This window comes from Corvus hawaiiensis, chromosome 3 (genome assembly GCF_020740725.1).
Source record: "Corvus hawaiiensis isolate bCorHaw1 chromosome 3, bCorHaw1.pri.cur, whole genome shotgun sequence".
NCBI lineage: Eukaryota > Metazoa > Chordata > Aves > Passeriformes > Corvidae > Corvus > Corvus hawaiiensis.
In genome coordinates, this window is record NC_063215.1 from 83,740,665 (window position 1) to 84,224,198 (window position 483,534).

The window sequence follows — 483,534 nt, forward strand, 5'->3', positions numbered from 1 at the left end:
GGCAGCTGCACCAGGGAATTTCTAGGTTGTGTTTGAACTGGAAGGTGTAACTTAATTTGGCTCATTTCTTCCTTTATATCAGCCTCCCACATTATTTTCAAGAGTTACAGCGAATAGCTTATGATGGGCAATTTCTCGGTGAACTTGAGAATCTAAATCACTAAATGTATCTAAATCACTAAATCCCAACTAATCCTGTCACTACAGTGAGTTACACGTAGCAAAAAGCTTAATTGGTATAAATGTGAAAAGGATGGGGGACAGACTTCCTCATTCTCTTTCAAAGCTTTTAGTATTAATACTTTAAAAAACAACCCGTTTGTATTTTCCACAGTTTGTTTCTGCCCACACCCCCCCTCCTTTCCCCACTCTTCGCAGAGACCACCAGCAACATTAAGCCCATTAAAAGCTCTGCTCCACTGCAGATGCTATAAAGTGGGAAGGACCAACAAGTCTGTGCACTGCAGATACCAGAGACTGAAATCCATCAAGTAACTGGCTTTACCCCTCACTCCCACAGGGCAATGCAGGGAGGCAAAAGCAGTTTTTATTTCTACAGGTAGCTTAAAATAGCTGTAAAATCTCACAGTATAGTAATTATGATGCTAAAACAACTCACAAAACCCCCCCTAAAACCGAATTCAATTTATTCACCTGATGGCACAGCACAGAAGGTGGCAGAAATACTAAAGTGTATCTCCCTGTTTTTCAGTACTTCTTTCCTACAGCCCCTCTGAAACAGCTTTCATATTCATAGAAAGCTCAAAAAGTGAATAACAAGAAGGGTTTTCTTCCCTTCTTTTCTCAGATCCAGGGTTCATTGCAATTACTTGTGACAATGCAGGGTAATAACCATTTCAGTCAAAGTGTGACTAGCAAGTTGCTGATATTGCTTAAAACGTTTTACTTCTGAAATTACCATGACTCCACTCACTCTAAGGATCATTAGAATGAGTACTGCCACAGGGAGCTTCAGAGAATTGTCCCTGTTACATATGCAGTGTACTGAAACACAGGAGAATTAAGTGAAGTGCTTAAGACCACATAGGAAATTCGTGGAAGAGCAGACAATTAAAGTAAACTCTCCCACGTTCCAGTTTTGTGTTCTTACCACTTCATCAACTCTTCCTCCCAGCTACTTCAAACCGTGTCACAGAACAGCCTTTTTCAGCCACAGCCATTTTCTTCTCTGGCCATATAAAAAAAATTACTGAGCCAATTAGTGAAAAAAGGATTTTGTTCAGAGGCAGGAATGAAGATTTGAGGAAAATAAAATGGAAAAGAATATAAGGATTATAAAAAAGCCAAACCTGGAAAGAAAGTGGTTTTCTATTTAACAGTGTGGTTCTGAACAATAGCCAGAAAAAAAAAATTAACCTGCCCTGTCTCTGTCCTGCTAAACCATATTCAAATTCATGATTGTGATGGTAAGTGTTCTGTGATGGTTAATGCCACAGCGTGCAGCCTTTTTACCTTAAGAAACTTGCTCATATTTGAATGGTATTGAAATCACAAGGCAGTCTCAGCAGCGCTGCTTCTACTGAAAACTTTCTACAAGTCTCTTTAGGGTTTCCATGATGCTTTTGTTCAGGGATCCCAAAGTTTTCAATCCCTCATACTGCATATATCTACTTAATGAATATCAGCAAGTTTAGATTCTTACAACTTTTTTGGGAGTGCTCAGGATAGCAATTACTTTGAACTACTTCTGAGGGTACCATAGGACACACTGTGAAGTCTCTTCTATGCTGGACTGTAGGCAAAACAATTTCAGGCTCAGTCCTAAAGGACACTGCTTGATCTCCTGGGAGCAGAACATTTGATTCACAGTTTTGGGGTTTCATTACTGAAACTGTAGGTGTCTTTACAGACGACTCTTGGCTGTTCTGTTCAGCTTTGAGAGACCTGGTCATGTTTGTGGTCAAAGGACCAAAAGGGAGAATATTTGCCTCCCTGGCTGCTCTGTACTGGGAAATTGTAGCCATGAAAGATCCCAGCACAAATTTGAACAAAGTGCCAGACTGAGCTGGCAGTGTGGGTGGGCTGTGCAAGGCTTGCTGTGCATTGCAAAATTCAGCTAATTCACTGAAAATATTGTTTCATCATCCTACTGCATGACTTGATTGGGATGGTTCCTTTTAATGGGGCTGTTTTATAATATATGAGTCACTTATTGCTAATGGCCATCTACTTTGCCTTTGTAGGTAAATCACAGGCTATTACCCAGTGAATTGACTCAGAAAAGTAAGGCTCTATTTTTAGAAAAATACAAGAGACAGTACACACCAAAACACCCCCCAAAAAGCATTGCGTAATTTTCTGTGCCTTCAACTAAGGGAAAGCTTTCAGTAACACAAAAATTGAAATGAAAATAGGGTTATTAAAGTCATTTTGAGGGATGCCAAGAACATTTGAAATGATTTTCATCTTTCACATTTGCAGACAGTGATGACAACATCCACTCCATGGTCAAAACATTTCTGTGCCTCACAAGAACTTCATTTCTGCCGGGAGGCAGAATCTGGTGACTGCGGCTTCTTTCCACATCGCTTTGTTTCCTCCCTCTTGGCACAGTGATAGGTATTGTGTGAAGCCCAGCAGAGCTGCGAGATTGTGGCTTGATTAGGATTCTCAGCAGGGCCCCCCCCCCCCTTCTGCTCAGAATCGTTATTTTCCTGGTACTTAACAGAGCAAGAGCAGCAAGGGTTAGATGGTGAAACACAAAGTAACTACAGACAGCCTGAGCCTCTTTTTCTGATGATGGAAATTGCCACTATATTTTGTGTTCCCACAAGTTTGTGGTCTGTTGATACCATTTGTTTTAATAGATGTAAATAGCAACCAGCTACCATGGCTATGATGATATCAAGTACTAAAAATACACTAAAAGGGCATTTGCAGTTTGTCCTGCATACTAGAAAGGAAATTCATCCATTGAATAAAATTGATTCCTTAAGATCACCACAAAATTTATAAGAATATAAAAATATCTTTAAAGAAAGTCTTCAAAGCTGTGTGAAATCAAAGAGACTATGAACAAAAGAATACTCATTTATCTTCCCTAATCTGTGTTGTCCTAGTGGGGACTGGGAACAGACAAAAGATCATAAAATAGAATTTTTAAGCTCTGATCCTGCTCTTCTTCCTGCTACGTGACCTTGTACAAACCACTTAAATTGCTCCTAAGGAGTCCTACAAAGAATTTAACAGTATTTCAATCCTTAGTCTCTTTTCCTCCCTGATGTCATTAAACTATTCCACATCTTTTTTCTGTTTCTGTAAAATCTGATGAAAAAAACCCCATCACTGATAGATATCTTTATCAGAAATATTTTTTATTCTTTTCCAGTATAAAATTACCATAGTTGATCTAAGATCTTTGCTACATTATTTCTGCAGCCCTTTTGCCCATAAGATACTTTGTCTTTACCTTTGTGTAACACTGAGAAGTTCTTCCCCCTTATTTAATTTACCAACTTCTACATAAATCTTCAGATCTTTGAAAAGTTACTAGAAACCTCAGTATGTATTTTTTCTTTATAACTTTTTTCAAACACACTCTTTTCTATTATTTATGGTGGGTCTTTTGAAGCAGCCTTGATGGTAGATTCTGATATTTTGTCTTGCAGAAACTGACTGTATGGATCCTTAGTGATTCAAGTGTTCCACTCCCTTTTTTCTGCAAGTCCCTTCTAGAGTGCACTGAATTCAACTGCCTCAGGAAAAGTAGTGTGAAAATATTCTCGCTGCTCTCATAGCCTCAGAGCCTATCTATCATTTCATTACGAATTCTGGCAGAAGAGCTGCACAAGCACGAAGATTCTCAGCATCATGTAGCAAGATGCACGTTCTCTCTGGCAAAAAGCATCAATTCCTATTTCAGGAAAAGAAACAGAGGGCTTAATGCTGCATTTCTCTAATAAAAAGACAAGAAAGAAAACTGATGAATAGCTCCTAGATAAAGTTAAAAAGAACCAATACCAGCACCTCTAGTTTTAGGTGTATGGTTTATGTGGAAGGAACATCTCACCTTGCTCAACTTCTACCGCTTCTGGTTCTTCACCACTTCTGATGAAACCACCACCTTCTTGTGCAAGGCTGCCAGCTCAGGAGAACAGAATGAATCCTGGCCAGCTTAAGGGATGCACTGTTGGAAACACAGCATGGGCACTGCTTCCATGCATTGCAAACAGCAACTGTGGAATCTGGACGTGTTACGGCAAAACCAGTCAGGTTTTCTCATTGTAGTACTTGGCACATGGCACTTTCTTAAAGAACATTTAGCTCTCACTCTGAAAGTTGTTTTTGGTAACAGCTTTGAAGTTGATCAGTCTATGAAAGCACAATAGTGTGGCTTAAACTCATTTTCAGTGCCAGGCAATGAAATGGGACACCATCATTAACTGGCACTTGACAGAAGTGTTACTGGAAACTTCCCAGCAGCCTAACAAATGAGTGTTACATCAGGGGCCCAACTTGGCTAAAGATGACACATTGCTAGACAGTTCCTTGGCAAAAAGCAGAGAGAGAGAGCTGATGGATCTGATGTCATGTGAAGATGGATTCAAACTTGTTTTCAAGAAAGAGCAGCTTAACAATTTTAGATTAATGGAGGACTTTGGTCTATTGGACATGTCTTAGAAATTTTGGGTGTGCTTCAGTGCTGTCTCTATATTTTCTATTTTAGCCTGTTTGCCATATTAAAAAAAAATCAGGATGAACCCAAGTGTACACCTTTGGCTGAAATTCACTGGTATCAATTCAGTAACAGCTGACACAAAGCAACTGTGAAACAGCATGCATCTACTCCCCACCATCATTTTCTTCAGGAGATGACCACAACTTTTGGACATCACTGAAATCAGTAAACCCTAGGCTCATGTTATGACAAACAATAATTACTGTGACAATTCAAAATAATACAAATCACAAATGATAAAAAGGAGCCTTAAAACACCAAAGTTTAGAAAATTCATTTTTAAAAAACGACTTCATCGTTAAATATTTTAGGCTTCCTTGGGTAGCTATTTTAGAGAAAAATATTTAGATTATTTCATTAAGACCCATGGATGTCAGCATGCAGTCTTTTAAACACCAGCTGTTTAAGAGTAGTGCAAGAATCAGTGGAAGTTCTGCAATCACTGCTATACACTGGTGACCCAGCGAGTCATCCAGAGTTTTTATTGCAATAGTAGTTGTAATTGCTATTTCAGTTTTGCCTGTGGCCTCATTGCTGATTTCTAAATCTTAATATTGAATTTCAGAGTCTAAGGTGGAAGAGGAAAGGGATGCAGGATCCCTATTCTAACAGAAGAATTCTGGATCCCTGTCAGGAAAGAAGATACTGTGGACAAGAAAGTGAGAAGAATCAGAAGGACAGTGATAGAAAATACTGTATAGCCTGGAGAAGAGATGATTTCTCTGAGGAGGTTACTAAGATGCTCCCTCACAGCAGTGTGTGTCAGGAGGACGTGAGACAACAAATTGAAAGAGAGATGATACAGGGTATAAAGAAGAACTTTTTCACCCTGAGGACAGCCAGGCAGAAGAATATGCCCAGGGAGTTTGTGCAGTCTCCATCCTCGGAGGGTTTCAAGACCCAACTGGATAAAGCCCTGAGCAATAATTGGTCTGATCTCAGTTGACCTTGCCTTGAGCAGAAGTTTGGACTAGAGACTTTCTGAGGTCCCTTCCTAACTCAATTCCTAACACTTATGGTCCTGTGAATGATAGAACATGTGCTATTAAATACTGGGAAAGAAATGGTAAAGTGGGAAGGAGACAGAACGAATAAAAATGGGTGGAGAAGTGTCACAGTGTGAAGCTCTTGGCATACTCCTGTTCTGATCAAGAGGCTTCTGGGTTGGATTGACTTGCAACTGTGGGGTTTTATTTATTTAATGGAGTTCAGAGAGCAGAATGTCTTGTGATCACTATGCAGGTCACCCATCAATTACTAGGAATTCTGAAACTCGCCATCTGTCAATTTGCTTTCACAATGATGCAGTAAGGCAACTTTTTAGTACTTGAAACCCACCTGTCTGGTGGCACCAGGCTCTGTGAGGAAGCTGGGTTTTTGTTTAACTATTGAAACAAAGACAAATCAGCCAGGAAAACTACAGCAACAACCAGACCAAACCTTACATGTTTTATCCTCATTTTCCATTCTGGTTTGGGCTTGACCATGAAATTCTTGTTGGAGGTACTGCTCATTTACTTGAATTTCACAGAAAATCATCTCGGTCTTTTCTGACATTTAGAAATCACAGTACCCAAAAAAGGTCATGTATTTTCTTTGGGACAATTTTTTTTTTTTTTTTTTGCTACAGTATGTAAATTACAAGCTTGGGTGACTTTCAAAGACAGTTTTTTGCTCCTTTTCCTAAAGAAAGCTTAAGATAAATTTGTTACAAATAACTTTGATTCCTTTCAGATGTTCTTGGTTTTACATTACAGTACAAAGTAGGCAAAGAGGTCTCCTTAGGAGGGTAACATCCCTTTAGGTTATTGAATGGAACAGTACCCAGTCACACAAGAATCTGGACTTCCAATGTTTACTTGATAGTTCAAACTTGCCCTTTACTACCAAGAACCCTAAACAAGAGTTTCCCTTCCTACTGCTTGTCACCAGGGCTACTATGCATTTTCCATGTATGAAAGCAAAGAGAATGGAAAAGAAAATTAAAACACAGGCTGTGTCTAGATCACAAACTTCTGCTGGCATATCTGGGCTGTGGAATATCCACTTCCTTGCACTGTCTTGAGAAGAAGCCTGTGGTATAGGGCAGCTATGCTACAGCACAGTGCCTTTCTTGGTGTAGTGTGGGCTGTTTGGGGTGAGGGTGTTAATTAGGGTGTTAGATTTTTTTGTCAGCATAATGCTGAATCTACATAAAAAGCCTTGTTGGCTTTTTCTTTATCACAAGAATCTCTTTGCAAGAATTATGCTCAAAGAATAAACAGGAAGGTGGGGGTTTCTAGGAGAGTGCTGCAAGTGATTAAGTGGCCCAACTTCTCTGAAGGTACACTAGCAGCCTGAAATCCAGTCCTATTTTATGAAAATATTTTTAACTACTGTCAAGTATGGAACCATTCCCTGAATTTTCGTACCAATTACAAATGTTTTTAAGCCAGCACAGTATGTTTCCCCTCCTGCCAAGCAGAACAGCCATAAAGACAGTGGCAGGGAAGGAAACAGAATAAATAAAAAGTTATACACAAAAGGCTTTAAAATGCACCAAGTGTGTGTGTGAAGGGGAAGCCTTTTTCCACTGTTTTCTTCCTCCTGAAACAATCTTAGCTGTTGCTTGGTATTATTTTACCTCAAACACTCAGACAAGAGTAATAACTGTTCAAATCCACTATTTCTTCTCGCTTTGATTTACCTGTCTGTAAATCCTAACCCCTCAGGTCACCCAGGTGGAAGCAATGTCACCAGTTCTCCGAAGAGAACAGAACACATAGGAAGGCCAACATCAGGCCTACCCACACACTCTTTGGAGTTCCAAGGCAAAGCAAATTTTGTTCTGTTGGTAGCTGCAAATTTGATAATGTACTATACCCCATGCAAATGATTTGCACTGACAGAATTGTCACACGAAGCAAGAATTTGCACCATCAGCTTTTCGTAAAGGAATGCCAACAGAAATTGGATCCAGATTCAAGTCCTCACTTGCAACTGAGGAGTGAGCAGCTCAGAGCGGGAGCTCGGCAGCCTGTGCACGTGTGCCCTTTCTGCTCCCTCAAATCCTGAGAGACTTTGCAGGTGTGGTACCTTGGCATAGCTTGGGAAGGCTGAAGAGATCCTCCAAGTTACAAGTGTAGGGTATCTGAGTTACACAGAATGTCTGGCTGCTCATTCTTCAGCGGGTACGTGCTGGTAAAGTGCTGCCCAACCTCCTCATGACCTTGTAGGCAGTTCTGCTGATGCTAGTGAGTCTTTGCACCAGGAATATAGCACAAAGAGAACATACCAGGATTTGGGCCACTGATTTGAAACTGAAATACTTATTAAAAACTGCTTTGACTTTAAATAGCTTTATTGTTTAAAATAAAATAATTATTTTAAAATAGTTTTAATTAAATGAACCTAGAAGGTGTGGATCTTTGATCTCCATGTCTGATATACTTTTGAATAAATAGATCTATAAATACCTCTCAATCTTTTTGGTGATGAAGTGCACAAAAGTTAAAAATATTTTTTTTAAGCTGAAATCAACAGTTGTCTCTTTAGGAATAAACTTAATATTCTGAAACACTCAATGCAAAGTTACAGAAACCCAAAATATATTCTAACTACATAGTCACTATAAATACATACTTTAACTGAATGCATGCTTTTTAATTATTCTGCAAGTAAATTGCCAAAAAAGAAAATTAAGCTTCTCTTTAAAAGAAAAACTAAATAAATAAACAAACAAACAAACCCAGAATTCAAATAATAAACTGAACCAGCCAGTAACACTTTAAAATACAGAAGTGTCTTTCCCTTTCTCCTTTAGAGTAGCCCAGCATTATGATACTCTGAGGACAACAAACAAACAAAGAACCCCCAAACTACTGTTCTCAAGTTTCATTCTAAAAGCAAAAGTTTTCATTAATTTGGGCATTTAAAACTTGCTAGTTTAATATAAAGCTGCACATGAGGCTCCCTAGGGTATAAATGAACTAAGCCTCCACAGTGAAAACCAAAAGAGAAATCATACATGCAGTTTATTCCAGAAAAAACATGATTTTAACTTTTGCTTTAAAAACCCGTTAAGTGTAACAGTGCATTAGGAACAATCAAGCTCACTAGAGGGACAATTTGCTTGCAAATGTCAGAAAGCATGATCTTTAATGTTATAATTCTGAGCAGTATCTCAAAGATTTCACTTCATAGCATTTTACAAAATAATATCCTAAACCTGAACGCACTGCATCATACAAGGTTAGTAAGCAGGAAATCACAGAGTGGAGTGAAGTGGACCCCTCGAAAATGCTGTTTCCTGAGGTGTAAAGGAATTGTTTCACACTCACACCATCAGCAGGGCTGGACCATTGTGCTCTGTACAAGAACAGCTGCCACATCTTGACCAGAGTGTGGCCCAAAGGCCTGTGTATCTAATTCTCACCTTCACTGTCCTGTCAGTGTTTCTCTCACCACCACACAGGGAGGGCTGAGCACCAAGTGATAGAAATACCCATTTAAAATGGCTCTTTGTACTGATCTAAATTTGTAAAGCTGATAGAGAAAGAACAGATTTTACAATACAGGTCTCAGAACTGCAGGGCAAATAGATGCAAATGTGCTTTATCAGCTGGAACAAGTGCCCTGGACTACTAAGGTGCTGTGGATCTGCAGTGAACCTCTGAATCTCTTCTGTTGGATCAGTCCCACTTTACGTAACTTTCACTCATTGTCAGAGGCTGCAGCCACACAGTTCTGTGATCCTGTGCACTCATTTGGGATGAATCAGACATGAGCCCTAATTCCAATAAATATTCATAGATAAAGGCAAGGATCATTGTTCCCCATTTATGGAGGAGAAATTGAGGCACAAAGTGATTACTCCAAGTCAGTCACATAGCTGGAGAAAAACCCAGTTAGCCCCACACCTGCTACCAGGTGCTTTAAGATTGGCCAAAGCCACTTGATTATTTGAGTAATTTACTAAACATCTTTTGTTTCTGTGTTTAGTGAGACCAGTGATTTCTTTTTTAACCTTCCATTTCTAGAACAACCCACATGATACTGAGAGTAAAGGTCCAAGAAATTTAGTGAAATCTGCCAGCAGATTTATCCCATTCATGATATTCACTGTAAGCTATAAGATACAAGGTCAGCCTGGTAATCACCAAATGAGGGCTCCTTGAATGCCACTGCATTCTTCTCACTCCACCCCAATAATTACATGGCTCACCAGGAGAAATAAAATGGATAAAACCAGTAAGACTAAAAAAAAAAAAAGTTTCCATAAAACAGAGACTTATTGCATGATAGCTGGAGGCAACACCTTTGCACAAACAGCTGTAAATTAAAGCTGTCCTTTTACTAAGCTTCCAGAGATTGCTTACACGATGTGTGGCAATGGGAGAGAATATAGAAGACAGTTAATTTTCTTCCTTCTTCGCTTGCTCAAGTGGATAAAAAGCTACTTGCCTACTCTCAAAAGGATGAAGATAATAACTTTTTATGCTCCCATACCACGCTGCTACAGTTGTGAACAGATGTGAACATTTTGCCACCTGATTGCTAAACTAAAATTTTCTTGATTTCTAAGTAAATGTGAAAGTATATTGTCAAATACACATCACCTGCAGGTGGCAAGTGTTAGAGAACTTGAAATCACAATTTTGTTCTACCCTCTCCAGTAACCACTGGTGAGCTCTCAACGTGCTGTCTCCACTCCTTCCAGCTATGAGAAGGCTATCCAGTGTTTAAGTTCTTCCACACGCTGCAGTATCTGTGTATAATAGAAATCCATGTTGGCTGCAAAATCAGTACACACAGGGGATTCCATGTCACCAAAGGTGCAGTACAGTGCAGTTCCTCCAATGCTAAGGAAAACAGTTGCTATGCACAGCAGGATCAGCAAAATACAGGAGCCACCAGACACTTCATCTGTAAATAAGAGCAGAAAAGGTGAAAAAGAATGCTATACAAAGCAATACAAATGCATGTGAGAAAACCTGAGATGGGTTTTTATCATGAATGGGTCAGGAGGTAAACACACTTAATAATGCTCACCATATCGAAGTGACCACAATACATGAGAGGAATTTTGTTTCTCAGTCTTGTCAGAAACTTAAATAATTATACTGCTTCATTTCTGCAGTCTGTGTACCTGTCCCTGGTGAGATCACTTGTGGAGTCATTCCACACTGAAGCAAAATAAGCTTACCTGTGAGAATGTCCCACAGCCAAAGCCTTCCTTCATAGAATAGTTGAAATGAAACAAAGGCTTTGAAACTAAACCAAATGGAAACGTTCTTGCTTCATTTGTAATGACACTGGCTGCACTACAATGAACTGCTTGTGTTTACTCTCACATTTTAAGTACAGAGACAAAACCTTCAGAGTAGGCTAATGTGAGGGGTTATTCTACATTTCAGTTATTCTCTACTAATTCTTTGCAGGATTGTTTATTCCAAAGTAGGAGTAATACAGAGGTTGCAGAGGTGCTGCTACATCCTCATAACCTCACCTGTCCTTGCTAATCTGTATGCACAAACAACATCTGCATCTTCTGTCAGACTGGCGTGGCTCTAAGAAAATTTCTATACTCCCTTCACTCTATACCAGGGAGAAGAAATGGGTTAAAAAGAAACATTCAAGTGATTTTTTATGTGTGTTTGAAATCAGATTTAAAGTAGTAATAATAATAATATTGTTATTATTATAAAACAACTTTGCTTTTGGATCAGTAAATCCTTGGGGAAAAACCATAGAAAAAACTCTAACTGGAATTTTAAATAAAACATGAATACTTTTAACATAATTTCAAGAAAAAGATGTGATAGGGTCTCTTTTAGGCTGCTAATGCACTTTTCAGCACTAATTTATACCATTTAGTGGCTGGCATACACAGTAGCTAGCACTTTCTGTATCATTAACAACTAAAAGTATTTTTCTTAATATCTCTTCAGTTTGAATAATAGAGATCTTAAACTCCAAAAAAAAGCATAACAAAATAACATTGTACTTCTCATGAGGCTATTTAGCCCATCAAAAAGACAGTAAGGTGTAAAGCTGGATTTAATGACAGCTAGCAAATACGTATGGATGTTAAATTATAAAGCAAGGTTAAAATCTGACATCTCCACTCCCATGGCCTACTAGAAAGGGTTGGAAATGTACCCATGGACAAAGCACAACAGACTTGTTTCTTTTGCATCCCTCTACCTAAATGGATTTAGGGAGAAAGCCTACACCACCCACCTCTAAGCAATGAACATTAATGAAAGGCTTTCAATTATCTGTCACTTGTATATCATTCATCTAGAGGAAAAAAGCAGTGACTTCATTCTCAACCAACCTTTAAAAAAGAAGTGTGCTTATTGTATCTTTCTGTACTCTTGTTACGCAAACCTGGTACAGATTAACAATCTTTGTTCAATCACCTTTACTTATTAAGTTTTAAAAAACCAAGAGAGTATGTTCAATAAATGCCTGCTTTGCTGCTGTGAACAAAAAGATTGACAATATTTGCACCCCAAGAGGGCAACCTATGAATTAACAGCTTTAAACTACCTTGATCCAATGTGTCTTCCATTTCTTGGAATCTTACTCTTCTCTTTGTTTGCTTTTGCTGGACTTGAGCAATTGTTTTTCCATCTCTGTCATCTCTCTTCTTTAGTATAGACACCAATCCTTCCACTGGGGCAATCTATCAGGAAAGTCAGTGAGTGGCACAAGAGATGTTAAATAGAGCTCATGCTTCGATTTCTCACAGTGACTCAGGGAGGACACAAGCTAAACAGTTAATAAATGGTTTCCAGTCTACTTTTCTTAAACATTGCAGCACTTGTGAAAGCTCCTTCTTGAAGACATGAAGTCCTGAACACACAGGACAGCTGCAGGGTCATTCTGCTGCTTATTGACACTGCTTGTCCTTAATTGTTATCAAAGTTAAATACACACACATTTACTGCTTGGATTGTACTTTGTGTTCCTTTGTAAGCTCCCATGGGCTGGGGCAGTGGTGAGGCAGATTTGTGTCAAAATCACTATGATCAGAGGGCAGTAAGAAGTCAATGACACACTGCTGCTGCCTCTCCAAAGATATAATCCTGCAGAGACCATCAAATACTTACTGTGAGATTAATTTTCCAGCACTGCAATTGGTTCCCCTGGGGGGACAAGCAGCTACAGCAGGGCTACAAAACCAAAGAGAGGGAACACCAGGGAAAAAGAAAGCTCCAGTGCTCTGGATAGATTCCAGCTCCACATTTTAATAAGCTCTCTGGATACAGCAGCAGCTCAAAAATCCTTCCCTACAGGCTGGTCACCCAAACAGCTTGCACAAACAGAAATATGGTCAACAAGTCAATAAAGTACACCTTCTCTTTTCTTTGCTATAGCATTTGGATTAGTTGCAATAATATAAGCTAAGCCATACTGGGATGGCTGAGCAGTCTGTAACTTCCTAGTTATTAATGAAATGAAAGTAGGTGAAGTATCAGGAGAAAAATGCTTTCCTAAGCAAGTAGTTCCTGGTGTGCTAGAAATAAACAGAAATTAAAATAGAAAGTATGTTTAGACATGCCCTTTTTTTTACCTTGTGAGCATCCTTGCCTCAAAAAAACTCATGATTATTTCTCCCTAGATCTTAGTAGGACTTTTAAAAACTAACTCTATAGATCAGCAGTAGCATTTGTTAAATTGAAAAGTAATATGTACACATTTGTGCTACAGATAAAACATATCACATTTACAACTGAGTTTGTAACTCATCTATTAGACAACCCCAAATGCCTCTAATTTTCACAAAAACTCAAAACCCCCCAGCTTTCCAAGTAATACTGTAGTTGCAGACAAGTGACCGCTTAAGTCTATTGATAACATAAGTTAGAGACCACTCATAAAAACTTGTTTGCATTGCAGTTCCAAGAGCTGTAGATAACCAAAAAACAAACAACTTCATAACTTATGTCCTTAAGCTTGCCTCATGCCACGAGCTTATATAATGCATCGATGCATGCTGTAGTCAGAGAGACGGTGCACTGCACACAGCCAGAGACAGGCACAATCCAATAGGCACTGGAGCAGCCTTGGCCTTTGCAACATTTAACTGAGAAATGTGGCAATTACACTTGCAGGTCTCTGGTCTGGCAGTATTTTATAGCTCTTGAATGGACAAAAAATGTTCCCCTGCACAGCTCAGAGCTGGGCACTGTGGGTGTATGCCTACAGTCTAATAACTTCTCCAAAATCACAACTGAGAGGATAAAGTTGATCTCTGCCACGTTACCACTTTTGATACTCACTTTTCCTTCTGATTATCTGCTCAAGAGCTTGAATGGATTATTTAATGAAACAATGCAAGGAATTGCTTGGAAAGTAGTGAAAGGGTGGAGGCAGTGGAAATGAATTAAGTCAACATCCACAGGACCAGTAGTTGGCACAAATGACCCAGAAATAATAGTCTGCAAGTGTCTCATCACAACAGACGAGTGCACTGAGGTGAAGCTTCTACTGGTAATGTTAAACTGGCCTTGCAAAACTGCCACGAAAATTTAACAGGCCAGCAGAAAAATCAACACTTATGTTTCCTTGTTGTGACAAGGAAGGGGGATTATGTAGGAGCGCTTTAATTTGACTTATTTATTTGGAAGGGTGGAGATGAAATGATATCCTTTAGAAAAGTAGATTATTTTAAGCTTCTGCTTACAGCATTGCTTTCATAAAAGAGGATCAATAGCTCCTCCCACACCACCCACACAGCAGACTGGCTGCTGCCTAGAATGCTTATTCCCAAATGGCTTGGACTGCACAAGGTGGCAATGTCACCCAGAGATGGCAGGGCATTCCTACCAGTCTGCCCGCAGATTAGATGTGGTGGTCTGTTCTGCAAGTTGTCATTCCAACCTGAGGCACTTCATTGTTGCTGTTGGCTCTTGGTCATTTCTGAATGACTGTGTCACAAACTCAGGTCTTCTCCAAGCTTAAAACCAGAGGGCTATCCTTGACAGGATTATGTGGAAATGTGTTTCAGTAATTACAGTTACATAAAAGGCTTTGTGGAGGAAAGTCTTGCTACAATGAGGCTCATTTACTTTCCCTGTCAGCCTACATGGCTACATTTCAGAATTTATTTTAAATGTATAAAGAACTAATTTGACACAGCACAGGTTTCTCTATTCTGAACATCCTCTTTTGCTTAAAAAGCAAGTGCTTTTGATTTTGCAATAAAATCAGTGTGGCTAGTGTTACTCCCCTACCCCAACAAAAGCCACAAACTGTACTTTGAAAAATGGCCCCTTTACATGACATGTAACTCATACCTAGAATAGAATCATAGACTATGCTGAGTTGGAAGGGACCCACAAGGATCATTGAAGTCCAGCTCAGCCCTGCACAGGACAGCCCAAGAGTCACACTGTGTGCCCAAGTGCATTGTCCAAGCGCTTCTTGAGCTCTGTCAGGCTGGTGCTGTGACCACTTCCCTGGGGAGCCTGTTCCAGTGCCCAGCCACCCTCTGGGTGAAGAACCTTTTCCTGATATCCAACCTAAACTTCTCCTGATTCAGCTCCATGCCATGACTATACTTCATCTTCCATACTTCATCTGCCTTTGAATTTCACGAGTTATGCAGTTAAGGTTTTTTGTCTTTGTCTGCAATATACAAAGTGATTATATTAGATCCACCTTCCACTAATTAAACATCCAAGGAGAAGGACTTAGCTGCCATACAAGACAAAGTTTTACATGCCAGTCTTCAGGAGGCAGGAGGAATTAAAAAAGGCAGAATATATTATTTAAATAAGTTAACGAGGGAACTGTACTTAATACAGTTGACCACAAGTCAAGCAGAGGGTTGAGTTGAACCACTGAAAAATACAGGCTTGCACCAGACTGCTCTGCAAATGGCTCTTACATGAAAGAGGACCCTATTGAAACATCAGATATTTTTTTAATTCTAAGATGGATAATTAACAAAAGATGGTCTTAGAGCATCTATGTAACTGAGCTTACTCAGTCAGCTCTGCTGGCCTTCACAAAATCTTTTGACTGGAGCCTTTATAATCACTGTACAGGAACTGAAAGTGGCATGCAGATGTGTGGTGGCATTTTCAAACAGGCAAAAAAGAAAGCAGCAATGACTGTTGGTTAATTGAAACTCTGTTAAATAAAGTTTTTCTCTTTTCCCCACCATTAGCCAAAAGCAAATCTGCTTCAATGAAAGCTTTTACACTTTTCAGATAAATTTTAATAATCAGGTTGCAAAATCAGAAAAAATAAACTTAAACTCAAATTACCTGTCTCTTCTATGTTTAAAACAGCATTTGCTAATAAAATATCAAAAAGCTTCTTACACTATGCTTATTTTCAACAAACATTATGTGTGTGTATATATATATATATAAACATACTGGACAAAACTATGTAAATAAGGCCTTGTACTTCAAGTTCTTAGAGAAAACAGATTGAACTTGACAATTAGAATTAATTGTCCCATAGAGACATAAATAACAACCCCAAGATGAAGGCACTACAAACTGGGAACTAGGAAGAAGAGCTCATTATATGAAGTGTTTTGGTCTGAATGCAGAGAACCACTCAAGAAGTTTCATTTGTGTATTCTTCTGTGGGCTGTATTCCTTATTCAGTTACTTGGCAAAGAACTATAATTTTATTACAAGCAATACCAGATTTTTTAAAGCAGTAATCCACAAAATGACAAAACACAAGACTGCCCTGTGTTGCAATAAAAGCAGCAGACAAATCCCTTTGCTAATAAAATACATTAGATATGTGAGTAATTTGAGTTTGAAAAGGAGCTAGCTTAGCAGATTCAGTATTCATACCACAGCTACAGACAGTAACTATTTTTCCTGCTGATAACACTTGCCATGCAAGTACCTGAGCTCCTTGATACAGCAACAAATCCCCCAGATACGGTGTAAGCACTTCACATGGAAGCACAGTTCTTGCAAACTCAAAGCTACAGGACCCAAGCCAGACAAGAGAACAGGGGATCCAAAACATTGGCTCCAAACCTAGTACAGATAGGTGGAGACTTCATTTCATGGTATACAAACTGCCATCCAAAAACTTTGTTTTGGTAGACAGTCTCACTATCTTTGCTTTCTAAAAAGAATTTTCCAATTACAATTTTCTAATAAGGAAGAACTTTAAGATTTTACTCACTTCCCTGGCACTCACATAAAAAGTTTATGCTATAACCTTTTATTTTATATGGCAAAATAGAACTTTACTGAGGTTAAAATTTGTTTTGCCAGTGGTGTGTCATTTCATTCTCATAGAAATGATAGCAAAGATATTTAAGAAGAGCTATATACTTCTGATATCTGTTGCTGCCAACTGCTGACTGTGCTTCAAAGCTCTTTGTTAGCTGTATGAATCTTGTTTCTATAAAATGACTGTGGTTTTCCATCATTTGCATGATGTTGTACGCGGTTTGTAGTAGTGAAGAAATACTCAGTATAAGGGCCTGTACAATATGGAAACTACTATTTCAGTTTTGCAATTATTTAAATCCACAGTCAGAATCTGGTGAATTTTCACTCCTGTAATTAGTTATTGTAAATTATAAACTAAAAGAAAGTGACAAAGTATCTAAATTAGAAAACTACATGAGATGATTCTTGGATCTCAATATGGAGCCAAGCAAAACTTCCTAACTGTAAATACATACACAGGTATCCACCCTTCCCCATTTTCAATAAATTATTATTACATGCCAATTGAAGAGCATTAATGAAATTTTGTCTTACCATATGGGTTTTGTGCCCAGGTTATTTCAAAATTATCTTTACTTCCACCTTCCGTTCTAATTTGTTTGTGGCAGTTTTGTAAATACTCACTCCATGACAAGTTTTATCGCAGTCAAATTGATTATTCTTTTCTTTTTTACTGCCATGTTGGTACATTTCATGTGATTAATTTCATTTCAGTCATGTGGTTACCAATGTATTTTCTAAATAACTCATTAACAACCACTGTATGAGAACACTGTTATCTTCTTAGGTTGCCATAGCCTGAACAATGCAATTTCAAAGCCTTCAAGAGGACAAGAAAGGAAGAAGTGCTACAGCTGGGTGCAAAGATCGGCCTTCTTGTCAAAACTTCAGTGCAATCTTATTTTAGCACTAAAACAGAACAAGAACAACGCTGCTTTCTCAGGGGTGCCAAACTCTTCCAAATATGTCTTCCAAGAAAGCTGTAGGTGTTCACCCCTTCTGAAAACCAACCCCTAGGCTACTGATGGGTGGTAAGATTAATTGGAAAAACATAATATAAGTATATAGTGAAACATTATAAGCTGGTGTGCTTAACTCACCCTGCTGCACCTAGAAATTTCATGTATTGCGAAACAACCCCAGATGCTGCATATTACAAATTTTAATTGGTACTGACATTAATCCTTCTTCTCTTCTCCCATTTAAGCCCCTTGACTCACACAAAACTCAGGCCTCTTGCTAAAAATGATTTAAGTGGCCTCTCACCAACGCAGCCAACATTATGCCTTATATGGCCAGAAAAAGTTCTACGGAAAAATTCAAGGTACTTTTTCCTCTGCAGAGACTCAACTCTGCCATCAGAGTACTGGCAGTCCCAGCATCAGGAGAGCAAACCAGAGTTGAAATTAGATGCCCTGTAAAGCATCATCATCAGTCACAGGGACAATCAACACAAGCATAATTTTTCTAACAGTATCAATATGCTGCTTCCTATCCCATCCTCTGAAACACAAATGACATAAACACAGCTTTTTAAAAATAGACGCTATTGGATTAATTTAGGCCTTATCTATGTGAAACAGAACAGTACTCCTCTGCTAAAATGCTGAACTTTCAGTGGGCTCAAAATAAATTTAATACCGAGGGATGATACTTAAATTTCTCTTCTGTTATACGTGTATACAGGCTTAGCACAGACTGTCAGCAAAACACTCTTTTTCAAAACCACCCTCTAAGTGAACACAAGCCAACGGATTTAGCTGAAAATTTGGGATACATGTATTAACATGTATGTGCACTTCCACATCTGCTTGTGTACAGCTTTGTGCACATGGCTGTCAGTCCTGGTATGTGGCATGCTTCCTGAGAGCCCACAAAAAGACAAGAAGCATGATCTTGGAAAGGACGTAAGAAACTGTTTAGGTGGGGAGAAAACCCAAAACGCTCTATTTTCAGCTCTGGAGACTTTACCAAACATGTAATAACATCAGCATCGATCTGCAATATTTAGTTCCCTGCTTGGCCACTGTCCCTGAGCAATTGTGGGGGTTCTTGGTCTCTGTGCAATTAGCTTGATCTATAGAGAAGTACTGTAACTTTATTGCCAAGGGATAGTCTATTGTTAAATACCTTAAAACTGGAGAAGAACTAAGAAGATATCTTTATACAAGTCTTCCCCCTTCACCATCTGAAATAACATCATTTCACAATAAACTCATTTTTTCATTAAAAAAAAAAAGCTCTTAAGGTCCCATGGATGCAAATGCAGCAAAACCAGAAGACAAATAAAGCAAAGATGTCATCATTACACTCTCCAAAGAAGTCCCAAAGCAATAAATCTTCTCTATTTTCAGAAGAGCAATTTAGTTTATGAAGCACTCACCCTCGTTACAGGCCTATCAGCAGTGCTTAACAAAGGTGGGTTCAGGGTTAGAAGCTCTTTAGCTTGGGTTGAACAACAGATCTGCTTAAACTTGACAAAATTAGAAGCCCATTCATTCATAATAAGAATTTATACATATGTAGTTCTCACTTATATGGAATACGCACAAAAAAGCAAACTTTGTTCTATGCATAGAAATGAACGATGGTGCATCATAGGCATTATGTAGATCTCTGACACAAAATTTGATTTATAGGAATTGTGAGAACATCTCTTAACAGCCTCTGTCAGAATAAAAAAAAATTAAACTCCCCAGGTATCACACTTATATATAAGATCAATCTAATTTTTAGAAACACAGTGCACTGCTAGTCAAGAAGGAGAAAGAGGCAAAATGAAATTTTTTATGAGTAACTCAGAACAACTAAATAAGTATAGATTTCAATTTGAAAAAGTGATACATAAAGGAATATTTAACACTTTTTGAAGTTGTCAATATCTAAAATATTTTAACTGAGATAAACATGAAAGATTTTATAGGATTCACAACATTTACCTCAGTAATCTCTATCCTTCTTGTAAGTTCATCAAGAGAAGAAAAGCTGTCATCTAGTGATAAAGCTTCCAGGGAGTTGTAAGACGCTCGTTCAGGTGAAATATCTGGAACAGTGTCAAAGTCCTCTTGGTTTGCTAAGTTTGCAGATTCTTCAGTGTCTATTATGTTACCATTCAAAAATCTGAGAAATAAATCTTCTTGTTCTTCATTACTGACCCTCTCCTCCTGTCCTGCTGCTCTCTGTATTTCCTCACACACTCGTGAATGGGCAGTATTCTCATGCTCAGACACTTTATTACACCCAGAGCATTCATCTGATGCAGTTCTGTGCCATGAAGACTTTTCATCATCATCATCAGGCTCTATCTGTTGCTGCTTTACATCACTGTTTCCAAGCTGGTCACTAGCAATTTCTGAAGACCCAGCAGCATGTTTTGATCTGAGCAGACTTCTATCAGCTGGCACATCTTTATCAGAAGGAACCAAATTAGTAGGTATATAATCAGCATCTGTTAAATCCAAAGCATCTACCATTGGCTCAAGAGGGAGTTTCACTCCAGGCTCCCCAGCCCCTTCTGTTTTCACTGCATCCTTGGAGAGCTGTGTTTCCCTCAGCCGCAGACTGTTCTCTTTACCGGCATCCCCAGATGATAAACAGCCTGAAGAAGGCCTGCCCACTGTCCCTGTGGACTGGGTGTGTGGCTTCAATGTTGATTCAGCACTGCAGTGCTGCTCCTCCATGTGGTCCTTTCCTGTAGCTACCCGAAGACTCGCTGCCTCTGTCTGTCCCTCAGTTTTGTTTTCACCTGGGCAAACAGTGCTCAGCTGTTTATCTTCTTTCTTTGGTCCAGCGCCAGGATAAGTTTCAGTACCTAAGTGCAATAGGAAAAGCAGTTCCAGAGTTTTTAAATGATTCAAAGCATCAGCCCAGGGGGGAAAGAGTATACTGTGATTTGATAACATTGTAACCTAATGCTTCAAAATGCACTCCCATAAAGGGCAGGTATTTTATGCTCCAGTGAGGATAACTTTTGTTAGTAGTCTCTGACTCCTGATTCAGGAAAAAAAAAAAGTATTTGCACACATTTTTGCAGGCAAAGCACATGATTTAGTGTCCTTCTGAAAAAAGTTGCTCCCAATATGTGAGTATTTTTCTGAACAGTCACTTTTCTTCTAATGGATATTTTACGTGAGTCATCTCATAGAGGCCTGGAGTTCAGGCAAATGCATTTAATTACAGAAAGCTGTATCTTGATGCCAGTGTATCTCTCACATAGGGAGATATTTGCATTTCCTTTAAAGAAGCTGAAATCATACTAATTTAATAAATTTTAAATTCACAGATCACTAGCTCCTTTGGTTAACACTAAATTAAATAGAAATTACATTTCCCATAAATGGACAGCATAAAAATATGTTGCTTTTTGGATCAGTATGTTAATTTACATATTAAAAATGCAATTTGATGCAACTTATTTCTGTATTCATATTTACAATATATATGAAAATTATATTTTCTTATCTGAAATTTCAGAGATGCACAAGGAGTTCTACATAGGCTGTGAATTCACCTACTATTGGCATGATCTGCTGATGAAGGACTAGATGGTTAGCTCAAATCGTCTAGAAAATTATTAGATATTAACCATTACAAGAAACTCGAAGTCAAGACTCTTGTTTTTAGGCTTATGAAGAGAGAAAGGGACTGTTAATTTAAATATCAAAGTAAGCTAGCAATGACAGAAACTGCCTTTTATTCCATACTTAAATAAAAACTAAGTTAAGACTATGTTAAAATAGGACTACTGTTGCAGTAATAGTAATAACCTCAAACAACAAATTAATAACTTTAAACACTAATGTGCATTTTTTGGTCATAGTGAAGAGCAGAAAGGTCTTATGAATAGATTAATGAAGATATCAAACAATGCCCTTTTTAACTGAGCTCTCACAAGAATGACTGAAGATGTCTATGCCAATTTCATCCTTCCTCACCTGTTAAAACCCCACTTAATATGTGAGCAATTTCCCAAACTTGTTACATGAAATAGTAACATTTCTTAAAATAAACGTTTGCATTAATTCACTGTACTGGACAATTTTATTAAATTCCAAACTACCCCCCTTTTAATGGATAATGAAATTCAAGGTAGCACGGAAAAGACAGACTTGAAAATTGAAAAAAAATATTCAAGCAAATCAAAATATGGAAAAAGTATCAGAAAGACATTAACAGAAGGCAAGAGTACAAGGAACCTAACTTCTGTAAAACACTGAAAGAAGAAATAGGTGTGAGACAGGGACTTTTTAAAAATTAGACACAGATGAGTAGATAGCTCAAGGGATTTGTAACAAGATACTGAGCCCTTCACATACAGGTCATGAGTTCAAACACAGCCTGGATTATTGGTACAAGATTTTGTTACCATCTGTCAATTTTTCCTAGTGGATACATCCACATTACAACAGGCATCTTTGTTGGCGGCCCCAACTGCAACAAAGATTAAATGGAATTGGAAATTAAATCAGATTCTTTACGGTGAAAGGTGTCCCCTGAGTTCAGGACATTGTTGCTCAGAAAGTAATAAATGATCCTAGCACTGTTATCTAACCACAGATGTACAAGAACTGGGATGCAGTGATCATACACATCAAGTTTTCAGCAGTGTTCAATATTTACAACTACTTCAGACAACCCATGCCCACTAAAGACTGAAGGCAAGCTAAGACAAATACTTGAAGACTTAATTAGAAAAGATGCCTTTGCCTATACTAAGTTAACTGAAGACATACCCACCAGGGGAAGCAATTTTTACGTGACTGACAGGTACAACAAAGTGTCTACCGAAAATTTTTTAGCAGCAAAAGCATTTATGGTCATTTAAAAAAATGATTCTTTTTTTTCCCCCCCCCAACAGAGTTGCATTAGAATCAACACGTGCTTTGTTCATCACAGAAACCCGTAGGCACCACTTGGTCCTGTTAATCCAAGACAGCCTAGCAGACAGAGTACTGATCTACAGTAATCTACTAATGGAGAATTCACACTTCCCCATCTTTTTCCTTTTTCCCAATTAAAAACAAATCCCATAGGACCTAAAACAAAACAGGGCATAAAGAATTCCTCCCCACCTTGGAAACAGGTCTGTATGTACACACTGCAAATTTATGCTAAGGGTTTTGTTAAATTCAGTATTTCACTAGAAAAGTCTTCATGAAATACATTAATTTATCTTTAGTTAATGCTAAGGCTATTAAGGCTTTCAGTCAGAAACTGAAGAAATTCATGGGTAAAGGATGTAACAAATCTCATGTTTTAATATACACACACACATAGCTTTAAGGGCCAAATTCTCTGTTGGTAGATTCAGAGTGAAAATCTGCCAGAAAGTAAAATGCAATAGAACAGACCATTCACAACGCTTGCTCAGAAGGGCAGAAAACTAATTTAGGTACTGTCCCAGGAATCCTGACTGGATGACTTCTTATGAAGCTGCTTCTTGGTTGCTGTATCCCCAGGAGAGAGGAATTGTGAATTCTTAGGATCAATTGCCTATAGAGGCTCAAACAATGCTCCCATATACCTTCAGCAGATCAATGGAGTAATTTTTGCTTTAGATTAGCAGGGAAGTTTGATTTCACTTCAAAGATGCTACTATAGTGCAGTGCAACAACCTCTACAATATAATATAGATATTGCTACAATTCATTTTATATATTCTTACTGATAATTGCTACATACATTCTTATTTAATATGAATCCATATGAAGGCCAGTTCTCAAAACTCTTGAGAGTTTCCTTTTCCTGTCTTACTGTAAGTCAGACTTCTACTACTAGCAGCTAAATGAGTTAAGTTGCTCTTCCTGTGGTTTGGCAGATACATATATAAGAAAAGTAATAGTTTACACATTTACTTCTCATTTTTCATTTAATTTTTCTTTTTTTTTTGTAGACAAAAAACCCACCCAAAAAGCAGAAGTCAAGCATTCTAAGTTTTCAGTGAGAAGGCCCATGCATTTAGGCTACTGTTGAAAAGGTTAAATATTAGGAACTGTAAGTTTATTATAATACAGGATTCTGCTTGGGTTGAGGCAAAATCAAGAGGCAGCCCCAAATGGTCATATTGCTTCTAGTCCTGAGCTGGATCACTAGGGCACAGCTTGTTACCTGAATGTTATTTCAGATTATGAATCACCTTTGTCAAATTTCTGTACTGGTTGATACTGATGCCTTCCCTACCCAAATCCTTCTAACTGCAACAAAACCCATTCATCCCCATGCTACTGATGCATTGACACTGAGGGGCAGCAGCAGCTAATGACCACATGCTGCCTGAACAGCTGCTCATGCTTGTCAGGGAGAGAATTCATTGCTTCCTCAACAATGCACTAATCTTGTGAAAAGCATCTTTTGCAAATCTCAACCATTTAAACTTGGGTTAGGGTGGAAATATTCCTATCTTTGTATTGAAAGTACTTAGCACTACTGAAAAATTCTCAGCAGAACTGCTTTTTATTGGATGACATAGCTTTATTAATTTACCAACATTTCACAGGAACCCAAAGATTTTGACGAAACTTTGACAAGATTTACATTAAGAGAAAGGCATGAAAAAATCCATTTACACCATTAATTCCTTGCACATTAAGTCAAGATGTTGTACTAAAGTATTTCGACATTGAAACAGAATGCTCCTGAATTTAGAACATTCAAATGTTCAGAAATTCTGCTCCAGAAAGCTTTTGTTCCCACTTGGAATAAAATCAGAGGAAAAATTGTAATAATCTAATTTTTTCCCATGGGAAATTCCAACCATCCAAAAATAAAAAGCACTGTGTTCTTTTGATCTGCTTTCTGAGCTGTAGAACATGTTTGTTTCATGTTTCTAATGTTTTATATTTAGTCAGGTCACAAGAATAAAGGTGGACAAAAAGCAGTATAGGGGTCATGGCAAAAGAGGATGGATATAAGGAGGACCCACACATGTAGAGAACTGTGACTCTGTGTCTTCATTAATTTCTGATTCTCCTGAACATCCTGGCTGATACACACTTGTAGGATAGTTTAGGTTGAAAGGGACTAAGATCACTTAGGCCAGTTCTCATCTTATGAGGAATTTAGCTGTTTTTGAGGAAAGGTACTCAGGCCAATTTTGGCAACTGGAACATGGCAAAAAACCTGAAACTTTTTGCTCAGAGAGAGGAAAGATAAAGCACAGCCTGGTTGTCTACCAATATTCTTTCCCACTCTGTCTCCATTTTAACAATTCATTAATTTTTAAATGTTTCATAAGAACCCAAAGATTCTAACAAATTACTCTAACGAAATGGCCACTGCCCCAAGGCAGAAGAAGGAAAATGAGGCTGACATAAAAGGACGCACTGAAAACAATTAACTGAATGATTTTCTCTTCAAGACCCCCCAAAGACTTCATAGCTTACTGTGTTGTTTCAGAAAAATGCATCTCAAAATCAGCACACTGCATGTAACTTAAAATTGTTACTAATGCTCAATTGCCACACCTCAGAACGTTTGTCATCAGGCTGATTACCTCGTATGTATTTGTATATATGCAAATTATGCATCTTATCTCTAGTTTTACAGAATTTTGTAGCTTATGTAAGCTGCTATAAATGCATGCACATTTAAGTCTTTTTTTGATGGAGGCTAAAGTTACTTCACAATTCTGAATATCAATGACTAATTAAAACTGCATTATTTACCCATTGTGCTGAGAAAAAAAAATTTCATCCATTTGTGCATCTGCAGAAATCCAACAAATGCTGTAGCTTCAAATGGAATAGCTTCATTGTATATATAGGAATATGTCATTACAGTGTAATATTTAAAACAAATTATGCACATATACATACATACACAAATACCTGATTTAAAAGCAGTAGCTTCTCTTTCCTTTAAGTTTCTGGATTCCATTAACTGAGACAAACAACTGCTTTCCCATGTATTTTCTGCGGCTACTAGCTGTAAAATATGATAGTATTGCCTGTAATTTTTGCAATTAAACAGGAATGCTGTGACTTTTTGAGACATTCAAACTTCAAAAAGCTTCTAAACTTGAAAAATTTTATCTAATATTTAAAATATATTTATTGCCAAATTTTGACAAAGCAGAATTCAATTAAACGGCTGCTTACCTTACGTTTGGATGCCTGTGGCCTGCAGCAATAAAGGAAAAAAGAATAAATTAAACAACCTAGTGGCAACATTCTTCATAATAAATGTAATTGAAATCTTAGAAACCTTTGCTCTGCTCTAAAATTAGCATAGAACTTTTCTTCCATTGAAAGTGTCAGCCTGCTAGCATACTTTCAAGCACAAATCTGTACTTGCATGAATATCATCAGAAGACCAATTAGCCCTAGCATTGTTCCACCTAATTGGGAAAGCAGTTGGAAGAAAATTTACTGCAACATATCAAGCAATGTAAATTCCTGTAAAAGGTTATGCTCAGAAGAAACTCTATCAACTTTAAAAGTCATGTAAGGACTTGATATCTACTACTATTTAAAATACTGATCACTATAAGAGAGATTGAGGAATGACACACCCCCCACAAAAATCTATTTCACTCTCCACAGACTGGGACATTTTCTGGGTTCTGTAAGGTACAGCAGCTCTCACTGACTCCATTCAGATTCACAGGTGAATCAACACTGCTCACAGTCAGTGTAGACTTTGCCAGCTGGATAGAGATTCGTGCACAGTGTGATTTATCACACACAATCTGTCTTGCAGTTTTTCATACAGCAATGAAGGTAATATGTGGAGCATTTTATTTAAAGCTACTGAAAAAAAACTGGAGAGACAAGGGAAAGGTACTGATGTCCATATTCTCTAACAAAAACTTCAAAAAGTTACACTGACTTTTAAATTTTACCATTTAAACTTCAAATAAAGGACACTCAAAACTATCTTTAAAGAGCAAACATGCCCAATATGTTGCTGTAAACCTTGAGTATAAGAAAACATTACATTACTTTCAATTACAAAAGCAAGATGCTCACATTTTCCAAGACCTGCATGTGATTCATTAAAAAATAAAATGTTAATTTTAATTAAAAAGTAAATTGAGTTTAAAACTTAGGGAAAAAACCCTATATGAAACAATAAACGCAAATAGGCTTTTGCCCAGGGAGTTCGAAAGAGTAATAATATTAAATACAGAGCACTAATCATGGCAAATAAACACAAGCCTCAATTTTTATCAAATTGCAGGGTTTCTCAGAACAGGGAATGGTATTTTGTAACTGAAATGAAGGAGTAAGCAGAGTTACTCTCAACAAGGTGACAATCCAGGTGACAACAGGGAGGCGCTGCTCGTTGCAGCATACAAATCACAACAGACTTGAGTGTCAGTCTTTCTGTGAGCTGGCAAGGTCATGTGCAGGCAAATGTAGGCTGAGGCAGCCCTCAGGCACTCAGTGCAATCTCGAGCAGCAGCACACTGCAGGTGCAAACCTGCAGCCACGGTGCTGGACCTGCCCCCTCTTCCTGTGGGAATGCTGGAATACTTTTCCAGGGGCTCCCTCCCAAAGGCATTCAGAATACAAATAAACAATTCCCACCTGGATTGTGGCAGTCAGCAGGGGTGTTTTCAAACTTTGGTACTATCACTCAGAAGAAAAAAATCTGATAGCCACATCATACTCATTATGAACAACAGGAGCATTTTGGCTTTTGTGACATGCAGGTTGACTAAGCCAATGCAAATGTACTACAAAAAGTTCTCTCTCCCCATCTCATTGAGAGCATCTCTCCTGTCACAGTCAGGCCTTTTTTCAGCCTTTCAACGTGGTTAGTTTCCTTATAGCTGTTGGCTGATCATTTTTCAGTGGCAGCTTGTATAATTTTTTCCATCTGTCCCTTAAAATCAATGTCTGGACAGTAGGACATTCACCCATGAAAGAACAGATCTTCTCCTCCTCCTTCCTGATGGCTACAATCCCATATGTGTTACTACCCAGAAAAGCACCCTAGGCACTGCCCACAAGTTTGCTATACTGTGATATACTGATTCAGGAGGCTGATGGATCAGGCAAAGCAGCTATGAACTGAGATTTCATTGTTCAGAATACTGTCCTGCCAGGGAAGTACAGAATCACTGCTTCATGTTAATGCAACCCGTAAGAAATTAATAGATATAAAGCATTAAGGAATTGTCCTAAAATGTGGAAGTTTGGGAATAAAATCCTATAGGGTAGGTATGGGTGCTGAAGTCTGAGATGCTGGGCACTTGCATTTCAAAACAATGATTAAACCAGTAGGTATTAGACATGAACACCATCATAAGTTCTACAGTCTCTCTTGTCCTAAATTAACACTATTCAGTTTTCCCTTGGTTGAAATAACAAAACTCAAAACTCCAGTTCTGGAAAACTGATGATTTGCTAAAAACAGTTCAGATCTACTCTTCATACATTCCTCAAACAATATTAAAACAATGTGAAAACTGATGGCAACGAAAATATTTTAGTTACATGTGAGAAAGAACCACCACTTTATAACCAAATTCAAGTCAGCGGGATGCAACTTTTATTTTGACAGTGACTATTTTAAAACACCCATACTGGCAAGGAGACAACAGCTGCAGTAACATATTAGTTTGAAAAGTAATAATACTTTCTTATACTCACTGTTGATGTGAAGAGCAAACTCTAGTAAGCTTTTCCAGTTCTTGGCCACTCAGTTCTTTATCTGAATTCCTCAGTGTTGTCACTGGACTGGGAACTGCTGTTTTCCATTTTCTTTCTAAATTAAATCAAAATAATTTTTACTCAAGATATTATAAAAGTAGCATTTGCTTCATATAAAAAAAACTAGGTGAAACTAATTAATGGAGAAATATTGACAACTTTTCTGTGTATGTTCTACAGTCTTGTTTCAGACTATGCAGAACAGCATCCTATTCTTTTGGAACATACTTTATTTTCATCACATCAGACTCACCAATCCTAACCCAAAAATAAGCTCAAAACAACTGTGGATCAAAGTCTTGATTAGCAGAATAAAGAATTACAAACAATTTGCACCTTTACAATTAAAAGTGTGCAAACAAATCCAAAGCAGGAATACTCTTCTTGTAACAAGCTCAGAGAAATTCTGATATAAATGCTGCTTTTGCTATGTAAGTTTTTTAGCCTGGCAATATGCATAACTATTATTTAGAAATGCAAACTAAAGTAAGTTTTTCTCCTACCATATTAGTTTAGCTGGTACTCACCCCACTGTTCCTGTATGGAAGAAAGATTTGCAAGCAGCTGCTCATGATACAGTCGTTCAAGCTGAATGAACTTCATCGCCTTCTCATCTGAATGGAAGGTTAAAGGCAAATGCACACATATGTGGACATGGTATGACATTTATAATTGGCACCATGTTTGAAAGGGAAGTAATTATACACTTGAAATTTGAAATAAGTGAATCAAAACGAATAATGGCTAGCATCCAGATTTCTGTGCAAGAAAGAAAAAAAACGAGCAGACATGAAAATGGTAGGCAAGAAGTCAAGTAAGTTGAGAAACATTAAAAAAATGAAAATCCTATTCTTTTCAGCAGCTACCTCTTCCCACATGCCTTGAGCACAACAAAAGATTTTTCTAGAAAAGAAATGACTGCAATATTATTATTGATAACTTTACCAAAAAAATGAAATCTCTGGGAAATGAAAAGCAAAACAATGACACAAATACCAGCAGTATCTCTCAAGAAATACAAATATGTGCCAATAACCACGACTAACTGAAAATATGGCTCCTTTCTACTGACTGGCTGGAGACAGTATTAAAACAAGTTCTCCAACTTAAACTTTTGAAAAATACCTGCCCCCCTTTCGACCATTGTATACAACACTGTTGGAATGCTGAGTTTACCTTTTGTCTTCCTGAAGATTCTGCTCACTTTTCTTCTACATGAAGAACTCTTTCCCCTTGCTTAGGGTTATCAGTATATGTACAAAGGTACACTGATAGTCACATATTTTACATCAGTCAGGATAATTCTAGTTCCACCAAGCCTGAGTTGTTAGTTGTGCTGTTTAAAGCTGTTTTACCAGCTATTTGACATGTAATTCTACAATACAATGAGGATAAAAGTACAGTGAATGAGGTTCTTAGTGAAACAGAAAAACCACTTTCCATTATTCATACTAATTAAAACACTGGAGTAATTATTACAAAAACACAACAAGTACTTGTTATTCTTGTTAGCCTCATGCAACAGCATGGCTTATGAATAACAATATTAATGGAAAGAGTATTCCCTGTCTTCAGGAAATCTGTTATTAGAAACAGAATTACAGATCACAGAGAGAGCCTTAGAGGATCACAGCAACAAACCCCGAATTATTGTTAATATGAGGTTCCCCACTGGATGAATTAAAATGTCTGTCATGGATAATTAATACAGTGCAACATGATCAAGTAAGTTCTTTATTAACCTCAGGAAACTGATGGCTGGAGGTACAGTGGAGATATCCTTCATAAATATGTATTATATAGTGGTGTTGAATTCCACACATCAGGTATACATTGCATTAAAAAAATATTTCCTTTGATCACCTTTAAATACAGTGCCTTTCAATTAAAGCAACTTCAATGAAAGAGGAACTGTTTCTACCATGCTGCTTAAATTTTAAATTTACTGTATTTCCCCCTGCACTATAATTCACTACAGAATTTTTCCATGCCTTTAATTTGCGCTGTGCATTTTGGATTTTCTGATGGACACTTCTGAATTAGGATGACCAAAGCAAAATGAAGTATTCTAAGATAGTGATGGATATTTTATTTTATAGATTGCTTTTATAATGTTGAAACAGTTAGTTCTCTGGTTTTATCTACAGGCTAATATAATTTTTCTATGTTTCTTATGCCTTGTTATTTAGCCTACTAAACAATAACAATTGCCTATTTGCTATGTTTTGTTTGTAATGAATCACATAATAAAGACATAATCTGTATGCACAAATTCTGTAATACATGGTGCATCTTAGTGAATCACATATACCTTAAGGGCTTACCACTGGCCTCTTCTTTTATTAATCTGATCATTTTCCCTTTAAAGCAAAGAGGAAATCCCAGTCCACCTTTTCTAAAATTATAACTTAACTTTAAGGTTTAATATTATTATTCTCTCACACAATTACTGAAATATATCAGAGTAATTATCAGCACTTCAACTATTACAAGTTTTTGACCAAACTTACTTGCATTATCTAGGAACAAATCAAAATAAACTGAACTATTAAACTGTTCCCAGAAGCAATTACCCATATTTTCCTAAAACAATTTCTCAGATTACCTTGATATGATTTTGACTAATTAGCATTCATCAAATACCCTTTTGCTATTGTTTGCAGGTTGCTGATCTCAGCTCTGTGTGTTTGGTATTTTTATTCCAATCTAGACATTTGTAGTATATACTCTAATCAACTGTTGTGACAATTCCATCATTACTAGTACCCTTTTTGATATAATACATGTCCTAATCTCTAAATTGGACATATTCCCAGTTACTAATACTTAGAATAGAAGTTATCCTATAAAAACAAAAGGTTCTTTGAAAATATTTTCTTCCTTGTTTATGCTCAGCTAGTAATGATTGCATCAGTACAGCTGTTGGAAATGAATTTATCACTTAATTCACATTCCAGTTGCTTGATTAAGGAGGATTTCCTAGCATATTGTGTATTCACTCATGGGTAAATTATGGTTGTTCACTTCTTTCTAACCCTGACCCACAACATGTTAACAGTAAAGCATTTGCCTTTTATATTTTATCACGCCACAATATTTTAATAATGTGCAACAATTTCTGCAAGTAAAAGGATACATTCCTCCTCTTGAAAATAGGTCTCAGCTATCTGCAAAAGTGAAAAAAAAATTAAGAATCTATAATTTTAATGACATGTAGGATGTAATGTAAACTTTTTATCATAGCTTTAAACATCTGGTTTGCAGGTTCCTATTTAGTCTGGGTAAAATAGGTATGTCCAAACAAAATACATGTATTCCTATTCTAGGAAAAATATTTTAAAAGAGTATCAAACACCAAAGAAATATTAAGTCCTCTCACAAAAAATGGATTTACCCAAATCTTAGTTGGGTTTTATGTTGCTACGACAATAAAAATTATTTCAGAAACATTTTTAGTTATCCTAATAGAAAGCTTTAAAATGACCTAGAACAGAAGTACTGTTTTTACTGGTACAAGTTCAAGAGTTTGAATTCTGTGCCTGACCAATATTTCCTTATGTTTGATCAAATTAAGATCATTGCTGTGCTCTCCTGAGTATTACATTGCAACGCGTTAAAACAGACATGGAGGTTTCCTGACTGATGAGAAAAGAACAGTCTTTTGTCTCCCTGTAGACAAAAAATATTTGAGAATTGCAACAATAACTTACTTGTGCTTGTTACAAAACTGTGCAGGCTTTCCTAGAAAGCTGAGGAAACTGACATCTTTGTTTGTAAATGCAATGAAATACAAAAAATATAAACCTCAGAATTATTCCACAGAGCTCTATACTATCATTGACCTTTACAAGCAGCAACTAATCAGTCCTCAGGGACAGCGAATTTTGGCAGCCTTCCTATTTGCCATGCATGGTGAGGCAAGGGCAGAGCTGCAAAATGTGTCCAGGAACTGCAGGTACCCTGATACCAGAACATTCAGGTTGAGGCACCTCATAGATGATACCCCAGTGACTTCTGCGGGAGCACACTAAAATTCAGTCTCAAAATCTTTGGGACATATCAATTTAAGTAGTCATAATATGGAGGGCTTAGATAAGCACTTCTGTAAAAGTCTAAAGATGATTGCTCAAAAAAGACAGCAGCTTGATAGAGGAGTCTAGATTACTGTTGGGGTTTTAGTTTAGTCTTAGGTTTTTTTCCTGTTAAAGGAATTTTCTCCCATATGCATGTTGCTAGGGGACAAATAGCTGTACTTAAGAAAGACAAAAAGGGGAGTGGGGCGGGCCTGGCTACTCCTTTGTCTACACCTGGGTGTGGGGGCAGTTCGCTCTGAGCGTCCGGAGAGAGAAGCTGCAGAGAAAGGAGCTGCTGCTTCTTTCTTTTTGGCCGTTCTTTCTTCCTGCTGGAAGCAACGCCGGGACCCCAAAAGCCGCTTTCCCTGCCCTGCTGGAGACCGAGCTGTGGCTGCCCTGCCCCGCTGCTGCTTCGAGCTTTCGCTACGCTGTAGCCCTGCTCGCCCTGCCTGCCTGGGCCTCCGTGGTTTTTTCCCATCTGGATACATCTCGTCTGCCACCCGGGATTTGCGTTCGTCCCTGCCATTCCAGCCTGCCGTTTCAGCCTGCTGTTCCTGAGAGTCCGGGATCGGCTGCCCAGCGGTTTGTGAAGCCTTTGTTCCATCCCTTCCCGGGATCCCAGGGCACCAGAGCCGCGGGTTTCCCGAGCTCGCTCCGGAGCGCCCCCTGCAGCCGCGGGGGAACCATCGCACCTGCCCTGCTCACCGGGAGCCGCCAGCGCCCCTGCCGGCTGCGAGCGGAACTGCACCCGAGGGGAAAGGGCCCGACAGCCGAGAAGGCTGGGACTGGGTTTGTGATTGCTGTTACTGCCAGAGTTATTGTTGTTTTGTTTGACTGGTTATATACATATATATATATAGTAAAGAACTGTTATTCCTATTTCCCACATCTTCGCCTAAAGGCTCTTGATTTCAAAATATAATAACTTGGAGGGAAAAGGGGTTATATCTGCCACTTCAAGGGGGGCCTCTGCCTTCCTTAGCAGACACCTGTCTTTCAAAACCGAGACAATTACAAACTGTATTTCCTGGCTCTCAGCCTTACTACTAACCACTAGACCATTCTGAGCCCAGTACCTTCGAAAAACAATGAGTAAGTGACTTTTAAGGTTCTTTATCTGCCTATTTTGTCTGCTGTCCACAATAGCCTCCTAAGGATTTCCGGAGCTGTCAAATCTCTACCTATGTTTTATATAAAAATACTTCTTAAATTCTGTAACAAGTCCTAAACAAATCAAATTAATCCCATTCAAGACAGGAAAAAAAACTACATCCTATTTTAATTAAAAGTTGACTCTTAGAACAGCCCCTATTATCCCACAGGCTCTATTATCAATACTGACTTCCCACAAACACCACGGATTGTTACTACTCCAGAACATCTGACAGAGCTCTTGATTTTACGTTGAATTTTGTCATAGAGAATAGAAAGAGAATGTGATAGAAGACTTTTATTTACTAGACTTGGTTTAATGTTACTGTTAGGCTGTATTAGTGATCTGAAATAAAAGAGACTGAAGGTGACAGATTAATTCACTCAAAAGGGAAAAAAGTTCTTAATAGACTACAGGAATGCTAAACTTAAAATCTTTCCCTCTCCCGTCACCAATTAAAAAAAAAGGTTATGATCCTCATAAGTTCCATTAGCTTTCTTTCAAACACTCCATTCAAAATACTTGATAATTTTTAGGAAAAACGAGATAGTGTTTGAACACATTTCATTCTGAATATGCAGATTCTGTTCTCAGTTCTGCCACAGTTCCTGTATGACTTTCAAAAGGTTCTTCCCCTTAGGGTTTGGCTTCCTCATCTGAAAAGCAATAGATTTCACCTCCATCATGTGCAATGGATCTCCCTGATGTTTGTAAAGCATTTTAAGTTTTTGCCCTACCTTGTTTTCCAAAAATGACCTTTGTACTGGCTCATGAACAACCACTGAATTTGATGTGGCTAAAAGTACAAATTGTTAACCCTAAAGCTAAGCTTCTCGTAAGTTAAGGAAAAGTATCTTCCCTTGAGCATAGATTAGAAAAAATAATTTAAAATTCTCTGTTAAATGTAGATTATCTATAATATGCAATCCTAAAGAGAAACGTCTTTCTCCCATAAAACCACTTATTTGTGTCAAAGAGAAGAAGAATGCAGGACTGTCATTGCAGTTTAGAAGTTTAAAATATTAAAACCATCCAGTTTTCCAAAATAAAGACAATGCAGCTAAGTCAAATCAGACAGCTATAGTTTCTACATATGGCCCACATTAGGTATCACAGCCAAGCAAAAGGTCTTCTAGTCTGCTGTTAGTCTGATACAACTGAACTATAAATTACTACTATCAAGTTCTATCTACATATTTGTTCTGCATCATCACCTCCAGAAAAAAAATCAACATACTGGCCAGTTTGTAAGAAAGATTGCTTTTCAAACCACAGTTTTTCCTTTGGTCTTGCAGGTGTGGCAGCTGTGCTTATATAAAGGTATACACTAAGAAACCTTGAATGCTAACATTAATGCATAAAATTTATGCTAGAAAGAAGTCTGTAACAGTAAAAACAATTCCAGATTTAAAATGTTATTTAGGTATCTGTTGTCCTGTAAATATACCAGTGTCTTACAAACCTTATTCAAGGTATATTAAAGAGTGATTTTCCAAAATCTTCCTGCCAAACGAATTTCCCATTTGGGGAATTAGAAACCCATCCTTAAGAGTTTCCTTTAACTACAGAATGTACAAGGCAATTTATAATTTAACAAATATTAGAAGATCTTAGAGGAGATATTTGCCTTGACCATCTGTTGTGCATCAAAATATCCTGTCCAGATATGAGTATTGGCACAAACTGCATTTATGCATATTTTTCCTAATGAATAAAGGTCTCAAATAAAAATAAAATTGGGTGCAGCACCCCAAAATCACAGAAAGTACCTGATGGAGACACAGAGGCAGTATCTTTGAATCCATCTGCTCAACCTCTTCACGGAGCAAAGAGAAAAGAGACTGCAACGTTTGCTTTTGTTCTTTTGGATGAAAGTTTTCCTTTACTTCAACAGCACCTTCAGCCTGCACAAAATCTGCATCTGTAATAAAAGTATTTTCCTCCTGGATTGCTGTGGTTCCCACCGTAGAAACTCCTTTAAAAAGGACAAATACTAACATTAGGATTAAAAAAAAATACATCAAGTTGCTTTTTTTAGGAAATTTCAATATGAACGTTATGAATAAAATCATAGTATAATACTGGCCTTGTCAAAATTAGTTGTGACAGGTCTGTCTCACTGTCAGCTCACCTACCTGACAGAACACAGTAACATACATCAGATATATGTCTATACTTTTAACTGGGACCCTGCTTTTACTTACGGGGGAAAAAAAAATCAAAACACTTAGACTGAAAGCGTTCCACAAAGTTACTAGTAAGAGACCAGGATGACCTAAAAGTTGTTGAGAATGCAGTTTTGCTCAAAAAGGGCAAATAGCAGGTAGGTGAGGATAGTGTGAATGAGATTCTCAGTTTGCCTCTTTGCTCCTGCCAAAGACCTCATATAAGAAGGTGTCCTGGGGGTGGAGAGACAAGGAAGGAAGGACAATTTGACCAGTTATTGTTCTTCAGATGATAACACAGTGACTCCTCACAGTAACAACAGGATCTTAAAGGACAGAAAGAAGCAGATGATGACAGTGTGAGATTTGATTGTAGGAGAGAGATGTCTAAGGGGGCTGTCCTGCTGAGTGAAAAGGAAGATCCCTCTAGATAGCTGGATTGTTTGAGAGTCCAGGGAATGAGCCAGTAGTGCTGATCTATGTTGGTAACAATGACACAAGGATGTGTAAACTGAATTTTAGATTTCAGAACTTGCTAAACAGAAAACTAGGTTCTCAATTTTACAATCTCAATCTACATTTCCTGGCAGTTTCCTGTTGTCTCCACTTTTATAGAAGTCAAAAAAAGTCAGGCATTCAAGAATAATGCAAAACATAACAGTGTAAGAACATTACATGAAAAAAACTTTCTGGGTGCAAATCCCACATCTTATTGTTAGAAATTCAAAACCTGTTGTGTATTTTGATCATGAATATGATAGTTATGAGAAAATGTTAAATGAGATTAAGGAAGAAGTGTAGAGTAGTAGTACTGACAGCAGTAGTGGGAGAAATCAACTACCCATATACTGACTGGATCGGTTTCTAACAAAGATCACAGAATAAAAGCAATAAATTACAGCTTCCTACAAAACACAGTCTTAGGAGCAACCAGAAAACTACAGCTGATTCCAACAGTTAATAAACTTATTTTTTTTTTCTCCATAAAACATTGAATTTGACACACTTGCATAAGACTGAACTTTAAAAAAATCCCATAATTATTTAAAACGATTTAGAGAATTAGGCCACAGAAATGTGCACAATAAACTCCAATAAACTCAAGTTATGATGAGTATTGTTCCCCAGCTACACCCATCTCCTGAAGACCATGTTATCATTTGAAAGACAGAAAAGTGAGGGCACTGTTTCAAGTACCTTTGTGTCCTCAGCTTGGGCACTCGGTTTCAGACCCCCCCACCGTGTTCATGGCCCCTGAAACTCAATAGTGATGATTCAGGTTTAGGATTTAGGGCCCAAGAAAGGTTTAAGATTTAGGGGCTAAGAAAATAGATTGTCCATGGAAGGCTCCACCATTTTACTATTGATTATTTTAAACTCTTTATTAAATAAACTATCCAGTTCAGGAGTACTAAATCTCTGTGGGTGGCTATTTTCACAGGGCTTACTGCCAGAAAAAACATGGGTGTAACTTAACATTGCTTTTTCAATATTAATGCACATCTCTGATTTTCTGGTATTTATTTGGGCTTCCTGTGGGCCAAAAGCAACAGGAGACATAACTAGATGCAAGATGCAAAGCAGGAAATACTTCTAGAGATGGAATTAAGGCTGTCTTTAAAAATACAGCTTCCTGTTTAGCACATTATCATGAAACCAGAAAAGAGGGTCCTCATGTTCTGGCAAACCTTTTCTCTCAGAAAAACAACCACAGAAACCAAATGTCACTTCAAACTGCACTTTATTAAGCAGTTAATAATCACCTGTCATATCAAAACATGAACATGGACTGCAACATGCTCAACAGCAACTATCATGAAAAACCTTAATTTTAATGTTATCATGATATTGTTGCTAACATGTCCTTTATAAATTGCATTCTTATTCCTACATATAGTTGAGCTGTCACTCAGAATCAAATTCTGCCCTGAAATTTCTTCTCTGATTCCAAAAGAAAGGCCTTATAGTTATTTGGGTTAATTCAACCTTGTTTGATTTTCAACACAAGATAATACTTGTATTTTAGTAGCACTACAATAAAGAGCTTTTATTGTAACACTTAGTAATGCTATTTCATCATAAAGATGTGATGGGCTAGGATCCCTGTTTATTTTTTTCTCTCCATTCTTGAAAACAGCACACAATACTACTTTTTCCAGGAATCAATCTTACTGTCCAAAGCAGGTAATTTTTTTTCCTAACTAGATACTGGTATCTTACATATATTTCTGACTTTTTAATAAGGAAGGAGTAAGTTTTTTCACTTTATAAAGCAATGATACTTACTCCACCCTAGAATGGAACCAAAGCCTTTATGAAAATGTATGTGGAAAGACACAGAAGACATCAGTGGCCAGGGCACTCAGTAGGCCCATGGCAAAGAGCCGGATTCAAGTTTTTCTTCTGCCAGGCTCACAAATGTTTCAGCTGACACCTTCTATGCCCAGCTGGGTGTGCCAATGTTTCCCAAGACATGGAGAGAAGCAAACTTTCTCTCAATTTCCGAAACAGTTCACAGAAGCAGCCCCAAGTTTGCCTAAAACCTATCAAATTTTGACACACTTCGTGAATAAAACCCCACATTTTTCAGTGCGTCTCAGGTTTTTTTTCTTCTTTGTCTGTACTGCAAGTATATGAAATGAAGATGCTCTTGCTACCTGCCTGAGAATGAATCAGAGGTGCAAGTATGAGGGATTTGCTATCAAAATAAAATTATGGATGTTGCCCTCAGTTTTTTATGTGAATTTGAATTTTCATACTCAGTAGCACTAGCTTAACACACCAGGAACAGAAGTTTCTAGTACAGAAAACATATGGCAATATCTTTTTTTAAACATCCTTTGGTACTCAATACCAAATGAAAGCTGTTTCAGACTGATTCATTCAGGAACTATTGAGGAAAAAAGAAAAAAGACCAGCAAGTATTTAAAACCCATTCATTTTTAAAAGAGCTCTTGAGACAAAAGTGTTGGTGGTAAAGATATAACTTTAACTGAGCAAGCCCAAAATCTTGTTTTGTTTGGCACAGAACCCTAAGTAACGTAACATTACTTGAATTTTCACATAATCTATCTTATATTAATATATTTTATTTGCTTCAACACCAAATCCATCCCAAACACTCCACTTTCTTCCTTCTTCCACCTTCAAGCTGCTTTAAGAAATAAGTGGAATAATTTACAGAAAAAGCATATTTTGCAGAATTACCTTGGGCAGAAAAGATTGAGTGCAGGTTACCATGCTATACCATGTTAAGGAATCCTATAATGATTTTACAACATGAAGTTACCAGTTATGCCAGGACTGACCTTTTGAAAAAAGATGAACTCATTTTCAGAGAACGTGGATAATCTGAAGTCCATATTTACAAAAATATATTGAAACAGATTAAATATAATGAATCACTATGTCTACCACACTTAAAGTTAGTACAATTAATTACAAGGAATAACATTATGAATAATCACCAAAGTTTAAATTCTTCAGTTGAAATGTACATCAATTCTTTGGTTAACAGTCCTCTCTAACCAGACATAATCATAGTACATTCAAAACTACGATGAGTATACAAATAGAATGTGAGAAAAAATTGGGCTCTAGAAGCTATAGACTTGTCAATCCACTCTAATAAGTCTCCTGCAGCATCACGAGGGCTAAAAGGAGGTGCTTTTTCAAACAATAAATAGATGAAATCCTGGAACTACTTACTCCAGGGCACCAAAATGGATGCAAAAAGCAACTGTAAGTCAGGTGACAAATTCACTCTAAAGTATTACAGTCTATCAGTTTCCACTTGGGAAAGTCCTGAGATTACTGCAGATGGCAAGCAGAACATGGAAGCAAATGACTACATGTTTGCCTTGTCCTTATACTCTCACCTACAAATACTCTGTTGGCCTCTGTCAGGGGAAGCATTTGGACCTGATGGATCTTCAACTAGATACAGTGATTCTTAATCTTGCATTTCAGTCTACTGATAGCAGAAGCTAGGATCATTTTAGCTTCAACACCTTCCGAGCATATACAGACAGATAATAATCAAACTTATAACTGTTTATTCTTTACAAACAACTATTTAGAGGGTTTCAAACACATTGCAAGTGTGAGTACTTGCTTCTTCTTCTGAAGTAAAAACATGTTGAGAGTGAAAGACTGGCGTCTCTAATGATCACCAATATTCTGCTGAGTCGCAAGTAAACAAAAATGATTAAAATGTAATTTTCCATATTCCTCATAAATTGCTTTAGTCACTTGCAAGAAGAGGAATATGAACAATAAGCTTTTTAAGTCAAATGTCATTTTTTCTAGAATGGCAACATTTAACAGTAATCCTAACAGGTGTGCTTATAGGGAAAAAGATTCATAAATCTCTTCCTCAGTTATGAATCCAAGTAACTCATCCATGATTTCTCAACAGTTTAAAATAATTTTTTTAAAAAAATCACAACATACATGCCATGCAAGTATTTAGTTTGATATTCCAGCTTGCTTGTGTAGTGCTCTGCTGTCACCCACTCAGGAATCTTCCACTCTAGTTTGATTATTCTCTCCTTTAACTCTGAGTTGGTATAAAGACAAGAAAGCTAGTTTGGATCTTTAATGTAGAGGGTGTAATGAGATATTCAGGAATCATTTAAAATAGCTAGTGCTGGAAATTAAATGGAAGATTGCCACTAAAATAATGACATTTGCAACATCAAGATATTGTGACACAGTCAGCTGCATTTTGTGAAAACAGAAGAATCATCAACTGAGAGTACTGAAAAAGCTAAATGTATATTTTTCTTTTCTAGATTTTGCCTATTTGTACAAGATATGGAATGCAAGGCTTCCTTCCTTTCCTGTCTTCACCTATTCTATAATCCCTTAAAATCATAATCAGTTTTCAAATTAGGTCACAAAAGACTTGCCATTTATGAGGAAAACTGTATTTTAAAATTATTTATTTTAAAATGCATGGAATAAAAGCACACGTGAATCAGCTGTGCTTTCAAAGAAAGCTATGCATGAAACATACTGATTTTAATTAATATATACAGCACTATGACACATAAGCTTTAGGATGTATGGCAAAAACCTAATATAACCCATCATGTTACAGTAAATCCTACTCCTTCAAAAAGGGATGAAGGATCTCAAAAAAGAACATGCAATAAACATTAACATTTTCCTTATCCAACTCATATCCAAAAGATCTAAAGAAAAAGTAACATTGAAAATTGGTAAGAACACATTTTTTAAATTTGTCACCCAAAACACACAACCTAGGACGATCTGGTAAGCTTTGAAAAATGTAAGTAAATTTTACAACAGCAGGCCAAGATCAAACTATGTGGTACTCATAACAAGATTCCAAATCTTGACATGAGATCAAGACACCAAAATCTTGCACTCAACCATGATGTTCAAATGAACAAAACCATAATGCCAGAATTTCTGTCTATTTTGATTTGGAAGCCAGCCCCATTTCCATACTGACACTGTGTACCTCCCCCTACCTGCGTTTATTTGATGTGTTACATTTGCTACATAGCCACTGTTTAAATACAGAAGGTGAAAACATTTAGAGTTGAATCTGATTGAAGACTATTAGGAGTTCTGGAAAAAAAAAGTAAACAAACCAAAAAGCTGCCAAACCTTTAGTGAAATGCTAAAAATAATTAGTACAACAACTAAATTATATTTCTTATTAATTCACAGACCTAAACTACAGTGTTACTTCTGAAGTAAACAGAACAAAAAAAATGTAAATGAAGTACCTTTAGATTTTTTACTGGAGCTTCTTTTGCTTCTTGGACTTCTTTTTCCACCTGGCTGTTTTTCTGTAATGGGCTTTTCCTCCAGCTGAGGGTCCATATGGACATTTACAGATCTTCTCTCAGTCTCACCTTCCTTACAGCTTGGGATCCAGTCTCCACTGTCCATATTCTCATTATTATTGATGTTATCCTGTTCACCTTTATCCTGTCGTCCCATAGCAATGCTACTACTGGTCAGAACTTCATTCCCATCACTGTCAAGTTGATTTTCATTTTCATCAGCTGAAGGAATCAAATGAGATACCAAACTTTCTACCCTATAGTTAGCAGGAACACTGTCCTTTGAGTCTATTTGCAGATCATTTGGTGAAAAGTCTCTGTCATCCATTAGAGCGTTACTTGTTGAACCACTTAATCTCCTTCCAGATATTTTTAGACCTAAAATATAAAACGGAACAAAGCATTTATAATATGCATACTATAATGGATAAATAATGCTAATGCCAGCCAATAAAGATTCACATTAGCCAAGTGATACAGCTTTTCTGTATGGGGAATTTCTTTCATTCATTGACCCATTTAAAGTCTTGAAGCCAGGGATATTTACATACAAAAAAAATCTAGAAAGTTATTTTTTTATCCAATTATAATTGTTCCAGTTACCTGAGCAAAAGCACAGCTGATCTTTACAGCAGTGCTCCCAGTGTTACAGCTGAGGAAATGAGAAAAACAAAAAGATAAACAGAAGCCACCCCATGTCCCCCTCCCCCCCCCCCCTTTAAATCCATGGCTAAAACAAAAGCATTGTTGTCACATAAGATCATAGTTTGCCTGAAATAAAAATAAACCAGGGAGGAATAAAAGTAGAACAACCCTTAATTCTGTCAGTGATAGCATCAGATCAAACTTGCAGATAGATTAACTGTGTTATAAGAATTAGATGGAAGTAGAACCTGCTTACTGACTCAATTGTCACATTATTTTCAAGAAAACATTCAACATGTCTTCAGTATACAACAGAAGCAGATGGTTTGTTGATAAAAAACCTAATCCCCCACCTACCCTCAGCAGGAGTCAATTTTCCCTTTTTGTGAAGATGCAACTCCAATCAATGCTGCAATTAGACACATTCATGGGAACAAAGAGTAACTTAACAGAAGACCTACATGTTACAGGATCATTATTGTATCTGCTCCTATCTTTAGCCTTTAGAAGCACGGCAATACTGCTGTTCAATTTAGCAACAATATACCTGAAATACAGCTCCATTATGTACATCTCACTAGATTTAGTTCACGTTTTAAATAGTGCAGCCAAGAATCAGCAAGCACTCTTGTATTACAGAAGAGCTTAGGTAAGCCTCCTACAGCAGCTACCTATACTTTCCTTCAAATGAAAATACGTTTTAGGCTACCTGTTTTCAACAGGCTTTCTTAACTCTTGGCATACACAAGTTGAGTAAATTAAATACACACTTGCTAAATATGCAAGATAATCTTTCATTTTAGTTGCTAGAAGAATTAAAATTGCAGACAAATGGAAAAAAAAATCAAAAGAATATGTAGGCTTTCCTTCATACACAGAAACATATTTCTGGTAAAGATTACTGAAGAGATTTTCCCCAAATCATTCCTTCATAAACTTTGTACCTGCAAAAAGGACTGAGGAAAAAAAAGAAAATAAAAAGAAAAGATCACTCCTGCTTTAGGGATAAGAAGGAGGATTTAGGGAGCTACAGGCTGCTCTGCCTCACCTCAGTCCTTGGAAGGTAATACAGCAAGTTAGCCCAGAAAGCATTTTCAAATACATGAAGGATAAGAAGGTCACCAGGAGCAGTCAGCATGGATTTATGATGGGTAAGTGGTGCTTCTACAAAGAGCTGACTTGCTCAACAGAGGAAAGGGGATGCGATTCCCTGTGACTGTGGTGAGGCTTTTCACACTGTCTCCAATAATATGCTCACAGACAACCATACAAAGCACAGGCCTGATTAAATAGACAGTGAGGAGTTCCAGAGAAGCACACAGAGGGCAACAAGCCACCACTAGCTGGGCAACACAAAAACAAAAGCCAGCACCACCCAGGACAACTCCATCTCTGCTTCCAACCTGAAGAACTTGCTAACCACTTCCAGCCATACCAGTCTAACAAAAATTACAGCCTACCCTAAAACATACAAGCAGCACCAGGGAAGGGTTAGACTGGACATTAGGAAGCATTTCTTTACTAAGGGTGTGGTCAAACACTGGAACAGGCTTCCTAGAGAGGCGGTCAATGCCCCAAGCCTGTCTATGAGGCACTTGGACAATGCTCTTTACAACATACTTTAACTTTCGGTCAGACCTGAGTTGCTCAGGTATTTGGACTAGGTGATAACTGTAGGTCCCTTCCAATGGAAATATTCTATCCCAGACTAGAAGAATAATGCATTATACATTAGAGATGTAAGTTGCATTTTCCTTTGGCAGCCACATTAGATGATAATCGGTTTTCCTTGAACACCAGAAAGACAAAGGGAACTCTAGAGGAGATACTGAGAAGTTACCTGGAGAATGCATCTGTTCACTAGATGGATGCTCCTTAATCAAGCCATTTTCTCTCAAAGAAAGTTAAACACAAAACAAAAGGTTAAGGGGAGAACAAAACTTTAATCAGACCAGAAAGAATCAGAACTAGAAGGTATTGTGATAGACACCCACACTACAGTTATGTTGATTTATTGATAACTGTTCTAAAGCACTAAAAAAATAATCCCAAACATGACGTTGTATTTGAAAGGTTCAGATTTTACTCTTTCTGCCATATGAAATAATAACTACTGCTGCTTTCCCTAGCTCATCGATCAAATGATGCATCAAAAGAGGTTGAAGTAAATTGCCCAAACCCAATACGGAATTAGTTTTAACAGCAATAATTAAAAACCAGGATGTCCTACCACCACTGTCTTGCTTCTGTCCGTAGAAAACAGTTTATCCTTTCAACAGCCAGCAAAGGGAAAGAGAAATATGAATGCATTTGAACAAGGCATTTCCTATTTGATTGTGAAAAATGAGAAAAGATGCTTGTGACAAGTGATATTTTCTGTAGAGGAAGCTAACATTCTGATGGAAAATGTTAACTCACTTCCTCTGAACATTTGGCTAAAATGATAGTCTGTTTCTAGCTGAGAAGCTGGAGAGCACAACATTTCTTGGTTTATTGCCTGAAACTCAGTATTTCTCCAAATAAAAGTAGCCCTGAAAATCTATTCCTTTCTACAACCCTTAGGACTCCTTAGAGAATGAAAATCCAAAAAGAGCTAGTTCAAAGAATTTAGAACAGGCTTGCCCTTGATCTTTTAAATGGATTTCCCCTCCCACCCAGATGAAACTTTTTACCTTCTTCATTTTTCAGTGCTGCTATTTGCAGTTTCTTTTGAGTTCACCAAGGCACTAGGCAGGTATCAAAGTGAATCTAAATCCTGTGAGAATGAACTCTAGCTCTGTCTAAAAACACACATAGAAACACTTATTTATAAACAAAAATGGAATTTAAATCCCTCATGATTTAAACTATATTTAAAAGGCCATTAACCTGCAGTTCCTGTATTTACTGTTTTGCCACTAAATTGAATCGTAAACACAAACAACATGTTTAAAAACAATGTTTGTTTCTTCATAGGCCCATCTGTCCTCCCTTCACTGGTTGCTCAAAATTGAAATAAAAACTAACACTGAACAGAACTGTGCTGACCTTTGTTAAAAGGTACCAGTGAATAAATGTGCTTCAGTTGCCACACAGATTCATACAGTTGGCACATGTTATCATGGAGATTATAGCACAAATGAAAAATAAAATGGAAAATATTTGCCAAGTGGCTAAAAGACAAAGTCTGTATTGAAGAAATTAGTTGCATGCTTGTTTGCTTTAGGACAAACAGTATGTACATTAGAGAAATGGCCCTCACTTGTATTTTAGGTCAAATTCAGTTTTAAAAGGCCCATGCTCATCAGTGTTCTCTATCATGTACTTCATACAACTTAATAGAATTTTGACAACTTTTTCAGTTGCTCGCTTTTTTCCATCTATCCTTACTATGGAAATATAACCTTAAATACAGCTGTTTGGACTGTGTTTTTTGAATTTAAAAAAAAAAAATGTAGTAAGAAAGTAAGTAAAAAAGTTTCATCTGACCTGGCACAGATGAAATTTGAAGAGGACATTAAAACAAAACCAAACCACAAACACCACCAGCCCCCCTAAACCCTCATACTAACACAGCTCCTTCATCCTGGACAGCTGGGGGTGGTTTGTGAATGTTTCCTGAACATACAGTGTAGTATTTCATTTACTGATCTTGGACATATCTTACAGAACAATCAAGATCATAACATTGTTTCTTCTAACATTCAAAAAGTTACATCAAATTGGTTTTTTATTCCATTTGATTACCTTCATATAGCTCCTATGCCAAAGACATTATTTTCCCTCTCTCATTCTCATGCCATTTAATTATTCGGCGTTAATTTCTTTTAATTCTTTGAAAGTCAGCTTCCCCACTCTATTACCCACACTGCTCTATTCAAAGTGAATGGGCATTTCAGATGGTTCCCAGTGTTGCTTCTATGCGATATTTTCATTAACTTCGATGATAAACCATAATAGCTGTATAAAGTCTGCAGTTAAAAGCAGTTATAAGCATTTTTGACGATTTAATTAAAAATTAATTATAGCAATAAGCACTCCAAAAGGAATAACATAAAATTCACTGAGATAAACAGAATATCCCCAACCTTTTGGAATGAATAAAGCACATCTATATGCAATAGGAATTAACCAGTTTGTTATGATGAAAACCATCTCAAAGAGATACCAAATAGAAAACTGACCATGAGTCCAAGCTTTCTTCTTCTCCCAAGATATAATACAGCAAGTGTTACATGCACAAGAGAATTCATTATGTCCTGCCAGGCACTAATCAATTACAATCGGGGGCGGGGGGGGGGGGCGGTGGTGTGCGCAATATACGCAGAACAAAATGTACAAAAGATAACCTGGATCCCAGCAAGGTAAAAAGGTAAGAGTTTTAGAAAGGAAGGGACAGCACTACATTTGGCAACAGCAATTTGGTCTAGAAAAGGTTGCTATGTAAACAACCAAACAGGCTGTCTAGAGATGTTGTGGAATCCCCATCGTTTTAAAGAAGAAATTCAGCACGTCTCAGGTTTAAGGACAGGTGAAAAGTAGACACTACCTAGTAATAAAGGAATTTAATTTTCTTTATTGTTGCTGGGGTTTTATAATCTTCTTTCACTGCCCCCCCCCCCCCTTTTTTTTTTTTACTTAAATACAAGCAGCTTTACAAGTTCTAGAGGAAAAACAAGATCAAACTGATTCCATGAAAATGAAACAAGTATTTTGAAAAACCGGTATGTTTACAGAGTTGGTGTTTCTACCATTAGAACAAAAAAAGGAAAATTGTAGAAACACTAAAATTTAAAGAATGACTAAACCTAACCCACATATTTCTTAAGAAGAATAAATCTGTTGATCTTTCTGATAGCTGGTGTGAAGATACTATAATGTAAATATTGTCTTGTAATGCCTCTCTTCATACTGACAAATAATCGTCCACAAATTAATAAAAACCAATGTGAAAACTGTCATGGCCATACACAATCAAAACACATACTGCAAATTCTTCTTACTGCCCATTAACATCCACATAGAAGGAAAAAGATTGATCTCATTTTATGAATATTTATATTTAATACCAAAATGAAGATTCCAGTGATGGGGGGAAACTCTAAATGACACAGTATCTACATGTCACTATGTAAAAACTACATATAACATAGCATTTCGAGTCCATTAGCTTGCAAGAAAAAGGACAATGTCTACTGTGCTGTTACAGGAGATAATAAACAAAAAAGTCCATATGTTCTTTAGAGAAGTTCAAATGCAACTTCTCTACAACAGTTTGCTTCTTCATCTAATGTGGAAGCCAAGATATTTTATCACCAGAGTGCCCTTGCCTCGCCACAACCAAGAAAAGTTGCTGAAGTTACCATCACAGAATTTGCTATAGAAAGAAAGAGACAGCAGACAAAGGTGGTAGGCAACTCATGTAGCTGTAATCTCACAAAGCCAGACCAATTCCAGCTAGCAGAATTATGCACTGCATTGTGTTTTATATGAAATACAACGGTTGGAATGCTGCTGATTCTAAAGAAAGGGGAATAAAGATATTTGTATGTATGCTTTCATTACCTAACCTGACACCTCTGCAGAAAAAAAATCCATGCTGTTGTGCTGTCTTATAGCATGGACTCACTAGTAGTTTATCACTTCAAAAGATAGACTTATGTCCCTTTACTAGACAGCCTCACCATGAGAGAATCTCATTAACATCCTCCTGACTGTTCAGTTTGCCCTGTTTGGCTTTGAAAAAAATGTACTAGGGGGGTAAAAATATCTTTCTATGTGCTTTCTGCTTCTGTGTCAGATACACAGATTAAGAGGTCTATTTATTCAAATGTGTTAAGTCTGCTGTCCTTCAAGAAGTATTCAGACGCAGGAGTGGTTTATCTAATTTCATTGAATTTACAAAAATGTCTGAGCATGAACACTTTGGTGCTTTGGCACTTTCTGACACTGAAGTGACACTTCTCAAGTGGCAGCGGCATTTAAAGGCGCAGCGATCTTCACATCTATAAACAGCAGGAATAGTGAGGTTTAAAGAGGAAGTTCCACATGCTATTTTCAACTTCTACGCTTCCTAGTCATACTGCTGATTCACAGTTTTAATAAACAATGATAAACATACTGCCAGGCATAATCTACTATTCCACATTTAACATTACTTTAAAAATATGTTTCAGTCAGCAGCCAAATATAAGAAGTTTGTCTGGGAACAAATAGTAGCTTTTAGTAGAACACATGACAGTTCTGTCAAAAACTTCACACAAACAACTTCTTTATCAGCACTCAAAATACACAATGATGAGTCCCCCAAGTGTCTGAAAAGTTTTGGGTCTCAAGCTTCACTAGAACAAATCTGACTGAATGTTACAAGAACAAAAAGCAACCTCACCATTCTATGTGTTCCTTTTTTTTTTTTCTTGTCTGCACCAAAACACCAGAACGTATATTGGGTGTATATGTATACATGTATATGGTAGAAAGGCAGTAGACCAGACTGCTTCAGGAGAATGGAGAACTCTCATCACTGCAGCTCTTTTATAAACAGTCTAGACAAATGCTGGTCAGGAATAACCTATGAGTAACTGGTCTTGCCTTGGGATGCATGAACCTCCTTTTAAGTCTTATGAGAAGCAGTAATTTGCCTTTTTTGATTTTTTAATTTTCCTTCTAATTGAAGAACTCCCAGATTTTTGTAACACTTCAGAACATGTGCACAAGTTTGATTACAAAGCATAACAAAATGAAAAGCTTCCTACTAGACAAATTTATGCATCTTTTCTAGGATAGGTACATTTTCCTTACAGGAAAAAAAAAAGTCCTGCAAATCCACAGACTATATTTATGAGAATTAATCAGCTCAACTCACTTTTATCCAAATCTTTATTTTCCAAGGACCTGATAAAGCTGTCAGATCCTACCATCTCATAAGAGAGGTTGCTAAAAAAAATACAATAATAAAAAATCTCTCATGATCTCAGGTAACAGTTTTCAACATATATGAAAAAGCAGAGATGACAGAACAGATCCCTTGAAATGAAGATGCAAGAAGAATGATCAATTATCTAAAAGTTGCCCAACTGAAGAAAGAAGAGCATTCAAGATTTTCTGAGAATTAGATTTCATAGTGAGACTGAACTTCATATTTTTTATATATTGATGAGGGACAAGCAAGTTTTATAGCCCTCATCAACACACAGAAAATTAGTATTGTAAAAATATTCATTGAGGTCCTAAATCATATCAAGGCCAGAAGCAAACACAAATAGAATGGAAAGCTGTCCATAAAAGTTATGAAACAATTCTCCATAAGTATTACATACTTGAGGTCCCTCTGTTATCAAGCCTGCAGGTCCAACCAGAAGGTTAATTAAGAACAGAGCTAATTGTTAGAGCTTCAATAATTGCCATCATTAGAAAATCAGAATATCCAGCAGCTCTACTAAATTCTTGCATCAATTTGCTTTATATTTCCTAAAGGAAGGATGGTCTAGTTTCTACATTATTCAGTGTCAGACACAAATGAATGAGATCAAATCCCTTCTTTGCTCTGAACCTCCTCTATGAAGTCAGTCACACTGTTACATCATCTGTATTGCATTTCTTAACCACAAAGTACTGCTATATTTCACAGGGATGTATCAAAGATGAATACAATAAAAGATTGTGAAATAAATATTTTGGTAAAGGGGACCATACAAGGACTGTAAGGAGGTACAATACATTTGATTTGGTCTTTTTTTGGCCCTTAAAGGCCTGAGCAAGAACTCAATCATATATGAACTATAAGAAACCTATGTTAAGCAAATTACAACCCCCAAAAATTAATCACTGGTGTAACTTGGCTGAAGTTAATGAAGCTGCAACCACTTAAACCCAGTGGTGAATTTAGCCTTGAGTGCTGTTTCAACTCCGCCCCTTCCAACAGGAAGTTATCACAGTAAATTCATTTCAGCTCTAATTGTGTAAATAGATATTGGCCATATGAGCTGTCTCTAACAATTTACATGTATTTTTGACTAATAGATCTTTGAGAGGTTTTCTGAAGCACACAGTTACCAGTTTCTCCATGTAGAATTTGAATGCTTGCAATACCTGAGCCTGTAAACAGAGATCTAATTTGTTTCAGATCATCTTTTCAAAAAACTATTATCAAGGCCACTTTAAGAGGTTTCCATTTAAAAAGGATCTTTCCATTACAAAATCATAACTATCACAAACATTAACAAAAACTCAGTACTCTAAGGTAGTAAAAACTAACTTAACTTAAAACCCAGAGTAAGATTGTTTCAATTGATACCATGACAGAAGAAATTTAACAGCTCACAGAGACACTGAATGACTGTTATTTCTCCTGGTGTTAATGATGTCATATTTCAGTATTAAAATAGTAGACTTCAACAGTCTTCCAGGAGAAAAAGAGAAGTCCAGGTAAGAAACTAAGCAGCTCCCAAAACAACATGGAATAAAGAGTAATTTTATATGCCAACTCTTCCTAGGATCAAATCCTCCTAGGATCAAATGTGTAAGCTCTGCACTGTGTATGTCACTTTATAAAATAAACACATGAGTCAGTGAAAATGCCAAAATATTACTGAACAACTGACAAACTTGTAATTTCAGGACAAGATGCACCCCAATTTGTTTATTTTACCAAACTGGGTCAACTGTAACACCGTAACAACAGAATGAACAACTCCTGAGCTGTGATGCAGGTCCAGATGTAATGTTGGTCTAAAGTGATAAGATCATCATGCCCTCACTTAGAGGCTAAAAGCACACAAAATTCCAGGTTATAACCATTAAGAAAAAACCTCCAAAGTGCACATTATGAATTTCCATATTATTTCAGTAACATATTCACCAAGTGAACTTAAAAATCTTCCTAACATGCTCATATTATTAAGATAAAATGAATACCAGGATTAGTTTTAGGTTCTTTCTTTTCTTTAACCTAAATTTATTCTGAATTAATCTGAATTTGCCCTGCAGTGTAATATTAATGTTCCAAACAAAAATCCCAAGAAAATTAATTGCATGGACACAGAAAAGCAGTGCTAAAGCTCACATTCTAAGGCCATGCATTAGCAATTCACTTGGGACAGGTGGAGCAGCGCATTGGAACAACAGTGGAAAAAACTTCATGCTCCTAAGCAACTCCGTTCCTAAAAAGCAAGCATGCAACACAGTAGATTTGTCTACAGAAATCTCTGGCACTAACAGCATTTCACCTGTACACTTTCCTTATCAGTTAACCACACAAAGACATCATAGTTATATTGTAAGTAGATTAATAAGAAAAAAACAAAAAAAAAATCTTAGTGCAACAGGCTCTTGAGCAAGACAACATTTCAAAAGCCCTCTGAATAAAGACTTATAATGAGACCAACACACAAACACATGCTGAGTGAATTTAAGTCAGCAGAACACGCTCACCAGAATTCAGTGAAGAGAAATTCTGAGAGAAATAAACAGAAAAAGCGTCTATTAGAATGTTTTCACTCCTGCCCACAAAGTCTTAATAGTGCTTTTCTTTGCATGCACACAAAAAATATTTGCAGTAAATTTAGTGCTGATGAAAGATGCCAGATTGATAGCCCTAGGGACTGAGTTTCTCTGTACACACAGAGTGAGAAAGTTTGTAACCCTGCCAAAATGCCTTATAATACACAGCTTATGCAACCATCTTCACACTACAAAACCCTTCCCCTCTCCACTGAAAATGTTAAAAATATTTCTTAGTGTTCTTTAGAAGGGAAATAAAACATGGACACTGTAGTTAGCATCAGTAGGGACAGAATTCAAGGCATCAGATCATTTAAAAAATGTTTATTTTTGTTCTGAATGGCTCTTTTGTCAGCTGTGAACTTTGCTGCAGTGTTCGTAAGGCTGCAAAGTCAATCTGCACCTGGTATGAAAAAGTTTTCCTATTAAACAGCATGGTATTGCATAACAAAAATAGTGAAGGAGTGGTTTAACTTTTTTAATCAAATAAGCTTATTCTAGCATACATGACCATACACCTAGTGCTCAGAAACTATCTCAGAGAACTGACTTCATAGTTTCACTTAATTGGTACCTACGCAGTCACTCTCCAGTGATCTGCACAATTGATCTACCAGATTTTTAATGGACAGGAACTCCCTATTAATCAGGTTTTCAGTGCTAGTGGAATCTGCATTGTCACATGGAGCAGGCGAGCGTCCAAGGAACCTTGGATTCTAGTTTCCCTTGCTACTAATAGCTTGGCCAAACAGCAGAACTCCCCCACTCCCTAACCACTGTCCCCCATCCAAATGTCAAGCCATTTTTAATTGTCAACAGAGGACACATAGGAAAGCAGTAAGCTAAGGTTTATAGACCATAACAGCTCCAAATACAAAATCGCTGACCTCTTTGTAAAGGCTGCCTTTCACTTCAAAGGAAGATGTCTAACACAACCCACAGGTTGCAAACTCACTGGCCTCAAACCAGATTGTGGCATAGGATTAAATGCTACTTCAGTTCTTGGGAGATTTCCTTTGTGCCATGTATGGGCTTGGAGTGGGGGACAGCGATGGCTAGAAAATATGACAAAAGAATGAGGCTACTCTCTGAAAGATTTTAAAATAAAATTCTTCCTAGAGACTCTTTTCCTGAGCATGCACTGTTTAGAGCACTTTTGAAGAAATCTCTTACTCCTCCTACTATTTCCCTTGGTCACCAACCAAAGCATTACAATAAAATTGTTCAAGTATGCTTAATAAAATAAGTGAAAACAATAATTCTGTGGCATCCTGCATCTCAGCAAAGCAGAGATGTTTCTGCCAACTCAAGCATGTAGCAGGTTATTTTATTTTCACATTACTGAAGCAAGTAAGCTTAAGTGATTCTTTCAGCTCTTTTGTAAGAGCTTCTTTCATTTCTGTTGAAAGCTTTTTCTAAAATTCACATTAGAGGAGGTATTTGGTAACATGTAAACTTTTCAAACTTAATCTGTATTCTGAGTCTTTAGAGAAAACTCTAATGATAAGTATCCACTAGGAGGACAAGGAAAAAATACGATCATGCAAACTTCCTTTCACATACTCATCAGATTATTTTTGTGCAAGATGGAAATTCTGTCAAATTTGTACATAAAATGAAGTATAGGCATAAGAGTTTGAAAACCTGAGACCAAGATCTAGGTACTTCTGCAATTTGCACCCTTACTTAGAAACGATTGTCAATATTTACTATGGCTTAAGTGGTTAATACATAGAAAAATAACATTAAAAGGCTAATGCTTTAATATTAACTTGAAAAATAAGCTTTAAATTGAGCCAAATAAAGGTAAATGCAAAAGGTCTTTAGAACCATTGAAAAAAACCCCATCAAGTCTCTTTACTGACTTTTTGACCCCCACAACTAATGAGCTCTTTTGGTTCAAGCATAGCCTGGAATCCAATCAAGCAGGTAACCTTTTTGATTCTCTCTGATTTATTTCAGGAAACAATAATTAGGAGGAAACAATTTCAGAGCACTCAACAATGCACATAAATTACAAAGACATAAGGCTCTATGAGGTAAGACTGTAAATTCAAATATTTGCATGTGGCGATAGCTGGATTAAACTAGAAAACACACACCACAATCAGCCATTAATGTAAAAATAATTGTTCAAATGTCCCTGCAATACACTTCAATATAATAAACAATTTTCTACATTGTAATTTCTAAAGTAAAAATATGTACAAAACTTACCATTTTCCTAAGGTTTCAACAGTTTGTCAAAGGTAATGACCAGGTCATAAAGAGGTAGTCCTTTAAGCATGAAAGATTCAGCATATATCTGGCAGTTCTAGTAGGGGGGAAAAAAACAAACCATGAGTTTAGCCCATAGAGACCTGTGGTTCAATCCAGGCAAGCACTTAACTAAAATAAATAAAAACATGAAGAAAAGTGTATAATTTCTAGTATATGAAGACTTGTCAGGGCATTTTGTCATTTGGCTTTTATTAGCAAACACTCCTTTGAATAATCTCAGTTGCTCTGAGCAGCCCATTCAAAGATGACCCTAGCACTCCTGAGTTCTCCAACTGACAACAAAAATTTCCAAAATTCATTAATTAAGCTTAAAACTATACCTAACCTTTCTGTGGCTATAGCCGTCAGTAAACATTTGATAAAGAATGCTGAATTAGGATATTACTAAATATTTGCTCTAAGAAAATCAAGTTCTGCTTGATGTTCTAAAAGCCCTATAAATTACTGAATTATCAGCCTAATTAGTAAGAGAGGGGAAAAGCTATTATAACATAAAGTCCAGTTTAAAAATGGATTGAGGTCTATCCCATCATCCAACTGAACAATCTGTCCATTTCCCTTAAGGCACAGGGAAAATTTTTATAGCACTCAGTGTGAAAAAGCAGAGTTATTTAAAAATAAATTGCAGATACGAAGAACTTCTGCATTTGCTAAGGCACTTTTCTAAATTCAGCCCAGCCCCTCTTCATGCCTCGGGCAGGTCCCCCAAGAAAAGAACAACAAAGCCACAATTTTCTATCCCAATTTCTGTTTTAGAGAGATATACCGAACAAAATGACGTTGTTTAGTAAGTAGGTAAGTATTAATTTCTCACTTCACAAGCAGAGAAACAAGGTACAAGAAATAAAGCAATTTGCAGAAAATCATACAGAAAACCTACTTCTGAACCATTAATTTGAAGACCAGTTGTGCCCTGTGATTTCCAGATCTCTCTTGCCTTCTGCACAAACTAGACAAGGAGCAAGGAAACACGTTTGGGAGGATTCTCTCTCCCTTCCCCCATCACACTGCGGCCACTCACCTGCCACTGACAGGCATTCACACAGTATCCCTGAAGGATGAACTCCAGTTTGGCAGAACTTGAAAACGTTTTGAAGATGGTCTTAAAGTTATTTCTCTTTCAGGCACTGGAGACGTTGCCGGAAAGACAACGTCACTGCTACCGAAAATTACGGGTTCAACCTAAACCGTAATTGCAACAAGGTATCGAGCAGAGAGAAGCCGGCAAGCACCGATGCCGGAGATCCACCGGAGCAAGATCCTGCACCTGCCGAGGGCGGCAGGGCGATACAAACAACCGAGTCCCGAAGTGACTATTTAGCTGCAGACGCGGAGATCAAAGACTCTCGTGAAACACCCAGGCAAACCTCAAACTAAATACGTAGCTCCTGGGACTTCACCGACACACGGAGCACACATCGCTGCACGGCCGCCCGAGCCGCCGCTCGCCCCAGCCCTCCCCGTACTCCGCTCCGGGGGCGCCGCGCCGGGGGCAGGAGCCGCAGCGCCGGCACTTGCTCACCCCGGCCGAGGCGCGCAGCCCGCCCGGCACCGGCACCTTCCCGCCGCCCGCCCGGCGGCCCTAGCCCGCCCCTGGAGCGCCCAGTGGCGGCCGACACAAGCAGAAGGCGGCGGCGGTGTGCGGCACCGGGAAAAGCATCTCACCTTCCCCTCCTCCTCCCCCTAAGGATAAGCCGCTGTCAGCTCACCTCAGCTCCGCGGCGGCTCGGGCGGCCGGGACCCGCCAGCCGGCATGGCGCGGAGGCGCGGGGGCCGGTGCTGCCGCAGGCTGCCGGCGGTGCGGGGCGGGCACCATAGAGAGGGCGGGCGGCGGGAGGAGAGCCCTCCGACGGCGGAGCGGAAGCGCGCTGGAGAGGCCGGGCAGAGCAGGAAGTGACGGCCCGGTTGCCGCGGCGCTCACGCTGCCGGAGCTGGGAGCGCGGCGCGGGCGGCGCGGCGATGCTGGCGGGCCGGGCCCCGCTGGGCGCCGCGGGCTGCGGCCGCCTCCTGGCAGCGGGGCTGCGGGCGCTGCTCTGCGGGCTGTCGCCGTGCTGGGTGACGGCAGGGCGGCAGTACCCGGCCCTGCGGGTAGCGGAGCCGGCGAAGGAGAAGCGGCTGGTGCGTAAGGAGCAGCGGAGCAGCCTCGTGGTCCGCCGCTTCATCGCCTGCCCGCAGCTGGCGCGCACCGTGTGGCGCTGCCTGCAGCGCGGAGCCGGCCCCGGCCCCCAGCCCCTCCTGCTCGAGTTCGCGCCTGGTGAGCTGCCCCGAGGCTCCAGCGCGCCCCAGTGACCTTGGGCGGTCAGTCCGAGCTGCCGCCCTCGCCACCGGCGGTGCTGGCACCTCGGCCCCGCGAAGGGCTGGGGCTGCTGTGGGGAGGGGCCGGGGCCCTGCTTCTCCCGGGATTTCGGGCGGGGGTGGCAGCTGCGTTGCGTTCCGGTGCTGCCCCGGCCGGAATCCCGGCTTGGGGCTGTCCCGGACCCGCTCCCCGGCACCTTCCCAGGAAATCTGGGTGTGGGCAGCGGGGTGTGCCTGGGGGGTCCATTTATGCAGAGCTTGGGGAATGAATGAGGGTGCAGTCTGGAGGCTTGAGTCACTCGTGATAAAACTTTCCCGTAGAGTGACCAGAGATGTAGTTTTCTGTCAGGTAATACTGTAATTTTGTAGGCGAATTTTATCAGTGAAAACACACCCAAGATTATGGGCTATAGTAAGTCCTCTTCAGTTACCTAATGGTTTGGAGGTTTTATATGTTTATGTTATATGCAGAATGTTTTTTAAAGATAATGAGGGTAAGATTTCACGGTATGTTTCAGTTGGCAGAAGAAAAAGTAGTAGAAATATTTGACATGTTATCTCCAGTGCTGCTGAGTATCTAATTGTAATGCTATGCTTAGTGTAATTCAGTGAGCAATCTCACGCAGGCTGCCTGTAAATCATTTCTCTAACTCTTGTTTTGAAGTGTATTTAAACAAACACAAGCTGTCTCCTGCTGAAGGTGGTATGTCCAAAGTGTTGTGTTGGGAAAATCACTAAAGGAAATCACTTAGAAACAAAAATGCACTTTTTAATTTTTTTTCTTTTTTTAAAATTTTTCTACTTCAGGTCCTGGGATTTTGACTCGAACTCTGCTTGATGCAGGTTTTAGAGTGGTAGCTCTGGAAAGTAACTCAGATTTTCTTACAGACTTAAAGGTATACTTTTGATTCAGTTGCACGTTTCTAAAACGTAGTTAAAGGGAAAATGAGAAATTAACTTAAATTGTTGTGTAATTATTGGATCAAAAAGGAATTAGGCAGTGATTGTTACTTGCAACATGTGAAATAATGCCTACTAACAGTAAGTAGGTTGGTATTGTACATTGCAAATGCAGAGTATTTTTTAATTAATTGATTTGGCATTTTGTGTATGTAGGAATTCAAGTTCATACATAGTCTTCCTATGCATAAATAAAATTTCATGCATAAATTTGAAACTAATCTGAGTCATTGTTGATGTTTATGTTTAAGCAAGAGTTCTGTATGAAGCTTTAAGAAATCTGTAAAAATAGTCTTAGTTATTCTGATTATCTCACAGTGTTGTTTAATCTGTTTTCCTGCAATTGACACTTACATGTGTTGTCCTCTCCTGCTCTCCTGGGCTTTGCATGGATTCAGAGGGGGTCAGACACAGAGCTGCAGAAGTTGCTGTAGAAGGTTTGCATTACATTGCTGGTTTGGAACCAATGACTCTCACGTGACTTAAAATATGTATAAAAGGCATTGTCTCCACAGATATGAAGAATTCTAGTTTTAAATTGTTAAAATAAGTGGTTTGCTTAGTGGAGTATAGTTGTTTGTTTGTTTTAAAACGTTGTAGAACATCGTACTCTTTCAAGAATGTGGTTTAAAGCTCAAGTTGAATAGCACAAAAAAATGTCAAAATGCCCTGTACAGGGAAGGGGCAGTTATTTTATCAGCTGAAAGAAAGAAGCTATTCTTTTTATCAGCTGTAAGAAGCAGCTCTGAGGTTTGACTTCTGTTGACTGGGTAACAATTTTAGGTAGTGCTTGAATGCATTTTTTGTTTGGGTTGGGTGTTTTGCAAAACCAGTTACTATATCCAGATTTGTTCAACTAAAGTTATTTTTATTCAGTCCCTAGAGAATAGCCTGGATGGGCAGTTAAAGGTGATTCACGGTGACTTCTTCAGAATGGATCCTTTGACAAAGGGAACATTGAAACCACCTGCTGTGTCTTCTGACAAACTTTTTGAAACCATGGGTGTAGTAGCAGTTCCTTGGAGGGCAGGTATATGTTTATGATCCCACATGTTACAAACGCGTGTTTGAAGGGTGCATAGGCAGTTTGGCAACATCTTTGGGATTTGCTTGAGGTGTATGTTCTGTTTAATACACGTGCTGGATTAATGGATACTGTTTTCTACATTTCAGCTTTACTTAAGACTCGTGATAGCTTCAGGAAAACCCTCTGTGGCAATATCAAATAATTAAGTATTTGCTTGTCTGTTAAAGGTTTAGTCTAATGCAAGCTGGGCTTAGCTTTGACTAAGGCTTGAATTGTCTTAATTCTTGAACAACATGAGGTCACAGACTTTCTTCTCTTAATTGTTTGTAGTTTAGACATTAGAATTAATGAGAATGTCTAATACGTAGTGCAGAATTTTAAAGATACTTTTACACACTGTTGAAACAGATGTTCCTTTGAAAATTTTTGGAATTGTACCGCAACAATTGGAAAGAAACAGACTTTGGAGACTTCTTTTCGCCATGTATGAATGCAGTTCCATATACAGATACGGAAGAATAGAACTCAACCTCTTTATAAGTGAAAAAGAGTATACGGTACGTGCAAGGCATTTTACAGGTAATGAAGGTGTAGTGCTTCACAGAACACAAACCCATTTATATTGTATACTTAATGTTTTTGATAATGAATTTTTTTTTTTACCAGAATTTTAAAGTATTGTCAGTTTCGTACTTGTTCACTTTATGCAGTGATAGCATTGTTAAGAAACATTCTGTTGTCATATAACCACAGATTTTATAAATGTGAAGACTGGTCCTTGAGAAGCATATGCAGCAACAGACTAGCTGCTTTCCATTGTAAATTGTGAGGTGATTAAATTCTGTACCATGCTTTTGCAACAAGTTTGTTTACTGGTTGCAGGTAATAGTTAACGAAGACTGAATTCAAAACTCAAAAACACAAGTGAGGATACCAAGTCCCTAAATACCAATACAGTGAGATGCACTTGTCCTCTTGAGTTGTTTTGTATGCAGTACTGAAAAGAACTGAGGAAAAATATAATGATTTGCACTCCTTTTTATTAATGCTCTGTACACTAAGGTGCAGAGCCCTTTCTGGATTACATGTTCCTAATTTATGCTGTCCCAAAGCTCTGGAACTGTACTTATACTTCAAGGATGCCTTTTTTCCTCCTCCGTGAAACTGGGAGGTTTCTTACAGAGCCGTAAACCATAAACCTTTAATTACTTGAAGCAGACAAGGACTTCCAGGTCTCCTTACACAACTTGTGTTGTGTCTAACACCCCACTGTAAAAATTAAACATCTTAAGCATATTCTTCTGTGAAATGACAGGTTTGACACCACTGAAATATCCACTTGTATGGTATGTATTTAATGGTCAGATTTTTTACTAAATACAGGGCAGCCTATTCATTTAATGCAGTCCCTGTTTCATGTTTGGTTTTTTAGCTTTTCTGGTTATAATAACTATAATGTGAACCCTGTTAAATGAGAGTTGTGTAGTAAAAGGTATTGGAACCTTCTTTTACTGGGCATTGTTGGCTCCTTTTTGTTGGTTGTTTTGGCTTTTTATCATATGACAAGGCTGTGTAAATCTATTACAAGAAGTTAAATCTCCCTGCTACAATTTACTTCTTTCCTTGCTGTTTTTGGGAATAATCACAAGCTTTTTTTCTTGCCCTAAGAGTTGTTTGATTTGTAGTATTGATCAGGATGATGCAAGTTGCTTAATGCTCAGCGAGGTCACCTGATGTTTTACTTACTCTGCTTGTGTGTCTTCTTGGGAATCTTATTTTATCAGTGCAAGCTGGTAACTCTCCCAAAGCTACAGTTTTTATATGAAATCTGATCCTTATTCCTCTTCTGTGTGAAACTTTTCTGCCTTAAAAGGGAACAGAAAATATGTGCTGGAGATTCATGCATAGTTCAGTTATCCAAATAACTGCTGTGAAGAAATACATCAAATATTACAATGTCTTCTAGTCCTGTCTTCTGACAAGATATACTAACATAGCACACAGCATGTATTTGAGTCAGTGTGTAACTTTACCTTGGAATTTTAGACTTAACTGAATTTATTAGTGTTTTATATATATTTGTGGATTTTGCTTAGATAAAGACACAGTCTTGGTTTTGTGCAACAAAAATGCTTAGTCTTTGCCATTTTTTTAGATATTAACAGCAAAGCCTGGGAAGTCAAAGATTTATCAAGCACTTACTGTACTTGCACAACTAGGTTATGAAATTGAACTGCTGCATAAGGTAAGAGTTTTGTACCAGCTGGTATGGCCTAATGCTATGGACATGCATTTAGAAAAGGGTTTATAGTGGTTTACCATTGTAAACTAATTGGAAGCTAGTCTAATGTTTAAATCATTTGGAGAACTGTTGAAAACTTTGGTAAAAAGCCAAAACAGGTTTTGTGTAAAACTTTTTCAATTAAGCAACACTGATATTCACTATGATGTCAGTGTTTTCTCTGCAAGCCACTGTACTCCAAAACATTTATTCTCGGAATCTGGTAGATAAAAAAGAGATATTTAGACACCAGATATATCTTTTCCATTCTGCTAGTGGTTGTGTGAAACTAGAAGTCTGCCTTTCCAATCTGTCATAGTCTGCTCTTCGTTATATCATGTGAATTTTGCCATCATGTATGCTTTGGATTTCCTAAGATGTGTTCAGTAGAAATTTTTTTGAGTCTTGGTGCTTTAATGCATACCTGCTTCTCCTACTAGTCAGTACATTCTTACCTTGTGAAACATGCTATGGTTTAGTTTTAATTTTAATTTAGTTTTAATTTTTTTTATGTTGTCCCCCCACTTCCCCATGAGCACATGGCCATCAGCGTTCAGTTAGTTTATGCTTTTCAGATTTATCTTTGTGCTCTGTTTTTCTAGGAACCTACCTTCATAGTTTAAATGCTTTGCTAATCTAAAATTAGGTTTCACTGTCTTTTGTCTTCCAAATACCTTATACTACAAGGTATATATTAAGGTAGATATTAAGAAGTTGAAGAAGAGTACTTTTTGAAGGTGGTCATCTGACTAACCGGGATGAAGTAAAAGTGGAGGCATTTGATGTCTCTTTTGCCTCAGTCTTTAATAATACTGATAGACCTTGGGCTGCCTGGTCCCCTGAGCCAAGGACCATGAGTATGGGAACAGTGACTTTCCATTTATGGAGGCTGAAACTGTAAGGGACCAGCTGTATCAGCTGAATGTTGTCAAGTCCATGGGGCCTGATGGAATTCATCCCAGAGTACCTGAGGAGCTAGTGAAGTTATGGCAGGACCTCTCTCAATCAGGTACCAAAGGTCTTGGGAGTCTGGGGAGGACCCTGCTGACTGAAGCTGGCCAATGTTATTCCACATGCCCCACAAAGAAGGATGTGAGGGAAGATCCAGTGAACTACAGACTTTTTAGTCTAACCTCAGTACCTGCAAACATTATGGAGTACCAAATTCTACTGGGTACTATTAAAGTAATTTGAAGAACAATGTAAAATCAGGCACAATTAACAGGGGTTCACAAAGGAAAGTCTCATTTAACTCATCTGACACCTTCCTATGATAAGGTCACCTGCTCAGTGGATGAAGGGAAGATGGTAGATGCAATTTTTCTGCATTCTGGGGAGGCTTTTGATACTGCCCCTCACAGCATCTCTCTGGAGAAGCTGTCCAGCTGTGGGGTGAGCGGGTTCAGGGTGTGCTGGGTGAAGAACTGGCTGAAGGCAGAGCTCAGAGGGCTGTACTGATTGGGGCTACACCTGGCTGGCCACTGGTCACCTGGGGCTGCTGGCTGGCAGCAGCTCAGTCTGAGTCAGCAGGGTGTGCCCTGGCAGCCAGGAGGGCAAACTGCATCCTGGGGTGCCTCAAAAAGGCATCATCAGCCAGTCAGAAAAGGTGATTGTCCCACTGAATTCAGCATTGGTGCAGCCTCACCTTGAATACTTGGGCAGTTCTGGGCCCCACAATTTTAAGAAGGATGTGGAGGTCCTTGAATGCACCCAGAGGACAGCAAAGCCAGTGAAAAGACCAGAAGGAATGTCCCATGAGGAGCAGCTGAGGGCTTTGGGCTTGTCTAGTTTGGAGCAAAGGAGGCTGAGGGGTGATCTCACTGCTCTCCACAGCTTCCTGGGGAGGGGAGAGGGAGGTGCTGAGCTCTTCTGCTTGGTATCCAGTGATAGGAAACATGGGAATGGTTCAAAGCTGTGCCAAGGGAGATTTAGACTGGACATTTGCAAGCATTTCTTTGCTGAGAGGGTGGTGGAACATTGGAACAGGCTTCCTAGAGAGGTCGTTGGTGCCCCAAGCCTGTGAGCATTTAAGAGACCATTTGGACAATGCCCTTTATAACATGCTTTAACTTGGCCAGCCCTGAAGTGCTCAGGCAGTTGGACTAGATAGTCACTGTAGGTACCTTCCAACTGAAATAGTCTATCCATTCTAACAAAACACTTTATTTAATTCCATAATATATTTGCTTCCTCCCATAGGAACCTTGGTCATCATTTGCAACTAATTTGAAAAATGGGGGACTGGCAGTACCAAAAACTGTGGTAAGATTGTTGTGTACAGTTCTCTTCTTCTGAAGATGCAGCTAAATTACTTCTAATTAAAGGATAAAGTAACTTTATAGCAGCATTTACAGATGTATTTTTTAGCAACTTTTCTAATTAAAATTTAAGGCAGCATGTAGATTCATCAGAAGTGAAGAATTGCTATTAGCTTAGAAACTGAAATAAACTAGTGTCTTTATTGTCTGTGATGGAAAAATTATAGTGAATATATAGCATAAAGGAATATGAATAGGTAAAGTATTTTTCAGAGAAAGTTACTGATGGTCACATCTACCTGCTTGAACAAAACACAGTTAATAGCACAATCAGTATGCTGCTGTTTTGATTAAAATAGTTATTCACATGTCTATTGTAGATTTCGTGCGCAAGTTAATTGTGGAAAAGCATGAGTCTCAAAACTTAAATCTGAGAAGTGCAAGAATACATTGTGTAAAGTTACTTACTTCTCTTTTAGAGAAGTAATGATGTTCCTTTGTATAATAAAAGAACATCCCTATTTAATACTGATAATATAAAAGCATGTTTACTTAATATTTTTAAGTTTCATGCTCCCCAGTAAACTGTTGTGGTACTATATTGAGTGTAGTTTGCAATGTTTCTGTAATATATGACTGGGTGTGCCTTATATGCTTAATTGTGTTACCGAAAAGCCATGTAGAGAGGCCCATCAGGTCTCAACATGCAAGATGTACTAGGACAGCTTTAGAAGTACAAATATCAGATCTATTGGACAATATATCTATTGCTGCCAATACAGAAGTACATTTGTTTCAGTTGAAGACTCTACTTTGTCCCAGGTTAATAAAATCATCATGTTGTAATAGTGTCTTAGTGTTACACTCACATAATTCCATCTTATATGTAACAGCAGATAGTTGACCTGATACCTTGCATAGGAATACTATAGGCCATATAATATCTTGAAAACTCACATCAAGCCAGTATTGTCTACTTCAACTAAGAAAGTCCAGTTTAAAACATAGAAATAAACCTCAAGTGATAGTATGTTTCTTTTGTTTTCTATTTCCTTTTCTGTTGGAGGCACAGGGAGGTGAAGCCTCATCTTCCAATGAAATCATCTTGTTAAGACTTTTAATAAGAAATGTTGCTGGTGGCAACATAACTTTTAGCTTAAGATAGATACTGTCTTAAAAAGTGATTTTTTTTCAGTGACTTTGTTTTTCTTGCAGCAGGTGCCAAATGACCATTTATGTTTGGTACGACTGACTCCTCAGCAAAATCTGTTTACAGGAGGCTTGAAGCCCTCAAATGCATCTACCTTTATTTTCATGGTGAAACAGTCTTTTGCTAAACCTAAGTCTAAACTTACTGATAGATTAAAGTAAGTAAGAAAGAATTACAGTTTTTATACTTTGGGGAAATACGTGAAAATATTTAAATATGCTCCCAACGCAGTATTTATTTGCAGATGAAATACAGCCTTTAAAAAAACTAATTAATTAATTCTTAATTAATCGTGAACATGTAGAATAGAAGATTTAATTTGTGCAACCCACAATACAGTATTTTGGGGACTGTTCCTGGCAGGAAGGTTGACAAGTATTTAGAATGTATATGTGCAGTAATTCCTGTACCTCCAATGGAGCTTAAGTCATGTATCTGCAAGAAGTTTTCACTTATTTTACAGATACAAGAATAAAGCCACCAAGCATTTTGCAGTAACAGGAATTAAAAGCTGATTAAATTAAAAGAGATTCAGCTTATAGCAGACATCAAAGTCACACTAATGAAAAGAAGCTGAAGGTTATAGAAGGTGGAATGGGGATGTCCTCAAATGGCTGTTATCTAATTAAAAAATAAGGCTTTACACTTTACCAATTATGCAACTTTCTTTAATACTGGTTTTGGTATTACACTGGAGCTATTTGCTTTCCTTTATGATCAGTAGATTTCTGTTTTCCAGAAATGGGAAGTGTTCACAGTCTGGAAAGCATTGGCTTCTTGCTGATGAAGATAATGAATATGAAAGTTAATTTCCAGAAAGGGGGAAAAAATAAGCTACTATATTCCAGTAACTCTCTTAGCAAAGAGAAGTGCAAAGAGCCTTAATGGATTTCTTTCTTAAAGCTCAGTGGTACCTCATCTCCACTTGATCCTTCAGCCAGGAAGTTGAAGGCTTCTAATATGCATCTTCTGTGTATTTATTCAGTCTTTTCCTGTCTGGGAAATAGTTAATGTATGTGCACATTTATAAAAGTATAGCTTTCATAGCTAAGATGTAGATGAGAGGAGGGCAGATACATCTGTTTATATATAGAAGAAAATACCTGGGAGGTGTAAGTCACTAGTTCATGCTATACTGAGTTACCTTCTTCACGACTGCCTTGGCTTTAATTTCTCCAGCACTGAAACACCCTTTTTACGTTGTAATGCCTGTTACTGACTTAGGCATTTGGGATGGATGAGGGAGGGAGAACACCTATCCTGTAATGAAGAGGTTTGTGTGGTTTGGTATTGTGCTGGGGGGCTTTATTTGCTATTTGTGTGTTTTAATAGCAGACGTTTCTTCCTGCTTGCAGTATGGATTGAAAATAACTTGTGTTGCAAGAAGAGGTTAGCTTCTTCTAGAAGCTTTGAAAGAGTGAAGTGGACCTTCAGATAATGTTTCCTGCTTTTTAATTTTTCACAGAAAGAAATGCTCCATTATGATTTTGTTTGTTTGTTTCAGTTCATGGAGCTTGGACAATAGCGACACGTTACTGAAAGCACTAGAAATTCCCAAAAATGCTGCAATGTGTAACTTGTATCCAGAAGACTATAAGCGTCTTTTCGAGGCTTTGCAAAACTCTGATATGTTCGCTGAAACCTTGTTCCATGATGAAGTCTTGGCAAGTACAAGGATCATGAACTTATAAATTTAAAGCTTTTGGAGGATCACCTTTTCTTCTGGAAGATTACTTTGATAAAAAAATGATTTAAATAAAATCGGAGATACCATTAGCTAGATGATTTCCTGTCCAAACAGGAAAAATTTAGCAAGTAACAAGAGCCCTTCTACATAGGATGAAAGTAATGAATTCACGGTTATTTGTTCACAATCCTATTTGGAATGGACAAGCTTTGCAACTTTTGCAGGAGCTTAGTAGCTTGTGTTACTTTTGGATGTACACTTCAATGCAACTTTTTGTTACACTGTTGCTCTATATTTACAACATTTGAAAAAAATTAACAGACCAAGTAACAATTATTTGTCTGGTTTGTATTTTAGTGCTTAATGATTTGAGTGCCCTTTTGACAGATGCACAAAATACAAAGGTCTTTACAACCAGTGTCTGCTACATTGTCTGCTTTTCTAAATTTGCAGCATAAAGTCAACATAATGCTAATAAATTAATAGTGGTGTGTTAATAGAAGAGAAGGTAATGACAGGGTGATAAAGCATTAACTGAGAGTTGCTTAAAATAAAGATTGTGTTATCCCTGAGGAAAACTTGTAGCAGTTATTTCTTTTGAAAATAATGGGGCAACCTCTACTAGTTGATAACACAATACACAGACACCCACATCTGTATAGGGATTTATTTTAGGTCTGAAAGTCACCAGATATTCAGTGCTGTATAAATGGTTTTGAAAAAATAAAATCATCTTACTTGAAACCTTTGCCAGTATCTTTCTTTAATGTGTAATACACGTACAAAAAATTACTCAAAACCATATGCTATTAAAATTCTGGTTTTAGCTGTAATACTCCATAAGGCAACCTGTTCCTAATTTCTCTTTCTGTCGTGCCATGTAACTGTTTTGTTGTTGTTCAACAATGCTGAGAGGTTGTACTGTTTTTGTGTTCTGTATGGTATCCTCTGGGAAGAGCTGTGGCAAAAAATACACTTCTTTAGCAAAGCACCAGTTTATAAAATGCCATTTTGGTGAAGGCCGAGCTATTTTCAGGCTGTGGATAACAGTAGTGTCCAAAACAATGCAAACAGAGACTTGTATTTCTTAAGCTTAGTGTGAGGTACAGATGTGATAAGCATTCATCTCTGTCTTCCTCCAGCAGTTCTGGCTACAGATGAAAAATTGGCTTTGAGCAGCCTCAGCTCACTCTGCTAGCTGAACTGCAGCTCTCTCTCGAAGCTGCTGCTAAGCTTTTCTAATGTTATGATGAAACTCCTGGAAAGGCTGAGGCTTAATTTGCAGTCTGTCTCAGAGCCTTGCTGGTGTTCTGGTGTAGGTTGTCAAGATTTGAGGCTTCATTCCTGTTTACATCTGACTATTCCAAAGCCAGTCATTGTAAATTGACAATGAATGGCAAACTTGCATTAATGGAAGCAATTCCACCTTTTTCAGTCTCATTGATGATAACTGTTTTATCTACTGGTCTACGAGACTGCTGTGTCTCTGGGACTTTGTGTCCCCTCACACCCTGAATCAAAACTCCTTGCTCTTGTAGCAAGATGTCTTATACATCCAACATACCAGGAGAAGTATTCAATACATGAAATGTAAGAGCACCATGCCTAAATAAATTTCTTCAACTTCGTGCTGATAACATTTCAAACATGAACTGAAAAAAAAGAAAATTGTTTTCTTTTGATGCTGTTGGAAAGCAGCATTTAATGAGCCAATGCAGAGACTTAACAGCAGGAGTCTGTAAGTGGAAGGAATATTGCATAACAGGAGACTTGAAATGAGATTTAATGCTCACCAGAAATGCACCGTTAAGGCTAAGTGTAAGCAATGTTTAGCCCTGATCGCAAATGTGAAATGGAGAGAGAAATGCCTGCCATTATAAAAATGAGTTTTATTATTCATGGAAAAGATGGAAAAAAAATGAAAATTACTGCTGGGTGTGAATAAATACTCAGGGAGTGAAAATTAAGTAGGTCTATGTATTTGATTAATTGGTGCTATCCACTCAGAAATTCCTACTGTTGCAGGATTATAGCTTTTGTAAGATAATGTTGAATGTAAACTTTCACTTCACTTTCAAATTTTAAATTGTATATAAAGGCTTCTCCTACATTTCTGTTATGATTTTTAGCCAATGCTGCACTACTTGTCTTCTTTTCCTTTGCATAACTGCATTTTTTTTTACTTCAAGACTGATTTAATACATGAACCTCTGAAATACGAACCACATGTGACGCACCATCCAGTAGAACACTTTTAGGTGTTGCTCCCACTCTTCCAATTTCTTTGAGGAGCTGCCCAAAAATGGCTTTTGGCATTCCATATTAAAGCACCAGTATATCATACTTTGCATATTGATTGTAACTTTAGAGACGTTAAATCTTTTCCAATGTGCCTCATGATTTGTGCCATCTGTCTGGGAACGAAAATTATGACTGTGCTAGCAATTGCCTAAGCTTTTCCTACTTACCTATATTAAAATCATAACAAACAGAAACAGAAACTTGATCCAGTTAATGAGAACTTTTGCCACTGGGAATTACTGGGTCAGTTCAGTTGAATTCTATAGTCAGTTCACTTTAGATCTAGAAGAAGGGTTTGTGACCTTGCAGTAATTAACACAGTAAGTGCTGTGATAAGAGGTTGTTAAGGTGGAATGTGTCTGTACTGGCTACTAAACCTGTTCAGCACTGGACATTTTAATAATTAGAGCTCAGCCTTGCAGGCTAATGATAATGTTGATGAAAATACCAGCATAAAACTTGAGAAACAGATTATGTTGTTAGTTTAAGATGTGCAAATGTGATAGGGAGAAACAGAGGCTTCCTGAGAAGCATGCTGAATTAATTGTTTTGTCAGCCTGAACACAATCTGTGCGGCTGCAGATTGAAAACTCCAACCTGAGCTTTGTATGACTTTAATTAGCAAAGCCATACCTTTCTTCTGTAAACACTGAGAAAATGGAAATAACAAGTAACTTTTCTAGAAAGGACAAGTCAGTGGGAGATGTTTATTCACTCACATATCCTTGTTTAACAGCTATTCCATCTTTCCTTGTGTAGGCTGTTTAACTTGTCACTGCTGAAAATAGGCAAACTGACTGTCCCCAGCTGATAGAACACAACATGCAGCAAGCACATGAAGCCCAAGGGAAATTAGGGGTAGTTAAGATACACCATGAAACAGTCGATTACTCATAATGTAAGTCTTTTAACCACTGATGTAGTTGATCCTATTGATATGACCCCAAATAGACAAACGTAAGCTTGCTTCTGATGTTTGAAGGAAATGTGTTTGAGGCAGGGAAGATACAAATAAAAGTAGAAAGGTTTTGTAAATTTCCCAGTAAAAAATCAACAGATAAAATCTATGTTACTGTGTGTGAAATTCATTATGAATTTGTGCTTAAAATGCTTCTGCAGGGATTTTTAATTTAACATTCTAGAATCAGTTTTTCACTACCACATTGAAAGTGAAGAGACATCCTCAAAAGATATGTGTTCATAGAAGATTTGTCTGTACTTGCAAGTTTTCAACTAACTATTTAATAGCTATTCTTGCTGTTAGTGACACAGGTTTTGTACAATCCAAAATTTAACATTTTGTATTTTAAGCCATATTTTGATTCCACAAAAAATCCATTTTGTGCTGTGTTGTTTGGAATGGTTATTGCACATTTATGAGTAAGGAGCAGAATTTGAATTATTTTATTACTGCAGTTGTTTCTCTAAATTCATGTTGTAAAACATGCTGTCTTGAGATAGAAGAGCTGAAGCTCCACTGCGGTGTCTCCCGGCAGTAAGGACGTATGACTAATTCAGCAGCATTGGCCACAATTAAGTGATACTTCCTACAAAACTGCCTGCATTACACTCCTTGACAGCTGCTTCCAGAATGTGTCATGCATTTCAAACAGCTGTTGAGAAGTCTGACCTGTTTAGTTTAGTGTATGACTTGGTCATATAAAAACACCACACAGATAACAGGGATTAAATTCAACTAAATACAGTCATGGGCTAAATAATCACTTAGTGGAATATATAGCCCTAGCATCATTATGCTTTTGAGAAAATTCAGACTGATGATTCCAAAAACATCCAAGTTGGGCATTCCATTGATCACCATTGCTCAGACTGTTGAATGGCCCTCCTAAACAGATTCATCCCTAACCTGTAGGTGTATATATCCAGAATCAGTTCTCTAGGCCCTTCATACAGATGTCCAAATATCCAACACTGCACGCATTAAAATGTTTAATACTGTGTTTGAAAGCTTATTTATACAGAAAATCTCCATTACTACAATTACATTTTCCTATCACTTGACATGCAATGTCAGCTAAAAGCCAGTTTTGGGCTTCTGTGGCTTATTTACTATACAGCTTATGCCAAGCTGATGGAAGTCCCTTTTTTCATACTTCAGATTTTCCTGGAGTAGCTGGGTTCTTCAAGGTTGTGATTTTTATTTTGTGTATCAGTGAGACAGAAGACTGTCATTCCCTCAGATGTGTTTTTGTACTTTGCAAGGTGGTTGTGTTACTGGACATATAAGTGAAAAAACCTGACAAGAAAAATGGAGAAAATAATGAAAATTGCATCTGGTATTTTTTATTTATATTAGCTCTTCCCCAAGTGCACTTTTTGCAGTTCATGGGTAGGCTTTTAGGTTCATGTTTTTTGTTTGATCATTAATTTCTTAAATTTAGCCACTCATAGAGATAGATGTTAACTTCTCTTATTACTGGGCTTGTTTTTGGTACAGGTTTTGGGTGATGCCTACTTAGAAACTCAATAAAACAGCATAGACAGGGAAATGCAGAATATTTAATAGGTGAAGAAGTAAAGCTACAGGCCAAATACAGAGGTAATTGCCTAATATTTTAATAACTGTTAAGGTTAATTCTTAAGAATCTCACAGTATCACAGTAATTTAACACATTTTAAAAATTTGCTAGAAGAGCTAAAGATAAGCATAGTAACATGCATAATGATTTCACTAACAGCTAGATTGCTGTCAGTTCTTTTGGTAATGAATTACATCATTGCAGCATTTAAGCAAATGTCAAAATATATTTTTCTGTGAGAATCCTCTGGCTTGAGGTACCTTGGTTCTTCCTAATAGCAGTATTTTAGATATGCATATTACCATTCCTGATTATCTTGTTGTAACTTGGATGAAACAATTGCAGACTGAAATAATCAGTACTGAGAACAAAACTGAGTGGGTTTTTTTGCAATGCAAAGCAGCTTGGCAGAACTTGTAGGTCTCAGTGTTCTTTGACAGCACGAGTCAACACTCCTTTCCAAAACACAAGCCCTACCTCCCTCTACAGATGGGATAAGGAAAACCAGATACAGTCTGCAGTTCAGGACATTTAGCCTGCATCACGTGTATAATCTCATAAATGAATGGAAGTTATGCAAACCCGTACAGAATGCACTTATCTCATGGGCTTTGAGCACCACAATTTCAGATTAATGCTTAATCCTGCAAGTGTTTTGCTTTTTCCATTGTCATTTATCTGGACCCTCTAACTCGAGATTCTGACAAAAAGTAATCTAGCGTATGGGGTGCATTCTCAGTGAGAAACACTGTCAGATCTTAGGTGCCCAGCAGCTACTGGCCCAGTCATACTGCTTTGTATCCAGATCACAGTGAGATCCAGAAATACATCCAGATGCCAGCTCATAATGTCCTACTTTGGGATGTTTTTTTGACAGAATCATTATCATATCTTTTCCTTTGTAAACCAAACTGTTTAATATTTTGTGTATAAATACCCGAAGTGAGGGTACCAGGAGGATGGAGCCAGGCTGTGCTTGGTGGTGCCCAGCAATAGGACAGGAGACAATAGGCAGAAACTGATGCACAGGAAGTTCCACCTGAACATGAACTTCTTTACTGTTCAGTGACTGAGCACTGGAACAGATTGTCCGGAAAGGCTGTGGAGTCTCCCTGACTGGAGATATTCAAGATCCCTCTGGATGCAGTCCTGTGCAATGTGCTCTGGGATGCCCCTGCTTGGGCAGGGAGGTTCCACCAGATGACCCACTGAGGTTCCTTCTTGTTAACCCGACTCATTCTGGGATTCTGTGATATATATTAGCTGTCTCTTCAGGCAGAGGGTCACCCTGTGCCCACGCCGCTCAGCGCGGCTGTGCTGTGCTCGCCCAGGACACGCGTGTGCCCCAAACCCGGGCTCCATCCCGCGGGCCCAGCTCCCGCCCGCCGCGGGGACCCCCGAGCCCTGCCCTGAGTTAGGATGGCGGCGGCAGCGCCCGGTCACGTGGCGGCGGGGGGCGGCCCGCGCTCTCCTCTCCCGGCGGCGGCGCGCGCGGCAGGATGGAGCCGGCGGCGCTGGAGCGGTTCCACAGCCCGGGCAAGGGCAACGGCCTCCGCTCCCGCCGGAGGGTGCGGCCCGGAGAGCTGCTCTACCGCGACGTGCCCTTCGCCTACGTGCTCACCAAGCAGCAGCTGGGCAGCGTGTGCGAGCGCTGCCTGCGCAGGTACCGGCCGGAACGCAGCCGCGCGGCCGCCGCCAGCGCCGCCCCTTCCGCCGGGGCGGGGCCGCGCTGTGCCTGCGGGCTGGGGGTCTGTGCCCGGAGAGGAGCCGGCTGCGCCGGGGGCCTGGCTTGGAGAGGAGCTGGCTGTGCCGGCCGGGGTGGGGTCGGCTTGGGTTCGTGTTCCGGAGAAGAGCCGGCTGTGCCCGGTCTCGGCGGCTGTGTGCTGCCAGGGCTGAGGTTCGAGGCTTGCCGCTTCCTGCCGCTCTTTTTAACTGGGGGCTTTTTTTTTTTTAAATGGCTGTTTTGAAGATGTCGCCTTTTCCCGGGCGCGGGGAGTTCCTGGGGAGGTTTCCCGGGCAGGCAGGAGGCGGCAGAGCCGGCGTGGCTCGGTGCGGTGCCGCTGCTCCGCGGCGTTTTCCCGCCGGGCCGGCGATGGCGGGAGGCTCCAGCCTCCGCTCGGGTGCTCCCAAGTCCGGCGGGGGCAAAAGGGAGCCGTGCCCTGGGCATTCGCAGAGCTGAGGAGGCACCAGCCTTCATGAAATAGGCAGCGGGCCGTGCTTGAGTTTCCTGTCGCCGGCCCGGGTTTATCCCGTGTAAGGAGCACGTGGTTTTGAGACGTGGCTTAGGTGGATGCCTACCTTCCTCCCGCAAATCGTTACAAGTGGAAACCGACAAACACATAGTAACTTTCTGTGTTTGTTTAAAAGGAAACAAACAAAACTGTTTTCTGACCTTGAGCAGTTTGCCAGCAAGCTGGATTGTGATGGAGCTGTTTGAAGAACATCTGTATATTAATATCTGAAATATACTGCTAGATAAGCCAAACCCCTGTATAATTGCCAAGACATGAAGAAGAGAGACAGGAGAAAATTCGATACTGCCAACTTTTCTTTTTTAGGTTTTTGCTTTGGTTTGATTTTTGTTTGGGTTGGTTTTTTTGGGGGGGGTGGGCAAGAGAGTTATTTTGAAAATATTTGAAGTTTTGTTTGTTGAAACAATCCAGGTGATTTGCTTCAGTAGTTTACAGGGCATCTCAGCTTCTGTGTAAAGATACGAGAATGTGATCCTCATTTAATCAAAGAAAAATTTGTCAATGTATCCCAGCCAATGCTTGCATCTTACTTCAGCACATTGAAAAAAAATCCCAACCAAAGCAAAAACCCAACAAAAGCTCCTCAAACCACCCCCTACCCCCCCCCCCCCCCCCCCCAAAAAAAAAAAAAAACCCCCACCAAACTCAAAAGATTTCTGGCTGTTTTATCTGTGAAGTCTGACTTGTGACATCAGAATCCTGTGGGGTGGTGACTGAACATTTTCCACTTGAAGTCGTGAGAGAGAGACTTCAGAAGACAGGCTGAGTGCAGCAACAGGTGGAATAAAAGTAAATCTGAGGTGTTCGGATGTAGATGTGTAACCAGGGCATGTTTTGTTGGGAAAAATAATGGTGTTACCAACTTGTTTATCATGAGAGGTTATTAATTCGTGTTTCTTTTTTTTCCCCCTAAATAGTGATAGCAGTTTAATTAAGTAAATAAGGAAGTAAAAAATATTTTTCCACCAGTCCGTCTTCCTTTGCAAAATGTGCTGTGGCTAGACAGAGTTTATAGATCAAGACTGTCCAAGCTGACATTCATCTAATTAAAGGAGATATATATACATCCATACAGAGAGCTCAAGTTTTTTTTTTTTTTCCTTTGGTAATGTATAGAAATTAATCAAATGGTGAAGTACTGCTAAACTATGATGTGAAATAGAACTGTTTCATCAATCTGTTTTGATCTGGTTGAATCTGTTGTGGTCATTGTTCAAAGTGAGGTATCAGAAAAACATTACTGCTCATTTCCAGGACTACAGATAAAACTCACGTTGTCCACTGGTTTTCCTGTTTTTCACTCTGATCTTTAGGTGGCAGTACAGGAACACAAATTTTAAAAAAGTCTAGTTCTTAACATTGATTTAGTGTTTTAGCAATTCTTTTATATATGTAGTTAATGTTTGAGGCTTTACACTGTGACGTGTAATTCTATACTTTTTTTTGTCTCTTGGCTTGTAGTAGTGAATGTTGTTTGATGCAGTTTCAGGCTGTATGAGAAGTGCTGGGTGAGCCAGAAGATGGGTAATGAAGTGCAGAGTATCTTCCTTATGGACTGCCTGCTGAGAGGCAGCATGGTCTTGCCAGAATTTGGGGTCACAGGCTTGTGATGGTGCTGACTTACTCTATGACCTTGGCCAAATTCCTACAGGAATGGTCTGATGTACCAAAGCAGGGGAAGGTTGGCTGTTGTCAGTTTGCTGCTCTGTTTCAGAGAGGAAAGCTCAGATAGTGCAGTAGTTCTGCTTAGTCTTGCCTCAATTAAAGTGACTATTATTGTGGATTTAAAGTGCTGAATTATTTATATACAAGGACAAATATATATATATATATATATGTATTTATGTACACATAATGCATCTAATGGTAGAAAGATTAACAACCCATCCTTATCTTACTGGGCTGTTGGTACTGTTTTTATAGTGACAATAATTTTTTTGTCAGTGTTGTTAGGTCTACATTGTAGACAGATGGCAGATTTTTGTAATTGTCTCCCCTTTTGTGATTTCTTCTTATTCAAACAGAACCCTGTATTTTCTAATGAAGAGGTTCATGTTTTTTATACAAGGCTGGGCTAAAATACTCTGCTCTAGATGGTTTAGTATGATAGTGTAGCTGTTTGAATGGTATTCTGTTAGCAATTATAAAAAATACTGTCCTGAAATAGGATACATAATAAAGATTTGCTCTGAAGTACGAATTTTGATGAAGAAGAGTGCTGACAGTGTGTATTTCTATGGAAGCAGTGTCTTGGGAGAACGTGATGTGTTGCATGATGGTACGTTTTTTGTGAGAGTATCTGTAGTGTTCAGGTCAGTCATCTGGAAACATGCTGGTTTTACTTTTATGGAAGTCTGACAAAATTTGAATGGCCAGCATCTTTTGCCAACAATTTCCTGGGGAAAGCCACAGAAAAGATTATTCTTCTCTTACTAATTAAAGGTTTTCTGTATGGCTTCCTTCATGCTTTAATACCTCTTTAATGTTCATCTGACTTTCAGATTTTGAATTGAGAATATCCCCAGCCTGTTACAGATTGGGAATCAAAATGAAGTGAAAGTCAGTTTTTGTGGGGTATGCCCAGCCCCTGCCCTGGAGGGAGGCCTGCTGAGATAAGGAGATTGCTTAACCTCCCAGCAGAACTCCCCCTGGAAAGGCAGCCACTTTCAGTTATGGTGAGAAGAAGACAGATCCAGAATCCTCTGGGAGACCCTATGCAGATCCTTTGTAACCCACTGGCCTTTACCCTCTGACACCCACTCCCTGTATCCCTATAAGATCTAGCCCTCTGCCCCTGTGAGAGCAGAGAGAGCTTGTCCCTGGCTTCCCTTTGCTGGGTATGGACTAATAAAGCTGCCCCGTGCAGAACTGCTATGCGGGTCTCTCGTCTCTCTCCTCCTGGTCTGGCCTGGAGACTGCCCTGCAGAGCAAAGAGCTGAAATCACGAGCTGACAATCACTAAAGAGCTGACAGCTTCTCTGCAAGGGCGCTCTGGGTACAGCTGAGGGAAGACACTGGGCCTCGGGAAGATGATTCCTCACGGGACCATCTCTCTGGACCGGTCACTGCTTCCTGGGTCAGAGTTACTGACCCCACACCAGCTGCATCAAGTTATACCTTTGATGTTTGCTTTTCACAAAACATTGCTGTGATGCCTTGTAGTTACAAGAACCCACTGCAAGAAAGTTTAAGTCCTGGTTGATACTTAGCAGCAAGCAAAGTTTCTAGAATCCGAGTCTCAGAAAAAGTAGAAAAAAGAGGTAACACCATCCTACTTCAAAATGCTATACCACTTCTGCCTTTAAGGGAAATGAATATATGAGAATAAGTAATGAACAATATTATGTATGGACTATGAAATAAAAGGCATTAGCGTTTCTTGTTTGGGTAAGGTCAGAGGTTCAGACTCTGGAAGTGGATTAACAGGAAGTATGAATGTATTTTTGAATGACTACAAGTTTTCGAAACATGTTTAGAAAGGGGAAAAGCATTGAAGAGCATTAAAACTAGGAGTGGTGATAGACAACGTTAGAAGTGACAGCAAACATTATTGGAGTACGGGAAATATAACCAAAAATTGCCTGAATAGTTGGGTAATTACAAGGTACTAAACACAGGCCAGCAATTGTGTGCTCCTTGCTCTATTTTAGCTGATTTAAAAATAGCTAAGTGGAAATACCTTTACATTCAGAACTGTGCATTCAGTCCTGTGTCTTCAGCATTGACACACTCCTAAATTGGCTGCTTTGTTATTGTTATTACTACTGTTATGACTACTGCTACTAATACAACATTGTGTCACTGTTATCATCATCATCACCATGCAAGTTGGCATACCATTGTTAAAGTATGGAATGCCTAAGATAATGACAGCCTGAAGGTACAAAAATACCGTTAATTTTTAACCATGGTGTGGAATTTTTTAAGTAGAGAGAAGCAGGGTTTGATTCAGAAAGAGAAGGACAAGGGAGGTGGTTGTGATTGCGTGATCCTTCCTACCACTTCGACCCTGGCTTGAAGCTGTGTGGTTCTGCCTGAGGACAACTAGTTGTTAACTGTTCAAGTGTACCCCTTTCACACTGCAGCAGAGAGGTCAAGAGAGGAGAGGAGCTCATTATTTTGGCTCTGTAGGAATGGGAGTTTCTCCACGAAGGTTCAGTCATTCACCAGTAAAGCTAAGATGCTTCCTTAAGCACCAAAGAGAGTGTCTCTCTTAGCACAGCATCCAAGTTCTGCTGCTTCCAGCTTTGCTGGGTGATTAGGTGCAAGCTAATGGACTCTCTTTCATTACATGATGTTTAGCATGTATGAGACTTCCAGTGATGCACAAGGCTATAAAATCTAGACTGCCTCCTCATTTATATCTGAAAAATACTTCTGTTGCTGGTTATTACAGAAATAGCTTTAAATTTATGCTAGTTTCTTGAAAACATCCTGTTTTGTCGCTCTAGGTGTTCCTAATATACTTATATTTTGTTCTACAGGGGTTCTAAAGTGTGGAAAACTAATATTTGATGATGCATTCTTTAACTTTTCATCAATTCTCAAATGAAGATAGTTAAGTATTATAGTTCTTTAGATATGTTTTATGGTTTGCTTGTATGAAAAGGTGTTTTGGGTTTTTCCCCTCCTGTGGAATACTGCATTTCCATGGTTGTTTATAGAATGGAACAACAACATTTAAAAAATTCCTTAAATGTATGTAAGAACATAATTCTTAGACTTACCACACAAGTGAATAAAGTTGGTCAGCATGATTTGGTGCCATGTCAATAAGTCAACAAGGTTTTTTAGATGTGAGAAGTATGGCGTGTTTCATGTCCCTTCAGTGACAGGCAAAATTCTAGAAAGAGTTCCAGTAGTTTTCAAGATGCAGAACCTCTTATGGAGTAGAGGAATATAAAAAAAACTTATTAGTGTTAATTACAGTGTGAGTATTAGGAGCAGGTATGTTTTTGTACTTTGGGGGTAGGATGATCCTGGGAATGATATGCTCTAACTTGATGGAGCATTCTGACAGTTAGCAGTGAAATTGCAGCGCTGTCTCTTGATGTACCTGACGTGTAAAGTAAGAGCAATGCATGTGAAATAAAATTGTATGTGAGACAGGAGCTATACAAAGTATAATTTGAGGTTCCATGTACATTTCTGAGAGTGTTTCCCAAGACTTGAGAAAGCAAACACCACCACCACCACCAGCAGCAGTAATGTTTCTCTCTGAAGCTGAATGACAGCCTGAAGAAAGGCAGCTTTTTCCTAAGAAGAGACTCTTCCCCCCCATCTCAATTTACTCCCATAGTGTTGAAGCAACTTTATGAAAAGCAGTAGAGAAATGCTTTTTTTCTGCCCTCATGCCAGCGGGACCCATAGAAGTGGCTTTCAGGCTGCTGTCCCATGCTGCCAGGAAAGTCCTCTGTGAGAGAGAGTGAAAACATAGACTGTGCTTTCCTGCGGCATCTCATCCAGAGAAGGTCTGTACCAGAAATTACAGTCTCCATCTCCCATTCCTTCTGTTTGGAGTCAGGTTGAAGGTGGGGAGGAAGGAAGCTCTGGCATTCAGGATAGCATTCATACGAAGTTGTCCTGGCCTGCCTGCCTATTTGGTTTACTTTGCTCTCAGCACCCTTTTTTTGTGTGGTCAGGAGTTTCATGTGTTGCTGTTAGGAATATCCCTTGGTAGGTGTTTTTGACTGACTGTTTATTCATCTTGGAGGCTTGTTTTGAGAGTGTAATTCAGGTTCTGTTAGCTGGAAACCCTTCTTTTCATTGCATAGTAGTTTGGTCTTCAATTTGTGCCTCCTCACTGCTTTGGATACCTTGGGCTTGCTTTAGGTAATATATGGTCACTGCTAATCTCCTTCCCTTCCTCCCCTGCCTTGTGGCCTCAAAACTGTTGTTCTTGTCTGCTGCTGCCAACCTGACTCTGCTCCTGTAAATAACAGGAGAAATAGAAAAGGGAGAGGCATTGTTAAAAATAAATTCTCCCAGGTCAAGAGTTTTTATTGCCATGCCTGTCATTTATGGAAAATGAAAATTTTAGACATGCTTTAAAGGGCCCTAAAGCTATTACTGTGTTGGGATTTTGTGTATACAATTTTCATGCTTATACTGCTCTGTAATTTGAAAGTTATTATATCAAAATTGTTGTCCTGTCAAGCTGTGACTGACCATTTAAATTGTAGTCATCTTGTCGATTTTACTCAATTTAGGTTTTACTGTGTATCTGCAATCCACACCTGATACTGTATTTCTGTTCTGCATGGTGCAGTACCTAATATTACCATTTAAAATTATTAATATACTCTGCATAAATACTCTTTGCTTGCAGTTATTGATAAAACAATGAAAATAAGTTTGTGGATTGGATTGTCTTTAGTATGCATTCCCTTAGGTTGAACTGTAATTGTGCAAGTACAAAATTATAATCAGCACTAAGAGGGAAAACATCAGTGATTAAAATATGGTAACCTCTAGCTAATGTAATGACACAATTAGTTCCAGATATTTCCCAAAGAAAGTTTTTAATTATGTGTAAGTTGCTCAAAGTTTTGTACTGCATTAGGAAATTATTGTTTAAATTCTTTAAGAATTGTTACTGATATCTTGTCCATAGGTACTGGAATTCTTGGATTGTTAGTGGTTGCTTCCATTGTGGCTGTACTCAAAAGCCACTCTGTGCTTTTGCCTGTATGGTGTATGGAATGATGCAGTTTTCCCTTGAAGAATCTTCTTGTCTTCAGAGCCAGTTGCTACAGCTGTTTTGAATTATCCAAAATTAGAGGGGTGAGGCTGATAGAATTTTCTGCATGTCTCTCTACCCCACCCGTTCATATTTTGAAGTTATGGATCTGCATGACAACTTACCTGATGTGCTGGCTAGGAGCTGCTGAAAGGGCAGGCATTCTTCTCTCCTGAGTCCTTGCTCTCCTTCCTGCATGCACCTTCTGCTTCTCATTTGGCACTTTGCTGCTTATGTGACCTATGATACACTGGTGCAGAGAAATAAACTGGCAGAAAACATGCTTTACCAAAATAAAGAAGTCTTAGTGCCCTTGAATCAGCTTAATGCTGGGGGAAGAGAGCTGAAGTGGCCATTGAACAGGGGTCAAGGTCTGATGGTCAGGGCTGTGCTGTCTGGTAGTAGCTGGCCTTTAGTCTGCTGCAGCTAAAAATGAAACTGTACGAGGGACAGTTAGGGGAATTTCTGAGCTCTTACCGATATCTTTAGGACAAGTAGGGCTTTCAGGTGTGCAGGATTGACTGGATTGTTAGTGTTGAGGACAATTTTTTCTGCCTTGTAGTCCAGTCTAGTTCCGTGAGACCCCACCCTCATTTCTTTACCAAGTCATATTTCAGTCATATTTTACTTCCTCAGAAGCATCTCCTAGCTTCAGTTTAGCAGAAGAAACATTGCAGACATTTGCAGTTGTTTCTTACCACCTTTGACTGAAGTCTTGGTAACATGGGAGTGTCTCAACTTTTCTGATTTCATTTTTGAAACGGATTTTACTTATTTTGGGATCTGTGCTTATCAATCACAATTCTCACAGTGCCTCTGTGGCTGAATGGGAGATTTTATTTAGAGGCCAAGTTGAAGTTTTGAATCATTTCCAAGGGTGTCCTATGACTCTAGGGTCAGTGTCAAGCGACACAATTTGTTGAACACCAGTAATCTTGTGCTAACTCAAGCTGCAATCCCCTATTCATGCAATATTTAGCTTTCCTGTTTATCATCATAACTGCTAGCTGCCTTCAGCTCAGGGTTTGCTTTGCTATTAATTTCATTGGTTAAGCTTAAGTGAAATTACAGACTGATTTTTTTAAAGTATCTTCTTGGCCTCTGAGTACCTGATCCTGCTGTCAGTAGGTAGGAAATACAATTTTGGCTTGACTCAGGGTGGGCTTGCCCTTGGGTGTTCGTGTAGTGTTTGTGTGCTTCCTGTGTCATCAGGTTTAAGCATTCAAAGGAAAAAAAGCCAGCAAGTGTGTTGAGCACTACTTATGAGGGTGTGATTAGGAGTGGGTATGATCTCAGAATCACAGAAGATATAGAAGTGCAGAAAAGGAGTAAAAGATCATCACTGAGTTAAAAGAGGAAATGAAAACGGTCTTATCAACTGTAAACCCCTTCTTACAATTCACCCAAATATGGCTCATTCATACAATCTAACTGAAATATCTCATTCAACTGCTCAGAGTGTGCACTGGTGACCTGAAAAGACAACTTCTGTGGTGATGGCATTCTTGGTAGTGGGAAGGAGCATGGTAGAATAGGGAGAAAAAAGTGGAGATGTTTGGTGAAGCATGGTCCTCAGGGAGGAGGGGTTTGTCTCAGGAAATACTGAGCATGAAATAAACTGTCTGTGTTTCCTAGGGTAAAATACTTGTTCAGTGTATTTTGTACTTCTTGGGCAGAAACTTGTTTTTATTTATTAGTCAAGAAGAGCTTGAAAGCAGCTCACTTTAACATAAAGGTTCAAACTGGAGTGCTGTCTTGGTGTTTATTTATTTTTTTTTTTCCCTGTTGTGTTGTTTTAAGTACTACTCCTCCCTGGTACGATAAACTATGACACCTCTTCTTCCAGCTGTGGCCTGACTGCTGTTTTCCATCACAGAAATAGAGCCTGCTACTCCTTCTGAGATAAGTGGTGTACCAAGGGAGACTTGCTGTGTATAAAAGTATATCTCATAAATTTTATCTCCTCCATTTCTATGCACCCTGTGTGTGAGAAATAATTTCCACTTTGCAGATCATTGTGTTTGAAATCTTTACTGAATATTGTATAGGATGAGAAAATTTATGCCAGGCTAGTACACTATGGTTTAATTTCCTCTGAAAAAAAAGTTAAGATTTTTTTTTGATCAAACTCTGGATACATATATTTAAGCATTGAGTGAATGTTGGTGTGGGTTTGTACTTCATGTAGCTGGCTTTGATTTCTGTGGTGTATTGACTCCAAGTCCTTCAGCTGTTGAAAGTATCTTAGTCCAGATTTCTGAAAAAGCAAAAACAGATTGAAAGATTTAAAAGAAAAATTGAAGTGGGACCGAAAACCACTTCAGATTTATGGTCATAAGCATCTATGTTGTTTTAACAAATGAGACTGGCTACTCAGCTATTTATGAATTTTATCCACTTGTCATATTAAAAGAGTAATAGTAGTTGATATTCCTGCACAACAGATGGAATAGCAATGGAAACAATTTCTTGAAATACTGTATGAAACTCAACATGTGGTGATTGATTTATCTGAAGTCTTTGCCCCAGGAAAAAGAGGCTTTGCAGCAATCCACACAAGATATGTATGATATCAGGTATAAAACAGATACAGCAATGAAATGTATTTTATCATCAGTAAGATCTTGTACAGTATTATGTTGGGTCTTTTTTTGTTTGTTTGTTTTAGTTTTGGTTTTGTTCCACAAAATAAGCACATCATACTTATGTAAGTAAGTATCTCTTACTCTAAAAATGTCCCTTTCTGTGGCTAAGTAAGTAGGTGACTATGCTGATGAGCACTAAAAAGAGTGACAGGAATAAAAATAGCAGTTATAGAAGCTCTTAGTTAGCAACCCAGTTGCTGAAAGAAGTTAATCTTGCCACTCCTAATGGATACCTAATATTTTATTAGACATGTAGTCAGCCTATGTATTGCTTATATGTGGGTTTTGCCGCCAATTAATAGCGTTTGCTGCTTTGGCAGTCATTTTGATTGAATTGCACTGACTGTTTTATGTGATTATTGCTTTATTCTGTGTTCTGATAAGTTAAAACTACTTAAATTCAGTTTTTAATGAAACTCCATAAGGAGTGCAGGCTTGCTGAGCGTTGTATGCAAAAGAATTATGCAAAAAGACCCCTCTAAAGACTCTGAAAATTTGTTGTGGGGTTGTTTTATTGGATTCACCTTTCTACTGGAAAGTGTACTGACAGGAGAATCCTGTTGCATGTATATAAAATATGACACAGGTTGGATTCATTCGTGCTGAGTTAATGCCCCCTATGGAATTTAGGATAAAAAATAAATGAATGTGTGGAATGTGGTATGTGTGTGCCGAATTACATATTCAACTAATTTTTCATTGTTTGGGGAGTTACTGGATTTTTCAAGATTTTATTTTGATGGTGTTTGTTTTATTCAGTATTTCGGGCAGCATTTACCTTTCTGCTGCTGTTGGCTGCATTTCTAGAAATACCCTTTGCAATAATACACATCACATTACTTGTGTTTACAACCCACTTGTAAGGACTGGTTATCATTTTTCTCCTTTCTCCTTCATGGACAGTCTTTGAGCACAATTTGGAGGAAGGGAGTCAATAGAATCAAAGAATCACCTCTTTTTTTGATGTCTTGCTCATGTATAAAACTGAAGATATTGTCAGCTGATGTGTATATTTTAATGCATGTATGAGGAGTGTGGCAGATGAAGGATAACCTTGTAGTTCAGATACATAATTGGAGGATTACAGCTCTTCTTTTGTCTGTTAAATTTAATGAGGTCTTTCCTTGATTATCTGTTTGAGAGGGGTTTGAGGTTTATTGCACTCACCCATATATTTAGAAGTTGTTGATAGCATGTCAAATAAAAATATTTTAATTATATGTTTGTATATCACCTTCAGGGCAATATTTGACCTTAACCCACTTGAAAATCCTAAAAAGTGCTTATAGGCACCAGAAAGCCTATCTGCTGTAAATTTACCAGTACCGCTAGGAAACTATCCAACACCAACAAGTTTGTGTGTATACTTGGAATTAACACAGCTTTTTAAAATTGGTAAAATACATCCTAATTCTGCCAGAGCTGAAAGCTCTGCCATGCAAAACTTTGTGGTCCTTGCAATTTGCTGGATGATATGATTGTTCCTTTCGGTTTCAAAAGCTGTGAAAATTGCTTGTCCTTGGCAAAAAAAAAAAAAAAGTTTGTGTGGAAAAAAAATGCAGCTTAACTGATATCATAGAAGGAACAGTAAAGAGGCCAGTGGAATGGGAAATACAACAGACTAAAGAAAATGTCAGTGGGAAAAATTCTTTACTTGAAATGGACTCAGGAGACATAACCTGGAGAGCTGCTCTTAGCAGAAGGGATATTAAATATTTCTGGGAAAAACTGATCATAAGGGAAGAGCACGGCAGTTTTTTAAAGTACTGGTCAGGTATGGATGATATTGTGGTATAAATCAATTACCAAAGCAAAGAAAGAATTTAGCAGATGGAAGCTAAAGTTAACAATGTATTTATGGTTTAAAAAGCAATGAAAAATGCTTTCCAATTTTTGTGTAAAAATTTCAGAGATACTTGGAAAGGTGAGACCTGAAGTCCTATTTTTCCCTGGAAAGTTACATGGCTATGGCCCTCTGTGTGACTCATGGGAACAAAATACAGGACTAGGAAGGGATTTGTAATTTCTGTAAAAGATTTGAATTTCCAGAAGTTGCAAAGCATCCTACAGAGAGGGTAGAAATGGTTCAAATAGACAAGATTTTTTTTAAATTTAAAAGATCTCTATGAACCTGTAGGCAAACTGGTGTGGCGGAAACTGGATTTTGAATAGAAATTTGTGTCTTTGTATTTGGTCAGGAGGGCTGTGAGATGAAAGCACCAATGCGAGGCATGTAACTAGAGGGCCTGGGGCTGTTTGCAACATGGCATCAGGGTGGTTATGCTTCCTGGTGGCAGAAAATCACATAAGGCATCACAGTCTGTGCCAATGAACATGGATATTACCTGCAATTCTGAATATCCTGTTTCAAAGTTGGTTTTAGCTTCTTATCTTGTTTCTGAGTCTCAGGAGGAGTTGATCTATTAAAGGACATATTTTGTCTTTGAACACGTGGCTCTCAGCAATGTCAGTGTTTGGTGTGCACAGAATACAGTGATGTTTGGCTTTCTGTTGTGGGGAGCTGATGTAGGGCTCTGGTCACTTCTGCAGTTTTCCTTCCCTTAATCTGCTTTGAAGCAGATGAAATTTACATTACAGATAATTTACAGAACTCCCAAGTGCTTCAGAAATTATTATGGAGCCAAAGATCTTGTCCTTAGAGATTGCCTTGGAAGTTGTGACTTTGGGAATATGTCTGTTCAGAACTACAGTACTGTAGACCTATTAATTTTTAATTTTCATATCTTCTTAACCTCCCCCCGTGGCGTCTTATAAGCTATATGTGTCAGTACACATACTTTTTTATGACCCTTGTAGCTAGGGTTGCTTGTGAAGTACATATTTGGTACTTGTTCATATGGGCGTTGATAATAAAATTAATTTTCACTAAAAAGTACTTTACTAATAGCTGTTTGTTATTAATTGAAAGGCTATGCTTAATTTTCTTCTTATAGCACATAAGGATTCAGAATCAGCTTTAAAAACTGCATTTGTTGGAACATCTCAATGTCGATCCATTTTATAGCTGGAAGGGAATGGCATTTTTAAATATTCATTTTATTTTCCTGATATAAAGTCACCTGCACTGTGTGTGTTTGGCTCCCTTTTGCTGTAAATTCTTTGAGGCATGAAATAGCTTGCCAGTTGTCTCTTATGCTCAGAAGTTAATGAATGGTTATCAGTTTATTGCAGATAATAACTTGGCTACAAACCGCAATGCATGCTTAAGCTCATTGTGTAGAATTTTTGCCTTAAGACAATGTTTAATCAGTGGTTGTAGGTTTAAGAATGTCATTCCAGGCTGTGCTTTCTCCCAGGACTCCACAAGAGAAACCTTCTCCTATCCTGCCACCCTGGCCCATTCTGCGAGTGGAACTTTTCTCGGCTTTGAAATGCTTCCAGTTTTGCCACAAACTTACAGTAGCTTTTAATAGAGCAGATGTTTTGTCGCTATCTTGTAGTGAGTCCTTAGTATTCATTCTGACTGGTGAAAATGAGTGACCTCCAGTTTTTCCTAGGCTTGTACCTATGAAATAAAGTTTGTCCTTGACATGTGTATCTCTTGTTTACTGATGTTGGGGATGTGAGTTCACAATAAGGAAGAATAAAATCTGCGTGGACTCACCCCTGCAGTTATCTCCTATTAGAATAAAGGCAGAAAAAGGTTTTAATTATATGATTCCTAGAATTGGTAATTTCCATAAATGCTTTTTTTTTTTGTTCAGGTGTGTTTTCTTTTTATGCATATGGGTGCTTCTTATGCAATAAAAAATTCTGGATTAATTTTAATTGGAAGAATTATGTTCTCTTAAACTTACCTCATAGCTGAAATAAAAAATTATGTTTTAACAGTCTTTCAAAAAATTAGTTCTTAATTTTGCAAAGTTATTTCCCAATCAATTTTAGATTAAATTAATTACAAAAACCCATTCATTCCTTCTTCTTGATTTTTGTTTTAAAGTTACTGAGGTTATATTTGACAAATAAATATGGTGTACATTGAGGAAGCAAGTTTTTACTAAGGCAGTCCAGTTACTGCTGGCACTCTGTGCAAGGTAGTGTCGTGGTGGTAGGCCGTTGAATAGACCTCTTAATGAGACTTACCACAAAGCTTTGTACAGTATTGGCTTCAATATCAGGCTTTTGGAGCAACCTTTCTAATAGAAGTCATATCTTTTCCTATTTTAAAAATGTCATAGCAGTTACTGGAAAAACATTAAAGACATTAAAAACATTTGGACTCGCTTCTTCTTGTGTCTTACTAGTTTTTCACCTTTTGCATGATTGTGTGTTGACAAAGCCTCATTGACAGAAAGTTGACTCTGAAATGTGTTCAGTCAGCATAAACATTGTATGTTAATGTGACTGTAGTTCCTATAGAACTGTCCACGAGGAGCGATGTTTTCCAACTGCTCAGCCTAGTTCCTTAGCCTGTTTCAGCAGTGGACATTACTTCGAAGCAAATGCCCCTTCTCCTCATGCTCAAAGACTGTAAACTGCTTAATTATACTGTGGGGTTGGGGGATGTCAGTGCAGCTGCTGCTCTTGTGCTTTGCATTAAACCCCCCAAAGTGGTATTTAGGTGGTGCTGTGATAGGTGCTGCTGGGTGCTCCGTGTGGAGGTCAGGTACTCCACGTTGTTTTTGGATTACCTGCTTCAAGCAGAGCCTGGCCCTGTCTTCAGGAACTGTGGTGTCCTTTCACCACTTGAATTCAACTGTTGGGGTTTCACCAATGACCAACGCCCTCTGTGGCTTGTTTTTTGGGGGCCTCCACAGTAAAAATGTCTTGGTAGGGAGGGCTGATGTGTCCTGGTTTGTCGTGTAAACAAAGTTGTTTCCCAATAAGATGAAGATTTTTTTCCAGGATGTTGTTGTGAAGAGAAGCTGTATCTGGTGAACACAGGTAGTAGCAGCCTAGGGAATGAACATTCAAGAGGATTAATGTAGTTTGAAGAAGTGAATGGACATGATTGGAACTTAAAAATATGCCTGGAGAAAGCCTCACTTACAATAACCTTAATTCTAGGAAAAAAGCAACAATTACCCAGAAATAAAATTGCTTTTCTATGTCATGCAGAAGCACTATTCTGTTTACGCTTTCTTTTTTAACCTAATCGACAATTTTAAGTTGCATTTGACTAACATCCTTCCTAAACTCACTTTAAATACTCAACATTTAAAAAGCTAATTTCTCTCAAAAGTCTTAGTAGTGTGATCAGGTTTTTTAATTGCATGCTCAGTTTCACTGAAAAAATGATCATTGAAAAGATCAGTGCCAGACACAGAAATAGTGTTTAGTTAGGCTGTAAGACTTAGACAACTTCATCTTTCTTGACAGATGTTGAATTTCTCTGTGTAGATAAGTTTAAAATTTAAAAAAAAAAAGGAAAAATTACAAGTGAAGCTTGTCTACCCACTTCCAAAATGGCCAGCAGTGAGAAAAGCAAGTTAAACCCACCAAAATGAAATTAACTGTGGCTTCATGATACTTTGGTTTTGTTTTCTAGGTGGCCAAAGTACACTTGTGTACCTCTTCCCAACAGAATAGGAGCTGGTGCTCTTCAACACTAATTTTAGTTGATGTCTTCCACGTGCTTCAGCTAATATGAAATTTGAAATTATGCTATTTTAAAGATATTTTGCAGTTGCAATCAGATTTCTTAGTGAGAGTTAGGTTTGTAGCTTTCTATTCTCTGTGGACACAAGGTCTGACCTTAGGAGGTGTTTAGGTGTATCCACTCCGGTTTGAAGGGATTAGACATTGGACATAAGGTACAGGAGATGGGTCGTCTTGTAGCATTGAGCTGTTTCATTTCATTTCTGACCTAATCAGTGTTTGAACTCAAGTTTCAGGAAATGAATGCTTACTCTTGCCATTTCATTTCTATAAGATGCTGTGATGAATTAGAAAATTATACTTCAAGAGTACATGAGAACTTGGAACATCTGTTACAGTACTAGTGCAATGTGCATTTCACATGCCTGGCACAAGAAAAATAAATCCTTTAGATCTCCATATATTTTGGAGTTCCTTTTTTGTTTAACCCCTTCAACATTTTTCTTTTCCCTCTTAAATTCTTCCTCTCTTATTTGCAGAAGACCTAAAAGTAAGCCTGAAGCATTTTTCAGGACTGTAGGATTTTTAAACAATTAATTTGCTAAAGTTACTTCTGATTAAAAATTGAACTGTGGATTTTGATTTTACTTAGAAAATCAAGTTTGAATTTTGAAGCCTGATTTATGTACAGGAAGATCTCTTTGTTAGGGTTTTTTTTTTTTTTTCCTCCTGATTTTGTGAACTATATAACATTTTTGATACAAAATGTTGGTCCCTTTTGGTACCAAAAGATATTGGACTGTTTCTCTGAATGTTGGTATATTAAATATCCTAATGCTGAGAAGTTTTCAGTAATAGAAGAGATGATTTATATCTTCAGATGTGCCCCCATTTTTTTTCATTACCAGTAGCAAGTGAAGATTTTGATGAATTGTCTTTGTTACTATTGATGCAGTTGTACTTAAGTATCTTTGTTCCTTCCTCATGGTTGATCCCATCTTATGACAGTGGATGGCTGACATTTTTCTGGAGGTTAGCTCTGCAGGATTACTCAAAAAACCCAACCCCACTGGAAAAGGAGAAGAAATTCCAAAACAGTAAGTTGAGGAGGAGTCCAATCACACTGATCATATAAGATGGGGTCAATTCCTTGTGTTCAGACACACTGGCTTTTATCTGCAGATTCTCTCCCAGATGTAAACATACCTTCAATGCTCATGGTTATTTTTCTGGCAGATGAGGAAGCATGGTCAGCACTGAAATGCAAAATTGTCTTCTAATGATAGATCTGTTTTATTGGGAATATTTTAGCAGAATATGAGCAATGAATATGGGCCACTCTGTGACTGCAAAATGCTCAGTTACTGAGGTTTTAAATCGGGAACCAGTCACTTATAGTGCTGAAATGTTTAAAACTTAGCTATCATCTAAAGCTCTGTACCTATCTGAGAAAGAATTGTTTCCTTGGTCTGGCTATTGATGCTTGATGCATTTGTTGATTACTCTGCTAGCTAAGAAATGAATTTACCAATGAGAAACAAAACGACTACAAAGAACTGAAATTATGAAGGATGAGTTAGGCTCTGGAAAAGCAGTGCAGATTCTACTTACCCCCTCCACCCCAACCCCATCTGGAATATATGATATAGGATATAAAATTTACGTACTCTGTTGCTATATGAAATAAATAACAAGTAACCTGTGGCTAGAAAAAAAAGAAATTGTGGATTCTATTAAGTAAAAATTAGGTAATAGTCTTGCATGTTCAGTTGTAATAGGCTGTGTACAAAATCTGTGTGAGCTGTGGTTGCTATGAATAACTGAGTATGTTTCACATAATTCATCTCTATGTGATCCCTTTGGTGATTGTAGAATTTTCTGTGAAATGGTTTTGGTTGCTCAGAATTAATTTAAAGCATACAGAGTAGAGCAGAACAGTTATATGATCATGTGACACTTGTGTGAGGAAAGATTGATTTGATAAAAAAAGACTTTGCCAGCTGTTTTTCTTTCTGCTCACAGATCTCTTATATATGTATGGATTTTAAGGGAGTTGAATGTTGCAGGAGTTCTGTCTTAACTTATGCCAGAGTCAATTCAGTGCCAGTTCCAGTTAAAAGATGTTCTTTCTTCATGATTGTCATACATACCAGATGAAAAAAAAAATTGTTCATATGCCATAGAGAAGGACAGAGCTTTTATTTAGCTTTAGCTTTGCAATTCAGGACTATTTTCCTTAGACTAATTTGCATCATGTATTCTTCAGCTGTTCTGTGAAAAAACAAATGATAAAAAAAAAAGGGTAACAATTCTGGTGAGGGACATCTGTTGCTAACTAGTAAAATATAAGGGGGAGAGTGATTTCAGCTGTAATTATTTACATTCTGTAAGTGTAGGGGAACCTAGGTTAAAATAATGCAAGAGCAATTGCTTTGATGAGCAAAATGAAATATGTTTTTAAAAGAGAATGTGCCTGGCATCTTAATGTAATGTTTGTTTGGGGTGGGGCAGGAGTCCCTAGAAGGGTGAGCTCAAGAACTGAAAGCTGAGGGGAACCACATGATACTGCTGCTGTTGCCTCTGCAGAGGATAGTTGAACTTGTTTTCTGATTATTGGGAGAATGGACCAATTTTAGTAAGCAATGGGATGTTACCCCGTGTGGAGCTGTCATAATGTCCCCTCTAACATGATACCTAGGTCACATGCTGTTTAAAAAAACCCCCAAAACTTAATACAAAATAGAACCAAAAATGCAGAATACATTACTTACCTCCTGCTGTACTAAGCATCCTTCTACTTCCTGCGTCCTTTAAAGGTGTTCCTTAAAGATGCACAAATCTCCCTCCCCACCCCACTAATATCTTGATTGGAAGTTGCAGGACTGCAGTGTGTCCTTCAGCCATGTGCCATTCCACTGTGCTGCGTTATTTCAGGATTGACAGGGGAAAGCTAATTCTGCTGCTTGTCTTTCAGAACAGTGTGAACATTGCATGTCTTGGCTCACTGCACCAATTTCCAGTTGCTTGTAATTGCATCCAGAAATGTTTGTGAATTAAAGCAGTTGATGAAGTAAAGGTAGACTCTGCATACCAAACCTTCCCCTCTGCAGCCTGGCTGGAGTATCCTGAAATAATAGGAAGTTTCAGCTGGCCCTCAGGATGGGAAAAAATGCATTGCAGTAGATTGTTGCAGAAATGACACAAAGGAAATGGATGCAGGGAGGTCTAAGGAGCCCTTTTTTGTTGGCTGGTAACTAACTGGAGCTAAAGAACTGGGTACATGCGTTGTGGCTGGGACTTTGCAGCCTGGCAGTAACTGGTGGCCCAAGGGTAGGGTAAGATTGACAGCTCACTCATTCTGTTGCCTGTTCCCGTCAGGTGCAATGTGGTTAAAAGCCTCAAGTTTTCCTCTTTTATCCAGAAATATTGTCTTGCTGATACTAAAAAAGAAACAGAGCAAACTGTGCTTTTTTCCTTCTTAATTAGTATATGAGCCTTGGAGGTTACTTCTATTAGATGTTGGATGTGGGCTCCATCTTATGCAAATCGTCCTGGGTCTGTTTGTTAAATTGTGTTTATTTTACAAATTCCTTAGCTTTTTGTGATGTTGCATGGATCCCATTTTCCCAAGAGTCCATTATGAATTTTAATGGTAATTTTTTACATGACTTTTTGTGGTAGTTCATGCATGTCTTGTTTTAGACACAGTAGAATTATTATCTAAGCTGATGCTACGGTTGTCCTCTCCTACAGAACAATCCAAATCAATGACAATAAATGCAAATTTATTCAAAGATTATGGGGAGTCCTCCAAGATGTGTTTATAGCTGCAAGTCGTCTGTGTTAATAGTCCATCACATGCAGTGTTTCTACTGATCTCAACAATGGGAACTGCCCCATTAGAGGGGACAATTTTGATTTCTTCAAAACCCTGTGAGAAGTGAACTGTTAGTTTCTTGTGTACCTGTTATGAATGAGTAAGTGGGCTGCCTCAGGAGAAACCTGCAGGGTATTGTTTTGGCGAGAGGTCAGCAGTGGGGCTATGCTGTTCATTGGGTGCCAGCAGTGCAGCACTTAAACCAGCTTTCGGGTGCTCTGCAGGGCACAGAGTAGTGACAAATACCTGGACTATGGCTTCCAATTACTCTTTGGTATTGGGTTTATGTAACAAACAATAAAAAATAAAGGTTGGTATTGGAACCCGGTCTTTTGGGGATCCATCCCGTTGGATTATTTAGTGAAGAGAGATGGGACTATTGCAGTTAGACACGATTTATTACTTCAAATAACAAACAAGGCATCAGTCTCAGAGGCGTGAGATTTAGTAACAAGTTGCCATAACAAAGAATAGTCACAAGTTTCAAAGTTACTTGGCAATTTGTAACTTTCTAATCCAATAGGCACTTAAAATGAAATTTTGTTTTGACTTTACGACCTATCACCCGTGGTGCTTCTCACTGCAGTGCGGCTGTGTCGTAACCAGTGGCTGGTTAAGTCACGTCCACCCAGAGGTTTCTTTTACAACATCTAAATTCTTAACCTATAAAATCACATTATTATACTTAAAACCCTTCACCATAACACCCATTTACTTATAACTATAGAAACATAGGTTTGTGATTCTCTTGCTTAAGGTCTATAAACCTCTGTCAATTATGCCAGACTTAGTTTGTTCCAGGGTTGTAAATCAAGCCCACCACTAACTGCAGAAGATTTACTCCTCTGTTTCCCACAGGTTGGGTTTCAAGCTTTGTTACCTTTGTTGAGTTAGGTATTTGTTAGAAGTCTACTTCTGAGCAAAGCCAGTAACTTTTAAATGCATACAGATATATGTGTGCATTTTCAGATTTGTTCAAAATTTGGAATGTTTTAGAAACCAAAGAAAAGAATAACTGGTAGAAATGAACTTTAGATCTATGCCTAAGGTATGGATCTTGAGCCTGAAAACTGGATTGGTTTGGTTCCAAAAGACAAAGGGTGAAGTAGTTTTGGTAGAATAAAACTCAGATATTAACTAGTGTGGACTGACTGATATTGTGTACTATGCCAAGAATAACATTTCTTTTAAAGTTGTTTGTCAGGTGTTCATGCAGTGATGCAGCCTCTGTGGTGCTAATCACCAGGCTGGGTATCTGTGGCCCTTATAGCACTGTCTGGTGGCTGACAAGGTTTGGAATCCCATGAGTATTTCCTGATTTAGAAAGGGTGGCTTTAGTGTCCCAGAGCAAACGTTGTATCCAAACATTAGAATTTCTTTTCTTGTGCAACTGATACTTTAAATATAGTATTTCATTTTAAAAAAACTAGACTTGAGACTGTTTGTCTGTGAAAAGTCATCTGTGATAACAAATGAAGACATTTTCAAGAGTGTACTTACAATAGTAGGAAAAAAAAAGATAATTCTGTTTCAAGTTAAGTACATTATTCCTGGGTAATATATTTAGTGTTGGGCAATAAATTTATTCAGATTAAGTATTCTTAATTTCTTTCATTAAGAAAAATGTCTTTGTGAGAACATAATGATTGATGTGGTCATTCTTCCTCTGAAGCAGGATTTTTTCCTTAAAAAGCAGATTTAAACTTGTGATCAGTCTTTAGAGTATGGAAAGTACAATAATGACTGTGAGTTATTTGGACAGACTCTTTCTAGGCATCCCACAGCTGCTGCCATCATTGTGTAAGCTCTTCCAAATAAGTGGATAAAATTCCAAGATTCATAGGCAGTCTGAATTATTTATATATTCTTTTAAAGATTGTAATGTTTGTCATATGCAAACACTGTGTAGTTTTTCTGCCGTATGGCTTTAGTGTATTTTTAGGGGGTGTATTTTATTTTTTATTTTGATAAAAGTAGTAAGTTTTGCACAGATATTAAATATTTTCTGTGACAGAGGCTTGTATTTCATAAGTGGAATCAATAAATATTCTCTGCGGGGCAAATTTAAAGTGAGAATCCAAGTTGTATTTTTGTTTGTTTGTTTTTTAATATATGGCAGATATCTGCTGCAGGCATTTTTTTAAGACTGGTCTATTCATGATACTTAAAATGATTTGAAGATATGCAAAAATGCAAGTTTTTTTCTACTGTTACTGTTTTGATCTTACTCCCAATTGGTCTCAGGAACTGTACACTACATGAATTTGAATTCATGCCAGCATAGGGGCTTTAATAAATACTTCCTTACTTAGGGCCTTCATACTTTTATTTAGACTTTGAAAGGTTTTTTTTTCCTAGATATTTTTCTTGTTAGGCTATGGCTTGCTTGTTGGTTAAGTTTGTAGAAGGAAATACAATGACATTATGTGAAGGTGGATTCTGCCAGGCTCAGGATGGGCTAAGCCCCTCTGCTCAGGGTTTTGCAGAGCTGTTAGGTACACAATTTGAAATTGCTGAGATGGAGCATTAAGTGGAGAAATTTGCCTGGAGGGACGTGTTTGCTTTAGTTTGAGTGGGGTGGCACAGCACGCCAGCCAACAGTGTAATGGACCATGTGTGCTGCAGTTTGCTGGGATGGATGGGGCGTGGAGCTCGCGGGGGCGACATGTGAGTGCCTGTACAGATCACTTTTCCTGAGGGAGAGCAAGAGTAGAGGAGTTTGTTGTGCAAAAAAGTATTTCAAGAAGAGGACTTTCTGTGTATGTGGCTGAAGAATGGTAACCAGCTGATCTGGTCACATCCAAGATATTTTCTTGGCATTTAAACAGCTGCATGCCACTGGAGGAAGACTAAATGTTGAATTCTTTGGGTGGGTAGGCTTATGGTCATATAGGTACCGCGCATTTTGGCTGCAAAACTGTAAGGTTTGTTCTTAAAGAAAAACTTGCTGTAAATGTGTGGCTTTCTGACAACCAGTATGTATTTATCTGAATTTAACTTTTGCTGTCTTTAGTCCAAGTTTTAGATCAATTTGATTTAGACAGATACGTTCTGGATTCATGAAGCTACAGTGAAACAAGCTTGATTGAGAGATGCATCCTGACTTTAGTGGTCAGGATAATGGCAGTAAAGATAGTTACATGGTTAATGAGCTGTGTGGATTTTTATATAATCTCAGGGAGATATTGGTTGCTCTCTGGTTAAAATTAGGATGTAGCTAACATATCTAATGGAAGGATTTATCCATTTGAAACAAACCATCAGAGGGGTTCTGCTGTTAAGATAGTGAAGTCGGCCTACGCAAGGCTCTGTTCTCAGTATCAGTTCTGCTGTATTTGCAAGTTTTCTAATCTCTGCATTGTAGGTACATCATTCCTGTGGTTGGGACTGTTCAAATTGTTCCCTTCAGTTTCTACATTGGCAGCTTAACTTTTCCAGAGCTTCTGTGTTGGTATCTAGTTCAAGTGTTTAAAGTATCTTACTCCTTGAAATCTGGCTGTCTTTGCATAGCTTCAAATTGCTTCCAAAGTGCATTTAAACTAGCAGTGGTTAAATGTTTTTGGTTTTGATGGAGTCTGCTTATCTCTTGCATTTTGTGTTATATTGCCCTTCTGTTTCCCATATGTGTAAACATTCCTGAGAACGGTCCCTTCCTAACTTCTATGACCTTCATCAGAACCTCCTGAACTTTTAGTATGGCTATGTTCAATCATTCTCTTATTTCCATGAAACTGATAGCTGAGGTGTTTCTTGCTTTCATTGTCCCGTGTATTAGAGTATGACGTTTGTCTAATTAAATTTATCTGCTTTTCTTCTGTACGTATGTACTTCTCATCATTTGATAATTATTTTCAGAAGATTTTATTAGAACTTTCATAATTATGAGAGCAACTTCTATACATAAAACTCCTTGGATTGTTCTTTATAGGAACATTTAAACTGTAGACATTCAGGAGTAAAATAAAAATAATGAAAAAGAAATACCTAAAATTCTGTTAGTGCCTTTGTTGTACCAGTGTTCCATGTTAGGAAGATTTTAGGTTGTTGGTCAGTTTTAATGTCTTAAAAATATAAGCTGAGCTGAGGAGTTGAACAGTGCTAAATATTTATAGCAGAGGAAAGTCAATAACTTTTCCTAATGAAGGATTATGGGCTCTTTGAGGTTTCCAAGTCTATGAAAAAGGGCTAACACAGATATTTAAACTTGCTAATAAATAGCATATGCTTTCTCAATAAATCAATCCGTTTTGCTCCTACTAGGAACTTTTAAAATCTGTAAGAGTAATGCTTCTTGTGGTGAGTAAATTTTGGAGCTATTACATTTGCATGTTATATTAGTTGTTTATGATTTTTTTTTTGTGAATTATGATACTTTTTGAAAGACCAATATTTAGACAAAGTTCTTTTGCCTTTCCCCTCTCCTTTGTTCCTGAAGCTTTTCCAGTTTTTAAACTAACAATTTAAAAAATATATATATATATATTTTAAAATTTGTAGTATAGAATGGGATGCAGTTGACTTTTTTTTTAATAAGAGCCATCTCGTAGCCTCATCTATTTTATATTCTATTGACTAAAACAAAATGCTTATACATAAATCAGTATCTCTGCTCTTGATTATTGTGGGCAGTGATGCAGGGACCAATTCTAATAGAATTTGCAGGGAAGAAGTCAATTGCGTTTCGACAGGGGTCATCTAGGATCCATAAACTCCCACGGGGCAGTTATCAAAGATGTAACTGTGTGCAATGGAGCAGAACAGAGCTAATGCCTTTTACTTACTGATTCTTGATTGAACAATTAGTTTGACAGTGGTCACCATGCACTTTGCCCTTATTAGATAGGTTTGATAATACAAACAATCTTATAAGACATTTATAAGCTTCAAGGTGATTTTGAGTTCACAGGTAATTCTCCCAAAGCGGTGCTTAGGTATCAATTACCAGAGATTTTACTTTTGCCTTCCTGGGTTTAACTCATACTCAATGTGTTTGTTCTTGATACTGTCACTGCTTTATAAAACCCAACATTTATTGGTTTGCCAACTCCCATTTTAAATCTTTGTTTTAATTGGTTAGTTGGGCTACTGCCACATGGCCCCTAGAAAAAGGAGAATGAAGAAACTTACTATTCATATTGATGCCTGTGAGTGTGTTTATTTTTGAACAAAAATTACCCTATGATTGACTCATTTTTGGTAAGCAGAGGAAAAAAGAAATTCAGGTTATAATTAACAAGCATATCCCTTAAAGTAATATCTCTTGTATTTTTTTTAATGGTTAAAAATAATTGGCAATTTATTTTGGGGGCATTTGCCTTAGCTATTTATGACTGCAATTAATATTTACTAATTATAATACTTTCATGATGAGAACATTACTGTAGTAATAATCCTTATGGCAAAAATAGCATACAACACATAGCTTTTATTCTGTACAGCATAAACCTCATTGAACTCATTCACTCTCAATTTACAAGTGGTATAATAAAAATGTGTCATCTCATTCAGTGTCTGTGTTTTGAACCAATATTATATTGTCTGTTTCGTGTTTAGATAGGGAAACAGGCAGGAAAACTAGAAGTTGTGCACCATTTTCAATGGGTGCTTTAACAGATTGCCTTATAAATTGGTTTATAGCTTTTACATATGTGAAGTATTTCTGGCCAAGCGTGGTTAGACAGTATATATTTGAGAGATTCCAGTACGCACATATGTTTAAATATTGAATATTTAAAGATATTCAGTGAAACAAAGTAACTTTAGTCAGATCCACATCTGGATATATGTTCAAATAATAATTTTCCTTCTTTTTGGGGTAGGAATGTAATTATTTTGATACAGTTCTTACATTGCAGCTGAGTGCTTAATTTAGTTGCATTCAAAACTCACTTTAGTGATTATCAAAGTGAAACCAAACCTCTGCAGAACAAAAATAGGCTGTCAGGACAACCTGTTTCATAGTTAAGGCATCTGAACCATAATTCTCCCACCATAATTCTCCCACACTTCTGAATCCTGGCCGTGAGGAGGACATTGCTTGCAAACACTGAGGTGTGTGTGAGCACACAGACAGAGGGGAAAGATGTTGGAATTGTGAGCACAATAAAAAGCCAAACACCCTTTCAAAACCACAGGGGTGAAGGTCAGTGCTTCTGCCTGTGACCAGTTTCTGTCTGTTCACTGAGCAGCCACAGAAGGGCTGGCAATATTTTGCTGCACCAGGATGGTGCTGCTCCCCTCCCTTTCTCTTTCCTTTCTGTGTGCCCACCCCCTTTATATGGAGGTGCCCTTAGGTCTCATCTGTGACCTCTGTGCAAGCTGGTGCCCCTTCACACTGGTCTCCTTTGCACTGTGGAACATCCCATTTCGTGGCACCTTTTGGAAAGCTTTTAGATACCCAGTGCTACTTAGAGGGTGTTTTCAGACATGGTGACAAACACACCCTTGAAATGAGCAGTGTAGGAAGCAGTAGAAGTTATTTTTATATATACCAGGGTTTTTGAAGACATGATTTTTTTCCCCCAAATTTTAAGGTAAGAGTGGCAGAGTATCTGAAAAATTAGAGAAGATGTAGTGTAACAGTGTGTGAAATGAATTCTTCTCTATTATTACAGCTTTGTCTGTTATAGGGGACATTTTTGATTCCTGGGTCATTGTAAATCATTGGATACAAATGGAATAATGTGGAAATGGCAGTGATATGTATAACAATTTTCTGTCCCTGTGATCTTAAATTTCAATTGTTTTTATATTTTATTATTAGTCATTTTGCTGCTAGATTAAGGTTATCTTTGAGAACTCTTGCATTTAACCCTCCATGCATAAGCAGTAAATACCAAGTTTTCTACTTGACGAGAGCAAAGAAATTTTACTGTAGATTAATTCTTGTTATCATTCATAGCAAATGGTTGAATGCTGACCCAGAATCTATGATAATAAGGTAATCTGTTTCCATTTGCAATAGGCTTTTATTATTCATTCCTTGTAAACCATTTAGGAAGGAGTATGGGCTAACATTGATTAGTCTGTAATTAGTGCTCGCAGGCAGTATGGTTGGAGCCATGTCGGAGGGGAAAATTAATCAGTTATTAAAAATTGCATGACTTGTGTAGGGGAACTAAAGTGCAGACTCCAAAGTGTATTAAATTGCATGTTCATCATCTACCTAAATGCTACTGTGAGTTCTCCAACTGCTTTATGTGTAACTGTTCCTCCAAGTGAGGCAGGAGTATCGTGCATTTTATTCATAACAGATTGAACATGAGGCAATTATCAGTAAGCCATTTGATGGTGAAGCTTATTCCCCAAGTCAGGAAGCTAGAAACAGGTATTCTGTAACAGATTGGGAAAAGGCTTTTCAAAATGACCACATCATCTGTGCCGATGCGCAGTGCAGCATCTGTGCAACCTTCAGGCAGTCATTTATATACATTAGTGAGAGCATCAGTCTTTGTGTGACTCCTGTGGGGCATGCAAACACAGCTCAACTGTTATTTTGCTGGAAGATTTTCTTGCCAAATTTTATTAAAGTACATTGTGGGGTAACATACAAATGGAGATGAGATGAAATGCCTAAAAAGCCTCTCTGCAAGTCTGCTTTACTATTGTGACTTGTGTTTATTCTAGAGTTTGTCTTCCTTAAGTATCAAACCTTCACAGGTTAGCTACAGTTATCTTTCTTTAGAGCAGTTCCCTGTGTAGCACTAAATTTAGTCAAGCTGCCTAACGTGTAATGCCAGTGCCACTGCCAAAAGTATCCCGGTGTTTGAGCTTGTTGAAGCCTCCAGCTCATAAAAGAATTTTGTGGCAGCAGTGACTGGTTGCAAGAGAAATTTGGGGTGCTCCAAATAGTGCCTATGGAAGAGGGAGAGGCAGCATGTCCTTGGCAAGCAGGGTGCATGTGTCCACCTGTGCAGTTGTGTGCATTTCTTGTGGTATTTGCTCACTAAACAGTGGTGGAAAGGCAGAGGGCTGAAGGTGGTGTTGCTCTGAGTCTAGCCACATTGCCTTTCTCTGCAAATCCTGGTCTGCTGCCAGTGTGGGTGATAACAGCTGTGGCTCTTCCTCTAAATTACTGCCCTGGGCTCTTTTGAACTTGGGTTTTTTAAAGTTGCATGGTTATCTTGTCTGCCTCCTTATTCCTTGCATTCTGCTTGATGCTTTTACCTTGTTTCCTATTTCATTCTTTGTTTTGTTGCTCTCCAAACAAATAAAAGTTAAATTCCTCCTGTAATGAGAGTTCAGAATTGATACTGATGCCACAGTACTTAAAAATTTTCAAGGATTTATGACAGTGATCCAATAGCTCTTCCTGCTGTGTGGAAAATAGCCAGTTGCATAGAACTCAAAACAATGAGGTGAGTGAAATTCATTGATACCTGTTCATTTAGAGGTTCAACTGAACCTGCAAGTGATCAGCTGCAGGGGAGAAAATAAAGAATTCCCCCTCAGCCCCTGCAAAGTGAGGGATGGAGGAGGCTTTGGGCAGAAAACTGTCCTTCATAATTGCAAGTATTGTATCAGAAAATATAATCTTTAATGTGAAAATATAGGTTTTCAGGTTGCATCTTGTATTAGAGCCATCACTGAGATTTGAGCATCTATAGTTAAGGATATGTTTGTCCTCTTGTTACTGTAAATAGATACTGTCTTACAATTATGTATTGTAATAAAGATTTGTATAATTATAGTTTGTCTTCATAGTTTTGTATCTTGAATGTGGAAAAAACATTGATTCAGACAAATTGTCCAACAGGTCAGTGATCATTGCAAGGTGTTGTGTGTGTAGTGGAATATCAAAGTCAATTATGGATATTCTGTATCTATTAACCTGTATAACCTTTCCTTTCCTTTTTTGGTATGATGAGTGGAGGAATCTCTGTCACAAACTCACAAAGTTATTGCATATGGATGTCCCATTCTCTTTCAGATGGATTTGCTAAATTGTTTCACCAGATGAAGAACTGCTTTATTTTTTTAACAGTATTTGTGTAGTTATTGAATGAATAGGTAATTGCAAGCACTTTGAGTTTGTGTGCAAAAAAATTATGTAATTTCTGGCATTTATAGATACTGATTCAGTTGGATTAAATATGTATACTGATTTTTTTTTTTTTATAGTGAGGATTAGTTGTACTTTTAGTTACTACTTTTTCTATCCATTTGCCCCCAACAATACAATTCTTGAATGTGTGGATATAGAGAAGGAATATTTTTCTTCTGCTTCTTCTTTTGATTTTTTTGGTGGTAGTTTGTGTGTGCTTTTTTTTTCCCCTCCTTTTTTTGTGGTTTATTTTTTTTGTTTGTTTGTGTTTTTTTTTCTTTTATTGTATGGAAACAGATTGTGAAAATGTGTCATGTGTACTTGGTAATGTTCGTTTAGAGTCTTCAGACAGTTTGAAAGAACTGGATTTTCAGGTGGTGCATATATGACCTATGCCTATTGATGCTATATAATGACCTCTTCCAGTAGCTCTCCCAAAGAGGGATCTGCTCTGTCCCTCTGTTCTCTATATTTGCTCCTGGATCCCAGGAGCTGGAGTGTCAGTGTCTCCTAGATGTCACCAAAAGGAACTGGTGACCCAACTCATGTTGCTAGCTGCGCACCAGTACAAATAAATGGCTCGGACTCATCATAGAGAGATGAATACATGGATGTATAGCAAGACCAGTGAAGTTGATGATTGTGGGATTTTCATTGGCACTTAACCTTATCAGCCTCTGAAGTCAGCCCTGCTTCAGTTAGGAGGTGGGACATGGTGGCTTTTACAGGTTTCACAAAACCTAACTGGTTTTATGGTTCTGTGATTTCTATGCTGAGTTGTGGTGTAAGCATTTCTCCACAGCTGCATGCTGCTTTCTCCTTGGAGGTACGAGGGGTCCTGAGAATGGTCCCCAGAAAACTTGGTTGGAATTGAAAATCTTTAGCAATCTCCCCTTAGACTGGTCTAATCTATACTTGCTTTTCCCTCATTCCCTTTGTTTTCCTAGTCCCTGAACCAGACATGCCTGTAGCTTTGGTGTTTATTGACAAATATGTCAGTGAGTCTTACATTTGGAGAATGGACTAATTTCTGGCTATCATTATGTAGGTGGTTTACTTATAAATAATGATCACTTAAACAGCTTTCCATTAGTGCTGAAATTTTTTAAAAGACTTTTTTTCCCAAGGTCAGGTTTTGGGGTATTTTTGTTACAAAATATACAACTGAATGTGTCTCTGTGCTGCAGAGTGACTGACTGGAGAGTACTGCAGGTGCCTGAAGGTTTAGATGTGCTGGGTTGACTGCTGGTTTCAGCTGGGTCATAGCACAAGGGCTGCAACTCATAATTACCCCATTTTCCCCAGCTAACACCATCAGAAAGTGGGGATTTTTTGCATTGTATTAGTGCATAGTTGATCTACTCTGGTCTGAACTGAAACCTAGAGGTTGTGCTCCCAGTGTCAATGCTTATTTACTTTTTCACTGGTCAGAGGAGAGCAGTTTTTGCTGGAAGAAACCGACCTAGCTGTGTAACTTGTTTTTCTCCTACTGCATCCATCCAGCAGTAGCATAGTTGGTGAAACCTTTGTCAAAGACTTCAGTGGTTCAGTAGCAATCCATTGCTGAGCAAAGTGATGGCATTCTGCTCTGTAGGTCGGGGCTTTTGGACTCAGAAATCAGCAGTGGAGAAAACACCGGTTCCAATTCCCAGAGTAGGTAGTTTTCCTCCTTTCATTTACGTAGTTGCCTTTAATCCGGTATTTTTATCTGCAGCTTTCCACTCATCCAACAAATGTGTTTTCCACTAGAAAATGCTAATGTGTGAATGTTTTTGATATATACATCCTAAGTATGCTTTCATAAGCAAAATTTTTCTTATCTTAGAAAATGTGCTTGAACAGTTTAAATCCAATAAGTATTTGGGAAATTAATTGGTTTGTTCAAGTTATAACTAGGAGAGTTGTTGTATTTTTTTGGTAATTACACAGAATGAGAAAATTTTAAGAGTAGGAGAGATCAAGAGATCCTAGAACAAGTAATTCCTTTTTCAAACCACATGACATGAATTCAATACAAAAATGGTCATAAACTGATTTTTTGGTTTATGTTTTTATAAAAATTCCAGTTACACATTATAGGGATTATAGGATGGTAGGATGCTTTATTCTGTCAGCTTCTCTGTTTGCAATTAGTTTAGGCTATACTGAATATGTTATTTTAATACTCCAGAAATTAAATATTATGAGGTACTTAATTGAGGATTTCATTTTTCTTGCCAGCATTCTAAAATATCAGCACTTTAAAAGAAAAATTTAATTTTCTTTTCAAAATCAACATCCCTGTGAAAATAAAAGCACCTTCTAAGGCCATGTACAACTGTTAATAAATTGATAGTCTATTTTTATCCTTAGCTAACAGAGTCTAGATCTCAATGACTTTTTTTTTCTCAGATGTATTTTTTTTTGTATGTGGTGGCGCTATTAAGAATATAAAAATTTCACTCTAAGAGAGAGTTGTAGCATGTTCTTCTGGTGTCCTAAAACAACTGTTTTGGTACTGCCTAGTTTATATTAATCCATCTGATATTTTCATAGGATTTATACTTTGGTTTGGGGTTATGTGTTTATATATATTTAGTTTTAGCAGAGGACCACATATTTTTTTTTTTTTGGCAACATCGTTAATCGTTCAGAAGACTTTTATCCCCAAATCCCTTCGTTTTCCAGACAGACTTAGAACATCTGTTTGTAATTCTGTCTTGGAGATTGCCAACGCAAATTAGTCTTGGAAGCTCACTTCACATTTTAGCTTAAAATGTTCACAGACATTTTCAAGGTTCGCGAGTTTTACAAGAACAATTAATATCAAATATGCTCTAATCCAGGTTTCCACCCAAGTTTCTTAAAAGTCATTATGAGTATGAACCTGGCAGTTCCCCTTTCCAGTCAGGTAGGTTAATGAATTTCTGCTGTCTCTTGTTGGTTGAGTCACTGCTGCTGCTCACCTTACCCATAGTTTAGGATGAAGAATGTAGAAAAATAGTGTAAGATGGTTGTGTGTGTGATTCATCCATTAGTCCTTGCCTTATCATGTTTGGGTTTTGCCTTTTGTTTTTGGTTTTTTTGGCCAAAAAACGGAACTTCTGGAATTTTTTTTGTTTGTTTTAAAATGAAGGGTGTGGTCAGAGCCTTAGGGATTTTTTTTAATCTCTTGAAGAAGGGCTCATCTTCAACAGTGCAAAGACCTGGTATCATGCTGGGAACTTTTTATCCAATTAGTTGAAAAAGTAGCATTATATCAAGTACAAAATCATGGCCCTGGTTCAAGAAATTATTCTTTGCCAGTGTCTTCCATAATATGCTCCCAATTTAAAGTGGCTTAGTTAGATACATATATCTATATGTTTGTATTCAATAACATAAATGAAAGCTTTTCAGTTTTGTGAATATTTCTGTTGTAAAGAAATTCTACAAAATCTGGGGGTTACTGATGTGAAGATAACCACATTTTATTAATTGCCATGTAAACAGCATGCACTTAGCCTGTCTTCAGTAACACTGGTGCACAGCAGAGGGGATGCCACAACTCAACCCTGCTGAGTGAGGGTGTTCCAGGACAGCAGAAATACCTATATAACAGCAGACTGAAAATTCAATCTGCTTTAAGGAAGAAAACAATAATTATTTTGAAGTAAGAATACAGCCTAATTAAAATATATAATTTCTCTAATTGACTGTTCTGAACAAACATATATTCTTTAATCATAACCTGTTCAATGTGAAAGCCATCATACCAGTAGAATATGCACTACATGCCATTTTCAAAATACAGTTTACTTTTAAGTTAAATTACCCAAATCAGTGTGGATCACCTATGAGTTAGATTTTTGACTTGAAATCTGAGTGGTTCCTTGATTGAATGGAATTTTGTTCCATGGTTTGGAGCTGTGGAGAAATCTCGTCATCCTCAAAGTTGAATTTTGCCATGGTAAAAGGAAGTGCATTGTGCTGGATTAAAGGTATTCTTCACCTTTTTGTTATTAGTTTTATCATTCCTGTATTGGAATGTTTTTATCCTTTTTGTTTTGTATTAGCAGAGTACTGCATATACAAGCAGCACTTATAAATGCATAAGTGCTGGTATTTGTCAGACAAATATTTTTGTAGTGGAACTTGTTTTTGTGTTTGAGCTGTGTTCCCTTTTACTTCTTTGTGATCTCTTTTTCAAATGGTGTATTCAGGTTTTGAGAACTGCACCAAAAGGAGAAGTGGTTTCATATGGAATTCTTACATTCAGCTAAAATTGTAGGTGTAATTTGGGTTCTTTTAGCTGTTTAATAATCTATGTGAAATGAATCAGAGGCTTTAATCCACTTGCTAGCTGGGATATACCCCCAGTTATTCACAGCCAGTGTCTTGATTAAAATGAAGCAAACCAAAAATCCCTAAACCCAAAACCACCTGCATCTCCTACTGTTTATGCTCACAATTCAACTTCGCTTTTTTGGTCAGACATTAAAAAATTACCTTCTTGACCAAATATGTCCTGCACAGCCTTAGGAAGCAGAGTGGCAGAGATTGGGTGTTTTCCTGTCAGTTTGCAAGTTGCTTGGTCTTGCACCTGTCCTGTGGAGGAACATTTTCTCTGCGTCTCTCATGTATAGCTAACACATATTGATGCTTTCATAAGAAATACTCAAATCACTTTTAACTTAAGTACCTGTTGCAGTCACGTAACAACAGTGTGGACTGAGCATAAGCTACTTAAAGCTGTTGGCATGCTGCAATATGTTTGAGTCAAGCACGCACAAGAGAAGAACATCTGTCTCTCCCTCCATTTATAATGACAAAGTAACCAATTTGGATGTAAAGTTTGACTGGAGACCAGAATTCAAACAGTAAAATAAGCTAAATGTGGGGTTTATGTAGATCCTTCTGATACTGTACTCGCCTTTCTAATGTGCACAAATCACTTGTGGGTACCAACAGAGCTATTGAAGGGGGCGGGTGCCCAAGGTGGTGAGGAAGCTCTTCTGAGTTTCACTGTGTTACTGCAGGAGTGGCGGTGATGTTCAGAAAAGGTGATGAATTAGAGTGTAACATTTTTAGGACATACAGGAGGAAATAACACATATGAGATGAAAAATCAGAATAGGAATAAAATGCCAATAGAGGTAGTATATGTATAGATGAAAACATATTCATGTATATGCATGCACTTAAAAAACTTTTTATTTTACAATCATGATGTAGGTGAAATTTTTATAAAACAGTGTGGTTGCAATGGATCATTTCTTCCCGCAAGCTTTTTCAGCTCCTTGATTTGAGGCATGGTTGGCTTTAGAAATTACCAAAGGCTCATTTTTCTCAAACATGTACTGCAGGCATTTCTTTTATTCCACAGAGCAGAGCATTGCTTTTGATTATTTAGCTTCTACTGATACCTATAAGCCATATCAGCACTGACATACATTAACAAAATTTCCAGCTCTCTCCCAGCAATTGCCTATCACAATAAACCTTCCCTTTCTTCCTTTGCAAATAAGGAATAACATATTCCTCATTTTCTTGTGCTGTGTTCTGCAGAGTCTCATCTATGCTTGTTGAACTGGAACAAATAATCTGATTTCACTCATGACCCATTGCTAAAGCTATGGTATAATGATTAAAGGCTCATATTTCTTGGCCATGGAGAAAATGCAATTTAATTGAAGACTTATAAGGATGTAAAAGTAGTACCTTCTGGAACATAAGCCCCAATTTTAACTAGATAATTGTGCAAAATCCATGGCCAATCCATATCAATTTGTGATTTTCCTTATTAGTTTTAACCTCCTTGCTGGGGCTGTGCCTATTTGAAGCTTCTTCAATACCGGTGGCAATTTTTGAAATGAAAATGTGTGCACTGATGTATTGTCATTGGGACAGATCGGCAGGAAGGTAAACAGCAATCTCTTCTCTTGTGACAGATATTATGGCTTGGCAGCTCCTCTTCTTCTAACATTTGCTATGGAATGTTGTATGAGAAACATGAGAACCAGTAGCTAAGTGTGGGGAAGTAATGCCATGTGTTGAAATTCCCATGACTTAGTTAAAAAATAGGTTTTTTGATTAAAATAATAGCTTCAGATTTTAAAAAAGCACTTGGTTGTTTCTTATGTTGATACAACATCGTTATTATATTGCCTGATAAAATGAGCTTGAAATGGAGAAGGTTTCACTTAACAATACACGGGAATTTTTATTAAAAATGTAAGATGGAACAAAAGTAGTTCAAGTTTTATCTTAGTTTCTACAGTTCCACAAGAATTTATTAAAACTTTTTTGCAAGTATTATCTGTGCTTCCTCTCAAAAATAGTTTCAGGGAGACACTAAATTATTTTGACACTTCCGTAGTTTGAATAGGTCTCTTTTGTGAAGGTATTGACTGTAGTTAGAAATGTTGCAATATTAATTACAGAACCAGTTTGTGAGAGAGGGCTGTCATTTACAGGCATGCCTGAGCATGTGTGTGCATATCTTCAAGCATGTCAGTTAGTGAGATGGAAATTTTCAGGATTACTCCTGGGGTTTGATGCCTTTCTGGTCAAACTGTTAATTCTTTGGCAGGAAAAGTTGTACTGAAGCTAGCGATGACATGGGGCTCTAAAATACATTATGGAATTGGGTCAGTTTCTTTAAAAAGACCTTTTTGCTGGAAATGGGCAAATTTTAAAACTTTGAAGAATGCATAGGTTTTGCATACTGAAAAATTCTGTAGAATGGGTGGGAAGTAGACTTAGGCAAATTAACACTACTGCTCACAGATGTTGAATTATAACTAATTTTTTTTCCCTGAAAATATATGGGTGTCACTATAGTTAGAGGCATCTCTTTTGAGAATTTTTTTGCTTCTCTACTGAAAAAAAAGGGAAAAGGGAAACTTGGATAACTCCTCTTTGAAACTGAAGAAACATCTATTACGCTTCTAGCCATCGGGTGTCACCAGAGTACAGAGAGTAAGTATTAGATGATGTGGAACTGATTTATGGCTTCCCTTGGTTGTTTATTTTGGACTGGGAAGGCTCCAGCCCTCCAGAGGCTTTCTGAGATCAGTAGTCTCAGCATCTTGGCCAGTTTCATCATGTCCGTGACTCTCTTAAACTCAGAATATTGAGCACAAAATGGGTTCAGCACCTTGTCCTGCATCTGTAGGGGCATTGACACCACTGAAGCAGGGGAGGAAGCAAACAAAAGGTGAATGAATATCACCACACACTTCAACCTTGGTACTTCTCTGCCTGTTAGAGGGGTGTACTTGGCAGAGGCCTTGAAGACAACTTGTGCCCCACCGCACTCATTCTGCTGGGAATTGCTAATTAGTTCACTGTACCTCATTTGATCCCTGCTGTTGGCTGGTGGTGCCCTGCCAGGTGTGTGGGGCGTGGCCTCTGCTCTGTCAGGTGCCTTTTGGGCAGCCCTGGGCACTGCCTGGGCTTTGCTGCAAACACTGCACCTGCAGTGGCTCAGCTGAGTTTGAGGGTGTTTGCAGGAGTTTCAGTACAAACAAGTTCATTGAAGTGCAGGAGAACCTTAGAAACACCTTTGAGAACAAGATGAGGCTCCTGTGAGTCTTTCAGGACTTTATGCTTTGAGATGTGAAAAGTTTAGTAAGTACATTTTTTAATAGTAAGACTTCTTCCAGGCAATGTGGCATTATAATTGCACTTTAGGGCAGTTGTAAAGCTTGACTACAAGTTTTAGCTATTATATGTATAGTCCTGCTTGAAGGTCTTGCTTTCCATCAGTAATGGTGCAATGCAGCTGCCTAAAAATAACAATTTGGTTTTAACTGCCTTATAGGAGTCAATAGTAAATGTGTGTGTGTGTGTGTATATATATATATGTTCTGCATTTTCTGAATAATTTCTATGTAGCATTGCTGTTCCTATGCTAATATGAAATACCTTCATTCTTACTGGTGAACATTTCCAAAATTAAGCTTTAGTGTGGGACCCATGGAATCCACCTTTCAGTGATGCATAAAGGGGGCACACAGAAGGGAAGACATCCCTTCTGAACTGACATCCAGAATCTGTTGGAAAAAGAAGTGAGAGGTGTGACATAAGATATTTTATTTAAGCACTTGATAGGAAGAAACTTTGTAAAATGTTTTCAGATCAATGCTTGGAAGTGCCACTCTGATGTGAAATGAAAATTGCCGGAAGGAGTGTAAAGTGAAAAATGATTTGGGCCTGATGGGGAAAAAAATAAGACTTCTTGGAGATAAAAAACAATGCCTTTGTAATCTAGAAAAGGGGAAAGAGATTCTTAAATGGGAAAGGTGTTGAAATAGAGTAAATTAGAGAAAAAATAGGAACCGTGACAAACCAAAATGCCTGCAAAGATGGAGATAATGAAATGACAGGAAAAGAACTGATAAAATCCAGCCGAATTGAAGAAAAATGTGATGGAATATGTCAGTTAATGCTAATTTAAAAGACTGTCCATCCAACTAGACTGAGAGAGAACTGGTTAGGCAGCTGTTTGTGAATTTATTACAGGTGTTTATAGATTTGCTAGAGGTGATCCTTCTTCAAGTTTCCCCAGTGTCTCACAGTTGTGTAGAATAGTTTTGGAGATCAAACAGTGGTACTCTCAGGAACAGTCTACATTTCTAAGAGGTTAAGATGGACTCGATATCAGAAATGCTTTTGTCTGGGGGGAACTTAGGTGCATTTAAAGTGCATCCCAAGTGAAACAGGTATAGCAGAAAACTGTCCTGCTCTGGAGGGCTGGATCAAAGTGGGTAGCAGAATTACTGATGTCAAGAAAATTTTCACATTCTTCTAATGCAAAAGTCTTCAGTGGGATTTTATGAGTTCATGACAAGACCACTTCAGATGTCTTGCAATACCTCACAGTATCAGATTACACCTGAGCAGGGGGAAACAAGCTGTTTCTCTGCCCTTTCTGCTGTTTGATAGAAGCACATTTTTCCTGAGTTTTACTCCTGTTTTCTTTGTAGGTTCTTCAGCTTGTGAGTAAGCAGAACTGACTATTCTGCTCCAGTCACCTGCATTTGAATCTTAACTTGTGAGTGATCTGACCATAAGGGCTAAGCAGGTTGAAAATGAACAGTTCACTTATGTAAACCTTTCCCAATTCTAAATCTACAGGGCAAAAAGCACTGGAATTTATTTTGAGCCTACCCATATTACTGTGTCTGTCAAAGTTTTTTGCCTGAAATATTTTATTTTTTTGTTCATCACTTTCAAAATGTATTCCATAGGGAATGAAAGGACTTTTGGGCATAGACGTTCATATTTGGAAAAAGAAATGCAAGTAAATAGGCATTGCACGACCTCTAAAAAATGCTTATGCTGAAAATATAAATGTGGTCAAGAAAGGAAAGGAGCTAAGAAAGAAAAAAACTCATGAAGATATTCTTCTCTGAGAAGGTCAGAGGGGTTTGTATTTCATTGAAAATGATACATCCATATGATCCCGGAGGTAATACTAGCAGGATGTAAATATTTACATCAGTATGATATTTTAGAGGAACAGCTTTGTTTTGGTGGAACATTGACCTATGGGTTGAAGAAAAAACTACTTAGATATACAGTAGATTAATGAACAAATTAATCATTTTTATAGGGAAAAGTGAAAGATGGGATGTTTTATTATACTTGGCTTCATTGGGTTTTAACCACATGTTCCAGAAAGGAGCATTTAAAAATATTGCCTGTAGCTTTTATTTCCAGGTTTCTAAGTTATAGATATGAATGACCTTTTCATATTTTGAAATGTAATCTTGGTCTTCCACAGCATTTGGCTTTCTTCTTTGATTGAAATCCAAAGGTGGAATGAATGTACAGTGTGACTGAAAATAACCTGTTTAAGCCTGAAATTGCTGGAGGTGTGTTGGCATGCCCACTGCAGGGAAACCCTGGGGATGGCCTTGATTTGAGGGCAGTTGTGTCAAAGTAGCTTTGCAGGGCAAGGAGACGGCAGAGGCAGTTTGTAGTGGTTACCTAATGCTCTTGCAGCCAACTTCTGCTGTGGTTCTGTTTCAGTGCTCTCAGTGGGGGACAGCTGTGAGTTTTGCTGAGGGGATAATTGCAGTATTTTCACACTGGTGGTGTTTTGTTCATTGTGCACATTGATGAAGTGTGTGTGTTTGTACATACACCGTATACGTGCTTACAAAATGTAAAAGGTATTTTATTCCAAAGCCAGTCTGTCTTCTAGAACAAAACCCCACCATTTTGGGATATGCTGAGTGCTTCTCCTGAACAAGTTAAAGGGCCTTGTACTACCGAAATTCCTTCTAAGGTAAATCTTTTGGTTTTCAGTGGAGAGATTTTCTTGTGTTTTCTTGTGTAGGTTAGGATGAGAGGTAAATGTTGAATGAAGAAGTAGAATTCAAAGGTAAGATTAAATTTCATGCCTACTTGTGGGCCGTATTTTTTTTGGTATTTCTTCTTATATGTTCCTTCACTAATTTTATTGGAAAGCACCGCATCTGAAGCTTTTCATCATTTGCCAGCTTGGTGGAGAGGGGTATAATTCTTTCTTGGTTGTATCAGAGTAAATACTACACTTCTAGTGTCTCTACTTTCAAAAAGTCAATATAGTTTTTTATTTTTTCAGTTTAATCATGGGAGCATCCTCTCTTTGTGGCTCTAGATAACTTTTCAGTTACAGTAAGGGATCTCTCACCATTCTGAGTGTTGGATGTTTAAAAAAAAATCAATCTTTTCCAAACTAGTGCAAAGAAGTTTTGAAAAATAAACACTTTCTTATCCAAATTTGGCAATACTTCAATCACTGCGTGTACACAAAGACCAGTTTCTACATAGAAGTAAATGAAAATCTAGTTTTTGGATGTCTTTTTATTGTTTTTCTCCGCCCTTGACTTTGGCTCCTGCAACCTCCAAAAGAAGAAAAAGCTAAAATTCCAATTTAAATTGTCAGAAAAGGTTATATTGCAATGAAGAAATGACTGTAGGCCCTTAGAAGTTTTACTTAGAATATGTTTTTCACAGTTTGCAGACCAGGTATTCTTCAGAAGAAAAAGTAAGGGGCAGAAAAGAATGATGAGTATTTTAACACACAAAACCAGAGAAAAAATAAGATCCAGAATGTCTTGTCAGCTAAAGTTGTATGACCCATACATCTGTTGAGTGTATAATTTAAGACCAAATACAGACAGTACATATGTACAAAATATTTGTAAGATCTGAACAGAACTGATGCCCATTCTAAGCAGAAGGATAATCTTTCTCTTCATCCATTTGAATTCTAATTTTTTCTTGTAGAATGCATGCAGAAATGTTTCAGGGTGTTAAGTAGATGTCTGGGTATAAGAAGAGTTACAGAAAATAACATGCAAATGGGCATTTGGGGTTACAAGTATGACTTCAGAAGTCAAGATTTAAGTTATGGGGAATCATCCTGAGTGCCAGATTTTTCTTTCTGCTAGTAAGTGGTGTCCTTTAGAGTGCAAATTGTCTTAACTAACCTTTCATCATAGAGTAGGTGCTTTGTTCATGTATTCTCTCTTTTTGTTGTTCTTTTTTTTTTTTTTTTTTTAATCTGGACAATGCCATATCACTTCTGTAGAATGTTCAGATATGAAGTGGATGATAATTTTATGTGGAAATAAAGTAGGTGTGCTTTACTTATATAAAAGGTCTTAGTTCTCACTTGAGTAAGTGACCGATCATTGATGGTTAGCTGTAGTTGCTATCTTTTAACTCTAATTCTACCTGCCAGAAAGCTACTTCCCAGTGCTGCTCTTAGGTTAAAAAATATTGATTCATGTACTTAACAAAATGAAGCATGCAAGTGGAGAATATGTGAGATTTTTTTCACATGGAATTCAAAGGCTTCTTACCTGGTGTACTCCTGTTTGCCCAGATCCAGTGTGGGACCTGAGAGCTGGGTACAGAATAACCTTAGGACAGAAAAGCCTGGCAGCCTTAGTTCAGATGAGGCCCATCGGGGTTCTGGAAGATGTCTTCTCCTCTACCAGCTCATTGGAGAACACAGAGCAGATCCAGGGTCTTGGCAAAGGAGAAGGGGAAGCCATGAGCCTGCCAAGCTGTCCCAAGTTGGCACCCAGGGCATCAGAGGGGCTGGGAACCCCTGCTGTGGGCATGGCTCGCTGGCTGCAGAGCTGTTGCTTGCCAAGGGCTTGGATTTGGGATGTTGCAGGTGCGTATGCCCCAGCATTGTGCTGCCTGGCCCTCAGCACTGTTCATCCTTGTCTCCAGAGCCATCTTCCCCACAGTGCCTGGTGCCCACGTGAGTCAGCAGTGGGGTAACAGCTGGGAACCAACTGTGTTGCTACGCCTCATTATTGGGAGGGAGGTATGGAGAGAAAGCTATAATTGCATTTAACATAACCCCTGTGCTCTCAAATCTCCCAAATATAAGATGACTGTTTGCTATTCACAACTTTATTTTTATTATTAGGAGACAGAGGCATATTAGTTAAAATGATGAATGACTTGCTTGCTTATTGTAGGTATTGATTGCTTTCACTTTGTGACAAGTCTGAAATGCACACACTTGAGAAAATCCAAGCAGACTTTATGCACTTGACAGGTTTGACTGAATCGCAAAGGTCTAAGAATTTGTTCAGGAAATTAGTTCAACTTGACATGCATTGGAAAGAGCTGCTCTTTTCATTCATGTATACAGGGCAGGATTATTAGCTGAAAAATAATATCAACAACAAAAATGCAGTAGGAGATTTGTGTGAGATAGTCCTGTTTTCCTGCAAGATGTGGCAGAAGCAGAGGTGTGAATAAACTACATAGAAAGGCATGTTGTACACAGTCTGGTAATCAAGTGTTCTGTTATATATGACACTTACCTTGTGAGTAGGGCTGAAAGTCAAGTGCCTGCAATCAGCAGAGAAGTGTAGATGCATTTCCATTATAAATTAAGTAGTCTAATTGTATTTGGTTGACTTTTGTTGTGGTATTTGAAATTGTATTAGGCCATTTCCTGGCAAGCAGAAGTATTATGTGTTGTTTTTAAAAGGACACGTATTTTTTAAGTTATGAGAGTGCAGGTGTGGCTCTGATAGGACCTGATAGTCCAGGCAAACCCTTGTCAATCTCTTCACCTGCTTCTTAAGATTTTAAACATATTAAAAAACAAAACAAAACAAAATTTGCTGGGGAGGGTGTGCCCACTGGAGCAATTCCAGTTGAGCTGTCTTACTAGTTTTTTCCCTGTCTCATAGGTTTTCTTTTGTTTTCTGTCCATATCAATCTCTTGGAAATTCCTCTGCCAACCTCTACATTTGAGGTTTTTTTTTTGCCTTCTCAGTATACATTGGGAGAGCTAGTTCTATGAATGGTGTTTGTAGACTATAACGATGAAAAGATTTAGCAATAACCAAATTCCTTGGAGGAAAGATTCTTAACCTGACTGTAATACCATGCTAGAGGTCAACTGACAACCCCTGCTTACTTTACTCATGTGGGTTTTGGTTTCGATTTTTGTTGTTGTTTTTGTACAGGCTAAGATGCTCACTTGTGCTTGTTTTTAAGGTGTTGTGGTCATTTGCAAAATCTTGTTTACACTGTGTTGGAAAATTAAGAATTTATTTTTAATTACTGCATATTTCCTTTTTTGTTGCAGCAGAGACTTTTTTAGAGATTAAAGTATTACTGAACCCATTAGATCAAATTTTGTGCATTTTCTCATCCATGAAATTAGTCACATTAGGTGAAATGCAGTAGGTACCTTGTAAGGAACTTGATACTATCTCCAGGTAAAGTTTACAGGTAATAAGAAATGCATGGGAGTATCTCACAGTGACTTTAAAATTCCTTTAATAAAACCTATGACATCAATAAAATATTGAGAAGGACAGAAATAAACCAGGGAAATTGCCTTCTTAAAATGTTCTAAAACACACAAGTCCTCTGTATATGAATACATGAATCTGAATATAAAGGATTTAAGAGTTAGTGTTTTAGATAATGCTGTGTTACACTTAGTATGCCATGTAGCAAGATCCAGAGATGCTATAAATAGAAAGGAATTTTTTTAGTCCAGGAGGGCGAAGAAGGATTGGAAGAGAAAGCAATGACTTAATTAGCAGCTTTACTATTCAGCTCTCTGACAGGCATTCCACATCTATTTGTCATTCAAAGAAACATCAAAGATGAATGGATAATTCATTCATTAAATGGCACCAGGAAGGAGTCACCTTATTCAAATAACCTGACTGATAGTGTCAGTTTGACAAAAATTCCAATTTTGAGTGGTGATCCTTAGATTTATGTGTGTGTATGAGTTTGTTACTGCAGTGTTAACCCTTAGGGACAAAGGATACAAAGGAAATAGCCCTGTAAAGTATCGAAACTTCCTGGGATGCTGAGGGAGTTTGATGCTTTATGGAGACACCTCTACTAGTTGTGTTACAAAAGAAAGATTGAATATGTGTCGGTGACTTGACACTAATGATTCCAGTAAGTCCTGGCGTCTCTTGGAAAATTACCAAGAGGTCTACCAAGGCAAGGTATGCTTGCAGTGTGTTAGGGTTATTGGATCTAGCCTTCTTGTGGAAGAATGTGAAAACTGTAGGAAAAACTCCTCCGATTGTTGTGGGTATTCATTCATTTAAATTCAGGTTCCAAAAAGTTTTAATTACTCTGCTTTGGAAATCGGCGCCTTACCTGTTGCTGCTGGGACTATGTGGTACTTCAGTGTGTTTGGGACTAAAATTGCACGTGCTCCATTATCAAACTCTGAGTTCATTGTTGTGTTTTAATAAATAACATGTAGAACAAACAAAGTCTGCCTTCAAAATGTTTTTGCTCAGTTGTTCTGTAGTAGGGTGAGCGCTTAGACATTCAACTAATACTGTGTAACAATAAAGAGAATTTTCATAGAGGCTGCTGGCAAGAGTGTAGAATACTGAATACAAAGGAGGTATCTAGAGAAAGAGAGGCCAAAAGGTCCTTAGTGACCATCTCGAGGGCTGTGGCTGTGCCTATGGGGAGCTGAAGAGCAAACCAAAGTTCTACCTGCTTGGCTTTCTTTTGTTGTTGTAGGTTACTCTGACATGAGCTTCTAACCTAAATATCTTCCTCTGTCAGAATGTGGTTAAGGTTGTGTCTTTGCTCAACCTTGAAGATGAAGCAGGTCTCCCCAGCTGGGAAAATGAAGATTTCACACTTGTTTCTAACTCTGAGTCATCCTCAGGCATTGCGCCTTAAAATCAAAAACCTATTGTGCATGTATAAGATTTTAGATTCTGTTTATAGAAATCCAACAGTTGCTAGTATTTTCTGTCTCCAGGACTGGCTTTTCAGATAGGAATATAAAGAATGCTGTAGGAGAACAGGTACTTATATCTGAAATGTTTATAAATTGTTTTTTCCTCCTGGTAGTTAGCATGAATACCTACAAAATATTGTGTGACAAAATAGGGATTTTTATGCAGTACAAATGAAAATATTTTTACTTGATTGTAACAATCTGTTCATAATGCTCTTCTCAGTCTTTGACCAATTCAGCTAAGTGCCCCAAATGCCTAAAAGAGTCCTAAGATAATGTATCAGCTCTTATTTTTAATAATTCAAACATAGTAGAACTTTGATATATCAGCAAAATATATCACTTGCAGGACTTGAGGGAAAGGAGAAGTTGGTTTGTGCTAGAGGATTCTCCGTGGTATTTCTGATGTTGTGCCCCGCTGCTCTTCAGTTTTGATGTCACAGCTGAAATAAGTGGGCTAGGATGTTTATCCAGAAGTTCTAGATCGAAGTTTGTGTGCATGTTGGTTCTGTCTGGTTTGCATGTGGCCTTTGGATATTGTTCTACCTTTTTCAAGTCACCCATAGAAATTAAAATTTGGGAAGAACTGAGTGGTGTAAGTAAAAGAAGAAATACAGGTCATGTTGCAAAGCAGTTGGTCTGGGAATCTGACTATATGGTATGCAGCCTCCAGATTGCTGACAACAGCAGTGGAGTTTTCTTTTGTGACAGCAGAGACAACAAATTACATCTTTTAATCGCATCAGTTGGGAGTGCAAGTGAAAAGAGCACACCTGGTACTGATGTGCAGACACTGGGGATCTTGCAAAGTAAAGCCCTTCATCTGATCATTTAAACTTGCCCCTTCAGTTTGAAATGGGCTGGTTTAGACAGTTATCTCCCAATTAAATTGGAAAGCTGAATTAATCTGTATAATGAGATTTGAGGCAGCTAAATGTAAAACACAAAGCAACACAAAGACACCATTACTAAAATTACCTTTAGAGGGGGTCAGTGGCATGACTGACCCCTCTTTCCTTGCCTTGTAGAAGGATGGAGAAGGGGCTTTGGAGGAATAACTCCTGGTGACAGTTTGTTGGGTGTGAGCTGTGTTCAGCCGTGTGCAGCTCACAAGGGAATAGTGTCCCCCAGTGAGCTGCCTGTGCTTCACTGTGGTCATAGGGGTGGCCAGGGGGAAGTCTGAGGGAAAGTAGTGAGGGTTGTGCTGTCCACAGAGCCCAGATAATTGTTGTGTCTGTAATGGAAGTCACCTGCCTTCAGTTTTAACAACAAAAACCATATACTGTTTTCTCAGCCTAATGAATGACCATAACTCACATAAGCAGCCTTGCATATTAAGAAATGAAAGTGAACACTGTGCAGTGTTACCAGAACAATGTATCATGTTCAGTATCTTCTACAGGAAAATGAGAGGGAAGGGAAGCCTCAAAATCTGTCTCATTTCTACTCACCTGAAGTAAATATCTTTACTTATATATTTGGGGTGCAAGATTTGCTCTGTGTGTGCTTTCACGTTTAATGCTTACTTACTGTCTAAAAATGTACAGAACTTCAGTGCCATTTTCTTAAGTCATATAACTAAATTAAGACAGTATCAGAAAGCAGTACTACAGTCAGGAGGTGCTTTTAACCTTTGGCTTGTGATGTGTAGGTGTGAGTTCTCCTTTTAGTTTTCATTGGATTTTTATACTTTCCCCATGAATTTTTGTTTTGTTCTCATTGTCCACTGGACAGAAGTGTTTTCTTAGAATAGAAATTTTTGCTGACATGTCAACTTTGGACTCTGTTATAAAGATAAAATTTGATGTCACAGCCACAGGTTCACAGCAAGGTCTTATTTAAGACAGATAGTCATGCTTGCTTGCTTAAGACAAGACTCAGATAGTAAATAGATTACCTAGCTGTATTGCATAGCTCTAATTATGATGTTATCTACAAAATCAATTTCCTCAGAGTTACAGCTACATGACAAAAGCAGATTTGATAACTTTCCTGTTTATCCAAAGTGGCTCCAGAGGTGCTGAGTGACACAAGTAAAGGGTTGTGACTATAGCTTTGAACATAACTATGTACAATTTCTTCTTGCATTACAGTGCATTTTAGACTATTCTTGTTTTTAAGATATTTTTTGTGACTTGGAATATTTGGAAATTGTTAGTTAGGTAAGAAGGATAAATACGAAACTTCATCTGTATTTATAACCCTTTCTTTTTTTTTTTTCTAAGCAGGAATGAAAATCTGCACAGGTGCTCTCAGTGCAAGGTTGCTAAATACTGTGGTAGATCTTGTCAGGTAAGATAAAAAATAACAGCTATAAAGGGTTTAAGAAAATAGGTATTTGAATACTTTTTTTACAGGATCTCCATGCATTTTGCATGTTGTCATATCTCCATACTGCAATTCATTTGTAGTTTTTGGACAGGGTGGGTAAACATGCTGCCTTGTTTTATTTGAGTGTTTTTATAACTACAAATGTAAGATTCTGACTAGTACAAAAGACAAAATGAAGTTGAAATGTGTGGTGTTTGACTGTGCTTGGTGAGAGGGGGAGGAATAATTCTTAAGCTTCATTGTCTGTAGACTGAAAGCTCAAAGCCAATTTTGCAGTAAAAGAATTTGTATTTCAAGCGTACTTTTTATAATGGTAAATTCTATATTCCAGTTTTTTAAGAGGAAATAAGGGTCAAGAGTGTGTTGAGAAGAGGAGGCCTTAAGGAAAACTGCATCTCTGAGGAGTTTTTCAAGAAGAAAAGTGGTGCATGGCAGGAGGACAAGGGACAACAGGCTTAGGTTGAAAGACCAGAGGCTCATGTGGGATACAAGGAAAAGCTCTTGACAGCCAAGAGGTGGAACAGGCTGGACACGGTGTTTGTGTGATCTGTGTGTTTGAGGGTTTGGAGACCCAACTGGATAAATCTCTGAGCTGGGTCTGACCCCAGAGCTGACCCTGCTTCGCAGCTAGAGATCTCCATAGATCCATTCAACGTGACTTATCCTGTGATTCTATCCTACAAAATAGTTCTCAAAGGTGTTCAGGCCTAAAATCTTAACTTTTATATTTGACTTGTTTTGTCACTTCGGCATGTGTGCAGCAATTGGCAGGACTTTGTAAGGTATAACAAATATGCAAAGCATAAATGACTGGGCTGAACAGAGCAGAGAAGCAGGCACCTGAGGTTTGAACCTTAGCACCTGTGGTTTGAACCTTGAAGATTGCCTTATAGAACACTTGAAGTTTGCAATGGTTCCTCATAGTTTTGCATTATGATTTCTTTTTTTGGTGGGAGGGTGAAGGTTGGTAGTGGTTGTTTTTTTGGGGTGGGGGCGTTTTTAAATTTTTTTTTTTCTTTTCCTACATAGAGCAAATTGAAGAAAATAAACTAGAAAAAATACACTAGTAGTGATAGTCTATAAAATGGAAATGAATTTAACTTTTTAAGTTAAGTCTTTGACATTCCAATGATCATGGAATGAAAGCATCATAGAATGGTTTGGGTTGGAAGGGACCTTAGAAATCATCTTGTTCTATGGGCAGACACCTTCCACTAGATCAGATTGCTCAAAGCATTGCTCAAAGCATGCCATTCGACCTGGCATTGAACACTTCCAGGGATGGGGCATCCACAGCTTCTCTGGACAACCTATTCTAGTGCCTCACTACCCTCACAGTAAAGAAGTTCTTCCTAATGTCTAAGCCAAGTGTACTCTCAGTTTGAAGCCATTATCCCTTGTCCTATCACTACATGCCCTTGTAAACAGTCCCTCACCAGCTCTTTTGTAGGCCCCCCCTTAGGTACTGGAAGGCTGCTGCAAGGTCTCTCAGCCTGTCTCCATAGGAGAGGTGCTGCAGCTCTCTGGTCATCTTTGTGCCCCCCTCTGGACTCGCCCCAACAGGCCCCATGGTCTTATGTTGGGGGACCCAGTGCTGGACGTAGTGCTCCAGGTGGGGTCTCACCAGAGCAGAGCACAGGGGCAGAATTCCCTTCCTTGCCCTGCTGGCCACACTGCTTTGGATGCAGCTCAGGATACAATTGGCTTTCTGGGCTGTGAGTGCATGTTGCTGGGTCATGTTGAGCTTCTTGTCAACCAACACCCCCAAGTGTTTCTCCTCAGGGCTGAGCTTGTCACATATCATGTGCTTCTGTAAATAATTCTGCTTTAGAATAATCTGTAGTGTTCTCAAGATGCCACAAATCTCTCCTTTTGGGGATTAAAACACATGGAGAGGGAAAAGAGGAAGATATGTCATTTTGATTCATCGAATGGCAAATGTGTGCAACGTGCATTAGGTGCTTACTGTAGCATCAATAATAATGCCACAGGTAGATTTATTATGGGAGATCATAAGGAAAACATGGCTGTAAAGGCTATGAAAGACCAGAGTACTTGCAAGGTAAGTTTGAAACAAATCTCTTCTAGAAGAGTCATTGGTAAAGCTTCTGTTGGCAGATCTCTAATGAGAAATGAGACTGTGCTGGCACTGACCTGCATGATCAAATCTGCAAGGTGTAAGGCAATAACTTGTTCCAATTTAGATGTAGAGACAATGGAGGTAGAAACTGGAGCTTCCTCTTTGAGAAGCACAATTGTGTGAACATTCTTCAAGGACTCGTAAGGGATAGCCTGAAGCCATCTTGAGTATCTTTGCTTTGTGCTTCCAGCTCTGGGGTTCACATGCTTGAAGCCATCTGTAGTTGTAGGTGTGAATTTCAGTGACACAGGCTACTGCTGCTAAAAGTAATCTGCACTTAACATGCTGTGTATTTGCAGTTACATAATTTCTTGAACTGTTAATATAAATAAATTAATATTGAATTAATGTCTGTAATATCCTGTGATATTAGGTAGCGATAGAGAATAACAGAAAAAAAAAATTATTTTGTAGTCAATGCAGTGAATTCATTGGGGTTGATGACTAGAAACGGATGATCCAGATAAAACTGAGACCAGCCAGATGTCTTTCCTCTTGAGGACTGTCCTCTGATTCCTATTTATTCTAATAAGCCAGCTAAACTGTTGTGCTGCTCTGGTTTTATAGCAGGTGTTAGGAAAGCTAAACCAAATGCTTTGTGCCCTACTTAGCCTCTGTAGCTTAAGTGCAATTCGTTAATATGTGCACTTCTAATTGAACTAATTGGTCAACAAATAAACAGCAGGGTATTGTTGAAACAGCAGTTTGCACATTTAAAAAAGTGAATATTGGCAAAGCAGGACTATTTTGGTTTTATAAATACAGATAACTTTGAAATCCAAATTATGCAGTTGAATTTGCAGTTTACACTTAGCTGCAGAATGATTTGATTATTTTTAGATGTATGATCCTGCAACTCAAAACACTTAGGCTTAAAACCTGTTACTTTTCTGGAGTTTTGTAATAAATACATTAAATGAAATCAGAATTAATATAAAAATCTAACTTAAAAAAAAATTAATCTCAGTAGGTGTACTAGAATAAAGGTGGATTTTGTGAAAGAAACTTCAAAGCAAATGCAGCAGGGGATTTCTATTTCAGAGTGCACCAAAAAGAGCTATTTTTAAAGCTGCAAATATCTTGTTAACATCTTCATTTGTTTTAAAATGTCAAGTGGTACAAAAAGCTATCTTCAGGCTAACATTAAAGAGAAGAAACAGTCTTTGGAAATGTCTCTCTTTTTGGGAATTGAAGTGAGAATAGTTGTCCTTTAAGGGAAAATGTGTATGTAGAGGCAGTAGTCCTGAAAAAATTCTATATACAAGTCAGAATATCCAGTTTTTACAAATCTCCATAATGTCTATATTGAAGATTATGAGTGAGTTGTTCCAAATTTCAAAAATTCCCATTATTTTTCTTTTTCAGGCCAGTTGAAGCAAGCTGTTTGCGCTTTTACCACTTTACTTTAAAAAATATTAGAAATGTGGAACTGGAACTTATGACAAGAGATCCTTTGGAGTGACCTTTTTCAACTGAATTCTAATTTCAGGATCGAGTCCATATAGGCTTTTTGCTTGTAATTTTTTTTCCTTTCAGTCAGACCTCGTTGGTTTTTGACCCTATTTGGCATTCCCCTGTTGAAGCCCTGTTGTAGCCCCTTTCCCACTTGTTGATGCCTAATTTCATGGGTTACCTGCCTTCCAGCAATGTTATGTTGGTTGGGTGTCTCTCCAAAGGTAGTTATCATGTCTGCTGCTCCTCATAATCACTTTTGTGATGTTTATTGATTATGGTGCATCCCACAGATTGGGGAACAATGATATATATGAGAATCCCTGAAAAATGGAAGAGTAATTTCAAGAGTGGCATTATCAAACATTATTGAAATAATGTAATAAAATGTCATAATTAAAAAAAAGACATTCAGTAAAAATTCAAACAATCTTTCGGAAATTACAGATTATTTGCTTTTAACAGATCAAAACCTTCCAATGGAAAAATACCTGCTTTGATTTTTTTTTTTTTTTTTTTTTTTTTGTTAATCAGCTCTGGTCTTTAACAGCTTTTTATTAGCACATTCATCTGTAGGAAGCATTCATTTTTTTTGATCTTGCATTGAAGACAAGGGAAACCTTTGTTTCATCAGCACTGGTTTAGGATCTTTTGTAGATTCAGGCTCTGTGGGGAGACAGCAATAGCATACATCTGTGAAAGAATGGATGTGCACTGGCAAAATCTCTCAGCTGAAAATATGCAAGATATTGCAGGCATTTGTGAGGGGTCTTTGCCCGTGACCTGAGCCAGCAGGAGGTGATCCTGGGCCTGGGCTCTCCAGGGAGTCATTGGAGCTGGTGTGGTGCTGGTGCAGCCGGCAGACTCTCAACCTGCCACCAGTAAAGGGCTCTGTGCTGCGCCATCTCTGAAGCCATATGGGTGCTGACCATTTTCACTTGGGTAAAGCCTGAGGGTTTGCACTTGGGATACACTGAGATTGAATGAGATACCATGCTTTGGGAGGAGATAAATGGAAGGATATTCTTTCCAAGTTTCTAAGTGTAGTGAAGCCTGGAGGAGGAGGGTTTTGTATTGCCCGGCACTGTTCACTTGCCTTTTTTGCCTCCTTCTATCAGTGTTAATTTCTAACAGGGGAAAAAGAAATAGTTGCAAAATTGGAGGACCTTCCTTGGCATGGAGGACAAGGGTCATACCAGGTGGCCATGTCTCTGCACTGCAGTGTTTATACTTGTGCCGGATATAGAATATAAAACGTTGACTGAAAGCCAGGATACACAGAATTAAGAAAAACCTCCCACAAAGAAATGTGGGACTAACATAAACCCAGCCAATAAGTATTGTTAGAGACTGACTTTAAAATTAGATCTCTCCAGGGTCACTAATCTTTGTTCTCACATTATCCTGTAATTTGTATCCATGCTGTATTGGTAGTAAGAAAAAATATTGTTGAATTTAATTTTATTTAATGCATTTGGAGCTTTCCTCTCTCTCCCTAACCAGTTGGGAATAAGTGACTGGCAGTCCCCATTCCAGCGCCTTCTGCAGAGGAATCAGAGTGATTCCTTTTTGGCATTGGTTTTGGCCAAAGTGCTGTTTCATGGAAGCCACATGTTTGAACTATTCTTATCACATGGGAATGCTCTCAAAGAAATATGGCATATGATGCTATGTGGTACAGCATATTTCATCTCGTTAGGGCTTTATTGGTTGGGTAAGTTATTAATCATTTTGATATCACCTCTAACATGCTTAAAATTCTGTGCAACATTTATGTAGAGGAAAAAATTTGACAGATAAAGGCTTACTCCTAGGAACATTTTTAGTTTAAGTTGGATAAAAATGCCAATAGAACTATATTACACAGAATGATGTCTGGACATTTACAAGCATGACCTTGTTTTTTCTAGACAAGGATAATTCTATTCAGCACTAAATACTTAACTTTTATTTGTCAGACAGCATGTGACAGTAACTGTATTTGGATTAATGCCTTCTTGGTGTCATTTTTTCCCCTTACAGAGTTATGGGTAAAAGAAATGAAATCACAAATCTCTCATGTATCTGAAAGAAATAAAAAGTTCAGTTTATTTATTATGTGCATGCCACAGGGGAAAAAAAATCCTAAATTAAATAGAATAAATGCTACTGGCGCTGAAACCTAGTTACCTGAAACAATTCCTTCACTTAAATTCAGCTTAAGAATAAATCGTGTGATTGCCTTTGGAATCTTTCTAACTTGCATGTCAGCATCTCCAGGTCTGATGTGCCCTTACACATTGCTCTGCCATTTTCTGGTTTTTTTTAATTGCTGAACATGTACTTAACATTAGACAATCATTTTCTCTGTGGCACTCACCTCACAGGAGCTGTTTTTCTGAGTTTCCCTTACTGCATATTTGTGACAAAATGTCACCCTTCAGAAGCCCTTGGTTCTGAGTACTTGTCATTGTAGCAAATTTTTGTTGTGCCCTTTTCTTTTAATTTGCTTTTAAAACTATTTGAAACAGCTGTGTGGCTTCAAACATAAACTGTGAATATGCAAATAAAATGTGTAAATATGTAGTACATTAATGAGATGGACTTAGAGTTTTTTTATATTATAAACAGAATTTTGTGCTTGTAGAACAGAAGACAAGAAAAAAAGTGATCAGAAATTGTTTCTTCCAACATGTTTCTTTAGCTGAAGACTCATTCTTGCGCCTCTCCTGCACTAATCTTGGGGCAGCAATGAATGGTAGAGGAAAAAAGAGACATAATTCAATGTATAGCAGCTTTCCTTTATCTTGTCATCCTGACTCTCCTCGGCAGTCTCTCCCTGCTATTCTAATCAAAGTGGCCCATGAAAGAAAAATGGCAGGTTTGGGTAATATATGAAACTAAAATATTGTTGGTTCTGTCTTCAGTTTTGGTTTCAGTGACCACTCCTGGTCTGAACTGTGAAAAATATCACCACCAGTCCTCCCAGCTGTGGGCATTGACCCCTCATCAGCTCAGGGATGTTTGGGGACAGTTTTTGCAGCACTGAAAACTTGACCATTGCATTAGAGCAGCTGCATTTAGTGAAATGAATGGACTCTGAAGGCCTCTGCAGTCTTGATTGCTGAGTGAACACATGCCTAGGGTTTTGTGTATGTTAGTTAGCATCCTTTCTGGTCCTCTCCAATCTCGTGAAGTAAGCAGCTGCATACTGTTGCTGCTTCATGCCACAACAAATGAGAACCAGTGCACATTGCTTTGAGCATATTTGTGTGCATATATAGCTATAGATAACTATATGTATAAAATATGTGTGTATGTACATAAAAAAATAGGATACAGGTTATGTAAAATAAAATGCTCTTTATTTTCTTTTTCTTCCTTTTAAAAAAATCCTGATAGAAAGAAGCTTGGCTGGACCACAAGCAGGAATGCGGGTGTCTTAAGAGCATTGAGCCCAATTTTCCTCCAGACTCTGTCAGACTTGCTGGCAGGATTGTTTTTAAACTAGTAAGTGACATTCTTTTAAATTGATTCAGTGCAGCAGATTCTGAGAAATGCTTTCTTACTCTACATTTTTAATGTAATTATGAGCTACAAGGCTGAAGTGACTGACAATGCTGAAAAAAATTGGACTGCAAATTACATTACAAGTTAACTGATTAATTTGCAGAAGTGCTGAAAGGATCAAGAGATACCAAAATGGACATAATTAAGCTCAAGGGACACGTTTATTGACTTTCTTTTCTTATGTCTATGTGGTAGCATTCTGAGCTTATTCCTGCCTGGAAGGAAAACGCAGGGAGACACTGCTTTCCCTTTAATACTCCTGAAGTTATTGGTGCTTTTCTATTCACTTAATGGAAGCCTCATTCAGTGTTGTTTGAATGAGTGGTAAGGACAGAAGCACTGGTAGCTAGACTTTTCTTTAGAGGGCATAATGCCATGCTGTCCATGTTGGGTTCTCTTAATCTCAATTACTTTTTAAAATATTTTTCTAAACTCTCTTGGAAGTCCCGGGTGTTTGATATTCCCATGGTTGGATTACTTTATATGGACTAAATTTTCTGTTAGTTTAAGCAGCTTATGGATGTGTGGGATTGTAAATCAAAAGGGATTTGCTCATTTTTTTGCTGAACCTGCTGTGATGCTGTCTGTGTTGGATAAAAGTGTGGACATTTGTTGTGGACTGAGGTGATAAAATATGATTTCACATTTATTTTATACATGGTTGGGAAGAGTTTGTGCATGATAGTTTTTAAAAGGCAAATATGTACCTAGTAATAATGTGCATTAATTATAGTCACATGAACTCTGAAACTACAAACCCTCATAAACTGATTTCAATTATACTCTGAAAGGCCAAAGTTACTAAAGGTAAGCTTCCCAAGTGTTAAAAAAATTAAAATTAGTAGAAAGTGTTATAGCAACAAAAAAATTTAGGTTTTTAGGGTAGTTTATGGAAAGTCCTGGACTTATGTTGATGCTGTTGGCCTTACCTAATTGTCTTATGGGTTTGTCACATGGAATAATCAATCTTATAGAGTGTTTTCAAGACAAAGCATGCTATGTAAGTGTCAATTATCTGTTTTTCTCTACAGCTCAGACAATCAGTATGCCCTTCTGAGAGACTCTACTCTTTTTCTGATCTTCAGTCGAGTAAGTAATTGCCAGCCAGATTTCAGGAAATACTTCCAAGGTCTGCTTTACGAAAGGGCCATCTCATTTTCTTGCAGCTTGCCTTCTGAAGGTTTGCTCTGTAGAGTAACAGAATCAAAGACAAAAGCCTCTGTGGGAAAGAACAGTTATTTGAAAGATAAAAGGAAAAACATGTCTGTTGTCTTGAAGCAAAACTTTCACCTGACGTTTTGCTTTAATATTTTTATTTTCTCGTTGTACAATGCACATCTTGCCTGCTCATTTTTTAATTTACCCAGTGTCTGCCATACTACGTACAGTGTCAGTATTTTTACATACATATACAAAAATACATATATTTTTATGCTGAAGTTTTACTTTTTTAGTACTTATGTGCTATTGCATAAAGCTTCAAAATAACTTCCAGAAATAGGAACAAAAGTTAAATTTAAAAAGGTTATGTTTATATTTTTCTTCTACATGACTTTTCAATAGAGAAAAAAGGTGAAATTGTGCAGTTATTACTTTTGGGGCTTCACAAGTTTCAACTGCTTGGGTAGAAAAAGATGCTCATTACAATCTCTCAGTAGAGCAAATATTGAAATAGAAAATATTTTTTCCATGTTTTGTGGCATCTTGAAGACTTAGAAAGGAAGAAATACATCCTTGGTTCATTTTTGCATCTTGTTTAGAGGGATTTTCTGGAGAGTAATGTGAATATTTTGATTACCTCAATGTTTTTTAGTATTATTGAGAGTTTTGGCTAAAAACCAACTTGATCTATTGGTGTAGTTAGTTAGAAATGAAACCCACGTAAACATAAAAAATGCAATACATAGTATTAATTTTACTTCTGAACACCCTGACATTCTGCTGCCTTCTCCCAAACTGCAAGGGCAAAGACCTTAATAAGGCAGCAGATTAAAGTAGCTAGAAGGAATACATTTCAATTATTTAAAATGTAGTGATTTTCTGCAATGGATATTCTCAAATCGTGTAACAAACATTTATGGAGAACAGATGCTTCAAATTAAGCTAAAATGATGAAGACTATGGACTTTTTTGCTTCATGACACTGCTGGGATGCAAGGAAAAAAAATATTTATTGTACCAATGGCTGATTGCAGAGTGGCCCAGGAGGAACTGGAGGGAAGAGTCTCCCTTTACAAATTAAATACTGATCACTTGTACAGCAGTTGTCTCTAGTGCAGGCAAAGATTTTTTTGTAACTGATCATTCCGTACAAACTGGGGCTCCTCAGTACCCTTCAGGAGATGATCTCAGCTTTCCTAGACTTGACTGAATACAAGGGGAATAGTGTGATAAGTTGTCTGGAGAGAAGCTTGGTGCTGAGCATATGGATAAACGGTACAAAAATCTGTAGAGTGGCCAGAAGCTTCTGCTAAAATTCTCATTCTGAAGGAAATGGTGATATGGCCTGTGATACAGATGGGATCGCCATCCTCTCATGATACAGAAACAACTGGTCCATAGCCAGGTAGCTTAGGAGAAGGCAAATGACAGATCCACATTTAGTGTTTCATCTGTATTTACTCTGAGTTTTAATAACAATTCCTGTGGAATCTTCTTAACTCCACAGCACCAAGTGTTTAGGACATTAGCACATTAACTGAAGCTGATGCTTAACAGACTACAGTACAAATGGTCTATGCATAATCTTATGTAAAGGTTTTTACTTGTGTTGTTTTCCTGGCTTCCTTGTTATAGAGTGAATAGATGGTCTCTATGATTTTGGGGTTAAAATAATCCAAAAGTGTTTTGGGTTGGTGTGAGAACTTGTAGTAGCTGTGATGCTTTTTGCTGCCTCTGTATGCTTCAAAAGTTCCTGTTATTTCATAACAATTTCCCCATTTCCTGCACAATTTTATGAATGGTGTTGATGAAGTTTTTGGTTTTTTCTGTACTTAGTGGAATCTATACAAAAGTCAGAAATGCATTTTTATTAGAGGCCTAAATATATAGGAGAAAAGATTTCTTTGAAGGGAATCACATGAACAGAATTCAGGCTGTAATCTGAAGCAAAAACATTCTCAAGAAGCTTCTTTGTAATAGTAGATAATGTTTCAACACTAATCAGAAATGTGACAGAATTCTAATTGATACTCCTTTCATCTTTTTTAGGTTTTGGTGTTTTTTTCCCCCGCTTGGGATTTCAAAATATTTTATTTCAAAATTGTTAATGTCACTATGCTGTCCTAGTTTGCTTTACACAATTACTTTTCAACATTACTTTATACTGTTGGTTTATTTTTAGTGTGGGAGATATATAAACTGAATAGAAGCATATAAAGTTTTATATACTTACTGAATAATTATCTGCTTAAATATGTGATACATGAAAAACCCACAAAGCATGTGGAGGCATCCAGCCCTTTATAAAGTTCTTTTCCAATCTCCATAGTTCCTTGAAATTCCTTTGTATACCCTGAATTATTCCTTTATATACCTCACATTAAGTAGGAGGGGTATCTCTGAGCATTATTACTTTTGCTAGTTCTCATTTATCTTAAGACAATTCCTTCCTTCCTTAGTTCTCTGGGCTCTCTGTACGTTAAAGTAATTCAGAAGTAGTCTTTGTTTTTACCTGCCAAGACTCAGTGTTCAGAAAATAGTTTGTTTGCTGTACTATGGGGCAGATATTTTGCTACTTTACTTGTACAAGTATCAAAGTTGCATCATTAAATCCCCATGCCTTATTTAGAAAACTTTCCATAGGCCTTTTATAGAATTTTTTCTCCCCCACCAGGTTTCTTAAACAATTGAAAAAATTTTCTTAAAAACAGAAAATGAAGACATTCACAAATTTAATTTCATTTTTCTTTTGGCCTTCTTTTCTTATGTGCTTTGGAAACGAGGTCTTGATCGTTTTCTATTAAGGTTCCCATGGGACTTTTTTCTGGATCACTAGCTCTGATGTCCTGGACAGATTCCAGTGTGGATAATTGCATTCTGCTCCCATCTCTGTCAGTTCTCCCTGAAGTTCCAGTTGGTTTTGGTATTCATGTTCACATCTGTCCTAAGCTTCAGTGTCCATTTATAACATGCTTCCTATATAATTTCTCTTCTTTAGTCTAGGGTTGTTTTATTTGCCAATAGTGAAACAAACCATGCCTTCCTCTCTTTGTTATAATACATTTTGCCATATGTTATAGATAGTTTAAGGTAAATCACATGTTGTCTTGAAAAATTACATTTGAAGGAAAAAGCTTTTTTGATTTCAAAGGAATATTATGTAAGAAATGCAAGTGTGTGTTTATGGTTTTTCTTTTATATTTTTTAAACTTGATTCAGTCACCTAAAAGTTTGCTGCTTCTCTTGAAGACACAGTCCTCATAGATATTATACGTTTCTATAGAAGAGATTTTCAATACGTTGTGAAAAACATACATGTCTGGACTTCTAACATTTATATTCATTCATGCTTGCAAAATCACCTGCAAACATCCACATTGTTAATTTCACATGAGTAGTGCTGTGGGCAGCTATAGATGTTTATAATAAAATAACAATTCACCATTATGCAGAGATAAAATTGATTCACAGTGCATAATAAATCTCTGCCTTTTGTTATAGACTGGTGCTTGAATACGTTCGGCTTCACATTCTTCATTTTGTACTAACTGGTAGGAAAAAGAAAATGTGAAGCAGGTAATCAGGCAGTGAACTTACTAGGGCAGCAGCAGTTTTACTTTCCATGTTATCAGAGACCTGATGCATGCATAATCACATAGTGAGAAAATCAGGCACGGTGATTCTATCTGCTTCAAGATTTCTATCTGTAAAACATGAATAGTGGTGCTTTATAAGAAAGTGATATTTACTTCATATTCTTTCATATTCATTGTTTACCAGTTGCTCTGTATGAAACTCCTTTTGTTTATAAATACTTTTCTGTTTCATCTGCTAGCATAAAGTGTTTCTGACACATCTGTACAGTATGAAAGTATGTACTGCTGCTTAAAATTCCAAGCATTTTTCTAATGTGGTTAATGTTACAAACCCAGATGCCTAATTTTTGTGTGTATTGTCTTACATCTGCTTACACATCTGCTTTATCTATTGGCTTTTGATCTTTAACTTGCTATCGTATTCATATGATTTGGCAGTAGCAACCTGATAAACTCTACTGTGTGTTGATAGGTAACTGTCACAAAAAATGAGAAATGTCTGCCCTCTGTCAAAATTGCCCTCTGTCAAGATTAATTTTGGGACTGGAAATGTCTAGACTGTATGGCTGCCATTGGACATTTTCAAAATGTTGGTGAAATGTGTTTATGACATGGTCTACTTTTTTTCCCTTTCCCCATAAGACACTGAACGGTTAAGTGAAGAAATGAAAGATGGCCTCAGGCAGCTTGCGCAGACTTTGCAACTGTATTTGAAAACTGAGATCCAGGATGAGTCTCAATTGCCACCTGCAATTGACTTTTTTCAGATCTTCACAAAAGTAAGTGTTAAAATCTGGTTGCTTGACAACTCATAAATTATCCTTTCCTCATGTTCGCAATTTATTTCTGCGTGGGAGTTCAGTAGATACATTCAGAGTGTGATATATGACAAAGTGAATTCAAACTATTTTTTTTAAATTCAGTCAGTATTTAAGCAGAAGTATAACTTTTCTATAATTGCAACACTTCAGAATTAAAGCAGTAGCCAGAGGATATTTCTTTTCTTTTTTTAGAATTGTCATGTTAAAGCTGTTGGGTGAAAAAAAAGCAAGGAAGTTCAAATATAATTGAGTCAATCAACCTAAAATTTTTTTACAGTAATAAAGGGCATATAACATCACTCTTCAGCCTAGAATTTTTCTGCAAAGTGATATATATTTGCAGATATGCTCCCATGCTATTTTGTCATTTAGTAGTATATGCTAATGTTTGTGGTAGTACTGTATCCCACAAGCTGCTTTTTCCAGAGGCGTTGCAGATTATTTATTCTGAAAGACTACATGTAAAGTATTTAAAGTTAGTTTCCACAGTATGTAAAATGTTTGTTGTGTTACTAACTAAGTATTGTTGGCTTTTAGTGTAGATATTTTATTCCATTCAATTCGGGAAGCTAAATTCAAACAATGCTAGCAGAAATATTTTATATGAAGAGTACTCATAGTTTTAACTCCATTTAATTTCTTTGATTCCTAATTGATTGATAAATTCTACCTTAAGATTTATCTTAAGTTATTTATGTTTTGGTTGTTTTAGTAAGTGTATTCTTATGAAGTAAGCCAAACTATAACATTTCTTTTTCTTCTGATATAAATAAAAGAGTGAGCCTCTTTGAGAGAAATGAAATAAAAATGCTATAAATTTTTTTTTTTTAACATTTAAAAAAAATCTGTTTGCAAAGTTATGGAACCTTCTTTTTTGCTGTGGACAGGAGTAGGAACAATATAATCAACTGTGTTGCTTTTCTGTACTTTTTTTTTAGTGGTGATTAGACTGCTGTGATGTAAAGCTGTAATTTTACCTGAGAAACCACTCAGTCTGAAATAGACCCAGTCAAAAGGTTGTATAGATAAAACCCATTATGTAGTACCTCGTCTCCACTGAAGCTGTTTTACTGTCTCTGTTGGCGTGCTGGTTTGGCCTGAACTTTGTCAGATGCATTTCACTTGAAAGATGCACCTTGTGTTATCGGGTGTAGAGGCTTTGTGCAGCTGAAGATAAAACTGGTTATCAGAAGATGATCACTGCCTACTCAGTTTGAACTGAGTTGCAGCTTGTAAGAAATTCTTTCCGAATGTTGTTGCCTTCTATGTAATAAGCAAGCTTAAGATGGAGACTGGCCGTGGTGGCTTTACAGAAACAGCGTGATGATTACTAAACACATTGGAACACTGGTGAAGAAAATAGAGAAGGCTTTTACATTTTTTATGTACACACATGCACAAGTATGTGCACATATGTGCACCTCCTCTTCCCTCCCATGTATTTTACCAAGGTGATGTAAGTGGCAATCAAAGGCAGAGTGAAAGCCAAGACTTCCCAGCTCCGTATCTTGTTAACTGGAGAACTGGGAATGCTCCTGTTAATGACAACATTTGCTCCACTATGGCTTTGATATCACACAGATATTTTAAACTTGATGTATTCTGCATGTTGACTGTGAATTTTCCCCCACCCTATTGAAAAGGACTGAGTTTTTAAGTTATTGTTCTTTGGTTTGGGGTTTTTTTTGTCCATTAAAGCAGGGCTCATTTCCTTGTTTTGCTCATTCTATTTAGTCTGTGTGGTAGTCTGCCCTGAGAAAATGGAGAGCAAATGACATCTACCTGTCATGTGTACACATACTTGATATCATTAATACTAAAAAGAGCTGGCAGAAGGGATAGGAGAGTCTGACTGGACAGGTGAGTGGTTGGGAAAAAGAGCTGTCAACAGCCCTGTGCTTTACATGAGTAAGATTAGTATCTCGTTCAGAGTTCAGTCAAGCACAACTGTCAAGCTTTTTGTAAGACCTTGTTGTCACTGTCTAATTTTCCATGTGGCATTTTACAGCCTTCCCAATTTGGTTGTCAAACGAGTGTGTTATGAAGTGTGATATTGTATTAAAATATTAATTTGGTATGCCCCCATCCCTAGTGAGGTAGCAGCAGACATTTTCTGCCATTCCCACAGAATGTTTTTTGGAAGCTAAACTGGATGTCCATGCAATATTTTTTTAATTTTTTTTTTTGTTTTGTTTTGTTTAAGCTGAATAGGGGTGCTTATTTTCAGCAGGTAAAATTTAAGACTTTGGAACTGTAAAGTCTCTGATAAGACTTTTGCAGTCTCTTCTCTGTAGTATAACTCTAAAGAAGACCAGCTGTGATGACTTCCCTGCGTGGTCATAGAATAAAGAAATACTACAGATACATGACTTCAAGATGTAATCTTGTTTTCCCAACTGCTTCCAACATTCCTTTCAAGTTCAGTAGGTGCTTATTCGAACATTGAACTTTTTTGGATCGGTTCTTTCATTGCGTGCCGCAAAAAGATCCAGTCAGAGGTCTTTTTTTATTCTGTTTGATGCTGGATCCTCAAGAAGGAAAATAAACAGACTGTCAGACAAAAGAGAAAAATTATCCTGCAGTGAGGTGACTAAATTCCAGATGGTTCTTGGAAAATCTCCAACCTAATTTAGGTCAAAAGAGCTTCTCAGAAGCTCTTTTAAACAGTCCTCCTTCTCTGTTGTCCACTGCTCTTGTCTTTGTGAAAATTAATTACAGTTTTATTCACTTGCCTGTGTTGCTTAATAGGCAGAGAATGCCCCCGAATGCACATTTGTAGAAACTGCCCATTGAAAATCAAGACAATTTTGCCATTTCTTTCCATGGGAGCAGAATTTCACCCCAATGTATTTTTAGTTTGCATGAGACCTGTGGAAAATTCCAGCTGTACTGGATGGGGAGGTGTTTCAGAAGGGTTATGTACCTTTCTTTCTGACAGTGTTGCCCTGTCCTAGTTGCCCTGTCCAGTACTAGACAATTTGCTTTTGTATCAACTGTCCTTTGAGCCGGAGTTGAATTTTCTCATTTTTGTTATCTGATCACTTTTTGGAAGCTTCAGTTTATTTAACATGCCATTTATCAAGGTTGTGACTGTTTTAAAATTCTGATCCTCAGTATTAAACAGAATTATCTACAGCTAATTACGTGGTAAGGCTTTAACTCCACTGAGACATTTTCTAATGTCAAGATAAATTTTTGACAGCGTGGTTTTATGGTTTAATGATGTTTCCATAACCTTGAGATAAAATCAGTCCTTGCTTTTTATTCTTCAGCTTTTACTTACATGTGTGAGGAGGTGGCCTGGAGTCCTTTGAGACATTTAATGGATGCGGGATAAAGAATTAAATTTTTTGTATACATTTATGGTTCTTTTTATACCAGCAGACAGAACCATGTGAACCACTTTAAGAGATTGAATAAACTCTGTACCTGCCATGTTGACTGTGAAACTGTGACTCTACTGACGGGAATCAGGCCTAAGATGACTTCTTTTAGATGAAATGTAGGCTTGGCATTTTACATAGAATTGCAACTACTCACACTGTGTCAGAATTGATGTTTTGATGAAACTGTTGATAAACTTTTTGGGAAAGGATGCTGGATTGAAGATTTTAGGGAACCCCATAGAGCAGAGATGATACATAACTCCTGAAGTAAGAGTCTTTTTCTAATTTTTCTGTTGTGCAGAATTTCTCTTTCTGGACAGTATTTTAACCACACATGGGGTGATAGGGACTAGACAAAGGATTTTTGGCTTTCTGAATTTTTCAATCTTTCCTGCAGTTCCAATCTTGACAGCTTTTTGTTATGAACAGATTCTGCTTTGAAAATAGATGTGCTGCTTGCTTTCAGTTCACTGGAGAGGTCACACACCTGTATATGTGGGAGGTGAGTTGTCTTCTTTATGCAGGTGGTGGATGTGCTGCTCACCACCCTCCTCTCAGGTGCTGTTCTACTCATTCCTTTTCAGGTCAGTTTAGAATGGACACAGATTGAAGAGCAAAAACAGGTCTGAATGACTGTAGAGCTGTAAGTCTAGGATAGTACAAACGGAAGTATCTGTATGTGTTAGAAATACGTGCAACTTTTATATGTCAGATTAACTTCTTTTCGTCTCACTTTTTTGAAGTTTGTGAAAATGACATTAAAGTGAAGAAGAGATACAAGTTTGATGCTGTAGGCCAGTCTCTGTGCCCACAAATAGTTTTAACCAAAAGACCAGTTGTCCATTTACGCTGTTGTTGTAGTTGATTTTGTTTTTAACTTCAGAAGAAGTAAGGAGGTTCTATAAAGTGCAGAGGTACATCCCTCAAGAGCCAGTGTCCTAGTCTCTTTAAAATCCTTTGTTCATTTCTCCTATCAAAACTTGGATATATTTTACTTGTTCTTTTAACTTTTCTGTACTTACTTTTTATTCCACTCAATGCTTTGAAAGAATTTCTTTTCAACATAAAAGGTATTAGTACCAATTAAAAAGAAATCTCACTGTTAAAAGGGTTTTAGTATGTATTTACATAGGCAGAAGAGAACTAGGAGCTGAGCAGTGTCTCTTGGCCTTTGTAAAGTCTGAATACTGAATTATGGTAATATATTTATGTGTTGTTTTAGGTGCAAGTTGAAGGAGATACTAAATGATATGACTGATAAAGTAAGTTTGATCTTCATGTTGCTCCTTCAGATCTTATAGGCATCAGAGAGCGTGTGTTCTCTGAGAAGACCTTGGAATACAAGATACAGCTGCCTGGTCAAGATATTCTTCAGTAATGCCTTCAGTAGGTTACTCTTATTTAGGATTCACTGCTTAACTTAGTAATTCATGTAATTAGGTAAATTAAAATTGATTTGTATCAAGAAAGTCAAAAGAAATACTAGGATAAAGTTATGAGCAGGTTAAGAGTTGTTAAAGACATACAGGTGAAGATTGCTTTCTGATGCTAGGCTTGCTAATCTAATTAACTCTGGATGCACTTGTTCAGTTTCCCAATGATTGGGAGGCTGTGAGTTTTTTCTCCTGGAGACAGGAAAAAAAACCAAGTGCATGCTTAATCCATCAGTGTTCTTTGTGTAATTCAAAGCTAATGTACATTGCTGCCTTGTCTAATGGTAATTTGAAGACCAATACTGACAAATTTATTTTTAGTCACCGCCTAGGAAACTATTTTGCAAAAACCTTTTTATTTTGATTGTTCTTTTTTATTATAAATGCCAAAGTCTTATAACTTCCAGGAATTATTATACCTGAAACAACATTGGTTAGTCTTAGGTGCTCAATATACATTTATGCTTGTTAATCTTAACTCTTTTTGTTTTAGAGTAGTAGGAATATGTTCTTGCTCATCAAACTATATCAGAACTTTCTTCTCTGACTATTGCCATCTGTAAGTCTACTGCATGACATTTGTGATTATCTTTTTACCTACATTGCTATTGATTTAGTATTTCTGTTGATAAAGTTTTGTTTCGTGGGAATATGGACATGGTGTGTCCTCTCTCCTGTACTCTATGTGTGTGGTTTTAACCTGTTGAAAGCTTCACACTTACAGCTGTGAAGAACTGAGTTGCAATCATCAGAAATATTGTGTCACTGCCACTATAATTTCAGGAGAATTTTTCAGTACTCTCTTTCCGGTGTATGTCTGAACATAACAGAAATCATTCTGATGGACCTTCATATTTGTACTGAGCAAACATGAATGATCACTTGCCTAACATGTATTGTTGATTCTGGGTTGCTGTCTTACCTAGTGAGAGGGTTTTTTTGTTTTGTGGTGGGTTTTTTTGTTTGTTTTCTTTTTTTTTTTTTAATTTTTTAGTGTAGGACTGGAAAGGACCCAGGTGGCCAGGACTTAATTACCATTATTTTTCCTAATTCTGCTCAGACCATATCCACAAAAGACACTGTTTAAAAAGCCAGTGGTGTCTGATGTGATATACATCAGTCTGTTTTCTGACACCGTTATGGAAGTGAACTGGAAGCAGTAATAATAAAAAGCTTTAGTGGTTGTATCAATTGGAATACATGCAAAAAAATGTGTGGAGTGAGGCACCTTTTACATTTAGGAAAAGCCAGCATGAAGCAAGGTCATGGAGATGTTTCATAAAGATCTGAGTAGTAAATGAAAACCATTTACATCCTCTATCAGCAATTTTAAGAGCCTCTAATTGAGGAGGATAACTGCTTGTAGTGCTGTTGGCAGCAAAGTGTTCTATCCTTGTCTTTAGGATGACCTGCACTGGGGTTGCTTAAAGCATTTTTTGTTTGTTTGTTTTGGCTGGGGCAGAGCTAGAATTTTGTGTGGAAGGATTATTAATCAGCTCTGAGACTTGTTCAACATGTTTTATAGATGAAAAGGCAAAAAGCTCTTTTCCTTCCAGAATGACATTGCAGTAGATTGATAGTTGAAAAATACCACGCTCTTGGAATATAGGATGGGGAGCCATGTATTTGTGGTGGTGTTGTTGACTTGCTATATTCTGAGCTGCTTCAGAATCTCTCCGAAAATGAGTATAACATCTGTCTAAGGTATGCTGTAAAGCTAAATAGCTGTTACAGTTTAAGTATCAATTGAGGGTGCAACAAGTGCTGTCTCATGTAGGCATTTCAGTGGGTGTCAATTAAATTATACCTACCTACATAAAATTCAGTCCTCAAAAGTGTGTTCTCTCCCTATTCCTCAATATATATCTTTTTGCTTTAACTGTAATTGTGGTGTGCCATGTTCTATTTCATTAAAACTACTCCTAAGTTTGTTGTAGAAATAAGGTGGAAAAAGAAACAATTAGGCCATGATACTGACTCAATAGCATAATCGAATTGATCCTGTGTTTCAGTATGGATGAGCAGCTGTCACAACGTGGTTGTAGCATTGATGCGCTGCAGGCTGGCGTGAGATCGCTTAGTTTGTGCCATAGCAACCCGAGCTGAGAAAGGCTGTCTTAAATAGTACATGTCCTATTTAAGTCATGATAGTACATGACAGTGCTTATGGATATTCTGCAATAGTGGCTGGCAGCAGATCCTGCAAGCAAGGTGCAAGAGCTCTGCTATTGACAACCAGGATGATTTGTCACAGCTTTCCTGCTTGCCTCTCCCTACACGCCTACACTGGAAGTTCCCATGCTGTCCCCAGGTAACTTAGATGTAGATTGACTGGCAGAGTCAGATCTGGGAATATTTCTTTTAGGAGATCATCTAATTTGCCTTAGTGATTTAATTTTTTCTCCCCCTTTCCTCCTGATTATGTAAATATTGACTAGACTTTTTTCATGCCTATAATCACAAATAAATTGTATTTATTCTTACAGATCCTTTGAAACTTTCTGTGCTGGTTATGGGCTTTTTGAAATTTTAAATGTGTTCATTCAAATGTGCCCCTAATGTCATAGCTACTGCAGATAATGGATTTGAACTTATCTCCCTTCTGAATTTAAAGTAATTGTGGGCTGTTATTAAAGTTTTTATAATCACTTTTGGAAATCTGGAAGTATTTTTCTAGTTTAAAATAGAAATTTGCAGTAATAAAGCTTTCTTCCTTCTCCCATTCCACAAGAATATTCTTCATTCTATCAACAAACCTCGTGCTTTGCCTGTACTCACAAATATAAAATTCATCTTCTTTCTTCTTCCATTAACATCAAGGCCAAGGTTTCATTCAGCTTTCAGAGGAAAGTGGTTTGGACACGCACTCTTTGATGGGTATTTTTATGCATCACAAGGTCATGGAAGTCAGAGTTATCTACACTCATGTAAATAGATGGGATGTGGTGATGTGTGGCTACTAGTCAAGATAGAAATGGTGAAGTGCTTACCTACTGCTTTATCAACATTCATTCAGTGTTGTGGGTGAAAATTACTGTGCCTGTTTGGCCCTCTTCCTCTTCTTGGAAGATAGTGAAGAAGGGCGAATACATTGTTGTCTGTGACATCAGTGCTTTCTGCTATGCAGAAATTATGTAGACTAAGTAATGCTGACATGTTTCTCACTTTGTAGTAATTTCAGCCTTTAAGCTCATTCTCAAAAAAATCTGTATTTGAAACAGCAACTTGCACAGTGTGCATTTGTGCTCTCTAATCTTCTGAAAGAGTCACGTTTACTTTTATACTTTATGAGTATGAGGTAAAATTCTATGATCTGGCTGATAGTGAGAAGCTGTTGCAACAGCATAGAATTGCTTGTTTTGCTCTTAAGCTTCCAACTTTTTCTTTGTATTTTTATGTGTTTGGGGTTTTTTTAACCTGCGTCAATATCCATCATCCTGGTGATAAATTAAATGGCATAAATTTGAACCAAGCATCTCTCTAAATGAGAGATTTCATTTGCCTAGGTTTTATAATTAATGATGCATGTATTGACTATTTTTTTGTGTATTAAAAAGTGAAGTACAGTCCATAGTTTTATAAAAAATTATGTAGTAGCTGAAGAAGCAGCTTGTGAGAATATGATAATGTTGGAATTTTCCTAGTGGATTTGGACCAATGACAGATATGAGTCCAACATAATTTGCTGCCTTAGTTATACAAGATCATTATGTTTTTCATTCCATAGCAATTTTTTCTTCATTAAATTATCCTTTCAGGCATATCAGTTGGATTGTAATTTTTAATTTAAGTTCCAGTTTATTTGTTTGGAAAGCCACAGTTCTGAAAAGCTCCAGTGGTAAAGCTTAGTGGTAAAGCAGTACTTCACCAGTTTGCCCCCATTCTGTCAGTTTACTGAGGCCCAAAATTTGTACGGTTGCCTGGATGATGTACCCAGGCTGACTCCAGAGCCAAGTGATGGCAGGAGTGACCAAGAGGAGGATTCAGCTTGTTGTCTTAATGTCCTTGTACCTGTTAGTTAAATCAGGAATAAGTGCATTTAACCATCTCGTATAAAAGGAATATGCTTGAGATGAATTTACAGTGGCTGCTGAGAACCACAGCAAGAATTGTACTATCATCTTCAGCATGAGTGGACCACAAGGTATAAAAAAGAAAAGCAATTTGGGTTAATTGTCTCAGCTGTGGTTTTGAAAAATATCTTTTTCTGGTTAACTTTAACTTTACACAGTTACCTAAAAAACTTCTTGGCTTAATGAAGACGTTAATGGATGTGCTTCCTATACATTATTGAACTGTCTTTGTAATATCTTGTCATGGCTGAAATTAGAGAATATAAGAACCTGTAAACAAAAAGTACTCAGTAACAGCAGGATGTTGTGCAACATTAATGGTTCTTATTTGCAAGCTTGCATCTTCTTGGAAGCAGCTGAATTTCGGTAGAGTTCTGACATCTCACTGTGGCCCTGGCTGTTGCTGGTGGTATCAGTAGAAAATACATCATAGTGCATGCTCTTGAGTCAGGGCTAAAAGTGAATCTGTGTCTGGCTCCAAGACCTGAGAGATCACAAATCTCCATAACCACACAAATTGTGTAAATACAGGAAAACACTGCCAAATAAAAAGAGATGTGTCTGGTAGCTTTGTATTCTGGAAGAAACTATCATCCATTGGTACAGATCTGCTGGGGAAGCAAACTGAAAGAGCTGGAGTATCCACAGCAGCAAGAGATTTTTGACCATGAAATAGCCTATTGTTTGGGAGAAGAGTAAGCATCTGCTTTCCAGGCATGGTGCTGCCAGCTATATTTCTTTGAGGGTTTTATCTTCAAATCAAGGAATTGCACTAGAGAAAAGAGAATAAATAAATTTTATGCTGGCAAACCTGTCCATGATATAAGCAAACCAAGCAGCCCAGTTTAGTAGCTCCAAAATGGTATGATTTCTAGTAACTCTTTTACTACTAAGTGTTGTAGATTCACAAGAAATTAAATTTGAAAATTAATTTTCTGATAATTTAATTTCTAGATGAGATGGGTGAGAGAAATGTGAAGACTCATAAGAAAGGCACAGAAAGAGAAAAACAAGCCTGCTTAGTAGGGCATGGTGTTTTCCAGTTAAGCCTGAGACAACATTTGAGCACCATTGTTTGTTGCCAGAGCATGTCTTGTTTTTTTGGAATGAGCATACAGGTATTTGTAGAAATTTAAGTGAATGTGCCTAAGTGTGAGAAATGGAGGCGATGAGAGGCTGGTGAGTTCCTACTCATTTGTGTAGTTCATCATATTCTATATTAATTTTTTGCTAGCATTAACCTGAACACATAAGGGGAAGTGAGAAGCTGTGAATATATGTCACTATATGCTTTTAATTGTGCTGTCTTGCTGATACCCCCTTGACTGGAGTTCTGTTGTCAGTGTGCAGTTTGAGGAGGTTTCTCTGGACCCCATTTTTGCATTGCTGTGGCAGAGGGGAGAAATGGTGCATAGGCAGGAATAAGATGAAGCTTGTTGCATCCAGCTTGTTGGATCGAACAAGCATATAATAACAGTAATATGTATTTATCTGCTGCCTTCTCCTGAACTGTTTGACTCCAGACTTCTCACAGTCAGCTTTCCAAGATGGGAAGGTAGGAGTGTGTTACATGCTGTCATTCAGTGGCAATTGATATTTAGTTGAGATAGCATTAAGTAGGGAATGCTTGATTGTCTGATGATAATTCTGTAATTAGTATTCTTAGTGATTAGAAATCTCCTTGGGTCTCATGAAATTATTTATTTTCATGTAGCAATAAGAATTAAGGTGTGTATCTGCAGCTTGGCAAGTTTTCTCCCGGTGTCTCATCTTTCCGGTCGGTAGCTGTTGTATGTCTTCTGCTGTTTCAGTGGAGATATGTTAGTTGTCTTAGTTCTTTATGGCAGAAAAAGAAACAACTCTTTTAGACCAAAAAATTTGCTTACTTGTTATGGTGCTACTAATAAAAGCACTCAGCAAATGAGAAGCTCTGAGTCCCACTTTTTAGAATCAAAATTGCACAGAGAATTTGGAGGACCTTCAAGAGGTAGGGCAGGTGGCTATTCTAGCTCATGAAAGCAAATGATGTTGATTAAATACAGGTAATGATCGATTGTGGAATTTAGAATAGTGAGGCAAAGTGACTTTGATTTATTGTTCCAAATAAAGCTGAGTTCTGAGAAAAAAAGATACAGTAAAAGATCTGGCCATGGGATCCTACAATGTTCACTTGATCTTTTTGGAAACTAACTAGCTTTGTTTAAATAGTCAATTTTGCTCTTCTCTCAGTAACACTGATTTTATAACTGGGTCTAAATGGAAAGGAAACCAACAGATTTTTATATCCAGAATGCCTGAAAGATTTTTAAGGCTGAAAGATAATTTTGCATTGTGATGGTGATCTACTGTTCTGGTTGAGATTGCAGATCTGTACTGAGATCATGTGCCCAGGCATATATGTGCTGTTTGACTTGGGTATCCATTCTGACCCTGTGACCTTGTGCTCAATCTTGTGTGTTAAGATCCTAGTAAATTGAGAGTCTCATCCTTGATTTAATGGGATTTGGGACAAGATGTGAATATACTCATTGCTTCTTAAGAGCAAACAGGGAACAAAACTTGAATTCTTCCCACACTGATTTGTTGCCAGAAGCTGCCTGCATTCACTCACATGTCATTCTGTCTTGGTAAGTCAATCTGCCTCCACTTATCTGCCTTAGCTCTTCTGTGTTCTGGGCGATGTTGTATTTGAATTATGTTCAGCACAGTGTATGTGAAATGTACACCATGGAATGATTGTTAGCACTAGCAGCATTGCACATGCTGTTCTGCTATAGGTTAGGAAGAATTAATTAGCACTGCTATTATTAAAGTGTTACTAATTAATGTTACACTGTAGTCATATGCTGTAAAAAGTTTTCAATAATCTGTTCAATAAGCTGTTTCACATATGTAACAGACATATGTTGTTATGCAAAAAAAAGGTAACTGAAATCAGGATTGCTTCGGGTTTTACTTGATGTAGATGCATTTTCTGGAGAAAATGAAACTGAAGTCTTACAGATCACACAAGGCCTGTGTACGTGTAGGTTCTACAGAACAGAATACGTGAGTCTATGATCTTTGAATCCCTAAGAGAAGACCTTTAATGAAGCTTGACTTTATGCCAGAACGCTCTGAAATGAGTTTGAAAATATTATTGATGTGTTTGTTATATGTTAAGGCACTCAGCTTCATAAAGGAATGCTAGAGAACTTTGGAAGTTAGGATGAAAACTACTTTAGAAGTATTTCCTATGAAAACACCCTTGATCTCTGATGCTTCCATATGGCTGTGACAAATGTTTCTGCTCCTTTATTCAAACTGGCAGGGAATCTGTAATTAAAGTATAGAAAGATGCACTAGAAAAAAAAAAAGCAAACCACCACGTCTTCCTTTTGAGAATTCAACTGGATTTCCTAGCTATAGGGATATTTTTATTTGTAGAAAAGTAAGACATGCCTGGAAATGCAGAAGGCTGCTTTGATGCTCTCTTGAGACATCTGTCCTTGATTAGCTGCTTGAATCAGTGTTGTTGTGTGTTTGTGCCTCATTGCCAGGGAAGCCATCACTGATAACTTCTTTTGAGAAAGAAAAAGCAGCAGATGAAAATGTATTCATTTGCTGCTTCATTCTGAGTTTGAAATGTTCCCCAAATTAACTCTTACACATTTCATTTTTTGAGGGCTTTGTGGTTTTGTGACTGAATAATTGGGAAATAAATTTGAAGACTTATATGTAAAAGCATAAGGGATGGAAAAGACACTTAAAAAAACGTTGAGCTAGGGTTCATCCATTCACAACTATCATGTGATATAAAAGATACCCTGTAAACAGCATTTGATTATGCAGTTATTTGTATTAATGGGCTTAACCCAGAAAGACTTTTTTTGGATGTATTCCTAGTAGTTGGTAAGTTAAAAGAAGCAATTACCTTTTATATCTTCTAATGTGAGACAAACTCTTTGTCTGATGTCGAGTAGTTTAAATTTCAACAGCTGTTGCCAACAGCGTACCTGTCTAAGCTAAATAGCTTTTGGATTGCACCAAAGTACTTCGAATAAAATTCTTTTAATAATGAGTGCTTTTGGGAATTTCTGAAACTCCCTTAATTGTAAGGAACTGTCAGTGCCTAGACTGAAAAAGATTGTTAAATTCAAATACAAAAAAAACAACCCAAGCCATTTTATTTTTTACTTATTTCCAAGCAAATGGAGAATTGAAATTTAATCAGTCAGTGACAGTGAAATAAATAATTAAGTTTTTTGAAGTAATTTTTATAGTTTTCCAGTGGTTGTGTCTTATACACATGTAGAGACAAGGCTAGGATAACAATACTGAGATTCTTTGAGTGGTGCATTTATTACAGAGGAATTCCTAAGGACTTTAAATCAGTGTTGGTTTTCCTCCTAACCAAAATGCACCATCTTCCCAGAAAAGAGGGAGAGCCATTGCAATACTTAAAACTTCATAAACAGCTTTAGTATTGCTGTTCTTTTAGGAAAGGTGTGTCTTTCGCTTTGGATCTCAATGACTTTCTCATTGGTCTGTCCAAATGAGTCTGGTAATGCCGTGCTTGCAGAACTGCATCCTGTGAAAATTGCTGGCTGCAGGAAAGCATTGTTGCAAGCAGAACAGGTCTGTAGGCAGGGGTATTTTCTACAGGCTGGGAAGGTTTGAAGAGAGCAGAAGATGCAATCCAAAGGTTATTTGAACGTGGATTTTTTTATAGGATGCCAAAAAAAAAAAAAAAAAAAAAAAAAGAAGGCATTTCACCACAGTGTTTATTTTCTCTTCTTGCAGTGTAACTGGATTAACAGATAATCCATACTGTAAATAATATTAGTGTTATTTGTAACTGCTTTCTGCATTTTGGGTAATGCTACTCTATGTGTGTCATGAAACCAGTATATGGAGATAAAACAAGAATATAAGAGGTAATCAGTTTATTTTAACCATGATTTTCTATCAGCCTGCTGCTTTTGTGAAGACAGTAGTTATATTTGGACATGACATGACGTAGAAATTTTCAGCAAAATCCCTCATGAATTTTATGGTTGCGGTGGAGTTATTTCTGCCCTTTAAAAAGTGTGTTGTTACAGAAGTGACATAAGACTTAATGGGACTCTTCTTTCTTATAATTTAAAATGTATCATTGCCTTTGGTGGAAGCTGAGCTAGAAAACAGGAATGCTGATCATGTGTGACATGATCTAGGATTGAATTTCTCACGTTTTTATTCCTTTTGGCGTTCAGTATTTATCTGAAATTTCTTTTTTTTTAGTATTAGAAAACACAGGGAAGAATAATCTCAATACTTCTTTATTATGACTGGTATTTCTGTGTAGGCTCAGCTTTGTTAGGAAAACCAGTTGTGACTGCTGGGTAATTATAGGGTTGGGATTGCCCTTGGAAAGCCAGATGCAGTAGGTTACTGTGCATGAATTAAAAGCTGGCAGACTTTTTGGCTTTCTTTAAAGGGATGTTGTTGTTGATAGTGACTTTTTTATTTTGATAGATTAGTTTCCAGACTCATTTATCTTTATTAAAAAGGGGCTATATCAAGCTTTTGCGGGCCAATTTGGACTGTTTTGAATAACATGCCTGGTGTTTAAAAGTGGTCTTCAGAAACTGCTTTGTTAATGGAGGTTCTATTTGTTCCTGTTCTCTTACTAAACGGTTTGAAAAGGGTGGAACTAGTTCACATCAAAGCTCTGGTTTCTCTAACAGCCTGTTAGCATCAAATAAATTAATCTGAACTAGGTTAGTATATTGTGATCTAATCATATTAATGCAATGATTTTCTTCTTTTAAAAATACTGTTATAATTTAAAAGATTGGCATTTCCTGAACCTTGAACCTGAAAAAATAAGCTCTCGTATGTTTGACTCAACCCCTTTTATTTTCCTTTCTGTTTAAATACAGAAAATAGTAACTATTCTTATTCTTCTTAACTATTCTCAAGAAACTGCTTGACATGCCTGGAGAAAAGAAGCAAGAAAGGCTGAAGTAAGGGCTTGGGTAGCCCTTTCGTATTCTCCCAATTAGAATTTCCTATTCTCCCAATTCAGATAGGGAGATACCAGATCAATGAGAAAAGGGCCAGACTTTTGGCTACAGTGGCATTTTATGTAGCATATCACAGTAAACAAGCTTTGGATCTTATGGCAAATGGTTTTAATGAAGCCCTTTATAAAAGGAGTAAAACACGTAATGTTTTAAATTTGGAGATTTTCCCTGGTTTTGTTGCTATACCAAACAGACCAAGAGATTTATGAGATTCTGAAATGCTATAGAACATTTTTAATAACTTAAAAATATTCTTGATTGGCATGATACAGAATAAACGGCAACTCATCCTTGTGGCTGAAGCCTGATCCTCACTTTCCCTGTTGTGGACAAAAGGATGCAGGAAAAGGGGAGGAGGAGGAGTATAACAGGACAAGTAAAAGTTTTCATTTGGTGACTTATTTATTTTTGGTCCATATGCATTGGATCAAATATGCTGGGTAGCTACAGACAAGTTACGAGTTGGCAGGTTTGCCTTGACAGCTGTTACCTTGGACTTGGGAATATTCTCCCTCATCAGTGGTACCATCTGGCTGCTCTGACATGATATTTCTACTTCATCAGTCTTTGGTAAGTGGGGTGGAGCTGTGGGAGCCGTTTCATCCTGTGTTTCTAATGCTGTGTTGCTGTAGTGCTGTTATGTGTTGGAAGTCAGAGATCAAAATGTAAGGCCTGAGGGGAGAAGATAACATCAGATTTGTCATGTCTTAGACTTGCGTGACTGCTGGTCTGCTGATTTGAAAATAAAGTCAGTGTCAGTTTTAAAATGAATACAGCCTTTGGCTCAGGAAATTCCTAAGGCAGAGGTTGGTGGGTACTGAGATGGATGTATTGGTGGAAAGATCCCCCTCTCTCTGTGTATTTACTACCCGTTTTCACAAAGAATCTGGTGTGGGGTGGTCAGAAACATGTTACTGTGGTTGCGCATCCACATTTGTGTAGACCTGGAATAGCTGTCCTTAAATGATGATTTGTTAATCCTGTTTATCAAAAGTAACCTGGTGATCTGTGATCCTACCTCTGGAATTCCTCATGTCAACTCGCCTTCATGAGAATAAGAATTAAAAGTCCCCAACAGAGTAAAATTAACTCTTATGTGTTTCAAATGCATAGAAATCTTTTACCTAGATGACATTATTAAACTGGATGGATATTAAATTGTGTACGAAATTGTAGCGATCACTGTAAGTCTTTATCCTTATAATACACACTGCTCATTTTTGTATGTTCATATGCACTCTCCATACCATGTGAAAATCATTTAACTGGTGTAAATACAGGTAGCTTTGCTGATTCCAATGGAGAACATTGGGCAGTGCAGCTCTACGCTGCTTTCCAGAACCAAAGTATAATGGTCGCTAGCAAGGGGGCAGCTGATTTATAACATAGATTTTATGGTCAATAGGTGGAAATTATCTGTATTTGATTTTTATGTGGGAAAGTGAACAAATAAATTACTTTTGTCCTTTCATAGGGATGATGTACATGCCTGCTACATTAAGAAGGTGTTTAGATGAGAATATAGAGCTGTTGGCTAAAATATTAGCAGTTATTGTTATATTTATAAACAAAGGAATAAAACACAGCACCAGTCTGTATCTTTGCTGTTCTTTTTTAGTATATTTAATACAAAAAAAAAAGTGTTGTGGGAGTTTGTTTGTTTGGGGTTTTTTTGGTTATTTTTATTATTTGCTTTTCTTTTTTTCACCATTTTTGCTTATCTTTTTCTCACCATAAAGATGACGTTCAATCAGTATTTAAAAAGAAAAGATTTAGCATGCACCAGTTATTTTCCACTTTGTCCTGATGATAATGTTACTGTCAAATACAAAATATTCTCAATAAAGATAATATATGGGCAAAAATCAAACGTTACCAAATCAGTCTTAACTGATTTAGTGTGTAGAAAAGGTGGCACAGGGGAGACCTGAGCAGCATGTCGGTCTCTTCCGAGTAACAGGTGGTAGGACAAGAGGAAATGGCCTCAAGTTGTGTAAAGGGAGGGTTAGGTTGGATATTAAGAATTTTTTTTCATGGAAAGAGTTGTCAAGCATTAGAACAGGCTGCCCAGGGAAGTGCTGGAGTCACCATCCCTGGAGGTGTTTAAACAATGTGTAAATGTGGCACTTAGGAACCTGCTTTATTGGCGGCCTTGGCAGTGTTAGGTTTATGGTTGGACTTGATTTTAAACGTCTTTTCCAGCCTAAATGATCCTGTGATTCTATGACCTTGTAGAAAATAGATCCTTCCTAAACTAATTATAGAATCTTATTGATGGGTTTACATGTTTGGTGGAGAAAGATAATACTGCTATTAAACCAAGTTTTATCTTTCTGCTCATGTAAATTAAGCATAAAGTAGATCACATGCTAACTAAAAGCCTTGCAGAATTTTACGGTTATCATAGCATTCATTGAAAATGAGAATATTCCCTGTACGTGCTTTTTTGATGTCTGACTCACAGGAGTAGATTCTTGACCTTGTGCTATTTAACACTTTAGTAAGAGTCTTTGCAGCCGATGATGACTTTATACATTTCCCTGAGCACTAACAAAAGACTAGGCTAAACTAAAGCTGCTTGGTAAGACATTGGGATGAACCCAGACTTTTTATTTCAATACAGACAATATTTATTCCATTGTATTGTTACCCTGTGAATTGTAATGCTGTCCACGTTATTAATTGTTGTCTTCCCTGATGGGGGAGACATGTAGATTTTTGCCAGGAGGAAAAAGGAGGTGAATGGGACTTCATGCTTCTCAGTCTCCAGATGGGTGTTTATTAATTCTTATCTAAGGAGTACAAGCCACTGGCATGGCCTAGACATAGCACAGAGCAGAGAATGCAGCAAGAAGACGACTTGTCAAGATCTCACAGCCTTTTTAAAGGTAAATTACCCAATGAAAGCTTAAAATGCAAGATATTTTCACTTTTTTACCAGTGTCCAACAAGTTCCTAAATCATGTAGACAGGAACTGCGGAATTCTTTATCCAATCATCCCAAACCACTATTGCTGCAAAATATGGAGTTAGTGAAGAAGGAGAAAGAAGCTTTTAACTACAACTTATCCTCCATTTTGAGGGTTTCTACTTCTATCTATTTACTATGCAAATAGACCTAAAAACTCTAAATTTTTCATCCTGTGATAATCTCACATGGTATTCTATTACCTAATTCACACCATTGTAGATTCAAATTCTTCCCAGAGGCTAGGCAAATTTTCCCATTGACAAAGATCAAAAACAGTAGTGTCCAGGGGGGTAAAACCTTTCAAAACAGGCAGAGAAATATCCTCTGCATCCTAGGTTCCCACAGAATTGCATCTTCATTTGGCCAAAACCACGTATTCTTGCTGTAAGAGAAATTGTTTATGGGCTTAGAGTGACAAACTTACAGGGATTTTTAAAAATCAGGACTAAAGTCTTTATTATTCTGTTTCTGTGGTGAAAGAGAGCTGATATATTTTCATTTATTTAAAAGTTGAAGAAAACAAAAGGAATTATTTAAACCTATCAGTGTGTAGAAAACATTGTCTTCTGTTTTAAAAGCTAGTATGGCAGACAGTATTTTTCTCCCTCCATCCGACAGATTACCACAGTAGTGTACCTTACTACAGTTGAATGTTTTCATTATGCTTGGATGACCTCTCATGTGTCTGTCGTTATTTGAGTTTGACAATGCTTTTGTTACTTTTCTCTATAAAAAGGACATAGAGGTCAGAAGCCGTATGCTACTCACTCTGAAGCTGAAATTTTAACTTAAGAGTTTCTTCAGAAAGATTTGGGAACATTGTACTCTCTTGACAATTCTTTACCAAAATGTCACATGTGCCATAGCAGAAGTAGCTGAGACACACTCCTTCTTAAGCTGTTGTCTAGGATTTAAAGATTTTAGTTTAGGTACTGGTGAGAGGAGCGGCTACTGATGAGAAGCAAAGGTGTGGGGGGTGTGTGTGTACTTTTATCCAACTTTTTCACCATCATGGCATGTATTCCTGGTGGAAGAGCAGGAGATGGTGGTCTCATACAGTGGAGAATTGCAAACAAACATTTCTGTGGGGTTTATAGTCATAGAAATACTATGGATGGTCTTGATCTAGACATGGGTTTTACAATGACATTAACATTTTATTAAAAAGATTTTTCCCCGTGCACAATTTCATTGTACCCCTTCAGATAGGACTAGCTTGTTACTTACTTGCATGACTAGAGAAAGGTGGTGTCTCTACAATGTTTTATTTGGAATGAAGTCAAATGTTCACTTCCAGTAAGTAAAAACAGCTAAAATGCTTCAAAATATTTAAGTAACTTATTTTCCAGTTATCATGGTAGCAAATCTTGGATTTATGCAAATGTAAGCCTTTTGTATTAGGAAGTCACAAAACTGATTGATAAAAATATATTCAGTAATTATACAAAAGCTTATTTAAAACTTGCAAATCTTGGCCTCATAGAAGGAAGTAAATATGCAGAATTTTTTGGTAGACTTGAGACTTTCAGAGGGAGATACAGCATGTTAAAAAATACAGTATCCTCATTTTTTTGTGGCTTACTGAGAGAATTTATGCTGAGGTCATATTTGGACATAAGTAATCTTTTGATGTTCTTCCTGATAATCAAATTGTCTGAGAAAATTCTTTGTGTTATCATAAATCTATGTCTGTGCAGTCATTTTATACAGGTGATTTTAAAAAGTAGATTTTTGACCTGATAGAAATGGAAATGTTTCTTCGAAGTGAGAAGGAAACTTCAGTGTGGAATATATGAGATTATTATCTTTAAAATCTAACAGGCAACAATTGTGGCCACTTCTTGAAAAATAAGCTACATCTTCATGTCACATCCCAAGGAAAATCTTGACGTTCTCACTCAGTGATGCTTAACCAATTTTCATAATAAGCCCTGCAGCCTGCATTCCCTCCCATGTGAGGAGAAAAAATGCAAGCTTGATCTGTTAAAGTTGGCAGGCTCTGCCTTCTGCTGGGGAGTGAGCTCTGGAATCAAGGATTTTTTAATAGAAAACACCTGATCATTTATGCTTTTTCTTTAAAGATTATTAAGTAGAGTATTAGCTGGATGTTTGCTGGTAAACAAATGGTACCTTGTGTAGAGCTTTAAACAGTAACTGCCATCTGAAAAACAATATATAGCTGGAGGCCAATTTACAGGCAAGCTCTATTATTTTGCCAGCATATAGCAAAGTTAAACAAGCAGCTGCTTTCTGCTCTGCTTTCAGCTTTTAGCTGGCCTTGTGTGGTCTGGCTGGATTATGTTACAGTAATCTGTTCCTGATGTGACAGTCTTTGGTAAACATGGCAATGAACATAACTGGAACTGTCTTTTCTTACATATTTCATTAGAGGAACAGAAGAGACAAACAAGTAGTGCTTACAACTTATGACTCTCCATTTGAATAGGAGGATCTCAAGAATTAATGAGACCCTTGGGTGTGATCTTGTATGAAAAGAAATGCAGTTTAGTTCTTCCCTGGAACAGTTGTGTACACTTTTATCACTTGATTGAAACTTAGGCTTTTTCTGGGGATTTCTCTTTAAAATTTACTTATGAGTTTTTGTAAAAGACTCCCAGGAGGGAAAGGTTCTGTCCTGTTAGATTCTGTCCATTTCACCAGCTCAGTAACAGGGCCAATATTCTCTGCATTGATTTCAGGTGGCCACTGCTCCTACTAAGTTTGCCTTCATAGAAGCCGTGGCACTGTGTCTTGATTGCTCTACCTCAGAGCAAGGCTCCATACTCTTACTACAATAATTTTGTTAGTACTGGCAAGCTAAAGTATTGAACTAATCCCCTACTGTTCTGATTGATTTCCACAATTTTCTGGCATTAGCTCAGTTTTGCCTCAGCAGCCTTAGCCATCTGCATCTGGTCCAGCTTCTGGCTGCATTCATGCAGGGGGTCGGTAGCTCCAGTGAAAGATGTACGTCTGATTCATGTGCTTCGAGACTGAAGAAATGATTGCAACCCTCAGTTCTTCCACAAGTCAGTCTGACAGAACAAAGGGTTATATATCAGTGTAACTAAACTATGCCTGACCAAAATTCCTTTCAAACATACTAGTTATGTCTTTTTATTGAACTGAAGAGTGGCCATAAAATCTTTGCACTGTCCTCTTGGGGAGAAGGAATCCAATTTTCTGTAGCTAGCTCATGGGAATTTCCAAGAACAAATTCATTCACCCTCTGCTGGAAACTGTTTATATATCAACAGTTTTTTCTTTTATGGTTTCCACTATTTAATGTTTATTTTGGAGTGTTGATGCGTTGTATGGATGCAGGTCAATTCAGCCTGTCCTTCTGAATTAGTGACTGCAAATGCTCCCATATTGGTATTCTTCCTTAAGTTCCTCAAATCCCCATAAGACATGACTGTTTTTGTGTGTATTATGAAAGTATGTTTTGTACATTTTTGTGACACATTATGGAGTTTTGCTTTTGTTGCCTAAACTACAGAGGGTAACCTCTCCCTGCCTCAGATTTTCTGGTGAAAGAGTGCTCTAATAAATTATGTTTTAGGAGGTAGGGTGTGAAGAATTGTGAGTACATAAAATGTGGTCAGAAGTCACAAAAAAAGAGCTGAAGGACAAAAATGATTAATATGCCAGTTTATACTTGCTGTGAGAGTTAGCCAAGTATTTCAAGTTTTGAGTTACGACAAGGTTCTACTGTGCTGATCACATGCTTACTAATGGGTTTTCTTGCACTGCTTGATTACAGATTACGGAGATGAAACTTGATGCTGAAAATGGGAAATACTGAGCTAGCCTTACTTCTCCAGGATACTATTCCTTTAAATCAAGGCAGAGTAGAGTGCTGGCTGTACATTATGTAGATGCATAGACCCCAGTACGTGAGGCATTTTATGAAAGACCAATGCCAGGTACTTCCTATCCTTTAACTACCACTTTCAACACTACTAAGTGAAGAGCTAACAGTTTGCTATTTGTAGTCACTTGAAATGAGCTTGTGCACCTCTTTAATGAAACATGAAGCTATTTCATTAAGAAACATCAAATCAAATTATAATATTGTAGCTGTTGGACGTACAGTCCTTACAGTTATGGATTTACAACTTGTCTAAACCATAACATTTCTGCTTAGTAGATCTGGTCACATAGGAATGCTGCTTAATTTTTTTTTTATTGTATTTGAGGGAAGTCCTGTACAACAACTTTATATAAAACATATGATGTAATAACTTCATAACCTTATCCTAACCCCTGTACATCTGTAAAGGTACTGCCTGTAAAGGAGGCACAGTTTGTGTCCAAATGCTCTGTGTATACATAGTATATGTAGCTCTCTCCTCAAATACTTGCAAATGGGAAACAATAAATAAAAGGAGATAGATAGTGTGAACACTATAAATGATAAAATGATATTTCTTAACTTTTCTTGAAGAGAGTGTTTTCCATTGGGAACTTTCACTTGAGTATAAACAATTTCCCCCTCCACTAGGAAATCTGAAAATGGTACAAATGTGATCACAAAAATAAGATAAAAAAGACCCAAAGATAAAAAAAATCCCAAAAATACCTTTCTCCCAACGTTTGTAATTCTCATGAAACATTTGCTGATTAAATATTTTCCATTTTATTCATTTTTTTCCTCTGTGTATATTTGTTTATGAAGGAAGACAATATGTATTTAATCACAGATCACATATTGTATCAAATATCTGATGTTTATAGTCATAAATAAAAATGCAGGACTGTCTTTTTATACTTTTGTGTACTATCCATCAACATCACTTAGTAACATTTAAATGATTTTTTAAATATATGAGTCAATGTAAATGCATTTGATGGGAAGGCACATGGGAAAATATGGTATAATTGAGAAGCAGCTTATGATGGATGTCAAGAAAAGAATTAGAATGATAATAGCTTGAATTTTTGCTACCTCAGCAAAATAAATTGGTTCTGTAACTTTGAGGTCCTTGGGTGGTATATTTAAATTAAACAATTGAAGAAAGAAAAGCAAACTTTGAAAGTGAAGTAGATGCAACACTGATGCTGTATTTGAATATCTTACAGGTTTCTTAAAGGAAATTATATTTGTGATCAGGATGAGTGAACTTTTTTGGTTAAAAAAGGAGAAAATGAAGGTTCTATACATTTTCCAAACTATTCAAAACTCACTTAAAATGCTGAAATAATTCCCTTATCTTTACCATCTCCTCCCTTTGGCAGAGACTTCTTTCATCTGCATTTGACTCCTTAAAGAGAGAGGTAAAATAAGACCCTTTCCCCCCAAGCTGTTGCTTCAGTCTTCCTTACCTTTTAGCATTTTTGTTCCATTCTCTAAAAGAAGCTCCAGACCCATGCCAGCTTCTTTACAGATGTTATTATTTTATTTCTAATTGTTTATTTTCCCATATTCTCATTTCTTTTCTTGTTGGTGCTTCAGAAAATGTGTTGTTGCCAAAATTTGGTATTCTGAAGCATGAAATAGGGCCTGTTATGTAAGAACAGGAGAAAAGTGACATTTCTATGGGAAAAATAGTCTATTGAAGTCAGTCCTTGGTAAACAATTGAAAGAATGTGTTCTCCCTGCCATTAAAATTGTTTCTATTACAAGAAAAGTAATCCTTGAGCTGTCTGAATTCACTTATTTCCTCTCATGAATCAAATGTATACTTCTATATTTCTAGTCTATTACAATCTATACTTGCTGTATTGATTTGTGTGTTTCTAGCAAACAAGATCAATGATTTTGATATAGCAGAGACAGCACATCACAGTCCACAATCATATTTCTAAATCTCAAACAATGTAGTGAAACTCTGTTAAAAAGCACATTTTCAATTAGATTTCTAATGCATTCACATAAGAAAAGAATATGAAGAGGTTTCAGGTGAAAGCAGATATTGTAAAAAGTGCCAGTCAGCTACCAAAAGAATATAATTAAACATTAGATCACTATCCAAAAATAATATCAGAGCAGAATTGACAATTATCTTGTTACAGGACTAAACCAGCTTTTGCTCACAAGGGATTAATTATCACTGTATGTTTCCATATGAACCTGTACTCAAATCACCATTGTGGCTGTCACTTCAACTTTGGTTTTAAGTCTTTTTTTAATAGGTGACTGTACAGTCATGAAGTACTGAAAGTTTGCTGAAGTTTGTAATGGAAAAATTACTTAATGTTTATTCTGCTGGTAAATTTGACTCTTAAGGACCCCACCACATATTGGACTGTTGCCCTGTACTGTGTTTGTGCTGTTAAACAAACATCTGGCCTGGCTGTTGGCCTGACTGTTGGCTTGGCTGTTGAGGTTGTGTACCTGATTAGCAGTACAGTATATTTGTATCTGAGTTCTTATTACACTGTGAATTTTTGAATCATAGGTTTAGTAAGGCCAGGCTGATGAGAGACAAGGTGTTAACTGGTGGATTTTCTGTGCCTGAACCCCAGCTACCTATGCCACAAATGGAAATGAGTAGAAGAGTGGTGGTGCTGTACTAAACTGAGCTAGCTGTGAAACATTGCTGATAGGGAAACCTAATTCTCCAAAGGTTGGGGGGGTATGTATGTTTGTGTGGGTGTTGCTAGTATCAGCCAGTGGGAATGTCTCATCTTCCACTTGCAGGGCTGCAAGAGCCTAGAGAGAGTTAAGGGGGAGATGAGACACAGCCAAGACTGGCCTACAGGACTGAGCTGGAATCATCCACCTCTTCTGACCATAAAGCTGTAGGGGCAAACTGTATCTGAATGCATGAGTCCATGACTGTGTGAGTCAGACTGAACTGTGGAGACTGTTGATTTCCCTGTCTTGCCATCCTTAACCACATAGTAGCATCTTTTTTTGCCACAGCATTAGCACTCAAATGACTGAAAAGAGAAGGATGAGTCAGGGTCTAAAGCCAATCCAGAGAAAGTGAGTCTCATCTGTGTGAGATGGAAAAGCAGGTCATAGAATTTAGAAGTCCCAAAGTCTGTGAAAGCAATACATAAAAAAGTAGGCTCGAAGGTGGCATCAAAATTATAAGCCCAGGCATAGCTGTATCTTGGTGATTCAGAATTCCTGTTGTGTTTATTTTTAGCATATATGTTTTTTAGTGCTTTCTGCTATAATTAATTTGTGAGTGATCTTTCAGTAAATTAACTGATCTCCCATGTTTCACTTTGATATAATAGAGGGTTCTTTGTGCTTTTAAAATCATTCATCAAGTATCCTACATTATGAAAAACAAAGGATTTCAAGATCTGATTCTAAGTATCTCTTGGTAAAAGTCTTATTGACCATACTGATATTTCTGGATGAAGTATAGTGGCCCAGTTGTTGAGAATTCATTCTTCCTACTTCAGATTCCTTTAAATGAAATGCACTTATCAGCAATTCTGAAGTGGTATGAAAAAGCTGATACTTGCTGTAGAGTAACTAGTATTTGAGTTGCTTTTTGGCTGGCGAAAGCCAAGGGAATTTTTTGAAAGTTAGGGAAAATATGTTAAGCTTTATTGTGCTTTATTGCATGGAATATTCATGGAGCAATTTAAGGTAAGACTGATGAAGTAGAAGGTTGTTTAAGCAAGACTTTTTGGTCCTATCCTCAATGTGCGTTATGGAGCATTTGAATTGCAGATACTTCCACTTATAACAAGAAATTAAATTTAGATTTAGACATAATAAAATTATTAGTAAAAATTATTTAGGCCAGTTTTTTTCATCAGGTGGCAAGAGGTTAGTTTCTTTTTCTCTTCCCCATCCTCCTTTTTGTCAGTAACCAAAAATTGTAAGGAAACAAAAGTCTTGTAAGCAAATTCATGTGTGGTAATGATTACGAAGAATAATACATGTAGAGACTGTATAGTCTGTGTGTTTGCCTAGGGCCTTTGTTGTCAGAGCACCATCATATGCCAGCTATAGTAATGAGTGCTGGCAAACATTTATGTTGATGGTTTGTTCTGATTTTTTTAAAATTTTATTTCAGTATGATGTAGCTGAAAGAAAATGAAAATGCTGGCTACCTTCCTTCTTGAGTAGAGCAGTTTGTCAGCTGAGTACATCTGGCCTTTGACAGGCATGCTTGTATTTGATTACCTACTGAAGATGTAGTGCAGGCGCACACAAGTTGGATAAACATGCTGAGGGGCAGTTTCCTTACCTCCCATGAAGAATATTCATCTTAACTTGTTTTATGTAGAATTAAACTCATGTAGTTTCTGTTAGAAGGAACTTTTACTAAGTCGTCAAGTATTTATGTGAATTGACATGCTATACTTTAGGCAAAAAAATATTTTATGATTTAATATGTTGTGTTAATGAATATACACAATAAAGCAGTGTTTTCTAAGATGCTGCATCTTAAAAGAAATTGGAGGCTTATTCTTTCATGTGTGTTTTACCTGCAGATGATGCAATTACTCTGTGTAAGTCTACTCAGAGAGGAGAGCTAGAGAGCATGAAGTGTTTAGTGAGAGATTCACTGACCTTCACCCCCAGACTGCTTACATGAACAATGTCTACAATGGGACACAAGAAAGTCTTTGCTTAACCAATACACTTCAGCAAAATATATCTGCAATATTTTTCTTTAACATTCCTCATTATGGCAGCCATGAGAGGTTTATATTGCTGCATCAGCTGGTTCTCTGTTCTTCTTTTAGTTGCCATGATTTGGGTTGTTTTTTCTTTTTAAATGCAAGAAGATGCATAGCTAAAACATGATGATTTACCTGCTGAATATTTTAAATGTAGCAAAGAGATTTAAATAAGATTTGACAATTTGACTTATGATGTATAGTAGAGAGAAGAGAAAAATGTTTTAAGGGGACTGGACTGCTCAGAAACATTCAGAGAGCTCTGCAAATCAATGCTGAGAGTGATGGACTCATATATCAACCATGACTCTGCACTAGCTAGAAAGTAATGAGAACTTCAGTAATTTGGCTCTGCTATGGTCGAATGCTGCTTCTGGGTGAAATTTCATGAGCGTGTTAGAAGTGAGACCAGGTCACTTCTGCCTTAGCAGACAGGTAATTTTAAAAATAGTGGTACTTGCCCTGGAAATAAAACCTGGGTGAACAGCAAACTATAGCTGTACAAGTATATGAATGTCAGTGTATGCATTACACTCCAGCCATTTATTTTCCCCCTTTCTATAGTGTTTTTGAGTTGTCATTTCCCTATCAGGTAGATTTGAGGGGAAAATCTGTAAATAAAGAGATTAAAAAATGTATTCACAGGTAAATTATGAGAGACCACTGTGCTTTGTATTACAGGAAATTGGGATAATCCACTCTGTGGGAGATGTTAAAAAAGGAGAAAGAAAACAAAAGGGAAAACCAACCCTTTAGTATGTTTACTTTTTCTGGTACTACTTTCTTCATACCCCCCTTACATTAAAAAGTGGCAGTACTTGCTCTTCTTTTAGCTGGAATGGGAAACTTTGCTATAGCCTGATATATTTTAAAGTAAAGAAGGGCTGTTCTTTTGATATCAAAAGGGGAAAACCTCAGATGTGGACTGGGAAGCTTTCTTCCTGAGAATAGTTTTAGATTTCCTTCGATCTAAGAAATCTTCTAGTGTAGTAGTACACTACCATCATATTCTGATAACGTTAGAGTGACTTTCAAGAAAGTATTTTTATTGTTTACCAAAACAGATCAGAATCAAATGAAATTTGTATGGTGATGACAGTTCATCAGAGAGCCTCTGGAAGCCTTATGGAGGAAGAGGATTGACTGCTGTTAATACACAAACAATGTTTAACTCATAATTTCCTAGCTTTTATGTTGCTTTCCAAGTCATGCTGTTATTTACAGAAGTCAGAGGTTTGTCCAAAGACAAGCTCTATTTTTGAAAATTGTCAGAAAGTTCCATTGAGATGGAGAATCACTTGGGTGAATAATAGGAGGTATGTTGTTGTTCCCCTCTGCCCCATATTCAAAGCATCTTTCTCTGGTTTCCAAGCTATATCTTGTTCTTTTGCGTTACAATTACTGCTATCAGATATCCAGATGGCTGTAAGAAGTCACAGAGTGGGTTTTTCCACTTTTTCCTGAGCTAAAAAGTAATAAGGCTTCTTTCCATACCTCCATACATGCATTTATTTAAAGTTCTGCTAGAGTAATCCATGTCTGTCCCCTCCATGGATTGCTACTGCAGTCTGGGATCATCTCAAGCACAGTAGGAAGATGAATTTTGTCTGTGAAGTTTAGAAATAGTCAAATTTCTGAATTAAAAAAACCCCAATCCAACAAGGTTTTTCAATCCAATTTAAAAGTAGTTTACGCTTTTCTATAAAACTGCACCTTACAATTATTTTTGAAACATTATCTCAGCATTTAAAAATTATATTTTCAAGTGTTATTCATGTATTTGTTGTTTTTCCCATGATAACATTAAATTTTAAATATGCAATGATAAAAAAAGTTTCAATACAGCATGAACAGATGGCACTTCAGTATTGAAATGACCTTTGGATTGAAAAATACATTTTTATACAAGAACTTTCTGACTTTCTCTTAGCTTTGAAAATAGTCCATGCAAGAGAGTCTGTTACAGTAGAGTTTGCACTGGTCCATGAAGAGATCTGGTTTAAGGCTACTGCCTTAAATCTTCAACTAAAAATGTGTAGCAGGGTGAAATCACATTTCTTGAAGTCTTATCTTCCTTGCTGCCTCTCTGTGTGATACACATGGTGAATATGGGCAGGATCTAGTCTGAACACGTCCCAGTACCAGGAGGGTAAGTGGGGGAGTCCTTGAGCATTGAGCTCCAGAATGACTGAAGTTCTATTGTTTCCAGGAACATCACAGTCTCTTGTCTAACTGATAAGCTCTTCCAGTAAAAGAATTGCAGAATAGTGATCATCATCCTGGAAAATGCCTGATTAGATGCTCTGTCCTGTAGAGTAGAACAAGTAGAGGGGGAGGGAGGAGATGTTTTGCCTTTGTTGCTCAGTCATTTTGATTTTCAGTATTCAGGTGGCATCTTCATGCTGGAGTGATAGACATGTTAGAAAAATGCACCAGTGGGACTTTGCCCCATTTCGGCCAAAATACAGAGGTAATTAATGGTGTAAGGAGTAAATGCCACTCTGTCAGACAACTGTTCAGCACACTAAATTAAAACATTAGTCGCTTCTTTGGACATGAATAGCCATTGCAGAGGAAGCTGTTGGGCTTTGACAGCTTGGATGAAGAAGATTGTTAAAAGTCCTGAACAAGAATTTGAAATGAGGAATATGGAATATATTACCAGAATTATTCTTTCCAGGAAGCGATACTTTACATTCCGTCTTAAAATTGATTTTAAAGTTAAGATGTCTTAGGTATGAGAAATTTACTTTACCTTTTACTTTTCAGAATCAATCCTCTTAAATTCATTAGTTTTCCATATGTTGTTTGTAGGGCATCATTTTGTGATAACTGTATGCTCTATTTGTAATATTTGTTAGTTGTTCTTGAGGGGCACATGGGCTTGTTAGTGCCCAAAACAGTAAATACAGTTACCTGAATGGGGGGGATTGTCTAGGGAGGGTTGGGTTTCATGTGCCAGGATTTTCTGCCTTGCAGGTTTTTTTTCTTTCTAGTTAGATATTGTTCTACAGATTTTTCAGCTGAGAAGTATATTAAGAACTATTTGGACCAGGCCTTCTATAATAATCAAAATCATTAAGGTTGAAAGAGACTTTTAGGCATTAAGTCCAGCTGTCCACCTAGCACTGCCACTGTACCTCTTATACCACTAAACCATCACCCAGTGCCACATCCAGATGCCTCTTGCACACCTCCAAGGATGGTGACTCTACTGTAGTCCTGGGCAATCTATTCCAATGCCTCACCACCCTAACAGTGAAAAATATTTTTCTAGCATGTAATCTGAATCTCCCCTATCTCAGCTGAAGGCCATTTCCTCTGGTCCTCTCACTGCAGGCACTGTAGAAGAAATTGGCCCCCACCTCAGTACAGCCTCTTTTCAGGGAGTTGTAGAGAGCGATGAGATCCCGCCTGAGCCTCCTCTTCTAGAGACTAAGCAAACCCAGCTCCCTCAGGTGTTCCTCATAAGACATGTTTTCTAGTCCTTTCACAAGCCTTCTTGCTCTTTGCTGGACATGCTCCAGCACCTCAAAGACTTTTTTAAATTGAAGGGCCCAGAACTGAACACAGCACTCAAGGTATGGCGTCCCCAGTGCCTAGTCCTGGTGGCCTCACCAGTGCCATTTTCCTGATGCTGCTGCCACACTATTCCTGATGCAGGCCAGGATTCCATAGACCTTGGCCACCTGGGCCGCAAAACTGAGCCCTGGGGAGCATCGCTAGTGACCGGCCCCAAACTGGATTTGGCTCCATTCACCACAACTCTCTGGGCCTGGCTATCCAGCCAGTTTTTTACTCATCTAATAGTCTTCCCAAGCCATGAGCAGCCAGTTCATCTAGTAGGATGCTGTGGGAAATGTTGTCAAATGCTTTACAGAAGTCTAGATAGACCACTTCCACAGCCTTCCCCTCATTTGCTAAGTGTGTCACTTTTTCATAGAAGGAGGTCAGGTTGGTCAAACAGGACCTTCCATTTGTAAATCCATATTGGCTGGGCTTGATCCCCTGTTTGTCCTGCGTATGTAATGGCACTCAGGACGATCTCTTCCATAACCTTGCCTGGAACTGAGGTTAGGTTGATGGGCTTGTAGTGCCATGGATCATCCTTCTGATGCTAACAATGCTTCATTAATAATTTGCTTGACCTTACTACTATGACACTCCTGTTACCAACAGAAGCTGCCTGGATAAGTTAAAAACTGGTGAGGGATTTCATCCATCCTGGTACCAAGCTTATTTTTAACCAATAAGTGCCCAACCTTGAAAATTAAATTAAAGGGTCATATTGCATGCCTCTTCACTGCTATCTGTGGAAGAAGCTGTACCATCCAACTGTTGCTCATTGCACATGGAAGCCTGTATTGGTGCTGCCGGTGGCGCTGGACTGCAGATTTTCTGTGGGTGTGGGTGGCCTCCAGAAAGGGAGGTGATATCCAGCCCAGAGGAGCACTCCTCGTCCTTGATACTGTTAGTACACTTCCCAGTGGTTAATTTATCATGAGCCAGTGCCTTGCTGACCTCTACAGAGAGCTAATATGATGTGCTTTTTAGGTTTTAGTGACAGATGGATGCCACTTCCCACAATCCTGTTCAGTCACCTGTGGTAAAACTAAGTGTGTCAAGCCAAAACTAAATGTGAGTGAGGCTGCGCTAAGGCGTGTGGGGGAAAGAGCTGACCTATTCCCATTTGTTTTCTTTTAAGAAACACTGGTGAGGTCTGAAAGATTGCTACTTGTCAGGATTCTATCTTCTGTTTCATCAGTTTGCAGTGGTTTGATTTCCAGTCCCTCATGTTTTGTGACAGGCTTGTAAGAAACGAATGCTGCTGCTGCGACTGCTCAGAAAGAAAAACGGGAAGGGATGTTACCTAGAATTATATTACCAACCTGCTTTCATGTAAGGACCCCATTCCATTGCTTACAGCTTTTATATTTCACCATACGCTTTGCTTTTTAATCAGACCATACCTAATTCAGTTTTGGGGGTTTGTTTATTTTATTCTGCCTTACTGCAGAAGATGATTAATGAACAATATTTTTTTCTTTTAACCTGCTGTGTATGCAGTGCTGCATGCCACTGCAGCTTGTCTCTTTTCTATCCACTGGATGCCTGCTTTATATATATATTTTTTTTTTTTTGGTTTTATTTTCCCCCTAGTATAAACCTATTTGGCTTGCTGATACCTCCCAGGAATATTTAACCTCTCAAAAAGTTTGTGCATAAAATACATATGCAGATGTTTGTGTATGTTTTAAATTAGATGTCTAGAGTATTTAGTATTCAGAAACAATAGTTTGTTTTGGGCATATGAAATTTAATTATAAGGCAGATTGTACTTGTCTTCAAAAATAGGGTACAAGACAAAAATCTAATGCATTTCTTTTCTTCTACAATAACTGTTGCAGTAAAAATTCAAATTCATAAAGTATTTGTCACACAAACAACTGAAGTTATAATTCATAAATTAGAACAAGAATAAATTCCAAACAGCCTCTTGGCAAATGCAACAAAAAGCAAAATGATCTAGCTCTGTAATGGGGAGTCTGTTGCCCTCTGAGACAAGCCTGAGAAGAGATAACGTGCATATGGGACTGATATGGAGGTCACGTAAGGAGGAATCTTTTAATTTAATTAAAAGCATAATTAATCCTAGAGACATTGTGTAACCCTCTATGGTTGGATTTTATGGGCTTGCAGTGTTTGCAAGCCAAAAAGTAAATATATTTTTGACATTTAAAGATGAGAAAGTATCACCTTTTTTTTTTGCCAAGAAACTTATCTGATGGTGAAAGAATTAGTGAAATATTAAATGTCAATTTGCTGGCAAACATAAAATAGGCAATGCAAACCTTTGCCTCTTACAGAAAAGATAATGATAAAACTAGCTTTTTTCCACACTGACTTTTCTGATAAGTTCTGCCTCTAGGATTTTTCATAGTAGACTGTTACATGCCATTGTACTTGTTTATGTTGCTTTTCAATGGCCAGAAAAGCTAAGGCATTAAGCATGCATTTTAAAACAAAGCGATACATTAAGAATTTAACAAAATAATGTTTGCATTATGATACTGCCTTCCATTTTCTGAGAACCAGCTGAACAATATAATATATTTAACTCCATTTTAACAGAAACAGTTGCCTATGATGAAGTGAAATTCCTTTTGCTTGAAGAATCTTCATTTTATCAACAGCTAATGAGCCTCGGCTGCACTTCCCAAGCTGAGAAGAGAGAAGGGATTTGTTGTTTCACATGGCTGGAACACCTTAGCTCCTGTTGTGCTACTGGTTCAGCATTTCTTGTAATTGGTCTGATAGCAAAGGGTCATCTGTTATGAAGCTGCTGTTCATCACCTCTGTCTTGCTAGAATGACATCAATTTATCTATCTGTCATAAAGTTACTGGACCAGCAGTCTGAGACATTGATGGCTTATTTCAATATATAGTCATCCTGAGATGTAATGCATTTTACTTCCTGAATTTTTCAGATTCAGGAATTGAAATAATTATTAGCAAAATTGGGATGGTGCACACATTTTGTAGTCTGTAACTTTTTAGAAGTGGCATCTACATACTTTGCTATAATGAATGGCATAAAGTGTTTTTTTCAAATTCTAGCATTGCACTCTGATTCCTCAGAAAAGCATAAATTTTCTTGAAATTATCAACGGAAATTGCTAGTTATCAAGAGTAATTTACCAGGATTATAAGAAAGGCTGGATTCCTGAGTCTTTCTAGCACAGCATCTTTAACTTGTTAGTGTGACTCCACAGTAACATTAGCCTTTTGGCAAGTCATGAATGTTAAGCCTGATTTCCTGGTATGGGGTGAATGTACTAAAGGAAGGAAAAAGTTCCTCTTGGGTCCTGAACTGATAGAACTGGGTGGCCTCTTCTCTTCCCCCACATCATGTCATGTGCTTTTCTAACTCAAAGAAATTATTCTAAGGTTCTTAGGTCAACGTAAATACGTGTTTTTCTTCTGCATTGCCCCTTTTCAGGATTTCCTGACCACTTGTTCTGAGTTTTTGCGTTTAAAACTTTTATTCTGTGTCCAAGTATAATCTGATATTAAAAATCATGGACATTCTCCATGGGTTACAGTAACCAGGGCTATTGCAGGCTCCTCAATTGCTATTTACACCATGTAACAATTTACAAGAAATGAAGCTATAGTGTAGTTAAGTCAGTTCATCGTTCTTCTATTTTGGGCAATGTTGAAAGTGTATGTAAGAGGTTGCAAAGCCTGGATAGCTAAAGCAGACCATTGGATTTATAAAAATTGACACGTACACTTGCATAATCCTGTGTATAAAATATGTCAGGAGGAGAAAGATAGATAGAACACAGCAGAACAAGAAGCATAATGATTTCCTTCTAAGTACCAAGAAGTGTGTAGCTAAAGAGGGGCTGCTTGGTGATGCCAACGTTTCTTCTCTTTCCTCTGTCTCTGTAGGGTCAGTTGACATTTGCTCCTGCATGCCTACTAGTTATATTCCACTTAATCACTCTTTTCTTCACTAATTAAGCAGGAAGAGGAGGAGCTCCCTCAGGTGTAGGAAAGAGAAAGCAATCAGGAGCTGTGCTTTGCTTTTCTTTTAAGAGAGGTAGGAGCATGGCCTCTTCCGGTAGCTGTTGATTTCACAATTATTTTCACACAGAAGAAATACAGATTAGTTACACCAACATAACTATAATTTCTTTTCTTTCAAAGGAGTCCACAGTGACACAGAACTAGATGTTTCCCCTGTATATTTTGACAAACCCAAGTATAAAGTATTATGGCACAGGCTTAGAAGTGAGCTAAACTCAGGAAAGAATTGCAAAAATAAATTGTTTTATTTTTTAACTTGCCTTTTGCTCTTCTGGTATTTTTTTTTGGAATCTGCCTATAGTGGTCTTTAGCTGGCCTTCCTCAGGTCCCTTTTCCCACTTCTTCATTCTCACCCCGTATCTTGGGACTTGAAAATGAGTCTGTGTATTCAACATGCCACAAAGCTAGTATACACATTTCCGTGTCAGAGAAGAGTTTGGAAGAAAATAAGGAATGACTGTTGTGTTATAAAATGGAACTGGGAATTTTGCAGAGCAAAGCAATTTCAGTACAAAGGAAGATTGCAGGTGTCACGTTTACTGAGGTGCTGCAGCCCTGTCTGGTCTTTGAACAGACTGTATGATCTACAATATTTTTAAACATTTAGTGTATTGCTGCAAGAATTATTATTTTAAGGTCAGGCAGCAAAGCAGGAGGAGAGCACACTGAAGTGAAGACCAGTAACAGAGAGCCAGACAAAGAGAGAAGGATTTGAGTAAGTATTTGAAGAGGTTGCTTCCCAGGTAGAAAGGAGATCATTTAAAATATAAGTGACAGTTGTAGGGGAAACACAAACTAGCAAGTGGGCTAAGGAGAGCAAATGAAAAGCAGAGCGTAGAGTGCAAAAAATGGGTAGTAAGAGGAGCTACTCATGTTGTGATTGAAGGCGTTAGAAAATAAAAGACAGGAAATAAGATACTAGATGAAGTGGGAACACTGGGAAGGTGGCAAGAACTGAGGTGATATATGCTGTAGCTCCAACAAGAGAGGTAGTAAATATAGGAGAGATGTTCCCTGCTGGTTTCACATGGAAGTGGTAGGATTGCTTAGTAGATTTCTGTTAGGCCATCCTTCTCCAAAACACTTACTCAATTTCCTTCCTATGTAGTGTGTGTTCAGTCAGCATGGTTTGAGTTATAAAATCTCAATGCCTTAATGTGTTTAGAAATGTCATTTCAAATCTTTAAAAAATCTATTTGAAAGCTGAGAAAAGTTTAAAGCTAAAAAGCGCATTTTTGAGTGCAAAAATTAACTTTGCGTGTAAAATACGTTAGGAGAGCCATTTTTTACATCCCTGTGCTTTCTTTGAGCTTCATCTTTGTTCTGCCTTTATGAATTCAGATCCCTCGTGTCCTTTCCTCCTTCCTCTGTTTGGCATGCCTCTTGATTGTTTCACAATTTATCTTTGCTGCCCAGGGAGTCCAACTGTCTGGGCTAGTGGCTTTATCCCGCCTTTGTGTCAAGGTCAAAATCTTTTAATTTTACAGGTAGAGTGAGTACCGTGACCCCAGGGACTTCTGCTGTATATTTAAATGCTGTCAGTGTTCTCAGAATGACAGTGTCTGAGGTTTTATGTATGTCAGCTGCTTTATTGGGGTCTTTGGTGATATTTTGTCTAATTTCTCTTGGCAAGCATATAGGTATTTTCTTGTTAACACTAAAAGCCCATGGCAATAAAAATTCTTAGATAAAAAAAGAGGCTTAACAACATTCTTATTATAATTAAATTGAAAAGTATATTTACAGAAGGTAAAAACAATTTTGGCAACATAATAGAGGTAAGTTTGCCTTACTACAGTTTCTGCATCATATCTTTAGTCGATAGTCATGCTAAGGATGTCTTTCATATATTTCCATTCTTGGAAAAGCCATTGCAATAGGGAAGAATTTGAATTACATTTTGCATCTACAGGCTTTGGGATTTTTAACAAGAGATTGAGTTTCCTTTTGTCCATTTTTTGCTGGTATAGAGTACTTAGACTTTCTGATTGGATCTGCCTGTCTTTCAGGTGTCGTAGGAATATAAACTGAAACATGTGATCTCTCGTGTGTTTTCAGTATTGCTTGGATCTTAAAAATGGTCCTGATCAGTATGGATTCACTGAAACAATTGCAGTAGCTTCTTTGCACAAATATATCAACATATTTCTAGGTGTTCAAAAATTACAAGGTAAGTGAATTAAGGAAGGTGATATGAAAATCCAGTTACTCCAAAAGCGACAAATACAATTTCAGTTGCACATAGGAGTTGAGAAACTAATGTGTATTTGTAGCAAAACTAGAAGATGGTTCAGCTCTAACAAATTGGTACTGAAATCTTTTATTCTGATATTCCTTCCAAGTCTTTTAAGTTTGGTTTCTGGTGAATAATTTTTAGACACATCAAACATTTTATTGTTGCTTTAAGGTGTAGAAGTGTTACAGTAACCCGACAAAATAATTACAAGATTTCTTTTCCCTTATGGGCAAAAGAAAATATTTCTGTCAGCCCCCAACATTTTTGAGATATTATTGGCTAAATATTTTACTTCTTCCCCCTTCCAATCTCCTGATTCTTTCAAAAAGAAAAACAAAAAAACCAACCAACCAACAACAGCAACAACGCCCAAATCTGACAATCTGCTTTGAAGATGTTAGCTAAAACAGATGACGGATATGGAAGAATAATGAGCCTCTGAGAACAGCTCTAACTTCAAGGGCCTCAGATCTATAGTTGCTGAGAACCTTTTCCTTTATCCATTACCAAACTATTCTTTTTCTATTAAGCAGAAGAAAAGAAAACCTACAGATTTCTTAAAATTTTGTCATCTTGTTGGTATGCTTGTTTGAACTGCAAGAAAGCGCTTACTTACTCATTACATGCAGTTTAAAAATCTACATTAGTGATTTATATGTGCAGTTGACTGAATATTTTGAAAGGCTGCCCTCAAATTTGCATTCTTTCTTCTGATAGTCCTGTGACTAACAAACTGATGTACTTGTGAAAGCTAAACAAACTTCCACAGGCAGAAATTATGAATTCACAGATCAGCCTTTTCCATTAGAAAGAAAACAAGAGAAACCCCACCCAAAACCTGATTCTCTTATTAGATTTGGTCTGTTAAAGACTTAATTTTTGGTATTGAAATGAGATGTGGCAGTCATTGTGCCAGGTCAACACTGGAAACTGTAATTCTGAGAAAGGTGAAAAAGACTTTTTGAAACAGAATCTGTCGACATCCATAAAACCCCCAAATCCGGATACCTTGTTCAGTTGAGTAGCTGTGTTGACTTTTTTAAAGAATGTGGCATATTGTTTCTAGTCAAAAATGTTTTTGTCTGCTCATTTTGCAGTAAGATAGATTACCCATGCTGTATGTGCAAATTGTGGTTGTACTCAGTGGTCCAGGCATATGGACATTTGTGTTGACTAAGCTATTTTAACAACTCTTATCAACTCTGTCAGCAAAGCAGTTACACATTTTAATGTGGTAGTATTCCAAGTTTCTCAGCATTCATCTACCTTTCTTATCATCTCTAAAGAAGGCTGCTGCAGTTTTTGAAGAATCATTATTTATTCATCTTAATTTAGGAAATTGCCTTATCTGAAACTGAGCTGAAGTCCACATATAAATAAGCAGCACCCAGACTGTAAAGAAAACCAGATGCAGTGGGCCTCCTACACTTCTAATGGCCTCCAAACATGTGGTCTAGTACTTCTGGCTAAATGCACATCACAGATTAGGCTTTCACCTCTGCTGTGAACAAGTAAATACCATTTCTAGAACAAAACATTGAATTTCAGTTACCAATTCTGTATGATCGCTGCATTTTATATATATTCAGAAGTAGAGACAGAGGCATAGTTTATTAAGAAACTATGTTTAAGATACACAGTTTGCAAGTAGTGCTCTTCTAAATGTATAGTGAAGAGTGCTCTACTTGCTTTGTCTTTGTTTAAAACAACCTTATTTGACTGAAATTTCCTTGACACCCTAAGCAAAATACCCCTTCTGAAGAGATGAGCATTTTGGTACAGTGTTTTGCTGGCAGCTTTGAATGTACTCCTGTAAAGCTGTCAGGGGCCGTGTGCGAGGCTCTGAGACCAGCGCTGTTAGCATGGAAGTGAACCTGAGCTGTTCCCTGGGTAGGGTTGGTTACCTGGGACTCAGTGCCAAGGCAGCCCTGGCTTCTGAGTCAGAATATGGGCAACCTAAGCTTGAGTTTGCTTTCAGGACAGTTTATCCTTTTGAGGAATAAGGCTGATCTATTCCAGCCAGGTGCTTAAGCTCAGATACAACTGAGTGAATAGGCAAGACGACTTGCCTTCTCAGCTAACCAGCTGAAATACCATTTCCTCGTCATAAGCAGAATTATTGTGCTTATCAAATTCAGCTCAGTGCCTTTTTATATGTGCCTATGACCCTATGTATGTATTTAGTCTTGAACGTTTTTTAAAATTTGTGAGTGATTAATAGAAGATGCAAAATGACAAAGCAGAGATGAAATATGACAGTTTTTACTGTTGAATTATTTGAGTTTTTTTGTGTCTTTAAAATGTTTCTGTTTAAGTTATTATTATTGACTCCTTCAGTATTTTGCATATATTGCTCAGATGCAAAAACTGAGGCAGAAATTTATCTGCCGAGTATATTGAAAAATCAATAATGAATGCTAGAATTCTTGCTGACTCATCTCTTACTTGTTGGGTTACTCTGTTTTTAATTGTTTTCTTGTTCAAGGTTTTAACCTGGAATTGAGTTTTGGTGCAGGAGATTTTTTTTTAACCGTGTATTTCGAATTATGCATTCCCTCTGCTTTTGTTTTTTTTTTTTTTCTTCAGCTGCAGTAGTTTACTTTAGAGTGTTCTTCACTCATTTTCTTGTAGCATACTACATACAGTTCCACTTGAATGCTTAGAAGTATATTATATTTGCCTTGTTGAAATGAGGTTGATACATGGCTGGGAGAAATTTACACCTGGTAAGTGACAGCAGCAAGTTTGTATTACACAATTTAAAAAGGTCATAGGTCATTTGGTCACTATTCTCCATTAGTTTGGATTACAATATTGCAAAAAACCCAAACCCCTAGGATATGCATGAAAGGCATGTGCTTCTTTGTACAATCCCTAAAAGAATTTTTTTATACAGCCTAGTCTAGTCAAGGGGCAGTTCTTGGATCATGTCCCTTCATCAAAACAGAATGTAAATCTGAACCTCTTTGATGTTCTCAGTACTTCTGCACAGTTTGCAAACAAATGATAAATTTTGTCTGGAGCAATTTGCAAAGTGGGGGATGGGAATAGATGTTTAGCCAGAAAAAATTATTAGGGTTTTTTTTTTCCTTTTCTTTAAATAGTTATATTTGAAGCTTTGTTTTGATTTCAGTTTGGTAGGAAGGGAGGAAATAGATGTACATAATCATTGCCAGCTATGGGGGACATATGTCCTGTGGACATAGGGAGCACCTCAATTCCATACCTGAAGTAATGTTTTTGCCACTTTTTAGGATGTTTCTCTTCTGACTAAAAAACGTAGGCTTTTTTTTCCTGTGTGTAGACTAATACATACCCTTGATAGCATTTGTATCCATCTTAAAAATAAAAAAATTAAAATAATAAAAAAATTCCTCATTTACAGTAAGATTTTTAGATCATCCTGATAATTACATCCTATTATTCCCTTATATGAAGATGTACTAATTCACTGTTGTCAATCTTAATATTTTTAAATGCTAAATAAAAGGTAGTATTTCAGAATGTCCAAACCCATGTCATTACCTAAAGATAGCAACAAAAGTATGAAGAGTTTTTTTAAAACTAATTTACAGTGTTGTGACCATATTTTGTAGTCTCTGTCTGGGAGTGCTGTAAATGCCTGGGCAATTGTTGCATATCAGGACTGCTGATCTTGCTTTACCTAGAATACATGCATGTTCACAAATGCCACTTCATCACTCCCAGCTCTCCAGATGTTTCAGATAGGTTCTTGAAGTTTTTTATAATTATATTTTCCACACATGTGCATGTGACACTCAAACATGTGAAGAACAGTTTGCTTATCATTACTGGGGAGATGTGTGCACGTGTCTAGAATAATGTACTCTGAGTCTGGAGGGATAAATCTTCTCCTGTTTCTAGTTTTCCCAAAAACATCTTTGGAGAATTTTAGTTTGTACTGTCTATTAAATTAAACTTCATCCTCCATCTTGCTGTTTTCAATATTTTCTTTCCAAGCATATACAGCTTTGCATGCTACAACTTCAATTGTTTGAGAGGACTGAACTATTGAATGAGGGAAATAGATGGAGTTCTTTTTGAAAGGATCAAGAAAAAACAGGTACTCTAAAAAGTAGGGTGGATTTTGACCCTATTTTCCCAATGCAGTTAATTCAATGTTTTCAGTTTCATTTTGCTGTTAGGCCACTCTCTAGTTATTCTGTCCTAAAAAAACCCCCAAAAAACCACATTACTTTCTAGCGCTTCTCTTCTGTAACTTACTTCCTTTTTCTTTTTTTGTGATCTTTATTTTCAAGTCACATTTGATTTTGGCTTGGTTTCCTCAGGGAATATGATATGTAGGTGAGAAGGAAAGAGACCCCTTAGTGCCTTCACTAAGGAAATGGCCGCCACAATATAGTAATGGACACAAGATAATAGAGGCAGGTAGATGTGAATGACAACCAAGGAGACCAGGCTTTGTGAGTTCTGCTGTTTGTGAATTCAGTCTGCGTCAAGAATTTTCAGTGCAAAAACAGATATGAAGCACACACAAAATTTGTCCTGTTTGTTTCGTCATGGTGACGATGTTAATTATGGACATATAGAATGAATTAGCTGCCATTTATTTTCATTTATTTTAGAAAAGGACAAACCTATATACACATACATGTGTGCATGTGAGAAGAGACCTTCTGTTAGCTGGGACTCCCTTTTCTGTCCATCCCAGGACAGCGATATAGCAATAAAGGAAATTTGGCAGAATTAGTAATGGGGGAGAAGTGCAATCAGATCATATAACAGAAGCACTTTCAAGACCTGTAGGAAAATATGACAGTGCTTTTTCAACTTTTGCATGACCTTTCTCCTGATGAATGGTTTCATTTGCATGAGATGCTGAAGCTTGGGCCAAGCCCAGAAAATCTACTTTCCCTTCAAATTTATATTTCTGAGAAAATTCAGCCATGGGATCCATGTTGGGGGGATTTTATTACTCCAAATCATCTTCATATTTGCATTCTCTGGGAAAAAATAACCTTATAGAGAGAAAAAAGTCTCCAAGAAAACCATCAGTTTCAACACTCTCTGTTAACAGTATAGTAAACCCCAAAAAAGTCAAGTATTTAAACCCTCAATTAATGCAACTTCAAAAATGTGTGACTATATTAATATTTTAAATTTTTTTTTGTGACATAATTTTGTTAAGAAGAGTTTTTATGTTTTTAAGGTGGGAGAGAAAATGTTATTTCGTGCACAGGCTTGCTGACTAGCCACATAATCTGTCTTCTTTCATTTTTCCTCCCCATACTCTCATTGCTTCGTTCTGGGTCATTTCAGAAACTAATTTTTTGAGTTCCTTGTGTTACAGAGATTTGTAAACGAAAATGTATTAGCACACTTTTGGGTACCATTAAAAAACTGTTTCCATCTTTAGAAATCTTTTTAAATATCCAGGTGTTTTCGACAACTACAAATCCTGCCAGCAGGGGTCAGTTTAGTACCAATGGAAATTGAAATGGCAGTACTGCACACTTGAGCTAGAACAAATGTGAAGCTCGTATAATCAGACTACAAATAAACTGTGTGTATAACTTGGTAGAGAGTGACTAAACCAATTTTTGCTGTTCCTACTGGATTTGAGTCCTTTCTTAAAAGTCAATGAATGAATAACCATTTCTGGAGTTTTGCTGATTTCCCACAATATTTTCAGTATTTTGTCCTTTAAGAGTATGTGAATGGTGTATTTGACACTTTGCAAAAAAAGTGAATCTTCATTACAAAAAAAAAAAAAAAAAAAGCATAGAAACAATAGGATATGAAAAAAGGACTGATTTCTGTGATGTCTCACATTTAAACTGAAAAATTTGAACCTTAGGTAGGTACATGAAAGTCTTCAGGTCAAGTTCTTCAAAGGCAGGAGTACTGGTATATGCATAGAGCTTACACATCACCTGAACCTTCACATCCCTCCCACCTTCCTTCCTCCCATAAAGAAGCCTGCATTGACTTCTTTAGAACCACTGGTGAGCTCTTGAATTCCTAGTGTTTGCCTGAGATCATTCATTAAGGTAAACGTGTCTAACATACAAAATAGAAAGCAGGAGGAGGAGAAAATAGGGGGGAAAAAAAAGTGTCTGATATAGAGAGTTACTGTGAACTTTATATTTTTTGTGCAGTTGCTTTTTTCTGCAGGTATCTGGCCTTGTCCTCTGTTTGCAGTCTTTGCCATTTTGATGTGTGTAGCATTTATAGAAGAACTACCTAGGTACATCCAGTTTCAGATTCTTGCATTCCAGGAAAAGGTAAATGACAGCATATATCTTTTAGAAAGGTTTAACTCTCTTGTTAGTTCAGTAGTGACACCTGTAGAAATTCTTAGTTTGCGTTTGATCACTCACAAGTAGAGTTCAAATTAAGTCAAATACCTACTTCTAATGATATAATTGATGTAATGTAATGAGGTACATGAGGCTAGGGTTACAAAGAGCTGTTTTTTAAGTGAGGTATAAATATAATAGGAAACATAACATTGAGAACATTCAAAAATTCAGTTCTTTATTCAAATTTGTTGCCCAGTCAAGACTGAAATAACATATTTCAAGATTGAAAGACTGGAATGACATCATGTTATTGGAAAATTTTATGACTGTTTGTAGCAGCAGCAGCAAATATAACAGTTTTTAATTTGTCTTGATTTATTTTTAATCTCCTTTTCTTTGAAAACTGTATCCTCTTCCGACTTATTTCTGTTCTTCCAATTCCACTCTACCACATTCTGCATATTAGGTAACTGAAGTGGGTATGACTTTATGGATTATTAAAATTAAAATTCAGGGCAAGGACCCATCTTCTGTTTTTATTTATCCTCATTTCTTAGAGATTTTCTGTGATGATTTTGACTTTGGTATCTAAAGCTGGGTCAAGATTCCCCAAAATATTGGGGCTTCAGGTACAAACATTAGACACTTCTGTCCATGTTTACCTTTCTCAAAGGTCTTAGTGACTTGGCCATCTTTTCTCTGGAGAGAGGTCATGAGTTAGAATACAGTTTTATTCACTGTGCTTTTAAATACTTAAAAGGGAAACATTTTCCTATTAGAATATAATAGTCTTTTAAATGATCTTGTGTGAAGTTTGATACAGCAAGGAATAAAATAATTATGAACATCTGGGGACAAACTGTATTTCCTTTTAAAACCTACTCTGTCAATTATGCACCTGTTGGCTGACTTTCTGTTACAAAGTTAGCTTTGGCCAACTGGTGAAAAATTGCTGGTTGCAAGATTGCTAATGCTTGCAGAATGTTACAAGTGTTGAGTCCCATTTTCCTTCCTCAATTAGAGAGTAGGTGTGGTGATAAATCTTAGTTCAAAAAGCAGCTGGGAGCTGTCTTTCTCAGTTGTCCCTTTTGAGCTGCCACAATTCAAAGTTCTTTGCCTCTTTTATGTGATCCCATGTGTTTACCTGTCTGCGTTGCCACCTGTGGTTTTTTTCCCCAGACAGACAACAAAACAATACTTCTCTTACCAGTCTAGTTCCCCTGAGATGGATATACGAGTCTTGGACACAGATTATAAGTCATTATTCTTTCTAGTCAGTTGAACCCTTGAACACAAAAAATTGAGCTGACTTCTGCTCTTCCTTAGTATTTTATCACTTCCTTCTTCAGTTATGCTCTTGCACTCTCTTAAATACACTGGGCACCAGCCTTTCAATGTCTGTCCTCACATACTGTGTCCTCATCTTTGCTTAAGTCTTAGAAACAGGATTGCTTGCTCAGAACTATTTGTGGTTCTCCATTTCATCCTCCACAAAGGACAAAGTCTTTCTTTTCTCAACTGCTAGTCTTCCTTTGAAAAAGTAGGAGTTTCTTCCCATGAAGACTATTTAGATTCTCTTTACTTAGAGAATATTATGAGACTCTTGACCTAGTATGTTTTTGATTTTAAAAGTCCCAGCAACAACATTTCTGGAGAAATGTCTCTTGTACTTCTGTTCATGGACCCAAAATGGGCCTGGGTCTCCCAGTATTGTGTGCTAGGGTGTTAGAGGAGGACTGCTATGTTTTCTGCAGAGGGGAAGTGGGAAGGAGCACCAAAACTGAAAATTCTTCAATTCCTGCTGCAAACCCTGCTATTACCTTCAATGTCTTGTCAATTAGTACAAAACCTAGGATGCTTCAATCAATACTCTATTGCAGGGCTTTTATCTTTGCAGAACCTGGATCAGGCTTATAGTGTCGTGCTTGCAGGATGTGGAAAATGGCTCACGAGGATAATATTGGCAAAACTCTCCATGATATGGAAGTAATTTGCTATAATCATCAGGTTTTCAGATGCAATCACTTGATAATTGCATACTTTGAGGCTAGTGAAATATAGTAACAAAGAACCACTACGTCTGTAAGTGGAAATGTTGCTTTAAAATGTATATAAGCCCCCAGTGCATAAATGCCCCAGAGGATGAGAGGTGGCAGGTGGGAATTTCTCCTGTTTGTTTTGAAATCAGGTCTAATAAAGTAGGTGGTCTGAGAAACCAGACACCTGCAAAGGACTCTGATGGTCAGAGGATTCTCTGAAGTTTGGTGTTTCAGTGCAAACCGTGACAAGGAAACACTTCTATGTGAAGGTATCTAGGATAGTGACAGGGTCCCCAAATTTATACTGATGGGTAAAAGAAGTGTTGCACAAGAAAACAGAATACACTATTATGCAATATTAAAAAGCCCCATGTTCCCAACAACCATTACACACCCTGACGCCTTTGCAACTGAAAGATGGCTTATTTCAGGTAACTGATTCCAGCATCTGCCAATGACTGAGGCAGAAGCTGGTCTGTGCTTGTGTAAATCAGAGGGCCCACAAGGCAGCGATAACAATGTATGAATTTTGTGGCTATTGAAGTTTCATTTCTCAATCTTCATCAGTTGTATTTTGGCCAGAAGCCAGGGAATTCATCTTAATAGGGAGCCGAGAAAACAATGATCTAGTGTGGGTAAGATTCTTAGTACATAGAGAATGTTTGTCTTGTCGAAATTATGCAGCATGAGCTTCCCTCAAAAATGCAGAGGAAAACTAGCAAGCAAGAATGACAGTATTTTCCATCTCATTGCTCAATATTTTCAAATAGTCCTTCATACAAGAATAGGACAAAATATGTGCGAAATGACCCCGTGTGGGTAGAGCAATGGTGTTGAATATTGACATTCAATTATGTCCATAGCCTGTCCCATGAAATAAACTTCAGCAATTCCTGCTCAAGGGGAGGACAACACAAACATTAGAAGGCATGCTGGGTAGGAGAGCATCTAGAAACAATGCAGATGGATGCTTGGAAACAGTGGGTTTCAGATATGATTTTCAGCAGTTCTGATCTGTGATTGGCAGGTTTTGTTAAGAAAGCATCCTGACTTTTGAATTCATCTTCTCTAAAACAAAGCAACATATATGGACCCTCAGAATTCAGAAGTAATCTTGATTAACTCTATTGACATAACTTCCAGAGAGCAGTTCACTCTTCATTTCAGAGCAGGTATGGTCTCAAGAGGAGCCAGGAATTCAGTGTGGTCGTGAGGTTTTCAGCTGTGATTTCAGTCAAGAAAGAGGGAGGACAGAGCCCGATTTCTTCTCTGTCAAGACCAGTGGCAGGACCCAAGGGAATGGCCTGAGGTTGTGCCAGGGGAGGTTTAGGGTGGATATTAGAAAAAGGTTCTTCACCCAGAGGGTGGTCAGGCACTGGGACAGGCTCCCCAAGGAAGTGGTCACAGCACCAGCCTGACAGAGCTCAAGAAGCATTTGGACAATACTCTTGAGCACATGGGGTGACTCTTGGGGATGGTGCTGTGCAGGGCCAGGAGCTGGACTCGATCTATGTGGGTCCCTTCCAACTCAGCTTATTCTGTGATTCCGTGAGTCAGAGAAGCTTGTTTTTTCACTAAGGTCAAGCTAAAGGTGGGCAAAAATAGGTTCTCAGGAAGTTTATCTAATGGCTGAAGACATTCAGCATGCATTTTTGACATTATATTAAGAATATTTTTGGACCTAATGGTTTAAGCAGCTGTATTTTCTCCCTTGCTCTGCAGAACCAAATCTATCTGTATCATCTGTAGTACAATCTTTTGTTATGACTTCTGATGCTCTTTAAGCAACCTTAGTGAAATACGTAGAAGTAAAATGATTAGACTTGGCTTTCCTCTCCAGTTTAAGATGATGTCTAAACTAGTGATTTAAATTTGGTGCTTTTAAAATGAAATAAAATTTACTATCTGTGCATTCTGCATGCCAGCCCATATAATTCAGAAGTGTAGCTGGAAGTGAGACAGAAGTGATAGTATCTTGTGCAGCAAACTGTCTTGTGCAGCAGTGACAAAAGTGATCCTGACACACTGTACAACCTTTGGGGTAAAGTCCTTATTGAAAGAAAAAGCCTTTATAGAAATCTGTGCTTTGAATAGCTTTTTGCCCTCTGAAGAGTATATTTATTTCTCTCCCTGCTAAACTGGTAAGAAGAAAGACTTCATTAATATGAAGCTGTACATGTGATGTGTTCTTCTTGGCTTTAGTTTCTCATTTTGCCCTTAATGTTATTAAACAATTAGTTTTATAGTAGTTTTATTTCTAAGGCAAGAACAAGGTGTTCTCAGTTTTTCTTTGTGTATGTAAAACATGCAGTGGTGAAAAAGTATAGACACTATGGGAAAGGATGACATTTCTTTGTGCTGGAGGAATATTCTAAATTGCATTAGAGGAGGTCTTCAGAAGAAAATCAATAGGACACTGTTTTCTTGCTAGGGATAATTTGGATTACCTTATGTTTTTCAGCATTTGCCCATATTTCCTACAAAGATAAACAAAGCAAAGTCAAATCTGTCTTAGGCCAGTGTCACTATGCTGATTATATAAATTTGTTATTTCTAGTATTAGATTAAATTAATAGGAAAAATCCACTGGCTTGTTCTGTTCTCAGAACAAGCTCTACCCAGCTATATGAATATGTGAGGAGAGAAGAGATACAAGCTCATAAAAATGAATATAAATATAACATATATAATAAATAGTAATAATAATAACAATATAATCTACTATTCTCTATGCAGCAGCATTTGCAGACTAGAGACAGATCAAAGGGGTTGCTAGAAAAAATGACCTGTATGCTGGTTAATAAGAAAACAGACTAAAGCATTATTGATCCAGTAAACTGAAGGCTTTTTAGTTCATTCTTATCTCTCTCTGCTCTATGCCTGTTCATAGGTTTTCCAAGTATAAGCACTAGAGAATACTGAATTTCTTTTCCTTTTGAATTCTTTCTGAACTATTACATTAAGATCATCATTGTCATTGAGAAAAATCTGAAGGTGCCAGCTTTTCCTTCTCTAGTAATTTTATTAAAAAAAGAAAAAGCACAGAATTTGTTCAATTTGGCTAAAAATTGGTTTAGGTAAACTAGTAAAAAATCTTACTTGAACACATCTGGACTTGTTTAAGGTTGACATGAGCTAAATCAGTATGTATACAAGTAGTATACAACTACATTGTACTGCTTTTATTCAGATCAAGTTATTTTTCCTTCAGTTTAGCAAATAATTTTAATACTAATTTCAAACTGGTGTATTTGGATGCTGATGGTGTACAGAAGCCTGGATTCAACTCTTCTATTGAAGTTTAATTCACTAGATAGGTATGTCAAGTAATGAAGCTGTCTTCATTTTCTCATGATGTTTTTGAAGCTGAAATATCAAATTGAGTTTCGTCTTAAAAAGGAAGGAAAAGAAAAAAACCTCAGCCAGCAATGAATGTCAAACCTCACTGAGTTGTTTCAAGCTGTGAGAGTGTAAGGGTTTAGACACGTGAACAAAGTAGGTGTTGTTAACTGCTCTGTGGTAGCTGTCCATAAACATACTCCAGCACTTCAAGGTAAAACACTGTTAATGAGCTCCTATGCCTAAACTGCATAGTAGTGAGAGTGTGCAGACTGTTTTTTCCAGAACAAACTGATGCCCTTTCAACTTCATCTCTGGTCACTTAGCTTTGTAGTGCCATCTCTAATAAACATTTTTAAAAGTGTTTGTGCTTTGAAAGAATGAAACAGATAAAATAACTAGCTGTTCTGAAATTTGTGAAGGCATTTTGAAGAAACTGTTACTTCTGCTAAAGGTAGGAAATTGGATTTTTTGGCATCTCTTCCTTTGCTTTCTACCTGTAAGCTGTTGGAGGCCCTGCAGAGGCATGGAAATGGGTGTCTGAATCATAGCAAGAGCCAATTAATTTAGGTATGGGAACCATCTACAGCAGTCACCAAATTTCAAGGGTAATCCACTCTAGCCACATTGTTAGAAGAATAGATAAGTGCTTAATAGGCAGATTTCTGGACTTATTTTCACAAGCAGTTGATTTGAGGAAGATTAACCTGTCTCCTATAAATTAACTTGGAATCATAATGGTATTACTGACAAATGCCAGAGTATCCATTCCTGCTTTGAAATATGTTAAAATTTTTTCACTTACTTTTTGGTGGAAGTGAGTTTTAAACACATAACTTGGGAAGAATATTTGATTTATCCATTTTGAATTTACTGTCTTTTGAGTGTTTGCTTCAATTTCTTAATTCTTACATTATGAGCAGTTCATGGCTGGTTTTTAGACTATTCACAATGTCATGTGCTTTTAGGTTTTCTTTCCAAAGGTAAAAGTCATGATTTGTTTTTCATACATATGACTTAATATGATTTTCTTCACTCTCCTCTTTAATCTAATAATTCAGTATATTACTGAATATTTTAATATTTAAACCACATGGTTTCCCATACTGTTCCTTATTCATCTTCGTTGTTTTTTAAATACAGCTGCTGATTAGCTGATGTTTTTTTTTTCTCTACCATTACTCTCTGTGTTGCTAACTTTCTTGAGTTGATAATTTGGATAGTCATTTTTCTCACTTATTTTGCATTCATCAAATTGGAGTATATTTTGCTTTTGCTTTAGTAGTTCATTTAGTATGCTCTGAAGTGCCTTATTGTATTCTCTGGTCCTGCACAATGTAATAACTTTTATCTTCAAGTATTGCTGCCATTTTTATTTTATCAATTTCCACTTCCCCCGCCGTTCTAGGTTGCTAGTAGAAGGAAATACAAAGCATGTACTGTGTGAGCTGAAAAGGTACTGCTGTGCCTCTTTCTATGGTAAATCAAAATTCAAAAACCAATAGAATTCACTGTGCTCCAAATCTGTTGGCTAGTTTCAGTGCTGAAAGGTGTGGGAGGCCTAAAAATATGAAAGAGAATAAAGCTGCCACCTTCTTGCTTCTCACTTCCAAAGTTTGAAGTAGGTAAATAAAATGGGAAAATTAGCCTAAAGATTATAGTTTCCCACATATAATTATTATATTGCATAAAATTTTTTAAAACTTAGAAAACAGGAGAGAATTGCTTTAAACGCTAAAAACAATGTCAGTTTATGAGTTTGGACTTGAGGAACTGGTGTTTCCCATGCTTAATTTCCTGCATCCGTTCAAAACCACCTACTTTTTAACATTTCATGGTCTCTGAAGCAAATAATAGTGATACCCCAATCCAGAGTAGTGAATTTAGATGAAGAATAAGCTGCAGGGACAGAAGAATTGTGAAAAAGCAGAAAAAGATTCTGCTTTGTTGTTGACATTTCTGGTAGTTGAAAAAGACAGACTAAGAAAATGATCTCTGAGCGCAACTGTCTGAAAGTAGAATATTTTTCTGAATTTTTTGAGTGGCATTAGTAACCCTATTATAGTTTAATTTTCATGTTTCACATCCTTTTTCTACTATTTAGTGAACCCAGAAAACATTGTTTGCAAATCATAGATCAGTTTAATTCCAAGGAAAAAGCAGATAAGCATAAATGCACAGGTATATTTGCAGTGATTCAAAGCACAACTCAATGCTATAAATGTGCAGTGCCCCATTAACCTTTTAGATTGGAGGCATGTATCCACATCCAGTAAGTTTCCTTTTAAGCAACAGCTGCAAAAAATATTGCTGCTGTTTGTGTCATTAATTAGGTTCTTTTATAGATTTAATCTCCGCTGCAGTTTCTAGAGAAGAAAACTGGTATATAACCTGTGAAGAGGAAAAGAGATCACTTACTTATATTTCCAAAGGTCAACTCATATGTTACTAATTCATTTTTTACTATTGCTTCTCCTCAGTATTATGAAGTTTTCCTGTTTGGTTTTTTTCGTAATTTTCATAGCTTCTTAGATTGATAACATTTATTAAAATGCAGATTGATGACCTTCCTCAATTTAGTGAACGTCTTTCTTTGAAGATTATATAGCTTGGATGGGAGAAAATAGAAACTCTTTCTGTAAGCAGATTTATTTGCTATATCAAGATGAAATGACGGATTACTAACAGAATGTGTTTTAAAACATTTATTATATTTGAGATACTGCTTTAGTCCATGCATTTTAGAATCAGTTATAAATTAAAACATTGATGCTAAGATGCACAGAAGATGAAAGTATTATCCATTTGCTCCAAAGAGTGCAATGATTTTCAATATTAAAAAAATAATTTTTTTAACTGTTAAATTGATTTGGTATTTTTAAATTATATTGGTTATGAATTTTGCTAATTTTTAATATGGTATTGTTGACCGTGTGTTAGCTATTTCAGGGTAGTTATCAAATAGTTGCTTTTTCACGTGACAGATTGAAACTTCATTGGTACATCACTTCAGACCCTTTTTCTAAAGATTGTCAAGTGTAGCAGTTCTCCAACTCCAGTTATAATCAGTGATGTAGTTCTACTGAAGTTTTTATTGATAATGTTAAGGGAACTTTATCCTAAGCCTTTTGTTAGTCCTACTGCTTTCCCTGATGCCCTTGCTAGGCTCCTGTTCTTTCTTTGCCATCCCACAGACTACAGTGAATCATGCTGTGATATGGAAAGGCAGCCACCTTCTAGAGGGTGATACAAATACATGGCTTCCCTTGATATCACCATGACCTGTAGAGTTTTTGTAAGCTATTATGTAAATCTTACATGGGTACTATAAAACTACAAAATTACTTTTAAGAAATTTGGTTTCTGTTTTTTATGTGGGACTAAAGTTTTTTAAAAGTTGTGTCAGTGATAACTTGTGTATGTAATCTGAAGGATACCTTGAAAGGTGGGTATACTTGGACTATGCATTTGTGTAATGAGAAGAATGACAGCATTGTCCAGAGTGGCACCAAGGTAAACTTGGTTAGGAACAAGAGGCAAAGGGCTAGACAGAGATAGACATAGCCATAAGATATCAAAAAGAGCTTTTCTGCTCTCACATCTGCTTATTTGAAGTACAAGCCCCTTGCTTGTACTTCAGTAGATGGTATTGTGAAGTACCTACTTTCCTCACACATAACAAATTATAGAAAATGCAGGCAAATATGAGCAGAGTTTCTTCTTGTTTGTGTTTTGTAGCCTTTCTTCTACATTTTTTACTTTGTATCTGTGTGCCAGCTCTGTAATGGAAATGCTATCTGTATATGCTATTGATAATGGTGGGACTGGAATAATTCTCAAGTGTCCTGTCATTTTACAGCTACTTTACCTTTTTCAAAGAGGAGTTGGTATCCAACGATTTGACTGTTTGAAGATTTTTCAAACACGCTGAAACATAAAAACGAGATGAGAGAGGGGCTGCTTTCATTGCGAGAATCAATCCTCCAACATCCTAAGTGGCCAGCATACTTGTGTCTCTGAGCTCTTGATGTTTGGAGAGAGATGAGCACAGTTTTCTGAACTTGTTCATGGAGACTGTCATTTGTGGCCATGAATTGTGGGTCCTGTCTGCAAGTGTCAGCAAAGGTGGTAGTTAATGCCAGTAGTGACGGCAGTTGCATTATAAAGTAAACTGAGATCAGCAGCTTAGAGATACATGAAACAGGTCAGAGAGTAGTGTGGGGATTTATTCTTCTTCCTTAGGGTTAATCTCTGTGATTTGCACAGGGATTTTCCTGTGCCCTTTTGGAAACCACTGGTGAGATGAAAGAGCAGAAGTCAAGACAAGAAAGCTGATAAGCTCTCTTTTTCTCTGCTCTGGAGTAGGATGTCAGCAGGATGGGATTCACTAGGACGAGGATGGGGCAATCAGAACAAAACAACAGCTGTACTAGGTCAAGCCAAAATCCACCTAGCCCACTCCTCTGTCTGATAGTGACCAGAAATAAATACTTAGGTATGAATAGAAAATTGTTTTCCTTCTAAGGTAGCTTTCTAAGATGCAGTATGCTGTAGTTTAAGTCTTTCCAAGCATAGTTGAATCTGGATTTGCTTGAGGCCTAAATTTACTTTTTTCCACTTAAAAATTTGATTCCATTCTTCTTTTCTACAGCATCATACAGAAATACAGTCTGTAATGTGATTATACTGTATCTGGAGTTTAATTTATTGTCAAAATTCTGTTGTCAAGTATAGAGTAGAATAGAATATGCTGAGTTGGACAGGACCCACGAGGATCATTGAGTCCAACTTCTGGCCTTGCACAGGACACCACAAAGATCACACCACGTACTTCAGAACATTGTCCAAATGCTTCTTGTTGAGCTTGATGCTGTGACCACTTCCCTGGGGAGCCTGCTCCAGTGCCCAACCACCCTGTGGGTGAAAAACCTTTTCCTGATATCCAACCTAAACCTCTCCTAACTCAGCTTTATGCTGTTTCCTTGAGACTTGTCACTGATCACAGGAGGGAAGAGATCTGTACCTGTACCTCCACTTCCCCTCAGGAGGAAGTTGTAACTGCAATGAGGTCCCCCCTCAGTCTCCTCTTCTCCTGGCTGAACAGGCCAAGTGACCTCATCCGCTCCTCATATGGCTTCCCCTCAAGGACCTTCACCATCTTTGTTGCCCTGCTTTGGATGTTCTCTAATTGCTTAATGTCTTTCTTATATTGTGGCACCCAAAACTGCCCCCAGGACTCTAGATGAGGCTGCCCCACTGCAGAGCAGAGGTGGACAATTCCCCCTCTCACCCAGCTGGCGACGCTGTGCCTGATGCACTCCAGGACACAAATGCCGGGGCACACTGTTGTCTCATAGTCACCTGGCCATCAGCCAGGACCCCCAGGTCCCTTTCCTGAGTGCTGCTCTCCAGCCTCTCGTTCCTTAGTCTGTCTATACACACAACCAGGGTTGCCCCATCCCAGGTACAGAATCCAGCATTTGCCCCTGTTAAACATATGGTTTGTGATTGCCCATCTCTCTAATTTGCTGCAGGACCTCTTTGCTCTTGAGGAAGTCGACAGCTCCTCCCAATTTAGTGTCATCATTAAACTTACTAAGTACCTTTAGAGTCTGCACCCAAATTGTTAATGAAGATGTTGAAGAGCACAGGGCCAAGGTTGGAGCCCTGTGGAACCCCACTAGCGACAGGTCCCCAGTCTGATGTCACCCCATTCACTGTAACCCTTTGCACCTGACCCATGAGCCAGTCTCTCACCCACTGCATGATGTGTTTATCCAGCTGTGTGCTGGACATTTTGTCCAGAAGGATCCTGTGAGAGACAATGTCCAAAGTTTTGCTGAAGTCCAAAAACATTACATCTGGCTTTCCTTGATAACTGGGTGGGTTGCCCTGTCGTAGAAGGAAATCAGGTTCAACAAGCAGGACTTTCCTCTCATGAAGCCATGCTGGCTGGGACCAACGACTGTGTTGTCTTTCAGGTGTTTTTCAATACCTCTCAATAATATTTTCCATTGTTTTGTTGGACACTGAAGTGAGACTGACAGGCTTATTTCTATTCTGCTTCATATTTCTCATATGTGAGTAAATGAGTGTTTGTTCATGATCGCCGTTCCGTGTGTAATTTTTCTCGTACTTAAGTTGGCTTTTCCAATGTGAGTCTGTTGAGCTTCTCTCAATGCAGACATAGCTGCGTGACTTCCATTCATGGCATTGCTCTTTGTAATGTTTTCAGTTCTGTTACATTCCCTTTGAAATCAGGTGGCCACAGCTGCATGCTGTGCTAGAGAACTGGATGCTCTATGAAGTTACTTGTCACATTGACATTTTTCTGGTTTTCTTTGTTCTATTTCTAATAGCACCTACAATTTAATTTGCCATTTTCACTGCTGCTTGGCTTTCAACTGATGATATTTTCAGAGAACTTTATATAAAGATACAAAAATCTCTGTTTTGATTAGTGTCATGATTTGGACTCTAAAGCACTGTATGGTGTTTGTGTTGTTGAGATTGTTTTTTATAAATGTGTTGCTCTGTGTTTATCAAAGTTGAATGTCATCTGCTAGTTTATTTTTCAGTTGCTCATTATAGAACTTCCACAGGTCTTTGTGGTCAGTGTAGGACTTAATTATTCTGACTAATTTTATATTGTCATTAGACTTTGTGAGATCACCTTCATTTGCACAGTGTAGTTTTAAGCACAGATGCATGTGAGACTCCACAGGACCTTTCTCCATTATGAAACACAACCACTTTTACAGTAATTTAGTTTCTTTCAACTACTTAGTAGTTTGAAATAGGATTTTTCCTCTTACTTGATGAAGTCTCAGGTTCTTGAAGGGAGAGATTTTGGTCAAGAGTTTTGTAAAAGCCTTTCTTAGAAATTCAGGTAGGCTGAAAGCTAAATTATAGTCATCTAGTCCATAGGTTAAATGATTTCTTTGAAGAAGTCTGGTAGATTTGTGAGGTCTCATTTCTTCTAAGAAAACTGTATAGACATATTAATCTCTATATTAATTCTGTTCTATGTTTTCTTTTTTCTTATTTCTACCATTTTGCATAATGTAGAAGTTGAAACTGGAGGTTTTAGTTTCATAGGTGCCCTCTGAAAATGGTTTGAAAAACTGGTTTCATGTTTTTCACCATTAATTGAATTTTTCAGTTTTCTGATGTTAAACATGGGTTTGTTGCTTTGATGCATTTGAGACATTTGCATTTGATGCCACAGATCACTCTTATTCCGGGATGATGAGCTGATTGTAGCTGTGACACAATGGTTTTTCCAACACAAAGCTTTCTGCTCCTTTTTTGTTCTGTCCATACCTGTGTTTTGTTGGAAAAGGAGTTAGTTTATGATAGAGCATAGTGATAAACAATGCTTTTTACACCTAACCAAAATACAGTATTAAAAGCCACAGTGACTAATAAATGATAGTTACCAATCAATTGGATATCTTATAATTTATTAGATGTTTTGCTGTAGCAATAGCTTGAATATGCAGTACCAGCATTATCAAAAATGAGTGTCTCAGAATGCCATAAAATATTCTGCTGAGCTCTAGTATCTGGCAAACCCCAGAAAATAATTTTGCTTTTAAGATCTCTAGGTCAAATTCTAAGGCGGTTTTGGGCATGGTGACTGTCTGCTTTGTTTTCAGTAAGAGCTTCCCAATGGATGTTCTCATTCAAGAGCTGAGCACTAAGTTGAATAAGGATCGATGTTGCTTACTTTCATATTCCCTGGGTGGTGATAGATTTCCTCTAGCTACAGTGTGGCATTTGTGCAAAGATAGATGCAATAAAGCCAGTTGTTATTGTTCTGGACAGGGCCTGAAGTTCAGGCTGCATACCAGCCACACGCACAACATGCAGCCCGCTGTAAAGCGCGGAGTAGTTTCTAGGAGAGTTAACAGGTGTGATTGACAGCTAAAAGGTAAACACTCCCCTAATATATCAACTCCCTCCATGCTGGTATTTGATCAGATTTAAGAGAATAGCTGTTTCTAGAAACCGCATTAGCTGACTAAGAAGTCTGCAGGTTTGCTGTTGAGCAGCACACTTCCTAAAGCATGTGGTCTGCTCTGCCTGCAGAGGCTAGTTTGGCTTTGGTACATCTGCAGTGGTTGTAGTAATTCTTAATAAATCACCTTAAATCCGTTTCTAAGTGTATATTGGGGTTTCAGCTCCATGTGTGTGTTCTTGTGTGTGGTACTCTTTCTGCCTGCTGCTACTTATTCAGAGTAGGAAACTGTCTTGGGGTGACTTTATGATGTTGTATCCGCTATCACCTGCTCTATGCCCAGCCATGAATCCTGTGCCTTTCTGTGTCTTTAAACTGAGCCTGAGAGGGGGGAGAGAGAGAAACTGAGCAAACTTTTCAAAACGGTTTGTGCTCCAAGGTCACTCCACTCCTCTGCGTTCTTCTGCTGCACAAGAGCAGAGGAAGCACCCTTCTTGCTTTTTCTGAGATCTTGGTTCCTTTTCTCAGGAGAGAGATGGAGCCTGCTAGCTGAGGCAAACATTTTTTTTTCCCCTGGGACCTTTGGTTTTTTTCTTTTTCTCTTCTGGAACTGCTCAGCAACACCAGAACATATCCGGGGGACCTTTACATCCCCAGCCCGGAGGGGCCTACACTGAACCCAGCTCCAGAGGGGAGAGAGAGAGAGAGAGAGAGAGAGCGCACACCCTCAGAAAGGACTGAAATCTTCCCAGGTTTCTCTCCACAGTGGGAGGTTTTATTATTTAGCATTATTATTTTGCTTGCACTGTGTTTGTTAAATAAATAGTTTTTCTTCACTTTTCCTCCAAGGAGTTTTTCCCGAACCTTGTGGGGGAGGGGTGGTTGAAACCTGCCTCCTATCAGAGGACATTTTCCTCTAAATTTGTCTCAAACCGGGACAGAAATGAGTTGAAGGAACATGAGTTTGGGGTTTAGCTTCTGGTTGGATTACAGTTTGGCTGTGAAATGAAGGGAAGGATTTGCTTTCAGGTATGAAAGGAACGCTTGGATTAGATGTGTAATGTGTTGCATCACCCTCTTTCATTTATTTATTTATTTTTTATTAATGTCACTGGGTGATGTGGCTCATTTGGGAGAGGTCCCCCAAGAATGGCTTTAGTCCACAGGGCTGGCTGGCCTGGCGGGCTGTGGCTGGGGGCTCACAGCCACCTTGGAGATGGGAAATTGCACCTGCTGTCAGGAGGTAGGTGCTGTGAAGGACTGATTTAGAGAAGTAAAGGCTCCATCCAAGTTTTGAAAGCAGACCCTTTTCCTTCTTCTTCTTATTCTGGTAGGGTGCTGACTTATGAGTTGCTGTGCTCAGTTCATTCAAGAGCTCTTGTGCTTTCTCTGCTTTTACATGCATATTCAGAACAGAAGATAGGTGGAGGAGACATGAGTGTCGCATTTAGCTTCAGAAGGTGCTAAGGAGCCTTAGACCTGAGAAGATACTTTTCTTGACAAGCAAAGGCTCCCCACACTGCAGCTTATTGAGGTTCTCTGTCACTCTGCAACAGCAGCAAAAATCCATTGATCACCTGGTCAATGGAGTTCTGTCTCTGCATGAGTTAAGTCAGAAGCAGTGTTTAATTTTCTTCTTTCCATTCAATGCCCACCTTTTCATGCACTTGTACCAATGTGTTAAGATCTTGTATCCCACACCAGGAAATTTGGTCTTAGGCTATAGGATTTAGAGCAGGTGAGCAATTCTTATGAGACTCCTGTTCTTCAGAGCAAGCACAAGAGCGTGAGAGAGACAATCAAAATGAGACATTTCATGTTTTATGGCAGAGTATATTCACTAATACCTTGTACTGGTGTGCTGTTAGAGTCCTGTTTATTCTTTGCTGTGTTGTAACAAGATCTCTGTCCCTGGTTATTTGTTCTAGGCTGTTGACAAGGTAGTATTGCTAATGTGTAAGAATGACATTTGAAATTTTAATCATCTACTTGACAGTACTGAGATTTGATTGCTACTGGATTATGCTATGGATCCTACTAAAATTGACAAGGTCTGAGTGCAGTATTTTATAGCATCTCTTGTAGGTGGTGCTCCGTGAGAGGTCAAGGAGCAATGGCCATAAACTAGAACACAAGAGGTTTCACCTCAACATGAGGAATAACTTTACAGTGAGGGTGGCAGAGCACTGGATCTGCCCAGGGATGTTGTGGAATCTCCCTGTCTGGAGACATTCAAAACTCACCTGGACATGTGTAGCCTGATCTAGGTAACCCTGCCTTGGCAGGGGGGCTGGACTGGATGATCTCCAGAGGTCCCTTCCAATTCTTAACTATTCTGTGATTCTGTGATCTGACAAGCTTTGTCTTTCATATAATAAAAAGTGTAGTGACATGGACATGAGCACCATGATAGAGGCGTGTCATCTTGAATTGATTGGCGAGGACTCTCTTTGCTTGAAAAAGAAAATGTAACCATACCAGTATATTCCAATCATTCTATGTAGATGATTTTGTTATTCACTTCTAGTTATTTGTTTTTTGGAAAGGTTTTTTCTTCCGGACTGCTGTACAGTTGTGCAAATTCAGGGACAGCTGTTCATAAATAAATACAAGTCTTTATATAGAAATCCTTTGGTTTTGTCATTGAAGAATTGGCTTAAGGAAATATTCTGCATGTATAATAGAAAACCTCATTTGTTCATTAACAACAAATGTCATACCATCATCCTAGATAAATTAGAAAAGATAAAACAGCATCACAGGGTAACTTGTGCTCACCAGAGTGCTGAAAGATCTAAGGTCACACCAGGAAGCCCAGGCCCTCTCAGAATGGTGAGACTGTGCAGTCCTGCTGAGCAGCCTGAGCTGTATTCTGTAATCCTGAGTGGGGCTGCCATTGCAAACATTTCAGCTACTCTTTTATTTCCTCTTTTACTGCAGGACTGCTGTTTCCATACAGATAGTGTTATGCTCCAGCAGTTGCTGTGTGAGTTCGTGTATGTTTTAATAAAGCTCTATTAACATCATCCTTACTTATGACTGGGCAATACAAGTCAGAAGTGAAGAAAGCTTAACATCAAGAGACATTCATCAGCCATTGTGAAATGTGTTTCTAGCCCTTACTATATTTATGGCAAAGAGATACTATCTTGTGTAATTCTATTACAAGCTTGAACTCTACTCCTTTAAAAAGTTAAATTGAAATGAAGGATTGATCCACTGTAGAGTAGCTGAACAAGATTAATGTTAATTGATGGTTTCAGACAAACATCAGTGCTAGATAATATGGCTACGTTTAATGTTTAATGTGAGTTAATTTTACAGATATGGATGAGTCAAAAAAAGGAACCTGAGTAGTTTTTAACCTTGCCTGTTAAAAGCTCCTAGTTTTGTTTAAATTTTAAATTTAAGAGAAAATGCTTTATTTATGTGGGTTGTTTATTTAAAGAAAAAAAAAATCTTTAAAGTCTCCTAGAAAAAAAATTCACTTTAGAATGCCATTGAAGGGAAGGGTAAACACCAAGAACAAAAAATGGTGTTAGTGCAGTTGCTCTGTGAGAATTATAACTGGGAATTAGGAAATGAGGAATTTCGGAGTCAGTTGCAGAAAACATTAAATTAGAAAAACTAGGAAAATATAAATCATCTGAATATCTTCAATTTCATTTCCAATGGATCTTATGCAACAAAAAAATTACTGTGAGAAAGTAAGTTTTTGTTGAATGTAGGTTAGATTACAATGACTCTTTAAACAATGTTATAAATATTTTTTATTCTGTTTGTCTCCTTATAGCCTCACTTCCAGTCAGTCTGTGGTTCTTAAATACCATATATATATGTTTAAAATATAATAATTGTAACCATAAGTCTGAATATCCAGCAGTTGCAATTCTCTGAGCTTTTAATAGTTATAATTTCTTATATTAGTTAACACTGCTAAGATTTGATTTATAAATATGGCTTTTGCATGTTGCATAATTTATTATTGAAATGTACACAGTAACCCTAAGCCAGAAACTGTAAAGCATGCTGCTATGTGGTCTGTTTAATGACTGGAAGGTATTCTAAAAGTATTTGTTGCAGTGTGGCAGAAATCATGCTTAATGCTGCACTGTCCTAGTGCAGTATTAACCCCTGGCCCCATGCACAGCAGAGTCAGAGGTAGGATGGATCAGCCCAGCCACAATAAGAAAGCTCATTCTCTGCACAAAAACGTGCTGTCTGCTAAGTGTGAAATGCCAGAGCAAAACTGCAGCCCACCCTGGCTTTCCCTTACCTGATTTATAGCTGGCCAGTCCTTCAGATTCTTTTCCGGTTTCAGACACTGGGTGCCTTCATTCCTACCCAACTGCCAGAATCTTGGAATGAAAAGATTGATTTATATTTTCTGTATTAAGCAAATACTTCTTTCCATGAGAAAAAGCAGTGGAGGAAAGGAAAACTAAAAAAAAAAACCAAAAAAACAAACAAACAAAAAAAAAAAAAAAAACCCAAAAAAAACCTAAAAAAAAAAAAAAAAAAATCGAGTTACAGAGAACTACTTTTCTACAACTCTGAACATGAATATACCCAGTATCAAGACTTCAGGATGAAATACATGTATTTTGGTTTTAATAGCGACAACTTTCTGCTAATCAGAAGTGTAGTGTCCAAGGTGTTGGAGCACAAACATCAGCTACTGCTGCTTGCTAATGCCCCAGAATATTTGCCATGCTGCCATCCCTCCCGGTTCCTCTGCTTACAGAAGTCAGCTTCTGGGTTTCTTTAGCTTTTCTAATTGACTTGTTGTTTGTGGAAGTGCTAGGTCCACGCTTACAGAAACTTGTACTTCCTGGCTTCCAGGTGCCAGTTGGAGCTCTGCAGGACCAGGGAGCTGATTTAGAAATCTGGGACAAAAAGGTTTTTATTCTCTGGTTTCAGGAAGGAAACTACTGAATCTGCCTCTCACTTTTAATGCTACCAGGCGTGCCGCAAACATCTGTGAGACTTATCCAAGCCTATTTCTATTAACACATATGTGCCTTTAAGAATCAAACTCAAGTTCAGAAAGGCTCTTGTGTGGTACTGTAACATTTTTATGAACTGGTAGTTTTAAACCATGTTACTGCCAAACTGCTTTCAGCATGCAAAGCAAAAAGGTCTTGGTGCCTCAGTATTTTCTTTAAAGGAGGGAATTTCTAAGCCTTGCTACTTGTGACCATTATAATCTGTTGCTTTTGGTTTTTTCTCACTGCTGCTCCATTTTTCCTCTGCTCCATTGTTCTTTTGCTCTGCATCTTCATATGTCTCATATTTTGTGCTCTCCCATTTGCCTTTTCACATGCAAATGCAACGTTAAAATATTGAAGGTTATGTGTTCTTTCCCTTCTCATTCTCTTTTTCCAGTCTTCCGATAATTTTTCATTCCTCTAATTCTGTCTTTGGGATTTTAATATTTTTTTTCTGCTTGTACAGTTCTGTTTCTCTCATATTTTCTGTCATTTATGTCCTGTCAAATCTCATCCCATAATGCTGGCTGTCCTTGTTATCCTTGTTATCCCATCCCACACAACTGCACCATGCTTTTCTAGCTGTGTTCTGATGTGCCACTCCTATGTGAGCTGAACTGTGTTGGGGCTGTGCTCCTTTAGCCCTTGTGGTTTTACCTTCTGGTTGTGGGGGTTGAGAGATGTGGTGGCCAGTTAGCCTGTGGTGCAAGGCACAAAGAGAGAAAAGCCTTCAGCAGTGCCTGGGTCTAGTGAAGTTGGACAAATCTAGCATTTAATTGTGGTATGTGACATGTGGGCAAGAGAATAAGATAGTCATCTGCCCCTTATCGCTAAATAGAGGATGTTGCCGGAATTTGGGTGTAACAAACCTGAGTGGAGGATTCACTTTATAATTTACTTACTGGAGTACCAAAACCTATTGCTTTTTGTTGTTGCTGTTGTTGTTGTTGTTTTTGTGGGGTTTTTGTGGGGCTTTTTGTTTGCATGTGTATGTTTGGTTTTTGTTTTGTTTGAAAAACTATAGCTGGGAGTTGATTAGACAAAATAAGAATGCGAATTTAGGATTAATCTCTCTGATTATGCAAATGCTTGCCACGTGTTAATGGGAAGACTAAACCCTTCATTTATGCTTGAATACCAGCTCTGTTTTTTTAATCCCTCAAGTTTTAGAGGCATTACAATCAAATTTTAAATGAGAATGGAAGGGATCCTTAAAGATCATCTAGCTCCAACTCCCCTGCTATGGTCAGGGACAACTAGATCAGGTTGCTCAAAGTCCCATCCAGCCTGGCCTTGAACACTTCACGGGATGGGGCATCTACAGCTTCTCTGGGAAATCTGTACCACTGTCTCACATCTCTCAGAGTGAAGAATTTCTTCATAATATCTAATCGAAACAGACCCTCTTTCTGTGTAAAGCAATTACTCCTTTTTCTGTCACTACATGCCCATGCAAGAAGTCCCTCTTCAGCTTTCCGTAGGCCCCCTTTAGGTACTGGAAGGTGCTGCAAGGTCTCCCTGGAGCCTTCTCTTCTCCAGGCTGAAAAACCCCAACTCTCTCAGACTGTCTTTATAGGAGAGGTGCTTCAGCCCTCTGACATCATGGTGTCCCTCCTCTGGACTTGCCCCAACAGGTCCATGTTCTTCTTGTGCTGGGGACCCCAGAGCTGGATGCCTCACTCCAGGTGGGATGCATCACACCAGAGCAGAGTAGAGGGCCAGAATCCTCTCCCTCACCCTGTTGGCCACACTGCCTTGGATGCAGCCCAGGCTGCTGTCGCTTTCTGGGCTGCAATTGCACACTGCCATGTTGAGCTTCTTGGCAACCAGTGTTCCCAAGTCTTTCTCCTCAGGGGTGCTCTCAATCCGTTCTCTGCCCACCCTAAAATAGAAATGTCGGGGAACAATTTCCACTTTTTTTTTCTAGTACAGAAAAACTTTGCAAATCTCTTTAACAGTGTCTTTTATAGTGTCTCAGGCACAAAATGATTCTAGGCTGCTGTATATTTTCAGATAAGTGAAGACTGAATCTCAAACTGTCAGAAGTCATATCAATAAAGAAAAGTATCAGTGATGCTATGAGGATTATAGTTAATTTTACACTTTTTTATGGAACCAGGAGTAAGTACTTACAAGTGTATGCATAAATCCTATCTAAGAATATTTACAAAGATAAATATTCTTAGGATTTATGCATACACTTGTAATAAAGGGTTGCAGGTAATGAAGGATTATGGCTGGAATATGAATGTTCAGCACAATGAATATGAGATAAAAACACACCAGTTTTGGGAAGATTTTTCCTTGATTTGCCTTGCAAGACCAAGGAGAGTGATGAATACATAGAAAGGGATGCACTGGGATTTGTTCCTCCCTCTTTGGTCTCTTCCCTGGAAGAGGATTTCAAACTCAAATGGTCTGAAGCAAAGCAGACAGAAAAATACTATTAATAGCAGTCACAATAAAAGTGATTTACAACAAATAAGAGTTGTTTACAAGGGAAGAAGCTTAAAGGGGTTAAGTTTATTTAGCCTTTGTTGACAGCTCAGCTTGCTGTCCATGGGATAGAGGCAGGCTGCGGAAGGGAGAGTGGCACTTTCACCCTTGAACTGGGATGTGTCCCAGGAAGGCACAGACTCTCATGCAGCTGTGGGTAGCTCTTCAGAAGGCTCTCCTTCAAATTCCCTTGCTTCAGGCAGCTCATGGTCAACATGCTCTGCTGTCCCCAGGCACTTTCATGCATCCCAAAGGGAAGCTTGCCCTAGCTGCTCTTCTGTCTGTGAGCCTCTCTGGTGCATGCCGTAAAATATGTAGTAAACAAAACTGTAAAATTAAATTGCTTCTGAGATCTTAAGTAGTTTTATTATTTTGCAAAGTAAGAGAGAAAATCTGAATTATTTACAAATGCTATCATGGAATCCAGAGGAAGAATGAGATTGTGAGGCATACAGGCTAAGCGCCTGATTTTTTTTCCTCCCTCCTCTTGTGTGCTGTAAGTGCACCTTGAAATGCCATTACCTGCTGTAGCTGAAAACAAGATAATTTGTAATGTGGAACAGCTAATTTTTCATTGTGGTTCCACTGGGGCATAATGCAAAACAGTCCAGTGTAGCTACATTGGTAATGCAATAACCTGCATTCAGAGCAGGGCTGCTGTATCCTGTCACCTTTGGCCAATAATGAAGCTCTTTGCAAAATTGCTGTAGGCTTTTAAATATATTTGACATATTCTACTTTTTTCAAATCATAGAAAGCCTATATAGGAGGACAAAATTGAGTTTGGGCCATTATTAAAGAATAAATAAAAAATGCAAATTATATTTAGCTGAAGTCTTCCCCAAATCTAAGAGCCTTACTTATGTTAGGGAGCTGTTTTGGTGAACTTTCCATTTAGATAGAAAAAGAAGCATTCTCAGAACCTGCTTAGACAATTTTCTGAGGTTTTTTTTTTTTTGGTTGGTTGGTTGGTTTTTGGGTGGTTTTTTTTGTTGATGTTTTTCTCTTTTTTTTCATTTTCTAAATGTTAGAGCACATGAAGGATTTGGGAAATGCCAACTGGTTTAGGATGGCATCACCCTGTGATGTATTGGCTTTGAGAATAATGCAGTTTAGAACAACTTTCAGTAGGACAGTGAGCTGCTGTATTTCAGAAGTGTCAGTGCACAGCTGCAGAATTAAGCTGTCCCATAAATTTTGCTATGTTGTTTAGAAGCTCAGCTTTCATCTGCAAAAAAAGCTTAAAAGTTTAAAAAAATAATTTTTTTTGAAGTGTAGGTCCTAAACTGCTCTTTGTTTTATTTATTGCATTCTGTGTCTCTTCCAGATAATCTAAGAGGCAACATGCCCTGTGTTCAGCCAGAGCACGGGATCAGTGTGCTGAGATTCCCTCAGAGGGACAATGTTTATATCCCCCTTGTTTTACACAGCCCCTAATTTTCCTGTAACTTGCTAAAATATGATGTCTTCCAGACCACTGTTCTGTTGTCACATACAACTAAAATAGACCAGAAAATTTGGGAGTAACTGTAGACTATCTGATAGGATTGTGCAAGCCTGCTTTTGTGTATCCTGTGACTAAAAACTCATCCCAGCCCTTGAAAAAGAACACCTTAATTTTGCTACAGAGGCAGTATCCAAATGTCCCTGTGTATTTGAGCTGTGTGTTTGGATTCAGCAACGAAACATTACTGTACGTATATCATGAATACACTGCTATTCCACAGTGGATTTTTCTTCTCAGCAGAGCAAATTTTCCTGTATTTTATTGAGTTTTTGGAGAAACCCTGAAAGGTGACTGAAATTCTAAATCTTGAATTGCATCATAATTCCTTCCTTACGAGACAGTCAGAAAACCCATTCTGCAAAGCTAGATTCCATCTCCTTGCTGTAGATAACAGAAAAAAAAATTTTTTACTCTGTAATCGCAATCCTCTTACAAGGCTGCCTGAATTAGGAATTCTGATAATCATAAGTAGTATGCTTTCTCAACCCTTGTATTTACAAATTATTTACTTACTCAAGGCTTATCTACTTGAGTCAAAACCAACTCATGTGTTGTCAAAGAGAAAAGGATTACAGATGCAGAAATCTCCTTTTTATATAAATTCTGATATTCCGATTACTATTTTCCTGGCTTTAATCAAGGTTGAATTATTTCTGACATTATTTGAGATGAGAAAGAACCTGAAAACTCTTAAAAAATAATAGTAATAAAGGTAAATTCTCACTATAAGTTGCACTCAAAAATTAAAGTCATGTAAGTTAGTGTGCCTCCAGTGAGAATCTGTCTCATTAATATTAATCTCCAGACTCTAATGAGAACACTAGGCTACTGTGTAATGCTAAAAGGGCACAGGTGTGACAGTTTTAGAGAAGGTGGAAGCCCTAAATCCCACAAGCTATTAAACATAAATCGTGCTACCTAATTATTAGGCACTTTCTTGCCAGGTTATTGAAAGGGATACATTTTTTAGTGCTTATCTGTGAAAACTAAATGCCCACAGAAGACAATTTATCATACCTGGAACAACATATCCTTGAATTTCCCTGTAACAGAAAAATATGATGGAGAGGAATCTGTGACCCGACTGCTTTATCAATATGCTAATTTATACTCTATGCAGAAGAATTCTATGGAAAGTCATCTTTTCTTCTTTTTTCTCCATGGATTCATGATCTCCTGGGCTGCTTTGTTTGTGTCCCAGCGAAGCTGGGTTGGCAGCATTGAAACTGCACTGTTGAATCTCAGACCATTAAAATGAAATGCATCAATTACAAGTGCTTTGGTAGAGAGCACCCATGCGAAGGAAATTACAGGAGAAAGCAGATTCTTCTATTTGGGAAAAAACCCAGCTATATATTTGCAGTTTATAAACAAGAAATTGTTTTCAGCTAAAATTTTCTTTTCCAAGCAGCTTTTTGGGGTTTTCTGTCTTTCCAGCTCTGTGTATCAAGGTGTTAAGAAAATGAAGGTTTGAAGCTTTTCTGTGTTCTCCACTGCTTAAGCATCTACCAGTTGGTCTGTGATCGATGCTCAGTAAATAGTGTGGTTTAGTCTCAGGAAGGAAATCTCAGTTCACACTTTCCATGCTGTGCTCAGGTTTGAGGGTATTAAAAAAAAAAACCCAATCTAGAGTTTCTTTCTTGGGCAATGTCAATGACAGCAGCCTTGGTGCACACAGGGAGTGTATTTAATCTGTTTGTGCTCCTAGGCTTTGCAGTGATGGATTCCATATAAATAAATAAAGACTCAGGAGATTTCCTGAGGTGCCATTGGAAGGTGATCACAATTTGTCTTTATGAGAAACCTTGTGGTAGAAACATGCATAAACTCTATACAAGTATGTTGTCCACTCCTCCCTGAAACTGGCTAAAAATTAGAGGAACAAACTTTTAAGGTGTAAATGTCCTTTCATTATTCTGCCTGCTAGTGTAGCTTTTGTGTTAATTGGTAATTCTTAATGAGTCGTCTGGTGGTGGAACGTAATAGAGGAGGGACTGTGCTATGTAAGTTAAACCCATAAGTAGAATTTGATTTTGTTTTCTTGAACAGAGAATTATTTACATGGTGAACTGTACAGATGGCTTGTAAAGAACAATTACTCTTCCTTCTTGAAAAACCACTTGATAAATCACAGGCTTCTTTTTCTCTTTTCATCTCTTTTAATGTCTAGAAAATCAAAAAGTTATGCAAATATGTAGTACTCCAATCACACTAAACACCTGGAAAAACATGAGTACTCTTAACAGATTACCTTCATATGCACTTTTTTAAAATTTTTAGTATTTGTTGAAAAACTCCCGAAGTCCTTGGCAATGTTTTTTAATTGGAAATGAGATGTTTTCTGTGTTAAATGCAGTAAATGAATGTTGCATCTTTTGTAATTGACAGAACCAACCTTTTTGAGTGGTTTGCTAAATGCAATATATTAATCTATTGCTTATTACTTTTTTTTTCTGTAATAGGCAATGATAACACACAAAATAGTCAGTTAATAGATTTGTTGCTGAAGAGCGGGCTTGAGTTTGAATTGCAAATGGTGAATTGATTGGACTTTCTGGTGGGACAAATATAGAAATCCTGGCTCCTGATTGTTCATGATCACAAATAGTGTTGTGGACTGCCTTGGTGTGTGGAGGTGTTGCTGTTGAGGACATATTGCACAGCTGGTACCTGTGTTACTGTGATGTTGGCCTCGGCTGGACAGCGGGTGCCCACCAGAGTTAGTCTGTCACTCCCCTCCTCAGCCATCAGGGGAGAGAAAATGTAACAGAAGGCTCGTGGGCTGAGGTAAGGGCAGGGGGAGATCACTCACTAATTACTGTAACTGGCAAAAGAGACACCACTTGGAAAAACTACTTTATTACCAAGTAAATCACAGAAGGGTAATTTAAAAAAACCCCAATTCTTAAAAACATCTTACCCCCACCCCTCCCTTATTCCCAGGCTCAACTTCTCTCCTAATGTTCTGTACCTACCCCTTGCCCTGCAGCAGCACAGGGGTCAGGGAATGAGGATTGCAATCAATTTGTCACAAGTTATCTCTGCTGCTCCTTCATCCTTCTGCTCTTCCCCTGCTCCAGGATTGGGTCCCTCCCATGGGATACAGTCTGCCACAAACTTCTCCAACATGAGTCTTTCCCATGGGGCGCAGTTCTTCACAGAAGTGCTTCAGCATTGGTCCCCACGGTGGGGTCACAGCCTCCTACTGGCACGGAGTCCTTTATGGGATGTAGGTGGATATGTGCTCCAGCATAGACCTCCATGGGCTGCAGGGGGACAGCCAGCCTCACCATGGTCTGCACCATGAGATGCAGGGGAATCTCTACTCCTGTGCCTGGAGTGCCCCCTCTTTCACTGACCTTGGTGTCTGCAGGGCTGTTTCTCTCATTCTTGTGCCTTTGTCTGGCTGCAATTGTGCAGGTTTTTTTACCCTTCTTAAATCTGTTATCCCAGAGGCACTACCACCATTGCTGATGGGCTCAGCCTTGGCCGGTGGCAGATTGGTTTTGGAGCTGTCTGGCATTGGCAGTGTTCTGCATAGGGGAAGCTTCTGGCAGCTTCTCACAGAGGCTGCCTTTGTCCTGGCCACACAAACCCAATACAGTTACAAAATCCTGCTGTGATTCTCTGTGAGAATGAAGCATGTTTGAATGCTTGTCCTGAAAAATTCAGGGTGGCTCTGCTCCTCTGACATACCTTGCTCCAGGACAGCAAAACTTGTAAACATGCATTTGAAACATGACAGTTGTAGCACTGTTGTGTTTCTACCCTGCAGTCTTCAGGTGTTTCAAGGAAAAAGTGATGCTTTCTTAGCCTGTTTGCTGGAGTTTGGTGATACCAAGACACTGCCTTGCTTCCGTGCAGAGAGTTCTAGGGTAAGGTCTTAAAATTGTTTTTCTGAGGTGTGAAAAGCAACTGAAGTTAAAATACAGTGCATGGCTAGTTCTTCAGGATTGCTTTCTTATGTTTGCTGGATATCTGTATTCTCAAAGAGAATTTTTATTAGCATGTCGGCTGTGGCTACCTCCTCTGTCCTTATTTTGTTGTAGTTCGGCTGATTTTATCCAGATCTGTTAGGAAAACAAGGGTTTTCATTCTCTCCCTGTTGCTGTCTCCTTATTCAGGAGTGTTTTGAACCAATCACTGACTTTGGCAAGAAGCTAAAGATCTCACAGTTACCTTATTTGCCTGAGCTTCCTCAACAGTGATAGGTTGGCTGGGGAGTGGCCAGTGCAGGAAAAGGTTGGGTGTGGACTGCCTTTAGCACCAGAGATGCCAGTGAATCCAGGCAAGTGAAGGCCAGGCTTTGTACTGTCAGCTGAGCACGGAGTGCCTTGGGCTTTCCAGCGCCTGGCAGGTGTGACAGACCTCCCAGATGGGGCATGTCCTCCTTGTTCAGCCCAGACAATCTGCATAGGAGCAACTGCTTCACTCATATGAATCTTCCTCATGAAATAAAGATCTGCTGTAGTAAACCCAGTGATTGAGCTGTATCAGATCTTTATTTCATAATGTGGTGAATCTTTATTGATGTGATAATTCTTACATCATGATGTGAAGCCACCATTGATTTAACTGGTGGTCTTCTCCTTTGCTATCCTGTAAGGGGATTAAATTGTATCATGTATAACATGATAGATCATGTGGTGTCCCTTCCTTGCCTCACCCATCCTTGCTTGCCCCTTGTTCAGCGGGGCTGCATGACTTTAGTTATACCTCTGAAAATACAGCAAATTGCAAATTGCATTCCCAACCTTTCATTGCCACTGAAGTCCAACAGAATTTTGGCATCCAAAGGTATGTGCTCTAAAACAGAAAACAGCACCAAATCTGATTATTACTTGTTGAAATTTATTTATTTTTTTTCAGTAAATATTTAATCTTAATGACTTTGTAAACAGCTTGCTGTTTGCATTTGGGGGGTAAAAAGAAGAAAGAAACATCAAGAGAAAAATATCAGATTATTTGTTAAGGAAAAAAAGCTTTAATACTTGTTAATTGCATGATTTAGAGTCTTCTGTTATTAGCATAACTGTTTAAAGACAAGTCTTTCCCTTTAAGTAGTGAAAAAAACCCCCATATTTTTTAAAATCCATTCCTTAAAAAGCAAACAAAAAACCACCTCACTTCTCCTGAGGTCGAGGCAGTGCCACATCAAAAGAATGTGGATAATGAGACAACATAGGACATAATGTGAAAATTTGAAAATAACTATCCAAAAAATGTGCTGACTGAGCTGATCATGTTGAGCCTGGAGATGGGAAGGCTCAGGGGCAATTTTATCACTGTGTATAAATACCTAATTAGAGAGAATGAGGATGGTGGAGCTGTGCCCACCGAAGGTACAAGAGGTGATGGGCAGAAATAAAAACCCCACAAAGTTCTATCTGAACAAAAGAAAAAGCTTTTTCTCTCTTAGGGTGATCAGATATTGGAAAAGATTGTGTAAAGTCTCAATCTGTGGAGATACTCAAAACCTGATGGGGCATGGTCCTGGGCAGGCTGCTGTCTGAGCAAGGGCAGAAGATCTCTCTAGCAGTCTTCAATGTTTTTGTGAATTACACTGAAATTCACTGCGTGTAAAAGCTGTGAAATGTCCATATCATGTAGGATGGGTAATTGTTTAGGAGGTAAGCAGCTGGTGTTCAGCACTTTTTCAGGCTTTCTGTGATGTAGGGACTTGAATGAAGTTAGGCTCTGAGAAAGGTTACTTGCTACAAAGTTCTACATGTGGCACGTCACTGAATTCATACCAGAGTCCTCCCGGTGGAGGAGCATATTGTGATGTAGAGCATATTGTGATATAGAGCATATTGCAGGCTCTGTACAATTTTTCCTAGGCTAGTTGGGTTCTTAAGAATGAGAAGGTCTTGTTTTCCAGTGGTTGTGAAGGTTGGTCTGAGCTTGGTCTTCTAGATAATATAATGCAGCTGAAAACAGAGATATATGCTCAGCAAACGATCAGAGAGCACATCTTCTTTGGGATTTTTTTGACCCATACCTATAGAGTCCCCAAATAAGTATTGGGAAGGTTCAAGCTAAGGCTTGAACCAGCACAAATCTTCCTTTAAATACAGATCATATGCTTAATTCTTAAAGAGCTATATAAGTAGTTATTTCAGAGAAAGTAGTACTGTGCACATAAGCTTGTTTGCCTCTTTTCCAAGATAATTGGTGGTATTTTAATACTGTAATGGTTTGGACTGGGCCAGGGTTAAACCACATCAAATACATGCTCTATTTGCCCAAATGAGTTTATTCCTGGGGCTTTCTTTGGTTGTTTTTTATTTTTTTTTCTTTTTAAATTCTTTTTTCTTCTGATGAATAGCTAACTACTAACAAAACAACATTCTGTAGTAGAAGTCTGTATCAACCTCAATTTTTGTCCACTTTTGGCTTTTAGTCATCTTATTGTTAACTTCTGCAGTTGTTTTAATGAGAACACAGCCCATCCGATCCAGTCTTAAAAAACATCATCTCAGTGAAAGATTTGGTGCAGAATACTCTTTCTACAGATTCATATCACTGTTTATACTTCTAAAAAAATATTTACCTTACAATGGGATTCATTTTGAGAGCTTCCTAAACACGTACTGTTTTTCAGGCTATATGCAGAATCCAGTAATGGAGAGAAATATAATTTCTAAACGCTAAAATGCGTACCATCATATATGAACCAATAACCAGCACAGTATGATCTGAAGAAATGACTTCCCCCTATACAGTGCATGTTCTTTAAAGAGAGCAACCACTGCTTTCTTGCTCATTGTAATTCACACTGCGTCCAGCACTACTGGAAAACTAATGAAAATGCTGGGAGTATGAGGCTTTATTTTACTGTTGAGAATTCTCAGTGGTTACAATATTATGTTGTCCCTAATTCTCCTGGTACCACATTTTTTTTAACAGTGATTTCTATTTTCAACCCAGTGATCCATTTCATGCATTAACCCCCTAAGTACTGAATGCACTGTGTAGCACAAAGGAGCTTTCAGAGCAAAATGCTTTTACTAGGTTAATTGTAAATAGGAAAAATCTGCTCAATCAGTTAGAAATCTTATAAGCACAGGCTCAGTGGCATGGAAATCTGGGAAGCAGTGCTTTTTAAGTCCACCTCAAGAAGATCAAAGTGCAGGAATAAAAGGAGGAGGTGCTGGTTAATTTTTTCGTCTGAAACTGCATGATATGAAGTGATGCAACTGTTGCCATAGTAAAGTTATATTGAATTGACTACAAGCCAGTCAACACCACTATATAATATCTCCCCCACCCCCACAAGCAAAGCAGAAGGATAAACACTTCTTGATTGATTTTGTTTTCCCCCTTATAATAAGGAATTATAGGAACTGGTTTTAGAACTCTCTTTAAAAAAAATAAAATTGCCAGCAGTGAAAAGTCAGCTAATATTTTTTGGATTTGGGGCATACTGTGTTTCCGATATAATTAATGTTTTTTCTCAGAATTGTCATTCATGAAGCACCTTCAATTGCCAACTGTGAGATAAAGGAGTCATCTGCTCAGTTAACTGGGGGAGTATTAAAATGTGGAAGATAATACCACTAGAATATTTTAAATTGTATCTTTACACATTTGTTTAGGTTTTGGCAGAATTTACTTTCATCCTTGCCTTGTTACTAAAGTATAATTTATCATGCATCTGAAGAATTCCCTTATTTCCCTCTCTACTTCACCCAACATACACGTACATGTGGGGATTGAGAGACCAGGAAATATCACATGTCATGGTCTCTGTTTCTTAGTGTCTAATTTTAGGAGGCATCTAGGAGCAATAAAACATGGTGGTTATAAAATAAAAAAAAACTTCTGGTTGTGTTAATGTTCATATTTGCATGGTTCAGGAGTTCTGTTAAGATGGGGTCAGTATCTGAAGTGTTGCTACATTCTTAAAGCCATTAAAACATCAAACAAATCTGAATTCTTGTGACCAGAGCAGCCAGACGTGGAGTACAGAGGCTCATCGATATTAGGATCTGTTTCTAACAGTGCCCTCCTGCTGTGTAGGAGGTGAGGGATGACAGCCTTATTCAGAGGCCTTCTTTTGCTTCATAGGTTCTTAATTTCTTCTTGTTGCAGCACTTGAAAACTTTGAGTAACACCTTAGGGCCAGATGCTGGAGTGTGAGCCTAAACTTTCACCTCCACTTGAAAGAGTCTCAAGTGCCCCACCTGACCTCCAGGTGCTGATTTCTGTCAGCTCCTGTGTCTGTGTCATGTCTGCTGGTCTCCAGGGTTGTTTAAGATGCACGGTGCATCGCATGGCTCTCAATTTTGTTAAGTAACCTTGCTCCAGGCAACTGATACCCTCACTAATGTGATTTGCTCTTTCAACTTTTCCAGAGAAGCAGGTGTACTTTAAGGGACTTTATTTAATTTGAAAGGCCTCCATGTGCTTATTTTGTGCTGTTGCTTTAGTGGGGGGAAGGCAAATTGGATGAGTGTTTCTTGCCCACTGAAGGCAGAGACGCTGTTGTTGCTCTTAAACTTGTGAAAGAACGATCCCCCTCATGGCTGTATTTCACAGACAGGCTTCTCCATCAGTACTGAAGGCTTGGCCATGTCAGGAGGGTTGACTATGGCCATTATTGTGGAGGATAGGTGGTGCCTTCTATGTGTACAACCCGTGTCCTTGTGTGTCCTGAATATCCAGGCTGAAAAGAGATGAATGATTAACTTTTTTTAAATGAACGCCCCACAAAACCCCTTCCTTACTTATTAGGTATCTGAAAAATCTGATTTTCTCCATTTTTGCAGGGAAGTTATGCAGCTGTTAAAACTTGCCTGATCTTGTGATAGAACTAAGTATCTTAAATCAGCAACAACAAGCTGAAATCCCTGCCTGCAACTGGTCCCAAGGCCTTGAATTTGATTGGATACTTTAAAGGGAGCGGGCTTTAAAAACAGCTTTCTTGCGTTAGAAGCTTGGAATTCACCTAAAAGATGAGAAACAAGAAATGAAAGTATTATTTGAAGTGAGCCTGGGCGAAGGGGAGCAGCTGTAGATACTTGTGGCCCTTCCTGTCATTCAGAGTGCAGTGTGACACAGCACTGCTCAGCACATTACACAGCGATAGCAAAGCCCTAGAAGAGAATTGTGGCTCCTTGATGTGCGTAGGAAAGTGCAGATTTGAAAATGTAACAAATAAGCAGTGGACCTCACTATCCTTGGCAAACTGAGAAACAAAATTTCAGGGATATAGAGAGGAATGAGTAGGCCAGAGAGCACCTTGGTGGTCAAAGAGTGTGTGTCTGAGTGGAGAGCTCAAAGAGACAGGTGGCCTGGCCACAGTGATAGGGCTAGGATCTCCTACAGCACCACGTGGAAATGGATAGGAGTAAGGAACAACTACATTTATCAAAGGTAAGACTTATTCTTGCAGCCTGTCTAAAAATGTTTTTTTTATGATGTTGCACAGACACAGATAAGGTTTCTGCTGTGAAAGTCTATGAATACAGTTGAAAAAATGGTCAACCTGAGTGTGTGCCATTTCAGTTCAATTCATTTGAAGCAAAATGACTTTTCCTTATTTTTTCTCTACCTCTTTATTAGAGACATCAAAGCTGTGGCTACTCGAGTGTCCCCTTTCCCCACCAGCTGATGTTTTCCTGCATTCTCTGAAAGCATATCAGAGTGCTGCCCCATTCAGATGCTTTTGACGAGGAATGTTGATTCTCCTTTTGTCCTCCCCCCTCATGTAAAAATAAGCCTTTGGTAGTCAGAAGTGTCCCTGGGGAGGCCTTGTTCTGCAAAATATAGAACAGATTGAGGTGATTGGTACTGCTCATCCTGCTTCCCTGTTATCTACTGAAGCGCTTTCTTATTAAAGCATTGGCCCGATATGTTTATGCTAGTGAGTTATTAGAAAAGCAGTTGTTGAAGAAGCATCTGTCAGCTAAGTTGCACTGATTTATCACTATTGATTAGCAAGTGCTTATCATTATGTCTATTGACTACTTTTGTGGACTGACATTTTTAAGAGATTTTATTTTATGGCATCCTCTGGCTATTACCAGTAAGACAAAGCCTCCTGTATTTCAAATGATCTCATTCATTATTTTTCATTGTCTTTTCTATTACAGCCATTATCTTAGATCATGTAGATGTAGTAGAAACAATATTTATAGGACACAGTTCAATCTCTATTAAAAGGAAACCTTTCCAGATTCTACCCTGTGAGAAAGAAAGATTGCTGTTCTTTTAAGGAGATAAAAAGGGAAAAAAAATAGCATGCCAAAACCAAACCATATGTGTTGCAGAAACAGCATCTTATCTAGTACTTCTTTAAGGCAAAATTTGCACCCTTCATTTACATAATAAAAATGTAATCAGAGTAGCACCATCAACATCAATGTTATGTTGGGCTGACTCTGGATCAGAACTGCATATGAAACTTTAGCCCACATGTGAGTAAGTGGTGAAGGTGGTGATGTGGAATATGTATATTATTGCTGGTCTCTATTTGTCTTCATGGTTGAGATTACATTTTAAAGATCATGGAGGGGCCTGTGTGTAAAGAGCCTACTCCCCCATCCCTGCCAAGCATTTTCTCAGCTCTTTTTCCTAGTATTTCACTAACTTTTACCAAGAGGGAATGCATGATGTTGCCATTTTCAACATCAAACCTTAATGAATTCAATCCTCATATTCTAGCCTTGTGTTTGGAGGAAAACCCAAACACTAAAAAAAAAATGTAGATGTCTCTTTCCTGTGATTATTGATGAGAGCTGTATTTTGAGTGATAAAAAACAGAGGAGATGCAAAGGGTTGCTTCATCAGAAGAAAACAGCAGGAGCAAGTCTCTTGAGGATTGCCCCCATCTATAGCTGTTGCAGAGAAAGCAGACCTTGATAAACCCTGTGCACAGGTCAGAGCTTTCTCCAAGCCTGAGAATTACTAATGGGAATCCATTTTGCCCTCTAGAGATAGCCAAAGGTAGGGTGGGCTGACTCACTATTAAATGAACATGGCTATAAATGTACACAGGCATTTAAAGCCTTCTGCTGTATAGATTAGATTTTCAGCTTTCAGGATCACATTTTCATGGAATATTTTTCATATAAAAAATGCAAGTAGCCTAAACCCGCCCCCCCCCCCCCCCCCCCCCTTTAGACAGTGTTTAGAAAGAAGTGCTATGCTCCTAGAAGGGAAAAGAAATGCTGTTCTTTTCACGTATGCACTTTAGCTTTCCAGTGTATGCATTCACTCTTTCATTCATTATTGCAGGTGAGTATGACTGGTTTTTTTTGAGCCAGCTGGCCTGGAGTAGGAGCATGCATTGGTGGGAACTTCAGACAATAGTGGTAAATGTTAAGATGTCTGTGTCTGATCTGTCTGCACTTACAGGAAACTTAGCTGATGGCAATGTAGTCCCTGATCATTGAATGAAGGACTTTGAAATTAGAAAAGAACTTTTTTTCAGGAAAGATGGAAAATAAAATGAATCTCCTTTATAAAATGTTGTAGTGTCATTAATTCAAAACTTTTATGCGATGGATGAGCCCGCATAATGTTATATGGAAAAAACTTGCCAAAGCTTACTCTAAAGTCTCATAAACTCTCCATATGGAGAAATGATACAGCACAAGCTTTCTCAGACCAAAGAGTTTAGAATTATATACAATCTGTGTCTAAGACCACTGACAATCAGTACAGATATAGAACTTTTCTCTTTGATTTTACAGATGCTGGGATTTGGGAGAAAATTTTTTTCCAGTCAAATCTCAGCATGTAGGCTAAAAGCTTCTTGCCACCAAAAGAGGTGAAATAGGGGCAGCAAAATGTTGGTAAGCAAGTAGCTCTTTGCCTTGTCTTTCAGGTTTCATTGTCCTGTGATTATTTTAGATGTTTCAGGCTGCATGGCAATAATAATACTGAAATACATCCAAATGAAATGAGTTTTTTCTTCTTATTTCATTTTTTTCTGTGATTTTTTTTTCCTTCTTTCCATTTGTATTTTCTTTTATTAATATTAATTTTTCTTTAGTGCTAGTAGTGTAACAACTCCTGGAATATACTTTAGAGATTGTGAAGTCTCAGAAGATTTCTAAGGTTTGAATAACACCAAAATGTCCAGTAGACCAGAGATGTCTGTACATAGAAGCAGATGATAATTCTCTATTGTAGGTCCTTGAGAGGGATGTAATTTTGGAGGGAGAGAACAGCTGCTGTGGGACTGGTGTTTTGGGTTTTCTATAGGGGTAGACAGACCTATGTGAGATGGGAAAAGCTCCTGGTGGAGACATGGAGGGTTCAGCTCTGGGTGAGTAAGAGAAGCTGAAGCAGCATAACAAGATGAGAGGGAGAAAGCACTTTGCACTGAGTTCATGTTTAAAAAACTGAAGTATTTCCAAAACCTGCTGTAAAATGGAGCTAAAATAATATGTAAGATTTAACTTAAGAAAATCTTTTTTCTTCTACACCAAATTAGTTTTGACTTTTACTCAATTTTTAGATTATTAGTGGCATGGCAGTATTAGTATTTAATGACATCCTTGATGCTTTTGTACAGCCTAGATACTCAATTGTAATACTAAATCAAGTGATTGTGGTATCTTGCCATTCTGGGCTATGAGTGGAAATCTGCTATCACTGATGGTATGAATGAATATGGGGAAAACTCATGAGTGAATGAAATAAAATATGTTTTACAACAGATGTTGCTGTGAAAGAAAATATTTTGATTTAAGAAAAAAACATTCCAGGTGTTATTTTAAATTAGTTAATAATACGTAGGAAAAATACAGTGCCTTCAAAGACATACTGCCATAGAAAATTGTTTAATGATAATTTTTGGTCAGCTGTAGTAGCAGTTTTCTTTTAAGGGAAAGCTGTAATGGCAATTTATATATGTATTTAAATACAATGAATCTCTCTGACAGAAATGTGAATGTCAACAAGATAGGATAGGTTAACATAAGAAAAACAGTGCTAATGAATAATAATATGCATTATACCATTAATGATAACTTGTCCCTCACAGTGCAGGAAAATAAAGGGGAGGTCACAGGAGAGAAAAGAATGAACAAAAATGTATCTGTATATACTGGGGTCTCTTCTCTCCCTCCTCCTCAGGCATCCTACATCTGCAATCCTTTCTCTTGTTAGGAAACTAATTATACAGAGGTTGCCAACCCAGTTCTCTTTCAAGTATTAAAACAGTGGAGCATCTTTCTCAGTACAGGTAGTAATTAGCAGTCACCTAGTTGCAAGGCCAGCACAGTCGTTTAGGTATTGTGCTCAGAGAGCATTGATTTGAACGAGAGCAGTAGAACAGTTCACATTCATTCCTGATGAATTTTTTTAGTTCATCATGTGGCTGATTTCCCCTGTAGTGATGCCTTTTCCTGGTCTTAAAATCAAGAGGCATACATGGTTAGAAGGGGAAAAGGGATTTTACCTTGGTATTTATTTTTAAGGATCCTTAGGTGTACACGTCCGGGTCATATGCATCAAGATGTACCCCACCGAGTCTTTCCCTGTGTCTCTGTGTCTCTCCTCCTCTCCGTGTGTGTCCCCCAACATTGGGTATAACATTATAGGTTTTACTAATTAGCATAGCTATCAAAGATTCCCCAATGAGAGGTTCAAGTGAGCCTCCCCTCCCCAAGGAACCTTCCCCTGGATGGTTCTATCTTGGTTTACAGAATGTGTTCTGGAGAGGACCTTGGGGTCTGGGGCACACTGATCCCTAGCTACGAAGCTTCTAAAATGTTTGGTCTCTTAGCTTAACAAACAAGTCCAAGAATGTAGGCAAAAAGCACTAGGAATACAGAAGCTGTAAAAAGGTGTAACAGGAAGGCAAAAATCTTCACGGCATCAGTAGTACATTGCTTTTTCTCATGTCCCCTGTTTCTATGCTTATTTTGCTATCTGCTGTGTAAAGTCATTCACCGAGCTCATGGTTCTGTGAGATGTGCAGTCTTCTCTCCCTTTGGCTGATGGATTACCACCTCCACTCAGGTCTGGGGACTGTTTTGGGTGAAATAGCCATGAGCTAGAGGAACAGTCAGTCCTTCCTCTATAAAGAGCTGAATGTGGATTTAGTAGTCCATGTGATGGTAAATAGATAAGATGCTTTAGTAAATCAGTTCTGGCCAAATCACCACAGTCTAGAAGGCTGCTTCTTGTTTTTAATGCTTTTGGAAAGCCAGAGGTTAATTAACTTCACTCCTCTTGAAAACAGAAAATCTCTGCAGCAGCTACTGACTATATCTTTAATTATTGCATGCTCTGGAATCAAAACGGTGTGTGGTTTATGAAGTCAGCTCTGTTTCAATGGCATAATTAATTTATTGAAATGAAATTTTAAAACTTAGCACTGGAGTATATTGTTGGCCTTGCTAATCATAAATGACTGACATGTTCTGGTGTGTTCTCTTCACTTTCTCAATCCTTATTTACTCATGGACTGTAATTGGTTAGTAAGATACTCATTCCAAGAAGAATCTTAATCACTTTCAAGGCCTGGTTCTGTGTTCAGGTATGAACACACAGTTTCATGTGCCTGAAATCAATGTCAGGCTTTCCTCAAAATTCTGTAGCAGATATTCTACAAACATGACCATTCTCTCAATTTGTAGAAAAGAAATGGAGAAAAGGAAAGAGAATCATATGAAGAAAAAACCCTCATAAAAAAAATTATTATAAAATCAGGGAAATATTCAAATAACAGCAGGGTTTGTTCTTACAGTTTGCCTGAACTCTCTTTCCCTTCTATTCTAATGGTATATATTGTATGGAGATGGCACTTGCTGTTATTGTCTACTAGAGTACTGAACAAAGTCCTGGTAAAATGAGCACTGTCCTAGAAGTTTGTGGTTCTGCGCCCAGCCTTTTCTGAGTCTGCTTATGAACCATCACATGTTCCATTTTTCACTGTTGAGAGAAGTCTGTACTATGCTTAAGAAAGTCAATGCCATTGAAGAAGTGCTCGCAAGAGTTTCTGAATTTTCTTTTCAGACAAGACTGGCTCCTGTATTTAATTATTAACTTCTTTAATTATTTATGGGTTTGGAACCAAATATTCATGTCTTTCTGTAAATGATTCTTCAAGATATCAAAGATTTCTCCCTGTGCACCTTGAAGCATGGGCTGCGTTGTGGCAACACTTTCTGTTGAAAGCCTGCTTTAGATGGCTGTCTTATTTAATCCTCATTATCAGTGTTTTGTTTCATCCTGTGCAAAACAAGAAGTCATGATTCTCAACGTACATTTTTCAGAGCCTCTGGTGGTTTGTTTCAGAGTTTTGGAAAATTGATAAAAATATTTTAGGAGGAGAGAGGGGAAGGCAGCAGGTGATCTAGATGAATGCCAGACTTGGCTGGGCACTGTATGACTTCGTATACTTTCCTGTGTATTGTTATGTGTATGTTGTTGTTAATGGTGGATGTAGAAGTAAGTTTGGTGATTTCTTTTGATCTCAGTTCTGCCCTGGGCTATTCTGTAAGTGGGACAACATTGCAGCAGTAGCAGTGTCAGGATGCAGAATCCATGTATGCTAGCAGCAGGGGACAGCTACAATGCAGGGATAGTTTTCCAGGAGCTTTTTTGAGGGACTCCGTTTTTCTTGTCCCAGTTTCAGTGGATGAATAACACACGGTTAAAAGAGGATTTATTAGTCACTGGCCATTCTGCTGTCAGGCTAGAAGACATGGAAAGTGACCCACTTCCCACTTCTCTAGGTGACATTTCTTCTTCAAGAGTGGTGCTTATATTTTATTCATTTGTACAGATAAGTACATGGAGCTTAAAGGATGGTTACCCTACTTCTCCCCTGAGTAGTGTTCTTGTTTTAAAATACCTAAATAAATGAAACATTGTTATTCTATTAGTTGGTTTGGTTCTCTCTAGTTGTTCTTTGGGATTTAAAATGTGCTGTGCGTGTTCATATATACAAAAGTACATGCTTGTAGTGGTTGAAGGCTTTTCTAATGGTGTGGAAAATTTTTGTTTAAACTTTGCCACCCATAAAAATTGGTATAGTTTACATTCAGAGTTGTCTTATGTTTTTTGGTGTTCTCTGTGGTTGTGTGGGCTTTGGAGATCAGCTTCATGCCACTACAATTGTTGGCAGGTATTCAAGCCTTAAAATAATTGCCCATCTGTGTAACTCTCAGTGAAAAATTAACCATTCAGAAAGAGTAGCTGTGACATAATTTGAAGTCTGATTTGACAACATGTAAGATAACAGAGCAAAGTGAGAGGTAACATAATACACAGTCTATCAAGTAAGATTGTTCAAGCATCTCTGAATTAATGATTCACAGAAATGGCAACTTCAATAATCAAGAGCCAAAAAAATCCAAGCAGAATTTAAAGAAAACTCTGAACATGAAAGAAGATGTAATCAAATGTTTCCTAGCAGAAAGAACTGCACAGAGAGGAATGCAAAATTTGTGTATGTTGGGGGGTGGGTGGGAGGTTGGAAAAGGCTGGAGGGGAAAAGAAAAAGTAATATTTGAGAGAAATAGGGAAATAAAAAAATGTTCTTGCTATCTGTGGGTAGCCAAAGTTTGTGAGAATCAGCTTTCTGATAAACTGCTGGTTTTGATCAACGATTAAGGGATGATAGTATCAGGAAATGTCTTTCTCTGAGCCCTTAACTCTCGTAACTCATTACTTTGATGAATGTCAAAATGCTGATATGGGTTTCTTCTGCAGCTATGTGTCTGAATGGTACCTGTTTGCTCTAGTCCATTCAGGGTGAACTGAAAAAAAAAAATAACCTCTGGTGGGGTGGTCGGTGCTGTGTGTGGCATCCTCCTGTGCCTGAAGAGTATAGACTAGAGAGGAATTTCTGTCTCTTCAGATAATGAAACTCTTTACCATTAATGATTCCACCCCTGCTCCTGTATTACAACCTAATGTTTCTTCAGGGTCTGAGGTTGGGCCTACCACTGAAGAAACTGGGATGGTTAAAGACAGAGAAGTAGGGTTAGATGTGACTGGTTGCATATCCCTGAATCAAGCACAGCACGGGTGTATGATCTGGTCTTTGAAGTCCCAAGTATTGGAGTACTTTGAGGCATTTGAAAGACCTTTGGCTGCACCAGAAACTCCAATTATGTCAAAATTGAATACTGTTGTTTTCTCTGTGTTTGAAAAATATATCTTCCCAGTCAGCTCTGCTGTTTAGCCCCAGCCAGCAGCCAAGCCCCAGGCAGCCACTCACTCAGTCCCCTACCAGTGGGATCAGGGAGAGAATTGGAAAAGAAAAAATGAGAAAACTCATAGGTTGAGACAAAGATAGTTTAATAGGGAAGGCAGAAACAGTGCACAGAAGCAAAGCAAAACAAGGAATACATTCACTGCTTCTGATGGGCAGGCAGGTGTTCAGTGAGTTGGGAAGACTAACGTCATCACTCTGAACATCCCCCCTTCCTCCTTCTTCCCCTAGCTTTATATAGTGAGCATGAGCTGTATGGTATGGAATATCCCTTGGGTCAGCTGTGTCATCTCCCCACTTCTTGTTCACCCCCAGCCCACTTACTGGTAGGGTGGGGTGAGGAGCTGAAAAGGCCTTAGATCCATGTAAACAGTGCTCAGTATTAACTAAAACATCCCTGTGTTATCAGCACTGTCTTTAGCTCAAATCCAACACACAGCCCCATACCAGTTACTATGATAAAAATTAATTCTATCCCATCCAAAACCAGCACAGCTATGCATCTCTAAAGTGGAAGGTGGGACTTGATCTGCTGGGGAAAAGCCGTGTCTTTAGCCATCTGAGATGACTTTATAACCACAGCCCGGCTGTTTGTCCTTCTCACTTCTTGATCTTGACAGGAAATTCATTTGAGACATGAGCAATATTTTTCTGTCCATTTAGCAAATAACCCAAGATAATTTAGGAAAGTATCTTGGGAAAGGCATCTTCTAGTCTGTTAAATTGTCTCTGCAATGAACTTTCCTGTAGTACTAAAGGCTTGGATTCAGTCATGTTCCAGGAATGCTTAGATGTGAAATGTCTGTAATTTGTAAATGACGTGTTATTTTATATGTGTGTGTGATATAGTCTGACATATGACTCACATCTAAGAGCATATGTTCACAAACTGCCAGAGAAAAAGCATTTCCTTGCCAGGCCAGTGGCTGATCTTCAGATCTACCAATTCATGTACCGTCTGTTTCCTCTTGTGCTTTGCTTAAATGCTCTAGTGCATTTGGATCTCTGAGAGGTTATTTGTGTATATAGGAATGTGCGCCTACATGTGTGTGTGAATAAGCATATATATGTATCTTATATGTATAGGAGTATAAATGTATTTATGCATGCTAGTTCCAATATGCAGCCTTCTTGGGTTGAACCATTGCTAGTAAAATCTGTCATCTAGAAAACATGAAATGCATGAGGAAAATAAAAAATCCCAAGGAACGACTCTGTTAACTTAAAAGTAAATTTATCCATTTACTGACTTAAGGATTTACATATTTTTGTTAAACACCAAATTTGTGAATTTTGAAGCAGGTTTTACTTGTTTTCTTCATTAGACTTTTTGTGAAGGTTAACCTATTGCATTAAGTAAAGAGAGTAAATTGTTGAAAAGAGTAAGTGATGGAGAAATGCATGAATAGTTTTACAGATTAGTCATCAGAGCTCCTGTAAGGCAGAAGGAGGAAGCACAGCTCTACTTCAAAACATTGTTGCTTTCCTGGTGCTTTGATCAGTGTGTCAGTTCCAATGACACCTTAAATAGCTTGGCTGTGTGCAGGATTTTGTAAGAGCAGCACATAGTGAATATGTGTATTAATTACATATATATATATATAATGAATTTTATAGTTTATTAATTTAAATATTGCCACCTTATTTTTTTATGTCTGTGTCCAGGAAGTTATGTTGTGGAGAGCAGAGATTGCAGTGGAACAGTAGTGATTGGTTACTGGTTCATGTTTTTTAGGATTGTAGATTCTTAAATTATTTTTTTCCTTTAATACATTGTGCATGCTAAACTATTTGAGATGTTGCACAAGGTGGAGAGTAAAGGCCAAGCAAACTTTTATGTTTTATGTATGAGTTGTTCTGTCATTAAGCAGAAATGATATTTGATGAGCAACTTGCACATGCCCTGTGTGGCTAAAATAGGCATCCACACAGTGATTATAACCAAATAAGAGGCTTAGCTTAATATAAAATTTGCTTGCACTCAGCAAAATGTTTTTGAGAGTATATGGCTATGTTTGTTTCATTACTTTTCTCTGGGGAACAAGAGTGATGCTTATCAGAAATCGTGTTTTGTTTCAGCATCTACACAAACTACAAAAAATGGGCAACTTTTGGAGGTCTGCAGTAGCAAAGGTGTCACAGCAATACTGTAACTGCTGGGTTAATTGTGTGAACTTGGTCCAGTGCTATTTGAGGTATACTGAATGTATGTGCACAGTAAACAATGAATTTTTGAACTTCTAGAATATGCAAATACTTTAGCAAACTAAGCCACATTCCAATTTAAATTAATTGGAGCTGTAATGTCCCACCACCAAAAATTACTCATGAGCTTCCTTCCACTTGTACAAACAAAATGAATAAATCAGTGAGAAATCTTCATTTGAGAACAAAGGGGGGATAATGTCAATCCTTGGTTGTTGGATTACGTAATGCCACTGACAAGCCCTAAGGCCAAATAAAACCTATTTGTAACACTGAGTTATGCTCTGAGCAATGTAACCTGCTAATTTAACTGTAAACCTGTTTCTTTTCTTGATATACTCAATTTAGAGCCATAGAATTACAGCTGGGTGAGCCCAGATCAGGTGAGGAAAATGTTCTGTTTCATCTCTAAAATAGTCCACATCAGCATATTTCTCTCTGCCTTGTGACCTTTTGCTGGAGACTTCTGCAGGTGATGCTTCTAAGGAGAAATTTCTGTTTCAGAAAGGTTAAGTTGGTGCCTCCATCGCTCATAGGTCATTAACCCCGTTGGTGCCAGGTTTCTCATGTGACTGCAGGCAAACACGAACCATCTCTGGCCTCTCATTGTTATTGCCTCCTCTTCAGCCCCCAGCCACCAGCACACCACGTGGCTTGGGCAGTGTGTACAGTGAAAGCAGAGTGGATCTGCCACCATCTCCCATCTCTGCAGCAGGAAAGGCTTCTCCCAGGGCTGGCACTTGGTGCCAATATCCAACAAGTCCAGGGTCGCCTCCTGACCCCGTGCTTTAGGCCACAGAGTTGCTCTCACCGTACAGCAGAAATGCAGTTGTCTTTCTAGGGTTTGTGCAGCTCTCCTATCACCTAGGTGTCAACATAGATAAATTTTTACTTTTCATTGTCCTTCAGAACAGCCCATGAAAAAACATGGCAAGTCATAGTTTGGTTATTAAAGATATCAGGTACAGGGAAAATGAACGGTGTGAAAGGTATTGGATAAAATAAAATTTAAAAAGCCAACTTGTAAAGAGCTTAATATAAATATTATAATGAAAGAATAAAAAGTAAGAATGCCATAGGAGAATCTCAGTAGCATAATTCCTACATATAATATTCCATGATAGCAAAATAAAATAATGCCATACAGGAAAGATATGGGAGACTCCACAGGGAGTAGGAATAGAGACTGTGGAAGTATTTAGATGACTTTTCAGAGGAAATTGCAAGAGAAACTGTTGAGAGAGTAGACTCATTTTGTGAAATTATAATCCAATACACCATCTGGGAATGTGCACAGTTCCAGCTGAGCAAGACGTCTTAGTGGTTTGGTGTGATAAATGCTAACTCATTGTAAAATCCCATTTTCCTGATGCTGTTAATTTATTTCTTCTGTAGAGGGTGAAAAATAGACATAAATATACATAGCTTTATGTCTGAAAAAGAGAGTAGTAAGAGTAGAAAGTAAATGAAAATATTTTCAGTACCTTGAATTGCTGAAAATTCACCATTTGTCAGGAAAACTAATTAGTGTCTTAACTACATTGCACTTCATGAACTACATTGATTTAAATGTTGGACACAGAATGCATTTTTTCATTTATGGATTTTAAAAGAAGTTGATGTAATTTGCTATGATATGGAATGTCTATAAAATGCCCTTTGCAAAATTGTAATTTTCAATATATTTCTTGTCCATCGTGTATCAGAGGGCCTAAATCAAGTCTTTAAAAACAAATAGGTTAGGTTTAAATTACCAGTAAATGAGAAGTAAGAGGTTTGCAGATCCTGGTTTTTGGATGCACTTCAACCCCAAGTAAGTTACCATTGCCAAGGCAATTCCTTTTTCTCATGGGTTAGCAAAATGGGAAAAGCTCTGACTTTTTGGACAATAAAAGCTTTAGCAATCTAATGTGACTATGTTAGTATGCACTAATAGTTATGCAGCATGCAATTTATTTTTCATTAGTACACTGTGCACATAATTTCAAATTGTATTGTTTATAATAAAAGAAAATGCTTAGTGATGGTTACAGGTGCTTTGCATTTCGAGCCTCTAAAGAGTGTTGTTAATCTAGATATTTATGTCTTTTTAAACTTGGTTTGTTACATCAGCAAATAATTTTGGGGAAGAACAGCTGCTGGTTTGTCTCCTCGTGCATACCTGAAGCCACCACAGAACTCAGCTTGAGGCTTGGTCTGTCCCTTGCCAAGAGGTTGTGGGGACTGGGTGTTCTCTCAGTCAGCCCCTGCTGCCCCAGGGCTGTGAGCACCCATGCAGCACGTGGGGAGACTTTGTAATCATCTTCTCCATAAAAAACCATCCTGGTCATACACAAATTCCTTTTAGTGGATGCTTTTATTCATCAATGATATTTTTAGCAAAAGTCTAAACAGAATGGATCCCCTCTCAGTTCTGCCTGTTTTCCTTGTTCCCATGCCCGTTGGGCTCTGTCTCTTACCCGTTCTTTCCATGTTTGTCCCACCCCACTGAGCGCTCCCCAGGGCTCTGAGCTCTGGTGTCCTTCCTGCTGGAGAAGTGCTAGAAGGTTTCCTGATCCTTGGCTTCCGAGCTCACAAAGGTGCAGGCAGTCCCTCTTGCCCCCAGTGCTCTTTGGGGGAGGAGGGGAGGGATATGGGGGTGTTAACTGTGGCCTGCAGGAGATCATGGGAAAAACGGAGCAAGATGCAAAATGGGAAGCTGACTGGCTTAAGGTTGTTAAGTGAGGCAAGCTAGGATTGTAATTGTTTTTAATTACCAGCTGTGAAGCAAGCACACTGAGTTGAGTCTGTGAGTGAAACCTTTATCTCCTCGCCAAATTCTGAGTTAGTACCAAGCCACAGTGATTTTCAAGGGTTGCACTGAATGTTGCTATGGTAATATCGGTATAGATGAGAATATGGAGAAGAGGAGTAAGGAAAAAAACCCCAACCCTGAAATTTTGGAAGAATCATACAGACAGTTAGGCTTGAATATCTGAAATATGGCATTCCTCTTTTGTTTGATCTTGATTTTCCTTCTAGTGCAACAGGTCCTACTTATCTTCGAAGTTGGTTTTGGAAGGAAAGATGTGGCTTATTTTGTTTGGTTGTTTTTTTTTTTTAAGAGCAGGAAATTAATAAAAAAGTAAAATAAAATTATATCTATTCTTCTCTTTTTTCTTTGCTTCACTCTTTGGTAGTTTTGTAACGGTCAAATGAGATTAGTTATAAATTTCACTCATCGTTATTTTTGTTATATTTCCTCCTTGACTGCTTAAGATCTTTGTGAACAAAGACTACAAGGTGCTAGATAATGCACAAATTAAAAAAAACAGTAACAAAAGACCCCCCACCCCTTATTCCTTGCAGTCAAGCAGTCCAGCCCTGTGTCTCACTGGCATCAAACAAGCTCTTAGGATATTACTATTGCTAATAATAGTTTTTGAATTGCCTGCTAGTATGTGGAGATGTATAAACACTGGGAGAGCTGAAGGTGACAAATAATAAATAATGTGCCGTCAGAAAATATTTAATTACAGTACAAAATTGAGATAGCAAGCCTTGTGTGCAGGAAGGAGTGGATCAGTAGCAGCAGCTATAATTCATGATAGGTCAAGCCAAATGTGAAGAAAAAGCTTCCATTTGTAAACATTGTCAAGCCCAGAGGGAAGCAATTACTGATGAGAAACAAGTTTCTTTTGTGTCAATCTCATAATGAGAGGGTTTTTTGTTTGTTTTTAAATAAAGGCTGGTATGGCTTTTTTTTCCCCAGAAATCAACAAGAGGAACATGCAATACAATGTAGATTGAAGAGGAAATTCACCTGTCAGCTTCATGAACAAATTAGTACTCATTAAACAGACTTAGGTCTCTGAATGTGTTTCATGCAAAGGGAAGGCTGGATTTAGTGCATTCTGGGTGCAGCTCTGAGTCAGTACAGCTGCTAGGTGCTATTAAGTGTTGCCAGACCACTAAAAGCCTTTAGGAGCCGTGTTGCCACCAAGGCACCCTCTGAGGTATGACTTTGTCCCATTTTCTTTTGCTGTGCACTTGTAGCAGTTTGCCCTTGGCCTGTCCCAGTCTCACATTTTGATCTCTCTGACCATCCCAGCTGCTATGGGTGAGTCTTTGGGTGTAATAAAACCCAGCAGCTGTCTGTCCTTACACCTGCTCACAGAGTGAAACCTTGGTGCCTCGTCACTCCTTCCTTGTGCCCCCAAGGGACTTACTCCATGTCACAGTCCTGCCTCAGGGAAGGAGATAGAGTCTGCTAGGCCTGGCTACAGAGACAAGTAAATATTTGCTAAGTGTTTTGGGGAAAAAACACCTGTAGAATTCTGGTTTTTTGGTGTGAAAGTGTTTCTAATAGACTTTTATGAGATTAAAGAACAAAAAGCAGTATCTTTTCAAGATATTAGTACTACCTTTTGTCTTTGCCATAATTAGTTATTAGTTTTTATCTCAGTAAAAGACTCTCCACCAGTTCTGCACTTTTATGAACCTCATGTTTATGTATATGTCTTTGTAAAAGAACTACATAAACAAGATAAATTTAGCTGCTGTGGGGCTGTTCTGTGCAGAATTTTCTTTATAATTTTTAACAACATTCTAGAAGGCATTAGGCCCAACTCATGCTCCTTTATGGAAAAGATCAGTTTCAATTTGGACAGCTGATAGGTGAAGGTGTGGATCCAATAAGAAAAATTAACAGGGTATTATTACTAGGAATGTGAAGAATTGTAAGAACAATTTAGTGTGCAATCAGCTGTTTAAAGCCACTTTGTTACCTTGTGACTTCAAGAGGCTAATGACATGCTAGTTAAAATAATAATAAAAAAAAAGTAGCTCCAAGGTAAATCACAAACCAGTATTTCAGAGGAATTGAATAGGAAATGTTGTAAAGATTGAAAATTATGGGCATGTGGTCCTTAATTTATGTGAATTTAAAGGCCATATGGAGAAGAGCCAACACAGAGAAGTCATGCTTCAGAAATCAGTGTAATTCCCTGATGGTCTCTGCGAGTGTATGCAAGGGAAGTCTCTCATTAAAGGCTCTCAAAGATATTAAATTCCCAGGAAGTAAAAGGATGATCCATTGATTGAAAGATAAAACAGAAAAGGTATATTATTAGTTAGCTCAACTGGAGGAGAGAGGGCATCAGTGAAGTCCAGTATGGGTGCAAGCAGCACAACATACTCATACATGATACAGGAAAGAGCTTACATACTGTGGTGATTAATGTTGGATCCAATTCAGTGTAGAGAAATCTTAAATGATGCACAAGAGAGGGGAACACATAAAAACCTCAGAAGTAGAAATAGAAATTATTGCAAAAGGAATTGGAAAACAGAGCAGGGAATATCAGCACCAGTTTGTAGGTCAGTGGTGCTCTCACACTGGACCCTTCTTCCCTCTTCATTCATAAAGGTGTGGTAGATCTGAATTAAGTATCTAGAAGGAGGACTGAGGTTATGGAGCAGTTTACATTCTAGAGAATCCCCACCTTAGGACTCTCCAGGCTGGGTAAATGAAATGTGAAGAAATGTATCTTTAAGCTGAGTTTTGTCAGCATTTACCACAGATACTTTTTCTGTATTGAAAATACAATAATTTAACATGCTTCTTTAAATGAACAAACAAACCCCCATCTCTAAAGAGTTTAGATATGATTTTAAAGTAAATTTTCAGGAGAGTTGTGCAATTATTAAGCAATCTTGCATCAGACTTCTGGATCTTTAGCTGCCATTCTCACAGGATATGCTGCAGTTCTTCTGCTGAGGAACTGCACAAATATAGTGCATATTTTAAGAGTATGAAAACTGATACAAGCACAGACGGTGCTAAATTGTAGTCCCTGCGTGTGTGGTTTGAGCCTCCAGTAGTGTCTGGAAGTATCAAAAGTCCACCTTGCATCCTACCATTTTGGTAAGATGCCCTGTTTTGTGTGAATTCCTGGCCTTGGATGAAGTGCTGTTTACATTAAAGTTTACCCTTTAATCAGAGATGAGCACAGCAGAAAAATTAAGGAGCTGTTTTTGCTAGAGTTGCTTTTGATGTTGGATTGTGTGGAGCACGGGGCACTGATAGTGAGGAAGGGGAAGCGTGGAGGGTTCTTCAAAGCACTTTCAATTTCCTCACCTTTATTATAGTTATGGACAAAACAAATGAAAGCTTGCTCATTTTGTTGTTTCCTGGCTTTGCCTGGACTCTTACAGGAGACTGATGTTTGAGTAGAAGTATATTCTTTTCTTAGTTGCTGTTTCATGTTTGATTTTGTTCCATCAGGATGTTGGTTTAACAACCTGCTCCACTGGCTGCTATCCAGGTAAATGCTTGCATCTAGCAAATAGCAAAGCCATTTTCCCTTTAAGAATTAATATATGGAAGGTTGTGGGGAGACAGATGGAGGAATTCAAATGATTTCATACCATTTAAATACACATGGACAATGGGTGTGGTGTGGAAGATGGAGAGCAAAGGGCAGCCTCATCCAATGGAGGACATTTTGAGGGCTGGCTGTAGACCAGGGCATTCTCAGGCTCAGATGCAGACCTGGTGAAAGTATATCTGGACATAGTGGAAGGAGGTATATAGGCACATCTGGGTTCTACCAGCCTTTTTGATCCTTCCTGCTCCAAAGATAGCTATTTTGTGATGAGGAGAGTGTGAGACCTTTAATATTCACTAGTAAGTCCCAGGCATTTTTGCTTCAGTATCTGCAGTAAAAGCCTTTTAAATCAAAATTCTCCTATTTCAGCATGGTTGGAAATGAAACTTGCTAAAACCTGATGAATAGGCTCTACCAGCTTTCTTTGCTCCATGTTTGATTGATTTGTTTCCTTGCTTGCATAGCCTCTTTAATATCTTGGATACTAATTTCTTTTCTGTGTGTTGACATGCACTCTGCAGCACATCTTCTGGTATTCAGCTATTACACATATGATAAATGAACACCGTAATGTCAGGTATACTGAAAATCAATGCTGCTAATATGCAAACAAATAGCAGACCTGTAACCTATCTAAAGGGAAAGCATCTCAGTAAATACAGGAATCAAAACCTTCATGATTTGGTGTTACCTTGTGAAATTTGCATTCAGAATGATAATTCAGGCTAATGGCTTCATGCTCCCATGGGGCAGCTGAAATAGATTCTGAAATGGCAGAAGAAAAGGGTATAGTAAATAAATGCAATGAGCTGTCAAAGAATATTTCTACATCAAACAAGTCTCTGAACCTTTTTGTGCTTCATAATCTAACCTTTTCTAGCTGCTCTGTTTTTTGCCTGAATCAGATCATGAAATGAAACACATTAGCTACAAAATAAAAGAAATAATAATAAACCCTCCCCATTTATATCGCCACTAAAAGTGTTAGAATATTGTGGAAAAAATTCTGTTAATTTACAGTAGATTGGTAAGGGTAAAACACCCTTTGATTGCAGTTGCTAGGCAACCCTTTTCTGAGCAGATGTAGGTACCATTCCTGTTTGTTTAACACCACCCGTACTGGAGTCTGGCCGCAAAATATGTTACAGCAGCAGCAGGGAATAGCAAAGGAGAACAATTTTAGCACTGTGGTGCTGAAGCATCTTTCTCTTGCATCCTTCATGCATGAATAATACCAAGGAGATTGCATGGAGAAGGCTTGACAGAATGGATAAAATAAGCTTATATTACTATGTTTTTACCTGTTGATCACAGAATGCTTTTTTTTTTTTTAAAAAAAAAATCATTATTCCCATTCTGCATGTGTGGAAATGGGACACAGAAATGTTAGACTTCCCTATGGAAAGCTGCTGTAACTGCACATTAGGCAGCAACAGGGCTGAAAGCAGACCCCAGGTCTTCTCAGTCCCATACTCAGTGGTCTGTGTAGAATTCACACGATATATTTGCCTTCAGAGTAACACACTCCAGCCAGCTATGTAGATTCTGTGGTATTTCTTTTACAGGAAGCATCATTCGTATTCAAGGGATTGTGGCAGTGCTTAGAAGGACAATAAGCAGAGTGTTTCAAGAAATGTGATCTATGCTTCTGTATAAACACTGGTGTAACATATGTTTTTGTCATTTATACTTAACTCCCAGAATGGGCTTACTTATGTTATTTACTTTTACAATTCAAAATTAAGTATATTTTATTCCAGGCAAAGAGTGAGAGAGCAGTCTGTTTGGATGTCAATTGAAAATTCATGTTCAGGGTGTTAAAGTGTGGTGGTTTCCTTCCAGAAGACCTCAGACATAGAAGGCCAAGTGTATGCAAAGACACTTGTTTCAGAAGATCTTTGCCATTGGGAGTGGTGAAAATAACAGTCTTTTGCTGCTCTGTTGTGTACCATATGTTGTGATGGCTTTTGGCATGGGCATGTGAATGAGGCAAAGACATAAAAGATGAAAAGGGTTCATCATCCCATCCGATTTTTAAACTACAAATAATTAAACTGTAACTTAGAGAATATGAGGTTAAATAACTGCAGTTGGTATTGAGTAAAGGTAATACCTGTGATAGTGTTCAGTTTGTCTTTTTTTGGTTTCACAAGTTGTGAGCAGGCTTTTTGTTCTCACCCCCTGAATGTAGGAGGGAGGATCTGCCTTTTCTTTTGGGGAAGAGACTTTGAAGACAGGAGGATTCCCTTAGCTTAAAAGAAATAATGATCTCTTCAGAAGAAACTAATCTGGGTCTGCTGGTTTGAGCTTAAAGTCTGTGCCACATCGTGTATGCAGCTGTGGCTGCTTCTAGAAAAGCTGGGGTGTCCCAGGAGTGTCACAGGCAGGGCAACCTTAGTTATTCTGAGCAGTGCCTGTTTCCACAGCCTGGAAGGGAACAGGAGGACTGAGTGCTAGGGGAGAGCTAGAGGCAGGAGAACTCCCCAAAGAGTTTTAGCCACAGGTATTCCAGTTTTGTTTTCTCAATTAATCAGTGCATGGCAAACTTTCTTCCCAACTTTGCTGTCCTTTGAGCAATTATATGTAATATAGCTGAGGGTCCCCGAGGTGATAAATTTTTTCAGTACCATGCAGACAAGCTATATGGTGATAGGTCTGGGGCTGTGGACAGCCCCATAAACAGGTCTGGGCTGCTGCATTGTGAAAGAACAGGAGAATTCTCAGGACTGAAGTCCAATAGGCAGAGAAAACACACATGCCCAGAATTATTATTTGAGTTTCATAATGTTTATTATAATGCTAGCAGTTTTGTTTGTTTGCTTAGTTTTTAAAAAAAGGTAAACTCTAAAAAAAATTCAGATATTTTGAAGTAGAAAGTTTTTGTTGTGATAGGTATTTTTAATGCTTATACAGCTCCAGAGGAATGGATTTGACCTCTTAAGTAAGTTTACACAATAATACCATCTATATGCTCAGAAGTTAAATGCATATTCTAAGAAGGAATGAGGTTTCAGTACAGCTGCAGCTTTGACAGAAGAAAATGTAATTTTATAAGGGCGCGCATAAGGGTGAAAGAATGCTGATTATTAGCCTGCCCATCAAGTCGTAATTATGCTTTCCTCAGAACTAACAGTGCAGATGTTTTATAAACATAAATACACAAATATTTATGAAACAGGACGTGCAATGTATTTCTGTTCATAACAATCTTGGCCTCACTGTTTAACCCTTACAAGAGTTCTTCTAGTTTTTGTTGTGTAGCGTAATATCTGTTGTTTGTTTTTTTCCAGTTAATCAGTTCATCAGGTGGGGTTTAAATGTTGTACTAATCACAAACAATGTTAATGAAGACAACTTACATTCCTTTTGCATGTTGTAAATTCTTTCTTTTTCCTCCCCAGAAGAAAGGTAAGAAGGAGCCTCTGAGGTTGGAGAAATTAGTGTGTATTTGAAAAAAATTATTAAAATACACATTTATATTTATGAGCAATCTTTTCTTAAAATTGTCTTTGAATACATTTCAGTCATGAAGCTTAAGGGAATAAGTCCATTATTTCCAAGAGGTCCTTTTAGACCTCAGTTTCTCTCATCCCAACTCTTAAAACCTCAGAAATGAAAAGGTGTAGTGCATCAAGAAAACCATCACCTGTGGAGCACACTTTGATACAGTTTTGGTATGGTATAAAAGAAATGTTTGTACTTCAGTTGCTTGGTCTGAATGGCAGTAACTTTCTTTTCAGTTTCATGGAGCAGTGCAGTACTTGGTCTCAAGGTGTATAGTCTCCCTTCCTTTATACGTGTCCTTTACATTAATGAGTATTACACATGTGGGTTACGATTAGGCTACTTTGAAACAACTTTCAGTAATTTCTTAGATGAACTCTTATTTGGTGTTCTGAGTGTGTTGAAAGGTACAGATGACTTCAACCATGAGAAAAGGAAAGGAATTCTGCAGAAATTGGCTGTTTTCAGTACTTTATTCCAGCTGAGAATTAGATAATATATTAAAAAGACAAATGCTAATACTTCCCAGTCTGTAAAAGTCATTACCATTTGACAACTGTTGGAAGACTTGTATGAAATACGTTAGAGGTCTCAATTCAGTTTCTAGAGCATAGATGTCTTTAAAGTACCACAAAAATCCTAGAAATAATGGTATTTTAGCTCCTTTCTTGTGTTTTGAGCAGATGATTGACTTGTTATGGATGTGGAGAGGGAAGCTGAATAATTTTGCTAAACCAGGCATGTCTTTTGTCCAGTAAGCAGCTAACCTTGTATTCTGGAATTTGAAAGAGAAGTGAAGAAGTGCTGAGGCAGCAGTTGCAATCATCCAGTTTCATACAAAGCAGAGGGAGTGCGACTGTGGTTTAGGAATAAAAGAAGGTGATAAGTAAGTTTTGGACGTCAGCTGCTCTGCTAATGTACTGTTTTATGTGACAGGAGTGGGTACAGATATCTCTGTCCCTGAAATTGTTCATTTTTTGTTTCACTGAATGGAAGTTGTTGAAATCATAACTTTTGTCACTGTCAGCTTATCTTCACTAGCCCTATTCATAATGTAAAATCTCCTCAGTCTGTGATATTTTATGTTTAAAAGATCCATGGGCATTTTCAAATTGCTTTTCTTCAGTTTTCCGTCCATTAAGTTTTTTTGTAACATCCTGTTTTTTTCACTAGTGGCTGTAATTTTCATGTGCTTTGTTTTAAAGTTCAGCTTGTCCTTTTTGTTTTCCTGGCTCCTGAATTTGTGACTATAAAGCATCTCCTATATAACTTTCTTCTGGTTTTAACTTTTCACTGATTCTAATGCATGATCCTCCTTTTTGTTGGTTGTTCTCATTTGAATCTGTGTATGAAAACACAGTAGGCAGGTGCTACAGTCCATCTAGTCATGTGTTTCAACTTGCTATTTATTTCCAGTACCAGGCAATTTGTGTGTTAGCTCTTACTGTTCAATGAGGATTCCTTCTCCTGGAGCTGTGACTCATCTTCTTTTCACTGTGCTGCAATTTCAGGAGATTATGAAAAACAGACAGCAATACATGAATTTCATACACATCCTACTGAATACTGAAAACAGAGGAGGACATGGATAAAAAAATCAGAGTCCTTGATGCAGGCAAAAGGTGAATGTTGGTTATTTGAATATAACACGGACAGTTGCTGTGGTAGACATTGTTCAAAAGATAGAAGGGAAACACAGATTAAAGTGAACAAAATTTTAAAAATCTTTGTTAGGAAAAAAATACTCTTAGTTGACCTAAAGCCTGGTCAGATAATTAGAACACAATTTTACAATTTTAAAATTAGATGGTATACTTGACTGCAGCCAAATTTCAGCATCCAAACTGTCTCATCCTGTGAAGTTACCAGCACGTTTTGGTGTACTTTGTGGTTAAAAATAATTATAATTTCTCTTCCGTAGACCAGCATCAAACTCTGTTTGTTTCTTGTTTCTATAGCTTTAGTCTGCAAACCAGTCAACATCACTGTGAGAGAATGATGCTCTCCACACAGTGTGGTCTTGAGCACACAGTTAATATTCAAAGTTGTGGAACAGTCAGCTAATCATGACACCAGCCTTTCATCCTCATTTTCTAGTGGCAACATTTTAGAAAGCCCCTGGACTCCTGGAATATAAGTAGTTTTGGTCATGGGTAAAAATGGCTGATGCTTTTTCTGACTCTTGCCTCTCTTAGCATCAGAAACTCAATGTGGTTTTTTTTGAAAAGCTTTTTGTTTTGCTTAAATTAAAAAAATGTACTAAATATAAAACTATCTTGATTTTCCACCTGTTATCTATTGTTTTTCAGAAGGAATGACAAATATACTCATCTAATAAATGCTGAAGTAAGGATCCAGTGCAGCCAGGACCTAAATTGCTTTTGTGTACTACAGTGGATAAAAATCTAGAAAAGGAATTGAGTATTGATTTTCCTAATCAGTTTTGGTTTTGTATCAACAGACAATGCATATACATGCAGTACCCATACCAGAAAAGCTTCTTTTTAGATATGAACTTTCTTACATAATTACATATATGTGCATCAAATATGCAAAGATCTCAATTATCTCATTTGCAAATATTTTGCATTGAGTCTACATTTATTTTCATATAGAAAACCCTAAAACATTCCCTTAAAGTCATTACCACTCCTGTTACCATCACCAGGCTATAAAATTGTACCTTAGATTTTGCTAAGCCCCTTACTTAAGTAATATTCTTTTGGTTTAAAGCCTGAATCTCAAGTTCTGCTTTTATTTATGTTTGGTTTGCTTTCCTCATGCTGAGTCTGGAGTGTTGTATGCATCTGCAAATGGTCTGAGTTTGCTAATGCAGAGATCTATAGGTATCTTTTTTCCCCTCAACAAAATACCAGAAATTAATGTAAAATGTCTGTTTAGCTGCACTTAAAAGTATTTTCTAAACACCTGTGAAGAAGCTAACCAGAAAGCATGTGTTCTGGTCAGCAGTTAATGTTTCTATATTCCCATAGTATATGGACTTGCTATAACCCAAGCTGTAGTCATGAGTAACTGTGCCTTTGGGGTAAATTCATTTGGAAACCCCTTATTTTGATTTTTTTATTACAATGGGACCTGTCAGCTCCGGTCAGGTTAGATGCTTTGCTGTGCCTAACTGCTGATGGTGGCAACTTAGGCTTTAAACAATTTCAAAACCGCTTCTGCTTGATCTGGAACTTAATGAAAGCTGATGGAAAGTCTACAAGATGAAAATGGTGTATTGAGAACAGTCGGTCAGCAGGTCTTTGCAGAGATAGGCTGGCAGTAGGGCCGTGTGGGTAAAGACAAAGAGAGTCCAGGGACTTCTCTGCCTGAAATCTTCTAAAGATCCCAAGCTAAGAACAAACTTCGAGTTCGAGGAACTTGGGATTTGCCTTTAAGTTTTGCAACATAAGCTTATCTTTAATTTTTTATAGCTCTTCATTGTACTAAGCACATGAGATAAAGCGAGATACTTGCAGCTGGGTATGATTAGCATATATTTATGCTGCTAATTTAACATTATGCAAATTGTATTCTCTCCTGGTTAGCTCACTGAGCACTGGATGTGAGGTGTCTCTCACCAGAGTGAGTCCTCCTTCTGTAATTGTTTCGTACTTTTTCACTTGCAGAAATTAAATTGCTCTATCTTGTCACCCTTTTTACCCTGTTTCTTTTAATATTGAAATTACATGGAAAGAAAATTTCTAAATGAGAAACACAAGCCAGACTGGTAATTATTTGAAAAAAAAAATTCTGTGAAGGGTTCAGATTTATTGCCTCCCCGCAAAGGCTCAGGGGCTTTGATTTTTGGGCCAGAAAGACTTGCAAGAAATTTTTTGTTTACAATGGGCTGAGGATAGTGGGGGGCTTATTTTGATCTCATATGTGTGTGAATCAAGAAAACTTTGAAGTTTGTCTGGGATTAAAACCAGTGTGACTCTGAAGAGATTCAAACTCCTGTTGTTTCTGTAAGAGATGTGTGAGGAGCATATGCTTGTGCTGCTGGACTGTGACCTGAGTGGCCATGGCTGGTGCCAGAACTACTTCCCACAGATCGCTGCCTCTCCCTTGCCTTTTCCTTTTCAGCATGTGATTATGTACACATCCTCTTACCAAATGTCTGAAAGGAGCTGAAGCACTGCTGACATTTTCCTTTCCTTCTATTCTAAATGGACAAACAGTGGCCTTAGTGGAGTGGCTTGTTATGAATTAATGGGGCCATGAGAGCTCCCATTATAGCCCTGCTCACAACTCAACCAGCACAATGGACAAAATCATAGGTTTCCCTGATGGATTGTGCAGCTCTGCACTCACAAAAAGTCTGGGAATCTAAGGGATGGCAGTGCTTTGCGGGGGTAAAAGAAGCACTTTGCAGTTGTTAGCACAAAACAAAATAACAATCCCTTGTATTTAATAGAAAAAAGCCTGGGAGAAAATGGCCCCATGCTGAGCCCAGCTGTGATTTTGGTGGGGGGAGGTTAGTGCGGGAGAGCAGGCACTGTTTTTCTGCCAAGACCTTGACTGTGGGAGTTGCTCCATCTTCCCAGCTTTTTTTGGTCAGAAATGAAGACCAGCAGGGGATTCTGTGAAGTCTGCATGGCTATGTTGCAGGGGCTTTCTCAGCGAGAGATGTTTTTGTTGGGAGTGGTTTTACTTCAGTTAATGTAGTTGAGCTGACCTTTTACTGCTGTTTTGTCAACAGGTGGTACCCAGACATAGGCTATCCATGGTTTTCTTGGTTGGGAGAGCTATTTTTTACCCTTTAGTGACAGCATGGCAATAGTGGTTCACTTTGTGTGATCAGCTTGTGAGGAGTGGAGGGCCACGACCATAAGGAATACTGGCATGTGGCCTTTGGTTTTGAGTAACATCCTCATGGTCAAAGGTAGCTGTAATAAACTATGCAGTGTGAGTGTCTTCACCTGTGGCAGGGATTTTAATGTGTAACTCTAAACACCAGGAACATCACTGCTCTCAGGAGGAATTTAGGAGATGTATCTTAGCTGCTGCTGTCATTGCTTTTAAGGTACTGTAGGTTTGCCTGGTCATAACATTTTACTTTTTCAACCAGATTTCATTGGATCAGGCCAGTTTCCTTGACCTGAATGTATTATTCCTATGCTTTCTATGTTAATGAAATTAATTGAGTAGAGTGTCAACAGTGGCATTTTTGTCTGTGTGTGTGAGGCAAACACCTGTGAAGTCAGACTTTGCACATCCTGTGAGCAAGTGTGACATGACAGGGAGGCAACAGTTGTGGACAGAGCCCACTGTTTGGGTAAGCACTCTGGAACCCTGGGAGATGAAAGGCAGTGCATAAATGTAAAATATTATAATTAGTGAGCAGGATCATTGCCAAAAACCTCTTTTTTTTCTCGTTTGCAGGAATGTGTGCTGCTCTCTTAATTTAAAAAGTAATTCAGATAGCTTCATGAAGGCTTACTGGCTCAGTGAGGGAGAACCTGAGCTAAGGGGGATGTTAGAAGCACCTTTTGTTCATTCTTATGAAAAACCCAAATGTGGGGGAAACATTGTCTTGTAATAGACAGGTGGCCTTACAAGGTTTTTTCCTATATTTACTGTGCCCACTTTGCTAAATTCACTTTTGTGGTGTGGTGTGCCCTCATGCAAAGATCCCCCAACTAACTTGAAATGCTCAAATGTTTTAAAGATCATTGTTTTTATGTTTGTAAACCATAAAACTGGAGTCTGTGCAGCTAGCTGACAATCTAAAATGGAAGTAGTTCAACCCTTGCAGAGAAGGAGTGAGCTGTGCGTGCTGAAGTCAACCTGAAGTATGAAAGTGTCATGAGATATGCATAAGAAATGCCGACTGAAATAACTTCCCCCAAATCTTGGGTTAATTTAATTCTTAGTTTTGGCTTATTTTGTAATTTCGTAGTGGTTTTTGATCTGTTAATGCTGATGAACCTTTGTTGTTTCGGACTTTTACTTTGTTTTACTCTGTAGAAGCTCAGGTATTAGGAAAAATGCGCGTCTTTGGGACAAAGACAAAATCAAGTGCCTTATATTGGTACAGGAGTATTTTTAACTTCCCTATTTTTGTATATCATCATCTTCAGTGTGGGTTTGGCTGGAAAAACTGACCCAAGGACTCTGTCTGCTCCTGGCTTCTCCTCTCTGTTCAGCAAGAAATGCTTACAGGTGACAAAGCACTTATCTTATCAATCCGTATTCAGGGGCTATACTTCTTTGGCTTTAAAGGTGACATTCAAGGAAGGTGATGTTGGTATCCTTCTTCTCCTACCACTCCAGCACCCACAGCTCATCTGAGGAGGAGCACTTTTGCTAATCTTTTGGTAGCTTCACTTGATATAATTACCTGTAGCCAAATTCTGGTCATAATTAATGTACTATACAGATATTTGGCCATAGATGTGGGAAGGATAATAAGGCTGTGGAGACAGCACTTTTACAGGTTGCATTATTTTTCTATCTTTAGTACTAAATGGGCAAGGTGAAATGTGTCGAATTCTTCTTGTATTTAAAGCATCTAAGTCCAACTTCCTAGTTTTAGCTTCTCTTTTGTGGACATGAGACCAAAAGAGGACTCAGGAGGGAAAAAAAGAGAATAAAATGGCATTGCAGCTTTCTTTCAATGTTATCTAAACTACACCAAGGTCAGCAGGCCAGAACAGCTGGTATTACTATACCTTTCCTGGCATTATGAAATGTTTTGCACGCTGTTCATGTACCATCTGTTTAGTTGTTCAGCAATACAATGACCAAAGTGAAAAGTAAAGACATTTGCCAGCATTGCACGTAATAGACTGCTGGAAATTCAGAGCAATTCCTAGTTGCCTGCTTTGAGTAAATCCCTTGTTTATTCTGGTATATGACTCACTTGGACAGTTACTGCCAGCCTTTTGGAAGATTGCATGCCCAGGTTTTTCAGGTGCTGAATGCTCAGCACATGTGTATAAAACATGTTGTATATCTGGCACTGGCTTGCACGAGGGCCAGGTTTTTAAAGGTCCTTGGATTTCACACAAGTATTGTGCTAAGGCTGCATTCCCAAAAAACTGAATATCAACAAGAACTCATATTTTGAAAAACCTGACTGCTTGGAAGGAATTATTTTGTCATCTAAAATAAAATGAAGCAAGAATTTGCTTCCTGGCAGTGGCTGCAGAGGATGGGAAAACTCTGGCCAGGGAGGGTAGTGACAGATAACTGTGTTTCTCTTGGTTGCTCCTTTAAAGTGTGAGCTCTCAGAGAAAGCCTAAATCTTTTCAGGAGCAATGACCTCCCGAAGTGAACTCTTACATGTAGACCAAAGCACTAGTGGAAGATGTCTGCTCATGTCTGGGTGGTTGGAATTAGATGATCTATAAGGTCCCTTCCAACCAACCATTCTAGGATTCTGTGATTTAAGATAATAAATGGTAGTATTTCTGTGATGAATAAAATATTTCCTTTCTGATAACAGCAATTTCACAAACTCTAGAAACAAAAATTGTAATGTATTTAAAGTAGTTTTGTGTTTGTTTGGACAAGTCAAGGGTAACTTTTTAATGACTTGTAATAAAGGTAAGTGTATGCTGGAGGTACTATAAAAGTCCCGGTTTGCTAATGAAACTGATAAACTTTGATAATTGATGCCAATAATTTATTTTTCTGTTTTATACTGAGATTAGCACTTGCAGACAGAGAGTTAAAGTTCATCATTTATGAGTGCCAGAGGCACTGGTGGGCTGTGTTTACAAGCCTTTTAATGACTGTGGTAGGTGATGCCACATGAATATTCATTTTAACGGCATATATTGGTAGGCGAAAAATTGCAACTTGCACAATATAGCTGTCTCTTAAAAATTAAATGAACATATGGTAAATGATAGGCATTTTAAAGAAGCTTCAAATAGTTTCATTACAGTTAGCTGGCAGTGATGGAATTGAAGAGTAATAAGGAGGAAAAGAAAAGCTTTCCTTCTGTGGGCAAACTGAAACCGTGGATACATTGGTATCACAGGTATAGAATAAGTGAGAAGGGAGGGCTCATACCATCTGAAATTGCTGACAAATGTTAAAATCAGTCCTGTATCATGTGCAAAGGCTTTAATCATGTTGCTGACTACATCTCTTTTTGTGCAAGGGGACACATCTTGCCTTTGAGGACATTTACCTGGCTAGAAAAGGCTTGTTTCCAATTGTTATGCAGAGCCAGGTGCCATCCCATTGCCACAGACTGCGAGCTCGTGATAAGAGCTAATTGACTCACAATTTCTTATTTGCATCGCATTTTTGATTCCTGGAAATCAATGAGTAACCTGAACGTCATGACATTGTAGAGGTCAGTGTGTGCACACACACGCCAGCAACCACAGAATTTGATTAGCTGAAATGGTGACAGGGTTTTTGTAAATTTTTTAGCTTTGATATGAAACAGAGTCGGACAAGGTAGGTCTGGCTGAGAAGTGTTTGCTTATAATCTTTTTTTCTCTCTCATAAAACTGCCGGCAGTCTACTCAGGTGCCTTTAAAGCTTGTACTGCTGACATCAGTTGGAGTTTCTGCAGAAGTGATATGATGCTGAGGAAGCAAGTTTAATTATTTCTGACATTGGTCCTATGCTGGTTGAAGAATGTAGGATTTTCAGGGCAAGCCTGGGGAAAGAAGATGGCCACTGAGGAAGATGCTCTTATACCAAAAACATGTTGGCTGAAAGCCTGAGGAATAACTTTTTGTTCCTCCAGAAAGCAGCTGTTGTTTCATACTAAGCAGGATTTCTAATTGTAATTAATCTAGGTTTTCACATTCTGCAAAGCAATGTGAGGTATTCTGTATAAATAATGACCACTCTGAAAAGACAGCCATTCTGCATAAGCTTAAAATCTAGAAGTGTGTGTCGCTGTTGTACCGGGGACAGTGAGAATAATGACACAGAGTTCGGGTCCAGGAGAATGGAATTATTTAATTAATTACAAACTCATTTATATAACTTGGTTCGCTAGAATGTCATGAGATTATTGGTGCCTTGACCATCCACCTCCCAGAGTGATTGGCTAGTCCTTACGACACCTATTTCAAAATATTTTCTTCAGTCAATACCATAACAAGACTGCATGTGCGAGCTAAGGAATTGGTTTACAAAAACCTCAAACTCTTTTCAGCTAGCCTGGGTGAGAAAGCCAGACTTTCACGAAATGCTGCAGAAAGCTGGAAAATTTCTCTGCTTCTAGTTTTTCAGCATCCACAAGTGTGAATTAAATATAATGCACTGTACATACATCATCATAAATGGTCTTGATACCCCAGAAAAGGTTTCTCTACACAGTCATTTTCATTAACAAGTTGCATGTGAGAAAGGTCAGTAATCCTTGCTCCCACAGTGTCTCTAAATTGTCCATTAAAATGCGTGTTAACAGGGACATGTTTTTTGAGAGGGAAAGGCCACTTGTTTATGAAATATCAAATTGAATGGAATGAGGTGGTGTCAGGAGGCAATGATGAGAGACAAAGAAAAAGAATTGACAGAAGAGAATGAAACAATACAGAGAATATGGAAATAAGTAGAAGGCAGAAGTCTGTGTGGAAATGGAAAGTGATCAAGATGTCTACAATTAATTCAGGCTAGGTGACACTGGGAAAAGGAGGCTTCAGAAATCTGCTACTGGCTTTTTGTTTATGATTTCTTTAACCATGTGCAGTAGAAGAAAAATATTGCCAAATATAAGAAAGACTGAGGAAAAAGTAAATCAAGGGGAAGGAAGGAAGGACAGACGGACGGACAGATGGACCACTCTGGAAGTGGGTACATCTGTGTCTTAAACAACAAAAATCCCGCTCTTCCTGACTCCACTTCCCTGCCACCTGCAAGCAAATGAAATATATACTAAGATGTCTAGTTATATGAAAATTGGTTCAGAAAGAGCAGCTAGAGTAAAATCTAAAATGAAGGCAGGAAAATAAGAATCATAAATAACAGGAAGTCATGACAGAGGCATAGTCTTTTCCAACCTTAACGACTCTATTATTTTATGAGATGTGGTAATAGTATGTAAAAATAAAGGTCTCTGTAGAGTTGCCAAAAACCCCAGCTAGTAATTATTTGAGACATCCTGTGTGGGATGTGTTTGTAAGTTCCAGGCCTTACAGCAGTGCTGTAGCCTCAGGAGTGCTGGACTTCAGGTCAAATAAGCTCAGGCAAAGCACATTGCATGCCTGTGGGCAGTAGAAACTAGAGGTCACAAAGCCTCACCAAGAATCAGCAACTCTGTAGATACACACGTGCATGGTGAGTGTTTAACATGTGCCAAGATATCCTTTGTAATAGAACACTGGTAACGTCGTACTGCAGGGCAGTAATGATGGGCAGCACTGTAGAATTTTGTTTGTTATTGTTTTGTTTTGCAAGAAGGTTGGATGTAGACGTATACTTGAATGTCTTAGGACCTGGAAGATTCCTTAGCCTGTGAAACCACATCATGAAAAGCTGTTTTCCCTTCCAGGCAGGGCAGATCTGGCTTCAGACATCTCAGAACCTCATCTTGGTTTGGTCTCTTTGCTACTTCTGTCTCTTCTACTCTGTCTCCTACAATGCGTGTGTTACGCTATATCCTGGTGGGCAGTTAAACCACTTACATTAAACATTCATGGGGCGTTGCCTGTTTGTCAGATGTTTTAATCTGTGAACCAAATCCGTGGTCTTACAGTTAGCTTGCAAGAGTAGGTGGTCATAGGGGTTTCTTTACATGGGCTGATTGGGTGGGGTTTTTTTCCTTAGTTTTGCAGATGCTGTTGTATCATATAATGCTGCTTGTCTTTAAAAATCAAGCAGTATTTTAAGAAAAGAAAGGAAAAGAACTTTCCAGAAGATTTTGATTTAAAAATACTTCAAGAACCCGAAACTATTTGCCATTTCATATGGAGCAATGCTTATGTTGAGCAATATTCAAGAAAAGGGGAGGGGAAGAATAAAATGCTTTCAAACAAATGACTAATGTGCACAGTAGGACAAGTCTTCTTGTATCTTAGGCATTTTCACTTGTTACATTAATATGACTAGGAGTTACACATTTATTTACCACTTAAAACTTTCCTCTTTAGGGAATGAAAGATTTCCATATTAGCACAGCAGAAATTTCCTCAAAACTGTTATGATTTTACTTACTAATTAGGAAAATCTTTTTGATCCTATGGACTGAAGAGAGACCAGGAGGTTTTCCATCTAGCTAACTAGCTATTATGCAACATGTGTGTTGACAAAATATAAATAGTCTTTATATATCTCTTGTAATTTATGGATTTGATACACAAATATGAGTGTTTTTACCTTCTGATCTATTACCTTATGTGCACGTAGCAAAGAATGTCTCATGTTTCCTTGAATTCTGCATGTCCATGAAGTAGAGTTGCCTTTTTAGTAGAGCTACTGATTTTCATCAGTTCTTCATAACAAAAATACAAAATAATCTTCCAATTCTGATTTTCTTTTTAATAAGGAATACTGATCTTTCCAATTATTTTTAAAATTTTTTAAAAATTAATTTTGAACAAGCAGGGTTTTCCCTATTCTGAACAGTAAAAAACCAAAATCTGAAAATTCATTTAATAGGAGGCATTCTCACACTGGTAAGAATGTTTGATAAAATGATGTTACAAAAGTGTTTGTAAGAAGATGTAAAATTATATTGATAAATAGAATATCATGGCAACTAAGAGTAACTGTTTATTTTATAGTTTCTTTGTTGAAACAGTAGCATAAGTTATTTTTATTCACTGCATAATGAAAAGCCCACTCCCTAAGACAGAAATTCTTTTGAAGTTGCTACATGTGTTAAAGAAGATGTTGCAGCAGTGAACCTCTGCAGATCTGAGACTGTTAGTGCCACATGGATCATCCTGAACTCTCCCAGGGGATGCCCAGCTCCAGCATGAAAACAGGGTCCCTGCCCTTGCATGTGCTCAGCTGAAGAGTTTCATCACAAAACCAAAGCCCTTCAGAGTCAGTTCTGGTTGCTTTGAAGGCACATGGAGAATCCTTCCGTCCCTGTTACCCTGTGGCCCTGGTGAGAAAGAGAGGGAAGGTGGTGTCTTGGGACTATTCCCTTGCCCTTTGCTTCTTCCAGGTCTCTGCTGCTCAGCACTTTCCCATGGTACCTCCAGAGGTCCTACTTTACTGGTGAAGAGGGTCAGCAGTGTTATTTTCTGTAAGCTTTGCAGTATTTGTTTTTTTTTTTTTTTTTTTTAATGAGTAAATATATAGCATCACTACCAGTGTTGTTCTAGCTTTTGTTGATCTCTGTATCTGATCTTCACAAGGCTCTGGGACATTTTGTGGGGAGGCAGAGAATGACACAAAAATTTTCTAGCAGTAGATGATAAGGGGGTGAGCAAACTCTGTAGCATGAAGCCATCTCTAGCTTCTCTCTTGTGGTGGAACGATAGATCTGTTAAGGAGACTTTTGGAAGACTAGGAAGCTGGAATGGATTTAAATTATTTATTTTCTTTGAACTGAGGTACGTAGTTTTTGATGGTTTATGCAATAATGAACAAAATTTTAGTATGTTGCAGGTTGTTGTCTGACACTTTCCCAGGATAGAGTGCATGTCAGGCCTTTTATACCATAAGCATTTAGGAATAGCAGCATTTGAAAATAGACCTGTCCATCCTTCTACCTTCACAGAAGTATTTCCTGCTTAAAGCAAGCATATCAAAGGATAGTTAATGCAACAGAAAAGAGAGGAAGTACTTCAGTGTTACCTGGTCAAGTACTATGGTTTTGTGTTGGTCTTCTTTGAAAAAGTTTCATTTGATGAAATTTGGAGGAGAAAGTGCAGTGGGCAGTGAGTTGAGTGCTTTTCAGGGTGCCTCGCTCAGCAGAGGGAAGAGGGCACCTGGGCTGCCTCACAAAGCTGGAGGAGACAGGTGCTGACCTGACCTTTGGTGTTCCTTCTCAGTGTTCTGAGAAGGTTTGTTTCTGATTTTCCTGGTGTGCTGCTAGGAAGACTCGAGAATGCACTTTGCATTGTCTCCGTAAGAGAAACCCTGTGCCTCTCTCCCCTCTCAGTGATATTATGCTACCTCATTTTTAGCAGCTTCCTAAAGCAAAGATTTAGCCTCATCCTGAGGTGCCGAAGATCCATTCTGCTCTGTGACTTCTGTAAGACACAGAGTTGGTCAAACATTTTGAGTGACCGAAACAATGTTCTTGTGCTGCAACAACACAGTGAGTCAAACTCTGTGTGGAAACTCTAATTCTCTCCCTTCCACTGGAGAGTTCATGTGGTTTTGAAAGTGCCTGCTCAGAGACCAACATGACAGGTCCAAATCTCATAAACCAATGATGGTCTCTTTCACAAGATATTTGTAATTTTGTGGTAATTTTTCATTACATATTTTTTCTAATCAGGTTTCAGAAACAAAAGAATTTGAATCTGCAAGCCTTTACTCATTTATTCAATCCTGTTCATTTAAGCTGATTTTCCCCTATTCCAACTCTATTAAAGATAAAATTGAAAAGATGTTTTTGGCTACTGTTCATAAATGTACAACAATCTACAATGTTTCTTACTGAATATAATTTGAATTCAAAATGCCTAAAAGATTAGTATTGGAGTCATGTAATCTTATCTCAAATATCCCTTTCTTTAATACAGCAGCTGATTTCAACTTTTCTAATACTTAACCCTTTTGCCTTGTAAATAATGCATATGTGCTATGCCACTATTAAGTATTCAGTCTGTTGTCTTCTATTTTTCTAATTTATATGGTGTTCCTGATGTGAAATGAAGAAGATTCTGGACATATTCCCCCAGGACAGGAAAACTGTTAGTAGAATTCAATACTGTCTCCTACAGAAATTTGAATATAATTTGAATGCATTAAAATTAATCTTAAAAGGCAGCTTTCTTTGCAGCAAGGTATCAATAGGCATTTGCAACAAGTTAAGGAAGTAGTTTTATGTCCTAGCAGTTTGCTGTAAGCTTTCAACAGTCATGAAAAAAACTCAGAAAATGACTTTCAGGAGTCATTTTGCAGTGTATTAGAATATCAATATAGCTCAAGTTTTACTTGGTGAAAATACAATTCTTGGTACCACTTTGCAAGCAAATGCACTGTGTCCAGTGCTACAGCATATACTGAAAAATGCCTTCCTGGAGACTACGAGGAGACAGCTTCAGCTTGGGCTGATTTCCAATGTGCTACTGTGGCTGAAAGTTCACCACATCACCTCTGCTGGCTCCTCTGTTTTCCAAAGGGATGAACTGAGGGGCACTGTGCATCCCACGGTTGTGTATGGTGTTCCAGAGGTAGTTTTCTCAAAACTGTAAAATTTTTGAAGTAAGGAAATCCTCCCTTGAGGCTCAGGCTGGCATACCATATATGCGCAAGTAAATCTTATGCAGCCTTTTCAAAGGCAACGCAAATTGTGAGTAAAAGTTACCTATCTCTGTGAAGATTGATAGAGCAGGCATCAAAGCTTGATCTGTAAAAATGCTAATAAAAATGGAAGGTGAGTCAAGCTGCTTTATACACTAACAAAAAAAAAAAGGGAAATAGACCTGTATGAATCCCTAAACTGCTCTAGATGTAGTGATACAAAATGGTAAAGCCATGGAAATGGAGCAACATATGTGAGACAAGGCTGTGTATAATAGCAGTTTCCTGAATAAAACAGCAATAATGCCAGATTCTTATGGGCCATTATTCACAACCTGGAAGATAACCTTCTAAATATTTTTAGTTTACAGCATACAAATAAATCATAGAGTAAAATAATTCTATGTCAGACCATATGCTATCAAAATATTTTACTGTGTAAGGGGCCTCAGAGATCCTGTATCACTCAATCGTTTTGTAAATACGGGTTTTCACTGAATATGAAACTTACACACGGTAAAGGCAAGTAATATGAATAGTACCGAAGTGACACATCCTACAGTAGTAAATAATCCAGATAACTGAATTTATATACTCAGGGATACTTAGTGGGCACATTTCAAGTTGTATCGAGCAGTTACATTCATAGCAGTGTAGTATATCTCTTATTAGAGGTGGACTTTGACTCAGTTTCTACCAGTTGCAATTTTAAGTTGAACAGTGACTGCTTTTAAACTCAGCTAATTAATTATTAGCTTAATACTTGGCAGTCTTGCTGCTTTGCAACAGGGTCTAAATCCAAATTATTTATGATGGTAGTTCAGGCACTACCAGGGATCAGTTTTCATGAGCTCTGAGTTACTCGGGTTTGTGGATCAGCACACACTCAGTCATCTACTCAGTAATAAGAAAGGAAAGCAGAGGAGTGACAAGGAAATAACTGTGTGCAGGAATGCAGCTCCCACCATGGTGCAGCAGCAGCAGAGATTGTATCAGACACAACCCCCCCCTCCACCAGCATCTATATTTTTTAGAGGCAAAATCCTATTTTACAATCACAATTACTTTCAGTAGGAGCGTGAATGTGTATGAATCCATGTGTTGGACCAGGAGTCCCACTTGCCATGCAATCTCAGTCTCAGTTTAGGCTCTTTAATTGGGACTTCCACACAGAAATCAGAGCCTCTGTGTTAGATACCTTCTCATTTTACTGACTTACGGTATCAGGAAACCCAAACATCTAATTTAGTGCCATAACATTAGGTACTAAACCTCTCCTTCCTGTATATAGCCAAAGACCCAAGCAGATGATCTACACATACAGTGCCATGTCTTGATTCTGCCATAATTTAATAAAATAGGTGTATTTAGAATTAAGTGATGGCAAAGTTTGGCCCATCATTTATGCAGTATTGTTATGAGTAACGTAAGGTGGGAATTAACAAAAGCCTGTCCTGTAGGGGAATGCTGGTTTTTGTGTTAAAGATGCTGGGAGGAGGCAGCTGTCAGGCTGTGGGAGGACACACAGGCTGCTTGCAGCTGGTGTGAGGGGGTGATCTGGTGTGCATTCATTGCCCCTTGGTTTTGTCACAACCAGTATCTTGTTCAAATAGGTTTTCAAAGAAAACCAGAAAATGGTCTATCTTAAGCTCCAATGTTTCTAACCTCTGAAACTCTCCTTTCTTTTTCATCACCTCCCTTCAGAGGTGAGCTATAATTAAGCTAAAATAATGAAGCTACTTCAGGTTTTATCTTTGCTGGTGTCTCACTGCACCTGAGAGGTTAAAGCATTGCTTTTACAAAGGAAACACACATATGGAAAATTTGGGTTTCCTTTTGACATATATTTACTTAGATCCTGGATGAACATATCAGTATTATACACTGCAGTCTAGGTCCAACCGTAGTAATTGGTAAGTCTTCTGGAATTGCATGACTATATAATGAATTTTTATTAGACTTAATGAAAAAAATTGAGGGAAATTTAATGTATAGATATGTATCCAGAATTTTATTAAAAATCTAAATGCATTGTGAAGTAGTGAAAGATAAAAATGTATACCAAAAAACATATTGCAATATTTTGTTTTGGTTAATTAGTGTCAAATTCATGCAATTGGTAATTCTGGCTTTTTCTTTTTTTAATTGAGCTGATTGTGGGTGGGCTGTTACTCTTCAGACATGAGTACCTGTCCAGGAGAGCTCTGGGGGGCATTTCTATATCAAGTCTCTCAGCTGCATTCTTAAATTCAGGTGAAGATGCATCTGTCTTTTGTCTTGTCTTTTAGGCTTGTACAAGCCTTACTGCAAGTAAATGTCTTAAAATACAGTGAAAGAGGAGGAATGAAACTGATTTTTATCCACAGGCTGTAGTCACATGTCACAGATCAAGGTTATAAGAGATTATAGGCTGCAATATGGCAGGGAGCATATGCTGCTGACTGCTCTGGCTCCTGTAGGTGCTGTTCCTTTGGGGAAAACAATCAGGCTTGGTCCTTCAGTCTGTCTCAAAGATGAATTCTTTATGTCATTGTGCTCACATGTTGTGCTTTTTAGATCAGGGACATCATTTTAACATAAACCCTTAGATTAAATGGAAAACTTAGGCGTGGTGCAATCAATATTTACATAATCTAGGTTTTATATTTCAAATTAAAAAATGTAAATGGATGTGACCAAAGAGCAGCTTTAGGCAGTCTTGCCATCTGAGCACCCCTCAGCCCTATGTCTGTTTGGCTGCAAAATAGTTGTCACAGAGGATGGTTGTGTCCAATGAGCCCCTGCCCTGGGCTCCTCCTGGACTGGAGAATGAAAATAGATTCCTGTTTGGGCCAGGCACAGTTTGGTTTCTGCACCCAACCAAGTATGTAGCAGACACAGAACATTCCAGTCATATATCCTGTTCCTGCTATCCACCTCCAGGTATCCTTTCCCTGGACCAAGGAGCGGAATAGAAAATATATTGATTTCTTATTCTTGCTCTGTAAAAGAAATAAAGCCCAGCAGCATAACAGGCCTCAGCTGTCTGAAGCTACTGCATACATCTTCAAATTTTATTTTTGCAAACAAAAAAAATTCTAAAAATAAAAATCCATGTTATTTTGAAGCATTAAAAAAGCTTATTCCTTCACCTTTTTAAATAAAGCATAAAATAAACCAAAAAGAGACTCCAAATTGAAATGCCCTGCTGCTTTTAGAGAATTCATATCAAAATCTCTTTGAGCATAATGAGTTAGTAGAGCATGGAGCTGTTTAAACTTAAGGTGTGGATACAGATGTCTTAAATCACAGAAACTAAAGACAGAGCAGACTTTACAGTATTTAAACTTCTGCATGTAAAATTATGCCATTGCTGCTTATAAATATGCTAAAAGCCTCCTGTAGTGTCTTGTAAATATGCTAAGAATCCCCTGTAGTTAATTCTCCCACTATTGTTATAAATGAGAGCAAAGAAAATGTATTTCTTACTTCATAGCCTCATTTCCCAGGTGTAAATCTGCTGTTTTGTTTGGCATTAGCAGCTCTGTTCCTTGACTGACAGGTTTCAAAGTTTGCCATAATTGTGAGCTGTGCTCTCATTCACTGTGCTTTAGAGTCAGCAGGGAATGGTACTATGTGCTATTTTTCTCAAAGAAAGGGCATTACAGTGGCAATATCTAACAAATCCTCAAAGCACCCCACCTTCTCTTGGTATCTTTCAAATTCCTGTAATAGCACAGTTTCCTTTCCATTACAACATCATAGTCTGAGCTGCTATAGTTATAATTGTCTTAGAACTCCCATTATAAACCTGAGCTTCTAGGTGTTATGGAAAGAACTGGTGTAAGTAGGCCTGACAGACTGTCTATCAAATGCTATTCTGTGCTTGCTTCCTAATATTCATTCCAGGAGCAAGACAGTATAGGTAGAAAAAGAAAAAAAAATCCAGGAGAACCTAGTTAGCAACAGTGAAAGAGGGGCTGACATACAAGTGCTGCACTGGAAAAAAGATGCCAGGGCTATCCACGGCCAGCCAAAGCATCAGTCATCAGCAAAAGTCATGTGAAGTGTTTGCATGGTACGAAGTCCAAGCAGTGCCATGAGGGGCTGCTCACAGCACAAGGTGCTTTTCTTCAGGGTCTGCTTTTCTGCAGGGGTCCACTCTGGTCCAGTCAAGGGTCCTCTCCTGGGTGCAGCCGCCTCGTGGACCTGGGCAGGCCCTGCTCAGAATATCCTGATGTTACATGGGCTCTTCTGGGGAAGGGTCAGAACAAACATCATGAGCCCTGAGCCAGCTCCTCAGTTTGCAAGGTGAGATCTGTGCCCCAGCAGTACAGACCACAGACCTTTCTGGTCTCTCCCAGCAGGGACCGGTTCACAGAAGGGCAGGTCCACAGCGATGAAATTGGTTTCGAACTTCATATTTCACTGAGATTTGGGAGGGAGGCAGAAGTGTTTAGGGTCAGTTTGGGGATCAGGGAAAATAAGAAAATATTGTATTTTCATTGAGCAAATCTGATTTTCCCATTGATTGCAGAGGCCAGCTGTAAGGTACATGATTCAAATACTAATTCAAAAGTCATTGATGATGTACTAAAACTGGAATACCCCTATGGAGTAATGTACTGTGGTCAGTAGAATTTATCTGAAATGGTGCCACCTTAATGAAGAAAGACGTTGTTTGATCATATCTCTATTTAGTCTTTAATAATCCTGCTTTTCCTCTTTAAAGAACTGCTGCAACTGTTGAAATGCAGTTTCTGATATTTTCCTGACTGCCATCTGTTTCACTGTATGGCAGAAAATTTATTATTTTGGTTGGCCAAAAGTTATTATTTTGTTGTGTTGTTTGGTCAATGTAAGATCCTAAGTCTTTGGACAGACCATAGTACTACCATCCTGTAGGTTCTTCTAAAATGGGATCATATTTATCTTATTATGTTCTTTAATGTAAATAGCATACTTTGCATGACTATTTAAATACCCTCTTTCTGCTATTTATTATTTTATGTGCTGTTTTTCTGCTTTCAGCACGACCCAATATAATTGCCATTAGGTACTTTCAGGTGAAGAATGATTTACTCACCAGACAAAAAAAACCTGTATTGGGCATAAATAACTTCTGAGGGTGTCCCAACATTCTTGTATTTATTACATGTTCAAGGGAGAGTGCTACCTAGTTTGAGAGCAATTATTTGCAGAAAATAGATTGCAAAAAGTGCAGCATGTGTCTAGAGAGTTTTCAAAAACACAGTTCTATTTGTGGTGCAAGGAACAAAGCGCTGTGAAATACGTGGTTAAACATAATGCCCAGTGATTTTTACATACCAAAGGTGCTAACACATACTAAAAGACATATGTGCTAACAAAGACCTGAATGTTAAAGGTCTGTTTAAAAGCTGAATTAAATTCTGAATAGACTGGAAATACTCAGAAATATGTTTTAAGGGTTGAACACATGAGACATTATGTCTTTCTGCTTCCTTTTTATGTCAGATAGGGCTTTTTTTTCACTGTATTGGCTGTACTGCTATAATGAGGTGTCCATAGAAATGTGCTAAGTTTATTTAAGTTCTATAACTGATTACCCATAACTTATTGCAGTACATTATTTCACCATGGGTTAGGCTGGTTATCGTCTAACATTCTCCACTCATATTTTTTCCTGCTTCTATATAACACTTCTGTCAAATATTCTGTTTAACGTTTAGTGCAGTACTTTGGATGGCTTTGTAGTGTTTTCTCTCTAGAGCCTTAAACTTACCACTAGGTATTAGTGTTGCAAAAATGAAATTTTGAATAGTTCATCTCATTTGGTCTGGAGTTTTGTTACAGCTTTAATTCAGTCTGGTCTGCATGGGAAATCCCAACTAATTTTCTTGGTATTGTTTCCTTAGTTGATAAAAGAAAAGAACCAGAAGGTAAAATTTGCAAAAAATATTAATTTTTTATTAAAGAATGGCTGGTTTTGAGGTTCTGTTTTTCAGGACTAGTTAGAGAAGGTCCTTGAACTCCACTAACTTTATTCATATGTCACTGTACTCATTTCTGAACAGATTCTTCTTCAGTTCTTCCTATTTATTGTCTTCTTGTCCCACAGGAAGTTATTTGAATAGCAAAACCATAGACTACCCTTTTTCAGCTGAATTGTGCCTCCCAAAAGAGGTGGAGTCTTGAGTTTGAACAGTGCTAGCTTGTAAAAATATTGTTGGGTTTAGAATCCAAACTCTTTGAAACTTGAGGTATTTGAGTTTGGTTGCTTTTCAATGTATAAATACTGACTCTTAGTACACATTGGAACATTCAGAAGCAAAGGTTGAAGTTAAGAAAATGAATGAAGAATATTCCTTCCTTTTTACCATATCATTTCTGTTCATCTTATTGTGACTTTCAAGGTTATCACTGATGCTTCTTTAAGCCTTTGCAGTTGCATGATGGTCTAAAAGGTGTGAATTATAAGGTAAAAATTGGGAAGACATCAGTCTCACCTTGGCCCCTCCAGTAGATAAAGACACCTTTTGGTATCCTCAAAAAATTAACTTAATAATTGCTTACAATAATGTGTTATGTTTCAATGAATCTCCATCTTTCTGCTGGGATATTTTTACTGATTGTTAATTTCAGTGCTGGATATTTTGTTTGGGTAGCATCTAACTTGCTAATCTGTGCAATTGTGTATTGTAAAACTGCTTCCTCCTGAACTTTGTTATTTCCACTCATTCTTCTGAATCCATCCACATATTTTTTTCCTTCCTTTCTTCTGAATATCTCCATACTGATGTCAATCCCTATTGCAAAGCCTTCCAATACCACTCTGAAACCACCCATAAACATGCTATCATACTAATAGCTTTTCCTGGTATCTTGGCACAGATCATTTCAGCTGATAGTGCTGGTGAAAAGCAATTTAAACCAGCCCAGTGAGTGCTGGCAGTCACTCTGCCATTTCTCCCTTCTACTTACTAAATGTAAACGTTCAACACCATTCATTTTCTAGCTTCAGAAAGCTCATAGCTTCTGTACCCTGCAATGCTGCTACATACACCTGGGGGGATAAGGACCCAGGAGAGATATTTTGGACAATGATTTTATCTTCTCCACGTGCATCCTCTTCTCTCTCATTCCTTGCGTGTATTACCCAAAGCTGTTTTTGAAAGTTCCCTGTCATACTTGGGGGGAAAAATGCCTTTGCCTTTGCCTGCTCAGGTTTAGTCGTGGCCACATACAGGGACCAGGAGTGGTGACTCCTTGTTGCTTTGGCCTTGGGACTCTTGTCTGTGCTTGCTGAGCCTGATCTTGCTGGTATTGCTGCTTTTGGGAACATCCTTTTCAGAGTAGTCTTATATTTAGGAACTGCCTTTTTTTTTGTCAGGCACTAGGTCCTGGGGTCATCCCTAGTGCTCCTGTACCTGGGGAACTGGGCAGCAGGCTTTGAGGTCTGAGCCAGGGATGATGAGTATAGAGTTCAAAGTCTCAGCCCATCCAGTATCTGAGGACACTTAGTGCTCCTCAAAGGGAATTACTACTACAAATTGTTTACATTAAACAGCTCCCAAAATGTCTTAGATATAGTATCAGCATACAAGAACAGCTCACTGAGATATTTTTGTATAATTATGTTACGTGATACATATTTCCAAATCCAGAAAAAGTAGGGAACAGGTTAAAGTTGAATAGTGCTTTTCCTAACCCTTTTTCTCCCCCCAGTTTCCTGTTTGAAGGTTTTAAATAAATCTTTTATAAACAGTATCTCTCTGTTAATTCAGAATAATTAAAACCATTCTTTCACTCTAAATGTTGGATATCAATTCTGGCCTGCTGCTGTGATGATAGAAAATGTGATATAAAAATTTTAATTGACAGTCTGTGCTGAATCACTATGCCTGCTAACTGTCAGGGACAACCTGTCCTGGTGATATTCCTGCTGGTTTGCCAGGTCCCTCAGCGATCCTGAGGAAAGCATAGTAGCTCTGTCTGCCAGGCTTTTTCTATGTATATCAATGTGAAAGCTGTCAGAGTACTGAAGTCTGATTCTATTTTTAGTTTGTTTTTTTTTTCTCCCCTCTCACAAATCAATTAGCCTTATTTTTAATATAGATTTCTTTGCTTTATGTGTCTCTGCCACAGAAGAAGAAAAAGTAGTAAATAATTTTTCTTTCATTGCATTATTTGATTTTCCATTTTTGATGCTATGCCCAGGCCCTGACACTTTCAAAGGTGACTACATGAACTGCTTCAGGTCTTGCTTGTGCTGACACTTTGGGCTCTTGATTTAACATCTCTCCATCGTTTCCCCATGCTTTCTCCCTTCTCTGGGAATTCCACCAAAAGAGTTATTTAGATGTGAAGTGGATCATTCCTTACCTTCCATTCATTCACTGTTAGAATAACAGAATCATTAAGGTTGGAAGAGATCTCCAAGATTATTGAGTCCAGCCTTGATTGAGCACCACCATATCAACTAAACCATAGCACAACAGAGTGCATCTCATGAGTGAAGTGCAGATTGGTGGCTATCTTGGCCACAGCGACTGTGAAGCAATTGAGTTTAAAATCCCTGTTGACAGGAGGAAAAGTGACAGCAAAACCTATACTCTGAACATGAGGAGAGCAGACTTCAGGATGTTCAGGGAAATACCGAGTAAGGTCACCTGGGAAAATGTTTTTGCACGTGCTGGGGTCCATCAGTGCTGACCATTTTTTAAACATCACCTTTTAAGGGCACAGGAATAGGCAATTCCCAAATTTCAGAAGTCAAACAGGGAAGGAAGAAGTCTGGCTTGGCTGAACAGGAAGGAATCTTCTCTTGGAAATAAGGCAAAAGAGGAAGGTGTATGGCCTGAAGCTGTGCGGGGGGAAGTTTAGGTTGGATATCAGGAAAAGGTTCTTCACCCAGAGGGTGGTTGGACCCTGGAACAGGCTCCCCAGGGAAGTGGTCACGGCACCAAGCCTGACAGAGCTCAAGAAGCGTTTGGACAATGCCCTCAGGGACATGGTGTGACTCTTGGGGGTGTCCATGCAAAACTAAGAGTTGGACTCAATGATTCTCGTGGGTTCCTTCCAACTCAGCATGCTCTACGGCTTTGTGAAGTTCCACGTCAATGCTTAACTATCCTTTCTGTGAAAAAATTCTTCCTGATTTCCAGCCTGGACCTCCCTGGCACATCTTGACACTCTGTCCTCTTCTCCTGTCACTTGTTGCCTGGGAGAAGAGGCCAATCCCCAGCTGGCTACAGATCCCTTTCAGGTAGTTGTAAGAGAGCAATAAGGTCCCCCCTTTTCTTCAGGCTAAACAACCCCAGCTTCCTCAGCTGCTCCTCATATGACTTATTTCCTTCAGCAGCTCTGTTACCCTTCTCTGGACACTCTCCAGCACCTCAATGTCATTCTTGAATTGAGGGGCCCAGAACTGAACACAGCATTCAAGGTGTGTCCTTGCCAGTGCCGAGTACAGGGGGCAATCACTGCCCTGGTCCTGCTGGCCACACTATCCCTGATACAGGCCCGGTGCCATCGGCCCTTTTGGCCCCCTGGGCACACGCTGGCTCATGCTCAGCTGCTGTCACCAGCACCCCCAGGGCCTTTTCTGCTGGGCAGCTTTCTGGCCACTCTGCCCCCAGCCTGTGGCACTGCAAGGGGTTGTTGTGACCCAAGTGCAGGACCTGGCACTTTGCTGACTGAACCTCACACCACTGTCCTTGGCCCATTGGTCCTTCTGCAGAGCCCTCCTACCCTCCAGCAGATCAACACTCCTGCCCAACTTAGTGTCATCTGCAGAGTTATTGAGGGTACACCCGATCCCCTTCTCCAGATCATTTGATAAAGATACTAAACAGGACTGGCCTTTGCTACTTGTGCAGTTTGTCTATCGATTAAACAGATGCTTCTTTCTTTTACAAGAAATATTTATAGTCTATGTGTAGTTTCAGGATTTGTATGTGCCAGCCTTCTCTGTACCAATGTGCAGAGTGGATGCCATCCCACGGTCCCTGAGCTGGCCCGGCACAGGCAGAGCCAGAAGCGGCTGTGGCTGTGCATTGCAGGCAGGCTCTGGGCAGTGCTTGTGTAAGAGGCAAACAAGTAATCATTTTCTTGAGTTGTGGGATCACACAAAATGTTAGTTCTACACTCTTCTCATTTATAAAATGGGAATAATAAGCTTCCCCACATGGTTAGTATTTGAGAAACTTTGATAAAAACAGCCATAGGAATTGTTCATCTAATACAAGAGAACAATAAATGGAGACTGATATAAAAGTAGGTGTTGTGCTGTGTACTTTTCATTTTGAAAGCAATGATAGTACAGGCAGGGCATATAGAATGAGAAACTGTGTCTTGGTGGAGGCATTCTTTTATTTCTTTAATTTTGTAAATATCTTGTCACTTGTTCAGGGCAAAACCACCTTTAAATTTCTATCCTACTTGACAAATGAAAACATCTCTGCCAGTCCCTGGATCTCTGAATTTATATGACGTCTCAGTAACTAATTCTGTTTCACAAAAAGATGTACAGAGACTGTAGTGTTTGGCTCATAGGGCAAAATTTTGGAATCTGTTCCTGCTTGTAGATTTATAGAAGTATGTTAGACTGCCATGTTACCATCAGTCACAGAGATTGGAACTGTAAGAGTTCTGCTGAGTTAATGTCCTAAAAAGTCAGACCAAGGTTTCACCTGATGGATTCAATAATATCTTTATTAAAATAATTAGATTTTCCTATTACATAAGCAGAAATAAGTTCTTCAATATCACTGTCAGATAATTAATAATGTGGGATTATGATCTCTCTGTGGCAAAGTAGATAAAGAAATGAACCAGAGGCAGAAAATGAAAGTTTGATGATAATATTAGAGATAAAAAAACAAATGAATGAAAGAACTATCAGATTTAAAGATGTATCATGCAAATAGAAATGTGATAGAAGTGTATATAGAACTGGTAATGGAGAAAAAGGAAAAGTGACATGAGTAATGCAAATATGTCTCATATTTCAAGGAAGTATTTCAAAGAAATATCCTGACATGAAAAGAAAAATTTAACAAAACAGTCTTTAAAAGACACAAGCACTGTTTTTCAGAACAGACAATTTCCTCATGGGTATTTACTGCTGCCCGTTTATTCTGGTTCAATTAACCTATATATATACACTTATAAATCTGCATTATTGGACATATGCCCATGTAGTCCTCACACATCAAGCTTCATGTAAACACGCTGTGAGATCAGTGAGATCCTGTGGGATGACAGAACAAATACTGTCAGTGCACAGAAAAATAGCAAAAGGAGGTGCCTTTGTGGCATATAACAAAGAAAATTTTGAGTTAAGGAATATATTCTGCCCTTTTGACTTCAGAGTTGTTGGACTTTTGTAGCGTGGATCTGATTCTGGTCTAAAAAGCAGAAGAGTTCAGTGTGAAGCAGGGTTGATGGGCTTTGCTGGGCTGGAGTCATGCCAGGCCTTCGTGCATCGCCTGATCATTTCTTGTGAAATGCATTGCTCTGTGTTTCAACTTAGGAGAAATATTTTGTTTGCGAAACACGTAGCTGTATATTCACTTATGCTTCCCAAGCATGTGAATGCATGGGGTGAGATGGATGGCAGTAATTTTCACAGCTTAAGTTGCCACTTTATCATGGGGAAGCAAATAGGATCCATACGAGGTACATGCTATTGCAGAATATGTTCCTTGTGTATCATTTGGCTGCAGTTAAAGCCCATCAAATCTCCTTTATGACTCCTTATATCTCAAGATTCTATTTGAGTCAGATTTCATGTGTGTGTTTCACTAGAGGCTGCATTCATAGCAACATATCCCAGACAGGAGAGCAGCTGCTGGCTGCTGCCATGCTAGGATGGAAATTCAGGAAAAAAACATCTGCGTAATCAGGGAAAAATAGAATTCCTTGTGCTAAAGGAGATGTCAGATTCAAGAAAGGGTTTTTCTTTAATAATTCTTACTTAGTATACTGGCATTTGCTGTCCATTAATCTCATTAGGTGACACAAAATGCTTTGTCTTAGGATGATACATACTAGGAAAAAACCACGTTTAGATACAAAAGTCAAAGCAAAATGCATACAACTGACTAAAGAACACAATTCTTTATCAGTTGAGGGAGCTATCGCATCCTGGTACTCTTTATACCTGGTTTCTCATAATGAAACAGATAGGGATGCTAATGCAGTGTTTTAAATACACCAAAAATTATTAAAGGTTGCCTAAAACACTGACTTGAAATTTCAGTATTGAAAGCATTTGGTAGTGGCTGCCATTTTCATGCATTAGAAAGCAGGGATATTAATTTTTGGGAAAATACATTATCATAGCTGTCTTTTGGAAGTCTGGTGTCCATTTCTTACTCTGTATTATTCAGCTGAGGGTTCTTCTGGAAAGATCTATCTTTTTAAGAAATGATAATTGTGATAATGAGCTTTCTTGGGCCTTTACAGTTCTGCTTTGGTTTTCATACTCTGTTCATCTGTGCCATGGTTTGAATGATGAAGCTATTGCGTGTTATCTGTTTGGTGTGTCCTGCATCGCCCCTGGGCCTGAGGGATATGAGTTTGCTGCAGCTGCCCTCTCAGAACCTCTGCCAGGGCTCTGTAATTAATTAGGTGGAATTATTGTATATTAAAATGTGCTGATACGTTTGAAAAGATGTTACTGTAGCAATGGGACTTCTAGAAATGAAAACTCTCTACTGTGTTTCAAGTCTGACATGGCCAAAAGCTAGCCTAGTAGGAAACACAGCCAGCAATGACAGGATTTTTTTTGAGATTTAGTAACCTGAATTTCTGCTACAAAAAGATTTTACAGCTCTTATATATATTGATGAGGATAATCTAAAGAGAGTTTATCTCTGTAATCTAATTTGGAAGATTAAATACTGAGCTGTTTTTATGTATTTTATCCTTACATGCACAGTATGTACAGTCATCCCAATGTACAATTAATATTTTTTTTATCAATATGGAAATTGTGCTTTTGTGCTTTTGAATGCCATGCTAACCCCTGGCTTAGGCAACAAAATGGCATGGTCCCTTCAGATGAGACACTGTCCACTGCTTTTCTACTGTAGTGCCTGAGAACAACAGCCCTAGAACTGCAATCATGACATTAGTGCTATCCCAAAAATGCGCGTCAGGAGACATTGTTTGCATGGCATGGCACCGTGCTCTGCTTGCTATATATAGCAATACATGGCAATATCTATCATTTGTTGGAGGTACTCTTGAAACTTACATTATTTTCTCCCTAGCAGAGGTTTTCTCTTCTGCTACCACTGGAGGACATTTCAAGTGGTTAATAGAAAATCCAGTCCCTTATCTGTGAGCTTGTTATATGTGCCTGTCATTTGCTCATATTATCACAACAGCTTGTAGAATATTGTCATCCGTTTCCAAAGTATCAAAAAAGGCAGCAATCTACCTCAATTCCTCTCCCTCTGCCTCCACAGACACATGCTCCACACAGCCTTGCATCTGCACAGTGTGGGAGTTGTGTGGTTTTGGACTGCCCATGCAGTGCTGACAGGTCAGGAATGTGAGATAGAGAACTGGCACTGATTTCTGAGAAATCATGAAACAGTAATTTTTAGCTGAAAAGAGAGTATAGGCGAGGTGTTGTGATAGTCTCCATTTGAAAGATGATTGCTCAGGAAGTGTACGGGGAGGAAAGTGAAAGGGAGTGGCAGAAGGGTAGAGGGACCTTTGGATATACTTAGGATCTCAGATTTAGACAGCTTTGTGAAAAAAAATTATGAACTGCTCAAGGAAGCAGTAATATGGTAGAGAGAAGAAATGTAATAAAACATTTCTGCATGAGAAGAAAGCATCTTTGCTGCCCACTTGTTCTTACTTTTGTTTTGAATACTGAAGGAAATTATGCATCAACCAACAACAGGGCTTTTCAGATGCCTCTGGCAGTTTGCACGCTACATCACACCCTAATCAGTGATAATTCATTCAGAAAATCTTGTAGACGTGGGACTCGTGTAATGAGATCACATAGTCTTTTGGGGAGCATAGTCCTCATCTAGGAAAAGATAACAGTGAGCTAATTTTGCATCATTCTGATTTGACATTTCAGTGGAAGTCATGCTGTAGTTCTGAATTGTAGGTGAATCAGAGTGTGGGAAATCTTTCTGCTCAAGAGAAACTACAGCTTTTAGCATTGAAATTTTAATTCTCACGGAAAACAAGCAAAGCTGTAACTGGGAACTTGCGCAAACATCCAAATGAAGAAAATACAGATTTAGAGTTCAGCCAGACTCCTCTCTAATTAGTGTTCTTACAGTGTGGCAATGACCATGGTAGATGCTCTTGGAGATTGTCACCTTCTGAGACTAGAGATGAGCCATTAAATTCGCTGAAGCAGTCAATGTTTCCTTTTGTGTGTGCATATTCTTGGCAGCTGAAAAAGTGTTGCTCTCTTAAATGAGTATGCTCCTATCAGGTAATGTCTGATCATAAGATGAGCAGTTGCAGTATGTTATATTTCACTGTCAATCTCTTAATTGCTTTTTTCTTTTCTTTTTTTTTTTTTTTAAGCAAAGGCTATGATAGAAGTTCAGTCTGAACTCAGTTCCTTTTTCTAACACACCCTGTTCAATGTACTGAAAATCTGTGGGTAATTAAGGAATTAATTTAGAGTAGAAGTACTACTGTGCGTCCATTAATTTTATGGCAGGCATATCTAATACAGTCTTGTAATTTTTAGGAATTAAACTAGCGGATAGCCTTCTGCTTTTTTAGGCTCTCTATTAAGCTAATATTTGAAATACCTTAGAAGCAAAGGTTTCTGTAAGGAATTTTTGCAATGTAGAACTGCTTTAAAATATGTATGTCACACATAGGAACTCATGGCATTCTAAGCTGCTTGTTTCTTTGAGGACCAGCCAAAATTTCAACACAAAGTTTTGATATCTGTGCTTGCCAGAGTTGATTTATGACTTATCCAGAACAAAATTTGGCACACATGATTGCTGAACTCCAGCCAAGCTTAAAGCACATAACTCCTGCAACATGCGCAGCAAGTGGAGCCAGGTGTGTGTCCAACAGGGAAGGGGAGGTGGTGGCTATTGGATGTGGGCATCCCTGTGCCATGTCTCTTCTACTGTGTTAGCTCATGGCAAGCAGAATGGCTCTTCTGGTGTGACCTCAAGTCCAGCAAGTGGACTCAGCCAGCACTTAGTTAAAAAGTTATTATGAAAAGTGGGAGAAAGATTTCATCCATGGGTTAAGAGAGCTGGTTCAGCTTTGCTGATAGAAGGAAAAAGTTTGGTTTGCTCTTCAACCAGCAGATCTGACTGTGTACAGGCAGCAAGCAGATTTGCTGCATGATTTTATTATTTTATTCTATTTTATATAAAAATTTTCACAATTGATTCTTGTTCTAGCACTATATTTACATAGAATTTAGGGCATTGTTTTTAGTGAATATAACCCAGGAAATGTCATAGGTTCACTAATATCATGGTGAATATTTTATTACAGCAGCTGAAATCTTGTATTTTGATGAGGGAGGGGGTACTGTTGTTTCAGTTCTGTGAAATCTCTCTGAGGATCATTAGCTTAGTTGCTTATTTAGTGTTTGAGACAGGCAGAGTTTAATGAATGTCAGGAAGAAAACATGATCTGATACCATTTTAAGCACTTTGCCAAAACAGTAAACAAACTTATCCAATATGCCTGATGATTTCTGTGATTATGCAATAAAGCTAGCCTTGTTTTTGGACTGGTTCAGGGCCAAGGGGTAACTTGTCATCAAGTGGAGATCTTTTCATTTATCAGTTTATTTTTTTGCCCTTCCACAGAGACTGGCCAAATAAAATGTTTTCTTTGTGCCCTGTTTGCCACTCTGGTGTTTTCATCAATTTCACTTTGTCTCTGGGGCTACAATTGTCAGTCAGCTGCAATAAAATGTCACTTTTGCCACTTCGGTGTTTATTGAGAGCTCTCAGATATTTAGTGCCCAGTTTCCTGGACCTGTGCCTTGGGTGAGCCATGTGGGATGTGCTCAAGAGCTGTGGTAAAAATGTGTGTGGCTGATTTGGGCATAGTAGTAATAAAATACAGAGCTAAGAGTTGTCTCCTGCCCACTGATAGCCAAGTTCAGCAAACTCTATTTATGTTTCTTGCTTGATGTAAATTTTTGACATTTATGATTCAGAGGACAGCTTGAAAATGTCCAAGTGAACTGATAAGAATCAGTAGCCAAAACACCAGGAATCTTGGCTTTGTTACTGATAGAAAAATAGCTTTCTTCACTTCCTTTTCACAGAAAATGGCAAAAATTGGATTTATTTTTTTTTTTTTTAAGTGCTTAAGCATGATGTTACTACATCTGCTGCTTCTCCAGAACCTTTTGTGAAGCAGGAAAATTAGATCCTGTTCTGGCATGACAAGTGCAGACACAGACATTCAACAGCAGAGAAGTCCTGCAGTGGGGCAGTCCTGCCAAATGCTGTCTGCCCAGGTGAAGCTGTACTGCCCCAGTCCCCCTTTGGGTTTCGAAGCAGGCAGTGTGTTGCAGGCTGGGCAGTTAGGCAGCTAATAAACAATAAGAAGTTTAAATAGAAATGGGGTGCAGAGGATTTTGAGACTGTGTTCTTCACCTTAACTATTTTGCCATGTTAGGAATTAAGGAATGTGTTACCACTCTTCAGTGAGCCTCAGGTAATAATCCTATGACCTTAGATACCCTCAAGGTAGTTTTTTCCTTCCTTTTAAATCACGCCAATTTTGTAAATGTCAAGCAGTCTGGACTAAGAAATGACTAATTTTGTGTCATTTAAAATCTTTTGGTAACTATGATTATATCTTTCCTGAGTGTGGTCAGTTAGAAAACTTGAGAAATGGTGCTCTCTTCAATCTGGGCAAGGTAGTACCACGGCAGTGTTTAGCAATCCTTTAAGACTTCTGAAGCCAGAATATTGTTAGAATCCCATAAAGTTTAAAGATGCATGGTGTAGTGAAAATTATGCAATAGCACAAAATTAAACAGCATACTTCATTTGCAGATTGGAAATTAGAGATGCACCTGGCCTTTTCCCCTTGCTGCAATGCAATTCTGGTTTGGGCACCCTGCGGGCACTGCCTGCAATTGATTGCCTTTGCAGGATGCACGTGCAAATCTCATCTGAAACTGCAGAGTCACCCGTGAAGTACCATGAGGCATTAAGTTCTGAAAAAGCAAGACCAGGAAACAACTAGAGCAGCTAAATCATTGCCTGTGGTAGTGAGAATATGATGTGCAATTTAAACATCAATAGTAGTTGATGTAAAATAAAGAAAATACCTACAACCTGTTTCAGACTCCTGTCTGTAGCTTGGATGAGGGAACAGATTAAATGTTTGCAAACAGATGAAATGTTTGTGGGGCACACTGGACAGTCTGGCTTTAGTTTTACAAATGGCTTAAAAGTTCAGTTATCAAAACTAGTTCTCATAGCACTGTTTGGACCTTTTGGTGTGTGAAAGGGAAGATGTGAAAGCAGGGAAAGGCCAGGTGGGTGTTTCAGAATGCTAGGTAAAGGGAGATTTATGGAATAGATCTACCTGGTTAGAAGACATTCCTCCTGCCCCGTAGACTGCAAAATGGCCATCAGTGTAGGGAGGATTTAAAGAATTACACTGAAATTGTGCTACCTGAAAAGAAGGTCAGGGGAGTTGAAATTTACTATTACTACCTGTAGCAAAAAAGCTAATATCTGCAGATGAAAGCTGATGGGGTTGGAGTGAAATACCTACAAAGAGCAAGCTGAAGTGGACTCCCACAGTAATTCTACCACTCTGAGTTATAGCTGATTCTTTCAGAATCCCGAAATATTCTCTGCAGCATCCCCAAAGTGGGAACAGAGCAGTTCCCATACAAGTTATGTCCTAATCTCACCCTGATCTTATGGCAGAAGAGAAAGGATCAGTAAAAAAGACAAGTGGAGCTCAACCAAAACCAGCTAACAAACATTGCTAACTAACATTTTAACATTAGAGCAGTTGTGAGGCACCAAAATCATGATCTATCTTTGAGATTCTTGCTGTTCAAATAATTTCCTCAAATGAGTGATAAGGTCTTTGTCATGCTTCTCATCTGCACTCTCAGACTACACTCTAGTTTTAGGTTGACTAAATAACTGATGAACCATGCCCATGTTCAGAGTTTGACACTGCTGATGTGCTTTGCAGCATAGAAGAGGTTTTTCAGCAGCTTCAGGGCATGGGACACCTGCTGCCATCCCTTAAAGCAATAAACTGAAGGTTTGTAAGAGATGCTTTATAAGGCATTTTCATAATGTGTTGTTCTATGTTTCCTTTTACTCTTCCTATTAAATCAAGATTTTTAAGCTGTTTTCTTTTAAGACAAGTGACAAGTGAATCAGTAAGTAAAGGTACAGAGACAGACAGTTTGACAGCCCATGAAAACAACAATCCAGGGTATGAATGGCAAAGCTGATTTGTAATTCTGACTAACATGTTGCAAAATAGTGAATATTTCTAGGAACAGTTGGATAGTTTTGGAAGTTTCTTTTTAAAGAATAATCTTCCCCTGTGTTGCAAGTGAGCATCAGCAGCTATGGCTCAAAATATGGCCAAGTATGAGGACAGGAATTAGAATTTTTTTTCACTTCGAGTTCTCATTATCCTTCAGCACTGTGATTCTCATGGCTTTCTGTCTTCCCTTTCCTGTGATTTCTAGATGGCTCCTGTTCCTTCAGTGGTTTCCTGCTCTTGTAATTCCTGCCCCTGCTTTGAAAGTAACATTTTGGTGAAGGCTTGCTCAAATTGTTTGTGGCTTTGCCACAATAAGTGGTTATTACATCCATGGTACTCTAGTACGGGGATTCTTTCCCCATTCTTTCTGAATGTTTGTGCACCCATTGACACAGCTGGTCCTGGACACCCACTATAAATTTCTCTGCAGTCCCTGCAAGGAGTCTTGGTGGTTTGGCTTGGTGGTGGCAAAGCAGGTGCTGCCTGGTGTGCCTGAGTCCCTCCCTGGGTGGCACGTTGGTGCTGGGGCTCCCTTTGAGCTCACTGCTGGGTGTGCTCTCCACAGTGCAGAACTGACATCGTCATCACCCCAACTGTTGTTGTCAAATAGGCTGATTAATTAATATGTCTGTATTAATTTCTGTATCTCCTTACTATGTGCTAGCACAGTAAAAGCTCTTTAGGAGTTCAAGAGAGTATAAGATTTGTTGTAGCTGTTCCCACAAAAGTGCATTACTTCAAAACTACTTTTGCTTGTTTAGGCTCCTGTGAAGTTTTGAGTGTCCTAAAGAAGTTATTATTAAAATGCCATCTGTTTAGAATCAGGTAAGAGCTCAAGGACATGCAATAAATTCTCTTAATGTGATCAGGAGGATTGGATTAGACAGCTTTCCCAGCTGCATGCTGGTAACACTTCTACTGAAAGGACAGATTATCCCAAACTAGATGATATTCTGAAATCCAGAAGTACAAAAAAATCTTGCAGAGTTTCATTCTGAGTACCTTAAAATTTTTGTCTTGCACTTTGCAGTCCAGTTACTTTTTTTTTTTTTTTTTTGGTCTTTCTGTGAAAATCTGTTTCTTCTTCAAAGCTTTTTGCAGTTTGCCATAATGGCTGTGGCTTGATGCCAGCTGGGTACGCAACCTGACTTACTGTGAGACAAGACTGGGGACTTTTCCAAATAGCTGGCAACTACAAATATCTGCAAAACAGAGACAGGCAACTTTGCTGCCAGCTGCCTCCGTCTGACAAAAATGCCATCTTGGGTTATATGCACAGAAGAGAATTAATAATAATAAAAAAAAGTGGTGTTTTTTTGTTTGTTTGTTTGTTTTAGTGGGGTTTTTGTTAGATCAGCTGAACTAAAGAATCAAAGTTTTCACAGCTTATATAGGACTTAAGAGAAATATAAGTTATGGCTTTAGCTTCAGTTTTCAACAAATTTGAGATATTTGTAGTGGTCTTTACAAAACCAAGGTTATTGTTCTTATTTAGGTTTTGCAAAAAAAAAAAAGATTTATGTGTAGATGCTCCATAATATAGAAGATGTTCACATAAAGAAAACTTACTCATTGGAAGGGAGGGAGGAATTTAAGATAAATATACAAATATTTATATATGCACAAATATAAATCAACACTAATATAAGGCAAATTTTGCTTATCACTGTTTGATGGAGTGTATTAAGACAAAGAAATGTTTTCTAAGCACTGGAATGAATGAAATTCAGTTACATTTAAAGTTGATTGTTTTAAAAACTGAAACCCAAATCTGTTTATCATTTAATTATGTTTAAAAAAAAATTTGAAACCCTTCAAACAGTCTTTCCAAAGTGGGGAATGTTGTCTCATCATCTAATTGTCTGCTTCCTACTCCACTGAAATCTATTCAGCGGGGAATCTCCCTCCCTCAGGGAGGAATGAATTTAACCTATTGTCTAAGCTGTTTGTATTAACAGAAAATATTTCACTGCTACTTTTTCTACTTCTTTTTGTTGTTGATGTTGTTGTTTTGTTTTGTTTTGTCTACAAGGATTATTATACAAAGGAACTAGGAAAGTTCCTACATCTACAATAGGAACCAGGGAGATACATAAAGGCAAATAGCCATATAGAGTAATATGAGAATTATCAGGAGATTCAGGGTAATAAACAAACTCTATGGACAGGAATATTTAGTGCTGGTTATTGTACAAGACTGATGCAGTTCTGAAACATTAGCCCCACTTTATATGTGGATAAAAAGATTTAAAAGAAATATTGACTGAAATGGAGATGAGAAAATCTCCAGTTGCTGTTGGACTGCATTGAATGAAGAGATGACATTTTCTGAGGCTTATGTGTTCGTCAGCAACAGTACCAAAACTAGAATGTTTTAGGATGTCTTGAACACTGAACTCCAAGGACCCCAGAGGTTTTTTGCATCTTTACTCTGGGCTTGGATTTTGGATTCAGGTCTGTTTCTTGAACTGGCCAACCCAAAGTTTTCTGAAGGCTGAAATGCAGAACCAAAGAAGCATTAGGAGTGCTTAATTTCAGCTGTTCCCTGATGGTTGCTGTAGGTTTCTCTCAAAGGACTGTAGGAGGTGATCTTCCCTGTAGATAAAAGTACAGGAATTGACATAAGGCTATCCCATTCATTTCAGTCAAGTGAAGTAACTTTCTGTTTAAGAATCTTCTCTTTCACCCTGAAGTATTACATTTCTGCTTACCCAGAAACTCACTATTATTGCTTGAATGAGCAGAAGTATAATCCTCTGAGAAGTATAATCCTGGTGTCCGAGGGGCCAGGAAGGCAATGAAAACTCCAATCAGTCAGTGTATTATGAAAGCTCCCAGGTAGAGCTGCCTGGGGACTTTGCAACAGTGTGAGCAGCACTTATTTTTATTGCACCATAGATTAAGGGATTGCAGTGCGCTGCTCATGCTGCAGGATTGGGATGAGAATGAAAACTGATGCTGGAGAGGAGAGCCCTATTGAGCTGAGTGAGGGATATGAGTGTCCAAGGGGAGGGTAGTCTTTGCCAGACTGGCTCACCTGTGCTGTCCCCTCTGTGGGGAAGTGTAGCAGACCTCAGTCAGCAGCAGCAGTGAAATATCACAAGCCAGAGGAGAGAGGGAAGTGTACAGTCAAAATAAAAATATTAACAAGTACTGTTTCTTACCTCTGACTTCCTTTCTCCTGGGAGGAAAAAGTAAAATAACCCCCCAAAATCCTTTGCTGTTCTGCTATGGGATTTCTGTTCGGCTGCAGAGATCCGAGGAGCCATGGTGGTGCAGCTGGGTGAGGAGTGGGAGTTACAGGTAGTCCTATTTGCACTCACTCTCCAGAGGATTTAACTTTCCAGGTTGGTCTGAGGTCTGTGACTTAAAAGTAATCCTGCAGGACAGTAACACTGAAAGGAATGGTGCAGTAGTCAGAGGGGTGCTGAGCTGTGGTGAGCCACCCCCATGCAGTGGCACTAAGACACACAGAGACCCAGGAAGCTGCTGTCCTCCCTGGCACTGGGATGTACAGCCCACTGTGTGGTGCAACCCCCTTCAGGGACCCCAGCATCCAAGCCATATCCTGGTGGCTTTTCCATGCCCTCAGTGTGTGTCCTTGTTTGATGTCTGTCGAGGATCCTTCAAATGGTGCTGTAGGAGCAAGTGCCAACCACTTCTCCCAGACTTCTGCATTGTTGTCAAAGCAGGTGATGTGTGGTAGAGTGGCGTGTCTTCTCAAGTCAAATGCAGCCTGTTGTTAATGAAAGGACACATCTGGCTCTTCTCAGCCAAACCCTTCTTGTCAGTCCTATGAAGAATATCAGAAGCAGGCTCCAGAAATGTGGAATCTACTGTATGATGTATTTTTTTATTTGGTTACTTACTTCTGCATTCACTCTGAAACTAGAGAAGGCCATTTTCTGACATTTTCAGTAAAGCTGAAGGTCCCTGTTAATTGTTTCTCTGGAAGGGTGCATAAAAACTCTGTTCCCCTTGCTGCTAGAAGCCATGAATGATTCCTTCTCAGGAGCAGAGCATCTCTTCTCTCAGCACAGTTGGCTCAGCTCTATAGTGAATCCATAAGCTACGTGGTTTAATTTGTTTCTTTTTTTCAGAAAACCCCACTTTATTTTACACCAGGCATGAAGAAGATGTGGAGGGATAATCTCTCTCTGCTCCCTTTTCACTTCTGAAAAGTAGCATCATTCAGTATGAGATTGTCCACTTGGGAATCCTTCTTACAGTGTTGCTTACGGATTGTGGCTTTTCTAATTCATCCAAGGACTATACACACTTTGTCAGTTTTCACTGAGCTCTACACACTTTGTCAGTTTTCACTGAGCTCTTTTTGATCTTGGTATAAATATACAAGTCCTATTCATAAGGAAAAAACCAAGCACCTTTAGTTGTGCCTATCCACAGCAAAACCTAATATGATTATGTGGCATAGTTTAACCTTTTAAAGGCATAACCTGACCTTTCATCAGGGGTACCTGCTTTAATTAAGCTAAACCAGAGACAACTGTGTCTTCTGTGCTGTTTAAAAGATGCAAGATTTTGGAAATGCTTTACACTGCTTGCAAGACAGGAGACATCCAAGAGCCTGTACTAACAGATCTTGCTGAAAGAGACATTTGTAGGAGCAAGTGAGGTTTGGATACCTTCAGCCCCACCACAGCCTTAAATATGCCAGCAGTGGTGGCATGGAAGCACTTTTCCACGTTGCTCTTGTGAGGGAGAAGATGATGCTTTTTAACCATTCTACACTTAACATGCTTTAATGTAGCCATGAGGTTTTTTTCTAAGCCTCCTCTAGTTCTCAAAACACAGGGAGTTGTCCAGCTACGTCATAGCAACTTATTTGCAGCTTAATCTGAAATCTATATGCAAAAATCTTATTCTTGGTAGTTATTCAGAAGATCTTGACAGGTCCTGTGGGAGCAAAAGAGGCTTCTGTAAGCCTTCATAGATTTCTTCTTTTAACATTACTGTTGGAGACAGTTCTGCAGATAAAATCTTTTATGTACATTTTTCACTAATCTGTATATGAGAGATAAATCAAGGTAGAATCAAGATTATATGGAATGTTTCAGTAACACTAGTTACACATATTTCATTGCTAAACTTTGTGTGTAGAAAGTGATTAGAAGTTTTAGAGTTAAGGTAAAAGAATAAAACAGACTTTGTTTTGCACTAATGATTTGCATCAAATGAGTGATCTGGTAGGTAAGGCTGAAGTAGTGCTTGAATTTAAATCTTAAATTCTGGCATAGATAAATTTTCTTTATATTTCATAGGGTCAAAGTTTCACTTACATAGTCTCAACCTTTGATTTTATTTAAAGTAGTGATTGAAAAATAACTGTTCATCCATCGTTTGTTCTAAATTTGGAATAAGCTATTTAGGAATTATCTGTAGTCTTTTGAAAATTCTGGCCACTTTAAAACACAATTTCCAGTAGAATTTTCTGAGCATGTGAAAAATGTACAGAATTTGTACCTTTGATCCATCTGAATGCTTTGCTGTTGTTGGATAGACAACATACTAATTGCAAAATGGATGTCAGAGCCTGCTATCTGCTTCTGATACATGTATGCCTCTTCTCAACTTTTCTCAGTCAAAAATTAATAGTTTGATGCCCTGCCTGTAAATGTCAAGGTGTCATTTTCATAGGTTTCAAAATTTTAATCTGTCTAAACTTAAACTTGCACAGGACCTAACAGGTTTTCAGCCTGAAACTCCAAATCCAATTTCTTGGCCCACTTTTGTTTTACAAGGAAGTTGACCATGATATGTATGTCAGTATCAGATCCTCTTAGTTTAGCCTGTAGGTCCTTTGCTAAATGTTTTTACAGAATTATGTATTGCATTATGGCACAGTCCTGACCCAATGCAACAGGAAAATTCCTAGAAAATTCAGTGGAACCTGATTTTTGTACAGTGTTCTTTGAGAGCTATGTAAGAAAGAACCTGAAAACATTGTGGCTGATGCAAGATTAGAGAAATAGCCTTGCATTTGTTTTCCTGATTAAGTTTTCACCAATTGAGTTGACATTTTTCAGTCTCCTAAATTGCCAAGAGTATATTGGTAACTCCTTTTGATAAGACATGAGCAGAGGAGAAGTCTGGGTTTGCTTCACTAAATATTTTTTCATTTCTGGTTTTGAACTTGAATAAGGCAAACTCGGTATTTTTCTCTTTGTTGTCTTCAGTGCAGCAAACACGAAAGAGCTGAGATTAGGAAACTTATTATGTGATAAGAACTCCAGCAATTATCATTGGGTTTTCACTTCTTAACGTTCCCTTCTATTTCCTATGAACATTAACATGCTCAACAATTTGTGCCCCATTGAAAGTCTAGTATTTGATAGTTTAGACAGAGACTTTCTTTTTCTGCAGTGTGCAGTTTCTCTTCCTATACTAGCATCTTTAAATACTCAGTTGGAAATTCCTATTATAGTTGATTATTTGGACCAGGCAAATTGCCGAATAAAAGGTTTGTAAATTATCTGCTTTATATTTGTGCAGTCCTCAAAGGACTGAAATTTGCTTTGGGGAAAAGCAAAGGACCAAGTAATAACATTTTCTTTTTTTTAAAGCAGTGCCAGAAACTTAATTTCAGAGAGCTTTTTATTATTAAATTTCCCAGTCTTCCTTTCAAGCATTTTATTAGGAACACGGCTCATTTATTTGGGAGGAGGAGCAGGAAAGCATTGAAGAACGGGGAGATAAAGGTGAAAAGCAAGCTCATTAATTCATATTGTGATCTAAGGGTAGTGTTCATGTTGGCAACAATTTCAGTTTTCTAATGTGCAGTCATTGTGAAAGACTGATTCTAACACGGAAACCTCAAAGAAGTGAGAAAACTGTTTCTCTTGAACTTTTTTTGGAGCTCATTTATATTGAAATTTTTAAGGCTTTTGGAATTTTTAAGTGGTTCTCCTAGAGCAGGTGAAAAAGACCTTTGCTCTTTAACAGAAGGAGCCAGAGAAATCAAGCTTTCGCTAGATGCAAAACTAGATGCAGCTTTGAGCACTGGGCTTGAGTCTGAGGCTGTTGGAAAAGCAAAGTCTAGGTTATAGATGTAGTGTCAGGAGGAACTGATCATGCTTCTGGGTTGTGGTCTGTAAAAGTCTTTTTGTTTATTTAAATTCATGGCTTAGCAGTTGGCACCTAACTTTTAAGAAGGGACCATTTGTCTCCAGCCTACAAAATAAAGCTGTTGCTGGAAAGGTGCAACAGAAGAGGTCAATGCTGCTATTAGTTGCATAATAAATTCTCTTTTTTTGCCCCAGTGAAGGCAGAAATACTGTGAGCCACTTAAAGCAAACTTAAAGCATGGGAACAATCCAAATCCTAATTTTGTCAGTGACAACTGAGAAAGCTGACTGGAAACTGGAATTTTCATTCCCCAGGAGAGCTAAGCATTTTTGAATTTTCTGTCATTCTGCTTGGAAAAATTAGCATTCTGTAATATTCTGGTTTAGGGGCATAGAAATATTTCAAGTTCAGTATTGTTCAAATTGACAAGAATGTTCTTGTTTTTTCTGTTTAAATGTTTATCAAACCTAATCTGATTAAATTAATATTTTCAACAGCAAACAGCTCTCTCAAGAAATGTCTTTGCTGTTTATAATTAGGGGATTGCGGACACATCCCTCTGAGGGAAGGCTTTCATTTTCTGCCCATTCAATTTAACAACTTCTCTGCTCTTTCTGCAAACCATCCAAGCTGAAGCTCTGAGCTGTTGGCTGTCCTTCTCCAGCAGCTGTTTCTGTAGTGCATGTAGTGAAGGAAAACACAGAATACATTTCCACTTTTCCTAGCACCATTGATGAGATGTTTCTGGCTTCCAGAAATCACTCTCAGGCACAGGGAGAGCTCTGAGGAGCTGCGTGTGTCTCTGGTGATTTTAGAATTTGAGATCAGGAAAACTCTTCTATTCCACTTTTTCTTTACTTCCTTTAACTCATTCCTCAAAATATTTGCTGCTGCCTTATTTATACAAATTTTTTGGGCCTCCTTGTTGCAGATTTTGTCTTTCACAAGGTTTAGTCTTTCCGGCAGCCTGATTTGCATTTTGCATGCTTTTTCCCCTCTGGGGATAATCCATGGGCAGTTACTGTGGTGCAAGGCTGAGGACAGGGCTGTTCAACAACAAGTGGTCTTGTTTAATGGGAAGGGATGTATCTGCAATGGCACTTGGGTGGTGGAAGCAGTGCAGATGATGCATTTCTTACAGGTAGGCTAGGGAAGTGTGACAGCACAGATTTGAAGGAATGCATCATACTCTTTCAAAAATCACAAAAATAATAACAATCAGCTCAGGGGAGGGAGCTGGAGCAAGGCAGAATGGGCACATTTTACTTTCCTGTGTTGCAAAGAAGTTCTGTGGGGTACAGCAGGTACTAGCTGTCAGGTGTACCTTCAGGTGTTTGAGAGATGCAGCGTTACAGCGTTAGTGTGAAAAGTAAAAGAGCTATTGACACTTTTGAAAGAAATGGAGGGGAAAAACATTGCCACTGCTATTCAGCAATGCTAAAAAAAAGTAAACAATTTTTGTGAAAGTTTGCTGCAAAGAAACACAGAGGAAAATCTAGGAAAACAATCTGGTGCCAATATGTAGCATATAGGAAGTAGTTTTTCTACTGTAAATCAGGTCCTGTTTCATCATTTGTTCCTCTGACCTTCACTTTGCCGAGAACTTTTCAAACCCCATCTAAGATGATGGGACTCTGATGAGGAGGCACTTCCAAAAATCTTCTGCTAGACTAATTTTTTCTTATTTTCTTCTAAAACCTATACCTGTGTGTCTTTTAGCTTAATGTCCCTTTTGGACTGTTTAATTTGCCTGGTAAATGACCAGACAGGAATACTATCCTTCCTGTCCTGGTCTTGCTAGAGTAAAAAACAAGGTTGCTTAGTCCTGTTGCATCAGAACATTATCTTGCTGGTTTTGAAGCCTGTTTCAGGGGCTGTTCTGGTTGGAAGGACTCTTTCTGGAACATGGTTGGCATTGTCCGTAGTATTTCAAAGGAGCAGCTCTCAAAGGGGCATTTACCATGAAAATTAATCTTCTTTCACTCTTCTGAGTATACATCACCTGATGTGTTTACTCTTTTCATGGCTGATGATTTTCAGACATACTGTATTCCACAAACATGCTTCTCTCTACATAGCTTCTCCATCTGACAACCTCACAGTTTATAGCACAAATTCTTGTTGCTAGTCCCAAAGCTTCTGACCTTGAACACTCCTATTAAATTTCATGGCATTTCTATTACCCTTCCAGATAATCCAGCCCCTGCTATGTGAACCCCAATCCTCCCTCCAGACATTTAGGTCTCAGGGAATTTATTTGTTTGTTTTTTATATTTTTGTGACAGTCATTAATACTAGTATTAAGTGAGATTGGCCTCAGGCCCAGTCTTCGAGGGTTTTTCATTATTAACCTGCTTGAAGTTTAACAGTTCCCTTCCTGCCACATGCTCCTCTAACAGGCTGTAGCTGAGGAGAGGGGAAGCCTGCCCTGGCCCCTGTGACCCCTTTCAGCACATGCCTTTGGGGCACAGGGCTGCCCTTCCCCTGATGGTCACTGGGGAAGCCAGTGGAGGAGAGGCTGCTGGGGCAGAGCCAAGTTCACATGGTGAGTTCTGCCTCTGCGGCCAGGAGAGGCAGAGAGACACAGACAGCCTCTGGGGATGGCAGGGAGATATAGGAAAGGGCACCAAGAAAGCTCTTGTAGGATTTGCTTTGATCCAGAAAATGAGCAGGTATTGCTCAGCTGAAACCCTGGCTGGAGGAAAGGGCCTGCCCTGCAAGGGCACAGAGGTTGGGGAAGAGATTTATTTGCAGTCCCCCTTGCTTTCACTCTTTTACCCAGCAGAGAGGATAGGTATTTCTTCTGTTAATAGCATTTACTGCTCCAGCTGGCATCCTAACAAAACTGACTTTCTGAGATGCTGGAGTACTCAACTCAGGCAATAGATCTCCGCACTTAATCCTAAAACCTCACGTTGATTTGAGGTCTGCTAGAGTTACAAAAGAATTAAAAAATAAAGAAAAAATAGAAAGCTGAGAAATAACCTCCCTTTCACCAGACAGTACAACATCAGGTACTGTACTAAATCTGACTAAAGGTGTTCTAACAACACAGAACTTACATAGCCTCACAGTGCCAAATGTGTAAGTTTAGTGGGTTGAATTTGTTAATTTATTGATGATTGCACACATTTTGTCCTTTGGAAGAATAAATTACTCAGTCTAACAATACACACTGATGATACCGTTTTCTGACTTTGTGTGGTCAGAAATGATATAGAGAGACAATATGCTAAACACCATGATTCATGGGCAATAATTGTTATGAGTAAAGTGTGTTTTCTTTTGTTACAACACTCATGAACACGTCAAAGTTTTGTTTAGTCATGGAACAATACTCTGAGTTGGAATGCAAAGGGACCCAGCGTACACACTGAGTACGCTGTGCTGATACTCACCACTTTGCATGTTCACAGCCCTGTACAAACATTAATGAACCAGTGTAAACAGTCATTTTCATAATGTGGCTTAATATAATAAGGCATTGTGAACCTTGCTTTGCCTCTGTATGCACAAGGGATTGTAATTTACACCCCTTTCCATGAGCAATGAAGGCTATACTCGTCATCTGCCCTCACACAATCATCCTTTTCCTGTGCAGTTCCCACTGAAGGGGGGAACAGGGCTCCAAAGAGCCTGGGCCATAATTTGTTTGGCTCTCTTCCAGCTTTCTAGATGGTGCCAGTTTGCTCCAGCCTTTCTCTGTGCTACATCATTGCAAATCCCTTTTTGAAGGGTGTTCCCCACATCTGGAATTACCTCTCTCATTGCACTGCCAGGAATAAAAGCCCACCTGCATTTCAAAAGTGCATGTCTACTGCATTGTCTTACACATTTGTCAGCAGGGAAGCACTGCCTGCCTTGTGCTATTTTGTTTTTTTTTAATTTTAGAATGTTAGTTACCCTTTTGCTTCAAGCTAGAAGTATGTGCATCTCTTTTGGCAGCCTGATTTCAAAGAGCTCTATTTCAGATATTAAGAAGTGTGTACTCTCAGGACTTGCAAGAGCTGGAGCAAGTAAATTAGCAGACTAGAAAAGTGAACTACTGAAGGGCTCCAGATAGTTTAAGATTACAGCAGAAATCATAATATGAGGGCCGGCTCTCCCAGTTGTTGAAAGTGTACTTGGAGAGAGCTGAGAAGATACCAGCCTCTACCAGCTGGTGCTAACTCCCACAGCAAGGACTACAAGCTGAAATAATCTTTATTGATGGTATCTCTGTATGATACCCACCTGTGAGCAGGGAATTACCTTTGTATTCAAACTGGCCACGTCCTGTGAAGCCAGAGGGTTTATTGACTCCATAGCAAGACCAGGCTCTTTTGCCTCCAGGAATAGTTAGCTTCCTGGCCTGAAAGGTTAAGGTGAAAGGTGTGTGTGGGTGTTAATGGTATTATGCTCTCAGTGGACTACAGAGTTCCATGCTGGCTAAAATGTGATTAATTGAGCAGAAATAATTCAAGTCTCTATCCTGCAGATTGTTGAGGGGAGACATGCACCTGACAGCTGATACAGTCAAGCATTTGCAGCTTAAAGGTGCATATCCTCTGTGCTTCTTGAGGAGCAAACAGGAGTTATTCACATTACTCAGAGCAGATGTCTGGCTTTTAGTCTCATCATTCATTATTGCTCAGCGAACACCTGTGTTCATACATTGCATCATAAATACTGCAAAATGAATTGTGATTTTTATATTCCTTGAATATGACTCTGGCTCACAGCCACACAATAAGATGCCCAACAGCCATGCTGTATTACTTGTTAAATATATATTGGAGAATGATGGTTGAACCCAGTTATTTCAGGATATAAAAGAGATTTCTTTACTTAATAGCCCCTGTGCTAGCAGGGGATTGTGCTCTGTTGGGCTAGACTTAGGCATGCCAAAATGATGTCTGTGAAGAGACTCCCTGTAATGCTACTTAAATTTATTGATTGAATGGACAAAAGGTCGGTAATTGTTGGAATTGTAAAAGGAAGAGAGGCCCGGGGACTCCGGCGGGGGGAGGAATGCAGTCCAAACCAATATGGTTGATAAGAGCAAAACTCCGTTTATTAGCAATCCAGAGGCACTTATATAGTATACCAGCTTGTTAACTCTTAAGTGGCTTAAAACTTATCAAAGCACATTTCTACTTCTACCTAATTGGACTTACATTGGCAAGCTTCTACCGTTATGTTATGATTAAAAGAATTCCGTGTTCACCCTCCTCCCTCCGGGTCTTATCTCCACAGCCGTACCTTTTCAAACTCCCTTCTTGTTCTCAGCCCTGTTTTTCACACAGGGACTTTCTCATGGAGAGTTTTTCTCACACACAGGCCTTTTGCTTCCAGGCCTATTGCTTGTATAGTTCTTTTATTGATCCCATCATTCTACCAATGATCCATGCCCCTGATCCTTTAATAATTGCAACAGGTAATTTGTTTTATCTTCTAACTTTGAAAGCATCAACTTTAAGGAGTCTCATTCATATTGTTCTTGAGCTCAAGAACTGAATATAGGGCGAGACTAGGATTCCATAGGTCAGAGGTACAAGGCCTGTAAAAACCCTGAATTATTCTGGCCTTTCTTGGGAAAAAAATGTAAAGACTCCATATTTACTTGGACAAATAACCACTCTTAAAACAGACCTTAAGAAGTGGACAAAAAGCCCACAACGAATGAAAAACACAGCTTTATTGCTGCAGTTAGGAAAAATGAGGATAAAATTAAATTGCTGCACTGGCTTAAATCTTGCAAAATAGGTGAAAAGAGTAGTACCTTATGTATAATAGCAGCTGAACAATCTTAAGAAACTGGCTATTTAAGTCACTAGAATAAAAGGACTCTAGAATAACTTAAGTGGAAAGAGACTTCCAGGAGGTCATCTAGCACAGCCCCTTCTTCAAAGCAGGTCTGATTAGATCAGCTTTCTGTATCAGGGCTGTGTCCACTCAAATCTTGAATACCTCCAAGGAGGGAGATCTGCAACTCCTCTGGGCAAGCTGTTTCAATATTTGACCACCTTGTCTTAAAAATACTCGGTCAACAGAACTGTATTGCAGTGTTTGGGGACAGATAACAAGAACTGTTTATAGAGTGTGAGCCACCATTCCCAGAGATTTCCACCAGTCTGGAAACGACTGACCAGTATGTACTGGTGTGTTCTGCCAAGCCATACCATGAACCACCACCACCGGCCACTAGTATCATGCTGAAATAAAAAAGGCAAATGCACTCTTGAAAGTTATTGGCTCAGGAATTTCCAGAGATGGTTTTTAAATGCAGCTCAAGTCATGCTAGAGATGAAATCCAAGTGGAGCAGGTACAAAGCAGGGCTATGAAAATGATTGATTATGGGGAATAGGGAGGAATAAAAGAGTTTGGTTGTTCAGAGAAGTCAAATGAAGACTTTGAAAGGCATCTTACTGCTCTCTGTTAAGTTCATTACCACTAATAGGTGTAATGGGAAGAAATAGATGAAAACTGTTAATTAGAAAAATGTTTTAAACAAGAACATGGTGAGGCCTTGCAGCAGCGTTCAGAAGGAGCAGTTGTAAAACTACATGAAACAGAAACAAAACCAGACTGAGTTTGACATGGAGCTCTGCAGGGGCAGCCTTTTGCTCAGTATGCCATTTGTGTTTTTCAGGGTAGACATTGTGTTCAGGAGTAATTTGACTGGCATTTCAGTACATATGGTAGCATTTTGGTTGATCCTGTTGTGCCCTGTTATTTCCTGAGCACATGGACAGGAGTAACAGCATGTCTGCAATTTGCTTGGCAAATCCCAGATGGTCCCCAGGGCCTGCACCTTGCATGCTTGTCGAAGGCTTGACACATCATGGAAAGGCCCACATTAGGCCAGGGACTTTGCTGATGTTTCAGTAGACTGGGCATGATCTTTGTATGTGCATTTCTGCTGAGGAAGTCCAAGGTAAAGATATGTCAGCCCATAAGGAGAGACATTTGTGAGAGACTGAATGATGTGTACTCGGTGTGTATGCTGGGTCCCTGTGCATTCCAATTCAGAGTATTTTTCCATGACTGAACAAAAAATAGCTATTTCCTTAGAATATGACTGAATTTTTTTCAATTGTGTGCTTTATTTGGCATAATTTTATGCTCTTACAAGCAATTAAAGCCAAATCATGCAACTGAATGTTTAGCTCGTGCATTTTAATCCACTTAAGGGTTTTGTTTTGGATAGCCTGTTGGTGAAGCAAACTAAATTAAAGCGAATTCCATCTGAAAGCTGGTTCTAGTATTTGTGATTATGAAGTCATGATTTGAAATTCTCCATAGTTGCAGCATTTCTATATTTTCTATTTAATTGAAAAATTGTTACGTATTTAGTGATCATATATGGAGTAGAGTAATATGAGAGAATATATGAAACAGATATTTAACTGGAAAATAACAAGTTAGTGTTAAATGTATCTGTAACAGTGAGAGGGCTTAGGCAGAATGCAGAAATATCAATAAACAAATAGTAAGAGGCATGTGATGAATGAATGACATGTGAGTTCAAAATAAGGAAAAGAATGGAAATCAAAGGATATTGAAGAGGCTTATTTTGGAACAGGAAAGTATTGAGGAAGTAATGAAAAGAATAATTTCTATTCCACTATTTAATATTCAAAGAGAGAGAGTAGAAAATAGCCGTGCTGATGAGAGATGGAACAATCAATGGTTTGGAAAGGCTAATGCAGCTAAAAAAGAAACAGAAGCTGCCTGTCAGAAATGGGATGTCTGCCAGATAATCAGCTGAGGTTTGCATCAAGGTCAGTTACTGACAGTGACTGCAGTGTCTCTAAGTTTTTAGGCAAAAAAAGTCTTTGAACTAGATTGATCCATAGGAGTATTTACCCTGAATTCATGGAACTGCAGACTAAGTTGTATGAACCCCTGTTGTGTTGGTTTAGATCAGGTTTTGCCTAGCAAATCTCAGCATTATTGTATTTTGTGTCACGGGGAGTTTTTAGGAATGTGCAAAGATAAAAATAACAGCATATCTACTGCATTTCAAATGTCACCTTTTAGCACAAGCACAGACTTTTAACCCTGCTGACCACTGAGCTTCTGAGATTTTTTCTTGGGATGAATGACTATCCAAAGTACAGATTGGATAAATCCATGCAAATTTGCCAGCTTCTGGAACAAAACTTTCATCAATTTCTTGTAGTGCATAATTGCATGTATGATCACAGCTATTATTGTGGCTGTTTCTAAGTAGTTTTTATGCTGGTAACATGAATGAGTGTTTGATGTTTGGAGAAAGGAGTGTTTTTGAAAATGAAATCTGGAGCTTTTGCATCGCCATACTGGGAAAAGCTGAAAGCGAGGTGATCAACCATGCTGCAGCTTTCATGTACCAGCTTTCATCCTGACACCAATGCCTTTCAACATGAGGGAGAGAACTTGTTTATAGGGAAGAGATGCAGTTTTTTTAAAGCTAATCAACTGAGTTTGTATATTCAGTAATACTTGTTGCAATCCACCTGAGAACTTACCCAGATTAAGCCAGACCTGTAACAGAAATCAAGGTATTACATAAAGATCTATTGGCAGGAGAAATTTTCCTGTCCAGGTTCTCTTTTAAGCTCAAAATCTACAGTCCTTGGTCCAGCAAAACTTAATGATTGTTTGAGTAAGAATTCCAGGATTGCCCCATAACTTCGAGAGATGTTAAGGTTTTTAGAAAAGGAATGAAGTGCATTGTTATGGTAAGTGTTGGGGTAGAATGAGAATACACCAAGATCTACACTTAATTTAAAAACAATTTTTTATTTTTAACACTATTGATTCCAAAAGGCAATAATTTTGATATAAGCCTTTTTTTTACCCATTACCAATACTTGAATAACAGTTGCTGTTCACATTTTATGGGTGGAGAGAATGATGTGATTGTTGTTCTTTGATAAGAAATAAAGTTCTGATTCATACCAGAACACTAACTTTGTGGGTGCATGTTCATTAAAATTTCTTTTTAGGAACTACTTAATTCCTGATTTTTTAATTATTATTTCTAAAAAATTATGTTTAAGATATAGTTCCAAAACTGCATTTGATGCCTTTGAGTTCAAAGAAATACACTAAAAAAATTCTTTTTTTTGAGCACCAAAAACTTGATCCAAATTTTGGGTTTAACTTGCTTTTGATTAGGTCAGTGTGTAAGGTCTTTGAAATTACACCTTAAATGCGTTTGAAAGCTGGAGCACTATTTTTAGGAAGCGAATAAAACTTTTTAGGCAGTAGATTTTATTAATGTATATTAAAGTAGGTCAGTTATAGCACATATAGACTGGGGGGACAGGGTGTGCTTGGTAAGCAGAAATACAGTCCTATCAGAGAAATAACATATGCATTACAGAAATATATACTAAACCAGAATTTAACATTAAAGTATTTTTATTTGTTGTCCAAAGAAATAAATCCTTTTATCTGAGCATAGGTGGAAGAAACCAGGTCATGGATCTCTTCTGGGCTCAAAGGAGAGTGTTAGTTTTAATAAATTTTTGGTGAAGCCCAGATATTGCAGCTTTCTATTGGGATTACAGTAGGAATTTTGAAGGAGAGCTATAGGAATGTTCCTTGTCCTTTATAGGGAAAGTTTTTCTACAGATATAGGTTATTGTGCAAACAGAAACAACTCTTTTCCTTTTTGCCCCAGTGGACATTGGCACTGTTAGTGTGAATAACATGTAAAAACCTGGAAGCTGGAGACCTTCCTTTGTGACTTTAGAAATCTGTAGCTGTGCAGCTTTGCCATGCCTGTGCAAAATGGGAGTAAAGTAATTTCTTATGAGTAACAAATGAATCACAGCCTGTTCACTGAAAGCACATCCTTATATCTTGTAGCCTCACTCAGCTATGCCAGATATTTATATGATGAGTATGCCATTTGATCAATTAATGGCTTCAAAAAGCAAACCAAGAAGAACACCTACAGTTTTTGTGTTGTTTTCCCCTCTTTCCAAACTCAGTAAAAGCAACTTTTCCTGAGGTTGGCAAACGCTTTTCAACAGCTCTCTATAAATCTTCGAGAGTATTATATTTCTCCTTCCTGGAGGAAAATGTCCATGGTAGGATTCAAGCCAGTAGTTTTAAGTGATCCTCAGGGGCATGGCATTAGATTGCACTGTTGGTGCAATTTTATTGTCATCACATGAAGGCAGGAACTGTTGCATCAATGAAATTTTTGGACTGGGAAATTCTTGAGGCCAAATGCTGGCTTTGTTTCTGTGGCCAGCTTGAAGCAGAACTTGTCCAGTGTGCAGGAGTGAAGAACAGGGCATGAAGTGCTATGAAAAGGCTGGTCTGGGAAGGTTGTGAAGACAAATCACATGTACTTGATTGCTTGTGCTGAGTAGGAGCAGGTGCAAAAGTGCCAGTCAGCTTTTTGTTGGAGAAGATGAGTAAAATTTGAATAGACTTGGTTCTTCCTTAAAGCAGCGCACCCTGCGCCAGATTTATTATTACAAGCAGCATGTAAGTAACAGACCCGTGCAAACACTGGAGCTGGATCTCCTGAGAAATTATATTTGTTCCCAGAGTTCACTTTAGTTGGAGAAGCTTTTCTTAGCAGATTTTCTTTCCCTCCAACTGGTTTGCAAGTTCAGATTTTTTCCAGATTCTTAAAGACTCAAGCAGCGCTTATCACTCTGTGTCACCAGGATGGCAAACCTGTGTGTCTGTGCTCCCCAGAGCCTCCACTGTCACTTGCTGGCACTTTTCTTGGGCTTTCCCGGGATTCACTCATGCAGGAGCGGGCACTGGTGTCATGTTGTGCCTCTGGAGCCATGGCAGCACTAGGCCTTGGGAAGCTGTTTGCCCAGGCTTGGTGCTGGGGACAGAGTTGTCCCAGGGCATCAAGGTTCAGCTCCTCAGGGCACATTTCTATTTCTCATGCTAAAATGTGTTTCTGAATACTAATTACCATTTACAAATATTTTAATGTCTGCTTAGGAACTTAGCTCTAGGGGAGAAAAAAAATTTATGGTAATAGTTTCAAAAGACCACAAAGGCCACATTTTTTAGCAAAGCATTTGGCTGGCTTTGCACTAAACATGCCCTCAAGTTCCATATTTATTTTTAATATATTACTTCTACATCTTCTCTTCCTCCACAGTGATTTTCCCTTGCTGAATAACATCCACTCAGCTTTCCTTATCCCAAACAGAGCTGTCAATCTTAAAGTTTAAATCGGCATCATCCTTTCCCAGCCCCAGCTGCCCTTGGCTTTCTTCAAGTTTTTGTCAGTGTGATCAAAGTATAGTGCACTTGTACCCATATATTTTAAAATAAATACTGGGTTTGTTTCTTTTGGATAGTACCTAGTCTATCACAATGGTCAAAATTGTTTCTAGAATCCATGGAGATAGTTATAGCATGTCATAATGTTGTGAGTAGTGTATTGTATTAATATCCTTACATCCCATGGGGAATTCAAGATATGAAAAGTAACTGCTCCTGATAGTCAGGAATCTAAAGATTGTTTTTCTATACTCTCTAGCATGATTGATTAACAAACTCTGCTTAAAAGAAGAATATACCTGTGAACCTTTTCTGAATTTATTTTGACTGCACATGAGACCTGTTTTAAATTTTGAGCTGTGATGAAATGCATTTAACAAAGGTTATGGTATGATCAGTGGCAAAGCTATTAGAGAGAATTTCTTTCTACTGCCTTCATCCCTGTTTTTATTTATTTATTTTTCTCCCAAAATAAATATTTTTGTTTTGACAAGTTTTATTTTTCAAATTTGTATTTTATTTTAAATCTTCAAAGCAAAAGAAATCATTGCCATGGTGGATTGTAATAGATGATACTTCTAAATGAACTTGTCAGAATTCTCTGTTATGGAAGCTGCCAGGATCCCAATATGAATGCAGGATGGGTCTATGAATTTAGAATTTGGACATCATGTATATGTTGTAAAAGCATGAATTTGATATGGTATGGATTATGTACTAAAAAAAATTGTCATATTCATATACATTTTATGAGTTACGGGATGAATAACATGTATTTGGTATAATAGTGTCAAAGATGCTGCATACTTAAGAGTATTCAGACGATTTCCTGCAAAACTGGGGTTTGAATGAGCAAGCTGTTGACTCTATTAACTTCAAACCTTTGTATTTCCAAGCACCACAATAATAGTGTTTCTGCTATGAAAATATGCAGTGTCTGACTGTAATACATACTGAGAACTGTTTAATTATAATATTTTGTCAGTGAAACATGGGTTGTCCCTTTATTTAACTTCTTGTTTGAGAGTTCTATTTCAAAGAACACTAAAATCAAGAATTGATCTAATTTTATGCACTCCAAATAAAGGAAGTTGGAGTAGATGGTGTCCAGAGGCTCCTTCCAACCAACATTTCTATCATTGTTTGATTAAAGATACTGCTATTAATTACTTGCAATCTCGCAATTTTGTCACCTTTGATAGACAGATGGTAACAGCTGCTTATAGTTTAACAGCTGTTTATAGTTTTCAGAGGAAGAGAAGTTTTTTAGAAGAAAAATGAGGCCAAGACAGAGCAATGTCAAATGCAGTAATAGGCCTATTCTTACTCAACTCTTAGTGAGCATGTACAGGCCTTAGTAGAGTTTGCTAATGAATTCATTTAAATTGTGAAATTCAGTGTAAGATAAACAATATCGGGTCGTGGTTCCTGTGAAGTTAGTCTGGAAAACAAATACACTAGAGACTGTACCTCATAAAGAGCTTGTATCCCGTGTTACAGATGCTCGTCTCAGGTGGGACAGAAGCAATTCTGAGAGTCAGAGCAAACAAGTTCTAGTTTTGGTAGTTTTCCCTTCACCTTGGGGACAGTGAAGTTCAAGTCATAAAGCGCTTTTGCCGAGACTGAGCTTTCCACTTACGTCATCAGTATTCCAGCTGGAGTTCTTAAGTTTTTTTTTTTCCTGAATCCTTGGGTTCACCCTGTTCTTTCATCTAATTCTGCTATTCAGAAAAGGAATGATCATCAAGCCATGTAAATTATATCCACTCTTCTATGTAGTTCATTGTGCTGTTAAGTAACTCTCTGTGTGTTTGATTTGTTTTGCAGGTAAGTAGCACTTAGCACCCGATAGTCAACAATTTATGGTAAGTATGTTGTGTAATTAGCAAAACTAAAATTGAACTCCTGTTTTATTCTTTAAAGGGAATAAACAAAGAAGGGGGTTAGTCATACAATAACATTTGTTTTAGATGCTAGTCAGAATGTTTGCAGATGTCATTGGGTTTACATTTTTCTCCTCAAAGTGTTATTCATCTGTTGCAGGAAGAAATAAATATAAATACTCAAGGCAATATTTCAAGGAAGTTGAGCAAACAATATTTACTTTAAACACAATAAACAAATGAGAGTTTATTTTTTGTTCTCAACTTCTTTCAGCTACAATAATCTTGGAAGTTCTTTTAACTAAATGAAAATCTCACACAAATGCAGTGTGTAAATGTTGGTGTCCCCATAACTTTTTTACTACAGGATAACTAAGACTCTTCTGCTCATCCAGTCTTTGACTTGATGAAAATGCTATTAACACGGAGTTATTATCTGTCTAGTATAATGAATCTGAGTGTGCTTCCTAAAATATACCACTGTCATCTTCCTTCCCCTTCAGCTGGGGAAATAATCACAGAATGGTTGCAAGGGACCTCTGGAGATCATCTAGTCCGAGCCAACACTGGCGAAGAGACCACTAGAAGCATATGGTGAAAAGATATATCCTGGGTTACTATCAGGGCTCTGACAGGGATTGCCATCCTCTGTCAGTGCACAGTTGTTATAAAATAAATCCAGTTTTTCTAGTATACATCACTGCTCTCATTAAATTAAAGTCTTAATATGGTACTCAGTTGCTGCCCAAGCAACTTTAAAAATCAAATGCTCATTTTTAGCTTTTTTAACTTCCCAGCCTCTCCAGAGGCAGTTGTTATACTGTTAGTATACTGTGAAAGGTGTTACAGCTTTGCACTGCAGTGTTGGGAATTTAGTAAGTGTACATGGCACATTTTTTCTTGTGGTAAGACTGATAGACTCTCAGCACTTGACACTGATACTGTTTGAGCATTTGATCCTCTTAGAAAGTGACTGTTTTCCTCCCTGTAGTTTTAACTTTGTAGAACATTTTTTTTGTTATTGCTCAGCTCCATAGGATTCTTACTTGGTGGGTTTTTTGTTTGTTTATTTGGTTTGGTTTGGTTTGGTTTTTTAATAACATTTTTTCCTTTCTTCCCTTCACAGGTGCCATTTTTTGTCTTGGGGACATTTTTATTTTGAATTCAGATTGTTCTCTTTAACTGATCACACGACTCACTCATCCTTAGTCACGGAGGATTTTTCTTTCAAGTTTGCTGTACATTGACAACACCTGTAAGTTTATGATCTAGTCTATGTTTATTTTAAATTCTAGTAATTCAGTTGTGTTTGTTATACCAGTGCCCTGATTATCTGATCTTTTTTGACTATGCTTTCTCATTTTCCCATGGCATCTTCTCCAGAGGTTTACTTGTGCTACCTGCTTTCTGTCATCTTTTGTAAACTGTTCTGCCAGAGGATTATTGCTCTACATCAACTATCACTTTTTTCCCTGACAATTTTTTTTGATGCACATTTGTGTGTGCACATACGAAAGTGTGGTAGATGTGAATTCGCATTTAAGCACTGGCTGACAGAGAAATAAAATATGTCTGCAGGGGAGGGACCCCAACATATGTCCACTAAAACTGTCTAGACCCAAGTCGAACAGAGGGTTACATATTCTTTGCAGAGGTCAACTCTGAATTTCTTCTGCCCTTTGAGACACCATTATCACCCTGCATCACCATTTTATCTCCTGCGTGCTAAGTTGGTTATATTGTTGTGTTTCCATAAACCTAATTTTTTGAAGGTGGGTCACAGGGCTGGTATAGACAAATAGGAAGGATGAATGGATGCTTTTCATTTTTGTTTGCATTTGTTCTGTCTGCTCAGAAGTGAGGAGGTGAGTCTTACAGTTCTTCCTGGCAGACTCAGCTCACTTCAGGAAAGGATTTCAAGAGGTGATTTCCTAGCTTTAGCGCCTCATGTTAGGCCTGGAATTAAGAAAATCTAAAAGGACCTGCTGATTAGGACTTGGCTACCCCAATTCAAATCACTATGTAGTTTTTTTTGCTGAAAAAGTTACCTCTGAAGAGCAGAAGTAAAAAAAGAAAACAACCTACCCAGTGCTAATTGAAAATGTATATTTTGGAGTTTTTTAACATACTTTTTACAAATCTTTCAATATGTTCTCCTAAGATTGTACATATGTCCTAGCACATTTTTCACCTTCCAGCAGAAATGGAGTATATCATATGTACTGCTCATACTGCAAAAACAGTGAGTCTTTTGGGTAAAGTGAGGACTGAAATGAATAACAAGACTATCTGAAAAAATATGACGCATCTCTTCAAAATAATATCCCTTATTCTTGAAGTGTCAAATACATTTTGTGCAATTTTTCCACAGACTGGTTATTTAGACTGAAATAAAATTAATCTTTTAAAATTTTCTCATATATGAGAAATTTCTTGTACCTTCAGCTGTGTTTAATTTTGTTGTGGAAAATGGCCTCAAAGGCAATGCCTTACATGCATGAAACTTCCTAGAAAAGTGACTAGTGAGTACACACCTATGCAGTTTATGGCAATATTTCTAGAGGTAGTTTTTCTTATTTGCTTTTACCTGGGAGCTGCTATGCTGAAGCAGTTGAAAACAAGTTATTTCTTCAAAGAAACTGGTGAAGATTTGTGGTCTAAAAAATTTTTTTTACCTCCTATTCTGGATGAGCCTGTTTATTAGAAAGAGCCTTAAGAGAAAGATCATCTTACAATAATATGTTTACTGTGGTTTGGGCTGGGCACTGTAGGGCATCTTCCCCAGACAGGCTTTCTGACAGTATTGGAAAGGGAAGTCAGTCCTCATTTACCCTGGCAGCAAGCTGCAGCCATGATCATTTTCTGTTTCACCGTAACATTTCAGGCACTGTTTCTTTGCTGTTTTTTCTTTGGTACCTCTTTTGCTTTTGTACTCTTAATTTTGAAACAACACAAAATTCTGCTCAGAAAATTTTCCTTATATTCTCCTAAGAGTATCATGAGCATTGTAACAAGATTTGTAATATAGCAAACATCAGCTGAAGTGATGGTACTCTTCCCTTTGTCTCAGGAGTTGTACAGTACTTTCCTTTTATAGGCAGTCAAGATTAGCTCTCCTGTTGGCTTTAGATGGTAGGGATTTACTCTCATATAGCACCAAAAACCATGAGCAATAGAAAGAATTACACTGGAACCAATGCATCTATCTAAGTAAAGCAGTTAGATTAAGTATTTATTAAAATAATAATAAGATATCAGTTCATCTCTGTTTGATGCCATCTTACCCTGCACCTGTCACATTCCCCATTTTATAACTCTTTCCTTACTGTAATTCCATCAGTGAAGGAAAGAATAAGAACAGTGGCTGTCTAAGAGATGTATCTGAGACTTTCAGTTCTCAATGAGTTACCCTGATACATTAGTGTCTTGTGGTGCTTCTAAATGTTTTATGCTAACTGCCTTATTGGAATGCAAGATGAAAATTTAGGTGCTATCTTGAAAATGTGAAAGGTATGATCCCACTTTCACTAGGCTTTCTAAAAGCTTTGGAAAAGGGATGATAGCAAAAGGGATGTTTTATATAGCAAGAAGACAAGGCGCTAATTTTTTGCATCCAAAGATGTAAAATCTTTGTTTTGTGTCAGAGGATAACAACCTGAGTGTTTGACTTACAAAAAAAAATGGAAGGAAGTGACTGAAAATTGTGTAGTTCACTAGTTGTTGAAATGTAACAGGTAGCTAACCTATTTTGGTTGTTTACTTCTATTTCTTTAACATGCTTTAAAACAAATACTTTTCTAACTTTTTTAAATGTTAAAACTTGCATCAAGCAGAAAATATGTTGATTGGTTTCATGAGAATGAAAAGGTCTTAATCTGATGCTGTTTAAATTTCCCAATTTCTTGGGTGAAGGAGTGTTTATAAACCATCAATTTCACTGCTCTGTTTTCTTAGTGTGCCTCAGGAGGAAGATCTGAGGGACCACATCTGGGTTTACAAGAGAATGTCCTTCTTTTTGTGATTTTCCTCCTTTTTCCTGTCTGCATGCCCTTTCCACAGTGGTGCAAATTAACTTCTGTGGTAGCTTTGATGATGTTGGGTGCTTGCCTGCAGTCTGGGTTGACCAAGATAATGTCCCTGAGCAATCAGGTGCTGCTAGATCTAGTGATGATCAAAATGGTTTGTTGGGATGAATTCACAATAGTAGCTTATGGAGGAATTTCTGTTCCCTGTTACAATTTTTTTCTAAGCTTTTATTGTTTTCTGTGTAATGCTTTCAGAACAACAGCCATTTTGCTAAGTTGATTTTGAAGCTGAAAAGAAACAACTGAAGTATGTTTATGCCCCGCTTAGAGCAAGAGGGTTGCCTGGGCCCTGTCACTGCTACTGTGTGGGCCCTCTCCTCTACATGCAGATCATCCTGAGCGTGGGCAAGAGCGGGATCTCCTCCTTCAGCTAATCAGGGTAATCTGGTTGTGAGCAGAGATGCTGGTATCCCTGGTACGCTGGCTGTGCCCAGGATCCCATGCCCTGTAATTCAGTGAGTGACTAATATGGAAATTAGGCATATTTTTTGACAATAAAAATAACAGGATCTTGTAAAGAGGGCAACAAGCCAGTTTCAGTGGAGGTGTGCCTGCTGAGATGGTAAGCTGTGATTAAGCTCATTCTGAAAATAATTTAGCTCTTTTTGGAAGGAAACAATTCAGCATATATAAGCTGAGAGTCCTTGGCAGGGGTTAGTCATTGTCTAATGTAACTACAGCAAAAATTCAAATCCTATTCCTGTGATGAGCTTCCATGTGGTTATCTGAGATACGGTCATTTGTCAAAACTTAATGGACCACAAAAAGTGGTCTCAACAAGTGCATCTAGATTCATGTTTTCATTCAGCTCGGGGTGTTCCTCTAAAGTGAATTTCCCAATCCGTCCCCTTTGGTTGGTTTTGGTTGAGCAGCAGAACATGTAAGAACATGAAATTGATGCTTTTTTTATGAGACTAAACTAGAAGATGTTCTCAGGGAGTCTTGAATGCCCACCAAGTACAAGTGAGCTTCAGGACAAGGCATCAAAGCAGAGCTAGTCTGAAGTTTAAACAAAAAACCAGAAAAATCTGAAATACATACAGTAGGGATGACAAATCCTCAGCACCAAAGTTTGGTCTATAGACCCGTTCCTATTTGTCTATAAAACCTGCTAACATATACATAAACCAGTGCTACTGTAAACCTTTTGGATGCTTACTGCTTCATGGAGTTAAACCATCTCCATTTTGGACAAAGATACTGTGTCCACTTTTCTAATTTATACTCCTATTGTTCCTGCATAAAATTTTACCCTGCAGTGCTTAGTACTGGTAAAATACCACAGAAATGTGTGTCATTCTGCAGGTTGGGAAGCAAGTGTTAGTATGTGAGGACTGTCAAAACTGAGAATTATGGAAGGGGTGTTCTGCCCGGTTTTTAAATGCATTTATGTGCATTTAGCATTTCTTCATCTGCAAAACCAATTCTCAATTGTATCCACAAAGAAGAGAAAGTATCCTTGCTTTGATGTTAGAGATGCAAGAACCTCTCCCTTCAGCTGCAGAGTGAGTGCAACTCACTCTGGAGAGCTGTGTACTGATGTGCTGTGCCTTTTCCACGTACCCTGAAGAATGAGTCCAAAGCAAAAATGACTCTTTGGGGTCAATGACAAATAAACCTTCCCTCCTGTTCTTACAGGTGGTCCTTAATCCTTAGAAAAACCAGAGCAGCTAGGTGTGTTGGGGCATTGTTGCTGTGTAGCAATCCTACATATACTTTGGAGAATGAAGATTGCTGTGAGATTTAGCAATATTCCAGGCACTGCGCAAAGCTTCAGCACCTCTCCATGTACCAGCTGAGCATGTTTGAGTAACAACACAATGATTGAGCTCATGAAGTTGCTGAATGAAGTTCAGTGTTACTGAAGGCTGAGGCGAGAGGTCATGAAATGGCTGGTGTGACAAGTATAAACCAGTGTGGCAGTGTTAGGGGGACTGTGGTGAATGAGAGAGAAAAACTAACTGAAAAAGGAAAGGGTAAAGAAGAGATGAGTGCCCTCTAAAAGACATTCATAGTCCATAACAGAGTCCAACAAAGTTGTTTTAATTAGTAACACTGAAGATGGATTAGAAAATTGCTCCTGGACCACTATTATTCACATATGTGGTGAAGTTCATAAAGATTTAATTTCAGCAGTAATAGTTTTCTCTTATAAATAACAATCTCAAGCTGCTACACAGAGGAGGTTGTTGTTATTACCCTGTTTCTGTGTGTGGTGAGGTGAGATGCTGGAGGGGTGGGGGGAAATTACTTGTTTGAAGTCACTCAGCTGATCCAAACAGATTGAGCAGCAATTCCCAGTCTCCCTAAAGTATCAGAGCAGTGCTCAGTGTGTGCAGTATATATAAACCAACAAACAACAGTCTGTGGCTCTGCGGCACAGGATGGGGGTGCTCACCCAGCCTTTGGGAGCTGCCTCCTCAGCCTGAATAGTGGCTGCATCTGGGATGGGGGAAAGAAGACTGGGAATGGACTTGTCTTTCTCCCAGAAGTGACCAAGGTTATCCAGTTTCTACCAAAAGCTATGTGCAGCCATGCAAAATTCCAATATAATCTAAGTCTGTGGGTTGAATGGTTTATATGAGCTACTGTGGTGGCCAAATTTTGTTGAGTGGCAATACTGTCAGCAAGTTGTCCCTCATCATTTTGTAGGTATTAATAAGTTCATTTTGTGTTCTTTGGTAGTGCTTATTATCTAAATTATTTTAGATGGTTTGTGTCAGTTCAGTAAATACTGGTTATGATTTAAAAAGCATTTTCACAGGTGCTTTACTACATTTGTATTCAAGAGGCATATGCTCCTTTTGCATACATCATATGGAGATGCAGCCACTTTCAGAAGCAGATGTTTCACCCACATACTGGTGAATTTCTGTAAGATGAAGTAGAGGCTTCTCTGTCATAGAAAACCACTGTCAGTCCCAAGTCTTTGGTCTTGTCGTTTGGTTCCAAAGTGTGCAAATGACTTCCAGGCATAAAACATCTCCAGAAAGCATTTGCAACTTTGCATGATTAACCTGATCCAAGGGTTTCCTTCTGTCAAAGCTGCTGGAAACTGGATAGTGTGTGTCATTTGCCAGAGAAGCGTCGGGCTCTAGTTCACCGTGCTCGCGGCAGGGCTCAGACTCGGGCTGGGTTCATGGCATGGTGCTGGGTTATGCATTAGTTACCAGATCCACTTTCACACCTTCGGACTGCTCGTCTTCCAGACTTCCGAGGGAGGTCCGACCACGTCAGGATGGGTGTGGGAAGGGTGAAAGTGAAGCAAGGATGTGGAGGAGGCGGGTCTACAGGACTTCCGGAGAGCCCTTTGGCCGCCGGGCTGTCCTTTCGCTGGGGCTCGCTGCCGAGCTGCATTCTGCCTGCTGTCCAGCAGATGGCAATGATGTACCAGGAACGCTGCCTCATCCCGGTTCGGATCGGAGGCATTGCCGCTGCCCCAATCCCGATGGATGTGCCAGGTTCCCCAGGATGCTACCTTTTGTTTTTTTCCTCAGGTTATCTTCTCCTCATTCCCTCAGAGCTATCTATGCTGCCGTGATAGCACGGTTTTGGTCTGCGTTGCCGACTCATGATATTTTGGCTTTGATTTAGTTAACCACTTGCACAGATGTCACTGATTCTGTGTGATCTGTAGACCTCTTATGAAATGCCATGATAAAGGAGCACAGGCTACATGATTTAATGGCCCCCTTCCAGACCTTAAATATTATGAATCTCGCTTCTATAGTGGAGTGTAAAGATGATTAGGACTTCCTACACTACGAAGGAAGAGATGGAGATGTTTAAACTGAAACTTCCAAATGTGTTTCTCCTAATTCCACACCCTCAGGGTGGTCAACTGCCTTAGATAACAGGAATTTTAATTACCTTTAATAACTTGCCAGGGAAAAACACTATTTATGTGCCATATCTATTACCTTAGTGGTACGATTAACAAGCTGCTCTTGGGAATGGTTTCTAATGCCTGGTTTCTAATGCCTGGTTTCTATTGCCTAGTTTCTATGTAAATATCCAAAAATACCCAAATTTTGGATATGCTGGGGGTTTTTAGCTACCACTTAACTATATGAAAACTGGACTACATTTGGTAAGAATTGCCTATAAACCGAAGTGTCCATTCTTTGGATAGACTAACCAGTAAAAAACCCACAATAAAATAATAATAATAACAACAATAATAATAATAATAGATAAATTGTTAACATTGCATACAGTGATAGGAACTTTTGAAGATGCATTGCTGTCCATCCGTTTTTTTAGGCTTTTCTATCCATTCTATCAGCATAATGCCTAAGTGAGTAACTTGATATAAAATCAGCATTAGAGATTTTCTGGATTCTGATACCTGATTTAAAAGTTATATGCTTATCCTGTAAAAGATATCTATGTATACAATGTATGCATGCACTGCTGCAGGGAGAAATATTTTTTACTCCAAGGCTGTTGGTTTTTTTTTTTGTAATGCAGCCCTTTTAAAGCTATTCTGAAAGGAGGTGCAGTCACCACTAATTCCTGTGTAAATTAAGCATAATCACTCAGAGAAGAGACCCTTTATTTAGTGAGTTTAAAGCTCATTATACAATTTTGTAGGGGGAAAATTACCATGCCTGTAAATTAGCTGCATTTCCTAATGAAATAACTTGGCAATTTTTTCAGCCTCCTTTGATAGGAATAAGAATTATAGTGGCATTGGAAAGTAAAATCATGCTATTCCTACTAGCAGTTTCTCCAATTGTAGAAGAAATTATAACTGTGAACACATTTTGATTCAGATTAATCTCAACAAGTAACAAAAGCATCTTTTGTCATGGTGTTTTTTCATCTCGTTTCCACCGCTTTTATTAGAGCCTAAAGCCAGCCCCATCAGCCTTACTCCTGGTGTATGATGACACAAATTCTCTAGGGGCATGTGGCTTTCTCAAGCAATAAAGCATCATTATGCTGCTCATTTCTGAGGATGCACTATTTCATGTGAGTTGTGTGTTCAAGGGACAAACCAGCAGAACTCATCATGTTAATTTTCCCCAAAAACGAGGCTTTCATCCTCCCATCAGGCTTGCAAAGGCAAGCGCATTTACCATAGGTGTCTGTACTTGTCTAATTCTATCCTGACACTTGTAGATGGCAGCAAATAGATGGCATTTTAAGTGCTTTGACTGCAGCTACCAGCAGCAGGAGTGGTAAAAGACAAAATAATTGTTCTGGAGCTGGCTGTCCTCTTCTGAGCAGCAGCCTCGGTGCACAATAACAAGCCGAGCCGGTGCCTGTGGCTCTGCAGTGCGTGCACAGCCGTCTGCTAAGCCAGGTGTTGTGACTCCACTTCAGCAGCTAAAAGCAGAGGTACATGGACCTGCTGTGAAATTGAAAATCATTTTAAGAATGCCTGAAATAATTGCTTTTTCCTGAAATTGGTTATGTTTTATAATATAGATATTAATCATATGTACTTATAGGGTGAGTTTGGTTTTCTTTCATTTGGGAAAGGTATAAATTTAGGGCCATGTGGGTTAGCAGCCTCAGGGTTTCTTTTTTCTCTTCCTGCTTTGGCCAGTTTTCAGCTGTATAAAATAAAGGTTTAAGAATAGTTTGGCTTTGAAAAATAACATTCAGACCGGCCATAAAAAAGTATCCAGAAAGGTCATCTCAGTGTGTGGGTGCTTTCTTCATTTCTTCACACAATAACTCTGTTTGTTCTATGATAACAGGAAGCAGTGAGTTCTTTGAAGTCTTTTTCAGTGTATTAGAATTAGTGAAAGATTAAATGGGGGTTTGTTACATTTGATCAATATGAAACTTCATGTCAGCATGAACAATATTCCTTCAGCAGTTTGGACCTGGTACTGAAAGTCCTGTGCTGGACAGTGGTTTTGGGTCAGGCTACTGAAGAAAAAGGTCAATAACTGGTTTCAGAGTTGCTTGTGGTCCAGCACAGAAAAGCAAAGCCATTTCCCAAATACAGGTTCCTTTGATTTTTGTGTAGATTCCTATTTAAAACATAGGGCTGTCCATATTTGTCAAACAGGTCAGCGTGTTGAAAAATCATATTTCTACTTTGGATGGAATCAGAATGTAGCTTCCTGAAGTTAGTGTACATAGGTCTGAATTGTCAATACTTCTGGGTTTGCACACTTGTAGTGGTTTGGTCCAAGATACTCATTACTGTTTATCTTCTGTGAGATAAGAATTAGGAGAAACGCAAAGCAGGCACCAAACTTGAAAGAATATAAAGAAGTTTATTAACAGACCTAAAAGAAGAAAAAAAATCATACCACACCTTCAGAACTCTTCTCCTCCCCCCACCTTCCTCCCTTCTCCCACTGACAATGTAAAAAGACAACCCTTAAGATGTTCAGTCTGTTTACCACTTCCATAATAACCTTCTTCAGTCCATTTAGAAAGAGAAGTCTCTCCTTGCTCATGCTATGAAAACAGTATCACAACGAGACAGCCGCCCACTTCCAAATATTGTTCAGTCCATTTAGGAAGAGGAGTCTCTCTGCCTGCGTGTGAGTCCTTTCCCCCGATTTGCAGCTTTTCCCACAACTGCTTTCGAGGGTCCACTCTTGAAGTTTTTTGGGGTACAATTTTAAGGTTGAGCTGTTCAGAAACAAAAGTTCTCTTCACTCATCTCTGGGAGCATTTCATCTTTAAGAACAGAGGCCCTTCTCCTTCCCTGGGAGCAAAGGGTCCTCCTCATCTTCATCTTTAGGACTATCTCTGGGAGCATCTCTAGGGACTGAGGTTTTCTCCTTTCCCGTTTGGAGCAAAAGTCCTCATCCCTTCCATCTCTCCCTGTCCAAACTTCTCATGAAATTGCAGCAGCGTCAGCATCTGCCTGTCCCAGCGCCGGAAACGAGACAGAGTGACTCTGCCTCAGGGTTTCTATTCTTAAGTGTGCATCACAGAGGCGGTCACAACTTTAAGTGGCTTCAAGAATTGTCCATATTCAAACTGGCCAGCTGATAGGTTCTGTTAGGTCACAGAGGAAGCTGTAAGCACCTCTTGGCAAGGACATCACTTCCGGGACTATGCTTGCTAACCCATGACAACGCTACTACAGATTTTCAGTGCTCAACAGTAGATGCTCATCACTTCTTAAAGGTGATGTATTTCTGCTTAGCATTTTCAGCATCTGAAGACAGACCCCTGAGAGAGTCACAATACTAGAATTCATTCTCTTTCGAAATGTGAAAACAAAACAGTGTGACTTTCCTAGGGCAAACATTTCTGTGAAAAAGATATTTACTTCTGATGAAATTAAAGTTTTTTGTTTGATTCCATCCTTGATGTATTTTATATTTATAAATTGAAAAGAGAAGTAAGATTGGTTGCTGCAGATAACCAATAGCTAGCATAAACAAAGCTATAGGATGAAGGAAATGAAAAATAAGCAAATCTGAGGTGAAAGGTGAATTACTCCATTGCTATTCTGATAATTAGAGAGAAAAAATTAATAGTTGCCATAAAGTATTTTAAACACGAGAGCCTCTTATTAGGTTCTTCAAGACTGTAATGAATCACTTGCAGCCACATACATTCTTTGTGTAGTGGTGTACAGTGCTAGCGTTTCATTAAAACCCAGTTCAATAATAATGGGTCACTCAAGATGTCATTTTCTCTGGAGAAGGTTGGGAAGCCGAATGCCTGCTGCTTCATCCCTCATGTGCTGTGCCAACACACTGAGCTGAGTAGGAGGAGAGTGCAAGCTGAGTCGCGTTCCAGAAACCCCCTTGGTCTGGGTGAAAATGCTCATATGAGTCCTGGGAGCAGAGGGATGGGCATAGGGCAGAGGGCCGGCAAACACATAATGGGGCAGCAGATGGACAGTGTGCCAGAGAACACAGGCACAGAGTTCTGAGAAAGACATTGGAAGTCACAGTCAAATTCCTACCAAAAGGAAGTCCCACGGTTAAGAAGAAAAAATTCATAGTAATATTAACTAAATGCAAGTTGTATATTGTCCTAGTGACAGAGTTTTTTGACTTTAACAATTTTTTTTTTTTTTAGCAACAGTCATGGGTTAAATACTCACAGCTCCTGTGCTGCCCTAGTGCCTTAGCTAGTTTGCACTGGTAGTAAAGTTAAGAGAAAGATGGGTAGACAAGTAGTTGGAGATGCTCTGATTGTCACCTGTTTTGTTAATCTCTTAAGGAAAAAGATATCAGAGGGCCAGATTTTGTCTAGTACGTTCCATGTTACTTTTGTGGGATAGGATGAAACATAAGCAAGAGTAAAAAGGTGCACCTTGCTGCCCAGTGGGATTTGGGAATTGAGAAACATTTTGATAACAGACAGTTCTCTGGAGGTATCACTGGTTTCCTGAGTGAGTCCTTACAGACTGTTGGGAACCACGTTACCAGTTAATCATTCCATCCTCACAGTGTGTAGGGTGCTCTCTCATGAAGTATGCAGTAAATATAAAACATTTTCCCAGGCGGCTGAAGGAACCTGAAGCCCTGTCCTGCACCATTTTCTGCTTGTGACTTAACCTTCCTTTTGAAATATATCTCACTGGCATTACGAGAAAACACATTAGGCTCCTGGAATTGTGCTTGGAGAAAATGAAGAGCATCATAAGTTCTGTAATTGCATGCTATGGTTTTGTATTTTACTTCAAGAAGATTTTTTTGCAATTAGATTGTTGACAAAATCAACGAAGTACGAACACAGGGAGCAGAGTCATTTTGATAGAGAGCAGACCTGTCAGTAGCTGCTCAAGGATTCTTTCTAATCTTAAATATGATTTAATGCTCTGTGAAAAGAATTAAGAATCCTATTTTACACTGAAGCATGCTGTTAATGTGCATATAAAAACCTCAGCAGTTTTATTGACAGTTATGAATTTACAGCTGCTGGTGGTGAATTTTTTTAAAAGACTGCTTCCCTTTCCCCAATTCTTTGCAGACCATTGTCATAGTTTGCTATTAGCTAAGGCAGAACCTCATTTAGCAGAAATGCATAGGTCTTCAATTTCACTGTATACATCAGGAAAAAAGAAAATCAATGTGAAGCCAGACTTAGTCTGCTGATGCCAGAGATGACTATCTGTAGCATATAGAAAGAAACCCTGGCTCAGATTAGTTTTTTTTTTACCATTTGGATGTTAAAAATGACAGAAAGAGGCTACAGCTGGTGAGAGTTCTTGTGACTATTATCCTCTGCTTAAATTTGGTGTTAAGCCTAGAGACTGTCAATGTGTGTACCAAATATTTCAAGTACTCAGTATTAATTTAGCATTAATTTATATTTATTATTATCAGCTATATTAATTGATGGGAGGATGAGTATTAAGAAACAGTTTGTGCATTTGAAGTTTCATGTTTACATTGGATATCCATTGTGTGCTTGTGTGCAGATGATTGCCACTCACCCAGGACTATATGGGTATGTGTATATATGTGTGTGTGTGTGCATATATATATATATATATATATATATACACATATACACATAGGTGTTTCTTTATGCCTGTGTACATGTACCTGACATTCTAGCCTATTTATATATAAGAACATGGGTCTGAATGATGCTTCAAATCATATGTTCACAATTATTTTTATGATATTTATAAAGTATCTAATCATCAAGTATATAAAGGGGTGAAGATAATTTTTGTTTTCAAAGAAGAATTTCAAAAAAATCAGCCAATGCCCAGCTTGCAAAGTCCAGGCTTCACAGGAGGGGTCTCTCTGTGACTCATTGCAAACACAACTATAACTAGAAGTGACCTGAAGCTGGTTAAGGGTGCTGCCTGGCCAAGGAAACCCAGTGAAAGAAATGGACATAAAAATAAAAGGTTTGTGTGATGATATTAATTTTTGGTCTAGGTGGAGCTTCTGTTAAGTTGACTGTCACTGAGAAGATTCCTTATAAATTATGCTCTTTAAACTTGCTAAAAACCCCTTAAGGAATAGATTTTCATGCATTTTTTTAAAATTTGAAAGTTGTTGTTCTGTTGGATCTAAAGTAGACCTGTTTTCCCCTTTTTTATTACAGTTCCCATGATGTCTTTTACAGAAATGGCTTTGAAAAAATGTCTCAGAAGTGCATGTTGGCCAAAAAATATATTTCTTAGTAGGAAATTATGCTTGATGGTGAATGAGAATTTTTAGTAAAACATTAAGAAAAAATAAGAAACAGTTGAGAAAATGGGAAGGTGTGATTGTAGCAATTCTGCTTTTGAAACTGAAAAAGCTTCCTTAATTAATTTTTTTCTAGCCCTGCTGAAGCTGCTATTCTGGCCTGTGGAAAATGACGTTGACTGGTCTTGACATTATAGTATGGAGATATTCTTTATGACTCTATACCAAGAAGAAGCTGGAGCTTCTCAATTATTTCTATCAACTCATACTTTTAACATTATTTCCAACAGTTCTATTTGATGGTGTGTTTGTGGGATCAGGGTCTGCAAATCTCATATACTATTCCTTTCTGAGTTATTTTAATTGTTACTTTTTAATTCTGAAACATTACCAGCATCTGCCAGTAGACTCTGCAAAGTAACTGAATTCAGTAACTCATTCCAAGGGAATGTTGAGCTATTCCTTGCCCAAACTCGTTCTGTGATCCTGGGTTTCCAGAGATATGAATTCAGCATACTTGAGCTTTACAATTTGCCTTAATTTCCAGATATGAGTAAAGGTGCCTAGCTTGGGAACCCAGCTCTGACTTGGAGCTTGGGAGGTGCTGATTCTGGACTTTTTCCTGGCAGCTGACCCTGATTCATTCATCTGATCTCTTTGAAGTGATGCCTTTTCCTGGTCTTAAAATCAAGAGTCAAACACGGTTAGAAGGGAAAAAGGGATTTTACCTCAGTATTTATTTTAAGGATCCTTAGGTGCACACGTCCAGGTCAAATGCACCTCAATGCACACTGCAAATCACACCTAAAAGATCGGGTATAACATTATAGGTTTTACTAATTAGCATATCTATCAAAGATTCCCCAATGAGAGGCTCAAGTGAGCCCCCCTCCCCAAGGAGCCTTCCCCTGGATGGTTCTATCTTTGTTTACAGAATGTGTTCTGGAGAGGACCTTGGGGTCTGGGGCACACTGATCCCTGGCTATGAAGCTTCTAAGATGTTTAGTCTCCTAGCTGAGTAAACAAGTCCAAGAATGTAGGCTAAAAACCACTAAGAATACAGAAGTTATAAAAAGGTATAAAAGGGGTATAAAAGAAAAGGCAGAAAATCAGCATGGCATTAGAAGGACCTTGGGATGCCTGGAAAATGTGTGTATATTGTTGTTTGCTTCCTATGTAAAATTATCCCATGAAGATGCTGTAGTTGGACATAGTGGTTTAGATTTTAACGTTTGAGATAGGTTCCCCATTTTACTTTTCTCCATTGCTCATGTTTCTTTTGGAAAAGGAAAAATTTGATTTTTGAAGGCAATCAACTTTCAAACTTCTTTGAGAAAGATTATTTTCTTCTCTTTTTAAAAATTATTTTTTCTTAAAGGTAATTTTTCTAAGGAGTGTCTTAGAGGTGCTCAGACATTTTCTCATTCTTTCAAAAATACAGGATCTGTATGAAATGAACCCCATGATAAGTCAGAGTATTACTTCATATTAGGTGTACAGGGTATGTATGATGAAGAAAAGAAATGGAAAGACCTGTGGTATATGCTGTGTCAGGTGTTTTTCTGCACTTAATAATCTGTGGTCCCTTCCCAAAGATGCCTATTAAACCTTATATAGATGAGCTATTTCTGAATTTTAAATTTAATCTAATTCTAAAATTCATTCTAAAGATGAGCTAGTCTTGATTTAAATATAGTGGTTTACATTTACATAGTAAATACTTTTCTAATTTTAATTAATTAATCAGCCTTAGAATTGGAGGAGATGCCTCTTTTTTTTTGTGAGCTAATTAGATATAATCTCACTTTCTCTATCTCCATTGCCTTTAATCAGCTTTCTCTGGCCAGACAGCACTCTTAATTCAGCTCTTTAATTTCCATACTGTAATTGTGTTTATATATTGTAGGCATTTATAGTAATGCTTGGTCTTGCTTGTTTGCACAAGCCTCAGCATTTCCCCATAACCCTCCAAACAGATTTTGATTCCTGTGGTGATCATAAACTAGTTGGGACACTGCTGCAGTAATGTGAACAGCAGTTTTATAATACTGTACATGAGAACAAAATGTATCATGGAATAGGCTGCTGCTGCTGGGGTCTTGATCTGTTGGAAAGATTTGTTTCATGCACATGTTTTCATTCTCTCCTTCTGAGCTGACAATTTGGGGTGACATTTATAGGATTCGTGTCTCACCTCTCTACCTGTTTGGTAGAAGCAACTCCATACCTGCAGGATGAGCTATACCTGTATCAGCTAGGAAATGAATCAAGCCTTGGTCTAACCTGCTCCCTCTGTACTCCTAACAAATCTTCCATATCAACTTTAATGAACAAAAAAATGTATGTTTTGGAAAACTAATGCCTCACTGTGTTTCTGTCCCCTGCCCAAGCCACAGGGGCTCTCTGGAGTGCTGTGGAGATAACCTCTCCATTTTCCTCTGTTCTGCACTGACAACATTTTGCCCCAGAATATTAAAGTTTCCCTTCCTGAAGGGTCTCCATTGGCACAAGCACCAAGGAGCCGGCATGTGCTCCATGATGCATCTGAACACAAGTGTTGGGGGCCTAGAAATTAGTGAGTGCTGTTCTGGGTATTTAAAGTGCTGTGAATCATGCTAATCCTAAGTAATATTTCACATAGAAATTTCACATAGGAAGATGTAAAACGATTTTTGAATATTTTCCATTAATAATTTTAAGTAGGCAGTAGCAATATAATTTAAATTACCCATTATGCCTATATTATATAAAAAGTAATTATAGCATGTATTGCATGTGAAATCAAATGTTTATTCTGATCTCAGTTTATTTAGGTTACATCATTCTAAGAGTTCAAAATGAAAAAGAAGTATTGAAAGTGGCTAAAGGATATGTATTTGTGTAAGACATACTTGTGATTTGCTGAAGAGAGATTCTCTTTGCTGCTGTAAGGCACTTTTTCCTTTCACTAACCAAAGATCAGAGCAAACTATTTGCATCAAAGCTTCTTATTTAAAACAGTTTATTGATGGCAACACACTTGCTGAATTTGCAAGCAAGCACCTTTATGTAGCTACAGCAGCATGAGCATGAAGTGTGCCTGCCTGTTATTGGAAAGCATCCAAGGACATCCTCAATCTTTAGGCTTTCCTCTGTGAGGTGGGGTTTTTGTTGCTGTCGCTGCTTTTCTTAATTTCCCTGTACTGCAGTGATTTCTAAATAAATGCTGGTTGATTTCTCCATCTGTTATATTTCACTTCAAAGTTAGGCTGCTTAGTGACCCACTGAACAGATACAGACTTTCTTTCTTGGACAACCTAAAGTAGGATCTCTTCCCTTTTCCTGGTGGTACTACCTGCCAGCAGGCTTGGGTGGCCCCCTGACAGCCCACATGATATGTGATGGTCAGGGTACCAAAGGCTGCGTCTTTAAACAATACCTTGCACTTATTCTCAAACGAAACCAGGCTGTTAATCAGAAATGGGCTGACAAGGCAGCAGTGATTCCTGCCTCCAGAGAAATGCATGAGGAGTTGTGTGGGGAGGAAAGGGCAAGGCTGGGCCCCATGGGGTTGGGGAGTGAGCACTGCTGGAGCAGGGCAGGGGCACCAGCAGAGGAGAGCTGGTGGCCAGTGACTCGGCAATGCGGGGTGAGTGCTCATTTCCGTCCCAGCTCCAAGTCCATGAGGATTTCAGGAAGTCATTATGCCTTAAGGTTACTCAGTGATGGGCTTTTTGCTGCTTTTTCCCAAGCTTCTCTGTTTCATCTTTACAAAGCCATTAAAAATTGCCTGTAACTGGCGCATAGGCTCACTTTTAGAGATGAAGGATGCCATTTGTGTCTAGTTTGAATACTGACATAATCATTACCGGGTTAGAGATTTAAGGAAGAAGCTACCTTGTAAGAAAGAAATTTGTCATTGATTAAAACATTTGAATTTCATTGAACAAAGTGGTTTTTAGTGACCTCTGTTTCCTAGATGATATGCCCCCTTTTTGTAAGCAGCACTTTGGTGCAAATTCATCAGTGCATTCTAAGTAAGTACAGAGATTACGATGAGGATTATGACATTATTTTAGGAGATGATGCTGCCTGGCTGATGCATTTTCAGCAGTCTTTCAAATCTCCCTCAGTCTTGCTTAATGTCCAGTTTGTGATGCCAGTGAATGTATAACAATATAGCTCTTTTATAAAATCAAAATCTTTGTGCAGGGATAGAAACACTACTTAATTAAGCAAGAAATAAAATAATTAATATTATATTAATATTAATATTGTGACATAGGTCTTGTAAATGATCTCCAGATTAGGCAGATGTACGTGGTCATGTTTAAGAACAGCTTTTTGTAATAGTGTAAAGAAGCACTGAGATGTTAGGTTCTGTGACTACATGTACAGCATTGAAATACCTAGTAGAAATAAAGGGGAAAAAAATCAACATTTACAATACATGCTCAGTAAAATAGTAGATTAAGAATGAATGGAGGCATAGTTTTTAACTCTACTGTTTTGGGCAATGATAAAAACATTGTCTTGAGGGCCCTTCAAGGGCTAATTAGGTCTAGTCCTCCAATAATCCAAGGTTCTACTACTTGGAAGAGGGCTGCTGCAACAAAGGACCAGATCAGGCATTGCTTTGTCTGGATGAACCTTTCTAAGGACAGAATCTCTCAACCTGTTTGACAACCTATTCCATTGCTGCTAGGAAAAATATTTTTCCAGCTGTCCAACTTTAATCTCTGAAACTGCTTTGTGTGGTTGTTTTCTTTGTTTTGCTGTCTGACACTACCAAGAGGAGTTTGATGGTGGTGTCCAAAGAACTGCCCTTCAAATAGTTATAAGCAGATATTAAATACCTCTGTGGTTTCTTCTTTACCAAAATTATCAGGCCCAGCTCCTTCAGCCTCTCTACATAGGGTATGTGTGTTAGGCAACTTTGTTGGACCTTTTCCATTTTCTCTGCATCCCTCTTGAACTGAGGGTGTCCCTGGGCTGCCTCAGAACTAGCTTCCCTTAGTCTGCTGCCACGCTCCTCCAGATGCAATTCAGCATGCAATTTGTTTTGTTCACAGTGAGGGCTCCCTTTTGCAGCATGGTGTCCACTGTAAAATCACAGCATATTCTTAAGGGCTGCTGCTTGGTGAGGTTTCGTCAATCCATGGGGTTCTGCATTCCAGTTGCAGAATTTTGTTTTTCCCTGTTCAAGGTCATGACATTTCTGTTGGTTAACCCCCAAATTTATTGAAGTCTTCTGGACTGAGGCTCTGGCACTTATCCTGTCAGCCACTCTGCCTAGCTCAGAGCTGCCTGAAAGTTTGCTGAGTCTGTTGACTTCCTATCTGAGTGGAGGTTCGTCTATAAAAGCCTACTGATAAAGTCCATCCTGTTATTTTTATTTTGACAGCCTCCTAAGATACTTAGCAATGCCTTCAGGAAAAAACCCCTCCATTTTAAGTAACATTATACTCCTACTCTTCTAAGGAGAAGGAACAACTCAATAGTAAAGCAGAAGTTGGTATTTTATTCTTCTGCAGAGATGATGGAGATAAATTTAGGTTGATGTAGGAAATTTTGTAATACTTTTTTTTTCTTCTGAGTACACCATTTTCTGTTCTCTTTATTTCACTGACTAACATGAACACTCTACTATTGACAGTTTTAGATACAATTTTTTGCGCTTTTGAACAAGAAGTGTTTGGTTTGTGACGAAGCAGTGTGATGTGTGTTAAGAAGGTATTTTCAGGTTAGACTCTAAGTCTCTTCTATGGGGAGAAATCATCATAACTGGTCTTCCAAAATCTTTATTAGACATCTTAAATAGTTTCCACATATTTGTGAAATTTTCTATTATTTCAGGTACTATTTGACAATTTTAGTGCAAATAAGGGACACTTGCTGAATTTCTGTTCCACGATAAAAATGTGCTCACCCCAAGCCAGACTCTTTGTATTTGCAAATGTTAATTTAAGTTAGGGAAGAAAACTCAGGCAAAACATGAAAAGTTACTTTAATCTAATGTATTTGTTGTTTTGGTGTGGTTTTTTTTGTTGTTTAACTCTCATTATTTGAACCCATTAACTAAATGACCAAGTGACTTCAGCTCTCAGTTTATGGGCTAGATGATGGATGCTGCAATTATTCTGAAATAAAGTGTTATTTTTATAAGTTAAGAACTGGTGCTTTGTAAGCAAAAAAAAATAGTTGCTGAACATCAGGAGCATGTTAATGGAACCAGAGGGAAGGGGAATCCACAGAAATTCAGAGGAGGGCTTTTGAGGCTTTCTGAAATACCTTATGAACGGAGCTCATTGAAAGTCCCATGTTCACTCCCCTAGTGATCACTGGGTCCATCTGAACATTTAAGGCAGCTTTTAGTCTTGTGGGAAAGACATGATTTGACTCAGGTTAGTATCTCAGTCCAGTAAACTTAGCTGAAGAAAAGCTTCTATGCAGGGCTGGATTTTGTAGTGTGAGTCTACTTTTATTTCATTTAAAGGTCATGGTCTTCCCTTGACCTCATCAGAATAATGAAAAAATCTGGTTCACTTCCCCCTTAAATTTCTCTGGATTTCTTCATGTGTTATCTTCAAATTAACATGAATACAGACTAAGCAAGGAAAGCACTTTTAGAAGACTCTCCAAGAAATACAGCGTACTGCATAAGCACTTGTTTGCTGCTGATACATCAAGACACAGTAATGGAGACTATGTATAAGGCTCTAGAATAATGTTAAAGAATGTGAAGAAAATTACAACCCAGGTTTCTTCACAAAAGTAAAAATTCAGGACTAGTCCTTCAGGATCATGCTAAAAATTGAATTATAACTTATACCTACATAATTTGAATACTCAGTGTGGTTGCCATCCAGTACTTTATTAATTTTGTTTGTGTGTTTTTTTTAAAAGAAAAGCCCTATGTTACAATTTTGTTATGGTGGACGACCACAAGGTGAATGAGATGGCAGGAATTATCCTTCAGAGAATCTGGTTTCATTGTACATGGCAAACTTGTGAAACCCAAAGGACATATTGTGCCTTGCCTGGCTCTTGGAATCAACAGAATTGTGTTAGTTTAGATTGTAGATTGTTGTGGGAGTTTTTTTAAAGAAGATGTAACCTCCCACCTTGCTTTTGAGAAGGAAGTAGAATGGAGCATTATTTGTTCAAGAAAGCAGCATTCAGTTTAAACAACTTCTTGCAGTGATACCTTTGCCTACAGCTCCTTAGAGCTACACAAATCCATTGAGGAAAACAATAACAAGTGGCAAGTGGGCTCTGATGATGACAGGTTCTTGACAGCAAAACTTCAAATGAAGAGAAGGGGAGCAAGCAGGAGGAGTAGTAAAAACAGGAAAATATTTGTTCTGTTAACCTTTGCATGGGCAAGACTCTGCTCTCCTTCACCTGAAAGTTTGTGGTCACAGCTGCTGCCTTGAGTTCTAGGGTGAAAATATAGGTGAATTCCCTTGGCATGTCCCTCTTCATGACAGCTGAAGAGTTGATGGGCTGTTTTCATACCCAGAGCCTTGTGACACTGCTGTCAGTGTCACAGCAGTTTCTTTTTATTTTAGGCTGCTGAAAGGGCTTACTTTATGGGTTGGCTAGTTAGACTGATATCCTAAAATTGAAGCCATATATAGTTATGTCACGTTATTATTTGGTTTGGTAATTTCTGTTTTGCTTTATACACTTCTAATTCAATACAGGAATACTACATTCAGCTAAAAGTTTGTTGACTCCCTATGAGCCAAAAAATGCAAAACAAACTAGCTTCTTTTGAATATTGCTCTCTTGTGTTCCAAATACCAGTATTTGTCATCACTAACTAATTGTGGTAAGCCTCTGAAAATAGATGCATATAATGGAAGTCATGTTTTTTAAGTAAAAAGCAGATCTGTGATGTCTGTTACAGACTCTCCACAAAATATCAGGGACTAGTTTAGCTAGTGGGGCAAGACCTTGGCCTTAAAAAGAGACCAACTTGATACCTCATTAGAGTGAACCATTTATTTTGGATAAATCACACAGAAGCACAGAATATGCCAAGTTGGAAGGAACCCACAAAGATCATCGAGTTCAACTTCTGGCCCTACACAGGACACCCCCAAATCACACCATGTGCCAAAGTGCATTGCCCATACGCTTCTTGAACTCTGTCGGGATTGGTTCTGTGACCACTTCCCTGGGGAGCCTGTTCCAGTGCCCAGCCACCTTCTGGGTGAAGAACCTTTTCCTAATATCCAATTTTTACCTTCCCTCACACAGCTTCAGGCCATTATCTCAGATCCTATCACTGGTCACCACAGAGAAGTGGCCACACACCAGTGCCTGCCCCTCCTCTTCCCCTCACAAGGAAGCTGTAGACTGTGATGAGGTCTCCCCTCAGTCTCCTCTTCTCCAGGCTGAACAGACCCAGTGACCTTGGCTGGTCCTCATATGCCTTCCTCTCTAGGCCCTTCATCATCTTTGTTGGCCTGCTGTGGGATGCTCTCTAATAGCTCAATATCTTTCATCTCATTCCCCAGTCTGTCCGTACATCCAGAACTTTCCCATTCCAGGTGCAGAATCTGCCACTTTCCCTTGTGGAACTTCATATGGTTGGTGATTGCCCAGCCCTCTGGTTTGTCGATGTCTCTCTGCAGGGCCTCCCTGCCTTCACAGGAGTCAACAGCTCCTTCCAGTTTTGTATCGTCTGTCTTGTTCTGTGTCCCTTCCAGTTGTGCATCCAAGTCATTTATGAAGATGTTGAAGAGCACAGGGCTGAGGATGGAGCCCTGTGGAACCCCACTAGTGACAGGTCCCCAGTCTGATGTCACCCCATTCACTGTAACCCTTTGCACCCAACCCATGAGCCAGTCTCTCACCCACTGCATGATGTGTTTATCCAGCTGTGTGCTGGACATTTTGTCCAGAAGGATCCTGTGAGAGACAACGTCCAAAGTTTTGCTGAAGTCCAAAAACATTACATCTGGCTTTCCTTGATAACTGGGTGGGTTGCCCTGTCGTAGAAGGAAATCAGGTTCAACAAGCAGGACTTTCCTCTCATGAAGCCATGCTGGCTGGGACCAACGACTGTGTTGTCTTTCAGGTGTTTTTCAGTACCTCCCAAAATAATCTCCACAACTTTACCAGGCACTGAAGTGAGACTGACAGACCTGTAGATTCCAGGGTCCTCCTTCTTGCCTTTCTTGAAAACTGGGACAACATTTGTCAGCTTCCAGTCAGCTGGACCTCTCTGGATTCCTAAGACCACTCACTCAAAAATCATCGAGAGAGGTTTTGTGATGATACCAACTGCTTGTTGAGAATTCTTGGATGAATCCCATCAGGCTGCATAGATTTGTAGGGATCCAGCTGGAGCAGCAGCAAATTTGTCTGCTGGTGGACTTGGTCAATGACAATAGCCCTAGACCCATCTTGACCTCATGGAAACAAGTCCTCCTGAAATTAAACAATAAATCTTGTTGTCCTTCTTCTACCAGAATAACTTTGACCTCATTAATGTTTTTCCTTTGGCAATCCAAGCATGGCAGGGTTGTAACCCAACTTAGAGGTGTTAGCTGCTGGACCTCAAAGGGAAATCCCTGATCCTCTGAGTCTTCTAGATTTGCTAGAAAACCTCCTTCTGGGTAGATGTGTGTGTCATAGGGATTATAGAGCAAGTGTCGCTGAGCTTCACTGTGGATTCTGCCGGCATCCCTGCAGCAGGACACCGCAGTAATCTTTGTCACAGCTGCAGGGATTCTTGTCACAGTCACAATAGCGATCCTTGTCACATCCAGCACCTTTGTCACAGCGCTGTGAAATAACCGTGGCAGCTGCAGCCTCAGCCAGCTCCATCAAGGCCAAGCCTACATGTGGACAGGGAGCAAAAGCTCTGCCTCCTGCTGGTAACCCAGATGTAGTGTGAGGTCTGAGGTCATCACCTGCTACATCAGTGTGTTGGTGTGAATGTAACTGAGGTACTGAGACCGAGATCAACCCGTTTGGCAGGAGAGAGGGCAGCTCTGCCTCCATGAGCACTGTGAGTCTGACCTATGAGGAAAGGTTTAATGACCTAGAGATTCAAAACTTGTCACTAGGGAACATGATAGCAGCATAATGAATTTGAAACATGGAAATAATTTGCCCTGCTGCTTTGTTCCCTCATGTATATATACTACTTTTCAATCCAGAGCTTGCCCTAGTTTACCTGTGGCATTACTGGAGCACCTTTGTGCTTCTTCTTAATATTTCTACAACCTCTGTGCTTCATACTTCCCAACCTCCTTTTGGCTCTGGCTAAGTAAAGGGATATGAAGGGACAGCTATGAGGCTTCCTAATATTATACAGGTACACTGTTTTTTATTCTGAGTCCAACTCTTGATTTATTCCAATCTTGAGAAATTGGAGAATGCGAAATTGGGTAAAACATATTTATGAATGCACATGCCCAATGCTGCTTGCTCTTTACAATTTGAATCTTTTCTGCTCCCACAGGACTGATTATAAAGGCTATTAAAAAGGCACTGGATGGTCTGTTAAAATCTTAGGGCTTTAGGTCGTGACTTAAACTGTGAAAAGTATTGCTAAGTACAAAAGGCACTCCATTTCTAATGTCATTGGTAATAATTTCCTTTACTGACTATGGTGTACTGTAAAACAAGTTTTATTAACCTCAAAAGTAAATGTCCTTAATGTGTGCCTGCACTGGATAGTTTATAGGGGTTGTGCAAGTAAGTGTGTTTGCCTGGCAGTGTCCTGCTTTTACCTGTACTTCTCTCAGTATTGCAATGCAGTGCTGGAAACCAGAATATCAAACAGTGTCTCTAGGGTATTAGCAGCTGTTGTGGGGCAGCCACATTAGCCACAGATTTCACTGCCTGGAAATGAACAATAAAAAGTAATCCTCTTGATAACAGTCACTCCAGTGGCTTCTTTATCTAACTGGAAAAGATCTTTCTGCTTGATTCTGGGCAAGTATTTCTATATTTCTTTACCAAGAAAGATTCAAAGTACTTCTGTTTTGCCCTTGAAAGTGTTAGGTTGGTTTTTTTTTTTTTTTAATTATATAAATACTAGCAAGGGGTATATGTATATTACTATAATTAGTATGGGGAACTGAATAATTTTTTTACCTGCATATGTTAAAATTTTATTTCCTGGGGAATTTTTCTGATTCTTCTTCCAAAGGATATTTTCAGGTTGAACCTCCTCTTTTTCCTTATGTGAGAGGCAGCCAGTACTGCTGTGTAAGTGTATGTTCAAGCTGCTCTGAATTAATCCTGTGTTCCCTGGCAACAATTTCCCATTTCTTTCCTTATCTTTTTGAGGTGCTATGAGGGTTCGATCTGAGGCATCATTAGTAGAATAGACATAACGATTGTATCAGTTGATTAGAGGCATCTAACGTAGTTTCTGGACATCAGTTACTGCTCTGTAATGGGAACAGTTCAAGGGAATACTTCATGAGGTTTACAGTTGACTAAGAAGCTAGAAGTCTGTCATTTTGCCTATGGCACGTAGGCAGTTTTTCCATGTCCTCATTGCAGTCTGAAGGGTCCCTGGTGGAAGGTAGCTTGTCTTCTGGGTTAGGTTTAGCCACGTCTTGGGTGCACCTTACACCACTTCCAAGGTATAGTCACCCTTTGAGTACTCTGTGGGCAGTTACATTGCCCCAGGCTCAAACTGGGAATGTCCCTGCTCAGATTACACTTGTCCTCCTTTGCCACAGCTGTGAGCTGGTGTCTGCTGCCATGACTTAAGGCTAACATAGTCTGTGGGTGTGGTAACTGGATCCGTGTGTCAGCGTGGCAAGTTCAGTACATGGTGGTTTCAAACTTCTTCACAGCTACACTGGGATATTCCCCACTTTTGTTTGCGTTTTTCTCTTTCCGTGGAGCTGTATTAATTACCAAGTTTTTTTATTATTATTCTTATTGTTTTTAAATTTGATGATGCTACGTTATTTTGTTGCATCTATTTGACTCTTGTCAGAACCACTTATGAATAACAACAACATAATTTAGTACAGGGTATCAGCTCAGCTGCTTTATGAAAGCTTTATTCAAAGGGCCACTCTTTGCATGCAGTGAATATTTAATCATTGCCTTTATTTTCTGCTCTCATTTTCAATTCTGTTTTCAATTTATAGGTTTTAATTATGTAAAAAAGACAAATATATGCCTTTCTTCTTTCTATTTAGTTTTCCTAAGAGATTCTAATTTGAATTTGTCACTGAAAACTGCCTTTTACTATATTCAAGTTGGTTTTAGAGTCTTTCCAAAGTCTCAGAATTTATATTATATTTAGCATTTCTGGATCTAGAAAAGTACTGGGTCAAACCTTGATGCTGTTAAATTAATAGACCTTTTGCCATTAACATCCATACTGCTAGGATTTGCACGTTTTTTTTAAATAGGTTAGTAAGTTCACGATAATGCAGGACTTTTATTGCAAATGATGTCATGTTAGTACTTGTGATTACCTAAGGCAGACTTTTAAAGTCACGGTTAATTTATGGATTACTAGCAAATAAAATTACATGTTTTAACAACTTAGGATTTTCAAATTCTGTCAGACACAATGTAGGCTTAAAATGTATTTTTAATACCTGTCATTTCCTGCAAGTAGTTGGCCCACCGTATATATAACATTAGTAGTAAAGGGATACTTAAGAGTTTTTCTATCTTAAGAGCTGTCTTTTCTCTCTTTTGTTTCATTTAAGGATCAAAATTTAGTTCCAATTATGATTTTACTGAGAACTCTGTAAGTTGTTAAATCAATAATATACATGGGGTTGGGGGGGGTTTCAGAAGTTAGAAGATTAAACTAAGTTCCTCTAGACAGAGATAAGATGTCTAAATTCAACTAACCTTTTGTTCTGCAGTATGCTAGATCCTGACATCATCAGGTTCACAGTGGCCTTTAGCCTTGTCATGATCTAGTTAAGTGTACAGGTAACAAATCAATAGTCTGAGATTACATTTACTATCTAATTCCTTGTACTTCAACAGTGGAATTCCACAGTTATGTCAATTATGTTTTGGAAATATCATTCAGCTTTGTTTATTTGAACCTATTAATGTGCTGAGACAAGATTGGGTTTCCTTCACTAACATTGTTGCAGAATGATTTGATGATTCCAACACCTTTGTCTTACTAGGAAAAAAAAAAAAAGAATGATTGTTCAAAGAGTCGTATGAAACCAGTGTCATTGTACAGCCTGTAACACACTCCCTGGTTCTTGTTAACTCCTGTTGTGGTCTGATGGGAACAGTTTAGTTTCTATCACACAGCTGCCATTAAGCCCTTGCTCTCAAGAAAGTTTTCTCCCAAACTTTTTTGTTATGCAGAAATCCAGGAGAGGGCTTGGGGTGTCCTTTCTAAGACTCTGAAGTAAACACAGGTGTGCAGCCTCGAGTGAATAAAATCCCAAAGAACTGGGATGGTACCTCTACAGTCCAATTAATTTAATTTTACCTGCTCTAGCAAAATACTCCAGTTCATTATTGGGCTGTGTGAAAAGTACCATTCCCATCTATTTGACTACAGCTTGAACTTTGGAAGAGGGACATTTGTCTTGTCTCATGTGGGCTTTTCTTTTTTTGTGGACCCTAGTGTGGTTTTGCCTGGCCCTTTGAGTTAATTCATAGTACACCACTCTGCCTGTTCCTGTGCGTAGGTGTGAAGCCATGACTTTATGCTACCTTCACATTCAAGGGACTAATGAAGCAGAGCACTGCTTACAATTTTTCTGGCATAATAGGAGATCTTAGAATGAGCAGAAATCATAATTTAACTTGTATTAGGTTTCCACATGCATTTTTCATCACCTGAAAAAAATTGTCTTCGCAAACTAACTTTTTAATGAGAAAGCTTCTAGTGTTGCTGGTAGCAATGATTAAGTGTCTAACTACCTATAGCACTTCTTGTTAGTTCATTAAAAGACTAGCCCTCCTAATTACATTTGCATGTCTTTCCATAATTTGTACAGACCTCAATAATTAAATGGGTGATAATCCATCAGCAGAATTGCAAAAGGCCTCGATCCTTGCATACGCAAACCCTCAGGCAGTATTTACAGTTATCTAAGAGTATCTTGCCTTTCTTACTTGGTTTTTAACTGAACAGAAGGCACTGTTGATGATCCTAGCTTCGCATATAGTCTATTGTGGAATGGATGAAGACACTTTGGGATGGATATAGGCAATCTGTCCCCTTTCTCCCTAGTCATTGCAAAGACAGATCTCATTTCTGGTTTAGTTATTTGAAACTGTCTCTGTCTTTATTTCACTGATAAGTCATTTTAAAATCCGAAGTGAATGCTATTTTTTCACTCTTCGAAGGCCAGATCTCTTTGTGATGCTTGGATGGCCTAAAACACATATTAGGTATCTGCAGTGTAATTTCTAATGGTGCAGAGGTGAAGCTGGGGAATTGGTGCTCACCCTCTGAAGGTCAGAGCACAGATTGAGTTGCATGACTGGAAGTACTCAGAACTTACAGTGCTGCTTTAAGTATATTTATCTGTTTTCTCTTTCATTTGTTCTTCTCTTCAGACAGCTGAAAAAATAAGCCATCTTAATTTATTTTCTTTCTTCTTTTTCTTTTTTTTTTAACCTGGTCTTCAGGTTTAGTGTAATTTTACCTCTGCCATACTTATGTGAGTTAAATGCTTTATGTCTCTATTTCATCTGGGAAATGCCTCCAAAGGCATCCATTTAAATAAAGCAATTTTGGTGCATTGCTCTCCAAATAATTTAGAGAGAAACTATCCATCATTAGATGAAATTCTGCACTCTTATCAGTGCACTGCTCACTTTCTGATCATCTGAAAAGCTTTCAGACTCTCACCTATGAGTTATGCAGTCATCACTGCTCATTTTCTACCAGAATCCCTGTGTCTATACGTGCTCCTGAATCACCAGCTCCCCTCTTAGTCTTCCCTCAGAGCAACACAGGGTGATTATCTTTCTAACTCATTTGGCTTATCACATTTAAGACTGTACTTGAAAAGCAAGGTCTCAGCTTTACAACTGCATCATTATCTTCTGAAATGTTTTTAAAATGTGCCATTCTAGCCCTATGTTATACATTCTGTCCTCAGAACAAGGGAGCAAAACTGGAACAGGGAGAAAGGAAAGCGCCTGCTGTGTTTAAAGTTAGTGTTCCTACTGGGACATGTCTTTGGCGCAGGGTCAGGTGAAGGTAGTGCAAATGGTGCAGGAAGGCACTTTGCTGAGTTGGAATGAAATATCACAAGCTGAAAGAGTAGTTTCTGACCACCTGCCTGGACAAAGTGATTTCATCTGGGTTGCTATTGGAATTGTCCCTGCGTGGTTTGGCAACTGTTTGCAGCATCCTCTGTATATTATTTCAGTTTGTGCACATGTTGTGAATAAAAAGAAACTAGGGGAAAATAAGAAGAAGTATTTTCTCTTCCAAAAAAGCTCATTACCTATGGCAAATTCCTCCAAATCATTGCTCTTTTGCGAAGGGGCAATCATATGTTGTAAATAACAAACAGTAATGATAAAAAACCTGAGAAAACTTAGGTAAGAACAGGTATTGAAAAAATACAATTATTATGGTCTGATAGTTTTCATAGTGGGCAAAACTATGTACCTTATAAGTTCTACTATTTAACTTTTTAAATCACATTTCTTTAAAAGTTAATTTATTCTGATGAAGGGGGATATCTGTTGCTTATTTCCCATATCCCTCTATTTTGTGAGCTTTAGCGTTGCCCTGAGTTTCATGTTAATTATGTAGGACCATCACTATATTTAAAAAACAGTCTTGATTAAAAAAACCCAAACCATGAATATATTAGCTGCTAACTGACTTAACAGAGGTCTTTTGCATCTCTCACAGGCTTTAGGAATTCTTAGGCTTGCAGTTCTTTCTGCTATTTATTTATGTGTATTAAAGCAACCATACAATTTATCTGGTTTGGAGCTCCTTTCTTCCAGCATATTCAGAGTTTACCAGTATCACTAATAGAAAAGCAGAAAGAGATTCATCCCTTAATTCCTAAACATCTTGACAAATGAGCAACAGAACCTTCCAACCAGCTAATATAGCATGGTATACAGACCGTGATATTAGGTGTAAGAGATTGGTTTGGCAGGATTTTTGAGTATAAGTCAAGTGACTTGTAAGGAGATGATACATGAAATGTATAGCCTGCCTCAGTATTTTCCCCAGTACTCACATGGACATGACAACAGAGCTCTTTAGTTCAAGTGTTACATAAACTTGCCTATCTTGATATCAAAACATTGGTGTGAAGAATTAAGATTGGGTGCCTGGCTGATGAGAGAATGAAAAGTATTGCTCTTCGAATGATGCTGAGATTATATTCAATGGAGCAGAACCCTTGTTAAATGATTGGTTCACAGCAAAACACAAGCTCAAAACCATTAGCTTTTAAAAACCTGTTTTGCTGCTTACGACTCCTCACTGTGCTTCAGATATAATTGACATTGAGATTTTAGGATTTATCATTACCTAGACTACCCTGGCTTCCATAGTGTTGTGCCTACAATATTGATAATCTTTGTATAAAATACCTTCATCCCCTAAAAGTTATACTTCTAGAAATTGCAGTAATATTAAATAAATAATATTAAAGGCAAAAATTTCTGAGATTACCTAACATTTTCCCCTATGACTATCAAGAGGAAGAAATGCATGTTTCGGCTTCCTTAATGCAGTACGTGTTGGCTAAGACGCATTTAGCTACTTGACTGTGCCATGATAGATAAAGATTATTATATAAATTAAATTAAATACTAGGCACATGGTTAATATCTTTCTAACTAGAAGGAACAGCTAAAAAGGTGAGGTTTGTACATCAAGTCGACTTAATACTGGATTTTGAAAATTCCCTTGTTTTCAATTATTTTTTCTTGTTCTTTTCTCCTTGTTTGGTGAGGCTTGCTTTATTTTTCCCGGGGTCAGCTGAGTAACACTGGTGCAGTATTCCTCCCTGGCACTGGTGTCCCTTGTTCAGTGACACTGTTTGTCCCATGTGGTCAGTCCCACCAAGGGTGTTATTGTAACAATTGCTCTAAGTGTATATTAGAATTTTTTTCCTTCCTAAAATTAGTCGAAGGCATTTCAAATACTTGGTCTTAACGGCACAGTTGATTCATGTGGGAACTTTTCAAGGGAAAAATGGTAGTAATGTGCCCAAATTCTGTTTTCCTGGTGTGGGAAAAGGGCACTGAAAGGACTCTATGCCTTTGAAAATGCTTTTTCTTTTGGTCCCATTTTATTTTGGTTTTTATTGTTTAAATACTGCCCATGAAATATTATCCAGTTGTAGTGCTTGACTGAATTATGAGTAAGATGATCTAAAAAAACATTGTTCTTTCATGTTTCTTTGTGTCATTCAATAGCTCAGATCTGACTTCTAAAATATATTTACACATTTTTCTCGGAGTTTCATGACATCATCACATCTGTAGATTTAGGAGCCTGATGCAAATGATGGTCTGATTCTATTAAAATGATTAGTCTGCCAAAACATGAACAACATTTTGTATTCTCTCCATCTCTCATATGGCTGAATAGATTCCAATATTTTATTTATGTTATGTACTTTGTTTTGAATTACATTCTTTTGTTGCATGCATGAAGGTTTTATGAAACTTTCTTCCAGTATATCAGTATTGGGAACAGCTGGTCCTCCCTTCCTTAAGCACCTGATACTTTTCACAAACTTTTTGACTACTTAAAAGAGTAGTATTTCTGGGTTTTGGCATCATTTTAGCATCATGTTATTTGTAGTTAATTGCCTGCACAAATAGAAATGAAAGGAATCTTGGGATGAGATAAAAGTTATTTTTAGTAATTAATCCCCATCAAAACTTCATTGAGCTATTTCCATATATATTATAGGTCAAAATAGACTTTCATTTTAATTCACGCCTTTATGTAACAACTTATTTACAGCCTGGTTATTTACTTCCATGTGCTTTGCCTGTGAGCTCTAATAAATATGACACAGAGGTGTTGCTTGGACTTTCATTTTAAGCTTAAAGGCTATTGTAGTCCCTACAGATTTTTGCCTAACAGTTGCTTTCAAAACACGAAACAGATAAAAAAGATAAGAAAACTCCTTTATCGTGCAGGCTAATATTTCATAAAATATGTATAGTTTTTGCTCCTACTTCGGCACAGAATGTAAGAAATCCTCTTAATTTGCGACCAGCATGCTGTGTCTCACAACAGGTGTGCTTTGTGGTCTGATCAGAAATCTTAGCTGAAATGGTGAGGATGAGGGGTTTTATGGATTGCTATGTGGACAGAAGAGATTTTTTGTTCTTTAGGATAAAAGAAATCATCCAGTGATTGATCCATCAATTGAAAATATTTAGTTTGAACACTGATACAGAGATATTGCACTGAAATATAAACAGATGATGTCAGAATGACTGTAGTAAATAAAAGTATGCTTCAACCCACAATAATCTTAAATGAGATGTTTTATTAAATGTTAATAACTTTGGGGACTAGACTGTTTTCTTTATAGGTCTTTCAAGTAACAGTTACTCTGTGCAACAAGATGCCTGCAATATAAAGAATGTAGAATGTGTACCAAGGGATGTTTCCGAGGGCTTAAAACCATTTGAGATTTATTAATTTTCTGGAGTTGGGTTAACATGGTTCCATGAATAGGCACAAGGCCTGGAGAGTGGGATTAGGAAGGTTTCCAGAGGCTCTGAACTCATGTCAAGCAAAACTGTCATGCCAAGAAGCTAAGTCAACTGAATAGGGAAAAGTCTCGGAAGTGCTTTATCAGTGCATAATATTTGTAAATTTTATTCAATTAATTTACAGCTGCTGGGCTCATGAGGCTGAAATTAAAGTTTTGTAAAGTTTTGATAAGGAAGCAGCCAAAACCAAACAAAAACATTTGATTAGCTCTGGATGGTTTTTAGCAAGTTGGCAGGGGACCAAAATTGCAAGCAAGTATTGCAGAGGAAGGTGCACCTAGTCTTGGGAGGTATTGTAGTCAGCTGGATTGGTAGCAGAATGCCTGCCAGCACCCTGCATTTAGTGCCTGCAGGTATACTTGACATTGCCTTCTGCCAGCAAGTGCCTCAAGGAAAAGCCATGTCCCAGAGAAAAGCCTCTGTAATCTAGTGCTATCAAAAGTACTTAAAAATAAACATTAGGCTTTAAATTCCTGTTATTTCTATGACAAGATTAAATAGAATTTATTTCAGACAAAACATGAGTGAAAAAGAAGTTATGCCAGAAGATGCCCAAGGTGCTAACATATGAGTGTAACATAAAATATCCGTGCCTCTGTTGCAGGCTTGAAAATTATTGTGTCTTGAGTTGATGTTACCTATGCCACTTCTTATTTGGTTTTTTGTTGGTTTGTTTTTTTTTTGTTTTGTTTTTGTTTTTTTTTTTTTTGTTTGGCTTTTTGTTTGTTTGTTTGTTTGTTTTGGTTTTTTATTGGGAAGATCAGGGAAACCCTCAACGTCCCCAAGAGGCCTTTTGATATACCTTGGCAAGATCATAGTCAGGGCTGCTGAACAGGCAACCCCATTTCTCTGTTTCTTGTGGTTGAGTTAGGAGAAATGGTGTTGCCTATTGATATATTACTTTTGTCCCTTATGTAGGCTCATGATAGGCCAGAATTTTGGAACCAAGCTTAACCCGAGCCCTCTGTCTCATATGCAACATGTGTTGCTGAGGCAGCAGTTCCTATTCCTTTTAGTTGTATGTATTCATTACCTCATATTTGCATTATTGAAAAGAGCAGTATTTTTGTTGTTTTCTTACATGCATTGTTAATTTTTAGACTTGAGTTCCCATTTCTCAGTATTGTTTCTTAAAATAAGAATAATCAAGTTAATTATCCAGGCAGCTTTTACACTTCCAGTGATTGTGAAATTTATATTTTATTTGCAACCTTCTTCCAGTGTATCTACAATGAAAAAGGAAATGCCATTAAAATCAAATTATCACGTGGGAACCCCTCTGCTTATGCTGAAATATTTTGGTTTATTTGGGGAAAATCTAAACAAAATGCTTCAATTTCAGTCAGGTCACTCTGAAAGCAAACAACTCAGTTTGTTAAGAGCATCTTTTAGGGGAGTGAGTGGTGTAGGTTTGATGCATCCCAGTCATGGCAAAGTTGTGGCAGATGTACTTAGAGAATGCTGATCTGTCTGCAAACGAGAGCTGGACAAAATGTAAACTACCTTTTCTGGGAACAGAGCAGCGTCTTGAGAGGACAAAAGCAGCATCACCTTTGGTTGAGTTTCTGCTGTCTGTCATTAAATCCCTGTGATTTTGAGGGAGACCTAAGGACAGCAGGGGACTACTGAAGGTGGTGTTTGCTGTGGTGCCTTTTCTGCTGAGGGCACAGCTCCCTGTGTGCCCCGGGGAAGCTGCTGTCCCACCACAAGGCCTTTCGCCAGGTGCCCACTGGGATAAGTAGAAGTTCACACCAAAGTAACTCAGATCGGATCCAAACGCCTGTGAATTATTTCGAATTAGTTCCTGAAATTCCATATGAGGATCTTTCCTGCAATGCTACTGATCTGGAAGAACTTGAAGGCTTTGTAAGCGTAAATTGTGCTGCACACTACAGTTATTTGACTTTGAACTCATTGTTCATGGCTGGATACTAGACGTGTTTTGCCATGCCATTTCCATAAAAGTTTGAAAAGAAGCAAGTCTTTCTTTATTAAGTAATGTTTCCTTCATAAATTCTGCTGACATTTCAGGATTGGAGAAAAAAAGGAGGCAAGTAGGTGTCAGACTTCCTTCTATCTTAGAATGACACTGTGACCAAGGGCCCAGACTTTCTGGTGAGGTTTGCATGCCTTCCACTGAGTTTTTTACACTGGAGCAGCAGGTGAAAGGCATCTGGGTTTGTACTGGGGGAGTTTATAGAAGGTCTTAAAGGATGTTTTATAAGGTTTTACTGAAACTATCTTAATTTTTTGAATGTCCCCTACCCAAGTTCATGATTGTGAAACTTAATATAAGGATGAACATTCACTCCAGGCTACCTCTGCAGTACAGAGGAGATACCAGAAGTTCATTGTCTTAATGATTTGGCATGACCATTTTTGGTTCTATTTGCCATATGCCCAGTTTCATTCTGGTTTTCCTTATTTCCTTCTTCAAATACCTCTGTGGATTGTTCTAATGTAATTTAGAAATTGGCAGAGCACTGTCTTAAAACTGAAACCTGAGAGTTTTGGTACAGTGTGACATCTATCCATTGTTTTCCACTGTCACTAAGAGCAAAGCAGTCATGCTGAGCTATGAAGCTGCACACTTAAAATTGAGTGCTGTATTTATGTGAAGTTCAGCACATTCAGAATCAAACTTTGCACAAGATTCAGATTTTTCTATCCTAACTTTGCATTAAAAAAAATCATATTTTTCTATCTTAACTTTGCATGAAAGAAATGAAGCAGAAATTTTCTCTGAAGTCTCTGAAAATATTTGGATTTGTACTCATTAATGTATGTGTCAATATATAGATAGCTTCTGCACTTTAAAAACAGGCTCAAGACCCCCACATTTCTTTTGGGTGTTTAGAATGATCATGGTTTGTATCTCACTCAAGTGACAATAAGTTTCTTAAAAGGTAGCCATGACATATTGACTCCTTAATCACAGCCTAATTACAGATGGTTTTTCAATGTATTGAGATCAGCCTGTTTATTTCTGTGTCAGAAAAATAAATTATGTTTCTATATTGGACTCTTGAATGATGGTAGAAGAAAAAAGCAAAACTCTGCTGGGAGTTACATCTATTATTGACAATCTCAGAGCATTAAAAGCATCAGAATAATAACCTGTTACAATAAAGCTATGATATACCTAAGCCCTCTCTTCTTAAAGGGAACTTGATTCATCACTCAGGTATAAATATATGTCACAGAAGTCAGTTATTTGGCATGATATACAGTGATTCTGTGAAATTAATAAAGCTTTAAAACAAAGATATTTAAAGAAGCAAATCAAGCACTGCTTGAAGTGCCAGGAGTCATGGGAAAGATGGACTTGATCTCCTAAATAGTTGGTCTGGACTTAAATGAAACCGTTTTATAGCAGAAGCAAAGGAATATTCTACTCGTTAGGCTAACGATATTATGAGATGAAAAATTTTCTGTGCCTACACAGCATGCTTGCTTTCTGCCAGCAGCTGTAATTTGTTTGTGTGGGTTCTATGCAGTCAGTCTGTTTTTAAGTCTGTTTCATTATATTCCCTATATTACAAAATACCCATATGCTGTCAGCTTCTATTTTGAGGGAATAAAGTAAAAGCTGTTTCTGTAAAGTCTAGCCTAGAGACTTGGAAGGCATTTCTGGGCATTTAAATTGATTGTATTTGTCCATAGCACTCAGCATGGCCTAAAAAATCAAAGTTGGGAGGAGAGGGAGTAGGTTTCTTCACAACTTATCCTGAGCTGTGTGTCCTGGAGAATTTTAATTCAGTTGGAAGAAACTGATCACATGACTGAGGGCTCCGAAGCGCTCTGATATGTGGTTCCTCTTAGTCTTGGGAGCAGCAAGTATTTGAGAAATACTCTCCATTTAAATGTTAAAGTCTGAGGGATGCAGATATGTTCAAGCAGGTACTATCTTTGTACAGCTGCACTTACCCTTTCGTTGTATTCCCAGTTCCCTGTAGCCTCTGCACTGCTCTTAGGCACTGCTTTTTGCCTGGCTCTGACTGTCCAACCATCCAAATACCTGGGGGTGTAAAAAAAGCCACCATTAGTTCCAGCCCACTGTTTTGTCCGTGGTGTGTTTCTTGTCAGTGCAGCCAGTGCCACTTCCACTGACAGCCATGCTTGGAAGAGTTACTGTCAGGGGTGTGGTCTGACAGTGGTTTATTTATAAGAAGATAATGGGGGCGGACACTGGACACAGACACTGTTGACATCTTCATTTAGGCATAAGAGCTGCAAGAACATTATTTGATAGAGGCTGATTTTGAAAGCAAACTTGCTTGGTGAGGAGGGGCTCAGTGAGGCTTCCCATATAAGAAATGTCCATCTTAGGGGTAAACAAGAACATAACAAAATAAGCAGTTAGGCCACTGTTTCAGGAAACTGGTTTATTGATTAATTATGGCAATTAATACCCTAAATGCAGTAAAACTCTGGTGGGCCAAAAGCAATATTTGAGAAAGCTGATCTTCCCAGGATTGACTGACACATGGTGTTGAAGCCTGATGCTTGTTTCTGGTTGACTTACAGCTAAGACTTCACCCTGTTTTGTAGCTTGTTTAAAACATATTGAGTTTTTAAATGAGATTTCAGGAAATTACTGGTTTTCAGCCTTCTTTTTTGCTTTCTTTAGTTTGGTAACCTACTAATAATATGCTCTTACAAAAAAATAGCTGTCCACAAATGGTAGATAATGTGAGGGAGATCTAGTGGCCTGTAAACTTTCTTCTAGAGAAATTTAACTCTAAGCTCAAGGAAGTCTGAATGAGAAGATAAGCTAAACAGAGGTATGTTTATGAGTACAGAGATCTTCCTGGTATAGGAGCACTTGACAAGAAACAGAGAAGGCATGTGAAGAGCTAAACATGCGGCAAGATGTTTATTTCTCCCTGACTACTTCTCTCCTCTGCCTATGCAGAGATTTCTGAATTTTCAGTCTTTGTTCTTCTCCTTGATTTTATGTAGCTTAATCCAGGATTGCTTATGGCAATTTGCTCTTTATAGTGCAAATGTTTTAGTCTCTGTCTGTTATGAGACAAGTTTCCTTTAGTATGCAATCTTTACCCTGCCTCAAGTGGGGACTAAAGGAACAGATATACTGCACATAATTTTCATGTCTGCTGCAATATTTCTGTGTTATATTGCAGAGAAAGATAGTGTTGTGGAGTAGTAGTTTAAACTTCCAGTAGTTTATCTTGCAAAGAAGAAAACAAATATTAACAAATGCTTTATTCTTGTTATTCTGTAAGTGATCTAGATTTGTTGACTTTCACTTCAGCATTACTAGCTGTATCCTAACTACCATAAAATCTTTGGCTTCTTTTTAAAATACATCTTGTCTCACCACTGTGGAATAATTTGCACTACTTCCTCAGAAATATTAGTCAAAATCGCTGAAAGGCAGCTTGGAATAAGGGTGATTTTTTGTAGTGGCAAGAGGCTGCAGAAATTATCAGCAGTCAGTCAATCAAAAAGGACTTTCAGTTCATTGTGGGGAAAAGTGCACAATCTTTGGTGAATCTTCCTAACTGATTCCTAAAATATGTTAATTAATATGATGAGTTGTTACTCTTTCCATTTAATAGTTCAATTACAGAAGTCTGCAAAGACCAGAGAGCAGAGCACATGGCTGTTCTCAAAGCAGTGTGTGCATGTGGTAGCTCAGCAGACAGGAGGCTGGCCCGTGCAGGTGCCCGCACGGTGCCGTCTGCGGGGTGTTCATCAGAGGGATCACGCACGGTGTGGAGGATGTGTGCTGTAACTCCTGCTATTGCTGTGAGCAACTGGATCACTTAAAAGGGACAGTAATGGGCATGCCAGAAAGAAAGCTAGATTGGCATGCAAGAGGTTAATTAGAATGGGAAAGAGCAATTAAAGGGACGTGAGGAAGTCTTCATAAAACTGTAATTGAGCGCTCTTCATTAAACGATCTCATTAAATGAGGCAGAGGATTTTTTGTTGTTGTTGAAATTCTGAATTTCCTATTAAGATTGTCTAATCAGCTTTCTGAAAGGGGAGTCATTACAATACCATAACTTTTGAAACCTTTTGTTGTTCTCAAGATACTGCGAGGTATGTTTTATGTGGATGTATTTTCCTTGGCATCAAAATGGAGAAATGGAAGTAATAATATTGCTTGTGTATGAATGTCACAAGTCCATTATTTTTATTTGCCTCACCTACGAGACAAATGAAGGTTTAGCTCCTAGTTTCAGCAATTGCCTCCTTGTATTATATATATTGTGTGGTAATGTGGCTACACATGCAGAATACAAATCAATACCTTAACAGCAAGGAACAGATGGATGGCTCCTGCGAAAGAACTTTGTTGTCCATTTATTGATCACAGTTATGTTAACAGAGGCATACCATAACTACCAGTGCCAAAATAAACATCAGTTTTAATAGTGGTCCAGTGAGAACAGGGTTCTTGCTGGTTTACTTGGTGAGTGCAGTCTTGTTAACTGCTAGACTAATTCTTAAATTCTCTGAATTTAAACAAAGAGCAGAGACTCAGAGAGACATTTGTGTTGTATAAAATACCTTAAATATTATAAAGAATTAAATCATTTAGATCACAATGAATAAAACCTGTTATGGAAATATATTGATTAAAAAGAGGCACAGTGAAATGCTACTGATGTAAAATCAACCAAAAAAGAAGTAATAGCTTTGAAGAAGTGATTCTGTTCATATCCCTGCTCTATATAATTGTCTCAATGATTTCTGTTGGTTTTCTTTTCTACCTCTGGATATAAGACCCACAGAACTGCAGGGGCTCGTGAAGAAAGGACAGCATATCTCAGCATGCACCAAATATTGGTGTTGTAGAAAGTAAGCAAAATGAAAGCAGTTGGAAAAGCTTCATGTCTCTCTAATTCCCTTACCATGGCCCTGGGTACTGTGTGCTGTAGTGGTAAATGCCCACGGAGGGATTAGGTTACAAATTATTTTTGAAGTTATTGATGTCCTTCCAAAATCTTCTAAAGTGATTTACACGTGTGAGTGTGTGACACACATTTTGTGGATGTGTTTATGCTCTCATTTTAGCTTGGTCTCTGTTTTACACCGTGGCTCCAGCTCTGTGACTGTCCAGTGTCAGTTGTCTTCTGGCCTCCTCTTGGCACAAAAACAACTTGTTCTCTTTTGGAGGAAACCCTGGCTGCTGAACACAGATATGTTGACATATTTTCCACATATCCACTGGGGCCTGCTTTCTACAGAGCAGTGTAAATACAACCAACCTGGAACAGCATGGATGCAACCCAATATATGCCTTTTGCTGCCAGTTTTTCTACTATATTGCAAAAGCAGTTTAGAGGCATCCACAATATACCCTTACTGTAAACAGCATTGCTCGGATTAGTCATAGTAATAAAAGTCCATTTTTCTAAATGGCACTTCAGTGAAGTACTAATTAATTCCAAGGATTTGGGAATCCACATTGCGTAGCCTGTGTTTTCTATTTCTAACATATGTAATTTATTGAAAAATAAAAAAAAAAATACATGACTGAAAGAAGAGGAAGACACAACATTTTTAAAGTGGTAGGGAAGGTCTTTAGTCTCAGACAACCTTCTAGACATAAACAAGGAAGGAGCCTGTGGCTTTTTGCCTCCTGTCGGTAGGAGAGTTTGAGACTGCACTGCTTGTGTTTGCTCTTGCCTTTTGCTCTTGAAGTTCAGCAGATACCATTAACCCTCAGCTGTGTCCTGGCCGCTGCACTGGCTGCATTTGTATCCTCAGAGTTTTGGGAACAGGCGGAAAGAAGTGGCCCAGAAATAGAACAGGAGTTTTCTTTCCTCTTCTCGCATTTATACCAATTATCTATTTTATTTAAGTAAACTACTGAAAAAACTATCCATATATTTGCCCAGTTCATCCATATGTACTGCAAAGCGGCTGTGGAAAAGTCAAACAAAAGGCATGGCACATCAGTTCATATCCCTTCCCCTGAACTTGGCTGCTTTTTTTTTATGGTTGAATCCTGTAGTTCCTTTAAGGATTAGAAAGGTCTGAAAAACCTTCGAACCAGTGTCTTGTTTTTGTTCCCTTCCTTGTAGGGAGAGCACAGAACATCCCCCTGCCATGTTGGTTGCTGTCCCTTAGATCATACATAGAAATAATGAGACCCACTGCTCCTGACAGCCTGCCTTTTTTTTTTTTTGGCGGGGGGGGAGGGGGAGGGAGCAGCATTTTCTTTCTGTAGATGTAGAGGTGTGTTGGGAAGCTCAAAGAAAATGCAATGGTTTGCATAATTTAGCATATGGAGAAGATACCCAGAATTCAGCCTGACGTATACGTCATACCTGTGAGAGGAAAAGGAAACAAAACCCAGACTATGATTTGCAACATCACTATTTTCTATTATGAATTATGCTCATAGCTGGCTGAATTTGACTTATAAATGAGACTGACATTGCATGTACACTTTGACCCTTCTTTATCTTCTGCCAAGGAGGAGAGAAACATCCACTCTGTCCTGAAACAGAGATCTTGACTAGGGGAGCCAGAAGCACGCAGCACATAAAAATTGGATGATTGTATAACGAAAAGAACTTGGTACTTCTTTTTCTGAATGCCCTTGTCAGATAGTCTTTCCTTATACTTGCCAGCTAATTAGCATCTAGTGATAGTTATTTCGTTTCAGGGAGATAGCAAAACTTAATTTGTGCTGTTAATTACTTTTCATCAATTTCCCCATCTTTGAATGGACAGTATATGTATCTATACTATTACTGAACTGAAAAAACCCCTCCTAGATTAAGAAAAAAAAAAGAGTAGCTTGTCTTTCCTCAATAATTTTAATGATTTTTAAGAGAATGAGATTGGATTATGCATTATACATTACATTTTAAGTGTAAATGCTAATTAAATTTGACTGTAAATTCTAGCAAAATCATAAAGGCAGCATGCAACTCAGAGAATTGTTTTCAAATTAATTTCTGGAATCTTTCTAGATGCAATCAAAATGTTTTTAAAAATTAGTATGTTTGGTTACATAAAGAATTTTTACTTAGTCATTAGCCAGAAAACAAATGGGATCTTTATAATATGACCTATTAATGCTATCTAACAAAGTAATTGAAGAGACAGCATAATGTAACTATACAATGAATTCTCTGAAATATATGTTCTGAAAGCTGATGAGGTGACAAGCTGGATAAAATTTCTGTGTAAACACAAATTGGCTATGGAGTGCAGACAACGGTTTCTTTAATCATAGATCTTGATTTAGTGGGACTCATACCTTATCTGTGCTTTTACTTTCTGATGGATGGAAATGTAGCACTTTGTGAACATTTCTGTTTTGTTGAGGTCTGTCTCACTTCTTTGCTGACAGAAAGTGGGGAGTTTGGTTTAACTGGAGAATGGAGGAAGACTGCCAAAGTGACTTTTGTTAGTGGAATTGTTAAAAAAACTTATGGAGTCTTCTGCTGAGGTGTTACCAGGACAGTTACTTAAGTCTATTTATTTTGGGCTATGTAGCTGTGGGAGTTTGTCAGTGTCACTCAGAAGCTGGGGAGCCACCTCCTGTGCTTTCTTCTCACTGTATTTGCAGAATTGTTCTCCAGCTCCACACCTGCAGGGATGCGGATTTCTGTGAAGGGTGAAGAGTTCTGTCTATAGTTTACACTTGCATGACTCATCAGCACACTCCCTCCTGAGGAACACAGCCCCCTCACTCACCAGAGGTGCACAGGTGTGGGTGTGTGCCGTCTTCCTGCCTGCCATTAGTGCAAGTGCGCAGGACACATCACGCAGGAGGGTGCTGGCTGTGTGTGCTAAGGGGAGCACCAGGCCCTTCACCCCCATGGCTGGATGTTTTGGGCACTGTCTCCAAGAACTCACAGCATGGTGTGGTACCCCTTCAGACTCCTGGTGAAAGCTCCTCCCTCGATTTCAGATAATTCTGAACCAGACCCTTAGAACAGAGTGCTTGTTTTTTACAGGTACACTTAGTATTGCTACCATCTGCTTCTAATTTTCCCTAACCCAGTAACAGATACATGTAACCAGGATTGTCTGTCTGTTTACACTGCAAGGACCAAAGTTAAATAAATAACAGCACAGCATTCAAACTTGGCAAAAGGCAAAGCAGGATCTGTCAGTGGGTACAGATTTTGTCTTCCTGATCCATGTGGCAACAGAGTAAAAGGGGCCACCACTCTTTAATGTACTTATGGTATAACTGTTTTATTAGAGCAAGGCAAGCTATTCCTGACACTCATGCGCTGGATTTGTCTCTGAGAAAGAGATTATGATTATCACAGGAAGGGTGCCTCTGCCTTGATAGGTGACAGAATTGTCCCTGAAAGAGCTGTCTGGGTCCCAGTGGGCTCCCAGTGGCTGGAGGAGTTCATGACACCAGTTCTAGAGGAAGGTGGGAAACTCTAGGCAAGGGAATGATGCCTCAGGGATCCTGCAGGAAGCATTTTGGATGAGTGATTTGGATTGTTTTGCCATTAGTTGTCTAATTCAGCCAAAAGTAGTTGAGTAGAGAGCAGAACATTAGACTTCAGTGTTACTTATCCTTCCTAAGAGTGTTACAGCTATTGCATGTTGGTAAAGGATTCATGCTTAAATTTGCAGGTGATAAATGCAGAGCAAAACAGAGCAGCCAGTTCTCTACGTCATGTGTTGCTAATCAGTGGAAATCCTTGCCAGGGGCCATTGTGCGCATTAAAACATCACGCAAATTCCTGACAGTGTTCTCTGGAGAATGAATAAATGAGAAAAAGCACGCCTGGCTTAAGAAAAGCTGTAGCTGTAAATGTTTGGAGTACAGGAGAGTCCTTGAAGGAAGTGTAGTTCCTTCTCTTCAAATGCCCATTCCTGAGGCTTTCACTTAGCCAGTGTCATGGTTCAAACCCAGCCAGCAGCCAAGCCCCAGGCAGCCGCTCGCTCCCTCCCCCACCAGTGGGATCGGGGAGAGAATAGGATGGGTAAAGGTGAGAAAACTCGTGGGTTGAGATAAAAACAGTTCAACAGGGAAAGCAAAAGCCATGCACACAAGCAAACAAAACAAGGAATTAATTCAATGCTTCCTGTGGACAAGCAGGTGTTCAGCCATCTCCAGGAGAGCAGGGCCCCATCATACATTATGATTGCTTGAAGATGCAAAAGCCATCACTGAGATGTTCCCCTTCCTTCTTCATCCCCGCCTCCCCTTTATATACTGAGCATGATGCCATTTGGTCTGGAATATCCTTTTGGTCAGTTTGGGTCACCTGTCCCAGCTGTGTCCCCTCCCAGCCTCCCATGCACTCCCAGCCTCCTCACCAGTGTGGCTGTAGGAGAAGCAGCAAGGGCCTTGACTCTGTGTATGCCCTGCTCAGCAATAACAAAAACATCTCTATGTTATCATCACCATGTTCAGCACAAATCCAAAACACAGCTCCTGTGAAGAAAACCAACTGTACTCCAGCCAAAGCCAGCACAGTAACATTCCTCATGGCTCTATTCTTGTGGTTTCATTGAATGCTTTGCCTGATGGATTGCTTGCAGTCTTTTTCCTGTGTATCTTTGCTTACAGTGTCACATGTCTGTGTATTCAATGATTTCTAGTCCTGAGAAGATGGCTGTTTTTTATTTAAGTAGGATAATTTCAGAAAGTCATTTCCAGAAAAACTGTTGGAGAGACTAAAGAGTTTGGGAGACTGCTATCAGCAAATGCTCTAGACAAGAAATGTATTATTAGGAGAACATGAAAGCACCAATTTTTTATTTCGGGTTGGAAGAGGGAAGCTGGGACAGAGAGCACTCAAGAGCTCTCTCATGACACTCCTTTCCTTCTACAAATGCTCTTATGCAATTCTTGCTTTTACTCTTGCCATGATCTTGCCCTCGATGTAAAACCAAACAAAGAGAATTTTCAAATGAATCAAACTAGAAAGCCTTTTTGAAGTATTTTCCAAGATATCTTGGCAGTCCCCTATCAATAAAATTGGCCTTCATTTCATCCTCTATTATAGTAGGACTATGTCAGAAACACTTGCAGGAAGGAAACAGAAATTGTTACCACCTGGAGCCAGGTAACTATTATTTCACATTCCTCAAGTCTATGGGGAGTTTATTGTAATTATTTTTTATCTGATTTATCTATAGTTTCCATCAATTTCACTTATGTTTATTAGTCTATATTAAATATTTTTGAGGAGGAGGATCTCTTTGCTTTCTATGCACATCTTGTGAATGGAGCCATCCAAAAGGATACAGCCATTTCCCTCTTAAAAAAACCAACCAAACAAAACAACGCACTCACATTGTAAAATAGACTTAAAATTGTCCTAGAAAAATCTCTTAAAATGAACAGTTTTTATCTTTTTAGCCCTTCTTATATTTTTAGGCTGGTGACTTAAGTTCACATCCAGACTGACTTCTTCTACCTTTTCTTCTGATACAGTGAAGGTAAAATGAATAGCACCATAGATTTAAGTGCTCTATGGCCAGAGGTAGAGCCAAGATCTTCAGTGATAACCTTTACAATATTGGACAACAAATCACAATAGTTGCTGTGTCAGGCCCATGAATACCTGTCTGAGTTCTAACACATCCTTAATAGTTGGCTAGCTTTGATTTCAAGGCGTTAGGCAATGGTAAAGCCTCTGAATTTCAGTGTGGTGTTGCAGTGATTAAACTTCTAGCCTGAATTTGGTTAGCTTCAGCTTCCACTGATGTGAATTGTTGTGAGTTTGTCTGAGGAAAAAGCAAATGTCTTCCACACAGACTATGCACTAACTGCCTCCTTACCACATCTTAAATAAACTAAACAGATCATTTAATGTAGATGCTTCCAACATGAGTAGTCAGATTAAGATAATTGAAGATTTCTGAGGGGAGAAGATACACACCTTGTTTGTGCATAAGTCAGTGCTTGCCTGCTGCTGACTGGAAAACACACAGAACACGTGTCCCATTTTGTTAGACATTTTCATGGATGAAGAATGCTCTCAAAGTTGCAAGTGTGATTTAATGGTCTTCAAGACCTGTAGAGATGAAAGGAGCTTCTCAAGAATGCAATTTTCCTCTAGATTTTCTGGTGCTGGAGTTATTAACAGCTGTTTTCAGCAAAGTTTGAGATTGTCATACTGCAGGACTCAGTCTTTTGTCACTGTGAAGGTGTGAGACTGAAAGGTGTGTGAAAATTTTCCCCTGGATGCTGGCCATAGTCAATGTGTTGATCTCCCTTGTGATCTGCCTAATTTTCATTTCTTATCTGTTTTCTTAGCAGTTTCCTAATTACTTTTGCAATATTCATCCAGACCTTATTGACTGTGCTCATAGTTGGTCCTGTCACAGTGCAGCTGAGCAGAAAAGGTAAAAAATATGCTTTTGCTATTCATATCCTTCATCCTCATAACCATCTTGTCCTAGAAACAAACTGGAAAAGTTGTCTTTTAGGCTTTCTTCAAGTCAGGTGCAATTTCTGCAGCAAATGTGATTTTTCGTCATGCAATCCTTATCCTATTCCTTCACTGCTGTGTGTTTCTAAAGCAATGTTTCTAAGGCAACGCCCCCTCTGCTGTCCTAGCTCACATCCTAGTGAGTTGCACTTGCTCCCCTAAGCAGCTCTACCGATGTCACTGAGAATATGTTGCAAAAAGCAAATGTCTATTTAGCTATTGGTGTCTACTTGTTTACAGTCATTATCTAATGCAACTAACTTTGAGGGATGGCTCCTGACATCAGCTTTGGGGATATTACATTTGATCTGTGTCTAAGAAGCAGTTCAGACAGTTTTGGTTTTGCCTTGGTCTTGATGTAAGGAAAGAGATTCTTAGATTTCCGTTTGTTATTTGGAAGAACAGTGCCAATTTGTCAGTAAATACTATGGTTCATATTGAAAGGACAGTCAGTCACAGTCAGATTTTTGAATCTGTTAAACAAAGTATGCTGCTTTTGAACTTTCAGAATGTAACTGATTTGGGGGTCACAGTGATTTGATCTCAATCATCTTTCATGGGTACTATGGAATCTCTGATAAATTTGTTTAGTCTATACTGGCTTGAGAAAGAAGAGAAAATTATCTGCTGAAGCTGATGTGAGGGGTGCAAATGTTGGGAGTGAATGATGTTCCCTCTCACTAACCAGTCAGCTTGAGGGAAGATAAGTAGCTGTCCCTGTTTCTTGCAGGTCTTTTTAGTGACCCAAGTGCCTCTCTTTGGGTGGGTGTTACCTGTGCTTTAGGGCTGTATCTCTTCCCTGCTGCCAATGGTCTGGAAGGGAAGAAGTGGTTCTCCAGTGTTGTTTCACCCAGGTAGACTGTCACTGCCCACCACTTCAGCAAAATCAGCATCGACCTGTGCCTACATCTATGCTTTCACTCAGTTCACTGTACGACATGTAGCATAGTGTACGTGGCATGGAAACCGGGACACATCTGCTGCAATCGGGTGTCTGCAGACACTGCTGCGGTGTCAGGAGGTTCTGTAACCTTACAAGATTTTACTCAGCTTGATCTGCACTTACTCAGATTAGCTCTAAGTTTGTCAAAAATTTTTGTTTATTGTTTTGCCAAATGATATATTTAATTTATATGTACTCAGTGGAGTCTTGACTTGTATGAATGTTTATCCCACAGGCAGTGTTAAGTATCTTGCAAGCAGATCTATCTGTGCTTTTCATGGTGTTCATTTATCTACATAGCCCACTCAAGGCTGAGTTTCAGCACAGGAAATGCTGAAAATGCACAGTGATTCAACAGTGTATGAGCTGTTTATCTTCAGATGTACTTTTCAGGGTCTGGTTTGTGTGGTGCGCTGAAGAAAACAGATCGAAGTGACATATCCTGTAATTTCATTACCTTTGTCTTACAAATTTTGTTTGGGCCTGTTCTCAATAGAATAGCACTGGGACCAAAACAGATATTTGGAAAATCTTTGAAGTTTGGAACATATGGGAGGTAGAACAGACTTGTGACAGTAGACTCTGCTTGAAAGCTAAACTGGTAATTTAATGTACTGAATGCATTATGGAAACTGTTCATGTTTAAAAGCATTGACAAAGCATCAGTTCCTAAAGAAAACCAAACTCTGTCTTAGATTTGCACAAACGCTCAGTTCTGGTGTTGGCAGTGAAACATATTTATCCCAGAACTACTTTTTGATGTTCCTTAGTGCTTGACATTCTATCTAGTTATTAGCAGCAAACTTCATATAAAGCAGCTGAGAAATGTTGCCAGGCCAGGAACTAAACTCTGTGTTATATCCTTTTGAATATGTTTAAATAATGTACAAATAAGATCGCTTCCAGCTAAGCTACATAGTGCCTTGTCTTTCTAAGCTGAAAATTATTAATTTTACTGGGTTCTCACAAAGCACAACTGAGTACACAATTTAATAAGTAATCCTATAAAGAAGTTTTCTATGCTTTTAATTCTCATTGAAATCAGGAATGGGCATTAATGATCAAGTTTTCAGCTGAGTCTGGGTTTTCTTGGAAGATCAGATCCTTAAAGTTTTGGTGGGATTGTTACTCCCAAATTTTTGAATATTTTACTTTGGTTTCTCCGAAAAACAAGTTAAATATAAATCATAAAATAGCTTATTATTTTATTTGTAAGTATTGAAATGGGTATTTTTTGTTTAAAAGTGCAGATTTATACTTTAAAATTCCCAAAGGCATGGTAATTTTTGTGTGCGTCTCCTGAATATTTTTTCAGAGTAAGAGTAGACCAAACTGTAAAAATCATGAAACTTCAATTTGTATGGGAATAGATGAATGAGTTACAAAAAAGAACACATGGAAGTTTTCCATTCCTAATAATCTTCAGAAATAACTCTTCATGGATCAATATTTGGTCTGAGGCAAAATGTGTGATGCTGTTGATTTATCCAGCCAGTTTTTTTTAAACTGAATAGCCTACATTCATTCTTAAAGCTCAGAGAAAATGTGACTGAAGATGAGAAATGAGTTAAAAGAAGAATTTGAAAGTAATCCTTCACTAGCAAGGACTAAGTCCTCTGTTTGGTTCAAGGTAAAAATTTACATTCAGCTCTGCCTGAGTCATTGCAGTGAAAGCTCTTTATGTCCAGGAAAATCCTGAAATGTTTGATTGATGAGCAGAGTTGGCCAGAATATAATTTGCCATGCATGTTGCTTTTAAATTTAGAAAAAGTAAACACTTTAGTTTTGAATATTTTAAACCTGAAAATAGATGTAACATGGGAAATGTGATCCTTATTCTGATCCTATTTCAGATTACGTTAAAATTAACCATAATACCATGCTTTAGCTGGTGTTTTGAAAAGAACAGTTTATGACAAGAATGTTTTCCCATTTTGGTGTTTCTGAACATAGTTATATGACATATGGCAATCAGGAAATTAGATGATACATACTTTCAAATAAGGAAACTAAATTTTATGTAGTCTTCCTAATTGCGGGGAACTCCTTCTCCATGTACAATAGGAAAATCTAGTTCAGCTGATGATTATGGCTGTGGAAAGAAATATTTATGGAAATATTGATGAAAAATGTGGAAAGGTGGTGCTGCACTGAGGATTTAGAGTGATCTACAGTCCTTTCCCTTGATGCTTACAGGCCTTAACTTGCAAGTCTTACTTGACTGAGTCCCTGGTTCTGTCTTCAGGAGCCAAATGAAGGAGATGTGCTCAAGCTCCTCAGTTCTCATCTCAGGTTGGTCAGCTGGCCAAATTTCTTAGTGCCATCTCCCAGACTCCCTCCTCCCTATTCTTGTCCTCTCTTACCTCCTGTCCGTGCTGTGTAGGGAGGGGAGTACTTCTCACCCATGTGGGGTTGCTGTGAAGGTCGATGTTTTGCAGACCGGTGCCCTCGAATATCAGAGGAATCAGGGAAGTAACGAAGTGTAGAGAGTAATCTTTTATTACACAGATGTTGGTGTCCATTCCTCATGATTTTTTTTTTGTTTGTTCTCTACACATCTTGCCTGTATTCTTGATACGTTCGCTGTGCCTGCTTCCAGAGATTGTGTGCTGGAAAGAAGTGACACTGCTGCTTGTTGTCAGGGGCCTGCCTCTTCCTGCACAACAGTGCAAGCACGCGGGATGATACTGTGATCAACATCACAGCACCAACTTCCTTTCTCAACTCTTTAGTTGCTTCAGAAATTTATAAAATGCAGAAACCCACCCTAAAGTCATAAATACATATGCACTGACACTGTTTTCATGGCACTGAATGTGTTTTTGAGCGCACTCACATGGGTGAATATGGTCAATATTCACATGCACATCTTAATTTTTAGTGGCATGCATCCACATAATGTCCAACAGCATGGACCTCTGTTAATATCCCATAAAGTTCTGTGCTTGTCACCTGCACAGCAAAAAAAGTGTATATAATTTTTTCCCAGATGCTCAGATTTTAGTTGACTTTGTAAATTCTGTGTTTATATCTAAGCTTTTAGTTATAGTTTGATTTTGATCTCCTAGGCCACTCCACTGCAGTGAGATTTTGATGTCTGGAATGTGACATTTCCATGCATCTCAATTTCAGAAAGAAATGTGCAAAGTGTATGCACTCTAGAGGTATGGAGACTATTTCGATTCCTTAAGTCCTCTGGGGTCTGAGTTTTGGCAGCAGTTTTGTCCTCTGACAGTAAAGCCTGCAAAAAGGAAAATAGAGGTGAGCAGATAAACCTGAAGGAGCTCTTTGTGAATGCTGACTAGCTCAGTCAGGATGATCTCCATCAGCTCCATCTATACTCAGTGGAGGAGAGGGCATTTTTCCTCCACAGAGGGACTCAGAGCAGTCAGATTAGGCTTCACTGGTGAATGTTTTTCTCTCCGTTGACTGGAGACTGTTTAGACACATTAGCTACACCTGATTAAATTAGCCTTGATGAGTATTCTTTCTGATGGACTAATCTAAGAACTGAGTTCCAGTCATTAGGAAAGCTGATATGTGAATGGTATCTCTGTATCTTGGGTGTTGGGGTCCCTCCCCCGCCGTGTAGCCCTGGGAGAGGGGCCCTGAGGGCACAGACACGGGGTTTCCATGTCCCTGCTCAGCCTCGTTCCCATTGGTTGGTTTGTGTTCCCTGCGCGGGCAGAAGGACCCTTGGTCCCGTGACTGGAACAGTTCCTCGGCAGAGCTCCGGCCATGCGGCTGGAGAAATAAACATCTCTGAAACAGCTATCAAGAATCTGTCTGTCCGTATATATTTCCTTTCCACGGGACTCCTGGTTTGATATATGCGTGTTGCAGGATCCCCACTGCAACAAATGGTGGAGATTTGTGAGCAGAACGATCCCCGATCCCTAAGCGACTGATTTGTGTGAGTAAACCCTGGAAACTTTGGATTCCTCTTCTTGGTTTTGCTTTGCTATTCCATATCTAAACTATGGAGGAACCGTGGGAAGACTCTTGGCTCTCAGAGCCGCATATGGACATTTATCTTAAACTTAAAATGATTCTTGAACAACGATTTGTAAATTTTAGCTTGATTCAAGCTCAAAAAGAACTGAAACACTTCCTGGCATGGTTGTTTAAGAACTTTTTCTATGTTTCTTGGGATTTAATTCTTACCAAGGGCTTTTGGAAAACCGTTTGGACACAGTTAATACTAGAGTCAAAATATATGCCGATGGAAGAATATTTTCGTGAATATTATTTAGTTACTGAGACTGTTGAGCAATGTCAGCTGTGTCCTGGTGAAGGGAAGCGTGGCGCAGGGACCGTGCGGCCCAGGCCACGTGCACCGAGCGCTCTGAGAGCAGCAGCGAGGCAGTTCCCGCGCGCGGGCGGAGCCACGCGAGCCGCAGTGTCGGTGGCGGAGCGAGGAGCGGCGGGACCCGGCGGTGCCTGCCCGGTCCTGTGCAGCGCGTGGTGGAGCGAGCCCCGGGAACGCCCGACCGAGAGGGGCGGCGCGTGGGCAGCGGCTGGCGGCGATGGCGGTGGAACGGAGCCGCGCCCAGCCGAGACGCGCGCTGGAGCGGAGCGCGGGGGAGTCATCGCTCGGGGGCCCGGCCGAGATGTGGGTGCAGCGCCTGGCATCGGCAGCGAAGCTGCGACCAGAGGAGGCGACGCACGGAGAACTGAGCGGCGTGGCCCGGCCCGGCCCGCGCAGCCCCGAACGCGACCCCGGGAAGAGCGCGCAGGCACCAGCAGCCCCGACAATTCCAACACGGGAGCGACCGAAAGAGACAGCAAAGACGCAGCGAGACAGAAAACAGCAGCCACTCGGAAAAAGGAAAAGATCATAGCAACTAAGACCTTAGGGATAGTAAAATGGTATAATGTTAAGCAAAATTATGGTTTTATAACAAGGTGTGACAACCAGCAAGACATATTCGTGCATAGAACTGCTATTAAAAAGAATAACCCTGAAAAATGCATCCCAAGCTTGGGAGATGGAGAGGTGGTGGAATTTAATATTGTACTAGGGAGAAAAGGGTTACAAGCATCGCAGGTCACTGGGCCTGATGGTGTTCCTGTAAAAGGCAGTATATATGCAAAAAATCGTAGTCATGTTAGACAGTATCTCCATTGTAAGCCCCCCCTACAGTTTCCCTTTCCTAATCCCACCTTTCCCTTTTACCCTATGTCCTATTACCCCCAGTGTATTCCCAGTCCGTTTTTTCATCCATGGTTTCCCTCACAAAACCATGCTTTTGCCAATTGTTTCCCCAAAAATCCCTTTCCAATGCCGAGTGGGGGATGAAAAGGGGGAGGGAAGAAGTTAAACCCTCTCCTGCCTCAGTTTCCCCACAAAGCATGCTCAGAGAATTCTGTCTCCCTTCTGTCAGCCCTAAGATGTTCCACAGAATCTGTTTGGACATTTAAAGACTCAGGAGGGTGGCTTGTTTTGTTTTGAATCTGTTCTTGTTATGTTTATCCAGTTGTTTTCATTCTCCTTTTATTAAAATAAAACGGGTGAGGTGTTGGGGTCCCTCCCCCGCCGTGTAGCCCTGGGAGAGGGGCCCTGAGGGCACAGACACGGGGTTTCCCTGTCCCTGCTCAGCCTCGTTCCCATTGGTTGGTTTGTGTTCCCTGCGCGGGCAGAAGGACCCTTGGTCCCGTGACTGGGACAGTTCCTCGGCAGAGCTCCGGCCATGCGGCTGGAGAAATAAACATCTCTGAAACAGCTAGCAAGAATCTGTCTGTCCATATATATATTTCCTTTCCACGGGACTCCTGGTTTGATATATGCGTGTTGCAGGATCCCCACTGCAACACTTGGGCAACTTACCCTAAAGATGGGCAAATTAAGCAGCATTATGAAGTTCTTTGTAGGTCATTTTGCATTAGGGTTGTGTAATTCTGAGTGGACTTTGATCCATATTACCGTAGACAAGACAGTTTAATGAACACAGGGGAAAAGAGAAGTAATGATTAATAGTAGGGAGATGGAAGGAAAACAGTCTTCTTTGAACCACTGGATTTGTGACATGAGATCTTCAATTTGTATTTTTTCCTCATTAAAACAGAGATGCATGTAATTTTCATTTGCTGAGTGAAAATGGAAACATGGAAAAAGTAATCCGACAACTGAAGGAGATGCTCATGGTAGGAAAACTAGCTAACCCTCACAGCTGGAAAATCTTCAGATGGCAGTGGTTCAATATCTGAAAGTACTGACCTTGTGTGGCCTTGTGGATTACAAGAGAGTTTTTAGGAAATAACCTGAGCTAGAGTGCTGGTACTAAGGGAACATTAAATACAAAAAGTTGGCTCAGGCAGTGTTGTGATTGCCTGAGTAGAAAAACAAATTGGAAAACGCAGTACAAACTCCTTCACAGTATACCTATTACACTTTATTTACACAAATACTGCTGGCGATGTTTGTTTTTTTTCTAATCATTTGAGTGGGTGGCTCCATGCAGAAGAAATATTTATATCTATCTGTATTTTCTTCTTGAGAAGGTTTATCAGGTACATGTAGCATTTTAGGAAAATGAAAGTGCGACTGACTCGCTGTCCTTCATTTTTCTATAAAGAAACTGAAGTTTTGTTTTTTTACTTGGTATGGTGTTGTAACATTCTTTCATGTGGAGAACAACTTCTGTTATGCAAGATGGCGTACCTTTCTGAGGGTGTTATGGGAACCACATTCCTAGGGTATTCCCTAGAGGCACTCTGTTGTTGAAAATATGTAGTCTTGCTGGGGAGCCCATCCCTTTTGGAAAAATGAGAGCACCACATTCTCAGACTGTCACTTCTGTGAAGCTGGTGCATCTTGCATCACAATGGGAAAGAGCAGTTTGATGCTTATGCAGTAACAAAATTTGAGGCAGCTCCTGTAATATAATACATAAACTGGTATATTTGGTTTGTGTGGCCAGGTTATAGTAGCAGATGGGCTACAGTGTTGGCTTCTATGAGAAGCTGCCAGAAGCTTCTCTCATGTCCAACAGAGTCAGTGCCAGCCGGCTCCAAGATGGAGCCACCACTGGCTAGGGCTGAGGCCATCAGTGACAGTGGTAGCGCCTCTGGGATAACAGAGTCAAGAAGCAGGGGATAAAAATCTGTGCAACGTCAGCCAGAGAGAGATATAAGAATAGCCCCATTTTTCATTGTCCTAGTCTGATGTGACTGGTAATACACTGATTTCCCTGTGTCTCACCTGTTTTGCCTGTGACAGTAACTGGTCAGTGATCTCTCCCTGTCCCTATCTCAACTCATGAGCCTTTCATCATATTTTCTCTCCCCTGCCCAGGTAAGGAGGCAGATGGCAGAGTGGTGGGCAGCAGGTGTACAGCCAATGTCACCGACCACAACTGTCAACCTGAGATCTTGTGAAAGCAAGACAGGTTGAAAGAGCACTGCCAGTCTTCCCTGGGCATGCTTATGCAGGGCTGTCTCCTACAACAGGTAAAACTGTGTCTGCCTCATGAGGATGATATTTCTTTCCTACCCTCAAGGAGGCAGGGTAACAGGGAACATTAAAGCTGACTTAATAAAACATTTAGATTGATTAAAGAAATAAATATTAACTGTTGTCAGTTTGGGACTTGAAATTAATCAGTTTTAATTAGGAGTGTTCACATTTAAAAGTGCTTTGGAGTTTGAATGATACAAAAATATCAGAAATGCGTTTAATCAAAAGAGGGAAATCTTTTTCTTGCTCTTTGAGTGTGTGTGTATGTATTTATAGGAGGATGTTTGCAATTTGGTGTCCTTAAGATTTAGTGAGGCACATGCAGAGCACTCTAACACTGTTTCAGCTGCACCCCGAACTATGTGCTTGTGTTTCTGCTGAGATTGTAGTATAAGGATTCAACACATTGCAGAGTAAAGATTTATTTTTTTAGAAGTAGGATAGCCAATTTGTACTGCTGGGGAGGCTATAGGGTATATGTGGTTCATAGTCTTTAAGTGAGATCCCTTGAAGATCATCTGAATACGATCCATTTGCTCTGATAAGGAATGTGATCAGTGGGATTTAACCTGTCATGCTTCTACTGCTAAACATCTATATTCTACCAGTTCCACAATATTCATGTGACTGAATACCCATTTTAAGCAAGGACTTCATATATTTTGATTAAAAACCAGAAAGACAGGAAATGAGATGAGAGACACAGATTTCAGCTCTCACTTTGAGGAGAATGTTTCTTGTTTAAGAAAGGACTGCTTTCTGGTTTAAAATATTATGCCAAGACAACTGATTCAGAACGGACAACTATATTGCCAGATTTATGTAAGCAAATTCAGTTCTCTCCCCCCTTCCCTCAAAAAAGTCACTGATGCTGATGAAAACATTTAAAAAAAAAAAAGCTTAAAGAAATCAGAAATGCTTTCAAACTTATTTTAATGTCAGTTCAGCTCACACCATTAATCTCTCATAATGGTTCATAAGATCATGGTAAGTAAACAAGTAAATATTAGGTAAGTATTTAAAATTACTTCCTGTGTAAATTTCATGTAATAAATTGAAAAAATATTTTGATTAAGGGATTAACAATATTTAGTCTTTGCAACAATGACTTATTGGATAGTACTAGTCAAAGTGCAAGGCACTTCAGGATGGAAAAAGTGACATTCAGGAAACATCTTAAGCTTTTATTTTTACATTCTGATTAATTCTACAGTAGAATCTAAAGGCTTGAATTTGGCATAATGCCACCCTGTAGAACTGCCCAAACACATTACATGAAATGGTCTCTGCCTTGAATATATAATGGTAACAGCTAAAGCAACTGGGAAAAAACACAGTGAGGTGCAGGAAGGTGAAGAAACTTGCTGAAGGTAATCCAAGAACAACTGGGAAGTGAATCCAGGTTTTATAGCACAGATTCAATGGTCAGTCCATTACCATATTCCAGCCACTCTGATTCCTATTTCTTATGGGAATACAGTGTTTATGACAAGAAACTTGATGTCAGCTCAAAATAAAATTAAGAACTTGAGATCTAATTGTAGAAAAGCTTTAAAATAGTCTGATTGCTTCACTGTGGACACTTCAAAACTTAAGGCAGGCACAGCAGTTCAGCTGAGGTGCTAACATTTCAGTTTAGCCCATGGTAATTTTCTCAAACATCTATCACCTCTATATATATTAGGTTCTGTCAGAGACAGGTGCATATAAACAGCATTATTTAAGTAAAATTTCCTGAATTATACAACTATATAAGTGTGTGAAGCCAAGACACAGCGTTTGTATTATTTTGGTGTGTATGTGTAAGTTCTTACTAATCAGACCACTGACTTCTTTTCAGCCATGTCCAGTGCACCATGAAAGGAATATATGCATTTATTCCTTTTATGATCTGTGTGAATAGTATCTGGAAAGTTTCTAGTTTTCATTTATCTCGCTCTGATTTGATGTAAATGTAATTGGATGAATGATTTGAAAGCATTTCTATTGCCCATGCCCTACTTCCAACAGTTCCCATTCAAAATCAGGTCTGTGTTTCTTCCCTGCACACATTACATGGAGATATGCAGATTCTTCTGAATCAGAATGTTAATAGGAATGTGTGTATTTCATTTTTTTCTTCTATTGAGAGCATTTCCTTCTGAATTTTCCATTATAATTTATGTAATGTAAAAACAAAATTATACTGTTTTCGTAGCATAATAGACCAATTAAAAGTTGAAATGAAAATGTTGATAGTGCTAAAAATGAATCCATGAAAGTGTTGAGAACTCCAACCTGTCTTAATTACTTGATAAAAAACAGAAAGAAAAGATAGAAAAAGCAATATTTCACAATATTCTGTGTGTTTAGAACAGTTCAGTTTTCATATGCCAGCACTTGAAGTGATGAATTCAGTATTTGTCTACAGAACATTAAACCCTTAATAACACCTTAAAAATTCAAATGCATGTTGCATTTCCTAGAGTATTTGCAGATATAGATATATGATATATAGGATATATGAATAAAAATTTAACTGCATATTTAGCACTAGATTTATTCTTTATTTACTCTTCTGAATTTTAGGAAAAAAGTGTTGCAAGCCTTTAACAATTTTTTTTCAATAAGGAGCACGTAAAGGAAGCTAGCATGAATAATTACGCTATTTTCCTTAGAATTTCATACTTCTAGAAAATGGCTTCTTCAATAATGGCTAAAATAACCCCTTAATTCTGTATTTCTTAGACATTTAGACAGTTCTGCTTATTATATGAGGCTACTGAGTACCCATTGCTGTGGCCCCTGCCATCACTGTTAGAAATCAGGTTATGTGAGGGCTACTGACAATCACGAGGCTTGCAAGCTGCTGATCAGTTCCATGCCACGTGTGCAAGAAAAGGTTAAAAAATTATTCATGACCTGAATCTGTGCCCACTTTCCCAAACCAAGTTGTTGCAGCCAGTGGGAAGCCTCTTTGGGATGTAAAGTGACTTGTACATTGCAAAAGTTTTCCAGGACATAGCAGGAAGGAATTGGGTTGTAGATGGTGATGGGCTCGCATGGAGTGGGTCTGGCTCCTGACCTCTGCACTGAAAAGGCAGAACCATAGCAAGGCTCATTTTCTCTTCTGCTGTACTTCATCATCCACTCAAAGCCTGTTCCTGGGTGCTCACAAGTGTTCATCAGTTTTGGATGCCAATCAAAGCCGAGGAAAAGTAGAGTTCCAGCACACAGGTATAGGTCCAGCACTATACCTAAATTATCTTTGTTTAATACCTTATTTTCAAATGAAGTTGTATTTCTTCTGGCTATTGCAAATATTTGAAATATTTTTCTTAACTTTGCAGTCTATGGTTCACTATGAAAAATATTGAAACTGCCTGCAATCTTAATTATCTGTCAAAATAACAACCTAAAACCAGTCTGAGCTTATTTTCCCAAACCTAAATAATGGAACTCCTAAAACCCTCCAAAACTATGTATGCAGTATTTCAGAATCAGCTTATAAAATGACTCCTGTCTGTACTATCATAGTTGCTAGCATGCTGCTCTTGAAGATGCAGCATAAAATTACATGTTAAGTACTGATTTAGATTTTCTTGTTGTTATTCATGAATATGTGAGCCTGTAGTTAAAAGACATTATGGTTAATCTCAGAATTTAATCCTTTGCAGGAATAAAAAGTGGAAGGGACTCAGCATTATTTGGCTTGCCTATGCCAGATGACAAGTACTTGAGTGTTCCCACACAGAAACAGGCTGCCAGATACGCTTTTAGATCTTCCTTTTTTAAAAAATTGAGCGGACAGTGAATAAATATTTGAAGCAGATCCTCTTTTTTTGTTTCAAAATATTCAACAGAATAAAAGCATAGTACTGGAAAATCTTTAGCCTCTTTAAATTCTAGATCAGATGCAACATTAGTAAAACTTTTTACTTAAACAGAGAAAGCCAGCTGCTGTGTTATCTGCCAAGCAAGTTGCATAGGGCCTTCTCTTACAGTATCTTTTTACAATAAAGTATGGGTGTGGAATTACCCTGCTGGTCCCTCTCTTGTTCCTCAGGTCTCCTTCCTCCCCCCACAGTAAGGCAATAACATGCACTACTAAAGTTAAAGTCTCCCAGATCCTGATCTTTAGTAGTGGAAAAGGTAGGCTTATAATACATCAAGTGCGAGGCTGTCTTCAGGTACTGTGCACTGTATTTACCCAAGCTCACTTGAGATGTTATTTTTATTTTAAATACTTTTCTAATCTCTCTGCATTTTGGAATCTTATGCTTTTCTCTGGCAACTTAGAATTTGGAAGAAATCTTTTAGTTTCAGTATGTTGTGTTATTTTTAGTAACAGTTGTTCTTTCGACTAGGATCTCAAACTGTCTCTCACACTATCCTAGCCTTTAGACATAGGTTATTGTTTAGATGCATCACAACCCTTTAACTTTTTAATTTTCATTTGCTTTACCTACTTTTTCAATGCTTTTGAGTATTTTTACTATTTTATTTTTTTATTTTATAACTTTGGTCCTGGGTTTCCCCATCTTGTTCCTAAATCTCACACTGTAGTGTCTGACTTTGGCCCATAAAGTGCGTGGTTATGATCTCCCCTGGCATCAAGGGCTGTGGTAGAGAATTTTTGGTCTCTAATGGGCCTACCTAGTTGTCTTTCCTCTCTGGAAAAAGAAAGCACCACAGTTACATATCCTGCATGGTGCTTAAATAAAGAGCTAGAAAGAAATGAAGTGGGATATCCCCAGCTGCTTGATACATTAACATACAAAGGCCTGCACATTTTCCTTCTTCAGCAGTACTAGAATCAGCTAGAAATGAAAAAAAAACCTAATTAAAACCACCCTTGATGCCAGGGCTGCTCTCTGGCACAGGTTCCTTGAGGCACACAGGAAGTTATGCTCTTATCAGCTGGGCTCCAAAACCAGACAAAATGGATCTTCAGGAGAACCTTGTGAGCACGAGAATTGCCAACAGTTTCTGGTTTACTGTGTTAGTAGAACACAACCTTTTGTGTGACTGCAACAGAAATGTCAAACAGGCTCCTATTCTCCTCAAAAAAAAAAAAAAAAAAAAAAAAAAAAAAAAAAAAAAAAAAATCAGCCACAGTGGAATTCTTACAAGGTAAAGGAACATTCTCAAATCTCAGATTGTGATTACCCACTTCCCTGAAGGCCAGACAGGCAAACTCAAGGTTTCTTCATTGCTCCATGTCTTGAGTAGCTGGAGCAGCAGTTGGAGTTGTGCTCTGTGCCACTGTTGGTGTTTTAGGAGCAATGCTGCACTTGGCAAGGGGCTGTGCTTCAGTTTTTGTTCACATCATGGCTTTGCAAACTACTGTGCCTCCCCTGTCTGTAGTCACAGGGTCCCAGCTGGAGCTATTCACACAATGACTGTACATACACACATCCAGAGGAGAAGGGCATACTCACTTGGATATTGCAAGGATACTCACTTGTGTCCGACTTTGAAATGTGCCACTAGTGTGTACATTCCCAACCTTTTCTCCTGTTATAGTTCCCTTCTTGAAGGGTTTGATCTCATCTCTGAACTCTTTGGCTGAGGGAAAGGACCCCTCTCTGCCCCTTTTCTGACTGCATGAAGGGAAGGTGACTGGCAGCATGCCCTCTGCATTTACTGCTAGGATAGAAACTCCCCTGGTGCCAGCACACACTCGGCCTGCGAGTTCCATATGGCACCACGTCTCAAAGGAACAGTTAAAGGTCAGCAGCATGTCTTTTACCTTGGAACTTACCTTTACTGTTACAGTCCCATCCTGACACCTTCTGGGCAGGAGCCTTTGTGTGGGTATGAACTCAGCAGCCTGAGTTGTCAGTCTGCTGTATAATCCCTTAACTATAGGAGGGGTGAGAGGGAATGTGTTTAGAGAAGAAATTTGCATGATATTAGTAACCCAAACAGCTGTCCAGGATTCATTCTACTTAATTTCAGAAATCAAAATCGCCATCCTGCATGTCACTAAATATTTCACAGAAATGGATCAAGAATAATTTACCTAAGAAGGACTGTCAACCTAGCTGAAATTTGAAGCTCTGAACTTGTGAGATGTGGAGGTTCATAACACTGTGTTCTTGCTCTCACAAATGTGCCCAGGCACATACACACAAATACACACACACACACACACACACACATATACACATGTCCACATGGACTTGCAGTTTCCCAGAATAGTACATATTTACAGAAAATGCTTGCCTGTAGGACTACTGTGGTAGGATTCACACCCCATACTTTATACCTGAGAGTGGGCGGTTTACAACCTTTGCTAAACATAACAGCATTTTAAGGAAGGAATATGGAGGAACATTTGGCTTTCCATTACTTTGACCCTTTTTTGAACATTTTTCATATATAGCACATTTGCTAAAATCCCAGTTGTTTCCTATTTACTTTGTTGTAGAAGTTTGTTATGTACATATGTTTTTTGATTCAGATGGCATGATAAGGGCTGGTTTAAATCATGTTGGGTTTTTTTATTTCCTTGTTAAGGGAAATTATCTCCTTTAAGGAATTTCATGGCCAACAGCAATGTCACCTTTGTTTAGTGTATTTGGGGGCTCATTCCTTGTTCAGATGCCTAGAAGGCCTCAGCGCAGAAAAATGTTACCTAATGTGTAACAGAACTCAGAAATCTTGCTGAGAAGTTGAAACAGGATTAGAAAACTCAGTATCTGATCCTCTGAGGACAGCTGATTCAAAGGAGCTATAAAAAGCTGGAGAAAAAAAAAAGTGAATGAACAAGCTTGAATCCTTTGAAATATTTACTGTTCAGTTAATTTGGAGAGGAGAGGGGAACATGATGAGGCATTCCCACTCCTGAAGGGTGATAGTATCTTCTTGTTCTATTAATGGGAAAAGTATGATATTACTACTTTGACATTATTTTGGTTGACAGAAGTTGGAGACAGTGATTTAAATATTATAGCATATATATATAGACACACACACACATGCATATGTGAAAGTGGTAGAAAAAAGCTTAACAAGTTCCATTTATTTCTTAATATTGTCTTTTTTTTCAGGGATACTTCAATTCCTTGTAAAATACAGTTAATAACTGGATCAATAGCCGTCATATATTGAACACTAATCATTAAGAATCATTCTTTTACCTGGTTTACACTATCACTCAATGTCCTGGTAGCAATTCCTCTCAATTTGAAAGCAGTTGTGGAGCTTGAGTTCTAGTTTTGGCTCTCTGCATCAGATGGAGGTCTGTATGTCCTGATAAAAATTCAGACTTGGCAGGGAACTGTTCCCTCGTCACACAGTGTGTACCTATCCTGTGCCTGAATTTATTTACCCAGCCACTATTTGCAAACACCTGTGCAGTTCTCAAGTTTGCTTCAGTTTCTTCTCTCCATTTGTTTTTGGTTTTTTAAAAATAAAACAGGCTTCATGTTTTTGTTGATAAATTTGAATGTTTTCATTATATATTTCCTTATGCTCATCTTCTGAAAGCATCTTAAAGGATCACCTGATCTGTAGACTAAACTATAGTTTCATAAGAGTGGGTGGGCTTGTATCGCTCCAGGTGACCATTTTGTCATGGAGACAATATGATCCAAAGGACACAGCGTAGCACACCTTAGATGCCAAGGGACTCAGCCAGTGTTACCCATGCAGTGTTGTGTTTATATGAGCTCCTAAATGCCAGGGAAACTTTTCAAACACAAACCAACCATAGTGTTAATATTTTATTTGGCAACTTCATTGAGTTGCTGTATGGAGCCAGTAAAACTCAATGTGGAGGAACAGCTCTTGCCAGCCCAGCCTGAAAATGAGTATCCCAGTAACCAGGCATGTGCCCTTCCTGTGTGCATGGTATTGCGTTTTTAGTTGCATTTAGTGCAAAGGTAATAAGACCGTGCTAATAGATTTAGGAAAAATAATTGTTGAAAACAAAACCCAGTCTTGAGTCAAAAGTTCATTGGTTTTGAGAGGATTGTAAAAATATTTCAGGGGAAGCCTTAAATTCTTCAGTGGATTTCTATTTATCTATGGTCATGCACATGCTAAATAATGATATTAAATAAATTACTCTCCTGTTGTGTTTTATAATAGAGCAAAGCCTTCCAGCTATATAAACAACACTTTATTTTTCCAGCATTATGGAATAAAAAGGACAGATGGCCTTGTGGGTTGACTATTTGAGTTCATGACTGAACAGCAATTTCCAAAGTTGAGCCTAACTGTGATGATAAGTTATGCCTTTTGTAATGCTCACTCATGCAAATTAAGGCATCTTTTGAACAACCTGTGCACATTAAATTTCATATTTGGTAAATCTTATGTATTTCCCATCATGTTGAAAGGAACTGCCAGTGTCTTAAAAAAGCAATTCATTTTGTCGTCTTTGAAGTAGCTGATGCATTAGTAACCCTGCCACCTTTGAAATTAAACAGGATTTTGTCTGCAGTTTGAACACTCTGAAGTGTTTTTCTATTTTTAAATCTCATCTGTGTATTTGAAATGCCTTCAGCTCTCCTGCAAATGGGTTTTGTTTAATGATTGCTGTTGTCTCTAAATGGGTCTTGGCATTTTTATTCAGTTTGTGATGAAGCAATCATTTTTGCTAATTGAATGTAAAGGGAATGACTTGAGACAGGAAGCAAACAACATCACATAGTCATGGGCACTTTAGGATTGAGAAGGTCATCCAAAATATGGCATAGCAGCCTTTGTATTTAATCTTATAACTCTCCCAATATATGAGTAATATTAATGTCTGTGACCCAAAGGCTTTATTACTTCCTCAAAGTAGAATTGAAATATTCACTTTGCATGTGTGCAGCTTGCCAAAGAAGTGTCCTGAGTGATGTTTGCCAAAGCACGCTGGGTTTGGTACACTGCTTGTTATCATTAACTGCTCAAGTACTGCGCTGGTGAGTACAAATAATAGAAAGATAGATGTGCTGTAAGATCTTTCTGGTTACCTGAGATATTTCACCACAGAATCAGAGCAATGGAAGGAAAGACAGCTTTGAGCCAGACCTGCAGGTCTCAGGGGCTTGCAACAACAGTGGATGTTTGTGCGTGCTGGGAAGGTAGAAATGTCCCAGTCTTTTCTCTCCTAGTCCTTTGCTTACTATAGCTTAGAGCACTGCAAAAAGTACCTTACTGTCATTCCTTCAGTATTGATCATCACCCAACATGACAATAAATAAGTTTAAGGCTAAATCAACCATTTAATTCCTTCAGAGTCTTAAAAACATACTGATTTCTTCTGAACTGTATTGATTAAAAAACTAAAGAAAGAAGGGAGCTTACTAATTTAATAGCAATTGAGCAGTGACATAGGAAAGCTTTGGAAGAGGATGAAGTTAACAAGAGAAAACTGAGCTACGTTTTAGAGAGTTCTCACTCACTGAGAGCCCTGTTCAATGCACATCTGTTGCTAAGAAAGGAAACCAAACAAGGTTTACTGAGACTGGCAAAATAAGTACTATTTGAAAATACCATATGGATAATATTAGTCACTTTGTACTGGACAAGGTGAACTATGAGGTTAATCTAGTATGGAAAATCTCATTGATAATGTTGGCATGTGCTCCACAAAATTGGCTGCAAGGGAACAAGGGAAACATTTTTTTTTTTTACTATGTGACACAAGACACCCAAAGCAGTCAAAAATCCAGTGACTGAAAGATAGTACACACCAGATAGGAGGTATTTGCTAAAATTGCATGTGCTGGACATTGCTGCCCTAATTTCCCTGTATTATTGCTGGATTTGTATCGTAGTGTATGCATCACTAAATTTCCTAAAACTGCAAAGCAATTTGATCAGCTCTGTTGAAGAGTTTTTTTGTGTCAAATCTTGTAAAGTATTGATTATGAAAGAATCATGAAAGAGAAAGCCACAGAATCCCTTTAAAACATGTCAAGCAAACCAAGCAAGGACAACAATTAGGTGACAAAAATTGCATTTATTTTTGTGAACAGGCAAAAATGGAATTATGCTGTAAGCTTAGCCATGCTTTGCCATCACTTAGCGCCATTATTGCTGCACTAACACAGCATAACTCTTTTTGTCAATGTATTTCTGTTAATTTGACAGCCTTTGGTAACATTAAGATCTCTCGGGATGTTAATATGTCCTGGGCTGAAATGAATAGAGTGTGCAATCGTGGTTTATAGCTCATTTTAAAATTATTTTTTTCTTCAGAAGATTAAAGAAACCCATATGCATGGTTTGAACTCTCCCTTACCCACGTGATGGGGAATGGAATAAACACAAGTAAAAACTGGTCAGCATCCTTGCAGTGTGCTGTTGCACTATGTCTGGCTCTGGGAGGGCTGTATGAATTTGACTGCAGTGCCCTGTCAGAGGACTAATCCTCCACTCAGAGTCAGGTGAAGTGTCCCTAGAGCTGTGGCACAGTGTATCTGCCACCTACCTGTGGATGCTGGTGAACCCCCAGATTCTTGGAGGTTCAGTGTGTGTATCTAACAGCTGCTTTGAAAAACATCAGGGTTAAGGGATGGACAAGTCATTGTACACTTAAGTAAGACATTATGGTCAGTGGTTTTTTTTGTCTTCTATGTGATAATCATTGTCTTGTTAGATTTCCACATTCCCATGGAAATGAAGTTAGGATGTGCACAGAAACACTGCGGTTCGTTTGGTATTCTTTTCAGTGCACTTTTCATCTACACATCATGGAGCAGAAAATGAGAGGCTTGCACTCCCTTAATTCTCACAGGGGATCATTAGGATTCCCCACTGTTGTCTAATCATGTGCTGTCCCATTGATGTGTAGTCACTTGATGGGTAATTGTGTTTTATGCAGTAGATCTTGCTTGAGTAAAGCAGTGTGTTGGCTTTAGTTACGAGAAACTGGTACGGATTTTAAGCTCTTAAATGAACAACAGATCATTCTGTGCTTCACAAAGTATAAGCATTAAGTATGGAGGGAATAAGTAATAGGGAAAGGAACATTTAAAATTTACATTTGCACATGGACTTTTTTTTGTATGGAAGAAGTATATCAGATGCATGGCAAATCAGCTTATTTTTTAATTTTTGAAATGCTGGTAGGAGTTTATGAATAAGACTGCCAGTGCATTAGAGGGGCTGCCTTAGCCACTGGAGTGTGCCACACTGGATTGAAGTTCCTGCTGTGAGCTGGGGAGCTGTGAGGCCTGAGCAACACCAGGGAGAGTAAATAAGTGGTGTGAAGGAAAAAAGTTGTCTTCAGACTCTATTGTGTGTGCCTCATGCTCTGAGCTGCAGTCATTAGTCTGTTAGAGTAGGGCTCTGGCTGAAGCCGTGCTGGGTACCCAGGCCTCTGCATAATACTGCTGAGTGCTTTCTGCAGTTTGAAGGAGTGCAGGACCCTGCAGTCTAATTTTCAGGCATATATGTTAGGAAAAGAATCCCTCAGCATCAGGGCAGTTACAGTGAGCTCCACAATGTCTTGTGGGCATAGGCCATTATTTATGAAACAAAACCTTACTTATAAAACAAAACCTTTTCCCCACAAAGCTACAGACAGGCTGGGTGGAGGGCAGGCTGACTTCTTTCATGGACGTAGCAAATTCGCTGACCCCATCAGCTTAGTTTCGGTCTAGCTGGTTGGCCCTGAAAGTGCTTCTGTCTTCGAGGGTTCTTGCAGGAGGGAGTCATGCCTGTCCCAGGCAGCCAGTGGGGTCATCCGCTGGGGGAGGCACTTTGGGCTGTCTGGCTTGGCTTTTGCTTTGTTGCCACACCTCTATGGGGTATGCTGGGCTATTTTGAAGCTAGTGGTATTATTAGGCTGAATGATATTAAACCAGGAACCTTCATGAGCATGTGGGAATGTCTCTCTGGTGCTGCAGGGCAATATTGATTAGCCTCAGTGTGAATCTGAGAGCAGCAGCAAGGGAAAGGTTACTTAATATTATTTTGTGGCAGCACATATGTTTTGCAAAAGGCTGTTTTGAAGGTCAGCCATTTGCACGTACCGCTTTTCCCAGTTCCCTGTCTGCCTTCAGCTCACAGCCAGGCTGGTTATTACTTAGTCATTTCTGAGGTTGTGTTTGAGATGAAGACAAGAGGTAGGGCAGATTATCAGAGGTAGCTGACAAGGCTGTTATGATGAGACATTAGCCAGGGACAGGAGAAAAGGGAGAATATAATGCATTCGCTTGCCTGTCTGATAATGGTGTGGGAGTTTCTGTTTGTGCACATACAACGCTGGTAATTCGGTGTGTGGAGAACCACTAATAGAAGGTTATAAAGCCTGCAGAGTTGCTCCAGCTGCTGTTTTATACAGATGCACCACAGTATGAAAAGATGACATTTGCTTGTAGCAAGTTTTGCTTCCTCTTATTTTAATACACCTTGTATACTAATGTGTTCTATTATAAAACTCCATTTTCAGTGACTCATAGATTTTTTTTAATATTCACCAGCTCTCTCAGACAAGGCAGGCATAATTTTTTTAACATATTTTTCAGCAAAATCAAGGAAAAAGGGTGTATTATGATGAATTTTGTGTACAAAGGTACATCAGAAAATAATCAGAATTAAGACTTAATCCTTTGCTTTATATTTTTTGTTTCTTTTCTTTCTTATATAACTTCTATATCCTTTTTTCCTAGTCCTTGTCTAAAGATTGGAAAATGCATAGTAAAAGATATATGTGATCACAATCTGATCTTTACTGTGTAGGCAAAATCTCCTGACCTTCAAATGTAGAATTCCTCCAGTTTACTGACTCCACTGATTAAAAAACTCCTAGGAAAGATGGGGTGGAAGTGTAAATGTTCAGTAAGATTAAGAGGTTCGAAAAGGTTGAACTGAAACCAAATCCTTAATTTGGCCACTAAAGTTGAATTAATAATTCCTCAGTGAAGTTATTTTTACTGCTGTAAGGTAAAGAAGTACTAAATATTACTGTAGCATCACTGATTATTAAAATGGAGGTAAAAGGTGAGTATTCTCAGCTTTATGAGAAGGCAGAGGAGCAGTACAAGGGGTTTAAAGTATTATGTCATATTTTTATTCCTTGACAGACAGCTGCTAACACCTGGTATTAGAAAATTTGGGCATATATGCCAAATAAAAGTAGTTCCACATTGTTCATTGTGGCATTTTCAAGACATCCACTAAATATCTGTTCCACTCACCACTCTTATTGCCTGCTTTGCCAATACTTGATGAGTCATCATCTGATGTGTGCATTTAAGGAAAGTAAATGCTTGTTGGATGTGAACAGGGCTCTTGACACAAAGAGAACTCTGGGGTTTGCAGGTTTGTCACAAGCTGCACATGTGTTACCTTCACAATATGGCTTTAGATGTTAGAAGGATGAAGAATGTAGTATATTCCTACCTCTTAACAAATATCAGGACTATCCTGTCCACAGGGATGGATGTGTTTTTGAGGCAGCCACTGTGCTAATTACTGCTTCCTCAACTTGGGATTCCAGCTTGCTCATTAAACCAGAAATACCAAAGTCAACAACAGTCTGGCATTTAGTATTTTCATATTACCATCTTCACTGTTACTGGTATGTTTTTTAAGTCGTATTTTACATGACCAGTTGCAAACAAGAGTTGGTTTTCGGTGTAGGAACAGCTGGTAACAGCAGATTGGGAATGCTGGAAAGGAGAGATGAATTGCCCAGGCCTATCAGTTGCACACCAGAGGGATGTAGGAATTGAAATGCCAGTGTTTTGGAGAGGGGGTGATCAATGTGAATTTGAAGCTTGTCTCTGCCTCACTTCAAGTGACAAAATATTCCTGACACCAGCTTTAGGAGAGACACTTATGTTACCTGTGAACTGGTTAGGGACTGCCTTGGGAGGAGAACCTTTTGATATATTATCAACTGAAATTTTCATCTGTTTCATAGGAGAATTACAGTATTTTTGAACAAACACAACCAAGACTCATCATTTCACAGCAAGGACAAGAAAATAGAAATCTCAATGGTAGACTCACATTGAAGGAAAATAATTAAAAGGTACCAAGCCTACCTCGCTCCAAAGATAAAGGTTATAAGAGCATCTCCTTTACACCTCAGTGCAGAAGCTTGGTGGCTCTCTGCTGATTAGAAAAAATAAATGGAAGTGTGAAGTGTTTTGCTTGGCATACTGTAATGTCAGCTACCTTTATCTGCAATTTAAGATTATACTACACTGGGAAATAAAGCAAAAATAATCCCAAAATACCTCCAGCCTTTTCAAACTAACTGCTGCCTAGGCTAATTCTATTACATATTATATATGTAGAATTAAGTATTTAAAAGTTACTAATTACTAAGTACTAATTTTTGATTACCCTATTTAAAAAGCAGCAATTCTTTTATTTCCCTGCTAAATGTTATAGTCAAGATTTTATCCTTCTGTAAGTAAAATCAGAAATATGTAAACTTGAGCCTAGATGTGTCTCCTGTTGGATCTATATATTCCCTAGAAGCACAAGGGTCAGCTAGGGTAGGAATCACCGACCTATTCCATGCATATCATTGAATATTCCTTGTAGAGGATAGCTGTGAGTCTTTTGTGAGTTACGGTGTCCATCAGTACAACTGGCTCTTCTAGGGGTGCACTCAGGCTGGAGAGATGTCCTGAAACACCTTGTGCACAACTGAGGATAAATGACCGAATGTAGATTTGCACATGTAATGCAAATCTGAAAATAAAAGCAGGACAGAAACACAAACATGTATAAAGATTAGGTTTTATCAGTAGCCTGGTAAGCAGAGTCTAGAAAAATAAAGAGGCCTTTGTTCAGCATATTGCCAGCTTTTCTGTTGTGTCTTAAATTATTTGTACCAGTAACATTTCTCAAGGTGTTGGTAGGAATTTCTGCATGAGCAAGGCTGCAAAATGTGGTTCTACTAATGTCAATACCTTTTGAGGTGTATGGCTGCTTCACTCTTAGGAAATTTATACTGATGGGTAGCTCTCTAGAAGCCAGCTGAAATATGTACCCATATGAATTTATGTTGATTGTAAAATTACATAACAGAAATGCAGTATTTCCTGTGAATTATTACTGTAAGGCTTCCTAAGTCTCTTGTCTTACATTACATTTCCTAAACTCATGGCAAAAATGCTGTACTTTTTAGGCAAGGTCAGCATGGAGTTATATCTCAATATATATACAAGAAAGAAAAATAATAATTGCAAGAAAGTGTTGCTATTCATTGGCTTTTCAATAAATCTTCTTCTTGTTTTCACTTCATTTGCTGCATATGATTTCAGGGAAAGAAGCCAAAGTGGACTTTAGCACCAGCTAGTCTCAGTTGCATATAGCAACTTCTTAATTATCACTTAGCTTCTCCTTTATTATGCTCTGTGCTCCTTAGTTTATAAGGATTGCTTTCAGTAAGACAGTTAAAATCTATATAAATGTGCTTGGAGATTAATACCTTGCCTGTTAATTTGTTTCCAGCTTCTCATCTTTACTGTTAAAATGTACATCAGGTAGGAATTTGAACACACTTAGTTTTGGCTTTTAGCTGACGGTTCTTGCTGCCTACCAAGAGTATGAAGCCATAAAAGACATCTGGCAATAGGGAGGAAAAAACTGTAAATATGATTTGAATGCTAATTGTACTTCAGGTTTTTTAAGACATCTCACTAGAAGCCTTATTAGTCTTTTATGTTCTTGCATTTCTGTGCTGGTGACTTGAACAGAGAGAATGAGATTGTAATTTCCCTTCTGCTGGGGGTGAATATGATTTATTTTTCTTATTATTATTGGACTCTCTTAACAGGAATTAAGACTCATTGCTTTAAAGACACATGCGTTTAATAACAGGGATTTGATGTCTGCTGATCTCAGTGCCCATATGTAGTCTCCTACAGATCAGAAGCAGTGCACAGCTGCAGATATTTGTGCACATGAAGTGCCTTACAGGACCACTGCCTAACTGCATGCATTTTACATGCTTTTCTTCTGATATGGATCTAAAGCTGCCAACAACAGCGTGGGAGCAGCAAAAATTAAAAGGAAAGGGAAGGAATGTTTCCAATAAAAGTTTGCCTCCCTTGCATAGTCTAAGTGACAGCAAGCATTCCAGCTTTGAGGGCTTTCAGTTGGCATTGTATGAAAATATATTTCAAAGTGGGGACAAAAAGATGAATATAAAGAGGGGGAGGAAAGGACTGCGGCACCACTGGGCTTCATTCAAATTTGCAGCCAAGACTGTGGAGAGGAAGCGATGACAACTGTGGAGTTATATATGCGTAAGAGCAAAGTTTCCCACACGTGTTCTCATCAGTATCACAGTTTGGGGTGCTTGGTAATGGAGGTTTGGGCTTCAGCCAGTAGGGAGGCAAGGCCAACCACAAAGTTCAGATCTGGATCCAAATGCCTGTGTGTTTGGGAGTATAGTTATCCCTCTGGTTTGAGATTTTACTCATCTTAGCCATGCACAGAAATAAGTAAGAAACATGAACAAAGATGATTTTCAAGTTGCAGCTGTAATACTTTAAGTATTTAAGCCCTTCAGCAGTTTTGATTAACCAGGGGATTACATGAGATTTTCTGTGCCATTTACTTTATTTTAGCAAATTTACATATGACAAGTACTTTGTCATTTGTACTGCAGATCAATCTTAAATGAGCCTGAAATCAGGTTTGGAGTAAATACCACTTGTGCCTCCATATTAGGTCTTGTGCTTTAGGGAGCACCTGGTTATCTGCAGGAGAGAGAGTGAGCTCCTACCCTGCTCTAAAACCAGCTCTTCAACCATACTAAGGGAGAAGAGATGGAAGCCACTGTGCTGGCAGTGATGTGGCAGCCACTGGCCAATGTCACAAAACCATTGTGGGCAGAAATGGCCACAATGAGTTGCACTTGCTGTAGGACATGACTGCATTTTGCTAAACAGCCCCATTTTCTGCTTGGAAGATCTGGTCTCTACCCCATTTCTGGGGACTCTGCTGCTACAAGCATAAAAATGGACATCCTGTGCTCATCTTCCTGACCTAATTGAATGGGTTAGAATATAGAGAAGATGCTGGAGATTGCTTAATTTATTTGAACTTGAGAAGAAGGCCTTGGTTGCTGGAGTTGGTGTGGCAGCGGCCTACAGCCTTCTCCTTTTTCTCTTGCACTTCTGTTGTGGCAGGAGCTCCTTAATTCTTGAAGGTGCTAGAGAATCCCTGCTTCTTGTAAGAAGAAGTCTTTGCTAGAGTTTCATCACATGAAATCCTGAAGGGCACTTCCTCTGCACACAGGAGTTCTGCCTGAGCTGGGGTCCAAAGCAGGTCCAGAAACTCCTTTGGAATAAGAGAGACTGGAATTGTTTCAATCATTTTTCATCTTATTCCATTTCAACCACAGATAAAACCAACAAACACCAATCTAATTAAACGATCTTGCATATATTGATCAGGTTCTGAAATTTGCATTTAGCACCATAGCTACAGTGGCTCGTGACATATTATGTAGAATAGACAGGTTTTGAAGAGCATATTTGCTTTGTTGGTGGTGGTTTTGTAAAAGAAGAAGCTGGTGGCCCTTTGTAAAAGCACAATAACTCAGGGTCTCCTAAATAATAAATGTCTGTCTTGAAAATAGGGCTGTCCCATGGTCCCTTATGTCCTGGTGGTTAGGTCACATGAAGTAGACGACTGAGCAAGCACACTGCATAAGTCTGATAATAGATAGGTCCTTGGAAGCAGCTGTCCATGCTTTAGCAGTTCTTTTAAAAGGGCATAATAATTCTAATGTAAACCAAAGGTAGGTTTTTTTTTCCCTTGGTCATACAAAAATAACACATCTAAGCAGTCCTCGTGCCCCTTCTAATTATATGAGCTACTGATTCTGGATTAATGTAGTTCATTCCAATTCACACTGTTCCTGTTAAGATGCAGTTGGCATTAAAATGATCCTATCTTATGACTACTACTGTATATGATATAATTAAGGAGTAATCCCTTTCAAAATTGGTCATTAGCATTATCTAGCAATTTGCCAAATTTGCTTCAAAAGGTTAATGCCACAAATATGGTAAACAATAACTAATTTCATGGGGATTTATTGCTGTTAAAAAATATCATCAGTTTCTAATAGCAATACTTAATTTTTTTAAAAACGGTAGATTGGTTGAATGCACTCAGATTGCTTTACAATGGATATTTTCCTGGCAGATGAGTAATCCTCTACTAGTAATTTCAGTTTTGAGTTCTCAGATTTAGCACTTCAATTATGCATTCTTCGTTTGTTTTATTAATTGTTTGGTTATATTTGACAATGCTGAACTATACATGCATGCATAATGTATGACATATTATTCATGAAATTTTGCAATGTGACAGGCTCTGGTTACTCATGAGTAATACAGCAACTTTCACATAATAAATAGAGTAAAGTGACTTTTATGTAATCTTGTTCCAAGTTCTTAAACATTATTATCTGAATTGTTGAAAGGAAATAAGTGTTGAAATTACTGTGATGCGTGATGTAGTAATTCAAGGAAATAAATTCTTATGCAGTAGGTAGAATCCTCCTGAAGATTTTTATGACAGGAACAAATGAAATAAATGGAGATATTCTATACTTAATACGAAGGTTGAAGGTGGCTGATTGTCATGCTAACCCTTGCTGTTAATTTCTGCCGCTTTATTGACTGTAGAAGAACTGGATATAATTACATAGGCATAGAATTTAGCTGTGAAGAAGTATTGCTGTTCTGTGGAGCTGAAGTTCTTGCAGGATTGGCCCTACATGGTAGGAAACATACAACTGATGCATTCTGTGAGTTGCAGTATGCTGGAAAGCCTCGTTTCATGTCTCTTCTGGTCATAAAACACAATAACCTCAGCTCCCTCCCAGTGCCTTCAGATGAAAATATTCTGCCATGGAAATCCAAGGAAACCTGCTGTCTTTGGTTTGAATCAAACAAAATGAGAACAGTTTGCTGAATTGCAAAATCTCATTTCAGCTGACTTTGAGGTAAGTCTGTGTGGCAGGTGTGTGCTGCCCTGGTGCCTCACGGGAGCAATGTGCAGGTGTGTTCTTCCCTCATCCTTCACTCCTCCTGTACTGCCTACTCCCCAGATCTCCTTGTGCACAGAGATATTCCTGAATTTGGAAAAAGGCTGAGAGTCTGACCACAGACTTTGTAGGTGATGGAGAAGGTGAAGCGACAGCCACTGGAACTACAGCTCCCACAGTTCTCCAGAGCTTGAGGATTGCATATTTTGTACTGAAGCTGACTGACTTGAAAAGTAACATTATAGAAGGACTCAGGGAAATATACAGTACTTGCATTAAATGTTTTGAGGCTTTCATTTCAAAGTACTTTTTTTTTGTATTGAAAGTACCAGGAGAAACCACTGAAATTTTCAAATGAAAAAAAAACAAGCCACAGAACATTTCATTCTGTAAAGCGTTTTGAATTTTTCCTTAGGCTGCATGATGTTACACTGGTCTTGTTTTTAGACAATGAAATATTTTTCAGTGATTTCTCACAGTATAGGGGTTTTGTATGCAAAGAAGGAGAAATAATGATTGCAGATAAATGTTGTCACTTACTGAATTCCATAAAATGCATACTTACCTTCTTTGAACTTGCAGAGTAAAACTATTTTTTAAATTTCCAAATATTTTGCGAAATCCTCCTCCTTGTTGCTTCCCCCTCCCCCCCCCCAAAAGCATGCATTAGCATTGCTACTTTAGGACTTTCACCAGTTGTTTAAATTACTAAGGAATTTTGAGATAATTTGACCTCTAAATAGAAGAAATTGGTAAAAAATTATGACTTAAAGTGAAATCACCGAGATCATTGGTACAGTAATCCATTACACTTTTGCTATCAGTTTCTTGTTGATTGTTATTCACCTACAGTGCAGTAAGTAACTTCACAGGAGACAATCAGACCTGAGCAGAAAGAACATCGACCAACCTATCAAGAGTAACACCTCCAAATTCACCATTTTTATTATATTTTTATATTTTTATTTTATTTGTATGCTCTGGACAGTACCTCCAGCTTCATTAAGACAGGGCTAATACAACATATCTGTTCTTTCCTGGGTTTCTGGAGAGAACTAGGAAATAGTATATGTTCATTTCCTTGCAAATCTCAGCATCTGATCAAGAGAGGAATGCATGACTGCAAAGACTTCATTTGTGGAGCAGGTTCTACAGATTAAAGATGTAAATAGGTATTCTTTTTGTGATCATAATTTTGGTTCCCCTTTTGAATTGTTGTGTTTAAAGACAAACTGACAGCCTTGTAAATTAAATAGAAATTGTTACAGCTGAAGTTCATGTGCATTCATTAATATCGGCAGTTAGCTTTAAAAAAACTTCAGCCATATTATAATCTCTTGAAGTGCTACTAATATATACTTATACTTTTCTTGTGTTGTCTTCTGTTAGTAAGAATTAGATTCTGCTTTCATTTACTGCAGCTGCAAACTACTGACCCTGTAGTTCATTTCCTAGTATGTAAAACTGAAATTAAGATTGTGGCATCTAGTTTTGCCTCCCTGGTGCAACACAAACAGAAAAATGGCTTTCCCCAAAATTTCTTATAGGCAAAAGGAATTTTGGGACACTAGGAGAGTGAATTCACTGACTTTTTATAATCTTTATTTCACACTCCATTACAGAATTACATGGAATAATAGTACTATTTTTTTAAGCAGAACTTAAGTTAAGCTTGAGAGCAGTGAACCACAATTCAGTAGAAAAAGTTCTACATGAAAATTCATTAGAAACATAAACACTCCACTGGCCTTGTGCATTGCAGGAGACAGAGCAGTCTAAGGAGTCAGTACCTCACTCAGCCCAGATGTATGTATTTTACTCTCTTTTGGTCTCATTCTATTAGCTGTGTCATTCAGCTGGCCTCTGTGCTTTGGTTTTCGTGCTACAGATCCTGTTATATCAGTTCCAGTGACACATAAATACTAATTCATCCGTATGCTGACTTTTCTGACACAGGTGTGTTTGAGAACATGCAATTGTTATTTTAAAGAGCACATTGTTACATTGGTCATGAAGTCACACAGCAGTGTCTGTTTTACAGAGAAATATATATGAATGAAATGCACTGTTAGTATTGAGTAAGTAAGCTTCACTGTGGCAATTTTTATGTATGAAGAGTATGAGAGGAGATCTGTCAGTAACATCTGAATAATAAGCCTGAGATGTACCAAATGCCTAGTGGAAATGTGGTTCCTAGAGCTGTGCTCTCATACTGAATGCTAAATAAAAGCTTCTGAGATGAGAGAATAAAATCAGCATTCAAAGCATATTTGTGTTAGGACTGTTAAAGGATTTACTTTCCATTCACTACCAGCATTTTTGCTCTCACATTTCTCATCTGTTTACCTACAGACTTACCATAGGCCTTCACTGTGTGCCCTCTTCTGTCACACAAATGTGCTGGCTAGCAGAAAACCAACAAGAACATTACAGTATTGATTTTCTCTCATGCCTGCAGGTCATGAAGGTTTTGTGATTAATATAAATCAATATTTGTGGTAGAGCAGAAGGTGATTTGCATAACTGCTGATGAAAGAGAGAACACTGAAACTTTCATTCAACACCGTTTGTTATTTGTAAATACTTGCCTTAAGAGGGTGTCCACTGTACCAGGCTTCAATACTGTGAAGCTTGAAGATTTTGGTGTGATATTGGCAGAGTTTCCTCAGTTGTGACCCCCTAAAATTTTAGCACGAGTTAATTTTAAAAAGAGCTAGAATCTAAGCTAAATCCCCTGCTTTCTTACTTACTTGTTAGAGGAGAGATGTGATAGAATGAGATAGAATAGAATAGATTATTTCAGTTGAAATGTAATGACCACCTAGTCCACCTGGCTGACCAAGGACCAACCAAGTCAAAGCTTGTAGTTAAGGGCATTGTCCAAATGCCCCTTAAACCCTGACAGGTTTGGGGCATCAACCACCTCTCAAGGAAGCCTGTTTCAGTATTTGACCACTCTCTCAGTTAGTTAAAAAATGCTTCCTACAGTCCGGTCTAAACCTCCAGATGAAGGGCATTAAATTGTTCCGTGAAAACTGAAAGAGTTGTATGTAGTGTATAGGTCCAAGGTCAAAGAGTGTACATAGTGATAATGCTGGGCTTTTTGCAGGCTAGAAAATTGCAATCCTAGCTATACAGCTTATCTGCTCTCCTCTGTAATAACGGGAGGTCCCGTTCACCGATATTTCCTTTTGGCTTTCCTCATGATTCTTTTCAGTCTCTTTTTTACCAACCCTCTATAAAGAGATCGAAAAACAACAACTGTAAACTTTGAAATTGGAATTAATAAATTAATCTGTTAAAGGTATGCTTTATATAATATATGCATGTTACATGCATACAAGTATAAGAGTGTTATGCAAGCAATGATTTTCACATGAAGTCTTTTTAGATATTATAGATGTGATTCATAGTTCAGGTTTCAGCTAGAAATTGTATTCTTCCTGTGCTCTCTTTTTCAGGAAAAAAGGAAGCTATTGCAGTGAACTTGGTATATAATCATTTTAAGGCATAAAAGGATGTGTATGGATTTTGAAAACTTAGTTGCTGGTTTTCAAAATGGAAGAACTCCAGAGCATGATCCTCTTTCACAGTTTTTTCAACTGCTTGTACAAATTCCGCATAGAAAACTGGCCTGCCACACATGTTGCATAATTTACATTAGAAAACAGCTTTGCAATACTTCACTTTGCTCACTGTTGTGACTGGATTTCTATCAATAAGTCCACCTTTTAAAAGCTTCACATGGTAAGCATGTAACTCAGTGAAAACAGGTCTCTGTTATGGGCTAGTAATTGAGTGTACTCAAAATAAATGGTTCTGTATCTCGTTTAAAGTTTTACATTACTTGAAGAAAAGTGTACTACAGCTAAAGTAGCTACACTTTTGGGGATACATATGTTTTCTATATGTCTATAGAACACGGCATAGCAAATGGTCTAATCTGGCTATCACAGCCTGTCTTTGGACCTAGGTGTATGAAATGCCGATGACCACAATGATAGTCTTTGGCAGTTTGTCTGTGAAAAATGTCCACCCCTAAACAGACACCAGCAATGTAGAGAATCTCCATTGCACTTTTAGATATAAAATTTTCAAAGTAAAGAAATCAAAAGGGGAAATGCTTCCATCCAGCCTGTCTACAGCATGAACTGAGACAGGAAAAAAAAAAGTGATTATATATTCATCAATGTTACGGAGATGTTTGTATAAAAGGACTCTTTTGGTTCTTTATTTCATGGTGTTAGAAATGAATGTTTGGCACAAGTAAAGACAGACCGCTTGTATTTTTTAATTGAATTAAGGATGAGAAATGCAGGTGAATCCTTGTAAGTTAACATTGCATTCAACGCTGAGAATTGTAGAATGTGCAAATTGTGTGTTACGCTAGATAGTGATTTCCTTTTAATGCTGAAGATTTTTCTCTGGTAGTTCTTGTATTTATGTCATTTGTGTGAGTGTTGTAACAACTGGTGTGGCAACAATTTTGATTGTGCATGATTGCTGTAAAACTCAGTGTCCCAGAAATAAGGAATTTGCCTGATACTGGTAAGAGTCACTGGTTGTCTGATGCAAAAACAAGGTTTGCATAAGTCTCAGCAGTTTACGTCACTAGTTTGACCAGTAAATCATGTGCATTTTCACTGCTCTTGTTCTGTACTTGTCTTTTGGTACGCTGGTATTCATCCCTGCCAAATGCTTGCCAGTCCAGTACTTTCTGAATGACTACCATGTCTTCTACTTTTGAATAACAGCAGGGGCAGGTGGCTGTGTAGTTTCCAATCAAGAAAGAATGCTAATGAATTATAAAGGACTTCTGACTTGCATTTAATAGTGCCATGACATGTTATAGCAGCCTGCCAAACACAGCATTTCTTATAAATCACACTTCAAAGGGCAAAAATATCCACCTGTCATATCTGAGGCCTCTGCAAAAGATTTGCATTTGAAGATGACGTGATTTGCTTCACCTTGTAAAGTACTCTCTTATGATAAATGTTTTTTTTTTAATGGACAATATAAGATAATTTAATATTTTCTCCCTTCTGCCCAAACACGACAGCATTGTGCACCTTGTTGCATTTTTGTAAATACTCTATTGTTCTTTTGCAAGAAGAAAATCCATTTCAGGGATGGTGTTTGAATAGTAATTGGCAGCCTGCCTGAAGTATTGACATTGTCTCATCAGGACTTTGTACACTTGCATGTCCATACAATGCCTAATCTTTCTTAGCAAGAAATTGATTTTATATAAGTTTCTTAAATACTGACAGTTTTTACATACTTACTTTTGTGGTCATACAGATGACCTGGAGCCATGGCATACCATTATCTGAAACACAATAAAGACTGATGATTTATATCCTAACAAATGGTGGCGCAATTTATAGATGTAACATAAACACATGCTACTTCTTCACTAGACAGTGATATGTAAATCAAAAGGGGAAGGTGATTTTCTGAGCTAAAATGGGGAGTGTTTCAGAATTTATCCTCAGGCCTTTGGGGCAAGGAATTATTAATCATTTTCAGTTTTCAGAGGATAGTAAATAAAATAAATTTGCTTCTGCAATTTGACCTGATTAGCAGATATCAGTACAGAATTTTTTTCTTTTTGAAGAGGTCAAGTCATCAGATAGTTATTTCTGTCTTACAAGTGAAATGAGCAGGAAGGAAGTCTCAGTACTCTAAGGAAATGTTCAGCCATCTTAGAGCTTTCTACATTTTCTGTTACATACTTGTATAAGAGATCTGCACAGCTCTCTGAGATACTGTTTGAATTCATGGAAACAAGAAAGGCTAAATCCCCAGCTGGTATAAATCAGCCTTGTTTTACTGAAACAGTAGAGCTGTGCACTTGCTTTATACCAGCAGACAAGCTGGGTGAAAGTAGACATTAGAAAAAGGAAGCTTAGGGGCATACAGGTATTATTTGCTATATCTATTAGTGCTAATTACCAGTAATATAATCCCAGTGGCTCTAGGAGGTACATTAATATATGTTAAAAAGAAATTAATTAATTTTTTTAAGAAGTAAAAAGAAATTTTAAAATAGAGAATTAAAATAAAAAATTAATGCCATAATTCTGAACAGCTGTCACTGGAAGCACAAACCTGGTCTTCTATGTTGTTTTATATATGACTTATTCAATAATTTAATTCAAACTTTGGTGTATGTTTATTTTGGGATTAATATATTTAAAGGTAAAATTGTACCACTTTTCTTGATTGAATCATACTCCTGCTTTATGTGATCAAAAATCCTCTCTGGTCGTATTGCCTAGTTTTTGTCATATTGCCTAGTATTATTTAAGCATAAATGCATAAATTCTCCTGCATTTGCACAAAAACAACAACAACAACCACCAAACCAAACCAAACCAAACAAAAAAAAACCTTAGAGCTAAAACCAAAAGGAAGGAGAAAAGGAACTGTTGTCACTTTCACTTGTTTTTCAAAGAGCTCTTCAGGATTAGTCTCAATTCAGTCTTTATTCTTCCTAGCTCACGTGCGGAATCCTGAGGGTTTATTCAGGGAATGTTGTTGTGTGCGGGCAAAAGAAGGTCATGCCAGCCTCTTTTCCAAGGTCTCATTACTCTGACCACTTCCGAGAAACACCCCTTCTCAACAAAGGATGTTATCCAGCACAAAAAGATATCGTTGACTGTGAAAGCCCGTTACACCTAGCAAACTGTTTCCTGCTGCCCTCATCATTGCCCTACCTTTTGGACTGATGCACGTGTTGGCTGAGTGGGGATTTGATGTGGAGAAAAGGGAGGTGGCTGACACAGATACAATAAGAAACAACAGGACACAAAAATAAAAAAATGTGTGAGTGCACACATCCTGAGTTAATAGTAATAAATCTATGCAATGAACTCCATGTGTTCAAAGATGATGAAAAAATACTTTAAATATTTTTCAGCTTCCCTATAGAGTTATGCTTTTCTTATGTCAAACCTTGATCTATAGTTCTATGGAGGAAAAGAAGCATTTGCAATGTTAAAACAACCCCTTTTACTTTAGATTTAAAACAGGATGACAGAAATATAAACATTGTATTAACCCATATTGATTTCTCTTTTCTTTTGGAGAGAGAGGAACTAAAGTAATAAGAAATCTTGAATTTAGTTTCAAAGCCAGTCCCTTCATGCTTATTCTGAAAGTTTAGTCTTTTATGTGACAAAGTGCCTGCTGACATTATTGAGTACGTAAGTCAATGACAAATTTTCCACTTAATTAAATGAAGCCACAATTTCATCTCAAGATACCAAACCAGATTTTTATGCATGTGCTCATTTGCTTTTTGTTTAAATACAAATTTAAAGCTTAAGAACAGCATGGTAAACTATACATTTTCTAGATTATGCTGAGGAGCAGATTAGTGATTACAGTTTGGCATTAGAATTAGACAGGAAGAAACCAAGCTGTTTAGCCCCTTCCTGGAATATTTTGGATCTTCCTCTGAAATTTATTTCCTCTATGAGAGTTCAGTTACTCTGCTCCGGATTTTGCCCTAGGCCTATTCTGCATCATTTCTCAGTAAATTTACAGATAACGATTGTTTTTGTAACAACGCCATGTAAGGTACAGATGGGACTGAATTCAGTGTGATGGCTGTTGTTTGCAGCATTCTCAGCAGAGGGCTGTGTTGGTGGAAAGTCAAAGCACTGCAATTTGTTCACACCCAGTCTGGCAAAAAATGAGCATAATTTGTCATTTGGGAACTAGTACAAAAGCAAAAGAATGCTTTTATGTGACAGACAGGTCTGCACAGGTGTTTGGATCCAACCGACTGCTACAAGATTGGCTAGGCAGGTACTTCTTTTAGGGAAAGAGAAACATAAACAGTTTACCTGATCACATCTGTATTCTGTCGGGGAGTCCTCCTGCCTTGAGAGAGTCCTACCTGCCCCTCCCTGGCATCTGAGGTGGCTGAGTCAGCAGCCTTCACCCACCCTGCACATGTGTAACATAAAGCTGTCTCAGCACTTAGCTGAGACGTGCATTGTGCCTGTAAACTTGTCCAAGTGGACTCCAGCAGCATAGCTGTCACAGCATACACCCCGATACAGGCTGTGCCAGCTCACCTGCACACAGCCAGCTGGCCAATATCACAGTTCAGCTGCTTTGGCTGATACTTGGATTGAATTGACTATTAGTTGTTGAAATACATTTGATTTGCTTAGAAGCACCTGTGTGAGTCGCAATCCAATGGCTTTGTAGATGTACCGTGAAAGAACCTCAAGTAGCCTATGTTAGGCAACTGTTAGAAAGAATCTGCCTCCTTACTTGCTTAGAGCATTCTTGGGAGACATTTCAGTCAGAATCTTGGTCCAGAAACACCATGATAGTCGCAGGTACAGATGAATACTAAAGATTCACTAAAGCGTGTTGTTATTGCTGTCACAATGATGCATTCTGTTATTGAAATTTAGATTCTGGTCCAGTTTTCTGTCTTAGCCACAACCATTACAACTCACTGTTAAATGGTAATAATACAGTCATTATAATTGCTAAGCTGGCTATGTGGGTTAGAGGATGATAAGTGGTATGATAAAATAATGAGAAAATTCTACAAATTCAGGATTGTGGAGATTGCATTATTGCTGTAAATGCAGAGATAGCTATTGTGAAAGATAAGGATGAATCTCTGAGGGTATATTCCATCTAATCAAAACATTTCCCACATGGAAAAGTAACAAAAGCAATAAAGTGATAAAAGCAACATTAAGCTATACAAAGATGTGATATGCAGACAAAGAACCTCTTTGCATGGAAGGTTTCCAGTTCTGAAAGAGGATTATGACTGTTTGGTCCCTTCAGAGTTCATTAACAAACACTTGGGAGCACTGATTAGGGCCTGAATCTTTGTTTTCCCACTGGCATAACAGAAATAATTAATGGCAAAAGTGTGAAAAGATGGACTAAGAACTTGGTGTTAGTTTATGGGACATATTCTTAGCTTTAAGCTAGTTAAACTGAAGCTCTGAAAAAACCCTTCTGCTCCTCAACAGTTGAGCATTTTCTCTTTTATGTTATTTGGAGACTATTTAAGAATATAGATACCAGAGGGGAATGGAAGAATGGTAGTTTAATTTGTTTACTCCCTTTGCAGAAAAACTGGCTTTTAAGACCTTCAGAATTTAGATGTTTTACAGAGCTCTAAGAAGCCAAAATAATTATTTAGTTATATTTTTTTTTTCTGTCATTCTGTTTATGCTTCAGAGTTTGGACAAAATCAGGAAAAAACTCTGATTTAGATTTTTAAAATAAATCAAACCAAACAACTCCTTAAGGTTCTGCAGTTTTAAAGCACTCTTCTTTTGCCTGTTCCTTCCATTATCAGTAGTTTACCATGGTTCATAAATTTCCAGTAAAACTCAGAGAAATATTCCAAGACCACAGATAATGCTTGTTAAACTAAACCCAGCCCATAATGATTATTAATTATTTTAAGTGCTTCCTCCTTAGGTTTCTTTTCCACTATTGGCAGACTGGGTTTGAGAAAAGCCAGCTAGCTGAATACCAAGGAACATTTGCAACTTAAAACCAGTGAAATCATTGGAGTTATTTCAGATATAAACTGCAATGTCAGTCTGTTTTGCTTCATGGATTTGTCTGTGGCTTCCCACATGACATCCGATTTAAGGACCTGGTGCAAAGTCGCCTAATTCAGCAGGTTCACCATGCACTTTGGGAGACTTTGGACTATGCCATCAACTTCTACACCTGTTCTTACATCTGTGGATATTACAGTGGGTAGAGGCCATCTTCCCAGAACTTGTTGCTCGTGGAAAGCACATAAAGTTTTGCTAAAGCCTTCTTTCCATACCCACATGTATACCTGTGGTTTAAGTCTGTATCTGTTTCTGGATGTCTCACTCAAGTCCCAGAGCTGAGGGCACTGTCCTTACTCACATACTGCACCTAAGTGTCACACCTCAGCACCTCACTTGACGAAGAGTTTGTATAGCCAAAACTTGCCTTTTTCTTCCCCCTCAGCACTGTAATCACTTGTTCTGATGAAAGGCATTAGCTTTACTTACAAACATTGCCTTGCCTAAATACTTATCAGGAATACGGCAACTGCTCTGCCTCTGAACTTGCCCTCTTCCTTAGTCACCGTGTCTTAGTTTTGCCTGGAATGACTTTGGCCGTCCTTGGATTGTATCTGCAGAGTGAGCTGCTGAGAAACCGCCCTTCCCTAGGAGCAGCTTCTGCTCTGAGCTCCACTCCATCACTTTCTCTTTTGTTCCTTTTGCTGTCCTTCTTTTTAACTTCCTTCCCAGATCTTTTTCAATAGGAAAGCTGCCTGGGGACTTGCACTAAATAGAGATGTGAAGGATCAGTGTTTCCCTCCCCTGCTAGCTGCGGCTGGGCCCTGGGATATGATATGCAAATCTAGCAAGGGGTACGCTCTCCCTCCTTCCTTCCTTCTTGTTTGGGGACAGGATTTTCCCTTCTCCTTATCTGGCTGCTTTTAAATTGCATTTCACTTGTATCCTTTAATTAGCACATTCCTTCTAGCTTGGCTGGCTTTTTCCTGTTTACAACATCTCCACAATTGCTACCCAGCTCTACAAATCATACACTTCATGAGAAGTACTCATTGTAAATATGCGTGTTTCTAGGCTCATCAATCCTAGTTCATTGGGAGCTTGGAGTATGAATTCTGTATTACATATTAATAATGCAAAGAGTAATGTAGTACTGAAAGTGACTTCCTAAATGGCCTTCCTTTTTTCTGTGTTTCCTGGTACTGCCATACCTGAGTAGGTATTTCCAAGAAAGAGAGTAAAGTCCAAATATATCAGAATGAAAAGAGATACAAATGCACTGTACGTAGAAAATAAAATTAATTATTTTGTGAAGAAGACTTAAGTGGTAGAGTGTGAGAACACAGCTTCTTAAAATCATAATTTGGCTCATATCACTTCTCATGAGCAAGTGGAGAGGGGTTTTGATGTAACCCATTAGCAGTCTGTAGATAAGAGCATAACAGGGAGATGGAAGTAAGGAACAAGAATTAGGGTAACGCTTTCTTTCCCCTTGAGAGCAGTGTGTCCACCTAGCCAGGCCAGATGTGCAGTGGGACAGTTCTTTTTGATAAAGGAGCCTCTGCAACATTAGTTGATGTGGGGCTCAAAACGTTCTCATTTAAAGTTACAATGTCAAGCAAGGTGAAATACCTTGTGAACTGAATTTTAATAACTTTTCAATGGAAGTTTATGTACAAATGGTAGATGGTTTTATACGTCTTAAATGATACATCAAGATTTTGGAGAGGTCCTGAAAAAGTCTCTGTACCCTTTATGGATAAGATAGCAAATCAGAAAACTAAATTATGCCTCAGAAAGGCAGAATTCTTTTGAAAGTAAATTTGATCTGTGATTATGTAAGTTGATAAATACTTTGCTTACATAAAATTTCCAGAAATACATTCAAAATGTGACATGCCTTTCCACTCTGTAATACTATTGCACAGATCATAGTAAAATGAATACAAGCTCAGTGTATGTCCTAAGGAAGACACAGAATTTAGCTCATGGTACTTCTACAACTCAGTGTGAGTTGTATCTATCAGTATCAGTGGGAGAATACAAAACTGTCGCTGCAGTGTTAAGCTGTGACTTCCATACAGTGCTGTCATGGCTTAGGAATAGTATTCTCCAATTCAGTGCTCCCACTAAAACCACCCCACTGCTTGCTCCCCTTTCCAATGGAAAGCACAAAAGGCAAAGACCATGGGTTGAGATAAGAACAATTTGCTGGAAACAGCAATGAGATTAAAAAATGAACAGTAACAGCAGTGATATTAAGAACAAAAGGTATAAGACAAAGAAACCATTTACATGTAAAATAAAACAATATCAGACCATTTTGCCCACCTTCCTTTCTCCCACTGGAAGGAATGCCCTTCATCTTGGAAGCCAGAGAGAGTCCTTTCCCCCAGCCCTGGCAATGATGTGAGGTGGTATTGAATGACATTAAGGTCCTGGCAAAACTAGGACAAGTGTTATGAGAGATCCTGGGTTTAGGAACTGTGTTGTAGCCATGAATGTCAAAAGAAAAAATTAAGGTTTATAGACTGAGGTTGGCTTTTGTTATACCATCTCACACAATTGGAAGAAAGATCAAAAGCTTACCTGTTATCTCCTCTGACATCAATCCCTCTTATGAAAGATACTTTTATCTTACAAACCTCTTCTGTTATATTTATCTTTCTAAGTGTAAAGGACATATCTTCTTATGTCAAATGTGCACTTTTTAATATTGATTACTTGAGACGTATGTGACAAAGGTAAAGAAAATAAAGAAAGGAGGCTTTGATGAATGTAAAGCAGAGTTTAACCCAGGCAGACTTTCCAGGCAGTGCCTATTAGAAAGCACAGATTTCTGATGGGCAGAGATTGCAGTGGAGTGGCTAGAATTGTACTTGTCAGTGACATGAAGAAGCACATTGAAAGGTTTAAACTGAAGCATACAGATTTAATTTTGAGGCAATAATCAAAGATGGAAAAGAGGTTAAGGTGTTTTTCTTTTCTCATTCTGAAAATCATAATACTTAGTGTGATAATCCTGTCTTTTCTTTTGTGAAACACAGACTGCAACATTTCAATTTCTTTCATTAAGGCAAATGATTTATGGCTGAATTAAAACATTATCTTTTGGAAAGGTACATGCTCTGGATTTAAGAGTGCAAATACAGGAGAGCTTATCCATGTTCCTCAAAACTTTTTCAGAACTGCCTCTGCTGACTTGATTATCCACTCAGTAGATCCTTCTGTGTCTTTTCCCCAAAGGCTGAGATTTTTGGCAAAATAGATTGCGACCAATTGCTTTAAACTTTCTGTTCTTCATGAGCTTAGAATTTCTTAGCACAATGATTTTTAATTGTTTCAACCTGCACTTGCAATTCCATCTCTAAACTCTGATATACTGTAACTCCAGATGTTAGTCTTGCTGTGCTGCACGTGCCTTGAGCAGCCCAGATCTTCATGCAGTGCCAACTAAATGTGAGACAGAAAAATGGGAAGATGTTGGATTTCAGGCGTGCTGTGTGTACTGCGGCCTGGCACAGATCACCACTGGACTTCTGTTAATTTTGGTACTTTCTCCTGAATGAAATGTTAACTGAAAAATGTTATTATATGAGTTTTTGGCCTTTTATGGACAGAATGAAGGACTTGAAATCTGAAGCCCTCACAGTTCAGCAGAATGTCATATTTGCTTGCTGAATGAATGAGGGTCAGATTCGCCGCCTATTTCCTAGCAAAATTAATTTGAGACCTTAAATTTAACCATAATAAACAAATTAAAAGTTCTAATAGACAAGAATAACTAGATCATCAGTGAAAGCTTTGAGAAAGAAATGTGTCAATGAGGCAATTGAAATAAGGAATGATCATGTGGCTCCTGATGATTGAGAACAATGACAGGAAAATATAACAGAACCAGAAAAATCTGAACAGAAGCTTTGCTCTGAATTTTGAAATTTGAAGACATGTTTTCAATCTGCCAGGAGGAAAGATAGGAAGCAGTGGTGCAAAAATGAGAAAGCATCATTTCAATTATATACTGTTAGTGTATCTCCCCTCTCACAGATGTGGAAGATTATCTAGGGCAGTGTAGGTGTGAGCTGCATCTTATATGGGAGGGGAAAATAACAATGGTTGTGTCCTTGCTTTACTGAGCAGTCAGGAATGACATGGGAGAGCAAGAGAGATGTCAGGTTTGTAGAATTTAGCTGTGATCCATTTTAGTTTGAGTAAACATAACTGGGCAAGAGAAGAGCAGTGACCACTAGCGAGCATAGAGGGCGGTGATTTTTCTTAGTTTGTCAACACACAGAATAGTTACAGATGTACTGGACTGTACTTTGTTTGGCCAAGGTGGAGTTCATTTTCTTCATAGCAGCCCCTGTGGCACTGCGTCTTGGAATTGTGACTAAAACAGTGTAGGAAACACACTCATGTTTTGGCTGTTGCTAAACAGTGCTGGAAAAGCCCCAAGGCTATCTCTTTTTCACGCTCTGCCCTCTCCTAGTGAGTAGACTGGGAAGGGGACATAGCTGGGACATCTGGCCCAAATCAGCCAAAGGGCTATTCTGTGCTGTATAACATCTTTCTCAATGAAAGAAGACCCTGGCATGGGGTAGGGGTGAGGGTTGGTTATTAAACTGTCTTTATCTCAACAGACAAGTTTTCTCGCTTCTTGCCTTCCTTACTTCTGAGGCAGTGGTGGGGAGGGAGCACTGGGTGCGTGCTTTGTTGCTGGCCGGGGTGAGCCCACGGCACAGCGCTTACTGCACAGGTTAATGGAGCATTGGGTTCTGTGGCCCCTGCTGCCTGCGACCTGATTGCCTTAATAAGGATATAGCCAACTGACAGTTCTGTGTCCTTAAACTCTGAGGCATTGAGGAACATTTTTGGGAACCAGAACACCAGGAAAAGTACCATGCAGCTAAATGTCAGTGCCTAATGCTTCAGGATATACATTAGCATATGTGAGTCATCCAGTCAACATCCTTAATTCTTCTGAAAGAGTTGAATGAAACATAGACATATTTTTTTCCAGAAAAGGTGCTTTTTTTAGATAGACTGAGTTAATAATCATTCAATAAATAAGTACATTCTTCATTTTAACTGCCTGCAGCACTTAGAATTTCCTGTCAAGGTGATGCCACAACTGGATACTTCACATTTTATCTCTCACTGTATCGATGCCACCAAAAAATGCAGTTTAGTCTTTGAGGATCCGTTCTTCACAAGAGGAGATGGTCATAAATGTGTGACCTGAGGAAGAACAGGAATAGCAAGGGCATTTTGTGCTACAGCCACTTAGCTGAGGTGAACGGTGAAAGACAGTCCTCTATCTGTAAGGGTTATTCCTAGTATAAGGATGAGGATGGGAAGTCCTAGCACAGTAGATGATCACTTAAATTTCAGATGGCAAGTAAACAGTGAAAGACTAAGAAAACTTTGCAGCACCATTCAGAAGATGAGCATAATTTCTTCTCCAGTTTGCAAGTTTTAAACTTTTCTTTATTGATTGGGTTTTCTTGTCATTCCTTGGAGACTATCTTGTCATGTCCAGTCAACTAAAAGATGTCTAAAACCTGGAATTAGGACTGTGATATAGAAACGTAGGTTTGAACTTCAACAGTCATGAACATTTTTAAAACTAGTGTTTTCCCATGATGCTTAACAGGTAGCATCACCTGGCACTCTGCTTGAAACTTTTGTGGAGAGCAAAGGCATGGAATGCATGGTTATGCTGTTTTCAGTAGCTGATACTGTGGTGAGTAGAAAGTGATGGCAGAGGTGGGCCTGTTACTTGACGACTATAGAAATTTGCATTCTAGCTGGTCCTCAGAGATCAGAGGGGTTGGATGTGACTAGTCTTGATTTCTGATCATAAAAAATTAGGCAGCCTGGGTACCTGTATAGATTTTATATCATTCCTGTCAAAGCATAGACAGTTATCTTGGAAACACTTGTGATCATCCTACTATTGCTTTTTTGGGTGAATGCTTTTGAATGCCTTACTGGACTAGCACAAAACAGTCTGCAATAAGTTTGGTAATAATGAATATGTGGACAAAAGAATACATTTTTTTGCTTAGTTCTGCAGGAAATTTTAATACTGCCCTAGAGTACTGCTGAAGATGATTTCAACCCAGAATTCTTTGTTCCCAGTGATTTTTTGGTGTATAAATTTATGTTCTACCAGCAGTAGTAGAAATGCTCTTTAGTACCAGAGCAAATATTGCACAGATTATAATTTTTTTTTTTTTTTACAAAAATGGTTGCTATTTAAATATAATGATTATAAATAAAAATTTGACAAAAGTTCCTTAGGAGTAGAAGAGAAAAAATCCTTTTTTATAGGGCAGATGTTATTATACCAAAGGACTGACTAAATAATATTGTGAAAATATGTTCTATTTTTTTATTTTCTGCATATCATCTGCTCTCAGGTTTGTATAGAAAAGCACTGGATCAAAACACTTGGAAGTCAATGGGAGTTTTCCCATTGAGTGCCATGAGCTCTGTGCTAGATGCTTATAACTTGTGCTAACATGCTGGACATGGGGAATCTGTTTCTCCAGTGTTCATTCTCTGCTGAAAATGGAGAATGCAGTGTTGTTTTTCTGCATCACAGTTAGCTGGACAGCCAATAGGTTTTACCTCATCCTGTGCTGATGAGGAAACTAATATCTTTTGGTGACCTCTTTCAGCCTGTGCAGAGACCAAGTATAATGTTTGCCCTTCTATTGCCAACACATGATGGTTTTGAGTGTTATTGGACATATGCTAAAGACAGAATTACCTTAGTTTTGACAGTACTGACGCTGCTGTCTTCTTCCTAACTTCTTCTGGTGGCCTTAAAGACCAAAGACAAAATGATCATTAAAGAGAGAATTTACTTCTCAATAAATGAAATTATTTTCTTGGGGGATGTCTGAGGCACATTAATAAGCAATTCCTTGAAAAAATATTCATCACTTCTTACCCACTCATTACCACCTGCAGAAAAAAAATATTTAGATCTGTTTGCTCAGTGATGACAACGTTTCATGATTACATTTCTGCGATGTTATTAAGGTCAAGGGAATTCCTCAATTCAGTTGGTTTTGAGCAAGTAAAATTACAAGTATTCAGGGCCTCTTTCGAGAAAACTTTATCCCCATGAACCCCTGAGAGTTTCTTTAAGCACTTAGTATTTGTTATTTATACTTTTTCTTTTCCTCTTGGATGAAAGTACAATTGAGTTAAAACAATCTTTCACTGAGAAGTACTTCATTTACAATAAGTATAACTGTAGTAATTTTATCTGTCACTCAAGATGCTGCTATCTTGTAAAGCTACATTAAAAAAAAATTGCTGTTTTATTCCCTGGAATAATTGGAAATCACAGTTGGTTAAGCAACATTACAGAAGGTCATCATTTTTAAAAATAAAAAAAATAGAAGCTAGAATTATCCAAAATAGTTGAAGAAAGACCTCTGGATATTTTTTTCACGTAGAAGCGCTTTTTTACGTAACAGTGTTTGAGAAATTGACATCTGTCTGTCAAATATATGAGACAGTCTAATCAAAGTCAGTTAACTCTGGTTAACAGTTCAGATATGTTTGAAACACTGATGTTTAGCTTGTTTGGATTTATGTCACATGAACAAATTTTACATTCCAAGGGGTTTCGCCGTAGCTTGACTCTGGGCTTATTCACTGAAAAAACCAGGGTGTGACATTAGGGCAAGTTGTAGGAAGCAGGAACAAAGGGCCTGAGCTTTTTGTTGTTGTTGCATCACATTCTTATGAAATGATATTGTAAGCCTCACAGGACAGGGAGAAGACAAAGAAAAACTGGGATACAGAGCTGTAGAGTTGGATAAAACAATTTCTATTAAATGCAGAGCTCTGGGTCACAGAGAGGGTAAGCGATTTGACCAAAGCCACAGAGGAAGTATGTTGCAAGTCAAAGGCTGGAAAATTGGTGCTCAAGTTCTCAGTTATTTTTCTGCAAGAATTAGTGGACATTGCAGAAAAATAACACCTTTTTTCTCATTCACTGTCCTTATCACTCTCTTCCTATACTTGCTACATTTTGTTTTATCTTCTTATGTGACACTGCAAAAAAAAAGTCCAGGAAGGTGGTAGCTGCTATATTTTTACTGATGTGCCATATCGTATCTCAAAGATAATTTAAACAAATTTCTGGTTCTCTGAAGAATTCTCATGCAGTTTCTGAAAACCCTATTAGTATGTTAGGTATTCTACATTTGGCACCACTAGAATAATGATTTTTGACTGAGTGTATAGCCAGGGGACTGTCCTAATTTGCATTGTTAGAATTTTAACGAATACAATAATATCCCTGCAGGTCATTTGCAACCTGTATATTCTATTTGCTGAAGCAATGTCATCTAAATTAGCATTGTGAGAAGATGATTGTAAATTATTAAGTTAGCATGTCTTAAGAAGTTACTGCCCCTGAGCTGAGATGCAGTAACTGATTGTTGCATGCCTCTCTTTTGTGACAGGCAAACTGTAGCTAATTTAATGCTAATTTAAGTCACTACACAGTGCCTGATTGTCTGACCATACCTTAAAATCTATTCTTTTAAATACTTAGTTTTATTTTTTTTCATGGTAAAGTCTGAGGTTGCTCACAAGCTATCTAAAGCTTATTTATCTGACAGAATCAATACAACGTCACACACTTTACTCAGATGGTTCAGAAAATGAATTTTGTTCAGGGATGTGTGTGTGGCGTGGGAGGCTGCTGCTGGGTTTAGATTCTGTTTCAGTGCAGGTGCATGGCAGCCCACCAGCCAGAATGGTTGCTCTGGCACAGGAATTGAACACTCTGTCCTTGGGTACAGTGTAGCCTCTGTATCCTCTCTTTGAGTATCCTGCCTTTGAGTTTGCTGTGTTTACTGAAGTAAACAGTGTTGGATGTTGACATCTTTGTATTCAGTAACTAAAGTGGACTTTTCTTGGAAGTCTCTTTAAGTGTTGCCATTCCCTACTCAATGTCTCTATATAGATACAATTTTGGCACATTTTGGAAGGAAGGGCAAGGCAGGAGCCAGAATGATCGCTTAGGATTCCTTTATTCAGTCTAGTCTTACATAGTACTGGCACAGGCACAGTGTTTTTGTGGCTGTCAGTGAAGTTCTTCATAGCCGTAGAGTTATCTTCAGGAGAAGGAGATTTTCAGAATGAGACAATAAACAGATATGTGCTGTTGGGGGAGCTTTTGGGACAAGACAGGCTTCCGGAATAGAGTGCAGACTGATAGTCGGGAAGTGCTCAGATCCTACGAGTGCTGCCAAAGTAGGGCTCCAGCTAGACAGTTTAAAAACCTAGACAGAGATTGTATCAGGCATATTTTTAGAAAATAATTATGCACATTCTTTTGAATATATAGAATGATGGTGAAAATTGTATCATTCATCAGGCATGTTGGTTTAAAAAACCAAGAGATGCTGTTAGAGCCTGAGAACAGAGACATCGTATCTTTGTGAGAGATTCACAGACGCTTGATTTCATTCATCCACCCACACAGTCTGAGATAAGCATAAGAAAATTGTTCTACTTCAAGAAGGGAAATTAACTGACTTGAAAAGCTGTCTTGGAGGTCAAGGACTTCTATGATAAGTCTTCTACATTTTTATTTGATCAATTTTCTGATGTTACACATAAGAGTTGGTTGGTTTTATGTTTTCATGTTCTCAGAGCAGAGAATCCACATTTTGTAAAATATACTTCTGTACAGTAAAAAAGAGTGCTATCAATGAAACTGCTGTCAGTACCAATTCATGTACTTCTTGCCATTTTCTTTCCTGTGATAATATTTAATTCATTCGAACCTTAACAGAGATTGCTGTTAAAAAGAAACGAGAGTGAATGTCAGACAAAAAGAATTCAGCAAATGAGTTTGGCCTAGGTAGAATATTTAACATTACAAAGAAAGCAACCAACTTCCTCCCTAATTATATTACATTTTTGTCACTGTTTGATGGATCCTTCACTGTTAAAAATTGTATCAGTACCATGTGAAATCTGTTTGAACTGTGCTGATATGCACAGCTGAGGAACTTGTCCAGTATTACAAGCACCTATTGGGTCTCAGAAGTTGGATGGTCCTAATAGTAACAAGCCCGGTCACATTAGCACAGGCATCTTCTAGTTGTTTGTTGACTTGAGAAATCAAATTAACTCAACAGTATGATATGCAGACTGTTTAGCATCACTATTAAAAACATTTATCGCAGCTTTAGAATAATGTCTGTATTTGTGATGTTGGGTGTGCTTTGTAGTGATGTGGCTGGTTGAGCTCCAAGTGCCTGACTCATGCCAAATTAGAATGAGACTTCATTCAAAAAAAAAATGTTACAAATAGGAAATTCCTGGAAAATAATTCAGAAAACTCCCCAAATCTCATAAAGGTTATTGCTTAAGTTAAATGTGCTTGAATTGTATGAGACTGGCGTTTCTATAAAATACTCAGATTTTGCAAGACAGCATTTACTGACAAACCATCAGTTAAATCTAGTTTACAGATTATCCTTACTGTTCCTGGGAAGGATCTTCTCCTCTCATTTGGCTGAGTCACAGCTGCTTTCGATTATAATCTCCATAAGAGATATTGTCTGCGTAAAACATAGTTCAGGTACCCTGTCCTATCTAACACCAACCACTATACTTTGGTTAAAATCTTACTTGCTTGAGAACAAAGTGTCTGGTCTGCTAATCTAAATGTTTTTGCACTCCTATATTAATGGCACCTACGGAGTTGCTTTCAACTCTCTTGAACGAAAACTGAAAAGTTCTTGAAAGCAGCATGAGTCACGCAAGAATTTGCATTTTTCTTTTACTTGGTGTTGTTTCTTAGGCTTATGAACTGATCCTAGAAGGGAAAACTGGTATTTCAAGTGAGACTATGATTTTTATGACAAAAATTGCCTTTTTTTTTCCTGAAAAAGCCTTGTATTTTGGCATTATTCACATAAGGCTATATGCAGTGTGAATACCTGTAAAAGCATATATGAAGGCTTCAGTGAACCAGGAATTTGTTTAAATTGTTTTTGAAATGAGCAAATGGGTGTATGGCCTGAAACCAAAATTTTTCTCATACTTTTAAAAAAAGTTCCATACAGATTTGAATTAAGATTCTCTAGCTGGGGCCTTCTGTGAAAACAGAAGGAAATAAGTTGCCATTCATCCCAACCTGTTCCTCCTAAAGTGGAAAATAGCACAGATTTCATTGTGCACTTTCAATGACTCCAAGAAAAACAATTCATAATATTTGTCCACTGAAAATGAATAGCAGTGACTGTTTTCCTAGATGTGTACATTATTTTCCCACATGCATTATTTTCCTACATACATTTATATATGCCATTTATATGTGTTTTGATTCTCTCAGAAAAAAACCCCACTTTTTTTTCTTTCCTAAAATTCATTATAGATAACTTGTATTGGGGCCAGAAACTGCACATGCTTTCAATGTACAGACAAGAGTATAATTTTGGAAAATACACTGTTGATGACACTGTTTTTCTTGTGTCACAGAAAAAGTTTGTCTATTGAGGGCTATTTCCTCATGAAAGAAGGGGAAGGGGGAAGATAGCCTTTTAGATCTTTTCACATTTTCTTCTTTCATTGAAAGAAAATAATTTAAATTCTTCCAGAATCTGGTTTTCTTGTCACACGTGTTTTGAAGGCATCTGTTTACTTACTAGTTTTACACTAAAGCTGCTTTCTGCAGTTTTTTGTTTGGAGTTTCCTCTGTCATGGAATGGGGGGAGGAGGAACAGAAAGTATTTGCTGTCAGGCTGGAATAATTATGTTTCTGTTGCGATTATGTCTTAAGTACTGTAATCTTTTTCATATCAGTATATTGCCATGACCTGGTTCACTGAAGAAAGCAACTCGTGTAAACTGGCCCTGTGCACAGTCAGAGTGGGGGGCTCAGGGCAGGGACAGGGCAGGGACAGGCCAGAGCCCGCTGGTGCCTGCCGGGCGCTGACAAGAAGCTCTATCACGTTTGTGCTCCGACAGCCTCAGGGCTTCCTGGTGCCCGTCCTGGCAAGGGCCCTTCCTGGGGAGTCCCCATTCTGGGGGACAAGTGACTTTCCCAGCTCACTAGGAGACAGGAGCCAACTCAGACCTTCTTAGACCCCAAGTCAGAAGTGTTTGGAAAGTATGAGTGCTAACAGGGCACACAAAAAGCACACCAGCTGTGTTCAGTTTTGTATTGAATTTGGAGCCTGACAACTTTAGTGCTGGGTGTATTTTCTGGGTGCCTTCCTGGCCTGAAACGGTCACGCACGTTTGAGGGTGTAGACCTGGCAGCCCCCGCTGCGGCCACTTGCTCCCCTTGCCTGTCAGGGCCCAGGAAAGCTGCTCCCCACGGCAGCCGCTCCCTCGCTGTCAGTGCTGTGCGTGTGGAGAGGCAGCATGGCGCTGTCAAGGCAGCTGCAGCGTAGGGGCGGTGAAGGCCCGGCAGCAAGGGAACAAGGTGGGTCGCGCGGCCTCTCATGCCCTGGCATATCACAGAATCACCGAACAGCTAATGCTGGAAGGGACCTCCGGAGATCAGCCAGTCCAACCCCCCTGCCAAGGCAGTGTCAGCTAGAGTAGGTTGTGCAGGAACACGTGGGTGGGTTTTGAATGTCTCCACGGAGGGAGATTCCACGGCCTCCCTGAACAGCTTGTTCCAGTGCTCTGCCACCCTCAGTGTAAAGAAGTCCTTCCTCATGTTGAGGTGAAACTTCTTGTGTTTTAGATAATGTTGCTCCTCATCCTCTCACTGGTCACCACTGAACGCAGAGTCTGGCACCATCCACTTGGCACCCACTGTTGAGATATTTATATGTATTAATGAGATCCCCTCTCAGACTTTTCTTATCTAGATTAAACAGGCCCAGCTCCTGCAGTTGCTCCAGACCCCTCATCATCTTTGTGGCCCTCCTCTGGACCCTCTCCAGTAGCTCATTGTCTTCCTTGTGCTGTTTGGTTGCTCTTGTCCCCAGTACTTCAGGGGTCTCCCTTCCTGGTTTGTGGTTGAGGTTTTAAAAGCACTCTGCAGCTTTATAGGTTTTGGCTGCTGAGGAGATTTCTTTCCCTCCTCTTTGTCTTGCTCCCTTTTGTGTTTTCTGTTGGATGAGTTTGCTGTGTAATGGCAGGTAATGGCCATGCAGTAATCTGCATAAGTGGAGAAAGGCAAATGCAGGCTGAAAATGTACCGGAGAAGTGTGTTGGAGCTACTGCCTGATTTCACAGCATCATGCAGCCAAGACAGAAGACATGAAATAATACATGGCCCCTTAACTGGTGTAACACTGAACAACGCTGTGCCTGCAGCTGTATTACAGCACTGCACATTCAACATGTGCCACAGAGAAGTATAGAGCCAGGAATCCTATTCCAGTTGAGGATTTTATGCTTCTGTTATTTTTCAAATAACATTAAGATTTTTTTTCTTTCTAACTGTAAACCTTTTGGATACAGTCAAAGACTTAAAATTCCTTTGTATGCCAAACTGCTGCTGAGGTGCTTTGTGTCCTTGGTGTTACATTCAACATCTTTATTCAGTTCTGCATTTCCATTCTTCACAGTGCTGTTGTAATGCTTAACTAATTAATGTCTACACATTGTTTAGTGTCCTTGAGCAAATAGAAATATAAAGCTACACATACATAGGAAAAAACCTAGTATTTCAGGCCTTCTGAACTCTGGTTTCAACGTGTAGTCACAAAACTGAATTGCCAAAGTGAGAAGCAGGAAAGAAGCTTTATGAGAAGCTGCAATGAGGAAAGGATATCCAAAAGCATTACTTTTTTCTTTTCTCCCTACTAATTAACTGCTCCCAAATTATTTTACTTCCCAAAATTGAGGCAAGAAAAATAACAAAAATAGTTATTCCAATAACTAAATGATACCAGGAGAAGAAAAGAAAATTTTATGCCCAAAATAATAATTCTCATCATGGTCTAGGTGACAATTTCTGTGTGGGGTAAAAAATAAAGAATCAATATTTTCTGAGGTTCATTTTTCTGTTAATTGCTACTGTATTAGGGCAGGATTTCTTCCATCTTGTCTTTGGGATTGTGATTTACATTTAAAATCTATGTTGCAATGTATGTAATAAACTACAATAAGCTAAAACCATTAATTTTTAAGTCAGCATACATGTCTGCAGACTCAGCAACTGCCACAATTTTAGTATTTGAGTGTGAATTTTTATTACCTAGTTCATGGTTGGCTTATGAAGTTCAAAAACAGCAACAACAAAAATGAAAGGCTTGAGCTGATTTTAAATGAATTTTGACAGATTTATAATCTGCTACCAGGGATTCCAAAAGTAAAGACAAAAGCTGCTTTTGGAGGGTAAATGATTTCTTGAAAATTATTTGCTTGTTGAAATGAAGGGAATGAACAGGCTCAGATGTTTATTGATTTAAATATGTAGCATTTTTATTTGTGAATGATTTTGAAATTGGTAATATCTAAGCTCAGTTATTGTGCAGTTAATTACTATGGACACTTGGTTTGCAAAATGTGTGGCTTTACAGCTAACTTCTGCCAAAGACCACATTGTTAAATAACATCTCATTTTTTAGACATACACATGAAGTGGCATGGGAGTATGTTCATAGTCATGCACACAGATCTCCAGAGAGAAGTCTGAATAAGTAAATATCAGTGAGGTTTATTTTGCAATTGTCATTTTATATGTCTTGGAATAGATGTGTCAGATTTGTATAAATAAAGCTTTTAAAATAATGGCTTTTATGTAAAACTTCAGTCATTATTTTTTGTTTTGACTAAAACATCCCTGCTTCTGTCTTCCCACATACTGGTAGTGATGCAGATCTCCTAAAGCCTGATCAGCTTTCCTGACCTTGGCTGTTGTTATTCAGTCTTAGGGAAGTATTGTGGAACAGATCATCTTTTAGTTATCAAGACCAAGTGTTCTTCGCTTGATTTCTCACTTTAACATGTTACCACTGGTAAAAGATTTCTGCATTCATTTCATTAAGTATTGTCAAGTACTACTCAGTGACATATGTATTAATAAGAAGCATGTAAAAAAGTCACCCAGCACATCTGTTATTGTCTTCTTCCCATCTCAGGCACAGATCCTGGGATTGGTGCTGGCTATTCTGCCTCAGGAATCCTCCCAATGGCCAGATTCTGCATGAAAATCATATGTGTATTCAATAAAAAATAAATTTAAGGTTAGCATTTCCTTTCTTACGGTAGTCCCACTGATGGGACTTAAGACACAGTAAGCCATGTAACACAACTGAAATAGCAATATTTAAGTGAATGGATGAGCCTTTCATGGGGCTAGGTTTGCAGGGTGACTTACTGAGGCAGATAAGAAAGGGCAGCAGTAACATGTGAGCCACCCTTTTGAGGTTATTGAGAAAGCTCAGCTGAAAACAAAACGTCTCTGTAAGTGCTTGCATGAGCATGATCTCTTTCTAAAACAAGAGCAAAGCATGGAGATTTGTTTCTCCATCATCAAATGACTGAGTAGTTCGTACAAAGGTAGGTGACAATCTGAACCTTTTTACTTGTAAAGCAGCAGAAGAGAATAATTCTGTGGTCAACGTGTCAGTACTCATTTGTTCAGTCATTCCTACGTTAGACAATTGACAGTGCAATATCCAAGTGATAGATGCTGACCAGGTACTATGGTGTCAGTCGATGGACTCCAGTGTTTCTGCAGCCCGCTTTCCAAGGCAAGGCATGTGTTTTATGTAGCCCCCAGTTGTCCCACTGATATTAACTCCTTAGTTAATAAGAGACAGATTTTATGAATTGATGAGTGTGCCTTGGAGCCAGGGACCTTGAGAACCATGGGCAGGTGAAGCTTCAGTTTCAGAGAGTTGAATTCAGCCCTGCATCTATGTGCAGAGGCAAAAACTACTGCTGGCCATTGACTGCCACACTGACGCCTTTGAGATCACACCAGCAGGCACTTCCAGGTAAGTACTGTGTCTGAGCTGGATTGCTGCTTAGAACTACTGAGTGAATTAAGTTGTGCCATAATTTTAAAAACAAAACTCTACCTATATTCTGTTGCAGTCTGCATATCATAACACATTTGAGCTGCTGGTGGAGGAAATTAAGCACTATTAGCCTTGACTTGTATTTTGCCAGATTCTCTCCTTTACACTGTATCCACAGACTGTTAATAAGTACTAACTAAGAAGCAAGTTAGCTGTTTGATCTTGGTTTTGAATACATCACCTCATGTAGTTTTGGGCTCTATTTTATTTCTCTTTATTAATTCAGTCATTTTATAGTGTTTGTTACTTTTTCTTCTCCTGCTTCTTATCTTCTTTGTTAAAAATCATGGACATGTAACTCAAGGTTTGGAGATGTAGTTTTGAGAAACAGATGTAGAAGTCTAAATTTCATCCTAAAGGATAATTTTCACATATTTGGTTTCAATATATTACACAATCTGAAAAACAGATTTAGAAGATCCATCAAGCAGTAATAGCTCAACAGATTCTTCGATGTGGTGCTATCACAGTGAGAATTAAATGTCAAAAAAGTAGTAACAGTGAAGTTTAAGATAAGTACTTTGTTCACGTCTAGTAAGAGCTTTGCCAATGAAAAGGGGCACCTGTTTCAGCTTCACTGAGGAGGTCATGTTACTGACTGTCCATCGAAAAACAGTTGGACTCAGTCTGGAAAGACTGGCTACAAAGGCTAGAGCATGATTCAAACTTTCAAAAAAAATTTTTTTTTGTTAGGATTAAAAACAAGCAAAAAAACCAAACAAAAACAACACAAAAACCACCAAAACCAAACCAAAACCAGGGAAGTGTTTGGTATTTGAAAGCTTGATATTATGGAGTCTTGTTATAAGACCTAAAGGTTACAATTTTACAATTTCACACAGCTGATTTATATTTTAGATGAATGGCCAAAAGTAGCAAAGCATGTAAAATACTTAAAAAATACATTTTAACTGTAACTTAAACAGGAATTGATGGAATAAATTACTCTTTTCTGTCATAACATGTAAACAAGAGAATTATTTCCACATTGGCGGAAAAAGAAATGAATATACTTTGTTCTCATATGGCTCTCATAACAAAAACTAACAATGAAAACTTACCTAGTGTGATTTTGTAATTTTTGTTTTAAATTCTTATTGTATCATGAAAGATTCCTTAGGGTGAAATGTCTTGGGTTTGGGAATTACTTTGTAGTTTTACCTCATTCTATGCATGAAAGTATAACAATTTAAAGGTAAAATTTTCATATGCAGCCAAATCAGATGAGAGACAAGTCATAAATGAAAGGAAAATATATTCTTAAATAATCATAGCCGAATACTCAATTTTAAAGATCCTAATTCACCACAGAAGAATGTATTTTGGCATGTAGGGTTTTGGCATGATGTTTGTGTAAAAAACAGTATGAACATAAGGAGGGGAGTTGGTATCATAATGTGTAGGAGAAATGCAGCAGTAGATTTGAATAACCTTGTGCCTTGTAGTTCGTATTTCTGATCCAATTTTGCACTTTCTTTAGTTCTGTGATGATTACAAGAGAGCTTTGTGGTGTAAATTTGGAGTTTTCATTTGGAGGTGGGGTGAGGAATTTGCTAGGATCTACTACAGTTGTTGTGACCAAAAATGATTATGTTCTTTGCTGTCACCCTGCATTTTGTCAGGTGTAATAGAAATGCCAGCTGCTCCTCATCACTTGCTGAAATCACTGTTTTCTTGTCATGGGTACATGTAAAGATCAGATTTGCACAAAATGGAGAAAAAAGCTCAAATTAGGGAGTATGAAAACTGTAGATAAGGATTTGCTGAGAGTGAATCTGCATATCAGAAAAAAATATCATGAAACACTAGGAGAGTGTTGTGATTCAAAGGGGTATTTTGTAAATATTTTGTTCGTTTTGTAAATGCATCACAGCCCTCTCAGCCTTGGAATGTATAACATACTACCATTGTCATTTTCTGAGTGAACAGAGTGTATGTTGGGACTTTGAAATATAGAGGTCATGTTCTTAAAATTTCTGGTATCATGAATCTAGGTTATGAAAACTATTGACTTAACTTAAAAATTGTAACATAAAGAAAATTGAAAGAAAGCATCAGCTTTCCAGGATACACACTGGTAATTACTTTCCTGGTCTTGCATATGTAAGGGAGATTATACAACTTTTCTTGTAAAGAAACTTTGATACTTGTTCATAGGCAAAAGTGTCACTTTCCCATGAAAAAATGTATTGTTATGGCAGTAAGTGGCACTTTGTAAATGGCCATATATCATTTGGGTGCTGGGAAAACACAAGCATTTTTGATAAATGCCGTTTCAGTGCCTTTCAAGGTATCTCAAGGTCAGGGGAAAAAATGAAAAAAAAATAGCATGTTATTTTTAAAAATGTTTGCTCAACTTCCATGTTTCACTATTCATACTATCTAATGATATCACATCTACTGTGTTGGTTTTAAGAAAGAAATTTTTGATTTTTATTTTATTATTTAAGGTTAATATGGGACATGTTGTGTTAGGAATTAAGCAAATCAAAGTTTGTAGACTTTTGATATTGAGGATTTTTTTTGTCGTAAATGTGCAGAATTTTAACCACATGGAATTAGATCACTCAATTTCAGTGCTCAGAGAAATTTTATTTTAGGTTCACCTTATGAACTTTCTTCCTACCTGATTGTTGTTTTACGTAACTCATCTGGTGCCACTGAAGTCACTGCCAATTTACATTAAAATAAGTGCAAATTTTGTGCTCTTACTTGTGTTGCAAGCTTCAAAAAAAACCACGTGGAGTTTAGACAAAGATAAACGAACAGGGAGTGGATTATTTTGTTTCAAGCTTATTTGTACAAAGGTATATTCTTTATCAATGAATAGTTGCTAAAAGCATGTTTCTGAGAAGTTGACAGATTCTGACTGTTAGATTTAGTTCATCTTGTAGAGGTGGGGAAAGCCCTGTTCATCACAGAAATGCTCTTAGGAGGTTTCTTTGCTGCTGAGTTTGTGCAAGGGCAAAGGTGAAGGAGTGGGGAGAAAATTCTTTTGCTAACACAAGTATTTCCTGTAGACAGCAATTACATACAGGTCTGTGAACTTTAGTTAGCTACCCACAAGCATTTGAACTGTGAGCTCAATGTAGTGTTTGTACAACCTTCTTTTATTTCCAAGGTATCTGGTAGAGACTTTTTAAAAATTAAATACTTTTTTTTTTCTCCTGTTACAAGTGAAAGATCAAATAATGCAATTATTTGACCATTTTCTCACCAATTTACAGTCTGTGTACCCTAAGAGAGTTCATTAAGTAGGAAGCATACATAGAAGCTCAGCTTTTTCCTGACTTTTTCTGCAAGCTATGATTCTAACTGTGCTACTCTATATCTAGCTATTTTACAGTGCTTTTGTCAACTCATTGCTGGATGTTCCTTGACTCGGAGTTCTGTGTTTGAGCTTAATTTGGATTAAATTGTACATTTCCTTTTCTCTGTGGCTCTTACTCAAATGGAGGTGTTGCTTAATGCTGCCTCTAAGTCTTGTGTGTTTATTCCTAAATAGTAATAGTGTATAGGAACAATGAGGAAAATCTGTATAATGGCTACATCTAATCTGGTACAATAAAGAAAAATACTATTTCAAAGGAAAATGTATTCTAGTCAGTTGTAGGTAGAACAATATCCTGCGAATTTTCTGTTTTGTTGAAATAGTGGCCTTCTGCTAAGGAATTCTGATGGATGGGATGGTGTTTCTGGATACTAGTTTATGGAGTACAGGCATTGTGGGTTCTGAAAGCCTTGATCCCATGTAACCACCCAATATATGTACATGGTCCCTTCTCTTGGCATAAAAAGCAGTTATTTTCTACTAATACTTTCAAAAGTCACAAAGGAATCCAAGCAAATTGTGAAAGGGGCTTCCTGTAACTTAGTACCAACTATTCAGTCATTTCTGATTGGATCAGATTGTAGCATCCCGAGCCTTTCAAGCAAAATCCCTCTCCCTGGCCTGAGAAATACAGCTCTGCAATGTTCCCATTTAGGTCCTGGGTGCCACGTGCACCCTGTGGTCCAAAGGAGACCAGGACCACAGAGCAGGATTGGGGTTTTTTTTTTTATTTAACTCCTGTCAAATATAGCAGAGAATGCTTGCAAATTGTGTTTGGTATTGTTAGACATCATTGACTGACCATGGTTTGTCATCAAATAGGATCATCCAAGAATGCTGGACTAGGACTGGGGGAATGAGAAAAGGAGCAGCATCAGCACAAAAGCTGTATCTCACTGTAACTGGACGTGTATGAGCTGTGTTGAGATGTGTCCAAGTGTTATGAAATTCCAAAACCAGAATTATTTCAACTATTTCCTGATCATAGCATTGTTTGAAAAAATAGCCCCAAAATAGAGAGATACAAAATAAATGCTGGCTGGAAACCCTTGAGGAGTTGATTGTTCAGAGATACTAAGAATGCACACATCCTGCAGAAATCCAAGAACTCATTGAATACAGAGTGCTTGAGTTATAGAGGCCTTAAATTTACTGCTTTACCTTTAATTTGTTCTATGCCTCACATCACATCTTTAAGTCAAATACTGTTCTATTTTGTACTTATATTGAGTTTGAGTTATATATTCTGTCTTATCATACTGCTATTTTCTGATATGGGCATATTCACCTTTTTGTGTCAGTGCACATGCTTAGAGCAGTTTTCCCTTTCCATCAGGAAGATGTCTACAACTGTGCTCTGGACTTAGCAATCTTTTCAGTGCCTTCAATAGGCCACTACCCTTTTTCCCCAGAAGACCTCTCATTAAGGCAATCAGCTGGGTATTTCAGTGTTTCAGAATTGAATACAGAGTGAGCTTTTTGTTTCACAGTTTTATTTTGTCCTGTTAAACTTCTAATTGCCACCTGGACTTGATATATTTGATTAATACCAGGTGGTACTGCACTCTTTTTTGCTGTCCCTGGACAGGCCTAGCCTGCGTCAGACACATCACCTGCTATGGAACACTAGCATCAGTCATTGTATCTGACAGCACTGTTCATACACATTCCTGTGGAAGGAAGGTCTACGAGTGAGCAAAAAACATTCTGCAGGCATATGCTAACCAAGTGTTTAAAAACTTTAAAAGGAGAGTATTTTATTTAAGATATTCTACACTGGCATTTTGCAAACAGCTCATATAATTGGCAAATTATACTTTTACACACAATTTAAATGACCTGCTCTCAGAAGATATTTGACTGTTAACTATCTGGAAGAACATAATACATGATTCCTATTGTCTTATTTGGAAATTCTTGATTTCCAAATACCTTTAATGGATAGAAAGGGGTTTATACCACAAAAGGTGATACATTTACAAAAGGATATGTCTGACGTCCTGATTTTAGAAGTAGTAATGTCACCCAGGAATACACTGGAAAATAAACAATAGCTAAGTAACTTAAAACCTTTTTAAATATATAATTTTTTTTTGCTTTATCGATATGATGAAAAGAACAATACTTATTCCTTTTGATAAAGCTATATGTCAAAAGAAAAGCAATATTAGTTTACCTATAGAGAAAAAGCGTAAGAAAAATGGAAGGAACTGGCAGCAGTATCAGTGTTCTTTCGGGCTTCAATGCACTAACATTATAAGAGCCTGAAATTTTGTTTGGTTAATACAAAGCAAAGCAGGTTTTGGTTAGCCTTGCTTGTCAGTGATCAACAGGCAGATTGTTGGTGTCATATGCTTCCACATGGGGTTTCTGTGTATTTCTTATCACCATACTAAAAGAGAAAAACGCTCTTAGGTTCAGTTCTAAAACTCCCCAGTCATCTCTGTTTTAGGTTGTAAGTCAAGCAGCAAAGTGAGATTAGTGCTGGTTCAAAAACCACATGCTGCATATAAAAAAGAAATTGAAAAAAAGTGGATTTTTTTCCTAAAAAAATGGTTTCCATGTTTCTAAATTAATCAAGTTTAATGGTTTTTGTTGCTCATTTTAGAAGAAGTTTCAAACTCAAGCCACTTATCTACACTTGTTTAAGTTTTTAGGATTTAAAAGTACTCATTTCATGCCATTACATTTTGGAAGAGATGTTTCTTTTTTTTCCTACCCTTTTTGAAATTTTCTTCTCTTCGAACATTCTCAGCTTTTGTGCTTTCAGAAACTTCCTGGTGGAAACAATTTTAAAGTGAGGGTGTGAAAAAAGTTTGTTATATTGCCTATATAATGCCTATATATTCCCTATCCGCTCCCCCCAGTAGAAAAGATATTGTTGTGCAATAGCTGAAGAGTGAGGAAGAGAGAAGAGAAGAGAAGAGAAGAGAAGAGAAGAGAAGAGAAGAGAAGAGAAGAGAAGAGAAGAGAAGAGAAGAGAAGAGAAGAGAAGAGAAGAGAAGAGAAGAGAAGAGAAGAGAAAGAAGAGTGAAAAAGAGGCAAAAATTCCATTAAGCCAAGCAGACCAAATCCAAAGACTTATGGTTGATGAACTTCAAGAGGTAAATATACTTGAAGGTCTAGCTCAGCAAGCACCTCCAAAAGGAGTAACAAGTATATTGCCTCTGTGATAATAAAGTCATCAAACAATGAAATATTTAAGTTAGAATTTCTCTCACCTATCTTGAACTGCTTAGCAATTTGGTAGGAGGAAATCATCTGGGTAATGGAAGGAGGTGGTATATAGTACTTTATTCCACCCGTGTTATTAGCTGAAGTTATGTAAGAGTAATTCATTAATGTTTTGCTTTTGCCTATGTAATATTCATACAAGCATCTGTAGCTGAATCTCACCCTAATTATTCATATTAAGTCCAACTTTTTTTTTCTTTAATATACCATTACAAAGCATATAAACATCTATCTGTAACAAAATGGGAAGACAAATACAAAATCAGTTAATGACTCCTGGATGCCCATGAAGTTTGATTCCATTCATAAGCAAGCAGTGTGTTTTCAATAACTGGGCATGCAGTGGCTGTTGAAATCAAGTTAATAACTCTGCCCCATTTCACAGGAGCGGAGTTACCAGTAGGAAAATGAAGATGAAGAGAAGGACGTCGTGCTCCTACTCCACTCCAATTAATAATGGCAAATGCTGCAAGCGTACTATAATGTGACCCATTAGTGACTTTGCAGCTCCCACTCTCCAGTTCTGCTCCAGAAATAGATGCATTTCAGTTCTGTTCCAAAAAGCAGGAACGATAATAACATTTACAGAGCTGGGTAAAAGCTAGAATTTCACCAAGGGGAACATGAGACTTGCTGACTGTTGTCAGAGGAAAACTTGTGAAAAGGTTGCACAAAACTTTTAATGGGAGTCCTACAAAACTTCAAGATATTTTGTTTTATGCTAAGAGTGCAATAATTTTGCATGTTTCAAGCTTTACCTTTTCAAGTCCAGGTTCATAACTACATGTTGCATGTGTTAAAAAAAAAAAAGGTGCCCATAGCAAACATAACATTTGTCCAAGTAATGATGGCTTTGAAATTCTTAGTAATCAAATATATTTAGCTGCATAGATAAATATTTTTATTTGAAAGACTGTGGTATGTAGAAGTATGTGTGGGATTAAGGAGAGAGGAGGTAATTTGCCATGACCTATTTTCATTCCATTTCAATCAAAATTGCACCACTTAGCTGAGTACTGTAAAGGGATTGCCTGAAGCACACTTGCACTAAATTATCTGTTAATGTCAGGCTGAATTTCTGGTCTCCTGTCTTGTAGGTGGTGACAGGCTTTCTGCAAGGGATACCTGTGTTCTGCACACTCATCAGAAAACTTCATGTGCCAGGATAGCAAAAAAGGCCAGAAATACTGTTAGTTGATGTGAAGAAAGATGTCCAAAGGTTTGAGATGAAGAGCTAAGAAAGCAGTTGGAAATGCATATCTTTGTTGTAACTAGCTCTGCAGTAACAGCAGTCTTTCACTCAGCCAAAATGTTGATGCTTTGGCACAAGAGATTAATAGGAAGTCTTTGAAGTAAAGTTAAATACTTGTGAATTCAGTCAAGGTGTGAAACAAATTCTTCAATTGTCATGGTTTTGCAGCACACTTTTGCTTCTGAGCAAATATCATGAACAGTTAACTACTTGTGCCCTTTACTTAGTCTAGGTATCTAAATAAGAAAACTTTCCCTAAATTCTTCTAATATGTTTTGATTTCTGTCTGGATGCATTTGGACAATACTCTTGGGCCCATGGTGCGATTCATGGGGATGGTCCTGTGCAGGGCCAGGAGTTGGACTCAATGATCCTTGTGGGTTGCTTTCAGCTCAGCATATTCTGTGATTCTGTCAAAACACTGAAGAATCTTCTTTTTTTACCCCTTCAGCAATTTTCTTCTTTCTGATATTTCTTTCATCTCATTTTGTTTCTGTGGCTCCCATGGAAGCCAGTAAGTAAGTCCTGAGTAGACTGCAATGTAGAATTGGATTCTAAGCTCCTGATATAGTGAAAACATGTAAGCATGTATGTATATGTAAGGCACAAAGGTCTAATTTTCAAATGTGCCGTGTTACAGGGCTCCTTTCAGCGCAGTGTTCAGGTAGCAGATGCCTTCCCACCATGGACAGAGCAGAGATTTCAGAGTGAGAAGCTTGTCTGAATGGAAAGCCTGTATGTCCTGGGCTGTTTGCACAAGCAGTTGAGTGAAATACACTCAAAACAGGGCCTTGACAGGTCTGTCACTGCTGTGGCATACTGAGCATTACGGTTTAGCACTGTTGCTCTAGTGCTCTGTGTGCCAAATGAAGTCATTAGCGGATTTGAGATCTATCAACCATCTGTGCCTGTTATCTGTTCATCCTCAAGTGGGAAAGAGCTATCAGTGCAGAGCTGTAGTGGGATGTGGTGGTTCTAGAAGGTCTCTGGGGTATGCCTTGGTCATTTGAGGTAATGTGCCCCCCACATAGCATTTACTGCTCGCCCCTTCCTCCTGGAAAAATGTTTGAGTCTCTTGACAAGCCTATTAACAAGAGAACTTGTTGCGGTATCTTTTGTTAAATATTTGGCTATGACCAGTGATACCCAGGCAGCTTTGGTTTGAATGAGAAACTTAATAATCCGTGAAAGGGCTTTTTTAATATATATTTTAAATTTACATTACATTGGGTTAATAAATTAGAGAGAAAAAGGATTCGTTATGGCTTTCTTCCTGGTGGTGGATGAGAATACACCAGCTGTAACACACTGTTTACAGAGATGGCTGGAGCCACTGTATATCAGAGCTGAAAATTATATTGACCCTCTCAGTGCAATATACCCTTTGGAAGTCCTTGGGAGGGTTTCTTACATGTGTTATAAGAGCTGCCTCCCTGTGTTGCAGTAATAGGAACACGTGGAGACAAAATGATTGATTATTACCCTTGTTGTTTGTAATTTGATCAGTGCAGCTTTAGCCAATAATGATTTGTTTTCTTTCCCTTACTCCCTTATTGATGTGTTCATTGTCTGAGTGTCTGAAATTCCAAATCTGGAATGTCCTGCCATCAAGTCTAACTCTGCTTTATTGAACCCGAAGGCAAATCCTCAGTATAAAGCTATATGCATGAGGTCTGAACTAAAAGCAAATTCAGTTACTGAACTGAAGCCTCTGTACTCTGTCAAATGCAAACACTGAAATAAATCATGGCTGTCCACTAGACTCTGAGTCTGACAGAGATTGCTCAGACAGTAGCTTTAGACATCTTGAGAACAGTGACCACTTTATGGGGTAAATTTACAGAGTTTTCATTAGTCACTCAGAGAGAAAATCATATTTAACAGGTTGCGATAATTTTTGTTTGGTGACAAGCTATGCCTGAGAGTATTGGCCAGTCAGTAAAGCTGGTTTACTCATTGTTAACTCAATGTCTTCTGCTTGTGTTACCTCACTGAGTACAGCGTACTTCTCTAAAATATGTGCAGCCTCAAAAGATCAAATCTTTTTATTTAATTCAGTCAGTTTATATACTATTGTTGGTTGTTTCAAAAAGCAGCTTCTTTTAAATAAACTTGCCGGATTTATTGCCATGGAGCCAGCTCAAACACTATGAAGTGATTCTATAAACTGTTAGATTATAGACTAGAGCTCTCTGGCCAATCAGGCTGTGATGATAAACCTTGAGAGATCTAGAATATTTGGAAGTTTTGCATTTTGGAGGCTTGAAAAGTTTGTGACTCCCCCCTGAGAATTTTCCCTCGGTTGTCATGCTGGGTGATGTGTTTTTTTCAGAAATTTTAGAAATAGCAAGGAATTTGTCTTTGCACTTTGAAGTTCTGAAATATATGACAATTTTCTTTCTTTGCTGGTATAACAAACTCTACGAATACTTGGTTGTGTTTCTTTATGTGGATATACTGTCTTAGTGCTTTGTAGCTGGACAGAGAGGAATTTTTAGAGGAATCAGAAGGGACAAGCACAAATTAAATTACTGAGATAAATGATTCTGCAGGAGTTAAGATGACAAGGGACATGCCTTTGTATGGAATAATACAGTTATTGAAGCACTCGATTGCTGAGAATTGTTTATTTTTCTTATTTTAAAATCTGTGATCACATAGAATCAGAACCTGCTTGTAGGATGAGGAATAATGCAGGTCAGTTAAGGCAGAAAAAAATAGCATAAGGTAACCATGAAACTTGAAAGAAATACTGTGATGCATGAGAAAAACATTTGTTTTGCCTTGGCTTTATGTGTTTGGGTTTTCTTTCCCCTGGAAACAGAGTTAGTTAACTTCCAGTCCCAGTAGGCTTTGATCTGTGAACAATTGCCTCAGGAACAAGCAGCATACCCATGCTCTCCTGCAGCAACACTGGATACTCCAGATTTTGCTGTTATTTGAGCTACATCTGTGAATTTTGGGAAGCTAAGAAAACTTATTTTTCTTTGGGTGTTCTCTAAAAAAAATGCCATCTTCCTTTTGTTCCTCGGGAGTTGTGGTCTACAACATCAACTCTTGTTTCAAAATCTCATAACTCGCCGTGATAGAACAGATATTTAACTCATATTTAAAACATCCTAAAAGTTTGTGTAAATAGAAGTGTGATTTCTATTTACACAATAGAGGTGATTTGGTAAAGTTTTAGAAACTTTCTAACAAATCTAAAAGAGAACAAAAAACCAACCATATAGTGACAGACTATGAATATTTCATATTTTATACCTGTTGTAGGCTGCTAACTGTCTACGAAGGATTGTCATTGTATCATAGTTTCTCACACTGTGAATGGTGAGATCTTCCTCCTCTCACCACTCTGTCTCAGTTCCTCTCTCTCCACTTGCTGAGCACAGAAAGCAGCCATTACTAAGGTTACTATTTGTAGTACACACAGGTGTCACTGTTGGATTTTTTCCATTCCTGAGTTTAAAAGGGGGGGAAAGATTGTCTTCTAGGAGATTAAAAAAACCTCATAGCACCTAACACTTCTTATGCCTCTGGTAGGATTGTGCACTGAATCATATAGCTCAGAATTCATGGGACCAGTTAGGCTTCTGCCTGTGTTTATGTATTTAAATACTTTTTTAGATCTGTATACTTCAGATTCCCATTATTGTATTTGAAACTGCAAATAATTATAAACTAGATGGCATTTCACTGCCTCACTGGGATATCGAGATGCACGTGCATACCATGAAAATATCTAAGAGAGGTTAAAAAGTGCCTTACACGGAACTACTATCGAAAGTAGCTCTTCATGTCTGAATCTCAGCATATTCATTCATTTCAAATATTTCTTTGCATTTATCCTGGTATAAAAAAACTAATGCATGTTTCAAAAATAAAGAAGTAAAACTATTGTGACTTCTGTGTGTAAAACTTTTCGCATAATAGAATACATAACTTTAATAGAAAATGATTAAACAGTCTCAATAACTCTATGATGATCAAAATTCAATATATTAATATAAATATGTTATGGTAATAATAAGAGATTTGCAAGAAAGAGGAGTTAATTTGTTTCTAAGAGATGTTTGACCTCTGCTACTTTATGATCTGTTAGAGAGAGCTAAGGCTCACAAAAGCTGGCTTTCTTTCTATTTTACCTGGAAGGCATTATTTTTTCAATAAATACCAAAATCAAGTCAATATTTTTAGAACCAGGATAATTGCCACTTGAAATGGACTAATCTTTGCTTAGAAGTTGTCTGACACTTTATATCCAACGTCAGCAGGAAAGAAATAATTAAGATGTATGATTTTGGTAATTGATAGGGAACATTTGAATGGGTTACATAAATAATAGACTAATCAAAGTATTGTTTAACAGTTTACAAAAAACACATGCCCTACTGCACGTACATTTATTTAAATTAATGTTGCTGTCAGAATTTATGAGGAATTTTTAAAGAGGATTTCATTTTCACCTTATGGTTAATGTTCTCATAAATAATAATTTGTCAATTTATAGGATAAGTTATACTATTAAATTGTTCAGCATACCTCTTTAAAACATAGGTGTGCATTTACTGTTCTGGACAATTACTCTGTGGATAAAACTGCAACTTTCAAATCTCATTTCCATGTCTGCCAAATCCTACTCTTACTCATTTTCTGTTCTAATGAGAATTAACGGTATTAATAATCCAGTGCTATGCAGAAGAGACCTGGGACTTTTCTTTCATATGCAGTATCATGCAGTATTTTTCTAAATAAGATATTAGTATGTCATTGACCAACATATCTAAAAAATAAATTAAAAAACCTCAAAACCAGCTCTTTCCCAAAAATCAAATATTTTAAAAATACACTCACAATTGAGTTCTGTTGGGTTTTTTTTAAGAACATGAAAGTTATACTTGTTAATCATTTGCTAAGTGTTGATATATCTTGAACACCAAAAAAGCTCAGTCTCATAGACTGGGGTAGGACTATATCTGATTACAGGAATTTTCCATTCTTCCCCATTCTTTTCTAAAACCACTTTAATTGTGTATGACTGTATAAAGGAACAATATACTTACAATCTGAATATTTGAAATTAAAGAAAAGGTTGTATTTCTCTTGAATTGCAATTCGATCATGTTTTGTTATTGGATCTTCTACACGCAAACTAAAATACCCACAATGTGAAAGATACACTATTGCACAGTCTTTGCATTTATTTGTGCCTGTATCAGGTTGCCACAACTGAGGCTGCTATTTACTTCGAAACTGTCCCATATATATTCTTTGGGTTCCATTGGTACTCATTAAAAGGTGCTGTGACAGCCTGGCATCAGCAGAGACCCCTCATGGAAACAGCCACTCTTCATCAGTAGTCATCTGTTAGGTTGTTTCTGGGCTGAGCTTCTCAGGCTCTGTGTAGGGTGGCTTTTTTTTCCTTCTCTGGACAGGAAGGTAGGGCCCCTGCATGTGTTTAACCCCACATTTTTGCAGGATACTAATATTTCTGCTTTTAATTGACAGCAGTTTTACAGGAGAGTGTGTCCCAGATGTGATTGCTCTAAAATGAAAGAGTACCAGTGTTGGTCTTGAATGTTTCCCATCCAGTTACCATTTGCCCCTTCATTTTATTTTGGTAGGTTTTTTTCACTTGAGTATGGGGTTTCCAAATAATTCTGGTAATCCTGGATTTTTTCCCTTGTTTTTACAGGTGACCTGTAACTGTTTCACCATCAGTAATGGAGAGATGCAGGATGTTGGTGTTGGCCTGTATCCCAGGTACTGTGGACACTGTTTCATTCACAGGCAAAATCTATGTCAGTTTTTTTCTCCTTTTTTCCAAGGTAGCTGTAAGGGACATCAAAGCAGCAGGTAACATGTCTAAATGAGAAACTGGGAAATGGAAATTAATTAAAGGAGAGTAAAAAAATATGATCTAGTTGAAAACATTCTTCATAGTCCTGATTACAGCATTAAAACAGTTTATATAGTATACATCTTTATATTTTATTTTTATGGAGGTGGTAGTCTTTTCTAAGTAAGAATAAATGCTGACACCAAGAATGTGCGACTGGGACTAGTTAAGGGAAACCTGTTCAGCGATGCTTTAGAATAAAGATATTTTGCACCTGAGAGCCTTCAGAATTAGTAATTAAAAGAAAAAGATTGATATATTTATAAGTAAATTAGCATAACAAAGAAACCAGTAAGGTGAAAAAATAAGTCCCTTAAGAGATAGATGTTAATATTTGAATTTCTTATTATTGTTTCTTATTTGTACTAGGTAAGAAGTATGTACCAATGAAGGTTTTATCATCATAGAATTATTAACCTGTAATCATAAATATGGAAAATTAGTATGTATAGTTTAAAATTACATTTTACCATCTAATTTTTTTTTTAATGCATGGTTGAATTATGTTTGTCAATACCTCAGTGGGCCTGTCACTGTTGTTTCTTTTCCTACTAATGTCATATGTAAGATATGACTAAGGACACTTAATATCTTGAGGCCTGCCTTGTAGTAAAGATGAGGAAAAGGTGGTTAGGAGGATGTGGGAATTAGTGTCATGAAAAGTGCAAAACAGTAATTTGATTTCATAATGGAATGAAAACAATACTTGAGAAAAATGAAATATGATTTTGGAGCATTATTATTAGGGAAATGTTTGCTTTTGGTTGAAAAAAAGCCCTTAACTGTGAAGAAAGTGTCTGTCTATGTTCAATGATAATGCACTGCCAAGGAATGCAAGAGACTCTTTCCCAAGTCACTTGAGAGCAGTTTGAGTTTTGCTATAGCAAAAAAGCTGGGGAAATTGTGAACTTAAAACTGTGGTTTACAAGTCCTGGGCAAATGTCCTTCCAGATGAATTCATATGCTTCCAGACAGAATTGTCATCAAACCCACTAGTGTCTCCATGAGATGAAATTTAATTAAAAGTTCTTTATTTAGCCTTATTAAGAGATTGTATATTGTTGTATGGCTTGATAGCTTCAGCATCACAATATATTTTAAAATAGGTAAAATCCTATGGTCCTGCTCTGCATCACCTTGCCAGCAGCTTTGGGAGTGTGCCCAGTGATCTCACAATAAGCGTAATGGATACTCTCCCAGTGGGTTCTTGAGGAGATTAGCCACAGATATTTTATTAGGCCAGAAGGGATATCAAAAGAGTCAGGCCCTTGTCGATACCTGCTCTAAGAGTCAAAAAACTAAATAAACATGGTTTGGTGCAGGGCTCTGACCCTTGGCAACATCCTCTATTTTGCCAACAACATTTGGGATTTTTAGTTGCTGAATAAGGCAGACAAGACTATAAATGCATCCAGGACCTGAATAAGCCAAAAATTCTTCTTCCAGGCTGATAATGCCAGAATTATTCTTTCAACGGGTCATTCCCATAAGGAAAGAACCATCAACCCCATTTCTGCTACAGCAGAAATGTTTGCCTGGTAAAGCCAGTTGTTTCTCAGCTAAGGAAACACATGACTCAAAAGTATATAGCAGATGTTGTTAACAGCCTCCTTCAGAGAGACAGAAGCGTGTATTTGGGCAGTGTGTGCGTCTTGAGAGTGCCAGCAGCTCCCTAATGAGCTGTGCTGCCCCAGCTGTCACATGCCACAAGAACAGAGGCTGGGCCAAAATATGTGTAAAACAGAGGCAATGGCCATGTTTCTTCTTTCAACTCTGTACACCGAGTTCTTTGGCTTTGGGACATAGTATACTCCATTTTCTCCCGATGTGAAATAATGGGTTGATTGTTGGCCCCTTTGAGCTGTGCTTGCAGTGACCGTCAGGTAATTGATCAGGTTAGTGCCCTGAAACTGAGCAGAAGCAATAGAAATATAACTCAGTCCCTCCTGCTCTGAACTGTCACAGTTACCTTGTTCCCCATTTGCCCTGTTCCCTGAATCAGGGTTCTTGGAGAGTCACTGGGAGGCCATTGCCTTCCTCCTGCCCTGAATACACAAAAGGCAGAAACACATGAAGAGATCCTGGCATGGCTCCTATTACCAATGAATATAAATCTTCTAAGCATTAATTTTCCTCCCCTAACCCAGAGCAGCTGATTTAACAGGGAATTTATTTGTTTCTTAACTTAATTGCTTGATACTTCAGATGTAATCATGTTAGCTACTTTCAAATCATTAAAGGGAAATGGCAGTAGAGACTCCTCTGTTAAGTTTTTTTCTTTCTTTCCTCCTCTACCACCCCTCACAGCATGTCTTTACTGAACCACAGCTGTGACCCAAACTGTGTGATCGTTTTTGAAGGAAACCAGCTTTTACTTCACTCTGTCCGAGAGATCCAGATTGGTGAAGAGGTAATTAACTTGTCCTCCCTTCCATCACAGACACCTGCAACAATGACATCTCCCTAAATAAATTCCAGACTGCTGGGCCACCAGCTTAATATTTTGATGATATATTGATGCCACTTTCTAGCACATAGCTATCAGGGGGAAAATGATAAATAGAATCATCTCTTCACACTGCCTGGGCCCCATAATCATTACTTCTCATAAATCACTAGCAGTCTTGATAAATTCCTGTTCCTCCTTTCCTCCTCTAGGCACTTCATTTTGTTTGTATTTGAGTGTCTTTACACTGACGGGAACACTTACAATATTTCTGAGTGGAATGCAGTGTTCACTAAGTCACTGCAACAAGAAGCATTTGTCAGGCAGCAACTATGCAGTTGTGGTAAACCTTTCATTGACAGTGAAAGCAACAAAACAAGGTTTGTTTTCTTGTCCATTTCACTAGGAAAGACTTCAAAATATCCTTTTCAAGAGATTTCTGATTTAAGGTATTATCTACTTTATAACAGCACTTTTATTAATTTGAAATAAGCATTTGTGGCTAGAAATCAAAGTGAATGTGTTTTGCAGCACTGCAGTACTGAATATGCCTAATAAGACCTGAAAAGAGATGTGTGCATATATGTAACTTCACATGCACCAATGACCTACACAGTCCTAGCTGTTAGTCACTTCAGAATCATGATCTAATGTAATGTGGTTCATGCCTGTTCTTAAAACTGTGAGTATGAAGACCATACATATTTTAATTTAGACATAGTATTTATTTTCCTCCCTATGAAGTTTCTTCTTATTCAATGTATCTTTTCTCAAAGATAGTAGGCTATCAAAGTAAGTAAATGGTAGAATATTCTTTAAGACAATCAAAATAAGTAAATGGTAGAATATTTTTTTCAGCAAAACATTGTTGAGAACCAACAGAAATGTTTTTGCATACTTACCTTTTTGCCAAGAGAAATCTTTCAGGATACAATATATATTTGTGGAGCTATTAACTGTAGCCATCTTTCAGTCCAGCATTCTTGTTTAAGTGTAATTATAGACACCCTTCTTCTATTTTATCCATAAACCATAACTTTCCTCTTGGCTTCCCAGTTCACTAAGATGGGATGCTTATTTAAAAATACAGTAGATTTTAATGTCTTATCGGGAAGAAAATGGGCTTTAGGCTTAAAAGGCAAAATAAAGCTGCAAAGTCAGTATTAGTTTAGATCTGTTATGGGAAGAGGAAGGAAAATAAAATTTTTATGAGGGTGTTTACAAGTCAGCAGTTCAATATTATTTTCTACACCTATTTAATTTTAATTTTCATAACTCCAGCACTTTTGTGTTCTGCATAATGACTTTGGTGCAACTTTCCACACTGCCTTACTGCTTGCCTGCAGCAGGGTGAGCTCAGTTTTAGTAATAGCCATGTATTGAATTTACAAACTTACATATGTGAAACTACATTACCTGTTGTGAGCTGAGCTTTAGCTTATACTACTATGTCATGATCTGAGCTAATGGGGGAGAAGATACATGTTAGGGAGGAAACTGATTGGGTTTTCTGAATAAATTGGGTGCTCTGAGATGGTAAGATGAACATTATTTCAAGTCACGAGGCAACAAGGAAAAACTTAATTACAATAACTAAAAAATTTCTCTTATCCTGTTCAAACTTACACTAGCTTCAGAATGAGATCCCCTGTAAAATAATTAATAGAAAATAAGCACTAAGATTTATTAGAAATAAACGCTAAGTCAAGCTCAGATTAGTAGAAGAGGACTGTGGCTTTCCATCCATTCAGGACCATATTTTTGCACATTTGTAGTGCTTTCTGTCAGAGCACACTACAGAAGTTTATTCATGCTAGGACTTGCTGACCACCTATAATTGCAGAGAAAACAGAGACACGGGGAGCTGAGACTGGCCATTGAGGTCATCTCCGCATTCTGAACCTTGCTTCCAGAAGCTCAGAACTAATTATAACAACTTTTTTGCTCTTCAAGATAATTGTAGAATCACAGAATGTTTAGAGTCGGAAGGGACCTCAGAGATCATCTCATTCCAGCCCCCCTGCTGTGGGCAGAGACACCTTTCACTAGACCAGGTTGCTCAGAGCTCTATCCAACCCAGCCTTGAACTCTTCTAGGGATGGGGCCTCCACAACTTCTCTGTAATGCTGACCATCACAGTTTTTATAACTTTAGGTGATGTTAATTTCACAGCACACAAAGATTTCCTTTACCTGCAGTTCTTTGCAAAAATGAAATTTAAGTGTTGCAAAGAAAGGTGGGATGTGGGGAAGGATTATAAAAAAGCAAAAATTATTTATCTAGAGATCACAAGGGCTCCTTTAGTGATAAAGTAGCCTATCAGCTAGTTTTGTGAGAAAGACAAGCAGCCTACTCTGAAGAGGTCTTCATCATTTCCCTGCCCTTAAGTAACCACTTCAAACAGCATCAAGACATGTGCTATAATTTCAATTGACTTTTTGTTAGTTGCTGAGTCTACCTGGTGTTTTGCAGGCAGACACGAGATGATTTTGCCTCTTCTCCAATCAGAAGTCATATGGCTTCAAATCAATTAGTCTTGCTGGCAGACAGAATGGATTATCTGAGGTGCAGTTCTGCTCCAAAATGGGTGCTTTGCTTTTCACCAGCTTCAGAGTTCAGTTAGAAAAAGTTTGTTTCTTCAGAATATTGCATAACTGACCATTGCCTTACTGTGGTAGCCTGTCACCCCCGTGACTCTGTGATGCCATGTTCCCCCTGTTCCCTGCCCCAGCCTTGGCCACTCCCTCAGTTTCTTCCTATTGGCTCCTGTACCCCAGCCCCGCCCAGGGACCGCCCCTGGGCCCCTGACAAAACCACCCTGCACCCAGACCACGAGGTCTTTCTGTCTCTGCCTCTGAGGTTGCTGGGACGAGATGTGAATAAAGCCATCTCAAACCCTCATGGGAGACCCTTCTCTACCTCCTTCATCACCACTGCGTTGTAACGCTGCTGGCTGCCAGAGCCACATCGAGGGGCTGTCCAAAATGGACTCCGGGATGCGACTGGTCACACGGCCCTAGGAAACCCCTGCTGTGCTCACGGGAAGCTGCAGCCTGCTAGGCAGAGTCAAGCAGTTACCACCCTTACAGAGCAACACTTTTTTAAAATTAATACTGGAAAATAGTTTCAGATGATGAGCAACTAAATCTATTTTCATGATAGATTTCAACCAAGTTATGTAAAGTTTCTTTACTGTAATTCTGTGAGAAGTTTTATATCTATGTATGTTTGACACATTACATTTTGTCCCATTACAGTTTTTAAAACCAAATTTTTCCTTGAGTTACAAGGCATTTTGATCTTAGATGCCAAAACAGAGAGTACAGACTGTTAACCACTGTCTCAGGAACAGATTTCTGTACACAATCCTCCCTAAGACTCTTGAGACCCATGACTGAAAAACCAAGAAGATTCCCTTTTTTCTCCCTGTCATTTGCATTAAAATACTTGATTTTAAATTTTTACTGAATTTTCTGTCTCGAAATTTTGAGTTCTATTCTGTTACAAAAAAAATCCCCATAAATTAAGTCCACTACATCATGTCAGTACTGAAAAATTGTGTCCACCTCATTTGGTAGATGAGGAACATGAGAAACTAACTACCATATCTATGATTAAAGCATTTCTGTGTCAGAGCAAGAAGCAGGGCTCAGACAGTGCTGTATTTCTAAGGAGGAAGTCTTAAGAGTCAGTAAGTCTCACGGCTGTTAAATAATTCCTTGCCTTCATAAATGTTTTTAATATATATTCTCCAGTTAGGGGAGGAAAGATTTACTGCATTCTTTACAAACGATGCAATAAAGAGGCAAGCTTTGGTCAGTTGAAGTAATATTTTAATTAGTAGCATACATCCCACATGCAAATACTATTAAGACAACCTTTGATAAATGGGCATATTTCCTAAATATGTACAAGTTAAATGAGCCTTGCATCTAATGAAGTGATCCAAAATTAAAGCAAGTGGAGGAGAGAGACTTGAATACAGAAATTTTTTGTTTAAACAATTAAATTATTAGTATAGACTCAGTCACTGTTAGATTGGTCATGTTTCTAAATATTCTAATTATATTTTACCACTCAGTCTGCCAACTATAAACATTTTTTCACTTATGGATTTCTGCTGGCAGGGCTGGGAATTTGAACTTGGGCCTCTGACAGCAAGAGAAACTCTTAAGTTGTTAAAATGCTAAAAGGAGATATCACTGTGATGAAGCCTCTTGTCTTTCTGTCCAGTCATATGCTTTAATCCAGAGCAGGTTGTTATGTGACTGTTCATATCCACAACTGTTTGGTAACCTCTGAAAAAGAAATGTGTTTTTTGAAACTTCTTCCTACACCCAAGGTTTCTGCAACATAAATGAAAAAAGGGGGGGAGGGGAGAAAGCCAAAAATATAAAGAGAGAAAGGGATGAAGCCTATAGGCTGGATAGGTAAGGGATATTTGATATTGGCTCTGTGTTTGTTTCACAGTATTATAACTGAACCCTGCCTAATGATGGTTTCAACAGCAATGACAGGGTTTAAACCATTGTCTTAAATATTTTGGCAAAGAATAGACTAATATCATATGAATTACTTTTCCCAGAAGATTCCTACTGTCTTGCACTGTGCCTGAAGTTCATTAAATCCCTTTTACTGCTGGATGCCACCTGAACCTAAAGCCCAGCAGGACATGAGTCAAAACCAGAGATGTTTATGCAGAGGACAAGAGACAAGGAACAGCCAGTGTGTGGAATGAGTTTGACAGATCACACTTGTGAGTTGCAAGGAGACACGAAGATCAGGAGGCTTGTGATGGGAGAGGGAAATTGGGTTTGGAATGTCTGAAGGATGAGGTTAGAACTGCAACTTGGCCAGAAAATGCTTTATGGGAAGGGAGACAGATCTTTCTTACCACACCAAGGAGGATGCAGATTAGGACCAGCTGTGGAAAGAAGTGAGGACAAAGTTGTTGGGGTCACTGAAGATGTTTGAGATATCAGAGTAGGGCTGCAAGGACTGTTTACTTGGGAAAGTAAGAGAACACAGCTGGGGGAAAAGGTGTAAGATAAGGCTGAAGGACAGACCTGAGACTGGCACAAGATGAAATTGTCCCATTGTACCAAAAGTGGCTATGTAAGGAGCTAGAATTGATGGCTGGAGAACAGGTTTAGATAATCAGGTGTTGAGAATAAGACAGGAAAATGATACTCATGTTGAGGGGTAGAGAAAGAATAAGAGGAACATTGGAGATAATGAGGCAGAAGAGACAAAGCTTGGGAGCAAAGGATGGAAAATAAATAAGCAGCACAATTTCCATCCATTCACTGCAGAAAGATCAGAGGGAAGCCTATGGCTCCTGTGTAGAATATTAGTACAGACTGTTCTGCTGTAAGCCAGCAGTGGTGAAACTAATCCTCTCTTGGCTCAGACATGCACAAGCTGGGACAGAACAACATTGTATAGAATGCTAAACCTAACAAAGTTCTCACACTAACTTTTGATTAATTGTGGAATTTTAATTTGTCTCTTTCATTAATAATACTATTAATCTTCAATTATGAGACCATATTTATTTTAAATGCTTGACTTTGCCATCTCAGTAGACTTCTTTTAACACAGTCCTCCTTCAATATGTAATCAAATTACACTGTAATAATAAATGAAAATAATGTTTTAGTTTTAGTTGCTCATTCAATTAGAATGCTCACTAATTTGCAAAATGCAGGTTCTGACAATGGATTTCATGGTCATTAGTAAAATTGGTCAGGTTTTCCTGTAATTTCTTTGAATGGACTCTCATGATTTAACTGAAAACCATGTGAAAATTCTCCCAATTAGTTGAAGTGTCTAGGCTCAGCATGAAATAATGTGACCTGATTTTTTTCAGCTCTGACCTCTCTGGAGTGTTTCAAAGTGTGTTGGGTGTATAGTGTAATCACTCAATAGCATGTGTGACTGTATGCTGGTCTGAGCTGAGCTGCTTTTTTGTTATATTCTTTTCCTTATCATTAGCTTGTGCCTGTGCAGCACTTTAAACATTTCAAGAACTCTACAAATGGTTAGTCCTGTAAAATTCTTTCTGGCAGACGTCAAAGTGAACAAACTACAGACTTCTCTGTAGTTCATTGGAATTCACTCTGTGCAGTGTAAGAAGCTGAAAATGGCACAAATGTAGGCACAAATATTCTTTTATCATTTTAATAAATCTTCTTGTCAATAGTTCCAACAACTTAGACTGCAATGTTTTCATGCTTCCTTGGTCACAAGGGAAACATCACAGACATACTGAAAATGGGTATGGCATAAAAGGGATTATCCTCAGGCTCAAACATATATTTTCAAGAAACTAAGGGCTTCTCTGAGAAAGAAATTTTGGAGATAGTTGATACTGTGTAACAGCACTGGTAAATACACACCTAAACTCTGGAGCTACACAGAGCTTACGTGTGAGATTTCATACACAAGGAATTCAGACACTGACTTTCTTTGCTCTCTTTTCTTACTCTCCTTTCTTTTTTTTATTTTTCTTCCAAATAAGGATTAAAAGTTGATATAGTGATAATTTTGGGAGGCAATAATAATTTCATACAATATTGATCTTGAAATGTGGAAAAGTATTCTTCCATGGAAATTATTTTTCCCTTTTTTTCACCTTCTGTAGAAATAGTCAATTTCTTCTAGAAAATAATCTGTTAACATTTTATTTTATGCTGGGAAAAATGTTGAATCCAAAAAATGTTGCTTCTGCTAATACATACACTGAATATGGATTTTTTGTGGAATGTACCAACTCTTTTTTTTTTTTATGTACTGCATACAGCTCACCATCAGCTACGTTGAATCACTGATGCCTACCAGGGAACGCCAAAAGCAACTGGTGCGCCAGTATTGCTTTGAATGTGATTGTCTTCTCTGCCAGAATCAAGAGAAGGTAGGTTAAGAGAAAAAATTCCTTGCCAATGAAAAATAATTTTCCAAGGCCCGTCAGCAGCTTCCCTTCCTTAATGTAATACTTCTCTCTTGCTACTAACTGAATGGCCAGAATAGGGGAGAAAATGACCGCTGCCCTTATTGTGGTTTGTTGTTGCTATGAAGGACAACTCTGAAGGAAAGAAAAGCAGGAAATGTTGGCATTTTTCTATTCAGAAGAATAATCTTGGAACTTCAACCGAAGCCAGTGGTCTGATACTACAGGAAGGTTGTGCTTATCCTCAAAATAATGTTGAATTAATTCTGCCAGACACCTGCATCAGTAATTTTCAAGAACTACCAGGCTTGTTCAGCAGTTCTTAGAGAGAACAGTGAACCTCCTTGGGTGACTGTAGTTTTTATGCTCACTTACATGACAAGTTCTTGGAGTAGCCGGTCAGTAGTTGTAGTAGATAAACTTTTGTTCAGTGTGATCTCTTACTAGGGTTCAGCCTAGCCTGATGTGATTATGCTCTGGCTTGCTTCATATTTATACAACCTTGGCACAAAAAATTTGTCTCAGAGCCTGATGAGAGATCAAATGGAATAGGCAAAATGAGGCTGGCTTCATAGCAGCTTATGCACTTAGTCTCTTTTGTTATATGTACAGCTCTTATTTTCACAACTGCCTGTTTGGAGTGAGTCACCTGCCACAGCTAAATGTGTTCCTGCAAGATTACAAATAGTAAGAAAGGTATTGATGAAAATGTAATTCCAAGGATCATAATATGATTCATGAAATAATTGCTGCAAAGAAAAAGAAACCCCCAAAGTTTAAACTGTAACATATGCTTTGATTCATCAGTAGGCCGCTCAAAAAAGAGAACACAGAAAATTTCGGGCTTATGACATAATGCTAAATTAGTTCCTGTCGGTGTTGGCGTTCTGTGCCTGATAAAGGCTGCTGCAATTCTACTCAGAGGCAGTGAAGTGAAGACCTCTTTTGTCTTTCTTTTGAAGATGGTCACTCAAGTGCCATGAAATCTTGGATTAGTTTTGGGTAAATGGCATCCTCACAGATGCAATGATGATTAAGAAAAATAAGCAGGCTAAAGAGTCTTCAAGGATCACCTAACAGTTTGTGAAAGGGTAGACAAGTGGTGTAAAGACCATTCAGCATGTGGAATGTTTTAAGAAAAAATATCCCCAGGCTGGTGTATATGTCATTGTAAGAATCAACATATAACAGCAAAAAATACTGTAGTGAAATTATATGTGCATGTATTCATGAAAGCAATACTCTCATACATAGGTTAAAATTAATTCATGATTTTTTTTCTTTTTGAAAATATAATTGTCATTTGTGTTCATATTCTACAGATCTATTTTTGCCTTTCCACACAATTTCCTTGGGAATGATATTGTGAAATGTTTGGAAAGTGCTTTGTGACCGCATTCTGAAATTCTGTGACTGCCTGATCGTTACCATGTAGAGAGGTCTGTGAGGGTCTAGAAGCCTCATGGCAACTTTGTCTGTTGATGTCTATGAAGAAGACATCTTTATCCTCAGCTTTAGTTTAGGGTGATCAAATATTATCTGCAGCAGTCCTCATAGTATTGTGTTTCATTTCTCTGTGACACCTGAATTTGTAAAATCTCTACATGACTAGCTTGGAAACTTGGATTTTTTTTTTTTCCTGTTTATCTCAGTCACTGTTAGTAAGCTGCGAGTTGTGTAACACTGCAGGTACAGCAGCAGATAGTATTTTTGGAAATTCTGGGGTTTTAAACTACAGAATGTCTAGATGCTTAAAAGTCATGAGTTGATAAAATTATTCAATAACATCCCTGCTGAAATACCCCTGATACTGAGACAAATTTCCAAGTCATCTTAGAACATTTTTAAAAAGCAAAATCTTTGTCAATAGAATAGGCAAGAGCTATAACTTTGGGACATCAAGAGTGGCAGAGTCAATATTGTGAATTAATAAATATAGTCATCTAATAGTAAATTCCCATATTACAACATCGCTTTGCAAAAAAAAATGGTTTAGTCAGCAGCAATTCATCTTGTATATTTTTCTTATAGGTAAAAATGCAAATTCCAGAAATGCTTTATGCATTCAAGTAAGTTCTTGTGTGTTGGGGATTTTTTTCTGTTGCACTCAGCTCATCAAAAAAGCTAGAATCCTTTTTGAAATCACATTTATGGGCACTTACACAAACACTTAAAGAGTTCACATTACTCCAGTCTGAGCGTGCTTGTGAGCTACTGAACACATACTAGGGACCACTGAAAGCTCTCGAGATGCACACATCAATTTACAGTAAAGTTTTAAGTCAAGTGATTTCCACTGTAGCTTTTATGCTACACCTTTTGTAATGTTTTAAAAGTGATCCTGCAAATCCTGTGGGAAATATACATTACAGTTTATATGAAGAGCACATAAACCTTATGTCTATTTGTACTTAGTTACATGCATCTTTATTTATTCGTTTTTAGAAAAATACTTGGCAAGATAATTATCAATGAAATTTATGTTTCCTGCTGTAGTTTTTTAAAGGCTTGTTCATTTAGTGTTACATGCCTGAGTGAAAAAGCATGGTGTCAAGTTTCTGTTCTCAAGTCAGTTACTGACAGCAAGTGACCCTGGATAATTCATTTTATTCAAGAGCAACCTTTGTGTTTTCTAAGATCCAACCCTTATTTTTCATAATTGGTGGGAAGCTACCATTTCAGCTGGAGCTGAACAGGTTTTGGACTAGAAAACAGATCAGTCTGTCTATATTGGGGACCATTTTTGTGAATGTTCTGTGAATCTTTGGTTTGTTCAGTTTCTACAAATTGAGAAGTGAGAAGATAATTTATAGGTAATTTATACTTCTTCTGAATATTCTGATGCCCAAAGGATAATAAAGAGAGATGCTGTATTTTCGAAGGTATTTTAGCTTTATGTGATAGATTTGTTTAAATAATTCCTTGAAGCAGAATTGTTTGAGGTTTATTTGTGCCTTCCTCATACAGAGAGAGAATACAAGCAGCTCATTCATACTGTCTTCAGTGGAAATCCATGAAAACTGGAATGGATAAAAGAGGTTAATGGAATGCCTTCAAGCAAATGCTCACTCTTTAGATAGATAAAGTTTGGGGAGATAAATTATGCTGCTCCATGAAGTATATATAAACACAAAATCAAGACTGACATGATTACATTTCTCTGCTAGCTGACATGGATAACCAGAGTGCGATTGCAACACTTCCTAAATATACACAGTTCCCTTGCACAATTGTCAGGATCTGAGACTCTAATATGGCAAAGGCTACATTTTCAAGTATCATGAAGTGGGCTGCAGCCCAACTACAGGGACCCTTGCTGAAGCCAAAGTTACTGAAGTTTAGCATCAACTTCAGCTGATACACGCTGGCGCTCAGTGTGAGCAGACACAGCCCCAGACCAAGTGGAGAGTTCCATGGCTGAGCAATCACAATTGCAGTGCATGCAAAATTAGAGGAAATGTTCCTCACTGGTCACTGCTGGTGAAAGGACTTCAAAGTGAATCTTTCTTTGCTATACAGTAGTAGTTCTTTATCTTCCTCACCAACTGTGAGCACAACCAAGGAATAATCTAGGTGCATAGCTGTTATTAAGGATAAGAAAACATAGAAGCAAACAGTGGCAATAGCTGGACTGGGGATCTTAAATAATTTTTGGTGCCTGAGCCTCAATGTGAGCTGCATTTTAATTCTAAGGATGTACTATAATGCTGGCCAGCATCTTTTAGCAGCTGGTCAAGCAGCCTGGCAAGTACAAATACATTTCTGTAAACTGGCTAAGATAAGACTGAGGTGAACCTTCTAGTGGTTCAGTTCCTGACAAATTAAATGGCACTAACTACAAATCTAAACAAGACTTTTGTCCAAAGTTAGGAAAAAAAATCAGGAACTAAAAGAGGGGAAGAAAACATGTCTTCCTAAAAATCACTCATAGAATACTTCCTGTCTGTCAATACTTTTAAGTTACAGCTACTGTATTGTCTTCAGTTCATTGTATCTCTGACAGCTTTATACATTAATCTTTGCTCCATTTTAAGGTCAATCTCCACTGTAATTCAGGAATGTGTGCCAAGCTGAACTCTTGGCAACATATACTATTCCAGCACATAAAAGCCCCTTACATTAATTATAATTAAAGATGGGATTACATTGATGACAAACATTTTAAATGAAGAACAGTTTTTTCCACAGTCATGAGCCAGAGTATTGTTCATGTTGTACATCTTCAGCCAAGGATTTCAGGGACATTTGTGCTTATAGAATTGCTTTGTTATGAGTTGTCTTTCTCTTTTGGAGCCAGCATTTAATATTTTAGTCTAGCTTGGTTTTTGGAAAGCTTTATTTTTTACAAGGTCAAAAGCAATGGGCTTGACTCTGAATCATTTTTATATTTGGCCAGTGTTTGACAGTTGCCAAAGTTAATGACAACAGTAAGCACATTATTCCTTTAATCAGTTTATTGCTTTGCTTAGTAGTTACTTATATTGCAGCCAGAATTTTGGTAGAAAACATCACAAGTCCAGTTTCCAACTCAAGGATTTTCAAAATCAGGTCACGTGAACAGCAGCCAAGCTATCAACCTCTACATAAAAATATCCATGCAATTCTTTACCTCTTACTGCATACATCCACCAGCTCTGTTATAAGAAACTCCCCACAGAATAAGTTCCTGAATGTGAAGTTTTGACATTATTTTTCTAGCTGAGGAAACAACACAACTGTAATTTAGGACTTCATCAAATGTAAGTAAATTGATCAAATTAGTTGCTACAGCATATGTCCATGGTTGGTTTGCTTCACCAGGTTTCCTGAAAGACACTTGAATATGGCCAAAGATAGACTATACAACACTTTCGCCTTCGATCTTCATGTTTGCTCTCAGCAGTACCTTTGAAGAATATGTGCTTAAATTACAGAGGCATTGTTACATGAAGAATATTATTATTGACTGTTGTTTTTAATTAGCATGTAAAGGCTTCATGCAAGATCACTGTACTGGTGTTAGTACAAAAATGTCACCCCTCCCTCAGGGATCGTATATTTAGGACACAGGAAACACAAAATCATATGTTAAGAAATGCCTTTTAAAATTGCTGAATTGTCAAGTTCCATAAGTTTGTGTCCCAGTTTTCCTAATATTTATTTATTTTTAGATATTTACATTCTCACTAAGTTTCCCAAGTACAATATGAAAGATGAGACCTCCAAATTAATTCAAAAGATGAAGCCTGGGAAGCAAGGATTAAATGGGATTGTTGAAAACAAGTCCCTTTATGCAGCTAACTGAACATAAAACCTTTTGATCAAAGCAAATAAAAAACTAGGGGCATCTGTTTCTCTAGTCATGATTCTAAGAAACTTGCTAAGTACCAATTTACCAAAGGGTGTGTTAAAAAATAAATATATATATATATATCAGGACCGTTTTCCAACAGAATCCTCGTTTAATTCATTTCCTATCAAAATACAGAGTTTGCAATAGTTAATTGTAGAAATTGTCATTCCTCGTCTTTTTTTACTGTTTTGCAACTAGAATTGCCTTTGAAGCAAACTACAGAATGACATCAAGCCAGAGATCAGTCATGTTTCACCCATCTACTCTTCCAGCCCAACATCAGTATAACCAGTGCCTACAAAAGTCAGTGGCAGTAATTAGAGCCCACTGGGACACAATGCTGTTTCTTTCCATAGGTGGCTGGCTGTTTCTTCCCTCTGGCAAGGCATTTGCTAGTGACATAAACCCTGGATTCATTCCTGAAATCGAACAGTATACTAACACTCTTCTGTTTCTTTCAGAGCATCTTACCCTCTTGGGATGAATTTCCAAAGAGCCAAGGACAGAGGGCTTTTATTTTTCTAGTGCCAAAATGACAGTAAAAAACAAGGCAGCCGCTTCTAATTTCTGGGATCTCTTGTTCATTAACAAAGGCATCATCTCTTCAGCTTCTTAGCATTTCTTACATGACTTCTGAGGCTCCTTCCATCTTTCAACATTGTAATTTTTTTCCACTAAAGTGCAGTTCCAAAGACAGTGACAAATGCAGTGTGATCATTTTTCCATGACAACTTGCCTATCCCAGTTGCTTTGGGACTGCCTCAGTGTGCTCTGGTCGCCACTTGGCAGCATCCAGCTGGGGCTCACTTGGGTTGTCAAGGTCCTGAAAACGATCTGGCTGTTCTTACAGACGTGAGTTGAAAGATGTGTGTAAACTCTTTGCCTTTTCAGGAGATCCTTAATAGGGCGACCTGTATCAGTTTGGCCCATCAAGTTCATATTTAAAGCAAACGTAGAAGTTGGGGGCATGGCACCCTCCTGGGAGTCTGGCTTTCTGCTCATCTGAGGGGAGCAGAATCTCATTCCTTTTAGACCCAGCCATCTAAGAGGAAACGTAAATCTTCTGGCAGATGTTTTAAGCAGAAACACTTTTTTGCCACGGGAAGAGAGGGCATTCTCATCACTTTTATAGGCTGTTGCACCTACATTTAAGTGCCTGGATCCTTCTGGATCCTTCATTTTGGATGACCAGCTTCCTTGGGAGTGTTAGAACTAGCTATTACTGTTATGATTTCTTTTTCCAGATGTTGTCATTCCTGTAGCAGTCACTATTTGGTCTCTGCTGAATGACAAGCAGAAATAAGAAAAGTCTCACTCTGGATTATCAATCTAAAATAAACATAGAAGATAGAATATTCAGAGAGAAACAGCAGTAATTTAAATATAAGGCTAGATCAGAAAAATCACTTTCCAAACACCTTTTCCTGAAGTGATTTTGGAGACACATATTTTTCCTAAATATTTTTAGAAGCCAATCATTGCATTTTCTGAGCTTGAATTTCTGAATTCTCTTGCACTGAGGTTCCTGTAAGGTCTTGTATGTTTCAGCCTGTCAGGGTGGTTTCTAATAACAATAACACCTTAGGGAACAATCTTGATTTTGGATGCCTTTTCTTGATCTGTTTATCAGTAATTTTTTTTCTATTTTGCAGCATGTTCTATCTTTTAAAGTGCCATTAATTAGGTAATTTGATTGAAATATGATAGGTTTCAATTCAGATCCCATAAGTCATTTTAAAAAAAAAAAAAAAGCACGTTGCAACTTTAAACTGCACTTTTCTGGACTGACTGGATTTCAATTTTCTGGATACAAAAATCTCTCTGGTTGAAGGTCGTCCACTTTGGACAAAATAATATCTGCATCAGAGCCAGAATGATATTTTTTCTTAGATATTAGAGCAGACCCTATGGGGTAAGGGGACCCCACAACTCTCTTAGTGCTTCAGGCAATGGGTGAGGTTCAGGTGAGTCCAGGATGTGCACTGTATCTTTCTTCTAGATTCCTGTTCCAAATCAAGTAGAAATAGGAGCTTGGATCTTTTTCTTTCCAAGTGTATATTTTAGTGGGCTAATTTTAAAGAAAAAGTAGAAGAAAGTGAGTGGAAATAGCTTTTTCTCATTGGTTCTCTGGATGTAGGCTAAATCCCTTCCTGACAGTAAAGAATTTACCTTTCATTTACCTTTAAAGACCCAAACCAGGACAGCAACATTATATGGGCTGACCCTAACATCAGCCTTTGCAGGCATGCTGTGTATTTTGATCCCTCCATTTTACTGTTTTATCTGCTCTTAGACTCTCAGCTTTTGGAATAAATATTCTTTTTACTCTGTATAGTCTAAAAACCTGCAAAACAGCGTAGCTGTGATTTTGATACTGCCAGGTTTATAAATAATAGCAACAGTAAAGTCAGCAAATAATCTGAATCCCACCAACACGGAGGAAGAAAAGAAGATAGAAAAGTACTCAACTGTTTATCAGCAAATTTGTCAGTTACTTGAAATAGGACACAATTTTATTAGCTCACTGAAATTTTTAGCAATATGCCATCTTCAAGTAATTTTTGCTAAAGTTTCTGTCATCTTTCAGCTCATTCCTTCTTGAAGTCATTGTCTTGAAGACATCGCCCAAAACTAGTCCAGAGGAACATACTTCATTCTGAATAAATGTTTTCAACTATGGTTCTTATGTTTCTCTTTCATTCAGATTCTGAATATGCTTTCTGCATACTCCAAATTTCTGGTTCTTAATGCCATCCTGATTGTAGACTATATGCTTTATGATGCTGGACAATTTGTCTTTTCATTTTATTTCTCTTAGCCAAAAAAAATTTGTCCTAATAAATCTTACATTTCTTACAGTGTATTTTTTTCTGAGATCAATTACTGTCCATACAATGCCCAGAAATCACTAGAATTAAATACTGCAAATACAGTAGGTGTAAATGCTTGGTAAAGATTAGCTTTATTGCAGTGCCTGTTGTCCCAGTTTTCTGAAAATTCCAAACAGAGGAGAGGAGTAATGACTGGTTGTGTTAAGCAGGTTTATGCACATAGAGCCCATAAGTATGATCATGCTTTTACCTTATATGGGTCAATAATGGGTTTAAAAAGTCGGGAAAAGTTTAATCTAGTAGTCCTGATTTTAATCTGGTAATCTGCCCATCATCAAATCTATGAACTAAACCATTCCCATAGCCTCTCTCAGACGAACAGAGTATTCTGTGAAGCACTTCACTGTGATTGCTTTTTGTGGTGAAGTGGACATGTACCTACAGTGGACAAACACAGGTCTGAGTGGGAAAAGCAATACTGTATGCATATGTATGTGCATAGGTGCATGCATGGAACCTGCTAGGACAATTTTAAAGATTTTCCTATTTCATGAACAATATGTTCCACAACCATGGTGGTGGTTGTTTTCTTTTGCTGTTATTTGTTTTGTGACCTTTGTTAAGTAATGTGAAGCCCTATTTCATATCTCCCTCCATAAACTAGGTACTGAAATGCCCATTATATAAGTAACATTTAAAGATTAAAGATTATTTAAGATAATTAATATAATTAAGATAATTAAAGATTAAACATTAAAAGATGAGTTATTCTTTAGTATATCTTAGTATGAAACTTACTAGAAAGACTCACATTTGCTATTTCCCATATCACATTGTGGACGTGCATCTTTCACTCTAGGCTTATTTAAATTAAGAGATGGCTTTCCTGCCAGCTACCTCTAAACTTTTAGACACTTTTTGCAAGCCAAATTTTATTTTTCAGAGATTGAGTGACTGATTTAGGACCCTGTGGCATCAGGTATCATGACTTCATTCTAATTGCTTTTTGACAGTGTAATAACTCAAAGTTTAAGATCCTGGCTGAATTTGTAGGTAGCACTGTAGGTGGAGAAAGACAGAATCACTCTCTTCAGTGCCTAAATCAGTTCCAGTCCTTAACTAATATCCTCTGAGGTGTATTAAAGGAAGAATGAGCTCATTTGAATAACAAGGAAGCCTATAAGGGTTTGAGAGTGTAAAACTGCAGACTAAATGCTTTGGCTTGAAATATTGCTATGATAAGCAATGTGCCATATCAGGTTCTTGCCATTAATTTAATTAATCTCACAACAATGCAATAACTAAAGCTGTAGTTATAAATTTTGTATTTCTGAGCTCTATTCTAAGACATAGAGAGAAACTTTTTTGTGTGTAAAAGACAGCAGGCTTTAAAAGGCTGTATGTATTCCAGCTGCAAGAATTACAGCAGAGGATTGTGTAATTTTTTTGACCCACTGCAGGATGTCCTGCTGCTTTCCATGGGATTGCTCAGTGAACTGTATGAAAGCTGTTGATTATACCATAAGCAGTGATTTGAATTGGGGACTGTAGTCAAACAGCATATCACAATTCTGCCCAAGATTTATCTGGACACCATCGTTAAGAAAAATATGTTGCTGCATCATATTGATTATGGTATGAATCTTTGTCTTAGTGTTGGATATAAACTAAAGCTCCTGCACTTCCTTTGACAATATCTAGACAACAAAATTTTTGCTCTCAAAGTATTTCTAGTGTATAACTTTACGTTAAGCTTGCATCATTCCCACGCACAAAAGAAATACTTCTGAGCTTGGAGAGCTTTAGGTGTGATTCCAGCTACTGTCTAATAATACAGTACTTTGAATCTATAGGCATTTTGTATAGTGGATAAAGATACTGTGAAGTTCTGTTGCTACTACACTGTATTTGGTTAATGAAGGTGGGGGGTCCATATGAAGTGAACAGTTTCTCCCCTGACCTGCAAAAGAAATGTTAAAATAAAGGGTTGAGGTAGCTTTTTGGAAGGGCAGCACTCATTCTTCTGACTGGGAAAAATATTTTAGAACAGTTTGTCTGTTTTCAAGCAATAATGAAGTACTTAAAGGAGAGTACTTATCAGAACATAGACAAATAGTTTACTGGTACTGTGAACCGGTTTGGAAAATTGGAAATCCAGTGTAGATTATGCATCACCATATTATGTTGTTGCCTCAGATTCCGTAAACAGTTGCTTTGAGGTAATTCAAGATGTCTAATTTTCAGTACTCATTTTGTGATGTAGGCTACCTCTCCTTGCTTTGAGTCACCTTGGCCCATCACCATTGAGTGCTGAGGCATGTAAGGACTTCTAGCACTGGCAGCCAACAGGCACCAGCTGCATGGTAGCAATCCAAACAGTAAACAAAAGCCCTGAGAAATAGTCAAGGGTCTTTTAATAGTTTCCATGACATTATGACATTTTAGAGAATGTTCTTTTCACTCTCTTTCCTATTTTTTCTGAAAATGACTAAAATGTTTGTATTATTGAATCAGAACAACAGAGTACTAGAAAGGTATTGGAAACTGTTTCAAGCACTCATTTGCCTTATGGAGTGTTTCTAGCTGCTTCCCTTAGACCCTGGAAGAACCTTTACTGGTTTAAATTCATGTTAGTTAGGAGATAGTCAATAGTAATTCTCCAAAGAAGTTCTTGAAATTACTAAAATACTATACAGCACCTTTTAAAGTATATGCAAACCTGTTCTTTGATTATATTAAACTAATATTCATCTAGTTGGCAGTCAAATGTGTTGGCAAAATTCTAAAAGAGGAAACTCCAGGTATTGTACTCTCTTAAGGAGCTGCAGTTGTAAAAAATGAATTCAACCTCTTTTATTCATGACTTTAAAAACCTTGGAGACTCAAGAGCGTGGATTTGAGTATTGATGCTAAATATTCAAGAAACATACTAGTGAGTTAGGCAACCAGTTTTTATCAGTACTCTAGGAATTGCCACTTTAACTTTTGAGTTCCAGCAAATATTTTAAGGTGTAGAGTAGGTTGATCAATTATGTATGATCTTAATCATGTTGCATGTTCTTTTCTAATCAACTTCCTGTATTTCACACCCATTCATTCAGAAAGCGTATGCTGAAGTAGATACTATTTTTTTACGTTGCAGTACACATTAAAAAAAACAGAATTACTATAGCTACAATTTTATCATGAGATATATCATGCATTAAGATATTAAATTGTTTTGATAATGTCAGTATGTCTTCAGTGAGAGCCTATAATTCAATGGGCACAAGTTCTTCAGATCACTGAAGCATAAATTGAACTTCAATGCACAAGTAACTACACTTAGTGAAGTATTTAGTCATTTGCATAGATATTAACTTTAATGGGATTTATATATACTTTTGAACTTAAGTACATTTTTCAATGAACTGATGAATGTGGATTGGATTATACATTGTGAATTACTGAAAATTCTGAGGATTTTGGACCTACAGATCTCTTCTGAGCCACTAAATGCACTCAGTGGCACTCTATATCTCCACAGGTTGCAGAATTAAGGAATAAAGAAGATTTGCCTTATAGCTGTCAGTTTGTGTGGTAAGAGAGACCTAGAGATTGCCTTAACAAATGTATAATGTCTAAGACAGCCTGTGAAATACCAGTTTCACTGTTGCTAGGGATTAGGCTATCAGTATCCTTGCTCAGGTAAATGAACTACACACAGGGTTTATTTTCGTACTGATGATGGAAATTACAATGGCATTAAAAACGTGACAGGAATTTTTGGGTGATCTGGCATAAGGCTCTATTTCATTCATGCTAAACTGTAAGTAATTTTCTTTGTTTTTCCTCACTTCTGGCTTTTATGACTTGATAAATAGTGAACTTTTATTTATTGCTCTTCCCACTGTCCAATCAATTTTTATTTCCGCCTGTAACCTATGCAGCTTGGTTAGGAATTGTGCAGTCAGCCCTAAGCTCCTGACACAGGGAGGTTTATAAAGGCAGTGCTGTTACAGACACAAAGCTCTGTCCTGTTGCTCATACAACTCCAATCATCCTGACTGGGAGTAGGCACTGAGATCTTGGGCCTGCAAAGTGTCAGTCATCCCCAGGGGCCTGAGCTGTGTGTGACAATTATGTGGGCAATTATGACTCCAAAAAGACTAGTAGTATGCAAGGGACCTAGTTTAAAAATAAATATGGGAAATTTTTTGTTCAGCAACCAGAATGACCAACACTAACTGAAACGACTTCAGAATGCATTAAATACATGTGCCTCTCATTTGAGGAGTCTCCAGGTAGCAAGATACTATGATGTAGTTTACCTGCTTAGCTCTGTGTATTGATTCTATTTTGACAGATCTGTCTTTAGATACTATCTTGCTTTCTTGAAAAGTAGCCTAGCATCCTTTTATACTGCTTTTTCAGAGAGAAAATCCTGTCTGTAATATTATTTGTTGAGATTTTTATCACAAAGAATGGATGTAAAACAGAAAAGTTCTAATAACAACAGTAGGTTTGTGAGCATTATTGGTATTAAAGAAGTGCCATAGGGCTCTGATGTTCGAGACTAATGAAAACTTTGAGCTTTTTTTGGTGTATTTCTCTTACTACAGGAATTTATATGTATGCACACTCTAAGTAAGTATACACTCTAAAGATTGTTCTGACAACACAAATATTAAGTCACCATAATAATCAGTTATATATAATGCTTACCAAATCATTCCAAAGTGTGTCCATAATAACCCTGTTTTTACAGTACACAGCATTTTCATGAATGGAGTAGAAGTAGTTGCAGAAGCATTGCCAGGAAAATTAATGGATGACAAAGACTGAGAGAATAATAAACATTTATGAGAACAGGTAAATAATACAGAGTAACTGGAATTACAGGTAAATTAGACCTATTGAAATATAATGCACCGCCACTGCAAGGGTGGAGCACAGGCTCTACATCTGAAAGGGGGATCTATAGCTACGATTTATTTCACCAAATCTCAGACAGCTACAGGATAAATGTCATCATCTGAGCTAGTTGCTCTAGACTTTCTTTATGGATAAAATGGAGAAGAATGAACACACTTTGACTGTTATTCACCTGCTTTAGGGTAATACAAATTGCATCCTGAGGGTGTATTTTTGTCATATAGAAGGGTGGCCCAAATATCTACATTTGATCAAATAAATCTCAGCATGGGTGCCTGAACAGCAATGGAAAACATTGTGTTCTCCTCTGGCAAAGAAGGCTAATGTGACCCTTGAATCCATATAACAGGGGAGTCAGTAGAAAGAATGATGTCAATTTTCTTCACTATAAAAAACATTTATGAGATTGCCTGTGTATCATACAAAATACAGAGATCTTTGAAAAGGCTGTTTAAAAATGTGTCTAAAAAAATCACAGAAATTAATAGCTGAAATGGGATTACAGTGAAGAAGAATGGAGTATGACTGACAAAAATGCAATTACTATTTTCTGCTGTGCAGAATTATCAACCTGACAGATATCAGACTTGTAGCTGTAGAGATTAAGAATTGTTTGTCTGTTTGCTCCTCTTACCTTATAGTTTGTCTTAATTAAATCTCAGATGGATTTATCTTAGTTCCATTTAATGTTATTAAATTAAACTGACTTCTTAAAATAGACTTGCTGATCTTAATTTTCTCTTTATTAAAAGCATCTAAGTTTAATAAATCTCCCCCAGCTGGTTTTGATGTCACTTTTAAATTTCTGAGTAAATACAGTAATGTTGTAACTAAGTTGGATAATGTTAAGCAAAGGTTATTCATACTGCCCTGTGAAGGTGCTAGTCTTTTAGCACTACTTGTATGCAGGGTCTGGGGAAACCTTCATCTTGATTTCAATGCCTAAATAGAGCACTTAAACATGAATGGTGAGAAGAACTCCTAAATTTTCAAATATCTATATGATTTAGAGTGTTACTAGCCTGTGCAGTTCTTATGCACTTCCAGACACTGGAGTCAGTAATCCATGAAGAGCTGGTATTGATTGTGGGAGGGAATGCAGCCTGCCTAATACTGAGCAATGTACTGCACAGATTCAATATGGCATCCAGCTCCAATGTGACTTACTTTACTCTGAGAATTCAAAAATAAAAAGTACAAATTCAATTTGTTCAGAACTTAAAGTTCAACCCCTCGCAAAAGCCTTACAGGGAACACAGAGTTGTTTTTGTCTGCAAATAGAGTACCTTTGGAATTGGCATGTGGCCCATCCACCCTGTTCAGAGCTGTGTGACAGAAAACACAAGGCTTCTGGAGAGGACAACCTTATGTGGGTTGCAAAGGATAGCTAAACTGGCATTTGTGGACCTGGCATTATTTTTCATGGAGCAGGGCAAGGGAGCTTTTAAAGCTTCAGAAATCACATGTAAATCTTGAATCATGACAGGGCTGTGTGCACTGATAATTTCACATTCTCGTAGTTCTTAATGAAATACATTGACAAGACTGAAGGTGAGTGAATCTTCAGCTGAAGCTGTAGGCTTCTGTAAACCACAGCCTTCACAATAAGAGATGAAAATTCTTTGATTCTGAGTTTAAACTTTATCCAGAAAATGTTTCATAGAAGGTGACCTCAGATATTTTGGGAAAGCACTCAAGTGTGCTTTCTTTTGCTGTGTCTGTAGCTGCCTGCACCTGTGATTGCCCGGCAGGCCCTCGTGCCCTCTTTGCTCTGAAGCACTCCTGTCAGAAATTTAGTACAGCTGCAATATCACAGCTTGCATATCACATTTTCTCACTGACACTTTTCTTCACCTTTCTGAAAGGGAAACTTCAGAAGATCTGCAATGTCTTTACTCATTTAATGCTTTTCTGTGCTGTCCAGCATAAAACAATGGGTTACTGAGTTTACTGGAAACATACATTCGGTAGCTCCTGCACTTTCAAATAGAATCAGAAATAGAAAATCATTATTTATGCTTTCAGAGCACAGTGTATCAGAGATCTGTTCTAAAATGTCATGCCCTAATTTAAATGTGTCTGAGCTCCTCTGTTCTGTTCAGATGCACATCTGTAGTTGCTTAAATTTTTAGAAATTTTTAAAAATTAAGAAAATCATAAGCAATGGATAGCAATTTCTATGAAATGTTTAGGTACAGCTTTTAAAATGTTAAAATAATACAGTTCAGAAAGCTTAAAAGTTAAAGCTTCCACAAAAGAGAAAGAACAGATTTATCTGCTGCTATCACACAGGATTATTATTATGATGTAATAAATTTTGTGTTCAAAAGAAGGTGTTATTATTATTATTGTGATTTTCCTGTCTTTCAAAAATATCATACCCAATAATATTTCATATTAGACCCCTAATTTCTGTTTGAACTATGGTTTATAGGTTTTTACCCTTTGAAAAACTGACATTTGCTGGTGGTTACATTGCACTCTTTTAATCCATTTGTGTATTTAGAAGAGAAGATACTGGTCAGGGAAAACTTTAGTCCTTATTTTTCGCCTGTCTCAGGGTAGGCCGGAAGTCCGATACCTCCTACAAAGCTTTGCTTATTTCTGCCTTTGTGGGACTGGATACCTGAATACTGAAAATAGGCATATAATGAAGATGCCCTTGGACATACTTCAAATAGGAGGAGTGCTGGGAAGGAGAAAAAGTATAGGGGTTACTCACCATTTGGAGTTTCTCTCTCCCTTCTCTGAAGGGAAGTGAGGAGGGCTTCATGGTTTCCTCTCTGTGGACAGTGTTGGTCTTGTTTCTCTACATCTCTGAGAAGGAGAAAGATGAGTTTTGTAGAGAGAACAGAAAATCCATGTCTTATTTCTATACTGCAAGGTAAACATGAAAGGAGAACTAGTCCTTAATCAATCTTTCCAATGTTCAGGAGAGTTTTGGAGGTACAGTGCATAACAGATGAGCAGTGTTGGGGCTGTGGGAGACTTTTGGGGAGAGGACAATGGTGTTTACTGGTTAGCATGTGCTTGCTTTGGTAAGAGAAATATCTTCTCTCAGAGGACATGCTGTCCATGTGGGAATCTTTTAGATGTCAGGATTTTAAATACTGGGATGACAAAGAACAGGAAGTATAAAAAACAGAAGACTAACCAGGGGAAGAGGCGTGGTGTGAAGGAACAGGAAGGAAGGAGAAGCATTCTTTTGTACTTTGAAGATTACACTCCTTTCTAAGGAGAGTTCCATTAAGGATGGAATGTGTTCAGGACACCCAAATAGCAGAAGAGATAGGGAGAGAATGGATTCTTAGAAAGAGATAATAGAGAATGGAACAGGTGATTATTTTCAAATGCTTATTTCTGTGGTGTCCAATGTCTGTATTGTTTCAGGAGATTATGCTTTTACAATAAAACTTCCTATCACTTAAAGCCAGAACTGCAGATCATTTTATATTTGACCAATCTTCAAACAAATTACAGTCCTCATCAGATACCCTCCAGTTTTCTTATCTCTCTCTCTTTTGTTAATGCTTTGTTATGAGTGGTTATAACTTAATTTTTACAAGTGTCACCAAAATAGAGCCGAGACTGTAATATTTAAAGCAAATATTGACATTTAGTGCTATATTGTGTTTGACAAATGATTTTTATGAACATTTACAGGATGCACTGGGCACAGCTGATCATGTTGGCTCTCCATGTTTCTCCTGAAACATAGGTTGCAATGAGCATCTACAAATTTAAAAGTCTGAAGAATCACTGGACATAAAAGCCGAAAGTATTCGGAAAGAAAAAAAACCAAACTAATGTTCTGATCTAGAAGCTATAGAAATGTTCAAGCTATAGAAGATGTTCAAGAAAGTATTTTTAAAAAGTAATCTTGTTATTGAATCCTTTATAGAGCAAAATTTCAAAATAGTGAAATTTAGGGAAAGAAAGGTAATTCTTTATAGCAGGAAAATTTTGCTTTACAGAATATTTTGCATTTGCACACTTTGAAGAGGCAAATAGATTTCAAGGGTAGAATTTTGTCTAAATTGCTTAGGTGGGCCTTCATGCTTTATGTGCTCTAACCAAATTCAAGATGATGTGAAGCTGAGAGGTTTCAGGTGTGACAAGTTTAGCTCATAGCTTGTTTTAGAAGAAGAACTGAATATTACTGGAAATTTTCATCTAGAGGTTTAGAAGCACAGATCTGATCAGTCAGGGATAAGTAGTCCAAGGGATAGGTAGTCCACAGAGATTTTCAGAAAGCTCCAGTGTAAAAATGATGAATCTCCAGGTCTGTTTTATCAAGTGTTATAGCAGCACCTGCCATAGTATTGGAAGGAAAGAGAATTGGAATTGAAATGTTATTGCATCTCAACTCATTTTTAATGAACAATTTCTCCCTGCACATGCTTGGAATAAGGAGAAAGCAGGTACTAGAACCCTCTCCCATCTGGAATAATTGCTCAAAATAAGTCATGCGATCAATTTTGTCTTTCCTTGTTCCCTAGATTGTCAGTTCAGCTAGCACATCTAGTGACACTTCTGCCTCCAATGGCTTGTACCTGTCTTAAGAGTATTGCAAAGTTGTGTTCTTGTCATAGAAAAGTGTGTGGTGCAGGTGTCTTTTCTGTCTTTTCTGCTTTCCCCAAGAGCCTTCAACACTTCTACTCTGTTTTCTGCAGCACACCTCTATCTGCAAAAGCTGAATTGTAAAGCATGCCAGTTTCAACCATCATAAAGTTGTCATGCCTTCTTGTGACTAGATTATCTGGTCTGATTATTTTTTGGACCAAGACAAAACTATTTTGTTGTTCTGAGAAGCAAACTCTTGTGGTAATGTCAGTGTTAGAAATAAGGAAAATAATTAGGCAGAAGTTGCTAGCTTTTCCTTTTTTTTCCAAAGCCTCTTCTTTTTCTTCAGCTGGTGTTCTTTTCTATAAACGAAAAAGGCCTGTCTATTGCTGGCAGCGCTGCACACCTGGAGGTTTGACTGGGAACATGTTCTGAAAAAAGATGCTTTGAAAGGGTGTTACTCCTGTTACAGTGGAAAGCTGTATCTCCTGTAGCTGTTAGATTGCTGCCATGCTCCTAGATTGAATTGAACCATTCAGTGTAACTTTTAATCATGTCAATTATTTTCATAATTCCAACTCCAAGGCGGCTTTGTATTTTTAGCTGGCTTAATAGTACCACTTGGCCATGACTTTCAAGGTGTTTTCCAAAGGAGAGAAACAGCTTACTTGGAAAAAGGTTATTAGGCTAGAAGGCAGTGTTCCCAGTGGCAACCTCTCCTGATTATTTTGCAGCCCCTGCTTGGCTGCCTGTTTGGAAGCAGCTTCCATGCCTTGAACTAGAGCGTTTAGTAAAGGACACAACTTGTTTCATGTGTGGAAATCTGATGAAGAACAGTAGAAGTGTAAAATGCCAAGCTAGCCATGTCTTTGCTTGTTCTTGCATCAGCCAATCCCTAAAATTCCTCATCTTGGGAACACAGAAAACATCTCATTGAAACCTGTGACTTAAATGCTTCCCAGAGCCAGGCATCCTGCCCAGCTCCCTCCATCCTAAACTCTCATACAAAAGGGATAAAGACCATGAACCCAGAGAGGGCTGGGAGATTATTGGTCCAACAGACACTCTCCATTCTCTACCTGGATCTGAAGCCAGCATTGACTTAACCCTGTGCACTAGTGTGAAGGCTGGAAACCCCAACCTTGCCCTGCTTTGTGTTGTTAATGAAACGCTAGAAGACAACAGTAAGCAAATCAAAAAGCCTCACTAGACAGCAAAAGATTAATCCCATCAGAGTGAACACTTTAGTCATTCATCCATCAGTCTTGCTGTGTGCAAATTGAGCCCTAATGATGCATCAGTCTTTGGCCTTGCTGCTTAGTTGTTTTCCTTCTTTCACTTGTAAATCTCTCTCAATTCCCATGTTTTTGAGGTTTTGGTTGCTAGGCTTACAGCATGTTAGAGAAACACTCTGAATGATACTTGGGCCAGTGAGAAAAGATAACTTAAAACAATTTTTCTGGTTTGGTAGCTCCTTAAATGGAAAATTTCACATCATTATTAATATCTTATAGGCTGGATTTATTTTTTAGGTCAGTCAATGAGCAGCACTTGGTCCACAAAGGCATTTTAGAGAGATTGTTGTAGGTTAACCGGCTGTGTTCAGGAGTAGATGTAGTCCCATAAAAATCAGTAGAGGTTACGTTGGCACTAAGACATTCAGTATCTATCTACTGCAAAGCTGGAAGAGGGCTGGGCAGGTTCAGTGTGCTGATAAAATTTCTGTGATATGAGCGGGTTTGTCCTAACATTCACCTTGTGCCTTTTGGTGGCAAATTCATCTCTGCACAAAATTATTTCCAGGTGATCATTTTGATCAGAGAACTGATTGTAAGGGAAGTTCATGTTCAAAATGCAGTGGGGTCAGGCCTCCCTCCTTGTAAGGCCCTACAGAGGGGTAGGGCAGCTGAGAACAACCTTGATTTAATCTTGATTTAATCATCCCAGGAATCCACAGAGGTCTGCTGCTTCATGAAGCAGTTGGAAAGACAAAACGGCAAATTAAATGTGAAACTGAGTGCTGATTCTTACTGTAAATATTTCTGAATTTATGGCAAATGTGCTGCAGTGGAATAAGAAAATGGTGCAATTCTAGGCATTTACAGATTATGGGCTTTTCAGTGGAGGTACTTCTGTGATTCCTGGTGAGCACCTGTTGGTTACAAAGTGCTTGGTTAGATTTTAACATACTTTCTCTGTTCCTCTGCAGGCCTCTACCCCTGCTGAAGGCTGATCTTTTTAGAACTGTATTTAAAACACTCCTGCAAGACTTTGCACTTAAAAAACCTCTTCTGCAAAGTAGTAGGGCCTTTTATAAGGGGAGAGAGGTAATGAACTGCAGTGTAATACAGGCCAGATTTTTAAAGGTATTTAAGTGCTATAGCAATGGAAATTGAAGAACTAGATGCTTTTGGAAATCCCTCAAGATGCTTAACTGTGTCTGTAGATGCTTTAATAAATTTGTTCCAAGTGGTTTGCCTAAGGTTCAGTTAGTCACTGCTAGAGAGTTGAAATAGGAAACTTTCTCTTTACTGCTGTAGCCATTAATCATTTTTTGCTTTCTTTATGACAAAGCGATGGGAAAATGTAGCTGTTTGTAGAATCTGATGGAATAGGGAAGAAATAGTAAGGAGTTATAAAATGAAAGTTCAGCTTTTTTCTGAGTTGTAGACTTCTTCTCTAACCTTACGTTTATAACTGTAATGGATGAGTGTAGACTCCCACTGTTTGTCTCTATAATCACCATGCAGTTAATCAAAATTATTTGCTAAATCCTTCCTACAGTGTGCTTAAGAGAAGTCTTAGGGAGCAAGTCTCTGAAAGAATTTGATCTCCTCAATGCATTTTGATAGTAAAAATCACATGCTATTATTTCTTTTTTTCTGTTTGATCATAGTCCTTGTTGCAAACTTAATATCTGATTTGAGTGTTTAATGTTTCCAACTTTGCATTCATTTTTCTTTATATCATCTCATTTACTTATGAAGACAGAGTGAGTATGAATTCCAGGTGAAATGGTTTTTTTTGTGTTTACAAAAAATAGCAATACAGTCTCCACAAGTAGGTTTTAACAGTGAAATCCTTTTACCCTATTTTTCATCATTACTTCATATTCTCATTTTACTGTTTTTCTCATTAAATGCATTTGTTTCCATTAACCAGGATGCTGAGAAATTGGCCGGTGAAGACCATGCCTGGAAAGCAGTCAAAGATGCTGTAAATGAAGTGAGATATCCAAAATCGAAAGAAGGTATCCTTTCAGTGACAGGCTACAGTCTGTCATTCAGTTGTGAAAAGAGCCCCTTAGTACACAGTTTCTCTTGAGATTAATTTCCTTACATTTACATTCTTTTTATTGTAATGTTTTTTAATTCATTCGATGTTTAAAATGTGTAATATTCTTAATTGTATTAATAATAGAGTCTCTGATTACTTGGAATGGAACTGCTTCATGGCAGGAATAGTAACTACCAAGCACGTAAAGGGATATTTTGGCTCTGCTTTATATTTGTGCTATCACAGCCCACCATTTCATATAAATCCACTTCTAAATGAAAGAAAGCTTAGTCTGGAATGTTGTTAAATTCTTTGTTCTGTTACTCTCAGTGTGAACATTTACAGGTTCTCATTCTTTGCACATCAATGACAATAACAAGGAAATAATCACAGTCAGGTTCACAGCAGACATTATAGCATCATTAAAATAAGATTTAATAATATATAATAATAATTGGTAATTAAGCAAATTGAATGAAATTATCTTGCACTAATAAACAGAACTGGAGTCTAATGGCTGTCATGTAGAAATTCAGTCCAATTAAAGAAATTAGTGAACAGCAGCAACCAAGAAAAGACGAACAGAAGAGCAGTGGAGATTTTTTCTAGAATAGTATGGGTTTGTTGAGCTCTTTCTTATCTTGGTCTGTTTGGTGGAATTTCCCTGACTGGGAATTTGGCCCATTGTGGCAAGATGCCTTGCCTTTTTGAGAAACATGGGTTTTCTCTCAAGCTGGAAAGAATTTAATCTTCCAGTACTCCTTTTCGGCAGCACGAAAAACAAGTTTGCATAATTATATTCCAGGCTGGAAACAAGTGATCGCAATTTACACAGTAACAAAAAACCCAACCCATTACACTGAGTTTGTTTCTTTCTAATCCAGAGAGATTAATTTTTTAACAAAGGGGAAACACTCATCTCACCTTGCTTTAATTTCACATAGTTTCTAGTCTGTTTTAAGTTCCTCTGTAGTCACTGGATTGAAACAGACAGTACTGAAATAGATCTTCAGGGCCCATGATTCAACCTGCATGTTAAATTATAGATATGCAACCTGAAGTTGCAATAGTTCTTATACTGAAACTATGCAGTCAGAATACTGGTCCTATTTAATGCTCCTGTATTTAATTGCAGGAAAAATTGCATTAATGTATTTTGCAAGTGTCTTTAATTAAGATTACTGATTTAACTGATAATTAAAAATTAATCAAATGCATGGTAATATAATATATCAGGACGGGTTGGAAAAATCTATTGTTTTCTGTTCAGCTTCTGTTCTCAGTCATGGGCTATTTGAAATGTGTCATCTTTACTTCCACATTTACTGCACCACAATACCAGAGCTAACTGACATGTGGTGGTGAGTGCAGTACTTGAAGAGGGAACTTGACTTTTTTCCACTTGCCAATAATGAGTAGAAAACCTTCCTGGCAGACTGAGGCACACAGTTATTAGTTCCTGCATATATAATTTTTTTTAACAAATTAACCCAACAGTTTCTACAGTAGAGAAAGTTGGTGACTCTCACAGTCTGACCTACTGATTGTAACTGATGCAGTGTTGTAGTGCTAAATCCACTGTTAGATCTGCTTGAGGCAGTCCTCCTCTACTCCTGGGCAGATGCAGGACAGGCAGCTCTTTGGTACTTTTGCAGCTGATGGCAGGTTTTCTAGTTTGCAGTTTTATATACCTGCAAATTTGGTCCAAACAGGTTTTGTTTTATAGCACATCTGCTATTAGATGATAGTGAGTGAACAAAGCAGAATAATGAGAAGTAAAAGCAGACATATTGTGCATCAGCTAAAATGGTAATCTTTCAAGAAAGTCAGTGGTTTGTACTTTCTACAAAAATTGTATCAAGTGGAAATAACATCCCTCATTCTTCTGTTTTTCTGTCCTTAATCAGTTGTAAAGAATACATGGATGTTTGCCAAAGATATAAAGGTTAAGGTGCAATTTTATAATAACACATTCCTTCCCTTATATGGCTCTTTCAATCCAAGGGCATGAGAGCAATTCACAAATAATTAGTTTAGCCTTGTAACAGCCATGCTATAAATCCTGGCCCACGGTGGTCACATTCTTAAATTTAAGTATGTAAATATTCCCATGTTCAAGATGGACTAATTACTTCATCACAGGTTTGTCATTGTACACTTTAAATTCATTGCTGGATTAGTGTGAATAGTACTTGGAGTAATTAGTGAAGATAACTAACTGCTGGGCTTCCTTGAGCTGATTGTGTGGAAAGGGCTATAATACAATCAATGTTATTACTTCTCTTACTGTAAGTCTAATTTTTTCTTTATTTCATTTTTTCTAACTTATGTGAGTGGTATCTTTTTGGTGTTTAGACTGCTTGCATTCTGGGACTCCCAGGGGTACAATCACAGGTGGTAATACTCATTTAAAAAATGCAAATATTGGGGTTCAGATTAGGTGTGGTCAGAGAGAGAAGAATCTGGTCCACAGAGAAGTCAAATCAGTGTAGAATGTAATGAGAAAAGTGATGTGTGCTAAGTAATATCTAAAAAAAGTGAAAGCAAGGTTATCTTTCCTCCATTCCAAACTCACAAAAAAATCTTCTTGTAGCATTGAAGGTGAAAATCTCCTTTACTGCCAAGATCATTAGTCCTGAATTACAGTTAGACATCAAAACTGTGATGCTTTTCTTTCTCATGCATGAAACATGCAGCTGTACATGAAAAAAAATCACAGTGCTCTTTATGACTGTTTCAAGGAGAAAGAAAATGAATTAATTTTAAGAAAAGGTTCTAATTTCATGAGAATTCTAAACAAAATTTTGAACAACTTAAAAGAATGAGTCATTATATCTTTTTTTAGTGCTGGGGCTTTTTTAAAGACACATTTCCATGGACTCTTGCCCCTGGCTTTAAGAACTGTAGTATCTTAAGTAAATAATGTTTCAGTACTTAAATAAAAGTTATATGATTTTCTGTTATGTATTAAAATATCCTTGTAATTTGTCCTCTTTCTTTTGCCATTTATTGCTAAAATACTGCCTTATTTAGAAATTGTTTTGCTACATATAAATGAAGCACAGTTACCTAAACTACCACTTCTCTATTTAAGTATTTTCAAGAATTGTAGCAGAGTCTGGAATGATGGCAACTTTTCTATTTTAATGCTTTGTAGCTCTTACTCCTTGCTAAATAGCATTTAGAAGTTGTATTTTTGTTTGATTAAATATATTTCTTTAACTAAGGCCAATAACAGAATGGAAGCATGTTCTGGCGAGATGCCAGAATCTCTTGAGCAGCAGTGAGGGTCATCTACCAGATACAAATATCTATCAGCTGAAAATGCTTGACTGTGCCATGGATGCCTGTATTAACCTTGAATCTTGGGAAGAAGCATCGTATTATGGCAGCAGGACTCTGGAACCATACAGGTAAGGGGCGTAATTGGTTCAGCTGCTTCCAAAGATGGGGGAGAGCTGGCTGTCTCATTAAAAGCGAAGACTGCGCTTCATCTTGATGCTTCTTACTGTTTTTATTTCTTGTGTATATCTTGCATTGATTTCTAGGTTAATGAATGAGGCAGAACTCTCATTCTGCTTTCACAGTCAGGCTGAAAGCAAATAAAAGGATAACAGGAACTAGAATAATAAAAGCTGGTTATTATCTCCTTGCTTTTTCACATGTTCAGATGCTGCCACATCCCTGGTCAGAAGCCGACTTTCAGACTCCATTGACATGAGGGTATCAGTGTTTTATGCTGAGATAGGGTGAAAGTGAGGGACAGGTAGCTGGTTGAAATAATGTATATTCTCCATATACTCTATACATAGAGTTTACAGAAAGAATAAAAAAATCTTGCAAAATGCAATTTCAACTGGAAATTAAAAAGCTCCTGGTCCTTATTTTAGGAAGAGGTCAAGGTGGTGAAGTACTTGCTTCTCTTCTCACCTGGTCAATACTTTCTCCTGTGCTATGTGCTGGGAGAGTTTCTGAGTATGATGGTCATTTGTTGATACGGAAGGATAGTCTAGGAGATCATACATCATGTGGTAAGGCTTGAAATTGATTGGAACCTGGGGCTGTAATGCAACTTTGGTCATCCAGTAGAGAAAGGGCAGGTGCTTCTGCTTCTCTAAAAGCTTTAAGACTCACATCTTTGGGTTCTGAATAGTTCCATTGTTTGTAACTAAGTGTAAGCCTGTGCTGAGTGTCCAGAGATAATGCCATTCACACATGAATATTCATTCTTGGTGAGGTATTTCTTAGAGCATCTATTTCTTCTCTTGGTGCACCACATGATGTTTCAGTGCAACATGTGATGTTGAGAAGTGTGAGGGGTGTGCTAGAGCTGAACAATATGCTCTGCTGTGAATATGAACATTTCAGATGTTACATATTTTCCCTAATCAAATGGAGATGCCATCAGCATTCAGCATTTCACCTGAGGAAATTCCACATGGCAGCCTGCTTCTGAATAAAACTCAGGGCTTCACTTGAAGAACATAGTGTTTCAGAGCTTTCACTAAAAAGTGATTGTTGATAAAACCTGCATAGGCTATGGTACATCACAGCTGTGGAGTAGCTCTGTGTTCATAATGACTATTCCTTTTCATAGAAGAGGACATGAGTGCCTACAAATTTTCACATTTCTTCAGGGTGAAATTCATGTTGTGCATGTCCCACTTAACCTTTTAAACAGGGCTTATGTAGTACTGCAGCAGTACATGCTTCCTGCCAGTGTTCTACCTTGTGGCACACTTCAGATGAACAGAGTAGTCTGCCTGTTTAAATATTCCCTTATTAAGTAAAAAACCCAAACCTCACTTGTTTTGGGTTGGCTTGGTTTTTTTATAACTTGTTAATTCAGTTATTCACAACTGAAAATGGAGCATTTTTTTCTGCAGACATTTCTGAGAGCAGAGATTACAGTGAGACCAAGTGCAATTTTACCAGATAATTTAATAAAGCTTTCTCTGTTTTGCTTGCTGAAGTGTACCATAGTTTTCAAGCTGTTTAATGCAGCAGTTTGGAGAGGAAGGAAAGGATTCGACTGTGCATCCAGTTAGTATCTCTTAAGGTAATAATTATTTACATGAGATATTTGACTTTTTTTGCACCTTGTAGAGCTTGTCCTTATTCTCTCCTCACCCAAAAGCATTATTTAAGGGAGATTTTCAGTTTTTTCTTTTTCTTTATACCTTCAAGTCATCACTACAAGCTTTGACACACCTGAAACAGAATCTTCAGTTTCTCATTACACCAAATTGTGCCCTAAGCAGCAGGAGAGAAAATCCTAGGAAATCCTTTGGGATACATTGAATTTCTCCTGTTGAATCAATCTACTGCTTGGCTGCTCCTGCAGTTCCATTATAGCTACCTATTTTCCTTTCCTCAGCTCTGGAAAAAGTATTCATACAGATCTCCACAGGGAATCACCTGAGAATTCGTGCAGTCCATATAAATAGGAAATCATTGTTACAACTTTAAAGGCTCTGGAGATTTGGTCAGAACCGGTTTTAATTTCGGGTAGTGTGTTTATTGTGCATTTTTCATTTCTTTAGCAGCAAGATTAATTTTCAGTGCTGTGTAACACATTGTGTCATAATGTATGTTTTCATTATGATGGTTGCTGTCTTTTTCAGAATCATCCACTTCATGTAAGTGGCAGAGATAGATGTCTGAACTACACAGAACTGATTTGTCATGTTGAGTATCAGCCCCTGTGTTTTAGGTAGCGATAGTAACCTATAAGGAGCGTTGTTCAGGACCTCTGAAATGGTTTTAGCAAAAAGAAAGGGAGTGTCTGCCAAGACGAAAAGCTGCCTTCTCCTTTTGTGCTGAACCATAGCCATCCATTTTTTGTTAAAACCTTCGACATGTACTTTCACTGAATAGCCTAAGCCAAGCGTATCTACACGGCTTTCCTTGTAAATGCTACAGTAATAGCCTGTCTGTCCAAGAGCCTTAACAAAAGTTAAGACATTTGCCTAAGTGAAAGCTGCCCCACGTCATAGTCAGCACTCAGCAGCTTGCAAAAATAAACTTCCTTTCAAAACCCTCATGAGCCTTAACCACAGAATAACAGAGTATCAGCAAGAGGTGTTACACGGGTTTGTCATGTCTCAGTTAGCACATTCACACACTGGGCTGACTGCTGCTCATGAAGGATCAGATTCAGAGATACTGAGAAAGACAGATTTCCCTTTGGTTACCTCAAAGGAAGGACCCAGCATTTAGCCCTTAAATTACTGACAAGGCACATATGTTCTGGGGATTAGGTTTGGGGTATTTTTTCCCCTTGTCTCAAGTATTCAGTGCTTTACACTGCTGCCAGAAGGTGGAAGGATGCACCTGTTATAAAACTCTGCTAGATGTCCTCAGCTATTGTGACAAGGGTGAGAGGAGGAAAAGAACTATGTGACACCACAGGCCCGCTGGACTGACCTGCTGGATAACACCATGTCACCTCTTTGGGGTCATGTGATGTCAGGTCTGGTGAGATTCTGATACAGAGACAACAAAAACGTTCATCGATTTCTGCTCTGCACTGCTCATAATCCCCTGCTGAATTTCAAGCTAGTGTAGAAATCCCACTGATTTTCAGATGGGTTGTTTTAATTAACAACCCTTCATTTCCCGTGCTGCAGCATTAGAAGTAACTGGAGGGTTCCAATATTAACAAGAGAAAATTCCTTTTTTTCATCCCATACAGAAGTGTTTTGCAGAAGTGCTGCTCTGGCTCTTCACCCAGCAGCCTTGCACATCCTTCCCCCTCCATCCCCTCTCCACTGAGTCAGCACAAATACAGGGCTGGTGCAATGTGACTGCTGTGCTTCTGGAGTGGGAGGGAGCTGGGTAGGTGCAAGCACCCCATATTTGTCTTATCTGTGCATCATTTGTCTGCCCTTCTGCCTCCTCCTATTCTGTATCCCTTCCAGTGATGTTTTGCAGTACTCCATTACTTCACCTTTTGCCAGTGACTGAGTTCATTTAGGACATAGGGAAAGCAGTCCCAGTGAGTGCAATTTTGGATTGTTTTGCAAAGGGCTGGGTTTAAGAACAGTGGCTGGTATGTTCTTGGTTTTTTTTATGAGAACATGGTTGAATTTTGATTGGGTTAATGAAATACCAGGCAGGAATTTTTGATTTAGAATTCTAAGTCAATATACATGATGGTCTGTATTTTCTAAGTATGTGAACTTCAATCAAAAGGCAGATTAAAAATTGATGGTTGCTATAGTATCCTTTTCTTGAGTCCTGACCTTGTAAAAAAGCCAAAAATAGCTGTAGAACATAATATTCTTGGAACAAACCCTAAACCTATTTTGTCTTCTTCAAGAAGGCTTTCCAATAAAGAGTTTGACTTTCTTTTGGTCTGACTTTTCCCCCTTTTTGAACGTGTTAAAAAAAAAAAAATCATCCTGCTTTTACAACTATGTGTTTTGCAATACACATGTGATATATTCAGTGACTGGAAATAAATTGTTTCATCAAATATATATGGTTCTCTACTGAGCTCAACAGACTTCTGAGTACTGGCTAGTTCTGAGGGACTTGAATTGAATTTACATTTACACTGATAGTTAGAGAGCCTAAAAATATCCCCAAAAGTGCACTGCAGTGATAACTAGGGCCACTGGGGGATGCTACTGCTTAAGGGTTACAGCCTGCATTCGTCGCCAGTCATCACCCTGGTTATGGGGGGTCCCTTGGGGATTCGTGCGTGGCTGGCAGATTTTTGAACCTACAGACAGTACTAATTCAGTGACCAAAGTTCAATGTCTTAATCATAAACCATCAGTTGTAAACATAAATCTTACCTCTGGGATCACCCGAGAGGTAGAGAAAAATGTCAAGGTGGAGAAAGCAATTTAAAGAAAGAATGAAACAAAGAACAGAAGGAATTAAATCTTCCTTATTCACTTTGCTGGGGTTTTAGGAAATGCCCATGGCATTTAATGTTTAGGGAAAAATGTGTCACAAGAAGAGGAAAACCCAGTATAAATATGAAAGTCTATTGTCTCTGGTTAATTATAGGTAATTCTTCCAAAAGACAGATGTTTGTAGCAATATTTGCACCATTTTTGGCTTCAGTGTACCTGTTTTGTCGATACGCAGGGAGAATGTTTGTCACTGGGCTGATATGTTTAGGAATCCATTAAAACACTTCAGCAGCCCACTTCTGTCTTCCGTTCCTCCCTACTTCCTCCCCTCCAATCTCAACAGCCTTTTCCAAAAAACAGAAAGAAAGGTTTTACATCTGAAGTCTGGTGCCTAAATTATCCATGACCTGATCAATCCCTTTCCCATGTAGGAAATGGATTTTCTGTTTTGCTGGTTGCTTGTTGCATACGTCTGCATAGCAGCATCACCTTCAATTCTTTGGTTCTTTCCTAGTTGTTTTTCTTGTATCTTTCCATCACATCCATGAGTTGTCCCCCAAAGTGATACTGACCTGCATAATCCTCAATGACTTCCATAAACTCACACTCCCATAAGTGCTCCACCTTCTATCTGTCTTCATTTTCATGTATTGTGTGTATGGGTAGAAATTCTTACTATTCTCTCCAGTCGTGCCAGCTGTTTTGTGGGTATAATTTTGATGTTACTGGCTTGTCCAATATACTCTATCACACATGAGTAGAAGTTCAGCAACAGCAGTGTTAATTTGCAGTACCTCCTTCAGTGTATACCACATTTCTTAAATAGGCTAAATTTTCTTAAATAGCTTCATTGCTGCAAGATTTTTTTTTTGTCAGTGTATGTGCAGTAGCTCTGTATTTGTATTCTGGTGCTTACTATCTTCAGTTTGAGCTTCTAGTTTCAGGTTCAGTTTCTAGTTTCACCTTACGCTTATGCCAAGAGCTATTTCAATTTGAATTTTACAGATAGTGATCTTCTAGTGATGTTAGTGAACTAAATCACTATGTTTCCCAGAGCAGCATTTTTCTCTGACACAACAAGTGTTGATTTCTCAGTCTCTCACATAGCATTTCCAGGTAGTTTTAGATGATTCTTGAAAGATCTGTGTTCTTTGCAATGATAACTTCATCTGCAGTGAATCTTTTTCTTTTTTCCTTTTTTTTTTTTTCACAGTGGGATCTCTTTTGGATTAAGATGTTAGACCATTCAGGGGTTCATGCTTTATCTCAATTAAGGATTTCAGTCCTAGTCATCTGCCTACCAGAACCAAAAGACTCAGTTTGGTTCTGATGTTCTTGGTTTGTTTGTTTTTCTTTTTTACTTAAGCAGTAATAGTTGGTATCCTTGTCTTGTAATCAGGGCATCCTTTCTTCTTTTTTTTGTACGTTCATGCTTGGGATTTACAAAGTAAGGACTTATGCAGCCCTTACCTGAGCTCTTTTCATTAGTCTGCCTGCTATTACACACTAATTAAAGGACACACATGAAAAAATATAAACGAGTATATGCACGAGCAGACATTACAAAGACTTGCGTGCTGTGAAAAAAATGTGACACAGTTACTCAGTTGGAATGGTTTTGAGAACAGTTTTGGGGAATTCACAGTGTCTGTATGAATTTTGCTGAGAAGAAAAGGGTGGAAGAATTGATGGCATACAGATTCTAAACAAGGGTTTAGTTAGAACCTAAACATAAATGGGGTTGGGAAGTGATTTCAAGTGAGTAATTACCTGTTAAAAAATAGAGACATGTGAAACATCTATGGAGTTTTGGATTCCTTTGACAGAAACTGACATTGCTTTGCAAAAGCTATTTTAGTGTCAGAAGTCATGGTGAAAGGGAAAAAAGGGGAGGAGAATCATTAAAAAAGACAGATAAATTACAATTTTATCTCTAATGAAAGAGAAAAAAGAGGGGGCATGAAGGAAATAGGTGCAGAGAAGCTATAAGCAACAATGCATTCTCTGAGGGGAGAACTGGGAAGAGTCTGATTTTAGTCAGAAAATACCTATTTCTTTGTTTGAATAAATTGTCAATTTGACTTGAGGAAGCAGAGAGAGGAGACTTGGCAGTACTTCCAAGGAGGAGATCAATTAAGAGTTTCTCATGATAGAGATGCAAACAGTGGTGAAAAAGTAAAATTGTGGTATTTAAGCTAGAAACCAGTCTAAGAGATGTTAGAGATAAAGGCTGAAGAAGACGAAGAGGCAGTATTTTTTTTCTACTGAAAAATCAGAAAAGTTACTGGAAAGGAAAACCGTAATCATGAGGAAGAGAACAGGAAAGGAGCAGTGGATAAGGAGAGCAAAGAAATTTCAGAATGTAGTTTGTTTAAAGGATGAATCAATGCAAATGGCCAGGGAGAGTTAGTGATTGAAAGATGGTGCTTTGAAGAGGAGTGTGCAGAGCCTGAAAATCGAAGGAGGTATTGTCAAACAAGAACCATGCCAATGAATTACTAAGTTCCTAGTGAGGTGATCCATCCAGCACAGAATCCAAAGAATGAAGATCACAGAGGTTCTGTAGAAAAATAGGTGATGCTGAGTAAAGCTGAAATTTCACAGGCTGATATTTACAGGAAAAGGCAGAGAAAAAGAAGAGCATGAAGATGAGAGGAAAATGTAAGTTACTGCAGTGAGAAAATCCTAGAGACCACATATTTACTGATGTGATGGTAGACTACAAGCTCACCAGCACTTGAATTTGCCAGTTATTGAGTAAAAGGGCTAAAATGTAGTGGATGGTGTAATTAGGAATGCTTTACTTGGATATACCTGAAAACCAGGAATATCCTATTTTCGGGTGCTGTGTTACTAAGCTTGTGCATAACCTTACCTTGGTTAACAGGTTCATGCATACTCCTGTCCACCATATCGAATCTCTGTGAATGATATTTCACTTGACCTGGTCAAGGTTTGTTAATCAGTTTTCCTTAACCATATAAAACCAGAAAATCCAGTCTTTCTATACAGGGAACATTGGAGGTATCAAAATTTATTCTAAATTATCTAATCCTGGTATGAGAAACAACACAGCCACATTAGGATAGCACTGTGCTTGATATAATTCACAGTAGAATTGTGCCACAAGGAAATGCTGAGAATACTGACTGCTATGCAAACCCTAGTTGTGCTACCTCATAATTACAACAGTTTCTGGCCTTCAGTAATTTAGTCAATGCCTAATCTTTTTCTTACTTATCTGGACAACATCTAATACTGGATTATGCAATTTCAAGTGAAAGAGTTGATGTTGTGTTGACCTTCTTGTCAACTGTAAAACCTTCCTGCATGTATTCCCTTCGCTGCCACAAAAGATACTGCTTCCTTTCTTTCCACTCTGGTTTTCTATTAGAAATTCTATCTGCTTTAAGCCAGAATCCCAACTACTGTCTGTTGGTATCTAACCCTGAGATGTTTTTCAGCCTTCAGGTAAACCAGTTCCATTGTTAAGGAGGTGATTCAGTGCATCTCCTCTCTTCTTCTGTTCCCCTGAGTATACTGGAACCTTTTTTCTCAGGTTTGGTTTGTCATTTTATCATCAGGCAAGACACAGAAGCCTGAATCAGCTTTAGCAATGTGACTTTGAAGATGAAAGTAGGAAGGAAGAAACAAAAAGCAAATGATTTTGGGTAGAGAGCAGAACAAAGATGGTAACTGATTACAAATGCTGTAAGGCTAAAAAAAGGCAGGCTGTAGTGCTGCTAAGGAAAAAGGTTCACAGAAACAGCAAGAGGCTGCCCAAAGGGCCATGAAAACTGATGAAAGTGAGAGCAAGATAAATAAATCAAAGAGGAAAAAACCACCCTCAGAAAATAGTGCGTGTCCACTGATTAATAATAAAAATTATGTATTTTGCAACCAAAATAAAGTCATCTTCAAGGAATGCAATGCACACATGTCCAGTAAAGGAACAGTATGGGTATAGGATATAGGCAACCAAAGAACAGTTACAAGAAGCCTAGAAATATCAAAATTAGGGCAAAAAAGCCTTTCTTTTAACTCCTCCTCATCATCACAAAAGATAAAAAAGGGAGAGTGCAAGAAAAATGGATGCTGCCACAGTTGCAAACACTCTCCTAAGAGGAAAATCAGCATTCTCTAGCTATGCAGTGTGCTCTTAGACGATACGGTTCATGGGCTGCCAGAAGTGAAGATAAAGTTCTGGAATGAAAGTGTTTTCATTATAGCCACATCATGAATTCATTTCCATGTTAATTCAGGTACGTTGAGTGATGCACACCAAGGATTTATTATACTTTTAAGACTGGCCAGCCTTTCAGAAGCCTTCTGAAAACTGGCAAAAGTGACAGCCAACAAGTAGAAGCATCCTGAACCAGGTCTTTCTGCTTGAATCACTGTTGGCGAAATAGAAAAGAGAAAGAGAAAGGAAAATATTTTCATGCAATAGTGTGCTTGGCAGACTTTGAAAAGTGGAATTAGATCCTACATTGCTACAAAAAAAAAGTCTCAGTATATACAGTCATAAAAAGGAAAAATATTTAGGAGATTAATTTTCTCAACACAAGGGGAATTTGCAAGATTTACCAAAGCATTTTGTGAAGTACTTCACTTTAGACAGTGGCACAAATTATATGTTGTGAAAATGTTTATATAAATACGACTATCAACCTTGCTTAAGAAGAATGGGAAATTGCTGCATGTTGTAGTTTGAGATGTTCTGGAACACAGACATTGTGTCCTATGAAATACAACACGACTTCTCAATTCTTACCAAAAAATCACAGAGTAACTTATTACCAGGGGAATGCCCTACTAATTAGTTGCTTGCTCTCATAACAATAGCTAAAGATAAGTTATCTTGGATATTTGTCTCCATACCACACCAGCATAAGGTCTTTTATTTTTCAAGGGATTTCAAAATGCCTCACCAAGTTGGGCAATATTATCTCTACCAATTCAACATCTCAGAATTTTGAGATGAAAAACAGGCTTACATGCTTACAGTAAGATAACATCCTGAATGCATACTCAATCTTTATCTGTTGCTACCTGTCCGGATTTAGTTCATCTGTGTATTGTCTTGCTTTGCAGTTCGAATGAGCTCCACCAATGCTGGACGTTTATCAAGAGATGCTATCAAATTGTGTTGGGTTTCTTGTGCCAGTAGAGAAAAAAACAGAATTGGAGGGGGTGGGAAGTGTGGGTGACAGGTCTTTTCCATGTGACAGAGGATCAACATTAATCAGTGACACAAAAGTATATTGACTTCAACTAAAATTGTTAATTTTATTAAGTACCCCATGCTTTCAACCCCCTGTCTTGCTCTGAGAGCAGCACAGTCCTGGGTATGTACTCCTGACTTCTGATACCTTGAGGAGAACAGAAAACTACAGTGGTTAATCTATGATGTGTTAAACTGTGTCCATCAAAGAACAAGCAACTCCAGATATTGCAGGGGCACAGGACTTCTCCCATCTTGTTTGCAGTGGTGAGGACTGTCACTGTTCTTGATCTTTGCATTTGAAAAACATCAGGGGAGAGCATTGACTGCATCCAGTGACCCTAAAAAAAAACCCACAGCAAGTTGCACTCAGACCCTTCTAAGATAAACAAGAGAAGAGTGACAAGTTTTTCATAAATTAAAAGGACACATCTCAATGGAAATCAGTCATGTCTTGTGGATCCCAATTTCACTGTGGCACTCAGCAACATACAGTTCAGTGGGGGTCAGTCTCTTCTGAAAAGCACTTCACTGGGGGTCAGTCTCTTCTCCCAGGTAACAAGCGGCAGGATGAGAGGAACTGGCCACAAGGTGAACCAGGGGAGGTTTAGACTGGATATTGGGAAAAATTTCTTGACTGAAAGGGTGGTCAGGCATTGGAATAGGCTGCCCAGGGAAGTAATGGAATCACCATCCCTGGAAGTATTCAAAAGGTGTATGGGTGTGGCACTTGTAGATATGGTTTATTGGACAGCACCATAGTGCTGAGTTAACAGTTGGACTCAATGATCTTAGAGGTCTTTTCCAACTTTTATGATTCTCAGATTCATTGTTGATGATAATGGTGTGATGTACATAATGGGGGATCAGTCTGCCTAGAGAGCGAATTACTAAGTTTTCTTCTATAAAATCTACTTCAAAGGTCAGAACTGGATAAATATTTACCAGGTTGAATGAGGAAAAAATTTACTTACAATTTTTCTGCTATTCACCCCAAAAAACTATCCCTTCCTTTTTATGTCCTGTATTTAATCATCAAACAAGATAAAGTTCTTGACTGTTCTGAGCTAATAGAACTTAGTTTACATCAAGTAAGGATGCAAAGGATTTTCCATGAAACTTCACCTTTCTCCCAAGCACAAATGCAGATATTCATAAGGTATGTTCACACTTGCATATACTGATATGAGTTCCTCTTGCTGTCACTGCTTCCTAACCAGGTAAATTCACAATTAATTGGGTGCTGATATCTTTAGAAAGTTGTGTTGTATTTTACTTCACTTTTTCAGTTAATACTGTTTTTTATATATTAGTTCCTGTCTTTGCAGTCATTTTACCAACACGTCTTTGTAATGGATTCAAGCATATATATGCATGCTTAAGCCATCCAAGTTGCATTCCAGTAAACAGCACACTCCTTTGGCCCTTTCTGCACACTCCTCAGGTGGCTCATCCCTGGCTCTCAGGGCTACCCTTTGGCAAATTTCTGCTTACTTTTGTTTAAGTGAGGTTGACAAAGGTAATTTGATTTCCAGGGTCTTTGGCAGTGCTAGTGACAGCAATGGCTTATACAGAGATACCTTAGCCTGTTCCTGAAACAGAGTTAGTGTGTTGGATTCAAGGCCATAACACTACCCCAACTTGTGATTAAGTGCTTAGTGAGTTCCATTTCCTTATAAGAACATGTGTAAGAACCCAAGAATGTATGCCACAAGTGAACTGAGCATTAATCTGTCAGCAGCTTAAGTGTGTTTGGGATAGTGCAATGGAAATATGTGGTATAGTGACACAGTGTTTGTTCTCTGCGAAGCACTTAAAAGCAGATGGAACCTGTAAAACAGATTGATTTGTGAAAGTGTGCAGCTTCTATCAGATTTGCTTGATGCTTACTTGTTTTAACCCAAATAAACACAGGCCACATGTGCTTGAATTTTCAGTAAGGTGGTGGTAGCTACATGTGGGGAACCCAACATTAATAAGTGCACAGAAACTCATCAGGAAGGGACTTCTGTTTAAGAGGCGTGCTTCTTCTCTAAAATAATGAGATGGGTAAAAATTACCGTATCATTGAGGATATATCCTAAGGAACTGAAAAAAAAAAGATTAAGGATTCTACAACAACATAAAGAATACGATGCTGGAGTCTCATTACAGTTAAATGGAAAATTAAGTCCATAGCAGGCATGTCTTAAAATTCTAGTATAAATCAATAGCATCTGTAAAAATGAGGTAGGGTTGTATGGAAATTACATAAAAATCTGTAACATTTTTTTATTTAAATGTTAAGCATCCTATAGAGCTGTTGAAGCACACTGTAAAACCCTGCAGACAATGGTTGTGGTTGCAAGCTGAATTCCACTAAGGTATGTATGTAAGGAAAGCATTACATTTGCATCTTTAAAGGTGACTTTTTGGTCTCTTCCACTTGTTAATCTGAAGAAATAATAAATCCTACATCAATATCTGGATAACTCTTATTTGTGTAAAGCTTCACCACTACTTTAAGGATAATGAGTTGTGTGCCGTTGCAGCAGTGACAATTTAGCTTTTATCTTTTGGAATTTGGACCAAGTTGAACCTTGGCATGGAATTTGCAGATAGCCTACATTGACATTTATCCTTTTGTTTTATACTGAATTAAATCAGTTTAATGAGTGAATCAAAAGAAAGGCTAGATTTTCAGAAGCTTGGGGTTTTTTCATTTTTTGAAAGCAAGCATATCAATGAGTCTCCCAAAATTAAAAAGAGTATGTGGATTTCTGCCATCTTGCCTTCTGTATAGTGCAGAATTTCTGTACCTGTAGCACAGATCTTGTTTCAGCTGATTGCGAGAAATTTGCCTGGGGTGAACAGAGTAAGAAATAATATTAAAAATGTGTCTCTGGAAATATAATTCTACTCTTGTGAATTGTGTGTGCTGCAGTCTTCAGTTAACTTTAAAACTACATTTTATATGTTCTTCAGGGTACAGTATATAATATTCTATTAAGCTATTTTGCATGTGGTGTTGCTAAGACACATCCTTAGCATGATTTTGAAAGGCTCAATAAATGTCATACCTCTTCAAACCTACGGAAATCTTGACTATGCAAAATATGGCAAAATGTGTATAGCTGCACAAAAAAACACAGACCCCAACCCTCAGTTGTTGCCACAGCAATCGTGTGTCATGCATATTCTTTCTACCCAGAGCACTGGAGAGCAGAACAGCAAGGTTCAGGGACATGCCATAAAAGAAAGATTGTCCCAGTAAGAGCTCCGTTTTTCAGCAACCACTTAGAAATTAAAGGCATTTCGGTGTCAGTGAGGCTTCTATGATTGTGTTATCTGTGTGTGTACCTTTGCTTGTTAGTGCTATCTAGCAACTTGCATTAAGACAGACATGTCAAGCATATGAGGTTCCTACAAGTCAGTAGAAAATAGGAGGTCACATACAGAGTGCCTGTAAAGAGAGAAGATGTTTAAGCTCATGTTTGAATGTATTAGTAGACACCAAAATGTCCACATAGCAAAAAAAAGTTTTAATATCCTGGTGGAGGGGGGAAAGCTCCACACCTGTCTTATTATTGTAGCATAAAACAACCATGAGTCACAATGAGTTTGGTAAATTTAGGTGCTCCTACAACTAGTTGAAAGCCGTCATTCTGCTGCTCACCTCAGTGGCACAGCTATAGGCAGAAGCTAAACCTGTCTCACCCTTATTGAGGAAAGGGAGAAGGTACAAAGGACATGAAAGAAAGCCACAAACAGCAGCCTATATATTTCTTTATTCTGAGGCTCGTATTTTCTCTTAGAAATGATGTCATCAGAGCTCAACATCTGCATTTTACACACATGATATTGCATCTCAATGAATGCTTTAGATTAACAGAATTTACATAGAATCAGTGAAAACACTTGCTTTCCTGTCTGCTTTTTGTGCTATGGAATTGTGGATTTGGTATGTTTTAATTATTTTTGTTTTATTTTTAATGTATGGAGAAAAAAAATACCATTATAAAAATGGGTAAAAATTTTAAAAACAAGGAAAATCTTAAATTGTGTCTGCAGTTTCAGTATTACTTGAAGATGATGTGGAAAAAAGTCATTGCATACACAGCAGTTCTTAGTACACTGCCTGGACGAGGTTGAGAGGTTTTGTTGAGTCTGCATTCTTTCATATGTCAAAGTCAACACAGTCTTTGGCTAATGTTTTTGGAAAAAGTTCAAAGCCATCAGGTGGAATACTTGGCACTGTTGTAGTTATTGGCAAAGTTCTCTTGGCTTCCTTAAGGCTTGAATTTCATCTCTTGTGCTGGTTCTAGATCAGTCAGCTATAGGTAGCTTATGGATGAGTCATACAGAAGAGTCCCCAGTATTTTCAGAGCTGTCAAAACTCACATGCCAGGTAGGAAACTTGGTCTTCTGACCTCTCCATTTACTCCCCACCCCTGGTAGGGTGGCTGTTGTTTATCTTCTCTGTATCTGTCACACCTGACAAAAAGGATCTCTGGAAAAAGTTAGCTGGAATAATTTATCTCTAGGTAATTGGTTATCCAGAAGCAATGCTGCAACAGGTCCTCCTCTTTTGTGTGCCTGAAAGTGCAGTCAGTCACACGCTCATGCACTTGTCATCCAGGGCATGAATCTCGTGTGTGTGGTTCCTGCAGTGTGTTACTCTTCCTCAGATCTCTATGGAAAAGTGCACTTTCATAAATTCAAGACCTAACTCCTTTCATATACATAATTTTTAAATTAGAAAACTTCTCTGTAAGTAAGAGAGCTGCACTTGCGACTTTTGTTCACTGCAGGAGTTTTTGTTACAATATGTTGACAGATGTTTCTATTTCTCCCTGAGTTCAATGACCCTGCTCTTTAATTTTAGCATAGCCATGTTTTGCAATTTTACCCTATTCTCAATAGTTGAAGATACCTGCTTTTCACAGCCTGATGGAGATTACAAATTTAATCATTCGATTTATCATGTAACCCAGAAAAGCAGTTACTTAGAAAGCAGAGAAGATTTTGTGAGCCATCATTATAACACTCTTTGCTGTGTAATGCACCTTCTTATGCTAAGCAAAAGGGGTTTGGATAATGAAAAAGAAGAATCCAACATCATCAAGCTTTTCTTTTTATTTATGAACCTGTAACTTAACATCAGTGACAAAAAGCACTGAATGAGTTAATGGAAATAAAAAGTGAATTTACAATTAAAAATTTTGAAACTGTCCAGCTACAATGCTTTCCTTTTGAAAAGCACACTGTGCAGTGTAAGAGTTTGCCACACACTATGACAGTCCTTAATAAGCTGGTATTTATGCACTTAACATTTCTCAGAAATTTTTTTTACGTAGGGATTATATTGGGCCAGATGCATCCTAAGATTGTGTATCTATTGTTGTGAAGATTGATACTTGCATGACTGCCAACTTCTTTACTCTTTCACAGCTTTTGGGTTTCAGTGGCTTCAGTACAGTGACTTTATTTCAAAATATTTTTTAAAAGCAGACAGAGAGAGGTCGGTGGATCAGAGGGACCAGAGGTAAAGATATTATTTAACTTGGAGTAGTAGAAAAATGAAGCCAGTGTGTCCTTAGTGAGAATAAATCCAGCTTCTGACTGATGTGCTGGTAATATGTTGTTTGTGGTGATGCCTGAGGTGGCCACCTAAAACACAGAGACTAGACAAGAATAAGAGAATAAAAGTAGGTATTTATTTGAAGGGCCTTCAAAGGTACACCCTGGGCAGTCTAAAGGCTACAGCCAAGATGGACCCTGGGTCACGGGTTCTTCACACTTTTATAGGTTTGGTCCATTTGCATATCAGGGTTAATTCTCCAGTTATAATCTCAGTTAATGATGCAATTACCCCAAGCTGGCCCCCCCTTCAGAGGCTTTTAGTTTACACAATTTGGGGCCTGGTGTCCTTGGAGAGCAAACCTAGAGAGGTTTGTTGTGTCTAACCAGCAGGAGAGAACAACAGCTAACAGGCCACATGAAACTTCAGAGTTACACACTAGGCAGTGCAGGATTTGAAAAACATAAAAGTTAAAACCTAAGGCATCAGTGGAAATGTTGGGGATGGCTCATCACAGTCTGAAGGAGCAAGCCCTGATTTATGTACTGCTTTGTTTGTAATAGCTGCCACCATTGTTCCTTCTCTGGTGTAAAAATATCTCCAGTTTTGTACACTGTCTGCCTTGTGTCACTGCATGACAGTTTCATCCCCAATGCCAATCTCTGTGTGCCCTTTGTCCAAGCTATCACTGACCTTTACGTTTCTGCTGATACAAATCGTACCAGACCAGAGTCAAGTGATACTTGTGTAAGATATATCCAGCCTTCTGTGTCTAATAAGAATACTACACTATTTCAGAAAAAAAAAAAAAAATTAAATAGACATATTTTAAAGAATGTTGTGTGGTTTTTTTCTCCTCCTGAAGACAGCTTGGTAACAACAGTCACTCAGGAGATCTCTTTTTCTTCTTTACATTTAAATGTTTGCCTTTTGTAAGGCACAGATTTTCCTGAAATGCTATCTGTAAATGTACGAGCATACGGAAAAGTTGGCTGCAGACACGTGCAATGAGCATTTTGCATTTTGTGGACTTCTCATATCACAGGATTTCAGAGACCAACTCAGTATGCTTCTTGTAGCCTTTCACTGCTTGTTAATGCACAGGTACTTCATGATAGCTGTGATCAACACTGGAGTAACTCTGGCTGTAAAATGCTCCAGGCATGTTAGCTCTAAAGGAAAAAATACTACCATGCCAGTGCCCAATAACTGAGTTGTTCACTGGCCTCCAGAGCTAAGGGAGCTATTTTTCCATTAGATTTTTGCCTCTGAATGACTGACTTTTTGTGCTGGTTCACTTAATGATAGCTATACTGCAGTGTTCATGCAGTGCCTGTTACACATCACAGAATTCACTGGAATTCTCTAGAATTTTAGAAGGGCATAATGGATTTTATAGTGCAGGAACGAGAGTTTCCCAGGAGTGGAGACTTTATAACGTTTCTCCTGCATGCATTCCATCATATCTGTCTCAGGGCAAAGCTCACACTGTGTTCCTTACCTTGGGGAACATACTACTGGTATCTTTATCTTCTGTTATCTTGGTGTTTTGGATTACCAGAACGTCTTTGAGATTTCTACTTCAGTGCCATATTTAACTAAAATTGACCAATGGATTCAGAAATTAGTTGAGAAGAACAGGCAGACAGATGTTGGTCCCATAAATCTTGTTAACAGGCTAAAAAGGGGATTTTTTTTCCTTAGCTGTCACAGAAGATAAAGCCAGCAGGTCAGGGAAGGACAGGCTAACAGTAAGATAGAGTGTGACCAGAACATCAGTTCTTTCCAGCCTTAGTCTGAGTCTGACTGCTGGTGTGCATGGGTGACAGGTCACCGATTCCTACACGATCTAGGCATTATCCAGGAACTGTGACAAGGAGGAGCTTTAATGAGGGATTTGTTGAAATCTAACAAAGTAGTTTTATGGATGCATATAGGCAGCTTCTTCCAGCCAGGAAGGGCAGGTTGAGCTGCAGCAGGGTAAAACTGAAAGTTTGAAATTGGTGGAGGGCTTTCCCTATTAGTGTGACTGAGCAATGACAACTGAACACCTCCGTTTGTTAGGCACCCTAGCACTGATTAGGTAGCTTTAGCTAATCAGTCTATTGACTGCAATGGAGCATCAACTTCTTTTTGCAAAGGCAATTTTGGCACCTGCCAAATCTCTGTGAGTTACTCTCTTTCCCATATGGCATTGAACTCACATTACCCTATGTCACATGGCACCAAGTACTGTCTTCCTATTTCCCCACATTCCTGCCCATCTCAGGACACCTCCCCAGCTATAGGCATGTATTTTCTTTTCCAAATGCCATCCTTTTTCTCTTAGAAGACAAGCTACAAATGACAAGCAGCAGCACAGGATTTTCCTGCCTGCCTGTGTTTGCCCACAAATACTATCACCACTTCCACTACCCGGATGGTGTCCTGCTCTAGAAAATATTCACCTTTGGAGGCTTTCCCAACATTTAAAATTGAGATATTTAAATCAAGGGGAGATCCTTGCATAACCCAAAGCAATCCTCAAGAGACTATATCCTGGGAATTGCTACATTAGGATAAACCACCATCTTGCATTTTGTAGTTCCCAGTAATGATTTTTCAGGAGCTGAATGTGCCACTTTCACACCACATGATTCAACTCAGCCAGAGGTCACTGGCCTCCATCAGTGTTATTAAAGTGGGGCCTGAACAGATCATATTATTAACAGAGCTGAGAAAGGAATGAATAACAACAAATTTATTTCCCAAAATTATTTCCTCCTTTGCCTTCAGAACAGCCATGAGCATATGTGCAGCTTTCTCAGATTTATTTTTAATGGAGTTCTTTAAATGAGTGTTATTTTAGAATATTTTAGAATATTTTACTATGTGACTGTATTGGGAACCTTTAAAACTCAAAGCTCAGTTTTTATCCCTCAGGTAAAAATGCTTGCTGCCACACTAGCTGAGCACTGAGGCACTTCCAGCCAAATGCTGGTGTTACGAAATGGAGATAATTCTGTTGCAAGTTTCTGCACAAGCACAAAGTCATCTTGGAATCCTTACTAATGGCTTTAATTAGGAGAACCAAGCTTTAACTTTACTAATTCACACATATGACTGGAATACACATGCTATGAATATTTATTATAGTAGAATTCCAGTTGTCATTGACTATGAAACAAAATCAAGGACCTGATAAATTCAGTTAAAATGCAGACAAGTATGTTCCACTTCATTGCAAAGTACAGGATATCTTGTGCTGCTTCTAGCACTCTTCTGAAATGAGGAGAAAAAAAAGAAGCAACATACACATTTCCAGATGCTATTTATATAGTCAAATGCTTTAAAATATTTGCAAAGGGTTCTTTTTTTCTTTATGTAGGGTTTTTTTTGACCATATGGTCTAACTTGCTGTATGGTCTAGTTTTCAGATCTAGTTTACCTCTCTTCTGTGTTCCCAGCCCTGGTACTTCACACTTTCTGAGTGGTTCCTGACTTCCCCAGGGTACCCAAAATATTCCATCTAAGCCATTCATTCTGAAACAGAGAAAAGAAAGGGAAAGGGCAATGCAGTGTGTTTGTGCTGGATCCAGTGGTACCACTAGCAACAGAGATTAAAGTAGCAATCCAGATGTTCAAAATCTCTTAGCTAACTTCAGGACAGTAAACAAGTTTTCTGTTGAGGGTGAAAAACCTGGTGTTAGAGATGAGAAAGTTGATTCAGTGGCTGCACACACTGCCATGCAAGATCACTGATTCAGGTGTATTTTCTTAGCCTGTCTGCCCAAGAAGAGGGAAGTGGACCTGTGCAAGTTAATTCATGACCCTGCCAAGGAGAGCTGACAATGGCCACTGTCTGCTCAGTGAAAAAGGCAGGGGGACATAGTAAATGTTCCAGGAAAGACCATGTTGCATTTTTATTCTGGGGTTTAAATATCTGTGAATGTTTGGTGTTAGAGGCAGTATGGGTCTTCTAGAATCCCTCAGTTTGGGTTCTTCTTTTTCTCTTTGTCTTGGTACCTGAGATATACAGACACATTTTGGATCATGTTCTTTTCTCTCCCAACCCCTTTTTATACTCCTTACCGCTTCTTTGACTCCAAACTATTTATCTTCATTTCTTTGACTCCTCTCTCTGTTCCTTGGTGAAGAATGAGTTAAGGGGTGGGTGGGTGGGTGCATGGGGGGTGTATTTCTGTAATTTCTTCTCCTTTATCCCTCATTTCCTGTGCAACTTCAGAGTACAATGTGTGTCATCACCAATGGCCTCTCCTTTTACCACAGGAGACAGAAAACCAGTCCTCCTTCCAGTAGCTGCTGTGGGGAAAGGATGAAGACCCCAGAACTTAACTTCTCCTTTGTCTAATGAAGAGATTGCCCCTGTCACACAAAGTCCTCCCTCCATAAAGTGTCATTCCTCCAACCAAGGTGTCAGAGGATCTTTCTCATCTTCCAAGCATGGAGAGGGGAACTATGTCCTGGGCTCAGGCAGTGCAGGAAAGAGAAAAAAAATAAACTCAGTAGAGCTTGGCTGCTCTATTCCAAATGGACAGATGAGCACCTTGGCACCTGGTTAGAGGGAAATAAAACTGCGAGGGCATCCTCCAAATGTCATTAATTTCTATGGAACTACACTCTCTGGTTACCATTTACATTACTGGGCCAACTCACCATGTGGATGGTGCAACAAATGCTCCCCCAGTGCTGCTGTTGAGTTGCTGCAATTATGTGGTCGATTGAGGGTTAAACACATTCCCTTGCAGTACGTGCTTTCTTGTGAGTTTTCAGAGGCTTTTCATAGAGCTATTTTCTTTTCACCCCTTTCATCTATTTGTTGTGGATGCCCACATGACCTCCTGAAAATACAAACACACTCTTTTATTTGCAGAGCCTATTATCAGCCTTGTCTTTAGCCTCATGATAAAGGTCAAGTAGATTAGTTAGGGAGGCTCTTGCCTTTCTAAATCCACATTGGTTATCTCCTTTTAGATAATTACTATCCATGTATTTCTCTAATGTGCCCCAGGGTATAGTTTCCTTTCCTTGAATACTGGAAGGTTAAATTCATCTACTTTTGACACATTTTGCTGGGTTTCAGCTCTGCTAACTGGTTTAACACCAGTGCTTTTGTGATTAGTCATCCTGGAGAGTGGAAATAAAGCAAGTGCTCCAGACGAATATTATTTTCCAGTGCAAATCCTCTAAGAAACACTTGTGTTCTAAGAAACACCAGCTAATGTTTCTGACTTTTCATGTAACAGCTTTTCAGCTATCCATGCTCTAATCTCTTCCTTCAGTGCTGTATTGCCTATGCAAATTCATGCCGTTCATGGAAAACCTGTGGGAATAAAGGAGCACAACAGTAAGAAAGGTTACCTCCCTGTAACCTCTAGTCAGATTTTAAAATGCCACTGAAACATCAAGGCATTCAGGTGCTTATTTTAAAAAATATTATTCTGATATTACACTTGTCAGAAAAAAAGATTAGCAGATTTCTTTTATTTTGTATTCTTTCGTCATGATAGTATTTGCAAGAGAAACTAGAGGGCTTTAAACATATATATGCAAGGTGTCACTCAAAATTACTTATTTCCAGTGTATATTCCTTATCTATGCATTATCAATTTGGATAGCTCTATTTTAATGGGTGCTTTATCCATAGTTAGCATGTGCTATTTTCCTGGGTTTCATACTGCTCTTCATCAAAACAGGATGTTTAAAATGCTGCATAGTATAATATAGAATAAGGAATATGGAGAAAAAATTTCAAGATCCTTTCCTCTGAAAGGATCCTTTCAAGATCTTTCCTCTGAAATTTGCTAATGAAAATACCTGGTTCTGCCTCATTTCAGTTTAATATTAATTCCTAATGTGACAAGTGAGAGCATTTTGATATTTCAGTTTTGACAGTACTGTATCTTTAGAGGCCAAACCTTTTATTGTCACATACCTTTCCAGCAAAGCAGCAGTAAGGATTTATCACAGGGAGTTGCACTGGTTCTTCCAATCATTTCTATCACTATTTAATACTTTAATAATAGAAATAATAATAATAATGATAATAAACAATAATAATAATGTCCACATTGCTATGCCTGATGCACATTTACCAAAGATAAAATGTCCTCATTCACAGAGGTGTATTTACATTTGTAATGTTCATTTGTAACTAATGTGTGTGTCCTGTCATTGAACGTGTTATCATGCTAAGGAGCACAGAGCTTTGCACATACATTTTCCTCCCATCCTCTTTCTGGGAGCATGGGTAGACAGAACAATTTCTCCCTGTCACACACTTCCTGCTCTTGCTAATTCCTTGGTGCTATGTATTAAATATAACAGTATATATTCAATTAAATAATTCAGCTTTACTTTGATACTTAGGAAGCTCTCCTGTGCTGGAGGTCAGCATGAACAAAAGCCACTGAGACCCAAACCAAGACATACTGGTTTGCCCATTTCCCCATAACTCTAAACAGAAACTCTTTTTTAATGTAAGTTAGTTTTCAGTTATAAGAAGATTTAAGAATTACAGAGACTTTGCCAATATAATGTCAATTTTTCTGCTGTTCAGATGCCACTCTATATATGTGGGGTGTGGTATAAAAACAGCACTGTACCCAGCTTAATATATTCATTAGCTATTTACCCATTTAATGAAATCCTTCAAAAAGCTGAAATGTTTTTATTCGTAAGGGTTTCTCTTTTACATGCAATATGCTTTGCTATTCCTGAATGATTACAACATCTCTGTAGAAGGAAATGAGGTAAATATTGCAAAATACAAAATATTTTACAAATGCTAGAGCTCTGACCTTATAAAACAAAGATGCAACCTTGAATCAGACAGCCAAGATCTTTTTAGCAGTTTAATGTAGCAGAACTCGACCAAAGAGGCAAATTTTTGCATTACTTTGCTACTGATATGAATGCTGCAGCTGCGTTTGTGTATCCATATTCATTATTGCTAGTGTTCCTCCTGGATTATGACTGATCCAAAAGAATTTGAATCTTCATTTTGAGGTTTTTCTCTGGGTTTTTTTTGCTTTGGTAGAAATAGACAGGAAGAGTACTCAAGGCATCCATTATTTCTTCCCACAGTTTGCTGGAAATGGCAGAAAGTATTAAAAAATGAAGGCAAGCATATCTCATGGTGTTCAACTGACTGATAATTAAAGTACCATTAAATTTTTCATGGTAGATTGTGTTTGTTTTCCAAAGAAATTAGAAACTGTGGCCCTTTGAGAATTGTGCTTTTAGTCTCTAGACATTTATTACTACAGCATTTAGTAAATGTGATCATTGATGAAGTTTGCTCATCCAGTGTACTTATATGAGGAGGTTTATAGTGTGGGTGGCTTTTCTCTTTGGAAGTGTGTTTCTCCTGTAGAAATGCACTGTACTGAAGCTTTCCATATTTATCAAAGATTAGTAAATGACAAGCAAAATCAATCACTCTGTATCCTCATTTCAATTTGAAGAACCAAAGTGTGGCACAATTTATGCCACAGTTAGGAGTCTGAGCCAATGTGACAGAAAACTGAGCTCATAAGGTGATCTTGAATTATTAATGCTGAGGAATATTCAGCAGAGGGAGTTGGATATTCTGAATTTCCTTCTCAAGGAGTCCTTGACTGTGCACGGCCTGTACTGGGAAACTGGGAAGATTAAGCTTCCCATCCTGGCATCTAAAGTTAGATGCGTGTGAGCTGTCAGCATGAATACACTGTTGAGATAAATCCTACACTTGCTGTCATGTAAGAGTTTTCTGAAGTCGTGTTCAAGTATAGTTATTGATCTGATTATTTGTTAACTCTAGAACAAACTGCAGGAAGCTCTGGAAAGGATTTGGACATATGATTAAAGGGTGGGAAAAGGTACAAATTCTGCTTTCTTCAGGCACAATACATTTTGATGTATTGTTTCTCAAGAGAGTTTTATACAAGGCAATGGTGATATTTTGGCAATTTGGCATGAAGTGAAAAATCAGGAGATACAGAGAAAAATGTCCAGAAATGAAATTGGAAAAAATAAAAAGTTTTCTCAAATCTGGTATCATTGATAGATCAGATAGGATCTCATAGGAGAAAATCCAACAGAATGCAAAGCCTGAATCCTGTATGCTTTCAGAGCAAATTTCACACATGAAGTATCTGACTTTTCTCCAGGAATTATGAACACAATTATTCCAGTAGTTTTTCCTCTATTTCACAATTCAGCATGGATCCAAGCAGTTGATTACTTGTCAAAATGTTTCATGTCTCAAATAAAAAATACTAAAATTCTAGAGGTAAGTAGATTTTCCATATTTCAGGATTCTACCTTCTTTAGAAATGATGACTAATGCAGAAATGTAAAGGAATGGAGAAACATGTCATTACTAAGAATCCATGAATCCTGAATAATTGCTCATCAGGGATTAAATTCCAAGTCCACATATAATGAAATTTAATCATGCATTTTAAGTCTTATATTTATGTGAGCAGAACAAGTAATCGAAGGCTTGTGGATCTTGTGAGCTTAGTGCAGTATCTGTTGTTCCCTGCGTCTCCTGACACAGAAATTCATTTTATGGAGTACAACTAAAAGCTCTTCCTTTAAAAGAGTAAGACAGAGAAGCAATCTTTTTCTTCAGAGAGTACCATCCATCTTCCTCTTAAGGGCAGCTTAAATGAGAAAATTTAGTACTGTGGCCACTGTTTCTTGCACTTGCTTTGTGCTTGTAACCACTTTGTTTTGCTGTGAGAAAGGGAAGAGACAAATAAAATTGAGGTTACAGTGTCTGCAAATTTAGATTTTGATTTGCTAACAACCTCCTTAATGTTCAGATTTCAGCTATCTTGACAGGTATATTCATAGGGGATGAAATTCACATGCAGACAGCCCCAGGCTTATGCACCATATAAATCCTCTCTAAGCCTTTAAAATGTGCTTTAAGTGGGCCTAATTGATATACAGGACCTTTACTGGCCCTTATACACAAGGGAGAATTGCTTCCAGTTTTTAGGCTTGAAATAATTAACTATTGTACTTTCCTTTTATTCTTTTTGATCTGATTCCATTTTCCTAGTAAACTGCTTTCATGCTGCCTTCAGTTTAAAAACAAGCAGAGTGGAATATTTGAGATCACTATATATATATTAGATGTAAACACAAATTAAATGCATATTGGAAAGGTCAGTGTTCAATAAAAATTCAAATCAGATATTTGGATCTGATAAGGCACTGTGTGATCTGTGCAGTATGCACATGGGGATTGTGCAGAAAATCCACTAAACACGATTATAGGAAAGTACACATTTCGTAAAGGACAGAATTCATCACTTCCCTTAACAATTCTTGAGGCATAGGTGGAGATTAGAATTACTATAGCAACTGATTATGTGTTTGCTGGTGGGTTAGTATTTGCTAGTACATTAAGCACAATATGCCATTTCTAACTAATACTTCATAATTTATAGTTATTGCACCATCAATTTTGGATCAAAATGTAGCACAACCAGTTTATTAACCTAATAATGCAAAATACAGTCCTGTATCTAGTTTGACTCTTGCCCCATTTTGTCTAGTATCTTATAAAATAAATCTTTTTTTTTCCCCCCCCCTCCAGATTAGCCAGTTTCCTAGCTACCTCCTGTTTGTTTGGAACAAGTCATATAAAAACCATCCAATTTTCTTTTGAAGAGAGGACAATCACATGATCTTCATCATAGGATTTTATCTTTGCATATGTTTTGGACCAATGTTCACAAGAGAGAAGGGCTTTTTTTTTTTAAGCATACCATTTTTGTTTGACCAAAGCTTCTGCCTCAAGGGAAAATAACCCAAATAGATTTTAGAGTGCTTTAATTAATCTTTTCAAATACCTATGTTTTTCTCAATTTACTGCAGTCTGGTCCAGTTTGCTTTGGAAATGAATCAACCTAAATATGAAATAACTCTGTATTAGTTTTCAGTGACAGAATCTACAACATGGCTGAAGTGATTATTTTAAATTCACACCACTAATGAATTCAAATTAACCTTGAAAGTCTATAGGTAGACAAGCTGTCTAACTCTGCTATTATGCAGAAGAATTATGTCTACCAAGAATTGCAGTTATTTCCAAACTCCTCCTGAAAATCAGTGTGCTTGCCCCCATATTATAAATGCTGAAAATTTGAAATTGTAATTTGAGAACTGTTTCATATTGCAGTCAAAATTTTTAATCAAGTGTGATAGTCTCATGTACACTGGCAAGTGTAGAGCTGAGCTTTGTCCAAGCACTCTTTCGTCAAAGTATGTATAAATTGTCTTTAACCTATTTGGAGTTGTTGAATCTCTTTCTGTAAGGTAGAGAGAAAAAGAAGAGGTGAGTGTATGTGCTCTGGCATGGAGACAAAACAAGGCATTCCTGTACTCTCTAACCCAATAATCTCCAAATTTATGGCTTCTCTGTTGAGGGGAAGATAGCCTCGTTCAGTGGTTGTTTTCTGATATTTCACCACATGAAACTGGCTTGAACTGTTATGTCTTGTGTGTTGAATAATATTGTATGACATACTGTGTGACTTGATCTGCTCTCTTATCATGTAGGAATCAAAAAAAATTGTGGCATGGGTATATTTAATCTGTGTGGGCTCATCTTTTAGGCAATCGGCATATCTGCGCGCATTCATTTTAAATCTATTTATGTCATGATGGAAATATTTTTACTACACAGTAGTATTCATGCTGTCAGTGTATATCCATGCACAGCAAAATTCCCTCTTGGCTCATCTCTATTCATAAACAAATGTCACAAAGAAATTAATACTTGCAGTTTTATAGAAACTACTGTATCGTAGCTCAAACCAGCATTGGCAAAAGGTATGTATTTTGCAAAACTCATTTGCATGGTTAGCATTATTTGTACGTTATAGTAACTTTTGAAAACTTGTCAGAACTTTTTATATGAAGGTACAACTCCTGTCAGCTGTCCTTGATAATGGACAATGTAAATAACTAAATGTCAAGGACTCTGATAAGGTATACAATTGTTTTTGCTCAAAAAAGGCTGCTGAAAGCCAGTAAGAAATTAGTAGAGCCCTTTCAAACAAGTGTCTTTCAAGAAAAAGTGGAGAATGTGGACCAAGAACATTACTTGATGTCCCAGCATAGCAGAGAAAGGAAGAAAATACAGATCAGAGGGGCAGCATAAAATCCTTTTTGTTACAAAAGTTTCAGTGCCTTGATGTGCTTTTGCAGGGTAATTCCGTGAAAGATCTCCATTTTTCTGGGAGAGAAGCTGTCACCTAGCAGAGGCCTTTTTCTGCACTCTATTAAGATGCACCTGGTCCAGCATGAAATACAAACTGAAGGTGATACAAAAATCCTCAGAATGGGTGCCATGGAAGCCAAGAGATACCTAAGCCATGTTTCAGACAAATCACACAAATTGACAATCAAACTGTGGTACTTTGCAAAATCAGAAGGAGCCATGACGTTTTATTTTTGCTTGAGGCAAGTAAATGCCATTTTAGATTTTGATAACTGCCTCATTCTATGGATTCACATTTAATAGCAAAGACTCAGTATGTGGTTTTTCCTGTGCCTCACAAAAGAGTATTGATAGATTTCTTCTCATGCTTGGCTCCTGTACCAATTTAGAAAGATGCCCTTTAGGCTGCAGAGATTAATGGACATATCATAGATCAATGGGTGGTTTCCTGAGGCTTTATGCACAGTACACCATTGCATGTCTTAACATGTAATTTGCAGTGCATAAAGGGAGTTTACTTTGAAACAGCTGCTTGTGCTCTAGCAGTTCCTCCAAAGATGGGTATCTTGCATGTTGCACATCCAAATGAGCAATCAGCCTACACAGGACTTACCACTTTGGTTATATGTCAGTAGAAGGGACCCTATAGTGAAAAAAAATATTAAAATTATGACTGAAAATACAATAAGAGTTGGTTAGAGTGGAAAAAAAGGCAGCCTGCTAGGATAGAGAATACTGAAAGAAGAAAATATAAGGGTAAGGCCAGAGAAACTATGAAAGGAAGATGCAAAGACTAGGAGAGGAAAACAGAGAAGGAAACAGAAGTATCTGGTAAGAGGGAGAAAAGGGAATTTCTTCTTGCTGTTTGGAATAATGAGTTATGAGACAGACTGGAGTTCTGCCTCAAACACAGCTGGTATATGTAATGGGAAAGGAAAAGTAAATGTTATGCCAGAGAGCTTTAGCCAACAAAGGGGTCTAACCTGCGACACAAGATGCATTAGTAGTCCAAGACCCACAGATTGATTACCCTGACACTCTGCTGCACTTGCACAGCAGCTTGCTGGACCTCTCCCCCATGTGCTGGCTAGTATTTGGGCTAGAACTGTGAACCTGGTCTCATTGCACAGAGATCCACTACTGGGAACTGTGGGCCAAGTTACAGAGTCTTTCTTTAGCTCAGTGGGACCCAACTAACATTTGCTAGAAAAAAATAGTACTTGACCGAGTCCACATATGGTTTTTTTTCTCATTTCCCTTCCTCCATCACCACTCATCCATAAATCAATGTGGTAATTGCCTCCATACAATCAGATGAGAGAGAATGTGTCTGCTCACTGTTTCGTAATTTTAGACTGTTACTAGCCATTTACTAATGTGCTTTAGGCATGATAGTGCAGTTGTAGCTCTTCTTTTGTGCCTGTGCTGCCCTCAGTGAATGGGGTGCAGGGTAAACATTTACCAGATTGTCTCAGAGGATTCTTGTCCGAAGTGCGCTCCCCGACAGGAAACCTACCCATGGCCTCTAGGGAAAGGAGGTTGGACACAAAATGTCTGTGCCTCCACCAGTGCCTGGGTAAGTGTCATTTTAAGGGCTTGACTAAGCAGGTCTTTGTCAAGCAACTCTAAAGGATTTCCTGTGCACCTTCCAGGAGGTTTTTTTTTGGTTGGTTGGGTTTTTTTTGGTTTTGGCTTGTTCATTTGCTTGGGGTATGGTTTGGTTTTGTCTTTCTGGTAGGCACAAGGCCATATGCTTCAGTGTCATGTTTAGCCACTGCACTTGTGGTCTGGCCCAGAGAGGTGGCTGCCCTTCCATGGCTCTCCTTACAAAGGGCTGGAGTTCTCATGATTGGAGAAAACATCCTTCCAACAGACCCATTATGTATTTTTATGTAGTTGATACTAAGTGGAAGAAAAAACAGCTAATTCTTTGGGAACTGGGCTCCTGTGTATTGTGCCCTTTGTTTTCAGTCTGGGAACTCTTTGTTTCTGTTTTTATACAAGAGATTTATTCAGTAGTTCCCTGAATGCATTGCACTTTCACTTAAATGAACTGTTTATCCCTTATCTTGCCTATAGAAATACATCCTCATCATGTCAAAACATGGACCTCTAATGACCTAATCTAGAAATGCTATCCAAAACCTCATACAGAGGAAATTTGTTGCAAAGTGCCTATTGGACAGTATCTTTCATGCTCTCACACGTCTCTAAACAAGCTCTGAGTGGCTGAGCCACATAACTATAGCTAGGTATAATTTTGAAAATCCTCAGAATCTTTTGGGACAATAACATATAATTATGAAATGGTGGCTTGAGATCTTCCCTTCAAAAATTTTTACCTCGTGCCCATACTGCCAAGGTGCAAACATACCCATTAATCAAGGTGTACCACAAACCTGTCTTTCCTTGAAAAACGCTTGCTCAGTGAACATGCTACTTTCAATTACAGAGTTCAAGCATGCCTTGGTCATTTGAAGTATTGCACAGTGTTTTCCATGCTGTGAAGAGGCACTGTGGTGTGCTATCTGAAAAAAAAATTCTCTCCTTTGTATTCAGCTAGCATTTCAGGTAGTGCTTTGGAGCCTGGGAGAGATTATTGCTCATGATTGCTGTTCATAAAGTTCATAGCTGGTCTCCTTTTTTCTGTAAAGAACGCTATTTTCTCCCTCCCATTTCTTCCAGATTGTTTTATTTCCTAGGAAGCTCTGGAGCAATTTACATGCCTTTTGGGTCATGCAAGAAGTTTTCTAGCCAGCTGAGCAACTGGATGGAAGTTATGTGTTCTCCATCTCAGACAGATGGTCTTGTTTAGCTGTCACATTTTAACTTTGTAGCCTACGAAGGATTTGGCATTCTTTTCAGAACTATTGCTAATATTTTTGAACTCCTACAGAATCTTCCTATTAAACTCTCAAAGCTCTTCACAAACATGACAGAATTTAGCCCTCATATTAGTCCACTGAATAAAGAGATCAGTATTCTCATTTTACAGATGGGAAAGCTGAGACATGAGGAGGAGTAAGGCTAGTTGTCTAAATGAGATATCTGACATCAGGTAATAGGGTTCTTGTTCAGACACGCTGGTAACAAGCTGTGCATGAGAATGTCACTAAATTTTGCAAATGCTAATTCAGCTGTTATTGTTGCTATTATTTTTGACAACAAGAGTTGTATCCAGCACAATAGACAAACTGAAATGGCAGCTGGTAAAGCATAGGCCTGACAAGTCTTGAAAGGTGACAACATGGTGGGAGAAAGAAAAAAAAAAAGCATTAGAGAGGTGAGCCTGTAAGGCACCTGTGTGGTCAAAAATGTCATCCAGACATTTGATTAGTATCACTAGGTTTAACAGCTATCCAGTCAAATCAGAAGCCTGTACACATTGAACTCTATCAGATATCTGGTGTTGGAATGACAGAGAAGCAACATCTTGCTGGTGTGAAGATTGTGGGCCAAAAGAAAGGTCCCTGTTCTCACTTTTTTCCATAACCCCATATTGGTACTAACATGAAATTCTGTTGGAAAACATGATGCCACTGTGGTAGTTAGTGCAGACAAGGAGATGTTTACTCAGGGAACAACAATGGCACAAAGATATCACAAAGCAAAAAGGACCATCTTGTTAATTGTATGAACTGTAAATTCATTTCTTCATTCAAATAACTTCACTATTAGCTATAGACATGATACACTGTGGTTCTAAAGCAAAAGTGATGCTCAAAGAACATCCTCACATCAGAGGTGACAGTAAAGAATTGAAGAAAAAGATCCACAGTACCTTAGAAGAGGCAACTAGAGGGCCATCACCTCAAAGATTTAGAGCAAATTATGAAGGGAGAAAAAAATGGAAGGAATATAAGGTGCTATAAAAAACCCCAAAACTCTGTAGATTTGCTAATAAATGGATCATGCAAGACTATTTTTGGTAAGACAATATAATCTAAATGCAGGAAAATAACACAGAGCTAAGCTTCAATGAAAAATGAAATGGAGCATTACAGAGTTACCATCATTCTGGTAGGTCATTTGCACAAAAATTATAAGGTGGATAACTGGGTAAGAAAGAGGCAGGTTTGGGGAGATATCAAAACAAAAGGGATATTCCTGGATCCTTTCACAATTCCAAGCTGGAAGCTTGTCTTCTTGAAATAGAAGACAGGGAAGATTTGATGATCACAGCATGACTGTAACATGCCAAGTGATGAAGTAGTAAGAATATGAACCTGATTTGGTTATCCATTTTTGGTCAGAAATCAACTGCACCTTGATGTACTAGGTTGGAAATTCAACCAGTCTCTGAATGAGACAGAACACCTTCTTATTTGTTCTGAATGTGCCAGTTGTTGGTTTTGTCTAATATTTTTGGGGTATTATGACAGACATTTGCCTTTTCCATGCTAACTGTGATTTTTGTAGATCCATCAAGCCCTTCCACAATAATTTATTTTGCAGATTTGTCCTGGACTTATTATTTACTCTTCAAATCCACTGCCTCTGTCACCTCTGTCTATCCCTTTCATCTGAACTCTTTTGAGAAGACAGGATCAGAACTGCATACAACAGCCAAGATGTAGGAGCAGGATGTATTTTTACAGCACTTCTCTCTTGTCTTTTCCTAAAAAGATCCTAATATTTGTTTTGCTTTTCTGAGCATAATGTTCACAGAACTAATATGTTCACAGAAGTAATGTTTTTACATAAATACCCATTCTATAGCCAAGATCCATTTCCCAAATTATACAGGGTAGTCCAGAAACCATCACCGTTACTTAAATCAGTGATCTAACTTGTGTGTTATCACTTTTGTGTTACAACAGACTTCTAAGGTGATCTGAGATACTGGTGAGTGGAGAGAAGACATTTTGCACTGAAGATGTCAGTGCTACCAGCTCTGTCCTTCCTTCTGCAGTTTGTGCACACCCATACTCACACTGATCTGACTTCTCCAAGCTTTGCTGACACCAGTAGTATTTACATGTGTGGGGCTCAGATGGTGGGGGACTCGTGTTGTAGCAGAGGGAATCAATTAGAGGAAAGTCATATGTGACTTGTATAGAGATCCATCAGTGCTTTACATTTTCTTGTCACTCTCTGGGTTTTTGGATGAAGGAGAGAGATCGTGCAAACCTGTAGGTCTGTGATTAAGACCAGAGTCTAAACTTGCATTTCTTGTACCTGCAGTCTTGTATCCTCAGCTGCATGAGATAGGGAAAGTGAGTCATTTTTCATACCATCAACAGCTGGCCAGAGGTTCATTGCTGGAGGAGAAGGTGATGCCAAGATCTTTGTCACAAATTACCATGTCTCTAGTGTACATTTTTCTTCAGTTTTTTGCTTCTCTTCCCATGCATGTTCTCTTTAATTAGCTTTCCTTTTGTTCCTTTGCTGCATTTCTTAGCCTTCTTGTTTTTTCTGGCGTTCTCCCCAAGTAATCTGTATGGCTTTTAAAATCTTTTTATAAATCCTTTGAACTAAACTGTTGATCTTAATCTCTTACTCTCCTGGTTATGCAAGGGCAGAGGCAGTGTGTTCCTATCTGCAGTGACAGCCCATACTGCCGTCTTTATCTGTAAAGGTGGTGAACTTGCGACAAAAAAACCTAAGAGCTACAAGATGTTTTGAAGCTCAGCCAGGACACAGAGACAATATATATAAAATCTTTTCCTACTTCCATTCCAGACTGAGAACCCTTTATTTCCTTAACATCTCATAATAACAGAAGAGGAGAGAACATTGAAGCAGACAGTTCAAGCTGACAGAGTTAGCATTTGAAGTGGATGAGTTAGACAGATCAAGAGCCAAGATGAAAATTGCAGTTTGTCACATTTTTTCATTTTATTGAAGTTATCATTCAAACCTTGGCAGAGACAACATCTGGAACAATATTCATTTTAATGTGACATAAATTATCATCATAAGGAATATGGCAGGCTGATCAGCAGCCAGGGAGAAATAATTTCTGAGATGGATAGCTAACATTTCTTGAGAATTCAGTCAATTAAGAAGTATGATTGCTTATTTGATCACATCAGCTCAATTACTGAAACAAATAGTAATGGAACAGTATGAGATGCAGATGTGATGAAAAATATTTTGAGGCATTATTTCACAGATCTAAATCCTGAACTGTTTCCAGAGGCAGTTGTTCCACAGAAACAATAGGACGTTTCTTGAGTGACAACAGAATAGGAAAAAAAAAAGAGAAAAATAAGTTATCAGTCTGGCACAAAGGTTTCTTAACTAAGGTCACTGTCTCTACATTTTGTTTACAAAATCCAGCAAGCCTGTTAAGCCTGTAAAACTGTGTTTACTTTCATTTGGATTGTTTGATCCAGACAGGTAGGCAAGACAGCACAGACACAAGAACCAGACTCTGCATGAACCAAAAGCCATCCTAGAGCTACAATGAGATCTAGGTTTAACTTTCCCAGAGATTTTATCTTGTAACATTGGACAAACCATTTCATTTGCCTGAGCCTCCATATCTTATCTGGGCAGAACAAATGCTGCCTTTCCATGCACTTTGCTGCTTAGTAGGGTGAGGCTCGTACATGAGTTGTGGGCATTGGTGAAAATCTCAATACTTGGGGATAACCAAGAGTTTTGCCAATACAAAACAATCCAGAGAGAGAGAGAGAGCACATGTGAATTAGACTGCAAAAATGTACAGCCAGGATATAAGAGTATGGAGACTTCCAAATGAACTCTGATCAGAGGTGTTAGGTCTGCACATCTGTATTGATATCGCCCCAGCTGGCTCAGAAAATGATGCCAATTTTCTGCTGTTATTTGGTTAAACCAGAAGAAGTCTCTTAGGGATAATTAGTAGTTTTGCATAGTAATCACAGAAAGTAATTTCTCCTGCTTTAGTTTGTAAGAGATTTTCCAGCATAAAATTTCTTCTTATAACGTTTTCTCATTGCTGGCAAAGCATTTTTATAATGCTTTAGGGATGTGCACTCGTGGTTTCCTCGAGGAAAACCTCCCTGCTAGTGCTGAGGAGCTGATCCCAAAATCCAAGTGAGAGAGGTCAAATCTGGGAAAAAATAGAAAAGACTGATGCCAGAATTAAACTGTTCACTGATGCTTTGATCGTCTCCATGAGACACTGTGATGAGGAGATAAAATGGACAATAAACATTCCAGGGCAGCTGGAGTATATCAGGTCTGCCACAGGTAAAGGATTTCGTCTTCTACTCAAAAAGTGGCATGGCTACAGAAGGGATACAGGGAGTTGCAAAGTACTGAACTGATTTAAACTTACCTGATTATCCATGATAGATAGGAAGTTGTTAAGAAAAGAAAGAGGGGGGGAAAGAGAGAGAAGGAAAAAGCAGAAAGAATAACAGGTTAACATAATTATTATTTCAATTAAAAAGGTAATATTAACATGAAAGCCAGGCCAGTATTTTTTTAAAGGCTTTCACAGAGACCTCGAAATATTTTACACAGATACAGATATATTGCTCTTAAAAATTTCAAAGTTCCAACCAGACTTCTAATACTTAGCATTCAAAACAGTCACCTAGTCCAGTATCAATGACACATTCCTACTTTCTCCAAAAATAACCCCTCAGCCTTGTTCATTCCAGGCAAAACTCTTGCACAGGACTCGTGCTCATTAAAAAATACAATACTGACCAAATAATGTATAAAGCTGCTTAAGATTATTTTCTATAAATAGAACGTTTCTTCTTAAGTACTACTTTAGCCTCAAATTGCTGGGTGTGGAGCAGGAATTGTTAGGTGAAATTCTGTGCAGGAGATCAGACTGAACAGCACCTGGGACTTTAAGATCTGTAAACTCCTAAATGAGTTCCTGATGCATGTGATTTCTTCAATTATTTCATACCTTTTAACATAAATAAAAATTTGTCCTTAAATTTTTCCTAAAAATATTTGTCATAATTGCCATGTTTAGAACCCATTGACCATCCCAGCCAAGGAGTGGAAATAATATGTGAATTGGTTGACCAGTTTCACATCACTGACTAAAAAAAAAAAAAAAAACAAGTAACTGGACAACACAAAACCAATTGCTAGGCTTCAGTTCAGTGAACAGCTTTAATGAATGTACTCAAATACTGAGGAGTTCAGAAAACAAGAACAAGTCAGAGAAAGAAGAGAAGGTTGAACTTAACTGGGTGCTGTATTTGTGGTGTACGTTTCTGTTGTGAGGCTTATGCTGTCCTCTTTGCATTCTTCTCACCACTTTTGCTGAAGCCCTGGAGCCTCTTAATCCTTTCTGTGTTGGTGAGGCTCCTGAAACTGCTTTATGTCTTTTATGCTGTCATATTTACTTGCACTAAAAGGCACTGAAAACCAATTTACAGTTATGTATAGCATCACCTTTTACATGTCACCTTAGTAAAGAGACTTGTAACATTTCCATTTCAAACCTTTATTTCAGGTTTTATAAATCCTCCTGCTTCTAATTACATGAGGCTGAAAACAGTAGTGTAAAAACATGTTAGCCCCACAGACTGATATGCAAGGAACAGAAGACATCTATTTTAAAATATGAGTCATCAGAAAAGGCAGTGATTTTGCATTGTCTCCTTTTTTTAATACTAGGCTTTAATTCACAAGAGAACACAAAAGCTCTGACTCTTCACCCTGTAATTGGAGATAAGTTGAGTGGAATTAATGGAACTATATTATTAAGAAATAGAAGGAATTGGCTAAATTTTGTCAAGGGTTGTGGTTTTTACACTATCCCTTACATGAAAACACAAGAGATTGCTTGGAGAGATTCAGGGCTAATACATAGAATGAAGAAAAAAATACTTTTCTTTCTAAAGTATATGATTAGTGACTGCTCTGGGGGTTAATCAAGGCAAACCTTGAGGCTGAATTACATAGAGGAGCAACCGATTTCATTAGAAACAGCTACTGTTATACATGGTATGGGCCATTTCTTTGCCTAGTGAAAATTGGTATCCTTGTATTTTGTGAATGAAATGCAGGAACTGCTGGTGCTTGGAACAGTGAAGCACTGGTACAAGCTGCCTGAAGCCTGGGAAATAGCTTTCTTTTGTGGTTTTGAATAGTAAGCTAGGCGGTGCCTTCTTTGCCTCACTGGTCACCTATGAGGTCTCCCAGGCACATCCCAGAATAAGGGTTGAGCCAGGGATTATCTGAGAGCATGTGAGCCCTACAGTTCCATCAGACCCAATGGCTGCCTCCAGAACAGACACTGAGAGAGCTGGCCAGCGTGCTCACTATTGTCTTTGCAAGGCTGAGACGATCAGGGAGCTAGCATGCAGGTTAGAGTGTTATGGCCCAGGTGAGCAGAGAGCTGGACAGGTAAAATCCTGGCTGGGTGGTGGGGTGAGAGGACATGGTGGTTGTGTTGTCCCCTGTTTGGATGCCAGTAACAGCGGGGGTACCACAGGGATCTGTGCTGGGACTCGTCCTGTTTAACACCATTTTCAGTGACACGGAGGAGGCAACAGAAGGCAGTTCTGTGGGGTTTGCAGATGACACCATACCAGTTGATAGGCAGGAGGGCAGGCTGGAGGAACAGGCCAGCATAGGTGCTGTTGGGCATAGATGGGAACAAAGCTGTGCTGCCTCATAAAAGCAGAGGATTTGATACAAAATGTACAGCTCTTTCTCAGCCTCCTGCAGCTGTCTTGTTTACAGTGCAGCTCTACTTGTTAGTTGTATTTTGTTTAATCTCTCTTTGCAAGTGGTCTACTGGGCATTGACCAGTGCCAAGGGCAGGGAAGCATCACTCCACAGAACTATCCTTACTTCAGCTTTCAGTATGTAACTATTTCTCTTCTTGTCCCTCAGGCCCCCGTAAATCTCATAAAACCCTTTTCAGATTGAAATCCTACTCTTCCCAAGCTGTAACGTCTTTTACAGCATGTATTTCTCTATAGTTATCTTGGTCTCTTGTTGACAGTCTTTAGGTATCAGTTCCTTGGCTGGTAAATACCTTCCTTATTCTTAAATCTGTCCACTTGGTTGTGTTCAAAGCAATGCATGGGGATAATAAATTGGCTCACAAGTTCTTTCTGTCATGCCAGTGTTTCATAGTACCGAATCCTGGGGATGTCTGGAAGAAGCCAGCAGCCTTTTCCCCACTTGCATATCTCCCAGAAGAGCTGCAAGCTGCCTGGATTTCTCTAGTAAACTCACTTAATGGATGTCCATCCATAAACGGTGTTCCAATAGTTTAATAGATTTATTCCAGAATATGAAAATAAACAGTTGTTTCAAATGCCAATTTTAGGACTTGCAGAATGGAACTATGTACATGCATAAGATGAGAGCGTAAATCAGCTCAGTAAAACAGCTTTGTAAATATTTATGAGCACAGGGCTCTTCATTTCACACATTTTACTGCTCCTCTGTCCTCATCTTAAGTTTTCACTTGCTTTAGCTAATGGCTGGTAGTTTGGGCCGAGGACCTGACATTTGGGCCTGACATTGCTAAATTGCTGCCTGTTTCCTCTGGTATTGCATATACCACAATCCTAGACCTTTAGTGACTACAGGTGAATGTATGATCTATAGGAACAAACATGTTTGCATGGAGGGGCATATTCTGAATTCTAATGAACCCACATTGTGTGCTGTGAATTTTAGCAGGAGGTACATTGATGAACTAAAGCACAGCCTGGATTTTCCTGCTTAAGCTGCCACCCCTCATTTGGCTGCAGGCGAGGCAGGACCCACATTTCTTCTTTGTTTTGGTATTAGAATGGGGTTGGTTGTTCAGAAGGGTGAGGAAAGGGAGATTAAAAAAATGGTTGATAGGATGAAAGATAAAGGTGTGGGATGAAAGAGATGTGAAGCAGCTGTGAAAGAACAGTGGCAAAAGAATCAGAGCTGTCAGGATACAGCAGAAACAGTGTCTCCCTGGCACCTTCTCTTGTGGCCATGATCCTTCCCTAAGCATTCCAGCATTTTGGTGGCCCAGAGGAGAGGAATGACATTTTTACTCCTTCCTTTGCAGCAGTCACAGAGGAGGACAGAAGGATGCAATCACATGGACATCTTCTTTTCAGTTTTTACAAAGTTGCGCGTGTGCTCATTATTTCCATTTATGTCCACGTTGGTGCTGGAATTTCTATTACTCTTCACTAATTCACACCAAAATCTCTGCATTTCCTCTCTATTTCACTAGCAGCAGATAGCACCATGTTGATATAATAACCAGAAACAAAATCTAAAAATAAACCTGCTGATAATTTCCTAGTGTTTGTTTGACCAGACCCTTGAAGTTCCTGAGTGGTCAGTTTGGACTGAGATAAGCGCTATCATTCTTCTTCTCTCTTGTCTGCTGGCTCTTCAGCCTTTTTGAACTGCAACCCACAAGGGGGCTGAGCAGGAGGTGCTTGTGGCAATTCAGGATGGATTATTCTCATTGAGGAATTGGCTTCTGCTGCTTCATGAGAGGCTTTGGCAGATCAAAAGCTGTTGCTGCTGAGATCCTGCCAGGCATGCTTTCCATGTATTTCTCTATGTCTTCACTGAAGCTGCGTGGGATCAGTGGAATAGGGGAATTTGGGTATGAAAACATTTTTCGTTATGTTTACACATCTTAATTAGAGATTTATAAGGACAGCCAGATATGCTGCCATTTAAACAATTACTTGTATTTAATTGTGTTTGCATTTTCATTAGTGAAATATAACAGAGAAAGGTAACATTAATTTTCATGCAGATTTATCAGAAGATTTCTGTACATTGTACAAATTTATATCATTTAATGTCTTAGCATGCATTTAATCATACTCATGCAGATTTAAGTGTCTTCCTGACTGCAGTGGTATCATTCATTAACAGTTACCCTGAACTCTGATGATCATAGGTTTGGCATAAACACAAAAAAATGTATTCTTCAGAAAGTAGATTTTGGAAAGCTTATTGGCTCTTCTTCCTGAGGCTGTGACACATTTTGTATTTTTAGACACTACTCAAGCCCATTGCTGGTGTACCTGAGCAAATCAAATGCTCTTTGATCAAGTAGGAGGTTTGTCTTCAGTGAGTTGTGCTTAAGGCTTTTATTCTTTCTTTTGCTAGTCTGTAGTCACTGGCATTCCCCAGGGACCAATACTGGGTCCAGTCTTATTCAACTTGTTTATCAGTGGGATAGGAGACACCTCAGCCAGTTTGCTGATGACACTAAACTGGGGGAGTGGCTGATAGACCTGAAGGCTCTGCTGCCATTCAGTGGGACCTCGACAGGCTGGAGAATTGGGTAGAGAGAAACATAATGGGGTTCAATGAGGGCAAGTGCAGAGTCCTGCACCTGGGGAGGAATAACCCCAAGTGCCAGCACAGACTGGGGACTGACCTACAAGAGAGCAGCTCTGTGGAGAAGGATCTGGGGTTCCTGGTGGGTGACAAGTTGTCCATGAGCCAGCAGTGCCCTCATGGCCAGGAGGGCCAATGGTGTCCTGGGGTGCATCAGGAAGAGTGTGGCTAGAAGGTTGAGGGAGGTGATCCTGCCCCTCTACTCAGCCCTGGTGAGGCCACCTCTGGAATACTGTGTCCAGTTCAGGGCTCCTCACGATAGGAAAGACAAGGAGCTACTGCAGCACAGGCCACAAAGATGATGAGGGGCCTGGAGCACTTCTCTTATGAGGAGAGACTGCGGGAGCTGGGCCTGGAGAAGAGAAGACTGAGAAGGATCTCATTAATGCACATGAATATCTCAAAGGATGCCAAGAGGATGGTGCCAGACTCTTTTCAGTGGTGCCCAGCGACAGAACAAGGAGCACTGGACAGAAACTAAAACATGAAGAACTTCTTTCCATTGAAGGTGGCAGAGCATTGGAACAGGCCGCCCAGGGAAGTCATGGATTCTCTGTCTGGAGACATTCAAAAACCACATGGATGAGTTCCTCTAATCTGCTCTAGGTGACCCTGCCTTGACAGGAGGGTTGGACTTGATGATCTCCAGAGGTGTCTTCCAACCCTAAGGATTTTGTGATCTGGAATAGTTAGTCAAAAAATATATAAGGTCTTTTGCAAGTGACTTAATTTCCAAGTGTGTCCCTTCACCTCATATATCCTGATGGCCAGTTCCAGGCAAGCTATATCCATGGCTTTCTGAAGCCTCCAGGTTGCTTTTTCAAGATACCATGATCTCCACATCCAGAACATGGGGCTGGGGTGCAATCCATATATGATGAGCCAAGGGCCAGTGGAATTTGAAAATGTGGAGCAGTCACCATGAAAGCATGAACATTTCAAGAGCATCTTGAGAGCAATTAATGATGATAACACTCTCCATCTACTTCCTAGAAAAAAAAGGGACCATCGTTCTGGTTCTTTTAACAGAACCTCTGCTTCTGTGAAATTAATTAAGAACAGGAATGTATCCTCATGCTAGCAGATATCTTGTCTAGATGAACAAGCCAAGTCTGAGATGTTTCCTTGAATGGACAGAACCAGTTCTTTTTATGCAACAGGGAGCAGCAAAAAACCCCTCAGAAGCAGCGTCCACAAAGTTACATACCTGCTTTCACTGCACTCCCACTCCTTCGTCTTGGAGGATCCAGGACTGGGTTCCCTGTTGAAGCTTCCTCTTAAAATTATGCCTCTCCAGAGACCCGAGATTGTCAAGGACCTCTGTTTGCAACACTAAGTACAGTAAATGCTATTGTATTATCCAACAGTAGCAAATTAAATAATCCCACTCCCGTCACTTTCTAACAGGATAATGTTAAAGGCATTCCTCTGGGATGGAGAGTAATAATTTGCTAATTCCCCTCAGTATTTTATGCTTCTCAGTATTGCAGCTAATTTTCTCTGAGTACCTTATTAACATTCACAATGACTTTGCAGTCCCACCCTAATAGCTCTCCCCAGAGGCAGTGACTGTGAAGGTGAGAGCTGACAGTGACACATTTTCCTCCTTTTTCTCTACAGACTGTATTATCCTGGTTTCCATCCACTGAGGGCTGTCCAGCTGATGCGAGTGGGCAAACTGCAGTACAGTCAAGGCATGTTTCCTCAGGCACTGGAAACCTTGAAACAGGTCAGTATGGTGAAACATTTTTTCTCTATCCTCCTTCATTGCTTCCCCCAAAACTGCTGTGTGACCCTCCCTGCCTCGTGCCTTTGGATACTTCTCACCACTTCTTCCATCAGTGGTGTTTCCCCAGGTTGCAGCTGGGTGTGCTGATGGGTCACTGCTGCTCAGCGTTTCAGGCACTGACATTCTCCAGTGTCAGCCACAGCTAATTACAGTTTGATAGCTCAGAGGTGCCTGGATGAAAAATTACTATTAGATCTGAAGAGATAAAATTATCTCAGTGCTTCATATGTTCCTTATTCCCATAGCAAAGTGATTCTGAGAGCACTGAAATTACAGGAACAGGAGCAGAGCTGCAGTTTCTACCCTCTTTATTCCCTATCGGTTTCAGATCGGAGAACTTTGTCTTTAACGTGTATTTTATTGTGAGCCATACTCAAATCAACAGTCATGTTTCTTGATCCCTTGTATTTCTTATCATTCATCATCTTTGATCTGGTTTTGCAGCTGTGCTTTGTTAGTTACATTTCAGCTTTAAGCCATCCCTCTTGTACCTGAGCTGACTTTTATATTCATATGACATTATATTCATTTATATTCATTCATCATTTCCTTGTACCTCAGGCTCTTATTTGTCCTGCTGTTATATTGCTGTTAGTATCATCTTAAATATATTTACTAATCCCTTTCCACGTGCAACATGTCCTCAGGATGTAGGTTCTTGCCTCCTGTCTAAAGTCCTCAATCACTGCTGGGGTGCTTTGCTCCCCCAGGGAGATGTGCTACCTCTAGTTTCCCTTGAAAAGGTCTTATACTTATTTTCTGATGTTATTGATTGTCCTGTGGTCAGCTTTCCCTGAAGACATTACATGCTCCACATGGTTCCCTGTCCTGGCTCCCTGCCCACCTCCAGTTTGTGACACAGCTCCCCATTGCCTTTGCTGGGTGCTGCCGAAAGCCGCCTGGCCCAGCTACTTGCTTGTATCTGCAGGGCAGGAGCAGGCTCAGTGTTGGAAAGAAGTGAAGAATTTGGCCCTACATTCCCTTTGATTAATGTCCATGCTATATGAAGAGCTAGTCTTGTGGCAAAGAGTTAGGGCAACTGCTTGGGATACAAGGGGATGGGTGTCTGCACTGGAGGTGGGGGAGAGGTGCTTTCTCACTCCTGCCCAGGTCCCTTATAAAGATAATATCAGTCATGACTCTCCAGGTATTAGTATTTTGTACTTACCTTTTCTTCAAGCCCCATATCTCTTTGGTTTTAACATCTGATTAATGATGCAAGCTGAATAACTGATAATTTTCACATGTTGAAGTAATAAATTAGTATTTAATATGATGCCACTCTTGCTGGGTCTTGGTATAACTTACATCTTCACTTGATATATTTTACTTAAATTATAGCTAGTTCTATCATTATAAAGCAGATGGAAGAGTAATCAGTTCTATTTTTTATGCATTATTCAGAAGTATGTAATATATCTGTCATGTGCCAGGTAATCCATTCTGCTCTTTCCCCCAAAATATTTATAATTCCCAACCATTTAGAGTTTCCCTTTTAGCAGTGGAATGAGACCCCAGTCAGAGGAGCTTCTGTTTTCATTGATACTTCTACCATATATTAACAGGCATTGTTCTAATTGCATTTCTAATGTGATACTGCATTAGATTAAACTGGAGCGAATTGCCCTAGAGACAACTGAATGCTGCTGGTCAGTGAAGGTGCAGTTGGGATTATATGGTTTTGGTGAAGAAGTTGCCTATTGCAAGCCAAATTGCTGTTCTATGATCCTTCAGAAACTGAGCAATGCCTTACACAGAAACCTTTTCTAGGCTGTGACTCCCTCTTTCTCTCCAAAGGGACATTAAGGTCCTGCTTGCCCTCCTGTGTCGTACCCAGTGAGCCTCTAACGGAGGCTCCAAGCCATTGTTGCTCCACAAGGACACAGTGCTTTACAAATGAGGTGTAGAATCCTGTTGTGGCCTATTCCCTATTCAGCCTCTCTTTTTACATCCACGTGTGAGACAAAGACAGACTGAACTCCCACTTCCTAGGAGCACAGCTGAGAGGAGGAAAAGTTTCATGTCATCCTGTTTCTCCATGTAACTTCTTTGGATGAGCTCTGCAACTGATTCACTTCCTTGCTGTCTACACCAGAACAAATTAGAGGAAGATATAATTCTCAGTTTGTTGTGACTAAAGAATGTGATTCCTAATATTACTCAGATAATGTCCTAGAGTTATATGAGAATGCAATTTGCCCCTTTGTGATTAGATGTGTCAACAGAGCATGCCACATGCTCAGAGCAGAAACTCGATTACCTTCTCTGCTTCATTACTCTTCTTAATACACTCTGACACTGAATAGCAGCACCCTGTTGGAACCCTCGTCAGACTAATTTCACTGTGGCATTAAGAAGAAGGATATGGAAGGTGCAGAGGAATTGGGATCTGAGTGAAATTCACCTCACATATAAATCCTGTTTAATCAGGCTCAGCCTCAGAGCTGCTAGGGATTGACAGCCTCTCTGCAGCAGATACAGTCTGTTAAGACCAGTAGATCTTCACATACGGCTCTGCAGCCCAGCCCTCACTGCTGCTCTCTGTGCCACCCAAAAATGAATCACTATCACAACCACCTTGCTCTTAGGGCCCTGTGGGTTTAGCTCTCTGCCCTGTACCCCCAAAGAAGGCTTAAATAATATGGAGGGCTTCATGTTGTCCATTAGAAAGAAATCACCCCGTAAATGTATATTAGGCCCTGCAGAATCTTATTTACTAGATTTTGAAATAGAAGATTTACAGAGAGGAAATACTCCTCTGAAATAAAAACTGAAGGTAGGTCTTGGTTTATTTTACAACCAGCATATTATTTTTAAATTTAGATACATATATATGAAAGATGTAATGGAGGACAAATGGGATTATAGGTCTGGAAAGCTTTTGTCAGCAAAAGACAGGAATTGGAGCCCAGTCTGAAAAACAATTTGAAGATCCTGACATGGCATGGTCACAGGAGTACTTTTGTCCCCCATGAGCAGATGGGCACAGCTGTCTTGTCTCATGAACGTCTACAACAGTACAATTTCTCTTCTTATGGAAATCCCTGTTGTGGAGGCAAAAAGCACAGAACTGGGGTAAAATCCTTCCCAGGCCTCACAGCAACACTGAAGAAATCCCTTCTCTAGGTGTTTGCTTCAAACACTGAATTGTTTACCAGCTGTCATTGATAGTAACTGTGACAGTTTTTGGTATTCCTATGCCTGCTTAAACAACTTGTCCCCTTGAATCAACAGAAATGGAAAACCACAGATACTCCCTCTGAAATACTAGCCTACACTTCCTGCCACTCTGGCCATTTGCTTCCTGCTTCCCCTGTGACAGAGCCATGCCATCCTGCATCTGCCCACAGTTCCCCCCAGCCATGGCCATGGGCATCCTGTCCATCCCCATGCGGATCAGGCGCAAACACCTGTGCTGCTCCTCTTTCACATTCTTGGAGCCACAGCTGTACCTCTAATCTAATGGGGTTTATATTCTTCAGGGAGACAGGGTGGGGCTGATGACACCATGGCCTGTGTTGCTGCTGTAGCTTTTCGTAATTAGATTTGCTCTTTTAGCTGAGAGGGAGACCACACAGACCACATGAATCTGCTCAACCTCAACTCTGCTGGTTAGCTGTGGGATTGAGGAGAGCAGGGGAGTGGGCAGAGAGCCCACATGTTCCTGCTTCTGTCCAGTAAAACAATTCCTTGCACTGGAGCTGAAATCATCCCCAGTTTTGCACTGACCCTTGCCAAAACAGCTACATAACCTAATACCAGTTGAATTTAGGGATTACACGAGTCATTGCTGTTCTAACTTTGGTGCAGCTGGTTCTGACTTGTACTGCAGTGTGTGAGATGGTACATTGCATAAGAATGATTTCCTCCAAGGAAACAAAAGGATAAAGACTGAGTGCTTTTGTCTGCCAAACTTGAGAAAGAAAAGAAGTAGAAAGGAAATGTTGGAGGTGAGAGAAAGTCAGCAATGGTAGCATTAACTCAAGATTAGGTTTGATATTAAGGATTATTGTCTTTTAACTGAGGTATATCTATACGGACATCTCTGGCTGTGCATCAGGGTGTCAGGGTCCTAGTCCATCACGGCAAGCCTGACCTCTTTCCTATAGTGGGGCTGAAGATCCAGGTCAGCTGCCCCAGGACTGTCACTCAGATTTATCCAGATGCACAGCTCTTAGCATACATCACTCACAATAAATCCATCAACTTTCTGGGATAGGGCATGCAAGCACTGTGCACCAATATGTCAGGATCCAGGGCCAATTCTCCTGGCCACTTTGCTCTAGGATGATCCTGTCCCTCCTAATTAGCCTGGGAGCAGCTGCGTGTTACAAAAATTTAGTATTTCTGATTTTGTTTCATATTTCTTTGCCATTTCTAAAAACAATGAAAATATTTCCACTGTTCTTTTTAACTGAGTATATTTTATCTTTTAGTAGCGGGGCACTGTGGTAACTTAAAACATATTTGACTCTTTTTAGAGCTCCTTGCTCACTATGATTTGTTTTGACTGCTATTTCAACTTGTTCTTTCAATCTTGTGCTGCTTCCCTCTTTTAAGAATTAGCTAATTTGAGGCAAAAATAAACTGTGCTGGAATTTCCATATGCTTGCCAGGCTCTAGAATTTGGAAGTAGGCTGTCATTCATTCCACCAAAAAATATATTTAATTTTATCTATCCAATTTAAATGAGGCCCCTTCCTCAACATTTCTTCCCCAAAACATACCTTTTCTGCAATCCAAAGCCAATCTAGCTGAATTTTGTCATCTGACTGGAAAAGGAACCCATTGAAACACAGGCTGCATTTAGTTTTTTGCAATTCCTCAGTTTGGGATGATGAAAAATCTGTGTATTTTCTCCTGCCAGTATACTACTAGCTCCCTTGTTTTATCTTCAGAAGTGCTGAATCAACCTCCATCTGGGACTTGCCTCCTTGCTGGAGGAATTTAATAGAAGGAAGAGCAGAAATGCCATATGAGAAGTGATGATCTAAACATGAGCTGGGTAAAGACCATTTCAGACATATCTGTGGCAGGAAATCAGCAGCACTACAGGCAATATCAGTAAGCATAAATTAGCCCAGCAGTAGAAGATGACAAACACACAGAGAAAATAATCTCTGGGAAAAGCAGCAAAGACCCATTCCCCTGCATGCCTTTTGACAATGAAACTATTAATGTACTCACTTGTTTGATGCTATGAATAGTTCCTCCTGATAGAGTTAAGGTACTTTATTTCACACGTTAAGTATTAATCCATTTCTATTTTTACAGGACTTTCAGGCTCCTAACACCATGAACATCACAGTCATCTTTTAAATAATGTATCAAAACCTTGGGTGCTGTAGTTGACCAATCTTGTCAAGTCTCAGTGCAAAAGTATCTCTCTCTGCTATTCCAAACATCCACCTGTGCAATGTATTTGTGGGTTTTAATGCCTAAGAATAATGTCAGTGCCTCCTCCTTTGTCAGGGACAAATCACCATGCACTTTGGGATGCTTCACTCCTGTTCCTGCTGTGCCATGCATTCAAGCCCGCAGGTGCCAACCACTTGAGGAGCAGTACTTACATCCCACCCTGCTGCAGGGTCCAGCCCCTTTGCATGCTCTGCACAATGACTAACGTGTCCCTTTCTGCTCTTTCCTAAAGGCCTATAATATTATGAAGGTGACCCATGGGACAGATCACAGCCTGATGAAAGTCTTGATGGAGATAAAGGAAGAGTGTGAGGCCATGATGAGAATACAGTGAAGATAATCTCTAGTCTAGAAAAGAAAATACTCAAGGACAAAGAAAATAAAATGTTTCTTATTTCATTGCGAAGCTTCTCAATGGTTTTAGTGCCTTTTCTTTAGGTCCTATTTGCTTTACAAAAAGGCTTAATATTGGTTTTGCTGTGTGATCTGAACTGAGTTGGTGTTTGGCAGAATTCCTGTAATTTTCAGAGTTTTGTCATCAATCATCAGTCTTATTGACAATAACTAACAACACCTAATTATTTGATTGTAAGTATTGGGAAATGCATACAGTCTTCAGCAGTTACAAAGTGATCTAATTCCATTGATATCAGCGGTCAATTTTTTATATCAGTTCATGCCAGCAATTAGGAACCTCTTGTCAGACACATTATAAATGAAGAGAATATACTTTTTCCCTTTGTCTTGCCCTTTGGAATGGTTTCCAAAAGCCTGATCCAGTCCTCTTTGACATCAAATAAGTTTCCCAATGTTTTAAATGAGATTTTCCTCCCTCCCAATATATCTGCAGGGCTTTGCCCATCTTTTTCTTGCATTTCATACATTATAATATTGAATACTAAAACGGATTGAATAAAAAATTTTATCAAAAGTGGAAATTGCTTACTCTGCTTTTTCCTCATTTTGCTGGCTTCAAGAGTTTCTCACTTCATGCTGGTTTTAAAAACAGATATTTGGACCTGTGAGCTCAGTGCTATGGCTTCTAGACCTTTCTGAGTCTGTGGGTTTTGAATGTCACATCCCCAAATAGAGAAGCCCAGAGACCTACAGAGGAACATTGGCATCCCTGGGGAAGACAAGGATATCTTAGAAAGCACAGGCACTTTATTTCTCCACGCTCATCAGCAAGAGACTTGTTCCTGCCAGAGCTGTTGACTTCCATTTTTAACACAGAAACAAATATTAACAAAAGCCAATATTTATGAGGGACATTGAAACTTAAGTAATTTAAAGCCTTTGGAAGTATTGCTTCAGGTGTGTCACTCCTCTAACAATTTATTGCTGCTACTCCAGCCATGACTGTTACTTCATTAATCCATCGTTGTTGTAAAGTCAGGCTTTTTTCACACCAGTAACTTGACACCATTAATTATTACAAGATGAGAACACATTTAAAAAGAAAATGAACACTCTGGGTGTAATTTACAGCCACAGCACACGAATGCCAACGCTGAGGAAGATATCTCCTTTCAAGAGGTTTGAATTTGTTCCAGCGCATGGAGAGTTCACTTGCCTGGCAGTAATGTGCAAGCAATAACCTCTGAAATGCAGTGCATTTCTGGAGTATGTAGCATGGCTTACTGCCAGAGGCCAGGTCATATCAGCCACCCAAGAAGTGCAGTAATCCTCCCAGAAATTCACTGCTTGGTTGGGTCTTCCTGCTATTATAAAAAGGAAATTGTCTGGGGGAAAAGGTCAGACCTTTGCATTTATTGGGAGTTCTGACAAAGTACTGATGGACAACCAGTCTTCAAAAACTATCTTCTGGTTTTAAATGGACACGTGCATATTAGAATTTATGTGATTTTTGTGTAAAGATCATGCTTATGTTATCTCATGATGACAAATCTGGTACTAAGATTTGCAAATGGAGGGGACTGCAGAATGTAAGGTCAGGTGATGCACTAGTTTATGCAGCATATCCTGGGAGACAGCCCAGCAGCTCTCATGTGTGCAAACACATCTGCAGGTGTGAACTGCAGCACTGTTTGCTGGGGCTTCTGCTTCAAGGACACCTCAACGGTGGCCTGCTGTCATATGAGAACAGCCACTTTACAGCAAGGACAGGCACCTACCTGTGCTGAGGCCTTCTCTCCAGCAGTCTTCCTCTCGAAGGTCTAAGAAGACACTAAGAGAAAAGGTACACAGGAAACAGTTCAGTGACAGCCTGCTGGGAAACAGAGAAGGAGCATGCCCTTGACTGTGGAGTGTCACAGCAGCAGCTGTGCTGCCATGAGTGCAGAGCTGTTGGAAATCCATCTGCAGCCCAATGCCAGAAACCAAATTGGCACCCGTATGGTCTGTGGCTCAGGGTCCTGGGGGCACTGCTGCATTGCCTGCCCTGCCTGGCCTTCTCTGGGCTGGTCTGAGGAGGATCCTTAGTGTGGGGGGAATAATCCATGCTTTGCATTCATTACTGTTGATGCAAAATTTGTGTTTCTTTCAGCTTGGTCAATGCAAGAGTCACGTTTTCTGGTTGTTTCCAGTCACTTACTGAGCAATTTCCCTTGGAGATTCACATACACTAGCACCACCAGCAGGGTTGACAGTGCTGCAGGGGAGGTTGTTGTGGGTAGATTTTCTCTCCTGGTGGTCCTACTCCAGGCTATTTTCTGCAAAGGATGCTGGTCTGTGACTGTGGAGGGATTTACCTGAATGCATCGTTTGAAACTGTGGCAGCAAGCAAGGGCGCCAGGGAGGAGGCAACATTAGATAAGCACTCATTTCAAATCAAGTAATGTTATCTTTGCACAGACATCCTTTTTCAGTTTTCATGAATAATACCTGTCAAATTTTTCACTTGGTGGTATTAGTGGTAAGATAAAGATGCTAAAGTCAGAAAGAGGCAGACTGCAACATTATCTGTAATGCTGGCGGGTTCGCTGCTTGCTTCCCACAGGTTGGAGCCTTTCCTGGTGCCTTTTGGAAAGCAATGGTTACTTGAGTTCACCTCAAGTTTTAGGAATGCATTTTGAGTTACTTTTGTTTTGACACTCTCCCTTAAATTAGTCCAGGAAAAACAATGTTAGATTGCACTCAGAGGGAGCAGAATTGCACTATGTGTTTGGAAGAGAAGCAGTAGCAGAACACAGGAAAAAAAACACAGGGAATTATACAGTTTTTCTAAGAATAACTGATTACAGTTGAACAAAATGTTTGCCTTAAACAAAAAAAAAAAAGCTCCCTGAAGTCTATTTCTTTAAACACAGCATAATTCCCTGCATCCATGCCCCTTGAGAGTGCTGACCTGATGTTGGTAGTAAAAACTCTCCAGGCCCTTGACAAACAGACTATTATGCAATGCATAGTAAGGTAGTAGAAAATAAAAAGAAGCAGTGAGGGAAAAATGCAGTAAACCATTTCTTTGAGCTTCGACCTCTTTGAGTCTGTCAGCCTGTGTGTGAAGTCTATCATGCATGGGTTTATGTCAAGAAAACTCGCCCACTACTCAGCCTTTTTTCTGCTTCTAATTGTAACCCTGTTCTCTGATTGCTAAGTTTTTAAATGAGCTTAGACTTGTTATTTTTTTACAGAGCATGTTTATAAAATACAGAAGCTATTTCCCCATACAGTATATTCCAAATAGTCCCTGGCCACTGCAAAGCTCTTAATGAACAGAGTTCCATGTTTCACAGAGGTTGTGCCAATGATGAGGATTTTTTTTCCTGAATCAGAATTAAACCTCCCATAAGACAAGGAGAAGAAGGAAGGTCTTACAATTATGGACACAGAGCTCTGGCGTGGCTTCTCAGCTGCACCAGAAATTCTGTCTGACCTTGGGCAAATCAGACAGGGTTAGACATCCATACTTGAGTTTTCTTATTGTTGATCCTTGGAAAATAATTCCTCATGAAAAGAAAGGAAAAGAAAAGAGAAAAGAAAAAAGAAAAGAAAAGAAAAGAAAAGAAAAGAAAAGAAAAGAAAAGAAAAGAAAAGAAAAGAAAAGAAAAGAAAAGAAAAGAAAAGAAAAGAAAAGAAAAGAAAAAAAAAAGAAAAGAAAAGAAAAGAAAAGAAAAGAAAAGAAAAGAAAAGAAAAGAAAAGAAGAAAAGGAAAAGAAAAGGAAAAAGAAAAAGAGAGAAAAGGAAAGAGAAAAGAGAGAAAAGGAAAGAGAAAAGAAAAGAGAGAAAAGGAAAGAGAAAAGGAAAGAGAGAAAAGGAAAGAGAAAAGGAAAGAGAAAAGGAAAGAGAGAAAAGGAAAGAGAAAAGGAAAGAGAAAAGGAAAGGACTGGCTATGACACACTCCATAACTCACTGCATCCCTACCATAAAGGCTTAAAGAGCCTATATGTATTCACTTAGTGTATTATTGGTAAGACAGCATCAGAGAGAAATATTTGGCCAGCCTAGCTTTTGGGGAAGGGCAGCAAAAGAGCTGGCTGCCATGATAATTTACAAACATTAATCCTGTCCCACATGAACATTGGTGTCAGAGCTGCAGCAACATGGCAATGTCTGTGTTACAGCCCTGCCATCGCTGGCTGTGGATGGCACGGGTGGGAATGGCATCATCATTGTTGTCATAACTGCAGGTATTACCCTGTGAGACTTCCTCCACAACTGAGTGCCAAACATGGGCAGAGAGCTGTGAGCTGTACCTCCTCCAAACAGACAAAGCTTTGTTTCTGCCCATGGAGCTTCAACAACATCTAAAGAACCATCAAAAAAATCTGAAGCAAGTGCTTTTGTTCATTCTAGACCAAAGCCATGTTAGAGTTCCTTTTTTCCTTTTCTCTTTTATTCTTTTTCAGATGAATATTTTCTCTTTCCTTTCAATGTACATTTTTGCAAACATATTTCCTTTCCTTTTTCATTTCTGATTTTACAAATTTAATTAGACTGAAAATACATTTGTTATGGCTGTTTTGTAAAGTGCACCCTACAAGAACACCCAAGTGTGAATTTTCCCTGCCCTAAGCATAAGGAGTGCACCTTACCTGAAAGTCTGTGGTCTGCAATTCTTGCCATTTAGCACAGTGGTTGCTCTTTACCCCCACAACAGTGATGTGTAAGCCAGGCCTATGTGATCCCCGTTAGTATTTCCTGAGGAAACCTCAGTGTTTTTATTTGCTCTGCATTTGTGGTCAGCATGGACAAATCAATTCTAATTCTATCATTTTTTAGACTTTTTGTAGGTTTTAATAAGAACCTTAGAGATTCCCTGCCCCCCAAATAAAAGAATAACTCAGGCTTTGTAATTAGGCTTCATACAGTCACTGCTCACACTGAGGGACCTAACAGGTTCTTTATAGTTCCCAGGAGACCAATTAACCTTCTTTATATCTCTATATAGCCACCGAGACAGGCACACACAGAAATGCATATACACACAAGCTTTTCAGCAGTCTCAGATGCTCCAGATCCTTGTTAACCAAATTCTGATGGGGCTTATGGCAGGAGGGCAGGGCTGGAGCATCCCGCCTGGGTCCATTTTAACTCTAAAGGTGACTAAATCAGGACAGGGCACAACCTCTTCTGAATTTCCCCCAGGACAGGAGGAAGAGAATAATCACACTGCCTCTTCTATGCCTTAAGTTCCCCTCCATCTCTTGGGGTCACGCAGGCACCACTTGCTGGTCCCATTACCAGCTAAAGAGCCTGCTCCCTCATCTCTGTTTCAGTTAAGGGCTGGTCTAGTAGGGCTGACAAGATGAGGAAAGAGCAGTGATTCCTTCCTCCGCCCCTCCAATTCAGCAGCTCTGATTCCCAGTCCCAGAGGCTCTGAATAGGAAGGTGGCAATTTTACATACGTCTTGAAGGAAAACTGCACTTTAAACCACAGGTGATCCCTCTTGACAATTCCACTTGACTTTCAGAGCAGGAGCCAGGAGACAGTACTAGAGAAGGGCGTCTGATGAGAAAATTAGCAGAGCGCCACTCTTCCCCTCCCCCAGGCCCTGTGCTCTGCTCTGAGCAGTTCTTGCCTATTTACTTTTAATGAAGCTCCTTTTAATGAAGTATTTCTTGTGCTGTCTTCCTGTTCCTGTCTCTCATTGTGGTGCTGAGAATCCCATGATAAAACAAGTAGAGAAGAGGTCTGGCCTGATCCTCCCTGTTCTGCCCCTTGGGGACACCCCGGTGATGTGTTATGAAGCCGTGGAGCTGCCATCCCTGCTGGCAGCAGCAGCACACTGAGGAGCCCACAGGGAGGGATGGAAAGGCTGTTGTGGTCTTTAGATAGAATTTCAGGCATCACACAGCTGCCTGAGGAGAAGGAACTGCTCTCCATGCCTGTAGTGGTAGCCGTACAGCTGAGGGACAGCTGGTAGTCTGGGAACTGGAGTAGCAAAGATCACAGAATCACAGAAAAAGCTGAGCTGGAAGGGGCCCTCAAGGATCACCAAGTCCAACTCCTGGCCCTGCACAGCACCATCCCCAAGAGTCACACCACGTGCCCAAGAGTATCACTGCTGGGGGTTTGCCTCTGCTTGTCCCATTCCCCCTTGTTTTACTTCAGTCTCCTTGTGAAAGTCATGTCAAGCTTGGGGGAGAGTCTTCAGTGAGGTACTGGTGATGTCTGGATTTCTGTTCTCTCTAAGTCATTAACGTTGTGTACCCAGCTTACACCATGCATAGGACTGTGATCAGAATACAATTACTGGGGACTGATGCTCCCCACCATGCTAACAGAAATGATGATTGAGGGAAATTCTTATCATGACTTGGGAATGTTAATTTCTGAACATCTGTGGCTGAATGCACCAGTAAATAACAGTATTTTTAAAGGTCAGAGTAATGAGGATATACAAAGACTACTTATCATTACCAAATGTTTTCTGTGGGGACTGTTACATAATTTGTGAAAAATAAACAAAAATCTGATTTTGTGTTTTCTGCAAAGACCAGGGGAATGCTGATCCCAAGTCTGGGAAGGGGCAGCCTGCCAGCAGCCAGTCAAGGATGCTGCCTTATTTATAGCTGGCAAATGGGAAAATCAATAAAAATCCTTCAGATGGGCATTGTCCAAATTCATTTCATTGGGGCCCCAAAGCACTTTATGCAATCCATGTAATGCGACCAATGCACCCAGGCCACAAAACTGTTTGTTTTACCATTAAAATCTAAAGCCTTGGTAAAGCATGTCCTTCCAAGATAGTGGAGAAGCTCCTCAACATACCAACATTTCTTCTGCTGTGAAAGAGCCCTTTGAAATCTGCTGCTAAGTCACATGAAATGATGGTTATTGGGTGGTGGGAGGGAGGAGCTTGTCCTGCTCATGAATTGGAGAAAGACTGGTTTGCTTGGTCAGTGTTTGCAGAGCTGCAGAGTTAACACAGGTTTAGAGTTCTGCAGCCCTGCAGACGTGCTCAAATCGAGCCCATGGCTCAGACAGGCTTTAATCTGGGTGTCTTTACTCTTGATCGATGCCTGTCAGATAGGCACTGAGCTGGGCAGGTATCCCAGCTCAGACCAGAGCCAAATGAGGAGCTGAGGGAGGCAAAGGCAAGGGTTTTATTCCTGCCTGATGTGATGCCTTCAGCAACACCTTCTCTCTACAGGTGGGGAATGCAACAATGTGCCAAAGCCAACTGCAGAGCTTATTGCATTTTCCTCTGTACAGGACAAAGGGGCCTTGGGGTGTTGTTTGGGGCCATCCACCTCACACTGCAATGTGAGGACTTCATGAGCCTCAGGGAGCTTCCCTTTTCCCTGCTCCTCACTGCAGAGAAACCAGCACCTTCCTCACCGCCCACTTTGTGTCCTGTTCTACCACTGATGCAGCCTCTTATCAGGGGCCACTGCTCTTGAAGCTGTGGAGGTTTTACCCTTGTGAAAAGACATCAGGTGTCCAACTCCTGTTGCAGGAGGAGTAGGGAGGGAACAGGGAGCAAAAAGCTCTCTAAAAAATACCAACCACAACATAATAATTTCTGAAAGGGCATGGAAAAGTTTATTGGCAAGCATCAGAGAACAGTAAAGCCAGACAAGTCCTCAACTCCTACATCGGCTTTGGACCACGGCAGCTGTTTTGCGCCTGCTGCTCTCCGGTACTGCCTGAGCCACGCCTGTTCTGGCACCGCCCTGAGAGAGGGGTTACAAGGGTTCAGGCTCAGCTGCCACCACCAGTTTGGGGAGCAGGGCTTTGCCACCTTGGGAGAGGTGCAAAAAGGTTGCCACCCATGGAGGGGGTTTGCAAAAGGCAGCCAAGAAAAGACAACGTCATTATGATTAGGCTTGAATGCCCTCTGCAAATGACATCTGCAACCTGCAACTCCCACAAAAATGCTTGCAGAGTTTACCAGATGAAAATGGTGGAACTCTGAGGTGCCTCAGGCCAGCAGACAGTCCCAGGCAGAGGAAGCCAGGTTTGGCACCGGTGTCCCTGTGTCAGTCTTCACCCAGCCCTGCTGTACACCTCAGGCACTGTATGAATTTTCTCACAGAGAGTGGGCCAGCTCCTGGCCAGCCAGCATGGTCCTGCAGCCAAGAAAAGCTTCCAGGATGTGGCCAGATGTAGGATTCCTTAGTGAAATAGGTTTACAGCTTTCCCACCTGAAATACAGGTTTAATTACAAGCTACCTCACTATGCACTTAAAAAAAAATAGAAAGTCCTACTCCATCTTGCCTAGGGAAGAATTTCTAGGGTCATAGAATTTAGAGCTCAAAGGTTTACAATCCCTACAGGATAAGGCAGTATAACAGCCTCCACACTTTATGGTGTGAGCTTATGAAGAGGTCAAAATGGCTTAGCATAAGGGTCAGTTTTACTCAAAGTCCCTGTTTGAGGAGGGGAAATAACATCCTAAATCTTCATAGCTGGCTTCAACATAACTATCAGCTTATACAGGTTTGGACTGTTTGGTTTTCTTTCCTAAGCTCAGTGCATTTTCTGCTTCCAGTGAGACAACAAAAATGAATCCCAAAATGAAACGGTGCCTCTGAGCAGGCCTCTGGCCAGTTGGTGCCACTGCGTGTCCTGTGCTTTTGTAGGAACAAGTGAGGAACTGTCATTGCTCTGGGACATGGGCTGTGCACAGGTAGCATCACTGTGCTGGTGTCTGTGTGATGTATAGTGGTGAAAATGGCCAGTTCAGAACAGCCTTAAAAGCAGCTTAATAAGAAACTACAGATAGCTTTGCAACAACCTCCTAGGAGGCTTGCATGCCTTGACTGATGACTACACAAATCTACCACAAAGAACTGGGAAACCTTCATCTCAAGCCATCGTGTGTTGCAAATATATGGAAAACTTGGGAAAGCAAGCTATTAACAGGACATAAAAGCAAGCAAGGAATTGTTCAGAGGAGCAATGAATAAATATTTCATAAAATGAGTCACGGGTGCCTAGCTGATTTTACTGGGTGGAGACATCGGTCCCAGAACAATTTTTTCACAGTGGAAGTATTTCAGTGTCCCGGTACTCTGACACTAACTGCAACCCCCATCACAGATTTCAGGTGCAAAGCCCTCTTGCTATGGTACAGGTTTATTGAGTGTGCACAGTTTGTGACCGACCTGCTCTGTGGATCACTTCATGCCACCACAATGTTGACTGTCATGCCAACTGGAATGGGTACTCCCATTGTTTCAGCCCTGACAGCAGAAAGAAGAGTTCAATGGATGCAAAGTCTGCGATGTCCCAGCTCAGGGGCTGTCCAGAAGCTTTTCTGTGGATTTGACAGCATCTTAATTGCTTTACACATAACCGTCAGAAATGTTTTTTGAGCCTCTGGAAACTCAGGGCAGGCGTGAGCCTGAGCTACGCCAGCCCCGGGGTGCATGAGTCACCAGCCACAGGGCCAGGAGCCAGCTGTTATCTTGCTCATTATTCCAGTAATTGCCATGCCTTCCATTGTCCTCAGAAATTAGGAGAAAATGCTGTTTACAGTGTCTTGCTTGGCTCCCTCAGTGCTCCTTGCTGGGTACTGTAAGGTTTCCATCAAATGTGATTTAGCAGCAGGCAGCTTGCTCTTAAATAAAACCAGGCAGCTGCCATGACTCTCCACAGTTGTGTCCCTGGGCATCCAGCTAAAGCACAGACAGGGAGCTAGCTGAGCCCCTCTGTACAGGTGGGCCCTGAAAGGCAGGGTGAGTGGGAGCACTGCTGCTCCTTTGGTGCCACCAGGAGCTCATTTCAATCGAGCTCCAAGGGGCAGTTTGCAAGAGGCTGGGCTGGATGGCACAAAGCATCCAAGGGCGCCGGTGTGGAGGAGTCTGCAGTGGCTTTGTGCTCCCCCTCCTTCTATACCATAACTACAGTGAGCAACTCACCTTCTGACAAACTAAATATAGGAAAATGTCAGGGTTTTCTCCTACCTCCTTGGTTTTCTGTTATTCAGGGAATGAAGATGAGCAGGGATGAGAAAGGGACAAGGACAGTCCCTGCTCCTTTTAAAGTGAGTGACAAAGGTCCCCCATTGCTGGAGGTGTGAGACTTCCTCACCACGGCAAGCCTCGAGTCCCACACACAGTCCTGACGTGTCTGGCAGCACTTAGGTTCCTAGGAAATAGAAATGGAAATATGGATGTGTGCCAGACACGCACAGCTGAATACGTTTGGCTGTCGTTCTGTTGGCATGAAACTCGCAATCTGACACAAGGCATGGGTGCCAAACCTGTGCTATAAGGGTCCACAGAAGAGACACATATAAACATATATGAAAATGAATGCAGGTCTTTTCCCCAGACAAGCAGCCATTGAGATGGACTGGGTTTTGGCTGTCTAGAGACTTTTCCCAAGTCAGCACTTGCCAGGATAGTTCTTGAGAGTGCACAGGACCTCCAAGCTACCTACTTGTTCCTGCAGGTTATGAAAGTGTCTTTGAGCAGTGTAGAGCATTTGTGCGGTCACAGGCAGCAAAGCTTTACTCAGTGGTTAAATAGCAGATGTCAGCCTCCAAAACTGCCAGATCAGCAACTGTCAAGACTACTAACTATCATAAACCATAAAATTCACAGATGGCCTTTCCCAGAGCATTAATATTAACTAAATGTTGACTTTGTGTTCATCTCAGAAACTGGGAACTGAATTTTCTAGCCTTCATCCCTCTTCAGTGTCTTCCAGGCAGATACTGCTGTTAGCCAAAATGTGGGCAAGCTCTCGGGAGCCTGGTTTGCAGATGGATGTGGGAGAGGAACATGCTTTAGCAACAACTTGACCTCCTGTTTTTCCAATGGCTGGAGAGCTTATTTGGGACCTCAGAAGGAGATGGGGTTGGTCAGGTTTCCACGCTAAACCTGATTTTTAGTCTGGCAAGTTACTAGTTTTAAGGACAAAACTTGGTCAGTGCTAGGGCATTACTTTCCAAGAGGTTTTCAAGCAGTTTCAAGCAGGCCTCATAAGGACACTAGCCTTTTGCCAGGTGTGAGCCCCTGCTCCCATTCTGTGAATGAAACCTTTCCTTGCTGTCTTGCCCCAAACCAGAAGTGTGTAGCATGGAGGTCTGTAAGGCTCCAGATCTGACCAAGAGTGAATTGACTTTGTTTTCAGCGCATCTAGAGCTCCTCACCATCAGTTCTGCCTTAGACAACGTCTAGGACTTGCACTAACCCATTTTTCTGGTTTTGTCCCTGTAAGGCACTTCGGGCTCCTTAATACTGATGCGGCTGCATGATAACAGCAATGAAGATAAATTACCTCAAAAGTAGGCAATAAGCCTTTTAGCTCTTTAGAGCAAATCAGAGCTATTCTGAACAGCCCACAGACAAAAGAAATGGCTGTTTATCTTCATTTACAGCTATTGTGGAGAGGCACAGCATGCAAATTTACTGGCCTGGGGCAACAGCTAAGGTAGTACACAGCTTGCTGCTGTAAGAGGGGAAAGGAGACTGTCTCCTCCCCACCACCTTTGTCAGCCTTTGCCTCTGTAGTCACCTCAGTATTTCTCCTTTAAAAGAGCTGGTCACCATAAGTGACTGCATTCCCTGCCACTGTGACTGCTAGATCTGCCACTCTGCTCTATAATAATAAGATAGAAAAAAGGACCTTATTAAATTCTCATCAAACTGTTAACTAAATATTTAATGCCCAACACCCTAACATGTCCCTCCTAAAGTAAGGAATATGAGAAAATCTTCTGCCAGCACCTGATGTGTCTTAAAGGACATTTTAAATTATTTTCTTTTTTTTTTAAATCTTCCCCACAAGAAATAAGATCTGTGGTTTTCTTCCAATGGGAATAGCCCAGTGTCCTTATCAGGGCTTACCCAGGTGTTGGTGGGTATGTGAGATTTGCTCGGAGAGCTCACTCACATCTTTTCCTGCAAGCAAGGTACTCTCTTAATTATCAACAGGGAACACCACGAACGTGAGCTGAAGGTAAGCAGATCTTGTGCTCACCTCAGCAGCAGCTCAGGGGTCAGCTGAACCTGCCACCGCTGCCTCTCTGAGAAAAATGTCTTGAGTAATGGACACAAACTCTTTTTATCACTCCCATGTTGTGTTACTTATCTGCATGGTGGCCAAGGGAAATGTGACCCAGTTGCTAAAGAAGACAAAAAATTATACCTATGAACACATCTTTTATATTTGTTTGGTTTCAGATTTTTCACTTGCTCACAGATGCAAAAGAGCAATCCCTGTGTATACGCATAA

The 483,534-nt window shown here is 38.5% G+C and overlaps 3 protein-coding genes and 1 long non-coding RNA gene across 15 annotated transcripts; 3 read left to right on the forward strand and 1 right to left on the reverse strand.

The window, feature by feature from the left end:
- Window positions 1–8,693: 8,693 nt before the first annotated feature.
- On the reverse strand, window positions 8,694–55,996 carry CNST (consortin, connexin sorting protein). Of its 7 annotated transcripts, XM_048299278.1 has the most exons (14): window positions 55,884–55,989; window positions 54,112–54,208; window positions 51,826–51,847; window positions 42,772–42,823; window positions 41,710–42,147; window positions 35,555–35,760; window positions 31,696–31,726; window positions 29,087–29,173; window positions 28,500–28,614; window positions 26,001–26,022; window positions 25,731–25,827; window positions 19,845–20,716; window positions 12,233–12,368; window positions 8,694–10,603 (listed from the first exon to the last, which is right to left on the reverse strand). In XM_048299278.1, exons 5-14 carry the CDS (start codon window positions 42,095–42,097, stop codon window positions 10,398–10,400), a joined length of 2,160 nt encoding a protein of 719 aa, XP_048155235.1. In that variant the 5' UTR covers window positions 42,098–42,147; window positions 42,772–42,823; window positions 51,826–51,847; window positions 54,112–54,208; window positions 55,884–55,989; the 3' UTR covers window positions 8,694–10,397. The 7 variants fall into 7 exon arrangements, with proteins under 7 accessions (XP_048155235.1, XP_048155232.1, XP_048155233.1 ...); XM_048299275.1 differs by lacking the exon at window positions 42,772–42,823 and having other exon boundaries at window positions 55,884–55,990; XM_048299276.1 differs by lacking the exons at window positions 42,772–42,823; window positions 55,884–55,989 and adding an exon at window positions 55,196–55,340.
- A 99-nt stretch (window positions 55,997–56,095) lies between these two features.
- TFB2M (transcription factor B2, mitochondrial) lies at window positions 56,096–66,636 on the forward strand. Its single transcript, XM_048299282.1, has 8 exons — window positions 56,096–56,428; window positions 57,277–57,365; window positions 58,306–58,459; window positions 58,865–59,013; window positions 60,612–60,701; window positions 62,937–62,999; window positions 64,211–64,362; window positions 65,710–66,636. Exons 1-8 carry the CDS (start codon window positions 56,134–56,136, stop codon window positions 65,894–65,896), a joined length of 1,179 nt encoding a protein of 392 aa, XP_048155239.1. The 5' UTR covers window positions 56,096–56,133; the 3' UTR covers window positions 65,897–66,636.
- A 5,583-nt stretch (window positions 66,637–72,219) lies between these two features.
- On the forward strand, window positions 72,220–471,879 carry SMYD3 (SET and MYND domain containing 3). 6 transcript variants are annotated; one of them, XM_048299062.1, is made up of 13 exons: window positions 72,220–72,396; window positions 118,300–118,366; window positions 125,379–125,486; window positions 126,578–126,635; window positions 130,946–131,082; window positions 367,178–367,267; window positions 391,074–391,141; window positions 393,585–393,687; window positions 400,526–400,636; window positions 421,475–421,562; window positions 424,827–425,001; window positions 465,355–465,463; window positions 471,174–471,879. In XM_048299062.1, the coding sequence occupies exons 1-13, from the start codon at window positions 72,233–72,235 to the stop codon at window positions 471,273–471,275; spliced, it is 1,380 nt and encodes a 459-aa protein (XP_048155019.1). In that variant the 5' UTR covers window positions 72,220–72,232; the 3' UTR covers window positions 471,276–471,879. The 6 variants fall into 6 exon arrangements, with proteins under 6 accessions (XP_048155019.1, XP_048155020.1, XP_048155021.1 ...); XM_048299063.1 differs by having other exon boundaries at window positions 118,303–118,366; XM_048299064.1 differs by lacking the exon at window positions 367,178–367,267.
- LOC125323795 lies at window positions 187,387–205,516 on the forward strand. The gene is made up of 3 exons (XR_007202651.1): window positions 187,387–187,510; window positions 199,941–199,947; window positions 205,506–205,516. It is a non-coding gene; the product is annotated as an uncharacterized LOC125323795 (long non-coding RNA).
- Window positions 471,880–483,534: the final 11,655 nt, after the last annotated feature.

What these genes read in the sequence shown, in the direction of transcription:
- CNST (XM_048299275.1), bottom strand. An exon ending in TTTCTCTTCACTGAATTCTG is followed by an intron (nt 42,148 to 51,825) that starts GTGAGCGTGTTC and finishes TTTATATTTTAG; the next exon opens with GTCTAAAAATATCTGGAAGG. An exon ending in CTCCAGTAAAAAATCTAAAG is followed by an intron (nt 35,761 to 41,709) that starts GTACTTCATTTA and finishes TCCTTTTTAAAG; the next exon opens with GAGTTTCTACGGTGGGAACC.
- TFB2M (XM_048299282.1), top strand. Translation starts at nt 56,134, where the DNA reads ATGCTGGCGGGCCGGGCCCCGCTGGGCGCCGCGGGCTGCGGCCGCCTC. An exon ending in ATTTTCTTACAGACTTAAAG is followed by an intron (nt 57,366 to 58,305) that starts GTATACTTTTGA and finishes ATTTTTATTCAG; the next exon opens with TCCCTAGAGAATAGCCTGGA. An exon ending in AGCAGTTCCTTGGAGGGCAG is followed by an intron (nt 58,460 to 58,864) that starts GTATATGTTTAT and finishes CTGTTGAAACAG; the next exon opens with ATGTTCCTTTGAAAATTTTT.
- SMYD3 (XM_048299062.1), top strand. Translation starts at nt 72,233, where the DNA reads ATGGAGCCGGCGGCGCTGGAGCGGTTCCACAGCCCGGGCAAGGGCAAC. An exon ending in ACTGTGGTAGATCTTGTCAG is followed by an intron (nt 118,367 to 125,378) that starts GTAAGATAAAAA and finishes AAATCCTGATAG; the next exon opens with AAAGAAGCTTGGCTGGACCA. An exon ending in GCAGGATTGTTTTTAAACTA is followed by an intron (nt 125,487 to 126,577) that starts GTAAGTGACATT and finishes TTTTCTCTACAG; the next exon opens with CTCAGACAATCAGTATGCCC.